We start from the raw sequence: 455471 nt of genomic DNA on the forward strand, positions 1-455471 counted from the left end.
ATTTCATTCCTATAGCTTTTACCATCAGAGCAGTTTTATTGCTGGCAGAAATGTCTGCTTTGCAGTCCTCCAGAATGAAGCCTTCATTTCCATTTATAGAGTAGACTCAGCACAAAGCTTGCCCATTAGTACTCACAGAGCATTGCACACCAGTGTGCCCAGGCAGCACAGGCCCACCTGAGACCTGTGGGACCAAAATCCATATTGTAAATGGCATCACTAAAAGGCACCCACTAGAGAACACTGGGGCAATTTTCACTAGTGTATCTCTTAGGATTTTCTAAGCATTCATACTGAGAATGGTACATAGAATGAAGGTGCGGCAAAAAAATAAATACTACAAGCCTTACGGATGGGGCTGTGCATGGAAGAGAAGCTCAAGATAAAAGGAATCAACAGGCAAATTTAAATAAAGTACCAACTTGGTACAAGTCACAAGGTGAGAATCTGGGCTCTTTGTTCACACCTACAGCAGTTCCTGCTTTTCCAGAATCTGAGGCTGTCAGATAATCTATCAGTTTACTTGTCTACTTCTATTACTTTCCTGATAATTTTAACACCCCCAAAAAAAGAAGAAAAAAAAAAAAAGAAAAAAAAAAAAAAAGAAAAGAAAAAAAGGAAAATAACCACCATTGCTCTTGACACAAAACACAAACAACAGAGCTGCAACTCCATGGTTTCTTTCCAAGCCTGATTTTAAAAGATGATGAATACACTTCAGATGTATTTCCACTGACTTTCTACACAGCCCTTTTTTTAACAGCAAATCACTATTGCATTATTTCTTATAACAACAGAGGAAACCACAAAACATCATTTAAGAGCCGACCTTGAACACCTCAGCCCTTCTAACCTAGCATCTCTAATACAGTAATTCTACATCATTATTCACATAAAGATCTGGACTATATGTGAATTGAGCCACATACTGAGAACAGAACATAGCTTTTCATGTTGAGACCATCTGCTCACCACTGGCTCATTTTATAGGTATTTACCAAGTGCCTGAAGCTTAACTCACATAAATCAATAGAAGTTTTGTCATTAACTTCAGCAGAACAAGATCACTGCATTTTTTATACCCTTCTTCATCTATCTGAGAGAAGCAGCTAACTCATGTAGTTAATGCAAGTAGAACTGAGTATTTGTATTGCTGGTCTCCCAGTAAGTATGTAATAGCAATGAGGTTTCCCTACCGGTGTATCTAGGCATGTATTTATTCAGTTTTCATAGCAGCTTTAAAATGTTCTTTAAAACAAAAGGTAAAATCAGCTATAACCTTAGAACCTTTTTACACTTTCTCTTGCTCCTTGCCTTCACGGTGCCATAGGGATTCCCAGTCAGAAGAAGTTAAATGAACTGTTTCTCAGTTTTTTAACTGCCCAGTGTGTGTGCATAATCTTTCAGTGTCAAGTCCAACCATGTGAGGATGCCTTCATTTTCAGGTGGTGTGGAGTAGAAGGGATTGCTGCAGGAGAGTGCAGCTGGGGTGAGGCACACGTTCCTCATCACACAGCTAGACATCACACTTTCCCCTATTACATGATCCCAAAGTACTTGGTAGACTGATCGATAGCACCTGGCTCAGGGGTTAAAAAAGACAAAGAGAAGGCGCGGCACTGTGCTGTAAACGTGAGAGTTTCTGATACTGTAGATCATGAGAGTGGACAGAAAACAAATAGACAACTGAGTCTTATATGTAAAGCACGAAGTTTGATGGACCTGCCACAAATAAAGCAAAACTTACTGTTCTTTGGTGTTAGTTGCTGCCTGTGCCTGAGGGATCTTTAGTCCCAGGGAATAAGAGGGAAAGATAACTTCTCCTGACACCCCCCAGGTTAATCCAGAAAACGTATACTAAAAACTTCATTAAAGCACATCTTCTGGAGCTACTTATTCTCTCTTAGAAGATTCCAGGTTTAATCAGTTTCTAAGGAATAAAGTACTAAGTAACTGCATCTGACTTCCCTGACAAATTATCCCATTATTCTGTGGCATGTAGGCATCAACTACTATTATTATCTTGTCAGAAAGGTGAAAAACACTCTGGCATTAAATATGTTTACTTTGTGCAAGTACCTGTACAATAAGTCATTTGTTATGTGTGCATCAGTTTGAGCACCTCATCTTTGTAATCCTAACATTATTAACAGGTGATGGAGGTCTCCTCTTGAATCACTGAATGCAAACCCTGAAGCTTATCACATACTCTGTCTTCAGAAGCATAAGGACAATTAACATACAGTAGCAAGGTCCTGTATTTATTTGTCTGAATAAAAAAATGCTACTCAGCCTCTCACCACCAACAACAGCATCCACGCACATATTGCATAATTACAAAACATCATAACAGACCTGAGTGGGTGTTAGATTAGAAATACCAGCTCAAATTAACTCTACAAAGAACTGTATCATGGAACTTAGTGAAAAGTGATTTTTAGTTCCCAATTCTATGGAGCTTTATTTGGTCCAACCTCTGTTCCATTGGATAATAAACAACTAGATTTTAACAGTGTATTTGAATCAGATAATCAGCACCAACTTCCTGAATGAAATCTATTCTCTGTCTTCTGAATGCTCAAAGATACTCAGAGGAACAGAAAATGGAAGAGCAAAAATATCCACAAAGCTGTTCCTTGAGCTCCCTCAACCTTTGTAAGATCGTTCTCTAGTCCTTTTTCAGTGGTTGAGGTGATAGTCTTTTCATTGTTTAAATAGCGTCTATTCTGTACAAACTACAAGAGTTCTGAACTGCAATGGCAATTCAGCCAGGGTACCTCCAAGTCCCTTTCTCTAGTGAGTTCATACAGTGAAAGTGCAATTTTATGTGGAATGTGTGACTCTGATACCTTTGCCAGATTTATTTTTTGGAGCTTTTCAATGGTGTGTAAGCTAATTTAATTTTTGCTTGATTATAAATCATTATTTCCACTTGATGACTCAGAGAGGAGAAAATAAAAGATATGGAATGGAAATGATAGAAAACTCAAAGGAAGCAAAAAGCTACGTGAAAGTATCGGCTGCCAATAGGCAAACTATTACTGCAGAAGCTGGCACCAATAGCCCTAGCAAGACCGAAGACAGATTATCAACTCATCTTCCTATTTTTTTCTCACCCCAAAGACAACCAACATAGCATTTTTCAGCCAACTATTTTGTGAAGAAACATGCATTGTGGTACAACTGTGTCCTTTCACAGAGCGAAACATTTTGACAGTGTCCTTTAAAATCAATTTTTTAAAAACTTTGCTGCAATTATTAATAAACTTAGTCACTTAATTATGATTGTTACGATCATTTGCTTCCCACTATTACCAGTCTAAACTATTTTGATTGTCTGCACCTTTAGCAGCTTTTATCCTCTCTTTAAAATAATTCAGAAGATCGTGTTGAAGAAAATAGAAATGTTGCTTTTTTTTTTTTTTTCTCTTCCAGTTTTGATAAAGGTCCAAATAAGAAACAGTGATCAGAGACTAAAAAGAAAACAAAACAAGCTATCTCCTGATAAACAGCAAATATGTGGGTCACGTGTTGCGTTATCCTGATAGATCAGCATGATCCTGAGCTGGAACAAACCCTGATAAAGTAGAAGTCCTCTTTATATTGCTATTTCCATGGTTTATCACAAGCTTATCACTCTGTCCTTGGAGTTCATAGCTGCTGCTATAGAGTGGAATTACTCTCCAGCTGCAAAGCACCGTTGTTCTTGTCAGAAAGTAACAAACTAGTAAGGGGAAATCTACAGACAAGGATAACAACAGTTGTAACTGGTATTACAGGACTTTGGGTGGTGGCTCCGTTTTCCTACTGCTTGTTGCCACATACCAGAAGATGAAGCTAAATGTGTGATGGATCATAAACATGTAGCTCAATGAAGAAAGGTTCTTCCTTTTAACCCTTTCCCACTTCATACAGTTTGAAATGATTATTATTCAGCCACCTGACTTGTATACTAGTTAAACAAATAGAAAGAAGTCTTCCCTCTCAACTTTTGGTTTTATACTCTTTCTCTAAAGGACTGACCATCTCCTTATGGTGAGTACAAGGTCCAGCTGAATCAGACTTTTGTAGCTTCAAATCTGAATTACTCCAATCAATAGCAAGGGAGAAGAGAAATTAGATCATGTGCAGAGATACAGCTGCAACTGGTGTTAACTCAAACAACCTCTGTTTTGGTATTCAAGGCACTCCTGCCAGAGGAAAATGTTCTGTGATATGAGCTAATATATGACATCAAACACAGAGAAAATATGTCTTTATTTAAGAGTAGAAAACAAAGGATCTCTGCTGACTCAATCAAAGACTAAACCCCGTCAGATAAAGACAAGCTGAGGGAATTTCCCACTCCCCATAAAAGAATTAGCAGGTGCTCCTTGTGAAAAGTTCAACTTGACAGTGGACCTGAGCCTATGATAGTAAAAAAAAACAACATTGGTAGATGATGCCTGAAATGCTATTCAGTATTTACTGCAGTTGTGGGTGTAGTAAGTTAATAAGGTGAATGGTTGTTTTCTTTTAAGTTAAATATAAATATATATATATAGTCTAAAAAACTGTTTCAGAGAGGCTTCAGGCTCCTAACCTGTAGTCAGGGTGCTGGTCAGGGATTACAGTGTCTTTGATATAGGATATAAGATCTCATCAGCTAACCCTAGCATAACGGAGGGTGATGAGTGACACAGAGATGATAGCTTGGTGAGGAAAGCAAGTAAAAGAACATCAATGCAGCTAAAGGCAGCTCTTGGCATCAGGGCTTCTGCCTGGGACTATTTTACCTTGCTAGCTGAAGCCTCAAAAATGCAGCAATGAGATGGAGATTTAAAATCTACAGTTCAAGCGAGTCAAGCAATTTTCTAACATCCTCATATTCACTGCAGCAGAGTAGGCAGACAAATGAAACCACAGAGCTGACCCTCAATGGAGAACTAACTTTGTTTCCAGAGTGACAGGACATAGTTTAATGTAAGAGTTAGACACTGTTTCAGACTCAGTAGGATACGGCTCTGTCAAGTGATAAACGGGAGCTATCTGTAAAGTCCAAACATCTGTCCTGTTTTACCTTGCAAAGGTAAGAGGTTCATGTAATAATTTGTGTCTTGGACACGTACTTCAGTCTCCTCAAGTTCTTTTTTTATTAAATGTTAACCACGTCTACACTGTGTGATGGGATGCAGTCATGAGATTTATATAGTGCATGCCTACAAATCTATTTGGCAGTAGAATACTGTGCAGATATTTCATCCTAAGTCCTGGACCAGAACAACTGCATTCTCTGGTCCATAGCAATTGCAGTGATATGGCTTTCTGACAGGTAAGTTTATGTGGGTCCAGCTAAGCATGCATTGCATTTCCAGCTCAGACTGCCTTGTGGGGGCAGTTTGGATTTGCACAATTTGCTGGTTGTCTTGCCTCCCATCCCTGAATTTCACATACATAAACTTCCAAAATTGCTGATGCTGAAATCCAATACAAGAGCAGTTTGAAGTTACATTTACTAACTTGGCTGAATCTTAATGATATGCTGGAAGTTTCAGGAAGTTTCTGAAGGTGCAGTTCCCACAGAGCCATACAATCACCAGCAGACACCTGTATAGAAATTACACATTTTTGCTTCATTGTTCAGGGTCTTCGTTTCACAAGACTATGATTTGCTGCCTTGAGGTGGACGACAGTGGCTTGTCAAGAGTATTAAATGCATGCACGATCTGTCACCTCTCTGCAGACTGGTCTTTGCTATCAACTTAGATCTTTCACCTTCTCTCATCATGGACTGTCTACACAGGGCAGATTAAAGCTCAGATGTTGCTGACTCCATTAAAAAAAAAAAAAAGCAAATATTCTTCAAGATCTTTGCTTTATGGGAATCATTTCCCATTTACTCATCTCAAGTGATTGCCTTTGTAGCTTTAGCAGAGGAATATTTTCTTTCTTTCACTTCTGCAAATCACTTCTTCTGAGAGGCTGTCAGATGCACTTTCAGTGGTACAAGAGGCAGAACGTTGTGACAGATCATTATTGAAAAATCATGATTTTAGCTGGACATTGTGGAAACTGAGGCGTGTGATTGTTGCTAGTGAAAAGATCACTTTACAACCTATTGCTTTGTTTATATGATGACTTTTTCCCATTTCTTGATTTTCTTTTCTGTCCATTCTAGCTTTCCCTTTCCTTCCCCTTCTTTCCCTAAACCACATTTTCTACTCTCTGAATTTCTTTTATTTAAAATCATTACAGTCTTATCTTGGTGTTTAGTCACAGGTGTATGACTTCCCTTTTGCTGCTGTCAGTATAGGCCAATTCCCTCTCAGCAATTCTGTGTGGGAATAAACATGATCATTAATCATCCTACAGCTCACAGTCTCCAAGATAATGTCACTAGCTAATAGAATGGTGATGGTAAGAACGGCAGCAGTTTTCCAGCATTATTAATAGTGCAGCTGAACTTCTCAACTTAGCTTTGAAATTATGAAATGTCATTTTGGCATTTTGAGTGAAGAAAAGATCATAACATCTCTGCCCACTTTGATCTGCATCTTCCCAGTAATATCTACACCAGACTTTCTAGAAAGACTTAGGTCAGTTTGGTGCTGGTGAGAATACAGGATTAAATTCCTTCAGTCCTCCTCCACAATTTGGCACACATTAGATTTAAGCAGAGACTTCTACTACTTTGGACAGGTTTTAGACCAGTCCTATTTGAAGAGAGCCCACACCACGTCTCACAATGCTAAATTCTAGCATTTCGCTCCCTACTTCTGTTGCTCACACATTATGTACAGACAGCATGTCGAGAAGCTAGGAGATAACTTGATTTTTATGCGTTCAACCCATAGCCTACCTGGTGAGATGTGCAGTTCAAGCCAGGAATCCTTCTGACGTCAAAGTCTGTTACTTTGATTGACAGCTGGTTATGATTAGACTGGAAAATCAACAGTGATTGGGCTATCATCTTTCTGTATACACCTCCTTGTGTAAGTCATCAAGGCTGGACAGGAAATCACAACCAGAATCACCAGCCCATTCTTTAGTACTGTGTAGACCTCACATATGAGGGAATGATCTGACAGAGTCACAGCTTCACCTGCTGAGAGCACTCCAGAAAAACTCTGAGTCATGTAGAAGCAGCTAAGAAGGATCTGTGCTATTAAATATAACCTACAGTTCTGCTTTATGTGTAAACGTCTCCACTTTTCTAACTGAAAACCAAACCATTATGTTCTCTTCTCACTAGTGACAAGTGACAGGACAAGGGGAAATGGCCTTAAGTTGCGCCAGGGCAAGTTCAGGTTGGATATTAGGAAGAATTTCTTTACCGAAAGGGTGGTTAGGTACTGGAATAGGCTCCCCAGGGAGGTGGTTGAATCGCCATCCCTGGATGTGTTTAAGAGCCGTTTGGATGTGGTACTCAGGGATATGATTTAGCAGAGGTTTTTTAGAGATGGGGTACTGGTTAGGCTGCGGTTGGACTTGATGATCTTCAAGGTCTTTTCCAACCTGAGTAATTCTATGATTCTATGATTCTATGTTCAGTTAGAAAAAAAATTTACCTTCTAATGTTGCAGGTAAGTTGAAGTTCAGCTGGAGCTAACCCATATGGAACACGCTATTTTTTGAGGCAACATAAGTAAACAAGACACATGTATAGGCTAAGAACTGCCTCAGCTAAAGCACAGATAAGGTCAGAAGGTATCATAGTATCATAGTATTGTGCGAGTTGGAAGGGACCTTAGAGATCATCGAGTCCAACTCCCGGGATTCGAGCCCTCTGTGTAGCAGAGCAGCACTTCTACCCCCTGCTCCACAGGGGGGATTCGAACCCGGGCCCACTGGTGTTGCAGACGGGAATTCTACCGCTGCACCACCGGGGCACACAATCTCATCCCATCTCATTTTGCATCTCATATAAAATTCCTCCCACAGTGACATTTCTGCTTCTTCTGCTTCTTTAATCAGTTTTCTTTGGCATTTGTAAGCTAAAAAGCCCTTAAAACCTTAAATCTTACTTTTTCCTAGCTCTCTGTGAGGAGTCAGAATATTCCATGGCAGTACTGAAAAGTGCTGTGAGGTATTTACAAAAGTTATTATCTTCTTTTAGTTAGAAATGAAGCATTTCTCAGGCATCGTTTCAGATCTGAGAGGAAGAAGGAATCCTACAGTATCCCCATCCATCTAGATGGTTTTCATGATTTCATAGGGTTTTGATAAGGGGGCTCTTACAGCTGCTAAGCTTTCTGGCCTGCAGAACAGTGTTATTCTATTAGATAATAGAAAATCCTACACGACTGATAAGAGAACAGACACGTGTCTTATATTAGTTCATATATAAAAACCAAACGACATTAAAAAAAAAGACTTAAAATCCAATCTCTGAAAAGGCAAATAGTTTTGTAGCTACTCATAGAAAAAGAATTTTTTCCTAACAAATGTAACAGCTTACTTAATTTAAAAAATAAAAATAAAAGAAAACTGGTAAAGGACGCCAACTCACTGGCACACACTCCTCATCAGTTTGATTGACTAACTTGAAATTAATCGCTTGCAGATAAATCCTCTGTGAGAGAATAGATCGCTTCCCTTTCTTGATGGCCTATTGTATGAAAGCACATTTATAAGCAAGGCGCACTGTCACAGTTCTGTTGTGCTCCCAAGGTTCCTGGTGGCAGTGTTACCTCCCAGGGACACCTGCAAACATTCTGTGCTGTTCCAGGGCCAAGCTGGCTTGAAGTGACCAGGAGAATGTGAACATGGGTTCCATCCTCTGAGGAAGTGAGCAGTTTATTCTTTATTGCTGAACAATGTTACAAACAGCTCTATTTATTTGTAGCAAAGCAAACAAACAGCAACAAAAGCCCTTTCTCTATCTGATGGAATGCAACACGTTTTTTATTCTCAAGGAAGCAGAAATGCCAAGAGTACAGACGCTTCATTAAATCTCCCCATGGACAGGTGTTTTCAGGGTAGCTGTCAACATTAGTGCAATGTATTGCTTCTCTTTACTGGAATTGCTAGTGGTGCAATTCAGACAGCATAAAAATTAATGCTTTGGAAATTCTGTTGCAGGGAGTTCCTCTCTAAGTAGAAGGGATCTGCTCTGTTTGCAGCAAAGTGCAATGCCAGAGATGCTACAAGAAACAAGGTCACAACTGTACTTGAAAATTACCCAGGATTTCCGAAAGGGATCAGCTATTGTATGCTGTTAAAATGCACACAATGTGCTTATCTAACATTTAATATCATACTCTCCATGTTTGTATTTAGGGTAATGGAGATGGAGTGGCTATGTTTACCAGGAAACTACAAACACCTACATGGTATCAGCTGCTGACTATGTAGCATCCTAACAGCAGTACACTGCAAGCAGCAATCCAGCAAAGAGTGATTACTGATTGGAGGACATAAACAGTCCTTCTGGATGAGTCCAAAGCTCCCTCTACGCTGGTGTCCCACCTTGGGACCTCCTGCTCAGTGCTCAGTGTCTCCCTGACTGGTGAAGTTGATCAGGTGGGAGGATTTTAGTGATGGAACAGTCTTTTTTTCTGATTCTTTCATCCTTTCCTATCTACACAGGTCTCTTTGAAAGTAAGGCCTTCTATTTATTTGCATGGAAACTACAACGGATATAAAGAGCACAATGACACTATTTGATAGAGGAAATTCTCAGCTCAACGTAGTCACTGCCTCAGAATCACAGATTCTTAAAGCTGGATAAGAACTCATCATCCAGTTCAACCATCAACCCATCCCCACCATGCCCACTAAACCACACCCATATGGCTCTGGAACATCTCTAGGGACAGTGATTCTACCACCTCCCTGGGAAATGCATCATCACTCTTTCTGACAACAAATTTTTCCTAATATCCAACCTGAACCTCCCCTGGTGCAACTTTAAGTCATTACCTCTTGTCCTATTGATAGTCACCTGGGAGAACAGGCCAACCCCACCTTGTTACAACTTGCTGCATCTGCTAGTGTAAATGCACCGTTAGCAATGCATTTTCACCAGAGATGAACACACCATTGCTTCATACGCACTTCCATGTCAGACATCACTTTGTCAGTCTGCACCTCTACTGTCCTTCATCGCATGGCAATAAAATGTAATGGAATATTGGTGGGAAGGTTCAGCCTCTACTGCCATACCGTGATCATTCACCTCTGATGTTGCGGGTCAACACAATAAAATAGGAAGCATTACTTTTGGATAAGCCCTCATACAAGCACCACAGAGAAGCAGGCATCAGCCTCTTGCACCACCACTGGGGGAAGGCTGGTATAAGGTTTTGTGATGAAACTGAACATCAGAACGAAACCGAAGAAGCACAGAGGACCCAATGAACAACACAGTAACCCCACCACCTCATCTCAGCTCCTCCCAGACTGCCATAGTGATTTGCGGAATCAAACTCTATAATCCAGAGATGGGTTATAAAGTAGGTATGTTTATTGCAGCGCTGGGTGCAAGGGGGATAGCTCCTCCAAACTTGCACACCAACTGGTAAAACCGTGATACAGATATAGGTACACCTCATGCATAGTCAATGATGTCCCGTAATTCTGATACATATTCTTTATCATGCAGACCCCCTCTTGTTATCGCCCATCTTGTCAGGGAGATGCAACTCCTCTTTTGATATTTACAACCCCTAATCCCCTCCTCACCAGATGTTTCAGGGAGTTTCACTCCTTATCTGCTCTCCCAGACCCACTGTCTCCATTCCTTGTTATTCTACCTAACTAAATCATTTTCTGTAAACTCCATTCCTTGTTATTCTACCTAACTAAATCATTTTCTGAAAACTACCTTTAACTATCCCCCTTCTAGCCCCCCTTTATTCTGAATTCCAGCAGAGCATCTGTTTTCTGCTTCCCTGTTCATTCCCCCCTTTTCTTTAATCTAGCAGGATTACTCTCCTGCTAGATCATTCCTTTCCTGTGTGTGGCATCTAGATTCACTTATAATTTCTATGTTCTTGTTGATTGTCATCCACCAAAACAGTGACTGAAATCCCGCAGCATTTTGATTTCTTGCCTTAAATCTATCAGGGACACCTCTAGGTACCTGACTGAATCTATATACATTTCTTTTTCAAATGCCAGGGTGAATGGTATAACTAATTGAAGAAGTGCCCAGGTGCCTCCCCAGTTAGATGGTTAAGTTGGACCATAAAATCTTTCCCCCACAGTACCACCAGAGATCTGCCCTGGAGATTTCCAATCTTGTATAATTTCCTGCTGAGTCCTCCGTAACATTCAAGACCTCATTGCATAAGGAAGTTTCCCATAGGCCTGGTAGCCTTCACACCCTGCCGTGAGAGGCAAGCTGTGTGGTTACCTACTGCTGTAGAGATTGCAGGAGGGAACTTGACACCTGTATCAGGCATTGGCGGAATGAGAGAGAGAGATCTGCAGTCTCTGTTTCCCAGGCAGTTTTCTCTTGGTACAGGGCAATCATGCATTGCATTCTCTTGGGGTCCTTGGTCCACCCCAGCAGAAAGGGCACCACCTGAGCTGTGGGCCGTTCTGATGCACAAGCATAGCAATTGCTACGGTTGAGACTCTGGACAGTACACTTAATCCATTCTACCCAGGCATTAATGTCCCCATATCTTGTTTCGATTTCCAGTGTTTGCCTAAGATCTTTTATCTCCTGAACTGTCCTAACTGCAGGGTTTTTAGGAAGATTTTCTACCCCTTTTTAAGCTCTTCAGTATCCTGGACATTCTGGGTATTTAGTTAGGAGTGTATATGTCCAGCCTCAATAGGCAGTTGTCCACCATACATCATTCCATACACTACAAGAGTCCCTTATTCACATCAAAACTATCAGTTGGTCCCTCCCCTGCATTATTGTCAAATTTTACATTTTCCAGATAATTATCAGGATAACGAATGGGTACAGCAGTAAAAAAAACTCCTTGTTACAACATGGAAAACTTTTGTGAGCATTAGTTCTATATAGGTTATAATACTCTCCCACTTACATATACAATTTATTCACCTATTTGAGGAGAAGTTAAAGGTTAGCTAAAATGATAATAAAAATTAAAAAAACTTTTCATTATTTCCTTCTAATTCTTATCTTTTAAAGGTTTTTCTGTGGCAACAGTTCCCACGCCTCAGGGCTAGTGGATGCCTTTAACAGTGTGTAGTGAGTCCATCCTTTCTTGGTTGTCCTCACAGCTATTTCAGTCATTAGAAGTACTTGGAATGGTCCTTCCCAGTCAGGCTGCAGCTTTGTCTCCTTCCCCATCTGGATCAGGATCCAGTCCCCAGCTTGAAATGGATGAAGTCCTTGGATCCTGGTCAATAGCAGGTACCGCATAAACTGCCTTACAGTCTCCTTGTTTCACAAAACTGCAGCTGTCAGTAAACCAGGAACTTCTACATCTTCTAGGGGTTTGTCCTTTAGGTCTGACTGACCGTCTGAAATGTGCAGCTTCTGTTGTTTCAAAGTAGTCAGGAGATACTGGTTCTCCAGGTGTTCGCGAAGGAAAGATACTGGGTTGACAATATTAGTTACAATTATTTCTACAACATTCTGCTCTATCAGGATGGGCCTGGTATTTCAGGAATCTTTGGGGTGAGAGCCAATGTACCCCTTTTGCCTCCAATATAGTAAACACTGGATGAGATATTAAAACTGGGATCCTTTGGCCCAATGTAGATTTACAGGCTTCTTGAATATTGAGCACCAGTGCAGCCACTGCCCTCAGGCACCCCAGCCATCCCTTACTCGCCTCCTGGGCAATTTGCAGCTCAGGGGTTTGGCAGATGGCTTCTTTCCTGGCATTCCTTAAGGTTCAAAGTCCAGCTGTAATCTCCCAAATATGTCACTTGCTGTTGAGTTAGTTGTGCTTTCTGTAAATCAAGAAACTCAACAGACTCACAGACCATTGCACAGTTCTCTTTTGTTGCTGTGGCATCCACGTGCTGCAGTAAAGTTCCACCCTGGGATGGAGGATCCCAGGTCTCAGGCTCATGAGTTGACCAGTTCACAAAAATCATTAAGCTGTTCTCACAACTCTGGGTAACACTGTTCTGGTTAACTGAGTCTCTTCTCCCCATATTGGCCAAACCAGGCAGAAGAGACATGCTTCAAATCCAGAAGGTAAACTCCACCTATTCATTCCTTAACTGGGTTAATAAGGTGCATGGATTTGCCACCACTGAGTGTATCCATTCAATAATTCTATTACTTGTCCTCAAGTCTTGTACCAAACTATAGCACTTGCTATCAGAAATTTTTGCAAAATTGGAGTCCAAGCTCCAAAAGGTTATCTATTATTTCTTCTAACCTTCTACAGTTACATATCCTTATAGGGCACCGCTTTACCCTGACTGGGCAATCTCTTGCTTTTAACTTCTATTTAGGGCTTCATGTTTGGCCCTGATGCCCACACCCCTAAGTGCATCATATTTGATATTACTGTGATTCCTGGGGGTACAACATTGTTTTTCCCCATTTGTGTTAAAGCCAGACTTACATCTTTTATTCAGTCAATATTGTTGGACCCTTAGCTTCAGTTTTATTAAATTTCTTGCCAGAGTAACCTGGCAGGTACAAGAATTGCTGTATTCCTACTTTTATTTAATTAATCCAAAAATGTAAACCCTTTTCTTGTTGGGCAGTAGCTTCTACTACTGCTACAAAACTATCTATGTGTAGTAAGAAGCACCCATATCCACCAGAAAATAAACCTCTTTATCCTGCTTCCCTAGATGCAATTTCCCTTTGCAGTTTGCACACTGCTTTCCTTCCAGGGGCGGAGCCCTCCCTGGGCTCTTCAAGCCCTCACTCCCTTCACCTCTCCCTGAGGGGATCTCTGGGACCTATAGCCCTATTCTAGCACCACAACAGTAACAGCTGTTATTATCACCAATTCCCTTACTATCTGTTTGTCGATCAGTTTGTTTTGTTTTGTTTTCATATCGTTTACCTCTCTTCAGTCCTGATATCCCTGTTATACCTTGCCAGTCCTTGCCTTCTTCAGCCTATGTCTGTCCCAAACTTTCTCACTTTCCAAACTCTCATCATTACATCAACTACTAACATCCTATTTCAGTTTTATCTCCTTCTCTCCAGAGGTGTCCAATGCTAACACTGGAATTTCAGGTTTCCCAGACCTCTGCACATGAAGGCTGTTCTCACTTCCAGTGCCCTGTCCCCTTCACCTCCCCCTTTCCACCTCCCCCTTTGTAGTTTACAGCAGCAGTCTCTGGCTCTCCCTCTCTTTCTCTCCAAGCGTTCTTGCGGGGGGGTGGAACAGTGCAGGGGGTTGCTCTCATACAGGCACAGGTAACTCACCTTCTCTTTAACTCTTTTTCCTTTGCACACTATTCCACTATTTGTGCCCTCAGTTACATTTCCACATACCCTCAGTTATACCTCTGTATCATTAACAATTACACTTTCTTATACCATCAAAGCAGTTTGTTCTATTCCCTTCAGAACCCACAGAACAAACAATACAGTTTTTCAGTTTCCACAAACACCCTTAGTACCATATAACTTTCCTTTAGCAATCCATAGTGTTCAGTTCCTTGGGCTGTTCCACTCTTATTTTTATGGCCTTATTTCATGTTTTCCTTGATTCCCAATTTCATCTTTATCCCCTAGTTTTAATTCAGTATTCTCAAAAATTGGTACTGTCATCCAGGTTCTCTCTACCCCTGTTGTCTTTAAGGTCTCATTTGTTAATTTGAGTCCTGATACCTTATGGGCCAGCAATGAATGAGCTGCCCCTGTATCAACCAAAAACACAACTTCTTCACCCTCAGGCCCCACTTTTATATTTACATGGGGCTCCTGGTGGGACCAAAATTTTGAAAGCCCCGGAAATTGATCTAATTGTTCTGCTACTCTTACTTTTATTTAACTCAATTTTATTTTTTTTAATCTCAATTAAAGATTTCATTTCCTTCTTAAAATTTCTAATTTCTCCACTAGTGAGTGGGAGTTTACATAGCATATTTGTCCTTGTCCCAGTGGGACCTCCCATAAGGGGTACACTGAGGTGTTGGTACAGCTAGCATCCCTTTCACATTGTTTTAATTCTCTTCAGAGCCCAGCATGCCCCCCTTTTCTGTGAAATGACCCTATGTTCTTTACCATTTTCTCTTACTGGGGCAGTGCCTGTCTCCCTTTGTGCTGCATTGGGGTTACATGGGGGGGGGGGGGGGGGGGGGGAGATTCTCTAGAGGGTCCCACTGATTAGTTTTTTGTTTGTTTGTTTGTTTTCCTAATTCCTCTCCCTCCTGGTCCCGGCCTTTTTCTTTTTACTAATTACAGGCTGATTTCTTGTATCCAACAGGCAGCATATTCTGATTCCTCCTTTGAAAAGGGGTTTTGTTCTTATATATATACATATAAATTCAAGATCTGACAAACCCAAACTTCATCAGATCCATACTTGGCCAAATATTGATTTTCCCTGTAGTGGCTCTCTAGGCCATATCTGTACACAATATTTAAACAACTTTTCCCTGTCCTTTTTCCTGATTTTGGGATCTTTTTTTTTTTTTTCTTAGGTATCTCTTTCCCTTGTGTTTCCCCCCCCCATTACTCTGTACACACACAACGAGGGGGAGCAATGGTTCAAAACAAATTCCGTGAAGTTAACACGTTAAAGCGGAGGTAACACAACCCTATTGTTTCTCTAATCTGAGTCTTTATCACCCTTAAACCGCGGCATTCTCTACAACAAAAGCAACAGGGTCTCGATAATAATTGTGGTTCGCCTTTGAGGGCCTTTTCCACCGCCAGACTTCGTATGCGCTTCGCTAACAATTGCCACGACGCTACCAATAATTAATAAGACAAACACATAGCAACATATAGAACATGAAAGAAACTTTTGCTTCGTCCGTCCCCGGCCGTTTCCCTCGCGGGAGGACGGAACCGCGGGTCGGGACTCCGCACTCGCCCCGCAGCTGTGCTGCGTCTCACTCACACCACACTCACACAGACTGCACAAGACCGGTCTTTACACACTTCAAGGTACAACATTTCTCAGAAAATATCAAAGTTGTTGGTTCAACACTTAGTTCAAATGTACAGTAACAAGCGCTAATAAGAGATGTTAATAATGGCCAAATACACAACAATTCCTGCTAATACAGCTAGGAAAACCCAAGTTAGCGTTGGCAGAGTATCCACTATACTTTGTCACCAACCAACCAACCCCTTAAGGGGGAGCAAAATAGCTCTCCTCGTGCACGTACGGTAATCCCGGTGGGACTCGAACCCACAGCTGAAACTGCCTTAGTGGGACCCAAACCCACAACTAGAACAGCTCAGACCGCTTCAGTGGGACTTAAACCCACAATTGAAACGGCTCAGAGACCGCTTCAGTGGGACTCGAACCCACGATCTACACGGCCTCTGGTCGTGATTACACAACCAACAACCCGGGCCCTTTACCAAAGGGGAGAGCATGACAGCTCACAACTCCTGCGTAGGACGTCTCCTCACGACTTACGGATTCCCCTGTACCCATTAAACATACCTTATCCGCCGATAGACGGTCCTTGTCTGCTCCCGCAGTGATCGGATGAGGGAAGGGAGTCCTTCCGAGAAATCTCGGGGCGCGCCAAAGGTGTCCCCTCTCTCAGCCGGTCCTGCAGCCGAACAGAGAGGGTCCCATCTGGGTCGCCAAAATGATTTGCGGAATCAAACTCTATAATCCAGAGATGGGTTATAAAGTAGGTATGTTTATTGCAGCGCTGGGTGCAAGGGGGATAGCTCCTCCAAACTTGCACACCAACTGGTAAAACCGTGATACAGATATAGGTACACCTCATGCATAGTCAATGATGTCCCGTAATTCTGATACATATTCTTTATCATGCAGACCCCCTCTTGTTATCGCCCATCTTGTCAGGGAGATGCAACTCCTCTTTTGATATTTACAACCCCTAATCCCCTCCTCACCAGATGTTTCAGGGAGTTTCACTCCTTATCTGCTCTCCCAGACCCACTGTCTCCATTCCTTGTTATTCTACCTAACTAAATCATTTTCTGTAAACTCCATTCCTTGTTATTCTACCTAACTAAATCATTTTCTGAAAACTACCTTTAACTATCCCCCTTCTAGCCCCCCTTTATTCTGAATTCCAGCAGAGCATCTGTTTTCTGCTTCCCTGTTCAATAGGAGAGTCACCATCCCATCAAGATCTGTGGGAGAAGCTCTCGGGAGCACCCACAGACTACAAGCATATGAAACGCATCATGGGATGGCATGGAAGAACGTGTGGGGGTTGCACAAGTTTTTTATGGCAGGCGTGCCCAACCTACGGGCTGCACGTGGACATGCACCTATTGCTCAGCACCAAGGAAACAGCTGTGTGCGATCTGTAAACGTGGCCCAAGGCAACTTATCTTCATTCAGTGTGGTCCAGGAGAGCCAAAAGGTTGGACACCTGTGCATTACGGGATGTTGTGGAGAAGGATCAGGAGTGGGGAAAAGGTAAGGAACAAAGTGGTTTGGTGAGAAACCGATATGGGAACCCGCAGCTCAGTTAATCAGTTCATGAGGTGCCGTGCCCTGCACCTCATCGGTCTGGGCCAGGGGAGGTGGGAGCGGGGAGCTCCACGCCCGGGGAGCTGGACAACCGAGACACGCTGCAGGATCGTCTCCCTAGGCGTCAGGTGATTGGAGCCCACGGGAGCTCAGCGGAGCCCTTCCGGGGACGGCGCCCGTGTTCGCACGGCGCCTATTGGCCGCATCTCTGGGCTCCGCGCCTTCTTCCGCCGTCCCACGGTTACCGCGGCAACGGCGCCATCGGCGGCGCGGGGAGCGCGGGCCCGGCGGCAGGATGGTGAGAGGGGCCGGGCGGGGGGTGCGGGCCGGGCGGGCGCTCCTTCCCCGTTGCCTCCCGCTCCGGGCGGGGCGGCTCCGCTCCGGAGCCCCGCTCTGAGCCGGCTCCGCTCTGCTCTCTGCTCAGATGCTCTCCCGGGCCAAGCCGGCTGTGGGGAGCGCCCCGCCGCAGGGAGACAGGCGGAGGAAGAAAGGGAAGAAGGTGCCACAGCTGGAGGAGCTGCTGGCCGGGAGGGACTTCACCGGCGCCATCGCCTTGCTGGAGGTAACGGGTGCGGGCCGCGGCCTGCTGCTTCCCTGGGATCCGAGAGTGGCCGCACCCAGCGGCAACCACAGCCGTCAGACTGCCCGCGGTATTCATGGGCATGGCGTTGCTTTACTGGTGTTTATAAACTGTGCGTGACTGCTGACAGCGCTCTCACTTTCGTTCTTCCCTCCAAAGTTTCAGCGGCACGCAGGTGAGCAGCAAGAGGATGCTGACCTCTGGATCGGGTACTGTGCCTTCCATCTGGGTGACTACAAGAGAGCGCTGGAGGTGAGATGGGAGACTGGGGCTCTGCCCCAGGGATGGCAACAGTGGAAGGGTGTTCTGTGGTAGGGAACGCTTCTGCCAGCCAGTTCAGTTATAGATGTGATAATCACTGAATGATTAAGGTTGGAAAAGGCTACTGAGATTATCAAGTCCAACCATCAGCCCATCCCCACCATGCCCACTAACCGTGTCCTCAGTGCCACATCCACACGGTTCTGGAGCACCTCCAGGGATGGTGACTGCACCACCTCCCTGGGCAGCCTGTGCCACCACAGCACTGCTTTCTGAGAAGAAATTCTTGGTAGTAAGGCGGATTGCGTGGAAGGCATTGTGGATTGAAAAAGAGATGCTTGCCTAAGAAAGCAGACGTTTCGTGGCTACTTACTGTTTGATTTAACACTAGGATCAGTAAAATGGTTTGCCCCTTTTAATGTCACACTTCATGTTCTCTGTTTTTCCATTCCATTCTTGCAATTAACTTTCCAGTTGGATTTTTCAGATTTAATTATGCTGTAGTCTTCATTGTGTTCCTAATACATAATATGCACGATTTTTAACTGTCTTCAGAGGTTGATGATCGTGACCATTTAATGTACTTTATTATTTTCCTGTGTGTTCTCTTACGTTAGCTAATTCCATGCAATAAGACGTTCTCCAAATGTTTTAAGTCACACAGAGGCACATTAAAATATGCCTAAGTTATCAATATTTGCACCATACAGCGCTGTTGTGTCACTTCTTGTGTTGTGTTGCATTTTGTGTGTGACTCTGCATTTGAGTCTCTCGCTTGTGTCCTTTTACGTCTCCCGTGAAACTCAGTTTGCTGGCAGTTTATTGCCAGTGTCACTGGATTTCTTTTCTCAATTGTGCTAACATATTCTTCAGTAGAAATCTAAACACGGGTTTGTTGCCTACTTTGCTGTGTACTTCCGAGGGATGGAATCAGGGTGCACTCCTGAACAGAGAGTAATGTGGAGACTTGTTTGGTGATACAAGGCTGCATATAAGCAAGTGAAGATTTGGAAATAACTCAGTCTGCCTGAGTAGTGTTTCTTCCATTGCTGCATTCCTACCGATGTGAATTGCTGGAACCTTACAATGCTGCATTACACCATTCAAGGCTTATTAGTTTTGGTTAATATCAGCTGGGGGAAAGCCCCATCACAACTTGCTGTGAAGTGCAGTTGTAGTCTGAGAAAACATTTCAGCCTTTTAACTTGTCTACTCTGGGAGCAATTATCTTTTTAAAAATATATATATATATGAGGTCTGCTCTGAAAGTAATGCCTCCTGTTTTATCATGTTGGCCCACGATGTTAGAGGCAGATGTTGGTGGTATGGCAGTAAAAATTGAACATTCCTGCCTCTATTCTGTTAGATTTTGTCACTGTGAGATGGATGGCAGCGTAGTGGTAGTCTAACAAAATGATGTCTGATGTGGAAGTGCTTATGAAGAAAAGGTGTGTCCTTGAATTCCTCCATGCAGAAATGAATGGTACCTACTGACATTCTGATGTGCTGAACATTTATGGATATCAAACAGTGGATGTAAGCACAGCGAGGCAGTGAGTGGTACAGCAGTGGCAACCATGACATGAAAGACAAGGCACATTCCAGTTGACCACACGCAGATCTCACACCACAAAATGAAGAGCATCTCAATCAACTCATGCAGGTGAATCAGCAGATCACGACCAGGGAACTGTGAATAGAACTGAATATGGACTTCAGTGTGTTGGAAACAATGGTGGCAATGTTGGAATAGCAGAAGTTTCTTCCAGGTGGGTCCCATGAATGCTTGTACAGGAAGAGAAAAAACACCACATGCAAGTTTGTCAGGACCTGTTAAACTAATATGAGGCTGATGGTGACAGTTTCCTGGATCACATCATTACTGGTGGTGATACATGGTGTCACCACTGTGAGCCAGAGTCAAAACAGTCCATGGAGTGGTGATGTGTAAATTCCCCTTCAAACAACAAGTACCAAGATGTGGCCCTCAGCAGGTAAAGGGATGTGTGCGTCTTTTGGGATAGGAAAGAGTTGGTTCTTCCGGATTTACTGGAACTCAAACAAACCATCGACTCTGAATGCTACACTGCAATGCTGACTAAACTGAAGGCTCAGACTTACAGAGTCGGGTCAGAGAAGAAGACAACCTTCCTCTTGCAACACAGTGATGCTAGGCCCCATACCAGTTTGAAGACCATGGAGGACTATTGTGTTTTTATGATTTTTGTAATTGATTCCACAGCATAACATCATGTGGTGTGCTGGGAGTTGAAGAGTTGATGCCGCGGTTCCACAGATTGTCAGTAGTTCTGGGAACAGAAGAGTGAAATACAGCTCCCAGAAGACTTCATTATTCTGTTTTGATTTTCCGTGCAGAGGGAAAGATAAAACTGCCTGGGAGTCACAGGGCTCGCTTTCTGCTTGTCTCTTCTGTGTGTGCTCCCTAGCTGTGTTGCCTACAGTATTAGAGTAAGGCCTTTGGGTTTTGGGCACACTCTCTCTCTCATTAATTTGATTTATTAACTTCAGTTCCAATTATATTGTATTATAATGTGGTGAAGTCACCAACTCTGGGGGTATTCAAGGAACGACTAGATGCTGTGTTGAGGGACATGGTTTAGTGGGAGCTATTGGTAATAGGTGAACAGTTGGGCTTGATGATCTATTAAACTAGCTTTCTCCCTTAGCTCATTGCTGCTGTTTTTCCTTCTTTGGGACCATCTCTGTATCTTCTCTCTTCCCTCTTTCCTGGGGCGTGGATCCATGGGTCCCTCTGCCCCATTAGTCACAGGACTGGGTTGAACCATGTTGGACTGCCAGATTCGGCTGTACTGTCCACCCACATCTATCCATCATTTGGGATTTGGCACCTTCTGACTTCCATCCATTCAGAATGTTGCAAGATGGACTGTGTGGGCTACCTTTTCCTAGCAATACTGCCATCATAGCATCTGTGAAACAGCAGATCGCCTCCACTGATGCAGATTTTATGTGCGTAGCAGGCAGGTTCTCGTTCACTGCTGGCAAAAATGCATATCTGGTGGTGAGGCACTATTTTGAAAAACAGCATTTTTGTATCAGAAGAGTTGTTCTATCAAATAGTGCTACCATGCTCTTTGTATCTCTCATGGTTTCCATGGAAATAAATAGGAAGCATTACTTTCAGAGCAACCCGCGTAATTTGAAATATTAGCAAAAGAAAATAACTGTGCAGAAATTGATCGTAGAATCATCACAATACTTTGACTTCTGGGTAAAATTAAGTGTCTGACTGTAGCAATACGCAGTCACGTGCACAAAACTAATGTGAGTTAAGAACAGAATTTCTCAGGCCTCTAAGTAAGTTCAAAAGACACGTTCACAGTGCCTCAAACCACAGACATCTGCTGGGAGAAGTTAGAGCTATTCGGTGTCATCAGCTTGACAGTACACATTGCACAAAAATAAGAGCAGTTTAGATCATAGCGGTAACTTAATATTCACTTTTAGAGCTGTGCCATTATGAATGTAACAATCAGTAGCTTTACGTAATTTATATCTGGATGTTAAGGCCTTAATAAGGAGTGAAAGGCTAAAAAAAAGAAAAAATGTTTGTATGAAACAAATAATAATAGGTCGGGATTTCTTATGAAATAAGTTCTGCTCTTTGGAATATCCAGTAGGTGCTTATATGGCCTGAGTAGGTTGTCAGAGGTTCAGCAAAAGAAATGACAGCGTTGTGTTCGTAGAAATTAGAAATTAGAAATTGGCAGTTGTATTCACTTCACCACTAGGTGATGCTGTTGATTCAGGCTTCTAAAATCTGCAACCCAGTCTGTTTTTCTGTTTTTCTGCTCTGGTAGGGAAGAAACAAGCACACAAAAAACCAACCACAAACCATGTACAGACGCCTTTTAAAGTGAGAGATCACAGGGCCTGTCTTTTCCACTTTAAGAATGATTTTTGGCACAGTAATTAATCCTGGTATCTCTGTTGCTCTGGTAACATGTGGGAAATGAGCCTGTGCATCTCAGCCTAGTTTCTTTTAGGTCAGAACACTGCGTTTGTAAATCCAAACGTTGCAGTGATCAAGGGAAAATGCTGGCTGTTCTGTGTAGGTTAAATTCCCTTTCAGTTATCAGCTTTGAGGCTGACATGCGTGCAGCATCTATCTTCACTGCTGTATTACAGAGGTGTTGGTGTATTCTCAAGGACAAATTCCTCGATTCTCTATAATCTTTAGATCTCTATGGGATGTGCTAAGACAATGATAAAGGAAATAATGTAGGTAGAAAATTCTCCAGAATTATACAGAGTGACATTACGCCAAGTCTAAATAACTTACGGTCCTAAGTGCCTACAAATAGTAATACATATGTTGTCTCTGTCACTGTGTTCCTAATTTGTGGTTGGTATTCTTTATACCTGATGAAATTCTGCTGTTTAGCAAACCTTTCATTTATAATGAGATTTTAATGGTGAGTTAGGCATGCTGGCTGCATGCCGCTTCTTGGAGAGTCTTGGGAATTGGGGTGACGTAGCCATCATCATCCATAAGGAGGGGTGGGGAAAATGTGAAAATTAGACAGACCTGCAACTCCAAGAGTATCTTCAGGGAGAATTACAGCAATATAATCAGCACATTCAAGTTCTCTTACTATAAGACATACGTCTAACCTGACTAGGTTCACACTTTTCCTTTCTTAGTGGGTAGATGCCTTTCTCAAAGCACTGAAACTGGTCTGGGATCATCAGTGCTGCTGTGCACCAGTTTACAAGTGGCACTGCTCTGGACCCTTCCAGCAGTCACAGTGGCAGTCCCTGAGGGCTTCCTACTCACTTGTAAATCGATTTTTACTTTAGGCAGATAAGTGTCTTTTTGGCATTGTATGGCAAGTGGGACTCCCCAAGTTGATGGGAGGATCTAAGTAGTTTTGTGGAGATTCCTTCCTCTTCTACCAACTTCTGCCCCCTCCCCCCACATCTGTCTGCCATCACTCATCACCCAAGGATTCTGACGAGCTTTCCTGCCTGCTGTCTTCCTTTCAGCAGAGAATCAGGAACTGCTTTACCTCTTGGTTAAGGGTAAGGACCTCCTACCTACCCTGATCTGCCTGAATTAAATAGTGCAGAATGAAAGGAACAGAGGTATACCAGGGTAATGGTTCATGTGTGAGCAGTAGTCTTGAGTTCTTCTGCTAAGAGTATGAGAATATATGAACACTTCAGCTTCTGACAATAGTAATTAAAATATGGAATTTTGGCTCAGTTTTCTGTGCTTCTTTGTCATGACTATAGCCAGGAATCAAGTATCTCCACACTTCCTTTGAGCACTTGTGAGGCAGCCCTATATGGTGGCCTGTTTGTCCTCTTTGCAGAACCTTTATTTACGAGCTTGGAGAATCTTGACAAGTAATGAGGCCAGCAGGATTCTACTCAGTGCCCTCAGGGTTGTCAGTAGGTACACTGTCAGTAGGTGTCCGTAGCCTTAGGCAATCAGCCTATCAGCCTGCTTCTGTGGAAAGCAGTGTGTATGCCTTGAGATAGGATGAGAAGTGGAGGAGAGTGAAAAAGCACAAAGCTGTCAAGCCCTTGGTTGGCAAAAACATACCACAAGTTGGCTGTTGGGAAGACATGTATTTTGTTGGTGGTTTTTTTTGGTGGCTTTGTTGTGTGTTTGTTTTTGTTTTGGGTGAGGAAGGGGGAAAAGCTCTTGTGAATAGTCTTGGAGAGTCTGTAACGCTGAATGCCTTTTACTGAGTGAAGGGGCAACAGCACTTAGCTTGGGCTCATGGCCCAGAACTATGTAGTAGGAAGGACTAACAGTCCTCATTTTTATTTACTGCGTTTCCACAGATTCACATTAGTAATGCTACAGCACTCCTTATTTATTGCATGTCTTGAATGGCCAAGCCAGAACATGACTCGTGTTTATGCACTTTGTCCTTTCTAATTAATCTGCCTGAAGCCATAGTCGAAAGAGACCTTTGGGTGCACTTAATCTGAATGGATTTTGAAGGATTCCCAATGGTGCCAAAAAAGAGCTTGTCTCAGAGCTCCATCACAGGCCTGTGTCAAGACTGAACTGGCCTCATGAGGGAATATCAGCCTGTACATAACAGTTCTCATTGTTGTTGTTGGTTGCGTGTTGGGGTTTGTTGTTGTTTTGTTTTGTGGGTTTTTTGTTTGTTTGTTTTGTTGTTGTCATTTCTTTTACCTATCTATTTATTTATTTATTAAGCCTTCTTGAGAACAGTCACTAGAATACTAGCAAGCCTGGGCTGGCTTTCAAAAGTACACCTTACCAATAGGTTCTGTGGTCCTTCTGAGTAATTTAATAGAGAGTAAAAAATGGCATTGAGGGATCTCTCACATGCTTGTGTTTTAATTAGCTAATGCTGTGCAGAGCAAAGATGTTTATCTTCAGGAATATCACTGTTCCACAGCTGCAGAGTTTCTTGCTTCATTAAAAGAGCAGATTGAAAGATTTGTCTGTTGCATTTTACTTGTTTTTTCCCCCAGAAATAACAAGAGATAGAATAGTTTATGTATTATTATTATTAAGGGTTACGGAATGAATGTGAAGTGTAAAAAATATCAGAACGTGGTGTTCACTGGCTTTTCCTAACTGTTGGCTGTAAATCTTAATGCAAGAAACAGTGAAGTTAGGCACAGTTCAGTAATATTTGCTATGATTATATTTTGGTGTATGTGGCAGACTTGAGCATGACCAAGACTGACTTCTGGACTTGTATTTTAATACAGCAGTCTCAAAACATTTTAATAGTGCATCCCTATCAGTAAAATTTTTGGAGCACACACCTGCAACATATGAGTACTTATTTATAAACTATACACATTAAAGGTGAAATAAACACTTCTAGATTTTTGTGCCATTGATAAATAATTTACCTCACATATCTTTGCAGAGAGATATCTTTGGAGTCCACTGTTTTAATCTACACAAAGACACCATATGCAGATTTATAAGAGGATGTTTGGCACTCCAACAGTAATCATATAGAGATTTCCATGGTTTTTATGACCCCCTCTGACTCAGGGAAAGGAGGAAAGCATCAGAAAAGACAGAGGAAAAGCTGGTTATCTCAATGACTTTGTAACCATTACGGCATCGACTGAATTCCTGCAGTGACAGTGTTTAATGTTGCTTGTCCCCGTTGACTCTTCCATTTTTGTAAACAAAAAGGAGCTGCTCAATGTAACTTAGGTTAAAATGCTTCAGTTGTAGGAGTGATGATGAACTTGGCTATAAGGTGGGTGAGCTGAATAATTTGTATGTTATTAAATGAAGAAATAAAGCACAACAAAACCCACTTCTTTTACAGGAATATGAAGCCTTGACCAAACAACCATCTTGCAATCCTGATGTTTGGGTGAACCTCGCGTGTACCTACTTCTTTCTGGGGATGTATACACAAGCTGAACAAGCAGCCCTGAAAGGTGAGATGTATGTCTCTGGTTGATGAACTGTTTGTAAATGATGTCCAGAAAAAGTACACAGTGCTGTTTTTTCTGAGGATTAAAGGATACGTTTGAACAAAGTGTTTTTTTTTTTTTTTCTTTTTTTTTTTTTTTTCTTTCTTTTTTTCTTTCTGTTCAGGGCAAGATTTATAATGTGATTTGTTCCCTGAAAATACCTTGGACAGGTGCAACAGCTGGAACTAAAAGAAGCATCTGGGAAATACTTTCTCTTATAATTTCTAACTACAAAGCCTAGTGTATGCTGACCAGCAGCAGAAATTTACTGTGACTGCATATCTCTGAGCCATTGCTGATGAAGCTAATCAGGATAGTGAAATTATCAAAGAATAACACGAGAGAATTCAGCAGTTTGAGTAACTTAGTAGATGGTCTTACTGCCAGTTTTTTTAGTTAGATGTTAGGGATCTGGCTATAAGGTGTGGACTTTGCTGTACCATGTTATTACGTTTCCATGTTAATGTGAACGTGCATGGAATAATTTAAAGAAGAAAAATGGAAATTAGATTCCAAGGCACTTTTTGACTGCCTAAAAATGTTTCTGCAGTTTGATTTTGTTACCCTTCACTTTCTGTTCATCTTGGTGACTTATATTGTTTCCTATCACCATGTATCTCAGTGCTTCCTAAGTACAATTAATAGTAGTGGTGTTCTCAGTCAACTTTAGACTCTCACCTTTTTAGGACAAGACTCTTCCAAAGTCTTTTTTATTTGTTTGTTTCATTCTTTATTTTTTTAATCTTGGGCTGAAAATAGGATAGGGAGAAACTTACAGTGCATTTTCTGCTACTGTGTTAGAACTCCACCAAAGAGGACAGTTTTGCAGTATTTTCTAGAGATAATTAGATTCTGGTAAGCCTTTGAAATTCCCTGAACAATCATCCTGAACTTGATTCCCACGACTAAAAATGTTTTGTTTCTAACTACAAGAGTTTTCCTGCAGAAATGTGTATTCCGTATTCCTGATTAGTGATCCGTATTGTTCAAGAAGTGTGCAAGATTTTAGTATTCACAGGTAATAAACTAATCCTTAAAGTACTGCAAGCTTCAGTTTAGGAGATTACAATCTAGGACATGAACTTGAAATCTAAAAGTAAGTGGGCAATAGATCTGAGGTGTCACTGTGCCTAAACCACAGAGGAAGCAAGTGGCTGCATCCTGTACCAGCTGGAGCCTGCTTGTTGTCATCAGCTTCACATAGGGTAAATTACAGTTATCCATTCTGGAGGTGACAGATACACAGCTGGGCATGCATCTTTCGAGCTGTGAGCTGAAAGTGAAGAAAGGTTAATTCTTCCCTGCTCCCCAGATCAGTTCTTGGTAGCATGGCAAGAGGTAGGGTAGGTGGTGTGATTAGCAGTGCTCAAGTGCCAGAAAAAAACAAGGCAGGAACATTAAGAAAGGAGTGCATGACATTGGGAATGTAGCTGAGGGACAAAACAGAAAATAGCTTAGTAGTAATGTTACTTCCTGATCTTTATGTAATTGTGCAAGTAGGGCTGCATGTCTGTTTTTATAGTATGATGCTAGGCCTTTGTTGTGAATATTGCAATACTGATGACTCCTAGCAGCTTAAACTTGGTGGGGAGGCAGACACAGCTGAAGATTTGTAACACTTGGGAGCTTTCAATGGAGAAACGAGAAGTGTTGTAGATTCCCTTTTCCACATCCATCATTTCGGCCTTTCCTACACTGAAGTTGAATCATCTTATTTTCACTCAAAGTGTATCCTCTTTTAGTTTATTTAGTGTCTTCCAATTTTTCTCAGTACGTTAACAGAGGAAGCTACAGTGTCTTATGATTTCATCTGTGGTTTTGCAAAGATCCGGAAGAAGCAAAATACTTCCCTAAGTTGTAAGGACAACAGGTGAAGTCTGTAGAACGCCACCATTTATCCGCTACTGCCTTTAACTCTGCTGTGAGAGTGACAGATACCATTAGTGTTGGGCTGCTTACCATTGCTATTTTGGGAATGCTTTGCCAGACTTTTTTGCATACTGTTTGATGTTTATTGATTATTGCTGCAGTTGTCGTTCCCCTGAAAGCAGCACAGCACTAAAACAAATGAAGGAGAAATAATTTGTTTTCATTTATAATTCTAAATTCCTACAGTGTTGGAGTCTCTGCATGAAAGGGAATGTAAATGTCAGCTAGCTTTCTGGAATAGCTTGTCTGTACAAAACAATAAATATCTGGAAATTAAATAGAAGTTCCTTCTTGTCATGTACTGTTGCCATTGCTTAAAAAAAATTCCTAACTGAGGAAAAAATATGAAGGATGTTTAAAAATCAGGAAATGAGGGTTAAAGGCCATGTGGTAATTATTGTATTTCATGAAAGACGGCTTGCGATCTGTTCTGGAGCAAGACTTTATTTTTTAATGTGAAGCTTGTCATTACTTAAATAAAACTTAATTGGATATTCTCTCAGGAAATAATGTCTGTGCATCAAAAGTCATAGAAACCAGAGTTACTGCAAACATAACCTAAGAAGTGGAACAAAAAGTCAGTAGAGGAGAATCCTTTTTGCACGTTCTTCGTTATAGATGCACTTTATCTCCTCTAGGCTTTCTGCCAAATTCCTTTCAGTTATTTCTGGCCTCTTTTTCCTGATGTCCTCTTATAGAACCATAGAATCATGTGGTTGGAAGGGACCTACAAGATGACCTAGTCCAACTGCCCTCCCATTACCATTGCTACCACAAGCCACTAAACCATATCTCGTAGCTCCTCATCCAGACACCTCTTGAACTCTGCCAGGGACGGCAACTCCACCACCTCCCTGGGCAGCCATTCCAGTGCCTGACCACTCTCTGACAGAAAAGATTTTTCCTTATGTCTAATCTAAACCTCCTCTGGTACAACTTGTGGCCATTTCCTCAGGTCCTGTTTGTTGCCTGACAGGAGAGGCCAAACCCCTCCTCATCACAGCATCCCTTCAGGAAGTTGTAGAGTGCAATGAGGTCTCCCCTAAGCCTCCTCTTCTCCAGACTAAACAATCCCAGCTCCCTCAGCTGCTCCCCATCAGACTTGTACTCCAGACCTCTCACCAGTTACCCTTCTCTGGATACGTCCAGGGCCTCGGTGTCTTTCTTGTAGTGAGGAGCCCAAAACTGAACACAGTACTTGAGGTGCAGCCTCACCAGTGCTGCGTGCAGGGGGATGATCACCTCTCTGCTCCTGCTGGCCACACTATTTCTTATACAGGCCAGGATGGCACTGGCCCTCTTGGCCACCTGGGGATGTTTTAGTTCCAGAATCTGTGGTGAAAGTAGAGTTACTTCAAGTCAGCAAATGTTGTACCATAGTCATTCCATGTCAAAGCTTCCAAGTGATGCATGGTTTATTCCTTCTGCCTCAGTGCTTTAGTGCACAGGGCTGGACATTTATTTTCTTTAGCGTATGTCGGCCCATCTTGCCTTGTAAGAATGGAGCCAAGTCTTCATCTTGGTTTAATAAATCATAATACATATATTAATTTTTCATTATAAAACCAAGTAATCTTATGTTGCATTCCCAGTCCTGTGCCTTCAAGGAATTAATGACAAGGACCAGAAACTCAACCTGGCACATTTGCACAGAAATGCTGGCAACTAAGCCTGGAGTTCAGAAGCCTGCACAGTGCTCTCAGAAGCCTTTGGCTAGCACTGCATTAAGAAAAACACAAGAACCAACAGTATTCTTCTAAACCACAAAATACATGCCAGCAAATGTGATTTGCACATAAGTGAGGCTGCAAAAAAAAGACCAACAAAAAACAGTCTCTTTATTTTAAATGTGGAGATTTCCAATTTAATATAAGTTTCATGCACAGATAGGGTTGTATTAACTTGTCATTAGAGGTTTTTTTTTTCCTTCTGTTAGTTGCTGGGCAGCGCTTTATAATTAATTTTCTTCTTCACATCACTTCGTGTGTCAGCTCAGAATGTGGTTTAACTGAACAGATACTTCTCATTTCAGCCTGTGCAGGAAGGAGCAATATTGCACAAAAGCAAAACAGAGATGAATTACTAAGAACGGCAGCATTTTCCAAACCAGTTTTGCTTATTCATGCACAAATGTTTGCCAGGTACCAAGACAGCTGTCGCCAGTGAAAGTGTGCAGTTACAGAAGGGCATGGAAACATTGCTGGATTTTCTTTTCCTTTAGGCCGCATCTTTCCCTATGTGCAAAATTATTTGCTGTCTGCTTGTACTGTATTTCTTGAGAACAGAAGTTCATTTTCATTGCGTTTCAGCTGTTATTTTTGAAGCAGCTGAGTTTGAACTTTCAAAGTGCACACAAGAAAGTATCAAATTATAGATCTTTTAACTTTAAAAGGGACTAACCTTAGTTTGGTTTGGTGGTGTTTTGTTGCTTTTGTTTGGTTTCTGTTGGTTTTTTGTTTGTTTTTTAAAGCATGGTGGAATCCACGTAACAAAAATAACTGAGTTTGTGTTTCAGTCATCTTCAAATTACTGTGCTCAGGCAGGCCTGAAGTGAAACGTGTTTACTGCAGGGAACTGAACACACTTGAACTGACTTCTAAGTGTAAGAGAGAATAAAAGTATTTGTGGAAAAGGGAAATTTCAGTGTATTACCTCTGCAGGTTTCACGTGAGAAAATTCTCGACAGTTGAGCTATTCAAGTGTGTGTAAGTGTGAACCTCAGTGTTAGACACTGTTTCTTCCTGACATTTTTCCCTTACCTTTGCACTTTCCCTCCACCAGCCTGTGGTTCTGAGGCACAGAGGGCTTCATTCAGCTGTGTTCAGGCGAGCAGAGCATTGTTTCTCAGGGACAGAATAATAGGGTTTTCTTCGGTCATATTTTCAGTGTTACCTGGATGAAGCCTTCTCATCACTGTTCCACCCCTACCTCCTCCCAGCTCTGGAAGTTTCAGATGCATTCTACACCTGTTGCTGGCATGTGAAGTGCTCTATAGATCCTTGTCAGCTGTGTCTATGGTCCCTGACACATCAACACTGATCATTACAAAAATTCTAGCATACAGATATTGTCGCATTTCTTAGGTGAAAAGAGATACACCCAGTCTGGCTACCTCAGCGACGTCTTCAGTACAAGGGCAATACCAGATGCAGGAGCAGGGACCAGTTTATCGCAGTGCAGCACTGTCATTGTGATCTCTAGATTTCTAAATGCTGATATAGATAGACAATCAAACAAACCAACAAAAAGCAGTCTCCTTGAAAAAGCAGGACGGAAAAAGGAATGTGTGCTTCCTTGTGGCATTGGCAGGTCAGTAGGTCAGTGACAATGACATTTGATAACAGAGAGTAATAACGCAAGCCTAGCGTTCCTCAAAATGTCGTTGGTGATGAGGCGCTTTCACCCCTTCCTACCCCAGTGATTAACAGCAGCTTTATCTAATATTTGATTCTATCTGGAAATTAATCTGACCTATTCATAGGTCTCTCAAAAAATGAATTCGGCACTGGGAGAAAATAAACTGCTGTTATTGAATGTTTCCATGGTTTTGCTTACAATGTCAACAGGACTACTGTTTTGTTTGTTCGTTTTTGACCCTCCTCTTCCTTGCCTGACATCATGTTAAAAAGAATATTTTAAAAGAATATTAAATGGATTCTATCATGTAATCCTGTATCTTACGAAGTGGGAGGTTTTTTCCTATTCCATATGCCTATGCAAACCATCAAAACTTGGTTTTCAGCTTTTGCCTGGTTTTAGGTGTAGAATAACATGGACTAACCCTCCAGCTCTTGCCAACAAGTAAATACCAATTTCAGTGTCAGATCAGATGCCAGATTTGTGAGTGCAGCACTACCATCATTGGTTGACCAGTGAAACAATAATTCCTCAGTTTAGGTTCTTGAGGGAATACTGCTTGCAAGTCACTTGCAAGTCTCAGAGAAATTAATGCTAAAACTTACTCCAAAAAAGAAACTAAACCTATGCAAAAAAAAAAGGAACGTTGGTGTCTTTGTTCACTGGGCTGTGGTTCTGCAATATGTTATTTCCAGTGTAAGTCCTACAAATTTCCCTGCTTGTATTTTTGGAGTCTTTGATGACCAAATGTTTTGAATTGCAAGGAGTGGTGGCGGTTGGTTGAAGTTTTGCACAAAAGCACGTGTGGGGTCCATGTGTAACCTTTGTAAACTTTGATACGAAAGCCTATCAATTAACACCAAGGTGTGTGCAAAGTTAACCTTGGCATCACTGCTGACAGCGCATCAAAGAACTTGCCTTAAGTCAAAGTACTCCAGCTTTCTCACTCAGTGGATGAAATAGTCTGTGGAATGTACTGTGATGTCAATAGTGCTACTGCTGCTTACGCAATATTGATTCTAGATAAGGAAAGCTTTCCTTTATTAGGCCAATGAGAATTCCCTAACATATCCTAGACTGAAGACCGTGTAGCTTTAAAACTACTTGATCCTTGGATAGTAATGCTTGGCAAGATATTTTGGTTTTGTGAGAACTCTTGTACCACCTTTTCCTGTTGGTGCTCCTCTATTCTATAAACTCTTCAGAGAGAAAATCTGCTGTCTTTTTTTTTTTTCTATACATAGTTGGAGAGAGTTCATAGAGCTTTACAGTGTCCATCTGATGAGAATGGCCTGGTTAGTTTTAGGCATTGTAGTGAATTACAGTTTCCTTGTTATGTAGAGAAAAAGTAAGAAGTATGGAAATCTGTCCCTAAATTGCCATTTAAAGTAAATCTAATTTATTGCTAGAAATTTCCATCTTTGAGAGGGAAGAGAAGGAGGTTTTGGTGGTTTGAGCTCTCTTTCATGGTTTAGGATGTCAGAAGAATTATAGCGTTGCATTATAGGCCGCTGCTTTGCTAACTCTGCATTTTCTTGGCCCTGTAAACACAGTAATTCTGTTCTTTGTAAAAATTCCATGTAGATCCTGGGTTGCCAGCTGGTTGGTCTGAGCAAAAATGAGAGTGCTCATTAGCTGAGTAGGCTGAAGAAAACACAGGAAACAAGGGAAGGCTTTCTGGAAGATTGCTCCCAAAAGAAGTTAATAGCTCTGTTGACTAAGAACCTTGGTCAATCTCAGAGAACAACAAGGCTCTCTGTAGTCACTTAAAACTCTGCAGTTAACAGTTTGTGCCGTAGGAAATGTGTTAAACCAATTCCTAAACCTGCTGGAGCCAGAAGTTTTGAGGATTTCACTGACTTTGGGGAGCCACTCTTCTCTCTTCATGTCTTAGATTGAATCTTATCTGCTCTGAGTACAGGATTCATTAATGTTCCTTTTGTTCCTCTGGACTGAAGAAATATTACAACTATGTGTGACATCATCTGTACGCATAACCAAATGGTAGCAGCACTGGAATTCACAGTACACTGAAAGCCAACAGGATTCCTAGAGATATGAATCACAGCTTACTTCAGATATAACCTTGATTATGAGATTGTCTGTTGCTGCCTTTTTTTTACTCTATGAGAGATGTGCTGCTTGGCATCAGGAAAAAAAACACTTCAACCAGAAGGACCAGCAGAGAAATGGTAGTGCTGTTGTTTGTGGTCTTAAGACTTATGGAAGGGAGAGGCCAATGAAAAAGTATTTTCAGCAGTGATTTCAAAAGAAGAGGATGGGGAATGAGGATGGGAAGCAGGAAGGCTTTAAGGCCAATTAAAATTGCTGAAGTGAGGTACAGTCAAGAACTGTATTTGAGCTAGTTATTGAAATAAAACAAGCATATGAATGTCTGTTGGGAAAGTTCAAATAAAAACTATATGTCCTGAGTTGTTCTTTGCAGAAATACTTACTGAATTCTCCTTACAGCACCTAAGAGTCGTCTTCAGAACCGTTTACTCTTTCACCTGGCACATAAGGTACAATGTCTTTTCGTCACTCGTGTTTTGCTTTGTTTTCTTTTCAATTTGGTAATTTGCAATGTGTTCTGCCAACCTGGGCCATTGAAATGTCTGTGGTGGAAGGAGAACAAAGATTTTCTGCAACCACTCTCCTGTAATAAAATGTGGAGGAGAAAGCAAGTGTGAAAATAGGATCTTGGAATAGATGCCCTCAGCAAGTATCTACAAAAAGCCTTACCCAACCATCTTCATGCAAGTCATACGATAAGAACCTGATAGTATTTTTGATTATGGAGAACCTGAGACTTTGAGCAGAATCAGGAATGCATACACAACTGTTTTCTTTTTCTTTGAAGTTATCAAAGTTTCCTAACTTGCAGCTGTGCTATACTTAGCAATTTGACCAAGAAGGTTCATAAGGCATTTCGGATCCTCCTAAGTCATTCAGTGTCCAAAAAGTAATCATGTTTATGGCATGAGACTTACTTAAATGTCAACAACACTTAAATGACTGTTTCAGTTACCACACATGGCTGTCTTCCCTTCCATTTGCTTTGTACTATCCTGTATGATACCCAACCAGTATTGTGCTACCAAAGAGACTGAGTTTGGAGCAAAATAGGATACAAGTCCTGCATGTTAGCTTTGATGCTAGATTCTCTTTACTTAAATTTCTGTTGGCTTAGAAGAGTAATCTTAAAATGTTTCTGTTGCCACACTGGCACTTAAAAGATGTTCATGGTATAAAGAAGGGAAGCACTGAAATAACCAATTTGAGAAAAATGATTGCTAGATAGCCTCAACTTTACTACTGTAGTATAAGATGGTCATTGAACTCTGTTGCTTTTTTATACCCTAGCGTGTTTGTTATGTGCTTGTCAGCAGTGCCTTTAAAAATGAGTGCTTTAACTGGGATTTTGAAGGAACGATGAAAGAGAATTTGCTAATGTTGTAAAGGATTGTGAAAGGTAGTGCTTGAGTGCTGGCAGGACTTCCATTTTTCTGCTATCCATGAGAAATAACATTTCAGCTGTTAACAGAAAAAAATCTGCCCAATTGAATAACAAGTTAAATCCCGTGTTGCAGAATTATATTTGCGAAATAACTGATTAATTAAGCTCTCTTATCCAGCAAAGCAGACGATGTGTGATTATGTCTAAATCACAACTTAAAGGAAAAGGTGTGCTTAGTTCTAGCCTCACATTTATCTGGTTACAGCTGGTCTGTTTCTTACTGTTTGGCTTTCTCCGCTGTTCAAATTAACTTTGAAGTAACATCCAGATGTTAAAAATGAATCGCTTGCTGCTTGCCAGCGAGGGCAAAACTAATCTAGCGCATTAACTTAAAATGTATTTCTCACTGAACTCTTCTGAGTATGTCTCACTTTCTGTTTTAGTTCAGTGATGAGAAGAAACTGATGAGCTCTCACCAAAATCTGCAAGACATTACAGAGGATCAGCTTAGCTTGGCATCCATCCACTACATGAGGTCCCACTACCAAGAAGCTATTGATATCTACAAATGCATTCTTCTTGAAAATCGGTGGGCATTTCTACTCTAAACCTTACTTTGGTGTCTTCAACATTGTTGTAACTAAACTACAATTAGTTGCTTTTAGGTTCTAAAAGTAGGAATTTTCCCCAATTACTGTGCCCTCCTTCCAACACAAAACATGCACAAGTTGGAGATCCCTCGATTTTATTCATTGCACATCATTATGGAAAAATGCACATTTTAAAAAGTAAAACTGCTCTCCATTGCTTTATTTTCTTGTAATGCATCCTGACAGCCCTCTATATTTTTATACTTTTCTCTTCTGAAATTATGTATGGTTATGTACCTGCTTTCTTTTTCCCTTTCTTTTTTTCCTTCTCTTCCTTTCTCACCTCCTAATGATCAGTCTGGTGAGCCTTTCTTTTGATCACTGATTTCTGCTTTACCTGTTACCCCTTTCTAAGAAGGAGTTTGGCTCTTAGCGGTCACATAGAAAGCTCTTTGCATTTCTTTAAGTATCATGTTTTTTCTGTCATATTGTACTTCTTAGTTCATAATTTAACAAGGAACAAACTGAATTCTTAAGTGGCTGGAAAAACAGTTTGGTAAAGTAGAAACTGCAGCCCCAGAATACGTAGCTGTCTTCTGGCACTGTCTCCTGTTGAGTGCTTTAGAGAAAGCTGAGTGTCCTTCATAACGTACATTTGTAATTTAATGCTCAGGAAAGAGTCTTTTAAATTCTAAATCTGTAGAAGCAATCATGGTTCATAACCTTCATAACAGTTATATTTTTACTTACTATTCCTACAAATATCTGTCTTATTTCTGTGCCTGGGTCTTCTGTTTTCATATCTTGCAGTAGCCTGTGTAGTCTTCTAAAACAAATAATAGTTGTATTTCTAAGATAATATGATCTGTTGAAATGTTTTCAGAATTTTAAGTGCATCTTAAATTCTTTCACATGCACAGCACAGAAAATCCTGTTCTGCCGGGACAGAAGTACTTCTTTTCTGTGGATTTCCTTTGTATGAATCACCACATTTTCAAAGACCTGCAAACCAACAATGTAGTCAGTAACTGTGTTTGAATAGCTGCCATTGAAAAAAGTAATGCGCATCTGTTAATGCATCTGTGCAACTTATGTCACAAACTAGAGATATAAACATGCCTAGCAAGTATTTAGAAATCCCAAATTTGATGTTCTGGTTGAAGATACGGGGCTTCATCCCTGACTTTAATATTCTGTTGTATAACTATCTGGTGGATTGAAATGTTGTCTGAAATGCTCTTTTTTCTGTTCTGCAGGGAGTACTTGGCTCTGAATGTGTACGTGGCTCTGTGCTATTATAAACTGGATTACTATGATGTATCACAAGAAGTGCTGGCTGTTTATCTTCAGCAAGTTCCTGACAGCACCATTGCTCTTAACCTCAAGGCTTGTAACCATTTCCGACTGTTCAATGGAAAGGCTGCCGAGGTATCTATTTGACAGCCCCTCCGTTTGCCTTCATTTCAGTTCAGTGTCCCTTAGGCATTTCTTCTCGTTGTTATCTGTCTTAATCAGTTAATCATGTTGATAATGGCCTAGTATCACATCATTGTGTCCTCTTATGAGTTTAACCTACTTCAGTTACCGTAATATTAAGCCGTCTGTACATATGGGTGCACACACAGTGGTCTTATTGTTTTCCTGCCCCCCTTTTGATCTTCTGTCTGTGTATTATTCAATTGGTAAGAATCATCATATAAAAGTGGGAAGGCACAACTCTTCCAGCGACCCAGCACTGGTGGAGATGATTCTGTCAGTTTTGAGACAAATACGAACCTCCACTGATGTCTGCGTGCTTTTTTGTGTGTTATTGTTAAACTTTTTGAATACATGTAATTCCAGGCAGAACTCAAGAACCTGACAGACAGTGCCTCGTCATCTTTTGAGTTTGGGAAGGAGCTCATTAAACATAATCTGGTGAGTAATGTACTTCTTGAGCTTCATGGGGTCTGTAGTCATTTGTAGAGCTTTTCTTGAAGACTTATGGAAGGGAGTATTTTGAGATCTGCAAACATCTAAATCTCTGCTGCCCTCTAAGTCCCAGTCCAGAAAACTGGTCTGTATAATTGATGTACCGTCAAGTTTGTAGCTGTTGCTTTTTTTTGCTGGCATTTTCTCTGACAGTTTGAGACTATATTATGAAAATAATAATGTTGTTGCATTTACACAAAGGGCATATCAAAACAATTCATAGCCTGTAAGAATACCCCAGCAGGATATTTTGTAGAGACCAGTGTCAGCTAGGGTAGAATAGTCACAAGCCAGAATGCATGACCTTGAACTGTCAACTCGGTGTGTTGTCTACAATTGACTACAATGTCAGTGGAATTAAGATAACTCAGGAAATGGTCTTTATCAAAACCATACTTGACAAGCAGTGCATGGGGAAAAAGATACCGACACAAGCCAAAGTATTTATATATATTCTGCAGTGAGAGACGCTGAGTACCTGTTAATGCTCCCCACAGTGGCATTATTACTTTGCTGAACAATTGTGAATAGCTATTATTTATCAGGCAGTTGTTGTCGACACTGATTTCAGATTAGACTTTGTAAGTTAAAATTCTTTATTTTGAATGTTCACCTTTTTGTCAGGAGTTTATTGAGTCAGTATGTTAGAATTCTTTTTCTGAAGGAACTGCCATATAACACTGAAGTATAAAGCACTGAATCCTGTATAGATCTAATGGCATTCTAAACAATTGTGTAATAGTTGTCCTATCTTTTTTTCTCAAATGCATAATCATAAGGAAACTAATTTTGTACTTGTTCTCACTTTTATTCTGGGCCATATTCAGCTTTGAGCTGCTAAAATCTGAGATCAGTCCATCTCTGCTGATGAATTATGTACTTAATATTCTTTAGAATAAAGGTTGTCATACAGATAATTTTATTGTTATATTAAAGCAGGAATTAACTAAAGACTGTACTGTTGACCTCTTTTAACTGTTAGCATAGGAATTAAAGAGATCATAAGGAAGATTATAATACGCAGTTATCAATATGCTGCTTTCATTTGCAGGTGGTGTTCCGAGGAGGAGAAGGGGCTTTGCAGGTGCTGCCTCCTCTGGTTGATGTTATTCCTGAGGCAAGACTGAATCTTGTGATTTACTATCTCCGGCAAGGTAGATTGCCTTCCTCTGGCTCTTTCATAGCTTCAGGGATGGTTTTTACTTATCTGATATCAACTGATTACTCCCCAAAATGCTTTTTGTTTTGCAGCAGTGTGTAATGTATTTCCTTTTCAGTATCTCTGAGAGATAGTGATGTAAACAAATTCCCATGGCTCGGAGAGAAGGGCTGTAATTGTATGCCAACAAATAAATCTATTTCCACAGAGAGTTGGAGGTTATTGGTTTTGTAGAGACGGCTAAAGTGGTGAGATAGGAATTGGCTGTGGCCAATAGGGACTGTGTCAAAAGACCTTGCTAAACTCAAGCATGTGCTGCTATTTCCTTATCTATACAACTAGGCATCCGTTGGGTCAGTCAGTACACTTTGACACTGGTAACTTGCTGCTCCTAGCAAATGTTGTGTCCAACATTATTGTGATCAATATTATTGAAAGCAATATTAGTATTATTATTGATTCTATTATTATTAACAACGTTATTGAGGAAGATATGCTTCAAACTTTACACATTTGCTGCCAACGTTGCAATAATTTCAGTTAGGTTCCATTCTTTGTTATTCAAATAGCATGCATACTGACAAAGGAACGCTATGGGGTTAGGATAAAAATGTGCTTACACTGTGTCTCCATTTAAAAAATCTTTATAGTGCAGCAACATCAGTTCAGAACTCTCCCAATGACTAGAGCCATCTCTCTGAAACTTACAAGGTTTCTGATAAAGACATGCTCTGAAGTAGAGAGACTGAAGCACAAACATGCTTCCCATTTTCTTCTGTCTAAGGTAGTGAGTTTTAGGGTATGGGGCCAGGAATTCCAATCTCAATTTCCTATATTTGTTAGAGAAATTCTTCAGAGCCCAAAGAACAGAATTCTGCGTTGATGGTCCGCACTGATAAAAAAGCAGGGCTGCTGTTGTTTCTTCTCCTCCTCATGCACTGCTAATAAGCTTGAATAGCAGTCCTGTCTCTTGCCTTGAGCCAGCATTGGTGAGCTAAGCTAGTCAAAGAAAAAAAAAACAAAAAACTATTTCTAATTTTTTAATAAAAAGTGATTACTTTTGTACAGTCTGTAGCGGTTTGTCATGTGGCTGTTCTAGGGGTTGGCTAGAAAAGCAGAGTTGTTGGTCAGGGTTGAATTGGAGCTTGAGATCTCTAACTTATATTGCCTTAAGTCACCCTGGAGCACTGTCGCCGTGCTGTCTGAATGGTATGTACTGTCAAAAAGGAAGCTTTGTTTGATAGGGTTTATTCTTGTAGGCATCTGGTATAATGCTGTATTAACAATCTTTCCTACATCTTCATAAGGTTTAGGATATTTTCAGTTACCATTTCTTGGAGAGATGCAAAGTTGCTTATTAAATCCAAGCTTTACATTAAAACTTCTTCGCTAATAATGTTTTTGCTTGTTAGAAGTAGGATCAGGTGGGAGGTACTGGACAGATTTTGAAATATTGATAAGAAAAAATGAAGTGTCTCTTCAGAAACATCTTACCTTATCCCACATACAGAGTAAATAAATATGAAAAGTGATACGACAAGGAAGTAATGGATTTATTATCTTGACCTTGTACTGTTGGAAAGTCAGCCACTAGATTATGAACAAGGGACCGAGTCATCTCTACTAGGGAAACTGTAATAATAAAGAAGCTATTACTCACACCATGTTTGTTATTTGAGTTCTAGAAAACCATCACCGTCGTGATATAAATTCACAGTGATTTATAGGTACCTTTCTCTTCCTGTCTAAATGCTTTATTTCTTCATCTGTGACTATAGGGGAATTTTGTAGAGGATGAGTGATTTGTTCTAATACAACATGCTGTGGTTTGTCATGCATTCTAACATCTGGTATTTCAGATGATGTGCAGGAGGCTTATAACCTGATTAAAGACTTGGAACCTACAGCCCCACAGGTAATTGGAAAATGATGTCATGGTACATGAAGGCAGGTTATAAATTAGTATGAATTCTGCCACATACAAAGCTGGTATCCTGCAGATAGCTTGCTACATTCCCACTGTTAAAACTCTCATGTTTTATCCTTTCATCAGTGATAGATTTGACAGCCATCCATAGAATATCATATGTGCATACATGAGTACTTAGCGTGTTTAGTAGTGCACTGCCCAGGGTCGATTGAAAATGCAACTCTGTTTGCTTCTAGGGAGCTGACTATTACTGTATAAATAAAAGCTCTCTTCCAACTACAGCTGCTTGTCACTTCTCCCTCGGTGGTGGTTACCACCATCCCTCAAGATCTGCTGGCTCAGACACTCATGTGGTTTGTCCTGAAGCCATTTCAATAAAAATGAGCTAGATTAGATTCAGTGTCTTAAATAATAGGTCTCTTCTAATCCCATCTCACTTTGGCTGCCATGAGTGAAAACTGCAATATCCCTTGACTGCTACCGTCATTTTCTTTTGTGGCTGTTCCAACATCTCTAGTCTCTGATTTATTCCTCTTTGCAGTTTAGTTTCCAAAGATCACATAACTGGGCATGAAAGAGACCTTTCATGAGTGTGTGTGAGGAATAGATTTGGGGGGAGGAACGAGAGGGAGGAAAAGGAAAACCTCAAACACAGATCTGGTAATTCTGTGCGGAGGAGTGTCTTCTGCTGTTTCTTTATGCTTTTTATTTCTTGTGTATTTCAGTATACTCAATACTTAAGCAGTTATATATGCTATACTTAATACTTAAACAGTTTTATACAGGTATTGCTTCCTTGGCCCCTGTTTTCTCCCTGCATTTTCCCCATATACAAGCTAAATATGTATACCATGATATCACCCATTCAATACATTTTGAATTGAGAATCTTTGTGGTTTTTTCCTCTGTTTTCTCACCCACACTTCGAAGGATCTCCCAATTAAGACTGCAAAACTACTCATATATCCTCCTATCGTTCTTATCAAATTTCTCCTTTGTCGTGAAGTCTATAGGATTTAATTCTGCATCTGTAAGAGCTGATGTACTGAAATGATTCCTTAGCATGCTGGCTATTACTGTCTGATTGTTTCCTTACATTTGTTAATTTGCACACAGTCTTGTGTTTTTTTCCTCCTTTCCTGTGCTTATGTCTGCGGGATCTGTCCAGGTTTATCAGGAGAACCTACTACAGCACATTTATAGCTACGACACTGAATTTTAAGATTTAAACAAGACAAACAAGTCTGTTACATGCTAAGAAAATCTTGCTCAGTGGAGAATAGAGCTGCCTTTGTAGCTCATAGTAGAGATTACAGCGTACTCTGTTCCATTTCCCAGCTTCAGTAGAGTAGCATGAGCACAAATCTCTTGATATTTTTACCTTGATGAGAAATACTGTGTTTTGGAGCATGGGTGGTGGTGGTGATGGTAAACCAGTTTTGTGTACTAGAAGTTGGATCTGTGCATTAATAGAGCAGTATTGCACTTGATTATCAGCCAGATGGTGGTGAAGAGGGCATAATACCATGTTATGGTGTAACTTCTGGTGCATAATCTTTGAATATAAAGTCTTATCAGAAAACACTCTACTTCTTTGCAGCCCAAATATTTAGCAGAAGTGACAAGCTAACAAGTAGTATAGATTTTTGGGGTGGTGACTGTGGTGCCATACTGAAGCACTTGCTCTGGTAATAGCCAGCTCTCAGTTAAACTGGTTTGGATTAGAGTTAACTTTAGACAGAAAAGTATGTACGAGTACACTGTTCTGCGTCTCCTGAAATCTTCATGTTGCCTTTTTTGATCTTCTGTGCTCCTTTCTTCCAGGAGTATATCCTCAAAGGAGTGGTAAATGCAGCTCTTGGACAAGAAATGGATTCGGTGAGTTAAGTCCATGAGGTTCTCCAGCTTCTTCAACAGTAGGATATGAACAGTAGGATATTCATACCCTGCTGTAGGGACTGGAATGGAGTGAAAGTCATCTTGCATTTACACTGCAGCATCTCTGAGTCTCTTCATATTATTCCGTGAAGTTCTTAGTCCATAATCAATAAGCTGCAAGTTTCTGTTTCTAGTCCTGAAAATAAATCAAGCTAAATCTGACTTTCCTGTCGTGCTTCCAAATTCTGTTTGCTTTTACAGTATTCCGGTGTATTTAGACTTATACAGTGGCATAGTTTACCTTTTCTGGTTTTACTTCAATCCCAGTTTGCCTGCGTGTTGTTCTTCACTTCTTCCATCCGTTCCCCAAAAACAATTTCTGTTTGTATTGCAGTAACAACTCTGGAGCTCATGTTGAATTTTTTTCTCCTCTCCTAGCGAGATCATCTGAAAATTGCTCAGCAGTTCTTCCAGTTGGTGGGTGAATCAGCCAGTGAATGCGGTACGTTTGAAATGCTCTTTCTCTATTATGCAGTCCCTCTTATGATGGTATATATTTGTATTTCATATCATCATCTAACTGCTGACCATTAGCCTGACTGGTGCTAGGCATTTTGTTGCTATAATGTGAGCAACAGAAAGTTTAATTTATGTTGTTGTTTGTTTTTTTTTAAATACAATTTTAAATTAGAAGGCTCAATTTATTCCAAAGCTTTGACCAGAATTCAGCCAGAAAAGATGCGATACTTCAGACTGCAAGTCTTCACTTAGAGGTACTATAGCAGCTTGTCTTATATTAATCATCCCCTTTGTAGAAACAGGACAGCACCATAATTAAGTGTGTTGCTGAAACCTTTGTCACTTTTAAAAAATCTTGTGGAAAAAAAAAAGATGACAGAAAAGAGCACGTTGTTCAAAGTAATTCCTCCTTTAACAGTGAAATAGTGTGGTTTGTGTATCCTCAAATGAAGGCCACGTGGAGAACAACAAACTGTAGGTAGGAAGTAGAAGAAATAAACAGAGTTCATCTGAGGTAGCAGAAAGCAAACACATGAAAATCAAATATGGTTTTTTGGGTTTTTTTTGCAAATATTAGGTGTTTTTAAAATAGATGAGTGAAGTGGAACGCCTGTTCTTAGAAGAGGTTGTAAATCTAAAATCACTTTTTAAACACAATAGGAAGAAGGTAATATTTATCATGCTATTCACATTTAATTTGCAACAGGGCATTACAAAGTAGATGATGCCAGTGAAGAAATGTTTCTAAGCAATACAGAAACCTTGACCAAAATAAAGTAAATATGTTTTCTTTATCAGTGAGTAACACAAACCTGTTTATGCTCAGATAATATGAAATGCATAGTACTGAGGCTAAATTATTCACCAACCAGAGTAGATGGCAGCAGTGGCTGGCATATTTAAAGAGATAAAAGGTTAGAGATTTTATATAGGTAGATAATAATTACATAATAGTTGAATGACAACTTTTCTTCTTTCTTAGTAAGAGAGCACACAGTTGAACAGGTGACTCCTGACCGATACAGAGATTATTACATAGAACTTGATTTGAAATATTAAGATCAAAATTCAATTCTGTTACAGTAATCTGTGTGTAATCAAATTCAAAATCCATTTGCTAACAAAAACCTCAAGTATTTCTCCAGTACTAAATTTCAAGAAGGGAAACTACATAATATTTCACTACAGGTTTTCTGTTTCAAAGGAGAAGTAGCAATGAAAAGAATAAAACAAACCTGATAAGAACACTTGAAAAGACCTTTTTTTCTTCCTAAATAAAGGGTTCATATTCATAATTAATTAGCTGTAGGAGGCAAACAAAGACATGACTAGGTTTGCCAGTGGTACAAAATTACTCATAGCAGGAGCTTCCACAATGATGAAAGCTGTGGAAGAATATATGAAGCTGGGTAGTAATATGCAAATTAAATTGAGCTTTGATAAATACTAAGTATTACTTATGGGGGATAAAAGCTTTAACTATGTTTGCAAAATTGTCAGAAGCACCAAAAAAACTGAAGAGACTCTTAGGAACTGATGAGGGAAGGGAGAACAAAATAGAAATAATTACTGTGTCATTGTACGCAGTTGTAGTTCCCCTTCTTGAATATTGTCTGCAATTCTGACTCTTACATTTCCAGTCAGTATAGTAGAACAAGGAAGTGTACATAAGCATAACAAGGATAAAGGAAAGGGGACAGATTACTGAACAAGGAGAGATAAAATAAGAGTGTACAGAGCCTGCTGAAGCGATGACTGAGTTCATTATGCTCGTGATACGGTACGTTGTAAATCCATAGCGAAGATGTATAGAGAAGAATTCATTACTCTGCCATCCAAAGCCTAAAGAGCACTGAAATAAATAATCAGCAGGATAGTTAAAAACAAGCAGCACAAATAACTTTATATATCTATAGCCATATATTCTTACTGCACAAGTTTCTGAACGAGACAGACTTTGGAATCTATCCAATGTGATCATTTTTATGTTACTTAGCATATTAATTATTACGTTGTATATTTTTGGTCATTTTAAATATGCTGCCTTTGTTTAGCTGCATTTTGAAATGGAGAACAGAATTCTCACCTGTTTGTACACTTGGGCTTGTAGCCAGCCAGGCTATTCAAACATGTAAGTCACACTTCAGCGCTTCCCACTGTGCCAATCTAGCAAAGAGTCAGAACCACCAGATTGTCTGTCTGAGATCTTTATCAAGTTACTTAGCTGCTTTGCGGGCTACAAAGGAAAAGAAGGTTGTGCTGATTACAGTGAGGAAAACCTGTGCTTTTTCTTTTCTTGGAAATGGACCTGCAAGTCTCTCGACTTAAATGTGAATTATCAAAAAACGAATGTACTGAAGCAAAGATTTGTGGTGAGGTAGGCGTTGGCCTTTTCTCCCATGTAGTTAGCAGTAGGACTAGAGGGAATGGTCTGAAGTTGCGCCGGGGGGAATTCAAGTCTGGAAACACTAATTCTCCAAAAGAGTGGTCAGGCAGTGGAATGGGCTGCCCAGAGAGGCGGTGGAGTCACCAACCCTGGAGGTGTTCAGGGAACGTTTAGATGTTGAACTGAGGTACATGGTTTAGTGGGGAATATTGGTGATAGGTGGACGGTTGGGCTGGATGATCTTGTAGGTCTTTTCCAACCTTGGTGATTCTATGATTCTATGTGGAATATTATCTCAAAACAACTTCCTGTGTTTCTGACTTGCTCTCTATAACTGTAGAAATTCCATGAGTGGATGAAGACAAAAGCAGTAAAAAGTTAACTTATAAAGAATACTGTGTTGTGTATTTGCAAGGTCATTTGGAGTCAGCAATTGAATCTGTTATTTTTAATTACATTTGTGATGTAGAGGTTTGAGAAACAAAGAGCAAGCAGAGTCCTTTTCAGTGTGAGATGAAATTCTTAGATATATGAGAAGTTATGTAATTTAAGAGGAGTAGGGACACCCGGATGTGAAAAATCGGGAAGCACTTAGAAGCATAGCAGTCAATACTCAACTGTTAGATACAATAAAAACCACCCAGAACAGCAGCTCTATGTTACTACTTAATAAAGAATTTGTAATCCTGAGTGACTCCTGAAATAGAATTGCCATTATGAAAAGGGATATAAGTAGATTTTTGCAGGTAATTCCCATGCTTTAAGTGATCTAATCGCAGTGTCTCAACTTGGTAGAAAATGGAACCAAGATCATATTTCTGAGATAATTTAGGGAGAAAAATATTGCAAGAGGAAGGTTAGTGAAAGCATTAAAATTGTCATTAAGTACAGTGTTTGTGGTGCTGAACATAAGTCTTACAAACTACCCTATTTACACTGCTGACACAATGGAAAACAGCACCCCATTTATTTTCTGCAGTCCTCTTACGACCAAGGCAGGCACCTCTGCTATTAAGTGGAAGGAGGAAGTATTTCTCCTGGGCTTGGTGCAGTCTTTTCTTTGAGGTATTCTTAGATCAATCTCAGTAATTTTTCAGAGTGAGAAACCTTATCCTCTTCCCACATAAGACAGACTGTGCAGAGTAGAACCATAAAACTTCAGTTTTCGTGCTGTGCTGTATAAGATTTAAAATGTTTACTTGTTTGGGTTTTATTTATTTTTATTCATTAAAGATATATTGGGGATAGTGTGCTGATATAATAGAATTTCCTGCCAACATGTGGATATGAGACTTGATACTGAAACTTAAGACATTTCCCATATATGGGAAAAAAAATGCATGGTTCTAGTAACTCCTTTTTAGTGGAAAATGTATTCCCAGTTTTAAGTCTTTCAATGTTCATTTGTATTTTCTTGGATATTATTTAAATTACTGAGAATTCGAGCCTCAAAAATTGAATGTGACAGGGAAAAGTGCATTCTTGAGGTACTTTCAGTGCATTGAGGAAAAAATGTTTCTCTTATTGTTCATATATATATAGGCATATATTTGTCACAGTAAGTGTGCCTACACATGAAAAAGGACTGATAAGTATACAAGCCAGTTTCTGCTCCCAGATGAACACTGTTTAAATAACTAAATGATTTCCTTAGATTGGAGAACTGAAGGATGTCATTCAGCCATTGGTAGGGATTATTTTTTCTTTATGGAAATGACAGGTCATCCAAGCCCAGTATCTCCTTGTGCAACAAGATAAAAAATAAGAATATTTTGCTTTCTCTTGCAATGCATGTTGAGATCTAATACAATGCTTTCTAGCAACAATTAGTTCCTTACCTCAGAAAGCAAAATTCACAGTGGAATTCCAGAGGAATGCTATGTTTAGTGCTGTGGTGCAGTTAAAGTATTGTTCCTCAAATACAATTTTGTCGTGTGGATGGATTGATGATAACTAACCTGAAAATGCAATTACTTCAGGGCTGTTGGTAATCCTAGGATCTTGGCTTCTGTCACTTCACCAACCAGCACAGAACATCATGCTCTCTAACGACATTGGGATATTGCCTTTGTGACTGCTACTTGGATTCATCCATCTCTGACCACTCTGCTGGCTGAGAATGAAGGGGAAAAAAATTGTCCTAGTAAACTCTTAAAAAAATATATCCTACTGGCACTCATTTGCACTTCTCTGCCTAACTTATTTACGGCATTATCCCTTGTGAGAAATGTAGTAACCCAAGTGCATGGAAAATAGCGTTCATGCTGTATTTTAACTTGTGCATGTATTGAAACTTTTCGGTAATGCTTTTGGTGTCTGAAGTTTGCCCTCTTACTGGACCTAAAATCAGAATATATGGAGCTGCTTTGTCTGGGATAACCAAAGAGTGTAATTCTAAAGCAAAAGAGTATGAGGTCAGAATAACAAACTCAGAGTTTGTATCAGATGTTTCCTAAAAGTAAGAATAATTCATGGTAAAATAATGCTACATAGGTTTTGTCATGGAAAAAGTCGTATTACTTAAGCAGTTTATTTCTGTTGAATGTGCTGCTGAATGCAGTCTCATGATAGTTATTGTATGCTGTAAAGAAAGATGACAAGATGATCTAATAGCTTATCTAACCTCTAGTGTACTCCTTTGCCTGAAAAGGAAAGCTACATTATTTTTAGTAGTTGCTTTCATAGTTGCCAGCAATCTTGGCAGTGACCTCCATTACCACATAACTGTTAAATTCTACTAATCTGCATTTCTCCTGAATTTCAGATACCATTCCAGGGAGACAGTGCATGGCCTCCTGCTTCTTTCTTCTTAGACAGTTTGCTAATGTCCTGATTTACCTCAACTCGGTCAAGGTTAGTATTACGTAGCATTGGTAGTACTATAATGCATAGAATCACTGCCAGTGGAATTATGCTATACTGTGTGAGACAGAAGAAGATACAGAAACATAATAGGAACAGGGGAACAACAGTGCTACGTGGAAATGGACCCAAATGTATGGGAGCAGTTCATGAGGTAACATTATGCAGCATGGTGGACATGATGGTCTCAACCTGCAATTTAATTGGTATCAGACTTTGTGGTGGCATCACAGGAGAAGAGGAAGGTAACTAAAGGAAGACAATTAACTAATTTGTAGCAGCATGGAACTAAAAAACAAATATTTGTTTTGTCACTAGCTAAGAACTGGGAACACAAGTATGATGAGCGTGAGTGTGTAAGGAAGATAGTACAAGAAGGATCTTGGAAGTAATAAAGCTTATATTTTAAAGAGAAAGCAGTCACTGATGGGTTAAGACAGGGCAGTATTACCAAAGCAGAAAGCTAAGAATGCTATTTTTACGGAAGCAATCCGAGTAGTACCCTATAGGTAGTATTGCGTTTTTCAAAGTGAGAGGAGTTTACAGTTACCAAATGCAATGCTGTCGCATCACCTGCATTCAATGGATTGAAATGACTGTAAATTAGTTATTTACTTATAAATCAGATGTGAGGACCCGGAGATAGGCTATAGTTTGATCATGGGCTTAAGTGATTGCAATCTTATTCCAGTGACTGGAGACAAGAGTAGTAAGAACTCTATTTGATAAGAAGAGGAATGAGAATCTGCACTAGTGGGGAGAGAGCTATGATGTTCTAAGGGAAGGGAGACCTAAGGAATATGCATGTGCTTGTAACCATGCCTAAGCATGGGTGAAGTATGACAGAAGTGTAATGTTTTTAAACTACATCAGGGGAGAGGTCAGTGATGAAATTCCAAGTGGCTATAGCAACTGGAATGGCTCCACTATATTGGAATGAAAAGATACCTATTACCCTAAACTGAAGTGAGTGTTTAATTGAAGAAAAGGAGCACTGGAAACTAGCAGTGAGATTTGTTTTGCTTGACTTAGGCCATCTAAGAGTTAGAATTCCAGTTAAAACTGATCATCTTGTCTCAGTGTATAGCCAGTATGGACACACGATAACATTAGGAGGAGAATTCATCTTGTGTATTTCTTACAGTTGTCCTAAATGGAATGAGTCACCCCAAAGATATGCACAGCTCTTGAACAACCAGTTCTAACCTGGAAAGGCTAAAGTTAAAGGAGATTTATCACCACTGCCAGTGTAGATGGGAAAGCTTAGAAAAGAGAGAGTATAGTAGTATCTGGGGAGACAAAAGGAGTAGTCATCAATATTGGAAAGTAAAGTGTGGTTCGCATTTTTAAAGGAAAGAGTCAGAAGTGAGTAAGACACTAAATAGAAATTAAGAGTGCAAGTAGGCAATAGGGTGATGAAAGGATAGGACAAAGTCATAAGATAGGAGAAGCACTGAGTTGAGGGGATTTGGTGAGCAGTTCTGTTTGTGAGGGCATAAAGGAAAATGGTGTAGGAAAGGTTGGAAAGAAAGTCTGAAGGGGAAAAAAAGGAAAAATGCAATATTCAGTCTGTTTGGTTTGGGGTTTTTTGTTTTAAATTGGCAGTTCTACTGGAAGTATGAAGCACTACTGTTACATGTTATAAGTAAGTGGATCTTTGCTTGCAACTGAACATTTCCATCCATAATAATAGTTTGCCAAAATCAATCATCAGAGAAGAACAACATACAGCAGTATATTCCACATACAGCAAACAGTGTTGTATATACCTATCTTTAACTATGTACCTGTTCTGACACATTTTTAGGCAAAGATAACTCTCAGTTTTCACAGTTGTAAAGAGAATGTGTTGTAAGGATTAAACAAAATATGAAGCTAAGTAAAGGAAGGTCAATAGAAAAACAATCATTTCATTGCATAATGGTATATGGTTTACTCTTGTCTGAAATATTGGAAATACTGGACCCTCCCTTCTGCAATACAGAAAGAAAAGTATTTCAGAGAATTCTTAGAAATTGAAATACTGTCTTAAGAGGTTTAGAAGGTAGGTATTATTTGCTACAGAAATGGAAGAAAATAATATTAGTCATAATGAAGATTGGTAAGAAAACAAGGTGATACAAAATGAAGATTAGAATAAACCAGGTAGATTGGAAATCTTTATTTGATTTGTATTGAAAACAATATGTGGTTTGCTGGAATTATAGTAAACTCACAACATCTTTTCTAAGCAAATTAATATTGTCCCTTCAAGCACATGGTTTATCAAACTCGTTGTCATTCAAGGCTCCTCCTTGAATTGCAAGGTTTTGAAAGGTTTTGTATCTAGCAAGTTGCAAAATGATCAAACCTAGTAAAAAACGTATTTGTTAAATTCTTGGAGGGGTTTATCGATACTGGCACTCTGAGACACAGTGCTGCTGATAAAAAGCAAGGGCTAAGGACAGATGTCTTCTGCCTACTACTGCTTTCCTTGCATGGCCCATTTGAGGTAGATGATACTCATCAATTCTAGCAGAGTTTAGCCACTGGTCAGATTTAGTCAGGCCATGGAATGCAAGTAGTTCTTGTACCATTTTACAGAGCAGGATGAGTTGGCTTTTCAGTCACCTTTTGTGCTTTTTCATTTACAGAAATAAACTTCAGTACAATCTCTGCAACTCTTTATGTAGAGCTGTGCATTCTCTGAAGACATGTTTGCATGATAGTCATAGGAAATACCACCTTCCTCTGTGATTGATTAAAAAAGCTTAAGGCATGGGAATGTCTCAGAGGACACCCTATTATAAATGTATGGCCAGCTGCTCTGGTGGTGACGCTGTAGCACTAAAGATCATCTGAGAAGACAAGATAATTCAAGCTCAGCTGAGTTCTGGCCCAAACTAATGCTTCATTGTTCAACTGAGTATCTGAGTGTCTCACTGAAATACATGTCACTCAGAGCAGTTTTATGCAAAGACTGAAGGCCAGTAAAAAGACCACAAAAGCGTGAAGTCCGGTGATTGAAAAAGAAACCATGTAGCTGCCCTGAATATCTTGCAGTACGGCTCCATTTCTACTAGTCTTGTTTTTGCAGCAGTTCTGGTCTCTGGCATTAATACAGCCAGGATTGAATGACAGTTTTTGCGTTTGGTTGCTGACAGAGCTTCTTTTCAGTTTTAATTCAAAACTACAATGGAGGGTATTTGAACAGAAGGAGCTATTCATGCAGTAAAACCAGCAACTTGCTTACCAGCTTTGCTTAACCTGAGACTTGTGCTGATTCACACAAAACTATCATTGAGATAGAATACAGTAAAGTGTTGTAATTCTCATTTGGTGAAACCAGTTAATTCAGCCTAAGGGTACTGAAATGTTTGCACAGACTTAGTTTTGAGATTGCCCCAATCGGTTCATCCTTGTGCTTTCACATAGCTTGCTGTATTTGCCAGCTCCTTTGGACCCTAGCATAGATTATTTAGGCAAAAGCTAGACATCTGGCAACTGCTGGCAACTTCTCACCTCTTCTCTCAGGGCGGTGGCCAGATACATGTGGGTGGGCTGGGTCTTTGTGACTGACTGTGACAGGGAAGGGATGAGATTCGTCAAGTGTCTCTACACAATGAAAGAAGACAGGGAGCCCTGGCAAAAGGTCTTGTCCCTTGCTTTCCATATATCTGTGCAGTCCTAGTTATGCTTTTCACCTACTTCTCACTCTTAATGAGGGAGCAACCCAAAGTTACGTAAAAATGGATCTTCCTAATACGTGCTGTTTCTCTTATAGATGTTATATAAGGAAAAACATTATTTTTCCACACAATTTGCTACTATGTACTCAAGAAAGCTTTCCTTTTGATAACTATGGATGCTAGATAAACCATCCTGCTGTTTTCTTGGGTTCTTTCACAAGCACTGTGTCTCTGCTTGGCAGAGATCCACAGTCTCATTCATGCTTGTTGCTATGGTATTGTGATCCAGCTTACCTGCACCAGGTCTGCATGTGAGGCAGTGTGGTGACAGTACTGAATGCAGAATAGGCTCAGCTAACTTTGGTCATTTTAATTATACTTTAATCTGGACCTCTGACCATGATGAAATCTAAACTATTCAGGTCAAATCCAAACATCAGGATAAAATTTATCTATAATTATTTTTCCTGCTTTGGCCCATGCAGTGTTTCGGAAGAGATGCAGCCAGATCAACCTGACCTCTCATTAACCAGGTGTGTCCTCTCTGATATCACAGGAGAGAACAGCTTAGTATCGCACTAAGAGAAGGGTGCCTGTAAGCAAGTCTTGAGCTTAGGAAAGTCCTATTACAAGCTCTGCTCCCTGCCTACAGCCCAGCACTGCAGCTCCACCTCTTTCATGTGATCCAATGTTTCAGATTAGCATCTGTCACATAACCAGATCCACAGGATGTCTTGTTGAACTTCTTGAGTAGTCCTGGAAAAATAAACTGTTCATCTCCTTATGCCTTTAGGGAGTCAGCTACCTATTTACCGCTCTCATGGTGAAGTAAGTATTTGGGAGGTGAAAGAGACCATGGCAGCACAGCATGTCTTCACATGACCAAAGTGAAAATTACGCCTATAAAAGCTGCCGCTGCAATTTAGAGCATGGAGTATTTTCCAGATATCTCACGGTTAATACTGTGGAATGTATTCACAAATGTCGGATGGAAACCCAGTCCATAATTTTCTACCCACTGCTTATAAATATCGCATCTTCATAATGTGGGGTTTTCTTTTTCCTTCCTGTTGTCTTGATTGTTGTTGACTCAGAGAGTTGGGCTGGGGTGTTATTTTTAATCTCATTACACCATTTGAGTTTTTCTTTATGTGTGGCTTTTTTTTTTCTCCAGAGTTACTTTTACAATGACGACACTTTTAACTTCAACTACGCCCAAGCCAAAGCTTCCATGGGCCTTTTTAGTGAAGCTGAAGAGGTATGCTTTTATTTTCTTGAAAACACAACGATAGAAATGTTTCCCTCGTACTCCTGTTTTTCTTCCTTTTTCTTCTTTTTTTTTTTCATCCACGTCTTCATTTTGGTTGAAACTAATTAGAATGTGTGGAACATTCGTAAAGGAACCGAAACTCACAGTGAATGCTATTCAGAAAAGATTATCTTGCTAATCTTGTAATGCGAGGTATATGGAGAGTCATGCTGCTTGTGGTGCGTCACAAGAGTGCTTGCAGCTCCCTCTAATTGATCAAAGAATGCCTTCTTAATCAGATTTCCTACACTTTGTCTGGGATCTCAGGCAGTCCTATTGTTCAGATTGGCTACAGCATGCTGAGTAAAAGACACTGAATAGTTAAGAGCTGCGAGGTGTCCCTAGAAGTTTGTGTTTGTAAAAAAAACATGCAACGACAACAGAAAAAAAAACAAACACATTTTCTTCCTTGGGGAGATGTGGGAGGAGAAGAGGAAGCACTCGCTATCTTATTCAGCAGCATCCAGATGCAGCTGGAAGAGATTAACTTTTCCACACAGCATTTTTTGTGTCTATGTGCAGTAGAAACTTAATTACAACTAAAATATGCAGAAGCAAATAGCTATTATGAAGATGGAAGCTATGTTTTCCACAAGGCTATCAGAATATGAACTAGGAAAAAACAAACCAACAGATATCTGAAGTGGATCATACAGGTTTGGTTTGTTTTTGCTTTTCAGTTTTCTCCTTTCTAATTTTTTGTTTAACTCTTTGAGCCTCTTCACAACAGAGCTCTTTTATTTCTGTGGAACTCACAATTCCAGTACATACATCTGCTCCTATAAAGATATCTTTCTTTATTTATTTTGCCAGAAGCATCCCAAGTATAGTCACAGATATACCTGCAAAGAGACGTACATAGTTGTTGGGTTTAGGTTTTGTTGGCTTTTTTTTCTGTGAATAAAGCCAGAGTACGTCTTAAAATGCATCACTTCTCCCACACACACCCCTTTGGATGCAGAGTGTAATAAGCTTGTTTTCGCCCAGTAAGTTACAAAAGGCTAATGCTTTGCCTCAGAACCTTACTGAAACCAAAAGGTTAAGAAATGGCTTATTGCTCACCTAAAATGAACTCTGACATGTATGGGGAAGAAAGACTCATATATATAGTGAAACTTCTGGTATTTCAGGATGATGCTAATTAAATTGCATGCATTGCTTTCTAAACAAACAAGTTCCAAATAGTTCTTCCTACAGGCCCAGTGTTCCTTTGTGCTCTTTGAGTTTCGTGGCCACTTACTGGCACTTGTTGAGGGTAGTCCACACCCTCTGTACAGCTTGGCACTTGGAAGCTGCAGCAGTCCCTTGATAAGCATTGCACTCTTTCAGTCCTCCACCTACTCAGCATAGCAGTATGCCCCTGCACTACAGTTGCAAACTCAGAGTCATCTCATGAAGCCATTGTTGCATGGCTTAAGCCTTACCTGCATGTTGAACCTAGGCAGGTCTGTCTTGTGTTTGTTTAAAAGTACATGCATATATATAATCTTTTATTTTCCTTCTTCCTGCAGGTGTTCCTTTTGATCCAGAGTGAGAAGATAAAGAATGATTTTGTTTACCTTAGCTGGCTGGCTCGCTGCTGTGAGTCACTTTACTCTCAACATTACTCTCAACAGAATACACATCCTCCTCTATTGCATCAGTCTTGGCAATCCGCTTTCCTAATTGAATGTAATGTTGTAGGTGGATTCAGGACTTTAAAAGTGAAAAGCTGATTGTGCACTCATTATAGTGTGGGTGGTTATTGCAACTTTCATATGTCTGGCTTCACTAAGCAGTTACAGCTTCAGTGTTGTTCTGGTTCCATCAATGCAGTTTTGTCCTAACCAGGGAATGTTTTCCTTCTCAGTTGTCTACTCAGTTGCTTGAGTGAGGATTTCCTGTCTTGAAAGACTGGATTAAAACTGTAAAATGTTCAGAGTAAAACATAAACAGAAGCAGCAATACTGGGTCAAGCAGAAGGGTCTGTATAATTCCGATTTTATTGGGAGTACTCCCGTGGCTAAGGGAATTCACGCTTGTTCTGTAGACTGTGTTCATCCCTTTGATTTTGTGCCACAGTAGTTCTGTGACAGACTCTGGAACTGCAGTACTCCGAATGCGCAAACTTTTCTACAAGAGGTTGACTATAGTGTCAACTGTAAATTCTATGGCATTTATAGAAGTTGCTATTTGTTCTCAGTCGTGCCTCAGCATTCTGAATTCCTCCTGAAGTTTCAGTAGAGGTGCTGTATTATTCTTCTCTATCTTAAAATTTTCATTTTTCATTCCAAACAGCTTCTAGAATTTTTTGCAGAAGGAGCTGTTCATTGATGAGTGTACTGATCTTTTAGTGTCAAGTGTATAAATTACATTTATGTACTCCTGGATAAAAGCTGCTATGGAAATTACAGAGCATTCTAATTCATTCATGTCAGAGTATTATTAGGTCTTGAGTCATACACAGTTCAATCCTGAAGTATCTCCAAAGGGGAGAAAGCACTAGGGATGCATATTTTTTGGAAGCTAGACAATATTTTTCTGTTTAAGGTTGTTGAACCATTTACATCAAATTCTTCCCAAAGAGGAGGTAGAAAGCCGTGGCATGAGCACAGTAGTCCATTTCTCCAGGTAGATGGGTTTGTATGTGGAAATTAAGTCCTGGCTGTTTGCCATTGCATATGTTATCCAGTGCTGATGACACTGTTATACTGCTTCCTAAATAAGAACTGTCCATAAATCCTGAGTTTTTATATCGGCCGTTTATTGTTGATTCCCACTCATTCTACCTGCAACATATGTATTGGCACAGTAGGAACAAATGTGAAAAGCTGAACAGTCCCTCTTTTGAAAAAGTATGAGAGTTCTCCATGTACCAGCACCCATCTACTCTGTGAGTTGCTGATAAGACACGAAAAAGAAATACTTCATTTCCTTTTCTTTTCTCCCAGTATTCGAACATGTCTGGAAGTAACAATATAAGCCTCAATTAACAGCATGGTCCTTATCTTCATAAAATCGATTTTTAGAATTCTTTATATTCAGATGTGCTAGTAGACATTTTCACTAGCTGAGATGCAAGATTCAGTTTCTTTTATTTCAAACTGTGTATTAACAGTTATGCTTGAAAGCCAATGAAAATTTCCAGTCACAAATTACAATCTAAAACCAGGATGAAATCTCAGGGATTTGGACACATTTTTTTTTCTAGTAGATGCATAATGACACGGTTTATTGTGCCTGTAGGCTATAGGAGCTTTTATTTTATTCCTTTGCTTTTCCATGAACTGTGGGAATTCATTGTTTAGATTGAGGTGGGCACCAATTATCAAAGGCCTTACTTCAGCATCAATTAAAATCTTTATGTTCATAAGAACACAAAATCCTAAATTTCAACATCTAAATTGATTGTCCAATTAATTATCCCACATAAATACCTTCTGTAATACTTTCTGTTCTGTTGTTTATCCACTTCTGAAATCATACAAGCTGTGCTTGTTGCCATACCTGTGAAATACAAAGTGAGATGTATACTCTCCATAATTATTAGTGTTCTCTGAAGAATTGCTGTTATCACTAGGAAGGCAGAAGATAAGGATGCATTTCCCTTCCCAACTTCATGCTTACAGGGTGAGGCATTGAGAAGGAAATTCAGAAACATTTATTCCATCTTTTCACCAAGTATTGTGCATGGCATATTCTTTTAATGATCCCAAGTTTTTGTCATTATTACAGATATTATGAATAAGAAACCACAGTTGGCCTGGAAGCTCTATCTGAAGATGGAGACCTCAGGGGAGTCCTTTAACCTATTGCAGCTCATTGCAAACGATTGCTACAAAGTGAGTCTTATTTTAAAAACAAAAAAACAAACAAACAAAAAGGTTGGCTCAGAGTTTTTCCATGATTCTGCATCTCAGTGCTTTAGAACTTAGTGTTAAAGGACTATTTTGGGCTAGTGGTGGTTGGACTTGATTGATTTAGAGGTCTTTTTCAACATTAATGATTCTATTATTGTAATTTGAGTTGATGTTGTATCAAGGACTTTGGTACAGTAGGTATTACTGTATATAGAGCAACTCATACTTTAAAGTTAATGCTGATTTGAAGGGGAAAAGTAAAAGTGGGTAAGAAGTTCCATTAGCTTTTGTTCAATGTTTACAATCAAAAGAAGAACAGTGCTGATCACAACCAATTATTAGAAGTTCACAGTGCAGTTTGTCTATGTTTTCAAAGACACATAGCGCTGATGTTAATACCATGCATTTCCATACATAGAACTGAAATGTACCAGTTCTGTCACTTGATGCCAGAAGAAAAATGGGAGAATAAATGCACATTGCTTCTATGGCTTAGTGTTGATTCCAAAATACTGAACTCAAAACTTTTAATCCACTTCTGAAAGATGGTCATATGGTCAGGAATACACAGTGATTCTCTTCTTCTTGTGCAGATGCGTCAATTTTACTATGCAGCCAAAGCATTTGATGTCCTGGAGAGACTGGACAGTAATCCCGAATACTGGGAAGGCAAGAGAGGTGCTTGTGTTGGTGTCTTTCAAATGATCTTAGCAGGTCGAGAAGCAAAGTAAGTATTCTTTGTTCCATTGGCTTTTTCTTTTTTGCAATGTTCCTTTTTCCAATTAGCTATAAGCTAAATTCTTAATCTTAGTTTTGGGAGCAGTTATTTATTCCAAATACTTATTGACCTGTCTGAGAATTGAAACTCTGGCCAGTAGTCCCGTATATACAGTGTTCAGTTTGAACTGCATCTTCTACAACAACAGTTAGTTAGAAAATATGTGGTAGAGAATGTCTTATCAGTGAATGCTGTGAATTGCAGGCAACCAAAATATATTGGTCATTATAATAGTAAGAGCCAAGTTATAAATGTAATATATTTGTGTCCTGGGGGAGAAGACCTCATTTTGTGTTGATGGCCTAAGAATGGAAGTGTCCCATGGCAGTTTAAGGTTCACAGAACAGAAATAAGGGAGTACTTACTCAGCTCTTGAGGAAGGATGTGGTTTCTTTAAACAATGACTAAATGAGAGACTGCTAAAATTTGCTGAACTTTACTTTCTGAAAACTAACAGTCAAAGATATATTTGATGAAAGCTTAAAGGAAACGATCTTGGTTATTGATAATTTTGCTTCTGGTCCATTTCACTGAGTGGAAGAGAGAGAGCAGTGAGGCTGTATTTAAGAACTGTTCCCTCGTGAATATTTTGCTGTGTTGCCAGATGGCCGTTCTCCCCTGACCAAAGTTGCCATTTCGTACACTGGAAGGTGTGTGTCTTGGCTTCTGCTCATTCCTTGTGTTCCCTTCTCTGCTGGAATAATCTCATTAACCAGTACACCCTTCAAGTGCCCTTTTGGCAAGTGCTGCAATAGATGCAGTAGAATGTGCATAGCCTGCGTGTTTTACATTACGCACACAAGTTCTTGTTGTAAAGTAGCTAGCAAATTGCAGCTTCATACTGGTTTGTCCTATTGGTATGTTTGTTTTCACGCTGTTTATGTATTAGTAAGTTGTAAGGTGCTTTGGTAGCATTAAACTAGATGTTGCCGTCCTCAGACTAGCAAATAAGTAGCATTAAAGAAAAATGCTTTGTTTTGTTCTGGGGAACTATTTTGCAAGAGTAGGGATTTATATATGAAAATTCTCTCCCTGTTGCAACTGCACACAAGACTTTGTTTTTGTCTCTTAGTATCTAAACTATTGTGTATTTTTCCCTGTTCCTTCTCTGCAGATAAATGGATCTCTCTGCCTACGAAGCATCTTGTACAGAACAGTTTGGACATGAGGGCTTGTTTATTTTATCAGTTTATTCTTACCCACATTTGCATTTTTGCTTTTCACCTTTGTAGAGAGACTCTGCGGGAAGTACTGCACCTCCTGAGGAGCACCGGTAACTCTCAAGTAGAATACATTATCCGCATCATGAAAAAGTGGGCCAAGGAGAACCGAGTCCCTGTCTAAGCCAGTGCCACAAAGTGAACAGGGTCAGTTACTGGTTTTGTGTGACTGTAATGCGTGGAGTTTGGTTTCTCCCATGCATTCTGGGTATTTCCTTCTTTGCAGGGCTTTCAGACATAAAGCAGGTTGATTGAGCTGAGCAACAGCATCGTTCAGTGACACTGCAAAACAGCCATCAATTTGCATTTTTTTGGGATTCTTTGTCTGTTATTGTTTTTTGTTTCTGTTCATTAAAGCATTATTGGTATTTTTTTCTGTCAAACAAATCTGTTCCTCCTCCAAAGTTTCTCAGTTCTTAGTTGTAATTCCAACTGTCCACCAGTCAAAGCACTCTTCTGGTGTTCCTCAGATTTCTCTCCCTGAGTTACTGGGGTGCTTTGTGGGTTTTTTCAGTAAGTATTCTGGCCTCTGGAGAAGAATTATTTGTTAAATGACTGAGATAAGTCTTACCCAATAAGTGATGGAAAGAGGCGAGTACAGAGGATGACTGTAACCAAAATAGGATGTCAGAGAACACGTAGAGTTTCATATATTACTTGCCTAGGGTAAAATACAAACTATATTCTGAACACTGTCTTTTCTGGATAAACCATCTCTTTTACTTATATCTGAAAGAGTTGTTATATCTCTTAACACTAATTCTGAAGATGAGGGTTAATCAATCCCAAATGCCAAGAGTCAGATTGGCTTATTTGCTCCCGAGGCTAGTTTAACAGTAGTAGTAACAAAGCATGACGGTAGCATCTGTTCCAGTGCGGGGAGGTTTGACTGACCTGAGTGTTCAATCTTGCTCTGTTGATGTTCAGAAGACCCAGAGCTGAATCTTTTGAATACTTTTCTTCAGCACTTACTGCCCTGGTTGCAAATAAATTTATTATACTTTTGAGGTAATTTCTGTAACGTGCTCTGAGGAGAACAATTCAGGACACATGATTCTAAAAGAAGACAATAGTTGTAACCCAGAAATGTACTAAATGGTTTGCAGTGAAAACATTTGTATATTTTTTGTAAAAGTAAAATTTACAATTTGTAAATTTGTAAAATACTTCTGAAGTATTTTTGTATCTTTTATTTTGGAGAGAGGGGAGTCTGAATGCAGTATTTACTGCTGTCTGTGCTTTGATTAAAGCTCTTAATCGAATCTACAGTTGAATATTGGTCTGTGTTGCTTCATGCTGAAGGAATTGAAATAGTATATTCACTTACCTGTGGAAAAGGACAGATCTATGTCTGGTTGTTAAATGTATGTTCAGTAGCCATTCAAAGGCAAGCCAGCGGCCTTGGCCCTGATTTTGAAGCTGAAAATTAGGAGGCTGGGTTTCTGTGACACATACATGGTTCTCACCCATATAACATCAGTGGTTTTTTTACCACTTGAAGCAAAAACTGTGGTTATCATCACTCAGTTATCTGGAAATATATTGATAGTTCTGGTTATTTGCATTTACTTGGAATCTAGAGAAGAGATAAGCAACAATAATAGAGGCTTTCAGCAGGGGCAGTGGCAACAATACACAGAATCAAAAGAGAAGGTGTGAAGGGAGCATGAAGTATTTTCTCTGAAAGCAGTTACAAAACACATTTCACTTGGAAAAGGCATTTTTGTCTTCCCTCCCAGTTTAATTAACTTAGAAACAGATCAGGAGTACTACTATAAGTCTTGGTACAAAGCTTCAAAAAATTGTGTTGGTGGCTTTGTAGCAGATGTTAAATGCAGCTTATTACTCCTATTATTGAAGGTTAACCTGCAGGAGAGCTGAAGAGCATCCTAATCCGTTGCAGACCATTTTACGTGTTGGATGAAACTTGTGAAGGAAGTGTGTTGGCATTGCAGCACATGGGCTCGGGGACTCGTTTTAAAATCTCTGTCATCAGTGGAGATGTTTTTGAAAATGCTGCCTTTGTTCACTGTAGTTACAAAGTCATATTTAATATGCTAAAGAATGTGGGTTTTAGCCCAGTACATTTTATTGACTGATAATACTTAAGTTGTAAAGAACTGGGGACTGCAGGCTTTTGCCTTGTGTGGTGATAAAATAGGACGTTACGTTAAGGTACTGTCCTAGCACTTAGAAGTACTAGTAATGGAACAGAAATGGAGGTACTACTAAAACGCAGAAGAAAGGTGCTGAAATACTGATGTTTTGTTTACCACAGAAGCATGTTCAAGAACAAAAATGTGTTAGAAGTTGCCTTGATATAGAAAGAGAAGAGCAAACACCTAAAGCTGTTTCTCTGGTAGTTAGCAGAACTTTATCTCTGCCCATTTCCAAATTCCCTAATTGTAGGAATTTAAGGAGTCACTAAATTGGAGCAAAGGGAGACAGACAGGAAAAACATAACAACAAAAGGGACCTACATAGAACTAGCAGGCAGTGAAGAGTGCGTGAGCAGAGTCAGGGAAACTGCTAAGTTTAATGGGTCAGTAATAAGTGAACATAAAATTGAAAACAGCTGTATTTCAGATAATGTACTTGAAGAGTGACTTAAGTCAAAAAGAAGTGGTTGCATCATTAGAATTACAAGGAAGAATGTGGAAAATACAGCTATTTCTTTATATTCTCAGTAACCATCTCATTATGGAAAATATGATATAGAGAGTGGACAGAACGTACAGTGTTACCAATCATAACATTAACAATTGGAGAAAAACAAAACATTGTACCTGCTTTCAGTTGGGCGCTGACACGTTCCTGATAAATGAACATGATGATCATAAGCTTGATAATACCTCAACATTTATGCCTGTAACATCCAAATATTCTACGGAGGATGACAGCTGTGCTTTGTATCACTGCAGTGTAGTAATAGAGGGTTGCTGGGCATCAGTTGGCGGAGTGCTGATTAGTTGTGTTGTTGCTAGGTGTGGGTTTTCAGGTAGAGAATAATTGCATTGTGGCTATATATATATATATATTGTTATCATTGTATTTTTGTTTCCGTTTTCCTTTTCTGTCTTAGTAAATAGCTTTTATCTCATCTCACAAGTTCTATTTTGTTTCCAGTTCTCCCATTTAGGAGGCAATGGGGGCCATGTGGTGCTGAGCTGCTGCTGGGTTATATCACAACATCCTCATACTGCATGGTACTAAATTTCATCTGCTGATCCTTGTGTTGAATCCCATAACTTGACTTTTCAGGAAAATATTTTCCAACAATGTTATCAGTAAGAACTAACGTTTGTACAAGTTTTTCTATGTGTATCCTTGAATATAACAAATACGTGTTTTTATCTAAGTCAGGATGACCACTCTTGAAGCTGCTGAAGAGACTGAATGGAGGAACACTTAATCTCAGTGCAACGACTAAAAAAGATAGAAGTGTCTTGAGAAAACACATAGTTAATGAGCATGTCTAGCTAGCCTGTGGGTAGGGAAATCAGCCCTATCTTTAGCTGTCCAGTTGTAGGCTGGAGGCTGTATTTATTTTCCCCCCCTTTTATGTATGCATAAACTGCAAGCCAGTCTTCACCGTATTAAAGAGGTCATCTCTTTTAAGGATATTTTCCAGCCTGGAAAACTGGCAATGAGTTTGTCAAGTTTTTTTTGTTGGGTTGTTTTTTTTTTTAAGAGGTGTTGTGGCACTTAGTTTATCACTGCATGAGATACTGGAATATGTTCTTTCATACTGAGTCCCATTGGTTAAGGCTGCTTGCAGAATTTGAAAGATAATACTCGTTTTCACTGCACTCAACCACAAAAAAATCTTCCTTCTGAGTTTTGTAGGTACTAAAGTTTTGTTTTCATTTTGAACAGTTAAAGCAAGTATTTGACATCCCTGGGCAATGGTCAGATCCAGAATTCCCTATAGGACTTGCTTAATTGTTGAATACTACCATCTATTTGTGGATTCAAAAATAAAAGTCTGTCTTTTGTAAAAGCTTTGACTTTTGAGACAAGGTAGTTTATTCGTCAAGTAAGAAGAGAACTTCTGCTTCAGATCATGTATGTACACTATTGTGCTTAACTGTTCCACATTATTCTTCAAGATAACTAAAAACAACAAATATACTGAAGTAAGTCACGGTCTTTAAAATGCTTTTACAACTAACTATTCAAGAACTGGAACTTAGCATATTTCCTGTCAAAATAACGTACAGGACAGACAGACCACTCCTCAGACACCGCTATATCTTAACTGAAAAGTGGGATAGTTCCTATGTCATCATCGTCAAGTTGGACTTGTATGGACCTAGGAGCTTTATGCCTGTTTTGGAGCCCTCAAACCACACTTAAGCTGCCCCTTAACTACAGAAGAGGGATGAGCCTCAGACCTCACCATCTGTTCCTTGATCACAGAAAGCAACTGCGGTCAGTTCTGTGAAAAACCACACACAAGAATGCAAAATTACATGGTATGCAATAACATTCTAGTAATACATGTAATAACGTAGAGATGGCTTAAGTCATCCATAAAAGAAGCATGCTTCAGTTCCAACAGTTACGTTCCACATTGTAATGCTACAGCTCTGAATTTCTTAGCTAATTTTTTGTTTCTTAAGAATGATGGGATCATTACGCATGTCTGCTTCAAGGCTGCTGGTAATCTTGCCTCTCACCAGCAAGTGTGCACTCAGGTTGAGGCCATTATGTGGTTAGTCATTATGTGACGAAGCACAGTGTCTTTTTTGGGCCAGTCAAATAATTCATTTAACATGACGTAAATGTTTCTCATTAACATCAGTCTATACATGATAGCTTTTTCTAAGAAAACTTCAGAAAAAATTAAATTACAAAATCTGTTATACGAAGGTCTGAAACTTTCTGCCATATTCCTGTTGCTGATGGTTATCATAGTAATAGTATTCTATAAGTTAAATCATAATTCTGTCTGACTTATTCATGAGGTCACAAGTTCTGAACTTGAGCCATTGCTAAACAGACTGGGAATAATTTAGTGATATAAAACTACTGTGGTTTTCCCCACTAGTTAAAAGTCAGAAGAGCTGTTTTCAGGTCAGAACAAAATCATTTCCGAAGCCAGTTTTACATGATTTTGCACTCAGTTCAGCTAGCTGTTCTCAAAAAGGCCCTGCTGCGGCATCCATTTTTCATTTCTGCATGTTCTCCTTCCCTATCAAATGTTTTCCCTTCCCATTGGGCCGCTATCATGTGACTTACAGCACAGTCATAAAGTTTTCCACGTATCTCCTCCTCCCCTCACCCCACCTCTGGACACTGCTTGCCTTGCCCTACTTCCTGGGAACGTTCAGCGTTTGTTCTGATTTGTGCAATATGCCAAGTCCTACGGATAACTCCACATGAGAACGACACTGAGAAGTAAATTCAAAATCTCTTAAAACCGTGACAAAGTAGTCAGATAAGTACTCAGCCTAAGTTACATCTGACTCTATAATTACTTATCAGTGTAAGAAGGAATACTGTTAAGGCCAGGAAAATGACATTTGAAATGTAGCTTCTTTTCACAAGCATTTCTGGTATGTAGCTACCGCTCTGTTCTTAACCTTCTTATTCTTCCAGTATTCTAAAAAGTCTTTACATTTCACACATCTTCTCAAAATACAGCTTGAGGTGGTAAGAAAACAGGCTTTAATAAAATTCCATTTGTCCATTTAAATTATTCATGTATGGAAAATCACTTTTCACAAGTAATTTTTCAGATGCTATTTTTAAAGCTGTGGCAACTCAAAAGCAGCTTTGTGTTGAATCTGCAAACTTGGTATGTCGTTAATTCCCGCAGATGAATATGTGCTTTGCTTTTTGAATGCAATTTGGCATGGAAATAAAGTCATGGAAGTATGAAAATGCTGAACCACGCATGCAAAGAATACTTCTGGCTTGTATGAATGTTAAAAATGTGATAATTTGTTTATGCAATCATCCTCAGCTGTCTGCGATAATGTGCGCTTATTTAGATGTAGAATTTGATGTAAGGCAAAGCAGTTTCCAAAGTGCTGAGAGGCACCAAAAGAGGTGATGAGGATATTGGAATTTTTGTAAAATCAGTCTGAAAGCCAAAGGAGAAAGTAGAGAAGAAGAAACATCCTCCAAGGTCACAGCCAAATATTATTTCTATGTGAAACAATTCCTAGAAGGTTGCTTTGTGATCTACATGGAATATGTGTCATTCTGGTCTTTGGGCGAGTGAACACTAATTGATAGCTGTCTCCAAAACAGCGACCATACTTTTAAAACAATGTTTTATGATATTTATATATTACAGTATTTTGTAAATGAAACATTCTCTGATAATCAATAAAATATTAATACTTCACAAAAACAGGAAAATATAACGCTGGTGAGCGGGCAAGGCCAGGCTGCCTGCGGTCTGACTGGGTCCACTTCTATGGGCACTGTGAGAGTATTAGTCTCATCCTAGGTCAGCACTTAGAAGAGCAAATCTATGGCAGGTTAGCTTTCCTATTGCTGGGAATTACTTCCAGAGCCTTTTACCTCATTAAACAGTATTACTACTGCTTTGAGTGTAGGACAGCCATTCCAGCTGAGAATTCTATGAAAAGCCAATTTTTCTTATTCACTTTACAGGTGGGTGCTGTAGCACTACTTAAAATAATGACTCATAGGTACTTGTGTGTTTTTAATTACTAATGAAAGAACAGAACCAGCAGACAATAACAGAAGGTAAAACAATTACCTGACTCCAGAGTTTCAGCCAGGCTGGTAATCTTCCGCTGCCTCCAGGGGGGCTGGCCTGATGGAACAGGCTTTTCACTGCAGATAAGTATCCCATTCTGCAAGCATCTTTAACTCTGGGGGAGGCGGGAGGGGGGGGATGAGACAACTCTGAGCACATAATCCCTCTCAATCTCTGTAAATATGTAGGTGTTTTTACACTGTGAATCAAGCAGGTATGAATCATGAAAGACTTACTGCTATTATGGAAATCTATTATTTCTAAAAGCACCATATTTTTTAAAGATGAAAGGTGCTTGCTTGTTCTAGCAAGGAATTTTAACAGCAGAAGCAAAAACAATTATTAACTATTACATTAAAAAAAAATTAAGAACGTTTCTCTTGTTACATCTATTAATGCTAACTAGAACTGACTTTGCTGCTGTTGTCTGAGGAAAAAAATTACCAGCTTTTGCTTGGTAAAAACACACTTAAGAGTTGATGTTTAACATTAAGTAGAAAACGTAGTATCTCACCATCTCATCAGGAGGAGTTTGCTCTTCCTCATCCAAGATACAGTTCTTTTTGTTCTCTCTCACTCTTTTTTCTTCCTAGTGTGGTTAATGCTGCTATTCCATGTAAACTCAGTTTTTGAAGCTTTCAGTTTTCTCTGAAGTTCCTCTGAGTTAAGGACCCTTATTTTCTGTTGTTTTTATTAGTTAACTTTATTCTGCAGATGATAAAAATCACAAACCATACAGCAGTAGTGTCAGTTTGCAGTTAACCTTGAGGAATTACATGTGAACATGATTGTAATCAGAGTAGGTAGGACTCCCCCTTTCACTGGCTGGGAAAACCACACCACTATTTACATGCAGTCCTGTAAATCCTGTTGTTTTTCTAACATGAAGACTTGCCCTGGTGAGATAAATGCCAACATCATATTTTCATCAGAGAATCACAGAATCTATTGAGTTGGAAGGGAGCCTTAAAGGCCATCCAGTCCAACCTCCCTGCAATGAATAGGGACACCCACAGCTCAGTGAGGGTGCTGAGAGCCCCTCCAGCCTGACCTTGCATGCCTCCAGGGATGAGGATCCACTACCTCTCTGGGCAGCCTGTGCCAGTGCCTCACTACCATTACTGTAAAAAACTTCTTTATATCCAGTCTAAATTGCCCCTCTTTTAGTCTGAAACCATTTTCCCTTGTCCTTTCATAAGTGACCCTGATAAAGAGTCCGTTCCCTTTTTTTCTTCTTTCTGCCCCCATTTAGATATTGAAAGGCCACTCTCAGATCTCCCCAGAGCCTTCTCTTCCCCAGCTCTCTCAGCCTGTCCTCGTAGGGAGGTGTTCCATTCCTTGGATCATTTACATGGCCCTCCTCTGGATGCACTCCATCAGGCCTATGTCTCTCCTGTACTGAGGAGTGGACATCTAGACACAGTACACTAGATTGAGATCTCACAAGGACAGAGCAGAGGGGCAGGAACATAGAATCTTAGAATAAGAGTGTCCTGGCTTGAAAAGGACCACAGTGATCATCTTGTTTCAACCCCCCTGCTATGTGCAGGGTCACCAACCACCAACCTAATAGATAGTCAGTACTGTCCTGGTACACAACACAGTTTGAAAAGGCCATTACTGATGGCAGGAAATGGATGTATCTAAATCCAAGTCTAAAGGAAAAGAGCATTTTCAGGGTGAGGCCTCTAGCTCCAGGAGCAGTTTGAATGTAGCCTTTAGAAATACCTTTTGAAAGTAAGTTGTGGCTACTTTAAAAGGAAAACAGAAGTCCCCTTGCCACTGGAAATTTGAAGTTTTGACTCTGTTCAAAGTTTTTCTTAAAGTTCTTGAAAGAATTAGTGTCTCATAGGCTCAAACTTCCATTCTCTACGAAGTAAGGTTTGACCACCTCACAGGGAGCAACATACCAATGCGTGGGATAAAGTTCACCACTATTCCTCTGCCTCGAAAGTGTGATAAATTCCCTTGTAAAGCATTTCCTAATTACCTGAAGCCAGTGAGCTTTTTCTAACCCTCAACATCTGGTATTCGTCCACCTGCCTACTGTCCTTCTGAAGTGCCGTTTACCTCACTAAATAAGAGAACGTCAGACCTTTTCTTAGTGTGGTATCTGGTAACAACTCTGAACACATATGCCTGATTCCTGCCTGGCAGAATGAAGTAGGATTTCTCTCCTGAAGGAGAGAAAGCTTGAGGGATGTTCTGCAAGATTTTTGTATCTTTAATTAAAGAAAGAACATTTTTTTTTCCAAATGGTTTGCATGACATTGATGCTTTCTTTGGAGAAACAGAGAGGTTTATTATTCCTTGGGCTGTGTTATTTTCCTGCGCTTATTGAAAGTGTCTTGATCAAATTTTATATTCGAGTGGCTGTGCCATTTGTTTTCTGGATCAGTCAGGGGGCAACTTAGAAAAAATGTAGGAAGAAAATACAATGGGAAAAAAAAAAAGCATACAGATTCAGAATGCCTTATTGCGTGTAAAAACAGCAAAGCCGGCCACATTGCTGGTGCAATGGATTCATGTGATGCAGAAGCAGTTCTAGCAAAAGCCACACAGACACCATCCTACCTGCAGCTGCAGCATCTCCTGACACAGCAATGAAAGTTGCAGCTGCGGTGACAGCGGTTTCAGTGAAAGGACCACAATGATCAACAACATGCCTGGTTGGACTATAAGAAACCAAGACATCAGGGAGAGACGGTGAGGAAACAACCTGTGAAAAATGAAGATACTGTCACAAAAACAAAGCCCCAAATGAACAGAGGTGTACCTTGGTGAATTCTGAGAGGCTGAGCTCTGTCTGGCTCCTACTTCACTGGGGAATCCAGTGTTCAATGTACATGAGTCTCTGGATGTAGTCAATCGATTCACACTTTATTCCATTGCCTGCTATGCTTGGATCTGCTGCCGAGGTTCTTTAGACAACTGAGATCTAAAGTTTGCTTTGGTAACTTCACTTTAAATTCGAACATCCAAAACCACTATTTGTATAGAAATATAAACAAATGTTCAGCCTCGTAAAAAAGAGCTGTGCTCCAAGATGCTCAGGTGTTAGATTAAATGAGGATTTATCTAGCTAATCTAAAGAGAGGAAAAATAGAGGGGAATATACATAAAACAGAAAATATCCACAAGAACCTTGTATGTGATAAAGGCTGCTACTTCCATGGGAGTCTGCTATGTCTTAACTTAGAATAGATGGTTGCCTGCTGCTTCCAAGAACTAGCTCTATTTTCCTCTGTAACCCTATCGAAGGTCATTACAAATCTGACGAAGATGTGGTTTCAAGTGTATCAACACAATAATCAACAGAATTGTAAGTACTGGTTCCAGGTAACTTGCGAGCTTTATTGTCTTGTGGAGTTTATGTCCTACATTCATTACATCTGAATACGTATCTTACAGGACTGAAAGTGAGAATCAACTTTTAAGTTGGATTCTTCCAGCACACAGCTTCTCTTCACCTCTTTCCAAGAATATGTACAAACATTACCTATGAACATAAACTGTTATATTCCTGTTACTACGCTGTACTTCAAGCTCTCATCTCCCGTATGGTACTTGAAAACAAGCATTCAGCAGAGCCACAAAAGAACCCAGGATTTCCCAGTCACACTTCTGTTTGCTCAGCACTAAATTGCTCTTTTGACAAGGAAAAGCCTCCTTCTACCATCGCAAGGCTTAATAGCATAGACTATGTAGAAAGTTTGGTGAAGAATAGAATCTGCAGAGCAGGATCTACAGGTCTGGAGCTTAGTGACACTGAGTCCAGCAGTACTTATTGGAGTCCAGCAGTACTTATTGTGTGCCACGTCTGATAAATGTACAAAATTTGCAGCAGAAGAACAGGTGGAATTTACAAATAATTTTATGAGGTTGAAAGTTGAAATGTACGTGAGGAATACCTATGCCAAGCTTGCTAGCTCATCAAATCATAGAATATCTGGAGTTGGAAGGGACTCATAAGGATCGTCAAGTCCAACTCCTCATGACCCAAAAATCAGACCCTATGTCTGAGTGCATTCTTTTTGAACTCCAGCAGCTCGGAGCTGTGCTCACTGCCCTGTGGCGCAGACCCTGCCCCTCACCTCCAGCTGCACCCCACACACACACACCATGCCGTTCCCTCGGGCCCTGTCGCTGTCACACAGAGCAGAGCTCAGCGCTGCCCCTCTATTCCCTGTGAGGAGCTGCAGCCGCCATCAGGCCTCCATCAGCTCCTCTGCTCTGTGCTGTGCAAACCCAGGGACCTCAAACACTCCTCATGTATCTTCCCCTCTGGATCCTTCACCACCTAGGTTTGTAGACCTAGTTGTCTTAAAACCTTTCATGTTCCAGTACAAAGGAAATTTCTTTGACTACAGTGTTCAACAAAGCCTTTCAGAAGGACTTCAGGGCAATGTTCCCTTGACCTGGTCGGGCACTCCATGACTTCCTGCTGCAAGTAAGATTCTGGAGCATTCTCCATTCCCTTTATTAAAACCATAGTGTTCAGGAACACCATTCCAGTTTTGTGAATGTTCTCTGCAGCAGAGAGTAGGACAAGTCAAAAAACTTCACATGCAGGGAGATGAAAACATAAGAGTTGAGCTGAAGGCAGATTGGAAAGTGGGGTAATGGGCTGTATAGAATGGTTTGTTTTAAATATTCAGATACACAGATTACACTCATCTTGCGTAATGAAAGTACATTTTAAACTAAAAGGAGAACACAGCTGTGTCACAAACACTGAAGCCAAGGAAGAACAAAAGATGGTAACTTCTTTCTCCTGCCTGCTCCAGTGCAGGTGAAGATACATTACGGGGATGCTCCTGGATTCCTGAGATTCCACAGTGCTTTCTTTGTCTGCACACCCCTGCCTGGCAGCGCCAGCATCGCTCTGTCAGGTAGGTGGTGACAGACTGAGCCACCCTGCTCGCAGGCAGATCCACCTCCTGGAAGAGGAAGCACCGTGCTCGCACCCTGCCCTCTTCGTGTGTGCGGAGAGCAGTTCTTCTCACCAACCTACTGCTGCCAGAACCTCACACAGCAGACGCCGCTTTCCTCACAGGACCACCTCACAGCCAGGGCAGTACCTCGAGGAGGTCAGCTGCTCAAGGAGCCATTTCGGGCCCCAAGCAGGCCCAGGCCCGTCGGCGGTGGGGGGGCCGCCCCCACGGACAGCACAGATCGCACCTCACTCCGTCCCGCGCTGCCCCTCCTCTCTCCTCTCCCTTCCCGCCTCAGCGGGGCCTCCCCTCAGGGCGGCCGCTCTCCTCCCCCGCGCGCGTTCCCCGAGCGCCAACGGTCCGGCGGGGGGTGGGGAACGGCAGCGGTTCAGCCGCCATTGCCCCGCGCAGCGCGGCGCGTGCGAGCGGCCCCTTTAAGGCTCCGACGGCGGCAGCGTGCACATCGCCATAGCAACCGGGGGCGGGCGCCGTCGGGCGCGCTGACGTCGAGGGGAAGCTGAGCAATAACAGCCGCGACGCGGGGCGGCGCGACGGTGTCGGCGGCCTCGGGGCGCGTGCGCGGCCTCGGGGCCTGCTTCTATTTATGTGGGGGGGCGCCAAGATGGCGGAGGCGGCGAGGAGAACGTAGGGGGCAGCTCAGACCGGGCGGCGGAGGGGGGGAGGGGAGAGGGAGGAGCCGGGGGGAGGGAAGGCGGAGAGCGGTGTCACCGTTCGCGCGAGGCGGGGACCGGTGAGAGGGCGGGGGGTGGGGGGGGCGGCGGAGGATGGCGGAGCCGCGCCGGGTGCCGTTCATTAGCCTGTCACCCGTGAGGCGCCGCGAGGCCGAGAGCCCGGCGCTGGAGCGGGAGCCGGGGGGTCGCGAGCCGGAGCCGCCGCCGGCGGGCCGCGAGGTGCCGCTGCTGGAGCCGCCGCCGCCGCCCCGGGAGAGCGCCGCCCGCCTGGAGCCGCCCCGCGAGCCCGGCCGGCCCGAGCCGTCGCCGCAGCGGGAGCCCCCCCGGCCCGAGCCGCCGCCACCGCCGCGCCAGGGCAGCCGGCAGGAGCCGCCGCCGCCGCAGGAGGCGCTCCCGCTCCGCCAGACGGTCCGCCTGGAGGTGGTGCTGAAGGACCCCACCGAGGAGGGCTGCGTGGAGTTCAGCTACCCGGAGCTGCTGCTGTGCAGGGAGGCGCGGGTACGGGACCTCCCCTCTCCTCTCTTCTTCCTCCTCTCCCCTTCCGCCTCCTCCGTCGTAGCGTTGTCGGCGGCCTCGTACTGCTGAGGTGTTTATCCCAGCGCTTATACGGCGTTCGGGGGAGGGGAGGGGTTCGCCTCGTCGGGGAGAGCACCTTGCATCCCATCTTTCTTCCCTCTTCTTTCCTGGGCAGCAGCGTGGCGTGCCCTCTGGACTGGGAGGCTTTTCTGGCAGAAGATGGAGCTGTCCCGTATTGGGCTGTTGTTTGTGGGCTCTCTGCAGGTGGAGGAGTTGTTAGCCCGGCTCTGCTGCCAGCCTTGGTTAGCAGTGGGGTGAGCGTCAGTCCTGGAGGTGTTTTACTGAGTGGGAGTTAACGTCATTGTAACTGACACCTCACCCATCACTATCAGAGTCTTCGCTCAAGTAAAGTTCTTCCTCTATTTTTTTTCCCCAGACAGAAAATACTTAGTGCTTTGGCTGCTGTGTTTATCCTGCAGGTAGTTTTGAGGAGCAAGCAGTATTACCAATTAGTAGGACAGAGTGCTCAGTTAGGAAGGAGGCAGTCCCACTGGAGCTAGTCACTGTGAGGTGCAGATACTGATAAAGTTGCACTGTGTGGTCGTGGCTTCTCTTAATTCCTCTGTTCGATTTTAGAGAAAGTTTCCATCTTCTTGGAAAGGGCAGGGGCAGCTGCTACAGACACAGTTAGCTTTGGTGAAATCTAAAGGAAAACTTCAAGCACTGGTACTGATACTGTCGTTGGCTTTTCAAAGCACAAGAGTGGTTAAAGGAGCAAAATACTTCTATTTGTACTTCTAACAATACTTAGTGACTTGTTTACTTCTCGCACTGTATGGGAAGGGATGTGGAACTGTGTTGTGTTCAAACTGAAGACAGAAAAATCAGGGATTTTAATAATCGCTCTGTGACTTTCTGATATAAGTTAAAAGCTCTTTCTGTTCTGTCCTACAGCTGTTATGGGCAAACAGTGCCAGCAGTGACTGCTCTAGATTGTAGCAGCAGCCTGGTGCTCTGTGGAGTGCCATCTTTCTGAGCAGCTCCTCTGTCAGGATGGAAATTGTGGTAGTGTTTCAGGGAGGGTCTGCACATAGAACCTGGCTTTGTCCCCTGACAATCCCCACTTTAATAACTAGGGTGGTTTTTTTTTGTAGGTTGTTAATGTGTTAATTGCATGGGGAAAAAAATAGTGGTTTTATGTTTCCGATCAAAATTCCACATTTTCTGGAGGAAAGCAGGGAGGAAAATAACACTGATGTAGTGGAGTTTTGCTACAGTTGGGATCAGATAGATAGAAATAGTGATAGAATTGCTTCATAAGGAATCTCTGACAGGGCAGATTGAAAATCAGTGGATTGTAATGTTGCCTCTTTCTGGACTACGTGGAACAAACAACTGATTATGTAAAACTGTGTCATAAATTGTGATCCTGAACTGTTCAGAATGTATTGTATAGTTGTCCTGTCAGTTTAACTTCTTGCTGGTTACAAAGCAGAAACTGAAACAGCTTCTCTAACATAGCAGAGGGGACTTAAAATCTTGCCTCAATCAGCATGCAAAGAGGAGAAGCATGTTTTGTCCAGGAGTAAAACTAAGGTATCCCTCTTCCTTCATGGCTATAGAAAGTAAAAGAGGAGAAATTGATCTACACAGATCTGTCTCTCACCTAATCTCTGGTCATTCTCAGACCAAGAAATGTTGTAACCTGTTCAGAATCCTAAAATAGAAGCAATTATGAAAGGAAGACTGATTCTGGTTGTGGAGTAGAATAGCCACAGTGATGTGTACTAGATAAGGCAGCGGAGAAAACTGCCTTGTTAAAACAGAACTTGAGGAAGAAACTTCTGCCCTCTGTCATTTTTCTGCTGATTCTGAGTTTAGTTGCAATAGTGGTAAGTAGTCAGCAGTTAATGCTGCAGTTTTAAATGGAATTTAAGCTTTCAGAACTTAGTTTTGTTAAAAATGAACAGTTTATGCAAACTCAGTTGTGCAAACTGTTTCTGTAGGATGAAGATGGATTGGGTTTTCTAAAGGCTATTGTTTACTGCTTATCCCTTATAAGTTACTCCGTTTCCCTGAAGCTATTTCCATTAACTTTCAACGTGACATAATTCGAAACATCCTGTAGTGTTGCTTGGAGCTGGAGAAGCTGAGCATGGATCTCCAGAGACTCGCTGTTCTGAAAGGGGAGAGGTGTGTAGAAATCCCATCAAAGAATGGGAATAACTGGAAGCATTGATTTCATAGGTCTCTTAATCAGTTAATAAATAACCCCAACATTTACTTGATGGGTTGAATGCTACCTTTTTTGGTCCAATTCTAAAATTGGATTTACAGCCTGAATAAGAAGCTGATGAAAATGTTTCTGATAAACTTGTGGTGCCCTTCTCCTTAGGTGTTTTGTGTGTGTGTTTAATGTCAGTAGAGAAAGCATCCTTTGATTGGGTTGTTGGTACCATTCATCTTCTAGTAGGAATTAATTACATAGAATTTTTGTGTAAAACAACATGGAATGAGTGAGCCACAAGTGCAAGTTGACCTGTGTCAGGCAGGCTGCAAACGTGCTGAAGTAGTGCTTGAAGTTAATGTGGAGTCCAAAAGACTTGACTGTCCAAGCCCTTACATACCGTCAGAACTGAAATTTGCTAATGACTGTTCAAAGCATATAACAAAGTAGTCCAGCTACACCTTTGATGGTTTGGTGAAGAGATGAGAATTAATGCTTGATGCTGAATTTTCCTTGACCTGTGTTTGAATATGGCAGTAGAGGCTGAACCTTCCCACCAACACTGTTACATGTTGTTGCCATGTGACAGATGGCAGCAGAGGGGCAGGCTGACAAAATGGCGTCTGACGTGGATGTGTGTATGAAGCAAAGATGCATCACTGGATTCCTCCATGCAGGAAAAATGGCATCTGCTGACATTCATGAACACTTAGTGAACGTTGAGCACAGTGAGGTGGTGGGAGGTGTGTTTCAGTTGTGGTGAAGACAAGCCACATTCTGGGTGGCACTGCTGACAAAAATGCATCACTAATGGGTAAAAGTACCGTTTTGTTGCTGGGAGTTTCACTATCCATGTTTGAGTGCTCTTTGTATCTGTTGTATTTCTCCTGGGAATAAATAGGAGGCATTACTTTTGGAGTGATCTATGTAGAGTAGGTTTTCCCTGCTAAAAGTAGGGAAAAAAAAGCGTTGCATAAATTGAGCAGTACTTTATATTAATATATAGTATGCAGGAAATGCATATGTAACTTAGTAGATGTTCCAGGGTTAGCAATAACCCTCTTCTTTTTCTTGTGAGTACTGTTTCTCTTACTGTGGGGGGAGGATCTTGCTTTTCAGAGCTTTGGGTGTTGCTTTTTGTTTCCATCTTTATCTGTTGTAAAACTTGATTTATTCATTGAGTGGCTCATGTGAGGTAAAGTTGGAGAGGCATCCTTAAAGGCCCAAGTATGTTCTACCATGTTTTAAAGCCCTGTTGCCACTCCCACCCCTTTTATTGTATTTTATATAGAAAATTGACAAATGCAGTCATAGGTGTTTTTTCTTGGAAAAAAGAAAACCTTTTCTTCATTACTATTCATTGACTTCTTGTCAGTGGAAACTCAAAAGTGTATGCTTCCTGCTTATTTATACAGCTGGAATATTAAATCATACCATTCTAGCAGCTGTATGGCAGTATTGTAGTATTTGTGCTGTGATTTCTGAAGTTATCCAAACAAGAATGTGGCAGTAAGGAAGCTCAGGGTGGTAAGCTACTTGTTACGGTGTGACTTTGCTTTGTAATCTTTCATTTGCTTTCTTGCTGGTTAGCATACAGGTTGTGTATGATACCTGAGTATCATGGCACCAACAGGGTAGGCACCAGTGTGTGTTACATTTGGAGTTCTTTCTCCTTGGGTCTTTAGTTCAGCCAGCATTCTCTTCTGCTTATGCTCTTGGTTGAGGTTGCACTGGAATATTTAGGTAAAAGTAAAGCTGAGTCTTTCTTTAGTTTTGTGTTTGTCTCTTCACTAGGAGGAGACAAGTAGATGATAACTGAATGGGTTAAACTCATTGGTGGAGCATCAAATAAGCATTTGGACCCTTTTAGTATAGATTCTCACTGCTTAGTCATTAGAATGTGGTTTATTTACATTTTTATTAGACATATCTTATGTTTCTCTTGTAATTGAATGAATACTTCTGTCTTTTTCAGAAGAAATCTGTTCACTCAGAGGATCCTTTTAATGATGAGCAACGTGAGCGGCATGAAGTGGAAACACTAGCCAAGAAGTTTGAGGCAAAATACGTGAGTTACTGTGCCTCTGTTAAAATATACAAATGTTTAGTTGTGGTGTCTTACAGTGCAGCACAGAGGTTAACACCAGACCTTTGGTGCTCAGTAGAGTTGTTGATATGTTAAATGACTTCTGTATAGGTCAGAGTTGGCCATCCTTCTCATATTTCATCTAAGTAGCTTGAAGCTTCTACAAGATTATTAGACAAGTCTGCTAAATAGATTTCTCCATATGATATTATTGCCTGTGAAGCTATTCTTGGAAAAGAGGGGCAACTGAGTAATAATTGCAGGTCGATGTTAGTGATAAATAATGTTGTGCTCTACTGAACAGTTCTTCTCTTTAGGCTGTATACTGATGAATCTTGATGAATTTCTGACTAGTTTGGAATGCTTCCATAGGAAGCTATTATTTAATAAGTCATCACTTGATGAGTTTATCTTGTAGCTGCCAGCTGCCTAAAGAAACTCTGCTGACTCCTGAAAACGTAGCATGAATGACTTGAACAACTCCAGATGATAATATAAAGAGGCTTTCACTAATAAATGGAGGTAGAAATCAGAAAGTGTTTTTTAAAACCACACCCAAGCGAGTCTTTAAGAATTCATATGGGTAGGGTTGGGTGATTAATTCTGAGCTGGCAATCAGAACTCGTCATCGTGCTTCGACATGTTGATATTCTGAATTACTAATAGAGGAGGGAATCAAGAACAGTCTTTTGTATCTTTCACTATTAATATGCATATTGAAATGTTACTTGTTTGATTTCTTTTTTTTTTTTTTTCCTGGCAAAGGCAGACTTTTAGGAATATCTGGTCTAAATATTCAGTGGAAGTAATTAGTATTTCAGAGCATGTTAGATGTGATACATCACAAAAGAAATCCTTAAACTGAAAAGAATCATTTTCTTCTCTTGAAGGGATTGACAGAAACTCAATATACCCAGTGTACCGAGAAGGCAGTTCCATAATAGTGTTTGGTTTTCATTTGAATGATAAATTATTTTTTTGAACTTCAGAGAGAAATATTTCAATTGTACTTCCTAGAAACTCATTTCCATAAAACAAGTTAAAGATTTTAATAATGTTCTAAAACAAGCAGCTTAACTGTAGGAAATGAAAGTCAGTGGAGAACATGTAAAACAGTGTATGTAGGAGGGGTGGGGGTGGTGGAAGCAGTCTAGTACACATGCAGTGTAGTATGCATGCACATACATTTATTCGTGCATCAAAGCTAAACATGTACGTTTATGGGCAATGGTTATTATTAAAAACATGAAGATTTAATTCCAGTGCTCAGTTACAAAAATAAGAGGCAAATAGATATGTGACCATTAGAAAAGCAGTAAATAACAAACTGCTGTTTTACCAGGGTATGAATTCAGGCATGCTTGTATCTTGAGTATTTGTGCTTCTAATGCCCTGCATTTCTTTATTCCGTGCCATACCTTATGGTCCCCCATTGCCACAAAATTCTCAGAAGGCAGATGTTTTCTAGGAACAGTTTATTAGAGTAGGATGACTAAGGATGGAGGGTACTGAGAGATTGATAGCTCTTGTGTTAGGTAGTTGCTGTCCTTTCTCTCTTCCAATACAAGAGGCATCAGTCTCTACTTGCACTTCATGGTAGGAGGAATTGCATGTCTGTACACTTACTCAGTGCGATTGCTCCTGATCTGACAATATCCAGCCAGCTTCTGCATCTTGAGGTGAGGCGTACTCCCTAGCTTAAACTAGGATAAATATCCCTTGATGTAGATGCTGATTCTCTTTATCTCTCTGATACTGCTTCAGTGTAGAAGTAATCACTGGTTGTATGAGAATGAAGTGTTTTTCATGTTTGCAGAAAGGTCTACTTCTTTCTTAAACTGATAACATATTACTTTCCTGTATCCATTTTAAATTGAGTCAGGTGTTCTTTACACAGCATTGATGCTGTAGTAGTTGTGGTAAAAAATGTGATTTGTGGAAAACAGTCTTCTTTAACGGCCTTTGTTGCTGCTTTTTTCATGTAAATGTCCGTACTCATAATTGGTTCAGTTTTGGATACATCTTGCTGATACCAACATAAACTCTTTTATTAAACTTTTCTAAGTCTGGGTGTGTAAAGTCAATATATTCTTTGTTTACTTGATTATTTAGAACTTTATTGTAATTGCTGCGAGTTTTTAAAATGCCAGCATAGAAATCTCTTCCAAATAGTTGCAATTTTCAGTCCTGTTTTCTTATTCTTTAGTAAAAGTAAACATTATATGCTGTATGTTGTGAGAACTTCATATAATATTACCTGAGGTTAATATAATATGTTAATAATCAGAAGATAAAATCAGTAGTTGCTAGTAGTAACGTAGTTCTGACACTGTAGTAATCTCATACTTGAAAGTGTAATAGATCAAGTGCATGCTGATGTTACCAGAGTGTGCCTTTCTATCAGGTTTTGGCTTAATTTCTTCCCAAGCCAAGGGCTGTGTGTTTAGCCGCCATTCATTTAGTTTTCTGCCATAAACCTGCCAGGCCATCTTCTGAGCTTGCTGGTGTTTAACATTCTATTTTGTGGCACTGAGTCGTGTGATGATTGCTACATGAAAACATGTTCTGTTTTAAACTGTTGGCTAATAAGTTCATGCGGTGCTCCATAGTTCATGTATTGTGAGAAACAGTGAATGGTTTCCTGTTCTTCTCCATGCTGCTTGTGATTCTGATGCTGTCATCTAGTGTCGTTTCATTCTCCAGCTGAACTCTGATACTGTACAGTAGCAGCTTTTTACCTTTAAAACCTTTGTTGACTTACTCTGCTCCCTTTTTTTGTTCCAGTTTCTTTTTTTAAATGAAAAAACATTAGCGGTAGGATGCCCTGATTTATCAGTGATATAATCATGACTTCTGGTTTTGTTCTCTTTTCCTTTTTTTCGTAAGTCCTTAATTCTTTCCTTTTTTGACCAGTGCTGATTGTCGGTCGAATGTCACAGAACTCCATGTAATGACTCCAGCACTTCCTGAGCAGCGTAACAAATTAGGAGCACACTGTATTTGTTGTTAGGGTTATACTTCCTTTGTGTGGATTACCTTCCTTTTATTATCATAGAATTCAATTTACGATTCAAGTACCAAGCAACCAAGTGGTCTCAGTGCTCATTCAGCTGCCTCTTGTATTTACTACACTGAGTAATTTCTGTCATCCATCTCTTTTTCCCCACCCCCCAGCTGTTAGCCTTCTTTGTTGCTTCTACAGATGAATACACGTTCCTTGGTGAACCATTCAATCCTACCCTTTGGATACTGGCCTTAAACCAGTCATTAATTTGAGTGGACCTTCTCTCATATCCAGCAATAGTTTAATGTCTTTAAACATCTTGGGGTCTTTTTTCAAGTTTTGAAGTACCATTTTCTTTGAGCAAAATTATTTTCTGCCCTGGAATTCTTGTATTGTATCTCCTCATTTTGTTTTTGTTTTTTTTTTTAACTTTTATTAATGTACCCAATACAGAGATGAAGTTGACTTATTTCTGAAGTCTTCCAGAGGCATTTTATTTGCCACTTTCTGTTGTGCAAAGATTGTTTAAACTTTAGCTTATGTCCTACTTTTGAATTGATATTAATACTCACTCTGCTTTTACAAGACTTTCATTTACTAGGCTTGTTCCCTATCTGTGCTGTACTTCTATGAATAACATGCAGTGATAATCCATTGGGAAATCTTTTCAATGCTTGTATGCACTGAAATAGGCATTAGTGCAAAAAAGACTTTGAACTCATGAACAAGGATGCACTCTTCTGTGTTTTTAGTTACTTGGACATAAGAGAAATAATACACAGGATTGCACTATACTCTATTAATGGGATTGTAGAGGCAAAATGCCATAGTGTTCATTAGCCAAAAGTTGCTGCAGAATCACGATAATTACTAATTCTTGCATGAAATGCACTTGAATTTAAAAAAGAATACTTAAGTCTTACCTTTGTTTTTCTAATACTTTCTTTCATCTAAGATTTCTTTTAAACAAAAACCTCCTGCATGTCTGCTTGACTACATACTCCCAAAACATCAGATGAGCTGATAGAAAAGATTAGCAATACTATTAGATTGGACACCTGAATTAGAAATGGGACTCACTTTTGTGTGGTTTTTTTTCAATAAACAATCACGTTTATTGGTTTATTTTCACCTGTTTGTTTGCCTAGAGTATATACTTTGCTTATAGTTAAGTAACTATTCGTGGAAGAGCCTGAGACTGCTTTAGTAAAGATGGTGCCTTAGGCACTTAGCTTTAATAATTTTATATTGACAATTTCCACTAAATGCAGGAGTCAGAAAACTAGGCCTCACATCTTAAGCACTTGTTTGTACAGCCATAAATTCATTTATGGTGCAGTTTGTTTGAGTTTGATGTGACTTTTTATACTCTATTAAAGTAACACTTTAATATTAGAGTACTTACAGGTTAAACTGAAGTTTACTTTCTCTTGGAGGTATGTGAATACACCATCTACAATATAGTTAATGGCTTTAAGTTAACTCAAGTAACCATTTCATGTCTGGTCCTATCAATTGCGATGACAGCTCTTGTATTTCAAGGTATTTCCTCTTACTGTGTTTTTCTTCAGCTGTGTTAAATGAATGCTGTAACTTTGTGGAAACTCATACACTCCATATCTGCAAGCACCAGATCAATATTGTTCTCTTTTGGCTTAGGCTTCGCCCTCGCATAGAAAGGCAATCCATCTTGTCTGGGAGAAAGTGTTAGCAAATGCAGGGCTATTTGTGTTCTCCTTTGTAATGGCCCTGTAGTGTACTGAAAGACATAACACTACCTAAATCATCTCAGTTGTTCTGTCACTAGCAGAAGTTTTTAAAATGGGGCAATGAAACATGTCTCAGCAGAAAATGCTAGGAATATTTCAGTCACCCAGAAACCAGGTGGCTAATGAATAACTTTCAGAAAAGATTCTGATAAAGCACTTATATGGCATTTTAGCATGTTTGCAGGAACTCATTCCTACATGAAAGTTATGCCTTCTAGTTTTTATTTACCTAGACAGTGTTCAAAGACACATCAAAGCGAAGTGAAACTCTGTTAATTCCCTGAATGACTGTTCTGTGTTTTGTAGACTTTGGTACTTTGTTTACTTTATTCCTAACTGGTATAACTTTCTTTTTTTTCTAGAGTGGAAAGCCTCACAAACATCGGAAGGATCGCCTGCAGGATCTGATTGATATAGGTTATGGCTATGATGAAACAGACCCTTTCATTGATAATTCTGAAGCAGTAAGTAAGCCTTATTAATGCAGCAACAAGAAATAAAGTGATCTTTTTTTTCTTTTTGATAAAAAAGAAAATAAGGGTAGGGGCAAATACTTTGTGCTCAGTATTAATTAGTTTGAATCCAAAGAGTTGCTATGGGCATCCAATAAGTGATTGTGTTTGTAGTCTGAAATCATTTTATACTGTAAGAGCTAAGAAAGCTGTTACTGTATTGCATGTTCCAGTTCTAGAAATTGATTTTATTTACAGCGGTCTGAAATTACTCTGGACTCTATTTAGTTTCTTGTATTAGCTGTCTGGATTATGAATTGATTACTGGTGGTAGGTTTCTTGTATAAGTTTGGAATACTAGTCTTCTCCAGAACTCATAGGGACACTGAACATCTGAAAATTTTAAGATGAAATAGGTTTGAAATAAAACAACGTTTTACAGCTTATTTTGAGTATTTTTCAGAAATCATCCCAGGTGAGGTAAGAGAAAAATGCATTAGTTAGATGCAGGCAGTATCTATTCAGAGGCTTATCATCATATCATAGTATCATAGTATTGTGCGAGTTGGAAGGGACCTTAGAGATCATCGAGTCCAACTCCCGGGATTCGAGCCCTCTGTGTAGCAGAGCGGCACTTCTACCCCTTGCGCAACAGGGGGGATTCAAACCCGGGCCCTCTGGTGTTGCAAGCGGCAATTCTACCGCTGCGCCACCGGGGCACACAAAGGCACTTATAAGAAGGCACTTGAAGGTGTCTTAAAGGTTATATGGGAAATGGTGTAGGAAAGAGCTCAGAAGAAAGAGTAGATGATAAAAGCTTTGGGAACATCCTGTAGTTCTCCTTTATTAGATGCCAGAAAGGAGTAGATGTTCACTTTTCATTTTTACTTGACTAAACAGTACAAAACCACTAAAAAGCACCACCTTAAATGTTAGCTGGCCTTCATTCTCCTCTGGTGAGTGGCACAGGGCAAAGCAGCCACAGCAACGAAGAGAGAACTAAAAGTTTGAGTCAGAAATGTGAGAGAAGAATTGGAAAGAAAAAAAAAGCACATAAGTGAAGTGCATTGTTGAGCATTTATTATGCTGAGCTAATGTGGTAAGAGTCCTGGAAGTTATAAAATTTCTAGGAGAACTCTGTGAGCACTGAGCTGTGAGGTTTCTAGTGTATGGCTGTTGCTCTGAATACTGAGAACAGTGTGGGTACACAGAAAGTGTGCTGAGGAACTGGTACGTTCTTGAGCAAGAGAAGTCCAACCATTTGCTACAGTGGGTAGAAGGCTGAGCTCTTCTGCATGGATTGTTTTGGTGAAGGCAGTCTGAAGGTGCATGAACAAGTTGTGTGAAAAGTAAGTTTGCTGTAGATGCTCACCATAACCTCTATTAATTTGTCATCTTTTTTTCTTGGCCTAGATTAATGTTGACAATGTCAACTAACATTTTAAACTGTCTTATATCCCTTGGCTTTTGATTGTGCAGCTGAGGCCTAAGATGGTGTCCTTTGCAAAGGTCAAATCCTCATCTTTAGCTCAGTAATAACAGATGTTTCATTCTTGCTGAGAAGGCATTTTAGTCTGTAGGCTTACCTGCGTACTCACTGTTGCTGAAGACAATCGCCCTAACTTCTGAAATCTTGTGATAATAATGCCCAAGTTGTACCCTGATTTTTTTTTCCTAGATGTACTTCATTCTATCATAGATCTTATTTATGCATCGAGTACTTGTAGTACAGATCCCTGTCAAAGCTGAATGTGAGTTCTTGAGATCTGTACACTCATTGACTATTTCTCACACTGTACCTCCTTCAAGTGCTGTTCTTGTTACGAGTAGCACATCATTAGCTTTGTGGAACCATTTGCTTCAGATATCTCTTACAAGAACATAGAAAAGGGAGTTGTCCAGGCACCAGAGGGTAGTATCGTGTGGAAGCTATTGGGGAGAATAGTGTATTCTCTAAAGGCTGCTCTCCTGAACAAATCATTATGCCTTGTCTGAATTTGTAATGCAGTCTAGTGAAATGCCATCTCTGTATGCCAGCTGCAGTCTTAAGTTCCTGTTGCTGAGCTGAAGGGCTCTGTAGTGTGGATTTTTTGTTCAACAGAACCTCTTGTTCATTTTCTGTCAGATGCAAATGGAAATCATTTAGAAGGGAAGCCTAGGTGGTGTTTGCTCTTCTGTGGGCAGCTGTTAAATCACTGAGAAATGACAGAGCTAGACTAAGCCTACAGGTACTTCCTTTTGGAATACATGCTTTCTTAAACATAAAAAGCTATAATGTCCAGGGAACAGATGCTTGAAAACGAGTATGAGTTTTTTTAAATTGTTTCAGGATTGGAATCCTTTTATCTCCTGTATCCCAGGCAGGATAAGCTTCCTTAGAATGTTAGTCCTTGTCACAGGAGTGAAAGAAATGAACTCTTTGGCAATGAACCAGATTTATTCTGTACCTTTAGAGAGGTTTTCCTTTTAAAAACAAGTGTTGAGATAATGCTATCAAATGCTATTGAAGAAATCAAACTAGTAAAACTAAACCTGTTTTTTGTTGTTGTTTGTTTTTTTTAAGCAGACAGTCTGAGTTGATGAATTCTGCTTCCTTTGGATCTGTTAGCAAATTAAGCAGCTTTGTACATGCACATATAACAAGTAGCATGTGTAGCTGTATTTGGTTTCTCCATGAATCAAATTGTTCATCAGTTTCTCCCCTGTCAAGGAAGGAAACAGGGTCAGTTTCAGGGACTTTGATAATGATGTGACTGTCAAGTAACTGACTTCAATAGGGCTGGAGTACAAACAGCTACAGGACATGTGTTTCTAGAGGAAGATTCTTGGAAAGCACTGATAAAATTGGACTTCCTTTAAGCAAAGAGGATTTTCCAGTCATGCTTCTTAAAGGGCACTGGTACTTGCCCTGAATAGAGTAGGTTGGGCTCAGAGCTGTTTGCCTAGGTCACCAGTGCTTCCATCTTCAGCCAAAAAGAAAATTACTTGATTCTTACTGTTCTTACCAATCTGCTTTCATTGTTCTCTCTGGAAAGAATCCATACTTTTCTACTGAGTATCACTGAATTGTAGGGGCTAGAAGGGACCTCCAGAGATCATTGAGTCCAGCTCCTCTGCAAAGCAGGCCCCCTGCAGCAGGCTTCGTATGTAGGTGTCCAGGCGGGTCTTGAATGTCTCCAGAGAAGAATCCACAGCCCCCCTAGGCGGCCTGTTTGAGTGCTCCAACATCCTTTTATTGCTAAGAAGTTCCTTCACATATTGGTGCAGAACTTTCGAACTTTCTATGCTCAAGTTTATGACTCTTTCCCCTTGTACTGTTCCTGCAGACCACTGAAGAGGTTGGCCATGTCTCTTTGATTCCCACACTTGAGATATTTATCATCATATCATAGTATCATAGTATCGTGCGAGTTGGAAGGGACCTTAGAGATCATCGATCATTAATAGGATCACCTCTGAGTCATATTTTCTCAAGGCTGAACAGACCCAGTTTGCTCAGCCTTTTCTCATAGGAGAGATGCTCCAGGCCCCTTATCTTTGTGGCCCTCCACTGAACTCTGTCCAGGAGATCCTTGTCCTTCTTGTACCAGGGAGCCCAGAACAGTACTGTAGGTGAGGCCTGACCAGGGCGGAGTAGAAGGGGAAGATCACCTCCTGGCCACTAGTGCACACTGCTGGCTCACTGCCAATGTGCCATCCACTATGACCCCCAGGTCCTCTGCAGAGCTCCTCTCCAGCAGGTCATGCCCCAACCTGCACTGATACTTGCTGTTATTCTTGCCAGGTGCAAGACTGCACTTGGCTTTTGTTAAACCTCATTTGGTTGAACAAAATATTTCCCTAAGTGACAGTAATTCTTACACCACATCTTCCTTCAGACTCATCTCCTCTTACAGAATAAGAACACAGTTACAGATTGCTGTATGCTTTGGATGTATCCAGTATACCTGCTGTTTAGTGGGATATTTTGTTGCTTTCACCCTTGCTGTCCTCTTTCTTGGATAACTTTGTTAGCTTCTAAAGACCATTTTGAAGAATTGGCCTTCTCTTCATAATACAACTGAGATAAGTAGGAAATCGGTGCTTCAGGAGATATTTCTAGATTGACCATTTTGACTGTAGTAAGTGGATGCTCAAGTTTTCATTCTAGATAAAATTTACGTTGAGGCAATCTTCCAGTTTTTTCTAGCTGCTCTGTAGCAGCAGCTTCTATTCTTTTAACAGTTGACTTCTGCAGTAGTAATGTGGTATTTATAACCTGCAAGGAAAGCTGTTCCCCCTCAGGTTTTCCACTGCTTCAGTGTCTAAAATGAGTATTGCTATAGTGTAAATTACCAGGCTACATTATATATAGCATGGTGTTCCTGTGCATATTTTGCTTTCCCTTTTGCACTTGCATGTGAGCCTGTTTTGGCTGGTCTCCTTGTTTTTGTGATGGAATATTTGGTCAGTTGTGTGCCTTCCTGACAGCATAAGCTTTATATGCATGGAGGTTCCATGAAGTGCTCCTAATTCTCTGCTATGCTGTATAGAATGGGAATCTGAAGAAAGGCATGGTGTTTAGTGAACAAGTATGCTATTACCTCTTACTTTCACCTGCATGTCCAAAAGCAAAGACCACTTAGCAACTTCCTGAGTTGGACAGATGAACACAGATGGGAGAACTGCCTACCTAGAAATCAGTAAGCAGTTTAAATTGTCTTGAAACAGTGGTGTTCCATAACCCAACTGACAGTAATTGAAACAAAACATAAATGCCAAGTGTAACAGATGTTGATCGATAGTCAGCACCTGAAGATGCTCTAGGCCTTAACTATTAACCTGCTAATGCTACAGATGCTTGTACAGGAAAAATGTTGCCTAGGACACGTTATTAAGCATACTTTCATTTTAAATTGATAGATAAACTTAACATTATTGCTGCATTTTCACGTGGAAAAAGCTGCCCTTGTAAGCCTCTGTAACCTCATCTTCACTAAATATATGAGGGTGTTTTAAAGCTTTGTTTTTATTTTTAAGTGATTTGCTTACTAGCTGTTTCTTTGGATATAGATTTGTTATTCCTGGCCTGTCTTCCTTGTTCACTGTCACTTTGCCCTGTGGTTGGGCACCAATGCACAGTGTCACCTTTAATAAAAGATATCCCGCATGCTTCCCAGGTGTCTTCAGGGTAGATCTGCCGGCTGGCAGCTGACATGTCATATGCATTCTAATGAATTCGGGGGTAAACTTCAATTAAGTTTTTCTTTGCTTTTGTGCCCCTCCTCCTTCCAAGACAAATAAGGGTGTACAGTGGAGTACCAAACAAATAAAGCAGATATTGTTCCACATGTGGAGTAGTTGTGTTTAAACTATATGCTATACTTGTTTAACACCACAGGTAGCCAACTATTACACAGCTGCTCTCACTCTCCCTTCTCTGCAGAACTTGTCTGTTTTGGTAAGGACAAGGTGATTGGTCACCAGTTGTCTCAGACACAACAAATGGAGATTTGTTGCCAGTTAATAACAGTCTAGAACAGTAAGAACTAAAAGCAAATTAGAAACAGTTTTCCCTTGATCTACCTTGTACCTCCCACCCTGTCCCTAGGGGCTCAGGGGAATGGAGATTGTCCATAATAATGCTTTGTTGTTGCCACTCCTTCATGCTCATTCTGCCTATGTTCTATATAGGAGCATCTTCTCATGGGATGCTATCCTTCCCAAACTGATATTGTGTGGGTTGGCTTCCTGTGAGCTGCAGCTTTTCAAGGACTTTTCAAGGACATCATAGGGCCCAGCCTTCAGAGTGCACTTCTCCAGCATGGATCCCCATGGGTGACAGCTCCCCTGCAGGCTCCTCTCTAGCTCCAGGCTGCAGCTCTGGCCCCTGAGCTGCTTCTGCAGGAGCTTGCCTTGGACTGTTGCCTCCTTCAGGCATCACCCACTGCTGCACAGTGGGCTCTTCCATGGGTTGCACAGGGCACCTCCTGCCCTTCTTCACTGATGTTGGTGTCTGTGGGATTGTTCCTCTGTTTTTTTTTCAGCTCTTCAGCTATTTTCCCAAAGCAACTTCTACCCTTTCTTAGGTATCCTGTTGCTGGCACCACCAAGTGTTGTTCAGTGGCTCAGGCCAGCAGCTGGTCCCTCTAGGAGCTGGGTGGAGCTGGCTCTTATCTAATGTGGGGCCTCTCACAGAGGCCACCCCTGCAGCCACCCTGATACCAAAATGTTGCTGTAATAGCCTGGTGCCAGTAACCAGCAGTCTTACAGTGCAACTTTCATTATGGCTAAATGAATTACGTTGAATGTGCAGAACAAATCTGATGTTTGTTAAAATGCTTCTTCTGAAAAATACAATATATATATATATATTTAGGAAGGAGTAAATTAGTAGCTTTTTTTAATCCCATGTCCTGACTTGCATTTAAATCAGATACTTTAAGGCTGTTCATTTATTTCAAGACCTCAGTGAGACAGTTTAGAAACAGAAAGCTCAAACAGCTTCTCAGATGTATATCTGGCCTTTGTAGTATCATTGCTTAAATTGCTGTATGTCGAGTCTTCTGTTGCAAGAAATAAATATAGTATTAATAGTAACAACAGAACTATTTTCTACTTTTTCCCTCTCAATCTTTATTTTGTTTTTGGGAAGTACAAAGTTACTTTTCAAAGTAATCAGAGCCACTGGAGCAGCAGGTGATAGCCTGGGGTCAGTTAATCTTCATGAGTAGGGAAGTATACTTAGGCAGTACAAGGAACTTGAGTGTTTTCCAAAAATATTCAGAAATAATTGTTACTGTGATATGAAGAGGCTTTAAACTAGCTGATATCAGAGGTCTGAGATAACAGCATTTATCTGAGGTATTGTAAGTGACAAGTCTGCAGTTCACATTAAATGAATGGAAAAGGAAAGCATAACTTTTTCTTCAGTAGTGTTGTTCTGCAACATGAAAGCTGGAAGGATTAAGCACTATGTTAAAAGTACAGTTCAGTGTTTTACTACTGTAATTACTCAGTGTGGATCAGAGCACAGTCTCTGAAAGAATGGAGTTGAACAGATAACAATAGTGAGTGATCATACACTTTATAAATTAAGCTGAAATGCAAACCCTGCTCTGGAAGTAATGCCTTCTGTTTATTGTTAGATTGGTTCATGATATCAGAAGAGTGTTGGTAGTACTTCCGGCCAGTGTTCTGCTACATTTTGTTGCCATGTGACAGATGGTAGCAGAGGGACAAAGGGTGTCTGGTGTGGAAGTGCTAGTGAAGTAAAGGTGTGTCATTGAATTCCTGTGTGTGGAAAACTTGCATTCATTGATGCTTGCTGAACATTTATGGAGACCAAGTAGTGGAAGTGAGTGCAGTGAGGTGATGGATGGTGCATCTCAGCAGTGGTGACAGCAATGTGAAAGACAAGCCATTTCTCAGATAGCTGTGCATAATTTTGTGAGCAAGGTATGCAGGCTTTTGTTCATCACTGGTGAAACTGCATAGCTAATGGTGGTGCCTGTGTTTAAAAAATACTGATTTGTAGTTAAGAATTTTCTCAAATGATGATGTTGTTTCCATGGAAGTAAATAGGAGGCATAACTTCCAGAGCAGCCTACTTAAATAAAAGGTACGACAAAACTTACCTATACATTGTGGAAGTGGATCCTTAAGCATTACAAAGCTTTCTGCTTAGTTTTTGATGTAATCTTGGATTACAAAAGCAATGGATTGTTGACTCTTAACCTCGTTTGAGATAACACTGTGCATCCTGCCTACAGTGGGGGGGTACAGACTAGATCATCATAGTACCTTTCAATCTAAGCCATTCTGCGTTTCCATTATTGCTGAGGGAAAGTCAGATTTTGACAGGGAGAAATGAAATTCCACCAAGGGTTAAAGGAGAACTGAATGTCAAAAAGGTCATTGGAAGTCAGACTAAATTCATAGTCCTTGGAGGAAGCTGTTGAAGCCTTAACTGATCAGCTGCACTTCTCCCCCTTGCTGACATTGGTTTGCTGCTGACTGTATGGAAGTCTGTTCATCTCTATATTGAATAAATTGTGCCTTTCTGGTCAACTTGTTTGTATGGGTTTGTGCCATGTATCATGTCAGTCATACTAATTACATGTTGTAATTCATGGTTTTCTCACTTGTGGACTGTCTTTAATTGTTACTGTTTGTTCTCTAGGGCTTCCTTTACTGCTTTGCAGCCAAGTCTTCTCAGTGTTTTCCTTTTCTTGTTCTTTACTTCTTATAATAATAGTCTCAGCTTTAACTGTGTACTTTCTCCTCCAAACTTGGCAACTACTCTATGCTTCTGTTTTGATCCCATATGGGCCTAACCTCACCAATTCCATTCACGCCCTGTCAGCTCAAAAGGGAAATGCCTGTTCTGTCTATTAACTACTGTGGATAATCATTTATTTTCTTTCCCTTTCATTTCCTTGCACTTAATGAAGCTGGTTCTGAGGGCCTGTGGAAAAACATCAGGCTTCTCTGAAGCTTTTATCCAGCCTCCACTCTTCAGTTTGCTTTGCATGATTGTCCTGGTCTTTTAAGATGAATGACAAGTCCATAACTAAATCACTTTGCTTTCTACTTGACTATTTAATAGTCTCCTGCTTTCTTGCACTAGTCTTTCACGTGGTCTCAGGGTATTTCATACATCCTGTCACTGCTTTATTTTGTGTGTGTGCGTTCTGTACTGCCTATTAAGCCTTCCATTCCAAGAAGATAAAGATGACGACTCAGTGAAATTTCTAACTGCTTATTCAGATCAAATCCACGTACAGTTCCAAGTTCACGCTGTTCCATGCAACTTGCTGGTCTAAGTGCTTGTTAATTGTTTTCCTCTTATGGATACAACTTCCATCTTTATGATTTTCATGGTGCAAATTTTGTAGTTCTTAAACTGTGTCTCTGGTTGTATCTTCAGTATATATGGCATCTGTGCAGGGTGAATGGACTAACCTGGTAAACTGACTGCGTTGCCCTCTGTGTTTCCTTCCTGTGAGTGATCTCAGATCTCCAGTTACTGGCATGGCAGACAGTCAAACGACTTGCCCTAGTAATTTTTTCAACCTGTTGAATTCTGGGATGTATCAGCACTTAGCAGGCATGCAGTGAAAGGCCTGCTGGCTCACTATTCAGAGTAGCAAGCAAGTTGTTTGCCTCTTAAGTGTCCTACTTAATTCTTAATCGTTTGGTCTTGCTAGTAAACATTCATTGCTTGCGGCTGTAACTCAGAGTAGACTTTTCCTTTTGCCAGAGTACATACCTGTAAGATGTGTCAAAATCTCACACTCTTCAGGAGAAGGGAAGAAACCAATTCTCAGTCATTTAAATGCAGCTGTATCTTTTTGGTACTTTGTATCAAAGCCTTTTGGCTTTGTGCCCCTAAACAGGCTTTTGCTTCTATTTGTTGTTGATTAAGCTCACCACTGTAGATTTTTCAGTATTTGTTGTTAACAAGATGTATTATAGAAAATAACAGATGTTTGAAAATACTTTGGGGAACACGTCATAGCAATTTTAGCAAAAGAACAGAGAACCTGGTAAGAAAAACTTTCTTTATGCAGGTACTGTGGGTAGAGTTGTTAAGGAATGGAATGTTTGTTGGAACAGTCTGAGCATGCCAAGTGCACGGTAGAGTCCTGTATTAATGAAAACTAATCAAGAGGAGGATGAGTGTTACTGTGGCTATTTCCATAAAACAAAGCATTATAATCCAGAAAGCCTGTTTTACAAAAACAAGTATGTCTATTGTTTCAGTTCTATTTCCCAGGTATAACAATATCCACTTTTGCAAAACTTTGAAACAGTTGAGACTTCTTCCTTTGCAGAGTGATGGTTGTCCAGATTGTTATCTTTCTTGAAAACATGCAAGAAATGAGCTCTGGAAATAACTTTGGTTATCTGCAAGTGATAATTACAAAGACCAGTTATAAATGTATGAGTAACAGGAAGTGTTAATAGAAAACATTCGTAGTTTGAACTATACATTCTCTGATAAAACTGAAGGATGTTCAGTGAAAGTGTGACACTTACAGTGTGAAATCAGTAGAGGCAGTATTTTATTAAAATGCATTTTAAGTGGGTGATGTTGCTGGTCTGCCATGTATGTAAGGCTGTTGTAAACAAAAACAGTTCACAGTGTGCTTACCTACTGCAAGGACAAAGTCAACTTGTAAATGGTGAAACTACTTGTAGGCAGGTGGTGCATAATTGACCATATAGTTTATGTATCATAAGATTTTAGCTTCTAGCATAAGGTAGCATGCTGTCAGAGGTAAAAATTGGAAGTGTTCTCTTAAGGGAGAAAAGGCCTCTGTGCCTGTCTTCACTTCTTTCAGAAAGCAGACCTGTTTCTTGTTTTTAATGTTGTAATCTTTTCTTCCAAAAACAAAGTATTATTTTGAAAGTAGAAAGGTGACTCTGTGATATTAATATTCTGTTCCCTGTCCAGTAAGTTTTTCAACAGTATTACTATCCTGATTTATGCTAGCAGGCAGTGCTTATGGAATTCTGTATAGTTATTCATGTATAGGTAGTGGTAAGTGTACTACATACACAGTTATGATGATAAACACTTCTTTTTTCATGTCCAGTATGATGAATTGGTTCCTGCATCCCTGACAACCAAATATGGAGGGTTTTATATCAACACTGGTACCCTGCAGTTCCGCCAGGCATCTGACTCAGAGGATGATGACTTTGCAGAAGACAAAAAGCACAGGCCACCAAAAGTGAGTGATATTAATTATGCTTTTTATACATTGGGCACTGAATCACATGGACATCAAAAAAGATTTGGTATGCTTAAATGCCTTAGATTAAGAGACAGAAAGCAGAATGATACATGGTACTGTCTTATTGCAGTCTCTGTTTTGTGGCTGTTGCATAAGCACTTAGGAAATAAGTCAGGATGCCCACAGACTGTCCAGTCTTGGAAGACTAATTGCGTGTTCAGACAGGCTTACAAGTTGTGTCCATCCATCTCAAGTTAAGTGACAGGTAACTATTTAATTTTATGAGAATTTTGTTCCCTAAGATGGCAGCATAATTTTTCCAGCATTGCTTTTGTAATTCTGTAGAAAATAGGATTGAAATGTTCTTGATAATCAGAATAGTAGTTAAAAGAAAATGTCTGATAAAATAAATTCACAGCACAGAAATAACTATATGAAAAGATGTATGAATATTTCTCTATGTATATGCTGCATGTTTCACAAAAAGCATACTGTACGATGTGCTGAATTTTTTTCATACCAGCCCTTGTGGTGCTATGATTCGTATTTGTAACTTGGTGCTGTGCTGAAGAAATGGCAATGTTTTGACTGCTGCTGCGTAACAACAGCACAGTATGAAGACTTTTTTTCATCCCCACCTTCCACCTCCACCATTCAGCTTTCCCACCCAGCCTCAGAAAGTAAGCTAGGGTTGGCCAGGAAGTTTGGAGGGGAGACCACTGATCTGAATAGCTAGAAAGATGTGCTGCACCATATTGCATTGTACTTAGCAATGTGAGTGTGGGAGCAGAAGAATGGAGAATTTGGTCTTCCAAGGTGGCTGCTACTCAGGGAGGCAATGTGATAGTCTACCTCAAAAAAAAAAGTAACGATGGAGAATTATCAGTAACTGGTATTGCTGCTATGAATCCAGTTGTACTGTTTGCCTTCACATGCATCAGGATATTTTTTCTGGCTCCCAACTGGAAAGTGTAAGGAAAATTAGATGTTTTTAGCTGTAAAAATATGTTTTGATGGAAGAATCTTTGTCCTGCATTTAATTCATTTTGTAGATAGCAAAGTTAAAAGAAAGTGAAGATCGTGGAATGAAGAAGCGCAAGAGGAAAGATGAAGGGATGGAAAAGGAGAAGAAGCCTCGGAAAATGAAAGTTCCTAAGCAGTTGGGGTAGGTTTCTTACTTTAACTAAAATGTTGAATTGTATATGAAGTGTATTTCTGAGATTTGCGTACCACAGTGAGATTATCACAGCTGTGTAGGATTTTGTATTGTTAATTCATGTTTAATGGCTAATAGACTTTGGTCTAGGATGTCTCTTGTTTTGCGTAAACATCCTATGACTAACTTTCAAAATTTGGGGGGATGTGAATGAGGAAACAAATGAAAGGGAAAATCAATTATAGAAAATATAGAAATGTTGAGTCTGTGAACAGTGTTATCAATCATTGTTCTACCCAGAGTTTTCTGACAGTAAGAATTACATCTTTGTTTTCTACCTTCTAATGAAAAATAGCTTTCTATCCCTAGAGTTCTGTTCTGGGAAACTGTAAGCGTAGCTTGATTATTCTACATATTTCTTACTAATTTTTGTGTACTTTCTTGTGTTTTGAGGCTAGCATGGAAGGATGATGGCCTTGTAAGATGACAGAATTTTGAATTGGCTTCTTGTCATAGGACAAGCGGAGGTTTGAGGTAGCTGATAGAAGAGTCTGAAGGTGGAAGCACTTGTTTCCATCTGCTAATTTTTTTAATAGTTCTAAACTGCCAGTTTTTTCAAGGCCTTAGTCACCTTTAACAAAGTCATAACAAATTTCATTCTAATGAAATATTTCTTTCCCCTACAGAGTAATGGCCTTAAATTCACACAAGTCTGAAAAGAAGAAAAAGAAATTTTATAAAGACTCGCTCTCTCTGGCTGCCATGATCCGTAAATTTCAAAAGGAGAAGGAAGCCATGAGGAAGAAGGAATCTAGTCCAAAACCTCCAGTGACTATTGCGACCTCTACCCCTAGTAAAATTCCTTCTTCCTCTCTCAGTGCAGGAAATGATATCTCTGACTTGAATCTTAAGATCAGCGATCCTGTCCTCTCCATTTTTGGTAGCACAAATGAACGTGATCTCCTGCAAGAAACTGAAAGTGCCCTGGAGATGTTGGGAGACATTGACTTTGACAAGTTGCTTGATGGCACTTCTGATGGCAGCCCAGTTTCTGAGCTGTCAGGAGAAAATGGAAATGTCACTCATGCAACCTACACCTCTCAGGTCATGACACCCAAGCAGGTGCCTGCCCTCCCAGAAGGTCTGCCTACGCTACTTGAAAAGCGCATTGGAGATCTTCGAACAGTAAGTATGAACTAAGTAGTGACGGCTTGCTGTAAGGAATCTGAGAGAAGGAGGAAGAATACTTAGGATCTGAGTTGTCATCCTTGAATTGCTGTTTGAAATGCTAGAAACATAGAATTAATGTATATGGTTGTATTTATACTCAGATAAAAATGTGTGTAGAGGTGATGCAGTTCAATAGTTGAGATTGTTTCACAGTGGAGAAAAAGTTTTCTACTGAAGCTTAACATGTTCAACAAATTGTAATGTTTTATTCCATAAAGGGAATATCGCTGTTAATATTCACTTGAATTAGTTACTTAAATTATTAATATTCACGAATTTATGCTTCTTCACCTAGTTTTCAAGAGGAAGCCTTGAAACACTATTGCAGTTTAAAATTTAATGTCAGTCTGAAATTCTGCCTTTTGTAACACAAATTATATGAACTTGCCAGTTTAAATGGTTGGGGTGGAGGGATGGGAACTGGATGGTTTCTTCTGGAAGGTTGCAACGGAGTCTCAAAAACATTAAACGATAAGTTCCCAGTTTACAGACATCCCTCTAGTTTATTGAAAGGGCTCAGAGCTGTTTAGATATTATATGCTCCTTGTTTCAGTTACGGATGTTATGTGAATGTGAGAAGAAAATGGTTACTTGCTTGTCCAGATTCTGATCTTACCTGTGCAGCTTTTCCTTACTCAGAATAAAGTGCAGCTTTTCCTTACTCAGAATAAAGTGCAGCTTTTCCTTACTCAGAATAAAGTGCAGCTTTTCCTTACTCAGAATAAAGTGCAGCTTTTCCTTACTCAGAATAAAGTGCAGCTTTTCCTTACTCAGAATAAAGTGCAGCTTTTCCTTATAAGTTTTATAGTAGTAGTTAAACTGCAGTTTTCTTCATAGTGACAGTTAGCTGCAGAGCTTGCTTTGCTATTACTTACGCGTGATAGTTATCATTACTCAGTCTTAGCTGTATGTAAATATTATAGAATATTCTTAGTTTGTTTAAAGTTAGTTATTCATAACTAAATATAGATAAGGGTTTAATTGTCACTAAACTGAGTGAGAGGTTTGTCTGCCTTCAGAATTTCAGGTTAATTTTTCAGTAAGTTTCTAGCATAACAGCAGTGGAACTGGATTAGGCCAAAATTGTTGGCTGCCTACCACCAACTTCATGCTATTTCACTAAAACAACCCACCCAGTTGGAAGAAAGTTTTTCAAAGACCCGCTGAATTACAGTTAATTTTACAGTCATCTACTTCTGCTCATGTTTTCTGGAAGTTTGGTGCTGGCTGAGCAGAGCAGTTCTACATGTAAACGTGGGGTAGAACTAGACTATGTATTGACTTAAAGACTGCAGCTTCCTTGCCTTCTACAAATTGCCATCAACTGACGCCTTATCAGTGACAAAGAAGTAAAAAAAATAATTAAAAAATAGTTCCTATACAGTTTTTTCCAGACATTTATCAGATTCACATCTTTAGTGTTCTGTAATGCAAAGAAAGGTAAGCTGTGTTCCATGAATGGAGTTATGATATATCTAGATAAGAGGTTAAAAAAAATGGAGAAAGCCACTGACTATTATCTAGTGAAAACTTCCTGATCTCCTTGTGTAAATTAATGTCTTCTAGTTCCCTAACTGTGTAACTCTGAATTACTGTGGCAGAGGACAATATTGCACACAAACCAGGGAGGCAATAAAATGCCTATTTTTTGTTGTGATGGTAACTTAAGATAGTCTGTCTGTAGAACAAAAAATCCCAACGGTGATAGCAGTGTTTCTTGAGTCTGCCAATTTCATCCTTTTCAAAGACCAGAAGCACTGCTAGGTATGATAACATAATGATGAAACTGGCTTCGAGATCTCTCTGGGAGTGGAAAGTTAAAACATCTTTCCTTCCACTTTATGTAGATGAAAAGGTAATAACCCTCATGTTAATTAATCTTAAAGATACTGCATCTAAGACTTTCAAACTTGTCTTGTTGGTATCTTATCACTTGTAAACGTTTATAACTTTTCTTATTTTTTAGCAGAGAAACTGCTTCAGTAATCTTAAAACAGATAGTGCCATCCCCTCAGCAGATGACTTTACAGTAGAAGGTAGCGAGCTGAGTGCAGTCCGTACAGGAACTAAAAAACCTACAGTATATGTTCATGACTGAAATGGTAAACCATTGAAGACAGTTGCCTGCTTTACAGTTTCTGATGGAGTAACAGACTCCTATTTTACTGTGCAATATAGAGTTCACAATCTCAGAAAATATTTCTTTCTAACGTAAGTGGGTCAGTTACAGAGAGGAAAAGCAGTAAGTATTTAATACTAATGAAGGAATTTTGTCAAGTTAACACTTGCATTTATTTATAGAATTGACCTATCTTGTCAGTAGTTGCTAACCAAAATCCTTTAAGGACAAATTAGAGCCTTTCTCATTTGGCTGTTCAGCCACATAGCATGTTGACTGCCTACAGTATTTGTCAGACAGTATAATAACGTACTTATGTAAACTGCTGTAAGATACGCTTTTTCAGCTTCTTCAGATAGTCACTCTCAGTTCCCATTGCTAGAATGTCTAAAGACAGTAAGTGTTGTAAGGTTTGCTTTCTTTTTTTCCTAGAGTGGAGGAAGAATAGAGGGGTTTTACTGTTTTTTTTGTTTTGTTTTGTTTTTGTTGAACAGTGCAGGGAATTGACTTGGCGTATTCATAGAAGCTGCCATGGTTTGTGGGCAGTAAGAATCCAGGCGAAAGAAACAAGGAGAAATTCTACACAGGCATTCCTGGGAGACTAGGAAAATCTTGTAATAAAAGGAAATGCACACACAAGTTATCTTGCTTTTTTTTTTTTTTTCTTTTTTTTTTCTTTTCCTTGCCAGACAGAAATACAAAAGAGTTAGTGGGGAAGATTTTCCAGTTTTCATGCCCCAAGTCTAAAGTCAGAGACAATGCTCAACAGCACCAGAAAATGGCGATGAGACGTTCCTCTAGCATACACAGTTTCATTGTAGAAATTACTCTGAAGGGTTGAGATGGATCCAGGAAGGCTAAAAAACTGTAACTGGGCAAGGTACATAAACAGAGGAAGAAACCAAGCCTTTTATACTTTGAGGATGGTGATGTGCTGATATGTTATATAGGCAAGAGCTCCTCTTTTTAAAGCCATCAGTGCTACTGAGATAATAAAACTGCACTCCTGGTGTGTGGTTTGTTTTTTTCAGGGTTATTGAAAAAACATCAGCAGTCCAGTTAGATTCTAAATAGAGTGACTGTGAGCACTAGAACAAAGAGTTGTTATTTGAATATGATGGTAATCTTCACCTTTTCCAAGTAGTTAAGTATAGTGGATTTTTTTTTTTTCCTAGCAATGCTGTTCACTGAAAAATAAGAACATGATTTAGCTGTAAAAGTAAAGCTATGAGTGTTGAGATTAAAATGACATCTGTGAACTTTTGAATATTCTTTTTTTTTTTTTCTTTGCTGTATTTTCAGGCTGCCAAGATGTTTGATGAAGAAGGCAGGAAGAAGTTTTTCACACAAGACATGAATAATATTCTGCTGGAGTAAGTGCTTATCTGTACAACCTTTCCTTTTTGGAAATGGGGTGAAAGGAAAAGTACAGAAGAGGAAGTATTGTTGAGTTTGTTCCAACAAAGCCTTAAAAGTCAATGAAGGTAGATCAGTCTGAGCTAGTAATTAGGTAAAGAGATTTACATATGAATACAATGCTTGTCATGACTATCTGTCTGTCTTTCTCCACTGTAAAGTGTTTTGTAGTGCCCTGTGTCCTTGACTTCATGTGTAAAATTCAACAAATTTGCCATTTTTTCTTGCTGTCCCACATCTTCATAAATCAAAACACCTTTAGCTTTCATGAAGAAAAATTCTGACTCTTCTTATTCTATAATCCTTCAGCTAAGAATTTAACATATAGGGTTTTATGTCTTTAGTAATGTTAAGTAATAAAAAGAAGTAATCTCTAGAAGACCAGCAGCCAAAATATTACCAAATTTGATGTGAAACTAAAAGGAGTAAATAAAATTTGGATAGCAGCATTCAGTGTTGCTGGGGAAATATGCATCTGAAGGTCTTTTTTTTTTTTTGAATGGTTTCTTACCATTAAGACTACTTTTTTTCTAAAAAGTTTAACAAATCTGAAAATATATCCCAGGCTGCTATTTGAAGTATGCATAGCTAGAGTGTTATGCATACAAAGCTTCATTAGGTTTTTGTTCAGTTGTCATCTTCATCTTGGAGTGCCTCACTGGTTGGCTGTCTCTTGTTTGTTTGTCAGTATTGAGCTACAGTTACAGGAGATAAATCCTGCCATCCGCAATGGAGTGTACTCTCACCTTGAGGCTTTTGTGCCATGCAATAAGGACACACTGATAAAGCGTCTGAAGAAGTTACACCTCAATGTCCAGGTAATGGGGGGAGAGTAGCTCTAGCGTGAGTCAAATATGTAATAGTAAGGATAGAATGCAGCCGAGTAGAACAACAGCCATTGTCTCAAGTAAAGGAAAAGATTCTGTATCAATTGCTAGGTCAGCATAAAAGCTTTTTTGTCTGCTCTTGTCACTACTTTAAGAACAAATATTGTAAGTATTTTAGACTTTTCCATTTTGGGAATTAAATGCTTTTGTATTAAAAGCTGGATAGTTTTACAGAGTAGATAAAAAGTAAGAGAACTAGAGGGCCACGATTATTGTGGTTATGACAGACTAAAAGTTAGTGTTGCATTCATTTTTGTGCCAGGAAAAAAAAAAAGTGTATGGATTATAGATGATCAGCCTGTTTTATTTGTGCATGTATGCTGCTTTTAAGTCTTACAAGTACTTTGCTTCATTTGCAGCTTGCTTCGTCTTAGAGTATGCCTTTCTCTTGAATTAAGAAAGATTTCTGTGATCTGAAGGGTCCTGACCTGGTTCTTTAGATGAGATTCAGGACTAAATCTTGCAGAGGATCTGAGGGTGTGAGAATTCAGAACCTACTGATTAGGAAATCAATTTAATATGCTATTTCTACATTAAGCATTAAGATACAAAACAAGATATAAAACAGGACTGAGAACATATAAGTTGGAAGATCACAGAATCATAGAATGGTTTGAGTTGGAAGGGACCTTAAAGATCATCTCCTTCAACCAGGATGTGGTTCCAAGACATGAAAGAGAATTTAAAATGCAAGGAAGTACATATTTTTATTTCAATTTAATTTTTGGAATTCTTAATACCTGGAGACTAAATTCATAGTCCTTACCTTTGAGGCATATAAAACATTTTTACTTCTAGTAATGATCTAATGTGTAGGCAGTTGAATGCATCACTGAGGATATTTTTATACTACAGAGTTTTTGGAGACTTCATTCATCATATAATTATTTATAAATATAAGTGTTCATCAGTCAAGTCATTTTGCTTTTTTCTTGAGGTTTTATTCCATATTTTGATTTGGAAGGATTATTAAATGAGATCGTTATATTGTTTTGGGATGTTCATGAGTTGTTTTCTTGTGACTATCTTTCATCATTTCTGGTCTCAAGACTACATTAATTGTATGAGAAATTACAAGTGCATGCATTAATATTTCCAGTACTATTACCTGCAGCAGTACTTTCTGTGTGATGCTTGAATCCTTGTTCAGTGCAACAGTATAGCCTATTGGGAGTGAGGGAGAAATAATTTCAGAGACATTATCTCAGGTTATTTTTATATTGCATCAGGTAGGACTGATCCGGTGTTTCTTTTATCGCAGGATGACCGCTTGAGAGAACCACTGCAGAAGTTGAAACTAGCAGTCAGTAATGTCATGCCTGAACAGTTATGCAAATATCAAGAGGATTGTCAGGCCCGTAACCTAGCTAAGAATGCCAAGTAAGTATTTCTGGGATCTGCATCACGTTTTAGAGTTGACCTGAAAGCACACCTTCATTCTCTGAGCTCAGCAAAGTATTGAGCTCTAGTTGAATTGTACAAAGTATATGGTATCATTTCAGTGATGTTATCACCTGACTTCAGAAAGAAATTTCATTATCTGAATCAAATACATCTTGAGAGAAAGACATTGTGAACTGTGAGGAGGAGTCTGGACATACTCAACATGCTGAAGCATGTGTTCAGATTCACGATCCTTCTATCCTTTTGTATTTTAGTTGTTTCCTGCATAGCTAACAGATTTAGACACAGAGAAGCATTAGCAGATTGATCAGCATCTTTGCATTTCTCAGGATAAAGCACTACATTAAACTTAGAGTCAGCATTCTTGGTGGCATCAACACAGTGTTTTGTCTTCACTTGCCTTCAAAGATTGTGAAGCAGTGAGGAGAGGGGGTAGATAAATTGTTTATCCTTTCAGGGAGAATATAACTAGAGTGTGAATATAGATCCTTTATTTACTTAACATCTAACACAGTACTTATTCAGTGAAACATTTTATATGTTGTATATCAATAAAGAAAGCAATTGTTTTAAATGTAGGCTGCAAACAGAAGATGAACGAGAGAAAAATGGATCAGAGGAAGATGATGATGAGAAACCTGGAAAAAGGGTTGTGGGACCCAGAAAGAAATTTCATTGGGATGACACAGTAAGGTGAGAAACTACATTTTCCACTAAGATATTTTCCTGCTCTTGTGTGTTAAAGTCTTGGCAGGAAGTGTTGTTACATAGTATTGTCTAATAAATGATTGTTATAAGAAGGACATCTTCTTACAAGTTTGGGGAAATGTTAGGAGGCAAAATAGGCAAGCTAAAATGCTGCACTGTAAACATACTTTTCTTTAACTTGAAAGGCTAAATCATCCCATGCCCAACCCTTTTTTCATAGCTTGTACAGGAGAATTTTCCTGGGCATAGTACCGTGGGCTTTTTGAAGCAAAGAATAGAGGTGAAAGCAGAGTTGCACCTGCTTCACACCATTCTGGGGATGTCACAAAAAGCTGTCATTCAGTGAGTGGTAAAACTTGGGCCACAAGAGAATAGAAAGCCAAAATTAGGTGTACTGGCTTGGCAAGTCTCCCAGTCCTTGGGAAAGCCAGCATCCAGAATGCATGAATCTTAACCCATCCTGCTATGTTAGAACACAAATTCCATTGTCTCTCAAGAACAATACACTCATCTGAAATGCTGAATTCTCAGAGTAGCTTTTACTGAAAAAATTAGATTATTTAGATGTTTTGAAGAACAGAAGGCTTTTAAGCAGACAGATGCCTCTAATTTAGTACCTGCTTGTGCAAGTTCTAAATTTATTTTTGAACAGGTATAAACATTGTTAAAAGGGGCTGTTGAACTTCTCACTTAGAATCTTTTTTTATCTACAATATGTTAAGACATCAGGGAAGCAAATTTCATGGAGTATATTATGTATGCTATATATTGTTATGGCTACGTTATGTATTATATACACTGCTTTACATATGCATAAATATAGCTCTAGCTGACCTGGTCTTGTGGTATGATCAGGATACCTGAAGGGATATGTATTTAAAAATGAATATTTGAATCTGTTTTTATTTCATGAGACTCAGAAGAATCAATGTTACATAGCTCATTCCACCTTCATATTTTTAAAGATAGCATCCATGTCAGAAAGTGTTCTGTTGAAATAATAATTCAGCGTAGAATAGATTTCACATACTTTCAGACCTTATCTGTCTTAAAAGAGATCAAGACTATTGTGAGCAAAGTGAGAGAAGATTTTTCAGTCATGAGGAAACAAAGATGTAAAACTTAGTTACAAAATCATAAATGAGATATATGATCTGCTGAGACCAGTAGAACAGTGGCAGATTATACAAGTTGCAGTAGCAACTTGTGTGATTGTTGATTTTTTTTTTTTTAATGGAAGTTAGTTGTTTCTATGGAAGAAAATTGCTTGCCAGTGAACAGCAGCTGTATGGTATCAGTGCGTCCATTTCTCATTCTATTTCTGCTGAGGTTTTAAATAGTTTCTATCAGTATAGTCACTGTGTTCTCGTCTGCAGATCTTTGTTGTGTAATCTTGTCAAGATCAAGCTGGGATGCTACGAGCTAGAGCCAAACAGAAGTCAGTCTGCTGAAGATTACCTCAAAACCTTTATGGAAACAGAAGTGAAACCACTTTGGCCTAAGGGCTGGATGCAGGCAAGGTAAGAAGCAGTGTTACAAGAACTTTATAAGTTGGAATTTCAACATCAGATTTTTAGAAGACACTTAAGTTGTTGTGCTCTCATTTCTTGTATGGGATGCTTTGTGCATCTTGCATCTTGGGATGCTTTGTGATGATGCAGTTCAAAATATACCTGTTTCTTGATCCTTACTGACTTGAGAGAACAACTATGCAAAGGGATAGAGATAAAATGAGAGCAGTAACAGTTATTGTGAGAAGCAAATTTGACAAAGTTCTCTGGCGTTTTGAAGTGCGAGAAACAAATATAGATGATGTGTTCTTTCCTTCCAAAGCATACACTGCAGAGGACAACCTTCCCTTAAATCTTGACCTAATTTTAAAAGCTAAACGATAGAACAGTACTAACAGATTTGCTGAGTAATACTTTAATTGCAGATTAGTCAAATCAGCATTAAGTTGTGAAAAGTACTTAGTTGTTTTGTAGGATAGTCAATGTAGAAAATAAGGCTGCAGTAAGCTGCTTGTTAAGTACTGCTGAAAGGAGCAAATGCCTCAATGGCATACAGCTGTTTTATTTCTGCTCAGGAGTTTAGCTTTATATACTACATTTGCTGATAAATATGCTAGTGAGAAGTCATCTCTTCTGGAAATTATAGGAAAATAGTTGAGATTTGGAATCCTCGTTTAGATCAGGGCAAGATACAGAGAGATCAGTCGTGACAGTAGTCAGGTGGTCAGATGACAGTGTGAGGTCATCCCAGAATACAGAGAAGCGTGTCAGAGTTGTTAATTTGAAAGCCATAAATGGTTCTCTGCTATCCATGGGATAAGCATGCTGTAAAGTTTCATAAGGTTTTAAACCAACTGTAGAAGTGGTTTCAGTAATAAAACGATCCGTCACCACTTCCAAACAAACAAAAACAGTGGAAAACACAAGAGCTGCCTTAACGAGTCTTTCTGCTGACCAATGAGAGTTCATTTGCCAACTGCACTGTTTGGATACCATAATTTTTGTATTTACATGCTGTTTTTCCTGTATTTGCGTTGAGAGATTGCTTTGAACACTGGAAGAACTTGAGCAAGCATATTTTTTTTATTAAGTTTTACCTTTAAGTCATTGGTTTCATTTTATTTTTTAATATCTAAATGTAATCTGCATGTTACCTTTGTCATTCTGCTTGATGTCTGAAGGAGATCCTACTTCTTGTTTTGAGTCTTTGTATGCATATTCCCTACTTCGATCCTAATGATCCTAATGGTAAAATCTGAATTCCAGAAAAGTACTTTCTGTTATTTGAAATCTGGCTGCCTGAATGCCATGGACAGTGACTGAACTGCACCAGTCTCTAAACAGGAGTGTCAGCCATCTTGTTTAAACGTATTAAGCATAATGGTTAGAATTGGAACAGATTGTATCATTGCTTTAGTACTTCTGTCAGAAAAAGAGGTGTGTGGTGTGTGCCCAGTGCCCAAGCTCTTACAATGGCACACTGGCTTCTGACAAGCTTAAAATAAGTGTATGTATAATGTGTGTTTATATCGTTATGTATATGCATATATCAAGACAGGATGGCTTTTACTTTCTACAATCAAAGCTGCTTTCATGGGGGTTAGAAGGGACTTACGGTGCTCATTTTGTCCAACTCTCTTCCTCAGACTGGATCAGCTAGACCATGTTCAGATGTTGTTAGTGGTAACATGATGACAATGATGTAGGAAAACTGTCTAGTTTAGTTTGTCTACCTGGAAGCCGAGAGGAGAGAGATTTCATTAACTGTTTATAGCTGCATTTAGGTAGCATGCAAGTATGGGTACAGGGTAAAGAATTGTTCTCACTTCATAGAGAAGGAATAGATCATGTGGGAATAAAACCTCATAAAATGTTAAGATTATCATAGCAACTCTAGCCTTTTATGAAGCTGTGTCACTGGCTTTGTGGTAAAATATGAGAGTAAATGCAGAAGTGACAGGAGTGGTACACAATAGCCAATACAAAATATTGAAGGCTAGTAGATACAGGCTTGTCTTGTGTTCTGACTTCTTTCTACATTGAAATAAAACAAACAAACAAAAAACCCACAAAGAAACAACAACAAAAAAAAAGCATATACAAAACTCAGACCTGTTATCAGTGTGTGGACATGCAATGAGAAGAGTTCAAAATAATCCTTAATTCGATATTTGAAGTCGTCTGCTAGCCTTTGAGGACTGAGAAGTCAGAACTTCTTACTCCCTCCTGCTGGAAGAACGTAGTCCTCCATTGTGTACGCTTCTGCTTGGCCATTGAATGAGGTATTTTGAATATAAACATAACCATTATTTTATTTAGCATTTGTTTTTTTATGGCTGCCTGCACCTGTGTTCTGACAGCAGTACAGGTAAAATATACCAACCAGCTGCTTTAGAAACAGATAATGAAGGATTTCTCTGGGAATTCAAAGGTACTTGAGTATTAGCTGGTCATATTCTGACTGTCCCTGTAGAATCATCTTATGTTTCTTTTCTCACCACTCTTGCAGGATGCTTTTTAAAGAAAGCCGGAGTGTTCACAATCATCTCACTTCTGCTCCGTAAGTACTGACAGCTTAAAAGTAGCTTCAGTATGTAGTATCTCTTCATGCTACCTCTTTCTGGGGAGAGAATAGAGAGATTTTGGGATCTGCTTGGAGGCATTGATATAATGTTCATAGATACTTGATTGTTTAATTTAGATTTACTTGAAATACAGTATCACGGGAATATTATAACTTGGTTTTGAAGTGTCTGAATAACTTACATGGATATTTGTGGACTAACACCTTTTCCTTAAATTATTCCAAAACACAGAGCACAGCACAATATAGACAGTGTAGCACAGTATATTGAGTCCAGTACTTCTTGCTCTTTTCCTCATAAATCTTTGTAAACGCAGTAGGTTTTGTATCTTAGTGAAATTTTCCTTTCAGTGTTTTCAGTCAGTGCTGTGTCCTTCTTAGGAGTTGCCCTCATTCAGAAAGAACTCCAATAACCAATTATGGCTTTGAATACTACCCAAACTATAACTACATATGATCAACACTGTATATTTTCTACGTAATGGCAAAACTGAGTCTGAGTCCACCTACAAAAAACATGTATTTTTATTTCTAGTTGCTTAGAATAGAAGAGCAGTGAAGTGTTAATCTTTTAATCCTTTTGAGGAAATAGGAATGAAACACAATGTGAAATGTTGAAGCAGGCAACAGATAGTCCTCAGTATTGTCTTTGCATGCATAACTGCCATTAGTGCTACAGTGTTCATTTGCACTACAAAAAAAAAAAGAAAGAATGGCTTGTTCAAGGAAAAGCAGAACTATTCCACAGTAGACAAGCAATGGAACCCTTGGAGGTGAAAAAAAAAAAACTATTTGTGGTTTGAAATGCAGATGGGAACATAAAGTGTACTACTGCCTTGGTGACAAAATAAACCAACCCAGCAATATAAAGTGAAATTACGTAACCTTTATCCTGTATTGGTGATTTTCATTTAGATAAAGCTCTGCTGAAAGAAACTTCTAAAATTGTCTAAGATTGTGAGGGACTGAAATGACCTGAACTGACAAATTACCAAAAAAAAAAAAACACCAAAACTTTTGATATACATCAGGCTATATCAATAATTAGGTGAATTTTGCATCTAATTTACATGTGAAGTTGACAACAGTAGTTTAAAGATATGCTTGTGCTTTCAAGAATGCTCAATTAAGAAAGCTGGAGCCAAGTAGTCATCCTCTTAGTTTATTGGAATATAATCAGAGTGGCACTAAAACTGTTTTCCTTGCTGTCTTCTGACGTGTGTTTATCTCCTCTGCTTTAGGGCAAAGAAGAAAGTGATTCTGGCGCCTAAACCCAAAGTGAAGGTAAATGCCTTTTTATATATCTGACTTCTATACGACCATTTGGCACAACCAGTTTTCTGCCTCTGATCCAGAAAAAAATCTGTCAAAAAAGGTTCATTCGGAAAATCCTAACTTAAGGAAGTGCTATTAGAGCTTATTGGCTGGTAATCACATGGGCATTAAACTATATAATACAAGAGATTATCTGCATAACTTCGTAATGTTAATCAATTTTTCAAAAAGCTATACAGCTTATGAGGAAAGTAATAGTTATATTAAAGTTCTATCAATTTCTACTTAGTGATCAAATTAGCCATCCTGTTCTTTGCAACATAGATGGTAATTAACCTTATAAAGCAGCAGTGTGAGATTTTAAAGTACAAATATTAAATTCACACAGGACACCAATATATCATAGGTATCTTAATATGCAAACTTCAGTAGTAGGCTTTATGTTCCTCTGAATTTATAGAATAATAGTACTCAACTAAAGAAGACTTTGAATCTACTCCAGGCAGGCTGTTAAACTTTTCTTTTACTTATTTTTTCATTGCTAGGACTCTAGTCCAAAGAAAGAACAGAAAACCTGTATATCTTCAGTTAATTCAGGTTGTGCTACTACACTGAGTACTGGTGCACCTGTCTGCACCCCATCCAGCTCTAGCTGCACACCAGCTCCAGAGACTATCTGCTTGGACGACTCACTGGATGAAGACCTTTCTTTCCACCCACCCTCACTGGACTCTATTTCTGATGCTCTCGCAGTTATCAATAATGGTGCCAAGGGATCTCCTCTTGGGTCCGCTATTGAGACACCAACATCCAGACCTCGCCCTGGGCTGAGGGAAGAGAAACTGGCAAGCATTATGAGTAAGTTGCCTCTGGCAACTTCTAAGAAAGTAGAGCCCGCTCAAACACCCCACTCATCAAGTCTTATTGCTGGTCACACAGGGCCAGTACCAAAGAAACCCCAGGACTTAGTTCACACTGGTATCTCTTCAGGCCTTATTGCTGGATCTTCAATTCAAAATCCTAAAGTTTCCTTAGAGCCTTTGCCAGCCAAGCTACTTCAGCAAGGACTACAGAGGTCAAGCCAGATCCAAGCTGCTGCTGCTTCTTCACAGACTCATGTTTCTTCCTCTAAAACCCAAGCAGCTATTTCTACCACCTCTCAAAGACCCAAGGATGCTAACATCTTGGTATCATCTTCTGAGGTTCAGGGTGGTTCTTCAACGTCACAAATGACAAAGGTGCACCAGCATTCGGCTGTACAGCAGAAATATGTATCTCCTTTACAAGCAACTATTAGTAAATCACAGACCAATCCAGTGGTGAAGTTGAGCAGTAATCCCAAACTGTCTTGCTCATCACCAGTCATCAAAGCTCAAGAGAAGTCTGTAGTATATCGCCTGCCTTTGTCTAATCCCTCATCTGGAAGTGGCTCTCAAGTATCTCACCCACTGGTTTCTCGGACAACATCCAGCACCTCTACCTCTAGTAACTATTTAGCCAAGGCTATGGTGTCGCAGGTTTCTTCCCAGGGTTTCAAGCCTCCCTTCTCCATGGCTGCCTCTCCCAAACCTGCTGCCTCTCCCAAGCCCACTGCATCAAAGCCCTCTGTGACACCTAAGCCCAATGCATCACCTAAGTTTTCATCTAAGTCCACCTCATCCCCCAGACCTGCAGCAACACCCAGTTCTTCCAGTTCAAGTGCACTAGTTTCCCAGAGTAGTCACTCCAGCAACATTCCCCTACATAAACAGACCGGTGGTGTAAATATCAGCAGGCAGTCTCCCACAATGAATTTGCTGCCCTCTAATCGCACCTCAGGCCTTCAGCCTGCAAAGAACCCTCAGGCTTCTTCAAAATTGCCCAACTCTTCTCCTTCTGGAACTGCTGGTAAAAATAATTTGGGTGGAGTTGGAATGAATGTACCTGCCAGCAGAGGCAGTAACCTTAACTCAAGTGGAGCTAGTAGGACTAGTCTGTCTGTGGGAGCAGGAAGTGGAACACAGGGTGCTACTAAACAATTGTCAACTCCACACAGACCATCTTCTGCCTCAGGGTCTCCAGTTGTAGCAGCCAGTGTGCAGGTATGCATCTGAGTTTACATTTAAATGTGATGTTCATATTTATCACACTTCGTAAACATTCTTTCTTACAGTATCTTGTTTTTGAATCATAAACTTAATGCTGACACTTCACTAAGTGTAAATGCTAAAATGGATGAAACCTATTCACTGTTGTGGAAGCGTATTTTCAACTGATGTAAAATCAAGGGATAGGGCGAAGGAATCCTCAGTAAAAAAAAAACAGTTGTTCTGCAGTATGAAATATTTTTTTTTTCTTTAAAGAGAGCCCTATAAAAGGTGAGCTTTGTGTGTCATATTTTCAGGGTATGCAGTATTGTCTTGCATTATTGAATTTCTGTATTGTTGCCTACTTATCTGTAAAGACTGTGCTTATATGAAAAGTCTTAGGCAAGCTTTGTGACTGGTTTACAAAGCTGGAGTTCAGTTGTTTGTGGTTAGAGTATAATGCAAGGCACGTATTTAGCAATGCAGAACTTTTTAAAGTAGTTGTGATTGTTAAATATGTATTTTACTTAGTAGGATCTAATCAAACTGAATTAGAGGTTTATCTATATGTAAAGATAATAGAAGAGACTTGTGAGAGCTTGTGCAAGACTTTTACACTGTGGATTAAAAAAAGAAGTCATATAATACAAATGTTTTGAAAATAATGTTGTTCTAAAACCCAAGCAAATCCATTATTTGCCCAGAAGACAACCTACTTTATGCATTCTTCTTACTGGGAACAATTGAATTACTGAGATGATTTGAAGTATTCTTCTCTTTTTATAGTGCTCTTTCTGTTGTGAAGTCTGTGCTACTTAATTTAAGGAAGACGATACCATTGTAAATTAGAGTCTTGGTCTATAGCGAGCTAGAAAAATTATGTTTTTCTGAGTGATGTACATAGCTATTTTCTGGTAGTGGTACATACTCATAATGCTTTATAATAATCTTTTAGCCTGTTAATTTTTCTTAGTGTAGCTGAAAAACAAGAAGAAAATGACCCTCGTGAGGTATTTTTGTGGGCTTTCACCCTGCTGTACCTTAGAGTAAACAGGGTGTATGACAGATTCTGATACAGCCTTCTCCTTAGTTTGGGGTACTTTGAATAGAGGGGAAAAAGAAAAAAAACAATCCATGCCCTGTGTAAGGTCTACAGAGGTACCACAGGCAGTCTAGAGAAGAGCTAAGCGTAAATGTGGTGCAGTTTGGGTACTCTAGAAGGTGCCTCGACACAAGTAAGGCTGCAGTGAATGGTCTGGGGTTGCTTTTTTTTGTGTGTGTGTGTGTGTGGAATCCACAATATCCACTGGATTCAGTTGCTGTGATGTGGAAGAAATTGGGAACTGGTTGTGGTAGTACTTAAAGTTGATGGACATAGAAAATAAGTAGTACTGTGTGAATTATGAGATCAGTTCCAGCAAACTTTGTGCAGTTACAGGCAAACCATTATTTTTATAGAGACACTGATCACTTGGATAATGAAATGCATCTTGGCAGACAGTGATGTTGAAGGGTGAGACTGCTGGGAATGTGGTGGATAATCAATTAACATGAGCTCATACTGTAATACAACAAAGTGTTCTGGCATATCGGCAGAGGAAATCCAGCTAGAGGAACTGAATTACATATGGCATTACAAAGTTAATAATTGTGACTTCATGTGTATTTTGTTCTGTTTTTTTCTTGATGCTTCCAAAGGTACTTTGGCAATGTAAAACAGTTCAGGACAGTTTTCAGAGGAGGATAAAACTTTCACCAGGAGTTTGTTCAGTGCGGACTAAGGCTCAGTCAGTGCAGTACATTCAGGAGAAGACGATAATTAAATAACCTCCCAGTCCAAGTACACTGAAGAAGGAAAGATTTGTGATAATAGGACTTGTTTAGCCTTAAAGACCTGCTGGGTCCTATGTACTAAGGGCTTAGTTACCCTTCCTACATTGCATAAGACTGAAAGTGAATTTCCACTAAATGTTTAGGTATTTCATTCCTGTCTAAATCAGACACTACTAATCTGTCAGATAAGAATAGTGCATAAGTTGCTTTTTAGATTATGCTGGTCTACTTGCATGGAAGATCAAACTAATACGATTTCATGTGATGACAAAAAGGTGCTTGTAACTAGGCAAAGTTTCCAAAGAGCATTTCCCTCCTTTCCCACGTGATTGGTACAGTTGTTAACTTGGATATAAACTTGCATCAGCTGTAGCTCCTCAGAATTTTAACAAAGTTTATCATGTTGTATTTTGAGAACATAAAGCCAAAATCATGTAAAATTGAGCAATTACTTAAGTTATTTAAGCTCTACCTAACATTGACACGCTTGAGCAGAATACCACTAGGATTTTTAAGGATATTAATGACTCAGATTTACATGACCAAGATGAACCTTTTGTGAGGTGCTAACATAGTTAATGGCACTTCAGCTGCAGCTCCTTCATGACACTCTCTGTGTGAGTACTTTCCCTCAAGTAAACAGGTTCTTGACAGAACACACTGAAAAGCTCCTTTTTGGTTTGAGGCTTTTTACAAAGGCAGTACTGTAAGAAACTACTGCATGGCCTTTATTTTATTGTACAGGGAAGATACCATAGTGCACAGTTGCCATTTTGTTGTACAGGGGCTTAGTGTGAAATTAATACATCTGAAGTGACCAAACGTGTGTGTTCTTACAGTGTCTTCATCCACAGTTTTCTACTTGTGAAATGAAGTATGTCTTAGCGGCTGTCACTCCTAAGATGGCCAATACAAATATTTCTTATGAGAGCTTGCTTGGTACTTGCTTGTGTTCACAGCCATATGATTTTAAAATGTTGTCTTAAGCAGCACTAACCTTCCTTTAGCAGCTTTCATGTAAACATCTTAAGACCCAAACGGTAATAGGAAATGTTTATCTTTTAGGAGTTTTCATCACTTTGTTATTTCTATTAGTTAATAGTACAAAACTCAGGGAGATAAGTTTTGGGTTTAGTTAAGACTGACTTGACTGAATGCACAAATTTTAAGCCTTGTTTAGTCTTTGAATCTTCATAGCTCAGACATCTAAACACATGAGTTTGAGTCTAATTCAAAATGCTTCTTTCTGTACTCGCTGTGTTTTAATAGCTAACTTGAGAACTGAACAACATTATCCTATGAAATTATTGTGAATAGGAACAAAGCAAACAGCTTCTAAATTCAGAGGAATTAATGTAAGTTAGGAAAAGTTGTATCTGAAATATTGTGACTAATTATGCATTTTCATTTTTAAACTGAGGTGATTTTAATTTGAGACATATGTGGGGTGGAGAGTTCATTTCTTGCCTTTTGCTCTGAAATATTTACTTGTGTGTCTGTGTGTAAATGTTGATATATATATATAAATGTATATATATACATATATATTTGATATATATGTCTACATCCTGGCAACCTGACTTCTCTGAACTGGTTGTTCTTAAGTATGGATTTGAGCTTTCAGAAATTCTTACTTTTGAGAAGTCTCTTTAGAAATATAGTTAGCACTGTGTTAAGACCCGCATGTGGAAACGGGAGAGTAACAGTTTGCTTCTAAAGATATTCATACATATGATAATCTAAAGGAAATCATCTGCAAAGCTTGAAAGAAAAAAAAAAAGAGGTGAACCGTACTTACTTGTGTAAATCTGATTTATGTTTGTGCTTGTTTAGTAGGTGAACAATGGGAATTGCTCCTACGTGGCTAAGGGGATATTTATTAATAGCTTAATGTCCTTTTCAATCAGAGCACACTTAGCAGTAAGCAGTTTTTATCTCCCTAGAGGGCACAACTCAGAGCTTTTAAATGTTTAAGTTCTACTTTTCTTTGTACAGTCAACAGCAGGAGCATCATTACTGGCTAACGCCTCACCTCTGACTCTCATGGCATCACCCCTGTCTGTAACCAGTCAGAACGTGACGTCTACACCATTAACTCCTTTTGGGATGCTGGGTGGCCTTGTTCCCGTGACTGTGCCCTTCCAGTTTCCCTTGGAGCTGCTTGGCTTTGGGACGGACACAGCTGGAGTGACAACCACCTCGGGATCTACCTCAGCGGCTTTCCACCACAGCCTAACTCAGAGTGAGTGGGATTCCTTACCACACTGCTGTATGGAAAGAGGCACACTGAAAACAAAAATTAAGAAGGGAAGTGGTGTAGTTCTGAGATAATGAGTACAAGAGAAGAAATGTGATTTCTTCTTTGGTAAAAACTTTTTATGTAATTATCCAAATATTATGAATCACCTTTGATAGGTGATTAACTTCACTGTTATAGTATAGTTGTTTTTTGTCTTGTGTTTTTGAGTTAACTTATTATCTTGTCATTAGAAAGAAATGTCTTAATGTTCTCTTAATTTCACAGTACAAAGATGAGACCTGAAATGATGATTCATTAGAAGATCCTTAGCTTAGCAATGGCTTAGACACTGTGGTACCAAACCACTTTCTTACAAGAAAGCATGAACTAAGATGGGATTTATTATTTTTGATTGTTTAAAGGAAATTCTTCAATCTTTTAATCTGTATCAATTCTGGCCTTTCTGCCAAAGGAAATAGTATAAAGAACTGCATCCCAGGAGTGAGGCACGAGCCTTGCTTTAACTTTAACTAGTTCTGAACATGTCTGTTTCATTGGTTTGTTTAGCAGCCATCGGAATACTAGTATGTCTTTACTTTAGTTGTTGAGATGTCTTCAGATGCAAATTAGTGCACTACTACATTAATTTCTGTTTCACAAAGGCAAAGTTGGTCTTTCAGTTTTATTTTTCATCCTTGTTTTTCTCCTTGTTTATTTTCCTCAGACTTACTGAAGGGTTTACAGCCAGGTGCTCAGCACGCAGCAGCGTTGTCTCACTCACCTCTGCCTGCTCACTTGCAGCAAGCTTACACAGGTAAAGATAATATTTCTCTTACTACTTTTTATAACTTAAAAAGCAAGTTATATTTCTGCTCTAGGTTGAAATAAAATGTATACTGTATTTACAGTAGGTTTAGAGAAGACAGGAAAAATAATGAGCTTTGGTAGCAGAAGGTAGTTTTGTTACACCAATAGTTTTAGAAACTGAGCAGGTTTTTTTTCTGTTTATGTTTAGTGCCAGGAACAAAAAAAAAAAAAAAAAACAAAAAAAAAAACAACTCAAAAATCTCAATAATACTTTGTTACAGCACTTGTAGAAACTTAAGCCTCCAGATTCCTACTACTGCTCCTTAATGAATGATTGTTTACAGGCTGTATAGTCTACACTGGGAGGGGATTGTTTTTTCCTCTACTTTTTAATTTCTCCTTTGGAGGAGAAACTGACCTTCAAGCTTAGTATTCTGATGTTTTGTGCAGTTCTGTATGAATGTATGAACAGTGTGATACGTTCCTAATGGAACTTATCTTCCCTTGGAATTTTAACATTGATAATAAAGTTACATGTCTTCAGAGGAGTACCTTGAAGTAGAACATCTTTTTCATGCTTGTCAAGCTTCGTGCTGAAAGGTCTCAGAGTAAGTGGTGCACTAGTAGGGATTTTTTTAGCCAGGAACGGGAGCATAAAAGATACCAGTGTCTCCATGGATTCCTTGTCCTGTTTTTTGCAGTACTTGACTCCAAAAACTGGGCAGTGTTGTGTCAGGGCTCTGAAAATAGACCAGTCACCTGTATGTGGTACAAGCTTCAACTTTCTTGTCACCACAAGGGCTTTGGGGTGACCTACAGTTCTTACAAAGGAAATGAAAGATTGATTTTTATTTTTTTTTCTTGGTGTATTTTTGTTTTTTGTGGTATTCAGAGCTGCAACTTACCTTTAGCGAGGTGTTATCTTGAGTTATAAAGCTTGATGTCTCGGGCTTTAAGAATGCTATTTAAAAAAAATAAAAGATCTACAGAAAATATGTGCAGTCTTCTGCGCTATAAAGAATACATTTTTTGATGATGTTAAAGATGACTACTGCAAATACGTTTGTTTTAAGTTATAAATTTTGTTCATGCTTTTGTTCTCCCACTTCTTTTCCTGTCTTTAAACCACAGATGGAGGCCAAAGTAAAGGGGACACTAAGTTACAGCGGAAAAACCAGTGACTTCTGGACAAGCAAGGGAGCTGAAGCAGTTCTGGTTGGCTGACAGAATCTGCCCAGTTGGGGAAGTGCTTATTTGTCACAGGGCTGCTGTTTCTGTCGATGTTTACATATTCTGATCCCAAGCACTGTGGTGAGAGGAAGAAGAAAAAGAAAACAATACTTGATCAAAGAGAGAAGGAAAAAGGGGGGACTGGTCCTCCTCCTGGTCATGCAGACTGGTCATAGTTTGATCTCGCCTAAAGAAACAAACTTTTTTTCATTGTTCTGATTGGCTTTTAAAAGAAATTGATTGTCAAACCCACAGCAGCACAAACATTTTTTATTTTTTTTTCTGGGTAATCTTCAATAAAGAGTTGAAATAATGAGGGGAGCTAGAATAGGTTTCTCCATCTATTGCATGAAGTGGAATCATCTACTTTATTAGTTCCTGAAGTGCCCAGTATAAGGTTATGTGTAGGTCCTGAGTGTACCATATGGTTTTGGGCCAAAGGTTGTGTAGAGTAGAGGTGGTGCTGGGATACTTTGCATTGTATTTAAAAACTTACAGAAATGGAAGTTCTGATGTGGGCGTTCTTCTGACTTTACAAGGCTGTTTGGCTGTAGAGAGCCTATATTAATCCCATGGAGCTGTCTTCAAAAACAGATCTCCTGGTACATGAGATGTGAGAGACTACTAGGAAATCATTTGATCCTTGCTTTTTTTCTTTTTTTTTTTTTTTTTTAACATAATGATTCTTATTCAAGCAAGGAAAGATGTTTGGAAATTTTTCATCTTACAGAAAAGGAAAAGCCACGTTTTATTGGTCAGGCTAGCATTTCTTTCCTACATCTGTTTTCTATTACTTCTTTCTGTCTCTGTTAAAACTTTCTTTCCCTTCCGTTTAGTTTATCCTACTAAAATTAAGTAGTGTTCTGTCACATCTTTTATGAATCATGGTAAGTTCTTTACCCATTTTAGATTCTTTCTCATCTTTCATGCAACTGCTCTCAAAAGCCATGCATTCATTATCTTGATTTGCTAGTAAAGGAAAGCTGAATGTGACTTACTGCAGAGCCAGGTTGATAGTGCTTCAGGCATTAGCCAAAGAGGAGTCGTTCAAGAGCGACCAGAGGTGCCTTCTCTTCCGGGGGCTGATTGGGTTGTCTCCAGCATTTCTAGCCCCTGCTGGCCTGAAGAGTTTCCAACCTGAACTCTTCCTTACATGGTAGCGCAAGTCTACAAAGCTGGCTTTTTTTTTTTTTTTTAATAGCAATACATGGACTGGTTCATTTGTAAGGTTAGGAAGTATCCAGCACATGTTGCACTTTTGACACTAGAACAGAACTATGCTGTTGAGTCCCTTGTGCTGTCAGATAAAAGGTGAGAATGGCAGAAACTCAAATAAACAGTAAGGAGAAAGAAGCAACTAAAATGGTATTATGTCCTTCTCCTTCAACCCTGAAACATTCCTTTGATCAGAGATGCTGAAATTCTTAGTACCTAGTCTTTCCAGTAGTTTGAGGTGAGTTTGAGCCAGTGACTACAGGTTGTCTCACCTTCCGGAGATACTTTGACTCATGGATAAGGAATCTTCAGTGTTTTTTGCTAGATTAACTTATAGCTTTCAGGTTACTTTTACATGTGACTTATTTTTCTTAGACCAGAGAACAATTTCTTTTCTATTTAGAGCTCATTTTAATTTTATATAAAAATATATATATACATGAATCTAAAATAATATATATTGTGTATTTAGTATAAAAAATGTTGGGTTGAGCTCAGCAATAAATGTTTTTGCACAACATTTCTGTAAGAGACACGTTGAATTAAAATAAGATGCATTAGTTCTTGAATTTCACTCAGCAGCGTCAGCCAATTAGATGCTTTTTAGCTAATGCTAATGTTTTCTATGTGGCGTGTTGATTAGATGAGCTTGCATCTCAGTCAAGGTTATTTAGAGTTGAAATATACAGCTACGTAAACTCTTGCATTCCTAATAATACGCATATTCTGTTGAACGTTATGTCCCACAAACGATGTAGAGAACAACTTTATCTGATTTTCTTTCTCTTCTCCAGGAAGGGTTGAAGGAAGAGAAGTTTTTTGGAAGCCTAACAATATTAGTTCTCTGAATTCTGTCGAACCTGATACATTTTTAATGATGCAAGTAGCTGAGGGAATTGCAGCAGTGAGCCATCAAGCAGCAATATATTAAAAACAAATAAAACACCACAACAGCAAACCACACTAAAAACCAAAACAAACAAACAAAACCAACAACCAAACAACCCTGTCCTAAGAGTTCTACCTCTTCTGTGTTTTCTTCGTCAAGGCATCTCATTCAAATTGGCATCTTTGTCTTCATAGTTGCTTCATGAATTATTCGACTGGGAGACTTCTAGTAACAGCACAAATTTCCCTTCAGCATCCCTCTCTTCCTGGAAGTACACCTCACCTTCAGTTGAGGGGTACCTATTCCAGATCTTGCGGGTAGGAAGTCATCGTGTCTGTGTGGCCTACACTCATTGAGGAATGAGTGAACTGGTGAAAATATGTAGGAAGGTGACAAGCATAAAGATGACCATACATTTCTTCCTGAAGCAAGTTCAGACAGTCCACCAGAGGCTAGCTGTTTTCAGTTGCTATATTCCTAAGCTGCTTTGGAATCAGCAGCATAGTGATGAAAGGATCTGCATTGCCATTTCCCTATTCTCCTGTGTTAAGCCAAGCAAGGCCAAATTAAAGGAAATAATAGAGTGGTTCTGAGTGACCTTTGCAGGTTGCACGAACAGGATGGGGAAGTGAAAAATTTCTGAAATATCCAAATGCAAAATTAATTTGATGTTTTATTATTTTCTGCACAACAGCACTCCTAAGGTCATTTGCCCCCAGATTTTTACTACTTTTTAAGGGCCTTTGGTAATAAATACGCTGTAGCTGTACTTATTTAATAACCCTCAGTATTCACAAGCAATAAGAAAGCCAAGTAGAGCTGTCTTTTCCAGGCAGCAGGGCTGAACTCGGTTTGGGGTCTGTATATGAGCTACCATGTCAAGCTCACTGAAAGTCCCAAACAAATGCAAGCAATAATTTCAAACACAGGTTTTAGATGTTAAAACCCTCCGGGTAATGTTTTCTGCAACATTGATCCAAAGTCCCGAAAGCCACGGTTAGCTATTTTAAATCCTTTTGAGACATTTGCAAAGCAAGAAAGAAGGTGGCAGGCTAGGTGAAAAACGGGCTGCAGAATCTCTGATACCTTGGACTATTACTGCGGTATTCTCCCACTCCAAGATGCTAACGGCCTAAATCACTTTGTCCAGCCTTGTCAGTTGATTCAAGACATGACTAATACTGAATAAGTAAGTCACAAGTGTGGATGCTGTGGGTTTCACATCTGTTTTCTGCTAATCAGAAGTAACTTTTAATTGCCTGGGTTCTGCTTCTTGTTTGAATCCGATCAGAGTTGTCTGATGCACAGATCTGGGGGTGGGACAGGTGCCAAGAGCCTGTTTCAGTCCCTCAGTCCCATTACCTGACCCTTCCTCCACACTCCTTCTCCACTTGGTGCAAGATCCTTGAGGACATGAAAACAGAGAAATCCTGCAATCTCCCAGTCTGACAACAGCTGTGTGAACCATATTAACCCTCTTGGAGTCATCTTGGACCCCAACTAACTTTATCACATTTGCTGCTACATTCATAAAATGAACTTTATGGCTGTATTTATTAGCAAAATTTAATCTAGTTTACAGTTTGTTTTCTTTTGAGTAGGTTTTTTTTTGCCCACGGATGGATTTAGAGGTGTTGGGGTGTTTGGGTTGTGGTTGTTTTTGTTTTTTTTTAGTGGGTTGTTGTGGTTTTTGTTTGGTTTTTGTTCTTGTGTTTTGGGTGAATTGTGAAAGGCACAGTGGCCCCTCTCCTGTTTTTGTTCTGGAGGTTGTTTTTTTCTTGCAGATGGCGTTGCAGGAAAGCCTGCTGTTAAGCCAAGCCGTGGAAGGATTCCTCCCACACCTAACCTTCATCTTTTGCTGAACTGGGGGGAAATCACTAAAGGGACACTGGCTTTTCTTTCATAAAACGATGCAGGAGGTTAAAGCAGTAGGTAAATGACTGATTAATTAACACTGTATGCAATTTTAATTTTGAAAGCATTTTAAGTTGGTAGCTTTTTGGATTGGCCCGAGCTCTGGTGAAATGGCTGTTCCCCTCCATGACTTACTTGATTCAGGCCTTCGTCCTTTGTTTAAGTGCCTTTTTGTTTTTAATTTTATTTCCCTACCTTCTCTTTAAACTGTTCTCAGAGATCCTGAAGTGCTGGGAGGCATTTTGGAGGAAAATCTTAAGCTCGCCAAGATGGCTTTATGCTGTTAAACTATTTTTTCCCTTTTGTAAAAAAAAGCAAGAAAAAAAAAAAAAAAAAAAGAAAACAACAAAAAAATGTGTGTAATGTATGTGACTCACAGCTGCTGTACCATGGCGCTGGTTCTGTATGTTTGTCCTTTCTTTTCTCACACCCGCACACGTTCACACACAGTAGCTTAGGATCCTGTAACTCGTAGTACGCCGTTCTGCTGTCTCTGTCAGTGTCTGCATATAGGAAATGAACGCTTGGGCAAAGGTGGCACTACAGCAAAGGGGTGTGTGTGTGAGTGTGTAAACGTGTGTGGGGGAGAGGAAGAAATGGCTAATGGGAATGGAACTTCTTGTGATTTTCTCTGAAGATTTTAAGTTTGGGTGTTAATTAGTTCGCAACAGACAACTTCAAATACTGGACTACTTCACACTTGCTGAATTTGAAGCAAATGTGTGGCTGACATAACTGTAAGAAGCGGGGAAAGAAGGTTAAAGTAGCTTCCAACAGGTTTGAGTGGAGATGAATTGCAAGGAATCCTGTGTTCAGCTTGTCGTGTCTTTTGACACTGGTCGGTGCAAGCATTCTTACATTGACTAAAATTGTCCCTTCCTACCGTGTGTTACTTGTAAGGAGGAACTTGTTACAACCTGCAGGAGTGCGACAACTCTGAAGTTTAACTTGACTATACTTTGCAAGCTGCCTAAATCATTCACATCAACTACTTGTCTTGTACTTTTTCTTGCTGAGATTTCATTTGTTTTGTTCTCTTAAAATAACAAACAGTAAGTTCATGTATTGTTAGCTGCAGAGCACTAAAAACAGTGCCTGCTTGTTTCCTTGTCTCTTGACAAAATTAGCGATCTGTAGTAGAACCTCTAGTGATTTTTATGATGCTGTGCTGAGGATACATGTATCTTACTATTGTTGCAATTGTGTACCTGAAATTAGCAATTCATTTGTTGTTTGTAAGTGGTAAACTTACATAAGCATCACTAGACTGCTAGTTCTGTGATATGTTTCCACTGGGGAAGATACAGTTTTGAGTTGCAGTATGAAAAGGGTCTGTTTACCTTTTCAGAAACTAGAGTGAGCATGGCTAGAAGAGTCCATGATACTGAGGTTGACAGCCCATCTAGAGAGCTAAAAGTAGGATATCGAATACAGCATGTTCCTGTGGCTGAAAATAGCCTAACCGCTGTGTCACATTCAACTGAATGTGCTTAAACTAGGCCATAGTTGGTTTTTTTTAATGTTTTTCTGTTGTGCTTTTTGTAATCTTTACCAATCTAATGGTGCCAGTCAGAGAAAATGCTATTGCTGGTAGCTTGTTCACATGGAGTTAGAGTGCTTCCTTATCTGCCTTATGTGAGCTGCTGAGAGCAACTTCAGTAAGTTGGCCACATCCACCCATGGCAGTGAATTGCACCTACTTGTCTCTTCTGCTGTTAGTTCCTTTCAGGTATGTGTGCTCTTCATCCTACGACTGAGCGATCAGGTATCCACAGCTGGTGCTGCTGGTTGCAGTGCTTTTCACACATGAGGCTGTTCAAAAATCAGCATCTGTTACTCTAGAAATCACTGCCTAAGTCGGCAGCATGAAAGATTACCACTGCGTTGGGGAGTGCTCTGGCTGTGGAAACTTCTGGTATGGTTTTGTTGCCTGTATTCTGTGATCCAGTGATACCCTGCTGCTGTAATAGCCTTTGGGGGCCATGAGAAGCCTCACTGCTGCTGTGTTAGGCTGAGAGATCTCGGCATGGCAAAACTGGGGAAGCACAAAGGTTCCCTGGGGCTGTTTTTTGCACACTCCTTGTAGATGATACTGTGCTAATCTTGTTAGTAGTCAAGGGCATAGGTCTGTTATTTGTAGCCATTTTTTGACAGCTGTAGTTCTACGGAGCAACTCTAGAAGAATTGTGTTTTTGTGTTTTGTGTTTAGAAATGAATTTCAACCTCTCCTCTTGCTCTCAGCTCCCGCTAATTTAATAACCATTAATTAACAAGTTTTTCTTCATAGTGAAGTAATCCAAAACAAGCAGTGCACACTAACTCCCATCATGCTCCAGCATTTGCAGATATATTCTAGGAGCAGGTACAATTACATTTGTTACTGTTTGTTACCAAGAGAAAAAGGGGAGAGAATTGACTCAAACCAGGTGGGAGATAACACTGCTGCAGACCAGGCCAAGTAGCTGCTGACACAGCCAGAGCTCCTTTGAGACTTCTTAGATTTCACCAGTAGAGAAGGAAGCGGGAGAAGAAAAATTCTTGTGTTCTCAACTTTCTCCAGATAAGGCCTTAGTTTGATTAGTAGTCACTAATATCAACTATGCAGATAAGTATTCATTACATATTTAAGTGTTACATGCATTCCTTTCCCCAGCTACCCTGTTAACGCATGTTGAAGTTTTACCCAAAGAAAACGGAATATTTTTTTGAATGTCTTTAAAACTCCTTTTGCTAAAGTGATGAAAGAAATTTGTATTTTAAAAGAGAAACTCTCTTGCTGGTGCAACACCTACTGTCAAGCCTCGTGAAGTTGCTTCATGAGGGAAGCTAAAATCGCCTCTTGTGACAGGTTTCAGTCTGAGAGCCTTTGGAGTATTCAGCTCTCAAAATTGGTTTCAAGAAGCCGTAGTGATGTTGTTTGTTAATGTGCAGATTGGGTACGGGGAGAAGATGATGAGATCCTGTGTTTCCTTCCAGTATCAGAAGTGAATTAAATGGGTTTCTCAGTTAAATGAAGTTGCTTCTAAACAAGGGCAGGTATGAGCTACACAGATCTTCAAATAAAGCAAAATTGTGATTCCCCCAGTATTCCTGGCTGATCTTTTAGTCTTGTATGTAACTACAAATAACAGTTTAGCTCAGAGGTGAGAACTGTAGTGTGTGTATTATGGCCGGTAATTCCATCATGTAGCAATTAGTACCATGTTCTTGCATAGTTCTCAAGTTGAAAATAGATGGAGAAATACTATTTTTGGACTACTATTTAAAAAGAAAAAAAAAGAAAAAAAAATATGAAATTCATTATTACTATTTTCTCCAAGAAGTCTACTGAGCAGTTATATTTTAGCTGGTAAATTAGTACCCTTGTTCTGTGAATTGTCTTTTGTATTCTTCTTAACTGAGGGTTAGAAGCATTTCATGAGTAATCCTTAAAACGTCGGTATTTTCTAGCTTAAAGTCAGGTTGCTTATAATAAAAGGGCATCTGTGGTTATTACTTCTGGTGATACAAAAGCACGATGTTCAGAGTATTGCATTGAAGATACAGGTGTGGATGCAAGTTCCTGCAGTTCTGCCTGGTGATGAGGTTGAGTCAAGAGCAGAGCTTCCAAGTAAATCCCTGCCTATCCAGCTAGTGGCAGTGGGGTCCTCCTGCTGACAGAGGTCTAGCCTCTACTTTGTTGTCACGTTTAGGATATGTATTTTTAGCAAGTTTGAATATAACCAGCTTAACCCCACCTGACTTGCTGATCCCCAGGTGAATGAAGGAAGCTGTGTAAAGCCAACAGCAGAGAAAATGGTGGGCGAAGCATTTTCCTGCCTTTCTTGGTGTAGCTTGAAACAGCTGGCCCCTCGTCTTACAAACAAAACTAGCGTTCTTGGTAGACCTCTGCCCCAAGCAAAGGGATGCAATATGGCAAACCTCTTTGAATTGGTGATTCCTGTGACGTTTTACTCAGCTCAGTGTGAATTTGCATCGGGTCACCTTCTTCCTTTATAATACTTGCCTATTTCAGATCGTAAGGCTTAGTGAGTATCAGAGAACCTCACAGCGAGGTGCTTACACCTGGCTTGCTCTCCAGAGAAACTCCCCTGTGAAATGCTCCCCTCTTGTGACCGCAGGCCTGAACAACCAAACGCAGCTACGGCTGGGTGATTAGCACCACTTTCTTTGGGATTTTTAGAGAGGCGTGTTCCACTAACGTCAAGGGATGCTGTGTTTTAAGTGTGTGATTTCCTTCCTCTCTCCTTATAAAACTGGACCTGAACACAAGTTTTTGAGTTCTGTTTTTTGGGTTTTTTTTTTTTTGTTGTTTTTGTTTTTGTTTTTGTTTTTTTTGGTAATAATCTCAGGACCTGAAAGATTGTAGCATTTAGTGTGTCTTAAAAATGATGTACTGTACCAGCCATGGATTTTGTAAATACACCTGTCTCCCATTTTTGTATTTTAATTTTTTAATAATGCGTAAGGCTCTTTGCCAGAGGAACTGGTGCCTGCTTAATTGCCATCCCAAACTGAAACGGGAGAAGGAAGAAGCTGCTGCCACAGAAGCCTGCATCGGTTCCAAACGTGTGCAGTTCTGGTCAGTTTAATGACTATTGATTTTTTTTCTTAATTGGGAAGCCGGTCTGTTCTCTTGCACATTCCCAGCTGTGGCGAGCAAAGCCCTATCAGGGAGACTAATTAAATCTCTGGTGACTACTCCGTGTTTTCACTCCTTCCAGATGCTCAGGTTTCCATCCCTGGGACAGGTGGAGTTTTCACAAGTTGGGGCTTCTGCGAGAAGAGCTGCAGAGAACGTTTCTTCTCTTGTGCTTTGGTCCAAACACGTAGCAGTGTTTGTGTCCCACAAGAAGCCTTGCAGGCGCCACCTGCTTCACCTATTCCTGGAGGGATTTTCCCTCCCCCCCATCTTCTGTATTCTGCTTTCCTGAAAGCAGAAGACTTTTTGGCAGCAGTTTTGCTCTGGGATCCACGTTTAGGCAGCAGGCCCTGTTCTGCAGCAGGAGCCTTACGCAGTTGGGTGTAGCTGTGCCCTGTCCTCGATGGCGACGGGCTTTTTCATGAGTGCGTTTTCTTTTTTTACCTGTTACGTGTCTGTGCTGTATTAAATAAAGAGGAATGTACATATGAGCCCCGTCTCTGTGATTTCTCACAAAATAAAAGAAGTGCACCACGTAAAGGGCTGTTGGCCTGGGCTTATTGTGGGTTCTTCCTTTGTTTCGAGTGGGAGCGGTTGATGTTGAGGCTTTCACCACGCGGGGAAAGGGCTTCCTGGAGGCCGGCAGCACGTAACAGTCGCTAACGGGGTGTCCCGGCCGCCTTTCGGGACCGCCGGCGGACGAAGGCCTCCCGGCTCCCATAAGGCTCCATGGCGGGGAGGTGGCGATGGAGGTGCTGCCCAATCAGCGCCCGGCAGGCGCTGCCTCTAAAGGAAAAGGGGAGGAGACAGGGCACAAGTAGGCGCCGAAAAAAGGCCTTTCTCGTGGCAGCCCCAGTGGCCTAATGGATAAGGCATTGGCCTCCTAAGCCAGGGATTGTGGGTTCGAGTCCCATCTGGGGTGGTCTTTTTTTTTACTCCTTTCCCACCAGCTCCGTAGCGTTGCGCTGTTTTCTGACGCGCGGCGGGGCGCCTCGACGCTGAACGTCGCCGGTGGGTGGGAGCTGCTCTAACAGCGACCCCCGAACGCGGCTTTTGCGACCCTGCGTGTAGAGTTGGCACAGCGGGCGGATGGCCGCCGTCCGAGGCCGGGCCGCTTTCATTACGCAGCGCTCACGCGGCGCTCCCACACCCAACGGCCCAGACGCAGCGGGCGGCGGCCGCTTCGGCTCCGACTCCCTCAGCCCCCCGAGCGCGCAGCGTTCCGCCCAACGGCCGAGGAGCCGCTCGACCTTCCGCATTTGACCTCTGCCGACGGACGGAAAGCTGCAAGCTGCCCTCCGATTGGTCGCTTCCGCGCGTTGCCGGCGGCTGATTGGCGGAGGGAGAGGAGCGGGAAGATGGCGGCGCTGGGCTCTCCGCTGCGGACGTTCCGAGAGCTGCTCCGCGAGCTGCGGCACATCGGCGGAGGCGCCTACCGCGACACGGCCGCCTACCGGCACGTCCTCGCCGCCTTCCGCGCTCACCGGGTACGGCGCGGGCGCAGAGGCGGCCTCCGGGCCTTTCCTCCGCCGCCCTTTTCCCGGCGCCGTCTCCGGACCTCTGCTGCTTCTCCCCGCAGGTGACCAGCGAGAAGCTGTGCCGGGCCCAGCAGGAGCTGCACTTCCAGGCCGCCACCTACCTGTGCCTGCTGCGCAGCGTGCGGCAGCACCAGGCCCTGCATCGCGAGTACCACGGGCGCGGGGAGCGCTCCCCAGAGGAGGTGGCGGGGTTGGTGGGCTTCAGGCTGCCCCAGCAGCCGGGGGGGAAGGGCTGAGGCCGTCCCGTGCCGCCCGCTGCTCGGCCACGAATAAACGCCCTCGGCTCTGGAGCTGCCTTCTAGCTTGTGTGTGCTGTCCGCTTCGGGTGCGGCTATCGGAGCCACAGCCGGGACTCGCCACCAACTGTTTGAGGTGATATAAACTTCTTTGTCTTCTGCCCCTGAACTTGTAGGTAGGAGGACTAAAGAGTTTCCTGCTGCGTGAGGAGTTTGGTACTCCTCCGAGAGCAAAGGCCCTATCTTAACAGTGCGAGAGGTGAGCACTGCTGCAGCAAAAAGTACTGCCTCCTATTTGTTTCCATGGGAACGACAGCAGATACAAAGAGCACAGTAGCACCGTTTGATAGGGCAAATTCTCAGCTACAAAACACCATTTTTCAATATAAGCATATGCAGCACCCTTTTGCCAGCGATGAACAGGAGCCTGTGTGCTCATAAAAACGTGCATGGTCATCTGGAACAAGGCTTATCTTTCACATCAACGTTGCCTGTGCTGAAACACAGCACTCACCTCATCACGGTGCTCACATCCACTATTTGGTCTCCATAAAAAGTCAGTAAAGATGAGTGAATTGTCGCTGGGGGCCATTTTTATCAGAAGAGAAACAGTAGCTGCAATTGTTGCTGCCCACTTCTCAGAAGAGGCTCAGATTCTGTGCAATACGTGTAAGAAAGCTGTAATCAGGGTAACTTGTGCTGCTTGCAGCACCGGAGGGCCCGGGTTCGAATCCCCCCTGTGGCGCAAGTGGTACAAGTGCTGCTCTGCTACACAGAGGGCTCAAATCCCAGGAGTTGGACTCGATGATCTCTAAGGTCCCTTCCAACTTGCACAGTACTGTGATACTGTGATGAACTTACAGTGGATAAGGATGTGAGGCTTGTTTGTAATTGGGGAGGAGCTTCAAGCGACACTAACCAAAGAGTGCTTGTTTTGGCTTTACTACCAGGGAAACCCAAGTACGCTGTCGGGAAGCACTGCGCACAAAATGGCTTCGTCTGATAAGATCAGAATGATCTGAGTTGGAAGGAGCCTTTAAAGGCCACCCAGCCCAAACCCCCTGCAATGCACGGAGCCACGCGCAGAGCTCGCGCTTGGTGTTGTTGAGCCCCGTGATGTTCTCCTGGGCCCATATCTGAGCTGATCTTTGGTGGAATCCTCCTGTGCGCCAACCACACCGCTCAGCTCGGTGTCATTGCAAACGCACTGCAAGGACTCCTGCGGGGATCCACTGCATCCTCCCCGCACTTCCTGCTCAGTCCTCACCGGGGCGGGCCGGCTTTTGGCGTCGCCTTTTCTTTCGGTCGCAGCGAGTCAAGTCAGACAGCGCACCGCGTCCCCTGCCTGCGGACGGCTGACTGGCGGCTGGGCCGGTCCCGCACCTGTGGGCGGCCGCAGCCGGGCGCTCGATGGCAACGCGGCGGCCGAAGGCGCAACAAAGCGCCCGCCGCCTCTGGGCACGACGCCGCGCACCCGCCGACGGGGCGGGCTTCCCTCGGGGCCGCCCGCCGAGCCCGCGCCTCACGGCGCCTGCGCGGAGCCGTCCGCCCAATCGCCTTTCGAGAAGCCCCCCGGCCCAATCGGCGGTCTCGCCGCGCCGCGCGTCACCGCGCTCGGCGGCCAATCGGAGGGCGCCAAAGGCTGCGTCCGCGATGACGTCGAGGAGCGGGTGAAGGGGGGCGCAGGGCGCGTGCGCGCGGGTTTCCGTTAGCGCTGGCGCGCGCGCGTGGCAGGCGTGAGAGGAAGCGGGCGGCGCGGCGGGGGGAGGGGAGGCGGCGGCGGCAGCGGGTCCGGCGCGGGGCAGGCTTCGCGCTCCGCCCTCCGTCCGCGGCACGGCCACGGGGAGCGCCCGAGCCCGCGAGTGACGCGAGGGGGAGGGCCGAGAGCCTCAGGCCTCGTAGGCCGCGGAGAGTCGGCGTGACTCGGCCGGGCCGGGCCGCCCCAGCGCGCTCAAGATGTCGGCGCAGGCCCAGATGCGCGCCATGCTGGACCAGCTCATGGGCACGTCCCGGGACGGTAAGCGGCTCCGCCGGGACCGGGGGAGGGGGGGGGGGATGGGGGGGAGCGGGGCGGGGCCGCCGGAGCCCTCGAGGTCGCGGCGGCGGCGGGCGGTGATTGGCGGCGCCGCGGGGCGGGGCTGCGTTCGGCCGCCGCCGCTCCGGGAGAGGCGCTTCCCGCGGGCCCCGCCCAGAGCGGGACCTTCCTCCGGGCGGGGCGGGGGGGTGAGCGAGAAAATGGCCCCGGGGCCGCGACTGCAGCGCCGGGCTGCTGCGTTACTTTGTGACTGGAGTGTGACCCAAATCCTCACTGCAGGCAGCAGGTCGGCCTGCTGGTGGCTCCTCCTGGTCTTTGTTTTGGTTTCTTTTTTCCCCCCGCAAAAACCTTTCCCCGTAGCCTAATGTTTAGAGGCAGCAGTTCCGAGAGATGCTTTAGGCACAGCCAGGCTTCTTGTCGGTGAAAGATTCGATGGCAGTGGTCTGTAGTCCAGAGGGCCTGGGGACTGCTTGAGAACGGGGGGTCCTAATAAGCTGTGTAATACTTCATTCATTTATAAATGAGAGCATAGCGCACCTGAGGACTGGCAGTAATTAGAGATTACTGGGTATTCTGCATGCTGTAGCTCCTTCTGCAGGCACGCTGCCTATTTATTGAAGCTTTGTGTTAGTGATTAAAAGCTCATCATTAATGATATTATCTGTTTCCTCATGCACCCACTGGGCAGGATGCTCGTGCTGGAGATCAGCTGTTGGGACTGGGGCAGTGCCGCCTTCCTGACAGCTCTTTTAATCTTGAGTTTTAAATATAACAAACCTCGTAGCAAAAAGCATTCATAGTGCACTGCATAAGAGTGTCCTCTGTGGAGATAGGAATTGGACTCAGGGACCGTTATGGGTCCCTTCCAGCTTAGGGTATTCAGTGATTCTATGGTAAACGTATTGGAAAATTCCCATTATGCAGAAATTGCCCTCTAGAGCTGTGCTAGCTGCTGAGCCGTCAGCGTGCAGGTCCTGATGGAGCACATTGTTCTTGCCCCTGGAGATTGTGAGTGCTTCCTGTTGCAGCTGTGTGTGGCTGCACACTCAGCATGGCCGGATAACACGGTGCTTGTGCAATTCAGCTCATTCCGCTGTCAGCACCCGGATTGGCTGTCAGAGAGTTTCCAAGGGCTGGGTGGAAGGTATAAATGCAGGAGAAGCATTGGCAGTTTTTTGAATGCGTTTTTCATTGGGCCGTGGGAGAAGAATGTGACTTAGTTCAGAGAACTGCTATAAAGTGTGAAATGACAGTTAGGCTTCAGACCTAAACTGGGAAAAACAATGTCATACGAATTTCCTTTGCTTCTGTGAGCAAGCCGTTATTTTGCTGATAAGCGTTCCCCCTTCCCACCCTCCTTCTAAATCCAGAACAGCATCTGCTGAACTGAAACTGACTGCTGGGACAGGAAGCTTCTAAATAGCACTGTCAGAATGAGGAAAGACAAGGAGAAAAGGCTGCTTGCAATGCTGGCTGCCATTGTTGAATCGAGTGGGGAACTGAGGATCTCAGCGTTACACCGTTCTAGTTCTTAAAACATATAAAAGACGTAATGGAACGTTGTTTAATCTAAAATGCTCCCAGGAACTGAACATCATCCCTTCGAGTGAAACTGGTACTTAATAAATTCAAGGCCATGCTCAAGGTCATTGAAATACTGCTAGCCCTGAGAGTAGAGGGGCTCTAATTTGTTTTTTCCCCATTCCCTCCATCACCTTTGATGAATCCTCTGTTTCCAGCAATACGCAAATCACAGCTTTCAGTGGAGTGGGGCTGTCCATCTCCTGGATAGGCCTGGATGGCTCACAGTTGTTGATTCCCCTTACACCTGTCCCCATTGCCTTTCATTTTCCTCTGCCTGGCCATAGAATTGACTTGAAAATGCTTCTAAAAATGGTGTTTGGGTGGGATTTGTGTCCAGTGTTGTTCAGAATGACCAAAATGCGTTTGAACATCCCCATTAACAGGGTGTTGTACTCACTGCAGCCCAGTGGTGGTTTTTTGGTGAGGGAAGATACTTAGGATGTGCAAACTTTCCCTTCTCCCATATGGATGAGAATGTTAATTGGATGTGTGGTGTCTTCCATGAGAACAGCACTAACTCAGAGCTGAACTGAAAGTAAATGATGCTGCATGAATTATGTGGCCTATGTCTCTTCAGAGCTCGTAATATAATCTGTATGGGATACAGATATGCTCCAAAAGTACAGTATCCAAGCAGTGTAGTTACTAAATACTACTAAATCTTGTTGAGCTCCGAGAATGCCTAAAGTCGCTGTTCTGTATCGGTCAAAGAGAACACCCACATTGCTGTAGGAATTCTTACACGGACCAAACTCAGCGAGGAGCTTCTCTCTTAAACAGAATTAATCAACCAGTGTGTGGCTTCCCAGAACTGTGCCATGCTGGGCCTGCCCCTTTGCTGTATCCTTTCCCCAGGGGCCCTATGCCTGTGGGCAAGGAGAGCTGTGAGCTGTGTTCTTTGGTAGCCAGCTCCTTCCCTGTCTGAGTTCTGGCAGTGGGAGGGATGCACTTGGGGTCAGATTGCTCTTTTCATGTGTGTTGCCTGGTACCTGCTGGGAAAGGCTTAAGTATAAACTGCTGAACAGATCCCGTAGGTTCCCCAAATATTGGGAAATAACAAGCACGAAAGATAAGATACTGACCCTATGTACTTACATCCAGGTGTTCTATCCATGTTGTTTCTCAATGCTAGCAGTTAAGCAAAATGACTTTGTCACACCTGGCAGTTGTTACTAAGATTTGGAGGTGGATTTAGTACTGATGACCAGGGCTGTGTGAATTGGTCGCTCCGAGATACATGAAGTAAGCTGAGAGACTAAAAAGTATGAATTTTTAAATTACTTTAAATGACTTCTCAGCTCTGAGATTCACAAACTAGTTTTAATACCATGGTAAGGTAATGCCTTTCTAGTCATCTCTGTGCTCTAGGAAGTGGGAATAATCCTTGCAGATAGGCTTGCAGCTGTTAGAAGTTGTGACTTTGCTTCTCCAGTGAAGTCATGCTTTCATTACCCCAGGAGCAGCTACTGTTACTTTCATAGTGGCACAGCAGGGTCACTGCTTTGGAGGGTAGTGCAGGCCCAGGTGAGACCAGCACACAACACCTTGAAACAGCCAATACTTGACTTTTATGTAATCAACACTGCACCAAAACCACGTTCTAGTCTAAGAACATGGCAAACTAGCGAAGTCGATGAGATTCCATATAGATAGGTAAATACAGATAGATAAATTGTGTGCTTTTGAAGCTTACCTGCGGTCATGGAAGTGTTCTCCCAAGCTTCCTAACAAATACTGCACTGTGTGACTAGCAGGAACTTGATAATCTTTGGGGCCTTTAAATAACACATACATAAGAAACGTCAGCCAGCCCCTTTGTGCTTCACCTGCTGTTTGTTTGAGGCCTTAAGCACATTCTGTAGCTGGGACTAGCAAAGCGTTCCCTTGTTCTCTGTGTTCTTGTTGCACTGAAAGTTTTAAAATGCAGCAGAGATCTTTGCACACAAAGAGCTTCAGAGAATGTGAGTTTATCTTGTGTAAATTTTGCATGAAACTTTTATCAAGAGACCTTAAAAGCAAATTCTCAGGAAATGTAAACTGGCCGCTAACGCAGAACCGCCTGTGTGACTGTGCAAATCCAACCTCTTCATGAGGAGGGGCAAGTCACGGCTTTTATGTCACCGCCGAGTGAGTGCAAATACCTTCCTAGGATTGCAGGGCAAAGGAAAAGCAGCAAAACGCATCTGGAAATGTGAATTGCAGCACAGCCCAGCCCAAGTGTGGAACTGATAGCGACTCAGAAATCTGACAGCAATAGGCACACGTACTTTGTGAAAAGATTATTTAGTCGTCCAGCGTGGTTAGATGGCTTAAGAGCGATGCTTGTGCGTAGTGAATTGTGCCTATTTGCTGGCTTCGTTAGTATGTTTTAGTAGGCCAGCCCTTAGAGAGGTGTGTCAGGTATCAGCACACTAAGCCATCTGCGGCAGCAGCAGTACATCCTGTGGCTGTGTGAGGTTATGCTAAGATGCTGAGTGTTGGTGATACGGTGCTTGCTTTGCTGATAAAATTCGATATGCAGTCTTTGATGTGATATTCCATGGTCAGTAGATTCACATTTGTTCCGCTGGACTGAAAATCTCCGAGGGCTGCTCCAAAAGCAATGCCTCCTGTTTTATTATGTTGGCCCACGTGTCAGAGGCGCATGTTGGTCGGATGGGAACAGGGAGGCAGGCTGACAAAATGGCGTCTGGTGTGGAAGTGCACATGAAGGAAAGGTCATTGGATTCCCCCATGTGGAAAAAATGGCACCCGTTGATATTCACTGACACTTTGCTGAAGGTTTGTGGGGACCAAGCAGTGGGTGTGAGTGCGGTGAGGTGCTGCATGGTGCATTTCAGCAGCAACAGTGGGTCACCCCTCCTGCTGGCACAGCGTTTTCAAGTGCAGAATACAGGCTCTTGTTCCTTGCTAGTGAAAACACATGGCTAATAACAACGGCTGTGTTGGAAAATAGTGTTTGGTAACTGAGAATTTGCTCTATCAAACGACGTTACTTTGCTCTGTGTTGTCATTTCCATGGAGGTAAATGGGAAGCATTACTTTTGGAGCATCCTATGCATGGCACTATAGAAGTGTGCTTTGAACAAGGCACACTACATAGAGCTAGAGCTGCTTCTTGAGGGAAAAGTGGATTTTTTTCTGTTATTTTTAGATACATTTTACAAAAATGGTTTTCTTTGGTGGAAAAAAAACGTCATTGGAAACACTGGAATGGCTTTTAGTAATAGATATTGTCTCCTTTGATTTCCTTAATGAGCACGAGCACTAAAGATCAAGGGTTAAACAAGTTGCTATTCTGAGCTAATGTAATGATTTACCTATTAAAGTAGAACTTAGGGGAACTGAAATCTTAGTGGTGTCCTCTTTAGCAGTGTTTAAGGCTGCTTCTGAGATAAAGATGACTGCAACTATTGATCCTCAGATCTGTTTTCATTTTACAGAATACATAAAGCCTTTAAGTATTCCTAACAATTCTCTGGTGTTCATTTAAATGTTGGCTATATGAAGATTGTTCCAGCTTAAGTATAGTTTGCTGCAGAGCAGCACTGTGTGGGCTGTCTGACCTCTGAAGCCCTGGGTTTAGGAGCAGTTACGTTCACGCTTCTGTGGGTGCCTCTGAGAGCACCTATGAGTCCACAGTATGCGGAGTGCTGGGTACAACATGGACCTGTGGGTCTTTTTATCCCCTTCCAGCAGCCCATGCAGACCCCAGAGATTGTGACCCTCTGCAGATGTGTAGGCTGGCAGCAGGCTGCGTCTTCTGCACTGCCGTTCTGGGAGTACTGGGGCTTAGGAAAGTCGTGAGAAAAGAAAATGTATTTTCTTAGGAGGCAGTTGGAGTTTGGAATGAGTTCTAAGAGGGGGATGCAATTCAGTTAGCAGTGGGAGGGAGGTTGGACGCAGCACCTTTTCTTTCTTTATAAATCAGAAACAGCATAGAATAGAAAGAAAGGGGAACGTAGATAGGAAGATGTATGAAGCAGAGTGTTCTGTGTGTGGGAACCTCTGTGGAGGTCTGAAATACTAGACCAAAGGCAGTGTGTGGAAATACGAATGCCAGTTGCAATGTAAGTGTGGAGCGCATTTATAAGGCTGCCGTGTGATCTGTTCTGTTACCTCTTTATTTTCTCTGTTGTCATGTCCCACTTTGGTAATTGTGATTATCATGCTAGCTCCTTAGTGGGAAAAAGCCCATCTTGCAGAGTCCGTCACTGATTGCATTATAGATACAATCAGAACCACCTCTGGATGTTGAGGTAATGTCTGTGGAAATACTTCTTTGCAACTTTACTTAGTGAACAGTCTCTCAGCAATTCTCTAGTGTTGGGAAGTCCTGAAGCGCTGCTAGGTTAGTGCCTAATAGCCATCAGCTGCCTTTTATTAAACAGTTCTCTTGATTTTGTTCATTTGTCTTTATGTAGAAGAATCTTTACAGTCAACATGTATTTCTAGATGCTGTGTTAAAATTGCTGGCAGAGTCTATTATTCTATACAAACTGAACAATCTGGCCCCTTGTTTTATTTATAAAGGTTCAATGTATCTTTGCCTGTCTACATCAATCTGCAAGGGAGTGTCAGAAAGGCCCCGCATTCGCCGAGCCGTGAGTTATCGCTAACTTTTCAGATGTGTTAATGAATGTGGAACAAACGCAGTTGTGTTTTAAAACAAACAAACAACAACAAACTATGGATCCACCTCCTAAAAAGCCAAACAAAACGTGGAATTCTTTTCTACGGTAGCAGGCATGATTATAAAGGGAATGCTCTAAATTTGTAGCAGTGTGAGTAACAGTGGTAAGTTTAACCTCCAGAAAACCTATTGCTGAACTGCTCTGAAGCTGCCCTCAGCCTGTGGATTACTGGGTTTAGCTCTTGTATCCCTGCAGTCAAATTAAGCACGTGGTCTTCTTGGGAACTTTTGTTTGCTTAATAATCTGAAACTGAGCCCAGCTGAAAATGCTGTATATTTGCATCCTATGCATGGAGCGTAAATGTGATGGCATCATGAGAAAGGCTGAACATTTTTTTTCCTCCTTAATTCTCCTTAATTCCCCTCTGCTGTATTTACCTAAGGAATGGATTTGACTTTTTGAATTGTTTAATACATTCAAAATTCTCAACATTTCCAATCATAGTCCTAAAAATGTAGTAACTGCAAAAAGTATCCATGTTCTTTATAGTACTTGATGAAATGGATAAGGTTGCTGTATGAACTCACTGTATGTCTCTTTTCACTCAGCAGCCCCCCTTGCTTCAGTAATTCACCAGTAGGTTTTCAGTGATTAAACATTCAAACAAGCTTTTATTTTCTTATGAATAAATAGATGAATACGGAGAGAGATTAAAGGTGTTTGTTTCATCATGCCTGTGTCTGAACAGCAAGAGAGCCGTAGCAGCAGTCTCTCTTCTGAATCTCAGAAAGTGACAATTACGTTATGACTTGAAGGAAAGCATATTTCCCCGCCCCTCTCGCTCCCCCCAAATACCAGCTGCTGACTTTGATTTGGAGACTTCAGGTCTTGCTCCCAGATGGGGTTCTTTAAACTTGCAATTGGATGTCAGAGTGTGCGCAGGTTGATGCCTCTGCTGATGCTGGAACTGCAGCCTGCCATGACGAAGATGCAATTAAGATGTTCCCATCCCAACAAACAGCAGTAGGAAAAACGATGTGTATATGGCTTATGATGCAGTTATATGCAAACATCTGTAAAACAGTTTTGCATATAGGCTAAGTCCATATGCTTGACTGACTTTTTTTTCAGGTTTTTAAGCATTTAAATTCATTCCTCTGCCAACACTTTATGCTACTCCAATCAGAAGTAAGAGGGTGCTTTGCTTTAAAAAGCGAAACAATAAAATGAGTATCAGGTGGGATTCAGTGAAGACTCACTGTGTATCATTTTGTTTATGAGGCTGCTTTTATTTGCTAATTGTTGCATAGAAACACATTGCTATTTCATACGAAACCTGAATAGAGCTCATTTAACAAATGCTGTTGTAGCAAAGTATTTTAGAGCTAATACCGTCTTTCTGGTTTCAAGCACTTTTCACACTACATTTTTTGTAGGGAAAGTATGAGAGTATTTTTTTAATAGCACTCTAGAGCATTAAAATATATATTTGTGGTTTTGGCTTTATTTGGCAAAGAAGTATAGAGTGTTTTAAGTTCTAGTCTCCGTAGGCCTTCACTACATGACAGGACAGTGTTAATGCTTTGCATGTAACTTGCAGAACGTGTCTGGCTTCTCCAAATTTCTAACCTGGAATGTGTTGGTTTCTATGTTGCAGGTGATACGACCCGCCAGCGAATCAAGTTCAGTGATGACAGAGTGTGCAAGAGTCACCTCCTCAACTGCTGCCCTCATGATGTCCTCTCTGGAACTGTACGTAGCTGAAAATCTTGCTTCATTTAGTTAAGAATGGAAAACTGAATTACGTTTGATCCTTTTTAATATCTGTTGACTTTGTGGTTTTCAACCACAGGTTGGATTCGTACCAACTGCTATATGAAAACTGAATGTTACATTACAGAGGCTTTTTGTCTCTCAATTTCTGGCTCCGTATGTTAATTATTACTTAGAAATTCATATTTGTTTGACATAACATACAAAACTAAAACTAAAACGGATAAGACTGCCTCTGTAAATCATGCTGTAACAAAGTGTTTATCCACTGGTAGTGTTGCAACGAGCAGGAGTACTCCTATAAAATTCTATACAAACATGTTAATTATGAAGTTACTTCCTTAAAACTTCCTGTTGGAACCTGAATGGGGAAGAGAGGTTTGTGTTTGTTTTTTTTTAAATTCAGTTCATTTTTGTAAAAGCAGTTGAAAGTTCCAATGATTGTATTTCTAGGAGCTGAAATACATTGAACATGAGTGACAGATTACATAACATCCAGTTACTGTCCTGTTTTTACAGATTGAAGGCAATTTAAAAATCTCTATTTATGGTATATTAATAACTTGTCTTGGATTTTTGATTCCTACATAGGAACCTCTGATAGCAAATGAAGTGCTTTGACATGTGCCAGTAACTTTTCTAGAACAGCAGTGCTTTACTTGGGGGTGCCTGATGAGGGTAGCTTACCCTTTGTGAAAGGCAGGGAAGTTGTGTTACACTTATTATGGAAAAAGGATGTCCGTGTAGGCAGTTACTTCAAAACAGCTGATAGATGAGATGAGTGTGTTGATGTACTGAGTCTCACTTGCCTACTGTGAGCACTCTGGCAGGTTTTCTTACTCATGTTGGCATATTTTCTTACCCTGTAACAGAGGAGAAAATAAGCATGGGAAAATATGTCCTAAGGGCAATTTGAAGTATTAATTGTAAGTATTATTGGTTCTCTGAACCTTACTCTTTGAAGTGGCTGACTTGATTGGAGTCTTCAATGAAGTAAAGAATAAAGTCCATTTCGAAGATGAAAAACTGAAATATGTAGACTCGGTGACTGGTGTTCCTGTGACCTGTCCCTTAATACAAGTAGTTGTCATCTAAAATAACCATGATAGCGTGGTTAATGAAAGGGCCTCAAAGACCCACACCTTTTCTAAATTCATTTGCTTTACTTATTTTGGCACTTCTTGTACTGACAGACTAGTAGCTGTGGTTTGTCCTTCCCTTCTCTGAGAAGTCCCTAGAAAAGTAGGTGAAACTTTAATTGTTATGAAGTACATCATCAGGAGGCAAAATAAATAGGAGAAATGAACTAGAGAATTTAACATTTGTCTTAATAAAAAGGGAGAGGAATAGAAAAGCTCCCCTTGTTCAGCTCCTCCTTAAGTTTTGTGCCTGCTTTGCCTCCTCCTTGTGTGATGTTAGGTATCAACTGAATATAATGCATGCTGAAGCTAAGGCAGTGTAAGTGATAACAATTTTATAACAGTGCTTTATGTATCATTGCATGCGTAATTCTATTTTTCAACTGTTTTATATGTAACTGTCTGAAGGGGGGGGGAGAAAAGGAAGAAGTTGTTCCTCTTTCCCCATCTGTTGTTTGGTGCTTTGGTTGCATGATAAACAAAATACCTCATAGCTGGGGACATACAGAAGTGTCTGAAGTCATTGTTCAGGATTCACAGGGTCCTTTTAGAATGTTTGACAGCTTTCCATTGTGGTATAATTTCCATAAACAAATACTTTTAGAATGGCTGTTGGTAGCAAGTAAGAATTGTATATAGTTCTTAAGGTTCTAGGTTGTATCCAATAATACCTCTTACATTGCAGATCAGGCATGTAGGCTGGGCCTGTCTATGAGTGTGTTGGTTCTTGCTTAAAACTCTCTTCTGTCTCATGCTGAGTCGTTCTGCTGCTGCTCTTGGAGTGTTTATTCAGTGAATACCTGTCACTTGCTTTCTTCCTCAAAACTCAAGTAGTCATCAGATGACAGAATGTGATCCACAATGTCATTCTAGGTCCAGAAGAGCAGTGACTAGCTTAATGCTGTCAGTGGGAGTCGTAGAAAGGAACTCATCAGAAGCAGGCTTTATATATTACCCATCTGGTGTTCTGCTGTTCAGTGTTCTTAAGAAACGCGTTTCTTACTTTAATAGCACAGCTATTAGAAGAGCAGAAAGCAAATAGTATGTCTGACAGGTTATTGACAATTTGGGAAATGAAAGTGGATTTATTTTCCTGAGTTCTGGGAGGAAAATGGTAATGTGTCTTAATGTTCAAGATCGATATGTAATGAGGATTGTGTGGCTTTTAATTCCATACTAGAATCTTGTGCTTATCCAAAAAAGAAGTTCTGTTGAGCCAGTGTATATGGTTAAATCTCCTCATGGACTGCATGTGAATTGTCAGGGTTTTTTTGCCATAAGATAATCTGCCTTCTTCTGAAATGCGCACCACTGCTCCCATCTGCAAAATGCAGGCTTCTGTGCTGCTCCATTCCACCCGCTTCTTCAGAAGCACTTGGGGAAGACTCGCAGATGTGTGAAACAAATAAAACTGCTGCTGTGAGTAGAGTATGTTGGTTTGTTCTTCCATGGCAGAATACTCAAAGCTCCACTAAGGAACGCGTGTTGATTTCCCTTGATGATACTGTAGGCTGGAGAACGTGACTTTATGTATCATCAGCAGCAATGCACACACACATTTATTAGAAGACTGGAGACGTTCTGTTTTGTCCAGATTTCTGTAAATCTCATCTCTTCTGTCTTCAGATGTATTGCACGTCTCTTTGTTTTTAAGAATACTGTATGAAGTCTTTTGTCATTTCTGGGCTTCTTAAGAATGTTTACGGTGGTTATTTTCATCAGATGACTTTGATTTATCTTTTGGTTATCATTAGAAGTGTTTATTGGGGGAAAAAGACCACAAAACAACAACAAACAAACCCACAAATTATTAAAGGTTTGAATTTTGAGTTTTACTGGAGATTTCCAATATCTAGATGGGCAACGATACACAGATTCTGACTCCTTAGAGCTTCCTTTTGCACTCTTCTGTCTTATTTCCTTGGAGCAGCTTGTCATGGTAAAATAGACCTTCCTGAAGGCCTAAATATTTGACTGAGGGGTATAAGTCATAAGAACTAACTGTGTCTCAAAGTTCAATTTTCTTCTGGGTGCTTTGCCACCAGAACAGTTCCTTTAGTTCCTTTTGATTCCATTACCCTTCTCTTCTATGGAAATAATGAGCTGTGTTGAAGGTATTGGTAACTGTTGAGTCTGGACAGCACACATGTAAACAAAGGTAATAAACTGGTGGAGGATGTTATAATTCTGAATGTATTGTGCCCTGTGATTGTCTTGTATGTGAAGTGTGCTTTTAAGTTTGCATCAGGCACATACTAAACTAGTCATTAAGGTGGCAGAAATGACTTTGTATTCATGACAATAAAATGATGTCTGTTCAGAACCTGTTTTTAACAGTGCCTCTCGCAAATGCTTTTCTGTTTTTCACTGACACTTGCTCATGCTTTGATGTTCTGCTTTTTGAAGTTGATCACCCTGACGCTGATTTTTACTTGTAAGTCAGTGGTTTAAGTGTTTGCTCATTCATTTCAAGTTGAACATTTAATAGCGAGATTATTAAGTCTTTGAGTCCTCTCTTTTAGGACACAGAAAATCAGTAAGTCAAAAAATTGATACAGAAATTGCTAAGTGATAAAGATCTAACACTGGCTTTACCATTTTAGCCTTAGTAAATGCTGATAGTCTTCTGATGGTTGGTATTTTGGGACTTTTGTTGTTTTTTTGGTTTTTGTTTTGTTGTTGTTTTTTTCAAACCATGGTTTTGGATTTTTTTTTCCCCTTTTTTTCAGTGTTACAAAAATGTTTTTGCATATCTGTATCTACATACATATGTTTGTGTGTATTATGAGATTAGGACTGAAACCACACGTGTACAAGTCAAATGACTCCTATTTAATGATGTGACCCTCTCAAGGAACAGTCTCTGGATGGAAGTGCTGTACTGTGTTCTGTAGGTTTGACAAGATGGGCAAGAAGGTGTTTTTTCAATCTGTGTGCATATGTGTCTGAACTGTACTGGTTAAGGTGATAAAGTAGTGACATTTAAAGCAAATGCCTTTAGTAAGATTAAAAGTAATACTGTCCTGAACGTTTACAGTAGTAACTTGCAGGTTGCCTTTGACAGCCATAACAGGTCAGTGCTTCTGCAGTGACCTTTTTTGGTTGTTTTATTACGCTGATTGTCCTTCTCTGTTGAGAGGTAAATGTCACGAGTACTTTATGTGTCTTGCAAACTGTAGTTGAGCAGCTTCTTTCTACTGGGTGAACTTTATCTGTTTTTGTGCGAGGTTGTTGAGGTATGCTGCTTTTTGCATTTTATTTTTCAAGTCCTCAAAGTGTCCTGTTGCTGCAGTCTTAAAATTAAGGTACATCGTTAGGTGCTCGTGTGTTCCTTGCACCCAGCCCTCTAGGACTCATGCTGGCTAAAACAACATTGGCTGGGACCTTGGTTTAGCAACATGCTTTGATACATGATTATCTTTAAGCTTATTAGGGTAGAATTCTGTTCCAGATAAAGACATCTAAATTTAGGTTCCATCTGGGGAGCTGGTAGTCCAAGATTGATTTCACATGCCACTGGGTGTCACTCTGAAGGTGGACACAGAGCATCTGGTCTCATTGCACTGTACTGCCCAGATGCTTTTACTGTGGAAGAGCAGTTGGGATAAGCCTCGCATCTGCAAATAGGTGTGTTTAAGTATTTGCATTTAGGTGTCTTAATCTGGAGCTGATATCTTTGTCAGTAGTTCCATAGGCTTGGTTGAAGTATTCTGTGTTTAAAATTCAGTTTGTGCTGATGTGATTATTTTGCGTTCTCCTAGAGGTTATCAGTGAATCAGTTTAGGTCTGATTTGATCACGTGAACTGCTTTAACCTTTGCAAATGAAATTAGGCTTGCATAAGCCACCTCAATTCATAGTCTTCAGTCTAGTGGTGATGAATTCCTGTATGCTCTGTTGAGGCAGTACGTGATCACATCGGTCTCTTAAGACATATTCTTAATTAGTTTGACCGGTGCCAAAGCTTTTATCACATTTCATTTTAATGAGCATAATTTATGTAGAAGAAGGGTTGAGTTGTTTGTTTATTATCGTTGCTCTTCTTTATGGGTATTTGACTTTAGCATTGTATAGCCTGATCATAAATTAACATTAAAGAAACACGTATCTCATTTAGAAGTGAGACATTGCTACCAGCTTTATCTTTCAGTGAAAATCTATTCTAAGAATCTGAAGCCTTCAGCAGTAGATAAAATTAAAGAGGGAACGTTTTTCTCGACCCCGTGATAAAGGGAGAGGTGTGGTACCTCCAGAACACATAATGGCTCCCCTCAGATCAGAACTTTGTAAACAAATTCTCTTGCTGAACATTAGTTGTTTTGGTCGGGGTTTCTTTTGAACTAGAAAGAGTTCTCTACTGAAATGCTGCTCAGAGTATCGCCTTTCAGAACATATCAAAGACACATGCTGTTTTTAGAAAGTTTGTTTGCGTGTGATGGGTGCTCTGTCACACCTCTCTCAACATCAGTCCTCTGCATTTTAAGTAGGTTTGGCTTTTATGTGCTCTTCTTGCAAAACTTACTGTGTGCATCCAGTAATCTAATCTTTGATGTCAAAAGAATACGTAGTAGTTGTAAAAGCATGAAAGTGAGAAGCTTCATGTAGATTGCTCAGGATCTGAAAAGAAAACCTTCTTAGGTTCATGGTTTCAGGAACACTATGTCTGATGGTTTAGTCTTATGTTCAGCCACTGAAGTCAACATCTTTGAATGCACATTTATTTTTCATAACAGCTCTTCAGCTTCTGTGTTGCTTATATTCTGGACCACTTCTTTTTTTCCTATATGCACTGAACCAAGGTAGTGATCTTTCCATACCTGATGTGATTGACATGGTGCCAAGCATCAACAGGAAGCTAACATTTTTCCTGTGTTAACACAGTTCTATCCTTTTTCATGGATGGGATGACAAAAATAACTACTGAATCATTTCAGTATGAGATTTATGGGGATTAAAGGTGAGTTATCTAAACCTCAGCTCTAAGAAATCAAGCATCTTTAATTGCCCGTTTAACAGTGAATGAATGAAGAAAAAAATGTTACAGCGAACGATAAGCAGCAAGTTGTTAGCAACAGTCACATTTTTTTCTTAAATAGAGCTCTGCAGCAGCAGCAGATCTGCATGTGGTTGCTAGACTACTTTCTAGACTAAATCTTCAGCAGTAACTTTCCTTTGTGATAAAGATTGTCAAGATAGGGATTTTTGTGGAGTTAATGTTCTAAAAATGCAGTAGCTGCAGAAGTCCTGATGGTATATATGGCTTCTCATATTCAATAAGCTGGTTATGTCTAGCCTGGGGGCTTTGTTGTTCCCCCCCTTTCATTGCTTTGCTCATCAGAATTCTTCTGTAAATCACTTTAAGTACCACGAGTCTGTTTAAAACTTCCTTTCACTGCTGATGCAGTGATTTTATGTGCATGCTATTTGAGCCTTCAGCAGTAGATTGGAATGTGAACATCCCCTATAGCCATGTTCTGTTTCAGATATGATTGAGCTTGAATGGCTGTTCTTTGCCTTTGGGGAAAGGCGCATCTTGGCATCAGGTTGCAATGTGGACATGTGGAACATGAAAATAATATCTTGCTGTATCTTCTGGCCTTCCTCATCTGCTGTCCATCTACTTTGCAGATGGTCATATGAGCCAAACTGTGTGAGCTTCTCTGAGGTTAGCAAGGTCCTCGGCACTTCTGATCCACTGTAGACCTTTGGCAGTAATGAATCATCCCCAGTATGAACCAGCTTTGCCTAGCTTTGCTTTATGTATACCAGAAGTGCTTTTTAACATGATTTTATGTATAACTGGTAAATTGGCTTAACTTTTAAACTTTTGTCTACGTTTCTAAGCTTGGTATTACTAATAGTTCTTAAGATAAACGTTTAGTAGCAATACTTCTGTAAAAGCACTTTTAAAGCAGTAGCCAGAACTAGAACAGGCCGCACTATGGAGCAGTTCTAACGACGATAGAAATTCATCATCAGTAAAGCCAACCAAAAGGAATCAAGTTTCACTTGTATATGCTTGTTGTTGTTGCTCTGTTATGCCCCATGAGCATTTAGGAGGCTGTGCCTAATGCCCCAGGAGTGCTTATAAGGCTGTGCTCAAAGCTGGATTGAAGAGAAGGAAATGATTCAACACTTTGTTTCTTCTCATTGTGATGCTAACAAAAGAAAATGCTGCATCACCTCCCTCCCACACCCCCTAAAAATTGCAGCTGATTTTATTGAAGCTATTCAAGAGTTTGTGAAATGACATCTTGGTACTGCGAGAGATCCTAGCTACTCAGGTCCCTTTTTATGCTTCCCCCTGTATGTTGTTAACATCTCTGCATGGCTGCCTGACGTGTTGGACAGAGGTGGCCTCCATTTTTTTTGCTTGCTAACTGTTTTTTGCCAGTTGATAACTCTGATGTGCTGGTACAGGGGAGGCACAGGGTGGTGGTAAAGGGAGGGCAGAATTGTTTTTCAGTAGTAATGCTGGCTCAAAGTAATTTCCAGGAACGTGATGAAGTAAGAAGAAATAAGAAAATAGCTTGAAGGAAACAGATTTCATCAGTATTCCTTCTGCTGCGCAGTGTGTAGATTTCAATTTTAAGCCAGTATTTGTTATACCAAATAAAACTGAGTGCTCTTCTTGGTAATATTCTACATGAGGTTAAAGATTACTGATGTAATAAATGAATTTGTATTAGTTCATGCTTCCTTCCTTTTCTTTCTAGACCAGTTTTAGATTGCAAGTAAAATATCTATATACATATATAGATATTCCCTGATGCACAAGGACAGTGTGACACTCAACTTGTCTCTACTTATCAGCAAAATGTTTTGGAGATTATTTATTTATTTATCGCTACATTACTTTTTGTGCTCTGAGAATTATTTTTAAGCAGCATTTAACAGAGGTGCCGTGGTTGCAGCTATTCCAGATGATGATTATAGAGTACGTTTATATTTGTGAACTGTGTGGAAAGATCAGATCAAGCACTTGACCATTTAATTAGTAATTAATTATTTGTAGGGGTCTTGGTTCTCTTGTTTTAGTTCAAGGGAGGATGTTCTTCTTCAGTGGCTTCTTTTGAAGTATTTTTACTTGCAGTAAAATAACTTATGCAGAACAATAATGTTAATCTGTCACGTGAACAGCCATTGCAGAATATACTGTCTACTCCGTCTGTTTTTTCATCATTAATGCATCTTTAATAGAAGTCTGGGTTTGTCTTAAAGCTTTATTCAATTAAACTTATCCCCATAAGGGAGATGATTTGCTTCAGCATGATTTCCTTTAACAAATAATATTTGTCAAATATTATAACTTTATTCTTGCATATACTATTTGTTATACTACTTTCCCTATGTATCTTTTCAGAGAATGGACCTTGGAGAATGTCTGAAGGTGCATGACCTGGCATTAAGGGCAGACTATGAAATAGCATCCAAAGATCAAGATTTCTTCTTTGAACTTGATGTATGTATTTTGTCATAATGGTGGACAGGAAGTGTAACTTGCATGCCCTGTGGGAGATAAACTGAACAACAAACAATAAGCTTTGGTGCACAAGGAAGGAAAACTTTTGGAAAGTAATTCTTTAAATATGTGTTTACTTGGCTCACCATAATCATGTGCAAGCACTTGAATTTCTAGTCATCTCAAGGTAGAGTTGTTAATAACCTTACAAAAACAGATTAGTATGAACCTTGGTGCTGTCTTTGCAGTAACAATCACTGAGCAAATGCTAATGCAGGGCGTAATTTGAAGAAAGGCTTATACTTGTTCTCTACTTGTTGGGGGAAGAAAAAGCCACTTTGTACTGGGGTAAGAAATGATTTGCTGTCTCTCAGTACATTGTTGTTTGGGTAATACAGTTATGAACTCCCAGCTAGGAAGTTAGTCTTAAGCACAGATAAAAGGTTTGGGCTTATTGTTGCTTGGTATGGTTGATGTTAATATACCTCATAGCTTAACACCCTGGTGGAACAGTGTTTCACTATTGCATGTATTAGTAAGGTGAAGTGAGTATACCTATCCTTTCAGGAATTTTAATGCGTGTTATAAATGCTGGCTGCCTCTTGGAGAATAAGAGTTGAGACAGAATCCCTTCCAAATTCCTGCGAGTGCTTACACATTTTGACAGTGTGTAGACAGGTTTTTAAAGTGTTAATGTGATTACATACCATAAGCTGTTATGTTATTGTTTTACAAAAGTTTCACTAAGAAAAACTTCTTAAAGTTACTCCTAAGCCAGGAATTTGTTAAGGATAATGAAATACTAGTGTTAATTAGTATTCTGTTGGTGTTTCAGGCAATGGACCACCTGCAGTCATTTATTGCAGACTGTGACAGGAGAACAGAAGTTGCTAAGAAGAGATTAGCAGAAACCCAGGAAGAGATCAGTGCTGAAGTTGCGGCTAAAGTAAGCATGTAAAAACTAATTGCTGAAGTTATTTTGGAGGTCTGTTGTTTTTTGTTGTTTACTTTTTAGAGGAACCAGCTTCAGACTGCTTTCTCTGAGAACTCATGCTGATGAATCGATAAACAGAACACTTCATGTGGTTTTCTTCTAACTGAAAAAGTTCTGCCGCTTTTCTGCAGATACACGCATGTGTCAGGAGGGATGGTTGTATAAATAGGCAACAGTGTGAATTACTTGAAATTTCTGAACAAGATCCTGCTCCAGAGCTACTTCTGGTTCTAAATCTTTTTCTGTGTGTTCATGTGAGACAGTTGTTTCCCTTTTATTTGGAGAACTCCTCTGCATGCTTCCTTTAATTTTATCCTATGGATTTTGAATATAAGAATAGCTTAGTATTGGTTCACTTTATTTTCCATAATTGAGACTGTTTCCTTCATTGAGCCTTTTTTCCTCTTTCAAGGCTGAACGAGTTCATGAGTTGAATGAAGAAATTGGGAAACTACTGGCCAAAGTAGAACAGCTGGGAGCTGATGGAAATGTGGAAGAATCTCAAAAAGTAATGGATGAAGTGGAGAAGGCCAGGGTAAAGAAGAGAGAAGCCGAAGTAAGTTGATTATTTAAGGCCTGTGGGATGGAGAGGACAGAATTAAATTGGTCAGTAACTGTAGTGCAAGGTGTCTTAGCTACAGGTGCTTCCTTAGCTTTATATAAAACCAAGGGATTTGCTTTGCATATGGGAAGAGTTTCTGCATTAAAATACACTCCTGTGTTGGGTCTCACAGCTCTTGCCATGGTAACCCCACTTTTGATTGTGGTATGCTGGGGTGTGACTCATACAGGAGACCTTCAGTGAAAGGTGCCCTTCCAGACCCTGATAAGCTTGTCTTTATTACAAGATAGTTAATGGCTTCTGTATCAGGCAAATCTAAGCAGTCACTTTTGTAATGTTAAGGTGCCAAACATCATCATTAGCTCTTCCACATATCTCACCAAGATGCTTAAATTTGGTGAAAGAAACATCTGTGCTTGTTTAATGGTACCAGGGGGGTTGCTGGTAGTCTCATCCATCTGTCATCTCAGTGTTTGTAGGCAAATGTTGCAAGGATAACATGATGTTTAGTTCATGTCAAAAACATGCATAGATTTCTTGTTTTTTAAGTTGGGTTCAGGATGAATATCTGTAATGTTTCATAGTATGGCAAAATATAGTACTTATAGTGTTAAGATGTATTCATGTGTTATGTAGGATAACAACTTCTCCTTGTAAGTAGTATGATCCAAAGTAAAGACAATCACTCCATTGTACTTAATTTGCAAAACCAATTGCTAATATCCCCGTTTTAATATATCTGCCTTCAAAGTAAGGAACCTGCAGTGTGTCTTATAAGGCAGCTAATTCACACCGTGAATCAGAGTCTGCTGATTGGCTTTGAGTTACGTTATCAAAAGCAATATACTTGTTTAAAACATTATATTTCTTTGAATTGAAAAGTAAAAGTTTCCTTTTTTGTGTTCTAGGAAGTGTACAGGAATTCCATGCCTGCCTCTAGCTTTCAACAGCAGAAGTTACGGGTTTGTGAAGTGTGTTCAGCTTATCTTGGTCTTCATGACAATGACCGGCGTCTTGCTGACCACTTTGGAGGAAAACTACACTTAGGATTTATTGAAATAAGAGAGAAACTTGAGGAACTCAGGGTAAATCATTTCTCTATTTTGTTTGTGCTCTTAATTGCTTGTCAGACAATCTTAATAGGATCTCTGGGTTTATGAATTCTTTCATATTACCTTAAGGTATTTCATTAGTCTGTGAACATCAGACATGTTCATTAAACACCAAACACGCTTATTAAATAGCTGTTATCTCAATAATTTCCTAAGATGGCCTCTTTTGCACTAGATAGATTAAAATATGCTCAAAAAATGCATCTTGAAGAGTGCAGTTCCACTTGTAAACCTGAGAACTGTATTCTGAAGCATGCTTAGCAGTCATAGAAGATATGCAAATTAACTTTTCATTTAGACAGTTTATTGGATTAAAGTAATAATGAGCCTCTTGAAAGTACAAGAACATGTAGCAAATTTAAGGCAGTGGTGTTTTATTCCAGTAAGAATAAAATATCCATAGAGCTGTTGTTGATAGCTTTCCTTAGCTTTGGTACCAGTTGAAGATGTAGATAGAGAGGAAATTGATTCATAGCAATAATTCCAAAAGATCTACAGAAGTGTTTGAAGCACCAACAGTTTGCTGCAGGATGAAAGACTACAGAAATTCATTTCATTTTATCCAGTCATATAATTGAGTTTGTTTTTTAAGTGATTTGGAAGCTTTTAAGTTTGACTTGATAATAGTTAAGTGAGTTCAGGCTACTTAAGGCTGTAGCTATCTGAAGTCAAAACAGAAAAAGGTGTATATCTTGAAGTGGGACTAACTTAAAGTAATTGTTCTGGGGAGGTTGCATGTTCTCCATAGCTTGCAGTTCTGAAATCCAGTTGGAATATTTTCCTAAGTAACTCTACCTTGACCGGAAATTGCATATTTGGAGGAATTAACTGGAATTATATTCTAGACCCTTGGTATTCAAGAGTATGGGCTTGGATGCTTGTGCTATTTATGATCTTAATATGTTAACTAAGGAGTTGAAGGCTCATTTAAGCATGTTACTGTAGAAATTACTGAAGGTGATTACTATATGAATTTAAACCCTAAAAGCAGAGATGTTACTGCTGAGTTTGAGTACCATAGCTTGTTCTTTTTGAATATTCCAGCTGTCTTGCATGGCTACTGTAACTTAATCTTTGGAAAGCCCAGCTCTTTCCATTAACTATACTGGCAATGTAGGCTCCAAAATGAATTGCTGTAATTAAAACGTTAGATACCTAGAGGAGAGATCATGTGTGTTTCCTCTTGTCGCTCCATGAAACTGCACAGATTCACTTGAACATGAAACCTTGCTTGTAGTTAAATTGCTGATATTTTGCAAGGCGATATAGAGGTAATTTGATGTAAAGGAGCTAATTAACTGATTATTACAACATTTGGAAAAAAAATATGCATGGATAACTATTTCACATTCCCAAAGCATCAATGAAATAATCTTTTGAAGTACTTCACTAACAAAAAAAGAAAACAATAATTATCCCCTCCTTCCTCAGAGCTCTCCTCAGAGATCTAATCAAGATGCTGCTGGGGCAATTCCACATCTCAGAAGAAGGTCTTTACAAAGAGTTGAATTTCTTGCATCATGTCCAGAAGGTGGCGAGACTTGGGTTTGGCCAGATCTCCAGTTGTGAGTTCCACATCTGAGGGCCCTCTACTGAGCGTGCCTTGTCCCCAGTAGTAGTGAGTTCAACCTGGGGGCTATTAGCTGAAACATCCTTTCTAATTACATGTATAATGTTCACAACTCAATCAGCTACCCTCAAAATTAGATATCAGCCTAATCAAAACCTTTTAGAAACAAAAGAGTTTCTTTATTTCACAGCATAGCTGAAGGGATTAATGATGTTCTTAACTCTTCCTGTTCCGATTACCTTTTGCCTTTCCCAGTGGCCAAAATATAATAGGAGTGGCATGAAAGCTCTCACATTAAGGCATGACTTACTGTTCTGAATTCCCTTCATGAAAAACATACATTAAATTTACATCTTTCAGGTCTAGGTGTAACACCCATCTGTTTATAGCAGCTCTTTTGCAATAACCTGTGTTTCTTGAAAAAGATAAAATGTACTGAGGAAGAGAGAGGGACTAATACTCAAAAGGGAATATTCATGAGGGAAGGAACTGAATATCAACTGTATAGATTGCTTTTATAGTTTTTATACCTTCATCTGAAAAATATTGAAATGTAACTTAATGAATGTATTCTGTTGCTTTTAGAGGATTGTGGCTGATAAACAAGAGAAACGAAATCAGGAGCGCCTGAAACGCAGAGAGGAGAGGGAAAGAGAAGAAAGGGAGAAACTGAGGAGGTAAGGTTCTATTTCAATTGCATGTACATAACAAGCTATTGAAGTTAAACAGAAAAACCATGATGCTGTTCATGAACATTTGTTTTATGAAATCTACAGAATCGTGTTAGTTTCCATTTCTTCAAAACTTAGAGGAATTGGAAATGAATATAGAACTCAACTCTTAAAACCTGAGTTATTTTCATTGAAAACCTTTTCTTTAAAAAAATGCAAATACTAGTAGATTTTCCTACGCTTTTGAACAAATGCACTTTAAATGAAGTATTTTGACACGTGACCTATGATGCATAGATGTTAACTTCTTTCTTATTGGAAGTAGTTGAACATATGACTAAGGAAAATAATTCCCTATTTTTCTATGAAATGGTTGCATTCATGCTTTGCGGGGATAGGATTGAATGGCTTCTCAGCTGCAGTTCTCTTGACATACTGGCTCCAGAGGCCGACAATGGAAATGTTCAAATCTATTTCAGTCTAATAATGTTTGACAAGTAGTAAGGGAGTACTGACTATTGAAGTGTGATATTTTGCTTTTGAAGGGGGGATGTGAAGTGGAGTAGTATCCACGTCCTCACTCCCTCAAAAACAAACAAACAAACAAAAAGCAGCTACAACAACAACCAACAACAAAAAAAAAAAAGCCAAGAGAGTTGTTTAGGGGATATGTATTTCCTAGTAAATGCGTTACAAAGATGATAACCTCAAATAAGACGTTTCAAGTTCATACTAGTAAAATGAAAAACACACTAGCTCTGACAGTTTGACTTTAGATTACTAAACTGTACATTATATTTGATATTAAGTTTATGTAAGAAAAACTAATTCACAGTTTTCCATTTGTTTCAGGTCCAGATCCCACAGCAAGCATACCAAAAGGTACATAAGTCTGCAGACAAGTGATGCCGGCCTTTCACAAGCTGGAATGCTCTATGTTTGCCTTGCGAATTTAAAACTTCTTTCTTTACGGACAAAACTTCCTACTACACAGCCATCTCTGTGTGCTTATACAGTATTTAGCTACTGAGTTATTTATCCATGTGTATATATATTGTGGCTATTACTGTGCAATGTTGTGCCCCTGGTAACACCTGGAACACAGAGTATTGCTTCCTTCAAAACAGAAGCGCGTGTTCAGTACCTTTTAACTCGCATCTGTAGTGGCAGTTTTTTTATTAACCTGCACTTGGAAGTCACCAATGAAGTATTGCTGCAGGGCGATTCAGAGAAAGAAAATCATGAATTTGTATAGTGTTTAGAACCTTCCAGGTAGATCTGTTGTAGTTCTGAGGAAGCTTAGAGTCCCGTGTTCTCAGAACACTGTAGTATCCAGCTTCTGGACAGATAATTCCTATCTCTGCATCACAGACTTCTGTAACTTAGTCTGCTAAACAGAACATTTTAAACATTTTTTTTTTTTCCATTCTGTTGCCTAAAGTAACTATTCTATAGCTATACGTATAGTCACAAACTGACTGTGAGATGGTTTGGAGTTATATAGCACTTCTGAAGTTGCTCTTCCCTCTTCATTTGCCTGTAAGACAATGCAATCACTTTGAATGTTGCAGACTGTTCTCTGTACAGCTTTGCTTGTGCGTAGAGTGTGTGATATCCAAGGGACACTGATACAGTGCAGTGTGCCAAGTCCTTTCTGTTCCTAGATCTAGGTCCCGAGACCGTCGCAGACATCGCTCTCGCTCGGCCTCCAGGGAACGGAAGAGAAGAACTCGCTCTAAATCCCGTGAGAAACGCCATCGCCACAGGTCTCGCTCCAACAGCCGCAGCCGAAGTCGCAGCCATCATAGAAGCAGGCACAGCTCCAGGGAGAGGAGCCGAGAGCGCAGCTCCAAAAAGAGGTCAGTGTTGATCTGGAAATGGCTTTTCCTACATGTGTAATCAGATTTATTCATTTATTTCACTAAATTAAGTTTATATGCAGCACTTAGTCATTTAAACACATTTTGAGGCTGTCACAGATTTCAGTTACGCTCTTAGCATATTTATGATTTAACATATAGTAGTGTTTGGGGTTTTTTTTAATAGTAGGGTTATGTATGTGTTCTGTTATGGAGGAGTGATACAGGATATTGTGGTTGAGAATCTTGATAATTTCTTGCAGTGCAGGAAGTGAACTGATTGATCTCCATTTGAATTTTGGGATATGAGCAGTCTTCTTAACCTCTTGGGTTCTTGCTCACAGTGGTGGAATCTATCTGTTGTGTGCTGTCCCAGATGAAAACAAGTTTAGATATATCTGAAAATGAACTTGTTGCATCGGATCTGAAGATAGCACTTTGCATGCAAAGTGGTTTGATCTCTTTCTTAAGGATTACTGTAAAGAGCAGTCTGGGGCTGCTGCCTTTGTGTGACTCAGTTGCTGTCTGCTCCTGAGGTTTGCTGGCTTATTTTAGGTGAGTGAGGTAAGCATCATTTAGAAGAGAGTTGAAATTGCAAAACAAGGCTTCTGGTAGAGAGGTCTACTCACAGTCTAGATTCCATTCTTGTAAAGGTCAGTGACCAAGGCAGAGATTTGAGAGCAGTATAAATAATAGGGTGCCGAGTCTTAAAGCAGTGACAGACTGTCATCTTACAAGAAGAGAAAAGGTCCAATTTGAAGTGACAAAACTTGTGGGTTTTAGAGTTCAAATCATTTTAGTTTTAACACTAAGGATGATAAAACTACTGAGTGGTTGCTCAGTGTGTTCACGTGTACTCTTTGCCATAAAGATGAGCCTTCTTCCTGGGTTAGATGATTCTAGTTTTGGTTCATTAGCTTAGATGTCTACACTGCAGGCACGTAAAGCAGGGTATTTTCAAAATGTTCTTCCCATCCTAGCAGACAACAGAGCATTATAGCCTGCCCTGTGCTTACTTTCCATGGGGATGGAAAGTGCAGGTTTGGTTTTCTCATTTTCTTCCTTTTGAGGGAAGAGGGAGGGTGGGGGGGAATGCAAACAACAACAACATAGACCTGTGCATTTAGTCAGATTTCTCCCCCCTTAGAGGTGCTGAAACCATAGCTACTCTGCTCTCTTAGATCTGATACCAGACTGCCAAAGCTACTTAGGATTTTTGTCCAGGGCTCTGTACAGTTTTTTTTGTCCTTGGACTTAATGTAGGCATTCACAAACACTGCCCTCAAACTACTGTAATGTATTGTAACACAATTCATAGCTGGTGAATGTGACAGTAGATGCTACATGTATGTCTTGTGAGTGGGGAGTTTTATTGTGAAGTATCTGCTTGATCGCTTGGGAAGCGGTTGTTCCCGAACATTCAATGTAATACAATCTAACAGAGGTTCTGATTCTAAAGGCCGTATCTTGTCCTTGAAAAAGGTAGGAATGGTACCTTAGTTCTGAATCTTCTGGTAGTAATATTGTTTGCTAGGGCAATTGTGTGTGAGCTTTCATATCGTTGTGTTGTGACTTACTGTTATTCTAGGATAATCACTAGAGTTAGTCTGAGACAATTGATTTGGGAGCATTTTTGCTTCTGCAGTGACTTCTGCAAAATATTTGGGAACTGCTGTATTAACTCCAACACTGACATCTTATGTGATGCATAGTTTGGCTTCTTATTTCTTACGTAGTTTGTGGTATAGGATTGCTGTGTGTGGACCTCACCATTTGCAAATGCTGCATTTTGCAAAACACTGCACTGTCATGAAAGTAACCATTTTAGCTAGAAAAACTGAAACAAAAGGTAATTTCCAATAAACTCATAAAAGAAAGTTTAGTGCCAAAGCAACTTGCACAGGTCTGTTTTGAAGCTTTGAATTAACAACAGTAATATTCTTGGTGTGGAAAGAGCACAGTTTGCTGTCTAGTGTTCTAAATGTGTTAGCTAAGAAATTATAGCATATAACTGAGATTATTCTATGAAAGTATGAGTTTGATTTATTTATTTACAATTGCAGGACATCTCGGAGTGAAAACACGATGTTTTTCAGTGATGAGTTTGGGTGTACTGTGCAAGGGAGGGGTGTACCTAATCAAGTGTCTTCAATACAGGCAGCTCATTTAATTTGAAGCTGTATGGAATGTTTAAGAGAACAGTTCTTTCTGGCCTCTTTGTAAAGATTCTGGAAATGCCTACAACTGCAGCAAAAACATCTGTAGAAAACGCCTTGTTGATGTGCTAAAATCACTCAAGGAACAGTTCTTTTATAAACTAACACCCAACCGGTCAGAGCACAGGCTCCAGATGCATTCGTTTCTTTGTCATGTAATAGCCTCATTCCAGAATCGATCCAAGTTAATTTCACTTCTTTTAATTAAATTCTCATTCTTAAACACAGTAATTAAAAAGAAAAAATGTGTATCCTGGATGTGTGAGAGATGCTGGACAATTCTTCTCAACCTAAAGGTGACATGACAAATACTGGCGAAGCATGTTAATACAAGATTGAGGGTGATGGTTGAAAATGAAGCATATTGGCCCTCTGGACTCTGTAATAAGCATAGATGAAATTTTGTCTCCATCAGTATTTGTGATTTGAAATTGAAAGGAGGAAAGCAAATTCCACTGTCTTCTCATGCATTTGTGTTCGTATAAATCTAGTGTTGTGCTGGAATAAGGAAAAAACGATAAGATCAAAATGCTGTTTGGGAGTTTATGAATTTGTGACTAACTAGAATTCTCAAATGTACTGCGCTTTCAGATCCTCAAAAGAAAGATCTTCCCGGGACAAAGAACGTTCAAGAGATCGTGATAGAACATCGCGTGATAAAGATAGAAGCCCAAGAGAGAGATCGCCGCGAGATTTCAAAGACAAGAAACGTTCTTATGAAAGTGCTAATGGCCGATCAGAAGACCCAAGGAGCTCAGAGGAGCGTGAAGCAGGGGAGATATAACCGGCTGTATATTCACCCGATCTCTAGCTTCCTATGGAGTTGCATACTATGGTTTAGTTTACAGTTGTTCAAAGGGACACCAGAGAGCAGTTTTGAGATACTGATCCAACTAGGGTAGATGTACAGTATATAAAAGTGGTTAAAACTAAGTCAGAATTAAACCCCATTTGATTTAATGATGCCTAAAGCTGGGTCCTGGACTTCCACCAAGTTGTAAAACTTTTCTGAAAGATTTCTCTTTATTCAGGACGACAGTTTTATGTACAAAGATGCAGATCTCAATGTTTTTAATCTCCTTTCCAATACAAGTTAGTGAACAAATTATGTTGTACTACTTGCCTTGGGTGCTTCTTGAACCTTTATAAATTCTCCAATTCTGCTCCAGTCAAAACAGCAGCATTGAAAGGTTGTACTTCTTGGGATTTTTTTTTTGTTTGTTTGCTTTTTTTTTTTTGTAAGAGGGTGGGTGGATGGATATTAACTTTTGTTCTAAGGTTATGTTCCCAGTGATTTTTGTTGTTGTTGTTGTTGTTTGGGAACCTAGGAATTGATTACAGGGGGAGAGTTTAGACAGGAATGTGTGCTGGAGAAAGCTGAGATGTCTTTTTACAGTGCCTATTTAGACTTGGAAATTGAACAGCTGTTGCATTACATCTTTTTTTATTTCTACTTAAATTTTGAAATCAAAGCCAGTCCCGTATCTGTACCATTTGATTGGTATGTGTTCAATATATTTGTTTTTTTCCATAAGGACTCTTTCTGCTTTTTCTTGTGGGGTGTAAATGGCACATCTTTAATTGTATTAAAACAAACAGAAAACAGCTACAAACAGCGCAACAAACAAAACCTTAAGAACAAAAATAAAAAAAAAATAAAAAGGAAATCACACTGTCCAATAACTTAACGAGAATATATTGGTCTCTTGAGGTGATTCATGCTCTAGGAGAAGCAGTCTTTCTTCGTATGATCCTGACCATTCTAAGACCATTAGAGGTAAAACTGGAATTCAAATGATGGTGGCATAGCCATTGACTGCTTGGTGACTTCATTATCAAAAAGCAGGATGTTTTGAGTCTGGAGCACAAGTCTTATGAGGAGCAGCTGAGGGAACTGCTATTATTTAGTCTGGAGAAGAGGAGGCTGAGGGGAAGCCTTACAGTTCTCTACAATTACCTGAAAGGAGGTTGTGGTGAGGTGGGTTGGCCTCTTCTCCCACATAGCTAGCTGTAGGACTTGAGGGGGTGGCCTCAGGTTGACAGCAGGGAAGATTCATGTTGGGTGTTAGGAAAAATTTGTCTGAAAGAATGGTCAGGCACTGGAAGGGGCTGCCCGGGGAGGTGGTGGAGTCAATTTTCCTGTTGGTGTTCAAGAAACGTTTCAGTGTGGTACTGAGGGGTGTGATTCTGTGGGGAAATATTAGCGGTAGGTGGACGGTAGGACTGGATGAACCTGGAGGTCTTTTCCAGCCTTGGTGACTCTGTGATTGAGGTACAAGCTCTCTTTATGTTAAGGACCTGCTGTGGATTCTGTTGGTCTGAGAGGGCTTTGGATCAACTCAATTAGTCAGGTAGCTTCTACCTTCACGCAGAAGAAAGAATTTAGTATGTTCCCCTTGAGGTGGCACCACTGAGTTACATAACAGCAGCAATCTGTAATGACACACTGGCATTTTCAGCTGGTTCCAACAATGTATGCCCTAATCAATGGGCCTCTGGAGGCCGGCTAATCATAGCTATACAACGCAGCTATAAATTCACTGTGTGCGTTTCTTCCTCAGTGTCTTTTTCTGTAGTGTTTGGTTTTCACTGTGATCAGAACACACAGGTGGTAATTCTCAGGCAGAAGGTAATTGTGCAGCATTTTGGCTGGCATTGAGCTAGAGCAGGGCCTTTACATCTCTGCAAGGACTTGGATCCAACGTGGTTCGGATCAACCGTCAATCAACCACCACGTTTGTGTCTTTTTGACCTCCTGTAGAAACAGTATACTAGCAATGGCTACTTACTTACCACATTTTTATTTACTCACTTGAAACCTGAGTGTGAATTTCCTCCCTAGGAACGTTTTCTGCAATACTGTGTTGCCCAGCTGTGTGATCAGTGTGAGCTACCAGTGTTCATCCCTCTGGTAAGCACTTCCTAAAATCTATTACCATGTTAATGGAGTTCTCACTGCTAGTGTGACGAAGGCGAAGTCATTTCTAAATGCATCTTGTATAGCAGAATTGCAGGTGAGTGGGTTACCAACTCCTGCACTAAAAACACTCCAGAAATCCTGAGGACCTGTCTCCACATGCATCAGAGATGCAGCTCTCAGCTTTTCATTACCTCTGTTCTGCTGCACAGTTGAGGGGTGGCACTGACTAACCTTAGTCAGGGTGATCACAATGATTATGGAAGGGAACTACTACATTGTGTAATGGAGAGTTTTGACGGCAGTACCGGTGTACTTGAAATAAAGTGGGAGGAAGGGGCTCCTTGTCCTTAAGCATACCCTGGCTCCCATCTGTTTTTCTGTCCAATCTGTTTTGCACCAGTTCTGCCCCAGGAATATGGCAAGCTTTCAGTATTGCAGCCAGGTGCTTCTGCAGGACAGGAAGTGGCACAAGACATCTCCATTACTGGGAGGGTTTTGGATGAAGTTGCAGTCAGCATAAAGCAGGTGTAAGTGCAAAATGAGCCTTGTGCCAGAGGTGTTGGCAGTGTGCAGCTCCAGGTAGGGCAGCACAGCACCAACAGCCCATCTGTTCCACTGCTCTCCACCCCATGTTTCACAGGGCGCCTTCATTTACAGGACTGTGCTTAGTTCTGCAAGCAGAAAGGTTCGAGCTTCTCTGGAAGGCATCAGCAAGGAGACAGTGACACAGGGATGGCAAGCACAAAATGTTCCTATTTCTGCTGTTAGTTGAGGAATCAAGTGGTTCAGCCTGGGATGCTGCTGGCTCACGTGGGGGAAGAAAATCATTGCTGTCCAACCATTGCTTGTTTGGTGCTGACAGTGTGCAGTGTGCTGTAACCCAGCCATGAGCAGGCTCAAATCCATTCTGCTGCACAGGCTGGAAGTGCTGTGATGTGGCAGATCTGGTTAACTGAGCATCAGTAATAGTCGGATGGCAAATTGTCTCAGTATTAACTTCAGAAACGTTAAGGTGAAAAGGTCTTCCCTGGCATCCCCCTCTTCTAAGGCAGGATGTTGTCTGTACTGATTTGCCTGCGTTCCTTTCTTTCTATTCCCTGAGTTTCACCAGAGCTGCCCCTGCCACAGGCCTTAAGGGAAGCACTGGAAGGTCAAGGCCAGGCTGGATGGGGATTTGAGCAACCTGGTCTATAGGGAGGTGTCCCTGCCTATAGCTGGGGCTTGGAACTGGGTGATCTTAAAGGTCCCTTCCGACAAACCGTTCTGTGATTCTGTGCTTGCTCAGCAAAGCTGTCGAACTGAACAGTAGCATGTGTGTATTTCTGCATTGTTTAGGTAATATTTTGAATCAGAGAAGTGTTTTCTTGGCTCTACCAGATTGATTTTTCCTTCTGGGGATGTTTTATTCCTTTGTAACTCCCCTGCCCCCCCCCCACCCCAGCCCTGTGACCCCACACTGTGACCAGCTGCCACTCCAGCAGGGCCTGAATGAAAGAACACACCCGCTTTCCTTGTGTTTATTGTGTTACAGTGAAGCAGAAGGGCTGTGGTTATTCGCAGTGATCAGCTGATGATTTCACCACATCTAAGGAAAAGCAATTAAACAGTCCTGGACTTGGTCACTGCTGAAGGGAATGTCAGGTGAAGCTGTGCAGGAGCTTGGTGCTGTTGCCCTCCCCTGGGTGCACGGCCAGAGCAATCTTCTGGGAGTCACAGTGCAAAATCCAGGTGCTGGAGACGTTCACCCCTGCCCAGGGGGATCCAGTGTTGCCCACATTCAGTGTCAGAACCCTCTGCGCTGGAGGCTCCTCTCAGGCACCTCTCCCCATGCTGGGGGACTGTTGCCATGTCCAGGATGGGCCTTTTCCTGTGTCTTTTTCAGATGTTGCTCTTCCCCACGCTCAGAGCATCCCCCATCCCTCCAACCATGGTAGTTCAAAACCAAACAAGCTCCTTTGTCTCATAAATAATAACCTCTGCAAAGTCCGTGACCCAGGAGATGCTTCAAAGCAGTTTCCCTCTCGTCAGTGATGAGGATGGCAAGGTAAAGGCTGCTGGTTCCATCTGGGTTGATGCTGCTGAAAGAAGTAAGTCTTCCAGAAATGGCAGGCTTTAAATCTTGGTCTTCAAATGTGGTCTTCAGGGACCATCCAGAGGAACCCACCTGGAGCAGTGCAGCTGCGAAGCTCATCAGGATGCTGGCTTTGATGCATCTGCGGTTCTCATTTAACCACAGAAACTCAATTTTCTAAGGAAATTATTGACGTTAACATCTATATTACATAAGCCTCTTTTTAATTATTTTTTATACTTTTTCATTCTCCAACTGTGGCTGGAGGCCCAAAAGCAGCAAATCAATGCTGGTGAGAAGTCTGAAGAGCCTGGAGGTCACCTGCCCTCACCAACCCGCTTCTTTGTAGATGTTGGTCAGGTTAGTGCAGATCTCGTTGGTCACCTTCTCAAAGGAGGCTTTGCAGTCTCCACCAAATTTCTCCTCCATCAGTTGCAAGATAATGTCACAGATGATCTAAACAGGGAGAAGGGAAGAAACAGTGTGAACTCTTCTCTATGGTCAAGGGGAGATCGTATTTCAAGTTGGGATTTTTGGAGAACAGAGAAGGAGAACAAAATTGGGGAGCGTATAGCATGTAGAATTAGAAATACATTGTGGAAAATGAGGTGCATGATAGAATTCATTCCAAAATTACGGTCACTTCTGTATTTTTATCTACCCTGTTTCTATGTCATCTTGGCTGCGCCCATAACACACAGCCACTTAAAAACCGCTTTACGAGACTGGTTCACTTGGTCCCTGCAGTGCAGTCCTTCTGGAGGTGGATATGCCCAAGTGTGGAGGAGCGCTGTGCTGGACACCTACAGAATAGGTGACATGGGATAATCTGTCCTGCTCATTCACTGCGTGGTGCTCTGCAGCAGTAAGTGTTTATGTGTCTTGAGCGTTTCTAGCTAAGTGGTATCATGGGAAGTGGTAATTCTTTTTCAGTGTTGCCTTTATTGTTTTGCATGCATCTTTACCCTCAGTCAGTCTTCTCCCCATCTTTCCAAGCAGAAATCCTCCTTTAGTATCTCATTCCATAACAATTGGATCTGCTGCTTTGGAAACCACCCTCCTTGTGACTGAGTGACCTCTGATGGAAGGTGCCTCTTTTTGCACTGTCTGCATTGTAGGGCGGATAACACAGAGACCTGTGTACTCTGTGTACCTGTGTTAGTGACTTCAGGTGGACTTGGGTAAACCATTTGGTCCTGTATGCATAATATGAGTTGCTTCAATGATGGCAGTGCTGTTGCAAGTTCCAAGCCCTCTGCCACACCAACCTCTAGACCTGGTACTAGACCAGATTGCCCAGGGCCCCATCCAACCTGTTCTTGGTTGCCTCCAGGAACAGAGCATCCACAGCCTCTATGGGCAGCCTGTGCCAGCACCTCACCACTGTCACTGTGAAGTACTTCCCTCTGACATCCAATCTAAACCTTGAGCCTAAAACTGTAACAGCTGTCTTAGTTGACCTGGGAAAGCTCAGTTCCTGTTACTAGAGAAAGACACCATGGACTGAATTTCAGTGCAAGCTGCTTTTTTATGTCTTGTTATTAAATGACAAGTGTGTGGGAATCCTTTTGTGCTGAGAAAACCTGCTACAACTCGTGGGCAGCTCTGTAGCTCTCACCAGAGCTGACCTGCCTGCACAGCACCTGCTGCACGGCCTTCTTACCTACAGATGCATTCCTGAACTGTATATACACTTACACATACCAAGCCTGTTTTCCCCAGTTCTTCCCCTCCAAAGGAAAGACGCCATCCCATCACAGTTGCACTCCCCAAGAAGTTGACTCATAGCTCACCCTGAAATTCTTGGGGTCGATCTTGAGCTGGGTGGCGTGTTTCTGGCCGAGCGGGTTCAGTATCCCAAGAAAAGCCTCACTGTTGTCCAGGTGTTGCACCATGTCATTGATGGCGGTGAAAACCCTCTTGCCGTGGCCTCTGACCTGATCCGACTGTTTCATCTCTTCGGCGCTGTCCATGCCCTTGAAGTGTGTGAAGTAGGACTTGGTGTCCGGGTGCTCAGTAAACATCCTGTTGAGAAATGAGATTTGGCCTGACTTTCAGACTGAGGCATCAATGCAGGTGTGAATTCACGTTCCAGGCCTTGTCTTAGGTATTTACTGGCCTTTTCCCCTCTTTATTAGAACAGATCTGTCTTTCCCTTGCATTTCTACTCTCTTCCTATCCATGAATGATTCTTGTGCCCACAGCAGCCTGACTCCCTCCTTGTGCCTCCCCAAGGCACCCTCCCCCTCTTTGCATTTTAAAACCTGCTGGCCCTGCTGATAGTCTCTGCTCTGCTGGGAGCTTCACTCACAGCCATTTGGCCAACTTTATTTTGTCTCCCAGCAGTTTCACCTATTCGTAAGGATGTGTAATTGATATTCTACATCCTAATACCAGGAAGCACCTGGGAACTGTGCTATCTGCTTGAGAAAGCACCTGAAGCTGTGCTATCTGCCCAAGAAAGCCAGCTTCCCCTGCCCTGCATTTATTCTGTCGTTTTGGAAGTGAACATCCCGGAATCAGATCTACAGGAACACGGGAGCACATTTGGGCAGGGGAAATGCAACAGTGCACAGTCATAAGGGTGTTCTGGACAGCAGATGGTTCCACTTTTGTCTCAGTTTGTATTTTCAAGGGGAAACCCAACTATCATTTTTCTTAGTTAATCACTTCCTGGAATCTGTCCCTGAGAATTCTTCTGCTAGTAATAGATAACTGTTCTCAGCAATGCTTGTTTTGTTTATTTTAAGGTAGCATAGTTCAGTGCCACTCATAAAGGAATTGACTTTTACAATATGCCAACTAGAGTTATCTTGATAAACTACTAAGACATCAGTTTACTTTGTTGAATAGTCCAGTTATCTGAAATAGCAATAGCAGATTCTCTATTGCATTTCACGGAATCAAAGGACGGTTGAGGTGATCACATGTGCCTGGATCCATCTGCTCCAACTGCTGCTCATCAGGGACATCCAGAGCAGAGTGCCCAGGGCCATGTCAAGGGGCTCTATAGGAGATCTCCAAGGAAGAGACCCTACAAATTCTGAACAGCCCGTGCCAGTGCTCCCATCACCAACATGACACAGAAGTGCCTGATGGTCAGAAGGAACCTCTGTGCTCCAATTTGTGCCCACTACCTCTTGTCCTGGCACTGGGCACCACTTTCCCTTCAGGTGCTTGTACACACTGGTCTCCCCTGAGCCTTCTCCAGGCTGAACAGCCCCAGCTCTTTCATCCTGTCCTCACAGAAGCAATGCTCCAGCCCCTTCATCATCCTCATGGTCCTTTGCTGGACTCTCTCCAGCAGGTTCATCTCCTTCTTGTACTGCAGTGCCCAGAACTTCTGTAAAGGCAGAACGGGGTCTAAAGGGAAACTTACCTGACCAGCACTGCTGTCCCGTTGTCTTCAGCATCCGCATACATCTTCTCCCAGGCACCACGGGCGCTCTGCACCTCCGCTTCAGAGAAGGACATGGTGGAGGAAGGGAGGAGAACACGGAAGCAGTGATGGGATGGTTCTGCTCCAGGTCTCTCTTCAGGGCTGTCTAAATACTGCCTGGGGGATTTAAGAGATCATGAATGGACTCTTTGTCTCTCTTCCCATCCATCACATTTCTGTCGGCTTTAGGGCTGCCTAATCGCCTTTAATCAGGAAAGAAATTAACCACATGAGGAGGAAGGCGTAGCACTTCTGTGTGGAGTCTGAGGCCAGAGCAAAGAGCTTGATGTCCAGGAGGGAAGGGAAAATAGGGAATTTTCAGTGGGGAAGAAAAAGGTTGCCTCTCCTCCCTTCCTACCCCCTGCCTAAGCCAGTGGTCGGCCTCTTTCCTTGACTTAAATACTTTGTTCCCAAGAATGCTGCTGTGCTCAGGACACCCCGGTGCCCTGCCATCCCAGCTTCCAGCCCTTCTGGATCCTGCACTCTAAAGATCCCCTTTCCAGCTCTGGCTATTCACTCCAGACCTACGCTCGTGCTGTGGCCACTTCTTTCCTCACAACCCTCTGCTCTTCTTTGGCTCATGCTTTGGCCTTGGGACCAGGCAGATGGCAGACCTCACTGAGGCTGAATGATATATGTTGATGATGATGACAGAGCATCTGTGGGCAGCCAGGCTGTGGTGCCTTTGAGGGCTGTGGCATTCTAAGGCAGAAGATGAACCAGTACAGGATGCTGGGACTGCAGCAGGGCCTTTCCTCCTGTTGGTCACCCTAATTCTCCTGCCTTGCAGCTATGATCCTCTTCTGTCCCTGAGCTTGGAAGAGAGGAAGAGGTAAGTGGCAGGAGAACACACATGGGCTCACTATCATGACTGTCACTGGGAGGAGGCCAAAAAAGCTCGGATTATCCACATGGCACCCAGGCTTAACCTCTGTCAGGAATGTGCTGGTTAAGCTCAGAGCACGCACACAAAATAGGGCTTAGGGGCCTAAGGAACCACCGCTGCTGGCTGGTGTGGAGACAAAGCCTCGTTGTTTGGGATGGTGTAGGGGAGGAAAAGAGTGGGCACAGTGAGCAAGGCCAGCCCAGTGCCTGGGGCAGATGAAAAGGGATGGCTGCTACCCCACAGAGACCTTCTGGAAGTATTGAATTATCACAGAATCATTCCAGTTGGAAGGAACCTCTAAAGACCATCTGATCCCACTCCCCTGCAATGAACAGGGACACACACAGCTCAATCAGGGAGCTCAGAGCCCCTCAAATCTGACCTTGGGTGTCTCCAGAGACGGGACATCCACCGCCTCTCTGGGCAGCCTGTGCCAGTGCTTCACTGCTGGGAGGATGTAGAGGTGCTTAGCACAGGGATGGGACAGAGGCCAACTCAAGGACTTTGTGGCCTATCTCTGGTCTCTTTCACCTCACAGCCCATGCTTTTCCTTTCCTCTTTCCTGATAGAGATGAGAGCAATTCACTGAGCTCCTTACATATTCACGGCTCTGTGGCAATGGGGCAGAAGGGACAGGTTGCTCCAGGTCCCCCTCATGACCCCATCTATGTAAGCCTGTCCTGCTGCTGTGTGCTGGGCCACCACATCTGCTCTTTGTGAAACTCAAGTGCTGCTTGCCTCCAAGGGCTTCACTAGAACCGAGCACCCTGTGCTGCCCACCCTCTCTGTTTTGGCCAGCAAAAGCTGTCTGATGCAAAGCTGCACAGCCTTCTGATTTCTCTTCTCCAAATCCTCAGAACAAAGTCCCAGATTTCAGAAGATCCAGGCATTGGGGGCCAAGCACGAAGCTGGGGGTGCCAGCCAGCTGTATCCAGCTGCCCATGAGGACAAGGGGAATGGGGACAAGGCCACAGCCAACAGGGGACTGCCAGACAGTGGGCACCAACAGGGAGACAATCCAACAGGGACAGCACGGAGCCTTGGGGAGAGCAAGCAGGGGGTGGGTGCTTGCTGCAGTGGTGGTGAGCCCGGTTCCATGGCCTGGACTGCTGCAGCAGCGCGCAGCGCACAGAGAAACAAACTGAAGTCATCAACCGCATCACTGCACTTTGTGACTCACTTTTACACTCTGCTCTTTCCCCACAGCGGGGGATCAGCTGAAGAGCATCTACACCAATGCACGCAGCAGGAGCAACAAACAAGAAGAGCTGGAAGCCATTGTGTAGCAGGCAAGCTATGATTCTGTCACCATTACGGAAACATGGTGGGACCGCTCCCATGAGTGGAGTGCGGCAATGGATGGCTATAAACTCTTCGGGAAGGGTAGGCAAGGAAGGAGGGGTGGCGGCGTGGCTCTCTGCATATGAGACTATACATGCATAGTGTATAGTCAAGTCAGTTTGAATACGTTTTCTTATCCGTTAAGGTGATTGGTCCAGTTTCTTATCCGAAGGTTTCAGGCCTAGAATTCCAGGAGCTTCTTCCTTTGCAGTGTGCTATGGATAAGCAAAAGCTTTGCCCCCATCCTACCAAACCCCTCCCAAGTCCTGCCTATTCCTGTAATCCCCTCCCCAAACTCTGCCTAAACTCCCCCAAGTCCTGCCTATTCTTGGTAAACCACACCCCAAACTCTGCCTCTGAAGTAAGGTTTCCTCCCCTCTTTGATTTCCATGGAAGTGAAGCAAGGTACCCCCCCCCCTCTGTACATGTACAGGGGGCCCCACTCTACATCCCCCCCGTACGGCCCCCCTGTATAAGGATTATCCTAGCAATAGGACTAGAGGAAATGGCTTCAAGCTGTGCCAGGGGAGGTTCATGCTGGATGTGAGGAAATACTGCTTCTCTGCAAGAGTGGTCAGGCAGTGGGATGGGCTGACAGGGGGTGGTGGAGTCACCGACCCTGGAGGTGTTCAAGGAACGTTTGGACGTTGTGCTGAGGGACATGGTTTAGTGAGAGCTATTGGTGGGTGGATGGTTGGACTGGGTGATCTTGTAGGACTTCTCTAACCTTGGTGATTCTGTGGTTCTTCCCGTATTATTCTTATTGCTTTGGAAAATTATCTTGCACAATTTGCTGAAGTCCTTATATGATAAATGTAATGATACCTTGTAAAGTTTTGATACTGATAACATGATAACAGGTTTATACACACCTACACACCACCTCAGGGATCTCTAGAGACCAGAGATGAGAAGCTCTACAATCCTATTGCTTTGACCTTGAAGTGGAGTAGCTGTGAAAAAAAAAATTGCTATTGAATCATAAAGTTATCAGTGCTTTGCTGGTACTCGCTTCCACGCCCATAGGGAACGGGATGCATGCTGTTTGGTTTTTGTTTTTCCGTTCCTTTGTCCTCTTCTTCAGTTTGTTTTGTTTAATAATCTGTATGCTGTAGAAACAGGGCAAACGGTACCTTCTGCTGAACAGACAGAAATGGTTTCTAGCATGGTACAACTGCAGAGACTGCCTCAAACCCGGGTGTGAGGCTCATCACAGTTGAGGTGGGGAAATGACAAGTGGAATAGGAACCAAAGTACATCCTTGGGGCCATGCTGCAGCCATCGTCATCCCAGCAGCCACAAATGTTTCCACCATGGTCCCGCTTTTTGCTGCTCATTGTGTGCTTGGTACCACGGAGGGTTGGATGCTCTCCCCTCACCTGCTGAGCTCACGCAACCCAAACCCAGAAGCAGAGAGTGCTCACCCGCCCTGAGCCAGATGTGTAAGAGTGAACCCCTGGGAGATGTTTGATAACAGACCCCATCTTCAGCAAAGGGCCACAAAGACAGTGAGGGGACTGGAGCACCTCGTCCCACAAGGACAGGCTGGGAGAGCTGGGGCTGTTCAGCCAGCAGAAGGCTCAGGGGAGACCTTATCAGTGTGTGTGCAAATACTTTAGAGGAGGGTGCAAAAAGGAGAGTGCAGTGAAGACAGCCAGGTTCTTGTCAGTGGTGCCCTGCGCCAGAACAAGAGGCAGTGGGCACAGACTGGAGCATAGAGGTTCCCTTGGACCATCAGGCAATGCTTCTACACTGTTCAGGTGACAAAGCACTGGCAAGAGTTGCTCAGGGAGGTTGTGGGACCTTCTCCTTGGAGATCTCCAACAGCCTCCTGGATATGGCCCTGGGGACCCTGCTCTGGGTGTCCCTGGTGAACAGCAGTTGCAGCAGATGGACCCAGAAGTTTCTTCTGCTCTTTTCCCCCCAACCCCCCACATGCTTGTTCAACTGAGGTTAAAGTTACAGCCAAGTTTCCTCGCTCCTCTTCTTGTGGTGCTGCTGCTCAGTGCTGCTTTCACAGAGATGACAAACAGCTGTATCTGCTGTGTGCTCAGTATCTGAGGTTTATTAGCTAATCAAATCAAGCAAGATTACGAGCTGTAATCATAGCTGTTGGGCCTCACAGCACGTGAAAGGGAAAGAACAGGGGTAGGAAAGCAGCTTTCTCAGCTGCAACCAGAATTTGCTTATCACTTCCAGTAAAGAGAGTACCTGTGGACTTGGGTGGAGCTGTGCTGTGCTTTGCCCTGCTGAATGTATAAATTCAAAAGGGTAGAAAAAAAAGGAATGCTCAGCTTTATAATTCTCTTTTTATCTCTCTAGTGGAGAGATAGGGAGGAAGGAGGACCCAGGGAACTACAGGTGAGCGAGCCTCACCTCTGTGCCTGGGAATATCATGGAACAGATCCTCCTAAAAGACATGTTAAGGCACAGGAGGGATGAGCAGGTGATCCAAGACAGCCAGCGTGGCTTCACCAAGGGAATGTCTTGCCTGACCAAACTGGTGGCGTTCTGTGATGGAGTGACATCAGTGGGCAAAGGGAAGGTGACCAGTGTCATCTGCCCGGACACGCATAAGGCCTTTGACATGGTCACCCACCACATCCTCATCTCAAAATTGGAGGGATACAGATTTGAGGGTTGGCCTACTCAGTGGGTAAGGAATTGGTTGGAAGGTTGTAGATAGAGGGTTGTGGTGAATGGCACTATGTCCAGGTGGAGGCCAATGATGAGTGGCGTTCCCCAGGCCTCAGTCTTGGGACTGGTGCTGTTCAACTTCTTCATCAGTGACACTGATCATGGGCTTGAGTGCACCCTCAGCAAATTTGCTGATGACATCAAGATGAGTGGTTCAGCTGACACGTTAGAAGGAAGGTATGCCATCCAGAGGGACCTCAACAAACTCAAAAGTGAACCTAATGAGGTTCAACATAGCAAAGTGCAAGGTTTTGCACTTGGGTGGGATTAATCCCAGATACATATACAGACTGGGAGAAGAACTCCTTGAGAGTAGCCCTGCAGAGAAGGACCTGTGGGTCCTTGTGGGTGAAAAACAACATGAGCCAGCAGCGTATTCTTGCAGCTCAGAAAGCCAATGGTATCCTGGGCTCCATCAGAAGAGGTATGGCCAGCAGGGACAGGGAGGTGACTGTCCCTCTCTGCTCTGCCCTTCTGAGGCCCCATCTGCAATACTGTGTCCAGGTCTGGGGCTCCCAGTACAAGAAAGCTGTGGAGCTGTCAAGAGAGGGTCCAGAGTTGGGCCACAAAGATGGTGAGAGGGCTGGAGCACCTCCACTATGAAGACAGGCTGAGGGGAGCTGGGCTTGTTCAGCCTGCAGAAGGCTGTGAGGAGACCTCATTGCAGCCTTACAGTAAAAGGGGATTATAAACAGAAAGGGAATCGACTTATTACAAGGGTAGACAGTGATGGGACAAGGGGGAGTGCTGTGTCTGAGGCATGAACTCAGATATTGATGATCCAAATCATTTATTAGAGGTTCTAACATCCCTTATATACATTCACAAGTTTTCTCTCTTAACTTTCGCAGCGGCCTTTACGTGTCAACAAAACATTCCACAAACACACCTTAACTATGCACGCGGGAGCTTATCCAGTCAGAGTCATGAGTCGTTCCTAGCCACACACCCTTCCTCCAGTCAGGGCCATCATCATGCAGCCATCACGCAGCTTACTTGACTTTGCTTTTCTCTTCTTCCGGAGGTGTCCTTGGTTCTCAGCCTTCTGCTGAAGGCAGCTTCTGCTCTGAACGGTCTTTCTTGAATTCTCACAGAGGAATGTTTTTGAGCTTAAGGAGGGAAGGTTTAGATTGGATGTCAAGGGGAAGTTCTTTATAGGGAGACAGGCAAGGTGCTGGAATAGGCTTCCCAGAGAAGCTGTAGATGTTCCATCCCTGGAGGTGTTTAAGACCAGGTTGGATAGGGCCCTGGGCAACCTGGTCTAGTACCAGATGTGGAGGCTGGTGGCCCTGCCTGTGGCAGGGGACTTGGAACATGATGATCATTGAGGTCCCTTCGAACCCAAGGCATTCTGTGGTGATTCTGTGATGATGATTCTAGGTGACTGAAAGATGACCTTAAGCTAAAAGAAACTGGTATGGGCTGGTACTTGTGGGAGTCAGACACCAATCAAGAAGCGTTGTATCACATACTGACAAGGTGCAGGTGATTCTACTGGTGGTGCATCAGAAAGGAAGCAACCAGGGAATCAGAATTGCAAACTGTTTACTGGTGTGAGAAGAAGGACAGATGACAGACTTTGTGCTCCATTTGCCTTTCCATCATGGTGGTTGGCACCTCCCACATAGGCCATGCTGCTCTAAGACTCAAGTATTTACACTGATAAAAAATCTATTGTAATTATCCGACTTTGTTTAGAAGTAACATCAGTAGCTGTGGCTTTAAATTCAGTAAGCCCAAACTGAATATCCAGATTCAGTTTGCGTTTCCTCCCTAACTTTGTGTCTGGCATTGGTACTCTGCATGAACCAACCAGCACCAGCCCTCCCTCATCTACATACATAGCATCCTGCTTTTCTGTGGAATAGAAAGCAAACAATGCACATGTCTGATCTGGTTCTGTTGGTGTGAAAACATATCGGGCAACTTCATCTATACTCACAGACTCCCCAATTCCCACCAATTTCTGGAAGAGACCTTCACAATAGACATGGCCATCAGCTTCTGAGACTCTTTGATGACGAATGTCGTGTATATCTGGATCAAAATCACTACTTACTCTTAGACCGTATGTCCGAGCACTGATTCTTGAGGTAACAACTTCTGGATTGATTCCAAATAACACAGCCCCTTTTGCAATGGCAAGCTGGGCCTCCGCTGGACAAAGTATATGATACTTCTTACTAAAAGCCTTCCTGACCTCATCCCTCAAGATGACACTAGATGCAAAGCCTCCCACAAGCAAAATGTACTGGACCTTGGCCATCTCAGGCTTGCCAAGGATTTCTTTCAAAGCAACAATAATATTTTTGAGACTGTACTCAAAAAAGCTCTTCATTTTCTCGTATGTAATCATGATCTTTCCATCACACCACATGGCTCCTTCTGCTTTTTGGAAGAACTGGGAGATTTCCTTCTTTTTTTCTGCAAGCTTAGTCAGTTTGTAGTAGCAGTTCAAATAGACTGCCTCCTTGTCAGATGAGCATTTCTGGAGACTGAAGTCGTATATCATCTGCTGTAATTCAGCAGGGTAAGTCTCTACATATTCATCCCATACACCATCATCAAATATCTCCCTGAGAAACGCAATGATGTTTTCATCCACTCTGTTTCCTCCCCATCCACCTCCAGACGCCTTGTGTAGCTCCTTCAGGCAACAGTTTTCTTGGATCTCGTGTACTGTGATGTCTACCGTGCCACCTACACAGACACATGCACACACATGAATGAAGTCAGATCTTCTCTCTAAATCACCTTAGAAGACCCATTTTCTCCTCCCATTTTTCTGCTTGTCCATGAGATTTCCTTAAGTAAGAAACAAAAGTAAAAATCCCATGACAAGCACAGAAGTGGAGCCCAAGCACTGGGACAGCACTGCGGTCCTTCAGGACCCCCCACATTCAGGACTGCAAAGCACCCATGCGCTGCACCCAGCAAACGTGTACTCATTAAGAAGGGAGAAGATTACCTCCACAGTCAACAACCATGTACTGGACCCCAGGGGAGTCTTCAAACTTTTTACTGTCGATGCCCTCTGTAAGAAACCCTTCCTGTGGAAGCTGTTTACACCAGAGTGATGCAGCCTCTGGCTCCAGGGCAAAAATCAGCTTCTCAGAAGTCATGTCAGAGATAAGTCCTGCCTGAAATCACAAGATAAGTGTTAGTCCAGAAAAGGTGGCAAGGTCACTGCTGCATGGACACCAACTGCCAGTGAGGCTGCTCTCACCCACTCTGGGGAAATGCTTCTTGCACTGCTGGTTTCTGTGGGCTCAGTTCTGCACAGCCACAGGGGAAAGGGCAAAGCTTTTGTTACCGCCAGCTTGGGACATTTACCTGCATCCATATCATGTATAACAAGAGTCATCGCTCCGATAAACAAAAACTCAAAATACAGACTGTCTAACTAATGAGAAATGCCTCTTCCTTAATGAGTAAAGAAATCTCAGAAGAGAATGTGAGAAGTGGGATAACCACTGCCTTTACCTCTTTTGCTGCCAGCCGCATGAACTGCTTGGCAGCTGCGGTCCATATGGCTGGGACAGTAATAACCCAGGTGATCTCCTCGGGGTCACAGACGGTATTGAAAGAGGCCTCCTGGATAGTGTTCAGGGCATGTTGCTTCATGTAGCGCAGGCTTTCAGCAAAGACCAACAGTGCAGGAAGGGTCTTTCCATTGCTGGCTTCCAGCCTCATGTCAGAAGTGACTTTCTACAGTTGACAGAAAATAGTTTAAATGTCTTTGGGGTTATATGTGGCAGCCCTGGGAACTGTCCCATCCTCCATACCCTCCCTCCATCAGTTCCTGGTTGCTGATTCTGTCTAGAAAGAGTGGAAATATTTGCCTGCATCCAAAGACGTTTCAGGAGCCAGCTATCACCTCATGTGTTTCTCTTTGTTCTGCTTTGGCAGCAATCAAAGTTGGCCCTACAGCACAAGGATAAAAAAGAATCCCACCCATAAACTGGCTTCAGCATATCCCTTCAAGAGAGGGAGAGAGAGGCCAGCATAAGTGTATAACGTGGAAAGAGTCCTGTCCATGACCTTGAGGCTGCCAAACTTCAAATTGCAGGGCACTTCTATTGTTCCCTGTAGAAGACAATGAATACCACCAAAAAGGAAGAGCCCATAAAGCCTCTAGCTTATCAAGAACGTAAATCATTTCTTCTTCCATTTAACAAAGTGCTCTTTAACTTCTCTGATCTTCACCAGACAAACTGCCCAGCTCCCTTCACCACTTCCTTTAGCCCGCATCCCTCCAATAAACAAACAGCCCTGAATCCCATGAGCAGGAACATACCCTGTCGTACAGGCTCATCTTGAAGTTCTGGAAGAAGTACCACTTGTGAGCTTCACCGGGTGGCAAGCTCTTGTATTTCATCACAGCATCATAGCCAAATTTCGTGAACTCCCGATTCTGGTTGAACAGGATGCAGGTGGGCGTCTTCGGGGTCCTCTGCCGATGTTCCATTCCCCAGAACACCTGGCGGATTTGGTCTATGCCCGAAGCAAGGGAAAAACAGTACCCACTGTAGGACGTGCCAAAATCTATCGAAATAACGAAGAGTGAACTGCTGGCCATAGCTGACAGCAGAACAGAGGTGCACAGACCTGGAGTTACAGCGGAATACAGCTGTCCAGCTAGAATGAAACCTATACTGCTACGGCAGCAACAGGAAGGCAGTCCATTCCCGTCTCTAATCTCGAGAGAGATTAGAGTGTGACTGCAATTACATGAATAATTGCCATTACCTGTAAAAAGGAGGAGCTGAAGTTCACAGAGGGGAAGCAAGTGCCTGACACTTGCAGTAGCTTCTTGTGCACTCAGCAGCGCAGTCACTTGTACTGCTGCTCTTTTGGGCAAACATTTTCTCCTGCAGTAAGCGAGTGGATAGATTAATGTCTTGCATCTTCAAACAACACAAGATGCTTGAAGAAGAGTGTACAAGCGCTGATCCTAGAGAGGAAACTTCAGGAGACATCAGGTATGTTGCATAGGGGTTGTCTCTGGGTAAATTTACCATGTTTAACCCTAACTCAATGAAAAACAGGTGTCCTCAGTTAAAGACAGGAGATCAACCAATGTAGCTGAAAACCAACGCAGTAAAGTAAACAAAACCAAAATCCATTGCAGTGGGAGAGGAACAGGAAAGTCATGGGAGAGAGAGGCATGACAGCCCCTTGCAGCAGTCATGCAGATGTGGATCTGCATAAACTAATGCATGGGCTTTGCCTGATGCTGCCTTGCTGTGGGAAGGAGCTTGCTGTGTACCCTACCTGTACCTGAGCTGAAGGAGCACCTGAGCTTGGCACTACATTTGCTATAGTTAGTTGATGTTTCTTCATGAAGATCCCAAACAGGGCACAGAGGTTAGAAACTGCCAGAACTGCATCTAGAAGTGTGCCGAGCCATCATGCGCCATGAAGCCTGTACCCTGGCTCTGGTCTGTTCACTAGCAGGGATGCAGCCACGGACTGTCTGCTCGTGAGGCTGGCTGTCTTTTAGAAGGTACATCTTCAGAGTATGTCAGAGTATTTTTTATTCTTTTATTCTTCATTTTCAGAATTCCCTTTTTTTGGTTTCCATTTTTTTTTCTTTTTTTTTTCTTTCTTTTTTTTTTTTTTACCCCAGAAGAAAAACATTAAATACGCCGCAGCAAACACCAGTCTGTGGAGCCAATACTTCAGAGAAGGAGACGTTAAATGTTGTGTTAGAAAAGTTGGATCAGCTGGATAAAGAATGTAGGTGAGTCTGGTGACCAGAAATTATCTTCTAAATACTCATTCTTGTGGTCTGAAGTGGTGGACTCCTGCAGTTTCACCACTGCCCTTCAGTGCTCCCAGCCTTTATGGCAAGGGTTGTTAGGACTGCAGGCACCTCTACGGCTGCAAAGGAAATCCAAGGGCTCTTTCCAGAGACAAAAGCAGATGCATGTTGACTGTCACCTTACCCTGAGACTACCTGGCTTGCTGAGGCTGGCAGCACTGCCAATAAAAATACAACCCAGCTCGTGCCTGGCCCAGTGTAGCCTTAGGACAGCCCTGCTGTGGCATGTGTGGGCCAGGTTAGACACATGATTAACCCTGCAAGCAAACAAAGCAAACAAGCAAGCAAAAAAAAATGAGCAAGCAAAAAACAAGCAAGCAAGAAAAGACTGTGCTGTGTGGCAGCACTTAGTCACAAGTTGCAGATAAGCGGTGCAGAGAAGGCTGAGTTGCAGATGACTCTGCTACTCCAGATGTGTTTTCAGACGGGTGACAGGGCTTGATCCGTGTTGCAAAGGTGTGCTGACTGTAATGTGTTTTATCATTTCATTCTTCCTCGATGGACTGATGGACAGTGTGAATAGGTCCTGGCTTAATCATTGTGAGGCTCGACTACAGATTCTGGAGAAGTGCAACAGGTACTGTGACTACATGCATTACAAGTTCATATGAAGGGAAAATCATAAATGTTGTTATGATTTTTACTAAAACATCTTCAAACTTTGGTTACCACAGCTCTGTTCTCCAAGGCGCATCAAACTTTCTTTCTTCTATTTGACTCCATTTGCATGGCTGGTTATAAGCTCCAAGGCAGGTTGTCGTGGAGTGCAGAGTTCATTGCCGTGACATGTAAAAGGAAATCATCATGTTGTGGTATAAGCTTTAGTTTGCATGTAACTACTTTGCTGAACAGGTAATGGCTACATGAAGAATATCTCCAAAGGTAAAGGCACGCACCCCAAAGGATGAAGAGGTGGTAAAGGTAATGCTGAGGACACTTTGAGTAGATGTGAAGAGTCACACATGGGGATTTTTAGTGAACACACCGATGCTGGAATGGCGGGAAGAAAAAGGGATGCTGTTCATCAGCAAGGAAAAAAATAAAAATAAAAACAAATAAAGAAATAATAACCAAATAAATGATATTTGGAGTATAAAATGCATACAGAAATAATCCTCAATAACCAAGGTCAGGAGGGAATAACTTCAATTGGTGTAGCTGGATTTCCAAACCATTCCTGAACACTGCACAGCTTTGTGGAGAAGAGGCTTTCCTGTTGGGATTTCAGTGAGGACAACTTGTGGTATCCTCAAGTTTCTGAATATGGATGGAGTATCCTTAGAGTGACAAGAGGTTTTCAGCTGTGCAGTTCTGTATAGCCTGATAGCAAAGAGACGTTCACGTGTTCTGAAACCTGGGAGATTTCCTCAGGAGTATCTCAGAGTTTGAGACTTGAGTTGATGTCAGGCAAACGTTCACAGACCGTGGACGTAGACTCAAATAACGGCAAGCTTTGTTTTTCTCGTCTCTGAGTTAGTTTGCCGAATTAAAGACAGCTGTCAGCAAATCAGTGTAGATTCAGATTACACCTCCCGCATTCAGATCCCCATTCTTCATTTGTTCTCAGGTCTGTTTGATTAACGCTGATTGCTTCTTCCATCTCTAGGTAGATTACTGCATCTGACCTTTCTGTCAGGCAGCTCCGACCCTCCCCACAACCAGGAATAAGGGAGCTCCCAGAAGTTAACACTGGGTGTTAATTGAATTTGCTCATCCCTGTATTGTCTTTTCATCTGGAGCCAGTCATAATTCTCCAGTAAACACGCTGCATTTAACACCTCCAAATTTAGACAGACTCCAAAACCAATATTTCTGTGTGCAGTAATGAAGGTAATTTAATTGGCAGCACATTGGCTTGATGAGGTAATCCACAAGATCAAAATATGAATATGAGATGGTACAGCTTATTCTGAAAGGAGTGGAAAGAAACATGGGACAAGAGATCTCCTTTGTATTAGAACCATATGAGATCTACCACACAAAAATAAATATAACTTTTAAAAAACCTCCAGCAAATCATGAGGGGGGGAAAAAAAAGAATCCCTTTTAAGGTGTGAGTGTGCCACAGACCAAATACGTAGGCACATTTTTTTGCTGCCACTATCTGCCCTGGGTTTCTTCTTTGAAAAGAGCGTTCTTTGACTCCTTAGATTTGTCCACTGGAGGAAAAATTGATTGAAATTACCCAGGCATCTGTAGAGCAATGAATCCAAGAAAACAGAAAAACTCTGACAGGCTTGGGATGATTGATGATAACGTTTTGATGTTAAAGAAGAAAACTGGAGAAGAGATGAGATTCTAACCAGTGGAGAACACCTGTGTTTTCCTCGAGCCCAGTGCTGTCTTCTTGTTCACCTCTGATCCTTGCAACCCCACCTCCCTTTCTCCTACTCTAGATAGCTCTCCCCTTGCTCTACGTCCTAGGTGGGAGCTTCTGGGGAGGTTATTTAGCTGGTTATGTCAAGTCTTTCCTGGGTGCTCTACGCCTTCCCACCCGACAGCATTTTTACTGGAATCTGGGGGATTCCGTAGGGACAAGTCTACCATTATCCCAGTATCCAAATACAAAGGAACAGATCTCACAACATTAATTTGTTGCAGTGTAAATTCTGGAAGGGCCATCCAGAAAGAGGCTCAAGAAAAAGAAGAATGTGAGAAGCTCAAGGAGAAGGAGAAGGAGGAACGGTAAGGAATTTGTTCAGATTCCCAATGCAGCGTGTGTTCTTACACTGAAGAGCCACACACTTCTTGTTTCCCCCAGTCCAAAGAGACTCTTTTGTTGTTGTTGTTTTGAGAAGGCAGCCTAGACACCTTCTCCCCAGACTTCTGACTTGCCAGACTCTGATTTGCTGGAAGACAGTTTGCCTTCTCCTGGAAAGGAGATGTTCTCAGGGTGAACGTGTTCATAGAAGTAATCAGCAGACAATGACATCAATACTGCTCTTTGATTGTATTCTACTATGACCGTGCAAAACTGAGCCGGTGAAGCAGTGTTTCCCACATGAAAGCTGCTCGTTCATACCGTTCTGCTGGGATGGTACAGTTGGGAAATACTCTGTAGAAAGTATGGTATTCATAAAAGAGATTAATAACATGCTGCAAGGTAGTTACATTCATCCACTGTTTCATCTTGTCTTAGCTAACTTTTTGGATTCCTTCCTTGTTCTAGAAACCAACATCTCTTGTCTCGAGCAATGAGCATGCACAAGCAGTCAGAGAACATGAATATGATTTAGCAGAGGTTTGTTGTTGTGGTATTGTTTTGTGGTTGTTTTTTAAGAGATAGGCTACTGGTTAGGCTGCGGTTGGACTTGATGATCTTCAAGGTCTTTTCCAACCTGAGTAATTCTATGATTCTATGATTCTATGATTCTTCAGGACTCACCAGTTAAGGCTGTGTGGAACATACATGAATGCTCTCCGCAAAACATAGAGCACGTGGACCAGCAAGACCTAAAGTACTTTAAAAAAACAGAGCTTCGAATCCTATGGCCCTTACTGAAGGATGGGGAAAATGTCATTGAGAAAGCTGTAGTGTGGAATGAAACAAGGCTTTAATGTCAAGCTTATAGATATATGACCATGAGAAGATGAAATAGCCGTTGTGCAATCTGTTGCTTTTCTTTCTCCTATGATCAGCCTGCTTCTCATATCTAGTTAAATGTTTCTGGCTTGGGACACCAAGAATAAACTATTATTGACAAAGAACCTACTAAAGAGTGAAAGTGTTTGCCTTGCTGGAGCGCATACATTTTATGTAACTTTGATGGTCACTATTTCTAAACAGCATTTTTGTGGAATGCGTGGGATATAAGGAAAAACTTATATCCCATATATTAACTTGTCAGGTAGTGGCACAGGCTGCCCAGGGAGGTGGTGGGGTCACCATTCCTGGAAGTGTTTAAGAAATGTGTAGATGTGGTACTGAGGGACATGGTTTAGTAGTTAAATATTGGTGGCAGGCGGACGGTTGGACAAGATGATCTTAGAAGTCTTTTCCAACTTTAATGATGCTATGATACAATACAAGCAAGGGCACAGAAGAGAGCAGGCTAAAGGATGGGCACTGTATGAGAGAAGCCAACAACTGGAATCTTTCTCCCATCACTCAATCCTTCACTTTTTAACAGCTGCAAAGGATGGAGGTTCCTTGGTTCATATACGTGGAGAGAGTAAGTGAAAGGAGATGTTCTGGCTTGGAGCAAGTCCTACCCTTTGCAAAGAAGCAATAGGGCCAGAACCCAGGAATCTCAGCTCTTGGAAGAAGGAGAAAGGTAGCCTTGTAATTATTTAGTGGACCTCATTTAGATCATTAGAAGTACCTGGTCAATGCAATCAGTATTGCTTCTATTTGGGATAAAAAGTCAAATTGATGATAATGAAATCTACAGGTTCCATGAGGCAGATGTCCTGTCATAGTTCTCCTTGAGCAAATACTTTGTAGACACATGACTCTAGCCTCAGCACCATGCCTTTCCCTTGGGGGGGGGCAAGCCTGGCCCCAAACACAGTCACTGCTTTGCAGGTACTGGGCAAGGTCCGTTGGACATTGTTGTGCTGTGTGGCTTTGCCTACTCACCCATGTCCATGGGGGCACCACACAGGCTAGCTCTGCCACCTCGTGGGGGGTGATGCAAAGGAAAGTGCCAAAGGTGGATTTGGCATAACCCACTGCTGAGGGCTACGGAATGGAGACAACTTATGGACATCCCACACATGCTGAAGGTCAGTTGAGACCCCAGGATAAGCCCTAACAACCCCAAGTCTGCTTTAGAAATGCATGTTCTGGCACAGAGGCCAGAACATCCCCATAACCCAGAGTAAGGACCAGAAAATAGACAGATATTTACACCTTAAGTGGGTTAGGCCTCTTCTGATTTAAATAATTCTACATCAAGAGCTCATAGGGGGAAAAAATCCTTTTCCTTTTCCTCCCTGTCCACATCCACAGGCAGAAATAAGGTTGCATTTTTCATTTCTTTTCTCTGAATCCTCTTTAGAAACCAGTGAGGTAACACTGGCGGGGCAACCACAGCGGCTTAATTTTGAAATACATAAGCTTAGTCAGTAAGAAAGCTTAGAATGTAAAATACTTTGAAAAGATACTTTCTTTAATGAGGCATTAAATAAAAGTAGCAGATTATAATGAACACAGCTGCAAAAAGCAGTGTGCTCAACCAGTGCTGGATATGCAAGAAGCATCTCAAAATCACTGCCCCATATGTCGGTAGATGCTCTGGAGGAATTTGTTTTTTCAGAAGGAAGCGGGCAGGCCTGAACCCACAGAGTCAGCATTCCACAGAGACTTTATTGTTGGGTTTTTAACAGCAATGTGTTGTCTAAAACAACCCTGGGGACACGACTGCCACCCTGGCAAAGAAGGCCCAGGGGAGAGTGGGACACAACAAGGCTTGGTGGCTGCACTCCTCAGAAGGGCTGACCCTGTGATGAGGAGAGGTGATGAGTTGGCACTGTGCAAACAGGACCCTCTTGGGAAGGGTTGGCAGGCTTTCTGTGCACAGCCTTCCCAATCTGCAGGTTTCATTGAAAAGTCTGCAAACAGGATCATACCATTTGGTCAATCTAATCCTCCAGGATTTCTCAAAGCTTCTGAAAAAAATCTTTCACCACAGGCTCTCAAAGTATCTAAGCCATCACGGGGCAAGAGGAGGCCTGTCATGAATAAATGATTGGCTGAAACACAGGGAAAAGAGGGTAAGGGAAGTAAGGGAAGTTCATGTACTAGAAGGCTGCCCTGAGGTCTTCCTGCAGACATGAGCATCTGGCAGAGCACAATGAGGAAGAGCACAATGGGGATGCTGTACATGCCCATTCTGATTTGATTCTCCCCTTACTTGTGGATATTGCTCTGGTTAACCTGGATTTTCACCTGATCCACAAACGATGCAGTTGTGTTTCTCACGGGGGTCAGCACACGGAGACAAGGGAGCCTCACACTCAGCCCGCCTCATCGCACGTCTCCGCTTTGTAACACCAGGCTTCAACTGTTAGGCCGCACCGTACCAGAGCCGAGAGGCGGAGCCGCAGACAGCCGCAGCACATCGCCTCAGGGGATACAGAAGCCAGACGGCGGCGCTGCTGCCGCCACAGGACAGCCATATAACACAGCCATCCCACCCCGCGGCCCGAAATAGCCCTGCCTGAGGACCCACCCCGCAGGGGTCTGTCGTTGTACCGCTGGGCACAAGGGGTCGGGCAGATCATTGCACCTGGGCATCCCGCGAAGTAAGCGGGTCACCCGGGGACGACCTGTACCCGCGCAAAAATTCCTCTCACATCAGCAGTGAGGACCCGGGCGTCACCCCGGGTCGTTATTTTCCTTACTCATAAGTTTAAGGCATAACGCATCACTTTCCGCCTTGTCAGCAGGGCCCTACGCTTGGCCTTTTGAGGTCAGGGCGACCGGCCCTCTCCGCCCCCTTAAGGCCCCCCAGCCGTACCCCAGTTGTACCCCCGCTCCCCTTGCCCTTCTGCCCGCTTTTCTTGCTGTTCTGAGCCGCTGTGAGGCGGGACGCGCCGGTGCCTGTATGCAAATTAGCAGCGGAGCGCCGCACGGGGTTGTGGGAGCGTCGTGCTCGCGCGCTTCCTCCCCCACCCCTACGCGCTCGGGCATCGCCCGCCTTCAGGGCAGCGGAAGCGTTGTGATGTCACGTCCGCGGCTCGTTGGCTGCGTCGCATCGCTGGGCCCCGCGACAAGATGGCGGACCTGTCGTTAGACGAGCTCATACGGAAGCGCGGTGTGACGGTGAAGGGGAGGTAAGCGGCAGGGGGGCGGCGCCCCGGGCTCGGCGGCTTCAGGGAGTTCCTCTCTTCTCCCTTGGGGCCGTCCCGCTCCGGAGGCCGCGGGCGGTAGCCTGCCTCGGCGCGGCCCGGCTCGGCCCTGCCTCGCATTTCGCCTTCCCATTGGCTTAGGCGTCGCTGTGCGGGGCGGCGGCCGTCGCTCAGGACCGGGCAGGGCCCGATTCCGCTCTAGCCGGTCCCTCACGGCGGATTGGGCGCTGTGGGAGATGCCGCCGGGGTTGTGCCCGTTGGGATCAGCGCGGGGAAGGGCTCAGGCTGTGGTGGCTCTGGCGAGGCTGTTGTTTGCCGCTCGGCCCTCTGCGACTTGGCCTGCGGTTCTCTGCCTCATTGCTTCTGTGGATGTAGGGAGCGTTATACATGGCCCCGTACTCTTCTATATGGCAGATGTCCTCCGTGTAGCCCAGGCCGTTTAGAGCAGCTGTTGCGTTTCTTGCCTGCTTGCGTGGTAGCTTTCTATCCTACTGTGGGCTGTAGGCTCTTGATACTTCTGGTTGCCCACGATTTTCTCCTCACCTGTGTTAGTTCTGATATTGTTTTGCTTGTTTAATGATCACTGAGGAACAGCCACTTATTTAATGGGTCTGTGTTAATGTGTCTGCAGTAGTATTTCAAAAGTCTTATGTTATAAAATGCCTTTAATCGTGCTGTAAACAAGGCCTTAGCTTTGCACTTTCATTCATGTTATCCTCCATGTTTGGAACAGTCTTAAACTGCTTTATGTGCAGAACATCACCTTTTTCGCATCCTTCTTTGCTTTCATTTCTTGAGGGAGAAACTCTGCTTTTTATCTGTGGAACAGAAATCCCTCAGCAGCATTATAAGAACTTTTATACCTTGCTTTTCACTTGTTTTACGTGTTCAGCTTAACTCATAAGATTTCTGAGGCAACTAAGTTGCCTTTGGAAGGTTAGGAAAGAAGAATAGGCTTGTATAATTGTATTACATGCTCTTTAGTAGTCTACACAAAATGATAACTCAAAAACCTTCAGCTATAAAGCATGCTAGCCTGTAAAACGTTGTATGATGCAATGAGTAAGTCAGAGCTTGTAGTATTTGAAAGGGCTGTTTGAAATTCACTTGTATTTCAGGTGCGGTGGCACAAAATGGGTACAAAGCCCAGAACAGTTTGTGCCATTCCAGGGTAAGCAATTCTCTACAGAGAAGAGTTGCTTATTAGGATAAACAAAGCATTCAGAGAAGGTATAATCTCCAGTACAATTTCCTAACTGATTTCATCAGCACACATCATTAACAGTCCAACTAATTCTGGCTTAAATGCTGATACGTGGATTTCTGGTTTTGCTTTGACCTTTATGCTTATTAAAAAGAACCATTCATCAGGCTTTGTGCAGCACTCTAAATACTTTCAACTTTGCTGAATTAATGCTTTTTAAAATAGCAAGGGAAGTGTTGCTTAGTGGTTGTTAGCTTTATGGGTTTTTATTTTTTCATATTCTTCTGGAGATATTTCAATAAACAGTAATACTCCTGCCTTGTTTATATGTTGAGCTCTGCCTGTTTGAGAGAGCAGCCATAGGATTCTTAGCAAGGTAATACTGTTGTACCTCAGGCCCAGATTTCCAGTTCTGGAAGCAGCGTGTCTCTGAGTAGAGACGTGGCAGCGGACGTTCAGTCTTTCCTGTCTTTTCCACAGATCTCTCCGCTGTTGGTATGTGATGGTAAATAATGTTAAGGTTGTAGAGTTAGCTGAGTAAACACTGCAGTTCAAGTACCTAAAGGGAGCCTATAAACAGGAGGGGAATCAACTCTTTGATAGGGTAGATAACAGCGGGCCAAGGGGAAATGTTGAGAAAGGGAAGATTTAGGTTGGATGTCAGGGGGAAGCTCTTTACTATGAGAGTGGTGAGGTGTTGGAACTGGTTGCCCAGAGAGGTTTTGGATGCCCCATCCCTGGAGGTGTTCAAGGCCAGGTTGGATGGGGCCCTGGGTCTAGTATTAAATATGGAGTTCGGTGGCCCTGCCTGGGGCAGGGTGGTTGGAGATTCATGATCCTTGAGGTCCCTTCCAACCTGGGCCATTCTGTGATTCTATATGAGAAACTGGAGAAATTGTATCATCGTTTGAATATGTGGCATTAGTCTTTTAGATACTAAGTAAATTGTAGATATCTAATTTTTAGCCTACTGTGCGATGTGTTTCAGAAAGCAGATAAGCACTATGGCACCATATCTTATTTTGAATTTTTAGACAAGCTGACCTTTCTTGCAACTTTGTCATCTGCTTACAGGAAGGAGACTTAATGAAAAGAAATAATCCTGAAACTTTAAAAAGCGTTGAAAGGAGGACCTGTATTAATAATGAGATGATCTCCTTCCTTCTAGGAGGTGTTTGGGAAAAGTAAATCAGACCTGTAACAGGAAGCTAGTTCCTGCTTCGCTATGTAATTGGCTGCTGCCTAGAATACTCATGTACAAACGCTGTTCTTCCTGTGGACTGTTATATTCTGTGCTCACTTTTGTGATGAAAGTGGTCTACTTAAAGTACAGGTAGCAGTTCTGTAGATTAAGGGAGTGGCAGCGATGTTGAAAGGTGGTTTGGCTGGTATATATTCTTGCGAAGAGTGAAACAGTTTTGGAACTGCTTTGAACTGAGGTTGGTACTTCTGCTTGTGCATTCTAAAATCCAAGCCTTCTACCATCCCAGAAATCTTGAAATCAAGTATAGTTCCATGTATTTCTTTGTATGACAAGAGATGTTTAGCAGAGCTGCTCACTCCTAATACTAGAAAATGGGTTTCTGTTCCTCCTTGTCTTCATAGGGCTCCCCAAAGTGCCCAAGTTTTTGATGAATTTTATTTAAATGTAGTATGTTTTTTAGTGTGTCTATAATCAGACCCTTAAGCTCACGTTTATGAGCTTAAGGAAATGCAGAGCAAAATCTAGCATGAAACAGCTTAGGAGCTGTACTGCTGTGTTTGAGCATCAGACCTGGTTGGAGCTCTGTGCAGTCATAATGAGCTTTTGTTAGCAGTAGCACAAATACTTCTGTGGATACTGTATCACATCTTGCAATGTCTGAGACTTCTCTTTTCTGTTTATTTTTGTTTTCAGGCTTAACACAAGGCCAGTATTTGGAGGTATTAGATCTCGCATTGGGCTCCAGCAAAATATTCTAAGTAGATCATCACCAGCTGTCAACTTCCAGCGGACATTTGATGCTCGACAGAAGATTGGCCTCACTGATGCTCGACACAAACTGGGAGTTAAAGACGCTCGTGAAAAACTGATTCAAAGGGACGCTCGGTTCAAAATAAAAGGGAAGGTGCAGGATGCTCGAGAGATGTTGAATTCCCGTAAGCAGCAAAGTGTTGCAGCTGAAAAAGTGACCAAAGTGGTAGACGCCAGAGAGAAGATCAGTTTAAAAAGGAACACTCCAGCTGCTATCAGCCCAACTATGGGGACAGTAAATCCAGCTGTGAAAATCACCAAGACTATCCAAGTAGGTCATGCAAGTCATCTCTGAGCTCCTCAGTATTTCTGCAGCAGTCCACTGAAAATAATAACACTTGTGTGAATATGTTCCCTTGTTTACAACAGAAGTGACGGTGATACAGTTCAACCTGGTCTGTAGAGCAGATTCAGAGTCTTTGTGGTGTCCTTCTGGCTGCTTAGGGTTTTTTGAAAAATCCAAGCTTTCATTTTAATTTTTTGGCCCAATAAAAATGAAAGGAGTGCTCTTTTCAGCACTAAAGTCGTTATTTTAGTCTGTTATCTCTGTCCCCCCGTGTAAAAATCCAAGGAAATGGGCTTTTTTTTTTAATCATACTGCTGTTCTTTGCAAGAGTCTGATGTGGTAGATTGCCCTGTCTAGACAGCTGATTTATCTTAGTGGTGAGATAACAGTTTAGAATATACAGCCATGTTTATATCTTGAAGCAGCTTGAAAACTGTGTGTGCCTTTTACAGTTTGTTTCTACTCACCCGCTTATCAGGAAAGTCCTGGATTTCAGGGAATTCCTTGATTACATGATGCAGTCCTGCTAAGGATTGGGTTTTATTCCAGCTGCAGTATAACCATTTGGTCACCATGAACTGCTGCTTTCCTTTGACTGATTTCTAAGTTCTGTGCTGTGTGCGCAGTAACTTGATTCTTACTGTTTAACATCTGTTAAACTATGTGTGTTACATACAGCGAGCAGAGGCAGAAGAGAACTTTCCAGAATGTCAGGATTTCTGTTGCAGGAGTGGCTGTGTTCCTCACCTCTTCAAGCATGTTGCAAGGATGTATCTCTAGTTCCTAGTCTACCTCTTCTTTTCCCTCCTTCTGAAGATGAACAGTGTGCTTGCACGCACCAGAACATCTCTGTCCTCATCAGTTTGAAAGCCCAGATGAGTTTTTCTGCTCTGCAGAAAACTACCCATTGGCTCTTCAGATTTACTGCCAAGGTGGGAGCAAAAGGCTGGCCAAAGGAGGAGAGAGTACTTGTGACAGTAGGAAGGGCTAATCGCGGAGCAATAGAGCAGTCTGTTCAGTAGCCTCGAATTAGCAGGATAATTAATACTTGTACTGTCCAGATCACTTCCGTTAGGAGCCGAATGTTGCTAGAAAGTATCTAGGTGTTAAAAGACTTTCTGGAGAGTTGTTTCTGCAGCAACTTGCTCTGGCTTGACTGAGCTGCTGCTGCTTTTTTTTAAATCACCTGGTTTGACCTGCAGTGTTTATTAGTGTATTGCTATAAAATGCTGTAGGATGACATGATGATTAAGGCTGTAGGCAAAATCATGCACGTAAGCAGTTATCTTACTTTTGTTTTTTTTTTCTTTAAAGATTTGCATTGAAATTCCAGATTGCCGGTGGCCTTCCTGCAGTTCCCAAATGTGGGAGCACAGTCACACTGAAGTGTCCGAATCCAAGATGCAACCTGAAATTTTTCCTGCTTGTACAGAGTGTTTCTGTAGGACGTTACTCTCTGAAATAGGTTGCTTCCAACGTTTTCAAAAACAGAGAGGGGATTTTTGAGGTACCTGCAGGTTGATTTCAGTTGCCGATGAGTGCAGCTGTGTCCCCTGACTACTTCTGTTGCAATTTCCCTGTTTTCATAGGGTAGGAGATGAGACAGCCAAAGGGTCAGGTACATGATTTCATGCATCGTTTTATTCTGGTACAGCGTATTCCAGCTCTAGTGTGAAGTGGCAGTATGTGCTTCTCCTTAGAAATGGATCTGAACAACCGAGTTATGTTGCTTGTTCCCAACTTGTTGAACTTAATGGAAACAGATATCTCTTTGTTCTCTGTAGCATGACAGAAATGTTGATTTACCCTCTTCCTGGTTTTTTATTTACAGTGACAAAAATTGATCAGTGTTGTCAAAGCTGGAAATAAATCCACTTCCAATTTAACTTAGACTAAAATGCAAGTAATTTGAGCGAAAATTATCCACGTGGCTGTGGATTTTAATTGAATTGCAGGCATCTAATTTAACAAATAACGGCAGGCATTTTGTAATGTTATATAATGTCTGTAGCATGTTTGAAGAACAGGAAGGTAAATCTCATTTAACTGATATCGGGTTATCAGTGACAACTTCAGTCGCCTGCAATGAAGATTTGGTGGACTGCAGTGTTTAATGCTTTGGTTCTTTCTCTCTAATTGCAGCAGAAAGCTCCCGTTGTTCCTGGACACCCTCATCCAGCAGGAATGAGGATTAATGTGGTGAACAACCATACGCATAAACAGGTGTGTGCTCTCTCCCTGTTGTTTTTAACTTTTCATTTTTAGGGGTAGTCTTGAATAGAGAGGGCAGGAAGGTATCCATAAACACAGACTGATAAGGTAGGAAAGAAAAGAGAGTTTGGATGCTCTCTGACAGCTTGTCTGTTGTAGGCTGTTTATTGATGAGCTCTCTGTGTTGCCACATCAAGCAGACTTTGTGTGAGGAAAACCCCAGAATTTGTGCTGTTTCTCTTGAGATCAGTTTTGAAGGACTTTGCCATGGCCCCCAAGCGTTCAGCTGCCCTACCCCACCTTAGGTTCTTTCATGGGGTTTATATTTATACTGCATATTTTGTGTACGTGCATTCATAAACTATGATATATTGACAAGTTAACACTGACAGTATCATGTCACTGCTTATTTTTTGCTTCAATTATGGTATGTTTGTGTTTATCTCTGCATTGACCTGCTGCCATGACTGATCCCAGATGCTGTCACTTATTGTCTTCACTATTTGGACCTCTTTACTATAAGCCTTGAGTGTATTGCAGTTAGAGACAAACTCAAGTATGTTGTCCAGATGGCCAGCATTTTTCCCAGTTTTCTGCATAACTCTCCTATGTTCTATCATCTTTTTATGTTTGCTTTACTTTGTAGCACTTCTGCGGTTGTAACTACTTTCCTGGTTGTAAGCCTGAATCTTGCTCACCATGAAACCCACTTACTTTGCCAGCTATCATTGCTAATCCCTCAATTTTCTTTCACTGTTCTGCTAAATTAACGAAAATCTCTTTTAAGCTGTAACTGTCAGTGTTCTGGGCAGTGCCACATATGGCTAGACTTTTTTCTTAGACTTTTCTTAGAATCATTATTGTTCAGAGTACACCAAAAAATATTTATGTAGGTGTTAGACTCAGTATTTTAAGGCAGGGCTGTGGGCATTAAATAGAAGTGGGAAGTGAATTACTCATTCATTAAACTTCATAGTACAATGTTCCTAGTGCCAGACAGGCGTGTGCTGTGCTGAGGAAAGCATTCTGTTCAAAAGGAACGTTCAGTTCAGATGTATCCAGCAAGCACCTGCTTAAAATCAATCATATGCACAAGCTTCAACTGTAGAGCTAGCAAGGAGTTAAAATGTAAGGTGTTAAGGCTTTATTCTAGCAGTGTGGTTTCATGAGTGCTGAAAAGGTGTAGGGATTAGAGAACTCTCTTTATGTCTTCAATACACCTGGGGAGGCAGCATTTCTAGGAAAGAAGTTTGATAGAACTTAAACTGACATTATAAAATGGACTTTTATCTTTTTGGCTCTGTCCTGTAGTTGTGAGGACAGAAGCGAAGTCCAAAGAAGTCGTGGAATTCTAAACATGCAAACATTGTGTTTGCAATCCTAAACATGAATCCAAGTTGGGTGTTAATAGAGAGCAGCCCAGCAGAGAAGGACTTGGGGGGGTACTGGTGGATGAAAAGCTCAAAATTAGCCACCAGTGTGTACTTGTAGCCCAGACAGCCACCCGTGTCCTAGGCTGCATCAAAAGAAATGTAAGCAACAGGTCAAGGGAGGTGACTGACCTACTCTACTCCATTCATGTGATACCCCACCTGGAGCACTGCATTCAGCTCTGGAACCTGCTGCGTAAGGAGGACATGAACCTGCTTGACCTGGTCTAGAGGAGGACTATAAGGACAATGAGAGCTCTGGGGCATCTCTCCTATAAAAACAGGCAGGGGAAGTTGAGGTGGTTCAGCCTGAAGAACAGCAGGCTCTAGGGAGACCTTGTTGCAGCCTTTCAGTATTTAAGGGAATCCGCTATAAGAAAAATGAGGAACAACTCTTCAGGGGAGTTTAGTGTTAAGACAAGATGTAACAGTTCTAAGATAGAAGGGTGCAAATACAGGATAGATATAAGGAGGAAATTCTGTGTGGTGAGAGCATGATGAGAGTGGTGAGACACTGGAGCAGACTGCCCAGAGAGTTTGTTGGTGCCTCATCCCTGGAAGCATGCAAGGCCAAGTTGGATGGGGCTTTGGTCAACCTGATTAGTGGGAGGTGTTCTCACCCATGGCAGGGGTTGAAACTGACTGCATGGTCCTTAAGATCCTTTCTAACCAAAAACTGTTCTGTGTTCATTTCCACATGTTACCACATGCCTTTTGAAGATGATGAAGGCAGGAGAAAATTGCTTATTTTGGAAATGTCTAAAGTAAATCTGCCTGCTTGCGAGTGTAACCTTGCTTCTTTTCAGGGTCTGTATGACGTGGAAGACGATGAAGAAAGTGTCTCTCCCCTTCCTAGCAAACAGATGAAGATCACCACCACAAACAGTTTCCTTCACAATGTGGTAAGGGATGATCTGAACAGCCCCCACTGGGCCATACTCGTATCGAGTAGATGGACAGGCTGCAGTTTTACAGGGTTTATGCTCTTTTGAAGTATGCAAACAATGCTTCACCCTGAGATGTTTATTCCTCGTCCCACTCTTCCCTTTGTGCCAGTGCTTGAAGTGCTATTTTGGGAACAGATTCCGTTTTAGGCTGTGATTTTGCAGGCCTTTTGCAGCCAGAATGTGTGCTGTCTCCCTTGCCTGGTAGGCTCCTGCATGTTTAGCATTTTGACTTTCTTGTTGGGAATGTGAGTTGTGCCCGTTTTGTAATTGTTTGAGAGGGCAAGCAAGGGAGGCTTTCTGCTGCTTCTATAGGCTGGACATCAGTGCAGGCAATCACTTGCCATGCAGAATCACAGTTGGCAGTTTGATGTTTCTGAAGAATTACTGCTGTTTGCACTAGGGTAACTCAATTTGTGTGTGTGTGTAAATGAAGGATCTCCGTGTACATTTTGTTAAATACTTGAGAATCATAGGGCACCTTTGAAAAAAGGTGTTTTTTGAATTCAAACTGCACTGGTAATGTTCATTTAAAGAGGATATGAAATCTAAGCATGGTGTAAAATGTGTTCTTTTGCAAGGGAAGTGCTCTTTTGAGGTAAACAAGCTAAAAAAACAAACAAACCTCAGCTTTGAGGCAAAAATTGACTGAAGTCAACTGAACACTGCAGTGGTTTTGAAACTGTGGAGGGCATGTAGTTCTTAATTCTATCATGTTGGTGGTGCTTGAAAAAGAGGGCCTACTTTTGCAGCCTACAGCTCTCATGGTTATTTTGTTCTCTTCTCCCATAGGCTGGACTGAGTGGCAATAAGTTCTCTCTGTCCAAGACTGTTCCCCTGACTAAAGTGGTCCAGAATGATACGTACACGGCTCCTCCTGCACCTCCCTCCCCAATGAGGACAAAGGCCTTGACAAACGTGTCCCGAACTTTGGTGACAAAGGAGGAGCCTCCAAAAGAGCCAGCACCTGTTGAGGTGAGCTCAGGGAAGTGGGACCTGCTTGTGAACAGAAGTCTCTGAAACATCTGAAATTTGCTGTTTGTTGGTTTTTTGAGTAGTTTGCTTCTGCCAGGCTCCCACTGCTACCTCTGGGGCTACAAGCTGATAGCTACAACCCATCCCCTAAGAATTTAAAGCTTGTCTGAACATCACCTCCCCTGGTGCTTGAGAGACTGGGAATTCTCATGCAGTGTATCATACTTCCATTTTTCTGCCTAGCATGGGAGCACCAAGCATGAGAGAAAACAGGGAAGATTTACAGGAAGATGGCAGTTGTTATTTGGATACCCTTTGGTGAATTCCATGTCCCTAGGAGTAATGCTCTAACACTATTAGTAATGTCACCTTCTGCCTTCTGCTGTTAGCAAAGAGATCAGAATTCTTCCAGATGTAGCTTCTTGATGTCTGTGCAAGAGCCTCTCAGGTACTCTGTAGACAACATGCCTGGAATTGCTTTGCCAGTCTTCCTTATGCTGGTTGCTGGTGTTCTCAGACAGGTGAAGTTCTCTAGAGGCTGGAGCCTTACTTGAGATTTGCTGGCTGGTTGAGAGTGTAGCCTAGATATGTTCTTAAAATGAAGGGGAGTCTGTCATAACTTGTGTGTATAGGCAGATTAACTTAGTGTTACACTTGGAAATGGGAGAGAAAAGTTACTTCAGAAACAAGTTAGCGTGAAAAAGCAGCTCTCTTTCATTTGCAGATGACCTGGGCTTTTCCAAGCATCAATATTTTCCATGTCTAGCTACAGTTTTCTCCTTTATGTATATATACCAACTTTCATAGGCATGCCTGTAGTGATTTTTATCTGCTGTGATATCTGATTGCTGCATTTCTGACTTGTGCTTATTGTGTTGGCAGCTGGCCTTCAGTCCTTTGGAAGGCACGAAGATGACTGTAAACAATCTGCATCCTCGAGTCACTGAGGAAGACATTGTCGTGAGTATCTCTTACTGCATTCAATCCCTTTATGGTGAATGCAGTGAGGAAAGATATGACTTCGCTTTACTTGTAAAAGCTGAGAGTTTCCTGCTTTGGGGTTGGGGTAGGCTGGGTTTTTTCACTTATTTTTAAAAATCTGGACTCAAGAAGGTGGTAGAAAAGGTCATTTCTAGGGTGTACAGAGGTACCTGATACCACTTAAAATTCATGCCAAGTGATGTTTAGTGTTTTCCTTGAACTTATACACAGGTGCAGATTACCTAGTGTGCTTCTGTTCTGCAGAGAACAAACATGGTGTTGGTGTGCCTAAATACAGAGACAGAGCCTTAAACGTTTTTGTTTGTGTTTGTGGCATTATGGAGGTTTGTCCAACCTGTATTAGTAATGCCCGGTACTTAGATATAGCAACCACACGAAGACAAGTTGCAATGGTCAGATTCTGCCATATTTTTACTGAGGAGTGGGAATGTAATTGGGAAATTGAGCCTTTCTCACCCGTGGTCCCAGTGGTGTTTCTTTTGTGATCACAGTCATGACTAACACTCTGCCCTCAGGAGTTGTTCTGTGTGTGCGGTGCTCTGAAGCGAGCCCGGCTGGTGCACCCAGGAGTGGCCGAGGTAGTCTTTGTGAAGAAAGAAGATGCAATCACAGCGTATAAGAAATACAACAACAGATGCTTAGACGGTAAGTTTGAGCAGGGTTACACTGAAGATGGATGATAAATCAATGAAAAACATTTTCTACTTCAGGAGAGAGTTTAAAAGCATTTCAGTGCTTCTGTGCTACTAAGAGAGGAAATGCCAAAAAATTGGCTCAAAAGCTGGATATTGTAATACATGTTGGATATGTGCATAATTCATTTACATAACATCAGGAGAAAATCTTGTCCCAAAAGGAGAATGCTCAGAGATAGAGGCAGGTTTCCAGTGATTCCATTGTTTTGAGCTCCAGATCAAATTTCTGTTATTTCAAAGCCAGCACCAAGAGTTAGATTGTCTTTAGGAAGGAATTAATGCTTAGAGAGTAGCTGCTTGCACTTCTTGGTCTGGATGTATCTGCATTTTGTTACAGATTGAAATTAGCTGTTAATTTCTAGCTGGAAATGGGTGCTGCTTCTTTCTCCGGATGAGTGGCAAGCTATGAATGTCAAATGAAGACAGCTGAGAATAGTAGATGATTGTGCATCTATAAGGGCTTTTCACCAGTATGTACTTTGTTAATTACTGCAGTTCTTCATATGGCACTGAGTGTTTCAGTGGCTCTTCTGCTACTGTGATTGTGTTAGAAAATATATCAGCTATTCCTTCTTGTGTTTCCTCAAGACATGGAATCCGTTGTTTGTACTACTGCGTGATGTATCTGGTGTTTCCCAAAACTGGGATCCTAAGATGAGGACTCTGTTTTTTGTTTAGGTCAGCCAATGAAATGTAACCTTCATATGAATGGAAATGTCATCACCTCAGACCAACCTATATTGCTGTAAGTGTCCTTTGGGTAGAGGAAAGAACCAAATGTGTTTTCAGGTTCTGTTTTGAGGAGAATCTAAGACTGTTGGCAAACTGTCCTCAGAATATTCTCCTTATCTGTGGCTCTTTGTTGAGTGCAATATTGTCTCACTACATAATATTATCAGCACTGGGGTTCAAAATGAGTCTGAGATCGTGAAGTTCTTGTGTCTGAAAGTATGTTTAAAACATCAGTTTCTTACAGTGTGAAGGGTACACACTGAGAACAGCAAATATGGGCATTGTGTTAAATTTTATTTTATAATGAGAGGTTAAATGCCATTTGTGTGTGTTTGTTTGATCCTCCAGCCGATTGAGCGATACCCCTTCTGTGAAGAAGGAAGGGGAACCCCGCCGGTCAAGTGCAAGTGCTGCATCAAATCCCCCAGCTGAGGTGGACCCTGATACCATCTTGAAGGCACTCTTCAAATCCTCAGGGGTCTCTGCATCTGTGCAGCCCACAGAATTCAAAATCAAACTCTGAGAAGGAGCAGTGAGCGGTGGACTGGAAAACTCATTTAAGTTGGGGAGTGAGAAAACTGCAGGAGTGCACATTTTTGCATTTGCCTGCCTTGAAGATCTTTTTGTTTTCTATGATTGCTACCTTACTGTACAGTAGTGTTTCCTTTTGTGTGTGTACTTTCTGTTTTCATAGTTGGAGTTTTCTTCCACGATTTTTTTTTCCCCCTCCAAGAGAATAACCTCCCCCTTCTGCCAGTAATAATATTACTAAGCATATACCATGTAACTCCCTCCTTTACTCCAAAGCCCCTAGTGGCCATTAAAAGTGCACATAGACTTTGAAGGGTAGGTTGGCAATCTCTTCTCTTCTGACCAACCTTTAACTAAAAGATGCATTCTCTTGATTTTCATCATTCAAGAGCAGCGCACAGTTTCTGAACTTTCCACACTGGGTACCAGATCAGGTGTGGCTGCATATAGGAATTGTGCCATCATGCATCTTGGACTTTAATGCATTTAATTGCATACGGTTTGATTCTGACTGCTGAATATTTTTCTGCTCGGCAGCTGTGACGTTGAGAAAATACATGCAAAACTGAGTTTCCTTCTGTGTATACTGGCCCGTGGAAGCTTTGGGCAGAATGGACATAAGCACAAGTGGGGCACCCATTTTGCACCTGTTGTGCTATGGGAGGGATCATTCAACTCTGGTAATACCAATGGCAGGGGGGGAAAAAAGGCTCTGGCATTTGTATAATGAATATATTAGCCCTTTAGGGTGAGTGGAGTTGCTCTCTCCTTTCTGGTCTGAAAAAGCACCAGGATTGTGTTTGGAGCTGGAGGACATCGTCCTGGTGTTTTGTTCCCAGTATGTTGTATTGCATCTTCCTGCTAATACAGGGACGTTTTCTTTCTTATCTTCTGACTCGACCAGTCTCCTTTTATGAAAAGGAAGGAGCTTGGGCCTTTTTCCAATACTAACATGTAAGCAGCCTTCGCTTGCCTAGGAGAAATCACTTTCTTGCGATGCATATATATTTGGGCAATGTTTGGCTGCTGTGCGGGCCTGCAGCTTACATAGATGGGTTTGGAGGATGACTGCTTTTCTTCCTTGCTGCAAGGAGAGGTTTTAGAGGAGGGCGGGTAGTGCTCTGTAAAAGAAGGCACAAAGAGGAGTATTAAGCGTGTTTCATGCTGAGCTACAAGGACACAGCTTTGGCCCACGAGCATCCATGATGCACCACAGGCCACTAGGTGGCACTTCAGTACTTTGTCACTACAGCATTTTTGTTGCGGTTATTTGAAGTCCCAGTAGCTCCATTTGTTTGTGTTAGTTCAAATTATAAGAGAGGAAAAGAAAGAGCCACTGCCACAGTCTGGCTGGGATTTGAATTTGAGCCTTCGAGCTAGATGACAGACCTAACCCATCCTGTTCAGCTCTGCTGAACTTTCTGTAATCATTGTAGGACCAGATCCCAATTCTTGGTCAGCTCTTGTGTTTCTTTTGCTTTCTTATTCTGTATTAACTCTTTGCTCTATCTAGCTGGTACAAACCATTCCTTATCTCACACTGTCCCTCTTAGCCATGGAAATAACTGGGGACTTGACAGGACTTGTTTTTTCAGATTATTCTCTTTGGTTTGGAAATCTAGTAAAACACTAGTATTGGTCGGGTGCTTCATGTGACCAGCAGATGTTGGTAAGGGGTCTTAAGACAGCTGTTGTTCCCCTTTCTTAGATCACCCACCAAACAATTGTGTTTTAATAAACATTGGGGGGAGGGGGAGAAATGTTAGGGCTGGAGAAGATTATGTATTATCTGTTTCTGAATAAACATTTGTTATACAGAGATTGGATTGTAAGCCTTTTTAGATGATGCAAGGCAACTGAAAAATCAGTAGGTAAGAGTTCAGTATTGAATCTAGCATGCTTATAAAACTTTTGATCTGGATTAGCTTATTGTTGATAGGAATGATTTGCCTTCCCCACTCGGTTCTAATTTCTTGTCACATGAAAGAAAGGGCAATTTGTTAGTGACAGTCTAGTGATTTTAAAAAGTCATGTAAAGAAAAAACATGTCTAAGCACATTGTCTAAGCACCTTCCTATGATGTATCCTACAGCAATGTCCTGGTGTGCATTGCTCTCCTGTTCCTACAGTCAGTTAGCTCTCTACAGTCACCCAAGCCTGACAGCTCTTCACAGAGTGGCTCGATTCAGACGGAACTGAAAGATTAACCTACAGTTATTTCTAGGCTTTTTCAAACCATTCACCTTGCAGCTGTTAAATTTGGTCTTGCTGCCCTGGAATTATCATGCTAATCTTGTTCACGTTCTGCTGAGCTCACCTACCACCTTCTGACCATTAACATCCTTGCACATGTGCCATGATGCAGCGTGATGTGTATATTTATTTATTTATTATTATTTCTAAGCTGTTAAGACATTATAAGCTTGTGTGTGAACTAGTGCTTGTATTAACACAATATGCTAACAGGACAGGTAGCTGGTAGGTAATTTGTAATAGTGTTTCCCTGTTTTCCCTTGCTTTTCAAGTATGCTGCCTTCTAAGGTGACTTACCAGTGTGCCTGGTATAGCTCTTGCATGTAGTATTTCCTCTGATAACATTCATTAACTTGGATATCTGCTTAAGTCAGCTGTCCATATTATTTCTTACTTTCACTAACTTTCCACCTCATCCATATGTCTTGACTCAAGATCTTTTGGAGTGTGCTCTCTTCCATTCCATCATAAATATAGCTTCTTCTGTAAAGGCTGGCTTTTATTTTTCCTGATTGACAAGATTCTTTATTCTGACTGTTCTCTTTTAGTGTTTTTACGCTTCTTTTTAACATTTCTTCTTCTATTTGCCTTGCTAGCATTATGTAAATTTGCTGCTTTATGCTGCTTTTGAGGTCTTCATTTCAGAACTGCTGAAACTAAATGATTGTCCTGTCAGAGTGTATCATAATGCAGGGGCTCTAGGTGTTATCCTTATGTATAAAATAACATTATATTTCCATAGTCCTTCCCCAAGGATTTCTAGAGGAACTTAAGTATAGGATTACACCTCTATCACCAAACTGCTGGGCAATATAACCTCTCTAGACAGATACTTCTTTTGCCCAAGTTACTGCCCTGTTTTAATCCCTTGTGCGTGGTTCAGTTATTTCCCATATCTGCGCCCCATTACCCCGTGGAGAAGGGAGAAGAAAAAGTTGAACTACAAACCATTTTCCATAATTGTAGACTGTGCTAAGGAGAACTTCTCATCTACTGGTGCACTGCTTCCTGTTATGTGTTGTTTGCTTAGCACGATATTCTTGCGTTCCTTCTGCAAGTCTTTTCATGCACTACTTTTTCATGCTATTTCCATTACCGTCTTTGTGCTTTCTCTCTTCTGTGATGCTTGGCATGCACTTCTTCCAGCATGCATGCAGTATTCAAGGTTCCTGTAAATTGCCTGCCACCTTATGAAGCAAGTTGAAGTCAGTGCCTCCCAACCCAGGTGGCGGTCACAGCTTTCTTTTGGAGATTAGAATGGGTGTCTGACTTCTTAAAGGCTGCATAGTCTACAAGTACAAGGAGCCTCTTGTCTTAGTTGGGTTGTACACCTCCTTATCTTTGGATTGGGATAGAAGCTGCCTTCCTCCTACATTCCTATTTTCACCCAGTACACGCATCCCTCTGATCCCAGTGACATCAGTCTTATCATCAGAAAACTTGTGCTGGTGGGTTTGCTGTTGGTGCTCAGTCTCCCAAAACACATTGAAAAAGACAAGTGTTCAGAGAGGAGATGCTGATTTATTCCATGCAGGGTGGGAAATCTCTACAAAACAAGCTTACTCAACATCTACACTGGCTTGTATTTATAGTCCAAAAGGTTTTCACTACACTTCTACCTCGATCACACCTACCTATATATATTCACGGGATTATGTAAGTAGAAGGTTACTTAACATATTTGAATCTGCTGCACTTGGGGGGGTCTTCAGTGGTCTTAGCCATGTTTAGTCACAAGGGCACCTCATTCTTTCTAAGCAGTCACTGTTTTGGACGTGTGCCTCATCTCAAGGATCTTCAAGGTGTCCTTGTTTCTAATTTATGGCAATCTTGGATCTTCAAAGAGAGACACTCCATCACAGGAAGGCTGGTTTCCCTAGATAAGCAGGACTAATGGAACTTACAGTGGAGTTTCAATATCTATATTGAAGGTCTATAGCTGAGCCAGACAGAAATGTTGAACAATCAGCTTTGGAGGCATCAGCTTGGCTTTACCTTGATAGAGCCTTTGGAGCGCTCCTCCTGGGAGCAGTGCAGTGATGTGCACTGAGGGCTCCTGAGCTCCTCCATGGGCGCCACATGGAACCTCTCACACTCAACTGGTGCATTTTCTTCGCTGCTGCCGAGCCGCTTACAAAAAAGGGAATTCAGCCAACGCAGTGCATTCCACGATGCTTTCCGTCTGCACAGGCGGCGTTCGGTGACTAAACCGTGCCTCTGTGCGGAGCGGCTCCGCGCTGAGGCTCCATGATGCACCTGAAGAGAGCTGGGGGCGCTATAGCGAGCGGGAGAGGCTCGGCGCGCCCCGGCCGCCGCCATTACCGGCGCGGCAGACTACAGCTCCCGGCAGCCCCCGCGGCCTCCGCTTCGCACCGCGCTAAGATGGCGGCCGCCGAGCCGCGTGTGGCCGTGACGGCGCCGCCGGGATACACGGGTGAGGGGCGGCGTGAAGAGGGGATACGGGGCGCGGGGGCGGCGGTAGGGTGTTTAACCTGCTTGTCGCCCGCAGCTCTGGCGGTGAAGTTCGGGGCGCGGCAGCGCTCGCCTCACTACCTCTTGGTGAAGGAGCACCGGGTGCGGGAAGGGCCCGCAGACACCCACCCGCCGCAGCGCACCCTCTTCGTCCTCAACGTCCCGCCGTACTGCAGCCCGGTAAGCGGGGTGGGGGGGCTGCCAGGGGCTCCACTGGGGACCCTCGGCGCTGGGGTTGGTGCGCTGGGAAGGCCCGGAGGGGAATCACTCGTGTTCTCTGCCCTGCGTTGTGCCTCTGCGTGAAGGATGCGCTGTCCCGGCTCTTCGCCCGCTGTGGGGCCGTGCAGTCTGTGGACCTCCGTGACAAACCGGGACCGGGAGAGAAGGCAGAAAAACTCACGTCCAAGTTCTTCACCAAAAGAATGGCAACGGTAAAGCCTGGGGGGGAGGGGATGGTGGTGCTTTGCTGATCAGAATGGGAAGGAATCCCAAGTACTGAGTGGTGGTGGTTGGAGCATGAGTTATGGGAAAACTGCATGGGGGGGTGAGGGGGATACAGAGTCCTAAGTTGGAAGAGATCCTTAAAGCCATCCAGTCCAACTCCCCTGCAATGAAACGGGGACACCTACAGGTAGATCAGGGTGCTCTGAGCCCCTCCTGCCTGACTTTGGGATGAGGAACCACCACCTCCCTGGGCAAACTGTGCCACTGCCTCACCACCCTGACTGTAAAACACTTTCTTCTAGTGCCCAATCTAAATCTCTCTTTAGTTTGAAACCATTTCTCCTTATCCCAGCTAACCTTGAGACTGGAGTCTGTCCCCTTCTTTCTTATGTCCCCCTTTAGATACTGAAAGGCTGCTATTGGGTCTCACCAATGTGGTAGTAGGATTTAAATTTGTTACCTTTTTTTTTTGTCATCCTACTGGAGCTTGTGATTTGACCCCTGTATGTGCCTCCAAGTCCCACAGTATATCTGACCATCCTGGGGCTGTTGTCTTCCTTTAGGGATTTCGAGTTGCATACGTGGTGTTCAGGAAACCAGCTGCTGTCCAGGCAGCCAAGGCCCTATCACAGAAAGGTCCCTTGTTGATATCAACAGAGAGTCACCCTGTGAAAACTGGCATTAGCAGTAAGTAATCACTGGCTGCATTCCTGTTAACCAGAGCAGGGGAAACATTTCCTCACTAAATCCTTCCTTCCTGATGTGTTCCAGGTTGTTCACCGTTTTGTATTAAGCCTGGGCTGGGGAGATGTTCAGTATTTCATTGTCCTGTTTTTCTTATTGTTTCTTAGAATCATAGAATAATTAAGGTTGGAAGAGATGGCTGAGATCATTGCATCCAACCATCTATCACCACTATACCTGCTAAATGCATCATCTTGCTGATAGCTTATTCTGTCAGATGCTGCAGGCCCTGGCTGAGTGACCCTGCAGGAGGACAAGGTCACTTGGTACAATGGAAGGGCAGTTTTTCCCCACATCTCTTCAATATCATGTAGATTCAGAGAGACTGGCCATGTTTTGCTGTGAAAGCTGAAGCCAGGCACCACATGGCTGTCAAGGTGTCAGCGCTCTGCATGTTTCCATTGGTTGGAACACAGCCTTGAATGTTGCATCCCTTGGGTTTCAGGATAGTCTGCTTCTCCTTTCACAGTTGCAAGCTCTTCCCATTACTTAATGCTTTTCTGCTGGAAGTCAGTTGTGCATAAGCCAAGGTAGTGGGGAGGCTGAATGGAAATGGGAACCAAGGGTGTTCTTTCCCACAGCTCTGGAGCTGCTGAAAGACATTACACCAGAATTTGCTTCTAACAGAGGCTACAACTGACTTCTGCTCTCTCTGTCTCAGAGTGGATCGCCAGATACGCAGACTCCATAGTGGATAGAGAAGAACTGAAGGCTGAAGTGGATGCCTACATGGAAGACTATGACAAAATGGTAGCAGAGGTGAGGCCAGGCCTGGGAGGGAACCCAACTAAGCAGTTTGTTTGTGGAGAGGAAAGGCAGGAGAGAGGACCTCTCAGTGCCCAGGTCCTAATGGAAATTATAGAGGGGAAGCACTGGCTGACAGGGTTGCTGGTTTGGTTCATCACAGCTGGCCCTTCTATCCAGGACTCCCAGTAGGCATCCACAAATAAGACAGGTCCTGTCTGGCATGCAGTGTTGTGACTTGAGTGCCTGTTCTCATGCCTTCCTTCAGATCTTGTGCAGAACCAGGTGCTGTAACTTTGTGTCTGAGTGGGACCTTGGAGGAGCTCTGCATCAGACTGGCTAGTAGCTCAGCTGCACTAAGTTGCCTCACCTTCCTGTCTCTCTAGGAAGAAGCCAAAGCGGCCAAGGAGGAGGGTGTACCAGATGAGGAGGGCTGGGTGAAGGTAACACGGAAGGGCCGCAAGCCTGGCCTGCCCCGGACAGAGGCTGCCAACCTGCGGGTGCTGGAGAGGGAGAAGCGGAAAAAGGCCCGCAAAGAGCTGCTCAACTTCTATGCCTGGCAGCATCGCGAGACCAAGAGAGAGCGTGAGTGTCTGAATCGCCTTCCACCCTTCTCTGTCTCACACTGTAACCCAAAGAACATCTTCTTTCAGTGGAGCTACATCCAGCTGCAGGTGAACAGCTGGCTGGGAGGCTGGGCGAATGGTCTGGCCAGTTCCTGGGAGTCCCTTGCCACCACCTGGCCTAGAAAACACTGTTGGAATATTCTTTGGGAGAGTGGGCAAATGGTACCGTTCTAATGGCTTTTGTCAGTCTGCACAGAGGCAGCCTCTGAAAAGAACTAGCATGTTCCTTCCCCAAGAGGGAGCTGCAGCACTGCAAAACAGCCAGAGCCTGAGCTCTGCGCTTAAAGGACCTGTTCAGAGCAGTGTGTGCTTGCAGCTGTCTGAACATCTTCCAGGGTGCAGAAATGAAGCTCCACAGGGAGAGGGGGGTCTGCTGCTCCCCTGTGACCTGTTGTCTTTCTTTTTTGTGTGTTTCAGATATTGCCCAGTTGAGGAAGAAGTTTGAGGAGGACAAGCAGAGAATTGCACTGATGCGAGCCCAGCGCAAGTTTAGGCCATACTGAGCTGTGCTGTTTCTTCCAGTGCCTGTGCTGGAGAGGGCAGGAGAGACTCAAGTGCCATAGGGTTTCGAGGAACTGAGACAGTTTCATATCCCTGCCATTGGATCTCATGTGAGAGCGTTGGCTTCAGTTGCACTGCATCCTCCTGCTCTCCTGGCTGTGCTTGCTCTGACATCATCCAGTACCATTTCCCAAGGTGCATGGGCCAAGGGGGCTGAGGCATGTCTTCTGACAGCCTGTACCTCGGTGCCAGCTAAGGCCCTCCTGAAGTTTGGTAAGAGACAGTATTGGCCCAACAAAGCCTCTGCAGGGGCAGGGAATGGCTGAAGGACTGTAAATAAACTGGTGCTGTTCCTCAAAGGCAGGAATGCCCCTTTCTCCATTGCTGTGCTGTGGGGAACGGTGTCTTTTGTATTGGACTGGGTTGGTGATAAAAGCCATGGCTTATGTGCCAGTGGTCCTTCAGGTGTTTATCTGGGGGTGATGAAGAAGGGGTAAGAAAGCTTTGGATAGAAACAACTGGAAAATTCCCAGCCCTGCTGTCACAGGGAGAGATCAGTGGTTTGGTACAGAGCCCTATCTTTTCTCTTGGTGCCTCCCTGCCAGGCAGCTCCATCTCAGCCAGGTGCTGAGATGCCCCTCCAGCTACATTTGGATCTCTGCAGCTAGGCGTAGCTTGGGCTGTGGGAACTACTGCCATTCAGCACTGTCACTAGACAAGGTGAGAGGACAGCCTAGCTTTGGAGGGAGAAACCAGACTCTTCAAGGCGCTTCCACAAAACCTGCCACCAGCCCTCAGGAGGCAGGTAAGGATGGCAACATGGACATCCAGCTGTGGGGCAATGCCTTTGCTGCTGATCACATAACTTGCAGTTTGATGCTAGCAGCTTGTGACAGCTGCTGTGATGTGAAAGGAGGCACGCCTAGAATGCTGCATTTATTTTACTGCCTGCAGCCTTGGTAAGGGAGTGACCATGAGCATAACGAGGAAATACTGATGAATTCGACAAAGTTCAGCTGAAGTAGATTCACTGTCCTCTGGAAAATCTAAGTGCATCTTCCATTGCATGAGGAGTTTACCAGTCCTGCTTGCTTCTTATATCTTTGTGCACCTATTTAACTAGGATGCAGATGGATACTTAACATGAAATATGCAAAGAATGCATGCAAAAATCACTGCTTCGTAAGATTGGCACTTGAGCTGCTTGGGTGAGCATCCTGCAAGAAAGGTTCACTCTTCTGTGCAGTCAAAGACGACAGTCTTAACAGTGAAAGATCAATCTTTATTTAGAAGGACAGCAATCACCTCTGCCAACTTTTCCATTACTAATAGTTCTCCCAGCTGCTTCAGCTAGAGGATTAATGACTCACTTCCCAGCAGTTCATTGAAGTGGCCTTCTGTACCCAGGTGAGCTCTCATTTAAGCTGATTATTAAGAAAAGCAGCAGCCCTCACAGTAGAACAGAGAGGTTGAGGCTCTCTGAGCGCAGGCACTCATGGAAATAAGCAGAGAAGCAGAACTCTTTCCTGTTTTTTCAACTGGTTTAGCCCTGGGAGGAGATTTATCACCTCATGCTGAGAGAGGAGGAAAGAATGAGCTACCTATCTCTTGCAGTGCTACAGCCAGTGCTGCTGCTGCTGCTCCCTGAGGAGCCCCTGCCTGTGTTCCTGCTTCATTTCGGGATGCAGAAGTTAGGAAGAAGAGGAGAGCCACTGTGTGTCTAACCTTGCAGATCTGCATTCACTCCTTCAGCAAGCTCAGCTTAGGAATAAGTATTGTGAAACTGACTTTAGATGTGAGGTAGGAATGCTGACAGTTCCTCCAGACATAGATTTTTAGCTACTTCTTTCCCTGAACTGCTGTTGCAGTGACTGCTTAGAGCCTGGCTCTGGTGTTCTGCACTGTCAGGAAGTTGCTGATGATCCCAGACACCACCTCAGGTTCGTTCAGGTGCACAAAATGACTCCCAGGCACCTCTACCAGCTGGATGTCCTAGAGGGAGAAAACAAGCAGAAATAGAGCTGGAAAGCGTTCCTCCAGGCAAGCTGTGCTCACTGTGTGGTACCCACTGGGATGGAAGCCAGAGGAAATGCAAAAATGGTGTCTCAAAGAAAGGTTGGATTTCACGTTGCCATAGTTAACCTCAGATAAACCAGCCACTGACAAACCCATCACATAAAGATGACAGTCCAACAGGGAGGCAAGACAGGGGTGGGAGGAACTGGGAAGAGCTATATCTGGAGGGCAGCACTGACTAGGACTTTGGCGGTAAGGGCAAAGCCAGCCTTCCACCCCCCCAAGTGAGGACTGGGCTGTTTAGGACTAATCCCCAGCTGTGGATGTCCTCTAAGGTAAGTTTTATTTCCTAGCTGCTTCCAGGTTGGTGCCCAGTGAAGTGGATGGAGATGCGAAGATGGAGATTGCTCTCACCTCTTTGAGGGTGTGCTCAAATGCCTCCCGTAAGGATTTCACAAACTGATTCCTGCTCTCTAGTTTGTGTGGAACCAGGAGTCCATCTTGTGCTCTGAAAAGTAAGAGCAAGACTCAGTAAAGCACATCGTGTGCCTCTGTGGCTGTCTCCTGGGCAGCAGCAGTGTCCACGGGACAGACTGGGATGGCAGACCCTGCTGCTCCGCAGGCTGCCTGCAAGCAGCGCAGCTACAGGTTTGTGCTGCTACAGGTAGTCAGAGGAGCAAGGCACAGCTTGGCTAAGCAGCTATTATCTATCAAGCTATCTGTTTAATACTTGGAGTACTGCCAAGTAGTATCATAGGGAGATGGGTTAAATATTATCCCCCCAGGACTGGCTCTGTAACTCTTCTCGGTATAGAATTCCCTGCCCTCCACCCTATCTTCTGCTCTTGGCTTTATTCCCTCCAGCCAGCTTCTGCATCTAACCTCTGTCCCTTCCCTCTGTACTGCTGCTTGAACACTATCATCACAGTTTCTGCCCTACTTGGAACGGGAGGCACCAGGGCAGTTTCCCTGAAGAAGCCAGTGTCTGCCTGTAGAAGTAAGATTGTGCTACAGGTAACTAGATGAAAAGATGTCAGGCTCGAGGGGATGTGTTCTGTATGGCCTAGAGGACCTGTCCTCACCATGATGTTGCATTTTTCTGCTCTGGACAAACAGGAAAAGACTTAAAGAAAAATGCTCCCATGACTTGAACAGCCTAAAGAAGCCCAAAACTGAATTTCCTTTCTCAGCTCCCAACACCTCCTTTCCCCTGGATAGTATGGGCCAACATCACCAGAACCTTGTACACCTCGCTCTATAAGGAGACAGCCAAAGATAGCAGGACAAACAGCACCCAGACCAGACAGATGGCTGATGGCTTGTGGGGCTCCAGGTAAGACACCAGATGCCTCCCCAGCATCTCCTCCCTGCTCTGGGACTGGGTCAGGCTCCAGAACCAGCCGGAACAGGTGAAGGCTGCAGTGGCTTTACTGTTTGTACGGCAACAGGAGAGGGCAGGTGGGTTGCTGCCACTGAAGGAAGAGAGTCAGGCCACAAGGGAAGTATGCAGGAATGATGATGGAAAGGCTCATGTGTCTGCCAGGATGTTCCCTTTGCTCAAAGGCAGGGGATGAACAGGTGGGGAGGAGCTTTTCTAGCCATCATCCCTTCACACAGAGTGGCAGTGAAGGCTGGTTTTGCTTGTGCCTCACTCACAAAATGATGAGAACGCGGTCCTTGATCTTCTGCAGGAGCTTCACACACTGTTCCACTGTGAGGTACTCTCGACTCTGCTGCAGGTGCAAAAACAGGGAGAGCAACAAAAGTCAGGGACAGTAGCTGAGGATAAAAGGTATCCCCAAGCTCCATGCAGGAGAGGCTGAGGCCCCACAGCCACTGTGCTGAGACAGGACAGGCTGCCAGGCTGCACATAAGAGCGCCTGGCTCTGCAACTGTTCCTTCTATCCAGATGTGTTGCAGGGCTGCCAACTGCACTGCCTGCTGGGTTGCAGCACATATGGGAATGATCTCACAGCAGAGAAAAAGCTTTAAAAAGTCCTTTTGCTAAAAAGGAGATAATACAGTACTCTGGTTTTCATAGCCTGGCAGTAGCACAGGTAGAGGAGGCCCTTCTTACACAATAGTGGCACGATGCTATCAACATATCAGATGTAAAGACTTTGTTCCACTCCCTCCCCCCTTCCTGTAAGGGTGACCTGACAAAGAAGCTGACCTAAAACATCCATCCATCTGCTGCCTTAAGAGTTACAACAGCAGGAAAATGTGGCCAGGAGGCCCTGGGGCTCAGGAACTGCTAAAAAATTCAGTAACATTTTCCAGTGACTCTAAGCTGAGTCAGTTAATGATCAAGTGCAGGCTCTTTTAAAAGCAGCATTTAAAAGAGGTGTGGGACTTAGGGAAGCAGTAAGTAAACGGCTGGGTGGAGGCAGGGTCTGGGCTCAGTGAGTGGGCCTCCGCTACCTCTGTTTTCTGTAAGCTCAGGGCTCAGAAGCAGCAGGGGGCAAGTCAGAACAGCAATGCTCACCGTACGGACTCTCATGTCTCTGTTATACACCAGCCCTGCAAGGAAAACAAGAGAAGGTTTTCACGTCTCATAGAAACAGGAGTTGCTCTGTCTCCTCTGCCCCTCACTCTGCGGTCTGCCCAAGACTTTTTGAGGTAAGAGGAGTAGGATTAACTCAAATGTCTTCTTTTTGTTATTATTTTTCTTCCTTTGCCCGTTCTAGGACTTGAGCTCCAATGTCAGTTGCTGGGAAATGAGAGCTTTGCCTCCAGACTTAATTGATCCCATTCAGGCTATGTAAACTCACAGCTAGGGCACTCTGGACCGTGGAAGACAATGGCTGTTGGCACTGCTCCCTTCCCACACCCGGTGCTGGGTCAGCCCTGAGATGAGCCCCGTCTCCAAGCAGCCCCTTACCAGTGGGTGTCTCAGTCGCTCCTCGCTGCAGCAGGATTGCCCCACCCTCTGCTGTCAGATGTCTGTTTGCTTCTAAAAGCCTGGAGGAGACATGGCAGAGACATTGTGCTGCTGAAAAAAAAGGAGGAAGCGAAGCGAAAATGGCATGACAAGGTGACAGCAAGCTCTCAAGCTGTTTCAGAGAAGAGCAGGAAGCTGACTGCAGAAGCAAAAAGTCTTGCAATGAGATACCAGAAGAGAGCTTGAATGGGCAGAACCGTGACCGTTTCCCGTTATGGCTGCATGAACCATAACTGCCCAAGGTGAGGACGGGCAGCAAATGAAGAGACAGGTGGGAACCCACCTCTGCAATGCTGCTTCGGGGCTGCGGGCTTTGGGAGCTTGCTGCTTTGCTTCTAGACTCAGTAATCTATCGATAGCCAGCCGCTTTGACTTCAGCCATGCCTCAGTGTCCTAAAACAAAGAGATGTACAGTGCACGAATAACCTCCCTTTCCTGAGTCACTTTATGCCTTATTAGAGGGTAGAAGAGGGTGTTTTACCCATCAGCATCTCTCAGAGCTTGTACCAGTTACAGATATATTAAAAATGCCCACTTCTCGAGGAAAGAGAACAGCAACACTTAAGAGGCAAGACAGGAGCAGGGAACTAAGCACTGTTGTACAGAAGTTATTAACTTTTCACCTTCGTAATCTCTTTTACCTTCTCCCTTTTAAAGTGAAGACAGCCCTCTAAAAGAACAAGGTAAATCTGGGATCTTTATTCTCTCTGACCCCAGGCTTCCATCCCATTTCTGTCTACCAAACCCCAGCACCTGGTAGCGATGATGGCAGTCTGGGAATGTAGCTTCATGTCCTGCCAGGAGCAGAAAAAATCTGCCAGCCTTGCACTCGGGTCACCCAACAAGCTGTTGGCAAGAAAACACCCTTGGCAGGCAGTTAGCCGCTTGGATAGAGGTTCCAGTTCCTTTTGCATGTGGGCATGGCATAGACAAGTGAATTTCAGTGCTACAGGACTGCAGGATGCTCCTCCAGGGCCACCCTAAGCAGGGTATCACTTCATGCAACAAGGAGCAGGTCTGTGCTTGCCAAAGAAGTTCTGAGAATTGTGTGACCTGCCAGGAACTGGGCACATCAGTTTTTCCTTTGAGCAAATGAAGGGAAGACAAAAACATTCCTTCTGATTTTAAAAAAGGGAGGGGAAGGACACATGAAGTCTAACCTCTGGAGCTAGTAGAAAGCCGAGATTTTCCAGCAAGATCAGCTTGTCCACCATCTCAGGATAAATGAAAGCAAACTGAAGAAAGATGAGACATTATGAGAAAAGCTGTGCATTGAGTGCTGTTTTCATCCTGCTGTCCTGGATAGGGGGTTAGAAAAGGGCCTCTCCTTCCCCAGGATCCAAGACCCGCACAATCTGTCTCTTCGTTACGCTCCCATTTGTTGTTCTAGCCACAAAAATCACAAACCCCATGAAGACAGTATGTTCTACTCACCATTCCTGCCACGGACCCACCTGTAAAGGGAAGGAGAGTGCTCAGTTAAGCACAAGACACCCCTTGGTAACAGGAGCACCCATTCCCCAAAGCAAGAGCTGTCTTACAAGCATAAATGCATGTTTGTACCAAGGAACAAGGCCCAAGCTACACAGTAAAGCTCTCTCAGCAGAGAACAGGACTGTCCCATCTCTCCCCCAGGCAGCAAAGGAAGAGTTATCAGTTAAAACACTACAGTGTGCAGGTACTGTGAGCTGTGTCCAGAGAAGCCCTGGGCAAGAAAGACAAGGCCATAAAGCCTGGGGAGAGCAGGAAGGCCTGCTGTGAATATTCCTGCCTTAGACCATTGCTCTTTGTTCATCACGGTTCCCTCCTGGGGGCTCAGGAAATGCCCACAGGGCCAGTCAGAGCCGTTTGTACTACAGCATTGTGGAAACAAGCATTTTAAGCAAGGATGTAGATTTTTGAATCACTCAAGCAAGAACCCGGTACTTGACACAATATAATAAATATTCCAACCCAGCTTCTAGCAGCATGCTTTGTAAATTAATTATCTACTCATATTTCCGTGAATCTCACAGCTTACAAGGAAAAGAGCCACTTACCCATACTGTGACCCATCAGGGTGAACCGTCTCCACCGCAATGCTAAGTGGCAACAGACAAAAACAGACAGTGATGCATTAGAAACCAGAGCTGCGGCATCTTGCTGCTTCCCCACCAATACAGGCCCCTTCTCCCAGGAGGGCTTCTGCAATGCTTGATTTGCTTCCTAATCCAGAAATAAGGTGGCTATGTGGGCCTGTTTTAAAGAAAACGAACAGCCACCACCTCATTTCTTTCAAAGTTATCTCACACAGCTGCAAACAAGCTAAGGCAAATTCCCATTTACTGCCAGACATGAGACTGGCAACTAGCAAAGGAGCTTCACTGTGCAGCATCCACTGGAAGGGGGAGACCTTGTCAGAGCACCCTGCTGCAAGGCATGCAGCACGAGCTGCAAGGACACAGTCAGCTCTACTGCCCTGGGAACATACTGCTATCCCAAATGAAAGCTCTCTGCACCAGGAAGTACATCAGGCTCTTCAGTCCATTTTTAGGGAGCTCTGGGGAACTTATAGGAAAATACTGCTTCATCAATGCTGCCGTCTGAAAGGCATGTTTTACATTCTGGAACATCGAAGAGCTCCCATAGGCTCCCCCACAAATATGTAGTCAGACCAGGAGTTATTAGAGCCCAATGGGCCTTGGCTTTGAGATTTCTTTGCATGGTCCTAAAGCAAGCACCAAGCTGTGAATGGGGGGAACCAGAAGACTCTCCAGTTAACATCTAACTCTGGTTGGGGGTTGCTGTCTGCTTAGGAAAGGTCATTCTGGGGGAGCTATTTAGTTGCATTCACCACTCATCCACTACCGCTGCTTCTTGGTACAGAAGCATTTCCTTCCCAGGGTTTATTGTTTCTTCTCAAAAGACAAACAAACAAATCAAAAACCCACAGAGGAGTCGGTTTAACAAAGCACCAGCTAAGGTCAGCCTGGAGAGAAGCAGAGGGTGCTCCCTCCCAGCGGTTGATGCTGCTGACTTGTTCCAAAGAGCAGGAGTGACACAGCACCCCCTGCACAGTCGTCATCTCAAAGGCCCTTTCAGCTACTCACCTGCTGCCACCCGGCGCACATCGCTCACATAATCCAGGAAATGGTAAGGGGAGCCGGCAGGTCGGTGGGATGACAAGCCATGGCCAGAAAAATCCATTGCCACGTACCGGCAATCTGAAAAGCAGAGAGCATCAGACACACAGCCCTGCCACACAATAAAAGATGCACCAGGGAGCCAGACTCACCTCTGGGGAGCAGTGGAATGAGCCTGTCAAAGGTGTTGGCGTTGTCCAGCCAGCCGTGCAAGCACAGCACGGGGTGTCCCTCTGGGGGTCCCCAGGCCTTGGCTGCCACATGGCCCCAGGGCACAGGGAACTTCACCTCCGAGAACATGCCCAAAATAAAGCACTCTCAAGCGATGTCCCCTGAGAGCCACGTGCTCAGAACACGTCCCAGGGAGCTCGTTAACAGCCCAGAGCTCTGAAAAGAGTAATACAGATCTTTAGTAACTCGCTAGCTTTCTGTAGTCTTAATTAGCAGCTGGCTGATTTACAGCTCCCCATTCAACATCCCTAGCCACTATGCCTGCTTGCCTGTTTGGGGACTTCTCCCAGCACATACTGGTGATGCTCCTAGGAAAAGAGGGAGTCTTCCTGGGAATAAGGATGCTGCCTTCTGTACTAGATTACTGCCGCCTTCTTCTCCTTTAACCTGATATTTCTCTTCTTCCAGAGCCTGACATCTCCTACAGAGTATGTCACACAGCAGGTTCCCTGCTGCCAACCCCCACGTGCCCCTCTGGGCCACATGAGATGAGCCCACAGCCCACCAGGCACCTGCTGGCACACACACCTGTCTCACTGCTGCCAATCTGCCCATTAATTGCTGAGCTTCATCAGAGTGTAGAACGGTCAGGTTGGAAGGGACCTTTAACCCTAGGCTCTCAAGTAAACCCCCTCCAGCACAGACCAGCCTCCGGGGCTCTTTCAGGGCTGTCCTGAGCGCCCCTCCATTACCCCTAACCCTTGTAGCTCCCAGAGACCCGCGGGTAACCTGAATCCTCCCCCACACACCCAGCCCCGCTGTGCTCCCTTCTCAGTCCCTTAAGCTGCCCACGCTGCTGCAATGCCTACAGCAAGTCCCTCTGTCACATCCAAGAGCAAACTGCAGGACGCAGCCCTCGGGGTCCCGAGGGAACCTGCAGGCCCTAGAGCACCTCCCCAGCTGCACCTGAGGCCTGCCCCTCGCAATCCTCCCTCCCTCCCACCGTTCAGGAGCCCCATTAAGCTCAGCGCGGTACCACGTCCCCCAGCCCACGGGCTGGTCTCAGAACGGCGCAACGGCCCCCTCCTACCGCTCCGTCCGCTCGCAAGGCGCAGCCAGGCCGCAGGACGGAGCCCGTAGGCGGCGGGGCGGGCACCGCGGCAGCACCTCCCCGCGGCCCGGCCGCTCCTTCCCTGCGCCTGCCCGGGGCGGCCGCGGCGCTGCCTGGAGGGGCGGGGGCGGCCATTTTGGTGCTCCCTCACCGGTGCCCTGCTGGGGAGTGCAGTTGGTATGTCAGGGCTCTCTAAACTCATTCGCTGCCATCAGGTTCACAGCCTGTAACAGGAGTGAGGAAGGGTCTGAAGCCGTAATCCATCTGAGGCGGTCCTTGCCGTATCCTTCGCTGCCTCCTGAAGAGATGCTGCTGGTGGTGGAAGCTGCTTGCATGGCAGTGTCACCGCGTGAGGTGTCATACATGTGACCCAAGAGCATCATAGGGGCATCACACAAGCTCTGTGCTTCACAGCAGTGCTGGATTTATCCCTTTTTGAAGGAGGAAGTATTGTGAGCTCTGACATCTGCTGTTACTGCATTGCTCTGGGGATGAGAGCCTCTTACCCACACTGCTGACTTCACTGCAGGGCTGAGCTGTGGGCAGGTGAACCGCAGGCAGCACTGCAAGTAACTCCTCATCTGTGAAACCCAGTCCTCTCTGCCACAGATGATGAGGGGCCTGGAGCACCACTGGAAGCAGAATAGAACCCGTGGGTTGAGATAAAAACTGTTTACTAAAGAGAGAAGAGGAACGTGGAAACAAATATACAATGATAACAATATACATACCTGCATATGCGTATAGCTGCATTGCGGTCGCTCTTAATGTTCTTTAGTGGCATGGCGTCAGTGTGTGGGTATCTACATGACATACCTTTACAACCACGTTCTCTGCCTCGGATACAGTAACTTTCCGCAGCACAGTGGCCCAGATGGATTTGCCCCTGCCCTGCCAGTTGTTCTTCTACTGTTGTGACCACCCCCATCAGGCTTTTGCCACCATCAGTGAGTCAGTGCAGCGGTGGAGCACTGGTTAGGTTTGTTCAGCAATATCTAAAAGCAGCTGGGTGGCCTTCACTTCAGCAAATTGGCTCAGTTCACCCTCTGCTTAAGCAATTTCTGCAACTTGTCATGTAGGGCTCCATACAGCAACGTTCCACCGATGATGTTTTTCCAACTCAAACCCCTTCATATGCTGCCGGTATCTGTTTTCCTGTTGGAGTGTAGCAAGGCTTCAAATTCTCTGTATTCCTGACTCCAGAACCCCATGGGTCGATATTGAGTCTCCCCTGGGGCTTTCTGTCAGAGTCTCCAAGTAGGACCATTCTCCCTAGCTTCCGTGTAGAGCATGTTTTTCACATCTTGTCCTGCTTGGACTGACCCAAGGGCTACTTCATGAACTATCTCCTGCTTATACTGTTCAGAGGTTTGTTGTTCAGGGCCCCATGTGAAACTGTTCTTCTTCCAGATTACTTAATAGAGAGGGTTTACAACTAGACTGTAGTTTGGAATATATGCCTAAGAAAGTTTGTTTCCTTTTTTGCTCACTGTTGGGCACATCGAAGTTCTTTTGTTAATCACATCCATAGGGATCTGCTAACGTTCATCCTGCCATTTTATTTCTAAGAATGGGATCTCCCGTGCAGATTCCTTGACCTTCCTTTGCCTTATGGCAGGACTGGCTCTCCGAAGCACTTGGATTGTTTTCTTCCCTTTCCTCAGAAACTTCTGCGTTGCTCCACACGATGATGTCACCAACGTATTGCAGGTGTTCAGGAGCTTCCCCCTTTCCAGTGCATTCTGGATCAGCCCATGACAAATGCTGGGGCTTTTTGCATCCCTGGGAGAGTCGATTCCAGTTGTACTGGACGCCCCTCCAAGTGAAAGCGAACTGTGGCCTGCACTCTGCCGCCAGAGGGACTGAGAAAAATGCACTGGCATATCATTTGTGGCGTACCACTTGGCTGCCTTTGATTCCAGTTTGTGTTGAAGCATGTCCAGAACAGCAGCACTCAGGGATGGTGTGACTTCATCCAGGCCACAATAGTCCACTGTCAGCCTCCACTCTTCGTTGCATTTTTACACTGGCCATATGGGACTGTTAAAGGGTGAGTCTTGCTGATTACTTGTCCCTCCATCTCCAAGGCAACTATGCCAAAAGCACACCGGTACTCTTTTGGATCCTTGAAGTACCCTGTCCTGCAGTAATCTATACCAAGGATGCACAGAGCCTCTGGGCCAGTTTCTTGCAGCTCTCATACCTGTGCCTCTAGTGTTGAGGTGGATTTTCCATCCCACTTCCTCATGTCCTCTCCATGGCCACATGGGTAAAACCACAGGATAGTTCATAGTGTGTACCCACCACATTCCCTCCCTTGAGCAGAAGAACACTTACTTCTAATAGTTGAGATGCTGGTCCACACAGATGGGGAGTAGGTCTCTGGCTTACTGGAACTCCCAGGACAGTCTCTCCACAGCTGAAACACAGGCCCATAGGGAAGAAATGTTATTTATATTGTCAAAGTAGGCTGGCCACTTTGTCCACTGTTGGATTTTTAATTATCTTTCCAGACCATTGCTGCCAGTGGCTGGCATATGATAATGGTGTACTCCATGCAGTATTCTACCACATAATTCATGGGCACTTGATATCATCTAGACCTTGGAATAACTTCTCATTGTCCAGGTTAATGTTTTACATCACATCCATCACAGCTGATTCCCTCAGGTACTGCATACCTTTCTCCATGGTGGTCCACACACCTGGGAAACATACCAGATCTTCCTTAAAGGGATATCTTTCCTTCACAGCTGACACGTCACTTCCATAGGGTGATGGCTCGCATCTCTTTTCAAACTGCATGGTCAATGCTCCTTTCCCTAAGCAGGGATCCCAGCTGCCTGGCTTCACTACCCATTAAGTCCAGTCTACTGGCACCCCAGCACCGGAGCAAGCAGGTGACAATATGCTCACCTGGATGACAGCTGAAATCTTTTCACATATCTTGCAGCTCACTCCAAGTTAGGGCTTGAAGGGTTACGAGTTCTGACTCTTCCTCCTCCTGTGCTCCCAATGGCCCTGCTTCATCTTCTCCTTCCATCCTCATTTTAGTAGGAGTTTTTGTCCTTAATAGAGAAGCCTCAGGCCAGATTCATGGGGACTATTTATAAATAGTTGCTCAACCTTAAATAAAACCTGAAACACGTTCAGTAGGCACAGCAATAGTAACATGCTGGTTTGAACGTTCCTGCTTATCTATCTCCCCCCATAGCCTGGCTCCCCAAGGAGACAAAGAGTGAAATCATAAATGGTTTCCAACATATGGTTCCCAAGGTATGAAGATGACCGCAACATCAAACACAAATACAGGATTGGTTTCCCAAACAGTGTTACACTGCACAGAAAAAAAATGATAACCTAAATCCAGCCCCTGGAAACGGTAAACAGCGCAACAGGAATCATATGTAGCAAGTAATATGGTTCCATGAAAAAGCTCTCCAGAAACAGAAAAAAATGATGTCATATGGTAGGGAACGGCCCTGTGCCTAATTCAGGCCACTTGTCCTGGCTCAGCCCCACTCCCAGCTAGTGCATCATAAAGGCAGAGGCTCTTTCCCACTGAGCAGCCCAGCCCAGCCCCAGGTGCGCTCGCATCGCTCAGCAGCTACCAAAACACAGGTGTGCTATCAACACTGTTTCAGCAGAAACCAGAACGCAGCTTAGCATTCACGTTCTGTCAAGGGCTCTGGACAACCAAACGAAGCAAAGTCCAGCTGTGCTGTGAGCAGCGTCACACCTTGCTGGAACAGCTGGAGAAAGAATAGATGTCTGCTCTTAGGAGACTGTTTTTATTGTTGTAATTGAAAACCTCTTGGTTCAACACATCAGTTTCCTAAACTGCATGATACATTTTTCAAACAGCCTGTGAAGCCTGAAAGTAGCACAGCAGCTCACAGCCTTGTTTCTCCTGCCCATTTCAAAGTGGGCTCTGTACCGCAGGAAAGTAACAGCTTGGGGAACCATCACAGAGAAGAAAAGAGTGCTGTTCTGCTTGCAGCCTCCTCACCAGATGATTAGGTATCCATATAGGCTTAGAAGTCTAATGCTTTGCTTTTTTCTTAGGCCTTCTGCATCAAGGAGGAAGACAAGGACCTGCAGCACTGAGGAACCATGCAGACGGAGAGAACACGGTGCTATCTACAGTTTCTTTGCTACAACTGCCAGCAATGGATGTCTAATTACAAAGGGAGAAAAGCAAGAAGCAGCCTGGTAGAACAGATCTGTAAAATGTACTCAGTCGCTGCTGCTGCTGTTAGAGAGAGCAGGGCCTTACTGCCAGCTGCTAAAATGTGATGGTGAGAAGCCATGCAAAAGCACTGTAACTCTTAGGCAGTGGCTGCAGGGTGGGCTGCACACAGGCAGTGGCTGCCAGGCTTGCTATTCTGTGTCCATCTTCTCCTTAGGAAGGGGACCTTGTTTCCAGACCAGGAGTGATGTGGACTCATGGGTTTGTGAGACAACAGGCCAGAGGCAGGAAAATCAGAGCTGGTCCCATGGAGCTGGTTCACAGCCTACATATCTGGACAGAGCTTGTCAGGTAGGTGCAGTTAACAAATTCACTTATCTGGCAGCTCTGACCTCTGCTTAATACCAGTTTTCAGGCACAAGCCTTCTTTGGGATAAACCTGAGATTGTGCTGTAAATGCCTATTTCACTCTTATGCGTATCACTATCCACAGGTCTTAGAGCCTTTTCCCCATCATCCCGCAGCCAGAAGCCATCTGGCATCAAGCAGTCAGAAGAATCTGGCCTTTTTACTTTGAGTCACAGAGACAACCTCTGGGCCTTAGGTAGGAAGGATGCCTCTAGTGAATCCCAACTCCTGTGTCTTGCATCCCAAGTTACTTCTTGTAGGAAATCCGTCAACAGAAACCCCGTGGGGAAGAGAAAATTCCTCACAGAAACTACCAGCAGTAGGTAATGTAAAGATGCTTTTCCTGAACAAAGATGGCTGCTCCAGAGGGGATCTTCTTTCAGAGCTGGAGCTTAAAGTGGAAGTTTTACAACACAGGCATGCAGCCTTGGACCCAACCTCAGCAGCAACAGCACCGTGCTATAAGCCTAAGGCAGACTGCTGAGATCTTCTCCAGTTCCCTCATGTCCTCTCTTCTCAAACCCACATAATACTGCATAGCTACTCTGAAAGAGCAACCCAGCGTCCCGCAAGACCGTGTATTTTCCTGCTGACCCTGCCTGGCAAACCACTCCCTGTGGGCTATGAGGGCCCTATTGAGGATGCACAGCAACATTTGGATGGCTCACAGAATTTGTTTTGCTGCCATCTATTTCAAAGAAGTGCCACAGCCTGCTGAAGTGGAACTGCTGCCAGTGGGGGACCAAGTTAGACTCCACCTGGTAAGGTGTTGAGGTGTTGGCTGAGCTGCTGGTAGGAAAGGCTGCTTTTGCTGAAAGAACTGGGAGTTAGTTGGAGATCTCCCATGCACTTAGCAAAGAATAATTTAACCTCTGTGTCCTTGCAGAGGAGGAGCAAACTTGCAAGTGTGAACACTGAGACGTGCAGAGCTGTTACGCTCTGCTGACTTGGAACTGCATTGATCAGTTTGTACTAGCTGCAGGTCTGGTGAGGAAACTTTAAGTACAGCAGATTGATTGCTACCAAGGGACAAATTCCCCATAGCTAGTTGGATTCAAGCTCTAAAGTAGTGGCATATTGATCTCTTTATGGTGATTTATTAGTAGTAGCCCTGTACCCCAAACTCTCTAGCACAGTTATATGAGTTAAAAAGTGTACTATTGCTATCTTAACTCATTACTTGTCAGAGTACTGCACAACCTCTACGTAAAGCCCCACACCGCCAGAGCAGCCCACAGTGGGGCTGGAGGAAGCAGAGAGGCTCTTAATGATCACAAGGCAGCCCTGTATCTTCAGTCCATGGATTCCAAATGGGCCTTGTGCCCTTTGTCATGCATGCTGTTTGGTGTCCCCCTGGCTGAGGAATGCTGCCCTCTGCACAAGGCTGCAGGGGTAAGGATCCCATCCCCTAATCTGACTTGTTCAGGAGGGAGAACAGGATGTTGGAGGAGCAGAGCTCTCACTGAAAGACTGAACCACTGATCTGCATGTTGTGAATGCTTTGCTGTGGACATTCCCCAGCTGTGAGCCCCATCCATAAACTGTGCTTGACTTGGAGACAGTTCCAGGGAGTTATAAGGGTTTAAATCAGATGCCCAAGTGGGAAGAGATGAGAAAGGCTATGACCGTCCTGCAGCCCAAGATTTTCTGCCACCTCTGGGCCCTGCTTGACTTTTGCTACGTATTTTTCCTTTAATTTTCCCTGATTTTCTATTTCATTTTGCTGATGTGGATGAGTTTCTGATGCCTGAAGTAGCTGCTGATGTATTAAGCTCAAAAAAAAAGCTGAGATGTTTTAGGTTGATTTCTCTCCCCTGGCTCCATCAGAGTTCTCCAGACCTGAAGAAGGCAGGAAAGACAAATACACGCTGGCTCTTTACCCACCACAGTCTGGTGATAGTGTGAAGGGAAATCTTTGGCAGTTGAAGTTAATAGCCAAGATATGAGTGGTTGAAAAAGTAGCAAGCATCTGCTCCAGGGATTAACCTGCAGCAGAATTTGGATAGTGGGGACGCTGGAGTGTTAAATCATCCCCACGTGAATCATTGCCGTTCAGCTGGCAGCAGCCTCAGGCACACACCGTGCATCAGCTGCAAGTGGCACACATTTGTATTACTTTATTTGCAACTAATGAAATAGCTAGGAACATTTATTGCATATAAATTATATATGAGCACCCACCATACAAATAAACTCTCTCCGGTCTCAGCTTTCCACTTCCTCTTTAATCAGAAAGTCTTTTATATTTGGGGTTCAGATGCAAAAGTCTCTGCTGGTTCCCATCCCTTGGGCCTGTTCTGGGTAACTTGTGAAGAGAGCTGCCCTCCAGTTCTCTGCAAAACCTGTATATGCCATCAGATTAAGCAGCTATTTTGATGTGTTTAATGGAGGGGGAAGGGCAGGAGGTTCTATCCTGCTCTCGTCCAGGCTTAACCTTCCTTCACTTTGAAAATCTGGCAGATTCCCCATAAGCTGAGGCAAAATAACAGCAAAAACCCAAAGCAACCTGACACTTGTAATTACAGGCCTACCAGCTCCTTACTGACCTCAGACAAAATAAGGAAATGGTGCATACAAGGAATCATTAAAAGCAAGAGAAGAGTTGTAGCTAATGCCAAGTCTCATGTTTATGGAAAAGAATCCATCAAACTGAGCTGGTGACTCTGGAGCTGTAGGTTTGGGGTCAGGCATTTGGCTGATAAATACAAAAGCTGATGATGTAAGTATGGCTCCAGCGAGGGATGCGATATGGTCTCACTTCGTGTTTTGACTTAAAAAAAAACCCAACAACTTAAAATGATAGCAAATGTACAGCATTTGTTGGAGTTGGATCAGACATTGGCTAGCTAACATGCCCAGGTGTTACAGCAGGTACAAGCACATCAGGTGTGTTTTTGAAACAGCCCAGTGCTAAGCTACCCAGTGTGGGTCCCATTCATGGACCAGCAGCTCCGTCCATGGGAGAAGGGACTCAGGCAAAGGCTGGGCTCTTGGTGTACAAACAGTTGAACCGGGAGCTCACTGTACTGCATTTGCAAAGGCTCGTTTGATCCTCAGGTGTGTGAAAGGGGAATGAAGAGCAGGTGAAATGCGATTATATTGCATCTGCTAATCCCACGGTTGTCTTATGGGAGTGTAGCCATTTGACATCTACAACTAAAGGAGGAAGTTAAGACATTGGTGAGGCTTCCTGCAGGTTGGAAGACATCTGGGGGAGGACTGGTATGATCAAAGCCTAAATATACCTGTGAGGACTGAATTTTTGCTTCTCTAATAGCTACCCCTGCCAACAACTGCACAGGAATAAAGCCTAGACAGAAGGTACACATTCTATAAGGTATAAGTAGTTAAATATTTGGACTTGTGATGCTGTCAGCTTCCCCATCACTGGCAATTCTTTAATCAAGATGGGATGTTTAACCAAACAGCCACAATGGCGCAGTCCTTTGTCATGTAACCATCAGGAAAACAGACCAGTCTGAAACCGAGTCTAGTGCAACAGACACCACTGCCAGATGGTAGCAGACTGCAATGTCTTTGCTACAGATACCCCTACAATTATAGCCCATAGCTTTATTCCTTTTTGTTTTCTACATTATTATTCCTCAGTTAGAGGCTCAGAAGATACCCCTGTTTCTAGGTCCAGCAATCAGGCAGGACCTTTTTTCTATGCTTGTCTGTGTCCTGGCTAACTGCTTCAGGATGGCTCCCTCTGGCTGATTTTACCTCTGGCTAACGGAGCACTGCCACAAGTTGCCCAGAGAGAGGCTGTGGAGGCTCCTCCTTGGAGGTCTCCAAAAGCCGCTTGGATGTGGCCCTGGGCATCCGGCACGGGGTGTCCCTGATGAGCAGAGCTTAGAGCAGATGGATCTGCCACCACCAGCCAACATGCTGATTCCATGGAAGCCCTGAAGGAGGTGAGCATAGGTGAGGAGTTGCTGCCAGTCTCCTGTGAGCGGGGCTCAGCATCATGGGGGAGCAAACATGAGGAAGCAAGGGCAGAGATGAGGCCACACTGGCAGCCAGCAACAAGTGCCCTCCCTTTCCTCTCCCTCATCTGTAGAACAGCAGAGGGTGTTGCAGCCCACACTGAACACCCCGGTCTCTTTCTCCCACTGGCCGTAGCTCCCCAGCCTCCAGCCCAGCTGCCAGCAGGTGTGGGAGGCCAGCAGCCTGCAAGCTGCCTTTAGGCCTCCCCACAGCCTCTCCGGGTCACGGCGTGCCGGGCAGCGTGTACCTTCGCTTTCCTGGAAAGCAGCTTCTTGTCGATACTGAGAAGAGCCTTGTTCTTGGAGGGGGAGGAGGGGCCGGCCACTGCTTCACGCAAAGGGGCCACTACTTGTGCTAATTTTTCTTATAAGGGCTGAACTAATGCAGCCTGCACTCGCTCTAAACCACAGAAAGGTGTTTTTGTTTGGTTTTGTTTCCTTTTTTCTTTTGCTTTTTTTTTTCCTCTGGGGGGAAGAGGAAAGGAAGCTGGGAGACTTTTTTTGTGTTGATTTTGTCCTCCCAGCTTTCTTTTCCTGTGCTGGTTTTTGTTTGGTTGTTTGTTTTTTTGCTTTTCTTCTTAATGCTTTGCTGTTTGCATCTCCCAAAAGGAGGCCTTTAGAAAAGACCACCTAGAAAGGTGAAGAGAGAAGGGTATTTGCACTAAAAGGCTGTACATTTTGTGCTCTGCCTCCGGGTTGGACACACAGCATATCAGGTCATGGCCACCATTGCCTACCTATGCCCCAAGAATCCTTCGCCCCTCCTGTCTATACATCTTGTGCACCGTGTTGTCACTTATGCTGCGGGGTCCTTGCCTGCTACATCCTTGCTTCTCTCCATTGCCTTTCTTCCAGCTGGCAGGAGCTCCACATGCTGGCTCTGGGCCACTCTGATCAACCACCATCAGGGCAGGCTGTGTGCAGAGCGGTTCACCTCCCACCCATGTCCCACCTGCAAACCCAGTTTGCACACCCTGGAGAGGCCCAGCAAAGCACTGCGCTTCTAAATCAGTCCCCCACAATCCAGAGATCATGCTCCAGTCTCATCTGAGCTTTCACACACAGGTTTGCTGGTAGAAGGGCAAAGCAGCACTAACACTTAGAGTCACAGAACCATTGAGGCTAGGAAAGACCTCTGAGATGATCTAGTCTAACTGCTCATCCAAAGCACCAATATTGCCTGCTAACCCATGTCCATAAGTACTTCTTCTACCCTTTTCTCTAATACCGTCAGGGACAGTGACTCAACCACCTCCATGGGCAGCCTGTTCCAATACACTGTCACTCTTTCATAGAATAAATTGTTCATAATATCCAACCTGAAACTCACCTGGTGCAACTTGAGGCCATTCCCTCTTGTCCTGTTATTGTTACCTGGAAGAAGAGGCTGACCTCCCCTTTGCTACATCCTTCCTTCAGGTCACTGTAGAGAGCACTGTGGTCTCACCTGAGTCCCCTCTTCTCCAGCCTGACCAACCCCATTTCCCTCAGCCGCTCCCCATCACACTTGTGCTGCAGACCCCTCACAGCTCTGCTGCCCTTCTCTGGACACGCTCCAGGGCCTCCATGTCTTTCTGGCAGTGAGGGGCCCAGATCTGAACACAGCACTTGAGATGTAGCCTCACCAGAGCTGAGTACAGAGGGATGGTCACTTCCCTGCTCCTGCTGGCTGCACTATTGCTGATACAGTCCAGGATGCAATTGGCCTTCTTGGTCACCTGGGCACACTGCTGGCTCATGTTCAGCCAAGTGTTGACTAATATCTCCAGTTCCATTTCCTTACACTCTTCCAGCCACGCTGCCCCAAGCCTGTAGCATTGCCTCAGGTTTCTGTAACCAAAGTGCAGGACCCAGTACTTGGTCCCGTTGAACTTCATCCTGTTGTCCTCAGCCCAGTGATCCAGCCTGTCCAGATCCCCCTGTAGGGCCAGTTCTCCAGATCTTCTTTACGACCCTTCTTCTAGATGGGAATCACACTGTCAGGTCTCTGGCCACCCAGAACCTCTCCACCACCCCAGCACACCCCTGCCCTCTGTGTTCTTCTCATGTTGCTTTTCTGCACTTCTCTTCCTCTCTCCTCCAGATTTTCAGTGCTTCATTCTCCCCACCTCAGTCCTTTTGCTCACCACCTTATTTTCCCTTCCTGCGGGGCAATGAATGCTGTCACTTTCCCCCCAAGAAAACCCTATTCTCATTTGCTCCCTCCTTCAGGTCAGCAGACGCAAAACTACTTCAGCATCCCTGTCCTTGTGAGTCAAGTCTGAGCTTTGGAAAACTACGGTCAGCGGTGCCCCGGCGTCACGTCTCACCAGCTTTTATTGCTGGAGAGGATTGCTGCAACACACTGCGGCTGAAACCGCTGCGAGGTCTCAGTTCCAAGTGGATGAGGGAGGAAAGAGCGAGACCCGCGGGTACACTGTTACTTTCTAAAGCAAAGGCAGAGAGGAGGAATTAGAGCAGTCCGCTTACCGTTAAGGCAAGGTGGCTGGTAGAGCCTATGAAGTCACCCAACGAATGCTATAAATACCCACAGAGGGAAACTGGCTCCCTACTAGGCAACTGTAAAACAAACCACAGGATATTTTTGAAGCCGCCATCCAAAAATACAAAGAAAAGTGTGACAAGCCTCCTCGTAAACCAAAAATGGAACGGATGAGCATTTTGGCCCTGCCGTGATTTAGGGCCCCGGTGGCAGGTCCTCCCTGAATTACCGCTTTGCTCCGGCTCTTCTGGAAGCTCCGAAATTCTTCTGTGGTCAGCAGCATCTTCATGCTTGGTTGAAAGGAAAAACAAGGACTGATGTCTCAATACTTAGCGGAACTTCTGGCAAGGCTGCAGGCTGGATTCAGTGTGCTTCTGACTGCTTCGTGATCCCCAGCAATGCAAAGCAGCTGTAAGACGCTTGCAGACAGCTGCATAACCCAGAATTACAGCCGCTTTGCATCACCAGACTGGTGCAAAACAGCCATAGCACATCTGTATTCTGCATTTGTGCATGGCTTTTGCCCCACAGCGATCCACCTGGCATGCATGGCCAACACGGTGGGACTGGGCTGCCCAGAGAGCTGTGTGTGCCCCATTCCTGGAGGTTCCAGGCCAGGTTGGATGGAGCCCTGGGCAGCCTGAGGGGGTGAGTGTCGGCCCTGCCCACAGAGTGGGGTGGGACTGGGTGGGCTCTGAGCTCCATTCCAACCCAACCATCCTGTGATTCCATGACCCGGTTGCAGCGTATGGATGAATCAGAGATCCAATGGTGCAAGCACTGCCGAACTGTGAGCTGGGCCTTTGGCAGCTGTGGGGTTTGTACAGAATTGTGGAGGTTGTCTTTCCTCCTGCTCTTTTCACCAGCCATACGGTCACGCTGTGCACATCGCGCCGTACCGGTTCTATCTCCGGAATTTTTTGGAGCGTTCTCCCGTTTTTCCGAGGTTTCCAATCGTTCCATCCGGCGCACCGAGACAACAGCGCGCATCTTAAGGCGCCTGTGAGCCCGGAGGGCTCCGCGCGGCCCCAGCCCCCTGGCAGCCCGGGAGGAGGTGCGAGCAGGGCTGGGGGGGGGGGGGGGCAGGCCCCTGGTCCTTGGGGGGCGGATGCTGAGGAGCCGAGCCCGCAGTGGAGGGGAGATCAGGACCTCTTTTTCTTTCTTTCTTTCCTTTTCCCCTCTTTCTCCCAGTCTGGCCAACTTTTCTAACTTTTTCTTCTTCTTCTTCTGCACTCTTTTCTTTTCCCCACTCGGAGAAGCCACGCCGTGGAAAGACGGGGTGGCGGTGGAGGAGGGAGAAACCCCTCCCCTTCCCCTCCCCCGTGGCTCCTTCCTCGGAAAAGCCACACTTGGGGGGTTTCCTCCCTTCCCTCCCTCCCCCCTCCCCACTCCGCGCCGCTCTCCGCGGCCGAGCAGCGCCCGCCAGGCACCCCCCGGCCCGGTAAGGCGCGCCTCGGCCTCGGGCCGGCGTTGAGGGTGAGGGCGGTGGGATGCGCGGCGCGGGGCCGCCTCGGTTTCGCTTCGGGGCGGGAGAGCGGCGGGGGAGGGCCGGGCAGCGCGGCTTTCGCCCCGGCGCCGAGGGCTCGTTCGCACCGGCGGCAGCGCGACCCTTCGCCGGGAGGTGCGGAGAGTAAGCGGGGCGCGGGGGGAGGGAAAGGGAAGAGGGCTTCGTGCTTCTGGCTCCGGAGAGCCCGGAGGACAGCCGGGGCCGGGAGGGGGGCGTGCGGTCCGACCGAGAGCGGGGCGAGCGGCTCTCCGCGCTTCTCCGCCCTCCGCAGCGCCGCGTTCCGCGCCGTGTTCGGCGATGCGGGGTCGGGCGGACGGCTCCGCACCTGCGCTCCTCCGCACGCGCCGCCGGTGCTGCCCCGCTCGGCGCTCCCGCAGGGTCCGCTCTGCGCCTCTTCCCAGCAGCGGGTGCTCTGTCGGAGAGTTCTGGTGCAAGCTCGGTCTGTGCTCCTCATAGCACTTCTCCCTCCCCCTCCCCCCCTTCGTGTTTTTTTTGTTTTTTAATTTAATGTAATTTAAGCTTGCAAACAGGATCTGAACGAACCCTGAAGGTAACTGAGAGGAACTCAAGAATGTTAAATTCGTATCTGTGGCCATTTTTTTTTTTTGCATCCCCTGGCATGAGGGAAGGACGGGGATGCGTCTCAACCATTGCTTTGGGAAGGTTGGGGTAAGGAGTACATCTGCAGGCTGTGCTCAACCTGTAACCCTCCGTGTCGGGGCTGCTCGGTGATGGCAGAGGAGTTTGCACTCAGAGTGTCAGTGCAAAACCCGGCCACATGCTGACCGTGCTTAATTCTGCAAAACGGGGTGGGATGAGAAGCAGCTGCAGCTTCCTGGTGCTTCGTTTGGTGGTGACCGGGCGGGCCCTCGTGGGGCCGTGCAGCCCTGTTTCATTCTCCAAACAGCCATCGAACAGCCCGTGGGGTTTCAGCAGCCTGCAGCCACGTGCTTGAGATGATGCTTGTTTCCAGGCTGCGCTGAGCCACAGGTAACCAACCCGTGGGTGTCAGGGAGCACAGGGGCGCCGTGGGCTGGTGGAGCCCCCCTCCCCCAAGGCTCTGTTTGGAGAGGGCTGAGTTAGGTTTCCAGATGACAGCTTTGAATAGCAGCTGGTGCCTCTGTCTGCAGTCCAGCTGGAATGCCTGTAGAGCTGGTGGGCAGTCTGTGCAAGGGCAGATTCCTCGCTGCTGTCACTAACTGTGTGGCTGTGCTGCCGAGAAACAAACTGGAGAGCGTGCTGGGTTCATTCCCTGGCTTCTCCTTCTCTGGAGTTTCATTCTTCTTTCTCCCATTCAGCAAGGTGCTCCCATAGGGCATCCCTCGGCCTCAACCCGAGGCTGGTGCAGAGCAGGCTGGCCATGCCTCCTCAGTGGGAGTGGGAGTGATGTAGGGGATGGTGGGTTTTGTAAGCGAGGTGTTAAGTGTGTGTGATGCTGGAGGCACGGTGTGTTGTTGCAAAGAAGGCAACTAATTGTTACTTTATTTATGTCCCTGCTGGTATGTGGAGAGACAGGCATGATACCAGCTTACCCCCTGACTTTGCACTTCACTGCCTGGCCTTCTGTTTGGAATCCATGCACGCCCTCCAGCCCCACTGAGGCACTCCTTAGCAGAGTTTTGCTGGCCTTGGCCTCAGTGCCTTTACCCAAGCAGGTCAGTGGTGCTTGGGGCAGCAGGATTTGGTGGCTTTGCATTAGGGAACGAACATTCAGAACGAGCCAGGTGAAGTGCATTTCCCTTCTGACCAAGTGCAAGATTTGATGTTGAGATGGAGAAGCGAGGTGTCGAAAGCCCTATATTTCAGGCTCTGTGAATCACAGGCCTGGCTCAGCAGTTAGCTCATAGTACAGCAGTTAGCTCACAGTACAGCAGTATCGACTCAGCTTTAGTAAAAAGGCTAAATGCTGGTTTCCGTGTTGTCTTTGGAGCCCTTAGAGCTGCCCCTTATTTTCGTCCTCTTCAGTGGAGAAATGAAAAGGCCTGTGTGCACTTCACAGGAAATGAATGTCTGATACACGCTCGCAGGCTGCTCATTTCCAAGAACCGCTCTCAAGGTATTTTGATAATGCACATTCTCTCTGCCTTCTCCCTTCCTGCTCCCCTCGTGCTCTGTGTGCTGCTGCGTGTTCACAGTCGTGTGTGTGAACCCAAGGGGACGGCGGGCTGTGCTGGGAGCGGGCGCACACACAGGCCGTGGGGCTGCAGGAGCTCAGTGTTGGCCCTGCCCGAGAGGACGCAGGCAAAGCCACACGGAGCTGGCAGCGCTCAGCCGCCTTTGCCTGAGCACCCCCTGCAAATGCTGAAGGAAAACGTTGATTTGGGTAACGGTCCTTGTGGCTCTGCAGCTCAGCAGCGGTGTGTCTGCTTCCTTACACTTCCCTGGGAGCAAACTCGGGCTAAGGAAGGTCTGCGCCTCTGATTGGGCTCCCTTTAGCTCTATGGAAAGTCGGAGCGGTTTTTAAAGGTGATGCTTGATGCGAATGTTAAAACAAGCCCTTTGCTGCTGGATTCCTCTGCAGGAGCGTGGAGGGGTGGGTGCTTCACAGAGACAGAGCAGAGAAGAAGAGAAACGAGTGCTTTCAGATCAGCTCTCTCACTTTCCCCAGCAGCATTTCAGTGTGTGTGACTGGAGTTTTCCCCTTTTGTGAGTTTTAAAATTACTTCCTTTTCAATCTCAGTTACCTTTGAACTTCCTCTCTTCTCGTTTTATGAAAGAGCGCAAAGAGAGCAGCCTGATTGTAGGGGTGCTCCTGCTGCACCCCCTGCGTCTCTCTGCTCCATCTGAACGCTTGCAGGTGGCTTCCCAACACCCATCCTCAGGCTCATCCCCGTTGCCTTGACTCTGCCTGTTTGTATTTCAGGTGTGCCAGCTGGTGGCATTGCTGTTGCCTTCCCACCCTGAGTACTGTCCGCTGCACCCCACTGACTTCCCCCTGTTTCAGGTTTCCCCATCTCTTCCGATCGCTCCCCGCAGCCGTGCAGGTAGAATAGCTTGAAGTAGTCAACACAGAAGAAAGAAAGCCCAAACTCTGCTTGCTTTCTTAGCTCCTCAGCAGCTCCTCACCCCCCTTGCTGCTGGCATCCCGGTGAGCCAAAGGATGGATTCCCCCCCAGGCTTTCTGGTTTTGACAAACTGAAAGCTCCATTTGTTTTCATTTTGTTTATCTTGGCTACCTGCTGTCCCGCTTTCATGACAGCCATCCTCATGGAAATTTGTTCCCCACCGACACTAATTCATATTCCTTTATATCAGCTCCGCCAGCGCCAGCGTTTCATCTTTGCAAGCTGTAGAGGTTGGGGCAGGCACTGCCATGGCTGCATTTTTGTGCGTTGCCTCTGACTGTGGCCACTGCTTGCAGGGATCATCGCACACTGTCCCTTGAAGCTTTCTTAAATTGCTTCTAATGGCTCAAGTTTTTCTTGCTCGATTCTGACCCTCGGGAACAGTTGCTTTATGTTGTGTGTTGGAAATCCGCGTTGCGGGGTGGTTGTGCGCTGTACCCCTCGTTCCAGCCGCCAACTGTGCAGGGATGGATTTGGGTCCCCTGCATTTGCTGGGGCCTGAGAGCAAAGGGAGCAGCCCTCCCCTTCCCACTCAAGCCTGTGGTGCTGAGCGAGTTTTCCCTGCGGATGCTGCTCATTTCCAAGGGCTGGTGTCTTCCCTGAATTCCTTTCCCGTTGAATGTGATGGTTTCGATGAGAGGCAGCTGGCATCGTGGGGACCACTGACAGCTGTCGTGTCTCAGGGTTTACTCGTGTCTCTGACAGCACGCTGGGACAACCCAAACCAGCCAGTTCAGCCCAGCATGGTTGGAAGAAGCATCCCCAAACCAGCGGCCTGTTTGCCAGAGGTGGGCAGCAGCACCTCTGTGTCCCTCAGCCTCAGCAGGAGAGCCCGAGCTGTGGCTTTGAAGCCGGGCGCACTGATTTCCTGTTTCTAACAAGTTTTTGTATTTGAATTCTCTTTTTGCCAGCGCTGCGGAGGGGGAAAACCTCCGTGCCCAAACCCAGTCTTGTGTGGGTCAGCTGGCCGGGTGTGAGACGCGGGGTTATGGTTTGATGCAGGGCTGGGACTGCTGGGAAAAGGCTGTTTGGTTTGGAAGGAGTTGTTCTGAGTTCACAGAGTGTTTCAGAGGTGTGAGGAAGGGACCGTGAAAGCCACGTTTCTTCCAGCTCTTTCGGTTAGGTGAGTAAAAGCTTTTAGCTTTCCCTACGGACCGACACCGTCGTTATTTACTTGTTTTTTGAGCATGTTATGTGGAAACCAAACATGCATGCAGGCTGCCCTGCCCTGGGGAATACTTGGAGCACGTCGGACTATCCCGTGGGCTTTCTCCTTTTAGCCCGTATCGGCAGAGCGTTGAAGCAGAAGGTACATCATGGAAAAGTGCATGAGAAGCACAAAAACAAAGCAACAAATCCACAGGGAGGTGGAATTATTTGTGGGTTTTGGGGTCCCAGTGTTATCACAGGGGCTTGATGAGAGCAGTCCTTCTGGAAGATCTATAGAAGGGTTTCCAAAGTCCTGCATGATTCCATCTATACGTGGAAACAGGAAATGTCACAGCATGCGTAGTGCTGTGCTGCCTCATATGAGATAACAAACTTACAGGGTTTTTCATATTGCATCCTGGTTGAATGCTGGTTGTATAGGGAAACATGGTTCTGGTTTGGTGTGAGTCTGTGTGGGTCATGTTCTTTTTATCTGCGTATTCCTTCATGTCAGACACGGTGTCATTTTTGCACCAGGCTCTTATTATACGGCCGTGGCATCAAAGATAGTGAGAGCTGCAGTATCCCCTTGGCCACACTGTGCTGGAGGAGCTGTGACTGACATTGGGGTGGCCCCATGCACCCTGCTTATGTCAGGAGTCGCAACAAGGATTGGCTACATGCTTTCTGATGGGATGCTCTAAGTGTTTTGCCTCGTGTTGAGCGCAAGCTTGAGCTTGCTATTACAACTCCTAAAGCTTTTTCCTGTTGCCATCATCTCTTAACATTTGGTTTTTATGGGTTCTGCTTCCTAAAGATGATGACAGTGGTAATGTCTTTGCATTTGTCCTTAGGGCATCTGTGAGCTGTCTGCTAGTTAATCACACCGTGGCTTTGGTAGCAGCAGTAATAATAATAACACCAATAATGTGTCTGTTGCTATCTGAAGTGCTGTATAAAGCCTTCTGCGGTCGTACAGGGTGAGCAGGTTGAGGCGGAGCAACCATCTCCAGATTTGTTGCATTTCACACCCGTATTACAGCCAACTAAAGGGCTCAGCCATCTGTTTGATGGGCATCTCTTTCTTTCCAGAGGATGGATGCGCTCTCAAGGACAGCTTTGCAAAAACTCAGCATCACTGCATCAAGCTTCCTGACCTGGGACCACATCCAGGCCTGACATCTAGCAGCTCTTCCCTATGGACGGTAAATTTCAAGAGGTAAGTGAGCCCTCCAAGAAAGAAAAGTGCAGGAATGAGTCCTCTCTGGGTGCCTGAAGCCACCATTGAGTGTGCCAGCTGTATCCAGTCCCAGGGCTGGCTTACACAGCAGCTGCACACAGCTGCCTGCTTCACCGTCTCCATAGGCGAAATGCGATGCTTTGCCTGGATAGTGAGCCAGGAGGAAGGCAGAATGCCCCGTGTCAAGAGCACTTGTTCTGAAAAGCTCTTGAACTTGCAGCAGATCAGAGGGCCTGGGGAAACTTGTCCAGCCTTTCAACCAGTAGGACACCTGTGCTTTGGGGATGTTGCTTTGGCTCTAAGTGCTGTTCTTACAGTATGGAGGCAGCAATGTTGTTGGGTGTTGGAGCTTTTGGGGGCTGTTTGGCAGTGGGGAAGGAAAACCAACAAATCTTGGTATGGCAAACCAGATGAACCTTAAAGGCGACACCAATAAGTATTTGTAGCGGGCTGACTAACACTATTCTGCCAACCAGGCACTGGTTGGAATTGGGATACTGAAGCTAAGCAAACTCATGCTGTCTGAGGATATGACCCACGTGTAGATTTCAGACCAAGTCAGAGTGCTATGAGGGAGCTATTTTTGCATTTACTTTGAATTTGAAATGATGACACAGTCTCAGTTCTTAGTCAGCCAGACTTCTAGTAGCAGTGGATTTTTCTTAAAGGGCTCAGGAGAGTGACTCAAGGTTGAAAACTGGGGCAAACAGTTGTTTTCCTGTTCTGTCAAACAGCGTCTGCAGCCTTCAACAAGTCAGAGAATCACAGAATCGTTTGAGTTAGAAGGGACTCTTGAAGGCTCTCTGATCCAACTCCCCCGCAGTGAACAGGGACACCTAGAGTTACATCAGGGTGTTCCAGCCTCACCTCATCATCTATTGATTTGTTGTTTTTAAAGTAGTCTGAAAATGAAAGGCATCTGCCTGCTTCTGTTTTCCTGTTGGGGTTCATTGTCCTACCTAGGCCTGCATGGTTCGGACCCAAGAGAAGTTGCCCTTTGGGAGGAGTGGGGCTCCTTCTTGGTCCCATCACAGCTGAAGCTTTTGAAGGCTCTTAGCAGGAGTGCTTCCTTTTTTTCCCCTTAACTCACGTAAAATGCTCTATAGCATTTCCTCAGCCAACAGAGAGGAAAAGGAAAGGGATGGAGATGCTGCAGCTTCTTGTGACGCCTGCAGTGCTGAGTCTTTGGCGGAGACAGCTTGCTCTACTGGTTGCATGGGTTGCCTTGCTTGTGTTCTGTTCACCAAATCAGCTTCCCCTAAGATTTATTCTGACTGGTTGAACACTGAGCAGCTTTCAGCTGCCTTTTACTTTATTTATTTATTTTTAATGGAAAAGAAAAAACCCAACTTGCTTAACACCTTCTTCCCCCTCCCACCTTTCTCAGGGTGGAATTTCCCTCCCACAGCAACACGTGGCTAAAGGGCAGGATCCGCAGTGTTCAGAGCAGTACCAGGGATGTTGTGGTCTGCAAATCACAGGGTAGAAAACAGAGTGACACTAAAGAGGCTTTCCAGGCTTGGACAGGGTATATGGAGGTCAGAGTCTATTGGCCTGTAACAGAGGCGTGCCTGACAGTGGCATTATTGATACCACTGCTGAGTGTTGCAAGAGGAATAAGGAGAGAAAAGGTGACCCTGGGCAAGGTGCAGCTGGGCACCTTTGTGGTGGGTCCCTTTGTTCCCCCCTAGTGAGCCCATGGCCAGAGTAGGGCCTGCTAGGGGAGGGGCACAGGCTGTTGGGCCACAGTGTTGGGCCTGCTCTGAGCATGGCCATGCTGCCAGCGACTGTGACTGGGTTAATGGAGTGTGTCAACGGACCTGGGGCAGGGCTTGGCAGTGAGCGACTGACTTGTCAGGCCCGGGGAAGTGGTATGTGACAGCTCTTCTTCTCACACTGAGAGAGCCTCTGGCTTGGGGCTGTGGTTTCTATGTTTATGTATATATCTGTACTCACTCACACACACACACAGAGAAAAAGTACTTTTTTAGTAATTGACATGACTTGGATGGATGGCTGATGGCAACACTGGGTACAGGGCTCTGTTTTCCAAAAGCAGACAGTCTGGTGTCAACATGAGGCACAGGAGATGAGCAGGGTTGAGAAAGCGAGGGAGGGCACCTGCCTGAATCATAGACTAATAGTCATAGAATGGCGTGGGCTGGAACGGGACCTCAAATCCTACCCAGCTCCAACCCCTGCTGTGGGCAGGGCTGCCGCCCACCAGGTCTGGCTGCCTTGGGCCCCATCCACCCTGGCCTTGAGTGTCTCTAGGGCTGGAGAAAAGGCAGCACAGGAACTGAAGACAGTGGCTGGGAGAGGGCAACAGCACCTGCAGGCAGTGGGGTGATATCCCTGCAGCACAAGCAGGATGGATGGTCCTGAGCAGAAATGCTCCTCAGGCATCAGCAGAGCCTGGTGTCAGCACAAGTGCCCTCGCTTGTGGCAGCTCTGAAGCTGATGGCAATGCATTTCATAGAATTAATAGGTTGGAAAGACCAGTAAGATCATTGAGTCCAACCATCAGCCCATACCTGTGACTGCTCTAGACCACATCCCTCATTGTGACATTCTTTTCTTGAACACCTCCAGGGACAGTGACTCAACCACCCCCGTGGGCAGCCTGTTCCAATGCAATGCCACTCTTTCCGAGAAGAAATTCTTCCTAATGTCCAACCTGAACCTCCCCTGGTGCAATCTGTAGCCATTCCATCTTGTCCTATTGCTGTTTCCCAGGAGAAGAGGCCAACTTCCCTTTTGTCACATCCTCCTTACAGGTCATGGTAGAGATTGATAAGGTCTCCCCTAAGCCTCCTCTTCTCCAGACTGAACAACCCCAGTCCCCTCAGCTGCTCCCCATCAAAACTATTGCTCCAGACCCTTTACAGCTCTGCTGCCCATCTCTGGACATGCTCAGTGGCCTCAGTGTCTTGTAGTGAGGGGCTCAAAACTGAACACAGCACTTGAGGTGTGGACCTGGCTTTCTTGCAGACTGGATCTGATATGAGGGAATGGTTCCTGAGCTTTGGTGGGAAGGGCTTGTTCTGTCTGCTGCTGCTTGTGGGTCTTGCTGTCTGTTCTGTTCAGCAACCGAGGGGTTGCTGAATGCCAAAATGAAAGATACCCTCCTGCTTGGGAAATTCATCTCTTCTCACTTGGGATCTCATTTCCTCTTACCAGACTCAAGGCCACTCTGAAAAGCCCCTGACCACCCAGCAGAGGGAAATCACAAAATAACGAGATCTGCTAGATATAAGCCAGCCTAAAGGATGTGCTGAGAAGCCCCTAGATGTGAAACATATGAACCCAGTGGATGCAGCACTGTAACCTGGTCCTTTGCATTGGTGGGAGACTCCAGCTGGAGTTTCTCCTGCTTGTATTTGCTCGGTGTACCTTCAGCTGTGGGGTGGTAGCACACCACAGCTCTCCTCTCTGTGAATTGTCCTCACTTGCTCAGTGCCAGGATGTAGGGCTTTGCCTCACTCTGCTTCTCTCCTGCAGGCTGGAGGCGACGGAGAAAGCATGGTAAATGCGACGTCTCCCCGGGATCCATGGGCTCTTTGAGAGATGATCAGAGGGAGGCCAGATGATCTGCAAAACACACGCACCACTGTTGCTTGTCTGCAAAGGCAGCATCGGAGTGTTCTCCCCAGCCCCGTGCCGCCCGGCTTGCCTGATCGCTTCCGGATGTTTCGCAGTTGTGAGTGGGAGGTCCTGGAGCGATCCCTCAACATCCTGCAGGCCAGTGACTTCTATTGGGGCCCGCTGTCCGTCGGGGAGGCCCACGCCAAGCTGCAGCGGGAGCCCGTCGGCACCTACCTGGTGCGGGACAGCTCGCAGGGGAACTGCTTGTTCAGCCTGAGCGTGCGGATGCCGACTGGGCCCGTCAGCCTCCGCATCTCTTTCCAAGAGGGCTATTTCCGTCTGAAGAACTGGTTTTCGGACTGCGTGGTCCGGCTGCTGGAGCTAGTGGTGGCGGGGACCCGCAACAACCCCTTGCACTTTGATGAGATGGGGGGAACTCCTCTGGTCTTCTCCGAGCCCTTGTGCCGGAGCCGCCGGACTGTGCCCACGCTGCAAGAACTGTGCCAGAGGCACCTGCCCGGTCCCACCGCTGTCATGCGGACATGCCCACAGGAGGCGGCAGTGTCACCCCTGGATGGGAGCGTGGTCCCCAACCCCTCTGCAGCCGGCACTAGGAGATGATGCCGGGTATGTGGAGGTGAAAGGATGCACGCGGCCACACTGGAGGGGCTGGGCTGGCTGCTCAGTGGGGCAGGGTGCCTGTGCCCACTGGCTGCAAAAGCTGTGTCTTCAAACATGCCTGACCTTCCCCCATATAGCTGGGGTGAAGCCAAGCCTGAAGAGCAGCTCTTCCTACTCCCGAGTCCTGCTCTTGGCTCCAGTCATGACTTATAAGCTTTGAGAACAGGGCGAGCTGCCTGTCCTGCCAGGTCAGCCCCACTACCCAAAGTGCCTAAGATAGTTTATGCTGCCAGTGTGCCTTTGTGAAGCCATATGGCCCCACAGTGCTGCATCCCAGGTACCGGTGGGCACGGGCCATGAGCTAACTGGAGGCCATGTGTTCACAGGGGACCAAGTGGCTGCACCTGAGCACAAATGCAAGACCTGCCCCTTCAGAGATCAGCACTTTCGGGGGGAAAAACGTTGCAGCCGTGTACAAAAACGTGCAGCTTGAGTGGCTTCTGCATTGCTTTATTTGAACAGGTTTTTGGGAGTGCAGATGAGTTACTTTATACTACGGGCATTGTGCTCAAGGGAGGCAGGTCTGAGGTCGGTTCTGCCCTGCAGGGTGTGAGCAGACCCAGTCCGGAGCCTCTTGTTCTCCTCATCTGATAGTATGCTGCTGCCACCTATAGGCTACAAAAAGGTGTTTTGTTTTGCCTCAAGAAGAGGCAAAGAATTTTTTATACAATTCCTGAATTTTAATAAACGTGTTTTTTATACTTATTTTTAAAAGCCAACGAATACACAATGATATTTTCATTCCCTTGCAGTGCTGGGAACCCTGTTAGTTAAGTGCAGAGATGTGGCAATCAAACTGACCCTGAATGACAAGGGAATTTCTTTCGAAGAGCAGATGCAGTACGTAAAGCAGTGGTCCTAGCTGGGAACAACAGGCGTAGCTCACCCTACGGTGCAATGCAATAAGAATTCTATGTACGTAATGTAATTCCTAAAAATGTAGGGCTGACATTTTCAGACGTATTTTTCGTGTCTTCAGACCTGCACTGAGCACTTGAAGGAAACACTGGTGCTTTGAGATCCTAGAGCATGGCACAGCATCAGTGAGCTGTAACTGCGGAGAGTGAGTGGGACAGAAAGGGATTAAATAGGGCTAGGAAAAATCTTAATGTTGTTGATTCATTTTAGGGGTGCAGGAAGGTTTGATGTCTTTGCAAACACACGACTAAAAGCAGCTACGTGGAAGGAGTTTGGTGTGTTTGGTACTGTAAATGAGGACACCTGAATGGGATCAGGGAGCAGTGGGCTTCCATGAGCACGTTGTGTGGGCACACTGCTGTGCTCACTCTGCCTTTCCCCTTCAGACCTGCACGGGGGAAAAAAAACCCAACCAAATGCACAGAGATGTGACCCTGAATTTGCTCTCTTGGCTTCAGGTGTCTTATCTGAGGAACCACTGTGTGCAGCCAGTGCAGAGAGAGATACGGCGCATTATTCATGGCAGGAGCGCTTTGGATGCTGAATTAATCTCAAGAGACTTTTGTCGTGCTGCTGGCAGTGAGGTCCTGCCCTCCTCCTGAGGCTCTGCCTTGTGAACCAAGGCTGCTGAATTAGTGCTGTGGGGGGGACCCATCCCCTTGCCAGCCCCAGGGAAGAATGGGGCAGCCCAGTGACACCGCATCTGTGGTGAGGGAGCAATTATCTCCCTGTACTGGCTGCTCATTAGACCCCACTTAGAATATTGCATCCAGTTTGGGGCTCTGTTTTGCAACAAAAATATCATAAATTGGAGTGAGCTCAGGGGTATGACCCCAAGATACTCATGGCTGCAGCACTTGCCCTGTGAGGAGAGGCTGAGGGAGCTGGGTTTGTTCAGCCTGGGGAGTAGATGGCTTTGGGGGACCTAAGAGCAACTTGCCTGTACCTGTGAGGGGGTCAGCAAAGAGTGATGCTCACCACAGCATTGCCTGGTGGGAGAAGAAGACGCGAGGATGGAAACAACTCCAGGCTGGATAGGATGGGGGGATCCATTTGAAGGCAGGTTGCTCAGAGAGGCTGCGCGGTCTCCATGCTTGAAAGTCTTTGCTACCCAACCAGGTGCACTCCTGTCACTCCTGTGCCCACCCTGCCGGCCCCCCAGGTGGCTTTGGGCAATGCCCTGGCATTCAGGGGAAGCTCTGGTCGGTCAGCGATGCGTGTTCCCCTCCTCCTGCCCACCCAGGGACTGAGGCCACATCTCCTGCCCTTCTCCTCACTCCCTTTCATCTCTGGGGCGCGCTGGCTGCCTTCCCTCCCTCCCTTCCTAAACCGGGGGTGGTGGGAAAGCACTTGGCTCATTTCTTCACCATTTACAGCCGAGCACAGGAATGCTTCTGTTTTATGGCAGCAGTTATAACTCGCTGAGGGAAGAGCTTTCTGACTGGATCGCGCTGACCTGGTGATGAACCGCTCTCATTTGGCCTGAAATGAGCATCTTGGGCTGCACGGCCAAAGGCTGCAGAACAGCCACGTTTGTGGCCAGGGCTGTGCTTGAGGAAAATCACCCCAACGAAGGAAGACGTAGTTTGGGTTTTAATAAAATCTTTGTTATTGTTGTTGTTTTTTAATTGCTCAGCAAGTACTTGTCTCTGTCTTACAAGTAAGTCAATTCCACGCAGGGCTGTAGCAAATTGATTTGAGATCTGAGGATGAAAAGCAGTGAATGACTGCCAAATATTGTTACATTATGAAAGTTTAAAGCACATTATGATGCCTACCCTCATTATCCCAGAGGAGAGGGCACGTCTTGGATCAGGATTGGTGTAAGAAAAGGAACCAATTTGGGAAGAACAAGGATGTGAGAAGTGCATCAGATGTGGCCAGCTTTACGGAGGGAGCCAGAAGCCCTTTTTCCTTAGACTCTGGAGGCAGAAAAAGGTGCACAGAGCAGAATCAGAAGAGGTTACGTCTGAGGAGTGACTGCCAGTGACATCCATGGGCTCCCAGCAGTGGGTGGGATATGTCGGCTGCAGCCACCCTGCCCCTGAGCCGCGGCACAGAGCAGCACATCGTGGCCCACATCCAAGCGCTGCGTTTGGTGGCTCCTAAAGGAGCTTATAAAGAAATTACAAACTTCCTCACAACCCCTCAAGCACCGTTCTGGGACTAGAAGAAAATTGTTTGCATTTTTATACGCTATGTTACACATTTCTCCAGCTGACTCGTTTCAGTTTGCTGAGGAAGCTTACACAGCCCTGCAGATGGTTTCCTTCAACCACTCGTCCTCACAGCCCAAATGAAAAGGTCTGGCCCCTCTGCCAGGCTGCCCGGGGCCGGCTCAGTCCCAGCGGGAAGCTGCTCCTCATCTGCTGCCCGCCAGCGCTGCTCTGGGGTCGCAAGGGTTAATTTCCCAAAATCCTCCACTGAAACTTGCTAATGACTTCCATATGTACCCCTGTGTGCGCTCAGGAGGGGCCCCACGGCCAGCAGCTCTTGTAATAACACTTGATTACCTCTGACATAAGGGTCTGTATTGCATTAGGGCTCTGCCTCAGAGCATCAAAATTCACCCAAACACACAAGTTTTGTGCAAACACGTTTCAAAAAATGCATTAACATTTCAGCATATTCACTGTGTGGAAACGAGCGCTCCTACATAGGCAAGCTTGAGAACAAAACCTTCTGCGTACCCACAGCAGTGCCTTGGTTAGGGCTTTTGCCTTGACACTATAAAATATGTATGTCCATCATTATCATAGGATCGTGGAATTAAAGTTTGAGCTGGAAGAGAACACTGAAGTCCATCTGGTCCAAACCCCTGCAATGAACAGGGACACCCACAGCTCAGTCAGGGTGCTCAGAGCTCCTCCAGCCTGACCTTGGGTATCTCCAGAGATGGGGATCTACCACCTCTCTGGACAGCCTGTGCCAGCGCCTTACCCCCTGATGGTAAAACACTTTTCCAATGTAAACCTCTCCCTGTTCATTTTGAAACCATTTCTCTGCATCCTGTCACAACAGACTCTGCTACAGTGTCTCTCCCCTGCTCTCTTATAGCCCCCTTTAGAAACTGACCTTTAAATGTGCTAAAAATCTCAGTGTGCAAGGATGCCTTGGTAGGGGAAGCTGACTATTTTGTCCGAGTTCATTTTGCAGCAATCCCTCAGACGTTTGGCATTTGCAAAGTGCTGTGCACAGCGGAGCTTTCTGCCATTGCCTGGCACAAAGGCAGGGCTGCAGAGGGCAGACGGCCATCAAAGGGAGAGCAGGTGTCAAAGAAGACCTGGCGGTATCCTCAGCTGCTTCCCTGCAGTGCTGCCAGGTCCTGGTGTGCTCTCAGCTCTTGTGATCTCAGCTGGGGCAGCAGTGCTGCCATTTTGATGCAGACAGAGCTGAGCACTTCCAACTGTCTCTCCGTAGTGACTGGCTCTGTAGGCTGGGGTTTCTCATCAGGGAGGTCTGTGCCAGAGGTCTGCAAAGCGTAAGTGACATGCAGCAGGAGGCTGAGTGCGTTTTCTTTTAAAAAAAAAAAAGGAAGAAGAAGAAGAAGGAAGCAGCCAATCAGATACTCGAGTATGAGCCTGAAACAAAAGGAGGTATTTGTTCACATGATGTCTGATAGCGACAGGACAAGGGGGAATTGCTTTAAACTGAAAGAGGAGAGGTTTAGTTTAGATACTGGGAGGCAAGTTTTTACTCAGAGGGCAGTGAGGTGCTGGCACAGCTGCCCAGAGAGCTGTGGGTGCCCCATCCCTGGAGGTCCAAGGCCAAGTTGGATGGGGCCTTGGGCAGCCTGTGGGGGTGGGTGGCCACCCTGCCCATGGCACGGGGTGGGAGTGGGTGGGCTTTGAGTTCTCTTCCAACCCCGCCATTCTGTGAATCTATGATTCTGTGATTCTCTGGGTAGGAAGATCAGAAGCAGAGGATACCCTCAGCCCCAAGTCACTGCTGGAACAGCTCTGCCCAGCACACAGTTTGTGTTGGAAAGGAGCTTCAAATACCTTGTGCAATGAGGAAGAAGAAAATCCCGCACAGCAGCGGCAGCCTCCTAGATCTGCATCCCACTCTGAGCAAACAGCTAAGGAAGATTGGTGTGTCTCCTGGACTACCTCCTTCTCTGCAATGCCACTCTTGCTGGCAGAGCTGCAGACCTTCCAGCCGCTCCCAGATGCCACTGAAATCAGTGACCAGATTGCTGATAGCCTTGGAAGGCTTTGGATGAGACCCCTTCATTTTGTGAGGCTGGTGTGAGCAAACATGGGTTTTCTGCAGTAAACATAATCACAACAAACCGTGCTCCCACCAGTTTGTGCATCAAATCATGCTGGGGAAATTGCTGGCATTCGGCATGATTAGCCTAAGCGTAGATGCCTTCCAGCTCATAAACAATAGCCTCAAGGACTGGAAAGGATCACAAACAAAGCACTTACAGACAAGACAGCATTTTCAGAAGTGACTTGAGAGCTTATGGCCATTGGGGGTTTGTCTTTTAAAAATAAACCAGAAGTAAACAAATTGAGAAAGACGTCTCTGAAGAACCTAAGAGAATGAAAGCAAGGATGTACTACTTCAAAATGGAGAGAATGAAGGTGGGGAAAAGCTTCAGGCAGGGCTAGCGGCTCTGTTTAAGATGCTCCAAACCATGTACCCACAGCACTGGGGATGGACAGGCTCTGGAAATGTCACCTGTCTGGACAGATATGGAGATACAGGGTGGGTGGAAGGAAGGACGCAGGCTGCATCCTACCTGCCTCCAGTCGGTCAGCAGGGAGAAGTCTTTGCTTCAGTTCACGGGAGGAAAAAATATCCCCTGGAAAGTACTAAAAGCAGTGAAATAATGAGGCAACTTGTATTTGTTAAGTTTTATGGGGACTCAATCTGCAAGGGGCATTCCCTGCACTGTAAGCTAGTGACAAATGGCTGCAACGCAGTTCTGTTTATGTAAACCATATTTTTTTTAATAACATTTTAATTCATTTTTTAACCTCTCATTTCTTTATAATAATAATATTTTTAATCTTGGGCCAAATTATTTAGAATTTCATCCGTTTTGTCCTGGTCCTGGCCCAGTGAATTAGCAAGCGCCCAGCTTCATACCCAAGAGCTTCTGCAGTGGGCCATATTCTTGGCTGTGATGGAGTTTCTTGCTTGTTTGGATGCCACAGGAATGGTCTCATTGCTTGTTCTGGAGTGCTGGGTTGGGTGGAGAAGCATTGGGGGCCTCTTTGAACCTCGAACTGCAAAGAGCTCTCCAAGACATTGGGATGGGATCGTTTGCTGCTCTTAGATGCTGTGCAAGGGATGGGCCAGATATGAAGGCAGCTCCAATGTATGTGCTGAAATACCTAAAATAAGCCATGCAAACAAATCAGTCGTATGCTATCCAGATGGGACTGTTCAAATCCAATAATAGCAGTAAAGTGCTCCTGAACTCTGCAGAGAGAGAGATTATAGAAGGATCAGGTATAATTATAGTGCTTATTATTACCATTCTCATCATTCTTTCTAACAAAGATTTTCAATAGGATGAAACAACTTCTTGCAGAAGAACATAATGTGTTTGCTAGCATTTTTTTTCATTTTTCCTTCCAAGGCTGTACGAGTCAGGCCTTGTAAATGGTATTAATAAATACCATAATGATCTCGGATTGTATCATCTTGCAGACAATGCCCTCTTTAGTATCCCTCTTTGGCCTTGACCACAGCACATACTTCTCCTGAATTTTCTCGCTGCTGCTACCACTAACAAAAATACCTGCAAAAATACCACCCTGCTGCACTCATCCTTGCTTTGATACAGGCACTTCCAAGCAGGATGGAGAAGCATCTTTAAAATATTAGTGGTTGCCAGTGGTTTGTCTGTCTGCGTACTGCTTTGTAGCTGAAGTAATGTAGGTGGAACCACTTAGCAGGTATTCTTTACTTCAGACAAGGTCACAGAGCTGCAGGTGTGTATCTGTGAGCAGCTGGGACCACAGAGAGAGGAGAAGGAAAATGGCCTCCAGCATTTTGTCAGCAGTATCTCCTTCCTGGGCACTGCAGGATCCTGAAAGCCTTACCCTCAGCTAGTGACTGGTGGCGTGGTGTAGCAATGCTCTGTAACTGAGTGCGGACTTCCCGGGGAGGGGATTTCTCACAGGAGGGAAGTCCCAGACCCACTCCACCTCTGTGGCTTCCCACTGCGCCAGTGAGTGTGTGGATGGTAAAACTTACGGTGACACATCGCACTCAACCTGCAGCACCCCCTGCCCTGCCATCCTCATCCCACCTCTGGTCTGATGAATGCCATCCATGCACTGAGCTCAGCTTGGAGAGAGATGGTGATGCACCAGAGCATCCTGCTCAGCCACCATGTCCGTGGGCAGCTTTGCTTTGCTCACTTCTGCTGCCTGGAGGTCCCAGGCCAGTCAGGGGAGCAGGCAGGGTGGTTTGAACAGATACAGCAGGTTTTTTTGGCGGGGAAACTTGTTTCAGGAAGGAGGGAGGGAAGGGGCGGTTTGCTGAGGTGGATCTTTCTCTTTTCTTCTCCTCTCCCCAAGCACCTCAGAAGAGCCTTGCTCGTAGCTCAATGAAAGTAGGGCAGCGCCTAACCACATTTCAAGCTGTCTGCGTTTTTGGATTCTGGGTAATTGTGATCTCTTATCTGTTCCTAGAAAAGATTTAAACAACTTATAAACCACAGCTGGGCAGAGATAATAAAGGAAGCAGTGGCAGGGTGGGGAAGGCTCTCCCCAGCACAAGCAGAGTGGGGAGGGGGCTGTGGGAGAAGTCATAGGCCCAGCTGCAGTGCAGGGGCTCCCACATGACTGCTGGGGCCATGGGGGGCCAAGGGGACTGGCTCAGGCAAACCAAAGCCACAAGTGCTAGTACTGGGCTGCACGTAAAATGTGTGTGTGTGATCATATCTGCTAATACATATATAAAGAGCAAATGGAAATATATTTAGCCATAGAAGGAGTCCAAACTCTGCTATGGTATCCATGTACCCACCTCCATGCACATGTTCTTGTTGATGCCATTTCTCCACACAGACAGGACTTCCACATTTTCCCTTCTTCCTCACTGCTGTTCTACAGCTGCCATTGCAGAGTTTGGTGTGCAGCCACACTCCTTCTGCTAGAGGGGCTGAGGTGGGCTCAAGGGCCAGACTCCAACCTCCAAGTACACAGAGAGGTTCAGAACTTCCTTCTCAGACCTTCCCCTGCCCAGCAGGTGAATGCTCGATGCTCCACCTGCCCACAAGGTTGTTTTCTGCTCTGCCTTTTCCTCCTCAGACACTGTCAGTGCTTCACACTTGCTGTGCCTGCTGGGGAAAAGCTTTGTCAGCTATTACGCTTTTATGCTTTTAAGCTGTACTCTCATCACCTGCCTCCAATTGCATGCAGGAATTTTGAGAAGGGTTTAAAAAAACTCGGTGATGATCCTCTTGCATTAGGCCAGATCTGTGTCCTGTAGTCCTGTCAGCTCAGGATGTTGATGGTAGATAGGAATCTGGAGTGGGGTGTGGGGAAAAATTGAGAATGAAAAACAATTCTATGTTGGCAAAAATCCTAGTAAAGAGATGGTTCTTCCAGCAAATGCTCTTGCCAGGATGGTTTATTTGGTTTGGATAGACAGAATAGAGTCTGGTGGCTTAAAGATGTTTTTCTACCCTAGGAGAGTTTGCTAGAACAGCTGCATCAGGCTGTGTATTCTGCACAGTTCACGATAAAAGCAAAGCTGAGGAATTAACAGAAAAGAAAGCCATCTTCATTTGCCAGTGAGATACTTGGTGACTTAATCCCTTCTCGGCCATCCTCCCAGGAGCTGGCAGAGGCCTGGTGCACATGGGGAGAGCAGTGCTGACCCAACGCAGAATGTGACTGCATGCACATGTTTGCTGCGGGTGGCTGCTGGCTCAGAGGTGGTGTTGATTGCTGCGGGTCCCTTGGCTGGAAAGCTGCCAGAGGCTGAGCAGCAAGAACTGGGCCCTAGCTAAGCAAAAAAATAAAATAAATAAAATAAAATAAAAGAAAGAAAGAAAAAAAGACTTTAAAAACCATTGGAAGTAGATGATCTTTGAGATCCCTTCCAACCCACGCCATTCTATGATTCTCTGATTCTCAAAAGAAGGGGAAAAAAAAAAACAGAAAAATGAAGGAGCTGGGGGGGAATGATGCTGGCTAGGCACAGGGGAGCACAGAGACTTGATGGAAGAGAATGAGCTTGGAGCATGGTGCAGCTGCAGGCACACCGCAGGGCATGGCAAGGTACCTGATGGCAAACAGAAGCTGCAGCTTGCCAAGGCCTGGGGAGCCGGGCCTGGCACAGCCAACTGGCTCAGCCATCAGGGCCACCTGGCGAGGCGGTGGCTGGCGGGGATGGGTCCTGTGGCCACTGGCTGCCCCATCACCTTGCTCTGCATTGCTTGGGGTGGAAAGTACATAAGAAGCTTTCCCAGGAAAAATCAGAGTACAGATCATCTCTGTTTTGTCACCTAGCGCCCAGCCAGGTGCCCACACTCGCTATCAGAAGGCCTCTGGAGGTTGAAAAATCTCATTCATAATAAAACTTCCCCCCCCCACCAGCGCCGGCAAGACTTTCCAGTGTGCCCACAGCAGCGTAGGAGGGACGGCTTCTGAGGGTGGCTGGCAAACCGTACCGGGATGAAGTGAGGTTTGGCCCCCACACCTCACCCCGTGTGTCAGGGGGCTGCCACCCCCAGGGCCACTCCGGTAACACGGGGCTGGGACAGCAGCAAGAGCCACGTTGAATTGAGGGCTCCCAAGGCTGCTGCGGTGAGGGAGGGAGGGGAGAAGGGAGGGCGGCAGGTCAGGGCCGGCTTCACAGCGCTGCAGCTGTGCCGGAGCCCGGGGTAAGTTTGTTTTCCTTTCCTGCATCCCGCCGTCTGCTCACCTTCGCCTCACGGGCGAACCGCTACGGCGATAGCTGCAGCGTGCTGAGTAAACGTTGCGCTGCGAGTTGTTGGTTACGGTTAATTAGCATTAATTTCGCCTTAAATGGATCTTAGTTCTGCTCCTTTTCTCTGGGGCTGCGGCTGGGAAGGCGCTGAGCAGAGTGCTTGGGATGGGGAGCGCGGCGGTACCCGGTGACAGGGGGCACCCGGCACCTCTGAGTGTGGAAGGAACGGAGCAGGACGGGGTGAAACTAGCACGATATCAGCTTTTCGCACACCCTGCCTTCTCAGCGACCGGCTCGAGGCCGCCGCGGCACCTGCATCCGTGACACCACAGGGCACGGCGCGGGTCTCAGGGCGGCAGCGAGCCGGAGAGACGGCGCCATCTTGTGGGTGAGGGCGCGGGCAACGGGCAACGGCGCCGCCCTCCAGGGCTTCCCTGCGTGGCTGTGGGCGTGCAGGATGCTGTGCTGCCATCTGAGAGGCAGCAGCTGGCCCCGCTGCTCCAAGGCAGAGCATTCAGCTGCCTCAGAGCGGGTGGGAGCCTGCGAGCAGCGCCTGAGGTCGCTCTGATTGTTGTCTCCCGCCCGGGGCGAGGGCTGTGGCGTCCAGGCGTTCTCCTGCTCAGCCGTGTTTCCCACAGCCTGGAGGACTCTGGGGCTGAGCCAGGTGGAATTTGTTTATTTATTGATTGATTGATTTTCCTGGAAGACGTCAAAGGAATCCTCGGAGGTGAAATCCCGCTCGCCCCCCAGCCTGTCACGCAGGCTACAAAAGGAGGGCTGTGGAGGTGAGCTGCAGGGGAGCACTGCCAGGTTGAGGCCAGAGCCCCTGCGAGTGCATCAGGTGTTTGGTGATAATTCAGTCCCCAGGAATCTTCCCAGTAAAGCAACAGAAAAAGAGCAGAAGCAGGATGATTTGCGAGGCAGACTCATTTTGTTGGTGAAAGGGAATCATCAAAGCACCCCCTCCTTTCCCTACGGTGGTGTCAACACCTTTCTTTTTCTGGTTTCCCTTCTTGTTGCTGATTGTTCTCTTCCCTGGAGCAGTTCAACTGGTAGAAATCTAGCGAGGGCATTGGCAGCTTTTACTTCAGCATCATCCAGCCCTGCTGAGAGGCACTCGACACAGAGCGGTGGTAAAATGCTGGCAGAGGTACGGCCCTGCTTGTTCTAGCTCTCCTATCGCTCTCACCACCAGCCAGAGGGAAGCTGTAAGCCACAGAGGCCGGGGTTAGAGGAGTCAAAGAGATTGCGAATCCTCGGAGGTGTGTGTCTGCGGTGCCGCTGGCTGGGTTTGCAGCGGTGGGGGATTGAGCCGGTCTCTGACAAGGCAGCGAATCCAGAGCTGCTGTGCTGGGGAATGCTCTGAAACGCTCTCAGGCAGGCGCTGCAGTCAGGCTTGTTGAATTGCTGCAGCTCATCTCTGCGCCAGGCGGTGTTTCTCTTACGGCTGGTTGTGGTGTTAAACGCTACAGCAATAAAGAGGCTTTGTTGTGGTCTCTGCAACGTTGCTTTTGCCTGGGCTAGCAGCAGTCTTTTTGTTGGAATAAATGCTTTCCCTGGAATTGGCTGTGGGGGCATGTGTGGGCACGTGTGTGTGCCGCTGCTTGTGGGTATGCATTGGACACAGCTGTGAACAGGCAATTCTGGTAGGTTCAGCCCTTGCCCAGACTTGTTGCACACGAGCGCCAGAATGATGTGCTCGCTGCTGGGAATGCTGGCTGCCGTCATGAGCTTTTGAAAGGGCTTGAGTGAAATTAATAGATGCTTTCCAGCCACATGCAGAAGTTGTTGCTAACATCTGGCCCAACGCTGTATTTAGTCTCAGGAAGTGGTCAACTTTTGGTGCGTTGAAGGAAGGACCAAACTTACAGATCCTGACCAATCTGGAGTGGGACAAACAGTTCCCTTCTCATGCAGCAGGGACCGACTCACATGCAGCACTGTACTGTGTAATGTATGGATGCAAGCCCTACAGTGGCCCGTTCCTTGGGAGCTTTGTAATTTTTTTCCTTTGGCACAGGTATCCTGGTTTGTTCCACCTAAGTTTCAGGAGGATCAGTCCTGCTCCAGGCTGGTTATAGAAACACACAATACCACCCCCCTCCCCCTTTCCCTCATCTTCCTCCCATTTATGTCTCTAGTCCAGAATCCCCAAAACCAATGAAATTATAATGTAGCATTCAAAGATTCAGGCTCCCTTTAGGCTCTTGGGAACAGAATGCTACCCTGTTAATAGCTGCTGGGTAGTCATTTCAAAACCATTTCTTTTCAGCTGGCACTACCGTAGCAAATTCCAGCAGAGAACGTGTTTCTGGCCTGCCGTGCCAGTAATCCTAGAGCGGAGTCTTATATGTGACCTCTTTTGAAATGCCAAAACTATATATTTCTTAAAATTCCAGACAGCAGTATTTCTAGGACTTGGCATTTAGAGTGGCAACAGGGTTGTTTGTAGGAAGAGAAGGGAAAGGACAGTAGGAGGATGTTGACCTAGCAGCCCTACAAACCTACCGCACTTAATCCACTTATCACTCTGGATTCCTGAAGCAGATAAAAGCTGATAACAGTTAAAACACATCACTGACAGGAGCAGCATGTTCTGTCCTCTAGAAATACATCATTGCTGGAAATTGCAAAGCTGTGCTACCATGGGGATGAGTGCGATATAAGAGCTGAGGAGGCCCTCACTGTTCAGCAGAACTCTTCCTTAGGAAGGTAGCTATTCCCTCCCTCCCCCAGCTATCTTGAAGATGCAATTCTGGCCTGAGAAGTGCTGCTGAGCGTGGTTGTGACCCCACATCCCCCCAGAGCCACAGTTGCCTGATCTGTGCCTACATATCTGAAATACCAAGTAGGCCCCCAGTGTCTTGTTACCGCACTTGATTGTCCTTGCTGCTCAGCGTTAAGACCTGTGAGGAGCAATTTGCAGCTGAGACCAGCCCTGTGCAGCTCATATCAGTGTGTCTTGGGGAGAGGAGTTCCTTTTGGCTAATCTAAGCTAAACCTTCCCTGGAGGAGTGCAGCTGCTGCACCAGCCTTACAAAGCCACACAAAGCCACTTGCTTCTCTCCCCATCTGCCAGGGCTCTCCTCAAGGCACTGGAGCCGGCCCCAGGCTCAGGGGGATAGAGCAGCCACAGCTGTGCACAGCCTCCCTGTGTCAATACTCCTTCCTCCTGAGAACCTGTCCCAGGTTGAACAGGGGGAAAACTGCTATGAACTGAGGGTAGTTTTGGAGCAAGTCTTGCTCATACAAACTCAACAGACAGGGTGATTATGAATATGCACAATCTCCAGGCTCATCTGGGTCTTAGAACAGACAGCACAGCCATCCCCCACCAGTTTCCACGGTGCATGTGGGCTTCCACCAGTGTGAGTGGGAACCCTTGAAGCTGCAGCAAAGCGGTTTCTTGTGGTCACTGCAAATGTCTCTCAAGAAGTCTAAAACAACTTCTCTAGAGAGGAGCAAAGACCTCTCAGACATCAGGGTTTTTTGAGTCAGACACTGCTCAGCTGTTGCATTGCAGATGTCTTAGCTAAAAACAAGCTTTCATTGAAATCAAAGACTCTTCGTGAGCGTAGGCGGCAGGATCCTCCCACAAAGAGAGGGTTTTCTTCTTCAAAGGGCTCTCCTTACATTTCCCTACAATAGATTTTTTTTAAGGTTTGCCTGCAGTGTGAAGCCGATTTAGGGCCAGCATCGTGTGAATCTGAAACATCACAGCTGTTACGGATGAATGCACTGTCTGGTTGTTCTCACTTCTGCAATACAAGCGCCTTTCTCTGAAGTAGCCTAACCTGTGGAAGGGAAGCGTTGGGCAGCAGGGAGTACAGCAGGGCTGTTTCTCTGTGCTGACTGCTGGTGCAGGTACTTGTTTTCCATTTTGAAAGCAAAGCAGGTGATCTCATGCTCAAGTGGTCATATAAAGAATTAGTCTGATAGTGCTCCTCTGCTGTGCACCCACACCCTGTGGTACTGCATGGTAGCTACCGGAGTAAGAGAATTCAAAGTGCCCTTTTCCCAAAATCTGGATAGTCAGTGCTGTGAGGTAGTCAGGGATGGCTGATCCAAAACAACCATATAAACAAATTCCTACAAAACTACTAAATGCCACTTTTAAGCTTGCCTGTTGCTCCAAAATCAGTTGATTTGTTCAATGAATTTGACTACGTTTACCTCAAATGACCTCAAGCTGCATCAGCCAAAGCACATTTTTCTCTGTATTCCAGCCTGGGGCTTTGGTCACTACAGAAGGTGACAAAGTTTGCTTTAAATGTGTGTGATGTTTTATGGTCATTGGAAGACAAAGCTCTGTGCGTTCAAGAGCTTACAGTCTAATCTTTTGACACCTGCCGATACACATAACGCCGTGATAATAGTATAGCGAAATGAACCACAGTGCAGGGAGGAGTCTGACAGAAAAGCAGAAGAGGTTGCATCTGCCAGGAACAACTTGCCAAAGGCAGTGTGTGTCTGTCCCGCCTGTCCCTGCACAAACGGGAGGGGATCGAACAGCCTTTCAGGCGCAGGAAGACCTCATGAAACACAATCTCTTTTTGCCTTCTGGATCTTCATATCTGGATGCTTTCTTACAGCCTTTTGACCTTACCATGGGCTCTAATCTAAAAGTCATCTTCCTGCTTCTTTGGTTGCTTCACTATGGAGGTAAAAAAGTTTTGTATTTTGTTTTTGTTTTTCCCTTCTGTTTACTCTCACGTTTGTTCATATGAGAGCATTTCCAGCTGCTATCTTTTGCTAATTTCCAGAGCTCCCCTCTAGGAATTTGCACGCTGCTGCTATTTCTGTCTTTTAAGCATTTCAAAGCTCAGAGAGAGAATCCTTAAGAAAGGGGGAACATGGGAGAAGGGTTATATAACCTAAATAAAATGGTTTGGCTTTTTCCCTGGCATGTTCCTCTCAAATTAGAGGCTCCTGGGATACTGTAAGAAGACAGATCTCTCCTCTGCTTTTTTACAGTGATGCTTTACAATGTCTTGTATAAAAACTGCATTCATGTGTGTTCTGCTGGGTAGAGATGAGGAGAAGGATGGTGATTTATTTTAGAAAATAAGGCCCAAAAGAGACTACTCAGGTTATCGCTCCCACTGTGGCTGCAGGAATTTCTCTTGCCTTCTTTCCATAACATTATAACTAGCGCACACAGGACTGTGCGCTCACAAAGACCGTGTCCCTCAGGACTTCATTGTATCCTAGTTGCTTTTACAGCCAAGAACCCTTTTCTAATGATGTAACCTAAGCTCTTCCTTACTCTTAGGCTATTGTACTTGGCCGTGTCATCTGTAGAAGATTTTCTTTAACTGATATTACTTCCCTGAAGTCTTTTCTGGACAGTGGTTGTGTCCTCCTTCAGTCATTGCACCCCTCAATTCTCCTTAGTGGTCTGCATTCAGTAGCATTGTCAGGGTTGCCTCTTCTGATTCTGGGTCCCTTCACACAGAGGTGGATGCTGCTATTCCGATGGAGCATTATTGCATGATGACAGGAAAGCAAGCCTGGCTGTGTTCTGGGACCGCTTTATTAATGCCTTGTTATGATCATTCATAGATGCCTTGTTCATAGATGCTGAGCCCCCGAGAATGCCATCAGAACCATGAATGGAAAAGCTCTACTTTACCTCTCTATATTTTTCCCCTTTTATTTTCAAGTCTGTGAAGGAATCCTGACTCCATCATTTTGTGACAAAACTTGAATGCAAGTTTCCAGTTCCCTTCCCTTTTTTGAGTATAGCAATGCTTTGCACATGCCTCCTCTTAGAGGGCTTATTTGTTGTGTTCTATCCGCTACCAGATAAACGGATCCGGAGTCTGATGTTAAACCCAGATTTGGCTGAGATGCCAAGTGATCCTGTATCTCAGGCTCCTTACTAGACTCACTCTTAGCATTTTTTTCCTTTTATTTTGCAAAATAGAGAGCAAACTCTGGTGTGGTTCCCCATCTCTGCTTATTCATCCTCTCTTGTAACTCCCTACACCATTGCCTACTGTGTTGCAGTGACAGAATGCTTTCAACAGACCTGTGTAAGGAGGAAGCACATGAAGGTCATGATCTCCCATCTCTCTGCATGAGATACTGTCACATGTAGATACTTAAGATCTGTAGTCTTCCGCAAATAGTTCCTGCATCTAGCAACCACTCTTGTGCTTTGCTGCCCATTTACAGCAGCAGTAAGTTGGGAGTGATTAAGCTGTGTCTTACTTCTCATGTCCCTGGTGCTGGGCCCCACGCACAATATGCAATTTCCTTCCTCACTCATGATTCAGAGATGCACGGTTCCACAGATGCACCTGCTTGCATACAGCATCTTCTTGCTGGCGCGGAGCGGTCACGTGCAGGTGTACACACCTGAGCAGAGGATTGTAACTCAGGAGTTATAGAAAACATCCAGCTAGTGTTTGTCATAGAAAATTGCTTTCCTTTTTCATAATTTGTAAGTAGTCTCACACCAGTGCAAAATCAGTTCACTTCCTGCTTCATTTCCTGTCTTTCTGTACGCTGGCGTTTTGCAGAGGAGCTCACAAGGGAAAAGGGGAAGCCTATGATTGCAACAGGCTATCTCAAATCACACAGCAATTACCTAAGAGATGTGGCAGATCACAAGGGGCACATGCTCTGCATCACTCAGTTTCTGACAAGGGCCAACACTGCTTGCTCTAGACACGCTTCTCGGCATACATTTATTTTCACCATGTGATCATGTCTTTGGGGCAGCAATTTTCTCCTGACTTACGGTAATGTTAGATGACTGCTAACAATTATCACCCTTACAGGGGGAGATGTCAGTGTACAGCAGAAACCTCTAATCCAGGTTGCACTGCTTAAGGAAAAATTATCCATCCCCTGTCAAGTCGTCTTCCCATACACACTGAAATACACCAGATTTACAATCTTCTATTACTGGATTAATGCACGGGACCAGGAAGTATCCATCTATAATACGAAAAAAGTAGAAGATATCCCCCCTGGAAAAGAGAATAAGACTGCCATCAAATCTTACAATTACGAAACAAAGCCACTTGAAAGCATCTCTTCTACTGGCACATACTACTGCAAAGTCCAATGGGATGACATCCAGATAAAGGGAAAAGGAGTGTTTGTCCTTGTTAGAGGTAAGTGAACAACCAGAGAGGAAGGGCATACAATTAAAAATCAGCTGGATTTTACAATGAAAATACGATCTTCTCTTCCTCTACCCAAGCAAGCTATAAAGTCACACAGGAGTAATGCTTAATCCCCAATATTTAATGCCATCACAGTTGAACGTGTTTTACACAGGTTACCTGTGCCATTGTTCCCAACTTACAGGTGGTAACATGAATATGCAGTAATTTCCACCTACCCTCCACAGGCACTTGGGAGCCTTAAAATCAGGATCTAAACAAGGACCAGGTGTTTTTAGTGTCAGTGTGCAGGACACAGCATGGTTTGGCCTTTATTAGTGTGACAGAGATGAATGAAAATGAGGTCAGTGGTTACAGTGCTCACTGTGATCAGATGTACAGGCTGGGTGCTGACTATTGGAGGCTCACAGTCAGACTAGGAGCTCACCCTAATCCCTCCCCTTTTTCCACGTGGCTACAAGGTTTCAGTTGTTCCATTGATGCACAGACTGGAAAACAAGGGAGGCCTTCAGGCCAAGATAAGTGCAATGCTATAGAAACGTGGTAAGAATGTGCATGCTGCTGATTGGCTGGATTTGCATTACTGAATGCTGTATACGAAGAACTACTTAGGGTAAATGTGAAGAGCCACCATGAAAAAGCTCTGCTGCATTGGTCAGGGGATGTCTGCAGTACCTGCAGTACCCACTGCTATTTCATGTAGCCTGTGGGCTTTCCACCATCTGCCTTTCTCCCCCTATCACTCAAGATCTTTCCCAGCCTCTAACTACCTACCAGCCTTGTGGGCTGCCATATTTAATTCACCTCCCTCTAATCTACGTGAAACACAGCTGTTCATACCCCATCTCCTTTGCATGATCCTCCAGCTGTGCCCTACTATCTGTTCAGTCAGACTGTGTTAAGAAGCAGATATGCGTCTATATAACCTCTGTATTGCTTCTATATTTTGAACTTCCTAGGACTTTTGACCAGAGTTAAAAATACGAGAAGCATAATTTCTGCTCACAGTACGAATCTTTTGCCTTCTTTCCCACAGGTACGGGGTATGCACAGACCTCTTATGGGCGAGAAATCCTCATTACCCTTACCACTCTTCTGGCTGCACTGAGCATCACTGCAACAGCTCTGCTAGTATGGAAAAGAAAGGCAAGTTATTACCAAATAAAAAGCAATACCTGACACGACCCATTCTAGGAATTTATTTCACTTGCTTCTAACTTGGCCGGATTGGAACTCCCCGTGCTGAAATTTGTCTGTGCTGAGTGTCTGCCTCGGGTTTATTTTCTTTTTCTAAGTTCAGTCATTCTGAGAAAAAAGATTACAGAAAAGATAAAGCGAGTCATTGATTTGTCCATTAAATAAATTCTGATAACCATTTTGACTTTGGCATGCTCTGCTTTAGAGCAAGGAGCTGACACAGGGCGGGAAGTCACACCAGCAGTGTGCTGGCCTTGAGAATATCCAAGCAGATGTAGCCTTGTGATGGGTCCTTGGAAAATGGCTGTTTCTGCATGCTTAGTTTGTGTCAATTTAGCAGCTCAGTTGTCTAAGGGATCCTGTGCAAGGCTGCCTTTCCACACAGCAGGGCCTGTGTCCTGTGCATCTGTTGCAGTCCCCACAGTGGAGGGAGAACAGGGCTTTCCTCATTTCTAATTCTTTTTTAAGATGGGGCCTACTCTGGTGCAAAGGCACAACCTGATGAAAGGAAACTGTGCAACCGCTTTCCTGAGCCATAGGTTGGGTACTGTAGAAACCAACAGTCTGTAGTATGGAGGGGATGGGGACCAGAATATTGAGCATATGCTTGGCAGAGCAAACATTAGGAGACAATGTTAAAGGGGAAGGTCAGGACAAGGATCCCAAGGAAGCCTGTGTAGAGGTCACAGCTGACTGCGAAAAAAAAGAGTGTGACAAAATCCTGAGCAGCCTGCCTGAGCTGACTTTGAGCAGAATGCAGATTAGACTAGACAAACTCCAGAGGCATCTTCCAGTGTCAGCAGTTCTGTGAGCTTGAAATTAGGAGACTTGCGAGGGAAACTGGGACTGGGAGCCAGAGTGAGGAAGCACTAGGGCCTGGAGGAGGGTATTAAGACTGGGCTCACAGGGACGCTTGGTTGAGAAGGCCAGTAGCACAGGCTGGAACCATCTGGGTGAGAAAGAACTGAGGGTAAAGGGGAAAACACAAGTGGGGAATAAAAGAGGTGTGGAGCAGGAGAAGAGGAGCTGAAAGTAGGACTGAAAGGTCTAAATGAATCAGGAGCCTTGTGGAATAAATTCTGAGGTTTTAATACTGGAATCCCTGTTGGCCAGGTGAAATCTATTGTTCCTATTACTGCTACCCTCAGATGTTCCTTTGCAATCTTTTGGATATCTTAAGGCTGGTTTGAATAGACCTGATGTATTGTAGAAGTGAATTTGGAGAATGATGGTTTTTTAGGCATTGTATCCACCCATATTTACTCTGTCAAGCTGCCTTCTGCCATTACAGCAGCAGAGTCTGCACGTGTTTTTATGTGAAAGCTATGCTGCTGATGCAGACCTTTGGCTCCAAGGAGCATCAGGTTTCAGCATGCACAGTCAGAGATAGTGAGATTGAACACAGAGTGGCAGCAGTTGGCAGACCTGCAAATCTCGTGAGATTTACCTTGCAGGCAGGCAGATGGAGGGGGAAGGAGTTAGAGGCAGAGTGACTAGGCTGGAGACGAGCTCCCACCTCTGCCTGCTTAGACAGCATCTCCATGGGGATAGGAGGGAGGCACTGTCACAGCTTGCCAGTTGGCATCTCTAGACTCTGAGGCAGGCCAGCAAGTCTCAGACCTACAGGCTCTCCTTGGGGCCTGAAGAGATCATGCAGTCATTACATTTGCCCTCCTGCTGAACACAGACCATATTTCTCACCACAGCTTGCTCAGACCTGCTGGTTTAAAAATGTTTATCTTTAAGAGAAGCTATTTAGCATCCTCCTTAGTTACTAATGGACTGGAAAGCAGTTCATCGTTTTCATGTGATGTGAATATAATCATCCCACTTCTTTCTGAATTAAAACAGAGATACTTAGCAAAGCTTTCTGCCTTCTCTGCCTTTCTGTTGCTTGCTGAGCAGTGCTAACCCTTACCTGTGCATGAATGAAGCATATTCAAGGAGAAGCCATCCGATGCGAGAAACATTTCAGAGGAAAAGATTTTCTCCCTTCAACTCCTTAACTCCATGCTGGACCTGCCTGTTAGTGTATCACTGACTATATGTCATCATTAATGCCTGCCTGGTGCTTTTCTCTAGACTGTGTATTAGCAACATCTTCCCAGCCAAACCTTCACAAAAAAAATCACTGCGTTCTGTCTCTCTGGAATTTCTCCTGCATTTTGAACATGGCCCTGCTTTATTCCCCATCCTACAGCATTGTACATGCTGTTAAATGCCTATTCCCTCCATTCTGCTGTCAGTAGTAGAGCCCAGTTTTGCTTTCCGGTGCTTCAGTGTCAGCTGTCAGACTCCTTCCTTTCACTCAGTGGTGAGAAAAGCGACTGTCCCGCATTGTGCAGAATGCCAGCATTCCATACTGTGCAAGTACTCAGAGGGTGCGTAGGCAGCTGGCTTTGATGTGACACTGGCATTCATTTCATCCTTGGGGAAATGGTGGTTTTTCCCAAATGTCTAATTCTGTGTGTTGTCCTGAGCAGATATTGTGTCCTAAAAAGAACCAGCTAAATATCAAGAAACAGAAGAGAGAAACTCGGCCTCCTTCAGCAACCCCACCGCCACCTTCTCCTGTTTATGATGTGAGTATCAGAATCACCCTCCATCTCAACATTAGTGATACCTATATACCTTGCAACCTCATTTCTGTGCTCTGCCCTGTTCAGCACCTCTCAGGACTGTGTATGTCTCCATCCTGTTCCCAGTGCCAAAGCCTTGCTCCATGCCCTGTGCCTTTCCTCTGCCAGCAGCATACAACTGAGCAGCGAGCATGGGGCCAGAGAGAGCTCTTGGCACTGGAGATGGAAGGACCTCCAGATGTCAGAGTGGAAGACTGGACCTCAGCCTTTCTTGTAGTGCACAGTGTCTCAAGGACATGGATTTCTCAGATGGAGATTGATGACTCATGGAAGTGGCGGGGAGAGAAACTCCCCCGCCAACAACTTTTTAGAGGTTCTGCTGTGATACCTTTGCTGGTGTCAGTGGCATGGAACACTGCAGTCCTGAGCTGGCTGACTAGTAGTCTGTGGGAAAAGGGCAGGAAGAAAGCGAAAGGATACTTTTTTGGAGCATTTCCCTTTTCACTGCTTAGAATGCAGCCAATCTCCTTTCTGCTGAACACCGACTGCTGCCACTCTTTGAGCCCAGGAGTGGCAGTGTCATAGGTAATAGGATTGGCGTGGCTCTCCTGAAACGTCAAGCCCAGACCTTGACTACCTCAAGTAACCATGACCCCTAATCACATTTACAGCCCATCCAGTTCCATTTAAAATGTATTCCTTCTCTTTTTTTTTCCCCCTTTGACTCCCATGGGAGGGCTGCTTTGCTAAGAAGGGAATGATTTATTTCATTTATTTATTTCTTTTCCACATGGTCTGTGGGACAAATGAGGAGGAATGAAATGAAAGTGAGAAGGATGTTGCCTGAATATTAGGAAACCTTTCTGACTGTGAGGTCTGTGAGGGCTGGAAAAGTCTCTCCAAGGAAAACCTGTAAGCTCAGCTGCATGAATCATTTAAACTAAACAAAGCAGAGCTCTGGAGAATGTACTGCAGAGAGGAGCAAAGCCCTGCCAGAGAGGCATGGAAATCTGATAGGGGGCAGATGTGAAAGCAAGGGCAGGCTTGCCCTCTTCTTGTTCACACTTCACTGAGTGGGGGGGACTGCTTTGTGGCCCTTCAGTTTCTGGAATGGAGGTTTAAAAGAAAGCACTATATATGGTACGTGATATGTTTATTCTGTGTAAAAAGAAAAGCTCTGGGTAAAGGATGTTGGAGGTTATAAACCTTTTCATTTGTATCCAGTAATTTCTTTTTAATTCTGTCTTTTAAAAATCCGAATGGGTAGTTTCCTGCTGAAGTGGATGATTTCTGCAAGGAGACAAAAAAAAATTCAAATCCATTTCTCGCTCAGTCGGCCTCGTCATGCATCCTTAGCTCCATCTTAATTACATGTTTCATCATGTTGTTCTGTTCAGGAGGCCCCACTAAGGCTAATGCAGCAAGCCAGCAGAGCCAGCCTTAGGCACAGGCAGTCCCAGTAGCTGGCTGGGCTCCTGTGCTTCCGGGAGCCCTATGGACCTGGCCCATCCAGCCTTCCCCCATACCCATTAGCCGCACGCCAGCTGTGCAGGGCTTGCAGCCAGCCCAGTGTGCAGGGCAGGCAGCTCAGCCCCCTTTGGCAGTGCGGCAGGCAGCTTCAAATCATGTCATGTATGCCATGGGGTGTGAGCCTGCCCCACAGAGCAGCTGCTGTGACTCGTTCAGGCACGAGGCAACAACTACTGCAGCAGACACAGGGCACAGTAAGAGCAGGGCTGAGACGTTATGGGAAAGGTAATGGGGAGGAGAGGGTGAGCCCTGGGATGGAGAACGTACTCTGTGAAATCCTGTTGGTGTTTAACTGGGTTGCTGAACACACAGTGATTAATTCCTGGGGAAGAGAGGAACAGATTACTATCTGTGGTCAGCTCTGGAGGAAGCTAAGGCAAGGAAATGGTGTGGATGAATGGAAAGTCACTTCTACTGATGAGATGGAGATCAGAGATTAGGTGAAGGGACAGGAGGCCAGCATGTGCCAGATGTGTCTGTGGGGGGAAAGCAGAAGGTTCAAGTCTGGAAAAAAGTCTGGGAGCCGCAGTGTTCTAGTGGGCCTGGAGCTTGGAGCAGGCACAGCAGACAGCAGGACTGGACATACAGGCAAGGGCTTGGAACTGGCTGGTACACCTGTTAAATGGTCTGTGCTATCTTCCCTGGCAGCAAGGCTTGTCCCTGGCACAGAAAGGCTCCCAGCACACCTTCTGCAAAGCCATTCTGCTGCACGTCGCTAGGAGCAAACGCTCTCTCCACTGTCTCTTCCAGGTGTCACCTTATGGTCTCTAAGGGAGAGTGTATGCAGTGAAAAGCAGCCTGAGAGAGTACAAAGTCTCAGTAGTGGGGGCAGCTGGACACCTGCTTTGTGCCGCTACACTGCCAAGCACTGCAAGGCCTCTTCGCCCTCCTTTAGCCCCAGAGGAGTTCATTGCACCACCCAGACCGAAACCTGTATTTCCCTTCATTTTCCAGCTTAGGTGCCTAGTTAATGAGCAGCTTGGAAATAACAATCCAAGGGCCTTGCTTCGCCTGCTTTACACTTCAAACAAGCTTTTTTTTCAGCAGCAAACAGAGCTCCTGCAGCGCAGGCGAGTTCCAGAGCACTGGAGCTTTTTGAGAAGGCATCTGCCAGCAGGGAGGAGAGGCCTGTGTGCTACCACTGCGACAGTAGCAGGTGCTCAGTGATCGTGTACAAGTAATTGATTTGCAAATGGCAGTTGGAGACACTAGCCTTCCAACTGGCCTGCAAAGCATTGTCAGGAGCCTCCATGGGAAGGAGAGCTTGCAGAAAGAGGGAATCTCTTTGGGGGTTTAAGCACTACAAGGATGCGTCTTGCTTGTGAGTGGCTTTGGACTAGAGCAATGAAAAAGGCTGCCTGTCATGTCAACGGGATGCAGAGCCAGACTGTTAGGAGCACAACACACGGGACAAGGTCCTCACTGCAAGCATGACAAAGAAAACTGAAAATGAGGAAAGGGAAATGGGATTTTCTGCACACACGTGCACACAGAAGTAGTCGGGAGCGTGTGCTCCAGGCCAGTGGGATCTTGAGAGAGGGACATGGACAAGTGAAGTATTTTGACTTCCTACAAAGGAGGAGGAGTGGAAATGGGAGAGCCACATGGAGCTTCTTTCTCTGTGGCCCTTTCTTGATTGGGGCTTGCTCCCAGCCCCATTTCCAAATGCTGCTCTGCTATCATCTTGTCCTGTTCAAACCACAATCCTGCTGGCCATGATCCAGAAAGATGCTGAACTCCCGATGAAACGATGGGAGTCAGATGACTGTCAGTCCCAGGAGAAAGCCCCTGTATTTTGCTGGTCCCCTTTGCTGTGTTGCAGGGCTCCTTGCTCCCTTCACAGTCTCTCCACTAATACCATCTGCCCCTCTTACGGCTGAGCTCCTCCCATCTTCCTGTTGCCAGAGAAACAGCCACCTTGGCAACCTGCTGTCATCCTTGAAACACACATGGAAAAGTCCTCCTGATTGTTATGTTTGATCCTTCAGGCAGATCTGGAACATCACTCAAACTGACATGCATCTCTTGTGACATGATTACCTGGGGGACCAGCGGGTGCATACACATGTAGAACGTGTGTGTGTTTCTCTGTATCCGTGTGGGACCGCGGATATGGCTGTGGGCCTGCAAGTGTATTGATTTTTATAATAATTAATTCTTCTTATTATTATTCTTTACTCACTCTTAAGAAGAAAGGACAGTTCTAGCTTGGAAAAAAACAAAAACAAAACCAGGCAATAAACAGAAATCATGCCTATTGTAGGATTTCCTGTTTTCAACAGCCATGTACTTCAAGACCCCAGAATAGCCTCCCTTCTCATCATTGTGTGCCCAGAACAACCTCTGGCAGTTAGGCACCCCAACACTCTTGAGAGATGCAGCTTGCTGCCTGTTACTCGTGGTTCCCTTTGAGCACTACAGACAGAAAGGTCTTTCTTTTACATTCTGGGACAGTTTGGAGGGAAGTGGGGGCACTGGCACTGTTCTCTTCTGCCTTACATTGGATAGGTAATGTCATAACCTTTGTCTGTCAGCCTGAAAAAGGAAGATGATGAAGCTGCACTGTAGAAGTTTTAGGGCAAAAATGATTTTATTTTTATGCGAGACGGGAACTTCAGAATCTTGGAGGTCAGGTGTTCCTCAGAAATGGCAGGCATGAGATGAGGAATCAGATGTGCTTAACCCTAAGCATTTTATGTAAGCCCTACCCTTTTCTCTCTTCCCTTTCCAGTGCCTGGATTCACAGCAAGTTGAGGTCTATTCTGTCCTCGAGAACAACACGAAGATCCCAGAACATAGAAAGAGTCCTCCAGGCAAGGTAAAGGCTGGGATTGTGTTCTTGGAGAATTCTCTTATATGCTGGAAAACTCAGAGGCACCATGGCACTAGCAGGTAGTAAGTGTGTCTGCTATTTCCCTACTTCCAGCCCCACTGAAAGAAGAAAATGGGACATGACATCCACTCACCAGCTGGGCTGCACATGTAGTGTATCTTCCTGCTTCTGACAGAACCCCTTCTCCTTCAGTGTTACTGGTTCTGGCAGTCCTGGCATCATACAGATGCTTTGCTGAAAGCTATTGAGATGTTTGGCACTGCTCCCTCTAAATGGCCCAGGCATTCATGGAGAGTTGGTCCGATGCTGTCCCCCACTGTTGCCCTTTCCAGATTGTTTAGGCAGCCATGAAGTCCTCCAGCGTAGAGGAATCTGTGCTCTAGGGGCGGACTCGGACACAATTTTACTCTGGCTGTAAGCACCTGAGAGCCATGTCCTGGTAAAAGAAGGTAGGATGGTCTAAACAGAGGCAGGAAAAGGCAGTGTGGCTACGTCTTCTATCGCCTTGCTCAGCTGAGAGTTACGAGTTAGAGACAAGGAACTGAATCCACTCATAATGAAAGTAGCTGCAACTTGGAATATGCAGGCATGGATCAATTGTGGGGGCCATATGGTGTGGAATAGAGGCCCACACAGCCCTGTACCCTGCCCTTAGCACAAGTATCAGATGTTTCTAGGGACAAAACCCCAGGGAACACTTCCTTCCTGCGCTCAGATCTTTGTTGCTCATTTCCCCTTCAGAATTCTTATCTACTTAAAAAGTATTTTCACTCTTCTAACGCTGGAAAATTTTTCTGAAAAATGTCTCCTGCTTTTCTCCCTCTGATGTCCTGCTGCAGGGAGTTCTCCAGGTTAACTATGCAGTGTGGAGCCTGCAGCCATCTTTGGCTGGCACTATCCCCCTGTTTCATGACGGATGGTATTTTCTAGTGTCTGAAGCACTTTCACAAATCCAGTGGTATAGAATCAAGTGCCTTCTTCCATGTCAGAGCTAGTTGCATGTGTTCTGCTTCCAGTACCAGTGGCATCCTGCAGTTCGTGCTGTAGCTTTAAAGAGGTGGCAGCAGAGGCAGTGGCAGGTATCTGAATACTGCAGTTGATTACTGAAGCAAAGAATAGGTTCTTTTATATAAGCTGTCTTATACCACAGTGCATCTTATGTTCTGGAAGAGACAGCAGCCTTGCTCTTGCGTTCTTGCATTTTGAGCTCATTGGGTAGGAAGATCAGTAAGTCCAGATTCCTCTTCTCTGTCCTATTTATTCATCTGTATACCTTTATCAGCTGCCCCCTTCTAAATGATTTGGTCTGAATGAGGAGATGCAGTACCTGCCTTTTTTCCTACCGTGGAGTTGTCTGGGCTGTGCTGAATCACCTGTGTGTGGCCCACACCACTGAACTGCTGCTTTAGGGGCCAGCAGACTTGTAAAACAGAGTGGGAACAAAGCAACAAAGCAAGAGCAAAGGAGTATCTGTGTGCGAGTGGGTCTGGCTCTTGTGGTCTCAGCAGGGGAGAGGTAAAGATTGAAAAAGAGATGGGAGAAACAAAGGAGAAGAGAGCAAAGAGAGGTGATAGGATGAGCTCTCACTGCCATGAGCAGACACTTCTGAGTGTGTTCAGTCTTCATGCTGGTCAGAAATGGGGAAGTGTGAGCAGCAAGGCTCCCCCACTGTTGTGTCCCACCTCAGGGTTCTGCTTATCTTCTCCAAGTGAGGAGAGTGGAAAGGAGCTTCTGTAGTAGGAGCAAGTGTGAGGATTGGAAGAGAATGCCAAGGCCTTGGGCTCTCTGTGCAGTGAACAGTGATTTAAAATGGAAAAGGTGGGAGAATTGTATTAATCTCTGAAGTCGTTTCACAAAAGCCAGGAGTGAGTTTGGTTCCCCTCACAGCCTTCTCTGCACAGGTGAATTTGTGCTTCTCACTGCAGTGACGAGCCTCTTGATCAGCTTCCCACTCCATCGTCCTGGGCTCTGGCTACCTGGGATGCTCATCCTCTAGCTGGCCATGTCAGAACTTAATAGGGTGTTTTCCTAAGAGCAAAACTTGTGGGTCAGTGGGTTTGGGCTGGAGCAGGAAGCTTGGGTTGTTGAACTGTGGCTGAAACTCACTGCAGAGAATCACTGCCAACCCTTTGTGCACGATGCTGCATGTAAAGTGAAGCAGCACAGAGAGCACTTGAAACAAGAGCATTTGCAAGCTGTTGCATTGTGCTGACAGACAGACTGGGTGGCGAGGGGTTAATCCTCTAGTGTCTGTTCCTGCTGTGGAGGTGCCTGCACTCAGATTCTGTAGACTATTTCCCTTTGGCGGTGGCAACAGAGAAGAAGCTAGTGTAGGTAGGGCTCCATTCACCCTCTGGCATTCCAGCTACTCGCTGTATAACCTTGCTTACAGCAGGCCTGTGCCACGCGGCGCTTAAAATATCAGTCTGTCAGCGCCTTGTCTACACAGGGAACAGTTGTGAGGAATAGACTCAACTGTTGAAGAAACAGGATTGGGGAGGTCAGGGAATTCCTCCTTCACAGAATCCAAAGTGATTTATTTTTTTACCCAGTCCAATTTTCCCTCCCCTCCTTGTCTGACAGCTTTTTGGGCAAAGAGTGACAAGTAAAGGAGGCATCTTTATCCCTTGGGCTGGATTAGTCACGTTTGTCTCTTTTGGAGCAACATTTTTCAGCACAGCGGCTTCCGTTTCAGCAGATCACTTATAGCCAGTTCTAACAGAACAAACGTCAGTGTCTGCTGATTAAGAATTAATTCATCTTCTTTTGAATAATTTTCCTCCATTTCTTTTTTCTCCTTTTCATCATTCTGCAGACACCTAAGAAGCAAGAAACTCTAGAAGAATACAGTGATATACTGTATGAGAATATCTAAGGGAAAAGCTGACCCTGTGTGGATCCGACATCTTCCTGCACAACAGAACTACTTTCTACACCCTCAGTTCTCTGCGAAGACCCAGAGTGACTTCAGGGCACAGCCACGGGGGACTCGTGAACCTTGGGCTCCCTCCAGACTGCCCTTCATTAGCAGCAGAAAACATCTGTTCAAATCCCACGGGTGCTCAGACTGTATTTATGCAGCAAAGCTATTTTGCAGCAAAGCTGTTTGATGCAAAAGAAAAGCTGTTTTTTGTCGAGCAGTCACACGTATCTTAGAAATGGTGCAGATGGGATCTGTGCAGGTTTCTGTCACCTGGCCTGGCTGAAATACTTGAATCTTGATCTTGTGTAAGTGGTATCACAGCCCAGAGACCTCCCTGCTTGCTGGCCTGATCTTCAAATCCTGACCTGCAGCAGTGCATCTGATCCTGTGCCCATGGCTTTCCTGACACAGCCATCGGGCCTTCGTGCATAGTTTAACGAAGATCCAAGCATCCACCTGCCCGTTTTTCCTTTCTCAGTAACCCCACAGTGAAACATGCTTTCTCATAATCTGCTAATCCCATCAAATAGTCACAGATGCCTGCTGTGACCATACTCAACTGACTCAAATCAGTGCCTTGGAGGAAATACTTTCCCTTCAGCAATATCAGCAGTATTGGACGAGGGATGGATGCATGAACAGAGATAAAAATGGAGTTGAGGAAGACAGAGAGAATATCCGTGTCTGCCAAGATGTCCCAGTGGCAGCGACCCCTCCAGAACAAGGAAAAGGAAAAGCTGGGAACCAAGGAAACACTTTTGCTGGGCTGCATAATCCAAACAGTTGTGGGGTCACATCCCAGCCCAGAGAAGTTCAAGCTGATCTCCCCAGTTTGCTGTTCTTTTTGGCAATGGGCATTTTTACTGCTAGGGATTTTGAATTTCCGTGGGAGGAAGGTTTGGTATCTCTGCCCACCAAAATCCATAGGTTTGCCTTTGTTTCAGCTGGCCATGTTTTTTTTCCTAACGAAGATAGGAGTTTTGTTTTGCTATGTTTTCTCTTATAGATTATTTGGGCAGATAGGGCAGTTCTCAAACTTAGAATGACCAGAGCGAGGAGAGAGACCCTCGTGGTGAATTTTCCATCCAAGCTCTTTTCTCTCCTGCCAGCTGCAACTTTCCTAGCCTTTGTGCTGATGCATATTCTAGTTCTGGTAGGGAAAAGGTTACATTTAATATCCATATAACACGATCAAACCAGCGGATCAAAAAGCTGAGGCCGTTTTATCTCAGATTAAAAAACAACAACAAAATAACAACCAAACAAAACCAACCCAAAATAAGAATACGTAGAATAACTTGAGAGGAATCATAGGAACCTCTTTAAAGAAGAAGATCAAATTAAAACGGAGCTCCAGGGTCGTAGGACCCTCTCTAGTTGAAGATAATGTTGCTATGCATCAGAGATAGAGGCTATGGAAAATGTCTCCAGGGCCTCCAACCTTCCTATACTATGTTTAAAGAGATAATCCGCTTATTGCTTTGCTCTTTTTATTAGAAGAGATTTCAGGCATGCAATTTGGACTTTCTTTAACCACAGGAAAACGCTTTTTCTCTTCCCAGAGTTGAGGAATTCATTTCAGAAAGAGCAATAAATAGACAGTGTGTCTCACTAGACTCGTCTACCAGTTGTTCAGTGATCACAATAATTAGAAATAGAAATGTTTGAACTCGGCAGTTTTGGTATTTAATGATGTGACCAGAAATAGCAATTGGGATAAAAACATTTCTCAGAAACAACAACAACAAAACGGGGGACTGTGCAGGTATCATCTTTCCTTTCCTTAACAGATGCGAAGAAATGATGAGATGAAATATCACTACGATCTGGTGTGGCAATAAAGCATTCTGAAGAAGCTGGTGGTTGAGATGAAAAGTTTTAAGCTTTCCAAGTAATGTTGGTTGTTTGGTTTTGTTTTGCGTGTTTTGCCTTTTAAATGTTACACGTACTAAAAATGACAGTGCTGCAAATTTCCTGGCAAAGGCCTCACTTTGCAGTGAAGTGTTTTGCTTTGCCTTTCTGTTAAACAGTGTTCCCTCCATTTATGTCTGAACAATTCTATATATTAAGTAGCAGAAGGCGTTTAAAACGAAACAGAAGAAGAATGATATTTGGAATAGAAAGACTATTTTGGAACAGTCGGTGCTCAAGTACTGAACGAATCCCAACCGGTTCTGATCAATCAAGTGAAAAAGTAAAAATGTCCAAGAAACGCTGAAAGTCTGGGGATTTGGGCTGCGTGCCAGAGCCTGTCAGAGTCGGGAGGAGTTGCTGTGTTGATTTCAATGGGTTTGGGATTGGTTCTGCGAGGCTAAAAGACTGCTGCTGGAGAAAAAGGAAGCTTGGAAGCTGCGTAGCCTGGAGCTAGTATCGCTTCTCTAGCGTTGTGCTCTGTGGGCAGCCGCCCAGAGTGTGTGAGAGAGAGAGGCGTAAAGCAGGAGATGGTGAGAGAAGAGTTGTTTTTAAATGGTGCAGAGTTTTCCAAGGAGGTATGAGGAAATGCCCTCTGGCACAGGTAGGAGAAACCAGTGAATATAATTTATATAATATTGATGCAGTTTCTTTATAGCAAAGGTTTGTTCAGGAAGAAAAGAAAAAGAAAAAGGCAGTCGTTTGCTCTTCTTGTTTGTACAGTCTCTGAGAATGGATAAAGAAAGAGATTGTTTTTTAAGTGCGGAACAATATGAATAATAATAATAATGAAACATACAAAGAAGAAGCTAAGGATTAGCTACCCCTGCTCCACACAAGTGAGACCTGATGACGGACTTATTGTGTTTATTCCTGAATTGAATGCTGAGAATGGATTCCTCTCAAAAACGATGTCCCTGAGGGCCGCGGCTCTGCTCGCTTTCCCCAGCCCGGTGCAGTTACACACAGAACATGCTCTCAGGTTGCAGAGCTGTAATCTTTGATTCCCAGGTGGTGCGAAAGCTAAGAGAAATTACCCCTTTGTATTGACAGGATTTCAGGAAGTGGAGATGTTATCAAAATAAGCAGAGGTACAAGGTGGAAAATGCACTGTTTTCTTGTAAAGGAGGTGCCCTATTAACACAGGGCCCTTTATCCTCTGTACCAAGAGCAAGCTTTTGCTCCACAGATGCAGCCTCTCACTGCCATCATCCCTCTCCGTGTTGTCTTAGCTGGCTCTGCTCTAAGGGGTGTTGGTGGCACTGAGGCCATCCTGTCCCTTTCAAACAATCCCTTCACAACACTTTCCAGCAAGCCCTACTTTCAGAAGGCAAAAAGCTGAGTGCGTGTGAGTGGTTCACTGTTTTCATCCTTTTTGGTAGAGAACAAACTCTTGCAGGGGTGCTGTTTTCTGGTATGAAATACACCAACCACGTATTGCCTTTTATCTGTAGACAACAAAGAGCTTGTTGTGATAGGTGTCTGAAACAAAATGTATGACCAAGGTGTTGTCCATTGTGTTCTCTTTCATTGCTTCCGTCTTCCGATCATCATCATCTCTCTTCTCAGGGGTATCGTTAACATTAAACACTTCTATGGCAGCTGTCTAAAGATCTAGCTTGGGCTGAGTCTTTTTAGAAAAGGAGGCACTTACTGAAAAGCACCCAAGTGGAATGGCTACTGCAGCTCGATTCGGACCCCTGTCCCACCCAGCAACGCCCAAAGGACCAAGGGCAGGGGTCCCTGCTGGGTGGTCTCTCGGCAGAGTCTGGTTTCTCCAGTCTTCAGCCATGCGAGGGCTGTGACCTTGTGCGTCAGGGATTTAGGGAAGGCGGTGAGTGAAGCCACCAGATGGTGCCCTAGGTCCTCTCTGCTCCCTCTCCTGTCCCCTGCCTGCCCGCCTGCCCCTGAGGCCCCCAGCCTCCCGAGGTGGGCACCTAGAGCCACGTAGAGCCGCCCCAGCCAGGGCTGTCTTCTGCCTGCGTAGATGGTGCCTCTGGCCCCGCACAGCTCTGCACTGCAGCCCAAGGGCCACCACCAGCCCCTCAGACGTGATGAAGACAGTTCCCCTCCTTTGCACCCATGACATAAGTGCATCTCCTGGAGCTCTGCTTTTCCTTCTGAAATATGTGGCTTGCGTTCCATAGCTCTTGGCCACATGAAGATTGAGATATACAGCTGGTAGGGCCAGGCAGGTAGGCTCCCCTGCTTTAAGCAGTCACAATGTAATTGCCCAAATTGGAACAGGATGAACGTGGAAAAGCTAACATATGGGCTTCTTCGAAACGTGTCTTTAGGTAACCACTTAGAGCCTCTGTTTTCTCTCCCATCTGAAAGTCTGTTAGGCCTGCAATTTGGGGCAAGGATTTCTGAGTGCTCCCAGGGGTAATAATTGTACCCAAAATACATGTGCTGCAGTTGCGAGGGAATTAGCCTTGTAACGCCACCAGCGGTGCTTTATGCTGACACATGCCATTAAAATCAAAGATGTCAAGTGTCCTTGCAAGGCTCAGTGTGATATTTCAGCTTCATACACGAGGAAACGGAGACTCGGGAGGTTAAACGACTTCTCCAAAATTGCAGAGGGTCAGAAGTAAAGTCAGGAGCAAAAATCAGCTTCCTACGTTCTTATTCAGATCAGGCTGTCAAGGTGGGAGCCAGTAGCCGGGTAAGCTGGAATTATTCAGCTCCTTTCAGTTTTATAAAGTATGGGGGAAAAAAGTCTCTTCCTGGGTCTCCAGCACCCATTTCAGCAGCACTCTTTTTTCATTGTTGGTTTCTTATGCAGGTATTGATCGGGGATACCATTTGACTGGCTGAGGTCTGCTCACACACAGAGGTCACCGAGCTGCAGAAGTTACTGCTCTCTCTTATGGAGGTATCCACCATTTTGGCAATAAGGAGAGCTCGTAAAAGCCAAATTACCATGGAAAGCCCAATTACTTATGCTGTAATTCCCCAAATAAATGTTTATGGAGGGGACGTGATGAGTTACTGCACATCCATCTCAGAAGGTCTTAACTGCTGAAGAATCTCCTGGGCTGGTGGAGAGGGCTTAGGGCAGGCAGAGCAAATGGCTGTGGCTCATCACAACACTCTGCTCAGGGATGAGAAGATGGGGAAGCCCTCAGCCCCAGCGCAGAGCTTCCCAGGGAAGACAGAGGTGCAAGGAGAGGTGCTGTGATCATTTTGTGAATGGGAATGCTTGCCATTCTTTTGAACGTTCGAAAGAAGCCGCAGCCGTGATGTGATGTCATTCCTGCTTGGCTGGATTATTTATTCAAACAGGGCTGTGCCGTGTGAGCACGTGGGGAAGAGAAAGTAAAACTTCAGCTCAGCTTTTGCTCCCTCGGGATTTCTGTAGGCTTTCAGACTCACCGAGGTCAAGGCAGGGTCTGAGCCTGGAGCGCGGCGGCTCTTCAGAACAGCTCTGTGCAGCCCTGCTCTGCTAGGCAGTGTGCGAAACGCAGGTGTGGGTTTTGGAGAAATCAGTTTAATAAGGGAGCTGTAGCTCCTCTTCTCCTGCCCAGTAGACTTAAAATAATCTCGCTGCCCATAAAAATCAGGTTAGCTATTTTGGGTTCATGTAGAGCTGAAATGAATGCAGCATCTCTCATTTCTAGTCATGATAAGTCACTAGATATCAATTCTTAATTGCTTGATTCATCTTGAATTTTCAGAGCTGACACTGCCTGTCCTACCTCCAGAGAAAAGCTACATTTAAAAGAAAGAAGGAAACACTTTCCTCTTGATTAAGACCAAAAAACAAATGCCAACCTCGCAAGGTAAGTGCATGAAATGAGAGAGGTTTGTGGCAGCTGTTGTCCTGAGACAGCCATTAGGCAGAGTGTGAGTGAAGCAGCCAGAGGTCCCCGAGATACAGGGGAGTGATGGACTCATTTCAGTGTGTGCTTCAGCAGTTAATTACAGGACAACCTCAAACCCAGATATTAGCGCATTCGTGTTTGCCTGTGTGTGTTAGGCCATGGTATTCATTTTAATAAGTAGAGAGGTTTCCTTCACAGAGATCATTACATTTCTACCTATAGAAAAGCTGTTTAAGGTCAACAGTTACAGTAGATGATACCTTGGCGTGCTTTGTGTATGCTTGGACTGATAATTATCACTGCATTGCCTCCCTAAGGGTGTTGTTAAAAAAAATCCAGACCCAGAAAGGAAAGGAAAGATGTTCAAACTCATTATAGATCATTTATAAAATTGTCTGGGCCTTTTAATTATTATTATTATTTTCCTTTTAAAGTATCGTGCGTGTGGCACATTCAGGATGAACAGCAGTATGGGGCATCGCCCTGTGCTTGCCCACACTAGGTCTCCCATTTTGTGGTGGCACAACTTGATGTAAAGGTGGCATAGGTGCAAGTTCAGGCTGGCTTTCCTACTGTGTTAGAAAAGGAAATACTTTGATCTCTTCACTCTAATTAAGGAATTATAAGGCTCTGCCTTTTTCTTTTTTTCCCATCTCAATTAGCTGCCATCTACGGATGCTACAGACTCCTTGGAAGAGGTAGGTGCTGTCCTTGACGGCTCCTGAAGGGTCTGTGTGATCCAAGGAAATGTCCTGACAGCCAGCACTAAACAAAGGCGTGCTGCCATCGTTGTCCTGACCAGGTGATGAACCAGGGACATCTCCAGAAAATCAAGGAGGTGAAAAGGAAATGTTCTGTGGATACAATCACCCCTTAGATCCCTTTGAGTACAGCACTCCCTCTACTGCTACCTGCTGAAACCAAGCACGGTTATTTTGGTCTACAGCAATGCTGTAGAGAAAGCTTCCCCCAAGTACAGGGTTGAGACCTGCTCTGCGAATGTTGCAGATAGCAAGCAGTCAGACGGTCAGTAGTGGGACATGCCCAAGGCACGCTGTCCCCACCTAATCCCTTCCTGCAGTCACTGCTTCTTGATCGTCTTCTGTGAATCAGGTGATGGGAGCTCCTCTGGGATGCTGTCATGCAGATTTGTAGATTAATACTTCCTTTGCTTAATTTCATTTACATTGATATCATTTACACTCCCTCAGACAACCCTAAGCAGTCTCTCTCGCTCCCTGGTGTTTCTGCACCCCTGAAGTTCTCGTACGCAATTCCCATGATGCTCTTCACAGTTGTTATTTGGCCAACCTACACACACTGTAATCCCTTCCAGCTTTTTCTTTTTTATCATTTTATGTTCTTATTTTTTTATTTCCCTCCAAGTCGCTGACATCCAGCTTGTACTGAGCTGTCCAGATCTAAACATGTCTTCAAACCGTGGTCTCACCGCTATATTAAAAAATGGGACTATTGCCTCTATCTCTGAGAAGAGGTCTCTGCCTTTACAACCCCAAATTAAATTAACTGCATGATTTTTGCTGCCATATAACATTGCAAAAACATATTAAATCTGCTGTCTGCCGTCTCCCTGAGGTCTTCTGGTATTTCTGCTTTCAGTACTTGAGCACAAATGATTCCTCTCTTCACCTCAGTTTCCGCCTTTCAGAAGCTCGCGTGTTGTGCCCCTCAGACACGTGGGATTGCTCAGGGTTCCTCTCTGAGGAACAGTGGTGTGACTCCTTACACAGGGGGAAATGCTTTCTGTGTTTCACTATGAAATAGTTTATTTCCACTGTTTCCCTCTAAGCTGTCCCATGACGATCTGTTCCAATGCAAACAGAAGATACATTACTCCTTTTGGTATCCAGATATTCCTATCTATAGCTGTGTCTGTATGTTAATAACCTGCCTCAATCTGCTGGAGCTTCAGCACCACAGGTTGAAACTCCTCTTCTGGAGGAAGGGAAATGCTGTTCTCTTTTTTGTGTGTGTTTTTGTCCCAGATGTCAAGACTACAGCTTAGCTTTTCTTTGGTTGGGCATAACATATTTTAACGTCCCTTTGTGCAGGAGACATCTTTCTATGGGCGCCTCAACACTCTGAAATTAACTTCCCTGGGAAATAAAGCCTAGCACAGAAATTGCCATTGTCCCCATTTTGCTTGGTATGAATACAGAGCAACAAGAATAGAGGAGAAAAAAAAACAACAAAACCAAAACACCAGCTCACAAGACCAAAACACTGCTCTGCACATCATTTTCTTCCTGGGGAGAGAACAAGACAAAGAAAACCAACCCCCACGTGTGACAGATGTTACTTGGATCGGTTAATGTAGTCCTAGACTGTACTCGAATATTATGATTATGAAAACGGCATGAGAATCGATACAAAACCAAATACGTTTGTTTTATCATATTCTATTTCATAGATAAGAGAATCTGGAAGAATCAGAGAAGGCGAGACAGTGTTGTTGTCGTAGCTGTGATGGTCTGAAGATCCCAGGGAAGCAAGGTTTGTGGAGAAAGGTAATATCTTTTATTAGATCAGCTGATATGGCTGGAAAAAGCAAACAAGCTATTGGGCTCAGGGTCTCTTTATCAGATCTGACAGAAAGCAGCAAAATTCAGGCTAACTACAGGCTAGATGCAATTGTTCTTAGTTTAATCTAATTATATTAATCAATTTGACCACTTGAGAGAAAAAGGAAAAAAAAAAGGAACACCTATGGAGTGCAAAGGCAGGAGTGTGAGCAGGAGTGAGTAACAAGCTGACGGCTCTCTGCTGTACCATGAGCAAGGAGAGGGTTGAGATTTACCTTCTGGGAGTCTTTTGCTGGTCTCCTTTGGGATAAGGACTGAGGAGCCTGGGTTGTTATTTTCCAGCACATTCCGCTAATGATGAGTATGTGTTCCTCTACTTTATTGTCTGTCTGTGTGCGCCCGTTCTCAGATGGCAATTAGTTGGTTTCACTCACATGGCTTCTGTGGGGGTATCTCATCTGCCGGATGAAGTGATGAACTGTAGATTTGGGACAACTCTGCGCAGGAACAAAGAATTTCGGTGGTTTTGCTGTGGGAAGAAGGGCATTGATTATGCTGTCTGTGGAGCGGCGCTGGCATATTTCATGTTTGATGCTCTGGCGGGATCTGGTTCTATTTCATGCGTTTTCATCTGCAGATTTGCTTCCTGTAATGAGCTGGGAAAGGGAGAGGTGGAAGGTTAGGGGGAGAGGCAGTAGGAAAAAAAAAAGCCTTTCAAATTGAGATAGCCATTTAAAAGATTAATTTATGTGTGGATTTTAGCATGGGATGTTATTGCTATGGGGGGCACATGATCAAGGGAGGGGGAATGCTGCGTTAGCGACTCTAAACTAAAGAGCAGAAAAAACAGATTGCCAGGAAGCTGATGTGGTCGGAGGCTTTGTAATGCTGGCCGCACTGGACAAACACCAAATGAACCTGGTCCCTTGAAAAGCAATTGGCTAAAATTGCTCTTGTTGACACTGCATCTGTATCACAGTGGACATGCCTGTGTGCTGCTGCTGCACAGCAGCCTTGCAGGGCAGGAGCCATCCCCTCAGGTGGGCACAGCAGTGACAACAGGGCAAGCCGAGCTCCTCAGTGTGCTTTGGTTGGGTGCTGGGCACACAGTAGCTTCACAGAGGCAATTTTAGGCCCTGAAGGTTGCCAGTTCATGGATGTTATGTTTTTGTGCCATTTGTGGTGCCGCTAAAGCCAATGCTGGTGTAGGAGCAATCTCGGGAGCAGCAGGGAGGCTGCTTCTCAGAATCACTGAATCACAGAATTATTAAGGGTGGAAAAGACTGTAACGATCATTGAGTCCAACCAGAAGCCCATCCCCACCATGCCCACTGACCACGTCCTCAGTGCCACATCCACACGGCTCTGGAACACCTCCAGGGATGGTGACTGCACCACCTCCCTGGGCAGTCTGTGCCACTGCAGCACCACTTTCTGAGAAGAAATTCTTCCTTATATCCAACCTGAACCTCCCAGGGTGCAACTTGAGGACATTCCCTCTCATCCTATCACTGTTATCTGGGAGCAGAGGCCGACCCCCACCTCACTACAACCTCCCTTCAGGTTGTTATAGAGAGCACTGAGTTTTCCCCTGAGCCTCCTCTCCCCCATCCTGACCAACCCCATTTCCCTCAGCCGTTCCCCATCACACTTGTGCTGCAGACCCCTCACAGCTCTGCTGCCCTTTTCTGGACACGCTCCAGGGCCTCCATGTCTTTCTGGCAGTGAGCGGCCCAGATCTGAACACAGCCGAAGTGATCACTGGAGGTGCGGCCTCACCAGCACAGAGAGCCGGCCACCCCCCGCTCCCGCTGCCTGGAAAGCCCACCGGACGGACATCCCCGTCCCGCGCCGCTCCCTGCGGGCCGAGCCGCGCCGTGGGCAGCCCCGGGGCGGGCCGTGCCGTGGGCAGCGCCGAGCGCCGCCGGATCCCGCCCCCGCGCCCCGCCGAGGAGCGCTCCCGCGCGCGGCTCCTCCTCCTCCACCGCCGCTCCGCCGGCAGCAGTCGGGCCTGACACCCGCGCCCGGCGGCGGGGCCTGGCCTGGGCGGGGGGGCGGAAGGGAGAGAGGGGAGGAAGGCGAAAACCCAAACAAACATACCGAAACAAAAACAACAAATCAAAGGGAAAACAGCAGCACCTCCACGAGAGCCGACCCCCCCCCCCCCCGGCGGGTCACATGACGTGACCGGATCTCGCCCGCTCCCCGCCGCGCAACAAAGAACCGGGAGCCCCGCGCCGCGATGGCACCGTGAGCGGCGGCCCCGCCAGGTGAGCGGCCGGTGGGCGGCGGGCCGGGATCCCCCTCCCCTGCACCCGCTGGAGGTGACTTTGTGCGCTCTACCGCTTCGTGGGGGGTTGCGCCGAGCGGCCCCGGGACGTTGGGAGCCGATGGGGTGGGCGCCGCGAGGGTGTCCGCGGTCACCCAGCGCGTGGTCCCTCGGCTGGCTGCCCCGAGCGGCCCCGCGCCGTCTGCTCTGCGAGCTGCCTGTGTCGCTTCCCATCCCTGCCCGCCGTGACCTTTGGGGCCGAGCGTTGGGGTGATGCCGGTTTTTGGCGGAGCTCCGTCCGGGTCCGAAGTGCCGCTCCCCGTTCAGTAGGAGCGCGGCTCGGAGTTGCTGACAGCGGGTGACACGGGGCTGACGCTGAAGTTTGAGGGCTGGATGGTGCCGTGGCTATAGCCGGCCGTCGGCAGCTTTCCATCCCAAATCTACCGTCTGCACGGCGCGGTCAGAGGCTGGAGGTTGGGGCAGGAGGAGCCCGGTGGGCCCACGGCCCCCTGTGCGTGCACGGCATGGGGCAGTGCTGCGAAGGGAGCGGCACTCCGCGTGGTTTCTTGTTTTCCTTTTTCAATGTTCTTCTTGGCCTGTGACCTTCGGCACCACCATGCTGAAATAACGCGCTCCTGGGCATCACCAGCATCTTCTGCGCTTGCCAAGCGGCCGCCCAGCAGGGATTGAACGCCTCCAGGCCTGGCTGCGTCCGACTGGGAGTGCCTGTGGGCTGGCGGCTCCCCTTGAGCGCTTATCTTGGCTTGTGGGAACGGGGAAGGAACCGCAGCTCCTTCCAGGGGAAGGCTCTGGGCTGGCCGTGCTGCTGTAAACCTGGATTCGAAATAAGCGAAGCTGAGGGGTGAGGAGGAACGAGGCAGGGCAGGACGTGCTGCGTGTGCCTCAGGGTCTGTCCAGAGCTGCATCGGGGCCCGCGGTGGTGCACATCAGGTTGGGCCACGTTGGCAGGTAGTTTGTGCACATCTTCATGCAGATGGGCCTTGAGTTTGTTTATAATGAGAGCTATGGATCTTACTGAGCGGTTAGAGCAGCAAGTGTGCCAAACTTGGGGCAAAGCAGAGAGCTGACAGTACTCATTTTAATTGCTCCTCTCTCCTCCAGCCATTCTTTATCTGCAGCACCTTTTCCCAATTCCTTCCGTTCACAGCCATGGTGGGGAACAGAAGAGGATTTGTCAATAGCCAGCTTGGTTTCTGCTGATTAGTGCTGGAAGTGTGACTGTCCTTAATGTAACCAGCTGTGCCGTGAGGGCCTGGAACTGGGATCTGGCAGCGTGCTTGGTGTGGGTCGTTAGTGGCTGTGGAAGACTAATGACGGGCTGACAACTTGTGTCCTCGAAAAATGAGGAGGAAAGGTTGGTTTCTCCCCTGGAGCAGGGAGGAGGTTTGAAGTGAAGATTAGTGTGTCTGTCCATTCCCCTGGGAAAAAAAAAACAACAACGCATGGCATATTTTTGAATCCGAGTCATCAGGTAGAATTTATTTCAGGTATTTTTAGGCTCTTATGGACTCGGTGCACTTTGGTTGTATTTTCTGTTGCCCTGTTGGGAAGTCTCGCTCAGGTTTGCTCTGACTGGGTTTAGGATGGTAATGAGAGAGCCCCTTTCAGGTCTGAGCAGAGCAGCAGTGCTTTGGAAGGGTAGGGGCAGCAGCCATGTAACGAATACCTTCTCTGCAGAGATGCTAAGGAGCAGCACAAGCCACCCAACCTCTCTCAGTGCTGCTGGAAGCATGTGAGCGTGGGAGCAGGAAGGCATGGAGCAGGCTGTCTGCCCTGTGGGCTGCACAGACTACAGGGAAAGGGAGCATGCAAGGCTCCTGGCACCAGCCCAGCCTGCCTTCCCCATCCCTCTAAGCTCTGCTGCTGCGGAGGGGCAGCACAGGCTCTAATGTGTGATGTGCCTGGTCTGCTCGCGTCACTTTGGGGCAGTCACAGTGGGGACGCGCGGCTTCAGAGTGATTATTAGTGTCGGATGACTTGGCCAGGATTGTGTAATGACACCGAGCAAGAGATAAAAGGTTTTATATCCCATAAACTCGGTTCTCGCTCCAGGGTGATCTGCAAGGCTTTTGAAAATGTGTGAGTTTGATGGCTCACTGGTAGCTGCAAATAGGTGCAAACATAAATCACTTGAAACAAGTCTCTGAAAATAAGAACAAACACAGATGTAGACTATAGGCAGGAGAATGAAAAGAAGGGCTAATTACTATTTTTTTTTTTTCCTATGTATTTTTAAAATGATGCTTAATCCTGTGGATATGGTTCTGGAAGTGACCCGGCAGCTCCTGCAATTTATTCATTTATTTAAAGAAGCTTTGTAGTTCACCTTGAAAACCGCTTCCTGCCATATGGTTATATTATTTCCCTATGCCGCATTTTTTGCTAATTATCAAGACCATTTGCTTTAAAATAGGTGTTTTTAATTTCACAGCCTTGTCTGCCTCTCCTGCTTGATCCTGCCCTGGAGTCAAGAGGCTGTGTCTGTTCGTTCTCCATGGCAACGGGTTGTGATTTACTTATTTCAATTTAATTAAAAAGCAGCTATCAAATTCTAGGCATCTTATATGTTCCTTGTGTTAGAAAAATATCAGTGGCTCAGCCTCCGCCAGCCTCAGAAAGGATATTCTCAGCCTGAGCTGCTCATGCCTTCTGCAGTTTCTTCCTTTTGGAACGGTTTGCGAGAGGGAATGGTGCCACGGCCTGGCTAGAGGTTGAGGGGATGGGAGGCCTGGATGTGGGAACCTGGACCTGAAGGCCTGGGCAGGGAAACCTGTATATGGGGCCTGGAGTGGGGAGCCTGGACTCCAGGGCCTGAATGGAAAGGCTTGGACTCCAGGGCCTCGGTGGCAGCTCTGGGTGCCAGTTATAAGCACCCAAAAGGCTGCTGGTCCCCTCCTGCTGTCCTGCAGCTGCTGGGAGGTCGCAGGCCACGCTGTGGAAACACGGGCACCCCAGGCCTTGCGTAGAAGGTACAGATGGGCTGTGGGCTCCGTGTGTTGGGCCCCCTTTGGTGGCTGCATCTCAGGAGCCATTTTGTGAGGTAGCGCAGGGCTGTGGTGGCAGGGCTGTGTGGAAGGGGCGCAGACAGCTGGACTTCCTGCAGTGAAGAGGCAGAAAATGGCGGCCCTGCTAGAAATGGTGTGGTGTTTACCAGCCCTCCCAGTGTAAGAGAGAGAGCGAGTCGAAATCCTTCATGTTGGCTTTGTTTCTGTTGCTGTTTTCTGATCCTTCTTGATGCCCGTCCATTCTTCGATGCACATGTGATACAGCTTGGGTTTTCAAGCTGGTCACAGTCGAGAAGCCCCAGTGCCCTCTTGGGTTAAGTGTGCCTGGTGTTTGTATGCAGGCTAGAATTGAGTTTAATCCTGAATTAGTTTTCCAGGGGCTGCGGCTATACAAAAACCAGTCCGTGTTGGTCAGGGATAAGGAAACGAAGCTGCTGGCCAAAGCGGGGAAGGTGCCAGGAGAGGACTTGCAGGGTGGAGTCCAGGAGCGTGTGGGTTTACTGACCCAGAGGTGCTAGGTTTGGTGGTAAACACAGGCTGTGTGATAAGACAGTGCCAGAATTAGCACTGCTTTGTCTCCAGCACCACCTTCCTGGTTCTTATAGGGTCGTTCTGCTGTGGTGCGTGGCTCTGGGAGAGCTGGGCACGCTGGGCTGTACAGCGCTTCTGAGCTGCAGGAACGCGCGGAGGAAGAAAAGTTGGCTGTGTGTTTTTATTAAACCTGGAGGAGCAGTTAGCATCAGAAGAGCGCCTGCATATTTTATTTTCCTTCTCTTTAGTGGTGCTACTCCCCATGCTTTTTTGCAGGCGGTTATTTTAACGTCAGGCTCAGGTTTTTGCTCCTCTTGGCCCTGCCAAAGCCCGGGAGGCTGCGATAAAGTGTTGGACGCTCTCCTGGCTGGCAGATCTCCATTGACAAAATGATGTGTGTGGTTTTCAGCTGCAGATTCTTCATTCCTGGTGATCACGCACGAAGCTAATAGAAACAGAATAAAACAAAAAAGCAACACCCCAGAGCGGGCTTTTGTTTGTTGCTGTATTTAAGCAGATACGTTCACCAAATTTACATCCCACTGGTGGCTTTTGTAGCCATTTATTACTGGTTATACTGGTGTGCAGGCACGATCTGTATTCTTTAATAGTTTGTCTGTTCCTCTTCCTTAGCCAGCTTCGAAGCAGACCTCTGTGGTATTAATTTCTGTATAGACTGTATCCTCATCTATAAAATAAAGGGAACGTTTCATACAAGCAGCTGTGAAGTTGCATTTATTGTCTGTAAATTGCTTTTAGTAATTGAGCTGAGGAGGTGGAAGGGAAGAAAGACAGTGAAGTAAAATGGGCTTGATTTTTGAATTTATTTATTTATTTTAAAATCGAAGAGAACTGCATTATTTGTTCATCTGATGTGGAGCTGACGGGGGAAGAAAAATTCTTTGCCACCAGCACCCTGCAACTAATTGTTAAATTTGCAATGGAAACAGACATTTCTGAGCGCAGTGATGAAGGCAGCCATCTTGTTGGATAATAAGAGTCCAATTTAAAAAGAGGAACAATTATTCTTGGGAATCCTGCAGCACTGCTCGTGTTTTTGCCTGGTTTGGGTCTGCTGGGTTTGAGTGTCCGTTTTTACCTTCATGGCTGCCTTCTGTCCTGAGTGCAGGTGGGTAGACCTTAGTTACAGGTAAAAGTTTAGTGTTTATTAGCAAACACATCTACTGCAGACTTTCTGGTTTAGCCTCGTCTTTTGTGCTGGCACCACACTGTCATGTAGCTGAGGGTGGGTTTTGTTGCAGTCTGGCTGCTGGCTCTGTCCAGAAGCGGAGGTTGAGCTGTGCCCTTGTGCTGCTCCGGTGTGCATGAGTTCGACGTGTGCAGCTTTTGGAAAATGGACTTGGTAAAAAATACGTGTGTTTTTTTAAAAAAAAATAAATAAAAAAGCACAGCAGAAAAAAAACATGAATAGTTTTCTCCTGGGATGGAGAACTGAACCTGCTCACCAGGTTCAGGCTAGTACCAGTGCTGCTGCACGGGAGGGGTGAGGTTTGTGTTGCCAGAAGTGAAAGGTGGGGAATGAAGGAAAGGTGGAAATGGGGCCCCCCTTTTTTGGCAGCGGTGAACTATTAGTCTCCTTCAGCTGTAATGTGAAACCTCGCCCTCAGCTTTCAGTCTCAGCTCCCTCCCTTCCCCTCTCTCCTCTCATTCTTTCCCCAGGATCAGCTCATGTGTGCTTCCAGATGCTGATCCCATTTCCAAGCTGTACTTTCAAAAGGGAAAGGGAAGAGGTTGAGTTTCACCACCTCGTCAGGAAGACAGCCAGTTGCTGTTCGGGTGCTTGCTAATTACTTGAGCCTAAGGATGGTAAACGGCTTATAGAGCAGTAGCTGTGTCTCTGTCTCAGGCAAGGACAGCTGTGGGCATCGCCACATATGGGGATGGTGGCATGTGTGGCTGAGTTTGGTGCTGGTGCGACTGGGGGGCCCTCGAGGTTTGGGGTGAAGGGCAAGAGCAGGATGATACCTGGGTCCCCCTTTGGTGGGAGCAGCAGCAGCAGCACAGCGTGCAGCCAAGATGCGGAGGTAGGGCAGCAGACCAAACTCCTTGGCAAACAACCAAGGGACCTTGCTTCCGCTGAATGGCATGAACGCCGTGTCAGCCTCACTCTGCTTTTGTAGACCAGTGTCTCTGTGCCATCCCTTGCTGGTGGCAGGGAAGAGGCACGTGCAGCCTGATGAGATGCACGCCCACGTGTGCATTTAGCAGGGGCACGGCATGGGTCAGAGTGCGCGTTTAGGAGATGAGATGGAGATGTCTGTTAGCCCTCAGTGATTGCTTTACAGCTACTGGAGCAGATCCTGTGCTGCCTACTGAGTTTTATAAAGCACAGGGGGTGAAGATGATGTCACCGGGGGGTTGTTTGCCAAAAGCAACAGGGTGTGGGGAGCCTTTGTGTGCGTGGACCGACCGAGCGGCCATACCTGGTGGGAAGGGCAGGTGGCAATTGGTGTGCGGCACAAAGTGGAGATGTTTGTGCAGCTGTTTTCAAATAGCAGTAGGGAGAGGTGGGGGAGTTTGCTCCAATTTGAGGGTTGTTAGGAATGTGAATCCTCCCGCTTTTAGTTTTTTCTTTGTGTTAAACATTTAAGCCTAAATTCTTCTTGTTGGTATTTGAAGACGTTGTGGGAAAAGAGGGATTATTGTGGGGCTGCGTTGCTTTACAGGGTAAGATTATACACCGGGTGGCTGTTAGAGTGGATTTGTGTTCCGGCGGTGGAGTGCATAAAGGAAAGAACTGGTGTATTGATATTAAATAATGGTGCCACTGGATATGCTGAGCACAAAGTGGCTTTGTTTTCAAGGATGTGTTTTTATAAATCTTACACCCTTATAAGCCAGCTGCACTAAAAAAGACGAAAGAATCGCCCCATGTTTATAAGAGAGGGGCAGTATAGGAAAAGCTGTAAGTAATTCCATAGAGAGGTATGGTTTTCCTCCGTCCCTCGCACTTGTTTGCAGGCCTGGGGCAGGTGTTGGGAAAGGAGCTGCGTGGCCAGAGTCCTCCTGGGAGCTGCTGCTGCTCTGCCTGATGCCATGGCTGTCAGGTGGGGGTCACGTATATGTGTGGAAGCTGCTGCTGGCTTCATCTCCTGTGCTGCTCAGCCCGGCTCATGGGCTTGGGTGTTACTGGGGCCTGGGGCCCTCTGCACAGCTGTGGCAGTCGCTCTGGTACTGGCAGGTGACGGCGTTGCAGCTGTCTCCAGCAGTGTCCCATCTGCCTTGCAGAGGGCAGAGGGATGCAAGGAAGGATCAGGGCTCTGTTCGGAGCCTCTGTGTCCTCAGGCTGAAAGTGCTGAGGGCGTGTTAGAGTTCATACGGCGGGCTGCAGTAATCACACAGCACTGGGAGAGCAGGGGGAGGAGAGCACGTGAGGGTCACTTCCGATAGATTAGTACAGGTATTACGGTGCCAGCAGAAGGCATCCTTCTGTGGAGGTTCCCAGCCAGGAAATACCTAAAAAAGCTCTCCCTGAGGGTGAGAGGAAAGCCCGATAGGTCTGCGCACTAATTAATTGCCCAGATATCGCTGCAGGAGCAGCTTGGAGAAGGGAGTGGAGAGGGGGAAATAGGAATTTCCTGACTCTAGTTTGCAAAGCTTTGACTGCAGAAGGAATTTTCAGACACAATGACTGGAAAGCAGGGCTAAGATTAATAGGTAGTCTCATCTTCTTTTGCACTGCCTGCTCCTGGATAGTGTTAGCTGAGCATCAGTTGAAGCAGCACAGAGCGTGCTTGGGAACTGATGGCATTAAGCAGAAAGAATGAGTGAATCTGATTAGCTCTGCTCTTCGTGCATTAAGCAGAAAGACCGACTGAAACGTGATTGCAAACAGATAACAGCAGTGTGCGCACGCAGCATACCACGACCCAGCGCATGGGGTGATGGATCCAACCATGTGATGGGGTTGCTCCTTGTAATTGAAGGCACTTGCTGTTCAGCCGAGGTTTCTGTCACACTTTCTCATTGCCCCGTTGGTTGCTCACTACCGTTTTGGATTTGATGATCCCTGTGAGTCCCTCCCAAGTCGAGGTATTTGGTGATTCTCTGACTCTGTGACAGCTCAGCCCCACGATGTGTGCCCTTCTGGCCCAAGGGCTGGCAGGAAGGGGTGCTGAGGCCAGAGAGCCCTTGCTATTTCTGCCGGCCCCTTGCTGCCTGCAGGTGGCCAGATGCACTTTCCAATGGCCTCCGGCTGCGTGGATGGGTGGCTGCCAGCAGCACACGGTGCGGGTGGGAGGAGGAGGTGTTGATAGTCAGGAAAAATGCTGTGGGTACCACAGAGGGTAATGAACATCTCCTCTCACCGCTCTCCCCATGCATCAAAGCGCACTTAAAAAAAAAAAAAGCCTTCATCTTTGACCCCCATTAATGGCTGGCTCAGGCTGTGTGAGAGTTTTACGAGGCTGCTGCTGCTCCCACAGAGTTTAATTATTTAGTGTGTGAGGTAGAGGCTGGTGCCTGCTGAATCCCAGGGTTCAAGCCCTGTTGACTGGCCTGTGGGGTTGGTTACAGGCGCAGTCGGGCTGGGTGTGAAGCCGCGTGCTGTGGGGATCCTGGTGGGACTCTGGGCTGCAGCCGCACGGCCCCTGGTGGGGCTGAGCGTGTCGTCCTCTTGCTGTCCCTGCTCTATGCGAGCTGTGTCCTGACCTTCAAGGGCTTGACAACCTGAGAGAGCCCCAGCTGCTCTACTGCTGCCTCCTCCTGCATGCTGGATCTCCTCTTTCCTGCTCAGCTTGGGCCTGTGTGCACCCTTGGGGTGTGCCGGTGGGCTCAATGTGCTGTCTCCATTCACCCCATTCTGTTTCTTCCCTCTCCTCTGCCTCTTCCCTTTCCTTTGCTGTGGGCCCAATATTTCAAGCCATGTTGGGAGACGGGGTCGGGCTGAGGTGGCAGAGGGAGGGTGGAGGGGTGGAAGGGGCTTTCACTGGTAGATGGCACTTTGTGCCACCAGCTTATTCTTTAATTTCTGATGATTATGGGCCTAGCTAAATCAGCTGGATCTGCTAGACAGATGCCAGGTGCTCTGCGTCCTGTCTCCATATTCTACTCTGTTTTTCTATTTGTCTTTTTTTTCCCTGAAAATTAATAGGATTCTGCCCATTGATGATTAAAACATCGCCTGGAGTTTGGGAATGGATCAGATGCGTCTGTCAGATGCTACCACATTGCACCCAAAGAGAGGAATGCCATCCAGCTGGGGGTAGGGTCTGCTTTTTCTTTCCCCCCATCGGTGTGTAGAGTTACTGAAAACCTTCCTGTTTTTTTGTTTTTGGTTAATGCAAGAATTTGTACTAGAAAATACTGGCTTTCAAAATGGATTACTTTATTGTTTGAGGAATTGCCTGCTTTCTTCTCTTTTTGGTGTGGAGCTGTGTTGTGCTTGTTATGTTCAAAATGTTATTAATAAGCTCGAGTCTTTGTGGGATTTTGGCAAAGAAAACGTTTCAGTAACTATTTCAAGTATTTGGGGAGGGAGTTTTTCTGTTTTAAATGAAAAGTGAATCTATTCTTGATTGCTGAGAAAGACAGAAATCGTTGAACTTGTTTTTCGAAATGCCAGAGTTCCGTTCATTTATCTCAGTTCTGGAAATCGATGTGAAATGGACCAAACTTGCAAGAGGGGAGAGAAGGAAAAATGATCAGTAGGAAGCTGCCTCCTTTTATATATATATACTGCTTTACAGGTTTCTGGCTGCTGCAGGTATAGCACGGAACCTGGAAGGAGATAAAAGGTCTGGGAGAACGCAGAGCTGGAGCCTCACACTCTTCCCAGCGCAGGTTGCTGCCCGAAGTGGCTCTTTGGCTGCCAGCCATGTGCTAGTGCCCATTATCCCGGCTGGCGCGGGTTCGGCTGCCTCAGCAGAGTGGCTGCAGAGACAAAACACGGCTCCAGCTCTCAGAAGCAGGGTGGGCTACCCGGGTCGGGGAGGAGACACGCGTTGGGGTTCGCATCTGGAAAAATGCTGCTCCTGTGGCGCTCGCTTGAAATCCAGAGTTGCCGATGCTTCACGATGCTTTCCTGTTCTCGTTGAAATTGCTTTTTGCCTTGGAAAGGAAGGGTCTTAAAACTGAGGGTTTCGATGGAGCTTGCTGCAGAGTGATTCTTTTCTCCTCGGTATGTGAGCTTCCTGAATGAATGATTTTGAAGTGAAGTAATATTCCCCTGCAGGGCCTGCCTCTCTCAAGTCTTTAGACTGTCACAGCAACAGCACGACTACTAGTGCAGTATTAATAATTTATGTGTGTCCCTCATTTTGGACCGTTGTCAGTCATTACAGCCTCTGCAGGCTGGGAGAGATGAGAAAAGCACAGCTACGCTTTGCTGCGATTCTCTCTGCATATCTTCTCCGGGTAGGCAAAGGCTTTCAGTCTCCAGAGAGCGTCTATCTGGAACCTTTTAGCAGTGCTAAATTTACAGAAATAATACCAGAAAATAGCCTGGCGGTGTCTCATTTCAGCGATCTCTGTGCACAGCTGTACTGCTTACATTGGACTCTGCTGCAAGGGTGGTTCAGATGATGGTGAGCTCTGCCTGCCTGCAGTAGGTGAGGGAGGGCCGAGCTCTCTGTGGGTCCCTCCCGGGCACAGGGCCCAGCCAGGTTTTACTTCTGTGCTGAAAGCAGCTTTCTACAGAATTGAGCTTTGTGGCCTCGATTCTACCCCTCAGCCTGTTTTTAAAAAGAGGGAGGGAGATGGTCGGAAGGTTTGTGTGCTGCCAAGGTGTTCTTCCTTGAGGTAAGGACCAGAGGCTCTGAACGCAGTGAAAACAGGCCTTCAGAAATAAGGCTGGTGGAGGGATGTCACTGGAGGACTCGACTGGTTTACATACAAAGGATGCATGGTGTGCCTGTGCTTGTGCTGAATTCTGGAGCTTGGCGTTGCAAGCTTTTGCTTTCTGCAAAAGCTCAGTGGTCCACAGGGAGCTTCTCCTTCACGTCCCGTTGGAAGCACCGTGCTGTGTTTTGGGGAGCTTTGAAGGCGCAGTGAGCGTGAACTAGTTGGCATGTTTCAGCAGGCATGCTTGCAGGTACCGAGCAGCTTGAGTCATAGCAGCCCACCTGGAGTGGTATGTAGCGAGCGGGTAAGTCCTTGGCAAGAAGCGAGAGCTCACGCTCTGATCTGCTGCTGGTGGTCCGGGATGCTTCAGTGCAGAGAATGGGGGACGTGGGGGATGTGGTTTCCTGCTGTTGGCGACGCGTGGATGGATGGGTGGATGGATGGACTGATGGATGGATGAATGGGTGGATGGACAGGACTTTCTAGTAGAGAATGTTCTGCAAAGAATTTGAGCTGTATTTGAAGCCTGACAGCTTGGCTGCTGAAAGGCTGATTTCTAGAATAATTGTTTTGGGGGAAACGAATGTTTCTTTAAAACTGGATTACATTGTTTCAAATTCTGTTTTTGAACATCTTGGCTTGGAAAAAGCGTTGGCTCAAAAATTGCTGCATGTGTGCAGAAGGATCTGCAGAAAGATTAATGGATAAGAAGAAACTTGGTCTAATTGTTTTGTGTTGCATTCATTAAAGTATCTTTTCATTTGAGATTTGATTTTTTTTTTTTGCTGTGATTTGTACCTTTGTAGCTCAAGGCACAAATCCTCCCAGATTCTCTGTATTGTTAAGTCTTCCTCAAAGCCTGTATGTGTAGTTTGAAGGGGGGGTGGGGGGGGAAAGAAGAGATGTAACTAAATTAAGATTTCTTGAACCTAAATTATAATATGCAAATCCCAGATTCAATTGGCTTGGCTGCTGCTGAATGATTATAGCGCAGAAAGCAACCGAGGTGCCATCTTGGACTTGAGATTGCTTGGTTGCAGCAGTAAGAATTGTTTTTCTTTTTCCAGCTGAGAAGGGGCTCGAGCCTTGCTCCTGATCCTACACGCGTGCACTTCATTAAATATACACATGCGTTTGTAACAAAGGACTTCCTGCAAAGCAGCTCTGATTTCTTCTGCAAAACAGAGGATTGGGAAGCTGAATGGAAGGCTCTTCTTTTATTTTTTCTTCTTCTTTTTTTTTTCTCTCTCTCTTCGTCTTTACAAGAAGTTACTTTAAATAGGGAGCTGTTCAGCAGGTTGCAACCAGAATTCTATAATAAGATCTCTGTTCGCTCTCCCTACTTTTTCGCATGCAAAGTTGTGGCTGTAATTATATGACAGCTGCCCTCTTGGCTGACATGCAGCAGATTGAACTGGGGATCTCCAGAGCTAAAAGTGTGAGCTGCTACTCTGTGAGCTAGAGCTCCATAGCTGGAGGCTGTAATGATCTATATCCTTCATGACTGAGCGGAGAAGGGAGCTGCAAAAATCACTCGCTGAGTTATGGTGAGTACACGGTACTCCCAGCGTGTACTGAACCTTTCTTTGAGTGGTTTGTGATAATTGTACGAACTGTTGTCAACTTAGTGGCGCTTTAAAACGGCACTCCCATTTTGAAGCCTTTCTACCTTAAATTAAATGACTTTGCTAAAGCGTGTTAGTTGGGCTCGGGCATTCGCTGCTGTCCGTGTGCTTTGTGCTTCACCATAACAGTTTGTTTGCCATAGACGGCACAGCGGGAGCTTTGTCAAAACAAAGAAAGGAGAAGCTGGAATTGCTGGAATCTCTCCTGTTCCCTGAGGACCTGGAAAACCTGAGCAGTGCCAAAGTGTGTCAGGCTGAGGAAGAATCAATGGGAGCAGAACCATATGGAGCTCCACGAGTAGTGTCAGCCGTGGGCAGCTTCTGCAACCAGCGTGTTGGGAGCAGGAGGGAAGCGTGTTACAAGCGGAGACATTCATTTTGAACTCAGGGAGGTTCTTAATGCCTCTTTCCCTGCCCCGCTAACAAAAGACAAAGAAGAAAGGTGTCTGCTCACCTTAAATGGGCCAAAATACATATTCCTGTAGAACCGTGCAGTTCAAAACCAAGCTGATCTTTCTCCCTGTTTTTAAGAATATAAAAAATGGAAGGTTAGAAGGAGGTCATTAAACATGAAGTCAATGCCAAGATGGTCTTTCAGATTGAAAGCATGAATGCCAGCCCATTGTGTCAGAAGCATTGTGTCAGACAGCAGCTATACTATTAACAGACATGCTCTCTGCTGTAAATTAAGATCACCTCCATATATACCGGGCCATGCCCAGTTTCACAAGTACGACCCTACCAAAGCATAGTTTAGTTAACTCCCGTCCACCTGAGTTGCATCCTCTACTGCCTTTCTTTGCATGCGCAGAGGGTTACAGCATGGCCTTTTTCCTCCCTTCCCACCTCATATGCCTGTCCTGTCCTACTGCTGCCATCCCATCCATTGTGCCTCGGTGACCTTGTGTGGGCTCACTGTCCCTGTGAGCTCACGGAATGACCCAGGTAAAATGATGTGGTTTGTGGTGAGGGGGAATGTCGCTGAGTGCTACCCGTGCCAGACTGTCCTGCCAACCTTGGGCATGGAGTGCTGCTGCCTGCCTTGTCACTCCTCACAGAGTTGGTGGGATGAGGCTTGCTCCGCTTCCCCCGGGAGCCCATTCTGTGCTCTAGTAGACTTTGCTGTCAGGAAATGTTTCTTGACTGTGCTTAAATCATGGGTGTCAACCCCCTGGTCCCTGAGATTACCTTAGCCTGCACCACTTTGAGTGCTGTTCCCACGTGCGCTGCCTGCAGACTTCCTGCTGTCTCCTCCCGCATGCATTGCTTTGGCAGCAGGCAGCAGTACTTTGGCTCCAGCCCCACAGCCCAAGTGCTGCTCCTGGAGGCAGGCACGGGGCTGGGAGCCCACATCAAGGGCCTGGGTCACGATGAGAGGCATGCTAGTCACTTGGAGCAGGCTGTCTAGAATCCAGGCTGCTGGCAAGCCAGCAAGTAGAAGCTGATGCAGCATTCATGTGCATGTCTACCTTGGATGGAGCCAAGTCCAAGGAATCTGTTACAACACAGCTATCCCCTGACCTAATTACATTGCTGTTAGCACACAGATGTTGTTTCCCACGTGTAGAGTCCACTTGCTGCTTTCCAAGCCTTTTCTCTTTCTTTGCTGCCACTTCCTGAACTCCCTCAGTCCCTCATCTGCCCTTGCCAAGATAGGATGAGTAAAGGAGAGGCGAATATATCTGATTTATATCACATCACTGTGAAATCAGGGCTATTTTCTGCTCTGTTCCTAGTACCATCAGACATTTTGCTTACTCTCCTATCTGTCTTTGTGATATCAGAAGACCTCATTATGTGATGTGTATGTCTTTTACAGAATGGATGTAATTACTCCAGAGCTGGAGGGTACATGAACTGTGTAGATGATGACCTGTTAAAGCGTTCACAGCTGCAACAGTTATGAGTACCAGAGATCCAGAGTAGCTTCTTTTACGCCTCCTTGGTGCCCTCCTCTGCCGCCAGGCTGGACCCTGGATGTCACCGCCCTGTCTTCTGGTCACCTTGTTCATGTTCTGTTTATGAGCTGTATCGTCTTTATGGCTGCCTTCTGCTCCTCAGCGCTCTGCCAGGAGTTAATTCTGTGCTGTCTGTGGACGGTCCCCACTCCTTTGGTCCTCATCCTCCTTGCTCCTCAGAGGTCCTTGTCCACCTTTCATCAGTGCCTTACCATCACTTCTGCACAGCTCAGCCTTTCTTCTGCTCCCTTCTCAAGGGATACCGTTCTCACTTTCCCATTCCCAAGTGGGAAGCGTACTTAAGTCTCACCTAGAAGCTTGTAAAATGCGGCCACGCTGTCACCAGACTTTATTTTTACATCCCATTTGCCTTGGGTCACCTCTTTCCAGTTAGCCATGTGAAGGCCTGGGACTGGCTGGAGCACGTGTGTGTCAGGGTGTGTGAGGCCATGCCTGTTGGGCAGCCTCCCAAGCGTGGAATCGCCTCACTTATCCCTGAGCCTTACTAGCTACCCCACTGGGAAATGCAGGATGACCCCGGGTGCCAGCATGAAACCCCACGTGTCCCTGCCCAGCTCCATAGGACACGTTCATCCCATCCCATCCCTGCCTGCTTCACCCATCCGTGCGCTCCCAGCTCCATGCCGCCCCGGGTTTAATTTTTGTTTAAGATCTTCGCTCCTTTAATGACAGCAGGAGCCGAGGGCTGTTCTCTGTGGGGGCTGTGGTGCGCGGCTGTGCTCGAGGTAATGAGACTTGATGAAAACCTCTTGTTATTGTGGCAAGATTTCTCCCTTCTCTGCATATAAGAAAAGGGGAGGGGGGAAGAAAAGAAAAAGTGACAGCCCCTGCTGGGTATGTTAATATATTTTTAATGGCTTGCATGCGGCTAGCTGAAGACTTATTTGTCCAGCCTGCAAAGGAAACAGAGCGTGTGGTGTTCTCTGCACCCTTGGCTGCACGCAGCCCGGGGAGGTGACAGTGGGGGGCTGAGGGGAAATGTCACCAAAATCCTGATGGAATAGATGAGATCCGCCGGGGAAGAGGCAGAGAGAGAAGGTTAATCCCCGGTATCGTCTCCCCAGCTCCTCCCCAGATCTTGCCTGGGTTCTTGTTTCCTTCAAGGGCCTGTGGGGCATGGTGGAAACCACCCTACTGTAATCCCATTGTCGATGCATTGCCCCTTCCTGGGGGCAGCTTCTCTTCTTGTTCCTGAGGCAGCATCCCAGCGGGGTTGGAGCTACATTTCTGCCTTTCTTTAGTTTTTAAATTGAAAGTTTGATTTCCTATTTGATTTTGGTGCCAGGGGATGGTGCTAGACTGGGAGCACTATAGGGACATCCTTTGTAGCCGGCCCCTGCCAACGTGCCAGATTGCTGACTCTGAGCCAGACTGTCCCCTCTGATTGTAAGCAGCACAAAAACAGTTTGTGGGGGATTTCTCTGAGGATACCGACGTTTCCCTTGCATTACAGAGGACTGGAAACACATATGGTAAGTCGGCAGTGTCGGGCTTTGGGGGGACAGCAACTTGTTAGCCACGCTGACCGGATTGTTTTGCTCATCTGAGCATACCCTTATTTAGAGTTAAATGTACCTTCGGCTGATTTGGTGAAAACCACTTTAGTGGTTGGGGATGTGTTTGTGTCAGTCTGTTCACACGGGCTTTCAGTGCTGTCTTCCACACCTGCTTAAAGTGCTACAGCGTGGCCTTCCTGTGTGCCCCTTGCAGGCAGGCCCTCGCTTTTGCTGAGTGTCCCGTGCTTTCATAATGTGGTTTTCCAGCTGAGTTGAAGCTGGTGACGGCATCGTGACTTATCCAAGAGCATGAGTGATTGTGAATTGGCACAAAACCAAACCAGAGACCCACCAGGCTTCCCATCCTGTAAATATGGATTGCTGAAGCCCTGCTATCCTCGAGTAGCCAACAATAACAGGCAGCTCATACGGCCGCATTGTATTAGTTTTACTTAGGCCTCCTGGACTGATAGTATGATTATAAAACAATTGGGAGGCTTTTGTTTGTCTCCTTAAGCATACTTTCTAGTACTGTATCCAGATTTGTTTTCAAGATGACCCAAAGAGAGTCTGTTTTATACTGGGCTTGTACCAATTTATCTCCCCCTTCCCAACCCTGCCACGATGGATTTAAGAAATGATACTGTCATCAAACCTGATAAATCTAAGTCTTCAATGGAGAGTAATGTGTGCTCAGTGGGTTTTTTTTCCCTTCTTTTGGCTTAGTTAGAGAACTGCTGCTGAGGTATAACAAATGTTTCTGTGAGCTTTAATACTTTAATTGTAGGTAAGAGGGTTTTGAGTCTACTGGCTATCTTGAGATTGAAACAACTGAATAAATAGAAGTCTTAGTGTAGATGCTAGTAAAAGTGAGTGAAGATCAACCTGAGTTTGACGTGGGTGAAATAAAATCCCATTTCCTTTGAGCATCTTTCAGTTTCTCACTATTTAGGAGGATGTCATTTTCTTGGTCCTCTGATTGTCAATGTTTTTCAGCCTAGAAAAGCTTGGATCCTCAGGTGGGGAATGTGGGGGAGGTGAAGGAAATAGGCAGATGTTCCCCAAACCAAACCAAACCAAACGAACACACCGAGTCACAGGTTCACTTTACCTATTCTTAAAGTTTACTTTAAGGTCATCTCCAGCAATCTCCTGACACTGTAACAGCCCCTCTGCTAAGATACATTGGCACAACCCTGTTCTTTCATAGCTTTGAGGGTGCTGGGCTGTGCAATGCATTTTTCTTGGTTTCTAGTTGTTTACTAGAGCAGGGCTGATGTGGTTTCACAGAAGGGAATCATTGGTGGGGGTTTCAGAAGACCCCGTAGTATCTCACTGGTGCTGCACTCAGGGTAATAAGGTGGGCATGCTACTTCTGGGAGGGAGAGTCTGGTGACTTCTCTGCTCGGTTTTATTACGTGGGAAAACGAGCACACAAAACTGGAGAAAGATCTTTGCTGTTCGGGTGACATTGTCAAAGTGAAGATCAGATTTGAAGCAGGCACTTCCTTGCATTCCTGAATTATGCGCTGAACTATAAAACTAAATGAAATTTAAGAAATCACCTTGGTTTCCCATTTGTAGCCAGAGGGGATGGCCTCGAGCATCAGGTATGAATTACCTACGCGCCCTGCAACCACAACTTTGAATCCCGGCAGGCCTGACTTAGCCCTGTGTGCTGTGATCGATAAATTGACTTCCATGCAGCTTATTATGTGGGGCTCTTTCAGATGTGACCTTATTAAAACCTGGAGTCCTCTCTGGACATGCACAATCCCATAACTGTTTCCCTAAGTACAGAGGAGGGTGTTGCCACGGCATCCTTCACAAAATCCCTTTCTTCCCCCCAAACCTCTGCTGAGAGGGGTGCCATCTCTATGCTGGTCATTTACTGAGCTCCAGCCACTGGTATACGAGCTCTTTCCGGGTTAGGTAATAGTGTACTGTACTTCATTATGCTGCCTTGCTGGTGAAATTCCTGTTTTACACCCAGTACACACACAGTACAAATAATCCTGGCCATCTCTAGCCAGCTTGAGAGGTTTTTATAACCTCAGACTTTTCCTTCCCTCTTCCTGCTCCATGGGTTCTTTTTTGTGTTGCCTTCAGAGCAGCCTTCTTCCCTGTCTCCCCTTTGACTTCCTTCCCCTGTTCTTTGCATGCTTGGCCACCAGTCAGCATCAAAATGCCTGTGTGCTCTGGCTGGACTTTTAAATGGATATGAAATATTCAACGTGCAGGGGACAAAACTGACTTGTCACAGACATGTGGGAGAGAGAAGGGAATGACCCAGCACCCCAGGATGAAGCTCGAGCTGGAGCCTACTCTTTTCTCTCCTGCTTCTACTGAAGTTGGAAGTTTCTGCCAGTGTCACATCTCTGCTCCTGTTTGCCTACCAGCAGTCTTTCTTTTTCCTGGCCTTTTTCTTTTCATCCATGCTGAGAGCATCTTGGGTGGCATATACGTGGAGAGCAGGTCTTTGTACCTGACTTCATTCAGCTCTTTGTCAGGGGAAGAGCAGCTTGCTGGTCAGGGCACCAGCCCTGCTGCGCCCATTCCAGTGCTCACTGTCTGTGTGGTGGGGCTGGGGGATGTGTCTGGGCTGCAAAGCACTCGCAATGGTAGAGGAAGGCTGGGGACTGTGGACTGCAGAGCTGCCCCTGCCCTGCAGGATCAAAGGGGTGCTGGTAGCTCAGGCTTTGCGGGGAAGCAGAGGGCAAGAGTTGATAAAACCTGCTTCTAATCTTCTGTTTTGGATAAAACTCTGAGCAGCAGCAGAAGGGCTATAGCTGCTGATGTACAGATTGCTGTGGCTTGGTCTCATTTCACATTGTAATGATTTTCTACGAGTGTGTGTGTGTGTATGTGTGTGTGTCTGTGCTAATGATGGCTTTGGTTCAGTGCAAGCTGTTATTACTGCACCGTGATTTCTTGGTCTCTTTCACAAGGAAGTGAATTTTCCTGGTGTCCTGCCTCTCTGTATGCACATGCATGCACATGTGTGTGCACTTTGGGATCTTGCTGGATGGAGAGTGCAGTAGAAATGTAAAATACTGTAATTATGTGCAGCGCTCATTTCTATTTTTGCTCTACAGTCAGCCTGGCAAGTAGAACTCTTGTGTCTGGGCAGTCTCTGATCTGATCTGATCTATTTGTCTGTGCTTTTTTGCATTGCGGTTTACAGCTCCGCAGTTGAAACCTTCAGGATTACTTAAAGATGGAATGAGAGCGTGCTTCCATCGGGCTTTGTAAAGGCCATTCCTTCTAGTGTGAAATAATGGCCCTAAATGGCTCGGCAGTGCCCCTTTTAAATCCGCCACTCTGTTCCCAAGAGGTGGAGGAGCAGAGGTAATGTATGGCTCTTCCAGGAATGGAGGCAGCTCTGTGGTGGCAGCTCACTGCTTGCCCCTGTTAGCAGGGCTGTTGTGTCATCACCAGTGAGCCAGGTGTGTGGCAGGCAGGGGAGCTGAGTCAGTCCTTCTCTACAGCTCCCTTCTCAGCTGTGGGAATGGGGCTGTGGGGCTGGTGGTGTGGCGGAGGGGCAGGGGCTGCCAAGTGGGTGTGCGTCTTGGGGACCCCTGGCCAGTGCTAGTATCGCTGTGCTGGAACAACATATGGATGGGATGTAAAGCCGAGACCTAGATCCATCGGTTGTTAAAGGTGCCCTTGAGCTTTTCACAAGGTTAGGGGACAGTGCCCTTAGTGTCCTGGCCCCATTCCAGTTCATTGCTTTATGCCCATCTAAAATTTCCCTTTCTCCTCCCCCTGCTGCTTATCCTGGGGAAGTTCTCAGTTGCTTCCTCCCCTAAAGACCCACAGGTAATGCTGCTGGCACACAGCTGATGCTTTATTTCATCCCAGTGCTGAGGGAGGGATCCCTGCGATTTGGGGTCCCTGGGCTGCAAGAGGTGCTATGGAAACATGGAGCTGTTTGGGGTATACGCACAGACACAAGAGCGCAGTTGGTTCATGTTCCCCTTGGATGCCGTTTCGGAACAGGTAAACAGGCATCCCAGTGGCATCTCCAGCTCCATCCAAATCGTCGATGCGTGTGTCTTCTGTGCGTGTGCGTGTGTGTGTGTGTGTGTGTGTGTGCGCGCAAGCCGCTCTCTCCCCCCCTTCCATCTTGGAACAAGAAAAATGTGTCAAGCCCTCTGGCTGCAATCCAGGACTCTCCGTGGAACTATAAATCGACCCGTCAGGGAGGGGGAAAGAGATTAACGTTGGCCGTCTTCATTAGTGAGTCCCCGGAGGAAAGCGGGTCTGCCATGAGCCGTGAATGAGACCAGCTGAGAGGGAGAGGGGGAGTTTGTGGTTTTTATCTCTGCCTCCAGAGACCCCGGAGGAGCGGAGGAAAAGAGCGTGATAGGGATGGGAGGATGTAAAATGAAGGAAGCCGGAGCGTTCCATTGGCGAGCAGGTAGCTGGTTGCCGCTCCGCCGCGCCAATCCCTGACCTGCGAGCCCATGTGTGTGGCTGGAGCACTCGGCATGCTAATTGGGAGCAGTGAGGAGCGAGCCCAGTGGCAGCGCAGTGCCCTGCCTTGCTAAACAAGTGCCAGTAATTGCGTTCGTGGTACTTGCATTATGTCCATTTTTTTTCAGAACCAGAAAAGTGCATTTCTCACAAGCAGCATAATTCTTCCCAGGCGTTGCTTGAGGGTGGGTGTGCTTAATTCCCTGCCCCCAGACAGAAAGAAGAAAGTAATTCTTCTCTGTGCTTTATTATCGCTTGCACACGGATTTTTGCACGTAGCTGCCGCTTTGAGCTTCAGACAGCGATCTCTTTCTTCCTTGTTCTGTTTAATGTATGTGTTTGTACTGCAGGCTCATGCAAACACACGCATGCACCGACACACACGTGTGCTAATTGTTGTTTCTTCGAGTTGAACGGCAGCGTTTCAGGTTCCCTTGTCAAGTCCCTGAGAGCCCGGATTGTGGTGGTGCTCCTACCAGTAAAATCTGGTTTAAGCTGGTGGTTGTCTCCCCCCCACCCCCCACCCCCCCTGCTTCTTGCAGTGAGTGACGCAGGCTCGACAGCTCCCGATAGCGATGCTCTTTATTCACGGATGCAGCATCCCTGCCGTGGTGGTGATACGGTCGCACACACACCGCTCCCACTGGGCACCTCACTGCGACCCGAGGGAGCCGAGATGGGAGGCCTCTTGTCTGCACACAGGCGGTCCTTGTCACCTCTGCCGCGCGACAGCCGCAGAGCCAATTAGTGTCAGTCGTGGCGGTGGCTCTCATTGATGGGGATGCAGACCCAGTCCTTGCTGGGAGCTCAGCTTCCCACGCTGTGTGTGCCTCGATCCCCGCTGACCTGTGCAAACCCAGCGCGAGGCTTTGCCTTCCTGTGCCCTGGTGGTGTGCAGACGGCTCCGCTGTGCGATTTGGCAGCGTCTCGATATTGTTTTCTAACTGGCACTCACAGCACAGTTGTGACTCCAGGTTCTGGGCTTTTAGCATTTACTCAGTGAAGTGATGCTCAGTGAAAGTAATAATCCATTTTTCTGACACGATAGAAGATTTTTTTGTAACGTTTTCTTTTGTGAAAAGCAACCTATAGCTATGAGATCGCTAATGCCAGGAGCTTACAGGCAGAATTGGACAAGCAATAACAGTTGGATTGGAAACTGTGATTGTCTGTGTCTGCTCTGCCCTCCTGAGGCCCCATCTGGAGTACGGCATCCAGGTCTGGGCCCCTGGCTCAAGAAAGTCGTAGAGCTGTTGGAATGGGTCCGGTGGAGGCCATGAAGATGCTCAGAGGGATGAAGCTCCTGTCCTGTGCAGACAGGCTGAGGGAGATGGGCTTGTTCAGCATGGAGAACAGAGGGCTCTTGGAAGACCTCATTGTGGCCTCGTAAGCAGGAGGGGGGGAGCAACTTTTACATGACCTAGGAGTGATAGAACAAAGGGGAATGGCTTTGAACTGAAAGAGAGGAGATTTATGTTAGATGTTAGGGAGAAATTTCTTTCTCACAGGGCGGTGAGGCACTGGTGCAGCTGCCCAGAGAGCTGTGTGTGCCCCATCCCTGGAGGTTCAAGGCCAGGTTGGATGGAGCCCTGGGCAGCCTGAGCTGGGGAGTGGCAGCCCCTGCCCACAGCACGGGCTTTAAGGTCTCTTCCAACCCAACAATTCTGTGATTCTATAATTGTGTGATTCTATGAAGTGTGGCAGGACAAAGGAAAAGCTGGGGGAAAGGAGGGCACTGCTGGTACTGAGAAGTGGCATTTCAGGTGAGTTGGCCCCAGGGCTGGTCTGACAGCTAGGAATCCCCTGCGTCACGGTTCCCTTTCACACCTGACACTGTTGCTGGCTCAGGTGCACGCAGCGATATTTTCTCATTGCCTTGGAAGGAGAAGAAATAGGTGATGATGAGTACAAGGGTAACTGTGCTACGGTGTCACCACACGGCACCAGCTCTGCTGTCACTAATGAGCAAGCTGACAGATGAGCTATTCCCTCTTCAGTGCGCAGGGAGCGGCCACCTTCACTGACACCCCCTCCTGGATCTGCACCAGAGGCAGTGCTGTCACCTGCAGAGGCAAACCTCTGGCAGCCGGGTTTCCTTCTGCTCCCAGAGTGGACCGTCCTGCTGGAAGCGTGGAGGGCTGAGGGAAGGCAGGCAGCCTGCTGGGGAGAAGGGCTGTGCTGGATTAAAGCAGCTGCTGAGGGACTACTCCAGTGAAGCTTGAAATCAGATTGTTTGACAAACATCATGTTAGAAGCACCTGGCTGCTTCTGTTTGCCCCACAGCTCCCTACCTCAGAGAGAAAAGAGGCATTTCTGTGGCTTCGGAGCCACATCCCTTCCTCTTCCCTTTGCCCAGAGGGCAGGCTGCCCACTGATGTGCATGGAGTGCCAGGGGGAGCCCCTCGCTCCTATTCCCCCTGCCTGTGCCAGACGGGGAGCTTGCAGAGGGTGGGCTCCTTTGGTGGGATTTGATATATGTTTTTTTTCAGCTCTGATTTTTGTTCTACCTCATTTGCATATTGTGTTTTTTTTTTCCAAGCCTCTGCATCCTCCTTTCTTCCTCCTCTTTTTTTTTCTTATTTTTTTTTATTTTTTTTTAATTCTCTTCTCTCTGCTGAAGATTGCTTCCTAACTCTCAAATGTCCCTCCCCCGCCTCACTCCCCCCCACTGCATTTTTCTTTCATCCTTTGTTCTTGATTGCTTGTGCCCGGGAGCAAAGAAAGGAGAAGGAAAGGATACCATCTCTCTATGAAATAGACGAGGGAGAGAGAAATGCAGCAGACAAAGTTGTCAGCCTGGCAGAGGGAGGCTGAATGCACCTCGGGAGCGCAGGGCTCTCGTTGACACAGGGCACTCACCTCCTCCATTTCGCTGTGGGACGCCAGCCGGGGGCTGCCCTGCAGAGCGCTGTTTGTAGCATCTGCTGGCCCAGGGAACGAAACGGGGATGGACCAAAACCATCGAGTTAACAGAGTCCTGCACGCGGTCCTGGTCCCACTGTGCAGCTGCGGCGTGTCCCTGGCTCAGGAGCGTGGGTAATCATGTGAGATGTGTGCGCACACTGGCTGATGCATCACATCTTCTCCTGCCTTCCATCTCCTCTCTCTCTGCATCAACAGCGCTGCCATAATCTCTCAAAATCAACAGGCCATTACGGTCTGATGTAACTCAATGAGTACTCTGAGACAGAAATCCTGCAGTGTACTTAAAAATCCTAATGTAGAAACACAGCACCGTCCTGCATTCTCCCTCCACCTCATTTACTGGTTTCTAGTGAAAAAGCAGCACTGCTCCATGCCCGTACATATTCAGCAGAGTGGGTTGCTAATCTGAAGCTATCCTTTTATTCTCGTTCTGCTTACAGACCGTTAAATATGTTCTGCTCTCCCTCCTGCCCCAGCCTCCTCCCTTTCTACCATCAGCTTTTGTAAGCGCTGACTTCAGCTCGTGCCTTGGGAGAGGGGAGGTCACACAGACCTCAGAGAAGCCCTCTGTGTCATCAGCTATGCCCATGCAGCTGGTCCCTTGCCAATGGCACATGTGTTTTTGTTGATTGGACCCTGCAGGCGGACACTTCAGGTGGAGACGGTCCATGTGGGTGTTGCACAGCAGAGGTGTCTTTGTGGCGCTGGGGGATGTGGTTTAGTGCAAATGTGTTTTGGGTTGTTGCTTGGATTAACTGATCTTAGTGGTCTTTTCAGCCTTAATGATTCTGTAGTTCTTTCTGCTGCCAGCCTCGTTTCCGTAGGAGAGCAGTGTTTCAGACATAGCCTTACATTTCAATCCTTCTTTGTCATCCCCTCCCCCAAGTTTGTGCTGCAACCACGTTTCTGCCTGAGAGCTGTGAGCTGTCAGCCTTGTTGGGAGGAGGCATTGGCCCTCCCGGTGCTGGCAAGTTATTCCTGTTTCTCATAGGACTTTTCTGGTCCGAGATCTAGGATGCACATAGGTGCAGCATCAATGTCATATCCCACAGAACTGGATTTTCTGTCACTATCTTGTGTTGCTTAGGATAAACCTGGATGGTGGGCAAGACAGAGGGAGATGCTTGCTGTATAATGTCACCGTGGTGTCAGCGGTTCTGCTGAGCCTCTTACTGTGGCATCTTGCAGGAGGACAAGGTGGTCCTGCTTTGTGCACGGATATTGTGTCAGCAATGGGGTGCTGGTGGTTCTCCTTTCTGTCTTGGCTTAAGGTAGAGTTACAAAGCTGGATGCCGTATAGCTGAATGCTGTACCCCATAAGTTCTCTCCAGCCCACCTGAGGCTTGAAGACAAATGTGGAATGGCTTATCAAAACCTGTCATGCAAGCTGTGCTCCGGGCTGTAGAGACACTGGTTGGTTTTGCCATCTAGGAACCTGGGCATGGTGACACTAACTTGTTCCCTCTCAAAAGCGGTCTGTGTCTGTGGTCCACTGATGTTGACTAATTGCAGGCAGATGACCAGTACAAAAGAGCTGGCAGAGATGCATGACTTAAGTTCCTTAGCTGTCAAAAACAGATGAGCAATTAGCAGAGCCTCTTACCTGTTCTGCCTGCAGGTTTAATCCAGTACTCTGTGGCTGGAGTAAAAAAAAAAGACAAGTTAGTGATGCAGTCTCATGTTCAAAGGAGCTATTTGGGGTTTCTTGCCAGTGGCAAAACATCTGTTCTAACAGGGTAGCTCATCACCCACAACATCCCTGTACTGCATTCCACGGGTATCACTGTGGACCTGATGAAGTGTGGTAGCAGAGGGGAGCAGAACTGCCATGCTGCTGGGATCCGCTCAGCCTGGTGTGCTGCCTTGGGCATGGGAGCTGGCTGCCATAGCGGAGCGGGGACTGAGTGCTCAGTGAGAAGTGAAGGACATTGGCACTGTGGGTCATTCAGAGCAACAATCCCAAGAGAGAAGTTCCTGCTTCACGTCTGTTAGCTGGCCTGCTTCTGACATGTGAGGGTCTGCGTGAGCTCGTAACTGCTCCCCTGCCTGGTTCCTCTGTGATGTTTTCCTTGTCCTTAGAAAAGTTCAGTGGAACTGAGGTGCTGTCCAGGATTTTTTTCTGGATGAGGGAACTGTATCGAGGGAACAGTATTGCTGCATGTGCATCTACCCTGTGGATGCGGGGGCTGTGACTTTGCCAGGCCTCATCTCAGGTGGTCTCATGAATGCCTGCAGTTAATGAACTGGCCTTGGCCTCTTTCCGAGTGCGCAGGGAGCCCTTCTGCCAGAGCTGCCAGTGGAAATGAAGGTCCCCTTTGCTCACGCTTCTCCTTGCATCCAGCCAACGTGTTTCATGGCTTACTGGCTGCTGGCTGTGGTGACTGCGTCACAGCTGCTCGCACTGTTTGAGCTTCTCCTCTCTGCTTTCCCTTCTCATTATCCCCCCGCCTTGCACTCTGAGCAGCCTTCTTTGGCTGGTTGCAATGTCCATCCTGAGCTACAAAAGGCTCTTGCCCAGCTGTGTGTCCTGACCATTACCCCGTTGTGCCGATTCTTCCTCACGTTTCTCATTTCATTTGAAAACACTTTCCCCCCCCCCTCTCATCTCTCTTAGCATTCCTCTCTTCCTTCCTTTGAAGATGAGCACTTGAGCCAGTTGGGAATATTGATCAATTTTTTTTTCTTTTTTTGTTTCCTGGAAAATGTTAAACAGCACTAAGTGCCTGTCTGAAGCGCTGCCCTGGTGGCGTGCCGCAGGGGAAGGAATGCTGCTGTCCAGCTGCCTGCTGACCTCAGGGCACCCTCTGCTCTGCAGCCAGGCTCCCAGCCTGAGGTGGGGGCTAGAGAGTTTGTGGCATGGCCCTCCATGAAGCAGCTCCTGCTGGGGACTGTGCAAAGGGAAGTGGAGCCACGGTGCCTGGCTTTGTCACCAGCAGCCAGCGAGCCTGGCAGTGCCTCAGGGCTCTTCCTCACCCAGGAGGGGGAGGAAAACCTTGTGTTGTTTTGTTTGGGCTTCTGTTTCCTGGAAGCTTTGAAAATACCTGTGATCTCCTGCAGCATAATGAAGACATTCTTAGGTCTGTTTAACTTTGGAAGCCTGCGCAGAGTTCAGATTTTCCTTGAAAATGCCTTCAGAAGGTGCTGGAGGGCGAAAGGACAAGACTGGGTGGCAAACCTTTGTTGGGAGGATGCTCTGAGTAATCACTAAGCTGCAGGTTGGCGTGAGGTTGTGCCTGCCGTGCTGGGGCTGTGGTGCACTTACAACACATAACAGCTGCAGGCAGAGAGGATACAGGGCTTAGCTGCTCTGGCAGCTGTCAGAAATGGAATTCGGGCTCAGCCCTTTGCTTGCTCCAGTGGCATCTCCCAGCCCAGAGCAGCTCTGGGTCACTGCTGCCCATCAATTCTGAAACGAGAGGGGATGGCAGCAGTGGGCAGGAACCTATCGATTGTGCTGTAAATCAAGATGATGATGAAAAAAGCCTGGTTCTTGGGAAAGTGGAGGTCTGTGTCTCACCTGCTGCAGGCAGAGGGGTCTTGCTGTCAGCTCCTGGGGGTGCTCACAACATCAGTCCTTGCATTTGCTATGCATACGGGGACAGTCAGCAGTATACAGGCGCTGAGATCAGTGCTAGCCCTCTACATTTTTTATGCAGGGTTTCAGCAGGGGTGAATTAGGTCTGATAGTGATACTAGAAGGTTCAGTCTTACCTAAAAAATAACCCCAAAGAGAAATGGGACTAGGGAGCTACCAGGGGCACCAGAGCTAGCGTGGAGCTGGTGTGGAAAGGTGGCACAGCTCGCTGCCTCTGCTCTTGGAAACAATGCCTGCTGGTACAGCAGAAGATGAAACGTGTGAGGTAGGACTGCTCTGTGAGCAGTGAGCTCTGCCCCTTTGAGCCTTGGGGGATGCCTTGCTTTGGGAAGAGGAAATCCAGGAATTTCCCAAGCGCAAATCTGAGAAAGGAGGCAGCGCTCCAGTGGGAGCAAAGGTGCTGATCTGAGAGGGGAGGTGACTGCAGGGACGTGGGGCAGAGGTGAGAGCCCATAGCAGGGCTGCAGAACACAGCGGAGCCAGAGATTTGTGGGACAGAACAAATTGCTGGGCAGGAGGTGGGCAGATGGAGAGAGATCTTGGAGGAGGTCCCAAAATTGCCCTGTTTAGTACATTTGGGAGAGTCATCGCTCTTCTCATCACGCATATGTTTTGGGAATGGGCCAGGGGAGGTCTCAACAGAATCAAAATCACAATCTCAACTTAAAGAAATAAAAACCCAAACAAAACCAGACCCACTATTCTGGGGTCATTTTAAATGCACTGAAGAGTAGTGGTGGTTTTTGCTTTTTTTTTTAATATCTGTTAACTATCTCTTGGTTTTCTTACCATTCCATTCTAAGAGGAAATTCTTGCCAGGCCCTGGTTCAAGTGTAAGCGGGAGTCTCACACAGATTGAGGACAGATATAGAGGCAACCCGGGAAAAGTGGAATGGCAGGAAATCACGTTGATCAAAACCAAAATGCTCAGCACAGCCACGGCTCTCAAACAAGGGAACCTTTCCTACAGCACGTGTTGCCCCTGTGCCATAGATTGTTAATATGTTCTTTACAGAGAGCAGATGGAAAAAGTCTCTGGGGACGGGATGTGTCCCCTGTGGCTGGAGAAGAGTCTGTGTGTGCTCTGGAGGAAGGGGAAGCAGCACGTCTTGCTTTGCGTGTGTCCGGGTTAGCTCCAGGAGGACCGTGGCTCTACTGGATCTGTGTTTGCTCTAGGTGCTCTGGGATGCTGAGGTCAGAAGAGCTTCCTCTGGTGCAGCGGGGAACTGCTATAACAACTGCTGCTTCTGCTGTTACGGGCCACACAACGATGAGATATTTATTAGGCTAATGAGCAAATTAGAATTCAAAGCTTCAGGATGAACAAAAAAAGAAATGTATGTTAGCTCCCCACTGGTAATGGTTGTGGTATCGGAGTCACAGAATTCTTGAATTTCAAAGTTTTCCCAAGTGAGCAGCGCTTGGATGAAATGCAGATATATAAGCGTGCGCAGTTATATTCTTCAGCTTATAAATGCATGTGTGCATTGCGGCCACAATATAGACAAGGAGGGAAAAAGCAACCTTACCTCATTTCCTGCCTTTCTGCATGTGAATTCTCATTCATAAAGCACAGAGAAGAGATATTTTTGTACAGTTTCCTAAGGGGATTTTAATTTTTTTAACTAAAAGAAGATGCAGAAAACTTTGCTCATGCATTCAAATGCAGCTGTGTTTGGTTTGTGGTGTAGAGGTCTAGTGGTGTATTCGGACATGACCTGCCTACTGTACCTGCTTTGCATCACCTCCAAACACAGAGGGCTTTTTTCTGTGTGAACCATATTAACCTGCTGTCCAAAGGCAGGTTTGGATTACAACTTATCTGGGCTAGGTTCAAGCGTTGGCCTCCAGGAGGAGCGCTCTTTAATCATTAGAGCTACATGCCTGAGTTTTGGGATCCTTCAAGTATGTTGGCTTGTATTTAATAAACACAAGTTAGAAGAGTGTTTCTTTTTTTTCTCCTCAAGGAACCCTTGACTTCATAAGCTTTTATTGTGAGTTGGTTGTTAGGGCTGAGAATTTGCCACTGACTCCTTCTCCCCACCCCAAAATAAACAAATAAATAGAACCATATGTAGTTGACTTCATCCTCCCAACAGCCTCCTAGGCTACTTCCTTATGAAATCAGCAGCTTTTTTTTCTTCCAAGTTTTGAGATGTGCCAGACCACTGTAGGCTGTGCGGAGAAGGAAGATGTTAGCCCCAGTGACGACTCTCAAGTCAGCTGTCAGCTCTATCCAAAGTGCCCGTCGTTTTCCCATATCTGAAGTCCCTCTGACATGTTTCTGTAGCCTCCTTCCCTGTGTGAGATGAGCTGTTGTAAGCCAAGGGATTCTAAAGAGATTCTCTTTTTTTTTTTTCCTTCCCCAGAATAGAACCATTTAATCAAGTTTTTAATCACGCTTCTCAATCTGCAGCCAGCAGACATTATATTTTCAGTGGCTGTTTCTGGTTTGGACTTGGCATAAATCTGTTTTGGTTTGTCAATTATGTGATCTGGTTCTCAACCATGAAATGACCCAAAGATAGATCTGAACGATTCTGGACATGGCCTTCTATTTTGGCACTGCTCCTGACTGCCCATGTAGTCTTTGCCAAATCACTTGAATTTATCATCTATTTCCTCTAGCCTTGAATCGGGGGGAGCTCCTGATAAACTCTCAAAGGTGTTGTGGCTGTTTAATTCAATTGATATTGCTTGACTGTGCACCAGATGCTAATGTTAGAGAAGTGCACTGTGACCCAACCATCAGGGTGAGGGCATGAAGGGATGGAAGGGCACAAGTGATGGTAAAGAGCAATGGGGAAGCACAGACTGAGTGGTGCCGGCAATGCTGGGGAGCGATGGGAAATGTATAAAAAGGGAGGGAGGGGGAAGATGCTGAAGAGCAAAGAAGAAAACAACACGGAGCAAAACCAAAACCAGTGGCTTGGACAAAGGTAGGATGAGTCAAGGAGTTGGATGGAACAAAAGGGAGAAAATTAGGACAAAGGTTTGTTCCAGTCAATTAGGTTTATAGATTATATCTATTTAATTTTTGCTTTTGAGGCATTACCCTGTGTTTCTAAACTTAGGGCAAGACGATTACTGTTTGAAGCATCCGACCACCCCCAGCGATCTCCTTAATCATCTTGCGCAGGGAGACCTCTGAAATTTGCCCTCTGAAATTTTGGGTTGTAGTGGCCCAGATGCCTGATAGCACCTTCCTTTCTCCAGCAAATCTGCAGATCTGTGCATTTTTGTTTTCTTTTACTCTTCAGTAGGCAGCATGCCCAAATTCAAGCCTTACTTGAGATACCTCTCTGCTTCTGTCTGTTTGGGTTTCATTGGTGGTTGCCATTCTATCCCCATGCCCAGATGTGCATGGGAGGACTAAAGGTTGGGAGAAGGCATACGAGCTCGGATGGTTTATGATGGCTTGTTTTGTTTTGGGAAGCGAGAGGGGGGTGGCCAGCCTTGGTTGGGAACTGTGGGGGGGGGTTCTCTTGCTATTGTTCAGCCAGACCGCATGACTTAGTCACGGAGCTGTTGTTTGTCAAAATTAATGCTTAAAACTTCCCAATCTGAAAATAATGAAAACCAGTACGATGTGTAAGGGCCTTTCAAGGTCCTGAATTACTTTAAAGCTACCTGACCCTCAGAGGAGTCACTTGAAAATTTTCCCTGTGGAAGTATTCACATTGCCTCTCGCTGGATGACTGCTTCAAAGCACAACCTTCAGGTCTTGTGTCAGCTCCTGTGGTGACCAATGGGGCGGTGGAAAACCGGAGGCATCACCTCACCTGGTTAAAGAAGCATTGGAAGGTAGAGGCAGCTGCTGGCAACAGTGTGTTGCAGCAGGTGGAGGTGGAGCAGCTGCCTTCCCAAAGGGCTGTAGTGAGCAGTACAATGTGAGTAGCTGCTTCCTCTGAGATTAATGAGGATGAGTGAGAGACTTTTTGCTTAATGTATGGCGGTCATCTGCAGAAGCCAAAAAGGGTCTTTTTGGGGTCATGCTGCCATCCATCTGCAGGGGTTTGCAGCTGTGCAGGATGAGGCAGGTGTGTTATGTTAACGTCTGACTCCTTTGGAACTTGGAAGGGCAGGGGACGGAGGAGAGAGGGTTGGGTTTTTCTTCTTGTAGGCTTTTATTTGTCTCTTCTGTCCCCAGAGAAAGCTCAGCATGGTGTTTCAGGCTATTGTGTTTTTTTTGTCTTCAAGAAATTCCTGTGAAACGATCGGAAGATTTTATCCATGTGAGATGCTTCTGTATTTTGAGTCCTAATCACTTAGGTGAAAAAGAATAAGTAAATTATATATTGAACTGCTAACTGGTGCTGAGGCCTGGTTGTTTCCATGGCAACCGGGCTGGAAATAGCAGCCGGTGACATCAGCACGGCACAGGTAGAGGCAGATCCAGCCGTTCTCCCCTAAATACATGAAGGTGCTGGGTCCAAACATTGCTCCTGTGATCAAGTGCTTGCTGTTATCCTGACACTGCAATTAACATACACCAATACCCTAACGACCAGGGGTACCGGGGCCTGGTGCTGAAGTACACCGAGTTTGCTCTGCGTCCATGGAGGGATCCATGGGCCCCTGTGCGTGGTGCTGAGGAAGATGGCTGCCCTGTGGGCCCCACGCTGAGCCCTGTGCCTCAGGCCCAACCTGGGGGGCTCAGGTCTCTTCTGGGGGTGCCCTGGGTCACCCAAGTGGCTCTTTGGTTCATGTCACATGAGTGGGTAAAGGTGCCCACACAGCTCATCTTGGACACCATTTCTTCTTGCTGGTGATGGATAAAAGACCCGGTAGGTTTGGGGTGGTTTTTTGTGTTTGTTGCGTTTTTTTGGTTTTTGTTCTTTGTTTTTTAAATTTGGTTGGTATATATATATATATTTGGTGTTTTTTTGCTTTGTGGAGGATTTGTTGTTGTTTCTTTTTTATCTTTGAGGTACCAGGAATGTAAACTCTGGTCTTTGCTGGTGTTGCTGAAGGACAAGTGGGAGGTGTGAATGGATCTATGAATGTGAGCACTTAAAACCTTAATTGAAGGGGTGAACATGGTGAATCTCTAACAAAGACCTTCTCTACTCAAAATATTAATTACTTGTTGAAATAAATACATTTTAAGCAAAACAAACAACCCTTCTGATTCAGCACAATCTCTGGACTATCCTCAAGGACTCAGGAACAGAGGCATTTTTTTGCCTGACACCTCTCTGTGCCTATTCGTATGCATTTGTCACGCTCCTGTGTGATAGGGACTCCTGCACTGGAACCTTGGCAGGCAGTGGCAAGGTAGACACAAAGAATAGGTCTCCTTTCAGCTGAGGAATTGAATGTCTTTTTGCCAGCAACAAAACAAACAAACAAAAATACCCCTTGCTGATCTGATTACCTAGCTCTACGTGTGATCAGAAAGCAGTGTATGTGATACTTCCTTCCGCATGTTTTCCGGTGTTTGCGTCCAATTTAGTTGTGACTGTCCCGAATGATTGCATTTCCATTATTTTCCTGAGAAGACAAGACCATATGCCTCCCTGTTAAGATGATTTGTCTTCTTTTTCCCTTATTGTACTGTGCAGTAACAAGCCTGTGTTTTTCCCTTCGCACTTCCACTTCTGCAGCCTTCTGTTTTATCACAAGCTTTTTGATCAGGTTTAGCCCAAAATTAAATACCGGCTTTCAGATACGGTTGCAACCAAATCAATTTACCTCGAGTACTGTGTCACCTCAAGTATTGTGTCCAGTTTTGGGCCCCTCACTGCAAGAAAGACATCGAGGCCCTGGAGCGTGTTCAAAGAAGAGGCAACAAAGCCGGTGAGGGGTCTGGAGCACAGGTCTTATGAGGAGCAGCTGAAGGAGCTGACATGGTTTAGTGAGAGCTATTGATGGGTGGATGGTTGGACTGGGTGATATTGTAGGTCTTTTCCAACCTTGGTGATTCTGTGGTTCTGTAATTTGATGCATGTCAGCTCTTGACACTGCTAGTACTGCAGGCATGTGCAGCCAGTGCAGCTGTTTGCTTTCATTAGTACTCATGTGCACACAGAATTGGCTTTGTTGCAAAAGTCTTCTCCAAGAGCCTCCCTACCAGTGCATCTCCAACACGGCATTGTTGCACTGACCATGAGTAGGAGGCGCTGATGTTTCAGTCACAGTGATGTAGCTGGCTCGCTCAGGAAGGGTCTCCTACTGTCGCTTCTCTGCAGTCAAAGTAATTGCACTTTGTCTGATATTTTACACTTAGATGTAAGTGTTTTTCTGGCATACGGACATAAAAACATACAGTGTTTATAATGAGAAAAATGACACCAGGCAATGGATGGGGAATTTTATTAGGTGCTGTGGCTCGCTGAGCAGTGGTTGCAGATAGTGTGCTGCATGGACCACCTATCATGCTTCACAGACCAGCGGTAACCTGTGGACCACAGCTGAGGTGATGCTATTCCAGGGCCTTATCTATGCTACAAAGAGAAAGACAAATGATGCACAGTTTATCGTTGCACTGTGCAGCTAAATGACATTGTGTTTTTTTGTTGTTGTTGATTTTGTTTTGTTTTTATTTCAAGAGGTGATTCTGATGGTGCTGCAGTTGTGTTTGTGCTTCTAGAGGTGAAATAACTGCCCTGATTTCATCAGCGTAGATGCAGATAAATGTATACAGGACTATGGAAAACTCGTACCTTTACCACGCACCTCTTGTTAGAAGCATCTCTAAGTATTAGTAGCTCCTTTTTCCTCCTTTGGGTGGACTACTTAAAATCATTCACACTGTTGTGACTTCCAGTGGGGTTTTGCTTTCCCAAATACTTGGTCTGCAGGCAGAGCCACCAAGAAGAGATTAGATGTAAGTATGAAAAATACAACCATCTCAGAAACCTCACTGACAAAAGCGAAACCTTGCAGTGCATGTCTCGGTGCTGCCAGCCCTAGTTAGCTATGCTACCACTACTCATATGGCGCAGTAGTTTGAGATCGTCTGTGGCTCATTAGATGCAGTGTCAGAATTTCCAAGAACTGAACACCTACTGCTTCTGGTTGCTGAGCAGTCATGAAAACCTGGTCTTTGTTTGGATACCTTGGCGCTAGCTGAGCTCTGAGAAGATGCTTTCCCTATTTAGACCTGCTGTGCTCAGATACGGCATGACGCGTGAAGAACTAAACTCAGCGCTTCTGTCTTAAGGTACCCACTGCTATTAACACTTACACAGTTCCTTGGGGTTTTCTGACGCCTCCCATCTTCTGTACACCTGTCTTTGAGAATGTGGAATCTTTGGGCCAAAAATGGACGGTTTTGTATTGTAATCATACTGATAGGACTAGAAAGTGTGGCACAGCTGATCGTTCCCATCAGAATCACTGGCAAGTGCATCTGTCAGGTAGGATTTGGTGATGATTATTTGGGTAACAGGCCACAGGGAGGTCGGCTATGAGTAATGGAAAGCAAGCTGAGATCACTTTTAACTCTGTTCCCCCTCCACCTTTCTCACAGTCCGTGTGGTCTTTCCAAAAAGCTGTTACTACTGTTAGCTGCACAGTGCATAGCTCTTGGTGCCTGCGGATGCTGTGGTAACACCTGTGTGGGGCATAACCCGGCCAAAGTGAAAGCGGAGAAGAGAGGGATTTATGGTCTTTTGAAATCTCAGTGGCTGTGACTTCTGGAGGCCGATGGCGTACTGTTAGAGTTGGGATATCATCGATAGAGCCTACTGGGGCGGGCAGCTGTTTGTGCACCCTAAAAGCACCATGTGGCCTTTCCTTTGCCACAACACAGGTAGCGGGGGGAGCAGGATGTGGGAATTGAGGGGGACAGAGGTGGGACAAGCTTCAGGGAATGAATGAGGTGGCTGGAAGGAGTCGGGCCCTATTTAAAATGGCTGCTGCCGCGTTCAGGGGGCCATTTTAAGTGTCTGTTATCCTACTCTTGCTTAAGGATGTAATTTGAATGAATGTGAAGCCAACAAAAATGTTAGATTCCAGCGCAAATCTGTTCTGATTTGGGGATTCATCCGAGTTCTAACAATGCACAAAGTGCTGCAGGATGAGAGGTGATATATTGTGGAAATGTAAGATATGAATTTTATATTTATTACTGACTTGGCAGGGTGCTTTTCACATCGCCATTCTGGTACAATTTTGATTAGATTTTTATGCTGAGTATCAGAGAAACACTGCTTGTGTGTACGCGTTTCTCCCTCCCTTTTGTGCTCTCCTTCTCTGATAAGGAGAACTCTGTGCTGATGAAAGATACGGGGTTGACAGTCCTTGCACTGTGACGATACAGTTTAGGCAATGCCAGTAGAAACTTCCTCTGCCAGCGTGGAGGATGCACGTTGACATGGAGCAGAGAGCTGCTAGCAGTGGGAGGAGAGGTGAGTGTCTGTGGCTTTCCCTCTGTAAGGGTTCAGGAGGGTGGTGGTAGTTTCCGTGATGTTGATGTGCATGGGGACATGTTCAGTGGTCCTTAGTCCATGTGTTGCTCTTGTTTGTCACAAACTGTTGTCTCCTGACGAATTTTGTTTACTCCCAGCATGTGCTGGCTCTGAGCTAGCTCTGAAAGCAGATGCAGTTCAACTGCAGATGGAGTGCTGCCTGTTCTCTCACAGGTACTGGTTTTCCTAACACAAGTGAGCATCAGGAAAGTACCCTTGTCTGTAGGCTACCCCACAAGGTCAGAGTTCTGGGGCTGTGGTAAATCTGTTGTGTATATTTATATTTAGTTATTTATACAACCATTGTCTCATGTACAGAGCTTTTTTTTTTTTTTTTTTTTTTTTCTTCCTTTATTTTCTTTACTTATTTTTTTTTTTTGAGCATTAATGCATGTATTCTTCCTTGCTTTGTGTCAAAACCAGCCGTGCCCTTGTTTTATAGCTCCACAAGAAGCTCTGTTGTGTGGTTCAAGGTGGGGCAGGTCTATACTGTAACTGGGGGTCAGAGCCAGACCTCTGGGCTCTCAGATCAGCATCTAATATCCAAGAAAGACAAAAAGAGAAAGAGGGATGATTTTTGTGCTTTCGTAAAGCTCTCTGTGTACGTTTGTGACACATCTGCTTCTGTAAACGGACATCTTCAAATGCGGCACTTGTCATTAAAATAAGTGTTTTGAGGAGGGGCTTAAAAGAATAAAAATAGGACGGTAGCTTTCTGCAGCCTCGCCACAAACAGCATTACAGTTGTACTGCAGACGTGTGTTTAGCTTATGGCATTTGGTGGAACCGAAATGTTTGAGTAAATCTGATATTGGCGGAGCAAAATGTATGAACGGATGATTGCCAGCGAGTTGATTTACCATGATGGGATTATAAGCCGTCATCTGGGCTATAGTAATTGACTCCATTTGCCGTCCTTCTTCATTGCAATAAGAAGTAAAAACATCGGCTTAACCCATCAGGAGGTTGGTTAGTTTAGTGCTACTGTGACTCAGCTGACAAATGGCAACTCGTTAGTCATGGTAACTCAATTGCTTACTCCTGTGTTTGCATATCATGGGCTGGCTTCCACTGTAAGGGGAAGGCAAGTGAAAGGGAAAGCTTGAGAGCTCCTGCTTGTAACCAGGTTAATGGCTGGTAGCATGGATTGAAGCGACTCTGAAAGATCCGTCGGGTTGCTGTCCTGCCACAGTAAAAGTGTCACCTGCATCAGAACTGTGAATTCGTGTATTTAAAGTTTTGGAGCACATAGACAAGGCTTACGATGGTGTTATATGGGTTAGTAGCTCAGTCCCTGACCTCTGGCAGCTGGAGGATTGACTGGAGAACGTTTCCCTTGCTGAGTGCCAGGCCGGCCACACGCATCAGCCCTTTGTGTTAGTTGACAGTAAGGTGTGAAACCACCTGGCTCCAGCCCGCTCTAAGGGAAACTGCGGCATCAGCCCTTGGGCTGCACATGTCCCACTCGAGCTCTAAAACCCCAAACAGCCCCAGCTCAGGGCTGGGCTCTGCAGGAGGAAGCCGTGGGTGCCGCTAACAACGCGTTGTTTACGCAGGGAAGTTGGTGAGCAGGAGGCCCGGAGGCAAACTCCCATCTCCTGCACTATCCTGAGCCACTTTCTGTGGGTATTTGTCACCCGTGGTCCCTGTCCCCTGCCCAGGGAGCTGTGGGCGGGCTGGGGGGCTCCTGCTCGGCGCTGCTGCCATCCCCACGCCCCGCATTGAGCGCGTGCTTGGGCTTGTGCGCGTCTTCTGGACACCTTCCCGGTGAGTCTTCCAGAGAACGGCTGCAGATGAAACGCAATTAGACACAGATGGACGGGGGCTGGGGGAGGGGGCGGCGGGGCCGGCTTGAACATGGGGGGGAGGGTAGAGATTAATTGCCAGGCCGCCAGGCGAGGGGCCGGCGTGCAGAGCGCCGAGGGTCCCTGCCAGGAGACACGGGCCAGGCCAGGGCCGGGCACCCGAGGAGGATCCTCTGCTCTCGCAGCGCGCTGTGGTTGTTCGGGAGCCGGGGGGAGCGGCAGGCGTGTCTCAGGGATGATTAATCATGGATGGCAGCAGCGGGGAAAATGAGCGCAGGGCGCACGCCGAGGCCAACGCAGCCTCTGCCCCTGCGTGCCGCTGGCTCGCCGGCAGCAATCCCTGCTGCTCCCAGAGCTGGCCTGGGAGGAGGGCAGGCCGTGGCTCGGCTCCTCGTCTGCCCCGGCCTTCGGGGCTCCGGGAACTCCGATCTCTCGGGTGCGGGCAAGAATGAAAGCAGTGTGAAAGCGGGGAGGTGAGCTGGGCCAGGTGGGAGGAGAGGCAGACGAGCTGGAGGTTTAATTAGCCAGGAGTGTGGAAAAAAACAAAAGTGGGTTTGGCAGCAGCATGTGGCGAGCGGTTTGTGGTGCAAAAGGTGGGGACAGGAGGAGAACAGTCCCAGTCAGGCGGATTTCCCCGGGCTTCAGGACTTGTCAGCCCCCTCTCCCTCCACATCCTGGCGCTACCTGAAAAAGCTGAGTTTTACACACAGATTGGGGTCTGTTTCAGAGTGGGTGTTTGTTTGATATTGAGCCTCCAGAACTGAACTTCTTTTATAGCCTGGAAGTAAAGGTCAAGAAGTAGAAACGTGGGGTTCTTTTGCCCTCGCCAGTATTTTCAGAGAGGTCAGAGTCCTGCATGAACAGAGAACCAGAAGATGGGAATATCAGAAACTTCCCAAATAGGAAATGCATGATTATACCAGCAGTGCTGAGCGGCCTGCTAACCATGTCTCCCAGTCCAGCTATTACCTGCATGGTCTGCATGCATATCTCAGGCTCCCCTCTCAACTCCTCCTGCAAGCCGCTGAAAGCTTCCCTTTCTCTCTACATCCCCCACCAGAGGTAAGGCAGCATTCCTTCCACCATCACCGTTGTTTCCAGTGGATGATGTCGAAGTGTTCATACTGTTTTCCTTTCATCTCAGAGACGTCCCTTGGATGGTTTCAGTTTGATTATTTGCCCAGAGAGCTGTGTGTGCCCCATCCCTGGGGGTACTCAAGGCCAGGTTGGATGGGGCCCTGGGCAGCCTGAGCTGGTGGGTAGCGGCCCTTCCCTTGGGTGTGTTGGAACTGGGTGGGCTTTGGGGTTCCTTTCTACCTAAGCCAACCTATGACTATATTTTCCTGCCCCTTGTTTACCTCTGCTCTAGATTTCTTCAGGAACCCTTAACTTAGTGCTGTCTCCTGTCCTACTGAGACGAAATATCTCAGATCATTTTGGTAGGGTTGCATGGACATGCTGCCTTTATGTTCCCTAATGATTACCAGCGAGTTATTTAATGCTTATAAGCAACTCCACATTTTCCATATGCCACTTCCTTGTGCAGTTCAAAGTAGCGGGCAGAATCTGGAAGGCCCTGATTTCATCCTCTCTCTTTTTTTTTTTTTCCCCCTTTTTTCCCCCTGCTATTTAATGTGTAGCTAAGTAATATTTCACAAGGAAGGGAGAAGGAGGGCATACAGATTGTTCAGGCTCTGGAATAGAGCAGATTCTGCAAGAAAGAGTTCATTGCTGTTGGGAAATGCAGCGTGCTGCAGGGCTGTGTGCTGCAGATGAGGGTAGAGGTATCCTTGCAGTGCTGTTCTGGGATCCCTAGATTAAAAAAAAGCCATGTCATTTCCCAAACAGGACTGAAACATGTTAGTGGCAGCAGAATCTGACAAAACCGAGAGCTGGAATAAATACTTAATGCTCCTCCCTGTGAGACCTCTACTCGCAGTCAGTAGTCATGGAAAACAGGACAAAACAGATTTGGATTCCCGAGTCTGTGAATAGCACTTCTTTATTCGCTGCTGCTGTGGAGCGAGGTGTTTTCCTCTCCTCCCCAGTTTGGCAGACCTCCTCTGTGGTGTTCGTAGCCCATGGTGGTAATGTGAAGAAGCTGCTGGAAGCAGTTGGCGTGTTGCAGAGCTGTGCCGTGGGATAAGTGCTGAAGGTAGCAGATAGTCTGGCAAGTTTTGCTCTGCTTTTTGCTCTGCTGGATGTGGTTTCTGTAGAATGGAGCCATTGGAGTAGGTGAGAATGGGGTTTGTTTCCCTCACCCCCTCTGACAGTAACCCAGCTCATCTAATGCTGGAGTGTGAATGAGGGCTTGGGCAGTACTGAGCTCCTCCATGAGGCTGTGTTGAGAGCAAGCACAGGGACTGGAGGTGGTCTACGCACTTGAGGCCTGCACAAAATTACTGTTTTTCACTCAAAGCCCTCCCAAGGACAGCTTGTTAAGGGAGAGCAGTGAAGGAAGGGGCAGCTCATCCTCTTGGCAACTGTGGTCGTGTTGGGACGGGGATGGTGTTGTAATGGGCAATAACTTCTACCTTTGACTGTTGGAGCATTTGGGGCATTACGTAGTCCTTCTCCAGCCCTGGGGATCATCGGTGAAGTGCTCAGCAGAGGTGGGGAGTGGCCCTTGGCTGCTGCAGCAAGCTGGATGCTGCAGGGCACCCTGGCTCTCTGGGGGAACACATCTCCACCAGGGCTGTCCAGCCCCCTTCCCTGCCCAGGGGTGCTTTCTGGCAGCGTAAGGCAAGCTTTCCAAGGTAGCAGAGCTGGGGGCTGGCTGCCAGGCTGCCTTTAATTCCCCCAGCTGGCAAACAGGAGGCCTGTGTCGGTTGCCGGGGCAATGGTGGGAAGCTGTGTTGTTTAATGAAGCGTTGGGAAGGCTGCTGTTGGTTTTGGGGAGCGGAGGCTCTCCTGAGGCACAGGGGTGTCTGCCAAGGGGCTGCCAGGCCAGGATGCGGCGGGTGGTGCCGGTTGATGGTGCCCTTCCAGCAGAGCATGGTGGGCACCGGCGTGTTCGGTCCCTGCCCCTCAAGACTGTGCCCGTTCCCTTCAGCTTGTTCTCTGCCCAGTGCACCCCTGAGAAGTCTTCTGTGCCCCACGCCTGCAGCGGAACAGCAATTACCTGAACTTGCTCTCTTGATTTAAGCAAATGAAGACTCGGAGCATCTTGATAGTAAAGGTGACTTACAAAGGAGGGACAGGAGAAGGAGGGGGAGAAATAACAGAAGGCCTTGCATTTATGCTCCTTTCCAGCATCTCTTCATAATTGAAAAATGAGAGAGCGTGGGGCTTGGGCTTTCTTAGCCCTCGTTGCTTCTTTTCTTCGCAGGGTGTTGTTTAGAGCACAAAGGGAATGGTGGGCTTGTTTAACCTTGGGGGGAGGGGGCTCCACAGACAGCCCCGGCACTAATAGGCTTAGGGCTATTCAGATAAAACTTCATTAACTGATTATTTAAGGAAGAAAAAACAACCCTCAGACGTGTTAAAAACCAAGGGAGTTTAAATGGGTGCAAACAAATATTAGGTGGAGAGCTTGTTTGAAAGTTCAGTAAGCCATGTCCATTTAATTCGAGGCTAAGAAAAATGCTCGCAGACCACAAGGCCATGAATTTTCAGGGGGAGGGGAAAATAGGCTTAATAAGACGGCTCTCTTGCAAAGGAAAAAGGAAAAAAAAACACAAAAACATAAAAACCTACAACAGAAAACAACAGCAAAAAGCTGGGCTCTTTCATATGTTGAGCTCTATCTGTGTTTTGCAAGGATGCACAGAAAGGAATGCACCTGATTCCCCCCTCCCCCCCCTTCCCTTCCCCTCCCTTCCCCGCTCTGCACCTGCCCGCTGCCAGGGCTGCAGCATCCCAGCGGCGGTCCAGAGCTGCCATGTGAAGCCCACAGCCATCCAAACTCTCCTACCCCCTGTTGCTAGCCTCCCTCTCCATCCCGTTTCTGCCTGCCTTGAGCGCCGCGCGGGGCTGGTAATTAAAAACCTTGGAGGGGGATATTATTGAGTTAACAGTAGTTATTTGTGAGGCTGCTGTGGGGGGGGGGAGAGCGATCCATCCCCGGGGAGAGCGGCACTGACGAGGGGTGGGGGGAGCGGGAGGGAGGAGGAAGTGGGGGCGAGATTGGCAGGTGACTGCCAGCTCCGACGAGATGACAGCGGCAGCAGCTCCGCCAGTCCCACTTGAGCACTGCACTGCAGGTACTGGGTTAATGGGTGGGAAGTGGTGAAGAAGAATATCAGGGTGGGTGGCTGGAGGGGAGGGCGTCGGCGTGGGGGAGCAGATTTCTGCTGAAAGCCGACATGGAGATGACACTCTCTATATACATGTAATCATTAGACTTCTCGTTCCCAAGAATATTTTCCTTCATATCGTTTTAAAAAATGCAGAGAAAGCTCTCCCCAAAGCCGACAGTATTCTACCTACAAGCACTCCCTCCTTGCCAATATCACCACGTTCAACAAGAACGGTCTGAAATGCTGTGCTATTTTTGACCATTTCTTTAGGATATTTGTAGTGAAATCTTAATTTTTCAGGTGCCAGGAATAGGCTCCTGGGTCCCACATCTTCCCTTTATAACGAGGCCTTTTTACCAAACGTGGGGCTGCATTATAATCTAAACCTCACAATTTTCTTGTTTGATGATACTGACTATCCAACTAGAAAATTCATGTATCCTCCTCCTGCAGGACTGGCAGGTAAGACCCAGGCTGAGGTCCTGACTGACATCTGCAGACAACATTCCTGGCCGTGCTTTCTCTCTCTCTCTCTCTCTTTTTTCCTCGGAGGGTAAAACATCTGTTTGCAGAGGGCTGAGGACATGAGCTGCACAGGGAGATAAAAGCAAAGAGCCCTCATCCCATAAGAGTTCATAGATCTGTAACTCAGGGGGCTGGCAACAGGGTTTGGCAGGGGTTGAAATCCTTCTGTCTTTCTCCCTTCTCCTATGTTTGAGCTTTAAAAACAAAAACAACCAGGGTTATCTCAGACGTCCAATAGTGAGGATTTAGATGTCAGCCTTGCTATCAGCTTCATTCTTTGTGTACAAAGAGAGAAAGAGGATCACACGTTTGAGTCTAAGCTGCGCAGAGTGGTGCCTTGGTTTATCGCAGGGGGGGAAGCAGTGCCTCTCCCCTTACACTACAGCAGAGTCTGGCCCCAAAGGCCTTACACAGCCTGTCCTCCCTCTCCTGTAGCAGGAATCAAGTTGAAGGAATGGGAGCTGAGAGTTCAAGGCACACGTGTGGCTGTAGACATACAGGATCTATAGGAAAGAGGAAGCTTAGAAAAATGCCTCTGTTCTGCTGCATCCCTGCCACCGCCACCAGGCACCTGTAAAGTATTTAGCCATAGAAATGTTGCATTTTCCCTTTAATCTGTTAGGGCTATGCAGTGGACCACCAACTATGTCCCCACATCTGTGGTCTTACAGGTTTTAGCCCAGAAACCAGGTAGGATGTCTTGAGCTGTGAAAGCAGTTGGTAGGCTGCTCTGTATAGCACAGTGAACCTGTGGCTCAGATGTGTGCTGGTGTGCTTGTTGGGAACGCCTGCAACAAAAGGGGCAAATGCCCTTTTCCACGCCGACCCTAGATATGCTGATTTATCGTATACATGGAGATGCATATTTTGACTCCTTGAGAATGGCAACTTCTTGTCAGGCAAGTAAGCCTACTGCTAAATGGCAGCATGGCCACGGCCGTCCGTTCTGAGGCCTCCTGGGCTGGATTTCACAAGTCCCGGTGGGGCCGGTTTCAGAACAGACCTGGCTTTTAGGCTGGAGACTGCTCACAGGCTTCTCTGAGCAGCACTAGAGCTCTGGGCATTCAGCAGCTTTGAAAATTACATTATAGGCATCTTAAATGGCACTTTTCAAGTGTGCATTCATTTTATAGCTTAGCAGCCGGCCTTTTGGCCATATATATAGATCACACACGCATAGAACTGCTTACTAGGAACAGCGGTTATTTCAATCTGAAGAAAAATTACACATTTCCCTTTGGACTTACTCCTCTCCTCTCTGCGGGATGCGGATGCGCCTGGTTCCCCGATGTGTGGAGAGCTCAAGCTGCACCCTGAAGCTCTCTGCCCGTCTCTGCTGGAGCTGAAGGGGCTCATGGCCACCAAGTGCTGCCCACTGTCTGGGTGGCTGCACCATATTCTCAGTGTGACTGATAGATAGGTGGCCGCGGGGTTCAGATGCGTGGAGCCTTGCTCGGGGGTGAAGAGGATGGGAGAAGAACCCGTAACTCAGATCCCGCAGTTAATAGGATTGAAATTTGGGGCAATTCTCAGGGCAGCAGGAAGCGGGTAAGACAAAGGCAGCGCTGGGAACTCATTTTAATTTCAACCATCTTGTGCCTGTGTAGTTGGCTGTCTTTGTTTAAAGAACTTGGCCTTCAGGTAGGTTTTATTGGGGCTGCTTGCATATCCAAAGAAGATGAATGGCTTTCCTTGAGAAGCTCCGCCAGCACCTTTGCACCCCGGCTCTCCTCCAGCCCTGTTTTCTCTCCTCCCTAATCTCCCAGTGCCCGGCAGCAAGCCTTTAGGGTACATGCGCAAGTGAAAGGAGCCGGAGTTGGGGAATTAATATTCCTGGAACATAACACCAGCAGCATGCACACGCTGAGGAGAATATTAGAGCTATTAGCGGTGGGAGTTTGGAGTGCATGCAATATCTAGATGGAGAATTCAGTGTGATTAATCTGCCTCTAAGCAGCAGCCTCCGGGCTCTGGGAATTCTGTGGCACGTTTGAAATCAGAACTTTTTTTTAATTACCTTTCCGCATCAACAAAACAATTGCAGTTGTGTGAAAAGAAGCCCCTGTTCAGCCCCTGCCCTGGCTCTGGTTTTGTGGCTTGGGACGAGACGCGCTGCCAAAGCCCCGCACTTTGCTCCGGCACAGAGGGATGCAGCCTGGGCACCTTGGCCGCTCTCCAAGGGCCGAGGCGGAGCACACCTGTTCTCCTTTACGTGCATGTTGGGTTTCCTGCTTTCCTCGCTCCTTTGCTCCGCTCTCCCCACGGCTGAGAACACCCTGGCACTGCAGCAGCCATGTTGTGTGCCTTGCTGAGGGAGGTCCCCAAGGAAAAGGACCGGGGCAAAGATGGAGGCAGGAGGGGAGAAAATAACCCAATGGGATTCAGTTGTGACAGAACTGCAGCCAAACGGGGAGTGAGGCTCTCTGGGGAGGATGGTGGGCACAGAGTCAGGTGGGTGCCCATAGTGTGCCAGCTCTCCTCCCACTCTGAAGGAGAGCTCATCCCTTCCGTGGCAGCCTGTTGTGTTGCTGCGCTGGCACTGGAAGCTGTACAACGACACAGGCAGCCAGGGAACATCTTCCCAGGTGCCACGGCTGTGCCAGGGCTGGGAAGAAAATGCTCACAGCGCCCGAGGCTCTGGCATTCAGAGCCCATGGATGGAGCAGCTCCGGCACAGAGGAGCCTCTCAGAGCCTCTACCTGCCAGCCTGGCAGGGATCTGAGTGGCTTCCCTTGTGCGTCCCACTCACCGCATGCAGCATGGCCGTCCATGCTCCATCCCCAGGTTGGCCTCGGAGAGGGCTGGAGCGGCGGCTGCAGCAGGGTGGACACGCTGCGAGGAGCACAGCTGCCTCCCCTTTGGCTCTGCGGTTCAGATAACTTTATAGCATCGCCTGCAATTAGCGCTCTGTAATTTTTATACACATATATTTTTGCACTTGGCTTGGCTGTGGCTGTGCCCTTGGCTTATTATCCCCCTGCGTTCCTGGCCTGCGGGCATGATTAGCACAGTGCGAGGCTTTGGGTTGCCGCTCTCCAAAAGGAGGAAGAAAATTCTGCTTTAAACACAAAGAACGGGGCTTTGTGTTTTCTTTTTTTAACCTATTTACCAACATATTTGAGGTTGTGTTAAATTTTGGTAAACTGCCATTGAAAATAATATTAATAAAAAAACAACCCTCCAACTGAATAAACAAAGAAAACCCCAATTCCTGCAACTGTCCTGTTTGCATGAAGCCAATACGCAGTAAATCCCCTTTTTTGGGGTGGTTGTTTCAGGAATACATTAATATCGTGCTCTTCTGCAACATCCAGGCACTGCTGTGCAGTCAGAGCTTTCGGGTATTTCTCTCACCTACCCCAGCCTCCCAGGGCACCTAAAAACTGAAAATCGGATGGAGAACCGAAAACCTCACAGCTTACTGCATTCCTCAGGCTTCACATTCAACTCTGTTACCTTAAGCCTGACCTTTACTACCCCTTTTATTCCAATTATAGCATAAAAGTGGTTTCAGATCCTCAAGTGGAAGAAAAAAGCCCCAATCGAGTGCATGCTAATTAGCGTTACCTCAGCCCAACCCGCCACTGCCAGACCTCTGTCGCCGCGCGTCACTGCCGGCTTCTTCAGCAGCGTGACCCGCAGTCCCGAGTTCCCCCCAGCCCCTTTGCCTCCCTGCCATCCCCCGGCACTTCTCGGCCATCCCCTGCCGGCCTCCTCTCAGTCTCAGCCCCAGCACGGCGGGGTTGGGGTGGCTGGGTCCTAAAGGGCTGCAGGCGGTGGGCAGTGCTGGGGGGCGGCCGGATGCTGCCTGTCCTGCCCAAGCCAGTGGTGAAAGGTATTCCTGTTGCGGCCACAAACTTTATTCATTTATTTATTTTTGAGGCGGGGGGGAGGGAAGGGGGGGGGGTAAGAAAAGAGAATATGCTTTTTTACCTCCCAAAAAACCAAAAACCCGCAACAACAACAAAAAAAAGCCATTTTCTGGGCCAGCCGTTTCCCGAGTTCCCTTTGTTACTACTGCAGATATGTGTTTGAATAAGAGCCTTTTCCCCTCCCCTCTCCTCATCCTCCCCGCTCTGCCTTGCAGTGAAGTCACAAGCCGGTGTTTGTAGGCTCGCTGTGATGTCAGAGCCTCAGCCTTGTGACTTCACTCTGCTCGGGCAGAAGGTGCAGACGGGGCTGAGAGAAGAGAAAAAAAAAGCCCCCTCCTCTTCCCTCCCCCCCCCCTCCACCCTCTCGGTTTATAAAACCAGTAGCTGAGATAAATCGGAAGGGGGTGGGGAGAAGCAGCAGGGAAAGCTGAGAAAGATGCCAGAAAGGTACAGTAAATGGGCTTTATGTCTCTCTCTCTTTCTCGAAAGTTTAGAGTGTAAAAGAGGCCGCATCCGGCAGGACACGCGCGCGGCCGCCCGCCCGTGTCTGCGTGTCACCCCGTGACGCCGCGGCCGCCCGAGGTGCGTGTGCGCGCGTGTGTGTGTGTGTGTGTGTGTGTGTGTGTGTGTGTGTGTGTGTGCGGGGGGGGGCGCGGGCAGGGGCTGCGGCGTCTCGCAGGGACGCAGCTGGGGCAGAGCTCCCCGCCGACGCCGGGCCCCAGCTGTTGGCTGCTCGCCGCAGCCCGGCTCCAGCCTGCAGCCCGACATAAATGGGTTATTGGGTTGGTGCGTGTGCCTGCGTGGTTTGTTTGTATTTGTAGCCGGTTCTGATTCCCCTCTCTCTGCCCGCATCACGTTTTTTGTTTTGGTTTCTGAGGGGTTTGTTGTTTTCCTCCGGATCCGCAGGTTGGGAGCGGGGTGGGGGCCCTGACGGCGATGGGAGGAGGAGGGCAGGGCCTCGGGGTCACATTCGCGAGGGCTGAGAGATGGGATTTCTGCTTTACTATCTCCTTTTTCTTTCTTTCTTTTTTTTTCCTTCCCTTTGACACAATAGCAGCGTGGGTGCACCAGCAAAGAGCAACCTCAAAATAATAATAATAATAAAAAAGGAATAACACACACACAAAAAAAAAGGGATGGAGGAAGAGGGGTGGGGGGGCAGTTTGCCCCTCCCTTCTTCTTCAGCACTATATATACATTTTTTTTCCCTGTGTCCAATTTACCATTCGTTTGAGATTTCGGACAAAGGCGGGGGCAGTGGGTGGGCTGCTTTGAGTTTTGTGATATGATACGAGTGGAGCGAGAGAGTAAAACGCAGACAATTAGGGATCAGCGCGAGGGCTTTGCTCATTCAGCCTGCCGAGGAAGCCGTCATTTTGTGTTAGCGCGTGTGTCTGGAGGAGGAAGGGAGCCGAGAGTGACAGGGGAAGGATGCTCGGCACCGTGTTGCGTTTGTACTCGCTAAGTGCCCGCTCCGGGAAACGGGGGCTTCAAAAGAGAGGGATCAGGGAGCGGGGGGTCCTTCTGAATTTGCTCCCGCGGCGAAGCCGCTTCGGGCTGCTGCCGCCGGCGTGTCACGGGGCTGCGTCCTGGCGAGGGAAAGGCTGGGAAACGGGCTGAGCGTGCAGGTGTCAGCCCGGTGCCCCGGCCCTGCCCCACGCCTCGCCCCGATGGCCGACGGCCGCCCCGCTCGGCCGGGGGCCCCGCCGTGCCCCGCGGCCCAGCCGCCGCCGCGCTGGGCTTCGCCGCCGCCGCCGGGTCACCGGGGTCCCGCTGCCGCCGCGCGTCCACCCCCGCGACCCACAGCGCGTCCCGCTTTTGTATTTATTTATTGCTCCCTGTCAACTGCTGGACCCTGGCTGTCCTCTGCCAGCACGTCTCAAGGCTGATGAATAGCACCCCCTGCAGTTACAGGGCTGAGCTTTTGTAGCGCAGATGTATAATTAATCGTGCGGCACTTTTGCAGTCGGAGCAGGCCGGCGGGCTCAGGGAAGGCCCCGTTTGCAGCTCGGCAGCCCTCTGGCCTCACCCTGCCCTGACACCCGCGGGGACCTCCCCAGGCGAAGAATCCGGGTCTTGGGTGGCAAAAATATCCCGAGCCCAAAGCACTGCTGCCCATCAGGTCCCCTGCCCCAGCCCACAGGGACCTGTGGGGTTCTCGGCATCTCAGCACCATCGTGATGGTGTTGGTTAAGGGATTTGCGGTCTCCCCCTTCTTAGAGGGAAAGTGAGCGCTCTCCCATTGCCCTTTAAGGCAAGCTGAAAGGCCTGCCGACCCCCTCAGGTCTCTGGGGGGCAGCCGTGCCGGCCTCCTGATTGGATCAGCCGCTGCAGGGGCAACAAGAGGCATGGACCCCCAAAATGGAGGGCAGGGGACATCCAGGGTGTGATTTAGCTACGATTAGACACAGAAGAGATTTTAAGCCTCATCGTCTTGTCTGGGTACAGTGGGATTGTTCCCTGCAGGGTTCTCTTCAGCTCTTTATCTACACCTGCTTTTATATGACTCCTGAAAGAGCAAGAAAACAGCAGAGAAAACCTTTTGCTTTGAATTGTGTTCATCTGGGGACATCCGTCGCACAGGACTGTATCCAGAGACGCTCGGGGAGAGGGAGCAGTACATGGCTCCAACCCCATGCCAGGATGTGAAGGGATTAAATCTCTTTCCAAAGCAAAGTGAAAGGTCCCCAGGTGTCTTCTCTCAGGCGCAGAGATTGCGGTGGGAGAAGTGAGGCAGGATCCAGCTGGGTAAGAGACCTCATCAAGAGGATAAAAGCATTTAGGGTAGAGGACAGCCTGTCTCCCTGAGTGGGGGAAGCAATCAGTGTGGCTGTGTAAGGGGCTCTCAGAAAGCCCTAGGCAGGAGATGCTTGTATCAGAGCTGCCTTTCCAGGCAGTGGTGAAGGGGAACAAGCTGGAAGCATTAATTGGTTCCCCCTCTGCTAAAATATTCCCTTTCTTGTAACCACTTTTTTTTTTTTTTCTTTTTTTTTTTTTTTTTTTTGCCTTTTTCCAACTTCTGTCTCAATGAAGGAACTGCTAAGGAAACCCCCTACTTACCACCTAGGGCTACTTGCTGACTTACTGTTTCTGGAGATGAGATAATGCTGGCTGATGACAAACAGCGTGCCTACCCTTTCTCATCAGCGCTGGGAGAAAGCCGGCACCTCTGTCTGCAGCCTGAGGGATGAATCACGCTGCAGGAGTGGGAAGCACTGCTGGTTTCAGAGAAGAGAAGTCATCCTGAGGCTCACCCCCGCCTTCCCCTGTGTGGCCGCAGTGGGGGACTCCCGAGCCGCAGGCTGCTTTCACGGGGAGGTGGAATTTCACCCCAGCCCAACGGTTCCTCTCTGCCAGCTTAAACAGCTTCTCTCCTTAGACCTGGGTTCAGCCACAGTTATTGGCCCCTCTCTGTAGACTGCAATCTTCCAGAGCGCTTCTGCTTCTTGTGAAAGAATTTGTGTCGGGGTTTCCTTTTATGTTATTTGTGGCTATGGGCTATTTCTAAAATTAGCTGATTGAGTTGATAAGTAGACATGTGTCTTACTTAGTGAGTCTTCTTGTGCTTGCTGGTGATGCTCTGAGGAGCCTACCTTCTTTTGGGAGCCCCAGTGGAACAGGCAGCGCTTTAAGTCTAGTTTCTCAGAGCACATTTATGGAAGGGTTAAATAGGCGGCCTCCGTTCCTAGTCACCTCTCTGGGAAAACTGTGTCTGCCAGGAAAGTCCCAAGCTGCAGGAGAGCATCTCTTCGAGAGGAGCAGTGACAGTCCCAGTACACGAGCGGAAGGTTTGTTAGTGTAAACCTGAAGTCACTGATGGTCGGCAGCTGGAAGGGTTCCTTGAATCCTGCAATAGAAACGACGTCAGGTTCTACTCGGTGTTCCCATCACCTGCACCTTGTAAAGGTCTGCGCAGGCTTTACTGGATCAAATGCTGATGTTCTTAACCCAAGTTGGTTTACTGTTACCTGATAGCATTGTCATTGCTTGGGGTATGTGGCTTGAGGGAACGTGTGCCTCTTTACCCCGCCGCTAAGTGTGTAGGTAGTGCTCCTAAATACCGCAGGCGCTGTGCTTAAAGCTCTAAGTTCAGTATGTTCTCATGTTGCCTACCCTTCCTTGGAGCTGAGCATGACTTTAGAGGAACGCAGGGCACTAAAATAAGAAATTAATGTCTTCTGAAATTTAGAATTAGGGCTTTTGAGCATTGTATGTACTTTTATGGGTCTCAAGATGCAAAGTAATTAAAGCGGTTGTGTTTGAAGTGTTTTTTCTTCATGTTTTGTTAGCAATATGAGATATATAAGTAAACAGTGGTGAAACCTCTAAAATATTTTTAATAAGCCAATGTCTCTGATGAATCAGGAGCAGAAAGCGTCACTGCATGTGACAGGAAAAAAATTAATTTGGTTTCTCTGCCAAGAAGTTAATGAGATTTCATGTAATGCGTATATATCTTAAGCGGACCCCAAGACTGCTACTACACAAAATAAATACAGCCTTCCTTAGCAGATGAGTGTAGAAGATGTAGCTTCTGGTCTAGTCTGCTGTGCTCTGCTTTCGCCTCTTCCTGCTACAAGCCTTGCTCCGGTGCTGGGCTGTGTGCCTGGCCTCTCTGTACGGTGGTAGCAGCAAGGTGGTGGGGAACCAACGCTGCTCCTTCAGGGACTTTGTTCTTCCTGGTTGGAACAGCTGAGATTGAAAAGAGCTCTTGTGTGCATCGGGGAGGAAACCAACGGGGACTGAAGTAAGAGTCAAAATCTGAGCTGCCTCTAAAATTTGGGACTGTACGTCACGGGGATTTAAGCTTGTCAAGCCTGGAAATTCCCACTTCCCTGTAGGCAGAAAGAAAACCAACAGATGAAACCTCTGTGAAAGGCCAGCGGAATTAAAAGGAAAAGAGGAAAAAAAAATCCCGTTCTGTAAGACATGCTGTGACAAGGCAGGGTTGGTTTTATGTAAGGACCTTTTAGAAGATGGGTTCCTCTAATATTTGGATTTCTTCTTTTATTTAGATATGTTTAGCAATTCAGATAATGAAGATTTATTGATGGCCTTTTCTGCCTTGTTGGAGACAGTCTTGCCAGGGAATCATATTTGTGTGGCTTTCTATTTGAATTTCCACCTTTATTGCTTTGGACATCTGCATGGAAATGTGATCCTTTTTTCCTCAAAAGTTCAGCTTCTGTTGTTCCCAGCCTTTTCAGCGGACTCAGATCCCTTTGTCTGCAACACCACAATCATTTTCACAGCAACTAATTCTGATTCTGCCAGGAGCAGCTTTTTGGCAGGAGGTAAAAGGAAGGAGCAGAAGAAGCCGAGCGGGTCTTAAGGTACAAAGATGCTATTTTCATGAATCAGCTCCTTGTAATGGGAGGATGAGAGGACAGAAGTGTTGCGGCATTAAAAGATAGAGCAGAATTGTCTCCTCTATAGGTGATTTATGTATTTTTTTTCCTGCTATGATTCACACTACCTGCCTTCAGCTGCGTTATCATTTTCCTTCCTTTGAGAAACTCCAAAGTCTTTCAATCCAGTTGGTGCTCTGTTGTGGGAATAGGGTCCTAGGACTTAACACTGGGGCTTACAAAGATGCTGCTTGTGTCCGCTTCCAAGCGATGCAGCCAAGATGTGACAGTCAGTAGCTGATAATCCGTGCTCTTCCAAAATACTTTGCAGCGAGCGCACGGATCCCGTGACTGTTGGAGGGGGAAGTTCAATTTCGATGAATTAATGAGAGCCCTCCCTGTCTGTGCTGCAGTTCCTTGGGAGATGTCTGATACTGCTGCTCCTTGCACAGGGTCAGGTGTAGCGCTTCTTATCTGAAGTAAGCGTAAAAGAAATAGGAGGAAGGGATGGGAAATCCTGGGGCTGCATGGGAAGAGAGTTAGGAAATGTTAATGAATGCAGCCATGCTGATGTCTTTCTTGGAGGAAGAGAAACAGTCTGGCTGCCCTTGCTTTACACTTGCTTAAAGATTTAGCTGTCCCACCGTGAGTATCAGCTTCAGTCCCTGGTTGTGTGACCTGTAGGTGCCCGATCTCACTGTCATCTTTTGTATTATCTATCTTCAAGCTAGTCTCTAATGCCTGTTCCTGTAGCATCTAAGTGCCTCCAGATGAAAGCTGCAGAAGTGCAGTGGCGAGCCTGTGCGTGGCATGAAATTGTGTAGTAGGGGGAAGGATTAGAATAAGGGTAATACTTGGAGGGGATGGTTTCTGTGCTTGTGAGAAATCTGTGCGCCTGGCTCAGTGGAGACCTCAGCCTCCTGGTGCTGCAAGTTCAGTGCTTTTTATCAGCAATGAAACCTTTTGTAAGGAAGAAGAAATCTCTCAGAGGACCCCACCAGCTGCATGCAGACATCATCTTTCTGCTAACAAACAGTGGGGCACAGTGGAGTCTTTGCAGCATCTGTTATCGACAGACTCATTCTTGATCCCGCAGGCTGCGTTTCTTGCAGCCCTGCCGCATTCCTTCTTCTTTTTGGGCAGAAGGGAGCTCACGGGGTGTGGAGATGCCGGGTGGTGGAGGTCAGGAACTGTGCACTCCTTCCTTTCCCCCGTCAGCTGCTAATGTATGCTCCTGGAGAGCCACAGCGACTGAGTAATCACCAAATTACGGCTGGATCAGAAGTGATGACCTCAGGGACAGGAGGAGACTCTCCATCTCCATTTGTCAGTTCTCTCAGGGTCAGAGGGAGATTTTTCTCAGGGATCTGTGGGAGAGAGTAAAGGGATGTGCAAGGTAAGCCTTGTGTTGAGGCATAACGGGAAAAAGCCTTGCCGTTTGCCGCTGGCAGAGCTCATGTCTGCTGAGAGTCAGCGCTCCTTGTGTAATGTGTGGTAGCAGTGGCACTCACCAAGGGGCTATTTAGGGGGCTTAGTTTCACTGCAGACCTCCCATCTGCCACATGGGAGAGTTTCAGTCAGAAGGGTTTTGTTCAGGTGGTCCCAGTGTGGCTGCAGACAATTACAGCAGAGCTGACTTTTCTTGCGCTCAAGGCAGGAGCTTAAATCTTTCTCATGACTTGGTGTAAGGCATCTGCTCAATTTATTGCGCTCTCCAGTTACTGAGCGTATTGCTGAGAATTTACATGCAAACCTGTTCAGTTTGTTAACGCCGATTTTAAAATTGACACTTGAAGGGTTTATTTTGGTTAGTGATTCTTTTTGGCTTTAAATAGCTATTCTCTCTTCTTTTTCCCCCTCTTTTAAGAACTGAGGAGCGATCTGGTCGCTCTGTGCATGTGTAGGTGCCACTGATGGCTCTACACTGGGCCAGGACTGCTTGTGTGGATGCTGCATACTAGCTCTGGTGTTCTTGTCAGCAGGATGAGGGCCTGACAGGGACGTAATGGGATTACCGTCTCTGTTAGCACTAACAATATTTCATTGCTAACAATTTCTTGTGTAACTGACCACCATCAAGTGGTTGTTGTTCAGTGGACAAGTCAGAAACCTGAATTTCTTTCTTCTGGAAGGAAAACGAAGCACTTGGTAGCCAAGAAGATACAAGAAAATTGGTGATGTAAACAAGGTATACAAATGACGGTGGTTGTTTTTTTTCTCCCTCTGGAGGCTGCAGACAGCCAAAAATTAGTTTCTGAGAGAATTAAATTATCCATTCAGCTCAGTGGGGCTGCATCTTAGGGCAGAGTAGATGGGATCTGTGCTCATGTGATGGTGTGATAGAAGAGAAGGCTCCGGGGAGACCTCATGTGGCCTTCCAGTACTTGAAGGGAGCATATACACAGGAGGGGAATGGCTGTTTACAAGGGTGGGTAGTGACAGAACAAAGGGGAATGGTCATAGACTGAGACAGGGGAGGTTTAGGTTAGATGTTAGGAGGCAGTTTTTCACACAGCGGGTGGTGACGCACTGGATCAGGTTGCCCAAGGAGGCTGTGGATGCCCCATCTCAGCAGCCTGGTCTGGTGGCTGGTGACCCTGCACATAGCAGGGGGTTGAAACTGGATGATCATGATGGTCCTTTCCAACCCAGGCTGTTGTATGATTCTATGATAGTTTATCTATTTGGTTGGGGTCTTTTGTTTTCATTCTGAGCGTTGAGGGATCCTCTCCATTCGCAGAGATGCCCGCTGTCAGTAACAGCTGACATTTGGCACTGCCCTGTATTTATAGCCTGGTGGTGTTTTAAAACCTCCAGCTCCCCCTTGTAAAATGAGCCGTGCCGTTTTGGGCTTTCGGGCGTTTTAAAAACATCTTCCCTTACATCGTCCCTCGTAGCAGCCCTGCAGCGCCTGCCAGCCGGCACCCGTGGGCTGGGGGTGCTGCGCCGTGCGAACCGCTGCTGCTGTGCCTGTGGGAAATGTCTGACTTGTCATCCTCATCTCGCTCATCGGCCGCTGCTGCTTTCTCTGAGCGCGGTTCTGATTCACGCCGCGACTTCGCTTTGTCCACGGGATAAGAGCTACCCGGATACACCACGCACGGCGCCGTGTTTTCACTGGAGGTGTAACTCCCACACGGAAGGTTCGCAGCAGGCTCGGGAGGGCTAAGACTCCTGAGGCCGCGGGCCCTTTAAGCGTGAGGCGGCTCCGCGGCGCGCCCCCCGCTCCCGCCCACCGCCGCGCGCGCACACGCGCAAACAGACGCGAACGCGCGCGCACGCGCCGCTCCCCCCCTCCCCTTCTCTCCCCTCCGCCCGGCCGGGACCCGCCGCCTCGCGCCGTTCCCGCTGGCGCGCGCTGCCTGCCCAGCGCCCGCCGCCATTGGCTGCCGGGGGTCAGCTGACCCCGTGTTATTTCCTGTGTGTGCGCCCCTTTCCGTGCGTGCGGCTGTGTGTGTGTGTCTGTGTGCGAGACAGGGGAGAATGGAGCCCGACGGCCCCGAGCCGCCGCCGGGCTCCCCCCGGCCCTCAGCAGCCCCCCGCAGCTGAGCGCCCCCGCCCCGCGCTCGCCTCCCGCGGCGGCGGGGTGGGGGGGGGGAGGGCCGCAGGTAAGGGGCAGCCCCGCTCGGCGGGCGGGGGGCAGGTGGCAAGGCCCGCCGGGGTGGGGGCGAGGGGGTGCGGGGCCTCCCTGAGGGCCGGAGGGCGGGCGGTGGGGGGGGGAGGGCTCGGAAGGGGCTCCGGGGGAGTTCTCGTGTGACCCGTTTCGCCCCCTCCCTCTTTTGTTGTTGTTTAGAGGTAGAACGCGTGTCTGCGTGTCCAGGAGGCCGCCGTGCCGGCTGAGAGCTGCCACCTGTTCCGCTGTCACAAGGAGCGGCCTCTTGCGGTCTGTGAGGCCCAGCGGGGCACGTGGGCAGAGGCTGCCCCACGCGCAGGGGTGATGCACGTGGACGGCTGCACTCGAGGCTCTGCTGCTCCCCTCCATTGAGCGGGGCGAGCCTCACGTTGTTTAGCAGAGGTGTGTGTTGTTTAGCAGAGGTGTGCTGAGCCTGCTGCCTTTGGGCTGCTGTAAGGGCCACCTGTCTGCATGTGGTGGGGGGGACCACTGCTGGCGGCTGTTTTCCTCGCCTCGAGGAAGGAACAGGAAAAAGTTATGTAACCGAGGTGCTACGGCCCGGTGTCGGAGCTGTCTGATGGTACCAAGGCTCTGTTGCTAAGTTGGAAGTAGGGCTGCAGTTGTGTGTGAATCAACAAGCATTTATCGCTGTGTCAGTTCAGTGCCATCATCCTTTTCTTCGGGTCTTAGCCACATCATCACGCTTTCCATTAGGAGGGCGTGTGGCTTGGTTAAACTGCAGGATTGTTCCCTGTACCCGTCCAGTCCTTTTATCCTCTGAAAACAAGAGAGAAAAATCAGAGATGTGAGTGAGGGAAACAAGGATCAGTTTCTGAGCTTGCTATGTTTAGGTTAGTATTTGAAAGCTATTCATGTCTGCAATAGCTGTTGCCATCTGTTGATTCCACGGGTAATTCTTAGGCGCGCTTGACGCGTCGCGTGCTTCTGATCAATGGCTGCGCATGTTGCAGTTGCTCACCTTCAGCTGTCTGTGTGGAACCTTTCTGCTCTGCGGGAGGGGTTGGGTGATTGATGGCCATGCAGCAACCTTTGGGCTTCAGATGCAGCACATTAGTTGAGCTTGGTTCAGTAAGGGCTGTCCACTTGGTTAAGTGCGTGTGTCACACGCAGCAGTGCTTTAAAGTATTTCACTTTTCATTTAGCTGAAAGGCCTTTTCTTTAATATGCCACCCCATAAGACAGAGATTTGTTTCCTTTGGGTTGTATAAAGCTCTGTTTCTTAATCTGTTCTCCCTGCATTAGGTTCGGTTGGCGTATAAATAGGCGGCTGCATTAAAATGATGCAGATAGAATAACTGCTAAAAAAAAGTAAGGAAGAAGGTATTTGTCAGTCATCTGTCTCTTATTTGTTAGTTTCTTTAAATGGCTGGCATGTGCAATGCATGCTTTTGTAAATTCTTTTTATTTCCTAGTTAGTAAGTGAACTGTTACGCTTCTGAAGTGCGAGGATGAGCCCTTTTCACATCAGAAACATGCTGTCCATTCTTAATTGGTCGTAGTTTTGGGAATAAGCTCAGACAAACGGGTAGCTCTGGGGCTTTCTATTAACACGCTTAAATGTTCAGGGGAGGTTTCTGGACCTTCCTGCAATCTTGGTGTTCTTTAGACTACTTAGCTTTAAATCTACCAGCATCCTTTGGAGTAGAATATTATGTGTTTTGACACAATTTGGGCTTTGATCTCTAAATCAGGTTTCAGAGGCTTTGGGAATTACGAAACTTGCCTCTTTTTTTTTGCTGAAATGCCTACTTTAATGTACCTTTGCAGCCTGGGGCAGGTTAAGGATGTTTCCCAGACTGAAAGCGCTGGGAGCAGTTTGGTTGTATCTTTAATGGGAGGTCAGAAATGTATTTTGTCCTCTTCTCAGTTATTAACGCTTCATAAAGAGGGCCAGGGGTGAACTTTTATGAAAGGGGTAAATCTGTTCGTCTAATGCTTAAATGAGATCTGTGGGTTATTCAGATTAAACAGAAGATGTGTTTATGCATTACATGTAGAGAGGAACTCCTCATTGTCAGAAGAAACTTCACTAACCCTTGGCTGAAGAACCAGAGAGACGTGAACCTGTCTTACGTTTTAAAGGGTACTCGGATTAAACTTAAATGCATTAAGGCAGTGCAAGTGCAGACCTTCTTCATAAGGGTTTCTTTATGATTGCTATGGGCATAAAGTCTGTAGGGAAGAAGAGCGGAATGTGCAGATTTTGGGATCTCCCACTTCCTGTTGTTGGAATGTGTACAAAGAAGTCCATTTGGGCTCACGGTGCTCCATTAAAAAGCAAGTCACTGTGTGCCCTTCTTCTCCCTTCCTTTTTAGGTCATGTTTAACTAAACCACCCATGAAGCTCAGCCGAATGATAATAAGACCCCTCTTAGAAGGGTCCCTCTGTGGGAATTGTACCACACAATTCCTGTTGCAACTCTCAACAGCTTGGCAGGTTGCTGTGTGGAATGAGGGCATCAGATGTAATAAACGTGAATAATTTTCATGCTGTTCTGCTTCCCTATAATTTGAGATAAGGGTATATTTAGGAGTTTATAGCTGGCTTGTGCATCTCTTACCTTTTGGCGCAGGGAATGCCAGATCCCCATTTGGGTCGGGTAACTTCTTAATTAAAGCATTTATTTTTTTCATAACCTACTCGATTATATTTTATACTTACAGAGGGTATTAGACTATTGCTTTTGGAACCTGAGTTCTTATGACTTCTGAAGATTCAGGAGTGTTTTTGGCAGTGCTAACTCCTCAGGCTTCAGAATGAGCTGTAACTGGCTGTGTGAGAATTTGGTCCTTAACTGTGCAGTTGGCTTCCAGGACAGGAAGGATTACCTACAGCAACGTGAGGTTGTAAAGAGCCAGCTAACATCAGGCAGGGAGTCCCGTGATTTCCATGCTGATTTCACTGCTTGTGAAGGTTGGTCTGAGGCTGACCAACTTCTCTCATTTGAGTTACTAAAATCAGGGAGCATTAAGTGGTTTTTTGTGACTCTCTGCGCTGAGATCTCTGTCTCAAAAATAAATATGCAAACAAATTACTTGTTCAGCTTTTGGACTTATGAGACATAAACCAAGGATAGTCTCAAGTATTTTTAATCACTTCTAGTAGTGTTGGTGTAAGGAAAAAAAATGATACGGAAATGTGGCACTACAGATAGAGGACACAAATGCGACACAAGTGGAGTTCTGAGTTCTCTCATTGTGTAGGAAAGACGGCTGTATTTCAGTCTGGTAATGGGATCCTAACGACTGGTCCCGTTTATATCTATATAGGTGGTCCCGTTTATATAGGTGGATATTTCTTAAAGTTGATGCTATTACCTTGACCTTGCTCCCCTGTTTTACAGTTGTTGCCTGCAGTCTTGACTGACCGGGAAAGTAGAAGATTCTGTTCTGAAGTTGTGCTCGGTGCTGCTCATGCATCTGTGTAACATCACAGAGTCTGGCTGTGGCATTCCTTGATTTCTTCAGCTGAGCCTTTCTGCTATTGCTTGCCACTGAGTTACGTGCCGTTCTGTTTGAGGATGTTTGGAAATGCATACGATTTTCTTCCCTGTGCCTTTTCGTGTGTTTCCTTTCAGTTTAAAAAATAAATCGACCAGAAGCCAAAACCAAAGACTGAAAATGTGAAGCTGAGCTGCGATTGTAAGCCGATTCTGTTTAGCCCTGTTGGAGGGTAAGGTCAGATCAGGATGTTCTCCAGTCTCTAATATTTGCCTTTGAAGAGGGGAAGAAAAGTAAATTAGCAGCTCTTGAATTTGTTTATGCTGTACCTGTGAATGTGAGCGGTCAGACTTTGGTTTTGGCTGGATACAGCAGAGCATTAATGTTGCAGTCAAATTCCTGGTTTGTGGGTTTTTTTCCCCCCATCCATTATCTGTTGATTCCTTAAGAGGAAAGATGAGAAGCGACAGAAGAAAGCACGACTGTCCTCTCGCTGGATTCACTGGCAGATGATGGATATGCACATGCTTTGCCCAGTGCTCTTTGTGTTTCTTATACTGTGATGTTAGCATTGAAAGGTTAGAAGAAGCGTTACGGGGTTTCCCTCTGGCAGCCCCAAAGTCCCCTTGGGATGTTGACGTGGTGTTCAATTGGGAAATCCAGTATGTATTGCCTGTGTTGTGATGCAACAGGTACAGAAAAAGAGGACGAGGAAAATCATTTTTCCCTCTTTGTAAGCACACAGCATGCCTGCGTTCATAATTACTGTGTATGGGATAGCCGTATATTCTGTGCTACGTCATGGTGATGCGTTTTGGAGGGTTTTCACTGGTCTGACTGAACTCAGTCACCTCATTGCTAGTAAATGTGGAGTTGTAAATAACGCTCAGATGAGTTCTGATAAGAGCTCTGTGCTTGGCTGGAGATTCCACGGGGAATTGTTTCATCACATGCAGTTTATTGGGAGTGTTGTTTGTATCACTTCTAGAAAAGAAACGCGCTGTAAGCTCTGCCTTGGTAATAGCTTTTAACCGAACTAAATACCAGTTACTAGTCCCTGCTAGGTACCAAGCCTGGCTACATAGATGGCTTTTGGCCACATATAACATTGCTAATGACTCTGGAAAATGTACATAAAACTTACAGGCTGAAAGAAAAATGGGTGCCTCCACACCTTCCAAACCTTAAGGGAATAAACCAGTGCAAACTGGAGCAAAATACTGTTAGTCAGCTTTCAGTTCAGTACCTGCAGTCTGCTCATTCCATCAGGTGGATGGATCAGCTCGAATTGCTGTGAGATTTGTCCATTGGTATTTCCTGTGGATAAAAGTTCTGGAATAATGGGAAGAGCCCGTGTGATTTTTATCAACACAAATGGTTACTGACGTGCTGCCTGGGAAATGTAGTGAATGCTGTGTGGTCAGCATTACCTTAACACGTTTTTTTTGGTGTCTTTGTTTCTCCCTCTGACTGATTTTGTTTCTTTTCCTTTGAATGAAAGCGTTCTGTCACGTGCTGTGCACTTGGGCACATCGCTGCTTTCTTCCTCTCCACGTTTGTGGGAGAGGGGAGGTTTCCCTTCTCCATGTTCTCCACCACGCTTGCCCAAAATGTTGTCAGCCTTTCTGATGTTCTTCATAATGCCCGTGCGTGATGCATACTGATGGGTAAAAATGATCTTCTAGCTAGATCTTGAGACGTTTGATAGACACGTAGCAGACAGCAGGGTAAGTGAGCTGGGCAGGGTGGTACAGACGGTGGGAGCAGATTGCCTTTGTATGGCAGTGTGACAGCGAGCAAGCGGCAGCTTCTCTGCATACTGCTGAGGAACGTGGGCTCTGGGAGTGTCACTGAGACTTGCTCTGAAGTGACACTGTTGTTCCGTGTGGAAAAATGAGCTGTGCCGTCCTTACCCCTCCCCTGAAAGTCGCTGCATTTTAACAGAGGAACGTTCTTTGCTTTTCGCAATCTCGCTTACTGTGGAAGTGCGTAAAGAGAGCTCGACTGATGCGGAGTTACAGGTTGGTGGGGCACATGCTGTGGGAGGGGATTGGCTTTGGGGATGACCCAGGGAGATCCACCACAGTGCAACTTTCAGCATCTGCCATTCTGATTTGAGTCAGCACCATGTTTACTGCAGTGCAGGGAGCAGATTGATGAGTCTTACCTCCCGGTCTTTTCCCTGTGGCTGTGTCACACTCTTTCATGTTCAGCATCTTAGGTTGGCTCTGTTTCCTGCATTTCAGTCATCAGGGACAAAACTTGTTTCCTTCTTGAGAACTGCTCATTTGAATACAGGTTGGTTTGTTTGGTTTGTTTTGAATGGTGCCAGTATCATGCAATTAAGATAAGCAAATTTGACTTGTCGTGAATTTTTGCCTTGCAAAAATACAGTTTTCTGTGTGCTTGAGTGGTAGAATCTGTGGAAAACCATTGTAGTGGGTATACGTAGTGGAGTGTTTGAAGGGTTGGTTGCTCCTGACATGAGGGGAAGAGGCTAATCAAAGACCTGTTGGAGGTGATAGAAGAAGCAGCGCTGACTTTGGTGAATCTGCATCAAGCTCCCAGCTCTCAGCACAGCGAGAAGTAGGGTCAGGAAGTTCCTGAAGGCAGACAGGAGGAGGAAATGTAAAAACAAACTTCCTTGCTTGTGAATGCTACAATTCTGTGCGTACAGACTTTGTTAGGCTGTTACTCTTGAAACTTTTCCTGACCGGGTCCTTGTGTATGCTGCTGTTCTAAAAGAAGCAAAGGAGTAACATCCTTCTCTTAGTTAGTGAGACCTCCGCAAATGCATGAAGGTTCTGGAGTGATTGTATGTAATCCATCATGTATGATTTGTTAATTGTCCTTCCATGCTAAGCCTCCTCTTGAGGGGAGGCAGGATGGAGGAAGAGTTTTCTGCGGGCTTTGTTGCTGTTAAGTGTTCTCCCCATAGTTCTTCCTGACATACAGGGTGACTGACTGCAGGAACTCAAGTTTCACAGCACGATGGGGCTGATTCTCAGTGGTGGGTCAGCTCTACCTCCCTCCCCTACGTTGCGATCTTAATGTAGCGTTTACAAAATACAATGTTCAAAGTGCACCAACTTTGTTATTCTCTTCTCATTGCGTTTAAATGTTCGTTCTTCTCCAGTGCTGAACTCATCTCGCTTCTTCGCCTTCAGCTATTAGCTTCTCTATAGTTGGTTCAGTGTCTTTGGGATGGATGCTGATGCAGGATGTATGAGGCAGCATAGTTGCAGCGGAAACTTTCTCCATCAGCTTTTCAACATTGTTTCTGTCAACAATTTCAGAAGCTGCCCCGTGCTTCCGCTGTGACAGTACTGAAATCTGCTGGGGGAGGAGAAGGCTTTTGACTTGTGCTGTGGGATGATCTGCGTTTGTAGCTTCTTTGCTTCTGTGAACTGCTTACGCTCATTAGAATTAATTTTTCTGTGTGTGGAGTTGTCTGAGTGCTGTTGTCATTCACTTTGCCTTTGGCTAGGGCAGTGGAGCTTAGGAATGTGGGGTTAATCGTCTGCAGTTTAAAGTAGCAGGATGCAGTATCTTGTTCCTTGATTACTACGGCCTCAGTTCATACCATATAATTTTAAACATTTGACTGAAGGGTATTAGTTTAATCACCTTATACTTGTAAAATAGACATGGAAAGAGGCCTTCTGGAAGACTTTTGTTGGCTCTGTGGGAAGCTGGTGAGAGCAAACCAAGTTAAGTGCTTTAGGCTAAGGATTAGCAATAGAATTCCTTAGGTTTGTATTTTATTATCATGATTTCTTTAATTCCTGTTTCCTCCAACACACTGTGGAGTTCTGCCTCCTCTTGGTCATCTGCCTGCTAGGTATGTATGCCAGCAGAACTGCAGGGGAGGGAGCATGGTGAAATGATTCACAAAACTGGTCCTGTTTGCAAAGAAAACCTGTGGTGAAGGGATGGGAGTGAGAGTTATGGGACTGGAAAGGCAGGAGACAGCTGGAACTACTGCAAGTAGTGCGGACACTGAAGTTGTCTTTTTGCTGAATCTCATGAATATTCAAAGTTATTCTGTGCTAATATGGACCATTTTACCCGTCTCCCTCTAATAGGGATGCAGTCTTAATTTCTGTCTGGTAGTTGCTTTTTAGGAGATAACATTGTACTAATGAATCTGCTTCAACTTTTGGCTTTCAGCATGAGGGAGATAATGTGGAACCTGAGGGGTTGGAGGATTGAGCCAAGTGTTGTTTAAAACGATATAGGTTGAAGGAGACAGGGGAAAACTGCTTGCTTGCTTTTCAGCGTGCATGTCTTAAAAACGCTTGATTTTTCTGAGGGAACTTCTGCCACTTCTTTATTATGTTGGATGAAAAGCCTTATTTTTCCCCTAATGTTCTGTCAGGAAGAATCACATGAATTTACCTGTGGGTTTGTCTCAGGCCTTCCACAGCGGGAGCATTTGCAAACCTTGCACAGCCAAATCACTCCTAAATCTTTGTCGTTTCAGGGGAAGGGTAAAGTACCAATGTGGGAGGAAGACTAATAGGCTAGTGAAACTTGGAGGCTTCAGTGTACAGCTAAATCTCTTGTGTTGTCCTAAAGGAGTAAAGATTATAGGTAAAAAGCATGGAAGAAATAATTGGAGTACAACCTTAATGCAGTTGGATGGTGACTGATTTTAGTAGTCTGAGGTTATCTCTATCTGATGTTGATGTTTTTGCATGTAATATAACTTGATTGTCTGATCCTCAACAATGGATTTATCCTCATTTGTGGATTTAATTCTTGTATACTGTGTGTAACCTGTATTGTGATAAACCTGCACATAACTGATAGAGATTTTGTGTTAATTTACTTCATTTGCCTTGGAGTTCCCAGGAGTCTTAGTTACAGGCTCATTGCAGCAGGCATTGTAAATCAGAATAAAAAGGTTTGTGTAGACTGCTTAGAATAGGAGGGGTGGGGGGGAAAACACCATATCTTGCTGTGTTAATATTTAATGTATGACCTAAGCATCCATCTTAGCAACTTGCCGTAATTTGGAGAGATAATGCATTTAGGACCTTAAAGGCTGAGGCTACTATTTGGTATGAACAATTTATAGAAGTTAATGTGCTAGTGGGTGGTGTTTTTTTGTTGGTTTTTATTTTATTTTACTTTTTAACCTGCTGTGTTGTTTTGAGTATTTCTGATAGTGGTTTCGCTTCTGCATTGAAAGTGGGAGCTTGGACGAATAAAGGTTCTGCCAGGCAGTCCTATTCAGTCTTTCCTGTTTCCTTCTTGCAATTAATAATTGAGTTCTCCTTTTCTCAAGTGTCTTAATGTTTTTTAACTGAAAGGTGGAGGTGAGGGGGAAGTTGTCGTGCCTTTCCTAAATGTCCCCTCTCCTGTTTTTGAGGGAGTGAAGAGCAAATCGAGCGCTGTCCCTGAAATGGTTGCTCTGATTTTGCTGTAGTGCAGGAGCTGGTATGATGTTCGGCTGCAGAGACATTGGAGTTGTGGATTGAGGTGTATTTTCAATATGAGGCAACTAATGAATTGCCCAAACGTTCGGGAGAGCTCATGCTTTGGGTTCGGATGGTGTGACCAGCTGGCACAAGGCTCGGCAAAAAAGAAATGAACGGAGTCGTCAGTATTGTTTTCGTTCTGAACGGTGGGTGAGGTTGTTTGACTGTTGTATAAAAATGAAGAGCCTTTTAAATACGAACTTCTGATTTCAAGTGCTCTTCAGTAGCCGTGGCGCTTAAGCAGTTCCTGCTGCGTCCGTTTTGCTGGTATGGATGTGTGTGTGACAATACAGTGGATGGATCTGTTAGTTCAGGGAGGGCTTTTTCTCCTGGCAGAAGTGTTTCTCACCCGTAACAGTTCTGTGGTGCGGTTTGTGTCCTGACTGACAGCCAAGTGGGAGCCTGGCCCCCCTCATCTGGTGTAGAGAGGGCTGACCGTACATGACAAGCTGTAGTTGTGATGTTCGGCATAAAACAGTTGGTCTTTGGATAGGTTCTTACTGTTACTTGTGGCTGTTAAAAGCTTAGCTGGATAACTTTCTGCAGTCGCTTGGTGGACTTTAAGAAGCTGTTTAGAGTGCATCTGTACTGTCTGTTGGGACAGAAAACCAATCATCATAGCGTATCCTGAGTTGGATAAGGACCATTGAGTCCAACTTGTGTCTCTGCACAGCACTACCCAAAAATCAAGCCCTATGTCTCAGGGTACTGTCCAGATGCTCCTTGAACTCTAACAGCTTGGGGCTGTGCCCACAGCCCTGTGCATTCTGTTCCATGCCCACCGCCCTGTGGTGCAGACCCTGTCCCTGACCCCCACCCATCCCTCCCCTGTCACAGCTCCATGCCGTTCCCTCAGGCCCTGTCGCTGTCACACAGAGCAGAGCTCAGCGCTGCCCCTCTATTCCCTGTGAGGAGCTGCAGCCACCATCAGGCCTCCATCAGCTCCTCTGCTCTGGGTGAGCAAACCACAGGCCCTCAAACGCTCTTCTTTCCCTCATGACCCTTCCCCATCTTTGTGGTCCTCCTTTGGGCACTTCCTAACAATTTTATGCCCTTTTTGCACCGTGGTGCCCAAAACTGCACGCAGTACTTGAGGAGAGGCCTCTGCAGCACAGTGTAGAATGGGACAGTCCATTCCCTTACCTGACCAGCAGTGCTTGATGCACATTGGGGTACAGCTGGTCTTCCTGGCTGCCTGAGCTCACTGCTAACACATGTTCATCTTGCTGTTAACCAAGATGCCCAGATCTGTTTCAGCTTGGAGGCCCCAGTCTGTATGCATAACCAGGTGCAGAATCTGGCCCTTGCTCTTGTTAAATTTCATCTGTTTGGTGATTGCTCAGCTCTCTAATTTGTCAGGATCTCTCTACAAAGCCTCTCCACCCTCAGCGTAGTCAGCAGCTCCTCCCAGTTCAGTATTGCCAGCAAACCTGCTCAGAGCATCTATTTCTACATTAACGTAATAGCAAATTCAAACACCTAAAACCAGATGAAATTCTGTTAAACCTCGATTATTAGTTACATTCCTCAAGGTACATGTTTTCACAGCACCCCGACTTAACTGCCACCTTACAACAAAGTTTTGTTCTTGTCAAGCTGTTGCTTTCATCGTGTTTAGGAATATAAATGTAACGGTACGCTTCCATCAAGGTGCACAGATAAATGGAGATGGCATTTTGCTTCTGGTCATGGAATAAGAGTAAAGAAAACTTGAAGATGCAAAAAAAAAAATCTGTGTAGGTGTTTTAACTTGGTGCTACTAAAACAATTTGTTTTAAATCTAGAAAAAAAGAAAGTCCACAGTCAAATAATAGCCACATGCAGAAACCTGACTGACTTCGTTCATATGGTGTCTTTAATTATAGCAGGTGAATACTTCAGGTTCTCGTGTGTCTGTCCTTCCCTGTGAGAGTAGAAGGTGCAATGACTCAGACTTAGCACATTTCTTAGTGTGACCACTTGTGAAAAACATGAAATAAATGAATCTAGATCTTACCTAGCACAGTGATTCCCAGAGCATCCCCCTCCTAAGACTGACAGAGCTCACTGTGCTCCTTCTGTCATGTCCAGCTGTTCTTCACTCAACCTGTGAGAAACATTTTCTACGTTGTTTGGATTTAATGCGTATCTACTGACTTTGTGTTTAAAGAAAAAAGAGCTGTACAGACATGTTTGTAACGAAGGCGCAGTGTCTCTGTGAGCTGCTGGAGATCAGTTGGAATTGATTTGTCCAAATCTTATCTCGGTTGAGGAGCACATTGAGGTTTTCATTGGGCGAGAAGGACAACATTCAGTTCTTAGGTCTATGCCAGCATTAGCACCTCTTTGCAAGATATTATTAATATGTATACATCAGTAGTAGAAACTTAAGCATATTTAATAGTTACCTGTGTGTGTGTTTAAGGCATGTAAAATTGTTTTCATTAATAAAATGTTCTGGTTTAAACTTCCATTTTTACAGAATTGCTGAGATGACTTGGAGCAGATGAAGAGATGTCTTGGTGAGAGGCAGGTGTGACTGCTGCTTTCTCTGGAAGAATGGAGTTGAATGAGACAATATATGAGTTTCTCGTGTCTTAGATCATTCGGTTTATTCCTAGTACACGGAAGTAACTTCTGGCTGGAACAGGATCTGAAATGGCTGTATGGAAAGGTACAAAGGAAATCTGCTGTGTGTTTCAGGCTGACCAGTACTGGTGAGCTGTGAATGTTACTGCTTGGACTCTTGCAGTGCTGGCTGTCTGGTTTACTTGCATATTACACCTAAGGCAAAAAACTAGAACTTCTTAAAAGCGGCACATGAGGTAATATTCTCCCCCAAACTGGAACAAGAGCAGTTTGTTCCCTGCCGCTGCTCAGGTGTGCAAGTTGCAGCTGACCACCTGCAGAAGTGAGGCATGGTAACTTTGCCTTGACTGTGGAAGTGATACTCAGTTAATGGAAATGTATTTATTTATACTTTTATTTTAGACTTAATTCTGATCTTAGGAATTTTTAGGGACACATTTTTCAATGGAGTTATGCTGATTTTTGGAATGATGGAGATTTGGAGTTGTGTGTGCTCTGCAATTTTGTGATGGAGAGAGGAAGGAGAAAAAAGTTGGCTTTTGTGCAGGCGGGGACTAGAAATGGTTATGGAGATGTATCTGTATCTCTCTTGCGCAACATTTAATAATTAAGTCTGTTTTAATCAGAAGCCTGGATGGCCAATGTAAAAAGAAACAATAATTAAAAAAGCAGCAGATGTTTGTGTACATACTTGGACAACGGAATATGCTTTCTTAATGTTTGTCAGCTGTCTGCGATGGCATTTTCTTTGCTGATCAATGTTCTAGGAAGTGAGAGGTCTTGGGCAGATCACCAAAAACGCATTGCATTTGACTGCTGCCTTGAGACTTCTCTGCGCAGATGGGTCACAGTAGTCAACTCAAATCTGAAGGAAATTTAACAAAGCAGAAAGACTTCACCTCCTACAGAATGAAGTGATGCTGATTTGGTTTGCTCTTTCATTGGCTTACTGTAAGCATTAAGCATATCTGCACAGTATTATGCCATCCAGCTCACTTGTGTTGAGCTGGCTGGCTGTGGTGCTGCACAACTACACTGGCATTGGCACTACATGAGAAAATCTATATTTGTCTTTGATAATTGGGACAAAAAAGTTCAGAGATTTATATGGATTTTAAAAACCTTGCACAGTATGTTGCAGAAAATCATTTCACACAGTAATCTTTGTGTGGGAGGACTGATGAACCCTGTTAATCAGCGGTGGTTGGACTGTTGCATTTACATGCAGGAACCGTTTAAAGAGATTTACGTGCTGCTGGCTACCATTTGGTAATCCTGCTGACAGCAGGACTGAATACAGCAGCTCCGTATTTTGGGGAGCTCCTGCGTTAACAAAGTTGTTCTACAGAGGGGTTTCACGTAATTAAACAAGAAACAAAGTCTGCGTTGTAGATGTACTTAAGATGTACTTAGAAATAATTTCATGTGGAGAAGGTAGGTTGAAAAACTACCTGGTAAGTTCAGATGTTGCGCAAATAATCATGAGATGAATTAGAAGACCTGCTGCTTCTCTCTGAGTTATAGGCAGTGATCTGAAAACCGAGGCTGTTTCTTTGTCACCCCTGAGAGCTTGTAGTATGCTTCCTTGTTCCTGCCCAGGCTGTTGACGGATGTTGGTTACTGGGGCATTTGGGAAGGAAGAAAAGCATTGGAGCAGAGTGAAACAATTCAGTCTAGTGAATGTCATCTGCAGTCTCTGGATGGATATGCTCAGATGGATATAAAGCTACAGGCCATGAATGCTTGAGAGGAATCACAAAGCTGCAGTGGGAGAGCTGGGTGTCCTTCCAGTCACCATAGATGGGGCTCTGGTGTAGTGAGATTTGTGCCAAGGTCTTCTCCTCCCTGCGAATGACAGGAGGTGGCCTTGGTTGTTTTTGTTATGTGTTGGTAAATGCTGGAAATGACTGCAATTCATGGCTGTCAGTGGAGCACTTTTTTGTAGGTGAGACTTTGCCCCTTGTGCTTAGGAGAGAATTGCAGCGGTCTGCCACAATTCTGGACTGCTTTATGTCTCTTGTAAGTCTCTGCCCAACAACTGGTGTGCAGTTGAGTTCCTGCATTTCAGAGATAACGTACTGGTGGAGACCACACCTCAAACACTGCCGTCAGTTTTGGTTCTCTCAAGAAGGAAGGACGTGGAGGCCCTGGAGAGTGTCCAGAGAAGGGAGGTGGAGCTGCAAAGGGTCTGGAGCACAAGTCTGTTGGGGAGCAGCTGAGGGAAATGGGGTTGTTCAGTCTGGAGGAGTGCTGGGGGGATCTTATTGCTCTCTACAGCAACCTGAAAGGAGATTGTGGCGAGGCGGGGGTTTGCCGCTACTCCCAGGTAACAGCAATAGGATGAGAGGTAATGGCCTTAAATTGTGCCAAGGGAGGTTCAGGCTGGATTTTAGGAAGAACCTCTTAGTAAGAGCCGTGCTGCAGTGGCACAGGCTGCCCAGGGAGGTGGTGCAGTCACCATCCCTAGAGGTGTTCCAGAACCGTGTGGATGTGGCACTGAGGACATAGTCAGTGGGGATGGGTTGGACTGGATAATCGGAATGGTCTTTTCCAGCCGTCATGATTCTGTGATTCTAAACTGTTTGCTTTAAGAGCTTCTGGTAAAATTTTAATCAAATAAATACGTGTCTCTTTTCCTGTGGATCCACCTGGGCTTTGAAGGCTTCCTCATCTGTCTGAATGTGTTCTGTTAACGGAGCTTACCTCTGGAATTCTCCTTGGTGGTTTTGCTGAGAAGTCAGCACTTAGATCTGTGCACTTAATAGTGCTGTTACCTTAAAGAAATGTTATTACAATAGGAATTCTAACAGTCCTGTATTTATAGTAAATTAATGGCAGGAAGTGTGCTATAGGTATTAAGTTATTGATGATGTAATGGAGTCAGGCTCTGCCTATTTTCTTAAATTCCTAGCCTCCCTTGGCATTTATCCTGCTGGATGTGTTACTCAGGCTGCTTGTGAGATATCCAGAAGATGTGTTGTGCTGAAGGAGAACTGAGAGCAGAGCATTTACTTAGGGTGTGGGCTAAGCTAATCTGACCAAACCATTTTATTTGTCAAGATAAACTGCAAGGCCAAAACAAAAAACAAACAAAAAACAAACCCAACATTCTCACTTTTTCGAGTTAGTGGGTCTTCTGTCTTCCTGAGTTATCAGAAGGGGATTGTAGAGAAGAGTAGTAACCCAAATAAAACCAGGCTGTCTTTCTGAAGGGCTTAGAAGGTGAAGAGGCAGGTGGGAAGAGAGTGTGATGTCGTGCATAGTCTACATCTTGTTGTTTGTACGTCTCTATTCTTGGGACTCTTTGGTGATCTTGTACTTGACCAAAACTTATAGACTTCTGAGTGAATTCTGAGTGGGTTCAGTTGGATTTGACAAGTACATAACCTGACAATATGAGAAGGCATAATGAAGGTGAATGTTGCAGGAAGTCTCACATTTGAGGAGTTAAGAGTTCTGTTTCTTGGAAAAGCATGAACGTTGGCTTAACGTTTGAAGAAAGCAAACTCTCCACGTGGTTTTAACTGGTTCGTTTACTGGAAGGGAAAGCTGTGCAGTCTTCCAGATACAACATGGGTTTTTTCATCTTTCTGTGGTTTTTAATTGTGCTTTTTTTCCTTGCAAAATTAAACAAACCAACCAGCAGTGTATACACATAGTTACACTACTTGACTTCCTTCATGGTTGTAGTGGTGCCTCAAGCTTTTGAGGTCCTTCCCGGGATACCTGTACAACGTTGCAGCTGCTGCCCAGTCATTGAGGGTGAATAGTGATTATACATACTGGTTAGCAAATGGAAGCATGTAGGAGACCCTTCCTGAAGTCCATTTGCTTTGGGGTTGGTTATGTGGACATGGGTAACACACATGGTATTAAAAAAAAAAATAAATGTTCTGTTTTTTTTGACAAGTGCCTTCAGTTAAGTTTCAGTCAAGGTAATGTAAAAGTCCTGAGGATGAAGCATAGGCCCCCTTGTTCAAAAGAATGGGCTGGTTCTGACTCTTCATACTGCAGAACAATTGCCATTGTTACTGGAGTAGCTAGAAATGCGGTATGAAGCAGATGTCTTTCGGTGTGCGGGTGCCTGATTTTTCAGATTCATGTTTGCCTTTTCACTGGAACATCGTGTTGGGACTTTGTTGGGTTGTATGTTGACTGTACTCTAATTGAGATCTTGCAGTGAAAGGTGGGCTTTGGACATTGTTCCTACAGTGTAGATCCGAAGGTGGCTTGAGTCTGTTACGTGGTTTATAGAGTTAATTCTCTTTTAAAATCCTGTGGTAGCAAAATAGCTGAAGGAATAGGATCGCTCTCCTGCTTAACAAAATGCTACTGGAAGCTTGTTTTCCATATAAATAGACCCAGTTAGTGACTGACTGCAGAAAATACTAAAGCTCAAAATATGTTCCAGCTGGTAGTAGGCTACAGACTTGTTTTTTCTTGGAAAGCAATGATTCCTTTTGCTACCTAGAATGACTGGAAGGTGCAAGCGGAGAGATAGGAATTAGTGTAGGAGACGCACTCGATTTTGATTGTTGTTAAAACAGTGGAATTGAGCAATGCTGTTGATGTGAATGGGACATGCAGATGCTATACCTCTTTCTTTCTTTTTGTCCCCACTTTAGGAGGGCTTTCGAGCTGTTGCTCTGCTGCTAAACAGCATGCAGTCCTTTCGGGAGCAAAGTAGTTACCACGGAAACCAGCAGAGCTACCCGCAGGAAGTGCACGGCTCGTCCCGACTGGAGGAGTTCAGCCCGCGCCAGCAGGCCCAGATGTTCCAGAGCTTCGGAGGAGGTACTGGCAGTGGACGTCGCGGAGCAGCTGGAGCCTCTACAGTGATGCCTGGTGAGAGCTCTGGCCATCAGAGCTACCAAGGTTTCAGAAAAGAAGCAGGAGAGTTTTACTATATGGCTACCAACAAAGATCCAGTGGCGTCAGGAGGGCAGCAGCCGCCTCAGCGCAGGCCTTCTGGACCGGTACAGAGCTATGGGCCCCCTCAAGGGAGTAGCTTTGGGAGTCAGTATGGGAGTGAGGGACACGTGGGCCAATTTCAAACACAGCATTCGACCCTTGGGGGCGTATCCCACTATCAGCAGGATTATACTGGTCCTTTCTCTCCAGGGAGTGCTCAGTATCAGCAGCAGGCTTCTAGCCAGCAGCAGCAGCAGGTACAACAGCTGAGACAGCAGATCTATCAGTCTCATCAGCCTTTACCCCAGGCTTCCAGCCAGTCTGCTTCTAGCACCTCGCACTTGCAGCCAATGCAGCGTCCATCCACCCTGCCTTCCTCTGCTTCTGGGTACCAGTTACGAGTGGGTCAGTACAGCCAACACTATCAGCCACCTTCGTCGTCCTCGTCCTCCTCTTTCCCCTCCCCGCAGCGTTTTGGCCAGTCAGGACAGAATTATGATGGAAGCTACAGCGTGAATTCTGGGTCACAGTATGAAGGCCATGCCGTGGGTTCCAGTGCGCAGGCATATGGGTCCCAGTCAAACTACAGCTTTCAGACTCAACCAATGAAAAGCTTTGAGCAGTCTAAGCTGCCCCAAAGTGGGCAGCAGGGGCAGCAGCAGCAGCAGCACCCACCCCAGCATGTAATGCAGTATTCAAATGCTGCCTCCAAGCTCTCTCTTCAAAGTCAAGTGGGACAGTACAGCCAGACTGAAGTTCCTGTAAGGTCACCGATGCAGTTTCACCAAAACTTCAGTCCAATCTCTAATCCATCTCCTGCTGCATCTGTGGTTCAGTCTCCAAGCTGCAGCTCCACCCCTTCTCCTCTCATGCCAGGTGGAGAAAATCTCCAGTGTGGGCAAGGCAACATGTCCATGGGTTCTAGAAACCGAATCCTGCAGATGATGCCTCAGCTTAGTCCTACACCATCTATGATGCCAAGTCCCAATGCTCATGCAGGGGGATTCAAGGGGTTTGGGCTGGAAGGACTGCAGGAAAAAAGGCTCACAGATCCAGGGCTGAGTAGCCTGAGTGCCCTAAGTTCTCAAGTGGCCAATCTGCCCAACACAGTCCAGCACATGTTGCTTTCAGATGCCTTGGCACCTCAGAAAAAAAGTTCCAAAAGGTCATCCTCTTCAAAGAAGGCTGACAGCTGCACAAACTCAGAAGGCTCTTCCCAGGCAGAGGAGCAGCTCAAGTCCCCCCTGGCAGAGTCCCTTGATGGTGGCTGTTCCAGTAGTTCAGAGGATCATGGAGAAAGGGTGAGACAGCTGAGTGGCCAGAGTACAAGCTCAGACACTACCTACAAGGGAGGTAACTTAGAAAGATCTAACTCCTCACCAGCACAAGGCTCCCAAAGTGAGCCCTCAAAACTCAGCACCAGCCCTGCAGCTAGGGAAGATGTGGCCTCCCCTGATGGGAAGGAAGCAGTGGTGGCAGTGGAAAATGCCCCCAAAGTGAATGAAAAGGCAGTTGGAGTGATCGTCTCCCGGGAGGCTATGGCAGGTAGAGTAGAAAAGTCAGGTGGACAAGAGAAACCTGCACAAGATGATGTTTCCACAGCCACTCAGACACCAGCTAGTGCTAGTGGAGCGAAGGAAGCTGGGCATGCAGGGCCACAGCCAGAAGCTCAAGGAGGTGCTAAGGGGAGCAAAAGTGGTGATAACACTAACCATAATGGAGAGGGAAACAGCCAGCCCAGCAATGCAGTTGTTGGGTCAAATTTTCCTGTGAGAACAGAACCTTCCAAATCTCCTGGCAGTTTAAGATACAGTTACAAAGATAACATAGCAGCTGGCATACAGAGAAATGTTGGTGGTTTTCCACAGTATCCTTCTGGTCAAGAAAAAGGGGATTTTCCAGGACACAGTGAGCGCAAAGGTAGGAATGAGAAGTTTCCTAGCCTCCTACAGGAGGTCTTACAGGGTTACCACCATCATCCAGACAGGAGGTATTCTAGGAATGCGCAGGAACATTCTGGGATGGCTGGGAGTTTGGAGGGAGCCATGAGGCCCAATATCTTAATTAGTCAAGCCAATGAATTGACGAATAGAGGCCTCTTAAATAAAAGTATGGGGTCTCTCCTGGAAGGCCCTCATTGGGGCCCCTGGGACAGGAAGTCCAGCAGCGCAGCCCCTGACATGAAGCAGATAAATTTAGCCGATTACCCTATTGCTAGAAAGTTTGAGATGGAGTCTCAGTCTTCTCATGAAGGGGGAGCACTCTCGGAGAGGAGATCAGTGATCTGTGACATATCTCCATTAAGGCAACTTGTCAGAGATCCTGGTCCTCACCCAATGGGGCACATGGGTCCTGAGGGCAGAAGTGGAAGGAGTGAACGTCTTGCCCCTGGCTTAAGCCAGTCAGTAATACTCCCTGGTGGTTTAGTATCCATGGAAACAAAGATGAAAGCTCACAGTGGGCAAATAAAAGAAGAAGAGTTTGAACAGTCAAAGAGCTCAGTTAGTCTTAATAATAAAAAGACAGGAGACCATTGTCATTCTGCTGGCATCAAGCATGAGTCTTTCCGAGGCAATGCTAGCCCTGGAGCTGCAGTCTCCGATTCTGCTCCAGACTACATTCCCCAGCAGGAGAGCAGATCAACACAGCTGAGACGAGCACCTGGCAGAACTGGAAGCAGCAGGGGTAAATCACCTTCTCAATTTCAGGATCTTGCTGATAAGCTGAAAATGTCACCGGGCAGAAGCAGAGGCCCAGGAGCAGACCTGCATCACATGAACCCACACATGACGCTATCTGAAAGAGTTAACAGGGGTTCCTTGCATTCTGGCTACCCTCAGAACTCAGAAGGCTCATCTTTGGCTGCAGCATATCATGCAAATGCTAGGCCTCATCCTTTTGGTGACCCCAACCAGAGTTTAAATTCCCAGTATCATTACAAGAGACAGCTATACCAGCAACAGCAAGAAGAATACAAAGATTGGGCAAGCAGCGCTGCTCAGGGTGTGATTGCTGCAGCTCAGCACAGGCAGGAAGGAGCCAGGAAGAGCCCAAGACAACAGCAGTTTTTGGACAGAGTAAGGAGTCCTTTGAAAAATGACAAGGATGGAATGATGTACCTTCAGGGTAGCTCTTACCACGATACTGGAAGCCAGGATCCTGGGCGCTGCATTATGGGAAGCGACAGTGCACAGGGCAAGTGCACCGACCTGAAACACGGTAGCCAGAAGCTGCAGCCACATGAATCTGGTTGGGACCTCTCTCGGCAGACTTCACCTGCCAAAAGCAGTGGCCCTCTTGGAGCAGCCAACCAAAAAAGATTTTGCCCCCAAGAAAGCGATGGGCACAGACGAGAGGAATCTACGGATTTGCCCAAGCCTAGCAATGCCATGCTCAGGCTCCCTGGCCACGAAGACCAGTCTCCTCAGAATCCCTTAATTATGAGGAGGAGAGTCCGTTCTTTCATCTCTCCTATCCCTACCAAAAGACAGCCACAGGATATGAAGAACAGTGGCAGCGAAGATAAAGGGCGAATGATGACGTCAACAAAAGAAGGAGCTGATAAGACATACAACTCCTATGCCCATTCATCTCTAAGCCAAGATGTTGGCAAACCAGTTGCAAAGGGAGATTCCTTCAAGGATCTGCCAAGTCCTGATGGTAGGAATTGTCCTGCCGTCTCCCTCACGAGCCCGGCTAAGACCAAAATATTGCCCCCAAGAAAGGGGCGAGGATTAAAACTGGAAGCAATTGTTCAAAAAATTACATCTCCTAATATTCGGAGAAGCGTTTCCACCAACAGTGCTGAAACTGGTGCAGATACCGTCACTCTTGATGACATCCTGTCCCTTAAGAGTGGACCTGAGGGAGGAAGTGTGTCTGCACATGGGCCAGAGGCTGAGAAGAGAAAAGGAGAGATGTTGTCAGATCAAGCAGGGTCAGCAAGCCAGGACGCAGCTAGTGAAATAACTCTTGCGCGATCCTCAGAAGAGTGGCAAGGCAACGAGGATGATAAAACCAAGAAAGACAGCTCTGAAACTGCCAGTGTTAGTAAAGAAGGGACAGGATCCAGTGCAGCACCACCTCCTCAGAAGTCAGGTGGTCAGGGGAGGTCTGATGGATCCATAAGCGGAGCTGGAACTTTGACCTTTCCAGACTCAAAAACAATTTCCCCTTCCAATGCGTTTACTTCTGAACCAAACCCAAAGTCTGAGGAAAAAGATGGAGATGTGACAAACATTTCACCCAAGCCAGATGGCTTCCCTCCAAAGGGATATTTTCCTTCTGGAAAGAAAAAGGGGAGACCAATTGGGAGTGTGAACAAGCAAAAGAAGCAACAACAACAGCAGCAGCAGCAGCAACAACTGCCACCACCCCCACCGCCTCCACCTGTACCTTCTCAGTCTTCAGAAGGGGTTGCTGGTGGTGAGCCGAAACCTAAGAGGCAAAGGAGAGAGAGGCGAAAACCTGCAGCACAGCCACGGAAGCGGAAGCCTAGACGGGCCGCTCCAATTGTGGAGCCTCAAGAGCCAGAAATCAAGCTCAAATATGCTACCCAGGCTGTGGATAAAACTGACTCCAAGAATAAATCCTTTTTCCCTTACATTCACGTGGTAAACAAGTGTGAATTAGGAGCTGTGTGCACAATCATTAATGCGGAGGAAGAGGAGCAGAACAAATTGGTGAGGGGTCGGAAAGGACAAAGGTCTTCAACACCCCCTCCTAGCAATGTGGAGAGCAAAGTGCTGCCCACCTCAACTTTCATGCTGCAGGGCCCTGTAGTAACAGAGTCTTCTGTCTTGGGGCATCTGGTTTGCTGCCTGTGTGGCAAATGGGCCAGCTATCGTAACATGGGTGACCTCTTTGGTCCTTTCTACCCCCAGGATTACGCAGCCACCTTGCCCAAGAACCCACCTCCAAAGAGGGCCACAGAAATGCAGAGCAAGGTCAAGGTACGGCACAAAAGTGCTTCTAATGGTTCCAAGACAGATACAGAGGAGGAGGAGGAACAGCAACAACAGAAGGAACAAAGAAGCCTAGCTGCTCATCCCCGCTTTAAGAGGCGGCACCGCTCTGAGGACTGTAGTGGAGCCTCTCGGTCACTTTCAAGGGGAGCTTCTTGTAAAAAAGCAACCACTGAAGGTGGCAGTGGTGGTGAAAAGACTCCTTTGGACTCAAAGCCCTCTATGCCCACTTCGGAAGGTGGCACTGAGCTGGAGTTACAAATTCCTGAACTACCTCTTGACAGCAATGAATTTTGGGTCCATGAGGGTTGTATTCTCTGGGCCAATGGGATCTACCTGGTCTGTGGCAGGCTCTATGGGCTGCAGGAAGCTGTGGAGATTGCAAGAGAGATGGTGAGTACTGAAATTTACTCTGCCTTTTAGTTTTTATTTTTGCTTGTTTACATTAAGTAAACCATTTGAAATGTTGTTTTCCTTGTTGTTCTCTCAGCTTAAACGCTAATCGTTCATCTCTAAGTAAATCTCCAGTGATGCCCTTCAGATGGCCTTCTTTAGATCTCTGCCACACCTACCTGATCAGCCAGGGTTTTTGAGCCTCAAAAGCCTGGATGCATGTCTCCTGCTAACAGATCCAGGTGTCCAGGAGTTTTCTTGTGACTGCAGGGACCTTTTTTTCTTTATCTGTCCTATTAGGTATTAATGCTCTCCAGGGCTGCTCCTGGAGTTGTGCAGTGGAAGCACAAATCACAGCAGTCACAAGTTGCAGCAAGGGAAATCCCAATTCAATATCAAGCAAAAAAAAAGAAGAAATCTCAGTGAAAGTGGTCAGCTCTGGGGTTGGGAGTTGGGGGTGGGGAACAGCGCAAGTTGTGGATTATCTGTTCTTGTCCAGTCGCATTTATGCAACCCCAGGGTCCTAAAGCAACTCACTCTACCAGTGAAATTGAAGGTAGCTTCAAAATTAGCCCTGCTTCAGGCAGGGGTTTAGACCACACATCTGCAGAGGTCCCTTCAAATCCAAATGATTTATTCTTTGACTGTAATATGTATTACGTGGTTCCTGCAAATTAAGGTCAATAAAGTGGAATGACATAGAAGTCTGTAAATTGACTGGAACTTGGGCGGCTTGACGGTTGATGAGTTCTGTACGAATTATAGCATTATTATACTGATAACTGGCATTCTCCAAAGTGCGAGTACACAATGAATGAGGAGAAATGTAAAATCAAAGCCGGGACAAAGAGAGCTTTATTCAGAGTCACCTGGTTTGGATGGAGGCACTCATAATTGATTATTTGAGACTGAAGCTGGCACTTCAGAACCATATCTGATTTGACTTTCCTTGCCATTGTCAGTGTGCCATGTGCCTTTATTTATGCTTACACTCTTTATACTTTCTGTCCTGGGCCAGAACATGCATGAGATGCTAGACTGCTTTTTCCCCACTGCCTTCAGATTCTTTCTTTCTTCCTAAGCAGTGTTGGGATCTAGTTTCTCATCTTCTCTCTACATTCTTACGTGCAGCTCATTGCCACCTCCTGAGCTCTCCTCCGCAAGTTTGATTCCTGGCTTGTTCTGCCTTTTTGCTCTCTGTTCTTTGACAGTAATTACATGCTTCTTTGCCCTAACTTGATTTGGCCTGCATTCCTGTTTCTAGCTTCTCATTAAATAAAGTCAGTTAATTCCATTTGCTTTTCACCAAGTAGTGTTTGTGTGCTAAATTTCTCATCTCTGATAATCATAAGGTTTCTTTTGGGATCTCTAGCATCATTTGGATTCTGTTTGTAATGCAACTGGCCTTTCATGCGTCTTGCAGTTCACCAGTACTTTCAGTTTGGATCTCTCTGGATCTCTCTAGTATATTTCCCTTTTTCCTCCCTTTTTCCTCTTCTCAAGGTGTGTCCTCCCACTTGTGATTCTTGTTTTTCCAATGGCAGACGCCTTCTCAAATTCTTGAACTGCTTGAGGAGTTGTTCTTCAGTGATCCTTTTTGTGTTTCTGTACTTCCAAAGGGTTTGTGGCCAACAGAACATCATGGCTGTACCAATAGATCTAAGCAGACTTGACAAATAGTATCCCACTGTCAACTGGGTTTTTACATGGTTGTTGCGTGTTGTTCAACATGTTGTTCCTTCTCCGTATGGGATTGTGGTGGTTTTCTGAGCGAGTACACTTTGGCCTACTCTTTATCACTTTCTTCAACTGTTAGGATCATCTCCTTGTCACAAGTGGAATTTTGCACTCCTCTTCTTTAACCCTTTCACTTGCCTTTATGGCATTGTACAATAATATCCCCTTATCTCTCTTGAACTTGTTGGCCTTTCCCTCTTGCCTTTTTCCTTTAATCACTCACTCAGCTCTGAGGGTTTTTTCCTCATAGTGACCTGTAGACACAAGTGTTTCGCATCTTTAAAAGAAGCGTACAAAATGCCTGTGGCCTCTCTTGCTTTTGCAACTACCTCTTCATTTCCTTTCCCTTTTTCATCTCAGAATTCTTTTGAGTGCGTTGTCTGGTGCGCTTGTCCTCCTCCACTTTGACTTCGATTGTGCTCTACTACAATTGTAATCAGTGTTTACTGTGATCTCTTCCTAGCTAAAGTTCAAATCTAGTCCTTCATTTTCCTTTCTCTGTCAGCTACGTTTGTCACTATCAGCTGTGCTGCTCTCTAAGTGTTGTTCCACCTTGTTTCCTGTCTGTGTCCTTTTTCGATTACCTCGTTTTCTCTCCACTGGCTTTGCAGAGGTGGTTGTTCATTACTTGTAACTTTTTGTGTGGTTTGCTAAGTTTCTGCCTATGCTTTCCACCCCCTTGTCCTAGAGTGCCATATCTTTGGGTAACTTCTGGTAATCCACTTACTTTATTCCAGTCTTACAAAACCTCCTTTTAGCTCCAGATCTGTTTTGTTCCATCAGAAGCTTAAAGATGGCTTTTGAATTTGTGGTAAGGTCTGAGACTCTAGCATTCAGGTACTGCTTTTGAATCTGCATCATCCTTAATCCATCGTCTCCCATCTTGTTCTGGCTTGGTGAATCTGAGCAGCAAGAACCTTCTCAAAATTATAGTTCTTTCTATTTAAGGCTGTATGAAATACTGCTTACTCTTCGCGTATGAGATGCAGTATGTATCTTTTCAGTGCTCACCACTGTTCTGTCAGGGGCCATGGACCTTTAAAGATGCAGGCCATTTGTGTGTGCCATATTATGTTCTGTCTTATGCAAACACAGTAATAAATGTTATAACTGAAAGCTTGGCACTTCTTCATTTCATTGGTAAAAGTAATCCATCTTTTTCCTTCACTTCTATCACAGGTAGTGAAATAAGTTTTTTTTTTTCCTTTGTGGGTTTTTTATTCATTGTTGTTGAAGTTCCTGTCCATATTTTTTCCTTAACCTTTTTATTCTACTGTAGCAAATTGTGGTGCTGCATTCTCTGGAAGCTGTGTCCTTCTCCCTCTCATTTTGGAGATGGTTACACACAGCATAGGGTTGGCAGCCAGGCTATCAGAGGTGTACCTGCCACAAGCCTTCCCCAGGCAGTAGAAAGGCTATGCTGAACTGAGCTCTCTGCTGCCCTGTTCCCTGAGGACTGCCTTCTGGCTCCAATAACTGATTTCCTATGCTTGTTGCATATGCTCTTTCCATACATCTTCCTTGCTTTGCAGGCGCATTTTCCATTTCTTTCAGCTGACTTGCAGTTCATCGGTGTGTGTATGTCCTGAAAAAGCAGATATGGTACATAGGTATTTGCTGGCAGGATAGAGGAGGTAAATGGGGGCAGAAGCATTTGATAATTTGGTCTTGAAAGAGAAAGACATTTTCTTAGGACATATGAAGGGGTTATGAGCCTGGAATGAGCACCTCATGTATATGTAATGCATTCTGGTCCAAGGCCATAAGCCGTGATAGTGGCCTAGGTAACTCATCCCATGTTTGTTCTTCTCACACCAACTCTCCTTGCTTCCGTGGGAGCTTATTACAGATTTTTTCAGACACCTCTGATTCTTCTTTGCCTTCCAGAATCAGCAAAGAATTTGAAGTGTTTCTCTTGCTGTGTTAAATTTTCTTCCGTTGCTTTTATGAATAAATATCTGTGGCTCATGGCTGCTTTTGGAGAGCAGCCCCGTAGTCAGTTCGAAGAAAGTTTAAATGTGTGTGAGGTTTCTCAGAGATCTAGTAGCACCAGATGCTCTGGGAGAATTTGAAATGAGCAGGCTTTCATCAAACTGAGATGCCTTTCTTGATCTTTGAGCTTTCCTTAAAGCTTGATTTTGCCCTAGACTAAAAATGATGTTGAAAGCATTATCTAGGTGGTTTACTAAGCAGTGTTCCTCAAAGCCAAATAAAACAAAAAGGCACTTCTGTGTACTCCAGTGGGGTTATTGTTTCTGAGATCACAAGTGCTCATTAGATGAATGGGACTGCTTTAGATGCAGAATGTCTTAACCTTTCTTAAGCTTTAAATTAGATGTCTCTGCAGATGGACTCACCTGCCAAGCAGTTTTGTTCCTTGTTAATACTCATTGTTAGACCATAGTAAGGGTGCTAACTGGCATTCTTATATTAGACATTTTTGGTTTGAGAGCTAAAGGATTCTTAACTGAGAAATTGCTGTCTCTGTAGGGCTGGATGGACCTATCAACTATAGAGTATTTGCTTTAATATTTGAAAGGTGATCAGATGCCATGGTTCTGAATTGTTGAAGTCAGTCATTAGAGGATAGTATCTTTGCCTTGTGGTATGGAGAACCTTGAAGCTAGTCTTAATGCAGCAGAGAGTATTTGGGGATTCCTAGCCTTACTTGGTAAGATACAGTCTATCTGTATTCTTCCTGTGTCTTAGTTTGGTTTTGCATCTCATCTCATGAGAAACTGAAGTCATGTTTACTTTGAAGCTGGCAAAATTAGGAAGCTGCATCGGCCCTCATCAGATTTGGTGTTTGTAAGAATGGGTGGTCTTCATTCTCAGAATTAAACTTAAGCAGCTGCAGTGCAGGTAGGGAGAGGAACAATCCAAAGAACCTTCCTTACGTCACAGTTGCAGGCTCCAGGGAAATGGGCAGTTCTACTGTGGTTCAGTTTTGATTTTTTTCTAAAGGGCTGTTCACTAGGAGGTGCCATGCTGGTGCCTGAATGCTTTCTGTAAAGTGCTTTCTTCCGAGGTGGAGCCTGTGGCCTAGCACAGGAGTTATTTCTGCTTGTTCTTTTTCCCTCCTATCACTGTCAGAATTGACCTTGATGTATGTAAATCTTATCTCTTTGTTTCTGATGACGGTGCTCCTTGAAAGGAAAACTTGTTTATCCCCCTCTTAAAGATCTCTTGAAAAAAGTCTGAGGAATGTAATGCCCTTTTTCACTGACCTCTGCTTCTTTTTCCTCTTGAAGGCTCTTAATCCTCATACATGGGAAGAAACCTTTGTTAACTTCTTGCTTGTGGTCAGTGTACCTTTGATGGTTTGTTGGACTAGAAATAGGTTTATTGTGGGCTTCCTAGATTTCCAGGAGAACATCGTCTGGATTTGCAGAGCAGAGTTGTTCTGGATCACTTCAGATTCCTGCAAGCTGATCTTCCAAAGTACCTGTCTGGGGAAATCTGTGTCATAAAGGAAATAAGGGTTGCATACATGTGATATGCCTCTGTTGCATTCACAGAACTATTTTCATTTGTGAGCCTCTGCCTTCTGGGATCCTAGCTGTAAGTTGGGTAACGAAAGGTCCTTAGTGAGATCACTGTAAGCTATCTATATTCTCCAGTTCAAGAAGCCAAAGCCTGACAGAAACGTTGCTGTGTGCCCCAGGTAATTGCTTTTGAAAGGTTTCTAACTCATGGCTACTGAGATGCCTCAGCTGGCGGTTCAGTACAAACTGAGAAGACTGTGGAAAGTTAACTACCTCTGGCAAAACAGTTTCTAGTCCCAGAAACCTAAATAGCATAGTGCCAATGGTCTGAAGGCGTCAGTTTTATTTTGGATGTCTCATTGGGAGCAGGTGTGCTTTGTTGTCCCTAAGCCAGACTAGGAGAGAGCTGCTGCCAGGAGGAGGATCCTGCTTCATCGTCTTTGAAAGCTGTTTGTTCCCCTTGTCTCCCTTGTAGTAGTAGATTGGCCAGTTACACGTTGGTGCAATGGGCTGATCCTTAGCCTGCTAACTGATCAGAAGATCAGACAAGACAGGGGAGTCCATTCTGTCAGATCAGCCATTTCCATCAGCTTACTCCCTGAACCATGGGCTCCGTCTGACTGGTCGGGGCCTTTCCACTGGTAGTTGTAACCTTTGCATCGCATGAGCACGAAATGGATTCCACTGCTTAGGAGTGTTTTAGTCCTATAGTGTTACTGTTTTGGGGTGTTGAGAGATGAATGTTGTTCTCTTATTCGTTATCCTTTCTAGATTAATAAATAAATAAAATCATGTTCTGCACAATTTTCTTTTCCATAATTTTTCTTTGCTGAAATTCTATCAGAAAAACCCGTTGTGTGAAGTTCTACATCAGGTCAGGGTTCAGCTGAAGTAATGTTCAGCCTCAAAGGCTGCGTGCCTGACAAGCGCGAGAAGGAAAACCTGTGTGTCTTATATCTGGACTTGTAATAATAAGGAAAAAATTTCTGGAGTAGGAAGAAGTGCCTCTGGAGCTGGTGGATTTTCTGATGTGGAGGTGAAAAGAGGGGAAACTGGTAACAAATGTAAATTTACCTATAAGCAGTGGTTGAAAAAGGGGAGGATGCAGAACGTTGCCTGTTACTCTGTAAGCAGCTTTTACTGTGCTGTGACCACACAAGAGATGACTGCCATGGAATCTCGAGGCACGTTCTCCCATTACCCTTAGAGTGTTTGAGATCTTGGTTCTCGTTTATGGACTTCCCAGGGAAGCTGTGGGTGCCCCATCACTGGGTGTGCTGGGGCCAGATTGGATGGGGCCTGGGGCAGCCTGAGCTGGTGGGTGGCAGCCCTACTTGAACTGAGAACGGATTTGCTCTTTATTGTAGACAGTCCCTAGTATGATTAATCTAATATTTAATTTCTCAGTAAATGGCTGCATCCTCGGTATTCTTCTGCAGTGTTTTAAAAACAAGGAAGCGTGGAATTTCTGGTGGAGAAGAAATTCTGAAAGACAGGCTGAATAGCAAATTTCTGTTTCGGTTTTCTCAGAAAGGCATTGCCATCTGCTGTGCTACTGAAACTGACTGTGCTGTCATGACTCCTGTTGTGCGTGAGTGTGCATCCACAGAGATGAGAGCCTGGTAGAGCCCCTGTTGTATCTCAGTTCACTGCCTACCTCTGGTAGGAACCTGCAGGTGTGAATGAATAGTGCTGTGGAGCTCACAGCAACTCTGTGTTGGTATCACAGTCCTTAGCTGCTGAAGACATGAGCAGGCAGAACCTACACCTGCACTTCTGATGCATATATTTCAGTGTTTGGAGTGATTGAAAGCCATTAATTACATTTGGGGAGATAAAATTTGCTTTCCTTTATCACGAGTAGTAATTGGGTAAAATGGTTGCAGCAAATGGGTGATTGTGGATTGTGGCTGCCATGAAATGCAGTTTACTTGAGCTCGCAAACCTAAAGACCATGTTGGGAAGAGAGGAAAGACTTCTCTGTTATCAGTCTTCCATATGACAGAGAGAAGATGAAGAGCTGTGTACAGGAAAGTAATTTTTGTGCATCTTTGGCAGACTCTTTTGCCATTCATTTATCCTGGAGTATGGGCGTTGTGTATGTGCTTACATGTGTGCTCATATCTTACTTGTCTCTCATGTTGAGTAGGCAAAGGAGGGAATAGGTTTACTGACAGTGGAGCATTGGAAAAGAATAGGATGTTATAAGCTCTTCTGTTAACTGTAGCTAGGAGCACTGGAAACTTTTGAATGTAGAATACAACTTGCTCATTCCACACCTGTGGCCTTTCTATTGTGCATGAGGGGTTCTCAAGATGTGTGTGGCTTCCTCTTAGAAATACACATTACTTGAATGTATTTTTAAGAAGCTCTTCCAAACGTGTGTGTAAATCTCCATGCTGGAGTTTTGTTAGCAAAACTTCCAAGCTTTTGTCTGGCTATCCACAAACTCGCCGAGTCTTTTTTGTGTGATTTAAGTCGCTTGTGTTAATGTTGAGATGCCAAACTCTTGCTAAATTCTCGATAGCCAGAGAATACAATCGATTTGTGCCTTTTTAGCTCGAGTCTTTTTAAGCTGTGCTAGCAAAAAGATTGCAAGCTTCCTAGAAGCTGGGGAGAAGGCTTCCAGTGCTGCTGGTGTTTGTTTTAATATCATGATTCCAGGCGGTAGTTGGTTGAGCTGCATCCCTCTGCCATCTAATAAACAGGTGTTAGAGGACACGCAAGAACTTCAGAAGCTTATTCTGATCCACACCTCTGTATTTATATCTTGTAACTGATGACAGCTAGGCAAGAATGCAGATTTAAAGGTGTTGTTTTTTTTTTTTTTTTCCAAAATCAAAACATTTTGTTCAATTAATTGGTTGGTTTGGAAGTATAATTTGTGAATGTAGAAATTCATAACTTTGTTAGACAATACTGTATATCTTTTTTTAAGGATTTTTATTTAAAATGTTTTAATTTTAAACGTAAACCAAATTCCGAACCCTTTAATCACTGAGTAAGCAAAATAATACCTCAGCTGTACTACAGTTCTACTCTTCAGAGGAAAGAAAAGCTCTTCAGACACCACACAGCAAACCCAATACTTAGCTATAGAAGCATAATGCTTTGGGATGGGAATGGTGTGGGGTCATAACTGAGAAACTTTCAGAAGGTGATGTAATTTTATTTATTATAATACAGCAATTTAAAAAGTTATCTTTGAAAAGAGTCATTTTCATCCGTCCATTATAAACCCAGTTATATAACCCAAATGTACTCTTTAATTAGAGAAATGTATTCTGAAAGGGTTTAGATTAATTTCTCTGGAAGAGCTGAGTAAAAATAAAACTGTGATGAGGATTCTTGTAATAATTTTAGAAACTATAGCAAAAATTAAAACCCAGAAGACAGTTTTTGCCTTGAACATTACTCTGAAGATAAGAGAATCAGCGAGAAGAGCTGCTCCCTGTCTGTACCGCACACGTTGCCTGAGGATGTGGCGGAAGACAGGAGCGAGGTCAGGGCTGCTTGCACCTTAAAGCCATATTTTCACCTAAACGGTGCTGTTCTTTAAATTGTGTTCTGACAGGTTTATTTTGTGGTTAGTTTTCATTTTCTTAACAGAAGAAATATTTTTGCATCAGAATTTCATGCACACTCATGGACTCCGTGTGAAGTACAGGATAGTCTTCATGGGTTAAAGCACTTGGAGAAAAGTTATTAATGAACCTTCATTGTTAAGGGTTGGATCTCAGCCAGCTGCTTAGTGATTAAAGTTTAATTGCATGATGATTAGTTTTCATTAGTAAGTAATTAGCATTTAACAGCAGTCTTGTATTGCTGAAGCTATGGGTGAGCGTAAGTGGATTGAGCCATGTTGAGAAGGCATGTAGCTGGAGTTGGGGGCACAGGGTTGCTTGGGGAACATGGGGGTGTGAATCTTGATGTAGGAATGAGCTGTTGAGGGAAACCAACTGCTGTGTAGAGCCAGGAAGGGAGATAGGAACAGGATTTGGAGCAGATGATCAAAGCGGTACAGCCTGGACCTAAGACGCAGAGTCTGGCTGTAGGTGCCCTCCCACTGGGGGAACTTGTAAAACAACAGTCTTCCTCAGATAGCCTGCTGAAGTTTCCAGTTGTGCTCTCAGTATCTCTAGCTTCTCTTGCTACAGCCTCATAGGTTGCCTTAGTCCATTCTTCACTCCAACTGAAGGCTTTTTCAAAATCCCTTGCAAAATTGATGAAATAGCCATTTCTAGTGGAGCAGTTCTCAATACTTTTTGCTGTAGTGTGGTAAGTTAGGGGAAGGATGAGTGGAGGGCATGGGTAGGATGAGGTGGTAAAGAGGTGGGTAGAAGGATGATGGCAGAAGTGCAAAGCAGTCTTGATGTTTTGCAACAGAGGATACAAAAGAGGGAAGAGTGTCCATGATTAACTAGTTCAGATCTGTCATGGAACAGTTAGGAAATACAGGGGTAACTTCAGCCTAGCCTCTCTCACAGGCTCTAGGAGCGGTTCTTCTCCCCAGTGCCTTCCCTTCTCCTGGCACCACTGCTCTGAGTCTGAGATAATGGAGGGAGTTTGTCTGGCCAGCAGACTGCCTCCACCACATTTTTATCGATCTATTTGTTATTGGCTGGACCAGCTTTCTTGACTCTTAGTGTCAGCACTGATACAGGAAAAAGCATGATGTACCAGCCTGAGTAACCTCAAGCAGGCATTTCTCTGCGGTTAAAAGGACTAAAATAGCTTCAGTTCCTTTTAGAAGTTCCAGTGGTGATGAGACTGTGTCTGTATCATGTAGATCTACTGTGGTTGTCTTCAGACTTCCTGAATCATTGGTAAGAGCACATTACAGCATAGCACTTACCTGTGACTACCCAAGACTAGTACTGGAGTAGCAAAGCATGCTTGGAGCTCTGCATGCACCAGCTGTGCTGTTTTTTAGCCCTACCTAGGCTAGCAATGGTATAAATAGGTTGCATATCTCTTCTGAGGGCTGCTTTCACAAATTCTCATAGCTTAAATACTAAGTCTTACCTCAGTCAACTAGTTGTCCGTGTCCTAAGCCTTCTTTCTATTTAAGCAAAAAATAAAGGTAGGAGGAAAAAGCTGTTTACGTGGCGTTCACATAGGAGTAACATTTTTCCTGTTTCTTGCTTCTTTCTATTTTTTTCTCTGATTTACAGTTAAATCCCTGAAGTGCAAGTCGACACGTTTGTCATTTCTTGTGTTTTCTGCCATAGCATAATACCTAGCTAGCTCTGCAAGTAAGGCCTGTTTATTTCTGTGGAAGCTACAGCAGATACAAAGAGTGTGATAACACTGTTGGCTAGAGCAAAATCTCAGCTGTTTTTCAATGTAGTTGCCACAATTAGCAATGCATTATTATTTTTTTTGCCAGCAGTGAAATTCCATTCCTGAAAATGGAATTCCTTCTTGATCTTGCACAGTGATTGATTTCTGGTACTCTGCGGTTTTTCCTTTTTATCTTAGTATAGATCGGTACCTGTTGGCACAGGCTGCCCAGGGAGGTGGTGCAGTCACCATCCCTGGAGGTGTTCCAGAGCCATGTGGATGTGGCACTGAAGGACCTGGTCAGTGGGCATGGGGGGATAAGCTGTGATAATTGGACTTGGTCTTAGTGTTTTTTTCCAAACTTAATGATTCTGTAATCTTATATGGATTTGTAAACACTTAGAATGTAGCTTGCAAGTAGTTAGATGATATTGCTTTTATCATGGTTTAGCAGGTTCCTGACCTGAGGCCAAAAGATCTTTGTTATCTGGTCAGCCTGATCTAGTGGTGGAACCTTGCCTGTGGCAGGGCGGGTAGAACTAGGTGGTCATTAAGGACCCTTCCAACTCAAGACATTCTGTGATTCATTAATATGATTCTGTGGTTCACTGTCTGTTTATTTTTTTTCCCACTCACGTTTTGGGGAGCTACACAACTCCATAGGCAAAAGCAGCTCTTTCTCCAGTGGAACATCCAGCCTGTCCTTCAGAGGAACTCATGCCACCACCCCAGCGCTTTGTGCCATCCAACTGGAATGCTGTCTGGCCTTGACTTCTTGCTGCTCTTTATATTTGCTGCCACTTCTGAACTGTGCCTCATTCACTGGAGTCTTCTCTGTGCTGTGTCTTTGGCCAGCCAGCTATTGTGCAATGTTTTTAAATAAATTCACTTTAGAAAAGCAGTTGTTGTTGTAATGAGCTGTTTAAACAGCACATACATCATCATTGTTTGTAGTTTGGGGTTTTTTTGGTCATTCTTGAGTAGTGAACTAACACATTGCTCTTTAAGCCCATTCACATTTTTGGCCAGCAGGATTCTTTCTTTTTAACATCAAACACCTCCTCTGTATTTGAGGTCTTTTCATCAGTGCCTGCTACCGAGTTGTTCTGTTTGCATGGGCTGTGACTGGTTATCTTTGCTCGAGCTCGTAAACTTGCATTCCAGCTTTTTTCTGCTTTTTTCCTTTCCTAACATGTGTGTTCTGTGACAGCACGTCACTACAGGGAGATGTACTCCCGGGCATTCATTTCCCCTGGGCAGCAGCCACCAGTGGCCCTGGGGAATGTTTCTGCACAGTGGGCTCTGCTCCTCAGGGCCTTGCTGCCAGGAGTTGCCATCTCCCCATCACTCTCTCTTTAGCTGCAGAGCAGTGTTTGTGCGCTCTGCAGGCTTCTTCTTTTCCTAGAGAGAGATAGTGCATGCGTGAGGTGCACGTTGTACCTTTCACCCAGCAGTGATGTGTGTTCTGCTCTGAGGAACAGCTCTTAAGATCTGAATCTAAGAATTGTTATTATTGACTAAACACCCATTGGGAATACTGTGAAAAAAATTCTAAGCCATCCTTTTTGCGTGCCTGCTTCTTTCGCACTCAGCTGCTTGCTTCCCCCTTCTTACACCTCAGATTACTCCTCATTACAGCAGTTGCCTGTGAACTTCTCCTTTATCTACCTTCAAGAATTTCTGATCCGCGTCCCACCAGTGCACCCTGTATTTCCCTAAATGAAGTGTGTCACTTTCAAGAACCTGCGTGTTTGCCTTTGTTTTCCTTTGTGCATTTCTTCAAAGCCCTCCTTGCTGGGATTTCTGCCACGGAGGGATGTGCCGCCTGCTGCTGACAGGCTCCGCTCCAGTCCCGTCATTCCCACTTCACCCCTTTGCCTTCACCAGCGTTTTGCTCAGCATTACAGAAGCATCTTTGCACAGTGGGGCTTTGTTTATGACGACGGCTTGCAGCGATTATTATAGATAATGACAATTGCCTTATTTCTGTGCAGTGTTACAGACTGAATTGTTAGCAGGGGTGGAATCCTTCTGCACCTTGTTTTCCTGCTAGGTTGTGCCGGTATTTAATCTCTTGTCAAAATCTTTTCCATTTACAGTTTTGCCCTGCTCAAAAGCAGTGTCTTACTTTTTAAGCCCGTACGGTTGTTTTTGATGTGCCACTAATATTGTCTGCTTCAGTGAGTTATTTCCTTGAGTCTTTGCTGTAAGGGTGGTCGGACACTGGACAAGTCTTCCTAGCATAGTGGTTGCTCTGCTGCACCTGTCAGTGTCCAAGAGGCATTTGGATAAATGCCCTTTGTAATACGCCTTAACTTCTGGTTGGCCTTGAAGTGGTCAGGTCGTGGTCTTTGCAGGCCCTTTCCAACTTCCCATTTATCTTGTATAAATACTAAACATTTTCTTTTTTTGAATTTTTTGACTGAAGAAAGGCCGTTCCCATCATGCATATCACCTCTTGGAAACAAAGTCCTCAATGCAAACATAGAGTTGAGGTTTTTTCTTTATGTCATTTTTTCTGTCATTCCAGCCATTTTATTAAAATGCATTGCTGTATGAGGGAGAGTTTTTGGTAATTAATTTATCCAAAACCTGTTCCTTCGTAGTGATGACCCTGCTTTGTCTGAGGGCAACTGGTGCTGTGTTACACTGTATTCATCAGACCTTGTGCTGAGTAGAGATTGGCCACATACTTGGGTATTTCCCATAGTCAGTACCCTGAATGGCTGGGAAAGAACTCTAGGACTGGCAGGAAATCCAAGTGGAGTAAATGCTCTCTCTTGCTGAGCATGCTGTTCCTGAAGCCGCCTATCTCCTTATCACATAATCACTGCTTGGGAATTTGAATTTCTTTTCCCTCTTTTAAGTCTCTTCTATCTTTCAGACCTTTTCTTAGCTAAATTGTACTTATTGTTGCTCATCTAAATCCCCAAATGAATAGCCAAGATAACATAAACTGTGTAATTTTTTTAGACAGACTTGCATGCTTTAGCAAATTCAAATCCCTGTACTCATAAGTGGTTGTCTGAAATGTTTCTCTTGTTCAGGGTGGCACTTTGTTGTCAAAGGAGACAAGACTGAGGCGTTTCTGGTCTGCTTGGGCGTGCTGGTCTGGCTATTAATATTCCTTTTAAAACACAGAACTTACTGCCTGCAAAGGAGTACACTTGGCCTGCTTAATTTAAAATTACATATGCTTTCCCATTGCCATTTTGAGTTAGCAGTTTTTATTAGTTCTGCTGAATCTGTTCTACTGTGTTCCTGAAGTATCTGAAGTCTGCTCAAGTTCTATTGCACTCAGTCCTAATTTCATTTATTATTTTGTTTTCTTTCCATTGCCTGAGAGGCAGGGAGGGTTTATATCTGCCTTGATTTCTCAGCCTTTTTCCAGTCTCATCTCCTAGCATAGGTTCATGCACATTTAAGCCTTTGATCGCTCTACCAAGTGAATGAGGCACTTAGGCTTGTATGGAGCAGTGAACATGAATTCGTTGCTTAGATCAGATTTCAGCCCTTTTATATAGTGTTACAGTTGAGCTCAGCCTTCCTGTTCTAGAGACAAGATGAGGAATCTTAAAAGCGCGTAACCTCATGGCATACTTCTGGGTGCCTGCGTTCCTTTTAATAATCATGGGACTTTGTTGCTGTTTGTTGGGGAATTTTACAATCAGATCTCTTAGTCTGCAGAGGAGCTGCCGTTCTGGACAGGTACAAAAGCATTTTGTTGCTGTGTGCCATCTCCAGCAATGGCTGGGAGCGGTTGTCTTTGGAGGAGGGTAGCAAACCAGGTGTGTATGGAGGCATGTTTAGATGTTTTCTGTCTGCTCTACCAGTCACAGCTCTAGGGTCGTCTCTTTCAGCTCACCGTTCACAGCCAGTGACACATCTGTCCCTGATGAATTCGCCTAATCTGATGTTGAAATGACTTGTCGTTTGGCCAGCACAGCCGCCCTTGGCGCTGAGTTTTATTGTCTAATTATTCGCTGCGTAGAGAAGTGGATTTATTTTAGATCTCTAACCTGCAGCCTGATGATTGCATTATTTGCTTCTCCTCCTTGAAAGTGGCGAGGAATCATTCCCACATGCACACCATACTTGATTTGTAGATCTCAATCCCCTTTCAGTTACCTCTATTCCGAAATACTTAACACCCTTCCCACATGGAAGCTCTTCATGTTCCTACTAATCTCTGTGATCTTTCTGTTATTTTTTCTTGATCTGCTGTATTCCTTTATTGACAGAGTGACCAGAACCACACGCACTATTCAGGATGTCAGGATACTACAAGACTATTATATGGATATAACGAAGCCTTTGCTTTCATTATCAGTTTCTGTTCGTAGTAACTGCATTCTGTCTTCTTTGCAGTTGCAAGTGCTGCATGGTGTGTCTAGGATTACTCCTTTTATCTTCTCCTGAGTGGTAACAGCAAATCTAGAGTCTATAACCATGTACATGTATAGGTGAAAAGATATTTTCCCTGTGTGTATCACTTTGGGCTTACCAGCGTTAAGTTTCATCCCCATTTTATCATGCAGTTACCCAGCATAGTAAGATGTTTGCTTGCAGCTCTTTACCATTGAGATTTGACTCCCTTGCATAATTTTGCACAGTTTTCAAGTTTTTCCCCCTTATTGTTCAGCCTCATTTTGAGATCTGGTACAAACAGCCCAGGTGTCTGCGTAAGGCCTCAGAAATCATTGCTGCAAACCTTTCCTTGCAATAACAGGCAATTTATTTCTATTCTTGTTACTTTCTGTTTTTCTTTCAAGTTGGGGGAAATAGGTGTGTTCATTTTTCATTTGAAGTGCTTCTGCTGTGCTGTGATCGGTTTAATCGGTTCTGTAAGTATGGAACAGGATTTCCCTATTTTAAGACATTCTTTAGCTCTGGTATTTCATTCTTTTCCGTGCCATCCATTTTGAGCTGCAGCTTCCCTTTGTGCTTCAGCAGCCCATGCAGCACTGCAGTTCTGACTCTTCACTGTTTCCTCATGCAGCTTTACAGCGCAGCGGTGGCATCTTCCAGACGGTTGATTTATCTGTTTGCTGAAATCTCAATATCTAAAGTCGTCCTTACTTTGTTGAATTCACCATAGCTGCCTAATGCTGCCGCTGTGATTATGTTTCTTTATCGATATTTGACTTGTTTGCCGCAGAAGTAGATCCCCATTGAGAGGAGGTACCTCTTCACAGTGCAAGTTTGAAGGATTTTTCTCCTTCTTTTTAATCGTGGGATTCATTTTTCTGATGTTCTGTGTCTGTTTTTTAGAGAACTTCAATTGTTTTACAGGAAATGGAGCAAACCATTCCGCATCCTTTTCTGCTGCTTGTTATGTCAAGCCCCAATCACAAAAGCCATTTTTCATTAATCGGTATCTCTTCATCAACCAAGAAGCTTTCTCTTCTCCTGCTTCCTGACAGTGTCAGCCCACCCTCATCTTTTTCTGTCTCAGTCCCTTGTAACAGCAGTCTCCTTCTTCCTTTCCCTTGCAGCATTCAGCACTTTTCACCACTGTGTGTGGCAGCAAACATCTCGCAGCTTTGCTCGCAGCTCCCTGGGTGCAGTCATCTCCCTGTGCCCTGCTTGCCAGGAAGCACAACGGGGCGCAGAACTGAAACAGTACAGAAAATTCATGCAGTGTAGAAAGTAAAGACTTTGCCTGTGTAATTAATGCCATGTTTCTTTCTTTTTTCTTTTTCTACTTTTTTTTTCTTTTTTTTTTTTTTTTTTAAGCTGGCATTTGTTTTCAAGTAACCTTTCGTTGCTGCTTTGCACTTTATTCCATGTATGTGTTCTTAACGCTGGTACTAAGGAAGGGTTAAGATAAGGAGATAAGGAGCAAAGTGAAGGAAAAGGGAAGAAACCAGAGGGCAGAGGAAGACCCAGTGCTGTACTTTGAGGGGGAGGAATTCAGAATGAAGCCTGAGTGTGGGCCACCGCGGTGTAGGAATCTGAAAGAAGCAACCAATGGGCAAGAAAGTTCTTCTAAAAAGTCTCCAGTCAAAAATGTCTGAGTGTGCGTGGCAAACCTGTACCAACCCAAACACCTTAAAGCAAAAGGAATGCAGCTGGAGGATGTCATAGTGTTGTGACTCAGAACCTCTCCTCTGAGCTGATGTCACAGGTTAACCGAAAATCTACCCATGCCTCTGACAAGGGGGGCAGCTGGCTGAGGTGGTTGTCCGAATGCTGCTCACACTTCATGTTGGTGTTACTTCATTTTGGAAGACAGAGAATGATGAGCTGTAATGAGGAAGAAATGGGCTGCTAATAGCATGGAGGAATAGGACACTGTATCTGGCTTTAATACTATTGATAATTTAGTTCAAGGGATGAAGTGTCTCTTCTAAATGGCACTTTTCAGTCTCTCCAGCCTATTGTAAGTGAGATGTATGTGCTCTGTGGCCAGAGATGAATTGTGGAGGTAAGACCTCTGAATCAATCTTCCCTGTGTGGTCTTCTTTTTCTTCTTTTTTTCTTTAATTTAAGCCAGGAGTTGATGAGCTGCCTGGCAATGGTTGCTGCCGTTGGCACCTCCCATTGGAAGCACGCTCCAAGCACCAGCTTTCAGCTCTGTCAGGCAGGGCAGGTTAAGCAGGCTGCTTACTGAGCAAGAGGAATTTCTCTTCCCATGAGAGGCCGAGTGCTGCTTCCTTGGCTAGGAGTGTTCTAACTCCCGTGGAGGGGACAAGCAGGCTGCTTCCCTCTGCTGAGTGGCTGCAGGATTGCAGGGGACTTTGGATGGAGATTTGCTCATGGATGAAATAATGCGATAAGAGGTCATTGGGCCCAGTTTATTTCTTTCATGCATGAAATTCCCTGGTTTTGTTTGGGTTTTAGAAAGTTTTCTAATTGCAGTGTACCCCATTATCTGTCTGTCTGTTTATGGAACATAAATACGTAAGGATATGGTTATCACCAGAGCCTCAAAGGGTGCTGACAGGAGCTGTGCCTTTTTTTTATCTTTCAAGACACAGCTGTAGTGTCTTGCAAATGAGAACTGAAACCATCTAGAATTTTTTACATTTGCTATATTCTGTCTGTTTTTAGGAAAGCTCGGAGACATTGGGAAACTACATGGCATTGTTAGCATTCCTTTCAAAGATTCAGTGGCAGACCCTAAGTTATTTTAGACCGTATCACTTTGTAGGATTTCTGCTTTGTTCAGTCTCTGTGTGGTGTGTCAAGAAGGACTCAAAAGAAAAGAGTAGTTACTGTGTTGTGGTTCCCCCTGCTTCCCCTTGGAAGAAGCAGATGGTCGGGGGTCCCAGGAGGTAGGAGAAACGGGGCCATTAGACTGTCAGTGGCTTGTGAAAAGCAGAAGCATCTGGCAGGATGGAGACTTGTTTGGCAGCAGGGGAGCCAGCAGCAGCAGATGATCTCTGCCTTGAGCAGTCAATGGTGTTGTAGTCCACTGGGGAATCGCTGTTGTGGGCGTAGCTGCAGGTAACCTTGGCAATAATCTAGTTGGTCAGGCAGACTGAAAACAAGGGAAGAAAAGGCTCAGTGCTCATCCTCAGCCAACTTAACCACCCACTTTTCCTGCCTAATCAGTCCCAGCTACAACCCATATGAAACTATCTGTGCCCATCCTCAGCTGAGCACTATGGGCACACTGAAAATCCATCAGAATGCCAGTCATGTTCCCACTGCGAGTTTCAGAATAGCAGGATGAACCACACTCTGTGCCATAAAGAATTAGTTCAAAGACTAAATTAACATTTGGAAAAGTATCAAAAATGTTGCTAGGGGTCTTTTTGTTTTCAGCTGTATCGCACAGCGCACTCTTACGACGTGCCTTTTCAGTTTGAAGAAATATTTGACACAGCTGCAGTTTAATCTCCACTGTTGCAGTTCTTAGGCTCCTGTTGACTGCTCTGTGCAGGACACAGTGTTCCAGGGAAGAATGACCTCTGCTGTTGCAACGGCACAGTGGTACTTCAAAGACGAGATAAAGTGGGGAGGACAGAATGCCTCTGAGGGACAACACTAGAAATTCACATCCTTGTTCAAAAAGAATAGTCAATTTGGGCTCTGTCCTGTTAGAATAATTAATCTTAGTCTGCCACATCTGAGAGAGAGAATAAAGCTTGCAGGTAGAGCACTCTGATCCAGAGCTCCTCGAGCTGCACTTTGTGAATACTTGGCATAGGTGAATCTGGGACTGCTGCCAGTACACAATAATCTTATGGGGTTGATTTCATAGCCAGGAAGAGCCATTTTTTATACACGAAACTCAGTTTTACTCCCATGAGAGAGCGAATTACATTGCTGTTTGGCCAGAGGTCCGTGTCTTTCACTGTGCATTTAAATATTGTGTTAGATTTTATTATTTTTTTTACATTTGGAAACCAGCATTCATGTTCTGACAGGCAAAAATAAGCTTCCTGGGTGTCTCTTTCGGGCCCCAGGGGCGCTTTCTTTACATTATAAATAGTAGTTTGTCATGACACACGTTTGCTGCTTAGAAGATAGAAACAGTATTAAATCGGAATGTTGAAAAAGGGAATGTTGACGATCCGGCTTGAAAAGCTTTGGCATAACTGAAAAGGGAAGGCAGCATTAGAGACTAGAGTTGTACATGTCAGGAGAAGTGATGCCTCACAAGCTTTGCTGCTAGTTGCATCTGCTTTGATTTGAAGAGGGCCACCTGGTTTATGGCTGGAGCTAATTTTGCTTTCATCCTCTTTCAGTCGTTTAAATGCAACCTAGTCATCGCTGTCTGCATCACACAGAATAGCAGGAAGAGCAACAACAGTCAGATTCCTAGGTGTTTTGTGAAGTGCTGCAATCAAAACCCTGTTTGTTTGGAGTGAGGGATTTCTCTGTGGCTGTAATCACTGGACACGTCTGTCCTACAGGCCTGCACTGCCACGCTTGTGTAAGTCAGGGATGTAAGAAGTGCTGTCTCTCTGATGCAGCCATCCTGGCACATGAGCATCCTTGTTTGGCAGAAAAATTGTGCTTTAGTGCGGTGCCAGGTATGCTGCTGGTTCAAGCACATCTGTTCCATGTGCTGTACGGCTGTTGCATGCTGGTAGAGTTGATGGAGTACATGTAATTTGACAACAGTTTCTCCAGAAGGAGGAGAGATTTTAGGTCATCTCATCCACATGTAGTCATTGACCAAAGTGACTTTTTATAGCCTGAATCCAAAGTGAGTTGTACCAGGTATACAAAGCGCTGTTGTGATGATCGTGTTTATCAGCAAACACAGACTTCCTGCATTTCTTAGGTACATCTTAGAAGTTGTAGTCAATATTTTTCTGCCACCAGTCTTCTTGCATTTTAGTTTCCAAATAGGAGTGGCCTCTCAGCCTTCTGCTAGATGTGACTTAGGTGTTCTTCTTTGAAAAATGTCAACTTGCCAGCTTTCATCAGAATCTGAGGTTAGTTAATGAAAATCACTCGCTGTACCCATTCAGTAAGAGGAGTTGTTGTCTGAATGAGGTGCGCTGTGGGCCTACTTCCGTAAAGAGGAGGTAAATGGGTGAGTGCTTTCATCCTGCTGCGTTCACATCTGTCTGGTAATACAATCAAATACGTCATTGACCAGTTGAAGCGATAGGATTTAGGTAATGGAACTTGGAACATGTTCATCAGATGAATCTTGCTGCTTTGAAAATAAATGTGTAGCATCTTTTCTAGCACTGTGAGCGCTTCTTCAGGAGAAGTGCCATTTGTGTGACAGTGAGGTATTTTTTGTTGATGGCATCTTCCCCTGCTCCAGGTAAACCTTTCTTCATCACCTGTGAAAAAATGTTCAGCTCGGCCTCGATCCTCCTGAACAGCTCATGGCGATGAAACCGTTGTCAGCAAATTACTTTTACACTAATGGTATCCTCTAAATCATCTTTGTCATGCTAATTTTCATTTTTAAGCTGCTGTAGATTCAAAAAAAGCTCTTTTCCAATTTTAACGCTGATGTCATTGTCAGGTGCTGAAACATGGGTCGGTGGAATGGATTTGAGAGAAGTGTTCCAAGTTCTGTCTGAATGGCTGGTGTGAGCATTTGGTCTATCTTGCCTGGTTAAGCACAGCTGAAGAGCTTTGCTTTTGAAACACCTTATGTTGCCTTTATTCAAAAGGCAAATTTCTATGGTGTATAAAAACATAACACTGTGATTCTTGATGAATGTGTGCTGGAACATGGTTGATTCCCAGCAAAATACACATATTTGGAATTATTGTTACAGTCTTCATTGCCATTTCTTGGTTTCCCTTTCAGAAATGTTCCCATTGCCAGGAACCAGGAGCCACCTTAGGCTGCTACAACAAAGGCTGCTCCTTCCGATACCATTACCCATGTGCCATCGATGCAGGTAAGAAGAAATGACACGCTAACTGTATGTCTGACTGCTAATGTAGTAACAGAAATGATGAAGGATCACATCAGCGAAACAGCGTACAGTAATGCACTGGGACAAGATGGCAAAAAAAGAAAAGGATGCAAGCAACCAGAAGGACACATCCCCTCTTTCAGAGCATCACTCGTAAAGATAAACATAGTACTGATTCCAAGTGCAGAGTGTCTGTAGTATCTTCAGTACCACTAGCAGTGCAACATTCCTTCTCCCTCAGCCATTTCAGCTGATCTGTTGGCTAGGTCCAGTTTTTATCACTGGACAAGCTAATGGCTTGCAGAGTTTGCACCTTTTGTTCAGTGATTAGAGGAGGAGTTTGGAGTTCTGTGAGTACATGTGCCTTTATGGAATGTATTGTTTACCTGGTGTGAACAGAGGTTGTGTAGAAGACAGAACAGTTGGTTGCAGGATCAAAAGTTTCACAAGATGTTGTTAATAGAAGTCTGGAAATTAAAACAGAATAAAAGATCTGGATTGTGCGGTCTCTGCAAATTCTCTCCTTTTGAGACCCAAGGAAAGGTAAGAGGAATGCATGTAAGGTATGGCACAACAATTTGTAAGAGGTTCTGTGAGTTTTAAACTATCTTCAGCTATGAGCTTGGGGTTGAGTTGGTATTTGCGTACAAGAGCAAGTTTTCCCTGGAGATAAACTTTATTCTTGGATTATAGAAAAACCCTACAGAACAGTTTAAAATAAATCATGTCCAGCTCTTCCAGTATTCTGTAACTCACTTCTCACATTGTACAAAACTTAGTCCAGTTGCAAGGAGGCAAGGATTCAAGTTTGCATCTCTATAAATTCAGGCTTCCAATTTGTTATCTCACTTCCGCAGCAGACCACTTCTTTCTCCACCTGTTTTGTGCTATTTTTCAAATACTGGAGTGCCTGAAGTAGGTTTGCCCATTTCTGAATGACTGCATTGCACTTCTTGCTGTGAAATCCCACCCTATTGGAGCATCATATTTTATTCCAATAGAAATTTATTTAATACAAATGTATTGCAGTGGAGTACGACTAATACCACGGTATAGATAGAGAAGTCTTGATTGTACTTGAAATACAGTGTTAAAGAAACATCATCCAGATTGAAGAAATTGCATACTCAAAAAAGGGCAGAAATAAGGCTGTCCTTGTAAATTTGATGTTGGTCTCTTAGGAAATGTATCTCAGAAATAGTAACCACCTAACTAAAGACTTATTTTTCGATAGATACGGCTCCACCTCAACTGACAGGATGAAGGGATACTCCGTTAATGAACGTTTCATTATCCACACTGTGTGATTCTGGGTTTTATTGAGTGAAATTTTCCCATCTCAGTTCAGCAAGAGGAGTTGTGAAATTCTGTGATGTTCATCTCTGAAGAGTTTTGTGAACATTAACAAACTTGTATTTAGTGATTTGTTTCTGGTTTGTGACTTCACCTTTTCTGTGCCATGAAAACACAAAGTAATTTATAGTGAATATGCCAAAATAGTTTAATTAGTTTAATTAATAGTGCCCTAGTAGCTTAGTTAGAATTTCTGTGTATGGGATGTAGCATTTTCTGTGTTCCAAATACAGATAGCAAAAGTAAGATATTGTCCTTCTTCTTCAGATATCTCTTCCTCATTAACTCTGCTCTACTTCAGAAAATGCAGTGGGATTCTCCAGATGTCACATTTGCTGAACAGTCATGACTGATTCTCAAGAGCAGTTTTGTGCCATGCATGGAAAAGGCAGTATTCTATGGAAAAACAGTGTATAGTCCTGCTCTTAAATCCGTACTATGAAATCCATGCTAAATGTAATATAATATATTCACTATATAATTAGTTGAAGTGGGCTACCTTGCATTTGGTATTGGTTAACATTTGTCTTGACATTGTAACCTTTGAGGCTTTTTTAGGGTAGCTTTCTGTGTTGAAGTTCCAAGGCTGTGCTTGCTTCATTTTCTTCTACTCTAAATTCTGTCACAAGACATCACTTTGTCATGTGGCCATCTGTCAGAGGGCACCACTCCAAGCTGGTTTACCCACTTAGAGTAATATGGCAAGAATAAATTGCAAGCCACTGGGTGGATTAGAGCTGCACAGAGATGGGGTACTTTGGCTGTGAGTTTCATGAGCATACTTAAACAGTACTTAAACAATAGTAGAGGAATGATGAAACTTGTGAATCTCTGTGTTCAGTCCAAGAACAGTATGATTTACTGAGAACAAGGACTGAGGCCTCTTCTCTCCCTCTTCCTCTCCTTCTCCTCTCTCCTTATCCTTCCTCTCTCTTCATTCTGCTTTTCCTCTCATCCCACTAATTTCTTAGTCTTCAGTCTTATGGCAGAAACACACTCCTGATTTAGTCTTCTCTTCCTTCTGCTGGCTCTCTCCCAACCCAGCCAGTCCCATTTACTTCCCTCAGTCTCTTTGCATAAGTCTCACATCTTACTCTGTGGGATCACATGCTTCTGATTCCACCTATCCTTAATTCCCTGCTCTGGACTTCTCCTAGTCCTACTCTCCACAGCCTGCCAGCTCACACTCTATCTCCAGCCCCACATTCACATCCCATTAGCCTTTTTGCTTCTGTTGCCTTCTGCACCAGTGCTTCCCATTTTGCAGTGGAGAAATGGCCACATCCTTTCTTCAGACTTCCTGGGCCTTCTAAGGGATCCCTGACAACTTTGCAGCTTTTGGCTCTGGTGCCTAAATCGGAGGCCCAATAAGAAGTGCATTTAGTGGATTTGCAAAGGATTTAGCTACTAAAATCAAAGAAATCTCTTGGAGAATGTGCAGATTAAAATCCTCGTACCTCCTTGCAGAGGGTGACATTTGTTGATGTTGTGTTAAGTTGCAAGAGAATGCCTTGGCTAAAATTCTGGTCCTGCAGCAAACCAGAGTATTGTTAGGGTCTGTCAGAGAAAGTTTGCTGGGACGTTGAACACTGGCAGAATAATTTTTCCAAGAAAGAGTTTTAAGGAAATGGTTAGACTGCTTTAGCTGAGGTGTTGAACCAAAACAAACAGTAGAGCCCAGCTGGAAGTACATTCTTGGCATTGAAAATTTCAGACTGATGACATGACAGTAAGACCTTCCTTGCAGTTCTTTTTATCTGTGGGAGTAATCAAGCTGTCTCGATCTATAGATGCTCTTCCAGTAAGTCAGTATAAAAGAAACAAGCTGTAAGGAATAGGACTTCATTTTCATTTATGGTCAAAAACAAAACGTGGGCTTCCTGGAGAAGCAAATCAGCATTCTCTTCTCTCTTGTCAGCCTGCTGTCTGCCTGTAAACCTTTTTATTGGTGATGCAGTGCTGCTGCAGTAAATCAGGTGTAGGTATTTCTCAAGTTCCCTGAGCCCTGCAGTAGTTTGCTTTGAAGTCAGCGGCCCCACTATGAAAGATTCAGCCACCTTTATGGAGGAGCTGGTGCTGAGTCCTCAGAAGTTTGTAGTTTGTGCAGACGTTTACAAGCGTGCTCGGGCTTTTGGAATACGTCTGACTTCTTTTGTATCTTAGAAAAAAAGAAATAAATGCAAAAACACTTACTGGAATGCTTTTTAGGGTATGTCAAGTCGTAAACACTAAGTGCTTGACAGAGTGACTCTGGCATCCCTGGAAGTGCGAGTGTGCCATAGCTGAGACTCAGTGTGTGTGTCCTATTCCTGGGCAGCTGCGCTGTGCTGAAGTGTCTCTCTGCCTCTGACTTGTGTGGATTAGAAGCGAATGCCCTGTCAGCTCCTGTGCCTCATCATGTGAAGGGCAGCACATTTACAGTGAAGGACTGGAGGGTGCAATACCTGAGAACCACTTGAGCTGCTTGCCGTGCTTTGTGCCAGCCCTGCTGAGGAGCCACATTTTGGGCAGCTGATACTACGTGGCCGCTGCGGGGCATGTGTCCTTCTAAGCTTCCAGTTGGAACATTTGGATGCTTTCATATATCCCAGTTCATTCTTCCTTTTAATCTCCTCTCATACAAAATAATCTCTGGCAACGCAGGGTGTGTTTCTGTGCAAGAGAACCGTGCAAAAGGCAGCTGAACTCCTGCTGGCCATTTGCATAAAAATCAAGATTAGTAGTGCCACTTAAATAATTTTTACATGGAAATGACTGTGGTTAACGTTGTCTGTGTTTAGCTTTCGTCTGTCCAAATTTACAAAGAGCCTGTGATGTCTCAAGATAACTTAGTCCTGAAGATGTCTCCATGGAAACTGAATCTTTGTTTTGTGAAATTTGCTATCTGCTCCCTGGGCTTGTTCTTCGCCACCTGCAGTCAGATGGTGCAGCACTCTTGTACCCTCAGCATCCAGCGCAGGGAGTAGCTCGTACTGACATTTCGTGATTGTAAATTAGGAAAAAATAATAGCAGCAAAATAAAAAGGATTTTCAGAGAAGAGAAATTCCGTGTCTTCACAAGTATCGTTTAAGATGAGGAACAAGAAGAACGCAGAGAGTGAGACAAAGCGTGAAGCCTGCAAAAGAAAAATTGCTTCCATTAGAAATGCTTTAGGTTTTTTCCTGACTGCTTTATGGAGAAAAATCTGTACAAACAAGGACGAGGCTCTGCTCTTTTTCCCTTTCTGCCCTGATAAGCTGATGGTAGCTGCGTGTCTGCTGACTTGGTGTTGAATTGTATCTGTGATATAAAATCCTTGGAACTGCCAGTTGAAACCCAGGCCAGCTTGGGAATGCTGAACAAATTTTTCTGGTTTACAGGGAGCAGTTGGTTTTCTACAGTTGTCCCTTTGGAGAAACAAAAAATAATTGTCAGTAATTGGGATTGCTGTTAGTATTTACAGGAAAAATACCAAACTTATTAAGAAACAGAGCTCCGTACACTGATCAATCCTGAAATGCAAGGTGTCTGACTTTCCTTCCTAATATTTGTGCCGTCTTCCTTTCAGATAGAAAAGTGCATTCATTGCTGATGTTGAATTTCCAAGGGAAAAAAAACCTCATTTTCTAACACGCTGCGTGTATTTTTTAATCACTGCTCTATGTATTTTTAATGATTGCTGTATTATCCAGTGATAATTCAGTCTGTAGTCGAAATGTACAATTCCTGCCCTTACAACAAGACAACAATTTATTTTACTTCTTCTTTGTTATTTGCTAATGCTGCATATGAAGTCGTTATCCCTGGCAGGATTAAAGGTTTTACTCTTCTTTGCTAAAATCTCTCGATTAACTTAGCCCACTGCACGCTGTTTCCCTTTGATTCAGGCCAGAGGCATTTGTGTTGGAACATAAACGTTGCATAGCGGAGGGATGCTCTGCCAAGGCTTGGGTGTCTAGGAAGCCTTTCCCTCAAGCTTTAGTTGCAGTCTCCTGCTGTCTGCTAAACTCTTCCAGCAGATTGAAACAGCAGGTAGCTCTGGTTATGCTACATACTTAAGAGCGTTTTAAATTAGCACATTTTATTTACCATGGCGCCGCTTTCCTTGCTGGCTGTTTGGGTCGGTTGAGAACATGGGAGGTCATAGGCAACTTGCTGAATTCTCCTAGTGTCAGCCAGTGCCCATGGTGCAGGAGGTGATGGGAGGTGGCAACACCTGCACTGGCACTGCCAGCAATGGAATGCTCTCTGAGCTGCTGTAGAATCCTAAACAAGCTCTACTTAGGTGCCCCAGTTTTTTTTAATAGGTTTAAATCATTAATTAAACTGTTTCTTAGATCATAGAAGCTTTGCATACACAAATCATGGAAGCAGATCCAAGAGCAGCATGAGTGACCCAGCTACCAGACATAGTGTCAAAGTGTAAACTGATCTCCGGGATTTGGGATTGTAAATAAACTGTCATATGCAACCATACCTAGAGACAGTCACCCCTTCTCCCCCTGTTGTTGGCAGAGCCTTGGGGTAGGATGAAAGACAACAATTTTCCTATGACTTTAAAGCAGGGATTGTCTCTGAATGGGATGGATGTGTCTGACTCCCTTGTGCAGGGAAGGCTGGAGTAGATGGAGGGGGTTGGGCTGCAGGATTTGCAGTTTTGCTGTTGTGATTCTTTCAGATACAGAGGACTAGGGAGGCTGGGGATGCTTAGGTTCGGTTACCCAGGTGACACTGGAGCGTGTAGTAATTTTAATTGTTCCACCTTTGGGGGTGGAAGGGACAAATCTGCTGGTAATATTCCTAACAAAAAAAAGATACTTGAATGAAAAATGCATAGCCTGAGAAGCACAGTTAACACATGTGGTGCATTATTCAAATTGGTTTTTATTAAAAATGTACTAAGTTGCTGTCTTCTCCTCCTCTAGATTGTTTACTAAACGAAGAGAATTTCTCAGTGAGGTGCCCCAAGCACAAGGTAAGAATCCTCACCTGTATTAGACCTGTTTTTTACTGCCCTCTTCTGGTATTTAAATCTGCTTTAGAAGTTTCATACCCGGATAACATCTGTAATCAGAGGTGCTCTTAGATGTGTGCTTGCGGTATATTCTGGGGGCAAACATCAACTTAAAAAGAATGCAGAGAGTTTAAGAAGATAAATGCACAGTCATTCTTTAGATCCTTGATGACACTTTAGAACCAGCTTCTTTTCCTGTCTTCTGTGATAGAACAAAAACGCTGCTCACTGCATCTGTTCAGATGCTTCATTGAAACTATGGTGGTTTATTTTTCTTGGATTTACTGAGAATGCAAGAAGGAAGAAATAATAACTCATGGGAAGTTTTCAACAGCTTCGGGAAACATTTAGACTACACCGTGAACTGTTGTTGTCTGTGTGAAATACCTTGTCCTAGTGGTGTGGTTTAACCCAGCAGGTGATTCAGCATCACACTGTCATTTGTTCACTCTCCTCTTTATAGCAGGGTGGGGAGAGAATTGAAAAAAAATAAAATACAACAAAAAAAAACCCCAACAAAGTAGAATTCAAGAATTACGATAAGCTATTTCTTAAGGTAGAGAAAAGCAAAAGGAAAATATATATATATATAATCGTATATAACAAGTGATGCACAAGCAGTTGATTACCATCCCCTGACCAGTGCCCAGCTAGCCCCAGTAAGCTGAACTTCCACCCATTCAGAACTCCTCCTGCTTGATGTCATCAGGTACAGAATATCCCTTTGGCCAGTTTTACTCACCTGTCCTCATTCAGTTCCCTGCCAGCTCCTTGGACCCTTTACTGCAAATAGCCTTGGCTTAGCAGGCAACTATAAACATCTGTGTGTTACCAGTATTGTTTTTGTGCTAGAACCATAACACAGCATTGTACCAGACATTTGGAAGAAAAGAGTTCTGTCCCAGCTGAAACCAAGACATCTCGTTAAGTGGTAGTAACTAGACTGAGTCCTATGATATATGTTGGGCTGTTCTTTGGACCTTGACTCTTCTAACGACTCATTGTTTCCTGTTTTTGGTGATGGATTCAGCGTGATGCTTATGCCTAAAGTTTGGACATTCTTAGTTGAATGCAAACTCAGTGGTGCTACGAGCTGGACTTCTGTTGCTCTGTCTGTGTGGAAAGAGGAGACACAGGACAGATTCTCTTGTACATATGAGCAATGTGATAAAGGGCTGGGAACATCCATCTTCTGTCTTGTCCCCTAACTTCCCCCTGTCCATAAGTGAGGTTGCAAATCTGGGACCCTGTGGGTACCTGTCCACTGGTTTTAAATGCTTAGGAGTCTCCAGAAAAATGGCTGTGCTTGTGGCCAGTTGGATGCCACATAAATAGTATGAGAGCATGGATGGCCCATGCTGGAAAATAAATTAGAATAGGGAACAATTCTGTTACTCTCATTTAGTCTCCATTTAGTTCTTGCCTGCAGATCTCTGCCTAGAATTAGACTGACATCTGGTGGTCTTTTGTCTTCACAGATTCTCTCTTAATCTGTCTTTTGTAAACACACAAGAATTAGTCTCATAGTACTTTCTAAATGTTTTACCACAATGTGATGTATTTAGGCAGACCTATTTAAAATGTGCTGGAAGATTCTGGGAGCAGTGAGTCTATGATCAAGAACCAGCCTACTTTTCATAATATTAAAGAAAATAACTGGCTCTGTGCAGTTGTGGAGATGATGTTGAAAATTTACAGCACAGAAAAATTACATTACAGAAAATGGATGTATTAATGCTGCGTGAGCCTGCAGATCTCCCCAAAGAAAAACGGAAAGGGTGAGCTCCCCTTACTGTAGAATGCAAAGGCAGATGTGCCGGCTGCTGCCCAGCTTTGGATACCTGCCTGAAGAGAACAGGAAGATGGTGTCTTTGAAAAATGTTTTATTTTCAGTGCCTGTTGCCTGAAGGGAAAAGATAGTTCTGAAGTTTTTCATACCTGGCTTGGGTCACCAGTATTGGTACTTGCATTGGTGATGCCCAGATCATGAAAGGAAAGAACTACGTGGGGGAATCCAGCTTCTGGAGATGGTAGTGAAAAGGCACATTGGTTTCTAAAGTAACGCTGGGGAGCAGGAAGGGGTGGACTGCTGAATATGTCGATTAAGGTACTTCATGAAGCAATACAAATTGTGGCTTTTATTCAGAACTGTCCCACTTGCACACCTGCTGTGTTGCTTTCAATACAGAAATTCAGCATCAGCAACCTTTGACACTGCACTTTGTTGTCTTTTGCTTAGTAAATACATGAATCATTTCCAGTCAAGCAGAGATTTTTCTTTTTTTTTAATTTTCTTTTTTTTATTATTTTTTGCCTGCATGTGCCTCAGCCCTTGCTCTGTGACTCACTGATCCTTTCTGGCAGAATACGGTATTGCCCTGCTCCTTTTATTGTAGTAATTGGGACGGGGAGTTCCAGGCAGTTGTAAGATGGGGCCAGAAGGGCTGAAAACTCTTGCTCTAGAGTGACTGGAAAACAAATTACGTCAGTTTTTCTGCAAACTATGAACACGAGCAACTGAAAGGAAAAGACGCTTTAGATTAGGCCATTTAAAACCAGACTATTAGGTAGCAGCAGTTGAACATTAGTAGCTAATTAGTAGCTGTCTAATATCTCACTCCTCTGTTCTTTAGTTAATGGGTGGAAGCGCTAACTTCATAAATCCACTGACACTCAGTGAGTGCCCAGTATAGTGCCTCTTACCCTTTTTTGAGTCCAAGCCTCACGTCGGTAAATACACCTCATCATAATAAGTGGCTCCCAGAGAGCAAAGGTGCTTCTTGCCTCATTAACTGCGCTTAACACTTCAGGCATAAGCAAGCTGTGTCCAGAGGGACCGGTCCTGTCTTTCCTTGTGTTCCCCAGTGAGCTTTCCCATTTCCTTCTGTCAGCATTGATGCTTCAACCATCCATGTCCTGAATGTGCTACTTTTGCAAAATAGCAGCTTTTATCACAGGGAAAACGCTGTCTGAAAGCTAATCATCTTCCGAAGGGTTCTGCTTCCACTCACTGAGCCAGCTCACTGTGTGCTGCATCACAGCCAGTGCTGTTACAACAGACCTGGTGAGGATGAATAGGCAGAGAAAAGGAAGCACAGGGGACGGGGCACCTCACCTTTTGGTGGCCCTGCAGTCTTAGATCGTCTTAAGCTTTCTGTGGGGCAGTTTTAAGTGGTGTTGCTAAGTTCATTCTACCTTTCTGTGTTAAATTCTGTGTTTCTTAACCAGGCTTCCATGTCCCAGGCTCTTTACTTTTGCAAATTTACCTGCTTTAGGGAAAACTCTGTCTGAAAATCTGTGTCTGGTTTCAATACTGACTTCTCTTTCTCTCTCTCACTTTCTGTATGTTCACTTTCCCTACCCCTGTCTTCCTTTTCTCCCTTGTTTTCTTTTTCCTCCTCCTCCTTTTGGCTTGCTGGTTTGTCAGCCCCTCCTTCCTTGCTCTCTTCCCTCCTTGCAGAACAAGATGGTGAAAGGCAGCCTCAGCACAGAGCAGTCGGAGCGGGGGTGAGGGGGGAAGTGTACTCCTGGGAATGGAAATAAAAGCAAGCACAGGTGAGTTGGGGAGAGCTTCCAGTTTCCACCTGCTTTCTCCTGTGGCTCCTTTACCTGCAGTGCTCTTCCCCACTTCTGAGAGATAAAATGGTGATCTCATGTACGTGCAGCAAATCTGTAATTACTAACATTGGTTTCCGTTTTTTCCTGCTATGGTCTGTTCAGGATAGTCACTTCAGGTTTTTTGTACACAGCGGTTCCTTCTGTGCAGTGGTAAGAGGGAAAGCTTGTTGCAGCTGCTCTATTGCTCTCCCAGCTAAGCCAGTGGCAAAAATCTCCTTTCATATTACACCCTTAACAATCTGAAGGTTTTTTCCTTAACTGATCGGTAGATAATAAGTTTCTGGTTTTACTTTTAGTTTTGTTCCTTTTCCAAGTTCATCGGTGTCTTAAATTTTGTGAGAAAGAATTAACAATATGGGTGAGTTCAAGATTACTGCAGTCTTGATTTACTTGTTTTCCTGAATCGTAAATACAGGGATACGTGCATTGATCTTACCAGGAGTGCATTCTGTCTTCAGGATGGCATTTATCTTTATTTTGCAAATAGTTGTGGGTGAGAGAAGGTGGAGTTGTATCCCCAGGTGATCACAAATTCAACTTACTAATGTTTCCTCTAGTTCCTTACAGCTCTACCCTCTGTATCCAAGGTAGCTGTAGCAGTGTTTGGTCAGCATAAGCCAACAGGGCTGTGCCCCAGCTCCCCAGCTGCTCTTCCCGCCTGCCTCCCTCTTTATCTAGCCCATGGGTGTCCAACCTTTTGGCTTGCCTGGACTGCATTAAGTGAGTAGGAGCTGTCTTGGGCCACGTATATGTAAGTTGCTCTGAAAGTAAAATCTCCTGTTCATTTCCATGGAAAGCACAAGAGGTACAAAGAGCACAGCAGCACTGTTTGATGGAGCAAATTCTCAGCTACAGAACACTATTTTTCCACATAGTCACTATCATTAGCTATGCATTTTTGCCAGTGATGAACAAGAGCCTACGTGCCGCGCTCATCAAAACCTGCTCCAGCAAAGGTGACCACTGCTGAAACACACCACCCACTGCCACATAAACATTCAGCAAACGTCAGTGAATGTCAGTGTAACTTTTTCCTCATGGAGGAATTCAGTGATTCACATTTGCTTCATACAGACTTCCCCATCAGACACCAATTTGTCAGACTGCCCCTCTGCTGCTCTCTGTCACACAGCAGCAAAATGTAAGGGACTGTTGGTGGGAATGTTCACTCTCTACTGCCATACCACCAACATTCGCCTCTGACATTGTGGGCCAATACAATAAACCAGGAGGCATTACTTTCAGAGCAGCCCTCATAAGGTATAAGTAACAAAATATTTCAATTTGTAATATTTTTCTTAAAACAGTTTAAAAAAGAGAGGAACGAAAGGATAAAACTAGTGGGATATGTGACTTTGTGAAATGAATACATCGCCTTGGTTTGATGGCAGTGGTTGCAGTGCTTAGTGAGGCCTCAAGGTATTCATCAGAGATTTTTGGATGGAATTTTACTCTTCCTCTACTTCATCCTTGACAGTAGTTGTTCAAAATGTGTGTACTGCCAAGAAGTGATGACATGAATACGGTGTGATTGTGAAGCGAAGGATATTTCTCTCTGGTAAGAGAGGGATTATGAAAGTCTGGTCAAAAGACCCGATCAGATTTTGGAGTTGGAACACCTGATTGCAACTGCATACATTCTGTTTGAAAATTTGCAGGTAATGTATCTAGATCAACTCAAAGTAATGTTGCAAACATAAATTGATGGGTTTTTTTGGCAATTTGAAACCTGTTTTCAAATCCCTATATCAAAACAAAAAGCTCAGTTGTGTATTCTTATCTGTTTGTAGCCCTGTGTTTAGCCAGTGTATCAGAACGCGTACTAGTATTTGCCATCACTTGAAGCAGCACAGCACTGCTTTCGGTCGGTACAGCATTAATGGCACAATGACAGTTTGGTTGCTGCTGAGCAATGGATGCACTCCTGGGGCCACTCTGCAGGGAGGAGCTGCTGCCTTTATAGCACAGGACAGGAGGTGGCCACACACAGCCCAAGGGCCAGGGGTCGGACATGTTTGCTCTCACCCAAGTCATGTGTGAACTCGGTCAGATATTTGATAGGTCTGATAATTGTGTTTTGCCATGTTAGTATCAGTTGGATCATTTTCTTAATCTGATTTGCTGTATGTCTGGAGTGAGAAGGGAGCAGCGCAGAGGTGGGAATTAGAGCAGGTATGATGAGGATGGGATTTCTTCTTTCATTTCCATCAAGTACGTTGCCATGTGGTGGCAACAGGGAGGTCTAAATGAAATAAGTGATTAGTTCCTCTTGGCACATTTTCCCATAAACTCTAGTCCCTTTAGTCTTCTGACTCCGTTTCAGTGCTCAGGTGCATTTTTTACTCAGCTGGCCATTTCTCTTTCTTGCAGCGCTGCAGGTGTAGTTGCTGCTTCATGTCTGCTGTCTGACCTGATTTTAACAATCCCTTTCCCTCACCACCATTTTACTGTTTCCCAAGCACCTTTCTCACTTTATAATCTTAACTTGTTCCTCCAATTAAGTGGCTGGAAAGAGCTTTTAATGTTGTTTTCTGTGAAGGATGAGGGGTTAGCTAGAGAATTCTGGTCTTCAGTGTAGTAGCAAGAGACAGAGATTGCCTTCTCAGTGATGATTTCTGAAGGCAGTTTTTATAAGGAGCTAATGAATATTAATGTGTTGCAGAGACCTTTGTGCAGTTTTGTTTACCACATCATTTTCCTTCCTTTGTTTTTTTTTAATAGATCATAGGATTGTATTGGCTTTAGACCTTGCAAGCTGTGGAATCTCAGCCCCGTGTTCACTGCTGTACTATAGGCTTCTCTCTAAGGCATCATTTCTTCCCAATTCCACTTTGACCTCAGGTAGTTGTTACCTGAAGGTCCTGTTTAGCCTCCTCCTTTGGGGGCTGAGAATGTCTTAGAAATGAAGTTACCCAGCCTGGCCAAAGCAAAAACCATGCAAATCCAAATGATACGGTTCTTAAGAAGAAAGTTTGCTGTGTTACGATGGGAATTAACAAAGTTCAGAGGAACGCTTCTGGTAGGAGAGCAGCTGCCATTCCACTGACCTTGGTGCAGAGATAGAAGGGGCAGTCAGCTGTTAGATTATTGCGCTGCTTTGTCTTGGTTCATTTCTAGGCCCAGCGAGTTAGGAGAAATCGTGCGTATTGGATAACATCCAGGCAAGTCAGTGTGTTCTGTCTCTGTTTGTTGCTTCTTTCTCCCTGAGCCAGTTGCCTCTAGAACATTTGGATCACGTCCATATCTGGAGAGTGACTGTGAGAGGGAGTCTGGTGCTCGGGAACCTTTCCAGGAGTGGGGAAGGGCTCTGTGTGGTGAGCCTGATGTCTCCCTGAGCCAGTGCCTAATGCTCTGGATTGATTCCAGGCATGGGCAAGCAGCACTTGTACAGCAGCCAGAGACAGCACTGCAGCCTTAACACTCCTTCAGTGCAGACTCACAGTTGCGCAGTAATGAACGCCACAGAGGTCAGCTGCCTGAACCTCCCTCCTTTCCTCCTGAGTTCCAACTCCATGGCTTGCCTGTCTGGTTTTCATATGCACTTGCTTTACCTTCTCCACCTTATGAGGGGGTGTTATCAGCCAACAGGTAGCTTGCTGAGTTGCAATGTAATTGGTATGCTGATAATCAGAAGGGCATTGATTTCTGCTTCGCGCTCCAGGCTCATGGGGTAATTGCCAGCTATACATAAACATGGATGTTATTTTATTCACAAGCACACCTCTAGTGCTATTAACTGCTTTCTGTATGTGTCACTTTTGTTGTGAGCTTTTTCTTTTTTTAACCCAGAGCTCACTGACTGGTGAGGAGGGATTTACCCAAGCTACATCAAAGGGTTAACCTTACTAAATAAATCAGCTGCTGCTGGGCCTCACTTGTGCTATGGGAGAAGGGAAAAAAGGAATTTATTATTTCAAGCTTTGCTTTCTCGACAGTGCAGGTTAAGAATGAGAACTGTGGCTTAGAGAAATTAAACTTTAATTTTATCTGTGGCTTCTCTTCTGAACTACACCTCTACCAACTTACTGAACTCCTGGTGTTCGTTCTCTCTGCTCAGCATTTCAGGACAGGGAGAGTGAGTATGCCAAGTGCTTGGACATTCCCACTCTTGTCTCAAAAGACAACATGATCATCATTTTTCCATGAACTTTTGCCACCATGACCTTGCCATTAGAACAGCAGCTAAGTAAATAAATAAACATCACTTTACCTGCAGTTAGCTTAGCTGTAGGTCTGCCTTTTGCTGATGAAATCCAGCTGTGTCAGGAGCTTGGTTCCTGTGGCTGGATCCTGTAGTGTCAGTATCAATTTCATCATCTGAATCACGTTCACTGAAAACTGTCTGATGGCAACGTGGTGACTTGTATGAAAATACTTGGATCCAAATCCTAAGGGATGGTGTGGTGTCCCAAAGCTGTCGTTGCATTTGAACGTGCTTGGCTGCTTTGCAGTTTTCAGAGTCAGGATGAGGACTGAACTTGAGGTGAGCGAGCTCCTTTCCCACTGCTGGAAGTTTGAGAGTGCTGAATTGGGTGTGGGTAGCTCTGCTCTCTAGCTGGGCTCTGTCATTTTCTTCTGGCTGTTAAACCGATGCTTGTTGTTACTTAGATTTGCTCTTGTGAACTACTTGTACTCGTGTCCGATTTGAGTCCTCAAACCCAGAGTTGTAGGTGCTGCTGCTGTGGTAGGATGCTGAATATTTTCCCCAGAATGTGGGGGGAGCGTTGGCAGACCAAGACAAGGAAGCCTTCCTATATATTACTGGTTTCGCTTTGTTTTTCAGGTTAGGCTGTTGAGATAAAAAGCGGTGGACATTCGTGACTGAATGGAATCTCTCCCACTGTGCAGCCATGCCCCCTCTCGACGTGCCTGCCAATGCCAGCACTTCCTTCATCAATTCTTACATCACACTCAAGACCGATGACATCACAGAATCTGACCAAGGAGTCTGAACCAGCTGTTTCCATGGACACAATCTCCATAGTGACAGTGGGAAGGGGAGGGGGAAAAAAGAAACAGGTGGGGGGAACTAAAGAGGGAGGGATAAATATATATATATATAAAGATCTATTTTTTAGTCTTGAAAGACTTTGTTTTAAATGAAAGGTGCGCTATCCCTTTTGATGCTTTTGATTAAAATTAACAAAAACCCAGATAAATTTAAAAAACAGATTTGTAGCTGAAGTAAATATTAAATCCAAAATCAAGCAGGGCTCACGGAGCCTAACATTTGGCAGGAAAGAACAGCGGTACTGGGAGCAGTCGGGACTGGGGTTGTCTCCCTTCCTCTTGCCTTCTTTCTTTCTCACAGCATCCAAGGAAGTCCAATTTTAAAAGGAAAACAAAATCACGGGATACATTGTTTGTAGGGTACGGGAGGAAGGTTTGAATGGATGCAGGTGGTGGGGCATTTTAACTTTGTGTGTGTGGGATGGGGTGGTCATAGTTTTAAGAGACACCGTGTTGATAGTGGGAGCTTGATAAACACCCAGAGACCCTTAGGTCACCTGGCTCACAAAGTAAGAGGAAACTGCTGTTTGCTTAGATCATGCACACAAACGTACGCATTCTACATGTGGGAACTACCTGTTGGAGAAAGGACCGGCTGCCCTCTGCAGCACACAGCCCAGGTCGCAGCCAGGAGCTGCCTTCAGTGCTGGAGGCAGCGGGGAGGTGTTTTACCTGCCAGGCTGGGGAGCTGGGAAGGAAGTCCAAATGCTGGTGGAAGCAGTGTGTTTTCAGAGTGGTCAGAAAATCCACTTAGCCCTTGTATGTTTTGCTTTTCCAGAAGAAGGAAGAAGGAATGTCAGCATAACAGGCTACACTATATGGTTATTTGTTGTGGGTTTCTTTGTAAATTATGTAACTGTAAACATTTGGGTTTAAGAAACATCAACCAAAAAAACAAAAAAAAACAAAAACAAAAACAAAAAGACAAAAAAAAAAAGTTTTTTTTCTTATTAAGGCCTTAAGAAAGGGGTTAGTGCATCTTTCAGGGGTCACTCTGCCATGGGAATAAAATAGCTGTTTCACAAACAGTTTTATATAAAAAAGCTTAAAAAAAAAAAAACACCAAAAAAAACTAATAAACTTCATTTTAACCTTATCTCCTTTTGTTTTGTGCGAACTTGATTTGTTTAAAAGGACAGAGACACTACTATCTGCTGCTTTTTGGTTTCTTTGCCTTCATCCGTTCTGCCTTCAGCGATGACCTTCTGAACTGGCCCAGCAAGAGGAAGACCGCAAAAGCTTTTTGAAATAAAAGCTTAACGATATTTGTTTGATGCTCCGAGATGATAACAAGCCAATGACTGGATACATTTTGTGTTTGCGTGAGATGGTATTTCACCGGTTCACCGACTCCTTTCACTCATAGGATGGTAGCATATCCTAGTGATAACAGCGTGGTGTTTACTGGGAAGTCACTATAGATAGGGATCTAACCAGCATGACTTGGATAAAAAAAAATGGGGTTGATATTGTGGGGAGGGAAGAATTATTTTAAGAAGTTATGTACTGGATGCTTGCTCAGCTACTCGCGTTTTGGAGTATTCAGCACATAAAAAATAATATCTATGATAGCTCATATTAAGATATCTATTTTAACTCTATTTTTAAAAGATCGATTTAAAGATTTGGGAGATCATTTGGCAGTTATTTATTTCTAGAAGTTGCTACTTTCGCTGATAAGAATTTGGAAAGCAAGGGCAGTTTTCTGCTTACTCCTTTCCCAGTAGCAGCTACTGACGTTAGTATGTCCTTCTACATTGAGAAATAGACCTGTTGTGATAAATGTCACTAATGTGTCCTGAACTGGTGCTGAAAATATTTAACTGCTGGTGTAGTCAGAAAAATCATTTTTAGCATAGTTAATGTGATTGAGTAAATGACTTCTTTTCAACTGAATAAAAAATGGTTTTTTTTTTTTCCTAGTGTCTGTTCTATTCTACCTGTTTTGAAAAACAAACAAAAAATAATACGTAAACGGAGTTATTTCATTGCTTTATGTTGGTGAGGAATCAGCTTTGTGGTACTACAGCAGCAGCAGGAGACTGTGGTAAAACTGGTGGAGTTTATGCTTTTGGCTCTTTGGGGTGGTGGTACAGCAGAGGGAGGTTTGGGGGTCAGTGGGAGTCTTGGAAGGTCTTATTGCTCCTCTTGGCAGTAGCTCCTTCTGCAGCACGGATGGAGAGCAGCAGAAGTCATATAGACCAAAAGAATAAATGGTGCCACACTGGACTCCAGTTGGGAAGTATTTTGAATCCATCTCATTAACTCCCACATGGCCCTTTGTCAGTACTGCTGTCAGGAGTAAGGGCTGTGCTCCCCCCAACAGAGGCCCTACAAGTCGACCATCTGTACAGCAGTTGGAGCCTTTACAAGAACCAGAGCCTCAACGATTCACTAAAACCAAGCTGGAAGGAATCTAAAATTATGTTTAGTGCCTTCTTGGGAGGACTTGGATACGATCCAGAGCAGTCATAAAATCCACTTGGAAATAAAAATCTCCTGGGTCAGAAGCTATAAAGTGCCTAAGTGGATTCTGAAAGCTGTGTACAAAATGTTTACGAGCTCTATCCTACAAAAGCCATGAGAGCCCAGCGCCATGGATACGTCAGAGCTGAAGGAAGGGGAGAAAGATTTGGAAATCTTGGCTAATTTAGAATTTGTGAAGCAGGAATGACCTGCAGCAGGACTGTAAAACGTGGAGATTGTATCAAGAAGGAAATCGGCAGCCTACAAACAGCTTGGGAATTACCTGCTTGGATGAGGAAATGAACTAATGGGAGTTTGGATAAAGCAGCTCATTTTCCTAATGTTTCTCTGAGCGATCTCTAAAAGAAGATAAATTAACACCGGCTTACTAGGAAACGTAGGTGATGGTTCAGCAGCATTTCCAGAATGAGTAGTTGCTGTTTTAAAATGAACATTTTGACGGCTAACTGGAGCAAACCAGCGCTGCTGAACGTGGTCAAAGAAAAGGATGTGGGATTTTTGATGGTGGCTTTTTTTGGTTTTCTGTTTTCCTAAAAGGATGTGCAACAGATGAAATATGCAAAGGATGTCTATAAATATGAGCTGATGAGGGTTCAGCTGGAGGCCAGGAGGATTAAATTCCTGCAGGGATTGATGGTCGATCTGGGATACATACAGCACGCATATTGTGATACCAGGAGCTGCTGATTGATTTATTCATCATGGACTCCTATAGCACGACATCTACAACTGGAAATCCAAGACTAATGTGGAGTTTACAATGAGACTGTGCACCACAGGAGGAAGGCTGCAGAAGGTGATGGTTGTCTCTGCTCAGCGGAGTACGGTGACATAATACAATGACTGGGGATTATATCTGGGTTTGTGATGCTCTTGAAGCTTTCAAATAGGAACACACTGGCGGTGTGTAATGGCACTGAGATAAAAAACCACTCAAGGGCCAAAGAATATCTGTAGTTCATGGCGTTCAGCTAGCACCAAGCTCAAGAACTGCACTTTCAGCGGGACATGAGAGAGGGTGGGAAAAGGGCTGTCAAGGTAATGGGCAACTAAGTGACAGCTCCAGTATTATGACTGATTAATGCACTGTACAAACTGTAATCATAGAATCATTAAGTCAGGAAAAGACCACAAAGATCATTTAGTCCAACCATCGATCTGTTGCTACCATGCCCACTAGATGTACATAATGAAACCTACATAACTAATGTGCATAACTGTAGAGGCAGCATATGTGAAGAAAGATCATGTGTGTAAACTGGTGCTGGTAGGGGGTTTAGTTCTAGGTCTAGAAAGAACCAGGGTATGGCTCGTTCTTTGTGGTTCTGTTGACTTTCCTGCGAGAAGCTGAAAGTTATGATCTAAGAGTTGGGGTAGAATCCTCTATGTTGTAAAACAAGGTGAAATTCTTGTGAGGCTGCAATAATCTTGTAATAGACACCTTGGTTTGGTTTTGTCTTAGAGCTACTACAGTGTATTCTGAATGAGATAATTCAGTCACTTAAGCAGAAGGCAGAAGTAACTCCTGGAATGTTGCAGGAGACCAGCAGCTTGTAGGCACTTTCTGTGCCAGTTTGATGCACATCACTGAAGAATCGCTTCCGTACTGTCAAGGTTCTACTTACAGTCTAAAGATCAGTGAAACGAATGTTTATTTCTCTGCCTGTAGATTTGGTCAGAGGTAAAAGTTTCACTTCGCTGTCCTACTGAAAAGTGACCAGGTGGCTACTTACAGTCTTCTTGTGGGATTTCATTTCTTAAGTGGGACCCACATGCCAGTTTGTGCTTCCACTGAAAAAGGCCTGAATTGGAGGGAAGCATTGCTTGTCTTCTCACTTTTTTCACAAAGCCATGTTCAGAGCTCAAACTGCTTCCCTTTCTTTCTTGACCTGTAGAGGTTTCTTGTAGTTCACTGCTTAACTCAGTTTCACTTGGTGTGGTTTCAAGATTTTGGCCTTGTCTAGCTGCAGAAATGCTAATGCTGCTGCACAGCCACAGAGAAGTTTAATAAGAAGAAAAACGTACTCCTTAGCCCATAGCAAACCTCCTGTGACAGAAATCTTCCATTCTAGCTGGGGGATCAGGACTCAAACTGGTGACAGACTCATCTGCTTGACAAAACCCATGTGCACTTACTACTGAACTGTACGTGAATATATCCAGTTTATCTGGCAGTGCTGCATGCAGTCCATCACTGGTTTTTGGCTTTTAACTATATCTGCTAGTAACCAAACCTCGAGATCGGGATCAGGGGATCTGTGCTCTCTGTCTGTGAGACGAATCGTGGCAGTGGTTCCCTGAATGTTATTGAAATGACTTCAATCTCACGTCTTTCAGTGGGGAGCAGCAAAAATGGCCAGGACATCTGAGAGGGAGCTGGGAGCCATTATGCTAGAGTGAAGCACAGTGTTGTACAGGTATGTCTGCAATGCATAGCAACTAGATTCCCCTGGGCCGATCCTAATTTATCAAAGAAGTGTCACTACATTGAGAGGTTTTATTAAAAAATGGGTAAGTCCTTATGTGCACTTCATAGCATTCATAGTAGGAACTATGGACTTCCATCTAAACTCCTGCACCGCGAATGTATTTCTGTCTGTAGAGCAGTCACATCATTGGATTCTTACAGATGATAGCATATTTTGAGGACATTTTGGGGGACCCGTTGGCATTACCATGAATAGTTATATTAAGCTGGCTCTGGGTCATATGTCTGACCTCCCATTCATAGTCAGGAAGAAGAAACAGGAGAAAGCAGACTGTATCTGTTCCTGTATTGTATGAGGAAACTAGGAATGGCAAGTGGAAATGGATCTAAAAAAGAGTCGAGATTGTACAAGCAGAAAAGAAAGTATAATTTAACATGAGCCTTCTTTGTGTAATGTCTTGGCTGCATTGGAGCTGAGGTAAGGAGGTGGCTGTATGAAATGGGCGTTAAGGTCTGGCTGCTCAGCAGGTGTCCTGTTTTGGCTAAAACTTCTGAGCAGAAGCTGCCAGGTGTACAGGCGATAAATGGTGAAACCATATCCAACCATTTGGAAAAGACACCAGAGAGCGGCACTCCGCAGGAAAATAAGCACGGCTGATGGAGGCATGTCCAGTAACAAGGAGCAGAGGGCAAACAGGATGAACCAATTTTGCATGCTCTGACCTGTTTGCCAGGGCTGTATGTGGTTCTCTTCCAATCATGCAACATTCCTGGCTTCATTGGATAGGAAGACACTGGGAGGGGAACCAGTTCCCACAGTTGTGAGACTGCAACTGCAGTCTTGAAAAGGGCACTGATGGCTGCTGCCACCACGGCCTACTGCTGCTGCTATGGAACTCCCTTTTTGTGGAGGCAGGAGCACTGTGTTGCCACAGGAGCCAAAAAGACTTGAAAAAGGTGCTGCTACAGCAGATAAATAAGCGTTCCTTATCACAAGTATGAAAGACTGGTTTAGGAACATCAGGTTTGTGGTTTGGTGCTTCGGAGGAAGATGCATCTTCTGTGCGGAGTTGCTGCAATCTAGATGGACGAATTATAAAGGGAAATGGCTAAAAATAATCCCAATCCTGAGTGATCCATAGCAGTTGACTGTAGCCTGCTGGTTAATGGAAAGGCTCCTGCTTCACAAGTGTCCATCTGCAGTACAGTCTTTGCCTCAGGTGGGACTGAGCACTGCGGGATGGATGCCACCTGCCTGAGGGCCACAATCCCGCTCGCAGTGACGGGGAGGTGAGGCCCCTGTTTCCACAGGGCCTGATGGTGGGGAAGAACCACGGAGAAACAACAGGTCAGTAGAAGAAATCCTGGGAGGTTTGTGTGTGGGACTGAGGGGGGCTGAGAGCACTGGAGGGGCATGTGGAGGCCTGGGCTCCCGCTGGCTGCCTTTGGGGTTTGAAGGTCTGTCTGTCTGATTTGGGAGAAGCGCCCATGTAGGCACTGTGCCAACTTCATTCAGCGCTGTTTTACTACACAACAGGCCCCAAATCAGTTCTTCAATGCGAGTCAGGCATTTCCCATCCAAATGGTAGTTCTGCTGCTCCGGTGAGAAGTGTTAGGCTTCTAGAGCTCCGTGTAAGCTTATTAAAAGGGCTGATTGTGCTGGGGACACACACCAATTCTATACAATCTCTAAATACCAATTCTGGAGAAAGAGAGATTAGCCTCTTAATTCTTTTCAGCATTTATTGGAGTTGCTTGGGATGTGAGAGTATCTGATCAAAATCAAGAGCAAACAAAAACTCTTCCTAAGCTGTAGTCGAGTGCTTAATGAAGTGCCTGGGAGAGTTCTCTTATAGTCCTTCAGGATGCAAAACAAAGGAGCAGTTGGGCTGTTTTGAACAACATCTTCATCTAGTAATTTGCCACAGCCTTCTGACTTCCATCTTTCTTCACTAAGTGCATCAAGGAAATACAGCTTCACTTTTCAAGAATACATGAATTCCTAATGTGTAAGCTTATACCTCAATCTGTAAGTATATCAGCATAGGTGCTCAATAGCTGGGGAAAAATGAGTAATGTTTGTGCTCACTGACCGGCCTGTGTGGATACTAAGAATCTATTTGTATGGGTTAAAAAGCAGCTCAGACCTGTAGTGAGCACAGGGTGTCCCCTGTGGACAGCTTGAATGCTGCCTTTCAAGGTTTCCCACAAGGCACCATGTCTCTGCACAACCAAACAGAGATAGTGCAAGAAAAAAACTCTTCCTTGCAATCAGAAGTCTCTATTTTCAACCCACAACATCCTGAGCACCAGGCCTTGAAATAAGCTTTGAGTAGCTGCACGGCACAAGGCACCTTAAAGAGGAGAGAAGCAACCATCTCTCATATTTCCCTTTGTTTTCCTCGCTGCACTGACAGTAACTGTCAGGATTTGAGCCGTATCTCCACCTTCAGGACTCACGCTGCTGTAATTGTCAGAGGACACAGGGATTCCTGGGGATTTGGAAAATCCCAGGAGACAGCGACTCAAAAGGCACGGAAGAGTTCCCAAAAGGTGTAAGCAGACTGAGTCATTATTATCCTTTCCGCTGATAATGGAGTCCCCAGAGGACGGCGTTGCTGCATTTCCCAATCTTCCATTACTTTCAGGTAATCTGTTCATTGCACACCCGTGTTGCTTGAGGCTGTCATATCCTATTGTTCAGAATTCATTTCTGAGGCACTCAAGTGATGTGTTCTGAAGCTGTAGCCCAAAGGACATGGGATACAGGAGCTCACATTTCCCAGCTCTCCCTCCCACCCTTAAATTCCTTGCACCTCCGGGCTTACCAGAACTTACCATCCCTGGTGACTGCTGGCTACGCAAGCATGGTAATGCTTCAGCAACTTCAGTAGTTGGGTTTTTGGCCTATCAGCTGTTTATCTGTTCTCAGTACTCAGTAGTACTCAGTACTCCAAGTCTGGAGATCTGGAATTGTTTTGTTGTTGTTTCTTTTCCCTCCATATTGAGGAAAATCTCCTTTATCTCCATTGCTTCACAAGATCAAGAGGTCCACGCAGCTAGTGACTGTTGTCTCTTGTCCTTTTGCTATTTGATTTGGAGAGACCAGCTCCTGTCACTCTATAAAGGCACCTCTTCACCATGGCATGGCATGTCAGGGCAGTCAGAGGCACAGCTTCTTGAAAACATTCAGCACTGGTTTTAATCCTGACCTGCAACACATCTGGAGAGCCTGAGTGCCACCATCCAGTGCAGGCAGGGCTGTTCAAGCAGCAGTGGGAGGTTACTCTGAACCCCAAACTACACCTTGTTCCCTCCTTCTGCAGACAGGAGTCAGCACAGACCGCAGCCTGCATGAAGCCTTCAGAGGAAAGTTATCAAAGTGGGCTGCACAGAACCACAGAATGTCTGAGCTGGGCTGGGATCTCTGGGTCCGTCTGCTCCAACTCCTGCTTCCACAGCGGCACCCAGAGCAGGGTGCCCACTGCCACGTCCAGTTTCTGAGCAACCCCCAGGAAGGAGACTACTCCAAAGTCCCACTTCTTCATGAGGATGCTGTTACTAACTGAAGCTCCCCACTTTTTGCTGCTTTCCAGCAAACCCACTATTTGGTACTTTGGACTCTGGGATAAGCAATAAGGAGTACAAAGCAATCAAGGATGTGCCTGAGGATATCCATCTTTCCAGATGGGACTCAGTGTGCCTTATCTCTGAGCAATGCAGTGGAAAGCTGCTGGAAGGAGTTAGGAAACACACAGCAGGACTGGTACGTAAAAGGTGCAAGGACTAACGTTTGTCATCTCTGGATGGAGCATGGCTTTCCAAATCTCCACATTTCAGTGCTTCAAGCAAGCCAGCATCTCCTACAGTGCTGTTACTGCCCAAACGTTTGTTTTACCTGCCCTGGTGCTCTGATCTGGGGCTGGAGATGCACAGATGCTGCTGCTGGAGCTGCTGAGGTGTAAGTAACCAGCTCATCCAGAGTGGAATTCCAGCGTGCAACTCGCTAAGTGGTTCCTATTAAAAAGTTCCATGTATTTTTGCCGTTTCTAATTTCCCTTGCACTCCACGTGCTCCTACAGGTATTAATCCGACTGTGAGCATTGCTGAGTCAGTGTTTCAAACCCAAACAGTTATTGGTGGTTTTCCTGTTGATAAATAAATGTACGTTCTGATTTCCAGTGCATATTTGGATCTGTGAAGCATAAACATCATCACTGGAGGCATCAAACACAAACAACCTGTTTCGCTGTGGTTGTAAAAAACAATAATCTTCTGTGTTTCCAGTGCACTGATAGACGCTCCTAAATGCTTGTTTCTGTTGAAGCCATTGGTTTGCTGACATCATTAAAAAGAGTGCAGATAAAAACATGCGAAAATCACACACGAGTTTGACACCGTTATTCATGAAAATAACAGAATAACAAACTCTGTACTCTAATGCTGAGCACTCGGCGCTGTTGGGAGTGATTATCATGGGTTACAGACCACCAAAAGTGTGTGTTAGTGTATTTTAATTTGCTGCGTTCATAACCATTTTGACAAAAAGAGCTGGGAAAAATGAAGGCTTCACTTTCGCTGCTGAAGTGCTACATTATTTACGGTGTGCTCGCAGAATCAATACCAGTTCTTCAGATCATCTTCTGCTTATTCAATGGGCCGCTAATGAAGGGCAGAGCCGAGGAGCTGTTCTGAGTTGTTTGCCATCCTGCCTCTTTCCAGTGCAATCATGATGGTATCTGTCCTCGTGACTGTACTTTGCACCTAGATTTGCGGTTGCTTTATCACTGCAGGGCCAATGGCCCCATTAAATACATTTTATAAGGGGGGAAACTGAGATGCCAGAGTGCTGCTCGCTTGCCTCCAAGTCACAGCTCAAATCGATGCTGAATCTAAATCATGGTTCTTCTGTCTCTTCAACTGCCAAACCCATATTTAATCACCTCATTATTTTCAGAGGCGTCCCGCTGATCTCACGCTTTAGGAAAGCAGGATGAGTTTTCCCATATGGATATAAATGGTTTGCTTACAAGAAAATTAATAACAGGATTTTAGCCAGTAACTCTGTCCAAAATTCCCCTGGATGCTCCCGTGTGGCTGAGAAAAACCGCACAGCCCCAGCACTAACCCAAATATGAAAAGAAGTGCAATATATCCACCGCCCCTGGGAATCTTAAAGAGAAGAAGCCCAAACCAGCAGCTGGGATGGAGGCACGGCTGTGGGGCCTGAGATGAATCAGGGCGATTCTACCTTTCCTTCCCTGAGGATGGGCAGCAGAAGCAGAGCACCGCCAGGCCTTCCTGTGGTTACAGAGGAGCTGCTGGGATGGGTGCAGGGAATAGCCATGGGGAATTTAAAAAGCCTGAAGAACAGATTACTGTGCAATGTGGGAAGGCTGGCAGTAAGTCATAGTAACAGTAACTATGAAAGATTTGGCTCTGTCAGGTTTGCTGCCTGCTTTCTTATGAACAAGCTGTTTGCTCAACCCATCTTAAGGCTGTACAAATACTCCCAATGTACAAAGTACAACCTGAAGTCCAAGAATGTCACAATCAAGCGGCTGAGACTAAAACTTCCCAAGCAGGGGTTGTGCTTTGGGCTACATTTGTTTGGGAACATACAGCCAAAATTTGTTCATCCGTTTCTGACGGCTGAAACCATCCTTAGGAACCCACTGTTTATCTGACCTTCCCCCGACCCATTAGAAAAAAATCTGGCGGCATTTTCCTTTCTTGCTTTAACACTTCGAAGCGTTGCACTTGAATCTTGGCAGGAGGCAACTTTTTGTTAGGAGCACATTGCTCCGTCAAACTGAGCTCAAGCTTGGCCACGTTACAAGCACTTGAAAACCCAGTCTGCGTGGGCTTGATAGAGATCTCAGCTTTTCAGTTCATATTCCTTGGAGCAGACTGCGGGGCGCAGGTGGTGGCGACCACCGCCTGCTGGGGGCTGGCATTGGCAGGGGACAAGTGCAAAGCTGCCCTCCACTGCACTCCTCTTGCCCCATCCAGCACACGTATGCTGCTTGTGTGAGGGAGCACACAGTAGGCAAGAGACACATTGGGCTGTGAAAAGAAGATGGAAGGAGGACCCAAAGGAGCGATGGCCCTATGGCAAGAAAGCAGAGGATGAGTTTGTTGGTTGTCCACAGCCCCAGCTCTGCAGTACCTTGGGAGGTAGTCGGGAAAATGGTTGTTTTGGTTCCCCTCTCACTTGGCTCTCACAAGAGGCTTTGTTGCTCCAGAACAGCACACTGCTGAGGTTTAGATCCTCCTAATAGTGCTGGGGGGAAAGCAGCCCTGGCATTTGAATGAACCATTTCTGAGAGCTGAAGGAAATATTCCTACTGTGTAATCTGGCTGGCTCCAGTGTTGAAGCTCCCAACTGCTGGCAGTTGCTCAGGAGGTGGGACTTTCACCCGGGGAATAAGCTGTATAATTATGCAAGCTGCAGCTTTCATAACATACCAATCACACCCTGTCAAATCCGTTCCAAATCTGCGATCCAGCCAGGAGCTGGGCACGGGGCGTGCAGCTGTTAAGGGCAGAGGGAGCCCTCTGACTCTGCTGCTAGGCTTTTCTTGTTAGGCCCCAGCACTTGGATGGTCATCTTGAATTACATTCCTTTTTGTCCTTTGGTGGTGCCTCAGAGGATGCTCTGAGTACCAAAGATCACCTGCTCCATACAGACACTGATGACATCTGTGAAAAAGCCCAGCAAAAGCAGAGTGTGAGCAGCAGGCAGCAAAACAGGTTTTGAATCCAGATACTATAAAAAGGGATTACTATCTTATGAACAAAGAGGAGGTCTTTCAGGATGGAGAAGCAGCACAGGACTGCAATTAGCAATGATCTTTGGGAAGCTGATGTGTTTCTCAGGTTGCAGCTTCGCAGATGTGAAGGCCAAGCCCTGGGAAGAGCAGCTGGAGAGTTGTTATTCTGGTGGCTTTTCAAAGCTATGACCATTAAGAGTAAATCCACTCCCTGAATTCTCATCAACTATCCTTCAGGCAGCCCAGAGGTGAGTGATGGCAACACTTTTATCCAGCTCCAACAGCTTTTATCTCTAGACAAGTTAAAAATAATAATAATAAAAGAACCCAGATTTTCAGCTGACATTTGCAAAGTTAGGGCTGGAAATAAAGCAAAACCTGAAGAGTGACATCCTTTTATGAGGTAGATGACCTGAAAATGTCTGTTCATGTTCTCGAGACCATATTTTTCCATCTCTTCACTTGTCATCTGCATGCCTGGATCGCAAAGGTTATTATAAGAGAAGCCTCTCAATCACCTTTAAGCACCCAGGTCCCTCTTCCTCCACCCAGTGCACTGAGTCACAGCTCTTTCTCCCAAGACCTCGCTGTAGAGCTGTTCAAAATCTGGTGTGTACTTAGAAGCCAACACTCAATCTTCTCTGCAAGCACAACTTTGTCCCATCATTCAGGACATTAATAAATATGTTAAACTTTAACAGCGGCAGCATGGATATCTTAACAGATGTCATTAGTGATCAGCAAGCAGCAGAACTCTGTACTACTGATCCCAGCTCTTTGAAATCCACAGACCAAAGGGTCTTTCACCCACCTTATCTACCCCGTCAGTCTTTATCACACTGATAGCTACAAGGGTACTGCAGGAGATGGTAGCAAAGGTTTTGCCAAAGCCAAACACGTCCAGCTCACAGCCAGTGGGCTACATGCAGCCCAGCAGGATTCACAATGCAGCCCTCTCCCTCCCTGACATGTAAAGGTGGTGGCTCTTCCACGTGCACTGCCCTGGGCACACACCCACGGCTCAGCAACACCAAAACCATCAGTGTGCTATAAATGCCGCGTCCACTGAAAGCAGGGCACAGGGAGAGGCAGTGCCGTGCAGTGATGACTCAAGTGATGTCAAATAATTGCATGCACCTTGACCCACTCAGCTCTGTTGATCCTCATGAGATTCTGAGCAAAACTTCATCAAAACTCTGCCATGAATACCTCGAGACCTCACTAAGAATTGCAACCACTGCCATCAAACCAGAGACGTGTGTTTGTTTCACAAAATCAAGATCAAATATCCCACTAGATTTAGATTTTTGTTCCTCTCCCATTTTTGGTTGGATTGTGGGGTTTTTTTGTTTGTTTGATTTGGATGTTTTTTAAAAATATGACAAAATAAATTGTTTTGTTGCTTATATATTAACGACATTCTGTGTATTACGTGGGCTGCTCTGAAAACAGTGCCTCCTGTTTTATCATGTTGGCCCGCAGTGTCAGAGGCAGATGCTGGTGGCATAGCAGTAGAGGTCAAACCTTCCCACCACATTCCCTCACAAGGTTGTGCTGCAGTGTGACAGCCAGCAGCAGAGGGGCGTTCTGACGAGATGGCATCTAACACAGAAGTGCATATGAGGCCAAGGCGTGTCACCAAATTCCTCCATGTGGAAAACATTGCTGACATTGACATGCAGCAATGCTTGATGAATGTTTATGGAGACCAAACACTGAATGTGAGCACAGTGAGACGGTGGGTGGTGTGTTTCAGCAGCGGTGACAGTGGGTCGTCTTTGCTGGGAAAGGTTGTTCTGAGGACAACGCGCAGTCCCTTGTTCATTGCTGGTGAAAACACACAGCTAACGGTTGTCACGTTGTTGAAAAATGGTGTTTTGTACCTGAGAATTTCTCTATCAAATAGTGTGATTGTGCTCTCTTTCTACCTGTTGTTGTTTCCACAGAAATAATAGGAGGCATTACTTTTGGAGCTACCTACATATATGCAGCTCAAGACAATTTCTATTCACAAAATGCGGCCCAGGGAAGCCAAAAGGCTGGACACTCACGGCTAAAATCAAGGTACTTAATGACATCCACTGCTCTCATGCTTGGAGGAGGCTGTCCTTGAAGAAGCTCTCCTGTGTCCTTCTGATCTCCAGCCCCCTTTGGGATCCGGCCAGATGGATCCCTAAATAGGCAGAAATCTGCTCTCCTGAAGGCAAGGGCTCTAATGAAATTTGATCTGACAACTTCTAGCAGGAGTTATATATATATGTATACTATATGTATATATATATTCCACAGCATCATGACTGCTGCGGGTAAATGTACTCTTGACTGTCATATCCCACAGCAGTTCTTCCTTGCTTGTAACTACAAACCCAGCAGAACATTTCCCCCTGTTGGCTCATGACAAGAAATTGTCTTCAGCACATCCCAGCACACATCTGGCTTGTTCCACACCATACAGTCCTTCAGTCCTTCGTGTTGAAGCACACCTGGAAGCCCTCAGCCGTACGCTGATGTGAAATGGCACCACTGACTTTTTCTCCTTGGCCAGGTCCTGTCCCAATGTAAAGCTCTCTGAATCCTCTGTGTGAAGCACCTCCTCTGCTCACCCTGCCCAGCCTGTTCTTCCTGAAGGGCACCTCCGTCCATCTATGGCAGCTCTCATTCACATGCATTACTCCATCACAACTCTAATCCAAAAGAAATGATAACTGTGCAGTTGTGTGATTCCTCTTGCTTGGTGCCCCAGCTGTCTATGTTCCCAGGTGATGGGCTGATTGCTTCTTTTTAGCCAGAGCTAATTGTCATAATGGAGAGCTTCGTTGATCTCTAATAGCAGTGATGCCAGGAGCGCAGAGCTGTGCTGTTTGAGGAAATACGTTGACTATCTCCATATTTGTGTTTGGATTCCTGCTGTCCCAAAGGCTGGAAATGCAAGGCTGCTTGTAAGTATGTGCTTTCTCCCCAGTAATTGAGATGTGCTCTACAGGAATCAAGGTCATCGCACTGACTGATGTTTGGGGTTGAACAAAGATTGTTAATCCCAGGACCGTAAGTGATTTTTAAAGTCTCAGGCCACCGTATTAAGGTTATTTCTGTGAATTGCTTTCAATAAGGAAAGCGTGACCTAACCAAAGCTTTCAGGAGTTCCAGCGGAACAAATTCTCAGCCCTGCAAGCAGAAATCTGAACAGGCTGCATTTAGGAGCTGCGCCTCCCCTGACTTGTCTGTATGAACAATAATGCAACAGGCTTCAACTCTTTCCAAACCTCCCATGTGTGTGCAACAGGACCGGACTGCTTGGTGCATTTCAGTGCCACCTCGGCTGTGGAACAGGGCCAGAGTGGCAGGGACAAGGAGGCCTCTGAGCTCTGAATTTGGCAAAGAGGTAGAGGACGAAAAGGGATGGCATTTTCATCACCACTCCCCCAACGCTGAGCTGAATAGAGGAGGAGCTCTGGGCCCAAGCCAAATTACATGTTTAAAAGTCAGCAACAAAGCAAGCGAATCAGGAATCAGAACAAGAGGGTGTGAGGAAGGAGAGAAAGGAAGAGGGCAGCTGCCTGGGGAGGAGGGCAGGGGAAAGGAGGCAGAAGTGAAGGACAGAAACAGTGCTGGGCTAAAACAGGAAGAGCGAGTAGCCAGAGTACAAAATGACGCTGCTCCTGTGGCTGACATCATGGAGCAACATCTCTGTACTGGGGATTTTTCTTACCGTCTTTACCATCCTCGTTGATTTCATGAAGCGCAGAAAGAAGTGGAGCCGTTACCCCCCAGGCCCCATGTCGCTGCCGTTTGTTGGGACCATGCCATTCGTTAACTACAACAACCCGCATCTCTCCTTTGAGAAGGTGAGTAGCGCACCCTGCCAACATGCAGGCCCCTTCTCTAAGACAAAGCTGGTGAGCTGTCTGTCCAAAACCTGCCAAACGGAAAAGCTAAATGCAGCACTAGTCATGTTTGCCTGCATCGCGTTCAGAAGATTACCATTTCCAAATCATATCAAATCACGGTCATTCTCTCTGCAATGATTACTGCTTACTTGACCACTAATTGCTTTTAATGATGTATTTCTAGTGTCACTGAACTACTAATGACCTTTCAAATCCCACTGGGAAAAAAAAGGATGAAGAGAAGGGGAAAGGGGGGAAAGGAGCAGGGGGAGGGGGAGACATAGGAGGAAACAAGGGAAGGGGGAGAGAGAGGAGAAAAGGGGAGAAAGGGGGAAAGGAGAGGGGAAGGGAGGGGAGGGGAGGGTGGGGAGGGGAGGGAAGTGGAGAAAAGCCAAGGAGAAGGCAAGGAAAGGAAAAAAAAAAAGACAGTGAAAGAAAAAGACATAAAGAGAGAAAGAGAGGGAAAGAACAAAATGGAGGGAGGGAGGGGGGGAGGGAGGGAGGGAAGGAAGGAAGGAAGGAAGGAAGGAAGGAAGGAAGGAAGGAAGGAAGGAAGGAAGGAAGGAAGGAAGGAAGGAAGGAAGGAAGGAAGGAAGGAAGGAAGGAAGGAAGGAAGGAAGGAAGGAAGGAAGGAAGGAAGGAAGGAAGGAAGGAAGGAAGGAAGGAAGGAAGGAAGGAAGGAAGGAAGGAAGGAAGGAAGGAAGGAAGGAAGGAAGGAAGGAAGGAAGGAAGGAAGGAAGGAAGGAAGGAAGGAAGGAAGGAAGGAAGGAAGGAAGGAAGGAAGGAAGGAAGGAAGGAAGGAAGGAAGGAAGGAAGGAAGGAAGGAAGGAAGGAAGGAAGGAAGGAAGGAAGGAAGGAAGGAAGGAAGGAAGGAAGGAAGGAAGGAAGGAAGGAAGGAAGGAAGGAAGGAAGGAAGGAAGGAAGGAAGGAAGGAAGGAAGGAAGGAAGGAAGGAAGGAAGGAAGGAAGGAAGGAAGGAAGGAAGGAAGGAAGGAAGGAAGGAAGGAAGGAAGGAAGGAAGGAAGGAAGGAAGGAAGGAAGGAAGGAAGGAAGGAAGGAAGGAAGGAAGGAAGGAAGGAAGGAAGGAAGGAAGGAAGGAAGGAAGGAAGGAAGGAAGGAAGGCAAAGAACATACAGCTGATAAACTCATCTCTGCAGTCACCCTTTGTCAGCAACATGTTTCTTACAGATCACCAGAGGTGTAGGCTGCATGCCAGTTATCAGTCTTTCTAGGAGTACAGTCCCCCTGGGGAGAAGGCTGACCTGGAACTCACTCCAGCGTGGAGCTACTTCTTCCAAGCATGCTTCTGGGAATTGGGCTTTGGGCAGAAAAAGAAATTACATACCACTTTATAATCAATATTTCTGTGTTGCAGAAATTAAAAGTACCTCAAGAATTAATTAGGTTTTCAAATGAAATTACAAGTATTGGGAAATAATGGGTTCCTGAGTCTTTGAAAAACTCCAAAATGGTTCTTGAGCTGCTGTTGTCAGACAAAATCCAAAATACCCCCAGAATGCTCTGGACAAGTTTCATCAGAATAGCTGTACATTAAATCTTGCCAGCTGCAGTGCATTGCTCCCTGCTCCATGGAGTGGCTGACACTGCTCCGAGCTGTTGCATGGCAGAGACAATTGACGGTCAAAGGACAGCTGGAAGGTTTCCTAATAAAACAGTGCTAACCACTGAACAGTCAGTCCCTAAAAAAGGATAGAGGGACATGCTGTTGACATTCCATTCCCACACTATTGCACGTCAGTTCATTTTCAGGGCCATATTTATTTATTTTATCTGGGCAGTTTCGCAAGAAGTTTGGAAACATCTTCAGCCTCCAGAACTGCTGGACTAACGTGGTAGTGCTGAATGGGTACAAAACTGTGAAGGAAGCCCTGGTCAACAAATCGGAGGACTTTGCTGACCGGCCATACTTACCAATGTATGAACATCTGGGCTACGGACATCAATCTGAAGGCAAGTCCTTTGCAAAGGTACATTTCTTGCAGGCACCAGCACAAGGAGGACTGTGTAGTTAATGAGTAGACAGAAGATTTTCCCAGTGTTAAGTTAGCTTCTCATGTGCCTCTAGCCAATATCCTTGTACATCTGCCACTCTTCTGTGGTCACAGAATCAGGTGATCTACCAGCTCTAATAAGTGGCTGTAGAACAGCTCCAGGCACTAGCACACATCTCTTCAGCAGTGTGAGAATACAATCAGTGGTACAACTTGCTTGCCAGGGTGAGAGATGATAGCTCCCTCTGCCCAGTGCCCACTGCTACTCTAGGAGCACATCCTTGCCATCACATGGTGTACACCTCAGAGCTTCTTACATTTCTTGATGACTCTTATTTCCAGGGGTTGTTATGGCAAGATATGGACGTGCCTGGAAGGAGCTAAGGAAATTCTCGCTCACTACCCTGAGGAACTTTGGGATGGGAAAGAAGTCATTGGAAGAGCGAGTGTCTGAGGAAGCAGGATTTCTGTGCTCTGCAATCAGTTCTGAAGGAGGTTTGTCACATTCAGCACGATGGAGAAAATGGTCTGATTTAAAAAAAAAACCCAAACAACCAAACAGAAAAAGGCAATAGAGTGATACAGCCTCTCCTGTTTGCATGCTGTGTTTCAAGCCCATCAGAATAATGATCACTGAACCTGTTGTGCTGTAAAACACTTCTACCTTACACACTGGGGCTTACTGTAAGGCTAAACAATTTGAAGCAGGAAATAAATACAAATAAGCACAGTGCTAGAATAATTTCCAGGGCTGGGTAACTATTAGCTGTATGAAGTTAGTTGTAACAGCGGAACATGGTGGATCCATTGGTAGATGTAGTTATCTCCCTCTACGCTGCCCTCCTGTGGCTCCATCTAGAGTACTGCTTAGCCTCTTTGCTTGATATCCATTTCCGCTTGTAGATCGTCCTTTCAATCCACGTATTCTTGTAAATAATGCCGTCTGCAATGTGATCTGCAACATCACCTATGGAGAGCGTTTTGACTACGGTGATGAGACATTCAAGAGGCTGTTAACTGTGTTTGAAAACTCTCTACATGAAGAAGTTGGATTTCTGCCTCAGGTAACACAGAAGCATATCATGTTCTAAAAGACTGTCACTTGAGAGAGCACTGTGTTTCCATTATTTTCATTTTTGCATAACATATCAGATAACATCTTGTTTCTTTCTGTATGGTTCTGGCCCTCCAGCTTCTTAATGTGGTGCCCATTTTGTTGCGCATCCCTGGGCTGCCACAGAAGATCTTTCAATGCCAAAAGGAATACGTAAATTTCGTAGAAAAGCTCATATATAAGCACAAGGAGACCTGGAACCCTGCTTACACCCGAGACTTCATTGATGCATTTTTAAAGGAAATGGCAAAGGTAGGGAGAGACCAGCAGAACCTCAGAGTTCTGAGGCAAATCCTCTACTTCTTTAAGCTTGTTGATAGAAGCTGGCTTCACTTAGAAAGTTCTATAAAGACTGTTACAAATTTCCTACCTCTTCATTCCATGTCGTGCTTGACAAGTGAGGTGTTCAGTTCTTCATGCTGCACCCTCCTTGATTATCCTCAGAGATTATATAATCTGCTGTTCCTGTCCCCATCTTCCACCCTTTTTCCTCTCAGTGTCTGGCAGCTCTCTTTTCAGCCTACATCACTTTGCAGGCATTTAAGGGGTGGATCTGAGCCCAACCACATTCCCTCTTGTCACATCTCTGCTGCTTACCTGAGGTCCCCTAAAAAGCCAGGCTGAAAAATCCCTCAGCTGGCGCTAATTTTGGTCAGGCCAGTCCCACTGCTCCCTTGCCAGAGATCTTTTGTTTGAATCAAAGTTGAGTCAGAAGTGGCTCATTAACTGCTATCCAGAGTAAGGCAGCATCAAAATATGCAGAATAAGATAGCAGACGTTAGTCCCTAGGAAAGAAAAGTATAAAAGGGATTAGAAAAGACAAGCAGATGAACTCATGCAGAGAGCTTGTCAGATCTCATATGCTAGCAAATCTGAGCTCAATTAGTATTTGGATGAGAGACCAGTTTTGCAGAAAATGGTGTCGCAGATGTAATAGGTGGCAATTATACTCTGATACCTTTTTAATTTTTTTCACAATTGCAACAAAATACCTGGGCAAAACAGTGGGAATCTGTAATGCATTGATAGATAGCCCCCTCAAAATACTGCTGGTTGGAATTTGCCACATCAGCGCAGCCTCCTCTCTGCTGTGTGGGTTTTCTGATCTGTTCAGCCTGTGTAGTAGAGTTCCACCTCCTCTGGGGGAGGATGTTACAGAGGAGAGCATAACCCATTCACTATGAAGGCAGGTGTAACTTTCCCCTCTCAAGACATAGGAGTAGAGTGGTAACGGCATGATTTAAGCGCATCAGTCATACACAGACTACTGCTTGTGTTGTGTTCTGCTCCGCCAATGAACTTCCTGGTCAGCAAAAATATATCTACTGCTTCTCAGTACTCCTTTGAAAGAAAGTCTTCTCACTCAAGAAGGTGTCTTTGCTCCTGTCACACGCTTGTTTGCTCTCTGCAGGGTAAGGAGGCTGAAGAGAATGGTTTCAATAAAAGCAACCTTACTCTGGTCACCTCAGACTTGCTTGTAGCTGGTTCTGAGACCACATCCACCACCCTCCGATGGGCGTTACTGTTCATGCTTTTGTACCCAGAAATACAGAGTAAGTGAGAGAACAAGTATGTGGTATGTTCCACTCATTTCACAGCAGGGACACTGCACATCTCTCCATATTTTGGGCTTTCTGCAAAAAGAAACAGCTTTGGGAATTGTTGGTCTGGGAGAAACCAGGTGAAATGCTTCCCCAAACAGCCCTTCTGGCACAGCTTAGTGGGAGCAGTGGGGAATCTGATGAAAAGACTGGAGTTGGAAGGCCACGTTCAGGCCTCACTGAAGGCTGCTGGGGGACTTTCAGTTGCCACGGTGCCCTCCAGATTCCTGTATTTGGAACACACACTAAACTGTTTTAATTCTCAAATGCTGCATGCACAAGTACACTTCCAGTCCCATTGAGGAGGGGTAAGGCAGCATGTCAAATGAATTTTATTAAAGGCACTGTGCAAAGCTAATAATTATTGAGGTCTTTCTGAGCAACTGAAAAAGTGTATTCCCATTAGTTTCTGCCCCTTTCTATAATTGCTTGTCTTGCTCTCGCCCAGTGCCTGCTGAGCTCATACTACCAGCTTTCCTACACCTTGTACCCTGTGCTTATCTAAGGAAGCTCTAATTCCTAAGCTGTGCTGCTTTCAGGTAAAGTCCATGAGGAGATTGATAAAGTGATTGGAAGAAACCGACCGCCCACCATGGCAGACCAAGCGAACATGCCCTACACCAATGCAGTCATCCATGAAGTACAACGCTGTGGGGACATTATTCCTATGGGGGTGGTTCACATGACATACCGGGACACTGAGCTTCAAGGTTTCTTCATTCCCAAGGTGAGTGTGCTCAGACAGCCAATGCAGCATCATCGCTCTGGGAAGAGGCCAAGCCTGGAGTGAACCCACCCAGCTCTGCAGCTTTGTCCCTCCTGCCCCCAGAGCACAGTGGTGGTGAACACTGACATAGGAATCTTGAAACCCTAAGATCACACAGATGGTTGCACTTGTGCTCTGGTTTACACTGCTTATATGTGAACCAACTGCTATGGCATCTCAGGAGCACTCTCCCCTGGCAGTGCTGGCTGCAATGTAAGCCTGAGATGGTTTTTAAGCCACGCAATGACTCCCCAGAGTTTAAAACATAAGCTTTGAGGTTTCCCATGTCCCATGCAAAGATTGGGCTTTGAAGTCTGCTAGCTTTTTTTTTTCCAGCTATAAAACAAGTCCAGGGGATCTGAGAAGCAGAGAGTGTTTGCACTGTCTAACCATAATATTGGCATCTGCAAGGAGTGGCCTTTGTAAGAATACAACATTTGCAGTGCTGTGTGAGCACAGGGCGGGCAGTATGTGCTACTGGAAAAGTGTGCCTGCTTTACCACTGTTTTCAGTTAAGATCAAGAAGAGCTTGGTGCCTTATTCTGAAGCACCCAACATGACTGCAATAAGTGGGAGAGACTGACTAAAGAGGGACCAGCACTGATCTGTCCTGCTAAGGTAATTCTGCAGTTCTCATTTAAGTTGCTTTCTCTTGTGAGTGCAGGGGACGACAATCGTCACCAACTTGACTTCAGTGCTGAAGGATGAGACAGTCTGGAAGAAGCCAAAGGAATTTTATCCTGAACACTTCCTGAATGAGAATGGGCAATTTGTGAGACCAGAGGCCTTCCTGCCCTTCTCTGCAGGTAAATCTAAGGGGGGGGATGTAGCTGCAAGTCTGGTGCACAGCAGGAGTGGTGATCTGCCTTCTGGGAAGTGGAAGTCCAAGGGTTGTCCTTTTCCTTATCTCTGCAGTCGAGCAGAGCAGGTGGTAAGACCTGCAGGGGACCCTTTCAACTTTAACTGTTCTGTGACTTTGTGCCTGACAGCGAGGATACACCATCTAACTAAATAGCTGTGAGCATCTCAGCCTAGCCTTTTTGACACGGTTAACAAAGCAGTCTCACTTTCTTCCTTCTCTCCATCCACAGCAAGGAGGCTTTTGAACTGTTTTGCTCCATCCTTTGCCTGCATACAAAGGGTGCTCATCCCACAGTGATTTCAGTGGGATTCAATGTCTTCTCACGGACATTCCTCCTTGCAGGTCGACGTGCTTGCCTGGGGGAACAGCTGGCCAAGATGGAGCTCTTCATCTTCTTCACCACTCTCATGCAGAAGTTCACCTTTGTGATCCCTGAAGATCAGCCCAGGCCACGGGATGACAGCTACTTTGCTTTTACAAACAGCCCACACCCATATCAGTTGCGAGCTGTCCCAAGATAAGTGTGCACTGCTTCACTCAGAAACCACCACAAACACTGTCAGAAATGTTGCAGGGCTATGCAGACCATGCCAGGTTCTAGGCATCCTAAGTCCATCCAGATGTCCCCAGCTGTTTGAAGTAAGGATCCAGCATCCTTAACTTAGCTTAATTTCAATGTTAGTTCTCAATTCCTGTGTACTGAAACACAAGGGTATCCAGGGTATAACGTGCTGATTCTAAGAGCAAAAAACCTTGGAAAAAATAGTAAAGTGTGACGACTCCTGCATAAACGAAGCACACAGTGTCAAGTGATGTGGCACGTGCTGGTGGTGGGCAGGGTGAGAGCTTAAGCACATATGAAGTCACATTTCCCGGCACAACTACACACGTCTTCAGAGCAGTGCCCCTGATCGTGCAATAAACACAGACTCCATATATCCATGTTTACTGCCTACTGCCATTTATTGCATACATCAGGCATTGCCTTCATTCACAACCCTAAAGAAAGCAGGTGTCACAGGTGGCTTTGTTATTCTTCCTGCAACATTGCTGACCAGTTGCTTTGCAAGGCGTTAATGTTGTTGCTCATGTTGGTAGGAAATATAGCACCAACCGCAACAAGAAGGGCCTCTGACACAGTGCACACATACACACATTTCTCTTTCTCATACTAATTTTGGGACCTTCGGAAGCTCCTGCATTATGACTATGCCTACCCTTTCTACTGTTAAGGTTTCAGCTTCAGCGGAACTACACACTGATGGTTTTCATCTGCAAAATAACCTGACAAAATAAAAGTGATCTGGAAGGGCTGTTCTGCCATCCCCGCTCCGTGCTTATCTGACCGTCCTGCTGCATTACCTGCTGCAGTACCTTGTGTGCTCATGTGCCATTCCACTCCTCGTAGCTCCCCCCACAGTTCCTTCCAGCTCCTTCCAGTGTTACCTTTCAGGTCCCATCAGTACCACTGAGCTGAGGGTGAACGTTTCTATAAAGCAGCAGCCATGCTTTTGAAGAGCGTTCAGTGACCTGAACTGCAGGATCCCAGCAGCCACATATATATATGGGTATAGTGAGCAGAGGGTGCTCTGAGCATGCCCGAGCATGAGGACCGAGCATTATTCCGTCGGGCTGCGGAAGCACCAGCTGGTGGCGTTTGAAGCGGCAGGAGCACACGGCTCACTCCAATGACACACTGGCTGAAGAGCCCCGGTTGTCCCCGCTCATCGGGGCACCGAGACCAACCCTGCCTCCATCTGGCACGAGAGCCAAACAGATGGTGCTGCCGAGCACTGCCCAACACCGGGCAGGAACGGGCCGTAACGCCGCCCTCCTCTTTAGGCCACACGTCGGCCTACGCGGGCCGCCCCGCTCTGCCCCCACTCTGCCCCGGGTCCGGCCCAACCGGCAGGAGGAGCTGACAGCCGCCGTCCGGCGACGCTAGGCCCCGCCCGCCCTCTGTTCCTCCTCCCGCACTGCCGGTGGTGATTGGTCGCCTCTCCACCAGCCAGGCCGGGCAAGCTGGAGTGGCAGCACAGCAGGCCAATAGGAAGGCGAGCCAGTTGCCAGGGCGGCGGAGGCGGGCGGGCCGCGGTGCCGGACGGGCGGCCGCGGCAAGATGGCGGTGGCGGGCAGGGGTTCTGCGGCCGTGAAGCCCATCTTCAGCCGGGACCTGGGCGAGGCCAAGCGGCGCGTGAGGGAGCTGTACCGCGCCTGGTACCGTGAGGTGCCCAACGCGGGTGAGGACCGGGCGCCGGCCGCGTGTGCGAAGGCGGGCCAAGAGCTCAAGGTCGTAACTGCCGACCCGCAGCCCTTGGGGGCTGAGGAGCGCGCCGGGCGCGGGGCCGCCGCTCTCCGGTGTGGCACAGCGCCGCCGGGCTGAGCCGGCTGCAGGCGTCGGGGCCTCCCCTGAAGGCCTCGCAACGCTGCCGGGGCTGCGGCTGTCGGCGGGCACCGATGCGGTCGGTGTCAGGCGGTGTGCTCTGTTTCCTCAGTGCACCTGTACCAGCTGGACATCACGGCGAAGCAGGGCCGGAACAAGGTGCGGGAGATGTTCATGAAGAACGCCCATGTGACGGACCCGCGGGTGATCGACATGCTGGTGATTAAGGTACATTCGAGCCGTTCCTGCCCGGGAGCGAGGCGGGCTCCGGGTTTTGTTTGGCAGCTCTCCTGGCTCACTAACACTCCCACCGTGTCCCCAGGCATGCAGCCTGTCTGCTTCAGAAGGTTGATCGTGCACCAAATATAAGGCTCTGAAATGGCAATAATGGATCTTTGCTGTTGTAATGCACGGAAAAGCTTTCAGCTAAGAATTGCTGTGCCCATCTGTTGGATTTCCTGCATTTTGGGACAACTACCATATCTGGAAATGGTTAAATTCAAAAGTCTGCAAACACAGTCCTGAATGATACAATGGGTGAAGCTTAAAGGCACTCAAAATATCACATAATTTTCAGGGCTGTGGGGACTTCTAGAGATCAAATCCGTGCCCCAGCTAAAGCAGGTTCATATAATAGGTCACACAGGAAAGCATAGAGGCAGATCTTGAATCTCTCTGGATCTCCACAGCCTCCCTGGGCAGCTTGTTCTAATGCTCTGTCGTTGTCACAGCAAAGATGTTCTTCCTCATGTCCATATGGAACTGCCTGCATTCCAGTTTGTGCCTGTTGCCCTTGTCCTGTCATTTCATACCACTGAAAACAACTGGGCATCATCCTCATTAGGAGAACATAATTGTGAATACAGCTATTTAAAGGGTTTTCTTAAGTGTGTTTCACTACATTCTGTAGTGCTGTATAATTAGAATTGGGCTACACCTGAGAATCAGCCTAAAGTTCTTTTGTCTCTGCACAGGGGAAAATGGATCTCCAGGAAACCATAAACGTCTGGAAGCAGAGGACTCACGTCATGAGGTATTTCCACGAGACAGAAACCCCGCGACCTAAAGACTTTCTGTCCAAATTCTATGAAGGCCACGATCCGTGAAACACATTCTGTGTTTGTCTTGTATTACAAATATAGTTCTACATAATACAATAAAAATTTCTGTACAGATGGCATAGCAGCCTAGGAGCCTATTGAATGAATCTGGTATGCATGCAAGCAGTTCTGATATCTATGGGAAGTTGATTCGTGGTTTCTAGGAGCAGCGTGTATTTCCAGTGAGTGGAATTTGTCCTGGAATACGTGAATACCCACAGCAGCCCAGTTGTGGAGCTCAGCAGCTCCTTAGAAGAGAACAGACAAGAGCAGGCCTTCAGAGAGCTACTGTAGCTATTGAAGTGTTGTGTCTGAGACCTGCTCGTATTCATGTCATGCCTTTGGTGGCCTTGTGTTTGACGCTGTTCTCTGTTTACTTCCTAGCAGAGAATGTCTCGAAATCCACTAGGCCAGTAAAGTCCTCTGTACCCTAACAACATCAGTAGAATCCATTTCCCCACTGTAAACTTTAGTTATGTGGGGCTGAAGAAACAGAGCCAGGAAAGGGCAGGAAAGACAGCAGGAAAAAGCAGCAAGGAGGAGTTTGGCAGTACAGAAAACAGGCGCGATTGGCTCCCAAGATCACATGAACTGAGCATGGGGGAAGAGAACAGCTCAGATACTGAATGACTCAAGACCTGCCAGCTGCCTTCAGCCGCAGCTGTTGGGGTTACTCAGATCACAGGCCCCTCCCTCCTGCCACTGAGCTAGAGAGTTAAGCATCAAAGAAACACTGCCCAATTACAAGTGCTGAGTTTAAGAAATGAAATCGCTTCACTTTGAACTTTCAAGGCATTTGAAAAAACAGCTGGTGTGCAACTTGTCTGATGGGACTGAAGGTACCAGCAACAGAGAAGCCTTTAAGTGTCGTGTAATGATTTAATTGCAGTCACAAACGCTTAAGAAAAGAAGGGGGGTTGAACTTTACAGACATTGGGACTATGAATATGAAGAGAGGCTCCTGACTGGCACAGACTTGTGGAGGTAGAAAGGTTGAGATAAAACCTGTAGGTCATAGCCAGTAATCTATAACAACACACAGAAAAAAACTCAGATGTCTTGTTCTTTAATTAAATGTTTCCCATATTGCTAATATAAGGAATCTCACACAGTTCTTTATGAGGTTGGAGTGTGTATGCGTACGTGCAAGGATGCAGAGCTTACGAAGTGCTTATTTCAACCCTGATCTATAGATTTTTTCTTATACATACAAGTGCAAGACGCTCACTGGCAAAGGGGATGTAACACCCCCCGTCCCCTAGAGGAAGGACAAAACATAGATGGCGGATGCTGGCACTATGTCTGTCAATGGTTTCCTCCCTTCTGTTCTTCCAATTGCAGTTCTGCAAACAGAGTAAAAAGACGTTACTCTTCAGACACATGCCAAACCAAGCTGCAGCCGTGCTCCTTCCCACAAACAAGGTGGCAGCTGGCAAAAAACAAGTTTCTAACCAGCCACCGACATCTCTGCAAACTTGTTTTTAGCTGCACACACGGCTACAAAACAACGCTGACGGATATAAAGAAACAACAGCCAAGCTAAAATCTTACACAAAAGGACCAATCAGATGGAATCACATCAAATGAAGACACTTGCATATAGAAGAACCAAAAAGCTCTTAGCCAGAGGCGGCACAGCTGCACATGTCCTCATCTTTAACCACAGCTGGTGGTTCACTGGAGTGGCTGCTGCCTGTGCTTCCTATAGGGCTGTGTCCTATAGGGGCCGTGTCCTATAGGGGCCGTGTCCTATAGGGGCCGTGTCCTATAGGGCCGTGTCCTATAGGGCCGTGTCCTATAGGGCTGTGTCCTACGGGGCTGTGTCCTACGGGGCTGTGTCTTATAGGGCTGTGTCCTATGGGGCTGTGTCCTATGGGGCTGTGTCCTATAGGGCTGTGTCCTATTAGGGCTGCGTCCTATGGGGCTGTGTCCTATGGGGCTGTGTCCAATAGGGCTGCGTCCCAGCAGCACGGCAAACAAGAGCGGCACTGCCGGAGATGTCGTGCCATTCCCGTACCCTTTAGTCATCGTCGTCGTCATCCTCCGGCACAAAGATGTCGTGTTCTTCCAGCAGAGCTGCGAAGTTCTTACTGATCTGCGTCCCGACGTACAGGAACGGGATCACGACGCTGAACACTCTCAGGAGGCCGAAGGGCGTCTACGAGCATCCAACCGAGAAATGACGCATTCTTTCACCCCGTGTCACCGTGATGAACTTTTGCACCCCCGTGGGAGCTCCGGGCCGGACTCGGCAGCGCGGAGGCCGAGCAGGAGGGCAGCGGCGTCAGCGCCCACCGCTCCCGGCGCAGCAGCGATGAGCGCCGCCAGCTCCTCTTCCCCATTCCCGGCCGGCGCCGAGGGTCTGGCACGCCGCTCCCGGCCCCGCCCCGCCCCCAGCCGCGCCGCTCATTGGCCTAACGCCTGCCATTCAAACCCTCTCCCCCGCCCACAACCGGAGCTCCCGCCCTGATTGGCCACCGCCGGATCTACGACGCCCCCGCCGCTCTCGCCCCCTCGCTCACCTTAACCGGCTTAGGCAAAATGGCGCCGCTGCGGGTGACCGTGGCGCTCCGGGACGGCACCAGAGACGCGGCCGTAGCCCGGCGCGGCCCTACGCCCAGCGCCCGCCCGGCGCCCGCCACCAGGAGCCGCCCGCCCGTCGCCGCCATCGTCCCTCGCTGTCGGGGCCGGGCCGGGTATCGCGGCTCTCGCGAGGTTCGAGCGGAAGGTGGGAGGCGGTGCCGCGCATGCGTGGGCGCGGCTTTCCCGCTCAGCCCTCAGCTGTGAGGAACGGCCGGTGGCGGCTGCGGGGTTGTGGAGGTGACACGGAAATACGAATACTAACTTGTTTATTCAGCCAGATAGCGTAAAATACAAACGGTAACTGAAATGTATCATAACACACACGAGTTCGGCATGTCAAATAAGGCTTGCGCAAACCTGCCCCGCGGAAAGAACGCGGTCTGTAGTTAAAACAGAAGCACCTCAAGAGAGGGGCGCTCAGGTGAGCCGCCTGTAGTGTTACATGGAGCCTGCGAGTGACGCTGGGCCTCCACACGGAGCCCGGCGCCGACCAGCACACGGCTTCTCTCAGCGTCCTGGGCTGGGGCAGCACCTTTCTATGACACAGTGACTGTGGTACCACCAGCTGTGTGGCCAGCCCAAAACAGGGCCTGGCAGTGGCCACTGGGAGATGGGTCAGCCTCACCTCTTGAGGTGGGGCTTGACTTCAGAGCAAAGAGAAAGCATCACAGTGGCTGTCGGATGAAGCATAAATGTGCACACAGTGACAGGTTGTGGGCCCGAGCTGAAGTCCTGTCCCCAGAAAGCTGCAAGGATTGCGTCTGTGTTCTGTTTGACAGGCTGGGCTCCCTTACTGGCAAAGCACACCGAAGCTGTGTCAGAACCACAACCTTGCTCCCGCTTTTGGTCTTCAAATTGCATTAAATTAAACCATTCCAATTCAGTTTTTCCCCATCACTTTTGCAATATTACTTTAAGGAAAACCCTCCAAAATCTCTTCAGGACTAGAAAAAAGAGCAGCCTTGCAGCTTTAAAACACTCCGTCTCCTTTTGCTAAGGATCCTTCTGGCCACACATTTTCTATTAAAAAAAATAATAAGGTGGGAAGCTCTTTCCAGCCCCAAAAGAGCAGTCCTTGCCTTGCTATGGGGCTGAGAGGTAGCCCTGACTAAATGCACCCGGAGCCCCACAGCACTTTGGGATGAGCCCTAGCAAAGGCTGTTGGGCTGCACACAGATATTTGGCATGATTCCGCTGTTTTCTTCTCAGTGCTGCAGAATAAAACGGAGCATGACTCCAAACGCAGTCAGACAGGAAGGAGAGCCCATCTCCTCATTTGCAGGACTTAGGATTTAGCTGGAATATTTGCTAAAGCAAAGCCAGGTGGTGCGGATATTGTCTGGTTTGAACGGGGCAGATTAGGCATTAAATATAAGCTCCTTAGGAGTGTTACTGGCACAATCCTGGCTCATTAAAATAAACTGTGCTTCTTTAAAAAGCAAAACAGCCTGTATATGAATAATGCTGTTTCAGGTCCGGTTCTGACTGAACTGGCTCTGTTCATCTGTTTTCTCCTTCGAGTCTCTCCTGATTCTTGAGTCTCATGTAGGGACTCCCGGTACATTTTGATTTATTTTGGAAGGTAGATCCTTGCCATCAAACTATCTTATGCGAGTCTGAGACATCAGGAAGATTCTCTCTGTAGTGCATTAAAAAAGAAGGAAGAGGCAACCCAGATCTGACCCAGCCCTAAAAACCCACAGCGGGGAGGTAGCACCATTCCTAATGCTGCTGTTGGGAATCCTGACAACTCCTGATGGGACACAGACCCACACCTGGCCCTCCTGCTCCTATTCTCTCATTACTGTTTTCTCTTACGCAACAACAACAAAACCCTCCCAACCTTTTAAGTTCTCTGCTGCAGAAAAATGCAGACATGATGTAGAGATTATTGGATTGCACCACTTGTTTGTTACATTCCTACTGCCCAAAGTTAGCCCTGATTCGAGGTCTGATTTATGCCAACACACCATGGCTAGGCAGGAAGATTGTCATCTAAAACTACTAGACAGATTTTCAAAGGCACCAAAAGATACTGGAAGCCATTTGATTTTTGCCCCTGACAACCTCTAGCGGTTATAGCAGAGCGTAAGGCTGAGCACATTCAGCTCCAGAAAGGTAAATGGGTACCCATGTCATGCTATGGCACAGCCTGCTGCTTCCCTAGCATCACTCCTTAACAGACCAGGGCAATAAAAACAGGCTTAATGCTGTTAGACAGGAAACACAAGGCTGTTTTGTGCATTTTTCTGCTTTGAAAAGCAGCCCTGGCCAAGATGAGGAAAGATATTTAGAAACATTCACTAGAGAGGATTCTAGTCCTCGGGCTACTGCACTCAGCACTGCGTAATGTACCATTGGCCTTTGGTTAAGGGCTCTGACCCAGCAGGTAACTCTATGGGATGTGCTCCTGCAGTCAGCCCCGTGATGCTGACAGAGAGCTGGAGGGAAGCCCCAGCAGGACAAGATCTGGCTTTGGTAGATTATATGGCTTGTAGAGCAAGGCAAGTACAAACACTGCTGGCACACAGGGCTGGGAAGCCACAGAAACTCACTCCTTTGCCTCTGGTGTTCCTAGGGCCAGCCGCTCCACAGGAGCATACCGATGTCCTTCCTCTGCTCCAGCTGTGTGGCTCTGCCCAGCTCCCCCACAGTGCCTCAAACACATCCTCGTGATCACATCAAAAAAGGCCTCGCAGGAGTGCAGCTCTGCATTCTGTCTCCTGCATCTGACCAGCCGCCAGAGCCCTATATGGAACTTACTGTGGTCTGTGCAGAGGCTGATAAATTCAGTCTATGAAGGCAGGCAGCCTTTAGCGTTCCTCTTTTAACAGGGAAGACTTGAGCCAGAGGAATGCGCAGGCTTGGCTACAGCTAGGTACTCAAAGCCTCGAGGAGCTTGTGATCCTTGCCGTTATTCAGATCAAAGCCCAGCTTTCCTCCCGCCCTCCCCATAAGCCTTGCCTACGGACACTCCGAGGGACACAGCAGGGATGAGGCATTAGGGCAGCTGACAGTTAAAAGAAGATGATGTTTGCAAACACAGCTGTGCTGTGGCTCGGTACACTGCCCTGTTCCCCACCCTGCTGGGGAGGCTGCTCAGGGAGCTCTGCAGAGCTCGGGCACTCAACCAGAAGCCCCAGGAAGAGCAGCCTGTGCCGGCAGCACGGTCAGATCAAATGGGAACTCATCGTGATGAGCCATGGCCCCTGGGCCAGCCGAAGCCATGGCATCTTTGTCCTCCTAAAGCTCGTGTGCAGCTAACCAGGCATAAAGCTGTAGGAGTGCTGTGGCCAGCGGCCCATTGGAGGCCTTTCGCAAGAGTCAATCTTTTCTGCAGCCAAAGAGCAAAGGCAGAAGGGCTTCAGCGCAACGTCACAGACAATAATAAATGCTGACCTGTGCAAACTTCCACACTGAGAAACAAAACCAAAGTGAATGATGAAACGCCCAGAGCATCCACCACGTAAGGACAGCAGGGCACCGAGCCCAGCCATACCCATGGAAAGAGGATGATGCCTGCTGGTACACTGAGTCCTAGGGAGCACAAAGGCCCTCCTGCATGGAGGCAGCTGGTGAGGGAAGGGGAAAGCGGCGTGCCTCGCTCTGCTCCGGCTCTGTGTCCCCACCTCATGGATGTCCCCTCTTCTGCCTCTCCTGCCACTCCTGCCTCAGCACTGCGATCTCCTGCCCGTACCAATGGTGCAGCTTGGCAAAGCAGGTTGTCTCAGGAGACACCGGGCTCTCCTGCAAGGCGGGGACCGAGGACCCTGCGGCTGAGCGTCGGCGTGGAGGCAGGGGTGGGGGTTTGGCGTGCCCCCCATCGCGGTCGGGGCTGCTGCCCCACGTGGAGTACCCGTTCTCCAGGACGTGCTGTTTCTCCTGGACAGGCGGCAGGGCAGGGTTGGAGAGGTGACGCCTCCTGCCTGAAGAAGACCTCCGTGGTGACTTGCGGCACGCAGCCAAGCTGCTGCAGGCCTCCTCCAGCTGCTTCTCCAGCTCCCGCACCACCAGCCGCATGTAGTCGAAGCTGGCCCGTGAGAGCGCCTTCACCCAGGCCTCCATGGCGGCTTGCCCGTCGGCCACCAGCACGTAGGCCTTGGCGCCAGCATCGTCAAAGCGGATGGCAAAGGCAAACTCCTCGGCAGCCTCGCAGAGCTCCACGGTGCAGCCCTCCAGCACCACCAGCCCCACGGGCTCCCGGCTCTCGCGCTCCTCAAAGTAGAAGAGGAGGTTTCCCTTGAGGACGAACCATCGGCGCTGGTAGGAGGTGCCGTGGTGGCCGTGGTGGTGGTGCCGTCCCACACGCTTGCGCAGGAAGCCGGCGTGGTCGGTGGGCGAGTCACAGGTGGCGTAATGGGCCACGCTCCGCTCATTCAGCTTCATGGCCACAGCCAAGCGGTCAGCTCAGTGCTGTGTTGTCCATCCAACTGGTACAGCAGCTGCGGGGATGACCTCCAGGCCGCCGCTACAACACTGCCTCCTCCAGAGACGCCGCTTTGCTTCTTACTCTGCCAGTGACCTACTTTGGAGGATTTTTATGGAGCACATTGAAGAAACAGCGAGCACTCATCTTGCTTTCTCTTCTGTAGTAGAACATGGAGAAGATGATTTTCAGATGCTCTGAGACCTCAGTTTGAGCATCCTTTCCACATCTACACTCAGGACAGTGCAGCCCCACCGGCCATCCCACAGCACTGCAGCCAGCACTGCCCTAAGCCATGGTGGCTTGGTGGGTCACACCGTGGCCCCTCGGCATCTTCCTTGGGCCGGCTGCTTTCCTGATGAGTGGATCCGCAGCTCCAGTGCACAGAGCTCCATACCTGTTACAAGGAAAGGCAGGGGAGAGCCATCAAACACCAGAACAAGAGCAAGGAGCTGCACAAGGACTGTAAGAGCAAAGAGCTGCGTGGTTCCCACTACTACACATTTGCGAGGAGCAAAGCCCAGGACACTTGCATGGGCTCCACCGCTGAGCCCAGTCCCAGCTCAGGACCTGGCGCTGCCTGCAGAAGCGGCTGAGTGCCGGTTTTCTCCAGCGACCCGAACGCAGGCATCCCCACAGGCTGGTTCTGCAGCCTTTCCCGGCCCCTTTCCCGGCCCCCTCCCCTCCCGCCGTGCCCGCCGCAGTGCTGAGGACACGCGGACACGGTCCCGGCCCCTCCCGTCTCACCTCCGGCCCTTCCTGCGCGGCGACACTCCCGGCGCCGGGCAGCGGGGCTGCGGCCGCTCCGCCCCGCCGCGCTCGGGGGCCGGGCCGGGCCGGGCGGGAGGCGGAGCGGGCGGTCAGCTGATGCGGTGCCACGTGAGCGGAGCGGGGTGTGGAGGCTTGTGGACGTGCGCCGGGAGGCAGCGGCGGGGATGGAGGTGCCGGCGGTCGTGGCGATCCTGGGCGCGGTGTTGGCGCTGCCCGCCCGCGGGCTGGAGAACGGGCTGGCGCGCACCCCGCCCATGGGCTGGCTGTCCTGGGAGCGGTTCCGCTGCAACGTGAACTGCCGGGAGGAGCCCCGCCAGTGCATCAGGTAACCGGGAGCACCGTGTCGGGGTTTGGATACCCCGCTGCTGCCGCTGGAGTGCCCCAGAGGTGGAGGCCGCGGACGGGCCGTGCGGGGCGTCGGTGTGCCGTTTCCCCAAGGAACGAGCCTGCAGCCCTCCTGCACGGCCGGGGTCACTGCGCGGTGACTGCCGGCGCCCCAGCCGGCCCCTAAGGCACCTCGGTGACAAGGATTCCACCGGGCACTCTCCTGTCCTGCAGTGAGGTGCTCTTCATGGAGATGGCGGACAGGATAGTGGAGGACGGCTGGCGGGAGCTGGGCTACGAGTACATTAATATCGATGACTGCTGGGCTGCCAAGCAGCGTGATGCTGAGGGCCGGCTGGTGCCTGACCCCGAGAGGTTCCCCCGGGGCATTAAGGCCTTGGCTGACTACGTGAGTGCCCTCCACGTCCCTGCCTTGCTGCAATGGACAGAGCTCGGTCCCTGGAAGGCACATGGGATCCCCTCATCCCCATCTCTCCTCACAGGTCCACGCCCGAGGCTTGAAGCTGGGTATTTATGGTGACCTGGGCACACTCACCTGCGGGGGATACCCCGGCACTACGCTGAACCATGTGGAGCAGGACGCACAGACCTTTGCTGAGTGGGGCGTGGACATGCTGAAGCTGGATGGGTGCTACTCGTCAGGGAAGGAGCAGGCACAGGGTAACAGCTGAGTGGTTGGCTGACACTTGTGCACTTGCTGCTTGACTCACAAGTGGCCACCCATCTACTGGACACTTGGCTTCGCTTACTTCCTCACATCTCTTCCGTATCCATTTCCTTCACCAATTTCCTTCTTTCCCAAAGGCTACCCAGAAATGGCAAGGGCCTTGAATGCCACTGGCCGCCCCATCGTCTACTCCTGCAGCTGGCCGGCCTACCAAGGGGGGCTGCCTCCCAAGGTGAGCACTGTCCCACTTTCTGTTGTCCAGCTTGTCCTGCATCCCTCTTACTGCCCCACTTCTGCTGGGACATGGCCTCCTGCCAGGCGTCCTTGGCCATACAGGGTTCTTGATACAGCTGGCTGATGGAAGTTTGGAGAAGGCCATGGGACAATGCTCAGCTTGAGTGGCGTTGATCTTGACAGCCTGTTCTGCTAAGACTGGTCCCTTCTGGCTTGAATGTTTGAAATGACACTTCTGATCCTCCCCAGTGGGTGTTTCTCTTTGTAGTGCTTTTTGAGAGCTGAGTGCATTGGCTTTTTATCCCCTTGCACTTTCTGAATGTATCCCAAGCTGCTCATGTTCCCTTCTTGCAGCTGATCCTATAGACTCGTAGCCTCTGTGGTTGTTTTGCCAGATGTTCTGTCATACTGGGATGAGTCCAGTTGTACTGGGATATGATTCTGTCCTCCTTAATCACAAGATGTTGCCCTCCTCCAGATCCTTCTGGCTTGCAAACACCCTCTAGTTGCTGCACATCCCAACAAGTGCTCATGCCCCTTCTCCCTGCCTCCACCCATGGTGTCCAGTGCCCCCACACACAGCCTCCATCCCCTCTGACTCTGTGCTCCCCTCTAGGTGAACTACACTCTCCTGGGTGAGATCTGCAACCTGTGGCGGAACTACAATGATATCGAGGACTCATGGATCAGCGTGCTTTCCATCGTGGACTGGTTCTTCACAAACCAGGATGTGCTGCAGCCGGTGGCCGGCCCTGGCCACTGGAATGACCCAGACATGGTATGGCAATGCACCTGTCAGCCCCTGCCTATGCCTGTCCTATAGCACAGGTGTCATTGCCTGAGTGGAAGGGAGTGTTGAAATGAAGGGGCATCAGCAGGTGCTTTTGTGTGGACCAGTTTCTTAGTGCCTAGCAGAGGTGGATGTCCTAGCTGTGGGGAAGCAGTAACACTTGTGAAGTTTGCCATGCTTGCTCCTCCTGCCTTGCAGGCTGCAGCATCACCAGGCAGGACACACAGACATGCTTTTCACCCTTTGTACAACCTTTGCCTTTTTCCTCCCCCCTGCAGCTCATCATTGGAAACTTTGGTCTCAGCTATGAGCAGTCACGCTCCCAAATGGCCTTGTGGACCATCATGGCAGCTCCACTCCTCATGTCCACTGACCTACGCACTATCTCGCCGAGTGCCAAGGAGATCCTGCAGAACCGCCTGATGATCCAGATAAACCAGGACCCTCTGGGAATCCAGGGGCGCAGGATCATCAAGGTTAGGGGGAGGGCATATGTGTATGGGAGGATGTATGCAGAAGAACATGAAGAGTGCTGTGGGCATTAGGCTGTCTCACCTGTCTGTCCTCACCATAGGAGAAATCCCACATTGAGGTGTTCCTGCGCCCGCTGTCGCATGGCACCAGCGCCCTGCTCTTCTTCAGCCGGAGGACAGACATGCCCTTCCGCTACACCACCAGTCTGGTCAAGCTTGGCTTCCCCAAGGGAGCATATGAGGTGAGCCCTGAGGGCATCCTGTGCCTGCACCCCTTCTTCCAGCTCCCCACTGCTGCCACCACTGCATTTTGGGAAGGTTGTGCCAGGGAAGGTTCAGGTTGGATACGATCAACAATTTCTAATCCAAAAGAGTGGTGATGTGCTGGAATGGGCTGCCCAGGGAGGTGATGGAGTCACCATCCCTGGAGGCATTCGGAGATGTGTATGTGGCACTGAGAGACATGGTTAGTGGGCATAGCGTGATGGGTTGGTGGTTGGATCTCAGCAGTCTTTTCCAACCTCAATTCTATGACCTGACCATGGCAAAACCTCAAGGTGTAGGTCTGTGCCATTCTGTTGTCTCTTCCAGGTGCAAGACGTGTACAGTGGGAAGATCATCAGTGACCTGAAGACACAAGACAACTTCACAGTGATCATCAACCCCTCAGGGGTGGTGATGTGGTACCTGTGTCCCAAAGCACTGCTCATCCAGCAGCAAGCCCCCAGGGGGGCGTCCCACCTGCCCCTTCTGTGAGGCCCATGGCCATCGGGAGCCCCAGGATACATCTCACCACTGCTCAAGTGCCTTCTTCTGCCGTAGATGGAGGAGGACACGCAGCTTGCACGCCTGGCACCCCCTGATGATTTCTACTCATTCCATGTGAAGCAGGACTTCTCGTTACTCCCTCCTAAGGGCATGCAAAGCACTCTGAGGTCCTCCTGCAGAAGAGGAGTGTATCCCCAGAGACCATCCTTCAGGACCAGGTGTGGTCACCTTTTTTCCTTTGCTTGGCTTAGGACAAAGGGCTGCCCACAGGGCTGCACTCCTCTGCCCAGACACCATCCCCAGGCCAGGAGCCCCTGGGGCCAGGCTGTCCCTGTCTGGTAGCAGGATCAGCAGACAACACCACTGCAGCCTAGTCTACGTGCTATGAAAAGGAAACCTAAACAGAATGTGTGCCAGCACTGTATTGAACCTGCTCTGGTTACAGCAGAGCAAAACTTGAGTTGTCCATCACAATCCCAGTAGCCTCACTATGGTGTTAGTGTGAACAATTGCAGAGCTGTAGTGCATTGTGCACATGGTGGTGTCTGGAAGGTGCTGATGCTTGTCTTTGGTGGTCTTAAGTTGGGAGATGCTCATGGGTGCTGGCCAAGTTGCATCTCAGTCTTGTTAGGCTGAACCCTCCAGCATTGCTCAGGGAAAGGCTCCTCCTTTGAAAGGCAACCTGCACAAATAGAAGAGGCTCAGGTGGGCTGTGGCCTGCCCTGACCACCTGAGGAGGGGTGCAACCCTCACCAAAATCACCCCTTCCAAGGACAGGGCAGCCCAGGGAGACCCACACAAGGTGAAACCTCAAAGCAGGAACTCACCATACTTTAAATTACTGAGAAACCGAACTTCCCCTTTCTATTCGGATAAGGACTAGAAGCCCACTCCCCTTCTTAAAGGGCCACATGGCTAATTCCTGCCCCTTGCAGAGACTTTATGGTGCAGCAGCAAGATGCTGAATGTGATGCTTTGCAGCGCTAGAAAGAAATGATGTGTCTGATTCACATCTGTGCAGGAGCTGGCTTTGTTTTTGTGATGTTGACAATGTAACTGAAATAAAAGGGAAGCAGGGTGCTGGCTGTTTCAGATTCACTCATTTAATCAATGGGGGATTTTAGGGCGAGTTCCTCAGAACTAAACAAACTACAGTGGAAAAAAAAGTATTGGCTTCCTGTTGGACCGGGCTTGCAACCTGAGAACAGCCACAGCAGGCCCTGTTTGTTGCAGCCTCCTGGGCACCAGGCAGAATCGATGACAGTCAACACACACAAACACAACAAGGAAGAGGCAGTTACAGGTATCAACTCTTCTGTATTAAAGTGCAATTCGGGAGTTACAAACTTTTTAAAATACAGAGTCATCTGAACACCTCTAACTCAAGTTTCAGAGGTGTTTGTAAAGGAAATTCACCTTCCCCCCCATACAGAACTGCTTTAAAAATTCAGAGATTTAAGTCACGCGAGCCTGACTTACAGGAAGGTCCTGACACACGCACAGGTTAAAAGGAAAAAGAGCCCTTCCCCTTCACTGTGAAGGCAGAAAGGCTGTGAAAAGAAGTACAGTTAACCCATATATAACGGATCGCACAGGTCTCCATCAGACTAATGGGGCTCTTGTCAGAGCAGGTTTAATGGCACTATGTCCTAGAGAGGAAGGAAAGGCTGCAGCTGAGCAGCCACAGCCCCTGCAAGGGACCCACACGTTAGTAACACCACACCTGAGCACTGCAGCCGTGAGCAACCAAATTCCACTTCTACAGCACCTACCCTGCTCAGGTGTAGGCATGCGCGCCCTGGCTGCACTGGCCCAAGGAAGAGACTTCTTCCTCATCGTGCACAATGAGTGGCACAAGCTTCCTCAGCAAAGGGAGCCAGTGTTGTGAGATCTGTCTTCTGACAAGGCCAGTGCCAACTTATCTTCATAATGTAACACATTTTGCTCCGAGGCAGCAGTTTCCTGCTCAGCTAGACTCCACTGTGCAAGAACAGCTACGTAACACAGGATTATTGCACAGATAATGGACTTGCTTCCAGGAGAGTGAAAGGAAAACCAATTTGCACACCTGTAGAGCTCAACTCGCAGCTCTGCAGCACACCACTGCTGTTCTGTTCAAGGCCTACACAGGCATTTCTCACAGCACTTCTGCCAGCACTATCAGATGACCACGCATCTACAGCCACATCTCGCAGCGGAAGTCAAGGAGACGTCAGGCAGTGCAGGCCGTTCACCAGAGCGTGCAGCACCTGAGCACTTCCCTGTTTTGCCAGTTTCCAGTTAAATAGAAAAGGAGGAAGGAATACTAGCAGAGAATCCGCTGCAATCAAAGCAGGCATGCCTGTGCCCAGAAACTCCTCTGGCTATCAGGAGTGCGATAGGATTGTCCCTTCCAGAGCTGCTGCTGAGCTGGGATCCATCTCCAGTTCACACCCCCAAATGCTTCAGCGTCTCTCAGGATGCATTTCCCAAGTGTATCACCCCAGGACTGTTAGCCCACAACAGGACAAGAAACAACACAGGATTTCCAGAGTCCCATCTCATGCTGAGCTGTGCCGCAGTTTAAGGAAATTTAACACCTTTTCAGTTTTTGCAAAGAAACTTCATGGCTTTCTGTATTTTCTTCTTTGATGGTACTTCAGAAGAGGTTACAAGTTTGGCATTCCAAGTAGTTTTACTCAAAGATGCCACAGCTTTCGTGTTTTACTCAAGGATTAGTGATGTGATCTACTGGTTTAAGAAGTCCATCTCTCTCCTCGAGCCAAAGGCAGAGCAAAAGGTTAGTGCTTCGACCCCATGAGATAAAGCAAAGAAGCAGGAAAGTGCTATTGTTCTGCCTTATATTGCCAGTGACTTAATGTTTAAGGAGGGCAGGTGCCCAGTGCTACGCACATTGTATCTACACAGAGAAACATAGAGATATGCTAACCCAACAGGTAGCGACAGTCAAATCATCTTCCAGGAGAGAGAGTGTGGGAGGCTGGCTGCAATTTCCATCTGTTAGTTGTTCTTCTTATCTTCAGGAGGTGCATAAGGAGGTGGCTGATCCTGGAAGGAGACAGACTAGTCAGCAGCCCTGCCTGCTTCGTGAAGAGCTCTTCCCAGATATTCTCAGGCTTGGCTTACAGCAGTTACTGCCAGAGCTGAATGCTGTTTTTTAAGCTGTTGCTGCACCGCATCATCCCTTTCCAGCATGAGTTCATGCTCCAGGATATACACTACTTGCCATATCATTGCCATTGAACATCTCCTCGAAAATAGATAACAAAAGCTGTTTTAAATCCGTATCTTCACTACCAGAGCTTTGTCCCTGCTGCTGCCTACTGAGCTGCCACTGCTGGATCAATCTCCTCCTTTCTTGATCAAGGATTTAACAAACTTTCTTCATGGCACCGTCATCCATGCCCCCCCCCCCCAGGAAAGTGTGTATTTTTTGTGCTTTTTCAAAACTAAGGTGCTCTCAACTTTACCAGGAAAGCAAACTTTTGCCTCTCTAAGCAATGGAAAAGCAGACACACATGGAGCACAGGCACAGCACTTACCATGGGCATGTACACATTGTGTGGGTTAGCAGGGTTGTAATAAGCACTAGAAGCGGCTTCCATGGCCTTACTGCTCCCTAGAAAGGAAAGAGAAGAAGCAAGCACAAGGCATGCCCATTACTTACACAGCCACCCCAGCCCTGAACCTCCAGCCCAGCCACAGCACTTCTGAATAGTCAACAAATGTCCCAAGAGGCAGGAGCTACCACAGCAAGCTTGTCTTGAATCCATAGCACTTCAGGAAGGCTGCAAACCAGCTAAAGATGACCACAAGCTGTATAACATAGAGCTGAGTGCCTTGCAAGACCCATAATCTCAAATAACAGGTCAAGGCAACAGCTCCTGCAATGGCAGCAGCTGGGTGCCCCTAGTGTCACCCACTGCCCCAACCCCTGAGCAGCCTTTTGCATCAGACCTATTTACCTGGCATACCCGAATCCACCCAAGGTGTGGAAGCTGATGGGGCTGAGGGTCCCGCAGGAGATGGCCCAGAGTAGGGGGGAGGAGGTGGCATCACATTTGTGGAGTTCATGTTGGGGAGCGGTGGGTAAATACCTACAAAAAGATGACACCAGACTGATACTTTGGACTATGGTGACAGCAAGCTCCCAGGCCCAGCCCTGGATAAGAGGGAAGATCAGTGAGAGAAGCTCAGCGGGGATGCAGGCAGCTGCAATCTTACATCTTGCTGATGCCTGCCACGCCAGCAGGCAACAATTCTCTGTCAAGAAGCAGCACAATTTACATACTGCAATTCCACCTCCTACCTGCTATTCAGCCACAACTACAGAGACACACAGTTGTAACCAAGACCATGACAGACTTTGCAAGGAGAAGGACCCTTGATGGACACAAAACTACAATAACCCTCATCACAGCATCAACATTTTTACAACTAATACTCAACAAACCCCACCGCACATCATCACACCACATCCGTACCTGGATTCGGGGTGTATGGATACCCCATGGGCTGGGGAGCAGGTCCATAGGCATTCATTGGAGGTGGTGCATAAGGGTAAGGACCATTTGGAGGTGGTGGAGGAGGAGCGTAGCCCCCTGGAGCAGGTGCATAACCTCCTGGAGCAGGTGCATAGCCCCCCGGAGCAGGTGCATAGCCACCTGGAGCAGGTGCATAGCCACCTGGAGCAGGTGGGACAGGCGCATACCCTCCAGGTACAGGTGTGTATCCATAGCCAGGAGGCTGGAGAGGAACTCCGCTGGAAGCTGAACAGCACATATTTATTAAGTCAGACATCTTTTTGCTGTAACTGAACAGATAGAATAAAAGCAAAACAGTGCTGTTCATGTAGACCGATTTTCTATCACCTAAATTCTAGAGATGCTCACTATGCAGTCGCAGCAAAGTACTGCACTTAAAAAGGACTCACTTGTACTTTCCTTGCTGTAAATTCACATGGTGCTAAAGGAAGCCAGCTGCAAAAAAGCTGTCAAGTAACAGCTCAAACACATGGCTCTCACAGCTAGAATAAAGGACTGTTTTAAGTAAGTACCAATAGTGTTTTTTAATGTTCTTATCAGAATAGATTGTAGTAGATTTACTTCCTTTCAGAAATCTTACATACTAAATGTTTCTTTCTTTTTTCCTCCTGCAAAAGTGGACATGTTAAATCCCCCCATCTCACTCCGCTATTAGAGAACTGGGTTTAGGGAAAGTACAGGGAACGGTTTATCCACTATCACGTTTCAATCTTTTTTTACCCCCCCCCCCAAGGAGAAATCAGGCTCCATAGACAAAGGAAAGCCACCTCAGCAGCCAAACTCCAGGATGTTCTGATTGCATAAAGCATTAAGTCAAAAGAAAGAAAAAGGATTGGAAAGAAAAACAGAAGTCCCCTGTAAAACAAACAAACAAAACATTGATGTGTAAACACTCCCCTCCTCCCCTCACACACACCCTCCAAGAACTTGAAGATGAGCACTTCTCCCTAACAAGCTCAATCAATCGTAGGGGAACTGCAGGCTCTGAAAATCTCTTACCACTAGAGGCAGCTTTGAACATCAGCTGTCCAAACTCAATGGCTCCTCCACTGTTGAAAGACAGTTTAAACGTTCCCTGCCCTTCCCAGCCACCTAGGGGAGAGAATTAGAATTGAAACAGATTATTGACCTCAGTAGCAGTCAAGACAGCAGAACAGTTAATGTTCAACTTATTTTTATTCTTCCTCGTTTTAGAACTATTTTGAAACCACTGTCTTAAAGATTTCAGCCTGAGAAATTATGACAATCCAGACAACCCAGTCACAAAGCATTGTTCAGAACAGGAATCAATAGCATGGGCCAGACGCCATCACAATACACATAAACTAATTCCAAGGCTGAAGTCAGAAAAAAACTTGAACCAGAAGCCTTGGTCTGAATCCCTGCCTTGCCTTCTGCAGTTCCTCATGTCTAATCATGACTGTGACTTTAAGTCTCAACACAGTTACATCATCAAATAGGGAAGAAAGCAAAATCGGTGACACACAGCAGCATTCCAGATGCATGCAAACGCATCCAAGCTGCTAAGTGCCTGCTGGTCTCCAGAAAACACAAGTGTGTGCTACAAAGCACAGGCACGTACCTCCCGCCTCGGCCTGAATCTGTCCTTTGATGTAATTAGCAGAGAAAACAGGCTGCTCAATCGAGCATCCTTTCACCAAATAAAATGGCATCATAAAAGACTGCATAGGATCCTTGCCCTTTGACACGAAGATCATCTGCAAAACAGGAAGGAACGCTCTGGAATTAGTCAACAAAGTGTGGTTATGGAGTTCTAGTAGCAGCAGCATCCAAAAAAAGAGGATAGTTTAACCCCTAACACCAGAACGTATCGTGTCGTTTCACAGCATTCATGCAGTGGGATGTAAACAGATCCAATGGCACGACTCACATGACCAATGCAGGTTCCAAAACGGCATACTGTAAGGGCACACACAGACATTTGGTTCTATTGTTCTCATTTTTAAGAATAAGTTACAACAGTTTTCCAATAAAGTAATTGCCTATCGATACAATACATTAAATCACAACATGGTGACTGGGACAGACTGTCCTATTTCCACCAGGCTTTCTCTTACCTAGGACTCGCAGTGGTTCCTCTCCTAACAAAAATCACTTCTCCTGCCTCCAGCTATATTTGTTGTCTAAAGCCTGTGAGACCCCTGGAAAAAGGGGTAGCCTTGTTGGCTTCAGACTTACCCTGTATGGGGTGAGATACAGCATCCCCTTCTTGGTGCCTTTGAAGGCTTCAGGCTTGCCTGTCACGTCACTGAAGGAGAGCTCCACATCTTTACACTGCTTGAGAATGCTACGGGAGGAAATCAGACCAGTTGGAGACAACCTCAGCTCTAATGCACAGACGGCTGTCACATGAATCCTAAACATTACCCCAACATACTCAATTGTGACACGGGGTCTACAGTTTTCCTTTTGGATACACAAGGTTAACTTGTGCAGATTGGAAGAGTTCATGCTCTCACCTTTGATAAGCCCTGCTCCTCCTCTACCAAGGGAAACTTTCAATGACAGGAAGAAAAGCTGCCTCCAGAACCAGAAGGCTAAAGGAACTGCACTCTTTGTGTGTCAACAGCCCGAGTTGTCAGGCTCAGGCCTGGCAGGGCACAGAACAGGATGAGATTTCTAATACCCACTTCTGAAGTCAAGGTATGACCTCAGAGCAAACCCTTCTCCACGTCCACATCCGGGACTGGCCACCAAAGGGGAAAACAAAACTGAGTGCCCCACACCCGCTGTGTAAGCTGAGGCAGTTCCTTCACATTGCCTGGGAGTGACAGACACAGCAGAGATCTTTCTACTTCCAATTTACAAAGGAGGAATATTCTCCCCAAATAAGCAAATCTATCTCCTCATCACCCAGAACCTCATCCTGAACCATTTAACACAGCAGAATTTCAGGTTTGTTGGCTTTAGTGGAAAGAATTCATGCGGTCACTTAATGCTGACTCCTGCCCAAGCACTCACACAAACAAATAGCAAGGCTGCCATCTGGGCGTCATTATGCTGCTGAGCTGGTTCGCACCCACTTGGGGCTGTCACAGGACAGCTGAGTGCCCGTGGCTGAGCAGTGCCTTGGAGAACAGCTGGGGCTCAGAGACTCGAGCTCCACAATGTCACTGACCACCCACAAATCAGACCACATGTCTGAAAGCGCTGACCAGAAGCCCCTTCCTTGTACTCTGGCATCTCGGGGCCGTGCCCACCGCCTTGTGGTGCAGCCCCTGCCCCTCACCCCCAGCTGCCCCTCCCCTGGCCTAGCTCCATGCCGTTCCCTCGGGCCTTGTCGCTGTCACACAGAGCAGAGCTCAGCGCTGCCCCTCTATTCCCTGTCAGGAGCTGCAGCCGCCATCAGGCCTTCATCAGCTCTGCGCTGATCCATGCAGGGTTGCTCGGCCGCTGTCCATCCGCCTCGCACTGCAGCCCTCCGCCACCTTCACGGCCCCCCTCGGACACAGCCGGGCAGCCCTACCCACCTCCGCCAAGGCGAGGCCCCAGCGTCCCCAGAGCAGCCCAACAACAACAACCCGAACCCTTCCCCCGCCCTTAAACCCGGCTCAGGGCTTCCCGCGGAGCCGCCGCCCCCACCCGCCGGTACCTCTCGGCATTGGGGACGACGACACCGCCTTCATTCGAGTGGTGCCGGTTGAGCGCCATGGCCGCCGCGCTTCCGCCGCCCAACCCCCGTGTGACGACACATCCGGGGTCCGCTTCCGCCGCATTGATGTGTGATGTCACGTTCAGCTGCTGTGGCAGGCCCGGTTCCGTTTTGAGGGCCCGGTTCCGGGAGTCCTTGTGGAGTTTTTCGTGTGTTTTTATGCTTTTGTCTTGTTTTTTCTCCTTCTGGAGAGCGGGCCGCTCGTCAAGGAGCCCACGGGCCTCTGTAGGCTCTGAATAGGCCCGACTTGTAGGTCAGGGGCTCGGCCTTTCTGCAGGCATCTCCCCACGCCCTGCGCTGCCCCGCTGCAGGAGGCTGTGTCTGTGTAGGGTTTGCGGTGGCATTGAAGGACACCAAGCTTGCTTTTCTCAGCGGGCCTTTATGCAGCCTTTAGAAACAGTCCACTGTAGGAAATTACAGAGCAGAGCATCAAAACCACTTTGTTACAACTAATCCTCCCCTTCCCTCCCCCACCCCCCGGAATCTTACACATACAGAGCAAAAAGTGCAGCCTTCACCCCACAGCCCGAGGTTCAATCAAGGAAGCCCTTCCAGCTTTGCAGCCAGCGGTGCCAGCTCTCTGCCCTGCCCTGGCTGGGCCCGGCATCATGGCATGGCCACGCAGGGACACCCCTTGTCTGGTGACTGTCACGCTCCAATGATACGTTGAGGAGAGCTGAAGTGGCCAGCTGGTGGTCACGAGCTGGGAGGAGGCTCCTACCCCACGTCGGCCGATGTGTCTGCAGCAGCTTGACCTCTGCAAGGTCCGCGTGGTGGCTGCAGTCAGCAGTGAGCAGCAAAGTTCTTGTCAAGGCTGAAGAAGCCTGGTGCTGAGGTGGGGTGGTGGGTAGGAGGCTGCGTGAAGCACTGGAATCTATGAGCATGGTGGGGGAAAGGGATGAGAAAGGCTGGGAGGACCTTCATGTCCTGGCAGTGCTGAGAAGAGTTGATGTGTGTGGATGGAATAGGATGGTAGAGACGTTTGCTTTATGGAGACATCACCACAGAAAGCCACAAAATGAGCCACAAGCTTATAGATGGTTTTGCAAAGCTTGGATCACCCTGTCCTGGCCCTGAACATCTCTGTCCACAAACCTCAGGCTTTGCTTCAGTCAGCCTTTCTAGCTCCATCCCAACCCAACATACTTCCATGTTCTTGCAGCACTACTGTCCCACACTATGGCCTTCTGCATGCACACTGCTAATGCAACCAGATGTTCTGGGGTTCAGCCCCTGGCAGCTGGGTGACTTGCTTCTTCTAGGTGATGGGCAGACAGCCACGCTCAGGGCAGTTGTGAGCCCTCTCAGAGCCACTGTCCTTGGAGTTGTTCCAGAATCCCATGTATGTGGCACATATGGACATGGTTAGAGGGCATGGTGGTGGTGGGTTGATGGTTGGACTAAGTGATCTTAGAGGTCTTTGCCAACTGTAATGATTCTAAGAATCTATACTTTAGCCTCCAGTAAAACTGCATATTTCTCCTCATGGGTTTTTACCTTCTCTCCCCGCTTCCTCCAAGTGAAGGTGAAACAGCAGCTTTTCAACGTGACACAACGAAAGCACATTGATAAGGAAGAGGTGAATGTGGAGAAGGAGAAAAGGACTCACAGAAAGGGAAGATTTTGAAGGAAACGAGGGAGAGACAGAAAGAGCTGGGAGCAGAGAAGGTGAGATAAGGAGAGAAAGGAAGAAAGCTACAGAGGGTTAAAAGGAAGTGAAGACAAAAGTAAAGGAGAGGATATGGGAAGCAGGAGAGCTGTATGAGGGGCAGGGGATTAGCACAGGCTGGGGCTGCTGGAGTGGCAAACACAGATATTTTGGTGAGGAGAAGGTATTTCTTGTGTTCCCATCACCAGTGGACACCAAGGAAGGCATCTTGGTGTTCTTTTATTCTTTAATTCTGGAAAATATGTCTCTTTCCCCCAGATACTTTGCTGTTTCTAAGATAGATCGCAATCTGTCTTCCTCTACCACTCACTTTTCCTGAACCACAAACTCTGTCAATCTGTCACTTCTCCCATCTATCCACTTCCAAGCTGCCATTTCACTTTGGCAAGCCACAGCAAAAAAAAATTGAGATCATATGCCGGGCCACCATCCTTGCTGAGCAGTCGGCTATCTTCCTACCCACCAAGAGCTTCACCGTCTGCCCCGAAGCCTGTCTGTGCCACCTCCCCAAGGAATTAAAACAGGACCCCAGCATACCCCCACACCTCCCACTTCCAAAGCCCTCTTGCCCTCATAAGTTATTCCCCCACCCTGATCCCCCTAGACAAAACACACAGCTGAGACACAGCAACGAGAGAAAGGAAGATGACAGACAGTCCACTGTGCAAAATACAAACCGAGAATGAGGATAGTTTGGGAAGGGCAGAGAAGATGCCTTCGGTCCCCCTCTGGCACACAGGCAGGCACACATGTGCACACACGCACACACACACACACGCACCCTCCCAGACAGAGGATGCTCCACATGCTTCAGAGACAGGCTCATGGTAGAGCCAGGGATAGCAGGGGTGGGTTGTCATATCCAGAGACACCAGGTGATGTCAAGGGTGTCATTCACAGGTTACTTTCATGGTTCTCCTCTGTTTCGGAGGTCATGGGGGGTAGCCCTCCATTGTCATTCAGCCTCTTGGCCCTATAGGTCTCATAGTGGATGTTGTGGGTCACTTCTTTCAGGTCCTGAAGGTGAGTCCTGCGTGGGACAAAGTGAAAGGGGATATGATAACCAGCATCAGTGTTAGCTTCCTGCCTATCATTTTATTCCTCGAGATAAATGGAAGAGTTCTCCAGTCAGTCTGGTTAACAAACTTACCCTCTTCCTATACAGGTGCCATAATGAAACAGAGAGATAGAATATCCTCATGCAAGAGGACACATAGGCAGGATGCAGGATATAGACTGCAGTCTCTCTGTGCTGTGCCCCCTATCCTGCCACTAGGCAGCACCACCGAAAAGATGGTCTAGGATAGGGTAGTGGATTCTTTATCACTGACTTCAGTCTAAACCTATGTCAGCAACAACTAGAAGTTGTTGGAATCTAACGCAAATAATAGGATTAAACAAGGGTGCTATTACCCTGTGTTTCTTGATGTGCCCAGATCATACATGAAAGCCAGCACCTACTTGACATAGCAGTCAAGAGAGGCACTAGAGTACATACCCCTAAACTCAGCACAACCCTACCCCACATGAGCTTTTACTGCCTGAAGAAGTGCTTTATCTTTCCTCCCATCAGGGCTATTGCACTTGAAGAGGGTCTCAGGAAGATCAAAAGATGAGAATCATGGGCATGACTGCGGCCTTACCTAATGACAAAATCTCGAAGCAGGGCAAATTCACAGTGAGTGAGGTTTTCCACTGAAAAGAAAGCAAGGAAATGTTATGTTTGGTTTTTCAGCAACCTGCTGGTGGTTACAGAGCATGGGAAGGTCGTTGCTATGGGACATGCATGTTTCAGGTGGCATGCTTCAGAAAGAATGGACAGTTGTGTGAACAGCAGATAAGCTCTCATTGAGCAGATATGCTCAGTGGTCACAGGTGGGTTTTCACTTGAAAACCAAGGAGCTCAGCTTCACACACCCCACGGTGTTGAGAATGGTTCTGCCAGTTAGCAATAGCAGTACTGCATTGACAATGGCAGTTCTCTCCAAGCAGAGATATTTGAGAGTTCTTGCTTGGCTACAAACAAAACAAAACAAAACAAAACAAAAGAAATACAAAAACCCCACAAAGGCAAAAGGCCTGGGAAAGTAGCCATGGGACATGTTATCAGGACCCTGTCATCATCTCCCAAAAGCAAGAATTCCCTTACCTTCAATGATTCCCCAAGGTGTTTTCCTGCCCAGGACTCTTTTGCCATTCACTTGGTACTCCTTGTCACTGCCCACTACTGCGAAGGGCATGCTTTCCTGCTAGGGAAAGACATGCAGAGAGACCTATCAAACCCGTTCCAGAGAGCAGCACCATCAGTGTTCCTTAGCCACCTCTCCTCCTCACACCTCACCAAATGCAAAGCCTTCTGCAAGGGAGGAGATTCTGCAGAGCAAAACTTCACTCATCATTGCTATCCATAGCATTTTGGGCTCTTGTTTTACCAGTGTCCTTGAACCCCCTGGATTTGGTGTGTACCTTACATCAATGCCAAAAACTCCAGAGAAGGGAGTAAAGGTTTTCTGCACGCATCTCCAGCATTTCTGAAGGGCAAGGTGACCAGAGAGGAGGCGCTTTGGCATACCAGGTGAGTGTCTGTCATCCTGGGGCTCCTCACAGCAATACTTTGCAGAGAGTATTTCTCATCAAATTTGCAGTTCTTTGCTAGAAAATCTCACAATAATCCTCTCAACAGAACACACGAACATTCGAAGATCAATTACTGAAATGGTTGCACTGAAGAAGGCCAGAAGACCCTGGGAAGTGGGACAGTAGGTGAGACTATTGTGGACCGAGGTAGCTTAACACACAGGGAGAAAATCCATGCTGCCAGAGAACAGAGTGTATGAGATTCTACTATCCATAAGGCTGTCTGGTTATTCGTAGATTTATCTTGATCTGTAGATTTCCCTGGGCAGGAATTGCAATCACCACAGGAATGGGATATTTTGTTCTTTATTATTATTTACTCTTTATTATTTTGTTTATTTCTTACATGTGAGACTACCAAACCCAGGGCAATTAGGCTGAAGTGCAGAACAAATTGTGGCGCCTTCCTCACAAACAGTAGCAGTTTGGAGGAGAAGCAAAACCCATCTGGTCTCCACCAGAGAGTGTGATGTGTTGCCAAATGGGAAATGATTAATGAATCCGGGGGAGGTGGGAATTTCTGCTGGGGCTATGGCAGCTAGGGAGTTTGAAAGAGCAAGTGTCAGGATGCCAGGCAGTTACTGCTAGAGTTTCTTGACGACTACCACAGAAGACAATATTTCTCTGAATAGTTAAGCCCTAAAATTAATGAGTGGGCTAACTAAAAGCAGTAGAGTCACAAAGCCAGGAGGAGTTTCTGTACAGAGGCAGACTGGGTTATTATCCAGAAAGATCTAGGTAAGTCTGAGGCACGGAGAGCGGCATTTAGGGAACAACACCAAGAAGTTCTGCTATGACTTTTGAGTTTGTGCACAAGAAATGACTGAAGGAGGGGAAGAACCCCATGTGCCAGTCAGTCACAGGATGACCACGAGTCACCAGTGTGATGTGATTGTTCAGAGAGCACACGTGGTCCAAGGGCTTAGCAGTTCAGACCTCAGGAAAGACAGGAGTATTGGGTACCCACACCAGTGCCAGAAAATCAAGTCAAACTAGAACAGGCACATAATAAAGTCATAATGGAATACAGGAAAATGGGAAGCTCAACCAAAGGAGCTTGTCTCATTTAGCTGACCAGAAGAAGGCGAGCACAGAATAAGACTGTTCTCTAGTTGATGGGACCAGTAGGCGAGAGAAATGTTCGAGTCAGTGTTGGCACAAGAACACATATAATCCTGGGTATAACCTGACCACGAACAAACACAAGTTGGAAATGAGATGTTTTCTACCTCTCTGAGGTAGAAAGAATTCCTTCTCAAAGGAACTGGCAGGACAAAGCACTGGACTACTTTTCAGGTAGAGTTTGGCCTGAGCTCATGAGATGATTGTTTGGGACAGGGGATGAACTTGGCCCTTTTTGTCCTTAGCAGAGGCCAAGCAACATTCAGCAAGAGGAGGTGAAGTACAGTCCTTCCTCACTCAGCCTTCCTAGCACCCTCTGGAGATGACAGGGACAAATTAAACTAGGAAGGATGAATGGCATTCTCTTGTGTCCACTGCACCTTTTGCTCAGGGACCATGAAGCACTTAAAACCTAGTGACACATGTCTGTTTTACTCATTAAATCTGACCAACCCTCAATCACCCTTCCCCCTCCCACAATGAAATGTTTCCTACCCTGATTTTGTCGTTTTCTGTTTTATCCTCCAAGTCCTCATCAAATTCTTTCTGGGGGTAAAACTCGATCCCGTTCACTTCTAGCTCTTTGCGCACCTGGACAGAGATAAATTTTGGAGCACAAAGCAACATAAACCAGAAGGGAAGGCAGGCAGGATGGTTGGGCAGGCATATATGGGACATCCTTCCAGTGGGGAAGGGCTAGAAGGACTGTCCCCATTGAGGTGTGAAGCAAAGCGAGGACACACAGCAACAGTAACAAGTCTTTCTTCCCCATCCCAATCTACTTATTTGGCTCTATAACTCCCATACAGAACATATCATGGAATGTCACAGGGATCCTGCTGTTCTTCCCCCTCTAATAGATGTGATCTCAGAGCCATGGACAGCTGCATCTTCAGGGCAGTGCCAGGACTTACCCACCAATCCAATGCTGGACTCTTAACTGCCCTGTGGACTGAACTGCATCCCCAGCAGAAAGGATACGGCTCATTTCTCCCATCTCCCAGCCAGGGAAGGGAGGGATCCCATGCAGAAGGAGAGATACTCACTCTTTGTTTGAATTCAGTCTTCTCCTCCAAGGTCATGGTGTCAGCCTTGGCAATAACCGGGATGATGTTCACTACTTTGCTGAGATGTTTCATGAACTCCAGGTCCAAGGGCCGCAGGCTGCAGCCCAAGAAGGAACAACATGGAAGGGGTCACTTTACCCTCCTTGCCCTTCTAGTGACTCTCCCAGCATCAGGATATCAGTGAGACCTCCATGTTCCCATCCATCCTGCCCACTCCCAAAGAAAACACAATTGTGTTTCTCCTGCCTTTGTCATCCAGACCCTTTCAAGCCCTGCAATGCCTAAAGTTAAGCTAATAGCATCCAGCCCTGCTGGTAGGAATCCTGGTCCCGTGGCTGAGACTGAGCAGTACAGGGTGTATATCTGCCATATGAAGTGGCATGAAGGAGATGAAGAAGAACAGGGAACTGCATACGTACGAGTGGCCTGTGGGGGAGATGAAGTAGAGGCAGCAGTGCACTCGCGTATCTGGAATTCGCTTCTTCCTTGCAATATTCACCTCCTCTTTCAAAAATTTTTCATATTGCTCGTTGATGTATTTCTCAATAGGCTCCCAGCTGTTAAGGTGGGAGAGAGAGATGAATAGACAGGTACAGATCTCCTCATATTCCTGCCTACGGTGTTCCCAGCTCTGACAGCAGTAAAGCAGACTCTGGCATTAAATAAATAAATAAACGAAAAACCAACCCACCACCAGCAGAGATGTTTAAGAGTTCTCCAACAGAGCAAACTGCTATGGAAGTCAGCAGTTAAATCGGTGGAAGAGGGAAGAAAAGACCCGATGGTGCCATGGCAAGGGGCTGCTGGGGAGAGGACTCTGTGGGAAATCTTGGGAAAAAAATGAATTGCCTGATTCTGGGCAGAACAGCTCAATCTTCAGCTAAAGGAGCACGTGTAGAATTCAGTGGAACTGAGTCTGAAAAGGGGATTACAGCTTTTTACCTGGTTTTCTGGCAGTGAGTTGGATTGGCTGTATGGCTGCATTTTACCTGTATTGAGGGTGAAGGGTTGAGAACAAAATGAGGGCAGGTGCTTCCTAGTGTTTGAGCGGGGCAAGGTTTTTAAGGCAGAGAAATAGGCACTCGCTATTTAACGTGTACATACCTCTGAGCACACACACATATACCCATGGTGCTCAAAATTCTGCATCCCAATTTCTGACCCTTGAGTGCAACAGGATCCCAGACACTTTTCAAGATAAGTAAGTGAGCAACACTCCATGTATCAACATAACTGCAGCCCTTTATAGGACATAAAGGTCTTGACGAGGTAAAACTTACCAGTTCTCGTTGTTGATCTGGTCTCCAAATCCTGGGGTGTCAATCACTGTCAGCTTCATTTTGACCCCACCTTCTTCAATAACTGAGAAAGAAATTGCAAATCGGCATATGGCTCCCTGGGAACCTTCTCCATCATGAGTCCCCATGTCTTACAAGAGAACAAGTGTATCCTGCCCTCATCTCTGTCCTTCAAGCACAACCAGGTCAGGCTGGGTCATGTCTCAACTCTTGTGACCCCTCTTGAGTTCCTGACTCTGAATATTGGTAACCTCCACATTAAAGCTGCCTGATACCGCTCTTCCGTAGGAAAATGGATTTGTGATTATTATGTCATCCACCTAACTTACACAGCTTGTCCTCTCCTCCACGCATCATCTTGAAATTGAGATGATGATCATTGTTCCTCACTGTTTAAAAGCTATGCTGATGTTTTGCCGTGAGAAGATGTGCTCTGACAAGTTTCAAATAGGACCCAACAGTCTAGTTGGTATAGAGCACTAAATGTCTGCAGATAGGAATCACAATGGTTAATCCACACACAGAGACCAATGTCTTGGCAGGGGAAATACCTCTAATGCTTTTTCTGCCTCTTGCTTTTGTCTATGACATCAGTGGAATGGACCACTGCTTAAGAAAAGCATTGGCTAACCTGAGGTCACCTAAACCTGGCACTCCTCCTTTGGCTTCTCACAGAGAAAGGGCTGCCTTACAGCAAAGTACTGGGTTCTTCTGCAGGACCAGGCAGAAGCATCAGCCTTGCCTGCATCCCAACAGCCTGGCTCTTACCATGTCCAATGGCTTTGATCTCCACTGTCTTGGGGATCTTCTCCTCCCGGTTCCAGCCTGAAGATTTGCGGCTCACTTGGGATTTGAAGAGGGTGTTCACCAGCGTAGATTTTCCCAGCCCACTCTGACCTGAGAATTGCAAAGAGGAAGCTTATGACATCTGCCACAGCCCAGCAATGGCAGCAGACTCAGAGAACAGAGCCAGAATGAAGTGTTGTAGGTATCTCCTTGTCTTGTACAAGGTGTCATTTCAGGTTGGATAATAGGAATTTTTTTTCTCTGAAAGAGTGGTGATGCATTGAAACAGGCTGCCCAAGGAGGTGGTGGAGTCACCGTCCCTGGAGGTGCTCAAGAGCTGTATTGGATGTGGCACTGAGGGACATGGTTAGTGGGCATGGTGGGGATGGGCTGCTGGTTGGACTGGGTGATCTTAGTGGTCTTTTCCAACCTTATGATTATACGATTTTCCCAGAGTGAGCAATCACTCTCTGATCCTTCATTCCCTCCCTTCAGGGCTTGCTCTCCCACCTGGCCTCATGGGAGAGCATCCAGCCATGGTTCCCATTTCCTCCACCGATCCCTGCCTACCTACAACCATAATGTTGAAGTCGAAGCCTGTCTTCATGGTCTTCTTGCGCATCTGCTCAATGATGGTATCGATACCAATGTAGCCCAGTAAGTTGGCATTGATGCCCACGGGTTTCATTGGCACAACTGGTTTTTGTCGTGACTCTGGAACTAGCTCAGACATGGCTGCTTCGTTTTTGTTCTCCACTGGTCCTGCACAGGGAGAAAGATTGAGAAATCATCACTCAGGTGTGATATAGACCTCCCTGCTGCCCTGTGGAAGGCAGTTTTAAGTGTCCATTTCAAGGGCTGCTGAGCATGACAAGACAGCAAGATTTTAGCAGTAAGGCTCTTCATGGAGAAACATCCACTTGAGTTTCCAGCATACTCTTCTATATATTACTGTGGATGAGGAGTTGGACAAGCAGAGCTCCTTGAGCACAGAACATGTTGATCGCTATCTCCAAACAGCAGCAGCACACCTAGTGAAGTTGTTTGATTTGCCTCCCAGTTCTCACCAGGATCCATAACCTCCATGCTTGCCTCCTGCCCGCAGATCAGTGCAGTTTGTCATGCCTACCCATGTGTTTTGTCCTCCCTCCCTTCCCTGCTTCTTCCATGCAAAACAAACCAGCAGAGAGAAAGGACCTGAGGGCTTCCTAGTCTCCCTGACTCTTTTTGGGTGATGGCACACACAGCCTGGGGCAGATCTTGGCCATTCATCTCCATCTCTTGTCTCATTAGTGAGCAGCTCCCACTCACCACAGAAGGAAGCTGGAGGCTGGGAGAGGATAAGGCACAAAGGGAAGCTGTTATTGGTGGAAGAGGGAGGCATGAGGGATGGATCTGGACAAAAAGATGAAGGGGGGATGGGAATCAAGTACCCTTCATATACAACCAGCTGCAAACTGGAGCCTCTCCCACTCTAATTACTATGCTTTGTCTCATTAAATGGCTATTTTTCCAGGACAAAGACAGCATGCTCTTTCGCTTGGTAAGCACTCCTCTTATTTTGAATGCTACTTCCATACAAGTATCTCACACTAAATTATCCCTTTCTGTCATTTCTGCATGGTTTGTTTTTGCTCCTCTCAGCAGATCCCCCTGGCTGCAGAAGAGCAAGTGAGTTGCCAGACAGGTGACTGCCATCTGGGGGGGACACAGGGGTTGGGGTCACTGACAGCACCAGGGAGAGCTCAGCTAGAACAGGCCAGGGGCTGGGGAGATAAGGGAGATTTTGTTCATGGATCGGTGGTCCTGAAGGTCTCAGCTCTGAGCCAACTCTGCTGGAGGATGCCTCTGCCTCTCCTCCCCATGGAGCAGCGCCTGGGGGGATCAGGGCACAAAAGAGAGTGCTGGCCAAGCCGGGTTGGAGGTTGGGAACACTCCACGCTGCTGGCAGAGGTGATCTGCCTATCTGAGCACTTCTCACCACCCTCTCCTCCAGCCGTCACAGCTCACCTGTGCTCTCCTGCTGACAGAGCCTCCCCTCAGGCTCCCCGTGTCTTTTTCCAGCTCTCTCAAAGCTGCTGCCAGCCGGAAAAGCCTACTGCATGGAGAGACAAGTCAGCCGGCTCTTCTCTAGCCTACCCTTCACTTGTCCTCTCCTTCCTGTCCTGTGCCACCTGTACTATCATCACATGGCTGGGCTGTGTCACCCCCACACAGCTCTGATCAGTATCTTTCCAATGCTGAGATAACTATGGAGAGGACTGAAGGCAGAGGGTAAGCAGAACCATCACTTTTTGTTCCTGGCCACAAGCTGCCAACATCTGCCAGAGCAGCCTGCACTGGGGTCCCACCTACCCGAGTGTGGGAGAAGGCAGAGCAGGGTGAGATGGAAAGAGGGAGCTGGCAGCCACCCTCATTATAAGGCTGATAACCCATCCCTCAGTCCTGCTACACTGAGGGACACTTTGGTCACAGCTATTGCTGACTGCTGTGGATGCTGCAATACTCAGCCATCCCCAGGCAACCTTCACTATGGCTGAAGCACATATTTCTGAGTCAGGTCTCAACAGTCTGAGCACCTATAAAAAGCCCTGAGACCAGGGGAAAGAAAAGAAGCTCAAGAAGCCTTCTTAAATAATTCCTGGACTGTTTATCCATGGTGTGGGCCTGGGAGTTCTGATTTCAGGGTCAGAAGGTCTCAGGGTAGAGAACACCTCTTTTTTCTCAGTCACTTGCCTTCCCCTCCATGTAGGATGCTTCCCACACAGGCTCTAAATGGGAACCCACATTTTACAACGGGATATCTGAGGGCTTTGTGCTATGATTTTCCATCTCTTGGCTCCTTCGGAGGAAACCAAAGAGACTGAGGGCCAGCCAGCAGGAGGTCAGGGTGTGCAGGACTAGAGCCAGAGCTATGGGGCACCTTGAGCCATGAAACACGCCTGCCTTGTCCTCTGGAGATGACTCTGCTTTAGGGGCTGTGATGCTAATGCTGCTGGTAAGCCTCATTACAGCTCTGACTGAATGGTCAAGAGTAGCATCCCAGGCACATCCCATAGTCCCACTGACCATTCCCTCCAATGTATCCATCGATAGAGAGCTATGGTCAGCGCAGCTGTGATGAAAAGAGCGTTAGCCGAGGTTAACCACTCGCATCCGCTGTTCGCGTTACCACCCATTTCCCTGCTGCTTTGTTCTGTGTGCTAAGCAGAACTGATTTAAGAGGCTGGCTGTGGTGATGGGCTCCCTGACAGCAGGCAGAACAGTGCATCTGGGGCCAGGGCTTGCACGGAGAATAGCTGCTGTGGGTGCCCAGGGAGGCCCCAGTCGGCTCTGCCAACCCACCCCAAAACATCTCCCTGAAGGCCTTAGCCACCAATGGGCACCTCTGCTGCACCACATTCATGACAGAGATGGCCCTGCAGACCAGCTGTGGGCTCAGACACGGGGACCTCCATCAGTGCCATCCTGGGGCAGAGCAGCCCCGATAACCTACATACAGCCTTATCCCCTCCCCCTGCCTTCCCATCCTTTGTCTGAATGGCATGTGAGGGGGGGGTGCTGCAAACAGGCGGCCACTGCCACAACCCAGCACCCAGCTCCGGAAAGCTGCTTCACTCCCACACAACACATCCACGGCCTCGCTGCAGCTCTCCTGCCCTGACTGGAGGCACTGACCCTTGAGTGTCACACTCCTTTTCTATCCATATGGCTCCAAACCTGTGTCCCTGCTCCCCAGACTGAGCATCGCAGGGTATTTCAAGCTGGGCAGCAAACCCTATCCCAGCCTTTTGGGCTGCCGCAGCCTTGCTGGCAGCAGCCTTCCTCCATGTGCCCTCATCGCTCTGCAGAGAGCTTTGGCTGCAGCCAAATCTAGGGCAGTATGTGCTGAAGCCTCTCCGGAGGTGCAGGAGCTGGCACGAGCGGGCACATCCTCAGCTGTACCCCAAGGCAAGGGAATGCTGAGCATCCCAGGACCGGGGCGTCCACCCCAACAGAGCCGCCTGTCCCCAGCCTACCCGCCAGCTCCCACGCAGGCGACTGGGGAGCAGCACAGAGCACCCCCACTGCCCCGGCGACAAGGGACAAGGCAGTGGCAGAGCAGCTCGTGGGCTTTCCCGGCCCTGGACCAGCCGGGATTATCTCCGTCCTTCAGAGCAGCCCCTGGCGACAGCTACTCTGCATCAGCACCACAACCGCCAACCCCGCTCCTGCTCCTCCGCTGCTACCACTGAAAGATGAGAAGGAAAAACACGAAGCTGATTCCCCCCTCTGCCCTCGGGAGATACTGACTTCCAGCAGCGTGGGGTCACAAGAAGCCTGAGAGTCCCTCCGGCATCGCCCAGCCGCGCCAGCCCGCAGCACCCTACCTTTGAACATGAAGCTTCCTTTGTCTGCGAACACTCCCGAGGGGGCGGCTCTGCCCCCGCTTGTCCTAAGCTCGCTGGCGCAGCGCGGTGGGCTACAACACTCCGCTTTTACCTCTCTCTTTCTTTCCCGTCCTCTTCTACCCCCTCTCCTTCCCCTCCTTCTCCAGTGGCTATTTCAGCCGAGCGGAGATGCTGGTGCTGCTCCTGCTGCCACTGTCATGTGACCTGAATATTAAACATCACTGCAAAATCCCCCCCCGCCCGCGCTCCCTCCCGAGCTCCATCCCCGCTCCCCACGGGGTGGGCACGGCGGCGGCGATGGAGGAACACCACGGGTGGGCTCCACGCACCACGAGGGGGCCTTTGTACAGACACCCACCCTCCAACTCCCCCCCCCCCCCCCCCACATCACCTTCTCCCTTCTGAGCATCCCTGGGTTTAGCTGCCTGTTTGCAGAGGGGGGATTTAACCCTTTGTGGCTGAAAAACCACGCTCCCCTCCTGGAGATTTCTTTATTTTAGGGGGTGGCGAGGCCTCACAGAGAGGGGAAGTTGAGAATTGTGAGCAGCTCGTTAAGACCCATTTGCCCTTCAGCTCTGCTTGCGGAGGCGTGAGAAACCTCTCCTCCCTTGGCACTGCAACTGCTGGCTGCCTGCCCCCAGTGCAGAGACACAGCCGTCCCCTGTGCACGTGTGTGTGTGCATGTGCAAGTAGCACACACACACGAGGTGCTGCTGGTTGTGTCTAGGAGCCGTGTGGGTCATTTGTCTAGTTCAGAGCAGGATGCCCTTTCCCTCTGTGTTTTCTCCTCCAAGGTCTCCACCATACACTGTGGCAACCCCAAGCTGTGCCTGGGCACCAATATTTTGGCAAGGTGATGGCAGCACCCAGCTCTGAGGGGTCGGTGGCTTCCCCAAGAGCGTGCCCAGTACAGCTGCCTTGGGACAGACGCACAGACAGACAGACAAGGTTCCCCTCCAGACATCCCCCTCACCTGGCCCTCTTCTGCCCCTCAGCTCTGTCAGAGTGAGGGGGAAACCCCCCAAGTCCCCGCACTGCCCCACACAGCATCCCTGCTGCCCCTCAGCCCACCTCATGGCATGCACCCACCTGTGCGTGGATCTCCAGTGCTGGACATCTTCTCCACCAGTGCCACCCCAGCCCCTCCATGTCCTGACATGAGCCGTGGGCACGGGGCCACGGGGGTGATGGGGGCCGGGGCTCGTGGCCGATGCCAGGGAGCACCCCCAGCCCCCTGCCGCAGAGTGACCCACAGGCAGCTCCGCTGGGTGGGAGCACCAGGAGGGCCGTCCCGCCGCGGCAGGGGGCCTGGGATGCGGCTGGGACCAGCCAGCCTGGATGCAGGAGGGCAGAGGGGTGGGGCGACGTCCTCCTCCATGTTGGGCTGTAGGCAGAGGTGTGAAGGCGTGGGTCAGTTGGGCCCAGCGGGGTGAGGCAGCTGGGGGGCCCGGCCCCAACCCGCCACAGGGCTGAGGGCTGCAGAGTCTTCTCCAGGGAGTAGCTGCCGTCCTCCGGGCCGTCCGAGCACCCGCCTCCAGCCACCACAATGGACCGCTTGTGGCCTGCCCGAGGTGCCCCCACACAGCTGCCCGGCTGCTCCCACCCCCACCATTCCCAGAGGCGCTGCAGTCAGGTGGTGCCGTGGGGCAGCCCCACACACAGCCCCACGGCCTCCTTGGCGGTCCCTCTGTGCTTGTGGGCCCACTGGTGGCAGGTTGGCTCTCGAGCAAAGTGAGCACAGTTTCCAAAAGATAGCAAAACACTTTGCATTTTTGAAATGTTTTCCATTGGTATCTATCTCTTTTTTTTTCTTTCTTTTTTTTTTTTTTTTTTTTCAAATGGCAAATTCCTTGTTCACAACATCTGCCCCCAGCAAGGAAGGAAATGGTGCGCAAATGCTCCACTGCCTTCACATGGCTTTGTCCAAAGCCATGGATGGGGTTGGTGGTGTCCCCGTAGCAGGAACTGAAGGATGGGGCTGAGGCTGAGAGGCACCATCACCCCAGGGAAAGGCAGTGCACTCTCTGCGACCACCTGAAAGCCCCTCTACAACTGCCTGAGAGGAGGCTGTGGTGAGGTGGGGGTTGGCCTCTGCTCCCAGGTAACAGCAATAGGATGAGAGGTGATGGTCTCAAGTTGTGCCAGGAGAAATGTGGGTTGGGTATGAGGAAGAGCTTCCCAGAAGGAGCGGTGCTGCAGTGGCACAGGCTGCCCAGGGAGGTGGTGCAGTCACTGTCCCTGGAGGTGTTCCAGAGCCATGTGGATGTGGCACTGAGGGACACTGGTGGTGGGGACGGGCACTTAATCATCTTAGAAATCTTTTCCAACCTTAATGACTCTATGATTTCTATACATGGTGCAGGAAAAGGGAATGAAATGTGTGAGAAGCGCTACTTAATTCTGCCCAGTGTTTTCCAGTGCTGTCTTCTCCAGTGCTTTATGCATCTTAATTCAGTATCTGAGACTACCCCTCTGCCTCAGATTCTCTGCACAGCTCTCACCAAGCAGACAGTCTCAGCTTTCAGCCAGCATTTGCCTTTGGCTTAATTGTTCCCAGACACCCCTCCTGCATGCCCAGAGCAGAAACCCTGCCAATGGAGAGCTGCTGAGCTCTCAAGGAACCAAACTGAGTGCTCCTGGCTAGAGGCAGCTCCGGGGGGGGAGGGGGGGGGGGGGGAACAGCAGGGAAACAACACAGCGGGCACATGATTTGCACACACCTTTATTCTGCTGTGGACTCTATTGACAGTAGTACTTAGCCAGCCTTGGAGAAACCATGACACGGAGCAGGGCAGAGGGCTGGGGTAGCAATGTGGTCACTAAAGGTGAGGATGGCATTTGCTGCCATGCAGCACAGTTCTTTTCCCAGCCCCAAGCAACCAAGGCACAACAAACATGGAATGCTCCTGTGTGAGGCTGCACCTCTGTTTTGAGCCTTTGCTTGGCACAGTGAGCACAAATTTTGGCACGAGTAAACCTGCTGGCTCTATTGCCCTGATGAGAGAGGCTACCCAGCCAGGGGACTCACATCAAGACCCCCAGTGTTTGTCCGAATGGAATGGGTCTCAAGCTTCCCTGGCTTGGAACAGAGACTGACAGCTCCTGCCAGGGCACCCGGTGTTGGTGGGGAAGGTAATAGTGGTACTACTGCAGTCTGGGAGGATGAAATGTGCCAGAAAGACCTCAGATATTTACAGGATGCCATGACCCATTCCTTCCTGAGCCAAAACCCTCAGAGCTAAAAATTGCCTCTTACACTCAGAGAATTACCAAGGGCATATTGTTCACTTATACCAGCCCAATGCTTGAGACCAGTACTGGTTCAAGGAACCACACGGAAGGGCAGTGCATTGTCCCTTCTCAGAGACTTGAGGGTAGAGGGATGGCTCAGAGCTTGTGCTGAAGTGACAGCCAAGCGACAGCAGCACAGAGCTGAAGCCTATCCACACTGAAGAACGCAGCTCACAGAGATGTGTCCTGTCTCATGCAGTGGCAGAGAGCAGAAGGGTGGGCAGCTGGGACAAGTCGACATGACAGATCTGGAGAGCTGCAGAGCAGCACTGCATGATGCAGGACTTGGACAGACTTCTTCAGTAATGATGTTCAGTGCAAAGGTAGAGCTCCTGCAAACACCAGACTGTGAGCACCAGGCTCTGAAGTTCTCCATCTCCAAAACCCCAACAGAAAAGTAGAGTATCTTCAGTAGGGTTGGTCTCAGGATCTTGCTGATCCTTCGTTTGGTGGAGCTTCACCTATCCTCTTACCCTGGCTTCTGGGGTGGTGCCAAGAAGCCAGGCTGCTCCAGCTCAGGTGACAAACATGGGACCATTTGTATGAATGGCTCCAAGAGGTGACATCATCCCTGGGGAGGAGCAATAACTCTTGGCTGGAGGATGGCTTGCAAGCTCATGAAAAGCTCTGAGCCTGCCGTGCTGTACAAACCTGAGGAGCGTAAGGCCAGAGGGTGAGTGGCAAGCAGGAGACCCAAATCAGCAGAGTATGAGTGCCATCCCACCACCTCTGGCCTTTCATCCACCTGGCGGGCACATCAGACCTCAGGCACCCCAAAGGCCAGGTTGTCCCGAATCATCAGCGTCTTCCGAAGGTCTCGTTCCATGATGGGCCTCTGCGTTCGCCACTTGTGGGCTTCTTGAAGGCCAGGCTCAAAGTAGTAAATGCAGGCTCCAAAACCCACCAGGATGAGGATGGAGATCATCAGATATACAGGCACAAACCAGTCCAAGAAGTGCGGCATGGCTGCTGGAGAAAAGGGAAGACAGCTTGTGGGCCCCACCACACCTCCTACCTCCCACTTCATGCTCCACGAGATGCTGCAACAGACTGCCCAGAGAAGCTGTGAATGAAGGGGCTTGGAACAGGATGGACTTTGAGCTCCCTTCCAGCCCAAACCTTTCTGTGGTTCTATGATTCTATGATACCATCCTGGGCCTGAGCCCCATTTTGGTTCCCTCGGGACCTTCTGTTTGTGGGATTTTTTATTTTTATTTTATTTTAATATCACAGCAATCAATTGATTGAAATGTACCCAGAAGCATTCGTATGCTGAGTGGCACTGGCAGCAAAAGTCCCCATCCCTGCTCCCAAGCTCCCAGTGGGAAGCACGTGAATGTGACTTCTATTCCTGCCCTTGGATGAACATTTCTGTGGCGTGGGGTTAGATCTGAAATGAGCTGCAATTCTTGCTAACATAAGCAAGAAATTGCCAGCATCAGAGGGGGAAAAAAAATCTATTCCCTCCCACCTATTGGCATAGATTCTGGATATGTATTTGTTCTGCTATGATAGCAGAGGAGAGCTTAGCAGGTTTTGGTTCCTCATATCATGCTCTTTTGCTTTCAGAGCCTTTTGCTTTGCCCCCTATTTTGCTGCCAGTGCCATCTTTGAGTCCTTGAGCGTTTATCCCGATTTCCTTCCGCGGTCTCCTGCTTTCAAGTGCTGAAAAGAGGGACTTTCATTTGAGATGTCACCTTTCTGGAGCAGCTCTGCAGATCTTAACTGTGCGTTAACCCTCGCAGGACCGGTGCATCTTAGCATCCCTGTGGGGCACCCGCAGCCTCTCAAAGACACAGCGTCGCAGCTGCCATAGCCCTGGGGGGCTCGCTGCACGCAGCGGCATGGAAAGGGATCTGCAAGAGATGGGACACGCAGCGGTGCCGAAGCGATGCCCAGGGAGACGCGATGTGACTGCCTGCACGCAGGCAATGGGGGCACAAATAGGCAGCGGCGGGCTCACCCCTTTGCTCCACCCTCCCCAGTCCAGAGGTGGGCACCCCGTTCCCGTGCATCGCCCCCTCCTCCCCTTACCTCCTTCCTCGCCGCGGGCGGCGGGATGGGGCCGCTGCCACCGGGATGAACGGGGCCGCTCTCCGCGCTGCCTCTGCCGGTGCCGGTGCTAAGCGGAGCGCGGGGCGGCAGCGAGCCGCGGAGGGAGGCGGGGACAGAAGCAGCCTCCTCCCGCGGGGCGCCCGGAGCCCCCCCAGTGCCCCCCAAACCCGGAGGAGGGACCAGGTGCATCCACCACCGGGCTGGGTGCAGCCCCGCTGCAGGCGGTACTGGGATATTGGCAGAAGCGGTTCTGAGAATGCGTGAATCCTCTCCCAGCCTAGCAGTAGCTCGGATGGAGATGGGAACAACACAGCTGCTTGCTTTCTCTTCGTTGTTGTTGTTGTTGTTGTTAGTGTTTTCCCGGCCCTGCTGCCTTCTGCAGCAGGGTTTGCGGGGCTAGTAAACACCGCAGCACCATCCGAGCCCCAGAGTGGAGCCCGTACACACCCATGTCCCTCCTGTATCCCAGGAGGGGCGAGGTTTGACTTTGCAGAAGATTGCATTTCAGGTGCAACGGGGTGAGCCCTCTCCTCAAGAAACCCGTGGCCCATGTGTTCCTGTTGGAGCCGATGACAGGTGACACAGTGCCACCGTCCTGAACCACTATCTGGCAGGGCTGTGCATGGCTTCCTTCTCATCCCTCTCCCACTGCAGCCCCACGCAGCCAGTGGCGGCCATGCCTCAGGTGCCGTGGCAACATCTCTCTGCGTGTGACCGTCTCCCAGGTGCTGTCACATCAGTGGTTTCTCAGCAAGCAAGCACTGACGTGCCACGTGCAGCTCAGCCACATGGAAACGCTGCAGCTGCAGCTCAGCTCTCGCTGTGAGCACAGCTGCTACATGCCCACTCGGCATCTCCCATGCGTATCTACACACAGACTGTCCTGCTCCGTGCCCACAGCAGCAGCTCCAGGCAGGAATCCCTGTGCATGGATCTGCTCGAGCAGCCCAGCGGTACAGGAGTGGCTGTGCTGCATGGAACTATGCACTCACTCTAGGGGAACTGAACAGGTTATAGAACCACTGAATCTTTAAGGTTGGAAAAGACCTCTGAGATCATCTAGTCCTATTATCAGCCCACCCCACCATGCCCACTAACCATGTTCCTCAGTGCCACATCCACACAGTTCTTGAACATCCAACCATGGTGACTCCACCACCTCCCCGGGTAGCCTGCTCCCAGCCCCAGCTCCCCGTGTCCTTGTGCAGTCACAGCTTTACCAGTGGAGGATAAAACCCCAGCGAGAGGCACAGACCCCCCAGTTCTGGCTGCCACCGGGGCTTTGGGTCACGAAACCCATTGGGAAGCTTTGCTGAGTTGTTCAAAAAGACACGGAAATGCAAACTGACTTACATTGAGCCTAGAGACAGCTGGGGGGAGCCTTTGCCAAAGGAAACCGAAGTTGCCAGCAACATATGTGGAAATGTCATTAGTTTCCCTAATAACGTGCACTTGAAGCAAATGACATCACTTGTGCCTGCTGGGCACCCCGATGTGCACAGCCACGTCCCGTGGGGCTGCTGGGAGCTGCCTGGCTGCCCGCAGGTGCCATTTGTGCCTTAACCCGGCAGCAGCTCAGCACCATGCAGCTGTATGCTGCCCCCCCACGTGGGACGAGGGAGAGAACTGGAAGCAGAACAGAACTCGTGGGTAGAGATGCAAACCATTGATTAACACAGAAGAGGTACACGGAAACATACAGGCAATGATAACTACATATGTGTATATCTATAGTCACAATGCATCCACTTGCAGACTGCTGACCAGCAGCAACACAGCTGCCCACTGACTGCCAGCACGGTGAGATCTGGCCACCCACCAGCTGACACCCAGCAGCCCCCGATGAGGCCTTCCCGTGGCCAGCTCCCCACGGCTTTACAGTACCATGAAGGCAGCGGCTCTTCCCGGCTGCCTATGAACGCCGTTCTGGCCGATAGCAGAGCACGCGTGGAGCCGTACCCGGACTGCAGCCTCCCTTCCCCCTCCGACCGCGCCATCATCGCTGCCCTCACCGGCGCGCTCCCCGCCGAGCGCGCGCCCGCCCCGCCCCGCCCCGCCCCCAGAGTGACGTCACTCGAGGCGGCCGTTTTCAAACCCGCGCGCGGCCGGCAGCGGTAGGGATGGCGGTGCTGCGGCCCTTCGATAAGCTGCCGGAGCTCAACAGCGCCACCATACTGGTAGGTCTGCGGTTCCCCGGGAGCCCCCGGCCTTCTAGCCCTTTCCCGGCCCGGTTCGGATCCGCTCGGTCCGGATCCGCTCAGCCCCACGGCGGGCGGCCCCTCGGCCGCAACGGCTGCGGCGGCCTCGCCCCTCCGCCCCCCCCCCCCACTGGGCCGCCGTATGCAAATGTGACCCCGCCCACTCCGCCGGGATAGGCCGCCGGGCTGCTGCATGCAAATGAGGTTCACCCCGTGTGACCGCTGCCTGTCGTCCCGCAGCTGGTGGGCGCCGATTGCGGCCCGCAGCAGCAGCTCGCCGAGGCCGTGCTGAGGGAGAAGAAGGACTTCAACATCAACATGTGAGTGAGCGGGGGGTAGGGAGGGCGATGGTGCTGGCCCGCTTCTTGTGGTTCCGCCCCGCTAATGCATGGCCAGCTTTGGGGGAAATAAGTTTGGTTGTCACTGGAAACGAGAGTGGAAGTAATTGGCACTTAATGCATCGTATTTCCTACAGGCACGACAGGGTTTTGTGTCCCCTTGCTCTGACACTTCATAGCACGCGTCTGGATGCTCCTGACATTTCTTCTTCCCCAGATAGCGCTGTCAGTGTGTAATGTTGTGTGTATTGCAGCAAGCCTTTAGTCACGCTTGGCTCGTATCTTGTGCTATTTTGAAATGCTTCTGTTCAGTGTTTCCTTCCTTGTTTATAGGAAACAAAACACCTTCGTTCAGAGGCTGGCAGACAAAGCTACAAACTGTGCGTGGATGAAAGAAAACTGGGACAAATGGTGCAGTCTCCAAGACTTAATTGCCACAAGTGGCATTCCCCGAGGAGGCCAAAAGCGATGTTGCTCCTTTGGCTTCTGGAGTGCACTGAGAAAGAGATGCAATCTGGGGAGTTTTGTGCTTCCAGTCTGTCTTTTTTGTGACCTTCCAAAACAAAACGTGGTGCTGTTGGTGTTCTTCCCTGATCCCTTCCAACCTCATCCGTTCTGTGATTCTCTGTGTGCTGCAGATGCCTTTGGAAGGGATGCAGGCTCTGTGTTTCCTCCCACAGCTGTATCAGCAGTGGCACTGCGGTGTAAGAGGACACCTGAACTATCCTTGTAATGTATGAGACAGTAAAAGGAAGAGTAACAGTATCACAGGAGCACCGAGCTCTCCCCCAGTTGTACTTCCCCCTTCAAGCTATACAAGCAATACACGTTTGATTTCTCACCAGAGAAAGCAATGAGTGAAACAAAAGATACTCATGCAACATCAGAGCTGGCTTTATTGGAAAGATCTATTAACAGTTAAATGCAATGACTGCCATGCGCATCTATTAGGACAATTTTTTTTTCCTAGGAGTCTTGTTATGCTCTGTTAAGCCTCCCATTATTAACATGTGAGATTAGTAAGTGTGTGACTGCCAGCAGCTCAGAGCAGGCTTAAGAGAGAGATGAGAATCCAAAAGAATCTCCCTATCTCCTTGGTGCCTAATTATTTTACAGCTAGCTGGCTTCCTGCTTGTGTGGTGAGCTGCAATGCCTGTGTGGTTGTGATTAAGTGGATGCTGCCTCGCCAAGGCATTTGTTAAACTGGTAAATTTATTTCCTTTCAGCCGCCTTGCATCGTCCCTCCCCTTACCTTCAGAGAGGGATCACCTTCGGCCCCGAATAGATCTGATTGTATTTGTTATTGACATCAAGAGCAAATACAGGTAAAAGAAGGGCGTAAATACAGGGGAGCAAACTGATATTCTTTCTTAATTCATGCCTAAATCTGTGTTTTTCTTGTGTTGGAATCACTGGATTTTAAACCCAAGACTTGCTGTGGTAGAACGCCTCTACCTAATAATCAGCCAGCTGCTGTGCCCGTGTTCCCATTTCACTGGCACTGCTGGCCACGTGGCAGCAGCTCTGTGTAAGTCTCCAATCAGAAAGGAAAGGTCTGCAGGGGCTGATGTCTTTGTAGAAATCATACTCATGTCCCCAGGCCATAAGCGAAGATTTGCTAGATCACAAAAGTCAGCATCTTTGTACTTAACTTATGGCTGATGATCCTGGGCTCTCATTTACCAAAATGACAGGCCCAGCTGCATGCTCACAGCGCAGATGGTGCTGCAGAAATGTGTGGGTTTGCTTTTCGGAAAGAGCCTAAGGAGTGCTGAAGTCTCATTGGATGTTAATGAGTTTGGACGCTTAGCGTTTGCAAACCTTTTAGGATGCCGTTCAAACTAAGCCTAACTGTTGAGTCTTGAGGAGAAAAGATATTTTATGGATTATTAAACAGCTGTAGGTAGTCCAGAGGTCCCTGATGCCGCGCTTTCAGCATAATTCTGCTGGCTCACAAATCAGCAGATGTTAACATCATGGGTTTTCCAACCGTGCTTCTGAAAGTTATTCCCTTTGTCCTCACGCTGTGCTGCTTTTACCTCCCTGTCCAACTGGATTGTCTGTGCTTTTCTGACAGCTTGAAGAATGTTCAAGCTTCACTCGCTTATGTGGATGCCAGGTTCTTCCTGGGAAAAGTGTGCTTCCTTGTCACTGGGGGTACGTATGGCATCTTCCCCCTCCCTCCCCTAGAGCAGAACGGCTCATTATTGCTTTCCTTAAAGCAAAGCAGGGGCTTAATTTGAAACAGAGCAAAAGTGGACAGTGGATTTGTCCAAGTTTTGTTTAAATATCTGTGCTCATTTGCATATTTTTTTTCCCCTGGATAAAACATGGTTCTCTTCTCTCATGCTCACTTGCCCTTTCCCTTTTGCTTTTGCCACTCAGATCTCCTTTCCCTCATTCCGGAATACAAATGGTGTTATTAATTTATAATTAATTTTATGTGCCATTCCAGAATGCTGTTGTATCTGTTCTGGCAGATCAGTCTTAACAATAGTCTCAATTAGTAGTGAGTAGCATATGATACTGTGATAATAAACTGAATTTAAGTGGATGAGCTACTAAACTATTAAGTATAGTTTTAGTACAAGACTGTGATCCCTGTTGTGTGCTGTCTGGCCCCATTGTGTCTCATATAATTCTCTTTCTCTCTCTCTCTCTCTCTCTCTCTTTCCTCTCTCCTGAGTGAAGAGGGCACTTTCCTGCATCACTTCTCTGAGAGGGCCAGCACGTCTTACTGGGTGCTGTAAAAAAAAGGGCTGTGTTCATGGAATTTGGGGTTCAGAAGGCTTAACTGAGGGGTGAGAAAGTGCCTTAGTTTAGCCTTGTGCTATGGTTCTCCTGATGGAGTGAGGCCCTTGGAGATGTGAATGCTCTGTCAGGGCTTCTGATTAACAAGTGGAAGATTCTGTCCTGCTGATAGAGTACTGTCTGATCCCTTATCCCAAATGTTAATGTTGCAGTACTCAGTAATGTGGCAATGCTATTCCTGCTGTCAGTATTATGGAATACTTCAGTGCTAATTCCACTGTGCATCTTGTACCATTCTGTTTGTACTGCTCACTGTTGCTTTACCTTCCATGATGCTGTCAGTCACTGGAATCATTTCTGTGGATCATTTTCGCACGTGCAGAATTCTTTGGTACTTTTCCTTACTGGATGCTGATAATAGGGCTTGTAAAACAGAAAACTTCTGTAGTTGGCAGGGTGAACAACTGCAGCGTAGAGATGAATGCCATCTGGAAACTGGGAGATGACTACTGCAGTCCTGTGATATTCTGTGAGCTGGAGGTGAGGTGCTTATTTGGTGTCTGAAGGGATCTGGGAATTCCACTGCTCTCTGATCTTCAGTAACATCATTACATTAGCAATAAATATACATACATATGCCATTGCCACACGTAAGTGGTGTCAGAGAGCAGGCTTTTTGAGAGAATAGCTACAAGAGTCTGACTGTCCTTGAAAGGAGTCTTACCAATTCCCTGCACCTCCTGGTGCTACTTCAAAGCCTCAGAAAACCAAGCCTAAGTTATGAGAAGTTTCTCTGATGTGCAAAGCCTTGGTACATTTGTTCCTCAAAGCATTTTCTCTTTCTGGGAGCCCTGGAGCTGTTTGCTGTGTGTCCTTGCCCCCACGATGCTCCTGTTAGCCAGGTTTTGTTGTTTCACACGCTGTTTTGTAGTATAAGTTGCCACTCCTTCTAGTTATCCACTTGGTCTGAAAAGCTGACAGGAGTTGGCATGCAGCAGTGGCACCCTTTCCTTTTCCATTTAATAATCATTCCCTCATCAGGGATTGCTTCCTTATCAGCAGATAATATTTGTGCCTTTGGCAGTCCTTCTGTTTGCCACTGCTTCTCTCAGCAAATCAGAATCAGTGACTTTGGGCACTTGAAGCTTTCTTAGGGTTTTCAGCTGGCATAACTCTGCCCCTCCTCTAGCATTCAGAGAGTAAATGAATCTCATGGGTGTTTTCTGTAACTAGCAGCTCTGAATCATACTTAGAGCTGGTTCCAGTTCTTTCTTTTATCACAGTTAATCACTGCTTTTCTTTTTTTTTCCTATTGATTAAGTAACTTCTCCGTTCTGGTTCCAGCTGGAGAGGATACGAGTTGCCACCGCTCAGCGACTTCTCCGGATGTTACAGATCTGTGCTGGTCGCGTACCAGGAGTTTCTCCCTTGTACTTCAGCTTGCTGATGAGGAACTCTGCTGGTGATTAGTCTCTTGATGTGAGAATTTATCCAGATTCATCATTATTTTTTTTTACTTCCAGGCATTTGTGCTGCTGCAGTTGCTCCCTTCACATTGGGAAGCTTTCTTGCCAGATTTGTTACAGCCACTCATCCAATCTAGAGCTGTTTGTAGTTGCTAGTCTATCAAGAAAAAATCTTGATTCCCTTTGAGTGAATAAGGTGTAGGTGAGGAGAGGATAGACTGAAATAGGGTTCCCTATCTGTTGTTACCTTTGAATGCTATTGTGTGATGGATTTGGGATTTCAGCCACTTTGCTGGTGGCCAGGAGCTACATATTCTGATACTCTCTCAGTATCTGCTTATTGTGGTTGAGTGTCTTAATTTCTGTAGGCAGCAGGTGAGGCAGCAGGCTTCTACTTCCTTAACAGAAATAAAGCACCTTGGACTAACACAGAACCTCACTGCAAATTTTACTTCCCGACCAAGAGAGTAACAAGGAGAAAGGCAGTCCTTCAGCTTCAAGATATGCTGCAATTGGCAGTTAATGATCCAGCTGTGTGAGCATCTGCCCACTGAAGGGCTCAGCATTTCCATGCCTGGCACATAAGGCAGGAAGGGACTGAAGAAGATAATCTGGCACTTTAGCTTTCTTTGAAATCTTGAGAGAAAAAGGCTCTATCTCTTAAGCCCAAAATAATGTGATTTTGAACATCTGTCAACTGTGCTGCTGCAAGTCGGCTACTGGGAACCAAGGACAGATTTTTTTTCTGAAGATGTCAAACTTTCAATGAGTTAAGAAATGAGGAGGGCTGTAATAGAGTGTGGCAGTACTTGGGTTATTGCCCTTGCAGGCAGGCCACAGTAGGAGAAACGTGTGGCTGCTAGTGAAGATCAGCCCCTGCTTCCAGATAGAAAAGCCACAGAATTGTTTTGTTTTTTTCCTGTCTTATGCTCCCAGAGAATCAAACCTGAGAATAATGGAAGTTGCTGGCTTCCAGCAAGCCTCTACAAATCGGGCAGTTCAGCTTCAGAGAGCTGCAGGACTGCACTCGTCCTTCCAGCATCTGTAGGGCTGAGGCTCTGAGCTCTGTGGCTGACCAGAGGTGAAAGCCAACTGGACTATAGCAGCGTACTGAAAATACACGGTGACTCTTGCAAGCTGGGCATGTGATGTGTACAATTATTTAACTAATAGCTTCCTAACAGCAGTAATTTGTGCCTTATTCTTACTGCCAGTCAATAGTGTGTTTTGGAGTTTTAAATTAATAAAATATATCATATTGATCTGTATGCTTTCTTGGTTAAGTCTGTGGAATGGGCTGTAAAACCTATGAATGCTTTTCCCAATTAGACCTGGCAGTGGAACTGGTCCTTGCTGACATTTTGAACGTCTTGTGAGTTCGGTGACTTGGTAGGCTGCAGTTGCTGCTTCCACCACGTGGTGGTGGCAAAACCTTTCCAAATGTGATGCTTCTGTGTAAGCTGAATTGAGCCACCTTTCAGAATAGATTGTTTCTTGAAATACTGGGCTGTTTCTTATCCAGAATTGCATGCCAGGTAGAAATTAAGTCCTGACAGAATCTGTTAAGCTCTTCTCCTGTTTAACTTAATCCCTCATAGTCTGCTTTAACATTCCTAGGTGCGGAGCTGTAGCTGTATGTGCTGTTTTGCTTAGCTTGTTTCTGACATCTGTCTGTGAGCAGGAGAAAGCAGCACTGCAGGCTTAATCAACTGTGAGTGTTGGCAGTCCTTGCAAAGACAGCTCAGCAAGACACAAAGCCTGTATCCTTGCTCAGAGGACACACAAATCCCAGCTCCAGTTGTATTGTTGCTGGCAGGGGAGAGATAGGTTGTTTGTCAGCTGGAACAAAGGAGCTAAACCGCTCAGCTGTGTTATGGTGTCCAAAAGGGCTGGACTATGGCTAAAACCCAGAGGAGAAAGATGTGCAAAGTCTCATGGCCATGTAAGAAGGATGGGGAGCTTAATGGGCTTGCCCTACTTTCTGCTTGCTTTGCGATCCTGCCAGTGCCTGCAAGGACTTTACCACCAGAGACTGAAACACCAGTTTCTCTGTTGGTTATGCTGGCTGAACTTCACTCTGATTTTGGGTTCCTCTGAATAAATGAGACCATGGTTCAGAATAGACTGGTTTCGATTCGCTCTCAGTGTGCAGGTGCAGTCTAGGGAGGGGAGGAAGGCCTGTGGCACCAAATGAAAAGAGAGCGATTCTTGTGTGTCCCCTGCAACTGCTGTAAGGTGAGGGGACTTTCATCTCCTTGGCTGCTCTCCGGTTCCCCCTGAAAACTGGGTTTGGGTAAAATCCATATATTTTAACTGGTGAAAACGAAAACGTCTTTGATTCACCCCTGTAGCAATCCCCACGTGTTGCTGTCCAACACCTTCAAACACAGTGGATCAGATATGGTCTTTCTTATACCGCTTCTGAAGGAGAAAGGTCCTGCTGGTACTGCCCACAGGTGGCTGAGTCCTAGCTGGTACAAAATAAAACCTAGTTCCTTAAGAGCCACATCTCACTTCACCTAGGGGCAAATATTTTTCTTACTCTTAGGAAAAAGTCTTTAATAGAGCTGGCAGGGGAAGTGGAGCGTATCTAAGAATATGACACTGTGTCTCAGGTCCATCATGTTTTACAACTGGAAGTAGTTGGGACACATCTAAAGCTACAGCTACAACTGTGTAAATACCTCTAGGAACTGTCAGCTACTAGTTCAGGCGGGACATAACAATGCTGAGCAGACGAGGCAGCTGAGGATATCCTTCATCTAAATGGAGTAGCCAGTGTTAATATCTGATAATGGCCTTGTGAAAGTAGCACTTGGATTCAGAACAGAGATTTGGAGGGCCTAGAGTTGAGTTAAGGCGACTCACTCAGGTTTGCTGTCTTTTAACATCACAGGACAGCTTGTCAGGCTAGCTGAGAATTTAAACTAATAGAAATATTACAGATTATTTTTATGTTTCTGTGCCTCGATTCCCTATTTCTTTGGGGGTCTACAGTGAGAAATCCCCCTCCCTCTAGCAAAAGTACCTGTGAGCTTTGCCACTTTGGCTACTTTACTTCTTGGACATGTTTTTGTCATCTGTGTGCTGGCAAAATTAGTGTAAAAGCAGTTTGGCTAGCATAGAAGAGCTTACACCAGTCGCACCAAAGTGAGCTTTGGTCATGCAGCACTGAGTGAGGCTGTAATGAGGACTTGCCTGCTGCTGCAGTGTGACCCACAGGAGGAAGATTTTGTGTCCTCACCCGGCAGGCTGAGCTGCTTGTGGAGTTGCTCTGTAAGAGATTTTAGCACAAATGGGCACAGTTAGCATTAGCTGCTTGGATTATAGCTCTCTGTTGGCCCAGGTTTTCCAAGAGAAGCTTTTTTTTCTGCTAGCTTTGCAACAGCATTAGTTAAATCGGACCAATTTTTAGGCATAATAAGACACATGGTATGCTAAGTCTGTACTACCAGGGGAAAAAGGCTGTTTACTGTTATGGTGCCTGGAGTAAATGATCTCTGTCCTGCAACAGAGATAAACGCAGCACAGGCAATTTGCCTGCCCTCCAAACCTTGAAGCTGATGGTAGAGATTTAGATTCAGGGCCAGCTCTAGTATTAGCTTTGGGCATCTTTGGTTAAGCCCAAATGTTTCTACTTGACAAGATCTGCAGTTGGCAGGGGCTTGGCTGGGACAGGGGGGCCAGGAAAGATTCAGCTGTGCTGCCCTGACTTGCAGAGCCATGGCAGAGGTATCTGGTCTGCTGCATGCCTTGTGAAGAGCCTGAAAGCAGAGGAGGTGTTTCCTTCTGTGTGGGGTTTCTGACCTTTCTTGGCTCTGCAGAAGCTGTGTAGGGCTCTGCTCAGGTCAGACCCCAGCTGCTCTGCCTCTTTCTGCTGGCCCAAGTCACCTGGCAGCTCCCCCTGCTCACCGAGCCTTCTCTGCTTCCCACCCTGAGCTGATGCGCTGTGTTGCTGCCGGCTGTTGAACAACTGCCACTTTCTGCTTGCTGACCAGCTGTCCTTCACTGGTGGGGAAAAAGGATTTATATGCAAGAGAGAGCAAGAGCTGGCGCAGCCCAGAGCTGGAGCCAGAATTGCTGGGCTCGCTTGGTCTCCATCGCTGATCTCTTGCATGACTCTGGACACGTGTGTTAAAATTCACTGTGCCTTGCTGTCACTGCATGTGAAACAGGAGCTGTCTCCTCTGCGGTGGGAGTGAGCTGACATTGGCGCTGTGTTTTGGTGTCCTTGGGGCTGCAAATCTGGGTGGGCATTGTCCTCATGAGCGGAGCCTGATGTTTGCCATTGTTCTAGGGGAACGTAAAGGAGTGTGTCTGTGCTGCTCGGTGTCCGTCCCTGTGGCAAGGGGGCTAAAACCAGGCTCCTGCCCTTCTCATGGAGTGCTGAGTTAGTCCTTTTCCTGGGGCATTGTAACACGGTCGAGTTCAGCTGTGAACTGGGCCGAACCCACCTTCTGAAGCACTGAAATTCCCTGTACCGCAGTTGTCCTTGAGCTGGCTGGTGGGAGAAATCAAAGTCTCTGGCTCTCTCTCCCTCACCGTTAAATATTAATACGGCGCGGAGATGCAAGGCAGGATGGATCCCCTCAGGCTGGCTTGGATGTGACAAGCTGGAGCACAGGAGCAGTGGCATGCGGGAGGCTTGGGAGGTGATGTGCCTCGCTCAGAGCCCCCTCAAATAAGCAGCTCCTGGCCCACGGGCTCCGGAAGGGGCTGACGTGTGCTGCGGTGCCAAGGTCCCCTTTGGGCTCATCGCGTCACGAGGGGGGCCGTATGGCACGTCTGACTCTGCAGGCGGCCATGGAAGCTGTGGCCGTCCTCCTCACTGTGTCCTTGGCAAGAGGAAGTCAGCGGTGTGTGAAAGAGCCCGTGCTTTACATACACGTCCCCGCTGGGCCAGGTGCAGCTGCGGGCTGGGTGCGAGAGCCCTGGGGGCTCTGCACGTCACAGGAAGGAGCGCTGAGGTGGGGTGAGGATGAAAACAAAGAGAGAAGTCACCTCCCCCTGGGAAAGCTGGCCCCCGTGCGTGGGCTGCTGTGTCCTCCGTCCCCCTGCATCCTGTGCTGCGGCGAGCTGAGCCCCCGGCAGCTGAAACATTGCTCTCAAGGGCAGGTGATCTGTGTGCAGGAACCAGTCAGGGACATCGCAGTGAGTGAAGGCAATACCTAAAACAGCCCAGATAAACACGCTAAAGGACTTACTCTATCACATTGGGTTCCATGCTCTGGGGCTCACGGTGTGCCCCCCAAGCTGTTCTGGAGGCTGAGGGGCCCGTGAGATGCTGCTGTTATTGGCAATGGTCAGCTCAGAGCTCTCCCTCGCCTCTGTGCTGGCTGCTTGCCTCCATTTGACAGCAGTGTTGGCATCACCCCAGCATGAGCACACATGGCTTTTTTCCCCTACTCTGCTCCCTCTTTAGCTCAGCAGAGCTGACAGATGTGGAGCCCGAGCCATGTTCAGCTGGGTGCTGTCTGAGGCTACCTGTGGCTCTCTGCGCAGCCA

General features: G+C 45.6%; 20 protein-coding genes, 2 non-coding genes and 1 pseudogene across 46 annotated transcripts; 14 read left to right on the forward strand and 9 right to left on the reverse strand.

Moving 5' to 3' along the window:
- Nucleotides 1-17701: 17701 nt before the first annotated feature.
- Nucleotides 17702-61923, forward strand: IFT56 (intraflagellar transport 56). 4 transcript variants are annotated; one of them, XM_072354263.1, is made up of 19 exons: nucleotides 17702-17820; nucleotides 17947-18084; nucleotides 18262-18354; nucleotides 25689-25803; nucleotides 33598-33647; nucleotides 35026-35171; nucleotides 36429-36600; nucleotides 37015-37089; nucleotides 38195-38297; nucleotides 40162-40217; nucleotides 42057-42110; nucleotides 42549-42612; nucleotides 47780-47868; nucleotides 52720-52803; nucleotides 54366-54435; nucleotides 56569-56675; nucleotides 57287-57420; nucleotides 58704-58838; nucleotides 61818-61923. In XM_072354263.1, the coding sequence occupies exons 1-18, from the start codon at nucleotides 17818-17820 to the stop codon at nucleotides 58813-58815; spliced, it is 1665 nt and encodes a 554-aa protein (XP_072210364.1). In that variant the 5' UTR covers nucleotides 17702-17817; the 3' UTR covers nucleotides 58816-58838; nucleotides 61818-61923. The 4 variants fall into 4 exon arrangements, 3 of the variants coding, with proteins under 3 accessions (XP_072210364.1, XP_072210355.1, XP_072210346.1); XM_072354254.1 differs by lacking the exon at nucleotides 61818-61923 and adding an exon at nucleotides 58918-59963; XM_072354245.1 differs by lacking the exon at nucleotides 61818-61923 and having other exon boundaries at nucleotides 58704-59963.
- A 9214-nt stretch (nucleotides 61924-71137) lies between these two features.
- UBN2 (ubinuclein 2) lies at nucleotides 71138-123444 on the forward strand. The gene is made up of 17 exons (XM_072343142.1): nucleotides 71138-71551; nucleotides 75772-75864; nucleotides 81018-81119; nucleotides 91688-91825; nucleotides 92881-92993; nucleotides 93671-94169; nucleotides 97636-97706; nucleotides 98438-98567; nucleotides 99898-100016; nucleotides 100620-100733; nucleotides 102125-102268; nucleotides 104769-104819; nucleotides 106085-106127; nucleotides 106664-108199; nucleotides 112013-112259; nucleotides 112981-113070; nucleotides 114195-123444. Exons 1-17 carry the CDS (start codon nucleotides 71147-71149, stop codon nucleotides 114242-114244), a joined length of 3945 nt encoding a protein of 1314 aa, XP_072199243.1. The 5' UTR covers nucleotides 71138-71146; the 3' UTR covers nucleotides 114245-123444.
- A 358-nt stretch (nucleotides 123445-123802) lies between these two features.
- Nucleotides 123803-123875, forward strand: TRNAR-CCU (transfer RNA arginine (anticodon CCU)). Its single transcript has one exon. It is a non-coding gene; the product is annotated as a tRNA-Arg (tRNA).
- Nucleotides 123876-123970: 95 nt separating this feature from the next.
- Nucleotides 123971-124781, forward strand: FMC1 (formation of mitochondrial complex V assembly factor 1 homolog). Its single transcript, XM_072353077.1, has 2 exons — nucleotides 123971-124440; nucleotides 124533-124781. Exons 1-2 carry the CDS (start codon nucleotides 124312-124314, stop codon nucleotides 124725-124727), a joined length of 324 nt encoding a protein of 107 aa, XP_072209178.1. The 5' UTR covers nucleotides 123971-124311; the 3' UTR covers nucleotides 124728-124781.
- Nucleotides 124782-126535: 1754 nt separating this feature from the next.
- LUC7L2 (LUC7 like 2, pre-mRNA splicing factor) lies at nucleotides 126536-154029 on the forward strand. 2 transcript variants are annotated; one of them, XM_072353054.1, is made up of 10 exons: nucleotides 126536-126744; nucleotides 134638-134732; nucleotides 143255-143353; nucleotides 144189-144299; nucleotides 144760-144903; nucleotides 145818-145994; nucleotides 148177-148268; nucleotides 149115-149144; nucleotides 149927-150121; nucleotides 152929-154029. In XM_072353054.1, exons 1-10 carry the CDS (start codon nucleotides 126684-126686, stop codon nucleotides 153119-153121), a joined length of 1197 nt encoding a protein of 398 aa, XP_072209155.1. In that variant the 5' UTR covers nucleotides 126536-126683; the 3' UTR covers nucleotides 153122-154029. The 2 variants fall into 2 exon arrangements, with proteins under 2 accessions (XP_072209155.1, XP_072209165.1); XM_072353064.1 differs by lacking the exon at nucleotides 126536-126744 and adding an exon at nucleotides 132888-132950.
- A 2729-nt stretch (nucleotides 154030-156758) lies between these two features.
- On the reverse strand, nucleotides 156759-160846 carry LOC140263217 (cytoglobin-1-like). The gene is made up of 3 exons (XM_072358017.1): nucleotides 160708-160846; nucleotides 159122-159353; nucleotides 156759-157784 (listed from the first exon to the last, which is right to left on the reverse strand). Exons 1-3 carry the CDS (start codon nucleotides 160800-160802, stop codon nucleotides 157656-157658), a joined length of 456 nt encoding a protein of 151 aa, XP_072214118.1. The 5' UTR covers nucleotides 160803-160846; the 3' UTR covers nucleotides 156759-157655.
- Nucleotides 160847-167345: 6499 nt separating this feature from the next.
- Nucleotides 167346-170377, reverse strand: LOC140249284 (heat shock 70 kDa protein 12A-like; annotated as a pseudogene).
- Nucleotides 170378-177728: 7351 nt separating this feature from the next.
- Nucleotides 177729-177877, reverse strand: LOC140247510 (U12 minor spliceosomal RNA). The gene has a single exon (XR_011902693.1). It is a non-coding gene; the product is annotated as a U12 minor spliceosomal RNA (small nuclear RNA).
- Nucleotides 177878-178153: 276 nt separating this feature from the next.
- Nucleotides 178154-192239, forward strand: POLDIP3 (DNA polymerase delta interacting protein 3). Its single transcript, XM_072357736.1, has 9 exons — nucleotides 178154-178292; nucleotides 181409-181796; nucleotides 183954-184034; nucleotides 186259-186354; nucleotides 187189-187371; nucleotides 188254-188331; nucleotides 188889-189018; nucleotides 189747-189813; nucleotides 190149-192239. The coding sequence occupies exons 1-9, from the start codon at nucleotides 178234-178236 to the stop codon at nucleotides 190321-190323; spliced, it is 1257 nt and encodes a 418-aa protein (XP_072213837.1). The 5' UTR covers nucleotides 178154-178233; the 3' UTR covers nucleotides 190324-192239.
- A 2702-nt stretch (nucleotides 192240-194941) lies between these two features.
- Nucleotides 194942-198498, forward strand: RRP7A (ribosomal RNA processing 7 homolog A). Its single transcript, XM_072347863.1, has 7 exons — nucleotides 194942-195018; nucleotides 195094-195236; nucleotides 195362-195487; nucleotides 196064-196187; nucleotides 196906-197003; nucleotides 197375-197573; nucleotides 198032-198498. The coding sequence occupies exons 1-7, from the start codon at nucleotides 194967-194969 to the stop codon at nucleotides 198115-198117; spliced, it is 828 nt and encodes a 275-aa protein (XP_072203964.1). The 5' UTR covers nucleotides 194942-194966; the 3' UTR covers nucleotides 198118-198498.
- An 885-nt stretch (nucleotides 198499-199383) lies between these two features.
- On the reverse strand, nucleotides 199384-207575 carry SERHL2 (serine hydrolase like 2). Of its 2 annotated transcripts, none has more exons than XM_072336722.1 (12): nucleotides 207456-207575; nucleotides 206347-206581; nucleotides 206162-206275; nucleotides 205112-205153; nucleotides 204507-204526; nucleotides 204233-204307; nucleotides 203356-203465; nucleotides 203013-203092; nucleotides 202617-202651; nucleotides 201788-201864; nucleotides 200546-200639; nucleotides 199384-200107 (listed from the first exon to the last, which is right to left on the reverse strand). In XM_072336722.1, exons 2-12 carry the CDS (start codon nucleotides 206492-206494, stop codon nucleotides 199991-199993), a joined length of 912 nt encoding a protein of 303 aa, XP_072192823.1. In that variant the 5' UTR covers nucleotides 206495-206581; nucleotides 207456-207575; the 3' UTR covers nucleotides 199384-199990. The 2 variants fall into 2 exon arrangements, with proteins under 2 accessions (XP_072192823.1, XP_072192813.1); XM_072336712.1 differs by having other exon boundaries at nucleotides 207402-207512.
- A 12161-nt stretch (nucleotides 207576-219736) lies between these two features.
- Nucleotides 219737-230492, forward strand: LOC140263235 (suppressor of cytokine signaling 1-like). Of its 3 annotated transcripts, none has more exons than XM_072358040.1 (3): nucleotides 219737-219985; nucleotides 225358-225484; nucleotides 229007-230492. In XM_072358040.1, exon 3 carries the CDS (start codon nucleotides 229073-229075, stop codon nucleotides 229709-229711), a length of 639 nt encoding a protein of 212 aa, XP_072214141.1. In that variant the 5' UTR covers nucleotides 219737-219985; nucleotides 225358-225484; nucleotides 229007-229072; the 3' UTR covers nucleotides 229712-230492. The 3 variants fall into 3 exon arrangements, with proteins under 3 accessions (XP_072214141.1, XP_072214151.1, XP_072214161.1); XM_072358050.1 differs by lacking the exon at nucleotides 219737-219985 and adding an exon at nucleotides 220138-220165 and having other exon boundaries at nucleotides 229007-230342; XM_072358060.1 differs by lacking the exon at nucleotides 219737-219985 and adding an exon at nucleotides 220965-221041 and having other exon boundaries at nucleotides 229007-230342.
- Nucleotides 230493-244060: 13568 nt separating this feature from the next.
- On the forward strand, nucleotides 244061-259862 carry NFAM1 (NFAT activating protein with ITAM motif 1). Its single transcript, XM_072352281.1, has 6 exons — nucleotides 244061-244252; nucleotides 246376-246714; nucleotides 247763-247872; nucleotides 250407-250505; nucleotides 254764-254850; nucleotides 257681-259862. The coding sequence occupies exons 1-6, from the start codon at nucleotides 244126-244128 to the stop codon at nucleotides 257738-257740; spliced, it is 822 nt and encodes a 273-aa protein (XP_072208382.1). The 5' UTR covers nucleotides 244061-244125; the 3' UTR covers nucleotides 257741-259862.
- An 8198-nt stretch (nucleotides 259863-268060) lies between these two features.
- TCF20 (transcription factor 20) lies at nucleotides 268061-382133 on the forward strand. 13 transcript variants are annotated; one of them, XR_011902802.1, is made up of 8 exons: nucleotides 268061-268339; nucleotides 277009-277119; nucleotides 338746-344388; nucleotides 365125-365218; nucleotides 371495-371544; nucleotides 375011-375138; nucleotides 379985-380220; nucleotides 381346-382133. XR_011902802.1 is itself a non-coding variant. In XM_072328452.1 (7 exons), exons 3-6 carry the CDS (start codon nucleotides 338782-338784, stop codon nucleotides 375092-375094), a joined length of 5835 nt encoding a protein of 1944 aa, XP_072184553.1. In that variant the 5' UTR covers nucleotides 268061-268339; nucleotides 277009-277119; nucleotides 338746-338781; the 3' UTR covers nucleotides 375095-375138; nucleotides 379985-382133. The 13 variants fall into 13 exon arrangements, 11 of the variants coding, with proteins under 11 accessions (XP_072184553.1, XP_072184639.1, XP_072184647.1 ...); XR_011902805.1 differs by lacking the exon at nucleotides 375011-375138; XM_072328452.1 differs by having other exon boundaries at nucleotides 379985-382133.
- Nucleotides 382134-395368: 13235 nt separating this feature from the next.
- On the forward strand, nucleotides 395369-403453 carry CYP2D6 (cytochrome P450 family 2 subfamily D member 6). Its single transcript, XM_072337154.1, has 9 exons — nucleotides 395369-395744; nucleotides 397585-397756; nucleotides 398140-398292; nucleotides 398701-398861; nucleotides 398990-399163; nucleotides 400323-400464; nucleotides 401052-401239; nucleotides 401943-402084; nucleotides 402483-403453. The coding sequence occupies exons 1-9, from the start codon at nucleotides 395547-395549 to the stop codon at nucleotides 402659-402661; spliced, it is 1509 nt and encodes a 502-aa protein (XP_072193255.1). The 5' UTR covers nucleotides 395369-395546; the 3' UTR covers nucleotides 402662-403453.
- A 759-nt stretch (nucleotides 403454-404212) lies between these two features.
- NDUFA6 (NADH:ubiquinone oxidoreductase subunit A6) lies at nucleotides 404213-405703 on the forward strand. Its single transcript, XM_072342791.1, has 3 exons — nucleotides 404213-404380; nucleotides 404636-404751; nucleotides 405498-405703. The coding sequence occupies exons 1-3, from the start codon at nucleotides 404260-404262 to the stop codon at nucleotides 405627-405629; spliced, it is 369 nt and encodes a 122-aa protein (XP_072198892.1). The 5' UTR covers nucleotides 404213-404259; the 3' UTR covers nucleotides 405630-405703.
- Nucleotides 405704-406673: 970 nt separating this feature from the next.
- SMDT1 (single-pass membrane protein with aspartate rich tail 1) lies at nucleotides 406674-408351 on the reverse strand. Its single transcript, XM_072342805.1, has 3 exons — nucleotides 408146-408351; nucleotides 407641-407781; nucleotides 406674-406966 (listed from the first exon to the last, which is right to left on the reverse strand). Exons 1-2 carry the CDS (start codon nucleotides 408290-408292, stop codon nucleotides 407644-407646), a joined length of 285 nt encoding a protein of 94 aa, XP_072198906.1. The 5' UTR covers nucleotides 408293-408351; the 3' UTR covers nucleotides 406674-406966; nucleotides 407641-407643.
- Nucleotides 408352-408456: 105 nt separating this feature from the next.
- Nucleotides 408457-413502, reverse strand: PHETA2 (PH domain containing endocytic trafficking adaptor 2). Its single transcript, XM_072341050.1, has 2 exons — nucleotides 413380-413502; nucleotides 408457-413029 (listed from the first exon to the last, which is right to left on the reverse strand). Exon 2 carries the CDS (start codon nucleotides 412590-412592, stop codon nucleotides 411837-411839), a length of 756 nt encoding a protein of 251 aa, XP_072197151.1. The 5' UTR covers nucleotides 412593-413029; nucleotides 413380-413502; the 3' UTR covers nucleotides 408457-411836.
- A 17-nt stretch (nucleotides 413503-413519) lies between these two features.
- On the forward strand, nucleotides 413520-417760 carry NAGA (alpha-N-acetylgalactosaminidase). Its single transcript, XM_072341064.1, has 8 exons — nucleotides 413520-413728; nucleotides 413962-414136; nucleotides 414231-414408; nucleotides 414553-414647; nucleotides 415266-415427; nucleotides 415718-415915; nucleotides 416014-416154; nucleotides 416504-417760. Exons 1-8 carry the CDS (start codon nucleotides 413568-413570, stop codon nucleotides 416666-416668), a joined length of 1275 nt encoding a protein of 424 aa, XP_072197165.1. The 5' UTR covers nucleotides 413520-413567; the 3' UTR covers nucleotides 416669-417760.
- A 217-nt stretch (nucleotides 417761-417977) lies between these two features.
- WBP2NL (WBP2 N-terminal like) lies at nucleotides 417978-425041 on the reverse strand. The gene is made up of 8 exons (XM_072341121.1): nucleotides 424838-425041; nucleotides 423424-423532; nucleotides 422807-422942; nucleotides 422224-422316; nucleotides 421165-421449; nucleotides 420646-420777; nucleotides 420223-420299; nucleotides 417978-419728 (listed from the first exon to the last, which is right to left on the reverse strand). Exons 1-8 carry the CDS (start codon nucleotides 424894-424896, stop codon nucleotides 419681-419683), a joined length of 939 nt encoding a protein of 312 aa, XP_072197222.1. The 5' UTR covers nucleotides 424897-425041; the 3' UTR covers nucleotides 417978-419680.
- A 2154-nt stretch (nucleotides 425042-427195) lies between these two features.
- SEPTIN3 (septin 3) lies at nucleotides 427196-438174 on the reverse strand. 4 transcript variants are annotated; one of them, XM_072341079.1, is made up of 10 exons: nucleotides 437847-438174; nucleotides 434047-434238; nucleotides 433459-433587; nucleotides 432673-432754; nucleotides 431812-431949; nucleotides 431372-431489; nucleotides 430821-430916; nucleotides 428716-428815; nucleotides 428210-428261; nucleotides 427196-427596 (listed from the first exon to the last, which is right to left on the reverse strand). In XM_072341079.1, the coding sequence occupies exons 1-10, from the start codon at nucleotides 437854-437856 to the stop codon at nucleotides 427461-427463; spliced, it is 1053 nt and encodes a 350-aa protein (XP_072197180.1). In that variant the 5' UTR covers nucleotides 437857-438174; the 3' UTR covers nucleotides 427196-427460. The 4 variants fall into 4 exon arrangements, with proteins under 4 accessions (XP_072197180.1, XP_072197208.1, XP_072197199.1 ...); XM_072341107.1 differs by having other exon boundaries at nucleotides 428716-428812; nucleotides 437959-438069; XM_072341098.1 differs by having other exon boundaries at nucleotides 437959-438068.
- Nucleotides 438175-440573: 2399 nt separating this feature from the next.
- SMIM45 (small integral membrane protein 45) lies at nucleotides 440574-443332 on the reverse strand. 3 transcript variants are annotated; one of them, XR_011904487.1, is made up of 3 exons: nucleotides 443193-443332; nucleotides 441810-442127; nucleotides 441637-441729 (listed from the first exon to the last, which is right to left on the reverse strand). XR_011904487.1 is itself a non-coding variant. In XM_072343190.1 (3 exons), the coding sequence occupies exon 2, from the start codon at nucleotides 442120-442122 to the stop codon at nucleotides 441916-441918; it is 207 nt and encodes a 68-aa protein (XP_072199291.1). In that variant the 5' UTR covers nucleotides 442123-442127; nucleotides 443193-443332; the 3' UTR covers nucleotides 441675-441809; nucleotides 441904-441915. The 3 variants fall into 3 exon arrangements, 2 of the variants coding, with proteins under 2 accessions (XP_072199279.1, XP_072199291.1); XM_072343190.1 differs by having other exon boundaries at nucleotides 441675-441809; nucleotides 441904-442127; XM_072343178.1 differs by having other exon boundaries at nucleotides 440574-442124; nucleotides 443193-443324.
- Nucleotides 443333-445277: 1945 nt separating this feature from the next.
- CENPM (centromere protein M) lies at nucleotides 445278-451232 on the forward strand. Its single transcript, XM_072345261.1, has 6 exons — nucleotides 445278-445390; nucleotides 445652-445731; nucleotides 446976-447074; nucleotides 447827-447906; nucleotides 448949-449040; nucleotides 449845-451232. The coding sequence occupies exons 1-6, from the start codon at nucleotides 445334-445336 to the stop codon at nucleotides 449968-449970; spliced, it is 534 nt and encodes a 177-aa protein (XP_072201362.1). The 5' UTR covers nucleotides 445278-445333; the 3' UTR covers nucleotides 449971-451232.
- The last annotated feature ends 4239 nt before the right edge of the window (nucleotides 451233-455471 follow it).

This window comes from Excalfactoria chinensis, chromosome 1, assembly GCF_039878825.1.
Source record: "Excalfactoria chinensis isolate bCotChi1 chromosome 1, bCotChi1.hap2, whole genome shotgun sequence".
Taxonomy (NCBI): domain Eukaryota; kingdom Metazoa; phylum Chordata; class Aves; order Galliformes; family Phasianidae; genus Excalfactoria; species Excalfactoria chinensis.

What these genes read in the sequence shown, in the direction of transcription:
- IFT56 (XM_072354263.1), top strand. An exon ending in TCAATGGAAAGGCTGCCGAG is followed by an intron (nt 36,601 to 37,014) that starts GTATCTATTTGA and finishes ATGTAATTCCAG; the next exon opens with GCAGAACTCAAGAACCTGAC. An exon ending in TGGAACCTACAGCCCCACAG is followed by an intron (nt 40,218 to 42,056) that starts GTAATTGGAAAA and finishes CCTTTCTTCCAG; the next exon opens with GAGTATATCCTCAAAGGAGT.
- UBN2 (XM_072343142.1), top strand. Translation starts at nt 71,147, where the DNA reads ATGGCGGAGCCGCGCCGGGTGCCGTTCATTAGCCTGTCACCCGTGAGG. An exon ending in TGCTGTGCAGGGAGGCGCGG is followed by an intron (nt 71,552 to 75,771) that starts GTACGGGACCTC and finishes TGTCTTTTTCAG; the next exon opens with AAGAAATCTGTTCACTCAGA. An exon ending in CGCCTAAACCCAAAGTGAAG is followed by an intron (nt 106,128 to 106,663) that starts GTAAATGCCTTT and finishes TTTCATTGCTAG; the next exon opens with GACTCTAGTCCAAAGAAAGA.
- FMC1 (XM_072353077.1), top strand. Translation starts at nt 124,312, where the DNA reads ATGGCGGCGCTGGGCTCTCCGCTGCGGACGTTCCGAGAGCTGCTCCGC. An exon ending in CCGCCTTCCGCGCTCACCGG is followed by an intron (nt 124,441 to 124,532) that starts GTACGGCGCGGG and finishes TTCTCCCCGCAG; the next exon opens with GTGACCAGCGAGAAGCTGTG.
- LUC7L2 (XM_072353054.1), top strand. Translation starts at nt 126,684, where the DNA reads ATGTCGGCGCAGGCCCAGATGCGCGCCATGCTGGACCAGCTCATGGGC. An exon ending in GTGCTGAAGTTGCGGCTAAA is followed by an intron (nt 144,300 to 144,759) that starts GTAAGCATGTAA and finishes TCCTCTTTCAAG; the next exon opens with GCTGAACGAGTTCATGAGTT. An exon ending in GAGCGCAGCTCCAAAAAGAG is followed by an intron (nt 150,122 to 152,928) that starts GTCAGTGTTGAT and finishes CTGCGCTTTCAG; the next exon opens with ATCCTCAAAAGAAAGATCTT.
- LOC140263217 (XM_072358017.1), bottom strand. Translation starts at nt 160,802, where the DNA reads ATGTCCTTCTCTGAAGCGGAGGTGCAGAGCGCCCGTGGTGCCTGGGAG. An exon ending in GGGACAGCAGTGCTGGTCAG is followed by an intron (nt 159,354 to 160,707) that starts GTAAGTTTCCCT and finishes ATTTCTCAACAG; the next exon opens with GATGTTTACTGAGCACCCGG. An exon ending in TCGACCCCAAGAATTTCAGG is followed by an intron (nt 157,785 to 159,121) that starts GTGAGCTATGAG and finishes CTCCCTGTTTAG; the next exon opens with ATCATCTGTGACATTATCTT.
- POLDIP3 (XM_072357736.1), top strand. Translation starts at nt 178,234, where the DNA reads ATGGCGGACCTGTCGTTAGACGAGCTCATACGGAAGCGCGGTGTGACG. An exon ending in TCACTGAGGAAGACATTGTC is followed by an intron (nt 188,332 to 188,888) that starts GTGAGTATCTCT and finishes CTCTGCCCTCAG; the next exon opens with GAGTTGTTCTGTGTGTGCGG. An exon ending in TCAGACCAACCTATATTGCT is followed by an intron (nt 189,814 to 190,148) that starts GTAAGTGTCCTT and finishes TTGATCCTCCAG; the next exon opens with CCGATTGAGCGATACCCCTT.
- RRP7A (XM_072347863.1), top strand. Translation starts at nt 194,967, where the DNA reads ATGGCGGCCGCCGAGCCGCGTGTGGCCGTGACGGCGCCGCCGGGATAC. An exon ending in TCACCAAAAGAATGGCAACG is followed by an intron (nt 195,488 to 196,063) that starts GTAAAGCCTGGG and finishes GTCTTCCTTTAG; the next exon opens with GGATTTCGAGTTGCATACGT. An exon ending in TCGCGAGACCAAGAGAGAGC is followed by an intron (nt 197,574 to 198,031) that starts GTGAGTGTCTGA and finishes TGTGTGTTTCAG; the next exon opens with ATATTGCCCAGTTGAGGAAG.
- SERHL2 (XM_072336722.1), bottom strand. Translation starts at nt 206,494, where the DNA reads ATGTTCTCGGAGGTGAAGTTCCCTGTGCCCTGGGGCCATGTGGCAGCC. An exon ending in AGCGACTGAGACACCCACTG is followed by an intron (nt 202,652 to 203,012) that starts GTAAGGGGCTGC and finishes TTTTCCTTGCAG; the next exon opens with GGCTGGTGTATAACAGAGAC. An exon ending in GACCGCGTTCTCATCATTTT is followed by an intron (nt 200,640 to 201,787) that starts GTGAGTGAGGCA and finishes CTTACTTTTCAG; the next exon opens with AGCACAAGATGGACTCCTGG.
- LOC140263235 (XM_072358040.1), top strand. Translation starts at nt 229,073, where the DNA reads ATGATCAGAGGGAGGCCAGATGATCTGCAAAACACACGCACCACTGTT.
- NFAM1 (XM_072352281.1), top strand. Translation starts at nt 244,126, where the DNA reads ATGAAACACAATCTCTTTTTGCCTTCTGGATCTTCATATCTGGATGCT. An exon ending in TTGGTTGCTTCACTATGGAG is followed by an intron (nt 244,253 to 246,375) that starts GTAAAAAAGTTT and finishes TCACCCTTACAG; the next exon opens with GGGGAGATGTCAGTGTACAG. An exon ending in AGTGTTTGTCCTTGTTAGAG is followed by an intron (nt 246,715 to 247,762) that starts GTAAGTGAACAA and finishes TCTTTCCCACAG; the next exon opens with GTACGGGGTATGCACAGACC.
- TCF20 (XM_072328452.1), top strand. Translation starts at nt 338,782, where the DNA reads ATGCAGTCCTTTCGGGAGCAAAGTAGTTACCACGGAAACCAGCAGAGC. An exon ending in TGGAGATTGCAAGAGAGATG is followed by an intron (nt 344,389 to 365,124) that starts GTGAGTACTGAA and finishes TTTCCCTTTCAG; the next exon opens with AAATGTTCCCATTGCCAGGA. An exon ending in TGAGGTGCCCCAAGCACAAG is followed by an intron (nt 371,545 to 375,010) that starts GTAAGAATCCTC and finishes CTGGTTTGTCAG; the next exon opens with CCCCTCCTTCCTTGCTCTCT.
- CYP2D6 (XM_072337154.1), top strand. Translation starts at nt 395,547, where the DNA reads ATGACGCTGCTCCTGTGGCTGACATCATGGAGCAACATCTCTGTACTG. An exon ending in CTACGGACATCAATCTGAAG is followed by an intron (nt 397,757 to 398,139) that starts GCAAGTCCTTTG and finishes TCTTATTTCCAG; the next exon opens with GGGTTGTTATGGCAAGATAT. An exon ending in TTTGTACCCAGAAATACAGA is followed by an intron (nt 400,465 to 401,051) that starts GTAAGTGAGAGA and finishes TGCTGCTTTCAG; the next exon opens with GTAAAGTCCATGAGGAGATT.
- NDUFA6 (XM_072342791.1), top strand. Translation starts at nt 404,260, where the DNA reads ATGGCGGTGGCGGGCAGGGGTTCTGCGGCCGTGAAGCCCATCTTCAGC. An exon ending in CCGTGAGGTGCCCAACGCGG is followed by an intron (nt 404,381 to 404,635) that starts GTGAGGACCGGG and finishes CTGTTTCCTCAG; the next exon opens with TGCACCTGTACCAGCTGGAC. An exon ending in TCGACATGCTGGTGATTAAG is followed by an intron (nt 404,752 to 405,497) that starts GTACATTCGAGC and finishes GTCTCTGCACAG; the next exon opens with GGGAAAATGGATCTCCAGGA.
- SMDT1 (XM_072342805.1), bottom strand. Translation starts at nt 408,292, where the DNA reads ATGGCGGCGACGGGCGGGCGGCTCCTGGTGGCGGGCGCCGGGCGGGCG. An exon ending in TTTTGCCTAAGCCGGTTAAG is followed by an intron (nt 407,782 to 408,145) that starts GTGAGCGAGGGG and finishes GGATGCTCGTAG; the next exon opens with ACGCCCTTCGGCCTCCTGAG.
- PHETA2 (XM_072341050.1), bottom strand. Translation starts at nt 412,592, where the DNA reads ATGAAGCTGAATGAGCGGAGCGTGGCCCATTACGCCACCTGTGACTCG.
- NAGA (XM_072341064.1), top strand. Translation starts at nt 413,568, where the DNA reads ATGGAGGTGCCGGCGGTCGTGGCGATCCTGGGCGCGGTGTTGGCGCTG. An exon ending in TTAAGGCCTTGGCTGACTAC is followed by an intron (nt 414,137 to 414,230) that starts GTGAGTGCCCTC and finishes CTCTCCTCACAG; the next exon opens with GTCCACGCCCGAGGCTTGAA. An exon ending in AAGGGGGGCTGCCTCCCAAG is followed by an intron (nt 414,648 to 415,265) that starts GTGAGCACTGTC and finishes GCTCCCCTCTAG; the next exon opens with GTGAACTACACTCTCCTGGG.
- WBP2NL (XM_072341121.1), bottom strand. Translation starts at nt 424,896, where the DNA reads ATGGCGCTCAACCGGCACCACTCGAATGAAGGCGGTGTCGTCGTCCCC. An exon ending in TGTATCTCACCCCATACAGG is followed by an intron (nt 422,943 to 423,423) that starts GTAAGTCTGAAG and finishes CCTGTTTTGCAG; the next exon opens with ATGATCTTCGTGTCAAAGGG. An exon ending in GATTCAGGCCGAGGCGGGAG is followed by an intron (nt 422,317 to 422,806) that starts GTACGTGCCTGT and finishes TCTCTCCCCTAG; the next exon opens with GTGGCTGGGAAGGGCAGGGA.
- SEPTIN3 (XM_072341079.1), bottom strand. An exon ending in CTTCAACATTATGGTTGTAG is followed by an intron (nt 433,588 to 434,046) that starts GTAGGCAGGGAT and finishes TGCAATTCTCAG; the next exon opens with GTCAGAGTGGGCTGGGAAAA. An exon ending in CAGATCAACAACGAGAACTG is followed by an intron (nt 431,950 to 432,672) that starts GTAAGTTTTACC and finishes CCACCTTAACAG; the next exon opens with CTGGGAGCCTATTGAGAAAT.
- SMIM45 (XM_072343178.1), bottom strand. Translation starts at nt 442,122, where the DNA reads ATGCCGCACTTCTTGGACTGGTTTGTGCCTGTATATCTGATGATCTCC.
- CENPM (XM_072345261.1), top strand. Translation starts at nt 445,334, where the DNA reads ATGGCGGTGCTGCGGCCCTTCGATAAGCTGCCGGAGCTCAACAGCGCC. An exon ending in AAGGACTTCAACATCAACAT is followed by an intron (nt 445,732 to 446,975) that starts GTGAGTGAGCGG and finishes ATTTCCTTTCAG; the next exon opens with CCGCCTTGCATCGTCCCTCC. An exon ending in GACATCAAGAGCAAATACAG is followed by an intron (nt 447,075 to 447,826) that starts GTAAAAGAAGGG and finishes CTTTTCTGACAG; the next exon opens with CTTGAAGAATGTTCAAGCTT.